General features: G+C 42.1%; 12 protein-coding genes across 32 annotated transcripts; 7 read left to right on the top strand and 5 right to left on the bottom strand.

Moving 5' to 3' along the window:
• Positions 1 to 5,578: 5,578 nt before the first annotated feature.
• rps29 (ribosomal protein S29) lies at positions 5,579 to 7,174 on the bottom strand. Its single transcript, XM_067991841.1, has 3 exons — positions 7,066 to 7,174; positions 6,747 to 6,846; positions 5,579 to 5,738 (listed from the first exon to the last, which is right to left on the bottom strand). Exons 1-3 carry the CDS (start codon positions 7,125 to 7,127, stop codon positions 5,730 to 5,732), a joined length of 171 nt encoding a protein of 56 aa, XP_067847942.1. The 5' UTR covers positions 7,128 to 7,174; the 3' UTR covers positions 5,579 to 5,729.
• Positions 7,175 to 13,874: 6,700 nt separating this feature from the next.
• lrr1 (leucine rich repeat protein 1) lies at positions 13,875 to 37,648 on the top strand. 3 transcript variants are annotated; one of them, XM_067991034.1, is made up of 5 exons: positions 13,875 to 14,005; positions 24,231 to 24,430; positions 24,519 to 24,617; positions 35,100 to 35,827; positions 36,757 to 37,648. In XM_067991034.1, exons 2-5 carry the CDS (start codon positions 24,236 to 24,238, stop codon positions 37,007 to 37,009), a joined length of 1,275 nt encoding a protein of 424 aa, XP_067847135.1. In that variant the 5' UTR covers positions 13,875 to 14,005; positions 24,231 to 24,235; the 3' UTR covers positions 37,010 to 37,648. The 3 variants fall into 3 exon arrangements, with proteins under 3 accessions (XP_067847135.1, XP_067847136.1, XP_067847134.1); XM_067991035.1 differs by lacking the exon at positions 13,875 to 14,005 and adding an exon at positions 24,041 to 24,141; XM_067991033.1 differs by lacking the exon at positions 13,875 to 14,005 and having other exon boundaries at positions 24,200 to 24,430.
• Positions 37,649 to 42,814: 5,166 nt separating this feature from the next.
• mgat2 (alpha-1,6-mannosyl-glycoprotein 2-beta-N-acetylglucosaminyltransferase) lies at positions 42,815 to 46,135 on the top strand. The gene has a single exon (XM_067991840.1). It carries the CDS (start codon positions 43,474 to 43,476, stop codon positions 44,776 to 44,778), a length of 1,305 nt encoding a protein of 434 aa, XP_067847941.1. The 5' UTR covers positions 42,815 to 43,473; the 3' UTR covers positions 44,779 to 46,135.
• Positions 46,136 to 53,969: 7,834 nt separating this feature from the next.
• On the bottom strand, positions 53,970 to 60,486 carry dnaaf2 (dynein axonemal assembly factor 2). 2 transcript variants are annotated; one of them, XM_067991838.1, is made up of 3 exons: positions 58,508 to 60,486; positions 56,344 to 56,490; positions 53,970 to 55,071 (listed from the first exon to the last, which is right to left on the bottom strand). In XM_067991838.1, the coding sequence occupies exons 1-3, from the start codon at positions 60,443 to 60,445 to the stop codon at positions 54,394 to 54,396; spliced, it is 2,763 nt and encodes a 920-aa protein (XP_067847939.1). In that variant the 5' UTR covers positions 60,446 to 60,486; the 3' UTR covers positions 53,970 to 54,393. The 2 variants fall into 2 exon arrangements, with proteins under 2 accessions (XP_067847939.1, XP_067847940.1); XM_067991839.1 differs by having other exon boundaries at positions 56,344 to 56,487.
• Positions 60,487 to 63,968: 3,482 nt separating this feature from the next.
• pole2 (polymerase (DNA directed), epsilon 2) lies at positions 63,969 to 104,446 on the bottom strand. 2 transcript variants are annotated; one of them, XM_067991031.1, is made up of 19 exons: positions 104,349 to 104,446; positions 97,231 to 97,331; positions 96,564 to 96,639; positions 94,014 to 94,091; positions 92,905 to 92,998; positions 91,984 to 92,058; positions 89,765 to 89,848; positions 88,865 to 88,920; positions 84,578 to 84,627; positions 81,593 to 81,665; positions 78,570 to 78,742; positions 77,962 to 78,051; positions 77,824 to 77,878; positions 73,347 to 73,406; positions 72,779 to 72,856; positions 72,558 to 72,666; positions 66,505 to 66,681; positions 65,655 to 65,722; positions 63,969 to 64,134 (listed from the first exon to the last, which is right to left on the bottom strand). In XM_067991031.1, exons 1-19 carry the CDS (start codon positions 104,411 to 104,413, stop codon positions 64,116 to 64,118), a joined length of 1,581 nt encoding a protein of 526 aa, XP_067847132.1. In that variant the 5' UTR covers positions 104,414 to 104,446; the 3' UTR covers positions 63,969 to 64,115. The 2 variants fall into 2 exon arrangements, with proteins under 2 accessions (XP_067847132.1, XP_067847131.1); XM_067991030.1 differs by having other exon boundaries at positions 73,347 to 73,403; positions 104,349 to 104,431.
• A 23,716-nt stretch (positions 104,447 to 128,162) lies between these two features.
• LOC137326582 (kelch domain-containing protein 1) lies at positions 128,163 to 180,414 on the top strand. 6 transcript variants are annotated; one of them, XM_067991833.1, is made up of 15 exons: positions 128,163 to 128,318; positions 142,081 to 142,151; positions 148,514 to 148,631; positions 150,286 to 150,404; positions 151,110 to 151,188; positions 152,995 to 153,078; positions 153,505 to 153,585; positions 154,488 to 154,546; positions 158,112 to 158,224; positions 162,070 to 162,142; positions 173,796 to 173,880; positions 176,061 to 176,113; positions 178,534 to 178,615; positions 178,781 to 178,800; positions 179,499 to 179,576. In XM_067991833.1, the coding sequence occupies exons 1-13, from the start codon at positions 128,223 to 128,225 to the stop codon at positions 178,592 to 178,594; spliced, it is 1,092 nt and encodes a 363-aa protein (XP_067847934.1). In that variant the 5' UTR covers positions 128,163 to 128,222; the 3' UTR covers positions 178,595 to 178,615; positions 178,781 to 178,800; positions 179,499 to 179,576. The 6 variants fall into 6 exon arrangements, with proteins under 6 accessions (XP_067847934.1, XP_067847933.1, XP_067847932.1 ...); XM_067991835.1 differs by lacking the exons at positions 178,534 to 178,615; positions 178,781 to 178,800 and adding an exon at positions 132,520 to 132,625 and having other exon boundaries at positions 128,229 to 128,318; positions 179,499 to 180,414; XM_067991837.1 differs by lacking the exons at positions 128,163 to 128,318; positions 178,534 to 178,615; positions 178,781 to 178,800 and adding exons at positions 132,323 to 132,396; positions 132,520 to 132,625 and having other exon boundaries at positions 179,499 to 180,414.
• A 3,628-nt stretch (positions 180,415 to 184,042) lies between these two features.
• klhdc2 (kelch domain containing 2) lies at positions 184,043 to 223,110 on the top strand. 4 transcript variants are annotated; one of them, XM_067991830.1, is made up of 14 exons: positions 184,043 to 184,276; positions 187,156 to 187,362; positions 187,757 to 187,836; positions 191,060 to 191,177; positions 192,416 to 192,534; positions 193,396 to 193,477; positions 193,568 to 193,651; positions 196,740 to 196,820; positions 197,703 to 197,761; positions 199,123 to 199,235; positions 199,865 to 199,937; positions 208,526 to 208,613; positions 209,557 to 209,609; positions 222,565 to 223,110. In XM_067991830.1, exons 2-14 carry the CDS (start codon positions 187,168 to 187,170, stop codon positions 222,617 to 222,619), a joined length of 1,200 nt encoding a protein of 399 aa, XP_067847931.1. In that variant the 5' UTR covers positions 184,043 to 184,276; positions 187,156 to 187,167; the 3' UTR covers positions 222,620 to 223,110. The 4 variants fall into 4 exon arrangements, with proteins under 4 accessions (XP_067847931.1, XP_067847928.1, XP_067847929.1 ...); XM_067991827.1 differs by lacking the exon at positions 222,565 to 223,110 and adding an exon at positions 210,356 to 210,742 and having other exon boundaries at positions 184,045 to 184,276; XM_067991828.1 differs by lacking the exons at positions 184,043 to 184,276; positions 222,565 to 223,110 and adding exons at positions 184,339 to 184,439; positions 210,356 to 210,742.
• On the bottom strand, positions 211,510 to 278,259 carry LOC137326579 (ribosome quality control complex subunit NEMF-like). Of its 2 annotated transcripts, none has more exons than XM_067991825.1 (33): positions 278,142 to 278,259; positions 276,472 to 276,540; positions 275,655 to 275,757; positions 275,173 to 275,298; positions 273,926 to 274,074; positions 268,533 to 268,600; positions 261,085 to 261,174; positions 260,705 to 260,778; positions 258,666 to 258,736; positions 258,502 to 258,577; positions 256,304 to 256,366; positions 251,429 to 251,506; positions 247,370 to 247,578; positions 243,436 to 243,645; positions 242,216 to 242,279; positions 241,320 to 241,408; positions 239,725 to 239,828; positions 237,796 to 237,858; positions 237,595 to 237,707; positions 235,665 to 235,722; positions 235,160 to 235,218; positions 234,116 to 234,236; positions 230,715 to 230,985; positions 224,076 to 224,124; positions 222,545 to 222,594; positions 221,816 to 221,954; positions 220,053 to 220,130; positions 219,780 to 219,965; positions 219,607 to 219,645; positions 216,660 to 216,766; positions 213,458 to 213,501; positions 213,293 to 213,372; positions 211,510 to 212,480 (listed from the first exon to the last, which is right to left on the bottom strand). In XM_067991825.1, exons 1-33 carry the CDS (start codon positions 278,195 to 278,197, stop codon positions 212,403 to 212,405), a joined length of 3,234 nt encoding a protein of 1,077 aa, XP_067847926.1. In that variant the 5' UTR covers positions 278,198 to 278,259; the 3' UTR covers positions 211,510 to 212,402. The 2 variants fall into 2 exon arrangements, with proteins under 2 accessions (XP_067847926.1, XP_067847927.1); XM_067991826.1 differs by having other exon boundaries at positions 276,472 to 276,532; positions 278,142 to 278,211.
• A 7,956-nt stretch (positions 278,260 to 286,215) lies between these two features.
• Positions 286,216 to 422,497, top strand: LOC137326578 (MAPK/MAK/MRK overlapping kinase-like). 8 transcript variants are annotated; one of them, XM_067991817.1, is made up of 13 exons: positions 286,218 to 286,503; positions 304,760 to 304,874; positions 307,129 to 307,218; positions 312,738 to 312,808; positions 341,091 to 341,169; positions 341,540 to 341,588; positions 373,114 to 373,292; positions 379,358 to 379,459; positions 389,704 to 389,877; positions 394,164 to 394,284; positions 398,626 to 398,811; positions 406,030 to 406,114; positions 421,072 to 421,155. In XM_067991817.1, the coding sequence occupies exons 1-12, from the start codon at positions 286,395 to 286,397 to the stop codon at positions 406,102 to 406,104; spliced, it is 1,350 nt and encodes a 449-aa protein (XP_067847918.1). In that variant the 5' UTR covers positions 286,218 to 286,394; the 3' UTR covers positions 406,105 to 406,114; positions 421,072 to 421,155. The 8 variants fall into 8 exon arrangements, with proteins under 8 accessions (XP_067847919.1, XP_067847918.1, XP_067847923.1 ...); XM_067991816.1 differs by lacking the exon at positions 406,030 to 406,114 and having other exon boundaries at positions 286,220 to 286,503; positions 421,072 to 422,497; XM_067991820.1 differs by lacking the exons at positions 286,218 to 286,503; positions 406,030 to 406,114 and adding an exon at positions 304,342 to 304,503 and having other exon boundaries at positions 421,072 to 422,496.
• A 5,853-nt stretch (positions 422,498 to 428,350) lies between these two features.
• wdr20a (WD repeat domain 20a) lies at positions 428,351 to 474,911 on the bottom strand. Its single transcript, XM_067991815.1, has 4 exons — positions 474,589 to 474,911; positions 445,170 to 445,352; positions 436,117 to 437,403; positions 428,351 to 429,748 (listed from the first exon to the last, which is right to left on the bottom strand). The coding sequence occupies exons 1-4, from the start codon at positions 474,835 to 474,837 to the stop codon at positions 429,695 to 429,697; spliced, it is 1,773 nt and encodes a 590-aa protein (XP_067847916.1). The 5' UTR covers positions 474,838 to 474,911; the 3' UTR covers positions 428,351 to 429,694.
• A 47,614-nt stretch (positions 474,912 to 522,525) lies between these two features.
• On the top strand, positions 522,526 to 543,125 carry LOC137326575 (heat shock protein HSP 90-alpha). The gene is made up of 11 exons (XM_067991813.1): positions 522,526 to 522,649; positions 523,213 to 523,377; positions 536,437 to 536,803; positions 537,137 to 537,270; positions 537,433 to 537,741; positions 537,862 to 538,027; positions 538,235 to 538,425; positions 539,700 to 539,847; positions 539,945 to 540,213; positions 542,058 to 542,391; positions 542,791 to 543,125. Exons 2-11 carry the CDS (start codon positions 523,213 to 523,215, stop codon positions 542,901 to 542,903), a joined length of 2,196 nt encoding a protein of 731 aa, XP_067847914.1. The 5' UTR covers positions 522,526 to 522,649; the 3' UTR covers positions 542,904 to 543,125.
• A 14,723-nt stretch (positions 543,126 to 557,848) lies between these two features.
• LOC137326158 (uncharacterized) lies at positions 557,849 to 572,653 on the top strand. The gene is made up of 6 exons (XM_067991029.1): positions 557,849 to 558,067; positions 562,261 to 562,328; positions 562,421 to 562,480; positions 562,557 to 562,613; positions 568,355 to 568,978; positions 572,527 to 572,653. The coding sequence occupies exons 1-6, from the start codon at positions 558,022 to 558,024 to the stop codon at positions 572,530 to 572,532; spliced, it is 861 nt and encodes a 286-aa protein (XP_067847130.1). The 5' UTR covers positions 557,849 to 558,021; the 3' UTR covers positions 572,533 to 572,653.
• Positions 572,654 to 576,716: the final 4,063 nt, after the last annotated feature.

Genomic DNA, 576,716 nt, shown 5'->3' with positions numbered 1-576,716 from the left:
CTTCAGCTCTCAGAAAGATTGCTGGGGGGGTGTGGGGAAGGGGTATTGTGTTCTTGGGTTACAATGTGTAGGAGGGAAAAGGACTTCAAGAGTTCCTGCTCCCATCCATTCTGCAGTGACCTGTGCAGGGAAGTGTGGACATAGGGTGAGGACAATATCCAGCTTAGCTGTGAGGGCCGCCACAAGCAAATAGCCACATGGCCTCTTAGATAAGGCACCAGAAGATCGCCAAGACCTGGGGAACCACACTCCCCCAGAGTAGTCACCTTCAGATAGGAGGAAAAAGAGGAAGTATATAAAGGAAAAATAAAGACTACTAAACTTCATTTGTGTTAGGACACTTCACAGAGGAAGCCATCATCCAGTGCCTGATGTTTACTCAAAACCTGGTCCTGAAGATGACAGATCAGTGCTGTAACTTACTTTATATAATGGTTGTAGCCAGTGCAGCAATGATAACATTTCTTCATAAAACTATTGACTGTCACAAGCTGTAACACATCACTAGGCTTCATGCTGCTGCTGCTGCTCTCAAAACTCTTCTGCAGTCAAATTTCAATTAACAAAGAGAAAAATATTGATTAAACTGCAAAGCATCAACCCAGTTCAGAAACACTTAAAGTTAATAATGTAGACAATTATATAAAGTCGTTCAATAAAAATTGCAGTATCTGAAACATAAGAAATTGGAGCAGTAGGCCAGACCACCGCTCAAGCCTGCTCCACCATTCAATAAGATCATGGCTGAGCTTCAACCATTCACCAGTACATTATTCTGGCCACTGGATGTCAGTGTGCAGAACCAGAGAATAATATTCGGCACTGTTACTGCACACCCCCACCCAGTGGTCAGAGTCGGTGCTACAACACTGTGATGCCATTCAGTAAACAGAGCAGTTTCATCTTTTCTGTGAGGAAGGAGGAAAAGACCATTAAACTGAAAAAGAAAAATTATATAAAACATTAATTTAAAATTGAATTAAATAAAACTTAAAGGAAAGAAAATTAAAAGTCAGGACAAGGGAAATAAGGATACAAAAAAAGGCAAGTGCTTTAAGTATAACTTAAATCTATATTAAGCCCCTTTCATATAATAAAATGAGCCAAAATGCATTACAGGAGTGGAGACAGGTAGCAAGGCAAAAAAAAATGTAGGGAGAGAGTTTCCAAGTGCAAGAGCGGGGTGGTTGAAGGCTCTGTCACAGAAGCAGAGGGAGGTTGATGCACACAGTAGACTAGAGTTGGATCAGCAAAGAGGGTGCAAGCTGAGTGCCAGGCTAGAGAAGTCTGTACAGGTAGGAACCAAATCATTGTGGAAGTAGTATTAATAACATATTTCCAACAACTCGTGCAATGAAATGAATGAGATTACTTGCATGTGAGGGTCCATTGATAATTACAAAAATATATGAATGGCAGGAACCTTTCAAGACAAAAGGATTACTATTCTGCTTGTTAGGAATGGCCGACTTGTTCAATGAATTGGCAGCTGTGAAGTCAGTCATCCTTAAAGTGATTTGATGTCCATAAATAGGCGGTGTTAATTTCAGAAATGTGAATCATTTTCACACACAAGGAACCAATGTACAGCTGACATCAACCATAACTTCATTCATTACAATGTGTGCACTGACATCGGGGCTGCGGGATCAGATATTGAACCTGTGCACACTGGTATTGGAGTTTGACTGTTAGGGAGCCAATTGAGCGTCATTTACAACAACAACTTGCATTTATTTCGTGCCTTTAATGTAGTAAAATGTCCCAAGGCACATCGCGAGAGCGTTCTCAAACAAAATTTGACACCGAGCCACATAACGAGATATTAAGACAGGTGACCAAGAGGTAGGTTTTAAGGAGCGTCTTAGAGAGTAGAGGCGGAGGGGTTTAGGGAGGGAATGAGAGAGCTTAGAACATAAAAAATAGGAGCAGGAGTAGGCCAAACGGCCCCTTGAGCCTGCTCCACCATTCAATCAGATCATGGCTGATCTTTGACCTCATCACTTTCCTGCCCGATCCCCATATCCCTTGATTCCAAAAACCTATTCATCTCAGCTTTGAATATATTCAATGACTCAGCATCCACGGCCCTCTGGGGTAAAGAATTTCAAAGATTCACAACCATCTGTGTGAAAAATTTCCTCATTTCAGTCTTGAATGGCCGACCCCGTTTCCTGCGATTATGCCCCCTAGTTCTAGACTCTACAGCCAGGGGAAATAATCTCAGCATCTAACCTGTCAAGCCCTCTTCGAATCTTAAGATTCAACAAGATCACCACTCATAATTCTAGGTGAGGTCTCACCAAAGCCCTGTACGACAGTAAGACTTCCTTACTCTTGTACTCCAACCCTCTTGCAATAAAATCTAACATGCTATTTGCTTCCCTAATTGCCTACTGTACCCACATACTAAATTTTTGTGTTTCTTGTACAAGGACACCCAAATATCTCTGAACACCAATATTTAGTCATTTCTCACCATTTTAAAAATATTGTTTCTCTATTTTTCCTACCAAAGTGAATAACTTCACATTTTCCCACATTATACTCCATCTACCACCTTCTTGCCCACTCACTTAATGTCTATATCCCTTTGTAGACTGTGACCTCTTCATAGCTTATACCATTCCAGAATCTAGAGGACCCTAGGCAGCTGAAGGCACAGCCGCCAATGGTGGAGCAATTGAATTCCGGGTGCGCAAGAGACAGACAGTTGCTAGTAGGGTGGGATGAAATGGTGAGCTGAAAATCGGTGCTAGGTGAAAGCAGTCAGTGACCCTTCCGCCAATGGGAACAGTTTCTATCTATCTACTCTGTCTAGACCCTTCATGATTTTGAATACCTCTATCAAATCTCCTCTCAACCTTCTCTGTTCCAAGGAAAACCATCCCAGATTCTCCAGTCTATCCACATAACTAAAATCCCTCAATCTTGGAATCATTCAAGTAAATCTTTTCTGCACTCCAAGGCCTTCACATCTTTGAGTGCAGTGCCCAGAACTGTCTTAGTTATCTTAGAATTAACAATTCTAAGAATTATCTCAGAATTGTTTCCATGATGAGGAAAGCAGAGTATTTCTATGCAAAAATCTTCACAAAAGCACATTACAAAGCAACAGACCCATAACCAGCTCTTTTTGCTGGCTGCTTTTACATCTCAGCACTTTACACACAAAAGGAAGTCACATTTGGGGATAAACAGCAGACTAGTGGCTCCACAATGGCAAAGTTTCACAATGCTTCTCCTGCTTGTGGAATTCGCTCACCTAGTGTTATCTGGAACATTGCCACTTGCATTCATAAATTCAAAGGCACTTTCAAACCTTGCACATTTACAGAACCAAAATGTTATTAAGGTAGAGCAATCCCCATAACTGCAGCTACACCTCAAAATCCTCCCAAAAATACTAAACCCCACACAGCCAGCTCTAATCTATGTTACCTACCATCATCCTGATCTTTTTAAAAATATATAAATTAAATACACGGGTAAAGGGACCAAAAGAAATCAAAGCCACTCATTTAGTCTGCAACCAAATGGAAGTTACAGGAAGAAATTCCAGAGCCTAGACTGCTGAAGGTACAGCCAAGGTGGAGTAAAGGGAAGTAAGCACAAGGCCAGAGTTGGAGGAACACAGATCTCAGGCTTGTAGAGCTAGAGGTCACAAATATAGGGAGGGACAAGGCTATGAAGGGATTTGACAAGGTTGAGAAATTGAAATTTGAGGCATCGGGGGACCAAAGGTCAGTGACATGGGTAAGCAAAACTTGGTGTGGGATAGGATACGGGCAGTACTTTTGGAGGAAGAAGTTACAACTGATTGGCTGAAGCAGGTATGGAGACAGTGGACGTTGGCAGTTTTTTTGATGGAAGGGAAATGGGCTGTTATGGTCAAATAGGACGCCTAGATTAGAGTGCGGTTCAAGCTGAGCCAGTGGGCAGGAAGAGGGATGGAATCAGTGTCGAGGTTAGTGGTCAGTCTTTCCAGTGTTTAACTGGAGTAAAGGACTGAATGTCAGACAAACAGGCTAACAAGAGGAAGTGGAGGGGTCAAGAGGTAGAGCTGTCATCAACGTACGTGTGGAACCTGACCCCATGTCTTCAAATGTTACCAAGTCAAAGCACGTAGATGAGAAATAGAAGAGATCAAGGGTAGACCCTTGGGAGACCCCAAAGGTGACAATGCAGGAACTGGAAGAGGAGCCATTGCTACAGATGCTGACTACAATTCACTAGCTAAGAGTGGAACCACACAAGAGCAATCCTACTCAACTAGACAACAGAAGCATAGCACCAAGGGAGGGTGGTGTGGTTCACCATGTCAAAGGTTGAACAGATGGTCTCAATCTTAGTGATAAAAGGCAAGCTCCCTACACTTAGTGAGAAGCAAGGGGTTTAAGATGGCTGGTAGTGGGGAAACTAGGGGTTATCTTTCCTTTCTAGGACAATGCTGTAAACAGTGGAAAGCAAGGTCCAAGTGTTCGACGTGGTCCAGCCAGATCTGGTGATGGGATAACTAAACCAGCTGTGCACCATACATTCAAGTCTGCACCTCTTGGACTTGAGGGAGCAAAAATACCAGGGGCAATTACCATAGTACAAGAGAGTAAGAGTTTTATTGGGGACAAGTGCATGAAAGGTGGAGGAGAAATTCTGAGCAGATGCAGAAGCACCATGGTGAATGTAGACCTATAGGCTACACAGTATTCAAAAGTGCAGTTGTAAGTGACTATGTAAGAGTCTATTCTAGAGACACAGAAGGAAGTGGGGTTGGAAATTGATAGAGACATGGGTGGTGAGGGATACAAGGGATTAGTCAGAGATGGCCTTGACTGTGATTGAGATGATGGGATTAGATCACCCACGAGGGGACAAGCTCACGGTGATCACCGTGAATATAGGTAAGAATTTATATGGAGGTGGAGGATAGGAGGAAAATCAGAAGGGCAAGGCGAGTTGAGATGGAGATTGAAATTAGAGCATGAGTAGCTCAGTGCAGAGCCCGAGGGAGGAAATCTGAGAAACTCCAGGTGGAGCTTGAGATGAAGATTTTACAGGAGAGGTATAGAACAAAGTGAGGAGCACGAGGTTATAATTCAATCTCAAAGAACCGTAGACCATTCCTACATTCATCTCAACTTATTTTGCAATTCATCCTCCTTTCAACCCAAAATATTTGAACTCATACTTATTGTCAAGACCAACCCTTTGGCCAGCCAATATGGTACAACCCAACAAGAAATCACCCAGATTTTCCCCTAGAGATATGTTACAGTCCCCACCCAACATGGCACAGATCAACCAAAATCAAACCTGCAATTTTCTCACTATTTGGTACATCACAACACCTGCTTAAATTCAGTTTGCAGTCTTACCAGTCAATATTTTCCATTCCCAAGTCTTACCATTCTTTCATGTCCACAAAATTCAGACAGGGCAAATCAACAAATAAAAGATACGGGCAAATAGGACAAAGTTGTCAGGACTTTTTTTTTTGGAGGGGGCGGGGTGAGAAAGAGAAGAGCGACAGGGCAGAATCTTTTTAATTGTATATATATTCAATGCATATAAAACAGGATTGAGCACTAATGGCAAGTTAATTTTATTTACAAAAATGGAGCATTACAGAAAGTTTGCTTCGCCCAGTCGATCACAGCTGAAAGTTGTCCAACATGCCAAGTACTTCCTTTTCATACTGCATTAGATTGCATCCCTGCTCCGTTTGTAATTTAGTCCAACTATAAGAAAAAAGTTAAATGTAAGATTATATACAAAGCTTGTATAAGTATGTTTGTAGCATCAAAGGCATCACACATTTACAAAGGCACTTTTTTGGAGAACTTAAATTAGAAGTGGCTAACTCTGTTCCATAACAGCACATTGATATATTATAACACACCAGCTTATACCCAGATTCCAAATTCAATGCCAATGGGATTGATGATCATGCTGAACCCTCAACAGGAGGTCAACCACCTTTGACTTATTAGCAGTGTGAAAGTGGAAATATCAAGACTGTCACTTATTCATAGGTCATAAGATACAAGAATTTAACTACAGTTCACAAAACTTTCAGCAAAAGTGTACACAATGCTTTTAGTTCATATAGAATAAAATGGGTGCATTGTTTTACAATTGCAACATATATAAAAGTTACTATTATTCACTGCCTAAGTGCATGGAAGAAAACGTACTTGTCACAGCTGCATTAAACCTGTTAATGAATTTTACTTGCTTTGTGGTCTCTTTAAATCAGATAACGGATTCAATCAAGTTCTTTTTAAAGAATACAGGATTTGCTGAATTTTGCAGACCACAAAGTCCAGCTGGGCTGAGCTTAACATTTTTTTCCTGCTGAACTGACTGTAAAAGTAATGGGTACCTCAAGAATTAAGTTTGTACGGACTGTTCTGAGAGTAGTCCTTACAAAGTGCTCAGTGTGTACTTGGATTGTATATTTTAGGGATAACCCCATCCGCAGTTAAAGAAAAATCAACTTCCAATCCCTCTCCTACATTTCCGGGAAGTTTGCACGCTCTGTGTAGTGACCGATCGATGCCCGAAATGTTTCCGTGATACATCACCGATCAGCCGGCCAAGTGTAAGTGTAGACAGCCGGCTGTGCTCACTGATGCTGCGCCCACACCTGGCGCCGCAGACCCGGCCGCTCGAGCCGAGAACGCGCCAACACGTGCACCGCGAGCCGCGCTAGGCCCAAATCCCCGGGCTGGGAGCCGCTTCCTTACCTTGACGAAGCCGATGTCTTTGGCGTATTGTCTGAAGCACTGGCGGCACATGTTCAGGCCGTACTTCCGGATCAGGCCGTGCCGGTTCGCACAGACTCGGCTGGAAGAGATATGGATGGATGGGGGGGGGGGGGTGGGGGGTGAAAGAACAGCAATTAGTCGGTGAGTTAGTGACGGAAACCCCGGGCCTGGGCCTCAGGTTCAGCGCCGGGCCTGGGCCTCAGGTTCAGCCTCGGCCGACTCCTCCACCCACAACACACACAGCCCCCCGCCGCCATTAATCGTCGCACCGAGTGAGTCAATCGGTTCGGGTACGCACCATGAGCGGGAGCCCTGTCCGAATTTCCTAGGGTGAGACCAGTAGAGCTGCTGATGACCCATCTCTCACAGCGGCGGAAGATCCAAAAGAAAGAGGCCAGGCCGCGCACGCGCTCTTCAACCTCTTTCCCGGCCACCTTGGCGCGATCATTTGAATATCACGTAAAACAGCTTCCGGGAGCAACGTAATACGCAGAGCCCGCCCAACTGTCTCACGTCTATTTGAATTGGGCCAGTAGAGGTGGCAGTTTTTTTTCTGAGTGTTTAAGCCCCCTCCCCCAACCTTTCAAAAGAAGTGGAGGTTTGGGTGTGTTTTATTTACAAAAAAATATATATGTCAAATAATAATTTTGTTATATCGGTCCAGGATGCACTCCAGTCGGTGCGGTGCCCACCGGTCGCGGGAAGCCTCAAGCGTACCGGCAGACACCGCGTGCTCCCTCTCCAGGGCTACCCGGGCGCGGAGAATTACGCGGAAGAGAGGCAGACAGTCGGAGCGACCGCCCTCACGGGCCACGTCTAGCCTGGACCTGTGGATAGCCACCTTGGACAGGCCCAGGAGCAGGCCCACGAGGATGTCGCCTGACTTGCCCTCCTCACCAGGTGGCCAAAAATCAGGAGCGTGGAACTGAAGTGCAGCCCCAGAACTTGAGGAGCAGCCCCCTTAAATAGTGGAACAGGGGCTGCAGCCTCCCACACCCTGTGAATAAATGAAACACGGACTCATCCAGGCCGCAGAAATTGCAGGCGGGTGGAGGTGGCAGTGGGAAGCCCAGTGTTACCAGGCAGAAATCAGTACCACGAGTGGCCCCGTAAAAGTGATCTAACCGAGGTCCAATCAAACTGAAAGAAGCTTAACGTGAGCTTATGTATAAAACTCAGAGGGGGACCAGGAAAGGGTAGTTGGGTGTTCAAGAATTTAATGGGGTTGGGAAGGTAGGTGTCATGGACAAAATGAGTTTTCAGAGAGCAAGGAGGGAAATGGAGAAACTGGAGAGGTGAGAAATTAGAGTCGGGTTCAGGGCTACAGTGGGGTTGAGATAGGGGTTTGCTTGGTGGGTGGGGAAGCAGCACAGGGAGCAAAATGACACATTCTAACTCGGTGACAAAGAAAGATGGGTGAAAGAGCAGGGGTTTAAGAAAGTGGATGGTGGTCAAGAAAAAGGAACTCTGCATAGTTCTTAGAACATAAGAACAAAAGAAATAAGAGCAGGAGTAGGCCATATGGTCCTTAGAGCCTGCTCCACCATTCAATCAAATCATGGCTGATCTTCAACCTCAACTCCACTTTCCTGCCCGATCCCCATATCCCTAGATTCCCCTAGAATCCAAAAATCTATCTCTCTCAGCCTTGAATATACTGAATGATTCAGCATCCACCGCCCTCTGGGATGGAGAATACCAAAGATTCACAACCCTCTGAATGAAGAAATTCCTCCTCATCTCAGTCTTAAATGGCCGACCCCTTATCCTGCGACTATGCCCTCTCCAGCCGGGGGAAACAGCCTCTCAGCATCTACCCTGTCAAGCCCCCTCAGAATCTTCCATGTTTCAATGAGATCATCTCTCATTCTTCTAAACTCCAGGACTATAGGCCCATTCTACTCAACCTCTCCTCATAGGACAACCCTCACATCCCAGGAATTAATCTAGTAAACTTTTGTTGCACCGCCTCTAAGGCAAGTATATCCTTCCTTAGATAATAAGACCAAAACTGTATGCAGTACTCCTGATGAGGTTTCACCAAAGCCCTGTACAGTTGAAGTAAGACTTCCTTACTCTTGTACTCCAATCCCCTTGCAACAAAGGCCAACATGCCATTTGCTTTCCTAATTGCCTGCTGTACCTGCATGTTAATTTTTGTGTTTCTTGTACCAGGATATGCAAGTCTATCTGAACACCAACATTTAATAGTTTTTCATCATTTAAAAAAATTCTGTTTTTCTATTCTTCCTACCTCACATTTCCCCACATTATACTCCATCTGCCACCTTCTTGTCCACTCACTTAACCTGTCTATATCCCTTTATAGACTCTTTGTGTCCTCCTCACCTACCTTTGTATCGTCAGCAAACTTAGATACATTATACTCAGTCCCTTCATCCAAGTCAATAACATAGGTTGTAAATAGCTGAAGCCCAAGCACCGATCCTTGCAGCACCCCACTAGTTACAGCCTGCCAACCTGAAAATGACCAGTTTATCTCTACTCTCTGTTTTCTGTCCATTAACGATTCCTCTATCCATGCTAATATATTACCCCCAACCCCATGAGCCCTTATCTTGCATAACAATCTTTTATGTGGCACCTTATTGAATGCCTTTTGAAAATCCAAATATATTACATCCACTGGTTCCGCTATATCTACCCTGCTAGTTACATCCTCAAAGAACTCTAACATATTTGTCAAACACAATTTCCCTTTCATAAAACCATGTTGACTCTGCCTAATCATATTATGATGTTCTAAGTGCCGTTACCACTTCCTTAATAATGGATTCCAGCATTTTCCCAACGACTGATGTCAGGCTAACTGGCCTGTAGTTCCCTGTTTTCTCTCTCCCTCCTTTCTTCAATAGCAGGATTACATTTGCTACCTTCCAATCTGCTGGAATCATTCTAGAATCTAGGGAATTTTGGAAGATCATAACCAATGCATCCACTATCTCTGCAGCCACCATTTTTAGAACCCTTGGATGTAGGCCATCAGATCCAAGGGATTTATTGGCTTTTAGTCCCATTAGTTTCTCAAGTGCTTTTTCTCTACTGACATTAATTACTTTAAGTTCCTCATTCTCATTAGCCCCTGGGTTCCCCACTATTTCTGGTATGCTTTTTGTGTCTTCTACTGTGAAGACAGATACAAAATATTTGTTTAACGTCTCTGCCATTTCCTAATTCCCCATTATAACTTCTCCTGTCTCAGCCTCTAGGGGACCAATGTTTACTTTTGCTGCTCTCTTTCTTTTTACATACTTGCAGAAGCTCTTACAATCCGTTTTTATATTTCTTGCTAGTTTACCTTCATATATTTTCTCCCTTTTTAATCAATTTTTGGTCATCCTTTGCTGGTTTCTAAAACTCTCCCATTCCTCAGGCTTGTTACTCTTCTTGGCAACATTATATGCCTCTTCTTTTAATCTAATACTATCCTTAACTTCTTGAGTTAGCCACGGGTGGATCACTCTTCCTGTGGAGTTTTTATTTCTCAATGGAATGTATATTCGTTGAGAATATTGAAATAGTTCTTTAAATGTTTGCCATTGCTTTTCAACCAAGATACCCTTTAATCTAATTTCCCAATCTACCTTAGCCAAATCGCCCCTCTTACCAATGTAATTGACTTTATTTAAGTTTAAGACTCTAGTTTCAGACTTAAATACACCGCTCTCAAACTCAATGTGAAATTCTATCATATTATGATCACTCTTCCCCACAGAATCCTTTACAGTGAAATTTCTGATTAACCCTGTCTCATTACACAATACAAGATCTAAAATAGCCTGTTCCCTGGTTGGTTCCGTGACATATTGCTCTAGGAAACAGTCTCGAATGCATTCCATGAACTTGTTCTCCAAACTACCTTTGCCAATTTGATTTTCCCAGTCTATATGAAGATTAAAGTCCCCCATGATTACTGCATTACCTTTGTTACAAACTCCTATTATTTCATGATTAATACTCTGTCCAACGATATAGCTTCTATTAGGGGGCATAAAAACTATTCCCACCAGTGTTTTCTGCCCCTTGTTATTTCTTATTTCCACCCATACTGACTCTACTTCCTGATCTTCCAAGCCAAGATCCTTTCTCACCACTGTCCTTATGTCATTCTTTATTATTAGGGCTACACCCCCTCCTTTTCCATTCTGCCTGTCTTTTCTAAATGTCATGTACCCTGGAATATTTAGTTCCCAATCTTGGTCACTTTGCAACCATGTTTCTGTAATGGCTATTAAATCAAACCCATTTATCTCTATTTGTGCAAGCAATACATCTATCTTGTTACAAATGCTCTGTGCATTCGGATAAAGAGCCTTTAATTTTGACTCTGTACCATTTTTTCCTGCTTTGACCTTACTTGTTGATGCTCTATTATTGGTAAACTCTCTGTCTCTTCCTGCCACACTCTGCTTACCTTCACCCAAATCACTACACTGCTCTGTTGCCTTGACTTTTCTCATTAGATTTCTAAATTTCCCCTAGCTTGACCCCTCCCCCCCCTTTTTAGGTTAAAGCCCTGTCTACAGCCCTAGTTATTCGATTCACCAGGACGCTGGTCCCAGCCCAGTTTAAGTGGAGCCCATCCCAATGGAACAGCTCCCTCTTTCCCCAGTACTCGTGCCGGTATCCCACGAATGGAAACCCCTGTCTCCCACACCACTCTTTGAGCCATGCATTTAGCTCTTTGATCTGGTTGTCCCTATGCCAATTTGCACGTACACAGGCTCACAACACAACTGCCTATGTGGCATTGAATTGAACTTCTCACTTAGGAAGCACAATGATGGCTAGCCTGGGAAATGAAAAAAATCATTATGGTCCTTTTGCAACTTGGGAGTTATGCCAAATTTTTGGAACAGAGGAAAGGACACTGGATGATTTCATTCCTCAGCATGAATATTCCTCCCTTTAAGCCCCAATTAAGTGCCAATCAATGGTGGCAGAAATGTAAAATATATTTGCCCTCCAGAATAAACCTAGATTAGTGAGTGGTTTTGGCAGAGGAGAATGAGGTCCATTAGAGCTTGATATGGTCAAGCTAGATCTGTCAATGGATTGCTAAGCAAGTTGTACACCAGCTATGCTTAAGTTTGCACCCCTTGAACATGAGGGAGCAAAGATGGGGGAGGGGGAAAATGACCGGGATGGGAGACGGTGAAGGTTTTCCTAGGGACAAGGACATTTAAGGTAGAGGTGAGGAGTGGTTGAACAAACGAACAGTTGTGGAAGTATTGTGGCAAATGCAAGGCCAAAGGCTACTGAGTCGAGAGTGCACGTATAAGCAACTTGGGAGAGTGTTTTTTTTTCAAATGTGGATGCAGCAGCAAGTAGGTTCGAAAGAGGGTAAGGGGGGAAGGATGGGTGATCGAGATCACAGGAGTAGAGAGGCCACAGGAGATCGTGAGTTTGAGGGGGGTGGTTGTGAATATAGGTAGGAGAGTTTATATGGAGGGAGAGGCTTAGGTAGGACACGAGGGTGGTGAATTTAAGTAGTGAGGACAAGGGGGGCTGAGATGCATATCAAAATCATTGAGAATGCAGAGGCTGAAAGAAGGAAGAAGGAAGGATTTCATGGGTTCATATAACACATAAATCTACTCCATTTCTGCTCTCAAGACATATATCATCTGAATTCCTGCAGTAATTTATAACTTCAAAAGTACCCTCTAACCACACATATATAATAGATGAAGGAATAGAGGGATTCATCCATTTTAGACATTCTGTAGATATTAATGTAACAACTACATTGTCCTGGTACATTTTAATTTATTTATTTACTTTCATGTGGCCTTTATTTAGACAATAAATTGCTCCTGAAATGTGTGCAGTTTTCTCAGCCCAGTACTGAAAGTTCTGGAAAATTATCTCACACGTTTAATAAGAAACAGGAATGACAAATGGCCAACTTGGGTCATCAACAGCCATCTTATCACGTTAAAAGGCAAATTACGCAACTCCATGCTCCCTGCTTACAGATTCCCCACTGGGAGTGTAAGTTCACAGAATCATGTCTTCACTACCTTATCATGGCATCTATTTTTGCATCTATTAGCTTGCTTGGTAGATTACTCCAAACATTCATCACTCTTTGTTTAATGAAGTTTTTCTAAAATATACCTGTGCTAAATTTACTTTTCACTATTTTAATTTATGTCCTCTGGTCCTACTTTCTTGGTATACTTTGGAGATTAGAACAAAATTGTTTTTGTTTAGCAGCACTGTATCAGATTATCACTTTTAAATAAATTAGGACGTGAATTCATGAGTTTCATATGCATCATCTGTTGAGTTATAACCCGGCTCTCAATTAAGGAAATACTCAGCCTAACACTTCAGCTCAGCTGAGTAGAAGGATGCCCTTGATGTAGGTCTCCCCTCGAATATAGCCTTCACAGTACCACTTGTGTACAGAGTGGGTATAGACTCTTCAGCGCCACCAGCATGTCCTGTGTACGGGGTGGTATTGTCTCGACAGCACCTCCTGTGTATCGGGTGGTATTGATTCCATAGTGCCACCTGTGTAAGGGGTGGAATAAAAACAGAAAATGCTGGAAACACTTAGCAGGTCAGGCAGCATCTGTGGAGAAAGGAAGGTTAGCGGTTCAGGTCTATGACCCTCTGTCAGAACCAGCTGAAACATTTTGACAAAAGTTCATAGAGCTGAAACTGGGTTGCCCCAATGTCATCAACCCAAACAAATGAAAGCTAACAAAAGTGTTCCCTTTTTAGAGGGGCACAACTAACTAACACCCAAATCATACAGAAGACAAAGGAAACTTATCAAATTAAATAATAATGCTGCTGGTGTCGACTATGCACTCCAGTCCCTGCGGTGCCACTGGTCGCAGAAGGCGTGTTCCCTCCCTAGGGCCACCGGGCACGGACAAAGCAGTGGAAGAGAGGCAGACTGCCTGGTCTGCTGAGTATTACCAGCATTTTCTGTTTTTATTTCAGATTTCCAGTATCTGCAGTATTTTACCTTTTGTGACTCCACAGCGCCGCCTGTGGCTCCAGGCGGGTAGTGGTTCTGTAGCCCCTCTCCGGCCTCTAGCGGTTGCTATTGGTACGAGTTTGCGCCAATGGGAAGTCGCCTTGTTGTTTCTCATCATGAGGCCAGCCCGGCGCGGGCTGCCTGAAAGTCTCCGGTGATGCGCGGAGGCATCGAGATAAGTTCCCCGGTAACTGGCGCCCCCTCACCCGGACTCTCTTACATGGTAAGCGCGGGCTGGTTGCGGAGCTTATTTAAACATTGTAACTGGGGGGGGAGGAAGAGTCGCAGACTCGGCCCCGGGCCCCGGGCCCCGGGCCCCGGGCCCCGGGCAGTTGCAGCGCTGAGTTTGTGGCCTGGCTGCAGTCGCTCTTTAATCGCCTTTTGTCAACTGGTGTGGGTGCTCCATCTCCCATCATCTGTTAACCGGTCCAGGGCCTGCTGGTGAGAAATATTTGCCCTGTTTAAAATCATAAAGCACTTTTAATTCCGGATTGTTTTACTTGCAGAAAATATATGCTTGCTGCAGGAAACTAAGTTTAGATGATCTCCCCCCACCGCCCCTATATTTATGTCTGATTTTTTTTGTTGACCATTACATCAGATGTTGGGAAATAGAAGTCAGGAAGTAGAGTCAAAGCAGGATTTGTGTTATGGCGAAAACTGACAGATCTTCCATTGGTAATTTCAAGTCTATTAATTCAGAGGATTTTACTCACTGTCAGATAAATTGTGCATTTATTTCGCTGAATGGAAATACCTCTTGTGTTGTAGGAATGTATAATGCGGTAGACGTCAGTCATACACTTTACCAACTTGCAGTGGCGTAGGCAGGATTTTTTATTCCGGGCGGGCTGGGCCGGTGTTTGGATCTGAGCTTGCCAGACCAAACAAAACTACTTAAAATGCCTGTTTTTCAAATAAAAATTCCACGATAAGGTTCCAATAAAAAGATGTTGGACAAAAGCTTTAAAGCATGAAGTCCAAAAGCTGTAAATAACTTCGCTACCATTCACTACAATATCCCAGTGAACATTTAGGAGCGCAAGCCCAACTAATCGGTTTTCATTGGTTGAATTGCGTAACAGACTAGCTCTGAAAGAATATCCGTTATTTCTGCATTCTGTCAAGTGATCTGAGGCACAGCTGGGTCACTGGGGGAGCTGAAGGAGATGTTTCAGTCAAGTGCTGAAGTTTAATGTGGATGTTGATATTTGCAAAAGGAACTAAGTTACTCCAACTGTTTCCTTTTAGATAAGAGATTTTCCAGTATTAGCAACTTAATAAAAGAACTGCCTTCACTGAATTTATTGGTGAGTAGCTCAGGAAGGACTCTGGTCTTTGTTGAGTTAGGTGATGTTAGCAGGGCAGCAATCGGAGCATGGCAAATTACCTCAGTGCCCCTGGCTCATAAGTGGCAAGTAACATTTGTGCCAGGCAATGACCATCTCCAATAAGAGAGAGTCTAACCACCTCCCCTTGACATTCAACGGCATTACTATCGCCGAATCCCCCACCATCAACATCTTGGGGGTCACCATTGACCAGAAACTTAACTGGACCAGCCATATAAATACTGTGGCTACAAGAGCAGGTCAGAGGCTAGGTATTCTGCAGCGAGTGACTCACCTCCTGACTCCCCAAAGCCTTTCCATCATCTACAAGGCACAAGTCAGGAGTGTGATGGAATACTCTCCACTTGCTTGGATGAGTGCAGCTCCAACAACACTCAAGAAGCTCAACACCATCCAGGACAAAGCAGCCCACTTGATTGGCACCCCATCCAACACCCTAAACATTCACTCCCTTCACCACCGGCGCACAGTGGCTGCAGTGTGTACCATCCACAGGATGCACTGCAGCAACTCGCCAAGGCTTCTTCGACAGTACCTCCCAAACCCGCGACAACTACCACCTAGAAGGACGAGTAGCAGGCACATGGGAACAACACCACCTGCACGTTCCCCTCCAAGCCACACACCATCCCGACTTGGAAATATATCGCCGTTCCTTCATCGTCACTGGGTCAAAATCCTGGAACTCCCTTCCTAACAGCACTGTGGGAGAACCGTCACCACACGGACTGCAGCGGTTCAAGAAGGCGGCTCACCACCACCTTCTCGAGGGCAATTAGGGATGGATAATAAATGCCGGCCTCGCCAGCGACGCCCACATCCCATGAACGAATAAAAAAAGAGTATCAGCCAGGTTCCCATTTCTGATTGCTATTCTGTAAGCTCTGCTGCAAGTTTTTTACATGGTTATTTGGCGATAACCAGATTGGGCTTGACTATGATGCCCCCCCCTCTGAAATAGTTTGCTGATACTCACTGTCCAAGTCACACTTGATTAATGGTTATGAGGGTGATGTACTGGACATTGCCTGGCACCTGTAGAACTGTGTCCTAGTGAGGAGTCAATATCTTCAACAGAAGTAGGGAGATACTTGGAGAAATTGTATTTTTGAGTTCTCTTTTGAAGTGTAGTTTCATTTGAAGCTCAAAAGTGTCTGTTCTGGATGTATTCTGAATAATTTTGAAGTTGAATTGTCTCATTAATAAATCGGTACAATCCATAGAACGAAAATAGTTCTTTTCTTCCAGTGGAGCAGGACTTGATAAACGTTTGAGGAAACTAAACACTTTTCATGGTGTGATATGTGCTATGCTTAGATGGTGCACTTAAGATGTCCTGGGAGATTATAAAGTAATCATGGAGTGGTGTTACGTCTCCGTTTCCAATGACACCCAGCAAAAAAGAAAAAAACAAGTACAGCAAAGCACTCAAATTACATAATTTAGATTTTAAAAAAAACAAAATTCCAATTTTAAAACTTCTCTTTTGAATTTTAGCTGTGAAATTGAAAGGCTGGCAATTCAGAAACTACATGTCTTAATTTGGAGTAATTGTCACCAAATTCACTATCCAAGACAGGGTATATCCTTGGCTGAAATCAAGGCATTGTTTTCTCAAAAGGGAATGCAGTGCTTTGTTCAGCTTTATTGATTTATTTTGATGTTACCAGTTATAACTTTATTGGTAAATAATGTAAAATTACTGAAATTAAATTGACCTGGGTGCTGGGCAGCCTAGTGACTCAACACATTAGTATAATAATGTAGTGCATTGTGTGAGATGTAGGGTTGTGGCCATGATTCCCCATACTTTTGGTTTTGGTCTGGCTGAGGCACAAAGTGGAAGATAAGGATTCCCCTGAGACAAAATGCGCAGACAAATCATCCTAGCAGTTTTCGTGTCTTCTAGTGGCATTGACAAAGGACTAGGAGCTGGTAACCTTCTACGGATGGTGCCAAAAAAGAGGCAAATGGTCAAAACTATGGTTTGAGAAATGGGCATTTTTCTAATGTTAGGAGCACTATATAAATCCTAGTAGTTGTTCTAAAACTAAAAGTTAACTGCTGCTATTTTCTGGGTGGCTGTAACTAGGATCTCTGCAGGCAAAGCATATCTTATGGGTATTGATATTTTGTTTTAAAATATTACTGGGCTTCTCAAATCATTACCTAGTATTCTCCATGGGTGTGGATGTCTAATAAGTGTGTCTCTTGAGTCTTGTAATACCTAGATGTTTGAGGCCCTGTAGTGTATCAATATGACCGATAGTGAAGCAGAATAGAGAGACATGTTTCATTATTTTGTAGGGAAAAACTGGTGAATCAGCAGCTAATGTTCTTTTGTGCTGCTCAGGGCTATCTGAACAAGATTGGCAGGAATGACAAAATGAATACTGGTTACTGACTCAGCATCCTGGAATGTTGAGTCATGTGCTGCAAACAGCATAACTCAAATAATGAACAAAACAATCCAGTTTACTAAATGTTGAAGGAAAATACAGAATCAGAATGTCTCATTCAAACATGTTAAATGTTTAAATATAAAACATCATAGTGCAATTTCAGTTATCAAAACAGCAGTTGCCAAACATTTTACTAATGTTGACAAGTAACTAGGAATTTGGAGTTTAGGAGCTACGAAAGCATTGACTTACAGCTTTAATTTTTCATCTGATCAATAACCTGATTTAATTTAACCACTACTAACCCATGGGTATGGACGTACAAACATTGTTTTTCGTTGTGGTGGGGGGGGTGTAGCAGGATTGAGGCACAGTCCAAAATGCTGTTTGCAAACATAACCCAAGTGTGGAAGGACAGAATCTACAATTGTATAGCTTGGCATTTTTCACAGTGGAAATAGTATGAACATTTTATATGCTCGCCATTGCACTTACTGAAATCCTAGTGAGACATCATTTCCTTTAGGCTTAAAAGAAGCAACAAAGTCTATGAAGTATCCATTCAAAGAATACATCTTGCAACAATTGATTACATCTTCAAATTACTTTATACCTAATGTTGAGTAAGCATCTTACATGAGCATGTTTTAGATGGTTGACTGGACTGATTCAGCTGTTGATATCATTGAAAAGTTTGGTTTTTTTGTCTGACATTGTCCCACTCCTTAAAAGAAAATGAGAAATGGCTGTTATGAGGGTAAAAATACTGGATTCAGGAAGCCTGTTTAAAGTCACTAGGTATTATTCAGCTTGACAGTGCAGTGTATAAAATTAGAAAAAAGCACCATTCTACAGTTACTATGTCTTTTTCCCTGGCCTCTGAATCAAAATGTATTAAATTCTAACAACGCTGCTTTTATGTTGATTTTTGGCCACTGGCTTCCACAGGCTGGTAACCGGATCAATATAAAACTTCTGAGGGGGGTGGGAGTTAGACCAGCAGAAAGGAACCCCTATTTTTCCTTGGTGTTAGCAGTCTAATCTTGGCCAGTAAAAGTGCTGCAGCAGCCTGATCTACATTGAGTTTCAGCATCTCTTGGAATGCACTTTGCCAGAGGTCAACAGTGACTAGTATGGCGGCCGTCCTGCAGGAGCCGCTGCTCAGGAATCCGTTCCTCCGCGGTGTTGGCTTCGGTGGCTCGCGGCTGACGGAGGAGAGGGCCCTGGCCGGTAAGGTAACCAGAGTCACAGACGCCCTGGATGGCGGAGGGGCGGGCTGGATGGCGCCGGGGACACTGGCTGCACAGATGTCCTTGTGGTGTGTCTGGGATGCGGCCGCCGCCATCTGGGCATTGAAAGTGGCACTCGGCCCTGACTCCACTCGGGGTGTGGAGGAAGCTCAAGCGTGTGGAGCCATCCCGTCCGATCTGACCCCCGTTCGGATGGAATTCCTCATCGGCGTCAGGCCCCGAAACCTCCCTCGGGGGACTGTGCCTCACAACTTGAGCCGTCTCTCGGAAATTTGCTCCGTGCCATTTCACTCTGCGCGGAGGGATTTCCTGTACGGGCTGCTCCTGCGCACTCTCCACTTCCTCGCCCTCGTCTCTTGCCCGGACACGTCCTGGCGTACCATCCTGCCGTCCGGCAGAGGCGGGGGTCCCCAGTGGAGGGCTCTCTACTCGGGGATCCTCCCATGTGCCATTGGGGATCTGGGGTGGAGAGTGTTGCACGGAGCAGTCGCGACCAACAGGTGTTTACACCATTTCACGGACTCCCAGGCCGCCTACAGTTTCTGCGGCCTGGATGAGTCCATGTTTCATTTATTCACAGGGTGTGGGAGGCTGCAGCCCCTGTTTGACTATTTAAGGGGGCTGCTCCTCCAGTTCTGGCTGCACTTCAGTCCCATGCTCCTGATCTTTGGTCACCCGGTTGGGGGGTGGGCAGGCAGGTCGGTGGACGTCCTCGTGGGCCTGCTCCTGGGCCTGTCCAAGGTGGCCATCCACAGGTCCAGGTTAGACCTGGCCCGTGGGGGCGGTCGCTCCGACTGTCTGCCTCTCTTCCGCGGAATTCTCTGCGCCCGGGTAGCCCTGGAGAGGGAGCACGCGGTGTCTGCCGGTACGCTTGAGGCTTTCCGCGACCGGTGGGCACCGCAGGGACTGGAGTGCATCCTGGACCGATATAATAAAATTTTAATTTGACACTTATTTTGGGTTTATTGGTTTTCTGCACATGAACACACACCCTAATCCCCCTTATAAAAGTGGGGCCTAAAACACACAAAGATTAAAAAGAAAAAAAAAGCGTCATTCTGACTACACTTCCAGTCGACACTCCTGAGCCGAACTGAGTGGAGGTCTGAGCAGAGAGCAGAGCAAAATTATGGCCCTTGCCCGCCTACTGAATCCAGGAGAAAAAAAAAGTGACTAGTGGGACAATTTGCAAGATAAATTCAGGAGAGCAGTGGTCTTAGCCCGCTCTCTCAAATTTCTGGCAGTAATATAAAAAGGTCCTTTAGTTAGGTTGCCACTGGAAGTGCTTAAATGACTGGACAAGTTTGTTGTAAGGCAATCATGGAGTTTTATTGAAAGGTCACTGCAAGACTGGATGTACCTGTAGGCTCCTTGCAACTTGTGTGCTTATTTTCTTAGTAGAATATCTTCGCACCATATACACTCGCTGAAGTCTTAATTTTCAAAGAATCTCATTCTGCTTATGGGAAAGGTTGATGGACCAAGAGTACTGAAGGCTTGCAGTATAATTTTTCTATTTTTATAACTGAAATTTTTATTTGTTGCAATGAAAAATGAGAGTTGTTAAAAGATACGGGTTGAAAAATAGATGCAGGTTGCAAATTGCATACAGAACTTTGTTTCCAGATGTGTATATCTACACACAACAAAATGCATTGATAAACTGGTGTAGTAACGAAAGAAAAGAACCTGGATTTATATTGTGCCTTTAAACTGCAGGGAGGGACTTCATAGTCAAGAATTTTCCCACCTTCGTTCTCCTGATGAAAGCTAAATGTGTCTTTCTGCTTTAGGAACAGGAGTAGGCTATTCAGTTAGACCATGGCTGATCTGTATCTCAACTCCATTTACCTGTCTTACCTAACAAAGATCTTATCAATTTTAAACGACTCTTAACTGATTTGAAAAGAACAGGGCACCAGCAGAAGACTGTCACGTACAGTCAGTAGCTGGCCCAGAGAGAAGGACTGCTGACTGTAAGTGGAGACTGAGAGCCCTTACTCCATGCTGGAAGTTTTGTACTTGTTCTTCCATAGGGTTCCTTTGCCTAATGCCAGTTTCAATGTCAAGAATTTTTTTAAATGTCTGAATTTCTATTTTTGTATCCACAAATTTGTTATTTGTCAAATTTCTGTCCAAGTACCCATCCTTGTTATTTCTACTATGTGTAGAACGTGCAGTTCTTTTAAAGAATAAAGACCCAATAAGGTGTAGGTAATTCATCTTTAGTGTTAAAGCTTTGCGAAGTTTAAAAAATATATGGCTCCTGTGACACAAAACGATGGCCATTGCAATGAAGTATACTTAACTCTGATTGCAGTGTATATCTTTTGGCGTGTACACCATAGTATAGCACTTTACCATCGAGAAATTACGTGAAATAGCACAGTAAATAGCACGTGGTCAGAATTGAGGATGGCATGAGGAAGAGTGTTGGTGAAGTCCTTCCGTTAGACATCTGTGGCACTTAGTTTTGCCCTCGTGTGATTTTGTTGTAGTCAGTCCTTCCCTCTTGGCTTTTGTTTATTGTGCAGGAATACTGCAGGGTAGCCAATGTTCTCCACATGTTGAATACAGATTTACGTGATCGTGAACTCGTGCAGAACATGGTAAACGTGGTTATTTGTTCACTGTAATGTTCTATGGTACAAAGCTGGGCTGTTCGATTTTGAAGTTTTATTGCCGCCCTTGTGAATGTACACTACGTGCACTGACCCCTAATTCTCATGGCAGTTCCCAGATGTAAATAGTATTTGAAAAGTTTTGAATTGCACGGGACATGGGAGGTCATGTGTATTACTCAAGCGCAATTAAAACGACACTTAACTGGTTCACCATAAACCGTTTTAAACTGTGTCCAATTCAGATAAATACAGGATGTTACGTGTAATAATATAGCCGAATTGTCTGTTCGTGAGGACGTGACGAATTGAAATTTAAATGCGGTAAAAACCAGTTTCTCTTGCGTGGCGGCAAAAGAGTCGTAACACTCAAATAATGTGAAGAGAGCACTTTATACTGGAAAAATAGTAACAGCACGTTTTACAGAGTGAACTTTCCCCGAATTGGCAATTCCCCAAAACGGGTTCGCACCAGACTCTGTTTTACAAGGTTTTTTAAAGCAACAACATTTTTCGGAGTTAATGTTAATGAAATAAACTCCAATCCATTTTTCAAGATGACGTCTGCTCTCCCCCCACCTCCTCCCGGGCATTGCTCCCCCGCCTCCTCCATCCCGGGCATTGCTCCCCCGCCTCCTCCTCACCCCCCCACCTCATCCCGGGCATTGCTCTCGTCCTCCTTTCCCTCCCCCCCCATCCCGGGCATTGCTCTCGTCCTCCTTCCCCCCCCCCCCCCCCCCCCATCCCGGGCATTGCTCTCGTCCTCCTCCTCCCCCCCCCCCATCCCGGGCATTGCTCTCGTCCTCCTCCTCCCCCCCCCCCCATCCCGGGCATTGCTCCTCCTCCCCCCCCCCCATCCCGGGCATTGCTCCTCCCCCCCCCCCCCCCATCCCGGGCATTGCTCCTCCTCCCCCCCCCCCCCCCCATCCCGGGCATTGCTCCTCCTCCCCCCCCCCCCCATCCCGGGCATTGCTCCTCCTCCCCCCCCCCCCCCATCCCGGGCATTGCTCCTCCTCCCCCCCCCCCCCCCCATCCCGGGCATTGCTCCTCCTCCCCCCCCCCCCCATCCCGGGCATTGCTCCTCCTCCCCCCCCCCCCCATCCCGGGCATTGCTCCTGCTCCTCCTCCCCCCCCCCCCATCCCGGGCATTGCTCCTCCTCCCCCCCCCCCCATCCCGGGCATTGCTCCTCCTCCCCCCCCCCCCCATCCCGGGCATTGCTCCTCCTCCTCCCCCCCCCCATCCCGGGCATTGCTCTCCCCACCCCCCCCCCCCCCCCGGACATTGCTCTCCCCACCCCCCCCCCGGACATTGCTCTCCCCACCCCCCCCCCCCCGGGCATTGCTCTCCCCACCCCCCCCCCCCGGGCATTGCTCTCCCCACCCCCCCCCCCCCCCCCCGGGCATTGCTCTCCCCACCCCCCCCCCCCCCCGGGCATTGCTCTCCCCACCCCCACCCCCCCCCGGGCATTGCTCTCCCCACCCCCACCCCCCCCCGGGCATTGCTCTCCCCACCCCCACCCCCCCCCGGGCATTGCTCTCCCCACCCCCACCCCCCCGGGCATTGCTCTCCCCACCCCCCCCCCCCCCGGGCATTGCTCTCCCCACCCCCCCCCCCCCCCCCCGGGCATTGCTCTCCCCACCCCCCCCCCCCCCCCCCCCGGGCATTGCTCTCCCCACCCCCCCCCCCCCCCCCGGGCATTGCTCTCCCCACCCCCCCCCCCCCCCCGGGCATTGCTCTCCCCACCCCCCCCCCCCCCGGGCATTGCTCTCCCCACCCCCCCCCCCCCCGCATTGCTCTTCCCCCCCCCCCGCATTGCTCTTCCCCCCCCCCCCCCCGGGCATTGCTCTCCCCACCCCCCACCCCCCCCGGGCATTGCTCTCCCCACCCCCCCCCCCCCCCGGGCATTGCTCTCCCCACCCCCCCCCCCCCCGCATTGCTCTTCCCCCCCCCCCCGCATTGCTCTTCCCCCCCCCCCCCCCCGGGCATTGCTCTCCCCACCCCCCACCCCCCCCGGGCATTGCTCTCCCCACCCCCCCCCCCCCCCCGGGCATTGCTCTTCCCCACCCCCCCCCCCCCCCGCATTGCTCTTCCCCCCCCCCCCCCCGGGCATTGCTCTCCCCACCCCCCACCCCCCCCGGGCATTGCTCTCCCCACCCCCCACCCCCCCCGGGCATTGCTCTCCCCACCCCCCACCCCCCCCGGGCATTGCTCTCCCCACCCCCCACCCCCCCCGGGCATTGCTCTCCCCACCCCCCCCCCCCCCGGGCATTGCTCTCCCCACCCCCCCCCCCCGGGCATTGCTCTCCCCACCCCCCCCCCCCGGGCATTGCTCTCCCCACCCCCGGGCATTGCTCTCCCCACCCCCCCCACCCCCGGGCATTGCTCTCCCCACCCCCCCCCACCCCCGGGCATTGCTCTCCCCACCCCCCCCACCCCCGGGCATTGCTCCCCCCACCCCCCCCCCCGACCCCCCCCCCCCGACCCCCCCCCCCCCCCGACCCCCCCCCCCCGACCCCCCCCCCCCCGACCCCCCCCCCCCCCGACCCCCCCCCCCCCCCGGCATTGCTCTCTCTCCCCCCCCACCCCCCGTTCTGTATCTGACCAATGATTTATTTGCCGGGTGGGACGGGGGGTGTTGTCTATTGTGTGACACGGTCAGCGGCTCCTATCAATGGCTGTGTGAGCCGTGGAAGCAGCCAATCAGGAACGAAAGCACACCGTGCACCCATACTGGTAACGTGTTTATGTGGCCGCTGTCGGTGGGAATGCTGCGATCGGATTGTCCAGAATGATGCTTTCAGTGGGTGATCATTTCGTTACAGATACTATGAAACTCCAGTGCGAGGTGGAAGTCATCAATCGGATGCTCCCGACCTTCGGTATGAGGAATAGAGGGAAAGGGAACCGAGCTGTTCTGTCAATAGGGAAACACCACGATCGGAGCACCAAAACCAACTCCAACTCTGTAACCATTCATCTCTTGATCTGTACCTTAAAAGACAAGGCAGGCTGTAAATACAAGGTGAGTTATACAATATGTAATAAGTTAATCAAGTGCACTTTGGAAAGCATCTGGCTAAGAATATATTTTCACAAAAATCTCATTGCAGCTGAAAGAAAATATAGAGCAGTTTTTCACCAAATTTGTGGAAGAAGGAAAAGCTACCATCAGACTGAAAGAACCAGCAGTGGATGTTTGTCTAAGTAAGGTACAAGCTGGATCTTTTTTTATGTTATATAAAGTTTTAATTCAAACCTGCTGCTAAGTTGGCGTGATGTGCCCGTTTAGAAATAGAGATGACCCATTGATGTCTAGTTAGTAACAATAGTAAATTCTGAAGAATCAAGAAGCAATTATATACATTTTTACAAGTTTGGTGCTGCGATTAAAATAGTAAACATCTCCAGCTCAAATCGGTAAGACTGAAGTCGTCATGTTTGACTTCCAGAAGAAACTTGGCACCCTTAGGCACTGATTCCATCTCCCTCCCCAGCTGCTTTCTCAGACTGAACCCACAGATATGTATACTCCATCCTGAGCTTAGGTTGAAAGCCCACACTCGCTACCAACTGCTAATGCCCCTACCTCACCCCCACTGCTGATGAAAATCTTATCCATACCGTCACTTAAGGTCCAATTTCTCCAACATTCTTATCAGCTGCCTCCTCATTTCCACCTTTACACATATTTCAACTGATCTAAAATTCTGTTTCCTATCCCGCACAAAGTCCCACACACATCACCCCTGTTCTTGCTGAATTCCTTGACTCCCTGTCCCCTAGTGTATCGATTATAAGATCTTCACCCTAGTCTTCAGATGCCTCCATGAACTTGCTCCAACTTACCTCCGTAATCTTCTCCAGTTTTACGTCCCACTCATGCACTTTGCTCTTCCAGCTTTGATTTCCTGCATGTCACTCACTTTCTGTGCTGCAGTCAGTGGTGGAGTCTTCAGACAGTGTGCCTCTGACTCTGGAATCGCCTCGCTACTTCTCTCCTACATTCAAAAACTTCCTGTGCCTTCTATTTTCTGCTTGGTGCCCTCTACTGCCTTGTAAAGTGCATTGGCATGTTTTGTTACATGAAAGTGCTATATAAATGCCATGGCCCAGTAGTAGCACTCTTGCCTCTGAGTCAGAAGGTCATGGGTTCAAATCCCATTCCAGAGACTTGAGCACATAATCTAGGTTGACACTCTCTCAGTATTGCACTGATCAGAGGTGCTGTCATTCGTGTGATGTTAAACCAAGGATCTGTCTGCTGTCTCAGGTGGAATGAAAAGATCCCATAACACTATTTGAAGAAGAGCAGGGGAGTTCTCCCCACATCCTGGCCAATTTTAATCCCTCAACCAACATCACTAAAACAGATTATCTGTTCATTATCTCATTGCTGTTTGTGGGACCTTGCTGTTCGCAAATCGGCTGCTGTGTTTCCCCACATTGCAACATTGACTACACTTCGAAAGTACTTCCTTGGCTGTAAAAATACTTTGCACTTTACAGGTCGAAGGTTTTGAGTTATTTTTTAATCCTCTTTTGTGATTCCAGAAAATTTAGGTTTAAAAATTTAATTTTACATCATAGCAAGTTTGCTTAACAACATTACTAAAAGTTTAAAGGTTGGAAAGTGCAAGGTATGGATTCAGATTTTGACTGAGGGCAATGTAAACGAGCACAATCCTTTATTTTGATGTCTGTTTCACAGCAATTAACTTGCCAGGGTTTGACTCCACTGAAGTATAAAAAAGGTATTACATGAGTTTAATCAGTCACACTGCCAGAACTGTTTTTGTTTGTAGTCTTATAGCTATTTGAATAAGAATTGTTTCTTATAGAGGGAGGCTCGAGTTGTATGTACAAAAATGAACAAAGTGTTGTGAATAAAATTGGTGAGCTAGAGGCATGAATTACAATGGTGGGGTATGATATAGTAGCATTAAGAGATTTATGTGGATTTAGGCTATTCTAGGACTGGGAAGTTAGCATTCCTGGTTACAAAATATTCAGGAGGGCTAGAGTAGAAAGAAGGAGGAAGGGTGGCAGTGTTAATCAAAGATTATATTACAGAACTAGAACACAGGGATGTTATAGGGGATGGTGCAAAAGCTGACTATTTTTGGGTTCTTAAGGGATAGGAAGGAAATTGTTACTTTGGTGGTCTATAATGCACTCCCAACAAACAGTGGAAAGGAAATTGAGGAAGATGTATGTAGACAAATATTTATAGATACCTCCGTTGATAGATCATAAGACTATTAATCTAGTAGTTGACAAAATTATCTAGTGTGAAAATGCAGGATTTAACAGGGCCACAATAATCAGTGATTTTAAGTATTCAAAGATAGACTCGGGTAAGAGTAATGTACCTCACGAAGAAGGGGAGCGGTTTCTTCTCCGTGTCCAGGACTGCTTTCTGGGTCAGTCTGTTTTAGTCCAACCAGGAGAGAGGCCGTGCTAGATCTAGTTCTAGGAAATGAACTAGGGTAAGTAGGCAAGAGTAGGGGAATATCTAGGAAACAGTGAATATGACATAATTAGGTTTGATATAATAATGAAAAATGAGGGTAACAATTAACGGTAAAGGTACTTGAATGGGAAAAAGCCCATTTCATTGAGCTAAAAAGGGAACTTACCCGGATAAACTGGAAAGAAAAATTGGCAAATAAGACCGTGAACAAACAATGGAAAATGTTCAACAGGAGATGATGAGGGTATAGACTAGACACATTCCCACAAGAAGTGATATTTATTATTACCATGGATATTCAGCTTTCTGCTATATTAGTATGGTAGGTCTGCAATTTAGAAAAACGTTGGTGTAAAGTCATTGATTTGCCCCTGAATTCTGGGTGGCTTTGGAAGGCTATAGCTGTAATACAGTTAAATTTACATTTAGGATTCCCTTCTTTGAATGGACTATTTTCAATCTAGGATATGCGCTTAAAATCAGTAATATAGGGAGTGAAATTGGTATACCCATAAAAGTAAATGGGAATTTTATGAGTGTGTGTATTCGTGGCTACTTCACAGCATATATGGCATTTATCTTTGGAAATTAACCTCCTTTGGTCACGCATGCTCCTTGCTTTTCATTTGATACCTACTTGATATTGGCATGAAGCCTAGACTTCTTTGTAATTGGCAGTAAATGCAACATGCCTAAATACCTTTCACATTTGCCACGATTTAAATGATGCATTGTCTGGATGTGTTGTTTATTTAACATTTTAATGTCAACCTAAATTCTATTGAGTCGTCATTGGGTATCTTTAGCTTAGATTTTCTTCTGTAGTGAATTTAGTTAGTTTCCTATAAAATAGTTGATCAAATCAATTATTTATGAGCAGTTCTTTCAGCAGAGAAAATAATTACTGTCTGATATTCTGTTTCCCGATCCTCTTCCTTATGGATCTTGTTAATGCACACCTGCAGTTTGCATTCAAAGCTTTGTGTTTGTCTCATTGGCCAAATCATTTTACATTTCAATACGACAATTTTATCTCAGCTGGATTTTCCTGGTCAAGTAGTTTAAGTAACCAACCTTGGGAGTCAATTTTTTAGCATGAAATGTTGATGTGCTTTTTTAAAAAATCAAATCTACATTTCGCATTGTCTAAATGCACAATGGATCTATTGTGCCTTTTGTATATCTTTTCAATCTAGGCAAATAATTTGAAAGTGGAAGGAACCAGAGATTTGTCCCGAGACTTGTCGTTACAGAAGTCCAATTGTATCATAGTCTACAGTTGATTGAAAATGCACTTCTTGCGTGGTTGAAGTTCAATAATGTTTGACCTATTTTTATTTGACCTATAAAAACTTGTTCAAAAGGATAATTACAAACAGCTAGTGCAACCATTTCTGTAGTTTAAAGGTTCGTTTTGTATCCAGTTAGATTACACTTTTGAGGTCAGTGCTAGAGCAATACCTGCCAAAAAATGTGGTGTGACTAAAGTGGGCTACATAGCACTAATGCAGATTATATAAATTCAGTTTCATGCTGCCAAATGAGCCTGAAATGAGGATACAAATGTTGCGACCTCATGAGCATTTCAGGCTTATTGATGACTTCATGCTCGAGAGAAATAAATCGTTGCATTTATATAGGACCTTATAACATCTCTCAGTACTTCACACAATTTGTAGTGTAGTGACTGCTTATGTAGGCAAACACAGCATCTATTTTACACATAGCAGGAAACCACAAACAGCAGTTAGATTAAAAACCAGGTGGCTGTTTTTTGTCGCCTTGATTGAGGGAGAATGTTAGCTACGACACCTGAAGAGCCCCCAATTAGTGCCTTGTGTTTTTTTAATGTCCATCTGAACTTCCACAACAGGCAGACGGGATTTTGGTTTAATATTTCCTCAAAGGATAGCACTCCAACAATGTAGTGCTCCCTCAGTATCCCATTGGAATGGCAGCATAAATTACCTGTTTAATGCCTGGAGTAGGGTTTGAACCCAGAACTTCCTGACTCCTAACCCCTTAGGATAAGGTCGTCTAAATTGGTTAGTGGTCAGGGACAGGAGGGTATGACTGCGAGCAAGGCAGGTAAGGGGATCGAGAAGGTAGAAGTGGAGGCGCCTCAACCTTTGCAATTGTCCAACAGGTTTGATGTGCTTGCAGCCTGTATGGACGAAAGCAGGGGGCTGCAGGGTGGATGAGCAAACTGACCATGGCACCATGGTACAGGAAGCTATTCAAGCGGGGCGAGTTAGTTGGAATGTAGTGGTAGTAGGGGACAGTATAGTCGGGAATAGACACAGTTCTCTGCAGCCGCGAACGAGAGTCCAGAAGGCTGTGTTGCCTGCCCGGTGCCAGGGTTTGGGACATCTGCTCTGGGCTGGAGAGGAACTTGCAGTGGGAGGGGGAGGATCCAGTTGTCGTGGTCCACGTAGGTACCAACGACATAGGCAGGACGAGTATGCTTAGAGAGTATGAGCAGCTAGGGGCTAAATTTAAAAAGCAGAACCTCCAAGGTAATAATCTCTGGATAATTACCTGAGCCACGAGCAAATTGGCATAGGGTAAATAAGATTAGAGAGTTAAATTCGTGGCTTAAAGATTGGTGTGGGGGAAATGGGTTTTGATTCATGGGGCACTGGCACCAGTACTGGGAAAAGTGGGTGCTGTACTGTTAGGACGGCTTCATCTGAACCGTGCTGGGGCCAGTGTTCTGGTGCATCATATAACTAGGGTGGTAGAGAAGGCTTTAAACTAAATAATGGGGGCGAGGGATCAAGTAAGGGAAGATGTGATAAGTTAAAGAAAGACGACAAGGCAAGAGAGCAAGGTAGCAATAAGGGAAATGATAATCAGAGAGCGGCAGGAAGGAACAGAGCATGCAAACTTAAGAGTGCGCTAGCAGATAAGGCTAGAGGTTGCAAAAATAGCAGAAAGACAGCACTAAAGGCTTTGTATCTGAATGTGCGTAGCATTCATAACAAAATGGATGAATTGACAGCTCAAATAGAAATAAATACGTACGATCTGATAGCCATTACAGAGACATGGCTGCAAGATGACAAAGGCTGGAACCTAAATATTCACGGGTACTTGACATTTCGGAAGGACAGGAAGCTAGGAAAAGGTGGAGGGGTAGCTCTGTTAATTAAAAATGACATGAGTATAATAGAGAGAAATGACCTTTGTTCTAAAGACCAAGATGTAGAATCAGTTTGGGTAGAGATAAGAAATAGTAAAGGCAAGAAGTCACTTGTGGCAGTAGTTTATAGGCCCCCAACAATAATCACACTGTAGGATAGGATATACAGGAAGAAATAATGGGGGCTTGTGAGAAATCTGCATATAGATTGGAAGAATCTGATTGGCAAAGGTAGCCTGGAAGATGAATTCATAGAGTGCTTTCGGGATAGTTTCTTAGAGCAGCACGTTCTAGAGCCAACCAGAGAGCAGGCTATTCTAGAGGAAGTAACAAGCAACGTGGATAAAGGGGATCCTGTGGATGTGGTGTACTTGGATTTCCAGAAGGTGCCACATCAAAGGCTACTACACAAAATAAGAGCTCATGGTGTAGGGGGTAATATATTAGCATGGATAAAGGATTGGTTAGCTAACAGGAAACAGAGAGTAGGCATAAATGGGTCATTTTCAGGTTGGCAAGATGTAACGAGTGGAGTTCCACAGGGATCAGTGCTTGGGCCTCAATTATTTACAATCTGTATCAATGACTTGGATGAAGGGACCGAATGTATGGTTGCTAAATTTGCTGATGACATAGATAGGTGGGAAATTAAGGAATCTGCAAAGGGATATAGATAGGTTAAATGAGTGGCCAAAAATTTGGCCGATGGAGTATAATGTGGGAAAATGTGAACTTGTCTACTTTGGCAGGAGGAATAGAAAAGCAGTATATTATTTAAGTGGAGAGAGATTGCAGAGCTCTGAGGTACAGGGAGATCTGGGTGTCCTAGTACATGAATCACAAAAAAAGTTAGTATGCAGGTACAGCAAGTGATTAGGAAGGCAAATGGAATGTTGTCATTTATTGCAAGGGGAATGGAATATAAAAGTAGAGATGTTTTGCTACAGTTGTACAGGGCATTGGTGAGACCACATCTAGAATACTGTGTAGTTTTGGTCTCTTATTTTAGAAAGGACATAATTGCTTTAGAGGCGGTTCAGAGAAGGTTCACTCGACTGATTCCTGGAATGAGGGGGTTATCTTATGAGGAAAGGTTGGACAAGTTGGGAGTGAATACATTGGAGTTTAGAAGAATGAGAGGTGATCTTGCTGAAACATATAAGATCCTGAGGGGACTTGAAGGGGTAGACGATTAAAGGGTGTTTCCCCTTGTGGGAGAGACTAGAACTAGGGGCCACAGTTTAAAAATAAGAGGTCTCCTATTTAAGACGAAGATGAGGAGAATTTTTTTCTGAGGGTTGTGAGTTTGTGGAACTCCCTTCCCCAGAGAGCGGTGGAGGCAGGGTCATTGAATATTTTTAAGGCTGAGTTAGATAGATTCCTGATTAACAGGAGACTCAAAGATTATAGTAGGTAGACGGGAAAGTAGTGTTGAGGTCGCAATCAGATCAGCCATGATCTTAATCAAATGGCAGAGCAGGTTCGAGGGGCCGAATGGCCTACCCCTGCTCTTAATTCGTATATTCGTAAGAGCACTACCAGCTAAGCCCAGCTGACACTAGAGTTCTCACAAATATAAACTCTCTTTCCAGTGCACATTGACAGATAAAACCAGTGCAATGTTAAATGGGTTAACACCTCTATTAAAATAGCAGACAGTGGAATGTAACATTAATGTGATAAGCATTTGTCTGCTAATATCACCAACAGTAATTTCTAAGCTTTGGTCTCAATGAATTATAGATAATATAATACAGTATAAAAAAACCTTAATTACAGTAACTGCTACAGTTTTAAGATCCTCATTAGAAGATGGCTAATGGTCTTGAACCTCGTATAATTTGCCAACTTCTGGCTTTAGGTTTCAGGATCTGATATATTTCTTAGGCTACCTCTTCCCTTGTGGGATCCAATTAAGATTCATAACATTTCCCATGTCAGGGACAAGGAGTGTTGTTTTGTTGTCATTTCTCTTTATGCTTCATCTTAATTATTATGTGCTGTCATTATTAATTGGGTTCAACCAAATTAAAAGTGAGCAATTCTATGTAGTTTCATCTGAAAATATTTTAAATGAGAACCCCGCCCTCCAAGAAGGGCCAATATGGTCATGGATGAGATATACCAAAATCATTAACTGGATGCCAGGTTTGAGTAATAAGTGGAGATAGATCAATTAACGGGCCACAAATAATAATTATCCATGTATTAGGAAGTGTTTACGTGTTGGAAATGGCATCCTTCAGATGAGATATTAAACTAAGATCCCATCTTCCTGATCCGGTTCAGTTGGATATTAAAGATGTTGTGGCACTATTTGAAGAGTAGGAATTTTACTCCACATCCTCGCCGACCTCCCTCCCTCCCTCAACTAACACCACCAAAAAGCTGTGTAGTTGGTCGTGCATTTATGTAGTTTGTGGAATTTTGCTGGGTGAAAAATGGCTACGTAACATTGCATTTCATAGTAATTCATTGCATTGCATTTCATAGTAATTCATTGCATTGCATTTCATAGTAATTCATTGCATTGCATTTCATAGTAATTCATTGCATTGCATTTCATAGTAATTCATTCCATTGCATTTCATAGTAATTCATTGCATTGCATTTCATAGTAATTCATTGCATTGCATTTCATAGTAATTCATTGCATTGCATAGTAATTCATTGCATTGCATTTCATAGTAATTCATTGCATTGCATTTCATAGTAATTCATTGCATTGCATTTCATAGTAATTCATTGCATTGCATTTCATAGAAATTCATTGCATTGCATTTCATAGAAATTCATTGCATTGCATTTCATAGAAATTCATTGCATTGCATTTCATAGTAATTCATTGCATTGCATTTCATAGTAATTCATTGCATTGCATTTCATAGTAATTCATTGCATTGCATTTCATAGTAATTCATTGCATTGCATTTCATAGTAATTCATTGCATTGCATTTCATAGTAATTCATTGCATTGCATTTCATAGTAATTCATTGCATTGCATTTCATAGTAATTCATTGCATTGCATTTCATAGTAATTCATTGCATTGCATTTCATAGTAATTCATTGCATTGCATTTCATAGTAATTCATTGCATTGCATTTCATAGTAATTCATTGCATTGCATTTCATAGTAATTCATTGCATTGCATTTCATAGTAATTCATTGCATTGCATTTCATAGTAATTCATTGCATTGCATTTCATAGTAATTCATTGCATTGCATTTCATAGTAATTCATTGCATTGCATTTCATTGTAATTCATTGCATATGAAACGTTTTGGGTCACTTGAGAGATGTGATAAGACGTTATATAAATGCAAGTCTTTTAGTAGTAGGTTGCGATTTCTTATCCAGCCTCTATTTGAGGTGGGGAAGTTTTATGTCATGGAAATCTGGAATATATATGAATGAGAATTAAACATAACACATGATAATGTGGTCTATATATGAAATATGGATGATGCATATGTATAACAATGGAGATCAGATATGAATGCGGATTAAACATTTTATATGTGCTATGTTTAGGACTAAGGACTAAGCAAAACACACTAGGTTTAAACCTAGTTAATAGCTAAACCTCTAAAAAGAAGTGGAAATGCTCAATAGACCCAAGTATGCTCTCCACTACACCCTGGTCTTAGTGTCCTTGGACGAGGGAGGCAAAAATCACCTAGAGTCTTTGCTCATGATTCCTACCTGGCTATAGTACTATTGTATTAATGGTCCAGATTGGGCATAGGCTGTGATGTACCCTGCAGTCAAATAGATTGTTTAAACTCATGGTCTATGAAGAATGGCCACTTAGGTGAGTTACTGGAATGCTTTCTGCAACTATTGAACCATACCACAGCATGAATTACCACCTTCAAGAGAAGAATGGAGAAAATTCAGGGGGAATAGTATTTGGATTGTAAACAACAACAACAACTTGCATTTATATAGTGCCTTTAATGTGGTAAAACATCCCAAGGGGCTTCACAGGAGCGTTCTCAAACAAAGTTTTACATTGAGCCACATGAGATATTAGGACAGGTGACCAAAAGCTTAGTCAGAGGTAGGTTTTAAGGAGCGTCTTAAAGGAGGAGCGAGAGACAGTGAGGTTTAGGGAGGGAATTCAAGAGCTTAACGCTTAGACATCTAAAAGCACAGCCGCCAATGGTGGAGCGATGAAAATTGGGGAGGCGCAAGAGGTCAGAATTGGAGGAGCGCAGAGATCTTGGAGGGTTGTCGGGCTGGAGGAGGTTCCAGAGATAGGGAGGTGCGAGGCCATGGAGGCATTTGAAAACAAAGATGAGAATTTTAAAATCTAAAAATATTTCTGTGTCTTATTGTTGCACCAAATTGCACAGAGATACAACTCAAAAAATACATGCCAAGTGTTTCTCTGCTGTTAATTACCATTATTACAGTGCACTTTTTTTGAGAAAATGTCTGAACGACTGTTTCAAAACACGGTGGTTGCAAATAAACTGCTTACTTTTAATATTACTGTTCAAATATTATTGTGCCATGGGCTAAATTCAGCTTCTGTTTCAATACGTGTTCCATTGAATAAATACCTACCATATTACAGTAGTGCTTAAAGTACACTTAAAGCAGAATGTGTACTAAACAGATAACCAGTAATTCTGTTAAATAGTATGAATATAAAGGTCAGTTATACTTTAATTGTCTTCATGTAAATGTACAGAGAATTTGGTCTCTTGTTAATAGATGTGGTTGACATTTTTTGTGGCTTGGACGTATTTGATGTTAAATGGTTGAAGTATTCTGCTGTTGATCTTTTACAGAAGCACATTCTTACACAAAAGTACATTCTAGCAAGGGATGTCTCAAAGGTTGGTTGTAGCTTTGTTTTCTAATAATAAGGGAGACCCAAATAATATACTCCTGTCAGCAATGTTCCATTGAGGGTCTGTTGTATTTTCTGGAAGAATAATTACCTGGTACAGCACAGCTCAGTATGGTAAAATGGAAATGCTAAAATCTGACAACACTTTTTATGTAAATGTAAACCAATAACAGATATTTCGTAATATGCTATAACATGTTTTCTGTTGTTAACAGGCAGATGTCAATAATTTGAAGAACTTCCTTTCTGCTTTAAGGCTGGCTCACCGAGGTAGTGAAATAGACACTATACCATTGTCCAACCTGGCTCCAGCTAAGACCTCTGAGGTTGAAAAGCCAAAAACCAAAATGGTAATCACATCTAGAAAGGATTATCCTCTCACTACAAACTTCCCTTACTCTCTAGAATTTCTGCAGGTGTCCTACTGCAAACTAGCACGTGTGGACATGCGCATGCTTTGCCTTCGAAAACTGCGAAAGCTGGACCTTAGCAATAACCACATACGCAAACTTCCAGCTACCATTGGGGATCTTGCTTGTCTGTCTGAGCTTGTTTTACACAATAACCACTTGGAGACATTTAGTGTTGCATTGTGTAGCTCCACATTGCAGAAATCTCTGCAGTTTTTGGATTTGAGCCACAACAGATTACGTGCTCTGCCTGTTCAGTTCTGTCAACTTCAAGAACTCATTCATCTAAAACTTGATGACAATGAGTTACTCCGGCTTCCTTGCAGGATTGGACAGCTAACTAAACTGCGCTTCATCTCAGCAGCGCGCAACAAATTGCCTTATCTTCCATGTGATTTCCAGAGGTTGTGCCTTGAAAATGTGGATCTATTTGGGAACCTTTTTGAACAGCCTAATCCTCTGGCTCCGACAATTCAGCTGCAGATTCCAATGACCCTGTTGGAGACTGCAGCAAGAGCAATGGTAAACTACAGGTAAGGGATTTTAACATAAATAAAAAATAGATGCAGTAGGTATTAGGATTTAATAATGGGCCAGCCCATTAGCCTAGCAGCTGCATCACTTGGTTTCAAGTCTGCAGATTTAGTAAGAGGTAGCCACAATATAAATGCGTTTCCCTTATACTTAGCCAAGTACTGGATTGATACACTTTCAGATTATTGCAACACAGAGGGAGAACATCAAACTACAGAGATAAACGTATTGTTTTTGAGCTGCTCTCTCCTGTTGAATTGCAACCTAATGATTCACAGAGAATTCTGTTACATCTCTTCACCTGGGATCTTCCTTCTGGTGTCACGCCAGGAAGTGCATTGACCATCTGAGCTGTTGAAGCTCCTAGCGTCGGGACTTTAGTAGGCACTGCCAAACTGTAAGGGCATTTTTACATTGAAAATTGTTGGTTTCTCCCTTGCTCTCCATGCCCAATGTGAATGCTGTGTGGCAGTAAACTGGTGAGGCTGAAATGAGGGTAGGTGAGTTTGAATGTTGGGGAAAGCTTAGATTCAAACCCAAGCTTTGGATGGGAACCTGACTTTCAAATGGTACAGATACTGAGCTGCCACAAAATATATTTTTTGTAAAAAAAATACAGAAAGCAAAAATGACACATGATAATGATCAGTTGCTTCAGTAGTTTGCTAACTCAGTAGCACCCTGCATCCTATTATGTAAATGTGTAACAATATGTGTAAGCTCAGAATAAGTGTTGTATTCAGCTTTTAGTGACTTATTCACTGCACTGTTAATTATACCTGTCAACTAAATGGCCTGACTTGGAGTCCAGTTATGGCTTTGGGTGCATGGTGTTGTTTGAGACTTGGTTAATTTGCATTGTGTATAGCGCTTAAGCTCTTTTAATGTTTTACCTTTTTAACTAATCACATTTTTTTTTCCTGTAAAGAATTGCTTATGGACCACATATCCTTCCAGCTCACCTATGTCAAGATCTGGATTTGACTAAAACATGCCTTTGCAGAAGACCTTGCCTGAACTCTTTCATTCAAGTGGTTGTAAATCTGAACTTACACCAGGTCTCCCATACTGTGGTCCTTGTGGACAACATGGGTGGCACAGAGGCCCCAATTCTCTGTTACTTCTGTTCGTTAACTTGTTACTCAGAGTTCCTTGACAAGTATCAACAACGCAACAGATGATCAGTGTGAAATACTGTAGCTAAATGGTAGGTTGCAGAATATATCTCAGATGTATTAATTTTAGGAATTGGTATTGATTTAAGAGATTAGCAAAAACCTCAATGTACATGATGGCTGTTTATCCAACATAGGTACATACTCCTGTGGTGAATGAAGTTGAACAAAATGTACATTGTAAAGAACACCACTGCAAACTATTTGGACTCCAAATCAGCGAGTGGCTTTGCAGTCTTGTTGGGACAAAACTTTTAACTTTAAAAAGTTTACATTTTAAGTCTGAGTTGAAATGATGTTCAGCAGTTTAGGTACTATATTTTGTAATCTTGGGACACTTTTGTTAAGCCTGTTTTGACCTCTGTTATAAAATTTTAAAAATGGTAAACTTATATTAGTGTTTCAAACTGCTTGCAATACTTTTTTAAGAATCACATTTAAGTGGACTGTGTATAGATTAAGTCACTCATAGCTAAAGTTTTTACAAAGGAGCACAGCAGTATTCAGCGTATATAGATCACTGGCTGTCTCATTTTCCTACAGCAGCGTTTAAACCTGATGTATACAGTTGTCTTTTTTTTATTGACAAGACTGTAATGTATAAGGAATTTGTTCCAATGTGGTATTTTCATTTATATTTAATAAAAATTAATGTAATAATTCTGCGTTGTCCTCTTAAAATTATACCAAACAGACCAATATTAGGACAAATTATAATATGGTACATTCTTGGAAACTTTAAAATTGTAATTATTTTTGAAATTCTGTATTTCACATCAGTTTTAGCACCAAAAATGATTTTCTATAAAGGGGAAATATGTTGCTTCTTGCAATTTAAATGTATTGAGAATTTAATGAATGATGTTAGTAGGCCTAGTTTCAAGACATCAAATACTCTGTAATTTCCAGTTTGAACAGCACCTGTGGTTAAATTATAATTGTAGCATGTGATTTTGTTATGTGAGTCAGTGCTTCTCTGCATTTGACCAATGGAATGACTTGTTTCACTATCAACGCTGTCAACACTGCACAGATCCTAGTTGTGAGATTTTCAACCACAAGTTACACACCTGAGGCACCATTTCCTGTCAAAAACATCAATATGTTTGTGACAAGTTACATCTGTCACATATGACAGTGTATCCATGCTTTAATCAGTGTTTGTTGTCTCGAGACCACTCATGCTTTGTATTACCAATTTTATTCACTTATTAGTCGATCTCCCATGGTGCTGTACACAACTAATCAATATTCAGGTGAAACAGGGTTGAGGTGTGGGGTGGGGTGGAATAACTGGACCAGGGCCTGCAGAACATACAAATTAAAAGCAGGAGTAGGCAATTCGGCCCCTCGAGCCCGCTCTGCCATTTGATAAGATCATGGCTGATCTGATTGTGACCTCTACCCTACTTTCGCATCTACCTACTCTAACCTTTGATTCCCTTGTTAATCAGGAATCTATCTAACTCAGTCTTAAAAATATTCAATGACCCACCCTCCACCGCTCCCTGGGGTAGGGAGTTCCACAGACTCACGACCCTCTGAGAGAAAAAAATTCTCCTCATTTCTGTCTTAAATGGGAGACCCTTTATTTTTAAACTATGTCCCTAGTTCTAGTCTCTCCCACAAGGGGAAACATCCTCTCAGCATCTACCCCTTCAAGTCCCCTCAGGATCTTATGTTTCAATAAGATCACCTCTCATTCTTCTAAACTCCAATGTATACAGGCCCAACTTGTCCAACCTTTCCTCATAAGATAATCCCCTCATCCAAGGAATCAGTCGAGTGAACTGTCTCTGAACTGCCTCTAAAGCAATTATGTTCTTAAATAAGGAGACCAAAACTGCACAGTGTTCTAGATGTGGTCTCACCAATGCCCTGTACAACTGTAGCAAAACATCTCTACTTTTATATTCCATTCCCCTTGCAATAAATGACAACATTCCATTTGCCTTCCTAATCACTTGCTGTACCTGCATACTAACTTTTTTGTGATTCATGTACTAGGACACCCAGATCTCCCTGTACCTCAGAGCTCTGCAATCTCTCTCCACTTAAATAATATACTGCTTTTCTATTCCTCCTGCCAAAGTAGACAAGTTCACATTTTCCCACATTATACTCCATCTGTCAAATTTTTGCCCACTCACTTAACCTATCTATATCCCTTTGCAGACTCCTTATGTCCTCTTCACAACTTACTTTCCTACCTACCTTTGTGACATCAGTAAATTTAGCAACCATACATTCGGTCCCTTCATTCACATCATTGATGTGGATGGAAATAGTTGAGGCCCAAGCACTGATCCCTGTGGCACTCCACTCGTTACATCTTGCCAACCTGAAAATGACCCATTTATGCCTACTCTCTGTTTCCTGTTAGCCAACCAATCCTTTAATCCATGCTAATATATTACCCCCTACACCATGAGCTCTTATTTTGTGCCTTTGATGTGGCAACTTGTCAAATGCCTTCTGGAAATGTACACCACATCCACAGGATCCCCTTTATCCACACTGCTTGTTACTTCCTCAAAGAACTCTAATAAATTAGTCAAACACGATTTCCCTTTCACAAGGCCGTGTTTACTCTACTTGAAGGAAGATTTTTAATAAGATATAGATATTAGAGAATTACCTCTCTGAGCCCAATATTATATAATTGCCTTATCTCTGACTTCAGTTATGAATTATACTGGGTATTATGTTATAGAATTAGCTCTTTTTAGTGCTCATGTTCGATTTTTGCGTCATTTTCTCTAAGATTCACTGGCAGTGCAAGATATTTCACAGGCAACTTAAGCAGGGGGCGGACACATACGGGCCAGTGAGCGGGAGAGCACGCCAGATGAATGACCGAAATTTTAATGGAAAAAATTATTTTCCAGCAAGGATGGATAGAGTAGAGGAAATTCCACATTGAGAGGTCATTTAAAATTTGTGTCTCGGATCTCACACTGCCGCATTACCAATAGTCTGAGCAAGCGTGGGTGGACGGACGGAGCGGGCCCAACATGGGGAAATTAGTTTATGAAAAAATGTATTGGGAGAGCATATTTATTATTTAGAGTGCATCTAAAATGTAATATTATTATCTCCCACCTCAGTTACCTGGCACCGTGTAAAACATGGCAGAATCTAGCTTGAAAGTGGGGTAGGAGAGGGAGATTACTCTAGTGCCACCCAATGGCCAGAGGAAATCCTGTTCAAGCTTTACTTAAAGATGTCGCTGGCAAAAGGGTGATATACAAACATAACAGGTAGGCGTGGATACATTTAACATGCACACCCACTTAGGATGTGTTTACATAAGGCCTTTTAATAGAAGACGTGACAGACACCGATTTTAATACTTGTAACTGAATCACATCTGGTAACTATAGGAAAAAGTGTTTTTGACATATCATCAGTCAGAAATCATTTTGAAGAGTGATCTTAAACTGGTAAGGATGATCGTTACCCAATGTATAAAAGCAGCTGGTTCATAGCCCTGCGAGAAGTTAAGCTTTTAAAGTTTAAAAAACATTCTGGTGGCTCACTACTGTTATAATTAAAATCAGCTGACCATCTATTTTCAGCAATTTAAATAATTTTAAAAATCATACTGGTAGTAGGCCCAAGAGCAGCTCTCCAGACGTGTTTTTCAGTACGTATGTGTGAAGCTTTGCCATCTCCACCTTCACCACAATGTGAGTAAGGCTGTGGTTGAATAATCTCCACTTGCCTGGATGGGTACAACTGCAACAGTACTCATGAAACTCGACACCATCCAGGACAAAGCAGTATACTTGATCAGCACCTCATCGACTAGCCTAAACATCCACCCCTTCGCCACCTGCGAGCCATTGGCGGCAGTGTTAACTATCTACAGGATGCACTATAAGCAACTTGCCAAGGCTTCTTCGGCAGCACCTCCCAAACCCCCGACCCCCACCGCTTAGAGGGACAAGGGCGGCAGGTGCATGAAAACAATATCACCTCTGTTCCCCTTCAAATCACGCACCATCTTGACTTGGACATATATCGCTGTTGCCTCATTGTCGCTGGGTCAGAATTCTGGAACTCCCTATTTAACAGCATTTTGGGAGCACCATCACCACACCGACTGCAGCGGTCCAAGAAGGCCCACCATCACCTCAGGGCAACTTAGGATGAGATAAATGCCAGCCTTGCCAGTGACATGCACATCCGAGAATTTAAAAAAATAAACTGGACAAAATGGCAATTCATATTGCTCATCCAGGCCTCCTAAATTCATTTAATATGGCTAACCTGGAACCCCAAAGGGGATGGCCAATAGCACATCTGTAATTTTCTTTGTATATTAGGTAGCATAGCAGGCAAAGACAACAGCAACAAAGTGTCTCATGAAATTAAATGCAAAATTCTACGGATGCTAGAAATCTGAAATAAAATCAAAATGCTGGAAAAGCTCAGCAAGTGAGGCACCTTCTATGGAGAAAAAAAGTTACCGTTTCAGGTCGAAGACCTTTTGCCTGAACTCAAACGTTAACTTTCTCCATAGTTGCTGTCTCGTGAAATTAACTTTGTTTCCTGAGAGCACAAGAAGAACTAGATCATTTGTACTAAGGTGCCAACAGGCAAGCTAGAACTTGCTCCAACTGTTTCAACATAGGTTGCTAGCGCTTAAAACAGATTTCAAAATTTTTGAAACAAACACAATTGCTGCAGCTGCACTTCAGTATCCGATATCTGCATTTAAACTGACGTCAACAAGGGGCAAGGTCCCAGATGATTATTTTGGGAGAGAATTCCTTGGGGAGGAAATGACGTATAAAACGTTGACCCTGGTACTTGTGGAAGTTTTTGAATCAATACAGGAAACTAAAGTGAGGCTATAACAATTTTTTTCTTCCTTCTATAAACTTTAAAATGTGGCTAAGCAATAGCCAAAACAGAAAATGCACTACAAATCTGACCGCATCTGTAAAAATTCTAACATTTCAAGTGCAACCCATTATCAGAACTGAAAACTGAAAGATAATTTTAATAGTGTTGGAAAAAGGGGAGATGGGTGAAAAGAACCAAGAGATACTCCAAATCATAGGAAGGAGGTTAATGGGTTCAATAACCTGCAAATTGCTTAATAGAAATGCAGGGAACAATTAGATAATCTGAGGTAATGAAAATACAAAAAAAACCGAAGGAATGTACAAATATCGAAGACAGTGAAAAGGCTTGGGAAAGACCCAGACAAGAAAAAAGGCAGGGGAATTGGAAAAGGGCGAAAAAAAACTTTAAAATTTAAATAGAACCAGACCAACAAATTGAAGGAAAATAGGCTACCCTCCCCAGGTAAACGGATCGGGTGTAGACCGATTTTGGAAGGGGCATCTTTTTTCTATTAATGGGATTGACAGAATTTTGTGTTTTCAGCATTTCTATTTGTGTGGTGGTGTTTTCTACTGAGACCAACAACCTTCCTCCAGAAAGAGGGAAAATTCACTCCTCTTGCACATTTGCCATTTGGAGGCGAGGAAACAGGTCAGCCAGCCAGAAAGATGAGATTTCAGAGAAGACGGAGATCCCTAAACATGCAACAGTTAGTATCAGCAGACCCAAAATAGTAAAATGCCCAGTCGGTATAACTGCAGTAAACAGAAGGCGGCCACAACATTGCTTCGATGAAGCGCTGACGTCATATGTCAGCGTCTCAGTAATTTTAGGTGCGACGCCTTTGGTGCACAGAAGCACGAATGGGCGCCAGGCGGGTGGTGATGGACAGTTGAGCTGGCCGTACAGAACTAGCCCTGTGTCAAGCGCACGCTCAAGTAACCGGGCAACGAACCAATTGGCGTGCGTGCGTGGGCGGGCTCAAGGTCGGTTGATGAGTGGAGGCGGCGGGCCGGGCCGGGCAGGACAGGACAGGTCGCGAGGTGCGGGGAGACGTTGGCAGGAAGAACGTTGGTGTCGATTTAAATGTGAGGCGGAGCGGATGGTGGGGCGAAGCGCCAGCGCACGCTGACTGGACTGGACTGGAGGGGAGGGCGGACACACACACACTCTCCAGTAACGGATATCCTCCACTCACTCGCCGCGCTGCCTTCAGTTTTCTTCCGGGATCTGTTGTTGGTGGGTAGGGGGAGAGAAGGAGGAGAAGGAGAAGGAGAGGGACTGCCAGGCAGCTCGGGCTTCTAGTGACTGCTGCCCGTCGCCTATCCGGACACCTGGGCCTGGTGTGAACTGCTGCGGCTTGTTGCTGAGGAGAGGCTGTGCTGGTTGGAAATGCTCCAGTGTGCGAACGCAGCCTGTTTGGCGTTATTCAAGTGATGGATCTGTGGCGATAATAGCCATTTTTTTTAAATTGGAAGTTTTATTTCCTCCCCCCCCCCCCCCCCAAAAAAAATCGGGACTTCCGCGAGTCCGTCTCTTTTTATTATCATCGCCCCCAACCCACCCCCTGTTTTGCTCAGTTTTAGTAAAAAGAGGTCGCTTCCTCGCCGGTGAACATGAGGTTTCGTATCTACAAGAGGAAAGTGTTTCTCCTGGCGTTCATCATGCTGGTCGCCGCCTTTGCCTTTTGGACCGGCGGAAAGCAAAGAAAAAACGAAGCGCTTCCGAGGGACGATGAAACTTCGAGATACATGCGAGCTGGCAACGGGAACTTGATCAGGAAAGTTTCCAACGAGTCTCAGCTGGGCAAGTATGAGAGGCCAGAGGTCGACAACTTGACTCTAGTTTACCGCGGGGTCGTTTACCAGTTGAACTTTGATCAGACTATCAAAAACCAGGAGACTGTAAAGACACGTCCTCAAGACGATTTGGTGGTGGTGATTCAAGTACATAACAGACCAGAATACCTGCAGATACTTGTGAATTCGCTCAGAAAAGCCAAAGGAATAGAAAATGTCTTGTTAATATTCAGCCATGACTTCTGGTCTCCGCAGATCAATAACATCGTAGCTAGCATCGATTTCTGCCAAGTGTTGCAAATATTTTTTCCATTCAGTACCCAGTTGTATCCCAACGAATTCCCAGGACACGATCCTAAAGACTGTTCACGTGACATAAGTAAGACAAATGCTTTAAAATTGGGCTGTATCAATGCTGAATATCCAGATTCATTCGGCCATTATAGGGAGTCGAAATTCTGTCAGACCAAACATCACTGGTGGTGGAAGATGCATTTTGTTTGGGAAAGGGTAAACGTTTTGGAAAATCATAAGGGTTTGGTACTTTTCATTGAAGAGGACCATTATTTGTCACCTGATTTCTATCATGTCTTGAAAAATATGTGGAGTCTGAAGACTGAAAGTTGTCCTGACTGTGACTTACTGTCCCTTGGTACGTATGCACGTGTCAGTGATTTCACAGATAAAACAAATAAAGTGGAAGTGAAAACCTGGCGATCAACAGAACACAACATGGGCATGGCTATGATGAGAGACACATACCAGAAAATGATAGAGTGCACAGATACTTTCTGTGAATATGATGACTACAACTGGGACTGGACACTACAGTATTTAACAATATCCTGTCTGCCTAGGTTTTGGAAAGTAATGGTTTGTGAAGCTCCTCGTATTTTCCATGCTGGTGATTGTGGTATGCATCACAAGAAAGCTTGCATGCCATCTGTTGAAATTTCTAAAATTGACAGAATTATAAGTAGCAACATACAGCACTTGTTTCCAGAAACCATGGCAATAAGTAAAATGTATCCATTGGCTGCAGTCCCTCCACATGTGAAGAATGGAGGTTGGGGAGATATTAGGGACCACGAACTTTGTAAAAGTTACCGCCGGCTCCAGTAATTATGTGATAAATTTCCATGCCAGATCATGTTTTCAATAGTTGTTTAGTTTTCTCGTGATATAAAAACACATAACAATGGGATGCAATCCTTGACTTTCAAGATTAAAAATAAATGGCTGCCCTGATGGCTCAGTTGGTAAATACACCATAAGGTGTGATATTGAGCCTTCCAGACTAGGGAAGTCCCAGGTTTGACCTGGTCTGTGTTGAGTTAGCTGATCTCAGCCAGGGTTGCAGTAGGGGTGCTGCAATTGGTTTCAGCATCCCTTTGGGTTAGGGAGAGGAAAAATCAGCCCGGGTTCCCATTCCTGATCACTATCCAGTGACCACGCTGTAAAATTAATTTGATGATGTTGGCTAAGAGGATCATCTTGGCTATGTGCTGCCCACAGTTATATATAGCCTGTTGGCACTTGCACTTGAAGAATGAGATACTGAGGGTTACTGGTGCCTGTAGACCTGTACCCCACCATGATTAAATGCCTTTTCAAGAAGAGTGGCAGGAAAGAGAATTTTTTGTTTTTTAAAAAAATAAATAAGCCCTTGTAGGAAGAGTTAACATACTCATTATTGACTTTAATGTATGTTCTGGAGAAGAAAAGGTGTATGCAACTGTAAGAAGCCAAAGGTGCTCATTTTATGTTGGTGCTGTAGTTTTTAAAGTTCTGTTATCATTGTTCAGTTTATTTTACAGATGAGCCTTGTTTAGCTCAGTGTTGTCACTCTGCTCTTTTGGTGTATTGGTACTATAAGAGAAATGGTAATATGCCTTAATGTGTGATATACTAATGTGATTTTCACCCAAGTTGCTTCTGCCACAAATGACAAACCTGCAACTAAAAATACTTCACTCTAGTGTTATATAGCTCAAAATGCTCTCTCCATACAATACACAGATATGAAAAAGTAAAGACTACAATTAGTGCTGGGTGTTTTTCAAAGTTCAAGTGGAAATAGTATGAAAATTTCACACTCCCACCATTGTTTAGGTGTTTTACTATAACTTCAGCAGAGTGGCTGTGAAAATGACACCCACTCACCAATACACTGTATTGAAATCTTAGTGACTATACTGTTCAGTTTCCTTTTTAAAGCACAAATCTGTTAATAAGTCAGACAACAATGCAACTTTTTCAGTCAAATGTTGGTAATAGCATCCAGAAAACCAGCATGTCTGTTTTTCCCAGTAGCTGGAATTAATAGGGTTCAGCTGACTTAACAAATGTTGCCTCGTGGCAGTTTGAGATACTGTTACTCCCCTGAAACTGTCCACTGTTTAAAGCAAAAGCCTTGGTTGTAACTTTTTTTTTTGTATTTCAGTGTACAGTCACATCAAATAAAAGGATCAAGAAAGCATTTTTATGTAATGATACTGTATTCTCAACATGTTTTAAAATTGACTTAAACTTTTCTTTAATTCAACTGCAACTATCTTTAACCACTTGCCACTTTTCTCCCTTGTATACTAACTGCATTTTGAGCATCACATCAATGCAACTATTAAAAATTGTACATCAGTCATTCATTTTAAAGGAAGAGGAGTTATGAGGAAGTACTTTCTGTTCAAAGTATTCACTCATTCTCTAAGAGAAATACTGACAATATTTAATGTTTTCATAACATCTACTTTATTGCCCACATGGAGAGGGGTGAGTGAGATTGTCCTTGCTGCTATGCCAGTCTAGTGCCATTGCCTATAAGGAGCACCTCCTTGTTCCAGATTGACTGCACAGGAAACAGCAGGGACAATAACTTCAGATCAAAATGAGACCTTTGGGACCTCAAGATACCAGTATACTACCTATGGAAACAGATTTTCTTAATAGTTTCCTATAAGAGATGCACAAAGATGTTTTCCATCTGTAATATCACTGGAATGGCCCAGCAGCTCCATCACCTCAAAAGCCAGGTGCAAATAGCTCATGGACTTCTTTGTCTCTGAGATAAAGGCCATCCAGTTAGCTGTTGCTGCTGGTTTCTCCCCTCCAACTCATCTCCCTCACCTTTCCACTTGTTCATCTCCAATCCTCTACATCACAGGCACGGAAAATGCCATTTGTGACTTTAGCCAGGGTAGTCTTGATGCTGCACAAAACGTGGAAGCAACATGGAATTGAATTGAATAGGGAAAGTTGGGCATGGTGCTGGGAGACAATACCACGTTCAAGGACCTTGGAAAGGAAAGGGAGGTTGGTGATGGGGTGATAGTTTCTAGAGGATAGATGAGTCAAGTGTTTTTTGAAGAACGGATTGATGAGTTTTGAAAGGAGGTGAGACAATGCCCAAAGTGGTGGTAGCTGCAGAGGACAGCTCAACCAATCATAGATTTTTTGGCCCTCTATGTTCATGTCTACCACAAGACTCACCTACTGGTGCCTTGATCCACTTATCATTCAATTCCTGGCTTCCATAGAAACTGATATCGTTAATGGATTCCTTGTGTCAGGTATTGTCTACCTCCCTTTCAAAACCACCATAATCACCTTATTCCTAAAAAAAAATCCATCATTGGTTGAGCTATCCTCTGCGGCTACCACCTCTTCGGGCATTGTCTCTCCTCCTTTCAAAACTGTCATCACTCCATCCTTCAAAAAAAACACCTGACTCATCTAAACTCCAGAAACTGTCACCCCACCACCAAACTCCCTTTCTTTTCCAAGGTCCTTGAATATGGTATTGTCTTCCAGCACCATGAACTGTCACCCCACCACCAAACTCCCTTTCTTTTCCAAGGTCCTTGAATATGGTATTGTCTTCCAGCACCATGCTCAACTTTCCCTATTCAATTCCATTCAACATTGCTTCCACGTTTTGTGCAGCATCAAGACTACCCTGGATAAAGTCACAAATGGCATTTTCTGTGCCTGTGATGTGTTACCCCTCTTTGTCCTCAACTACTCTGCAACTACAAAGCTCTACCTCTTCCCAATACTGTGCCGTTGGATTGCCAAATTGACATTGTCCAGGATGAGTTAAAACGTCCTCATACTGACCAAAGCCATCACCTGTAGGTATCTGCCACAATCTCCAATCCCTTGCCACTTCAAACCTTTCCTTGGCCATTCGTTCAGAATGAATTTCCTTCATGTGCTCCTTGTTGGTCTTCCATTCTCCATAAGCTCCAAACTTGTCCAAAATTCAGCCACTCATATTATGCTCAGCTTTGCTCCAGTCCTTGCTGACCTAATGTGGAAAAATCCACTAGATTTCCATTCCTGATTGTTAGTGCACTTGTGTGTACAGTGGGAGTGAAGGGGCTTGGGCTTGTCTAAGAGCCCTTTGTCATTGAATAAGTTACCAACAATCAGTCTTGGCTCACACATGAAGCATAGCCAGTTGGATAAAATACCATATGACTGCTAGCACTCTCAGAATTAGCTAGAGTTTGCACCTTGAGAAAAGAGAACATGGCAAAAAATGTATTTAACAGGATGCCATTGCAGATTTAGTTTCTCTCATTTAGTGTTTTTATTATTTTTTAATTCCTCCCCTCACCTTCTCTTGAAGGCATTGACTTCTTGCAGGGATATGGTTCCACATGTGCAGATTACCCAAGTGCTCATGCTTCATGTTTGAGACCCAATAATAATTGTTGGTAGCTATTTGACTGTAGGGATATTGCAGCCAAGCCCAATCCTGTCCTCACCAGGATCCACAGCTGGATAGCAGTCAGTACTGGGAAATCAGGCAAATTTTTCCAAGCAAACCCAGAGGTGCGGAGGCTAACTGTAGCATCCATACTGCCACCCTAGATCAAGGGTCAAACCTGGAACATTCCTGGTCCATATGGCTTATCTACTCACTGGAGGTGCATAGCTTTCATATTTTTACACAGAACACACACTACTCGTAATATTCCGAATCACAAATGTATAATTCAGAGGACAAAAAGTACAAAATAATTTATTTTCAATAGGAGAAACAGGATCTCCTATTGAAAATAAATGGGCTGACCTGATAACTCGCAAGCAAAGACAGGTGTGAGCCATGATGCTACAAGTGGGGCTTAGACTTTAATCCATGGCTCTTCATCTTTGGGCTTTCAAAAACACAAAATGCTTTGACCTAGCCACTCTAGTAATGTGACTATAATGTTCAATTTTCTAACTGGCTGAAAATTAGGATAGAATTTTACTTCAGTCATTCCAAGCTTAAGAATGGATGACAAGACTGGAGGAACAGAAAAACAGGTGAGATTTTGTTTTAAATAATGAAAATAAGAAATAAGGTAAAGTAACAGTTAAAATTGGTTAACTTACTGTGCAGTAGACGTGGTCTACATGGACTTCAGCAAAGCATTTGACAAGGTACCGCATGGTAGGTTGTTACATAAGGTTAAATCTCATGGGATCCAAGGTGAGGTAGCCAATTGGATACAAAATTGGCTTGACGACAGAAGACAGAGGGTGGTTGTCGAGGGTTGTTTTTCAAACTGGATGCCTGTGTCCAGCGGTGTGCCTCAGGGATCCGTGCTGGGTCCGCTGTTATTTGTTATTTATATTAATGATTTGGATGAGAATTTAGGAGGCATGGTTAGTAAGTTTGCAGATGACACCAAGATTGGTGGCATTGTGGACAGTGAAGAAGGTTATCTAGGATTGCAACGGGATCTTGATAAATTGGGCCAGTGGGCCGATGAATGGCAGATGGAGTTTAATTTAGATAAATGTGAGGTGATGCATTTTGGTAGATCGAATCGGGCCAGGACCTACTCCGTTAATGGTAGGGCGTTGGGGAGAGTTATAGAACAAAGAGATCTAGGAGTACAGATTCATAGCTCCTTGAAAGTGGAGTCACAGGTGGATAGGGTGGTGAAGAAGGCATTCGGCATGCTTGGTTTCATTGGTCAGAACATTGAATGCAGGAGTTGGGATGTCTTGTTGAAGTTGTACAGGGCATTGGTGAGGCCACACTTGGAGTATTGTGTACAGTTCTGGTCACCCTATTATAGAAAGGATATTATTAAACTAGAAAGAGTGCAGAAAAGATTTACTAGGATGCTACCGGGACTTGATGGTTTGACTTACAGGGAGAGGTTAGACAGACTGGGACTTTTTTCCCTGGAGAGTAGGAGGTTAAGGGGTGATCTTATAGAAGTCTATAAAATAATGAGGGGCATAGATAAGGTCGATAGTCAAAATCTTTTCCCAAAGGTAGGGGAGTCTATAACGAGGGGGCACAGATTTAAGGTGAGAGGGGAGAGATACAAAAGGATCCAGAGGGGCAATTTTTTCACTCAAAGGGTGGTGAGTGTCTGGAACGAGCTGCCAGAGGCAGTAGTAGAGGCGGGTACAATTTTGTCTTTTAAAAAGCATTTGGACAGTTACATGGGGAAGATGGGTATCGAGGGATATGGGCCAAGTGCAGGCAATTGGGACTAGCTTAGTGGTATAAACTGGGCGACATGGACATGTTGGGCCGAAGGGCCTGTTTCCATGTTGTAACTTCTATGATTCTTCTATGATTCTATCAGGATTTTTGAGCAGGATCTTAGTATGATTTATATTTAAAAATATTACCCTTTAAGAGCTGGATTTAACTTGAAGGTCAGTCCACCTACTAAAAGATTGGAGAAGCACACATAAGGGCACTTGTGAAAAACATGATAACCAGGATAACCAGTTCAGATAATAAGGGGCTTCTATTGTTAACCACCAGGTCACACTATCTACAATTAGATATTGGGCAGTATGAGCGCAAGACGCAGAGACCACTTACCGGAGTGACCAGCACTGATAAACCTGAGAGAATGCAGTATTATAGGCAAGAATTATGAAAACTGAAGTGGTAAATTAAAGAATGCAGAATAAGGGAAAAAACATCTCCATTATGAGGGTCTGAACAAGCCAGTTTATCTGCATATTTAACAATCCACAAGAACAAATTACATTTATATAGGACCTTTAATGTAAAATGCATACCAAGGCACCTCACGGATAGAAGTGAATAAGGGAGGAGATTAGGAGGGGTGACTGAAAGGTTGATTGAACAGTTTAGTTTTGAGAAAATTTTTTAAAATGTAGAGAGGCAAAGGGGTTTAGAGAGAGAGTTTCGGATAGCAGAGTCGAAGAGGCTAACGGCTCTGCCATCAATGACCGATGGAAATAAACAGGCAGCCAATTCGCTATCACCCGTTTTACACTATCGCACAAAGTCAAAATTACTTCAATGAGTCCAGTGATGGTATCTCCACTGCTGGCCCAGTACAGACCAAGGAACAAATATGGTACTTCCTGGTCTATATGACTCAGTATCATGCCATGCAGTACATTTACCCACTGATCAATTGAGGCAGCCCAATGTTAGTACTTTTCACCAGCTTATTCAGAGTCCACTGCCCAGTGCTCTGAACTTTGCTTTTCTGTGCAAGAGGAATCCATTTTGTATCATAATTGCCACCTGCATCAGCTTGTTCAAAACACTTCAACAGAGGACAAGGAATAATGCTCAGCACGCAGGATAAGCTCAGAGCTAGAAACAGCAATCTCATGCTAAAAAAGGATGACCCTAAGCGGATCAAATTCTGCAGGGAGAGAGCTGAATACAGCAGAAGAATTTGCATTTATATAGCGCTTTCATGACCTCAGGAGGTCCCAAAGCGCTTTACAGCCAATTAAGTACTTTTTGAAGTGTCGTCACTGTTGTAATGTAGGAAACAGGAACATGCTAAAAGGGTGATCAGAGGAGCAAATAAAGACTTAGGAAAAAAATTGCTGCTGAGATAAAACATAACTATGACATTTTTTCAGTACTTCATGAATAAGAGTGTGGTCAGGAGAGGTAAGAACCACAAAAAACACTAACAACCTGGAAACAGAACATGAGCACAAGATAGTAAACATTCAGAAAGATTCCTCCTTCCAAATATTCACAAGGGAAGTTATGAGTAACATGCCTTCCCCAAACAGAGTTAATATAGGCAAAATTGATGACTTTGATATAAAAAAGTTGAAGCCCTGGATAGGCTAAAAGGACTGAAAACTAATAAATCCCGAGGGATAAATGGTATTTACCCCTGAATGCTAAGAGAAACTAGAGAGGAGATTTGCAAAGCATTGACAATCATGAGGGAATCACAAACTGGGGAGGTGCCAGATTTCAAATATGCTAACGTAGTGCCTATGTTCAAACAGATACAGGCAACTACAGAGCCATTAAACTTACTTCAATTCCATGTAAAATTATGGAATTTATTATCAGGAATAATCTTGATTTATCTATACAAAAATAACCTAGTAAACAACTGTCAATGTGGATTCAGAAAAGGAAGATGCTGCTTGACCAACCTCTTTGACTGCTTCAAGGAAGTGGCATCCCAAGTTGAATGCAGAAAACCCTGCAACAAATAACATATTGGGTGAAATTTTTAACTTCGGCAGAGGAGCAAAAGAGGTGATAGCAGATCAGTTATACACTCCGCCCAATTTTCTTTTCCATTTAGGTCAATGGGAAGAAAAACTGTGTGGGGGGGTGTAAAACGGGCAGCCAATCTGCTACCAGCCGTTTTATGCCCCCACAGAAGTTAAAAGTTTCAGCCATAAACTTACATAAGGCATTTGACAAAGATCCGCATGAAAGGCTATTAGTCATGTTCAAAGCTGTGGGGATGCATAAGAAATTGGCTGAAGGGTAGAAAACAATGGGATTTGTTAAATCAGTTATGTCGGAGTAAGAAGATATTAAGAGGGGTGCCACAGGAATTGGCAATGGTACCACTATGGTGTCTAACTTACATCAGTTACTTTGATTTAAAGTAACATTTTCAGATGAAACCAAATCAGGAGGGGCAATGAAACAGAGGGGGCAGCTCAGAAATTACAGAATGAGTTGGACAAAATATGTAAGCGGGCAGATGAAATTTAATGCAGACAAATGTAAAGTTACTACACATAGGAAGGAAAATGAAAGTCACTGAAATAGCTACGGATGAAGTTGAAAGAGACCTTGCGTATTAGTGTACTCAATATCAACATGTTCAACCAATGCAGAGCAGCAATCATCAAAGCTAACGTTGAACTATAAAGAACAGTGGAATACAAGTCAGAAGATCTCATGATCAAACTGTATAGTGCTCTGGTCAGAGCGCACCTTGAGTATTGTGTCCAGTTCTGGTCATCAAGCCACAAGGGAGACATTCAACCGTGGGAGGCAATGTAGAGAAGAGCCATGAGACTGATCTCTAGTGTCAGAAGCCTGAGTTATGAGGAATGTTTGAAGAAACTTAGGCTTTTTACTGTTCAAAGGAGACCTCTAAGAAATGATCCTATAGAAGAGTATAAGATAATTAATGATATGGGAAAAGTAAATGTGGAAAATTACTTTAAAGTAAATTGCATGAATAGGATAACAGGAAGAAAGTTCAGGCCAGGAAAAGGCAGACTTAGGACCAATTATCAAGAAGTTCTTCACAGAATGATCAATGGACTTCAAGATAGAATATAGGTGAAAATCCTGAAATCATTTAAAGAATCATTTAGGATCCTGCAATGGGGGCACTGTAGGTTACAAATGAATGGATGAACTAAGATGGGTACAATGGCCTCCCTGATTTATCCCACACAAAATACCTTTTACATATCATCCAGATTCTCTACTGGCTTCCCATTCCTCAGTGCAGTGATTAGAAAATCTCCATCTTTATCTTCAAATCCTCATGGCCTCACTCCTCCCTACCTTTAAGATCTTTGCCAGCCCCATGCCTGTGCCCAAATCCTCTACTCTTCCAACCTTGGTCCACTGCACCCCACAATCTGGAACTTGCTCCCTTAACCCCTTTATTGCTCCCAGCTTCAGAATCCTCCTTAAAGCCTATCTTTTTGACCTTACCTTTGACCACTAACCCTAGTACCCCTTCTCGTGCACAGGTCCAACCCCTAACTGATACAGAGCAGGAGTGATAGGTGAGGCTTGGGTTAATCTTGCCAATGGAAATTGTACCTGGAGATTGGACAGTAGCGCATTCAATTCCTAATGGCTTCTTTTTTTAGACATGAAACATAAACCAGTTAGTTTAACATTAGGCTTAATATTGATATTAGCAAAAATACTGCTGTATCTTAATCACAAATTGTAAACTTTCAATAACTTGAAAATTATCACATTAGAGTGATTCAAAAAATAAATTGTTTAAGTGCAAATTGGTTTTAGCATTGGAAATGTATTCTTGCCGGTGCAGAAATTAAACAAACGATTTTAATAAACAAGGTAATATTTATTTTTTTTGTACAGTATACTTATTAGCTAAATATAATTAGAAGAGATTCAACAAAAATAGATATTATATGATACATACCTGAAACTATTAGAAATCAGTTGTTCCTGAGGAGTCTACAGAATTGTTCAATAATCTCTGTGGACTTAATTACAATTCACAAACTATAGTCACAGAAATAACCAGTTCTGCTGCTATCTGCCCATCAACTAAAAGATTTAAAGTTATTTTGTGATTTGGTATACAATGCAAAAACCCAAACCAATCTATGATATAATGTATTACAGCATTAAACTATAAAATATAACCCAATCTTAGTATTACAAGATTCTGAACAAATCAAATCTGTTAAATCAAGTACAATAAAGTTGAAGTTTTCTTTATAAACAAATCAAACATTTCTTTAATCTAACTGATACAGCTCGGTATTCTGGAAGATGAATGCAGAATTTGTTTTATGGTCACTAATAATCTTAACACTTTTATCAGCAGTATTGATTTCTTCAAGAATTTGCAGTGCAGCTGTTTGTTTAATAAACTCAGAAGAGTTGCCATTCTTCTGGTCAGTTGGAAGGTCATCTTCATCAAGTACATTACCGTCCACCATTTTTACACACCTTTTAAAATTGACTGACTTTTTACCGTTCACAGATGCTGGATCCTCAACTTGTGCTGTGTTGAGGTCTGAGGGTGGCATAATTGATTGACTTTTAATTTCAACCTCACTAATAAGTTTACTCTCATCAACAGGATTCAAGCAGGTAATGTGAGTCAAATGATCCATCTCATGCCTTGGATTTTTCATTGTAGTTCCTTCTGCTGCATTAGATGTCTGTGCAAAATGACCATTATTCCCTGACACAGCAACTAACTGGTCTCTGTGACTAGATAAATATTCTAGAGCATCATCTGACAAAGATGTCTCCTTTTCCATTTTGTTATCCCTTGCAATAGATTTGGAGGGGCAGATTTCTTCTGTTTGTTGCTGAATGTTAGATGCAGTATTACAAGCTTCGTAGTGGTTAATTCTGTCCGGTTTCAGAGCAAGTCCATAGGAGCTGGTGTCTTCCTTCTCTTGTTGCTGAAATTATAAAACTGGCATTAAAATTTATCTGAATTAGGAATTGAAAATATCAACTAAACGTGTAAAAAAAATTACATCACGGATTGATTCACTTCTGGTTTACAAGGCTCTGGAAGAATGCCGATAAATGCTGCCAGAGATTTGGCAGATTTCAGTTTACATGGTAATGGCTCCTAGGTACCTGCTACCACATGACTATTTCCATGGTTACTTTCGTTTGTTGGCTTTGAGCACAGCGACTGGTATGTAGGGAATAATATGACTGCAAAATCTGTCATTAATAATCACATGACTGTAACAAAGATTGACATGACAATGACATCACACAGCAATTTCAAATTCCCTTCACAAATGTGTTACCAGGAACACAAGTAGAATATAAATCTGGAATATACTGCCTAAAAGGGTGGTGGAAGCGGATTCAATAGTAACTTTCAAAAGGGAATTGGATATATACTTGAAAAGGAAAAATCTGCAGGGTTATGGGGAAAGAGCAGAGGAGCAGGACTAATTGGATAGCTCTTTAAAAGAGCTGGCACAGGTATGAGGGGCCTAATGACTCCTTCTATGCTGTAAGATTCTATGATAAGTGCAAGGTGGGTGTAATATTTTCTTTACTATTATTTATAATTAATAGTGTGTAAAGAAGAGCCGGAAATATATAAATTACAAATGCAGTACGTCTAATATAGTAAATATATTCTATAAACGTCCATCAGCAACAGCATAAATTAGTAAATACAAGGAAGTTAAGCCTAAAATAAAATCTAAAACAAAACAGGAGTGATACAAAAACAAAGTTTTCTTAATTTTTGGTACTGTTTGAATACAGTAACATTTAAAAACATCAAAATATTAAATAATAGCTTAGAGAGAGCTTCTGCCACTAGAAGAAGGAAGATTAAGTCGATGAGAAGCTGACCTATACAGACCATGAATGTCCCAGGTTTGATCCAAGTTTGTGCTGTGTTAGATATTAGTTGGGGTGGTAGTAGGAGCACTGGAATTTTCCTTGATTAGGAGGGAGAAAACTGACTCCTAATCACAATCCACTGACCCTTTTGTAGATTTGTGTTTGGATGATGGGTGAGGACGGGATTGGGGGAAAAACAACACATCTGTGAATTCAAGCATAGCAATCAAATTAGTTGATTTGGAGCAACTTATTTCTACTCTGTGAATCATTTCCACAGCCTTTCTGCAATGTTTTTCTCAGTGGTTGAGAGGAGAAAGATTTGTGAATGTTGTTCTTTTCATGTTGAACCTCACCTTAGAATGAATAACAAGGCCACTTTCACTGACTTCTGACACCTTAATCAATGCAGGATTTTTTTCAGGTAGCTCGTTGGGGACTGGATCCTCCAAGGAAGTACTCAGGAATTGATCAACATTTTCTGAAGTTACAAACAACTTCTTCTAAACAGAAAAAACACTTCATGTTCACATGTTTAGCAGAGAACATCTGACAAAGGCATAAGTACTTAATTGTGTATCTACGTTTACAAACAGCACTCTTGGAACATAGTTCACAGTGGTTGAGAGGAGAAAGATTTGTGAATGTTGTTCTTTTCATGTTGAACCTTACCTTAGAATGAATAACAAGACCACATAGTTCACCAAAACCTAACTTAATTAATTCCTACCGTATTTCTGAATTTATAGTATCTTCACAAAGTGCCAACATAGGACTTGTATAACAGATACTTAATAAAAATGGGCTGTAGTACTTTGTGTTATTAGTTTAGAGTATAAATTAATTAAAACTTCTCTTCTGTAAAATGTAGTCTATGAATTAAGCCAGTAAACATGTAAGCTTACACTATATACAGAGGCAAACAAGCTGATGTTGCACTAATAAACTTATATATCAAATTCACTCCCAATTAATCAAAAGTGTCTTTGTAATTTACAATGCAGTTTGCACACACATAAACCTACAAGTGAGAAGCTGCTCAGTCCTAACTACCATTTCTAGTATAATAACTAGACACTTAACTGTATCTTTTTTAAGTTTATTTCATCTCACAATTAAATCATTCGACTATGCAACGTATCATGGGCATATTACAAGAGGGAGAAGGAGCAGTGCTGAATCTCTGCACTAACAAGAACTGCTCCTTTTTAAGTTGCCCTTCCTGTTCCAAGAACTTTTTATACGAGACTTCCTCCAATCTATTATACTATATTTACTGTTCACAGTGCAGTCCCTCTACATTGTGGAGATCAAACTCAGATTAGGTGATAACTTAGCTGAACATCTCCATTCTGTCTGCAAGTGTGCTTAACCTCCCTGTGGCTCGACACTTAAAACTTCCTCTCCCATTTCCACTTTGACTTCTCTACCTTTGGACTCCTACACTGTTCAAACCATGTTCAACACTAGCTTCAGGAACAGTATCTTATCTGTACAGGGAACTCTTTAGCCCTCTAGTCTGGACAGTAACTTTAGTAACTTCAGACCTTAGCTATATCCCCCTTTTTTCTGGTTAAATCACCTATCTTTACCCGTGCTCAAAATGTGTTCCAAGGTTTAGGGACACCTAATTACGTATACAGCCATGGAGGCTGAGAAACAGATTGGAAGCATAAAGAATGGGTTGAGAACAAAGGAAGTCTTCTCTTTATATGAAACTTTTTTGCTTGGAAAATTAGGCTTGAATACAAGCACATCAACTGGAATGAGCTACTAGCTTCTGTGTTAATGGAAAACTAGGGATCATTAACTCAGATTTTACCAATTTACACCAGTAAATTTGTGGATTTTATTCAGATAGTGAAATGGTAAAACCCAATTGTCTCCCAAATTTGAGACACCTCCACCCGTGAAATTACTTATTTTCTTATCAAAAAATCAAGGCCAGAGATATGTACACATTACATCAGCGTGCACGTTGCTTTATATGCTGTGCCAATGTCACAGCTGCAATGTGCACGCATCTCAGAACTCAATTTTCAATATGAAAAGAGGCAAAGATATTGCAATTTGCATTTATTTAAGGGGACCTGGATCATCTTTAGGTAGTGCTGTGAGGATTATATTTTTTGTAACTACCAAATATCAATTAGATATACGGCAAGGGTAGCAGTGCACTAATGCAGTTACCACAACGATGGGCCCCTGAAGACTGTCATCAAAGAATGTTTCAGGTCACACACCAAGGCATTGTTTACTATTCTCTTGTGCCTAATATCCAACAATTTTTTATTAATTTTGAATTTTGCTTTAAGTACTTAGAGATAGTGCTTCACCTCTTAATAACCCAGTGACTGATTTATCCCTAAAAAATAAACAGCATTAGGTTGATTTAAAAATGATTTCAGTATTTGTTCTACAAAAGCCAGGTCAATAAAAAGACTGAAGTGGGGGCACAATGATTAATGCAGCTATCACACTTTGTACATGAAGGATGACTTCTGGGATCGGAAAGGTTACCTGTAAACAGCTGTGTGTGTCTCCAGCATGAAAACTTTGCCACAAGCCTTGACTCTCAAGTGATTTTATTAACACCACTGCAGCATTGTCTTTAGATACATTAAGGATACTTTCTGTGGTGTCCAACTGATGTTCAGAAGGAAACTGAATAATCAAGGAGTACCAGGCATCAGTGTCATTTGTCCCAAATGTAACACTATATTCATGAACATGAAGTACTGATTTCAAACTATTTTCATTGATATTTCTCACTTGCAGTATAAATGTAATGGAGCCTTCACTTTGATGGTAATGGAAATCAGGACACACTGGTTCAGTTTCCTTTAAACAGTCTTCTGAGCAGAATTTAGTGTTTGCAGCTGAATCTACCTGTGGATGATCATTTACTTGTCCATCCGCAGTACTACTGCATGCCTTTTCCAAAGACCCAAGAAAGCCTTTACCACTAGAAGCAACTGTACCATCCTCTGGGAGGTTTTTCTGTTCATCAGAATCTATCTCCGAAACAATTTTGGGATAGACAATCACATCATTTGGCTTCAAAAAACTATTATTTGAAACCGATGCGGCTACTTTAACAACTGACTCAGTAGATTTTTTTATTTGGCTGAGTTCAAGCTGCTTATTGTTCTGAGATTGCTCCAAGTTGAAATCCTGTAAGGCACTAACCAGTTCAAACTCATCTTCGGGATTTATGCAAGTACTATCACACCCTTTATTTTCTTCATGGGAACGTCCTTCACGCTGCAATAATTCTGATTCGCACAGTGACTGGCCACTCACCATGGACTCATTGCTCTTCTCTGTTTGCTCAAAATCACTGCCGTGATCTTGTTGCATTTCTAGGACATGGACATGCTTCGCAGGTACCACAGGCAAAGTAACCACAAGCTGTCTCTTGGATTTGTTAAATTTAGCTGATCCCAGATCTTCATCTACTGGATATGGCAGAGGCAAATCAAGCTTGTAAGCTGGTTTCTGCGACTCTAAACGTAACAGTTTCTCGGTCACATCCAAACAAGCATCCTCGGCAGACTTGAGCAAAGGGAGGTCGATGGTAACCACCAGTTCTTTAGGTCTGGTGCTGGGAGCAGCTTCACGAGTATATCGGTAATCTTGCATCTCAAAATGTGACCTGTAAATAATGGAGTATTTGGGTTGGGTAGATTTGCTGTCTTGCGTTTTCTTATTCTTGTCTTTCGCAGCAGTTTTTGAGCTCCCGTTCGTTTTTTTCTCTTTGGTATAATTTACAGAAGCATTTTCTGACTTTGGAAGATCGAAGGGGTAAGGAAACCTTAAAGGATTGTCTGCTTCTGGAGGCTCTTTCGGACCATCAGGAAGCGGCTTGCGAATGACAGCCGCGTGGGGCAACCCTTTGTATTTTACTTTTAAAGTCTTAACGTTTCTTAGATCCAGTTTTGCGTTTAGTTGTTTCTCTATCACTTCTATTGAAGTTTGATCCACCATTTTTCTAAACTTCTTATTTTTATCGGCCATGTACAGCGTGTCCGGATGAAAGACCACATCATAAATCATATACTTTCTGCCACCTGCACCCAGATCTTCCCTCCCAGGCGTGAGACTATAGGGAAGAGACCAATGCTGCCCCATTGTCCCGTTGCTCCCTTTCCCGGCTTTGCAAACGGGCTTGTTTATCAGATCGTTGCTGCAGATGTTGATGAAACATTTCCTGTCCCCGTTGACGCTGGTTTTGAGGACATAGCCCGGGTTGGGATGCACGAACTTGATGTCCACGCCTCTCTCCTTTTCCAGCTGAGTGATTTCCTCTTCATATTTCTTCTTATTTTCTGGATTGGAGATTTCCTCCGCGTATTCGGACAACATTTTTCTAAACGTCTCGTCTTTAAACGCTTTCGTAAAGCGGTCCACTTCGTCCCGGGTCATATCCAACTCCTCCAGCTTTGAACCCGACGCCATGCTTCAGCCCAACTGCCGAGCGCCCGACCGCAGCACAGCCTCAGCCTCAGCGCGTCCCCATCCGCCGGGCCGGGAAGAACGGTGATGACGTCAACACCAGATAAGTTTTGCAAACGTTTAAATCGCTCCTTTCTCCATCTCCGAATTAATTAGTTTAAGTCGCTTTTTTTTAAACAAATGAGTGGTTTATAATAACGTACTTTTAAGTTATGTCTAGAAAATGTTGTGCGGTGGGTGTTTACTTTACAAGACGCCATAAATGCGGTGGAGCAGACAGGAATCAAACCGAATCTTGGTGTGATGCGTCCGCGTTGTCAAGGAGAGGACGCTGGACAACCCCAAACTCAACACAGAATGGATTGGGATTTACCAGCAGTAATGTTACTGCTTTCATTACATAGTAATTCATGTTAATATTGATTGCATTTTCTAAATAAACTCCAATAATTATTATACAAATATTGCCTGCAGTTGAAGACTGCTTTGATGATGTCCTGTACTATGAGGATTTGGTGCTTCATGGTTTCTCAATAAAAAAATGTGCACACAGATCTTGGCTCGACAACACAATTATATGGGGGCTAGATCCCAGATTCTGGCTGGTAGTGAATGTTTAAATTGTAACTTCTCCCTTCAAGTATATAGCTGTTGGTGGTATGCATTAGAAATAGTAAGGGATACCACCATACGCTCCTCATCTCTGAACTGACACAAAAACACATGGTCTGTCAAACTAATCTCAATTTATTGGAAGTAAAATTATACAGAAGCAAAAAAATAAATTAGCAGATAAGGACTTTCACCAGCATATTAAACTGTTGAGGTCAACCGTATCAAATTATTTCAAGACTTAATCCTTTTCAATGTGCATTAAAAGTATTGATGAAGCAAAACATGGCTCCAGGTACCATGGAGTCATTTCTCCTCATGCGTTATTTAATAATGCAGTAGTTTTATAAAAGATTTAGTTAGATTGACTATAGTTCAAAGTGCTACTATGGCTTCAAACCAGACAGCCCTACTTCACATTCCAAGCTACAAAAGCAATAGATTCCACAAGGGAATTGATGGTTTGAGTGCATTATAAAATCTAAGGCATTATTGTAGTTAAAAATTCACTTAATGTTCATATAATACAAATGTTACACAAAGCCTGAGAGATCCCCATGCCAAATGCTTTTCCTTGAGAGAATTATTCACTTTTATCAGAGATCGAGTCAGTAGCTGAGTGTTTCAGCTTCAACTCACTCAAGTTCAGGGAATCATTTTGATTTACTCATACATTGCAGAGGACCAAGGCTGTAAGGAGGGCTCTGAAGATATGCCTTTCAAGAAGATGGAAGCAAGGGGCTAAAAAAGTGGACAGTCATGTCTAGTCTTCCCTCAATACTCAGTGGATCGGCACTCTGCCTGCTTTGTTTTTGCTGAGCTGTAGAGACTGAGGTGGCCCAGATTCAATCCCTGGTCTGTGCTGCGTTAGCAGTGGGTATCAATGTCTGAGTTAGCCAGGAGATGGGGGGAGAAAATCAGAAAGTCAGAGTTCCTGCTCCTGATCACTATTCTGAACTCTGCTGGAAGGTGTGTGTGTCCCGTGAGAGCAGGATCAGGGTCAGCTGTGACCACATGGACACAATTTATATCAATAAATACAAACATAAGAAGTTTCTATCATGAACTTTTGAGATTCTTGCATAAAGTCAGAAAATGGATATGCCTCAATTCTATCACCATGTGTTGGATTGACTATAAAAATGGCTGGTCAACCAATTCCCATACTGGATAGAAGGGACCTAAAATTGGTTATGAAATTTAATGATAATCCATCAAATTTATTTTATTTACTGTGTCAAATATTGAAAATATATAGGTTGGGAGGGACCGGATAAGTCCTTAATACTATGCCCTTAATTTTCTTAATAGAAATGCAGCACCTTTAGTCTCAAAAATGTTCAGTTGTTACTATATTCTGATGAAAAAAATTCAGTATTTTTTGCATCAGATTAGGTTAAAAATGTGTAAACTACTTTTTAGTCTCTAGTTCAGAAAAGCTACACTATATTTGGACACGTGATGTTAATATCCTATAAAATGGGGTGTTTTTGCCATCAGAAAATAACTTCGGATTTGTGCCTTTATTTGTTAAGTTTTGAGCATCCTTTTCTCATCATCATAGCAACATTTTCAGATATCTCCAGTATAATTCTTGCAGTAAATTGAAAGGTGTATCACACAGAGGTGCTCTGCCTACTACACTGAACGTAACAGACAAAAGTTTTATAAATTATGATTGAGAGAAACCTCAGGAGTAAAATAAACCAGTTTTTAAAAAGGGATATAATTGCAAATTTTAGTTTGGCATCAAGCTTAGAAAAATTATGAGAATGCAGTGAAACCTGTAAATTAGGGACACCTAGGGGAGTTGTATCAGGTGTCCTTATTTTCAAAATGGTCATTATATGTACAGCAAACCAGACGAGCCAAATATCCCAGGGTTGGCTGTATCTTCTGTAGCGTTCCTTCTTTTTTTTGCCCTCACCTGAGATGGTGCCCTGCTGGCAGGATGTGACTTCAGTTCATTTTCTGTTTGTTGGTTTCCCAGTTCATTTGCATCCCAAGGTCCTTTTCCATTGAGGGAGGGATGTCATGATCCTGGGATCTGCTACGTTGGAAGCCTGCAGAGGGCGAGGTGGTTGCTGTAGGGCCAAAGTGCCTAGGAGATCCCAGCCAAATTGGAGAGGGGGGGGGGGGGAAATTAATGTCCTGCAGACTCCTGTCCTGGACCCCCTCCCTCCATGTGCTGCAGCAGCTAATGTTTGGTGATGGGCAAGGGGCTGTAAGCAGCTTATCAGTACCTGAAGTACTGGTGGAGTAGGGTTGCTAACTCTGGTTGGAGGCATTCCCAGATGTTCTGACCATGACATCTGGCCATGTGATGTCAGATCACATGACTTCTACAAATGTTATTGGATTTACCTTTTAAAGAGTCCCCTGTAGTTGAGGATCTTTATTTGTGGTTTCCCGCTAGCAGCTGTTGTAAGAAGTTCCAAGAACCTGCAGGCCATCCGTGAGCAGGCGAAGAGTGGAAACCAAGGGCATGGAAAAGAGGAAACCATTCTCTCCATCTCTCCACCCCCAGCCTCCTTCTGCCCCAAACTCGAGTCCCCAGCATCCATGGTGGCAGAGAAACCGCTCTATCCCTGGGATAGAACTGTGCAAGTATTCAATCCCAGAGATAGAGTGGTTTCTCTGTCACTATGCATGCTGGGTAAAGAGATCACCATTACACAAGCGTCGTTTTTTTTTCACCCGCTGCCACCTCGCGATTACCTGCGTGTCCAGTTTTAAGTTGTAAACGGGTGGTGCATTGAAGGCTGTCCGTAGTTCGTAATTTGCGAGTGTCTGTGGTTTCAAGATGCAATTTGTATCTGTTACAAGCAAGTTATTTGGGACGGTCAGTAAGTGTCTGTTTTTTGGCGGTGCGCGTTTTTGGCTGTAGTTATCAATAACGTATGTACAACTAAACTCAGACAGACATTTTAAGTTTAATTCATAAAAAAGCACCAATATAAATAAACACAAAAACAAGGAATTATCAGAAACTTTTCATGACATTAATGTGCAAATGCAAGTCTTCGGTGTGCAGACTTTTCCAACTTTTAAAAATTCACAATCAAAGGTTCTGAAGTTTGCTGAAAAGAAAGGAAAATCCATTCATCATCTTTTCATAATTAGTTGAAACTGATCTCTCTGTAGATAGATTTTAATGCAACCATAAGATAAAACAGATGCATCTCTGAAAACTAATTCTTTACATTATATCGTACTTCAATGTCAACAATCAATAGTCACAATTGTGAATACATCTAAACTTACTTTTGAATGAGTGTCTATAATTAATATATTTAGTTTACATGGAAAATCATTTTTTCCCCTCCCCGTCTCCTAACTCATGCTAAGAGACAGTTGCAGAGGTGCTCACTGCACATGATTACTTCATTTAGCAGGTTATTCTTTATTTGAGAGTCTAGATGATGAGCAGTCAGGCTTTTCAAGCATGAAGGCCATTACTACAAAACCTAGTTTTATCCTTACCCAAAGTCCATAGATACAGACCTTCTAGGAAGCATCACTTGATAGTGAACAGGAATGAGAAGTGGCTCATTCTCTTCCCTTCCCTTCCCCTCCCCACCCCTTCCCCCACATCTAGTCCAAAGCAACTGAAGCTAATCAGAATACTCCCAGGCAGAAATCAGAAAGCTCAGCAGAGACTAAGGTTGAAACCTGGGATCTTCTGGTCTGCATTGATCAGTACCACATCACACAGTATTTACCCAATGAGCCACCTGTTATAACATGAATTTGGTATTTGCTGGTATCATCATAAATTTAGTGTCAAATTTGTAGCAAACACCACTATCCAATATCTGCATACGTAAACCACCTTCAGGTGACCGACCCAAGTAGATGATTTGATGCTTAAGTTGTGCGGTGCCTGCTCCAATGTAACAACTGAAACCGGTACGAGACCTCAGAAGAAGGTGCAGGTTATAATGTCAGCCATGTGCCAAAATCAGTCTATTTACCAGGACATGTCCAAGTCCTTTTTCGACAGCAGGTTCATGCCAATATGTAGCCAGAAGCTGGGCTGCTACCTACACATGTACAATGCCTCAAAAATGTCACAAGAAACCGAGCACAACTGCTGCAGATGAGTATAACAATTGGGTGCCTAGGTATAAAGCAGTGTTACATACTATTATGCACTTGGTTTGTTATACCTAATACAATAACTGGTTTAAAGGATGGTCTCCTTTTAGTTGTTTTGTGAAGTAAACAATATTTTGGCAATACATTGGTGCCTGCCCATGATTGTCCACTTTGTGACCTCTCACCCATGCCACAGTTGGAAAGTATTGGCATAGAGGACAGATACTTCCCTTTGAGGGGGCGGGATAGGTGAAGCCTATCTGCTCTTTCTTAACATCTAACAGCCGAATCCAAAGCAGACTTGACAGGCATTTGTAGTTTCTGAGGCTGTAAAATAATATTTTGTTTCGAGTTTTCTTTTCATATATTTCTGCATATGTAATTGTATAAGTCTTCCTGCACTGTTACGTCCAATTGTATTGGCTCAAGTTAGAAAAAAAATGAAAATTAATGTTTCTATATTTAATTACAATGAAAGCTCTACAAATTGTTTCTCTATTACCTGTCCTCCACAGTTCTATTTGAGGGATAGTACACCTTGAAGCAGAATCCACTACGTGGAAATGAGCCCTAAAACAATTAAGTAAAAGACTTCCATTAAAAGATGTACAATTATATAAAACGAGTACACACACAGTTATTACAAGTTAGTGGTACATTAAACTAGGATTTAAAACATACAGATGACTAAAAAATAAAATATAAAGATAAAGGAAATGCTTTAATCCTACACATTAAAAAAAATAATTGATCACTTTCAGATTTCATTGTTTCCCCCTTCCTATGTCACGCATCATTCCTCAGACCTGCTTCCAGACACCATTCTGTAACCAGATGCTAGATTTGTGAATGACCCAATCCTCCATCTTCTCGATTTTCCTTTCTTTATGGGGAAGCTCTTAGCCTCCACAAACAATGCTGTTGTGATTGAAAACTCACTGAAAGGAACAAAGACACAAATCCATGTCCGACCACACTTAGGTGTTTTCTGCCAACTAAATCTAAAAGTTTCATGGAAATATAACGATTATTGTAAAGCACTATGAACTGAAGAAAAACAAAAAAAAATTAAAACTGGAATTAAGAAAGAAAATGTGCATTGCAAATGGCAGCAGATTAATTATAAAGTTCAGCACTTTGAAAGAAACTGCAACCATTTTTGTTAATAAGTTCATGCTCAACAGCATTTAAAAAAAAATACTTTTCAGTAACACCGAACTGAATTCTGCAAACTCCCTAAAGTTATTTGAGACAAAGTTGAACATTTTTTAAAGATGTATACTGATTAGGTATTTTTTATAACATTAATTCAGTTTACACTGTGATAAGAATTTTATGTAGTGGTGACTTACTGGATTGATACAGATGCAGTCTGTATGGACGATGTTGAATGGATCATATTTGTCAGCAAAGACAATCAGGTCTGGTACTGGGTACACACGAAGAGCATAATCGTAGGCCCAGTAGACTGGACTGACGTACAGTGGCAGTGGTGTTAGATGTCCTTGCGCTATGATGGTCTTCACAAACTACCATGAAAGTTGAAACAAAAATATTAGTGAAGTTAATCTTTTACTGTCACAGAAAACTGTCAAAATGACTTAATAAAAAAAAATTCAAAATGGATTATAGAAAAAAAACATTATACTTCGACTCATCAGTAGACCCAAATATTATTACCTCTATTTAGATATCCTCATTGACCCAGCAACAGAGGACTAGATTCCCCACCCAAGAGGTAATAAATCTGAAATGCAGCTTTGAGAACGTTTTTAACTTTGAATCTAAAAAAAAGTACTAGTACTTAAAGATGGAGTACAGGTAGATAAAGGCACAAAAAAGGCCAATAACAAGTTAGGTTTTATAAATAGAAACTGTTGGATAAGTTTTGAGTGATTGTCAGGAGACTAGGATGGAATGGGTTACTCAGAGGTACTGCAGCAGGCCTGATTAATTCTCCATGTTAGTGTAATATTGCTATGCTTTGATTTTTTATTATTGTAACTGTGTCAAAGTTTTTTTTTTAAATGTAGTTTTAAATAGCTTATCAATGTTTGGACCATCTGAACAGATGGTCCTGTATGAGAGAGTAGACTGTAGAAACAAATAAGATAGTGTGGAAATGCCATTGGAAAATGCTGAGGTCTGTGGACATGCAAGTGGGATGGCTCCTAGAGTCAAATAGCCTTCAGAATGGGAGAAAATATGCTGGGTGAAAAGTAATTGATGTTTCCCAGCGCTAATTCCAAGGACATCAACAAAGAGGTGTCATCTGTTCAGACAAGTATAGTAAAGTTCACGGGAAAGCGAAGAAACAAAAGAGATTTGCAGCTCAGCTGTCACATAGCAGTGATAAAGTGTATAAAGGGAGAGGGTATACGCCTAAATGAGGAACAATGATAAATCCTCGACAGGGAGATTTTTCCAGACGGTTATCAGAATGTGGAATTCTTTACCACAAATGACTATTGAGGCAGGGACTATATCATCTAAAAAAGAATTGGAGAAGTATTTAAAAAGGAATAAAGGAGGACTAATAAAACAATAAAAGGAAAGTGGGTTAGAGTAGATGACTCCAATCAAAGAGGTAATACTGGCACAGGTACAATGAACTGAATGGCCATAATTTCTGTTACAGAGAAAGTGTGGGAATCCCCCCCACTCCCAGTGGTCCGGTATAAAGAAGCGGCGGGAGAGAGTTAGTGCAGGAGTCCCCCACAGCGGCCCAGTATAAAGGAGCGGCGGAGACAGAGCAGCGTTGGAAGCACCCCCCCCACCCCCCCAGTATAGAGGAGCGGCGGAGAGCGAGAGCAGCGTGGGAATCCCCCCAAGCGGTCTGGTATAGAGGAGCGGCAGAGAGAGCAGCTTGGTAGTCCCCCCCCCACCACCAGCGGTCCTGTATAAAGGAGCGGCAGAGTGAGAGCAGCGTAGGAATCTCCTCCCCCCCACCCCGCCACCCCCACAGCGGTCCGGTATAGAGGAGCGGCGGAGAGAGAGCAGCATGGGAATCTCCCCCTCCCCAGCGGTCCGGTATAGAGGAGCGGCGGAGAGAGAGCAGCATGGGAATCCCTCCCTCCCCAGCGGTCCGGTATAAAGGAGCGGCGGAGAGAGAGCAGCATGGGAATCTCCCCCCTCCCCAGCGGTCCGGTATAAAGGAGTGGCGGAGAGAGTGCAGCGTGGGAATCCCACCCCCTCCCCAGCGGTCCAGTATAAAGGAGCGGCGGAGAGAGAGCAGCATGGGAATCCCCCCTCCCCAGCAGTCCGGTATAAAGGAGCGGCGGAGAGAGAGCAGCTTTGGAACCCCCCCCCCCCCCAAACAGGGGTCCAGTATAAAGGAGCGGCGGAGAGAGAGCAGCGTTGGAACCCCCCCCTCCCCACAGGGGTATAAAGGAGCGGCGGAGAGAGAGCAGCGTTGGAACCCCCCCTCCCCACAGGGGTCCGGTATAAAGGAGCGGCGGAGAGAGAGCAGCGTTGGAACCCCCCCCCACAGGGGTCCGGTATAAAGGAGCGGCGGAGAGAGAGCAGCGTTGGAACCCCCCCTCCCCCCCACAGGGGTCCAGTATAAAGGAGCGGCGGAGAGAGAGCAGCGTTGGAACCCCCCCCCCACAGGGGTCCGGTATAAAGGAGCGGCGGAGAGAGAGCAGCGTTGGAACCCCCCCCCCACAGGGGTCCGGTATAAAGGAGCAGTGGATAGAAAAAAATAATCAAGGAGTGACATCACATGAGAGCAGGTAGGTGGTTGGTTGGTTGGTGAGTATTACCGTTTTTTTGCTCTCTAAGCTAGGGCAGTGGTTAACTAAGAGCTTGGAAAGTATAGCTTGCTATTAACTTTATTAAATTAATAACTTAAACTAGATAAACGAATTAGTTAATAAAACTAAAAATATTGAGAGTAGAGATATTGGTTGTGAACTTCCAAAATTCCCTAGATTCTAGAATGGTCCCAGTGAATTGGAAGGTAGTAAATGTGGCACTGCTATTCAAGAAAGGAGGGAGAAAGAAAACTGGGAACTACAGGCCAGTTAGTCTGACATCAGTAGTCGGGAAAATGCTGGAATCCATTATTAAGGACATGGTAACAGGGCACTTAGAAAATCATATGATTAGGTAGAATCAACATGGTTTTATGAAAGGGGAATTATGTTTGACAAATCTATTAGTTTTTTGAGGATGTAATTTGCAGGGTAGATAAAGGAGAACCAGTGGATGTAGTATATTTTGGATTTTCAAAAGGCATTCGATAAGGTGCCACACAAAAGATTGTTACACAAGATAAGGGCTCATGGGGTTGGGGATAAAATATTAGCATGGATAGAGGATTGGTTAACGAACAGAAAACAGAGAGTAGGAATAAATGGGTCATTTTCAGGTTGGCAGGCTGTAACTAGTGGGGTGCCACAAGGATCAGCGCCTGGGCCTCAGCCATTTACAATCTAAATTAATGTCTTAGATGAAGGGACCGAGTATAATGTATCCAGGTTTACTGACGATGCAAAGCTAGGTGGGAAAGTAAACTGTGAGGGGGACACACTGAATCTCCAAAGGGATATAGACAGGTTAAGTGAGTGGGCAAGAAGGTAAGGTGGCAGATGGAGTATAATGTGGGGAAATGTGAGGTTATTCACTTTGGTAGGAAGAATAGGAAAACAGAATATTTTTAAAATGGTGAGAAACTATTAAATGTTGGTGTTCAGAGGGATTTGGGTGTCCTTGTACACGAAACACAGAAAGTTAATGTGCAGGTACAGCAAGCAATTAGGAAGGCAAATGGTATGTTGGCCTTTATTGCAGGGGGGTTGGAGTACAAGAGTAAGGAATTCTTGCTGCAATTGTACAGGGCTTTGGTGAGACCACACCTGGAGTACTGTGCACAGTTTTGCTCTCCTTACCTAAGGAAGGATATACTTGCCTTAGAGGTGGTGCAACGAAGGTTCACTAGATTGATTCCTGGGATGAGGGTTGTCCTATGAGGAGAGGTTGAGTACTGTGGGCCTATATTCTCTGGAGTTTGAAAGAATGAAAGGTGGTCTCATTGAAACATAAGATTCTGAGAGGGCTTGGCAGGGTTGATGCTGAGAGGCTGTTTCCCATGACTGGAGAGTCTAGAACTAGGAGGCATTGTCTCAGGATAAGGGGTCGGCCATATAGGACTGAGATGGGGAGAAATTTCTTCACTCAGAGGGTCGTGAATCTTTGGAATTCTCTACCCCAGAGGGCTGTGGATGCTGAGTCGTTGAGCACATTCATGGCTGAGAGCAATAGATTTTTGGACTCTAAGGGAATCAAAGGATACAGGGATCGGGCAGGAAAGTGGAGTTAAGGTTGAAGATCAGCCATGATCTTATTGAATGGCGGAGCAGGTTCGAGGGGCTGTATGGCCTACACCTGCTCCTATTTCTTATGTTCTTATGATTCGGGAAGGGGATGGGGTCCATGAAATCCATGGCAGTTCAAAAGTTAGAAAATCTGCTGTGACAAAAATGAAAATATTTTTACCTGTATTTGATTACTGTTTTAAGTTCTTTTATTACTCATATCGGCACAAGGGGTTAAATTGTTTTTTTTTTTTATAAACATAGAATTGTATAGAATCTTAAGCACAGAGACAGACCATTCGGCCCATCTGGTCTATGCTGGTGTTCATACTTCCCATGGGCCTCCTCCCACTCGGATTACCTTTTTCCACCCTGCCCCTATTGCCCTCTATTCTCTTCTCCCACATGTGTGCATCAAGCAGTCACTTATTTTTGAAACTTTTAAACTATAAAGGTTCCAGGCTGGTTCCATGGCATTGTCGGTGTTTAAACGCTGCAAAATGGCAGACAACCTATGTACCATTCATTTACCTGTTCATTGTTAAATAGTCTGTTGGTTTATCGAATTTACATTCAGCCTGCTGCCTAATACAAGAATCATCACTTGGCAGCACATGGTACACTTCAGTAAGACAACATATAGTGGCAATTATTGTCCGTTCGATCCTTGGACAGTTTTTTTTTCATTCGTTCATGGGATGTTGGCGTCTCTGGCGAGGCCAGCATTTATTGCCTATCCCTAATTGCCCTTGAGAAGGTGGTGGTGAGCCGCCTTCTTGAACCGCTGCAGTCCGTGTGGTGAAGGTTCTCCCACAATGCTGTTAGGAACGGAGTTTGGGATTTTGACCCAGTGACGATGAAGGAACGGCAATATATTTCCAAGTCGGGATGGTGTGTGACTTGGAGGGGAACGTGCAGGTGGTGTTGTTCCCATGTGCCTGCTGCCCTTGTCCTTCTAGGTGGTAGAGGTCGCGGGTTTGAGAGGTGCTGTCGAAGAAGCCTTGGCGAGTTGCTGCAGTGCATCCTGTGGATGGTACACACTGCAGCCACAGTGCGCCGGTGGTGAAGGGAGTGAATGTTTAGGGTGTTGGATGGGGTGCCAATCAAGCGGGCTGCTTTGTCCTGGATGGTGTCGAGCTTCTTGAGTGTTGTTGGAGCTGTACTCATCCAGGAAAGTGGAGAGTATTCCATCACACTCCTGACTTGTGCCTTGTAGAAGGTGGAAAGGCTTTGGGGAGTCAGGAGGTGAGTCACTCGCCGGAGAATACCCTGCTCTTGTAGCCACAGTATTTATATGGCTGGTCCAGTTAAGTTTCTGGTCAATGGTGACCCCCAGGATGTTGATGGTGGGGGATTTGGCGGTGGTAATGCCGTTGAATGTCAAGAGGAGGTGGTTAGACTCTCTCTTGTTGGAGGTGGTCATTGCCTGGCACTTGTCTGGCGTGAATGTTACTTGCCACTTATTAGCACAAGCCTGGATGTTGTCCAGGTCTTGCTGCATGCGGGCTCGGACTGCTTCATTATCTGAGGGGTTGCAAATGGAACTCAACACTGTGCAATCATCAGCGATCATCCCCATTTCTGACCTTATGATGGAGGGAAGGTCATTGATGAAGCAGCTGAAGATGGTTGGGCCTAGGACACTGCCCTGAGGAACTCCTGCAGCAATGTCCTGGGGCTGAGATGATTGGCCTCCAACAACCACTATCATCTTCCTTTGTGCTAGGTATGACTCCAGCCACTGTAGAGTTTTCCCCCTGATTCCCATTGACTTCAATTTTACTAGGGCTCCTTGGTGCCACACTCAGTCAAATGCTGCCTTGATGTCAAGGGCAGTCACTTTCACCTCACCTCTGGAATTCAGCTCTTTTGTCCAGTTTGGACCAAGGCTGTACTGAGGTCTGGAGCCAAGTGGTCCTGGCGGAACCCAAACTGAGCATTGGTTAGTGCTACTGTGACGCAGATATAGGGCAAGTAAAGTGACAATCTGGATCATAGAGGAATGCAAGGTCTGCTTATGGGAGCGGCTGATGACACTGAACCCCAGTAGAATATCGAGTCTGAAATCCAAAAATGTAACAGTTACTCACATGGTTTGGAATGTCCAAATTACTGCTAGGAAACCGGATACAATTTCTACACATCTTATTAACCAAATCCTCACGAAAAATTATGATTTCTTGTGTACAGTACTGAATCCTAACAGTAATAAACAAAGAAAAATATTGTTAATCTGCTTTTCTGTACCAGAATAGCTGTTCAATAAAACGACCAGTGAACTGTGAAATGATGAGTTATGCAGAAAGTTTACCTGCAGGGATTTGTAGTAAATACGGAAAATGGAACTCTCTTAGTAAACTCTTCCGTGATGTACTCAGCTAGCGGAGGTCTTTAAACAAATGAAAGTAAGGTTATAAAATAATCTACCATCAGACGTGGATAAAAACAATTTCATATCATCTCAAAAGGTGATCATGCTTTATGGTGCATTCATTTTTATTCATTTCAATAGCTTCAGGAGAATTTTATTGCATAAATAAGAAGCCACATTTTTAAAAATTACTAATGGAAATGTTTCAAGAATGGAAACAACGAGAATACCTTTCATGGCCCTGCATGCAGAGGTATATGCAACAAGAAGCCGAGGAAGACCAAGGAAGCGCTGGATAGACAACGTCACAGAAAGGCATACAGATGACAGAAGCGACTAGGCTAGTTGAGAACCAATAGCAATGGAGTGAATTCATTTGGCTCCATCGTCGCTGCAGACGGACAGGAATTAGTAGCAGTAGTACTAATGGGAAACCAAGGCCTACGGTGCAGGACACCATCAAGATTGAAAAGAGTCAAAGAGAAGTACATCAAGAACTAGTGATTACCTGGGCAAGATAGAACTGGGACCTGGATCTTCAGGACCAGGAACAAAAACAAAACGGCTGCTGCGAAATGAGGGAAGAAAAATTATTTAGATTCTATTATTGACTATAATATAGTATAAAACATTACTACAGTACCTTTTGAAAGAATAATTTATTTTTAAAAGTACATGATGTAATATCCAAAGGTGTGGAGATGCCGGTGATGGACTAGGGTGGACAAATGTAAGGAATCTTACAACACCAGGTTATAGTCCAACAATTTTATTTTAAAATCACAAGCTTTCGGAGATTATCTCCTTCGTCAGGTGAGTAGTGACCTACTCACCTGACGAAGGAGATAATCTCCGAAAGCTTGTGATTTTAAAATAAAATTGTTGGACTATAACCTGGTGTTGTAAGATTCCTTACAAATATCCAAAGGGACTTAGGGGTTCAGGTACATAGATCATTGAAGTGTCATGAACAGGTGCTGAAAATAATCAATAAGGCTAATGGAATGCTGGCCTTCATATCTAGAGGTCTGGAGTACAAGGGGGCAGAAGTTATGCTGCAAATGTACAAAACCCTGGTTAGACCGCACCTGGAGTACTGTGAGCAGTTCTGGGCACCGCACCTTCGGAAGAACATATTGGCCTTGGAGGGAGTGCAGTGTAGGTTTACTAGAATGATACCCGGACTTCAAGGGTTAAGTTACGAGGAGAGATTACACAAATTGGGGTTGTATTCTCTAGAGTTAGAAGGTTAAGGGGTGATCTGATCGAAGTTTATAAGATATTAAGGGGAACAGATAGAAACTATTTCCGCTGGTTGGGGGTTTTAGGAGTAGGTGGCACAGTCTAAAAATTAGAGCCAGACCTTTCAGGAATGAGATTAGAAAACGCCTCTACACATAAAGGGTGGTAGAAGTTTGGAACTCTCTTCCACAAACGGCAATTGATGCTAGCTCAATTGCTAATTTTAAATCTGAGATAGATAGCTTTTTGCCAACCAAAGTATTAAGGGATATGGGCCAAAGGCAGGTATATGGAGTTAGATCACAGATCAGCCATGATCTGATCAAATGGCGGAGCGGGCTCGAGGGGCTGAATGGCCTACTCCTGTTGCTATAATATTCCACATCGCAGCAAGTGAAATGTTCTACATTTCTGAAGTGCAAAGAAGAAACTCTAATTATAATTCTTCTTACAAAATAAAATGATGCCAGGGTCTACTTTGTTTGGTAGTTGATTGGCTGGAACCTTCCCAACTATGAGCGTAGCCAATTTAATAAATCTCAAGTTGCTGTTGCCATATAGCGCTGGCTGACCAAGCACTTACTGTCTCTGCCACCAAATCCTCTTACTACTCCAAGATTATCTTGGAGGGCAAGGACAATCCAAAACTTTTCACCACAACCCTCCTTATTTAGCCTCTCTACCTGCCTCCTCCAACCTACGCCTCTGATGTCAAGTGTGAGGAGCTCATGGATTTCTGTATCTCTAAAATTGGGATCATCTGCTACCCCATCACCTCCCTCTCCTACTCTACAATACCCTGCAGCTTATCTCTTATCGCTCCCTAGACCACATCAGACTCATCTTTTCTACAAAATCAATCACTTACTCTTTTGACTTCTTCCTAACTCAACTAGCACTCCTTGGCCCCCAAAATTTCAGAAATCTCTTTCTCAAAAGTTTATCCTTGACCCCTTTGTCCTTTCCAATTATCATTCAATCTCTAGCTTCTTCCCTAAGGTCACTGAATGCATCATTACCAATCAACTCCACACCCATCGCTGCCGGTTAAAATTCCTTAAGTCTGCATTCTGTCCAACCCACAGCAGGGACTACACTGGTCATAGTCTCTGTGCCCATTACATTATTCATCTTTACCCTTCTGTTGCCTTTAATGCAGTCGATCGCTGCTTCCGCCTCCACAATGCATCTCGGTAGCACTACCCTTTCGTGGTTCCATTCCATTCTGTCGTAATGCAGCTAGCACATCACTTCCTATATGCCCCGAGTTTCCATCCTGACTTCTATTTATTATAGATGCAGACTCTCATCGACGTTTTCCATAAGTAGCGTTCGTTTGCACACTGATGACATAAAACTTTATCTCTCTGCCAAATCCATGATTAAAACTGTGTTAATCAGAAAGCAGAAAACTACAGATGCTAGAAATCTGAAACAAAAACAGAAAATGCTGGAATCCGTTCTGACAAAAGGTCCACACCTGAAGTGTTAACTTGTCTGTTCTCTCCACAGATGTTGAATGATCTGTTGATTGAAGCTGTGCTGTCTGATTGCCTATCCAACATTGCCAAGGATGAGCCAGAATTCACTTTAGCTAAACGCTGCTACGGTCCAAATCATCTGGCTCTTGCCAGAAACTTTACATCATGGCCCGATTCTAGCCCTATGGCCAACTGCTCACTCAGACTGAAACCCCACAGTGCACAACTTTGGTGTTCTATCCATCACCAAGACTGCCTATTTTCACTTTGGAACTATGATCTTCCTCTTTCCCTATCTCACCCCCATTGTTGCTGGAACACTCATTCACGCTTTTATCTCCAATGTTTTCCCCGCGACCTCCCAAACCCCCATCCTACACAAACTTCAATTCATTCGTGGCTTTCAAAAAGGAATTGGATAAATACTTGAAGGGAAAAAAATTTGCAGGGCTACGGGGAAAGAGCGGGGGAATGGGACTAACTGGATTGCTCTTACAAAGAGCTGATACGAGCTTGATGGGTTGAATGGCATCCTTCTGTGCTGTAACCATTCTATGATTCAGAACTCTGCCACGTCCTCTCCTGTAAATAGTCCCATTCACTGAACAGCTTTGTCCTCGCCGACATCCATTGGCTTCCCCATCCTCCAACATATTGATTTCAAAATTCTCACCTTTGTTTACAAATCCCTGCATGGCTTCACTCCAATCTTACTCTGCAACCTCCACAAGCATTACATCCCAGATCACACTCCTCATTCATTAGTCAGGACTGTTATGCATTCCTTCTCCTTTGCTCTGTTCCACTATTGGCAGCAGGGTCATCAGCCATCACAGCAATGCTCTTTGGAATTCTTCTTCTGAACATTTTCTACATCATCCTGCATCTTGAAAAGTCTCAAGATGTAATCTCACATTCAGTCATTACTCCTAACTATTCTTCCAATTCCTGCTCTGTCTCTTAATCCCTCATTCTGTCGTGAAGCACCTTAGCACTGAAACGGCCCTAATCAAAGTCACAAATGACATCCTCTGTGACTATAAGTGTATTATCCTTCCTCAACCTCTCTGTAGCCTTTGACACAGTTGACCACATATTCCTCCTCCAACGACATCATCCAAAGACATAGCATCAGTTTCCACATGTACGCAGATGACACACTCAGCTCTACATCTCCACCACCTCTCTTGACCCCTCCTCTGCCTCCGTGTTGTCAGCCTGCTTGTCTGACATCCAGTCCTGGATGAGCCGCATATTGTACCAACTGTATATTCTACCAATTAAACATTGGGAAGACCGATGTCAACATCTTCAACTACCACCACAAACTTCATACCCTTGCCACCGATTCCATTCCCCTCTCCAGCCACCATCTCAGATTGAACTAGACTGTTCAATGATCTTGACGTCTTATTTGTTCCCGAGCACAGCTTACGACCCCATATCTTCACCATCACAAAGGCTACCTATTTCCATCTCCATAACATCGCCCGTCTCCGCCCCTGCCTCAGCCCATCTGCTGCTGCCAAAACTCTCATCCATGCCTTGTTATCTCCAGGCTTGACTCCTCCAATGCTCTCCAAGCTGGACTGCCATGCTCCAAAACTTCAACTCATCCAAAAACATGCTGATCATATCATAACCCACACAAAGTCTCGTTCGCTGACCTACATTGGCTCCCGGTCCTCCAATGTACCTCAAATGCAAAATTCTCATCTTAGTGTTCAAATCCCTTCATGACCTCAATCCTCTATCTATGTAACCTTCTCCAGCCCTTCTGCAAAGGGCCTTGTGACATTTTTCACTACATAAATGCAAGTTATTGGTGTTGTTGTTTTCTGACATTAATATTGATGGTGGTGGTGAGTCCCACTGCAGCCTGATACTCTGTCTCATTGTTGGGTGAGTTATTTAAAGTTGTTATAATGCCGCTGGAGATATAATGGGTAGTCATTAGTGTTGAGCACAAGGTCATAAATTAAGAGTTTCATGCAAGTATAAGTTGGCAGGTACTGTAAGAAACATTGAGTACGGCAATTCAAATGAATTTCTCGAATTTGCACAAAAGCTAGAAAACTAGGGAAACTTGGACAAGGAAAAAAGTCTAATGTCAATATTAGCATATTTAGAAGATTAAATATTTTAATGAATTTGCTTCCTTCATCCATTGCAGTTCTTTATCACTTTTAAATAACAATAATTGCAAACTACTAACGAGAAGGTAGAAGACTTGAGACTGATTGTATATTTTATAGCACTTACTTTTTATGGATATTGGGATATTCACAGATAATATCTGCAAGTGTTTTCAGTGATTCTGAAAATATAAGATAAAAAAAATAAAGCTAGAGTTCTAAATGAGGATTCAATTAATAGTTTTAAAAATTAACTGTTCCTCACCTGTTAGAGACTTGATCTGATTTTTTCCATAGGGAGCAGAGGAAAAATTGCCACAGAAGATGAAGCAAGTGGGCGGCATGGAAGAATAACCTGTAGAGCACAGAACATAGGTATATTTGCAGTCTAATCCACAGCTTCAGGAATGCCTACGCACAACTATCTAAGAGTCGAATATAGTGCTTTTAAATCACTGTATCTAGTAGCAGTAGATTGAGGTGAATGGTAGAACTGCTCCGTTTGTTGATTTTCTTTTTTCTAGTCACCATTTCTCACTTTTAGATAGCCAATAAATGAATAGCCATAAAAAGATTTCTGATTACAGTACTACAGGTAAATAGAACACTTAGTTTGGATCTTAGACTTCACATCAACAAGCCTATTTGTTTATAAACCATACAAACCAGGAAAGTTAGTGACGGTACATTAGGGAGGAGAACAAAAGTGCATGTGTGCGTGTTGGATAAAGGCAGGATTGGGATCAACTGTGATATCTTTCCTCAATGTATAAGCTTGCACAAGCTTAGCACCCCTGGTGCCCAATGAAACTCCCTGCACATAGAATCACAGCTTATAAAGCTTTGATTAAATAAATGTATTAAATGTATTACCTGAAAACATCATATGAAGTTTTTCAAGTACTTCCACCTGGTCCAGCCACACATCAGAGACAAAAGCAAACATGGCATCTTCATTTTCTTCCTCCAATTGCTTTAATTTTGCAGATGATTTCACCGATGTAGCAGAAGGACCACCAAAAAAGTTTATGTTGCCATAATAAGCACTGAGAGACAAAGCATGAAAAGTTGTCAAGATCATTATAGTGCAAGAGATCGGGCAATCGTGAAAAACATAAGGGCCGTATTCCCATGTCAGCAATTTGAATTTCTAATGGACTCAAGTTTTCTTTAAATTGTCAAATGCAATGAATTTATGAACAGTGAGAACGCTGAGGTTTCCTTTCACCACCCCCATGCTGATCACTATTCATTAAGCTTAGCTAACAGTTTTAAACCAATCACAGCGGAGCAGGGGTGTCAGAGTTTAGCACGTTATCAGGAAATTAACCTTTTGAAACCGTGTCGAGGAGAAACGTGAGAGATCCATCTCAGAGACATCCATTTCTGAGCTGAATACCCAGATCTCAAATTGGCTAAAGTGGATACCAAAGGGACATAGACAGACTGAGTGAGTGGGCAAATCTATGACAGGTGGAGTTCAATGTGGGAAAGTGTGAGGTCATCAACTTTGGATCGGAGAATGACAAGGAAATATTTTCTTAATAGTGAGAGACTAGGAGCTGTAGAAGAACAATGGGATTTAGGTGTCCATGTACACATATCACTAGAAGCTAGTGCACAGATACAAAAAGTAATTAAAAAAGCTAATGGAATGTTGGCCCTTATCTCAAGGGGGTTGGAATTCAAAAGTAAGGAAGTGATGCTTCCATTATACAGAGCCTTGATCAGACCCTATCTAGAGTACTGCATTTAGTTTTGGACACTGAACCTCAGGAAAGATATACTGGCCTTGAAAGGGGTCCAGTGTTGATTCACCAGAATGATACCAGGGCTTAAAGGGTTAAATTGCATAAGGCTTATACTCCCTTAAGTTTAGAAGGTTGAGGGGTGATCTAATTGAGTTGTTTAAAATGATAAACGGGATTTGATAGGGTAGATGGTGGAGGAATTCAGAACTAGAGGGCATAATCTTAAAATTAGAGCTAGGCCATTTAAGAGTGAAATCAGGAAGCACTCTTTCACGCAAAGGGTCGTGGAAATCTGCAACTCTCTCTCCCAAAAGGCTGTGGATGCCGGGTCAATTGAAATTTTCAAGACAGAGATTGATAGATTTTTGTTGTTAGGTAAGGGTATCAAGGGATATGGATATCAATGGCGGGTAAATGAAGTTGAGGTTCAGATCAGCCATGATCTATTAGAATGACAGAGCAGGCTTGAGGGGCTGAATAGCCTACTCCTGTTCCTATGATTGAGGGACATTAAGCAACAAATGCATATCGTTCAGATTGCTATTACGTCTGACATGGGAACTATTAGTCAAGGCCTGTGATTAGGACTAGATGCTCTTATAGAAACAAGAATCAACCATAAGGTAGGGTTTTGCACATGGATATATTTTTGTTCTGCCCTCAGACTGGCTAGTCACAGCCATGAGAAGATGCCCACCATCAGTGGCCTACGTACAATACATCAAATGCAGAGGTAGAGCAGTGGAATTCAAACCAGCATCCAGTTTCTGATTATCATGTTCCCCCCCCCCCCCCCCCACTCCACTTCTGGGTGCTCTTCTGAAAGGCAGGAAGCTGCAGGTAATGCTCAAGGTATAGTCATCTTATACTATAGCAACAAGGAATGCATCTGACCCTTCCATGATTTTCAACTTGTGGTATGAAAGGCCAAACTCAAGACAGCTTCATTCCACCAATGGTACTGCTAGACAGCAGCACTACAGATACAAACTCACAGTGCAACAATGCGAGCAGTATAGTTGACAAGGGGCAAGTCCACAGATGTATACTGTAGACACATTAATTCATGCAATAAACACAATACATTTGTTTATATTATATTTTCAATTGCATGTACTACTGATTAGACACAGGGCAACATATAGTTCCATAATGAGAATGATTACTGGTGTGGCAGCATAAGAGTCTATGCTGATGTTCCATCGTACCTTGTCATTGTGTAATAAAATGTTTCCTTTGGGTGATTTGTGTGCCCTGGTATCAGTGTGACCACTGTACAATAGGAATGCACCTAAATTCCACTCTGTAGTTCACCTAATTTCTAGCACTCACTTTACAATGAATCACCAACACAAAGTTATTTTATGCCACCACAGAACCAAAAAAAATGTCCTTGCCAGTCTCCCATTCTCCACAAATTTCAGTTCATCCAAAACTCTGCTGCACATATCCTATCCTGTAGCACATCCCACTCTCTCATCATCCACATGCTCACTGATGTTGCCTCCTGGTCCCCCAACAAGACAAATTTTAGATTCTTTTCCTCGTCTTTTAAACCCCCCCTGTGACATCACCCCTTCCCATTTCTGTAACCTCCTCCACACCCCTCCACCAAAATCTATTTAATTGACCCTGGCTTTTTGTATATAACCCATTCCCTTCACTGCACCATTGGAAGCTGTACCATCAGCCATCTTGGTCCCACCCTCTGGAATTCACTTCCTAAACCCTTCCTTCTTAAAGAATCTCCCTAAAACCCATCTCTTTGACCAAGATTTGGTCACCTCTCCCAATCCACCCTTCACTAGATTGGCACCCAATATCCTCAATCCTCTATGAAGAGCCTTGGTGCATTTCCTAATGTTAAAGAAATTACATAATGCAAGTTATTAATAGAACTTAATTAATTTATTAATGCTGCTTTTTTAAAAATCAATTGATTGCAATAATTAAAGCTATTGGTTAAAACAAAAATAGTAGATTGAAATATATTGTATAGTAGAATAGCAATGGAATACAGTTTGGTACTCTGCATTAATGCCTTGAATTTTGCAATTAACCAAAGTATTATTCATTTACCAAATCAAATGCTAGAAAAATACCTTGAAACAGATATTTACGAGAAAACAGTGTAGTAAAAATTACCTTGTAATGGCAGAAGGTTCAGTAGGTGGAAATCCAAATCCATTGACATGAAAAACTCCATCTTCATACCATCCTGTAAAGAATACTTATAATAACTACCACTCCCAGAGTTAATGTTGATCATGAAATTACCAAAAAACAATTTTATGATTAACAAATATACAAAATTGAGTAATCAGATTCTATCTTTTTACACATCACAACATTTGACAAACACAACTTTGACATATCAAAATGGAAGGGCATAAAATCCTAACTTTTCAAGTACAGTACTTCAAAGTGAGTGATCTCAAATTTTTAATCTAATTTACTAAAAAAAAGTAGAATTTTGATAACCACATACAACACTAGACATGTTCCAGAAGTTGTCTTTGCCATTTATATTGCCACATAAACATTACTTACACTCTAATATTTATACATCAACTGCAGTTAAGGGGTACTATTATCTCAAGGGTAATCAAGACTGTTATAATTATGCACACTCAAGGGCAATTTCTGTAGCAAGAGAAGCAATTAATTCACAAAGTACAGTATAATCCCAGGACTGTAATTATTTCGACCCTAGAAGATCAGACATCAGACTTCCATGACCACTGCCAATGTTGCTCCTTATAAGTCCACGCAGTACTGCATACAATACTGCAACACAAGGTGGTCAGTTTCTGCTGTCCCTTCTCAAAAGGAATGTGTCACTATTGTAATGCAGCCTACCTAGTAGCTCAGCTGACGAGATTGGTACCAACTGTACGATGCAATTTTAGATATGCTGACCTTTCTTTTTGGAAAAGGGCTGCACAATTCACCATCAGGAAAATAATATGCATTTATAAAGGACTTGATCATGTCTCAGGAATATCTCAAGGAGCTTCACATGCAATGAATCACTTTGAAATGCAGTGACTTTTATTATGTGGGTAAACACAGCAGCCAACAGCAATGAGATGAATGACAGCTGCTTTTTGGTGGTGCTGTTATTACATGCTTACATGTACAACATACATGCGCATACAACAATATATAGTGCCGTTAATGTAGTAAAACTTCTCTGGGTATATTCAGCCAAAAAAAAGACAGTAAAAGGGGTGATCAAAAGCCTGATCTAAGAGGTGGGTCTTAATAGGAGAGGGAGTTGGAGTGCCTGAGGATTTTAGGGATGGAATTCCAGAACATGGGGCCTAGGCGGCTAAATGGCTGTAAATGGTGGGGCAAAGGGGGAGGGGGTGCACAAGGCCAGAGTCAGAGGAATGGAGAGTATGGGTGGGGGGGGGGTGGAAAAAGAAAAGAGTTTGGCTGGAACTAATCACAGAGATAAGGAAGGGCAAGGCCTTAAAAGGGGATTTAAACACGAGCATAAGAATTTAAAAATTGAGGCATTGGGAGACCAGGAGCCAATATAGGATAGCTAAGATGGGTTGATGGGTGAATAGGACGGTGCGTGATAGGATACGAGCAGCAGAGATTTGGACGAACTGAACTTTATGGAAGGTGCAGGAAGGGAAACCAGTCCGGAGAGCATTAGAATAGTTGAGCCTTGAAATGAAACGGCATGAATGAGGCTATCGGCAGCAGATGGGCTGATGTAGGATTGAAGGCGAGCCAGGTTATGGAGGTGAAAGTAGGTGGTCTGTGAGATGGAGGGGATATGGGGTCAGCTCAACTTGGGGTCACATAGGACGCCGAGTGCGAAAAATCTGGTCCAGCCCAAGAAAGCGACCAGGGAGGGGGTTGGAATCGGTGGCAAGAGTATGCAGCCTGTGGTGGGGGCCGAAGACAATGGCTTTGGTCTTCCCAATGTTTAACTGAAGGAAATTTCGGCTCATCAAAGACTGGATGCCTGACAAGCAGTCTGACAACAGAGAGGCAGTGGAGGGCCTGAGAGAGATTGCGGAGAGGTAGAGCTGGGTGTCATCAGCATTCATGTGTATGCTAACACCACGTCTGTGGATGACATTGCCAAGGGGCAGCATGTAGATGAGTAAAGGACTGGGCACAGGAAAAATCCTTGGGGGCCTCCGGACTTAATGCTGCAGGAAGGGAAGTTATTGTTTTAGATGCTGCAGCTACGATTGGATAGATGAGTGGAACCGAGAGGAGACAAACTGAGCTGAATAACGCAGGAGAAATGCTGAAGGTGGTCAGTGTGGTCGACAGTGACAAAGGCTGCAGAAAGGTCAAGAAAGACGAGGAGGGATAATGCAGCACAGTCACAGTTACAACAGATCTCTCATTTGTGACTTTAATTAGGGTTGCTTCAGTGCTGGGGTAGGGACGGAAACCTGATTAGAGATAGAAACAGGGAGTTACAGGGAAGAGTAAATAGTAATAGGTGTCAGCCTTGGCTCAGTGGTATCACTCTCTCATCTGAATCAGAAGGTTGTGGGTTCAAGTCCCACTCCAGAGACTTGAACACATAATCTAGGCTGATTCTCCAGTGCAGTACTAAGGGAGTGCCATCTTCTGGATAAGATGTTAAACCGAGGCCCTGCCTGCCCTCTCAGATGGACATAAAAGATTATCTGGTCATTATTGAATTGCTATTTGTGGGACCTTACTGTGCACAAATTGGTAGCCACCGTTTCCCTACATTACAACAATGAACACCTTTCAGAAGTACTTCATTGGTTGTAAATCGCTACGAGATATCCTGAGGTCATGAAAGTCGCCACATAAATGCAAGTTCTTTCTTTATTACAGTAGCTTGTTGACAAATAGTCATGATTGGGATTCAAGTTGTGCCATTGCAATCAGGAGACAATTTGTAAATACCTTTTTAATTGCTCAAATTGACCATTACTTACACAGCACTATTAAAATTCAAGAACCTGAGATGGTTTTTGACTCAATCAAAAAACAGCATTGTGCTACATCCTATTGAAACAGATGGAAAAACAAAGGCAGCTAGCAAGGCAGTGACATTTAGTGGCAGTAGGACATGAAAATTGGTGCAAGCACTATCAAAATAAATTTATTCTCATTCATTACCTTCTGTAAGAACAAAGCAGGATTCTGTATATAAGCCACTGTGAAACTGGTGCTTTATAGTTAAAGAAATTACTAACAAGGAAAAAAAAAATTTGGAACTTCAGGATAAGCTGCAGAAAAAAACAAATTTTTAAGCCACATAAATTTCATGGAAAGCTTCCATTGTAATTGACCTATTGGCATACTAACACTGGGTCATCTGCAAGAGCAACTGAATAGATGTTAGACACTTCCTCTTAAACTGAGGGAGTAAGAAATCAAAAGGCAAGTCGCTTCAGGCCACAACTGTGCTAGTGGTAGGTTGAACACCGTCAGAGAGACCCAGGAGCGACTGGGAAAATTATAAACAGGAGAAACCTTGTAATAGCTCATTTTATTTTTTTTAGTGAATTATATCTCAATTCTGGGGAAATTAAATATTTTTCTACACCCAGTCAAAATGAAGTAAGGGGCTCGATTTTCGCACCCCCGAACGGGTGCGTTCATGGCGGGGGGGGGGGGCCTACGAAAATCAGGGATTCCTGGGGCGGGTCTGGAGCCTGGCTCCAACCCGCCCACTTCCGGGTTCCCCAGTGACGCGCTGACATGCGCGCGCAGCCCCCACATGTGGGATTCCCGCCAGCAATTAAAGCCGCCGGGGTGCCACTTAAGATAATCATTTAGGTACTTCAGGTCGTTTAGAGACCTGATTAACATGATATTTTAGGAGGCGTGGGATTTTCCAAACAACTGAGACTGTTTCCCGTACCGGGGAAACACTCCCAGTTGAAATGAACATGTTGCAGCCATCAGCCTGTGGCAGCTGCAAAGGTCCATTTGACAGATTGTGGGGGGGGGGGGAGGAAAAAAAAAAAAAAGAGACCCTCACTCATTGCAGGAGGCCACTCTGTCATTTTCGACAAAGTTTGGCCTCCACTACCCTCCTCCTAACAATAAAATTCATAAACTTGCACACTTACCCTGGTGTCCAGACACATTTACCTACCTTGCGGACCCCCTCAAATGTACATCTTCTGGATGGGGGCCGCCGTAGCTGCAGTCATGACCTCCTTGGAGGACAAACAGCATCACCAGCCTCGCCGGTCACCTCTGACACGTGGAGCCCCACAACACAGTGCTGTGACACATCCACCTGCACAGCAGGAGGGAGGGCAACCACAGAGAGAGATGCGTCGCAGAAGGCACTACCCTCGCCACAGGGTCCACAGACCGAGGCTCAGCTTCCTGGACCTCTCTGAGCAGCAGTGCACATGGAGGCTCAGAGTCACTTGTCATGTAGTCATGGACATCTGCAGCCTCCTTCATGCCGAGCTGCTCCCGGCTGGCCCGAGCACCATCTTCTTACCTGTCGCTGTCAAAGTCACCACTGCCCTCAACAACTTCTCCTCCACATCCTTCCAGGGTGCCACCAGGGACATCGCCGACGTCTCTCAGTCGTCTGCACAAAAGAGCCCTGCAAATACACCTACACCCACTCTGCAGTGACACAATGGGTGGCATCAGTTGTGGGTCCTCATAGTGATCCTCAGGAAAGGGCATTATTGCACAAACCAGACAAGATTCGCAAAGACGTGGCAGTAGCGGTGACAATATAATATGTTATGTGAGTTGATCAGAAATTAAGTATAGGTAAAAACCACGACAAACCCTCAAACACCCTTGTGCATCCTCTTCATGCTCACGACACGTTTGCCTTACGCTTCCTACTGCACATATGTGATGCAGGCCCTGTGGCTGCAGCACAGTTAGTGGCAGGTTGAGTGAGGCTGACCGTGAAAGAGATGCATGAGAGGGTGAGTATGAGATAGAGCCATGAGATTGTATGAGGATTGGGTTGAGTGGTAGTTGCGGGATGAGTACTGGCGAGGTGAGTAAGTGCAGGTAAGATGAGAATGAGTTTTGAGTGGGTATGAGGAGTGATGAGATAGAGTAGCTTTGGCAGTGCAGAAGGAGATGTGGGGTGGGGGCGGTGATGTGGCAGACAGAGTGTCGGGGAATGAGTAAGTGTACTCACTTCGGCTGACCTACTTAGGTCATTGAAGCGCCTCCTGCACTGTATGCAGGTGCGCAATATGTTGGTGGTGCAGGTGACCTCCTCTGCCACCGAGCCAGGCCTTCTTGGTGGCAGAGGCAGGCCACTTCCTCCCACCCGCCGGGGGTGGGGGGGAGATCTCTGTCCACCCCCTCCTCCTCACCCCATCCAATAATACCTGGAGTGAGGCATCATTAAACCTGGGAACAGCCTTCCCCCAGGCTGTTCCATGCTGTAATTTTTCCTATTACCTGCAGCATCAGTCAGTGGAGGACTGCCCCTTTAAATAGGGCTCCTCCAGCTGACAGCCTATGCTGCACATGCGCAGTCTGCCCGCTGCGCAACTTTCCAGCGCGAAACCCGGAAGCACAGGTAAGTGGCTCCAATTAGCCTGCGATTCCGTGCGGAGCACCCCGATTTCACTGGGCACGTTACCCAGCACCCAGTCAACCCCCCGCTGCGAACCCACCGCCCTCCTAATATCAGGCCCAAGGTATTTACATGATCAATGTATATCAAACCTGTCTCTACAATATCCCCAAAACGTTAATGCATCTTGGTGGCACCTCTGAAGAAGTCAGTTTTGTACCAATCTGTTCTGCATACACACTCCCATTAGGAACAGCCTGGGTCCAATTTGGAGCCAGATCCCAAGAAGACAGTTCATTAACTCAAAGTGTTATCTGATCCCCATATAGAAGTTTTACATTTTATTAACCCAATCTGCTTATACTTGCTCTGTATTGGCAAATAGCTCCAAATATCCAGTGACTAATATTTTCTGTACAAATATAAAATTAAAGTTTCCGCATTTAGATGGGAGAGCGATTTTTGTGTTTCTTGTCAAACACCTCAATTCCAAATAGAATAACATAATAAAAATCCACAAAATGCACTTTTAGTAGTCGTCTTTTCTTTTGTACTTCATGGTTTTGTCTATTATTTGATGTCAGGATATATCACCCAACTCCAAGCAACCTATAACAGATACTAGTGAGCATGATATGGAGATGCCGGTGATGGACTGGGGTGGACAAATGTAAGGAATCTTACAACACCAGGTTATAGTCCAACAATTTTATTTTAAAATCACAAGCTTTCGGAGATTATCTCCTTTGTCAGGTGAATGAGTGAAAGGTTCTCAAATCGCATATCTTATATTAGGCTGGGACACCATCACACCAATCAAAAGGTGTCGTTGGTGTTCAAACAGGCCAGTCACGGAGAACAGTACGTCCCAGTACACTGAATATACATTGTGTCAATTACACAGACAGAGAGAAAGAGACCCAAATGGCAGAGAGAGAGAGAGAGAGAGAGAGTATTAAAAACAGATAACTTTCTTTTCCCTTTTGCTGGTGGGGTTACATGTAGGGTGACATGAACCCAAGATCCCGGTATCAACATAACCCCACCAGCAAAAGGGGGAAAAAAAGTTATCTGTTTTTAATTCTCTCTCTCTCTCTGCCATTTGGGTCTCTTTCTCTCTGTCTGTGTAATTGACACAATGTATATTCAGTGTACTGGGACGTACTGTTCTCCGTGACTGGCCTGTTTGAACACCAACGACACCTTTTGATTGGTGTGATGGTGTCCCAGCCTAATATAAGATATGCGATTTGAGAACCTTTCACTCATTCACCTGACGAAGGGGATAATCTCCGAAAGCTTGTGATTTTAAAATAAAATTGTTGGACTATAACCTGGTGTTGTAAGATTAGATACTAGTGAGCTTTAAGAAACATATACAAAATAATCTTAACACTTCAGATTAACTGGTTGCTTTGTTTACCTGGACAAAATTCAGAAAAAAGTTGGTCATCCAACATGTGATCCCTTTCTCTCTGCAGTAACAGTTAGTCGTTTCTTTTTAATAGATGTCATTACGAGCACTGTTCCTCTGAAAATTTTCCTCTGTTCCTCCGAAACTCCAGATATATGATGCAATATACTCTTCCTCCTCACCTCATTCTCAATTGTTGACATTAAGACTCACTGTACCACCTCCTACTCCAACTCATTCCTTTCCAAGATCTCATAAAAGTGGATCTCCTTCACTCTTAATCTTTCCCTTGTCTTACAATCTACAGGCCGTTACAATCTAGCTTTAACATCACCTAACCACTATTTTTTTTACTTTATCTCATTTAGTCTGTTTGAAGTTTATTAGTAAAATTTGTGATAATACTTTGCTTTTCATACTGAATTCACATGAGTTTTAAACTTCCTTGGTTGACAGCACATAAAAGGATATGGCTTTGTTAAGGTCGAGCTGAATAGTCCCAGTTGGATCTTCAAGAAAGAATTTTCCCTAAAATAGTAAATACAATTAATATGATCCTTCAGCATTATCAAAATAAATAACTGTCCATTTCATTTTTTGGATGTACTGGATTACTTTTGAGATGAAAATTTTAAAAACATAATAATCTGCAACAAAGGTGGTAACAGTGAAACTGTTAGCATTATTCAAATTTAGCACAATAAAAAGCCTCTTGCTCACTCTCCCAATTTTTTGCCATTATAATCCTCCTCTCCTGTCTCATGGTGGGGTACAGTATTATAGGCAGCAGCCCTCTACTTGGGTATCTTGCCCATGTGATCACTCTGCACAGTGAATGTTTACAGGAAGTTCAATCATGAGAGTTATCACAAGTGAACCCAAGCTAGTTCTCACACAGTATGCACTATGCACAATTCCAGCAGAGGTTACTGGTCAGCAATTCTGTTCAACCTTTTCGGGGACGTTGAGTCCAATAGCAGTGCTTCTACCACCATCTCAACACAGACCAGGTATCAAATCTGGGACCCTCCTAGTCTGCATGGCTCAATGCCACATTATGTCGTACATTAAGCAACTTCACCATAATTTCATTTTGAAGTATCCGAATTTCATCTGCAGCACTTCAAAATCCAGAGTGTGGGGAAAACATAGGCAAGAACCAACATCCATCTTATTACTCCATGACAAGCACTGCATCAGTGAGCAGCTCCAGTATGCAATGAATTTATCACTGTACATTTGCCATGTAGTTGTTCATCATTGAACCTTTTATTGACCTCAGAATCCTAACAGAGAAATATTTTTGTGTCTTGATGTAACCTGAAGCCACATTCCTGGTAATATAAACTCTTCTCCTCACAGTTTAGCTTACCTCTTTAAGTTGTGTTATCATCCCCAGAACAATTACTTCTCCAACCTTTGATGTGCTGCCAAGGAGCGTTTCTATGGTTTTTAGCTAAAAATAAAGGAGACGTATGAAGTCTGAAAATCAGCAATACCACAATAAAATGCATCTTCTTCCTTGCTTTATACTGTAGAATTGACCAAATAGTTACATTGAAAAATACAGATAACTATTTATTTCCTTCTGAATGTACGGAGACAGCAGTTTTATTTCAGTTAAAGGGACTGGAATTTAAATTAAGAAAATAAAGCTCATCACGACATTTAACCATTGGTTTTTAGATCGTAATCAGTAACTAAACTGTAGTGATTACATGAAAAATTAAGTATTTTTCTCTGGTTCTTCCACGTCACGCACAATAACTCAGCTGATATAATTCTCACCCATCCTATTGTCTGCAAGCAGGTGGTAGAAGGTGCATAATCTGCCAATTTTCCTTCTCTCCCTCTCTAAGAAATTGCCTAGCCTCTATTTACCTCCTCCTTGTGACACCATGGCCTAAATCTGTTCTGCCACTTCATAAAACAGTGTGATGGAATACCAGTATCTTGTCTCACAATGAAAGGTCTATTTCATAAAATAGATTGACCATAAAATCCAATTTACAAAATACATGTAAATAATTTTAAAGGGAATGCAGGAACAGAGAGACCTGGAAGTTCACATACACAAATTTTTGACGGTGGCAGGGCAAGATGAGAAGGCTGTTAAAAAGCATACGGGATCCTGGCTTTATACATAAAGTACAAAAGCAAGGTAGTTATCTTAAACCTTTATAAATCACTGATTTGGCCTCAGCTGGAGTATTGTATCCCATTCTGGGCATGACATTTTAGGAAGGATGCAAGGCCTTGGAGCGGGACAGGGGAGATTTACTAGACTGGTACCAGGGATGAGGGACTTCAGTTAAATGGAGAGACTAAAGAGGCTGGGATTGTTCTCCTTACAGCAGAGAAGGTTAAGGAGAGATTCAATACAGATGTTCAAAATTATGAAGGGTTTTGATACAGTAAATAAGGACAAATTGTTTGCACTGGTCAAAGGGTTGGTAACCAGAGGACAAAGATTTACGACAATTGGCAAAAGAACAAGAGAGGAGATGAGTTTTTTTTTTAACGTAGTGAGTTATGATGTTCTGGAATGCACTGCCTGAAAGCAGATTCAATAGCAACTTTCAAAAGGGAATTGAATATATACTCTTGAAAAGGAACAATTTGCAGGGCTATGGGGAAAGAGCAGGGGAGTGGGACTAATTGGATAGCTCTTTCAAAGGGAGCATTCGGCCCATTGTACAGGCACAATGGGCCGAATGCTCCCTTTCTGTGCTGTAAGATTCTATGTTAATTCTGGTTTATTTCAAATGTGTAACTGTTCTAAATTTGAATGTTTTGTTTAGTTTGTGCAAACTTACCTGAGGATGGTTTGCAGTAGCCCATCTCCCAGCACCAGATTAAATTAGTTCTAAAGTAACCGCATTTGATTTACTGCAGAATGGCAATTCCTTCCCCATTTCACTTTCCCCTTAATGCAAATCATAATCAAACACTATCAAATATGGCAATATCTCCGTAATTAGGTACAGCAGAAAAGGCAGAATAATGACGCCTTTTTCAAATTACTAAATCTGTTTGCTTTGTAGATAACAGAATGGTTTGACATTAAAAAAACTGTTATTTTGTCGATCCATCCTAAGCAAGATCATTGGTCTGTGGTCATCATGTGACAATAAATATGGGTTATGAATTACCATGAGCTTCCTCCTCTTGAGTGGCTGTTGTAAGTTATAGGACCCTGATTTGCATATTATAAGTGGTCTCCAGCCTGAAACAGGCAAGCTCTCTGGCTGTCCATCTCAGGATCCTACCCAAGACGGAAGCAACCGGAGCACAAGTGTAAACGGGGCGTTAAGAGATCCAACACCATTTTCAGACTGCTACCGCCCCGTTTATGCCGGGGGCGGGTCGTCCTTAAAATTGTCCCTAAAGTGTGTAAAATGGAAAATTGAGGAAAAAAGATGGAGAAAAAAATTTAGAGAGTGAGGGACAAGCAAAGACACAGTTATAGGAAACACATTTTATTTTGCTTTTTGTCCATGGGAAATGCCATATTTCAAGTAGTAAAGACAATTTCTTTATTAACATTTATATCTGAAAGGCGAAATTGTTGAGAAACATTTGACATCTTACTTGAAATTTATTCCTGTTCTCATCAGGGTGTGATCCTGTCACAGGAGGTGTAAATAATTCGTGCCTGTGTGTTCGCTGTAACATAAAAAAAGTGTTAGCATATGAGACTCAACAAGTTCTTTATCAATTCTAAAGTTAACTAACTTTTCTAAAGTTCTGAATATGGAGGCCATCCCCGTAAAAATGATTTGTATTAAACTGAAACCAATAACCCTTCTCTAAGTCTCACCCCAAGAGCCAGCACAGGCATGATTGGTCGAATGGCCTCCTTCTGCGCTGTATGATTTTTTATGTAGAATTAAACCTTTCCTTGTTGAGGTATCAAACTTATTTATACTAAATGATGCTGGTGTTCTGTTGTAGTTGAGGGCTTTTGTGTGAATGATAGAAATATAGAAAATACTTTCATTAGTTTGCTTGTAGAAGCAATTTTGTTTATATTTGCACACAACAGAGATTTAGAACTAACAATTTTAAAGCCAAGAATATCTTGCTGTGATGATTTATGGTCATTTTGTTAACATGGGAACCAAGCTTCATAGGAGTCACATTTTGTATCCAGTTCTATTTTACCCACAATTAATAAAGTCCTTGTGAGACTGATGGAAGTTGGGTTAACTCTGCATCTGTAAGATTTGAAGTTCATTTGAAATTAGCTGAAGTGAGTGTGTATTTTTAAACTGAGATGTAATGTAATTTGCCACAGTGTATCTGGAATACACGCAATGATTATTTCTAATCCTCTCTACTTCAATGCACAATTGAAATCTTCCACCAAACACTAGGGCTGTATGTAATGAAGTGATTTCTTTGTAAATGACGTTCAGTCCCTTAAAATAAAAAGGAACTAGTATGAAATAATGAGATCATTTGCTCCTAGAATATGTACAAGTTTTATCCTACCCCCACTTCCCACTTTACCTGTTGCATAATAGTGTAGCGCTCACAAAAAAGTTCAGCTTTGTTCCCGGCAGTTCCAAACAAACACGATGCACTACGATCCGTCATCGAAAGACTGCCAGTACATAAACAAGATTTTAGCAAAAATCTATGAATTTTTTTTGTTGAAACTTACTCATTTTGTATATGCTTTTCCAAATTTACAAAGAGAATAACACAATCTAATTGATGCACAACAACCCAGGGACAGAGACAAAATGTCCGAAATGTATTAGTATGTTAATGCTTTAAATTGCATCCTTGTTTACCTGCTTGCTTTATTTATTGTTTTCAAAGAGGCTTTGGCAATTATGTGACAATTGGATTCTTCCAGCATCTGGGAAGTCTAGCCCTTTTTATCTTTGATATTCTATGGATGTTTGTCAACCTGATGCCATCATGAGACATATTAGGTATTAGGGTCAACTCCCGAATCTATGAAGGCCATCAGTGCCTACCAGTATTCGAGAGATATGCACCAGAAAATGTGTGATTTCCAAATTTATTCATCGACTTAGTTATTTATATTTGAAATCATGAAGTAGGAACCTAGACTTTGTGAAAGTGATGAGTTACAGCATGAAGTTCTAAGAGTGATCAAACTGCTTAAGTTTCCCAGTGGGTGAATGGAAGAAAAAAAATTCAGCCTTTCTATTCCATCTTTGAATGTGTACAAAATTAGATGGGTTTCATGGCACTTTGATGTTATACCCAAGGGCAACCCACTTACTTTTACGAAGTAACCTGAAAAAGGCCACCTGGGGTCCAACAGGGTACAGAAGCAACAGAGGACATTTTCAAGAAGTAATGGCTGAACTTCATAGAACATGTGAAAGAAAAACATAACTTTACGATAAACTACTGGAACATTTATCAAATATACTAGTTCCCCTGTATAGTTAGAGGTTTTGGGAGTCATATAGAAGCATGTTAGAAAGTACTCATTAGTGAGTGAGTCAAAGAGCATCCATGTCATGACAGATGTTATTCTTGGAAATATTGTTTGTTTATTTAAGATTAAGTTATACAAACTACACTGTTCATGCAAAATTATAAACTGTACTTCTAAAGACAAATAGTTAGAAACTCACGGTAAAAACTTCTTCCTTTCTGAATTGTAGATATAACGAGGGACGTCAAATGCTCCAATTATATTGAAAATGTGTTCTCTGTAAATGTAAAATCAAAATTGTTAAGACTAACCTAATCAAATGTACTACATTTTTTGTTGCAATTGATTGAACAAATTAAAGTAGCACATATCTTCAGTGGTGATCTCCCGTGACATTGCTGAGACAAAAATGTTGTATCTCACTCTGCTTCTCTTCCACTCCGAAAAAATTCTGTTTTCATTTATAAATTACTTTGTCACCCACTTTCTCTTTTTGTATGCTTCTCACAACATGTCCCTGTATTTCTGTTTGTCTCTGACTTTTTTTAATCCCCCTAGGCTTTCTCTTTCCCTCTGGCTTCTGCACTTCTCACCTGGGCGAGGAACTAAGGGATCGTGGCCTATGCTGGAATGGAGTGGGACATGAGGGCCAGAAAGAAGCCATGGCTGGCACATAAAACACCCTTTTCCCCCTTTTATCAACCGGGCATCTGATATGCACAAAAAAAAATCACCATGTTTAAAAATCTCAGAATCAAGCGACTGAGGAATTCATATAGCTAGAAGTTCTGTTTGCTCAATACAGAGTGCATACACTCTCCCAGAAGTGACACACCCCACTTAACCAAGTACAGAAGTTTAGGGACCCAGCTGTGTGCAGGAGTACTGCTGGAGTTTAACCAAGCAAAACATGGAGCCTAAAAGCACAGAGCACTGGTAAGTTTCCTGCTGCTTGTCAAGCCAGGACCATCCTATCCATTAGGATGCTTGTTTGCAGGGTTAATTAGAGCTGAGTGGGAACAATTCCAACCCCCAGTGACAGGTCTACCCTTCCAGGTTCCATTAGTGAATAAGACTGGCTGAATCAAAAGTGCCTTGGAGTGTCACAGCCATGCCTGGCTCAATTGCTGGATTATAGAAGGTGCCACAGAGCGTTGGCATAGTTCCAAACTTCCATCACCCTTTGATCCCAAAGAGACCCAGTTTCTCTTCTCCACCCCCAGACAAGGAACATAGTCACTAGTCAATTAGACAAGTGACAAGGTTTGAGTCCACACCAGGTGGACAGCAAGTACTAAGAACTCTTCACAAGTAGCACAGTGAGCTGCACAATTCACCATAAATGTGTGAGCCCCACCATCTTCCTGACCACAGCACGAACACACAACATACTCCATTCAACAGTAGAACCACCAGTGGAGATGTGGAGCACCAGCATTTAATTTCTTCCCTTCAACCCAAACACGATATACCCAGCGTTTGGTGCCTGTGTGTGCCGCCAGGTAATACTTTTTGTTAACTGTCAACCCAGATCTCAGTGTATCCGGATTAGCTATACGTCAGATATCTGCTCTTTAATATGGTGAAAAGGAGTTTGCCATGTGTCCAAACATAATGCCCTGTCCCAGGTCTCCCCATCAGCAACTGCTTAATCCAGGTCCTCATGTGATGGGCTTTGGCAGAGATGTATTTGCTATGAGGCTGACTCACCCGCCAAGGTACTCAGTAACAGGTCGGTATAGTTTGGAATCCTCCCTCTCTGCAACCATTTTCCCCCTTTTGCCACAAATCTACCTCATAATTTGGTTCTGGATCTCACACATAGGCATGAAATAGAAGGACTTTGTCTAGCCTAGGAGTTCTGAACCATGAAGGAGAACTGTTTGAACACACATTATACCACACAAACTCAGCCTGCAGTGGAACTTTGCTATTGTTGAAGATACAAAAGACTAAAGTGCCCTTTATCCCCTTCTCAGGAAGTTCATAGTACCAATGCAAATCAACAACTGCAGATAGATCTATCCCAATGATTCCCACTTTATCTCCTTAATGACCCTCCTGGCCTCATGGTTTTGCAGCACCGCTTGATTGCTACAAAAAGACTTCAAGAGAACTATTTAAAGGTGTAGGCTTTTGCCTATTAGCTCTCCCTCCTTTTGCAAGTACCTTAGCAGGACCCAGCTTAGCTGTAAGTTTCAATTTGTTTATGACTAACTACAAAGGCAAACCCATTTGCCATTAAGTCTGGTGTATTGACCAGTGCCTTTCCTACGCACTGGATGCACCGGTCAACGTCGATCCAGAGCCACTGTCTTCATTTGTACTGGTGCCTCCAGGAGCCACCAAACGCGGTTGGGTGTGAAAGAAATTGGGAATGAAAGGCTGGATCTGGAAGGGAACACAGGCTAGGGCTAGGGGCTGAGGCTGGAGATCAAGGGCCGAGAAAGTTCTGCAGAAAATCACAGCTTTTACATGCATGTACACATATAAGGGTGTAATTACCCCATTAACTCTCAGAAAAACCTTGAAATTTAAAACCTCCAACACTCTAATTTATTTTAGTGAATGGCTGCTCCCCAAATTGTTTGAAAGTCAACATTTTTGTCTAATAGGAGTGGAAACACGACATTGCTGAGGTATGTATCAGTGTATACTTTATATAACAATTTTGAAAGCTAGAAAATTGTTGCGATTGCCACACACAATTTCTAGTCAATGTAATAGATAAATCTTCCAGTTGACCTACATAGTTTCATCACATGTCTGACTGCACTCCTGGACTGCTGCCTCCACCATTGATTGCTCGATCATGTTGCAGCTCACTGAAAAGTAGAAACACACAAATCAAAGGCTTGTCTTTATTTAGCTACAGCTTGTAACAACTGACTCTGGATTTTTTTTTATTGGAGTAGGCAGATATCTGACACAGGTGGAATCCTATCATATGGATAAAAGTCTCCAATTCAAGCTACTGTAGGGTTTCTATTTACTCAATACAGGGTGCACATTCTTTCCTGCAGGCACACATCCCACTTACCCAAGTCCAAAAAGCTTAGGTGCAGGTTGGCAAAGCCATGGCTTTCAGATCTCTAAGTGTGCGCAGGGGTACAGTTGGAGTTTAATCATTTTCATATCCCTAAAATCCTAGTATAGGCACACAGAACCAAAAGCAACTCTGATTGGCCCAAATGCACTGAGACCAATCCTGGGGAATAATCTAGCAGTGAAGTAATATTATGTCAATTCAATAACTGATGCTACCAATGCCCCAGAATCCATTGCATGCAGTGGAATCTTTTTCCCATTACAAAAAATAATGCTAAGGACTGAACACCATATACCACTTCACTTAAGAGTTGATTAGCAATAGATCTTAGGTAATTAATTGTTCAGAGCGTTCAAAAGTTACTTACATGGCTGTTTTTCAACTGCATCAATGATGCGTTCAATTGCGTCGTCAAGCTCCAACTCATTGACTGACTCAAGGACGTCCAGAAGAAATTTGGTGGCATTACTAATCATAGAGAAATAAAACAGTAGAAAATTGTGATTTTTTTTTATTCGTTCATGGGATGTGGGCATCGCTGGCAAGGCCAGCATTTATTGCCCATCCCTAATTGCCCTTGAGAAGGTGGTGGTGAGCCGCCTTCTTGAACCGCTGCAGTCCGTGTGGTGAAGGTAGGAAGTTCCAGGATTTTGACCCAGCGACGATATATTTCCAAGTCGGGATGGTGTGTGACTTGGAGGGGAACGTGCAGGTGGTGTTGTTCCCATGTGCCTGCTGCCCTTGTCCTTCTAGGTGGTACAGGTCGTGGGTTTGGGAGGTGCTGTCGAAGAAGCCTTGGCGAGTTGCTGCAGTGCATCCTGTGGATGGTACATACTGCAGCCACTGTGCGCCGGTGGTGGAGGGAGTGAATGTGTAGGGTGGTGGATGGGGTGCCTATCAAGCGGGCTGCTTTGTCCTGGGTGGTGTCGAGCTTCTTGAGTGTTGTTGGAGCTGCACTCATCCAAGCAAATGGAGAGTATTCCATCACACTCCTGACTTGTGCCTTGTAGATGGTGGAAAGGCTTTGGGGAGTCAGGAGGTGAGTCACTCGCCGCAGAATCCCCAGCCTCTGACCTGCTCTTGTAGCCACAGTATTTATGTGGCTGGTCCAGTTAAGTTTCTGGTCAATGGTGACCCCCAGGATGTTGATGGTGGGGGATTCGGCGATGGTAATGCCATTGAATGTCATGGGGAGGTGGTTAGATTCTCTCTTGTTGGAGATGGTCATTGCCTGGCACTTGAACGGCGGGAATGTTACTTGCCACTTATCAGCCCAAGCCTGGATGTTGTGCTGCACGCGGGCACGGACTGCTTCATTATCTTCGGGGTTGCGAATGGAACTGAACACTGTGCAATCATCAGCGAGCATTCCCATTTCTGACCTTATGATGGAGGGAAGGTCATTGATGAAGCAGCTGAAGATGGTTGGGCCTAGGACACTGCCCTGAGGAACTCCTGCAGCAATGTCCTGGGGCTGAGATGATTAGCCTCCAACAACCACTACCATCTTCCTTTACTAAGTACTAGCCATCATGGTCTATTGTAGTAGGAAATAAAGACCGTGGTTTGTTTAGAAAGCGGAATTATGTTAATAGATTATAAGAAATCGTGGATTTATCCACGGCACATACTATATATATCCCTTAAAAAGTTATTATAGGTTAACAAACTGGTAGTTGCTTATAAAACAATTCCTCGGGGGCAATCTCCATTTCCAGTTATTTGATAAATGGTCGATTTGAACTCTGAAATCAATCTTGGATACACCTTTTAATAAATTAATGAGCATAATTTTGAATCATTACTACTGTATGTATATCGGATAAAACAGAAATAGCTCACATGACAAACATTACAATCATCAAATCACCTATGATTAACCAGGAATGGCATCTAGGACTATAAGTCTGATTTTTTTGTGGAGAGAAGGCATGAAATCATTCTATTTCCTCCCTTTCAGCACAATTATCCTGCAACAGAACACAGGTGACCTCCCAAATAAACACAGAAAATGCTGGAAACACTCAGTAGTTCTGGCAGCATCTGTGAAGAGAAACACAGTTAACGTTTCAGGTCAATGACCTTTCCACACAGATGCTGTCTGACCTGCTGAATGTTTCCAGCATTTCTGTTTTTATTTCAGATTTCCAACATCTGCAGTATTTTGCTTTTGTGACAGGTGATCTCCCAGTCCTCCAACAAAGCAAAGATGCTCTTCAGTCATCTGCTAGGCAATGCACAATAGTGGCCCAACAATAATTCTCCCTCCTCCCCCATTCCAAGGAGGCAACTGGCAACCACTAGGCACATCCCGTCAGCAACATGACTGAGTTCAGGAATTAAGCAGAGTGGGAAAATCACACCTGCATTCCACCATACTGCATCACCATGGTACTTTAAGTACATTTTCTGGTTTTCTGGAACATAGTCTGTCATCCAATCAGCTCTCTCCCTGAGCAGCTTTTCCAAGGACTCAACAACAACTTGCATTTATATAGAAACATAGAAAATTTACGGCACAGAAAGAGGCCGTTAGGCCCATCGTATCTGTGCTGGTCGAAATAGAGCTACCCAGTGTAATCCCAGCATTTGATCCATAGCCTTGTAAGTTATGGCACTTCAAGTGCACATTTAAAAGGTACTTGGATATGATGAGGGTTTCTGCCTCTACCACCCTTTCAGGTAGTGAGTTCCAGATCCCGACCATTTTTCCTCAGCTCCCCTCTAATCCTTCTACAAATTACTTTAAATCTATGCCCCCTGGTTATTGACCTCTCTGCTAAGGGAAATAGGTCCTTCCTGTCCACTCTATCTAGGCCCCTCATAATTTTATACACCTCAATTAAATCATCCCTCATCCTCCTCTGTTCCAAAGAAAACAATCCCAGCCGATCCAATTTTTCCTTATAGCTAAAATTCTCCAGTCCTGGCAACATCCTTGTAAATCTCCTCTGCGACCTTTCTAGTGCAATCACATCTTTCCTGCAATGTGGTGACCAGAACTGTACGCAGTACTCAAACTGTGGCCTAACTAGTGTTTTATACAGTTCTAGCATAACATCCCTGCTCTTGTATTCTATGCCTCGGCTAATAAACAAAAGTATCCCGTATGTCTTCTTAACCATCTTGTCTCCCTGTCCTGCTACCTTCAGGGATCTGTGGACATGCACTCCAAGGTCCCTCTGTTCCTCTATGCCTCCCAGTATCTTCCCATTTATTGTGTATTCCCTTGCTTTGTTTGACCTCCCCAAATGCATTACCTCACACTTCTCCGGATTGAATTCCATTTGACACTTTTCTGCCCACCTGACCAGTCCATTGATATTTCCTGCAGTCACTATCAACCACACGGCCAATTTTTGTATCAAACTTCTTAATCATGCCCCCTACATTTATGTCTAAATCATTAATATATACCACAAAAAGCAAGGGACCTAGTACTGAGCCCTGCGGAATCTCACTGGAAACAGCCGTCCAGTCACAAAAACACCGATCAACCATTACCCTTCCCTTCCTGCCACTGAGCCAATTTTGGATCCAATTTGCCACTTTCCCTTGGATCCCATGGGCTTTTACTTTTTTGACCAGTCTGCCATGTGGACCTTGTCAAAAGCCTTGCTAAAATCCATATAGACTACATCAAATGTACTACCCTTGTCAACCCTCCTTGTTACCTCCTTAAAAAATTCAATCAAGTTAGTCAGACACGACCTTCCCTTAACAATCCACGTTGACTGTCCTTGATTAATCCGTGCCTTTCTAAATGATGGTTTATACTGTCCCTCAAAACTGATTCCAATAATTTGCCCACCACCTAGGTTAGACTAACTGGCCTGTAATTACTAGGTCTATCCTTTACTCCCTTTTTAAACAACAGTACAACATTAGCAGTCCTCCAATCCTCCAGCACCACGTCTGTAGCCAGGGAGGATTGGAAAATGATGGTCAGGGCCTCCGCTATTTCCTCCCTTAGTTCTTTTAACAGCCTGGGATACAGTTCATCTGGGCCTGGCGATTTATCTAATTTCAAAGATGCCAAGCCCCTTAATACTTCCTCTCTCACTGTTTATCCCATCCAATATTTGACACTTCTTCTCCTTAACTATAATCTCTGCATTGTCCCCCTCTTTTGTGAAGATGGACACAAAGTATTCATTAAGAACCATACCCACATCTTCCACCTCCACATAGGTACATTGGCTGTCTTTTTGGTCTCCAATTAGGCCCTATTCTTTCCTTAGTTATCCTCTTGCTCTTTATGTATTTATGAAACATTTTTGGGCTTTCCTTAATTTTACTTGACAGTATTTTTTCATGCCCTCTCTTTGCTTTCCTAATTTCCCTTTTAATTTCACCACTGCACTTTCTATATTCCTCTAGGCTTTCTGCAGTATTGAGCTCTCAGTGTCTGACATAAGCTTCCCTTTTTTGCCTTATCTTGCCCTGTATGTACCTCATCATCCAGGGGGCTCTAGATTTGGCAGTCAAATCCCTTTTTCTTTGTGGGAACATGTTTACTCTGAACCCCTTGAATCTCCCCCTTGAATGCCTCCCACTGCTCTGATGCTGAATTACCTTCAAGTCGTTGTTTCCATTAAAGGTGCTATATATGAAGCTAGGCAGGTGGAAGGGGTATCAGTGGGAGAGCATTTTGGTGGTAGTATCATAATTCAGTTAGATTTAGCATAGTTATGGAAAAGGACAAAGATAGAACAGGAGTAAAAGTTCTAAATTGGGGAAAGGCCAAGTTTACGAAGCTGAAAGGTGATTTAGCAAAAGTGGACTGGAAACAACTACTTGAAGGTAATTCAGCATCAGAGCAGTGGGAGGCATTCAAGGGGTTCAGAGTAAACATGTTCCCACAAAGAAAAAGGGTGGGACTGCCAAATCTAGAGCCCCCTGGATGACGAGGTGCATACAGGGCAAGATAAGGCAAAAAAGGGAAGCTTATGTCAGACAGAGCTCAATACTGCAGAAAGCCTAGAGGAATATAGAAAGTGCAGTGGTGAAATTAAAAAGGAAATTAGGAAAGCAAAGAGAGGGCATGAATACTGTCAAGTAAAATTAAGGAAAACCCAAAAATGTTTCATAAATACATAATGTAGTAAAACGTCCTAAGGCACTGCACAGGAGCATTATCAAACAAAATTTGACACCGAGCCACATGAGGAGATATTAGGACAGGCGACCAAAAGCTTGGTCAGATAGGTTTTAAGGAACGTCTTAAAGGAAGAGAGAGAGTTAGAGAGGCAGAGAGGTTTGGGGAGGGAATTCCAGAGCTTAGGGCCTCTAAAGGTAGCTGAAGGCACGACCGCCAATAATGAAGCGATTAAAATCGGGGATGGGCAAGAGGCCAGAATTGGAGGAGCGCAGGTTGTAGGGCTAGAGAAGGTTACAGAGATAGGGAGGGGCGAGGCCATGGAGGGATTTGAAAACAAGGATCAGAATTTTAAAAAGGCTCACATTTTAATATTTGACCCACGTTATGTAGCATTTTTCTTTAAGAATACCTCACCAGAACAAATGTTCCTTACATCACATTACACATCATATCTAATTTAAGGTACATTTGTGCATATAGCTGTTTCCATCAACCCTCAGTCAGGGATATGTAACTTTTCAACGGTTTACTTTTAACCTTTGTGTTTGTCTCCAATCGCAGCCAGAGCATCTCCAGCAATGACTTCTCTTCCCACCCCCACGCCATTACCTCTGGAGTCCCAAGCATCCATTTTTGGTCCTCTCCATTTCCTTATCTACATGCTGCCCCTTGGCAACATCTTCCGAAGACATGGGGTCAGGTTCCAGATGTGCGCGGATGACATTCAGCCCTACCTCTCCACCAACACTCTCGGCCTCCTCCCTGCCTCTGTGTTGTCAAGAATGCACCCAACCCTAATGAGCCACAATTTCCTCCAGTTAAACATTGGGAAGATCAAAGCCATTGTCTTCTACACCCCATCACAAACGCTGTACCCTCACCACCGATTTGATCTCCCTTCCCGGCCACTGTCTCAGGTTGAACCAGACTGTTCACAACCTTAGCATCCTATTTGACCCCAAGTGCAGCTTCCTACCTCATGTCTTCATCACAAAAACCACCGACTTACAGCTCCGCAACATCACCCTTCTCCATCCGTGCCTCAGCCCATCTGCTGCTGAAACACTCATCCATGCTTTTCTCACCTCCAGACTCAACTATTCTAATGCTCTCGAGGCCGGTCTCCCAACCTCCACAAACTTCAGCTCGTCAAAACTCTGCTGTCCATACCGTATCCGACACCTAAGATTCGCTCACACATTACCCACGTACTTGCTGACCTGCATTGGCTCCCGGTACCCCAAAGCCACAAATTTAAAATGCTCACCCTCGTGTTTAAATCCCTTTATGGCCTCATCCCTCCCTATCTCTGTAACCTTCGTTAGCCCAAGAACTCTCCAAGAACTCTGTGTTGTTCCAACTCTGGCCTCGTCAACATCCCGCAATCCCATCATCCATCCTTTGTGGACATGCTTTCAGCTATTTCTGCCCCAAACTCTGCAATCCCCTCCTTAAACCTCTCTACCCATCGCCTTCAGGACCCTCCTTAAAACCCACCTCCTTGACCAAGCTTTTAGTGACCCCTGTCTCTTTGATTAGTTGTAAACAATTTTACAACACCAAGTTATAGTCCAACAAATTTATTTTAAATTAAATTCCACAAGCTTTCGGAGGCTTCCTCCTTCGTCGGTCGGGCAATTTTACAACACCAAGTTATAGTCCAACAAATTTATTTTAAATTAAATTCCACAAGCTTTCGGAGGCTTCCTCCTTCTTTCGGAGGCTTCCACCATCCGCCCGACGAAGGAGGAAGCCTCCGAAAGCTTGTGGAATTTAATTTAAAATAAATTTGTTGGACTATAACTTGGTGTTGTAAAATTGTTTACAATTGTCAACCTCAGTCCATCACCGGCATCTCCACATCTTTGATTAGTGTCAATTTTAGTCTGATTACATCTCTGTGAAGTGTCTTGGGACGTTCTTCCACGTTAAATGCAAATTATTGTTTAATACGGCTTTATTACACGCTACAAAGTCGTTTTCTTAAAAAAGAGAAACAATAACACAACCTGCAAAGCTGATGAAATGAAATTATTTTTAAAAAAAGGTACAGATCAATGTGCCATGTAAATAACATGTCATCCGTGAGCTCGCTTATATTTAATCAAAACATTAAATTCAAACCAGACCACAGGTGACACGTTAATTATTAACTTCTCTTTAATTACATAGGAAATTGTACTAATGTTAATGCATTTTATGTACGCACATATAAAATATAATTTAACTACTGAACCGTATCAATGGAGGAAAGTCATAATAAAAATGAACCACTTTACTTAACATTTATAAAAAAACTTGCTAACATTGACCATTCGCTTTGACATTTTTAGATTGTAAATATATAAAACAATAGGTTTTGTAATAAATGACGTTTTACTTACGATCTCAGGATTAACCCATGCATTTTAAAAGCAGCTAAAACTTTCGTCTTTACTTTAGTCGCCATCCTTCAACTTTGGCGCCAAATCGCAGCTTCCGTCACAAAGCAGAGAGCGCGCTGGGAAGAACGCGACAGGATCCTGAAAATAGCGCAAACCTAGACATTCATAAAACAGCTGGAGCCTGGTAAAGACCCAGCTACATGCAACATAAAAATTACACGCACAATAACTGCCTACTCCTTCCCCCATGAGACCAAGTATGAGGAACTGGTCGATTTTCTTTAATCTCCAAGATTGAGATTATCCATTTAGCAGCCTCCCCCTGGTGGTTCGAGGTTTGATAGCACTGAAGGAGGAGTAAATTTTGGGGTTCGGTAGCTTTGGGAAAGGGTGATCCTGGTCAGAAATAATGAAGAAGGGATGATCTTGTGACTTCAGTTCAGTACTGAGGGAGTGCTGCATAGTCAAAGGTGCTGGCTTTTAGATGAGACAATAAACCAAGGCCCCATTTACTCTTTCAGGTGGTCATAAAAGATCCCATGGCACTTTGAAGAGCAGGGGAGTTCTCCCTGGTGTCCTGGCCAACATTTATGCCTCAACCAACATCATTAAAACAGATTATCTGGTTATCGCATTGCTGTTTGTGAGATCTTGCTGTGCACAAATTGGCTGCCACATTTCCTACATTACAACAGTGACTACACTTCAGAAGTACTTCATTGGCTGTAGAGTGCTTTGGGATGTCCTGAGGTTGTGAAAGGAGCTATATAAATGCAACTTCTTTCTTTAACTAGCATACCTGCGTAACTAAATATCTACACAAACAATAATTGTTTTGGAATTATAATTGTAAAGAAAAGAAAGCACAGGTGTATATCATACAACCTTTATCTCTCTGAGCTAGACTGTATGAAGTAAAAAAAATGAAAATTGTTTTCAAGTAACGTTTTATTAGAGGGGAAAAGCTTGTTTTCAAATCATTCGGAAAAGCAAAATCAAATAACCTGAGTAAGATATACAACCATTTTCTAATTGTTTAGAATTTATCAATATAAGTAAAAGAAAGCACAGGTGGTGTAACCAACCCCTTTCTCTCTCAATTAAAAATTAAGCATTTGATAATAAATCTGAAACTTTAATGAAAATAGGTCAAATTAAAATTCACTATCCAGCTTGTTTTCAAATCATTTGGAAAAACAAAGAATATCACAAATCTTGAAAGAGCATGAGGAAAGATGCTTCAAGTTTTACAATGAAAGAATCATACGGATGCATGCTGAGAGATTCTGAATATGCTCAGATTGCAACATTGTGGGATTTACAGATATAGGTGTAGTTGATAACTGCATTCATCTGACAGTGTGATACTGTGGGGAAAAATATTGGGCATCATTTTAGCACCCGCTATCGGAGAATCCCGGAGTGGGTCGGGAGCCCGACTCCAACCCGCCCACTTCCGGGTTCCCCACTGACGCACCGGCGTGCGCGCGCAGCCCCCGCTGGTGGGAATCCCGCAGGCAATTAAAGCCAGCGGGATGCCACGTGAAGCTATTTACTTTGCTTGTTCAGGTCATTAACTGACCTGATTAAGGGATTATGTGAGGAGGGGTGGGATTTTAAAGCAAACTGGGGGAAACACTCCCAGTTCAAATGGACCTGTTGCAGCTGTCAGCCTGTGGCAGCTGCAAAGGTCCATTTGACAGGTGGTGGGGGGGAGACCCTCACTCATTTCAGGAGGCCACTCTGTCACTTGGGACAAAGTTTGGCCTCCACCACCCTCCTCCTGACAATCAAAGTCACCAACTTGCACACTTACCCCGGGGTCCAGAGACATGTACCTACTTTGCGGACCCCCTCAGATGTACATCTTCCGGATTGTTGCTGTCATGACCTCCTCGGAGGGCGAACAGCATCACCAGCCTCACCAGCCTCGCCATCCACGCCGTCCACCTCTGACATGTGGAGCTCCACAACAGAGTGCTGTGACACATCCACCTGTACAGCAGGAGGGAGGGCTACCGCAGAGAGAGATGCGTCGCAGAGGGCACTACCCTCGCCACAGGGTCCACAGACCGAGGCTCAGTTTCCTGGACCTCTCTGAACAGCAGTGCACACGGAGGCTCAGAGTCACTCGACATGTAGTCGTGGACATCTGCAGCCTCCTTCATGCCAAGCTGCGCCAGGATGGCCCGAGCACCATCTTCTTACCTGTCGCTGTCAAAGTCACCACTGCCCTCAACTTCTCCTCCGCATCCTTCCAGGGTGCCACCAGGGACATCGCCGACGTCTCTCAGTCGTCTGCACAAAAGAGCCCTGCAAATACACCTACACCCACTCTGCAGTGACACAATGGGTGGCATCAGTTGTGGGTCTTCATAGTGATCCTCAGGAAAGGGCATTATTGCACAAACCAGACAAGATTCACGAAGACATGGCAGTAGTGGTGCCAATATAATATGTAATGTGAGCTGGTCAGAAATTCAATATAAGTAACAACCACGACAAACCCTCAAACACCCTTGTGCATCCCTTCATGCTCACAACACGTTTGCCTTACGCTGCCTACTGCACATATATGATGCATGCCCTGTGGCTGCAGCACAGGTAGTGGCAGGTTGAGTGAGGCTGACCGTGAAAGAGATGCACGAGAGGGTGAGTATGAGATAGAGCCATGAGATTGTATGAGGATTGGGTTGAGTGGTGGTGGCGGGATGAGTACTGGCGAGGTGAGTAGGTGCAGGTAAGATGAGGATGAGGTTTGAGTGGGTATGAGGGGTAATGTGACAGAGTAGTGTTGGCAGTGCAGAAGGAGATGAGGGGTGGGGGCGGTGATGTGGCAGACGGAGTGTAGGGGAAAGAGTAAGTGTACTCACTTCGGCTGACCGACTGAGGTCATTGGAGCGCCTCCTGCATTGTATGCGGGTGGGCGATATGTTGGTGGTGCAGGTGACCTCCTCTGCCACCTCGAGCCAGGCCTTCCTGGTGGCAGAGGCAGGCCGTTTCCTCCCGCCCGCCGGGGGGAAGATCTCTGTCCTCCCCCTCCTCCTCACCCCGTGTATTGATACCTGGAGTGAGGCATCATTAAACTGGGAGCAGCCTTCCCCCTGGGCTGCTCCATGCTGTAATTTTTTCTATTTGTTGCAGCATCTGTCAGTGGAGGACTGCCCCTTTAAATAGAGCTCCTCCAGCTGATAGATCTTACTGCGCATGCGCAGCCCGCCCGACGCGCAGATCAGCAGTGGGGAACCCGGAGGACAAGGTAAGTGGCTCCAATTGGGCTACGATCGCACGGGTGGCTGACTGATTTCGCCGGGCACGATACCCACGCGCCCGATAACCCCCCCGCCCGAACCCGCAGCCCTGGTAACATCGGGCCCATTAACTCTAAGCCCAGGGTTTTGAGAGAGGTTGAGTCTCCAAGTAAAAACTTTAATAAAGATACTCAATGAAAAAATATAGTTAAGTTTAATTATGTTATTATCAAATATGTAAATGTAGTTGATTTTCTAGTAAATTGCTTAAACTGCTTATCTGTTACTTCTAATCAACATGATGTGGAGATGCCGGTGATGGACTGCGGTGAACAAATGTAAGGAGTATTACATGTTGTAACACTCCTTACATCTAATCAACATGTTATAGTCTAATAGAACATTTATTTTTCTACTTTCTAAAGTCTTGAATATCACAAGAGGGTTCATGTCATATTTGGCAGACTAAATACAGTAAGAAGGGTTTCTGTTAAATTCCCCAGACAATCCCACCACATATTGTGTGTACAGTCACACTCCGGTTCACGAGGAGTGACAGCTCTTTGGTGCAAAGCAGAAGAAAAATACCTAGGTAAAGCCTAAAAACATAACAGACAATGTTGAGGGATCAGAAAGCAATAAGAAAAATAAAAGGGATACGCACGAAGGCAATAGAGGAGAAGATATGGTAGGCAGAACGGGAACAGCGGTACGAAAGAGCGAAAAGTTGTGGGTAGATGAAGTGGTGGAAAGGAGCTGCAGTGGTGGCAGAGTGGGGGAGAGGGAGTAACCAAAGGATAATGGAAATACTATGGGGTATAGGGAGTGGAATGGAAGGGAGAGGAAGTATAGGAGAAACTTATAGGACCTACTGGTGAACTGCTGAGGTAGCAGCAAGGAATGGACGAGCAGAAGTGGTACAGCAAAGCAGGAAGTGTGGCTGTGGTGAGTATGTTTGGGCTACATGAAGTATGAAGGGGCAGAAGAGAATATGGACAGAGTGAAAAGGAGTCACAAGAACATCTGAATGGAGAAATAGCGGTACCAGTGAAATGAGGAGCTACTTATGGCAGAAAAGTAGAGGCAGGTAGAAAGATGGGCATAGTTAAGGATGAAGTTTTCGTGATGGCTAAAGATGGTGTAGGAAAGAAAGTATAAAATAAATGAATATACTAAAATACATTCTCAAATAATGAAATAGAGAGAAGAAATACCTTTCACTTATATAGCGCCTTTCACATCCTCAGGACATCCCAAAGCGCTTTACAGACAATTAAGTACTTTTGAAGTGTAGTCACTGTTGTAATGTAGGAAACATGGCAGCCAATTTGCGTACAGCAAGGTCTCACAAACAGCAATGTGATAATGACCAGATAATCTGGTCATAATCACATTATGGAATCACATTACAGTATGGAAGTTATGATGAACCTTTAAAAAACACTGGTCCAGCTACAACTGGAGTATTGTGTCCAGTTCTGGGCACCGCACTTTAGGAAAGACGTGAAGGCTTTAGGGAGGGTGCAGAAGAGATTAACTAGAATGATTCCAGGGATGAGGGACTTTAGTTATGTGGATAGACTGGAGAAGCTGGGGTTGTTCTCCTTGGAACAGAGACGGTTGCGAGGAGATTTGATAGAGATATTCAAAATCATGAAGGGTCTAAACAGAGTAGATAGAGAGAAACTGTTCCCATTGGTGGAACGGTCAAGAACCAGAGGACATAGATTTAAGGTGATTGGCAAAAGAACCAAAGGTGACATGAGGAAAAACTTTTTTACACAGTGAGTGGTTAGGATCTGGAAAGGGGGTGGTGGAGGCAGATTCAATCATGGCCTGCAAAAGGGAACTGGATAAATACTTGAATGGAAAAAATTTGCAGGTCTACGGGCTAGCTGCATTGCTCTTGCATAGAGCTGGCATGGACTCGATGGGCCAAATGGCCTCCTTCTGTGCTGTAACCTTTCTATGATTATGATTGGTCCTCGCTAACCATCTAATCAATAATATGGCAGTCAATTATAGATGTACCAGTCACATGGCTCTCACCAATCATATAGCTTGACACATTTTTTTTAGGGATACAAATGTTACTTTATGTATGTATAGAATCATAGAATGGTTACCGCACAGAAGGAGGCCATATAGCCCCTTGAGCCCGTGCCGGCTCTCTGCAAGAGTAATCCAGCTAGTCCCATTCCCCTGTAGCCCTGCAAATTTTTTCCTTTCAAGTACTTATCTCTCTCTCTGGCAGTCCCTCAGGGTCAAGGATGACTTGGTGGAAAATGCCTGTGCATTGATTCTTTTAACATGGAGTGGTTGTTGCACACCAACCACCACACGGTCCCAGCAGAGCGAAGTCTTGGCCCAATGGCAGCGAAAACCGAGACGATTGGAGACCAGGCTCTGCTGTAGGACGGGGACAGTGCAGCACTTCACTGAAGTGTCAGCCTAGATTTTTTACTCAAGTCTCTGGAGTGGGACTTGAACCCACAACCTTCTGCCTCAGAGGCGAGAGTGCTACCCACTAAGCCATGGCTGACACAAGTACTTATCCAATTCCCTTTTTGAAAGCCATGATTGAATCTGCCTCCACTACCCCCTCAGACAGTGCATTCCATATTCGCTGCGTAAAGAAGTTCTTCCTCATGTCACCTTTTGCCAATCACCTTAAATCTGTGTCCTCTAGTTCTTGACCTTTCTGCCAATGGGAACAGTTTCTCTCTATCTAGACCCTTCATGATTTTGAACACCTCTATCAAATCTCCTCACAACCTTCTCTGCTCTAAGGAGAACAATCCCAGTTTCTCCAGTCTATCCACATAACTGAAGTCCTTCATCTCTGGAACCATTCTAGTAAATCTTTTCTGCACCGTCTCTAAGGCCTTCACATCGTTCCTAAAGTGCGATGCCCCGAATTGGACACAATACTCCAGTTGTGGCCGAACCAGTGGTTTGTAGAGGTTCATCATAACTTCCTTGATTTTGTACTAAATGCCTACATTTATAAAGCCCAGGATCCTGTATAATTATTTAACCACTTTCTCAACCTGGGTGGCTCTGCTGCACAGGAGGGGAGGAAGAAGAGTGGCAGGGCTATAATGATAGGGGATTCAATTGTAAGGGGAACAGATAGGCGTTTCTGCGGGCGCAAACGTGACTCCAGGATGGTATGTTGCCTCCCTGGTGCTAGGGTCAAGAATGTCATAGAGCGGCTGCAGGGCATTCTGGAGGGGGAGGGTGAACAGCCAGTAGTCGTGGTCCATATTGGTACCAATGACATAGGTAAAAAAAAGGGATGAGGTCCTGCAAGGTGAATTTAAGGAATTAGGAGATAAATTAAAAAGCAGGACTTCAAAGGTAATGATCTCAGGATTACTACCGGTGCCACGTGCTAGTGAGTATAGGAACAGGAGAATAGACAGGATGAATGCGTGGCTGCAGGAATGGTGCAGGAGGGAGGGATTTAGATTCCTGGGACATTGGGACTGGTTGTGGGGAAGGTGGGACCTGTACAAGCATGACGGGTTACACCCGAGCAGGACCGGGACCAATGTCCTCACGGGGGTGTTTGCCAGAGCTGTTGGGGAAGGTTTAAACTAGAGTGGCAGGGGGATGGGAACCTGAGCGGGGAGTCAGAAGAGAATAAAGTTGAGAGCAGCAAGAGAGGGGAAGACCCAGGGGAAATCTACAATACAAATAGTACAAACAGTTGTTCAAGAACAAGTGAAAGGGAAAAGCGTAGAGCAGCGGAAAGAAAGTGTACTTTAGGCACGACAGATAAAATAAAAACTAGAAAGCGTAAGGCGATTAACCCAGCATCAAAGCTGTGGCAGGGGGTTGGGAACCTGAGCACACAGGAAAGCGTGTCAGGAAGGGACAGAAGGTATGGAGTAAAAGGTAAAGTGTTAAAAAAGGAAAAAGCAGGAACTAAGTGTCACAAAACATATTTGAAAGTTCTTTATCTGAATGCACGTAGCATTCGTAACAAAATGGACGAGTCAACGGCGCAAATAACTACGTATGGGTATGATCTTGTGGCCATTACAGAAACATGGCTGCAGGGTGACAACGACTGGGAATTAAATATGCCAGGGTATTTAACAATCAGGAAGGACAGGCAGGAAGGAAGGGGAGGTGGGTGGCGATATTAATAAAGGAAGGAATCACTGTAATACAGAGAAATGATATTGGGACAAAGGATCAGGATAATGAAACAGTTTGGGTAGAGATAAGGAATAATAAGGGGAAAAAAACACTAGTGGGCGTAGTATATAGGCCTCCTAATAGTTGCAACTCTGCTGGAAGAAGTATTAATCAGGAAATAGTTTGGGCATGTAATAAGGGAACAGCTATAATTATGAGGGATTTTAACTATCATATTAACTGGACAAATCAAATTGGGCAGGGCAGCCTTGAGGAAGAGTTTATTGAGTGTATTAGGGATGGATTTCTTGAGCAGCATGTAACTGATCCTACAAGGGGGCAGGGAACCTTGGACCTGGTCCTGTGTAATGAGTCAGGATTAATTAATAATGTCTTAGTTAAGGATTCCCTTGAAATGAGTGACCATAACATGGTTACATTCTGTTGGCCCGGGGCTGCAGAAAACTACTGAGGTTAATTCGAAGTGCTAACAAAGACACTGACTTTTGAACTGAGATGACCTGGAGTTCAGTCACTGGTCTGAACTGGCCAGAACCGGTTTGAATTCGTTCCGCTTCTTAGAGGGACAAAGGAGCTGTGATGAGACACCAGGCCTTATTTAGAAAAGGAGTAATGAGGTGATGCTACCTAGCCCCTTGGAACAGAGCCAATCAGGGGATGACACTGACCACTCAAGGAATTTTAAGTCAACCGGAGAAGACAGCATCATTCGAAAAGACAGACTTGGAGTTAAAACTGAAGCATTGCAGGCTTGGTGCCAGAGTGTGTGTTTTGAGGGAGACTAACCATCGTGGAAGTAGGGACCCTACGTCAGGGACGTAGAGACTACGTCAGGGACGTAGAGACGACGTCGAGAGAAAGAGAGCGAATCGCCTGGCTAGCGTTATCTCTCCTTTCCGGGTAATATAATATCCTTTCTATTCTGTGACCACTCAGAGAGTGTTAGTCAGGGAAACCTAGTGTGTGTGCGTTTAAATCCTAGTTTGAGTATAAAACTGTATAACCTGCTGTAAACTGCATGCCTATATCTAACCAGACGTATAAGCTTAACATCTGTGGTGGGTAAAATTTTGGAGTCTGTTATTAAGGAGATAGTAGCAGAACATTTGGATAAACATAATTTAATAGGACAAAGTCAGCATAGCTTTACAAAGGGGAAGTCATGTCTGACAAATTTGCTTGAGTTCTTTGAGGATATAACGTACAGGGTAGATAAAGGGGAACCAGTGGACGTAGTGTATTTAGACTTCCAGAAGGCATTCGACAAGGTGCCACATAAAAGATTATTGCTCAAGATAAAGAATCACTGGATTGGGGGTAATATTCTGGCATGGATGGAGGATTGGTTATCTAACAGGAAGCAGAGAGTTGGGATAAATGGTACATTCTCGGACTGGCAACCTGAGCCAGTGGTGTTCCGCAGGGGTCGGTGCTGGGTCCCCAACTCTTTTACAATCTATATTAACGATTTGGAGGAGGGGACCGAGTGTAACATATCAAAGTTTGCACATGATACATGGGAGGGAAAGTGGAGAGTGAGGAGGACATAAAAAACCTACAACGGGATATAGACAGGCTGGGTGAGTGGGTGGAGATTTGGCAGATGCAATACAATATTGGAAAATGTGAGGTTATGCACTTTGGCAGGAAAAATCGGAGAGCAAGTTATTATCTTAATGGCGAGAAACTGGAAAGTACTTCAGTACAAAGGGATCTGGGAGTCCTAGTGCAAGAAAATCAAAAGGTTAGTTTGCAGGTGCAGCAGGTGATCAAGAAGGCCAACGGAATGTTGGCTTTTATTGCTAGGGGGATAGAATATAAAAACAGGGAGGTATTGCTGCAGTTATATAAGGTATTGGTGAGACCGCACCTGGAATACTGCATACAGTTTTGGTCTCCAAACTTAAGAGAAGACATACTTGCTCTCGAGGCAGTACAAAGAAGGTTCACTCGGTTAATCCCGGGGATGAGGGGGTGGACATATGAGGAGAGGTTGAGTAGATTGGGACTCTACTCATTGGAGTTCAGAAGAATGAGAGGCGATCTTATTGAAACATATAAGATTGTGAAGGGGCTTGATCGGGTGAATGCGGTAAGGATGTTCCCAAGGATGGGTGAAACTAGAACTAGGGGGCATAATCTTAGAATAAGGGGCTGCTCTTTCAAAACTGAGATGAGGAGAAACTTCTTCACTCAGAGGGTAGTAGGTCTGTGGAATTTGCTGCCCCAGGAAGCTGTGGAAGCTACATCATTAAATAAATTTAAAACAGAAATCGACAGTTTCCTAGAAGTAAAGGGAATTAGGGGTTACGGGGAGCGGGCAGGAAATGGGACATGAATTTAGATTTGAGGTTAGAATCAGATCAGCCATGATCTTATTGAATGGCGGAGCAGGCTCGAGGGGCCGATTGGCCTGCTCCTGCTCCTATTTCTTATGTTCTTATGTATAAGCGGTATGTACATGATCTAATAACGTTAATAAAGCAAATTGAGAATTAAGAGAGAATTGACTCTTCCTCTGTGTACTAAGCCAAAACCGTTAACTGGTGACTTCCGGTCAACATCTTTGGCGTCCCTGGGTGGGCTCGAGGATAAATCTCTCCGTTGCATCAGTGGGAGCCTCGAGGCGAACCGAATTTGGCAAAGTATACAGAGAACAGGAGTTTGGGTTAATTCATAGTTAATAACACAAGATGACAAATAAAGGGAAATCTCCAAGCCCTGGGGACTTGGACTGTTTTGATTGGAAGGGACTCCTTCAAAAATATGTAATAGGGAAGTGGCCGCAATACGGGGAGTATGCGGGTCACATTGGAGACAAGGGAACGCCTGTTGGGGAGGTCCTTTGGAAAATTGCGCAAACAAAGATGTCAGATAGGAAATTTAAAAAGATACAGAAGTCTGTAGCGATCGGATGTTTACTTGAGGAATGGATAGAATGCCGACAGCAGGCTACGAGAGAGAGCGAAGAACATCAGAAAATCCAAGACGAATTAGGGGAAGAGAATAAAAAATGCCGTGAGGAGATAGCCCGCCTTAGTGAAAAGGTAACTGATCTAAAGGGATAGAGAAGTGCAGATTTGATGCACATGAACCAATATCAGTTACAGTGCGAAAAATTGACTAATGAAAAGAGTAAGAGAGAGGGAGAAGCCCAAGCAGGTAAAGCTGAGGTGGAGAGATGGAAACAACAATGTAGTGATTTAAAAACTGCTATGAATGTGATTCAAAGATCAGCTCAGGAGAAGAGGAGTAGTACTGGCGATCACACAAAGTGTCAGAAACTGATAGGGAGGTTACAAGATCAGATAGCCGCACAGAGGGGCATATTGTGTGCTTTCGTACCCGGAAGAGGTGAAGAAAGTGGTCTAGGGGATGTAGATTGGGATGATTTAGCAGACGAGGCGGACAGATACAGCAGCGGTGATAGGGAACCTCCACTAGGGGACCCACCGCCAGCATATGCTCCAGAGCCGAAAGAACCGCCTGCCCCAATGGCCCCCCTTGTAACCACTAGAGCACAGATGGGGAAGATGGCCAGGATATGACATATTCCACCCCACTTGGGGTACAGGAACTGAGGGTTATTGCGAAAGATATTGGGACGTGTGCGCCTGGGGATGATCCTAGGGAGTTGTTCCTAGCGGTCAGGCAACAGAGAGCGATACACGGCTTAGATGATGCTGAGGAAAGGAAATTAATCCTAATGTGCCTACACCCACATATACACTCCGCCCTACCGGAGGAACAAAAACTTGGGAGAGGCACAAATGAGGCCTTAAAGGACCAGGTATTATCTGTCATGGGCGATAACAGAGGGAATCCAGTGGAGGCGCTAATGAAATGCTATCAAAGGAAAGGTGAACACCCCACTGTATTTTCGGCTCGCATTTGGGCGGTGTTTCAAGGGGTCTACGGCACAGGCTTAGATAGGGATAATTTACAGCGGGAGGTTAGGAACCGATGGTTGAGAACACTAGTGTCACATGGCACTGAGGAGTCGAGGAAGGCACTAGATCAGTTTGACCTCGCTGATGACACACATACGGAACCCTGGATAATTAGGAAGATGGTTAGAGTATGGGAAAGGGAAATACCAAAACGATCCAAGGCATCCGGGGACAGAGCAATGCCTGTTAAGGATCAGGCGATAATCTGGAGAAATGAAGGGAGGGGACCTACTCAGGGGGAACCCCCTCCAGCTAATCAGACAGTGGGAAGAGGTAGAGGCAGAGGTAGAGGAAACTTCTCAGGAACAGGGAGAACTCAAGGCGAGGTGTCCAAATGCTATAACTGTGGCCAAGAGGGACACTTCGCAAGGGACTGCCCGAACCCGAGACGAGAGAGTGCAGGTCGGGGAAGGAATCAGAGCCTACCCGTGGAAGGGCCGAATAGACTAAGTCTTCAGTGTGATACGATAGAAATATCACCGAGTTCCGGGTTGTACCCCGAACTGCAATGATGGTCTCAGGCCTCTCCATTATGGGTGTGTGACGCGCGGTTGGATGACACGGGGAGACCCCTAGTGAATGGTAGGGTCGGAGGCCGCCCTCTTACATTCCTTTGGGACACAGGGGGATCCCAAACCACCGTTAACGCCACTCAGATCAATGACATAGATTGGAAAATTCAAAACAAAATTATTCTCAGTGGATTCACAGGGCATTCACAAGTGGAATATGTGAGTGTACCGTTGGAAGTCGGTGTGGGAGACATAGTGATAGAGCATTCAGTGGTTCTTATTAAATTACCTAGAGAACAAGAACATATATTAGGGAGTGACTATATGGCCAAAGCGGGATTTTGCTTCGACCCTGTTAATTGTATGATTTGGCAAATGCCTTTGGGCATGGGCAGTATAAATCACACACTCGTCCCAGTGGGGGAATATCACGATAGGATATGCACGATCGGGGAAATGTGGATAGGACCAGGAGAAATGAGTAAAGATCGTGAAGTACAACAAATTATTGTACAAAACTCAATAGTATTTGCCCGACATAAACATGATTGTGGGAAAATGACCGGGAGTGTGTGTATACAAGGTCCAGACCCCAAACCACAAAAGCAGTATGGTTTCCCAAAGCAAGCAGAAGAGATAGAGAAGGTGATACAGAGTCTGCTGCAGCAAGGGATATTAAGACCAATAGTTTCTACTAATAACGCACCTATTTGGCCAGTAAGGAAACCCGACGGTAGCTGGCGACTAATGATAGACTACAGAGAATTAAATAAAGTCACCCCGCTAACAGCCCCTACTGTAGCAACTAGCTCAGAGACAATAGTTCGACAAAATGAGGATGCGCAGTGCTTTACGGTTTTGGACATAAGTAACGGTTTTTGGTCTATTCCACTGGAGAAAGAATGTCAATATAAATTTGCATTTACTTTCCAAGGACAGCAATATACATGGACCGCCCTGCCGCAGGGGTTTCACAACTCCCCGTCCATATTTCACCAACGGCTGAGGGAAGTGTTAAAAGGATTCTCGAGGCCTGAATGTCTAGTGCAGTATGTAGATGACTTACTCCTACAAACTGAAACCAAGAAGGAACTTTATCAACTGCTAAGTGAATTGCTGCAGTTGTTATATGACTTGGGATTAAAGATTAACCCTAAAAAAGCGCAGATCATGAAACAAAAAGTTACTTACTTGGGAATGATTCTGACGTCGGGACTAAGGGACATTGACAAACGAAGGGTAGAGACAGTCGGCAGACTCCCTGTTCCGCAGGATGTGAAAGGGTTAAGGTCCTTCTTGGGGTTGGTGGGATATTGCAGGGACCATATTGATGGATTCGCCAAAAAGGCGGCCCCGCTGATGGAATTATTAAAAAAAGAATGTGGCCTGGGAGTGGAAAACAGAACACACCCAGGCCATGACTGATCTAAAGCAAGCACTAGCTGCCGCACCTGTTTTAAAAACCCCAAATCCAACTGAGCCGTTTTCATTGGAGGTGGCTACCACAGACACCACCCTCTCGGCAGTTCTATTACAGGAGACACACGGGAAATTACGACCAGTAGCGTACGCCTCACGTATGCTCTCACCAGTAGAGCAGGGGTATACGGTATGTGAAAGACACTTGCTAGCTGTCTTTTGGGCAGTGCAGCATTTTACCTATATAGTGGGACTAAACCCACTTACAATATTAACAGAGCACACCCCAGTACAGCTACTGTTAGATGGAAGGATTAAGGATGGTTCAGTTAGCCAAAATAGAATCGCTAGATGGACATTGTTGCTGCAAGGGAGAAATATAACCGTAAAGGGGGTAAAAACCACCACTATGTTAGCAGACAACTTAGTTTATCAGGGAGAAAAACATGAGTGTCAATTGATGATAGCAAATGACCCCAAGGGCCCATTTGTATCAAAACAAAAAGGAGGGGGTAAGACGGGGTCTGAAAGCAGAAAGACAAATGAAACAGGAAAGGAAGAACCCTCTTTTAAAATTTTTGTGGATGGCTCTTCATCAGTACAGGATGGGGAAAGGAGAACTGGCTGTGGGATATACATGGAGGATGACCACGGACAGGAAAGATTTAGTGCGGCTCTGAAATTACCTAACACTGAGTGCGCAAGTAGCAGAACTAGCAGCCGTCGCATATGTGGTTGGTCACCCGGAATATTTTCCGCCCAGATCAGTCATATATTCTGATAGCATGTATGTTTGTAATAGCCTCACAGAACATTTGCCCCTATGGGAAGCGAGAGGTTTTGTCTCAGCGGATGGAAGGCCCCTTCCGTCAGCCCCGCTATTACGGTACATCTTTGAAGAAGCACAGGGGAAAGGATATGGGGTCACAAAAGTGAAAGCTCATTCAAAACTATCTCCCGAAGGGAACAGGAAAGCTGATGAACTAGCTAAACGAGGTGCTGTAAGTGGACAGGAATGGCAGCCACCGATTGGGGAAATCGGGGGCCAGAAAGAGAAGCAGGTCAAAGTAATGGATTTAACGGAGGAGCAAAAGAAAGACGGAGAATTAAAAAAACTAATAGAAGGAGCAGAGTCAGACACATACAAAAGGCACAAGGGGGGTCTATATTCAAGACGGAGTGGTTTTATGTGAAGGAAAATTTGTGGTGCCAGAGGGGGGACGAAACCAAATAATCCACTGGTATCATGACTTATGGGGACATAAAGGGACAGACAGCACCCTAGATAGGATGAAGGAGGTGTGTTGGTGGCCCGGAATGACAGGTGACGTGGAACACTATGTCAAGAATTGTTTGATCTGTGCACAACACAACCCCGATAGAAATGTTAAGAAAGGGGCCCTCCGACATACTAGACCAGTAGAAGGGCCTTGGACTAATTTACAGATAGACTATATAGGACCGCTTCCTCCCACTCCAGGAGGATACAAGTACATTCTAGTAATAGTGGATACCTTCACTAAATGGGTGGAAGCTTTTCCGACCAGAACAAACACAGCCAAAGTTACTGCGAAAATTCTATTAGAAAAGGTGTTTATCCGTTGGGGTTTACCCCGAAGCATAGAATCGGATCAGGGAACACATTTTACAGCCCAAGTAATGCAGGATGTTATGACCCTTTTTGGGGTTAGACAGATTTCACATACCCTATAGACCACAGTCTAGTGGAATTGTGGAAAGAATGAATCGGACATTGAAAAACATGATAGCCAAAATGGTGCAGCAGCGCAAGACAACCTGGCAGGTGGTTCTGCCCTTTGTGCTGATGATAGTCCAGAATACCGTGGCTTCATCAACAGGCTACACTCCTTATAAACTCATGACAGGAAGGGACATGAGGGGAATGGAGGGGTTGGTCGGTTTGGATTTGTCTGAACCCGAGGTAGACCACATTATATCAGAAAAATGAGTACAACAGCTAGTAGAAACAGTAAAAGAAGCAAATTAGGTAGCCGCTCACCGACAGGGAAAGAAGAGACAGCAAAGCAAGGCTTATTTTGATGCAAAAGCCAGCCCGATAGAGTTGAGCCCCGGACAGAGAGTAATGATTAGAATACAACAGCCCACCTCATTCTTGAGTCCAAAGTTTGCCGGTCTCTATGAGATAGTAGACAAAGCTAGCCCATCTGTATACAGGATATTAACGGCACCAGATAAGAGTGGCTGGTGCCACATTAATCAGCTAAAGTTGGTAGGAGAAAAACAAGATAATCATCATTGGCATGTGCTGCTCGATGCTAACAATGTTCCGAATTCTGAAGGTCAGGGAGATCAAGAATAGGACCAGCTACAGGTCCAAGAGGAGGTGATTGAACACAAATTTGATACTGTCCGTTCACATGCAGAGGCGAATCCAGGAAAAAAATGAAAAGGAACATAAAACAAAAAGGGGGAATAAGTGGGTTCAAAGAAACGGACGGTTAGAATCTGAAACAAATTGGGAACAGGATTTGGACGGTCTGGCTCAGTATATGGAGAGGCTGGACTTATGATAGTACCTAAAAGAAACTGTAAATAAGAGCAGAAATTACACTTGTTTATTACAGGTCCAGCCTAGAATGAAGGGGATAATGCATTTTGTTGCTATCGGATTGACCATCATCAGAACTGCGGTTGAACCTGCCTTGGAGCCGTCACGACGAATGAACGTGCCTGAAGCAGTGTCGACGACGGAGGGAGATCCCAAGACCAGGGACAACTTTGCTCTGCAGAATAAGACAATCCGAACCAACAAAGGGGAAAGAGAGGATTTAAATTTGTATTATACGGGAGTGGATGGGTTAGCGCGTGTAGGAAAGACTTTGGGTATACCGGAAGGAGCGGCGGTACAGTTTTCATGTAACACAGTTCTAGAGGTGACATTGTCGGTAATCCCAGAGGGAAAAATTATTAATCAATTTGTGGGTCCATTTATGGAGCGACCATTGGGGAGCGACGGTCGAGGTAAAATTATGGTCCACTGGGACCACACCTATGTAAATATTGACTGGGGTAGTGACTCATAAAGGGAAATATTACGTTGGGGTGGTGTTTCATATTCCCTGGCACGGAGGCAATTTGACCTACCCTTTAAAAGAGTTCATAACGTGGGCAAGTATCATATGAGGGTACTTGGATATCTTTGAGCAGTCCACCATCTCATGCTATTGTAATGGACGGTGCTGAGAAAGGGGTAGATTTGTCAAAGTGTCACCAAGGAGGGAATCACTGGGCCTGTCCAGAAGAGATAATGAGACAGAAACTTACTAATTGTGGGTTCAGTACTTATGAAAATTGTTCATTGTCCATTTTGCCGGTTAACAACCAGTCCTTTTTACAATACGCCCTTGTGGGACAAACGTATTACAGCGGCTATGAACTATAATAAAGGATGGAAACAGTGCCCTCTGGAAGGACACAATGTGGCCATTAACAACGTGACCTCAGACCTGGTTGTCGGTCGACAAGTTCTGCCTAAGCCAATAATGAGGATGGTGATAAACGAAAACCTCACAGTCCAACGTACCGATATAGACCAAGATCTGTGGAAATATGTTCCTACCGAACTACCACCCATTCCGCACCTGACTGCAGATTGGACGCAAATAGCGAAGGAAGCCAATGAGATAATTCATCAATGGACTAAACACACTAAAATAATTAAAACTCATGCTGATAAAGCAGATGAACTGCTACGGGACTCCGGGTTCTGGGATAGGTTTTGGAATTGGGGATCTAATGTTCAAATACATCCATGGGTCAGGATTTTATCACATGCTGCTGCAGTTGTGATTTTATGTGCATTAAAACTTGTCATATTCAATGTATATCAGCTTAAAAGGTGGAAAAATGAAATTTTGCAACAATTGAGTGTTAGTGCTATAATGAAACAGAAGAAGCGATTATCAATATAAGGACACTGTGTGAAGTATATTTTATACGCTTCTTTTTTATATTGTTTCTATAACCATTTATATTTTTTCTATAATCATATCATATCGCGGATGTAACATGCCCATTGGGGGACAATAACAACCTCAGGAGTGGTACACAGAAAGGGAGAATAATGATGCTAAGATAAATATCTTTAGATCAAAAGGGGGGAGATGTTGGCCCGGGGCTGCAGAAAACTACTGAGGTTAATTCGAAGTGCTAACAAAGACACTGACTTTTGAACTGAGGTGACCTGGAGTTCAGTCACTGGTCTGAACTGGCCAGAACCGATTTGAATTTGTTCCGCTTCTTAGAGGGACAAAGGAGCTGTGATGAGACACCAGGCCTTATTTAGAAAAGGAGTAATGAGGTGATGCTACCTAGCCCCTTGGAACAGAGCCAATCAGGGGATGACACTGACCACTCAAGGAATTTTAAGCCAACCGGAGAAGACAGCATCATTCGAAAAGACAGACTTGGAGTTAAAACTGAAGCATTGCAGGCTTGGTGCCAGAGTGTGTGTTTTGAGGGAGACTCCGGAGACTAACCATCGTGGAAGTAGGGACCCTACATCAGGGACGTAGAGACTACGTCAGGGACGTAGAGACGACGTCGAGAGAAAGAGAGCGAATCGCCTGGCTAGCGTTATCTCTCCTTTCCGGGTAATATAATATCCTTTCTATTCTGTGACCACTCAGGGAGTGTTAGTCAGGGAAACCTAGTGGGTGTGCGTTTAAATCCTAGTTTGAGTATAAAACTGTATAACCTGCTGTAAACTGCATGCCTATATCTAACCAGACGTATAAGCGGTATGTACATGATCTAATAACGTTAATAAAGCGAATTGAGAATTAAGAGAGAATTGACTCTTCCTCTGTGTACTAAGCCAAAACCGTTAACCAGTGACTTCCGGTCAACAATTCCATATCCAATTAGAGGGTGAGAAGGTTGGTTCTCAAACAAGCGTACTGAGCTTGAATAAAGGAGACACTCTCACCCAACACTGACTACAGGAAGGATGTGATCGCTTTGGAGAGGGTGCAGAGGAGATTCACCAGGATGTTACCAGGGCTGGAGCGCTTCAGCTATGAAGAGAGACTGGGAAGATTGGGTTTGTTTTCCTTGGAGCAGAGGAGGCTGAGGGGGGACATGATTGAGGTGTACAAAATTATGAGGGGCACAGATAGGATGGATACTAAGGAGCTTTTTCCCTTCGTTGAGGGTTCTATAACAAGGGGACATAGATTCAAGGTAAAAGGTGGGAGGTTTAGAGGGGATTTGAGAAAGAACTTTTTCACCCAGAGGGTGGTTGGAGTCTGGAACTCACTGTCTGAAAGGATTGTGGAGGCAGGAACCCTCACAACATTCAAGAAGCATTTGGATGAGCACTTGAAATGCCATAGCATACAAGGCTACGGACCAAATGCTGGAATATGGGATTAGAGTAGACAGGGCTGATGGCCGGCGCGGACACGATGGGCCGAAGGGCCTCTATCCGTGCTGTATAACTCTATGACTCTATGAGAGCGGAATTGATTAAAGTGGACTGGGAAAGTAGATTAAAGGGTAAGATGGTACATGAGCAGTGGTGTTCATTTAAGGAGTTATTTTACAACTTTCAAAAAAAAAAAATTCCTCTGAGGAAAAAAGGGTGTAAAAGAAATGACAGCCATCCGTGGCTAAGTAAAGAAATTATGGATAGTATCCGACTAAAAACAAGGACATATAAGGTAGCCAAACTTAGTGGGAGGATAGCAGATTGGGAAGTCTTCAAAAGACAGCAAAAAGTAACTAAAGGATTGATTAAGAAAGGGAAGATAGATTATGAAAATAAATTAGCAAAAAATATAAAAACAGATAGCAAGAGTTTCTATAGTTATATAAAAAGAAAAAGGGTGGCTAAGGCAAACGTAGGTCCCTTAGAGGATGAGACCGGGAAATTAATGGTGGGAAACATGGAGATGGCAAAAATGCTGAACAAATATTTTGTTTCAGTCTTTACGGTAGAGGACACTAAGAATATCCCAACACTGGACAAACAGGGGGGCTCTGGGGGGGGGGGGGGGAGGAGCTAAATACGATTAAAATCACTAAGGAATTGGTACTCAGTAAATTAATGGGACTCAAGGCAGATAAATCCCCTGGACCTGATGGCTTACATCCTAGGGTCTTGAGGGAAGTGGCAGTAGGGATTGTGGATGCTTTGGTAATAATTTTCCAAAATTCTCTGGACTCGGCAAAGGTCCCGGCAGATTGGGAAAACTGCTAATGTAACACCCTTATTTAAAAAGGGTAGTAGGCAGAAGGCTGGAAATTATAGACCAGTTAGCCTAACATCTGTGGTGGGTAAAATTTTGGAGTCTATTATTAAGGAGACAGTAGCAGAACATTTGGATAAATATAATTTAATAGGACAAAGTCAGCATGGCTTTATGAAGGGGAAGTCATGTCTGACAAATTTGCTTGAGTTCTTTGAGGACATAACGTACAGGGTGGATAAAGGGGAACCAATGGATGTAGTGTATTTAGACTTCCAGAAGGCATTCGACAAGGTGCCACATAAAAGATTATTGCTCAAGATAAAGAATCACTGGATTGGGGGTAATATTCTGGCATGGGTGTAGCATTGGTTATCTAACAGGAAGCAGAGAGTTGGGATAAATGGTTCATTCTTGGACTGGCAACAAGTAGCCAGTGGTGTTCCGCAGGGGTCGGTGCTGGGTCCCCAACTCTTTACAATCTATATTAACGATTTGGAGGAGGGGACCGAGTGTAACATATCAAAGTTTGCAGATGATACAAAGATTGGAGGGAAAGTGGAGAGTGAGGAGGACATAAAAAACTTACAAGGGGATATAGACAGGCTGGGTGAGTGGGTGGAGATTTGGCAGATGCAATACAATATTGGAAAATGTGAGGTTATGCACTTTGGCAGGAAAAATCAGAGAGCAAGTTATTATCTTAATGGCGAGAAACTGGAAAGTACTGCAGTACAAAGGGATCTGGGGGTCCTAGTGCAAGAAAATCACAAAGTTAGTATGCAGGTGCAGCAGGTGATCAAGAAGGCCAACGGAATGTTGGCTTTTCTTGCTAGGGGGATAGAATATAAAAACAGGGAGGTATTGCTGCAGTTATATAAGGTATTGGTGAGACCGCACCTGGAATACTGCATACAGTTTTGGTGTCCGTACTTAAGAAAAGACATACTTGCTCTCGAGGCAGTACAAAGAAGGTTCACTCGGTTAATCCCGGGGATGAGGGGGTGGACATATGAGGAGAGGTTGAGTAGATTGGGACTCTACTCATCGGAGTTCAGAAGAATGAGAGGCGATCTTATTGAAACATATAAGATTGTGAAGGGGCTTGATCGGGTGGATGCGGTGAGGATGTTCCCAAGGATGGGTGAAACTAGAACTAGGGGGCATAATCTTAGAATAAGGGGCTGCTCTTTCAAAACTGAGATGAGGAGAAACTTCTTCACTCAGAGGGTAGTAGGTCTGTGGAATTTGCTGCCCCAGGAAGCTGTGGAAGTTACATCATTAAATAAATTTAAAACAGAAATAGACAGTTTCCTAGAAGTAAAGGGAATTAGGGGTTACGGGGAGCGGGCAGGAAATTGGACATGAATTTAAACTTGAGGTTAGGATCAGATCAGCCATGATCTTATTGAATGGCGAAGCAGGCTCGAGGGGCCAATTGGCCTACTCCTGTTCCTATTTCTCATGTAACCTGCCCTGCCACCTTCAACGATTTGTACACATATACCCCCAGGTCTCTCTGTCCCTGGACCCCCTTTAGAATTGTACCATTTAGTTTGTATTGCCCCTCTTCTCTCTTCCTACCGAAATGTATCACTTCGTACTTCTCTGCATTAAATTTCATTTGCCATGTATCTGCCCATTCCACCAGCCTGTCTATGTCCTCTTGAAGTCTATCACAATCCTCCTCACTGTTCACTACACTTCCAAGCTTTGTGTCATCTGCAAATTTGGAAATTGTGCCTGTACACCCAAGTACAAGTCATCAATATATATGAAGAAAAGCAGTGGTCCTAGTACCGACCCCTGGGGAACACCACTGTATACCTTCCTCCAGTCCAAAAAACAACCGTTCACCACTGCTCCCTGTTTCCTGTTACTTAGCCAATTTCGTATCCATGCTGCCACTGCCCCTTTTATTCCATGGGCTTCAACTTTGCTGACAAGCCTACTATGGGGCACTTTATCAAACGCCTTTTGGATGTCCATATACACCACATCAACTGCATTGCCCTCATCAACCCTTTCTGTTACCTCATCAAAAAACTCAATCAAGTTAGTTAAACACGATTTACCTTTAACAAATCTGTACTAGCTTTCCTTAATTAATCCACACTTGTCCAAGTGACTGATAATTTTGTCCTGGATTATCGTTTCTAAAAGCTTCCTCACCACCAAGGTTAAACTGACTGGCTTATAGTTGCTGGGTTTATCCATACCTTTATCCTTTTTGAACAAGGGTGTTACATTTGCAATTCTCCAATCTTCTGGCACCACCCCGATATCCAAGGATGATTGGAGGATTATGACCAGTACCTCCGCAATTTCCACCCTTACATGTTTTTGTGACTGGAAGACTGTTTCCAGTGGGGTCCCGCATGGCTCAGTACTAGGTCCCTTGCTTTTTGTGGTATATATTAATGATTTGGACTTGAATCTGGGGGGGCTTGATCAAGAAGTTTGCAGATGATACAAAAATTGGCCATGCAGTTGATAGTGAGGAGGAAAGCTGTAGACTGCAGGAAGATATCAATGGACTGGTCAGGTGGGCATAAAAGGGGCAAATGGAATTCAATCCAGAGAAGTGTGAGGTAATGCATATGGGGAGAGCAAACAAGGCAAGGGAGTACACAATAAATGGGAGGACACTAAGAGGTGTAGAGGAACAAAGGGACCTTGGACTGCATGTCCACAGATCCCTGAGAGTAGCAGGACAGGTAGATAAGGTGGTTAAAAAGGCAATACGGTATACTTTCGTTTATTAGCCGAGGCATAGAATATAAGAGTAGGGAGGTTCTGCTAGAACTATATAAAACAATGGTTAGGCCACAGCTTGAGTACTGCATACAGTTCTGGTCACCACATTGCAGGAAAGATGTGATTGCACTAGAGAGGGTACAGAGGAGATTTACGAAGGTGTTGCCAGGGCTGGGGAAATTTAGCTATGAGAAAAAATGGGATAGGCTGGGGTTGTTTTCTTTGGAACAAAGGAGGCTGAGGGGAGATTTATAAAATTATGACGGGATGAAATAGAGTGGATAGGGAGGACCTATTTCCCTTAGCAGAGGGGTCAGTGACCAGGGGGCATAGATTTAAAGTAATTGGTAGAAGGATTAGGGGGGTCTGAGGAGAATTTTTTCACTCAGAGGGTGGTGGAGGTCTGGAATTCACTGCCTGAAAGGGTGGTAGAGGCAGAAACCCTCAACTCATTTAAAAAGTACTTGGATGAGCACTTGAAGTGCCGTAACCTCCATGGCTACGGACCAAGTGCTGGAAAGTGGGAGGAGAATAGGGGATTTGATAGAGATTTTCCGACCATCAATAATTTTGCTGCAAGTGGAGGCAGTCGTATAATAGGCCTGCCCACATATCGGCAGGCCAGTTATGATGACATGCAAATGAAGGAAATATGTCGTAGAGTATATTTCCTGTTATTTGTGCCCTGCCTATGCTGGGCTGAATGTACATCTGTGCATCCGTGGCATCCATTATTGCTAAGGGCCTCGGGGTGGGGGGGGGTGTTAAAATTTAAATAGCTATTTGTGCCAATGCAATCGATCGCAAAACAATCAATTGTATTAGAGAAACCAGCCTAATGGAAAACTGCCAATTTAAAATTATTTTAAAAAGATTCCCTGGAATCATAAGGCTCCAGCTAATGCTGTGGCAAAAAGCCACAGCAAGTTCCCTCCGCCACCAGTTGAGAGACACACCCCAGGGCTCACTAAAATATTTAAATGTCCCTGACTCTGGGAAATAGGCTTAAGTTAGGGGTCTGGATGGCAAGGGATGGACAGGAGTCCCACCCACCGCCATTGTGGCACACAGGGAATTTAGGCAACATACTTTTAATAAGAGGGTGATAGAATTGTGGAATAGATTACCAACTGGCAGGGAAGGTCTGACATAAAACCTTATTAGGTTTCAAATAGAGGGCAGGATGAATTCCTATTAAGAAAAGTGATACAGGGCTAAAGGAAACTAATGGGGGCGTGGGGGTGAGCTCCATGGACCAATGGGTCTTCTGTTACTAAAAGGAAAAATGGGACTAGGTTCATACTTTAAAAATATATATCAAAGTGCTATATATACGTATGTAGGAGAATAGCATAACAAATGCTATTTAAATAAAAATAGGAAATGTATTCGTTCATTCATTCATCTATTCACTCGAAATGAACATAACTACAAACACAGGCACGAACTATGTTACTGGAAGTGTCTGCAGTTGTTGTATTTTGAGACGTTTCGCTTTCCGTAATGTTTTCTATTGCCTATATCCCGTATGTAGCAGAGTCGGAAAGCAAGAATCACAAGCCGGAAAATTGAGGGACAAACGGCGGAAATGGCAGACTCCGAAATTAATTGGGTGGCAGAGGAGAGAAGCGGTCACTGCGCCGTTCTCGATGGCAACTATCTGTATGTTTGGGGTGGTTACGTGGTAAGTTTCTAGTTATGGGATTGAGGGCATAGCCCAGCTGGACTCTTCCCCCCCCGCCCCCATCCCCCATATTACTCAGAGCACCTAACCTTAGTCCCTCACTCCATACATTCTGCCTGGGTATTTAAATATTTGATTAAATCTTTATATGTTTGACCTTTGTGGACTAGAAACGAGTATAATATGTACAAGGCGAGAAATGAAAGATAATAAACTCCATTCTTTTGCTAGGTTTTTGTTTACTTTTTCGTTCATTTAGCTGTAGGTGTACAACGGTGTTTAAATTGTGTGTACATGAGCAATGAAGTCGTGTGTTACGTTCCATTGGGTTCAAGCGTTATTTAAATATCGTATGACACTAGCAACATTATTGTATCCAATTTGTGCACTGGCTCAATTTTTAAATAAAAAAGGTTTAAGTAAAAAGGACCCTTATTTTGAGGACCATCGTGGCGTAGCAGTTGGAGAGCTGCAGACCATGATTCTGCCCTTAATGTTGACCGCAATCTAATGAAGTATAGAAGAGGGAAGAGAAACGCGACGTTTGGACATGTACTGTCGAAGAAAAAATAAAGTTGTCGAAAAGAGAGGAAATCATTAAACAAGAAACCACGAGAAAGGAAAAAATGAGATAGGTGAATTTAAAAGTAAGAAAGTCACAAGTTTTTAATTTATTTTGGTTTGTTTTTCAGGGATTTTCCCCCGAACGTTTTCGATTATTTTAGCATCTTCGCATTCTTTGTTTGTTATGTCTTTCAGAAATTAGGAGATAACAGCAGCGTGATATTGAAACAATTGACCTTGATACATTATTGTAAAATATGCTATGGCTCTCCTGGGCCACAGGCATTGTATAATTTGTAATTATTTTTAACTTAACTAAAAATAAAAGATCAGTAGAATTTAGTGAGGGTAGTACACCATCTGTACTTAATGTGAGCCATTAAGGTTGTCATGTTTTGAAAAACATATCAAATTTGCCATGTCACCTGTGATGAGAATACTATAGGGTAGAGAGCACTGACAGTCTGTAGAGAATGCTTTATTATAAAGGAGCTTGAGGGATGAGCGGTTCTGGAATTATACTGCTGATTGGTATTATTATCCAACCACATTGTATGTCACTAACCTATGAAGTCAAGTGTTGCTGAATGGAGTGGTATTGAACCAGTTGCAGCAACAGAAGTATTCTTTTTAAATCTATGTAATTTGAAATATTGGCTGCATGGTAGTATCACATAAAGTAATTCAGCTTCCTATGACTAACAACATCTGACAACAGCATCGGATATGGTGAGGTAAAACCCTGCTCCCTTGCACTCTGAACTTCATCTGGCTTGCTTGCTCCCACTCTGGACTCCTCTAGCCTCCCAGCCTGATCTTCTATGTGTGTTAGGAGCAAAGTGCTACATGTAATAGGAGCAAAGTGTTGGAGAGACTTACAGGAGAGATAGATAAGAAAAGTGAAACAACAGTAGGGAGAGAGAGAGTGAGAGATTGAGGAAAAATAGGAGTCCTGCATATCAACTTCCTGCCAGTTATGTCGATATTAGCATTTGGGACAAATTCATCCACTTATGCCACATTCAGACTTCCAAATTAGTACAGGGTATGGCCAGCTGTTCGCACTCAAATTTCAAGTTCTTAAGATGCTCCATGAATTATCACAGCTTAATTTTTGTTCTGTGTGTGTGCTTGCAGCATTATCACTTGGTTTCTGCAATCTGTGGGTCAGAAGGAGTCATGACTGGTGAAGAGCAGCAGATGCTGGGCTCATTTGATAAATGGAAAGATTGTTCCCATTGTATAGTTAAATCAGCCTAATGAAATATTATTTTTCAATATTACTAATACTACTTGTGATGGATGGTTGGCATGCATGCTAGAGAGTAAGTCTTTCAGAATCAGTGTTTGCAGATGAGATGAGCAGGGACAAATTCAACCATCCTACACTTGAGGTCGTCACCCCATGAGCCACCACAGTTCATTTGTAGGGTGCGTGCATTGCCATTTTCTGTGACCCTTGCACTCAGCAAGATAGATCAAAGTTAGGATTGGGATTGGAATTCCTTTGCAGGAGCGGCTGTAAGTAAAGCAGGAGCTGCTGTTTAACAGTTAGTTCGTTGTTTGGTTGATGTGGATTTATCAGCTTTTAGGGTCCAAGAGAAAGTTGCAAATTATATAAAAATTAATTTGTATATAATTTTGCAACTTTTGCCAGAAGGTGTGGCTCTAGGATCTCAACACGTGCATTTGTGCAGGCTTGGAACCTGTTTCAGCTATCGGGCAGATTAACGCATGTGCTCAGGTGCCACAGCCAAAAATGAGGCCTCTGGTCAAATTAAGCAGTTTTATTTAAGTGTAGTATATTCTGATATGATTTGCTTTATTTTTGATGCGGTGTATAAACGTTCTACATACATTTTTACTACACGTTTGTGTTTTAATGGAGTAGGTTGTCTGGGGGTCAAGAGGGCCCCCTTATGTTCTTGTTGCCCAAGGCCCTAAGAATTCTTACTTCAGCTCTGGCAACTACCAAGAGTGGAGGATAATACTGGGTAAGTTAAATGTGGAAAGAGAAGCTGGGGTAGCTGTGAATTCTCCCAGGACCCCCAAGTGTTTGTGGTGCAGGAACCATGGTCTTGAGATGTGGCAGAAGGGGCTTGGAGCATGTGGCTGGCAGAGCTGCCAGTGTCCCCAATGCCATTTGATTGACCACTACTCAAGTGTCCTGAGAGGATGAGTTGAGACTGGCTCCTTCTTTAAAAGTGGAAGATAAAAGCTGCACCAAGCTGCCCGAGTAGTTCCCAGCTGGAGGGAGATGTCTCTATCTTCACCTGACACCATTCCTCTGAGAACCAAACATGTACATGGTGATAGGACAAGGAAGGAGAGATCCCCTACCCACCACCTCCTACAAACTCTATCTGTCTGCTCCTTTCAGTGAGAAACACTCGGACAATTCATTTTTGATTTATTTCCCCCAATATTTAATTAGACTGGGTGTGAATTGTACAAAAATATTGGAAAGATGGTTAGACTTACATATTTTTAAAAAACTGTTCAATTTTTAGGGAACTATTGATTTTTTTAAAAAATCTAGATTTATGTTGGACAACATTTAAAAGCTTGGTTCAATTTTTATCATTCCTTTTAGAATTTTAAATGTCTATTTTTGTTCAAATGCTAGTTAATGTAATCACAATTTCCTTACTGAGGTGGATTGGGAAGCAATGGATTGGCTGATCCATTGTAGATTCCAAATTGCTGGAAAATACATAAAATAAAATTTGGGGAGGGGTAATATTCCCCAAGATTTTAGATACAGCTGATTTAGCCAAGTTTCAATCTATCTCAAAAGCTTGCTTCCGATTCCATGCTTTGCTACAATGTGCTCTAATCACTTGTGTAGCATGTTACGAAAGTCTTGCTGAACCAGGGGGGAGATGAGAATTTGTTTTTAATGCAGCAAGTTGTTCTGATCTGGAATGCACTGCTCGAAAGGGTGGTGAAAGCAGATTCAATAGTAACTTTCAAAAGGGCATTGGATATATGCTTGAAAAGGAAAAATTTGCAGGACTATTGGGAAAGAGCAAGGGAGTGGGACTAATTGGATAGCTCTTTCAAAGAGCCGTCGAGGGCACAGTGGGCCGAATGGCCTCCTATGCTCTAAGATTCTATGAAATCTAAATATGTTGCATCCACAGAATCTCTCTGGTCAACAAGGCCCAAGATTTTTTCAAATAACTCCAGTAAATGTGTTTGACGAGTCCTCCCTCCCAAAATTCCACTGACACTTTCTTGCCATAGCATAAAAACTTCCAGTAGCCCCAATTTCCTTTTTCACCTTGTTTTGAATACATTTATGGAAATGCTTGATATTTCCTTTAATATTCCCTGCTATCCTACCGTAAAATTCTAAATTATATATTAAAAACACATTTTCCCTTTTTAATCTTCTTTCGAACTTTCTTCTCTTCTGAAAGCAGTAGTTCACGCTGGAGAATATGGTTCCATCGGTCCTAACAGCCTTCCAATATCATGACGGATAGCCATTCTTTGCATATGAGGCTGGACAGTGAGTGTTGGGAGACTATTTGATTATGGGGTAATCCCAGCCAATCCTCATTTGAACATTTCCAATTGGGGTCATCAGATAGAGATCAGGAGTGCAAATAATTGCCATTTTTTTCCTTCCTAGTCCAGGGCCATGAAGCCAACTGTAATGTACCCATTGTCATCTTGGTTGAGATCAGCTAACTGAGCACATACCAAGATTGAACCTGGGATCTGCCTGGCCTGTCTGGGTGAGTATCATACCATAAAGTGCATTTATACATTGAGCGATCAGGACAGTTCTACACGTATTAGTTCTCTACCAGTATCATGTAGTGGACAAGGTGGAGGGTGCGAATTGGCTATCGGAGGGTGGTCTGTATGTGAGGAATTGAAGTATGGAATGTTGCAATGGCAGTGTCAGATTCTTGGGTTTTTAGGCTCCTCTACTTAGGTTCCCTGTCACCCACCACTCCCATAAGTAGACCATGCGTCCCCTATGATTTGGAGTGTATATTTACCTGCCCAATATTTAGATAGCAAGACTCAGGGATTGAACAGAGAGAGAGTCCTTGAATTTTATTCTAGCTTACTGGAATTCATCACATGTTGCCTAGAGATTCGCTTCATAAGCAGACTGACTATACTTTATGGGACCAAGACTCAACAGACTTTATTTAAATAAAGCAGTATACAGAACAAAACAGTATGTTAAACTTTACTATACCGCTCTGTACATAAATGACTAAAGACCCCACTCCCTGGGCCATCTCTCTCGACAGGCATAGATTTTGAAAACGTTTGCTTCTTACATGATGGATTCATCTTATAACTATGGATTAAAAAACAAGCTCAGCTTCTCTGCTCGCTGTAAAACTCTTAGAGCAGATTGTTAGCACCTGACTCCCCAACTGGAAAGCTGACTTCTCAGTTAAACCTCCCCATCAGAAATACAATTTTAAATCCTTTTGAAGTTGAGATACAGTTGGCCTACAAAAGCATGTAATTCTCTATCAATAGTAGATGGTTAGCCATTCTTTTGACAATGGTATAAGGTGCTCACGCTTGAATGCCATAGCTCTGACCATTTAAACGGGTAACACCTTAAACTTTCTATTGTTTACCAGGAACTAGTCTTTAACAGTTTATATTTGTATAGCCCAAGAAACCTGCACAAATGAACTGTCTGGTTTCCTCTGAGTATGTTTCAATCATCTCTATATGTGACCCTGTGTTTCTAACCCTTTGCATATTGTTTCTAGCAATAAATAATCCAAAACAATAATTTAACCTGGGCATATTAATCTTTTTGTTGCAGGCAGACCTTTCTAATCAAGTTTATGTACTGGTAAACATGTAATCACTTCAATATATGCCAAATGGAAGGGCAACAAAACTGGTGTCAGTGAATGTGGCACAAGATTGCTTCTTGACAGTAACGTTATGAAAAATTGAAAATAATTACCCCGTTCAATTTCATTTCCTCCACAGGTGTTAACTTATGTTGGGAATTAGTTCTTTGGGTACTATTGGCCCTTTGGTACCTCACCCAAATGGCAGCCTAGGTTCACCTATGAGTGTGAACAGGCTGCGTATTAAAGACCATCATAGCCAAGCCCCATTCTGCGACTCCAAACCATCCCACATTTTCCAATAGAGGCGATGGATAGTGATGTCGGGAGGCCTGGTTGCTTCCCCCGAGATATTCAGGACAATTGTCCCTCTTGCTACCCCAGCTCAGACCAGGTAACTCGGTACAGACCAGACTTTTCGTCCCAAAAGCCATTAACGTAGGGGTTTTCAAAAAATTGAATGATAAAAGTGACAGATACGCACCAGCCGTCAGCCGCAAGGATTCAAACTCTAACCGTTGCGCGGCGGCTCGTGCAGAGGTTTGCCGCCCGCAGTGACGGCTCGCGATGGCCCGTGCTCCCGGCGCCTGATTGGCTAAGGCGCTCAAACCGCATCACTTCTGACTATTGATTGGCCGAGCGCTGCATTGAGCGCTCACGTGTGACCGGGTGGAGGAGGTTCGGCGACAGACGGCGTCGAGAGTGGGGGGGAAAACTAGAGCGGACGACACAGGGAGCTTGGCGAACAAGAAGCCCGGGGTTAAAATGGCTGAAACCCAATACTGGTCTCGGAGAATTCAAGAAAACCACCACCACGCAGTATTTAACGACGGATTTCTTTACGTGTGGGGTGGCTACGTGGTAGGTGTTACTTTACTCACCCAATAAAGCAACATTTAAGTCTCAAGAAAGTGTGGGACTGCTCAATATATATATTTCTTAAAAGTAACCCGCCAGTTGGGCCTCATTCAGTGCTGATATGAGCAGAAGAGCATGTGTGAGTCATAGGAACATTCTTGCAGGTTGCCGGACTGGTGTAACCTAAAAATCGGGATTGTCCGGGTAAACAAAGCGACCTGCCGTGTCACATATTAAGTCGCCAAAATTGCCACGTGCAGCTATATTACCGAGGCGTGCTATTTTTTTATGGATCTAATTTCTCTTGGAGGAAATGAAACCAGTGACCTGCGTGTGTTGCTGGATGGAGCCCTACCGTGGTTGTTAAATGTCTGCCGCCTGCAATCATGCCCATATAAGTTCCTGTTCTCAGCTATGCTGCTCGGCAAATTGAAAAAGGAGGGAGATCAGATCGTGGTCATCTGCAGGCTTCTACCTCTTGCAGCATGTGGTATCCCACTGGTAGAACAAGAGCCCTGGCAGTAGGTTGATCTGTTGATGAGTGATGAAAAGAGAGATTGAAAGAAAAAAGTTTTAAGTGAAATGAAAGCTCTTATAAAGTCCATTAAAGTAAGATTTCAATTAGTAAATGTACAGTGAGGCATTAAACTAAATTCATCTAGGATTTTATAACTTGGAGTCACCAGTAAATCACGAATATGTTGGTGGAAGGGTAAACTCGATAACATTGTCTCCCAACTGGGCATTCTGTTTATGCCAGGAAAATAGATTTCACTGCATTTAAAAATAAGTTACTTTCTAGGCTGTTGAAATAATTAAAGCAGTTGAGTCTCTTTGTGATGTCATGAAAGGGCAGTTGTTACAGTGACATCGTAAACTATTGTAAATATGAAAGCTGTTTTGTTTCATACAAATTTAGCAATTGCTGATAGGTATGGTACTTGCATATTGTTAACTGAGCACTAGAAGGAAGAAAGGAAGAACTTGCCTTTCACAACCTCAAGATATCTCCAAAGCGCTTTACAGCCAATGATGAACTAAATGGTCCCCTCATGAGAGTAAACATTTTGTAGCAAATACACTCTTGTATTTTTTGACTATTCTAGAGGAACTGAAAATAAAAGTAGCTAGTTATTAAAGCACCCATTTGAGCGTTTATCCTTGCTGCCACTGTTGTATCTGAATAAAGGATAGCGTTAAAAAGATTGAATATTGGACATTCTTGCTACTTAGCTAGTGGTCTATCCTGTCACAACTTTTTTTTAATCATGTTGGGATAGGGTTGCCAACCCTCGAGGAAGGCCCTGGTGCCTCCCGGAATTAAAGATTAATCTTCTGGACACTGCTGTGAGCAACCCAGGAGAAAAATCATATGGTCATTTTCTTTGAACACTTTTGTTTATCAATTATTAAAATATTGGAGAGAGGAGTAAAAAGCAGTTTGGACATGAGTTCCTCTGATGAAACCTCCAAGAATGTGTCCAACTAGAATTGGCAAATCTCTATACTGGCATTAGTTGGAAAAATTGGAGAGTATTGAATGGGGTCGAGCTGTAGAGACTCAATTTTTATTTTGAGGCAAATGAACTTGCAATAAATGCTGAAAAAACTATCTGTGGACCTGCAATATATACATTGATTAAGAATCTGATTGCTCCTGTCCAGCCTAAAGAAAGAAAGAAAAAGACTTGCATTTGTATAGCGTCTTTCATCACCCAGGGATGTCTCAAAGTGCTTTACAGCCAATTAAGAACTATGAAGTGTCACTGCTGTAATGTAGGAAGCGCGGTAACCAATTTGTGCACAGCAAGGTCCCACAATAATCTGTTTTTCTAGCGATATTGCTTGGGAGATAAATATTGGCCGGGACACCCCATCTCTTCTGAATAGTGCTATGGGATCTTTTATGCCCACCTGAGAGGGAAGAAAGGGCCTTAGTTTAATGTCTCATCCGAAAGATTGATCCGACAGTGCAGTACTCCCTCAATTCTGTGCTGGAATGGCAGCCTATATTTTGTACTCCAGTCTCTGGAGTGGGACTTGAACCCCCAACCTTCTGACTCAGAGGCGAGAGTGCTACTACTGAGCCACGGCTGACACCTGGAAACAACGTATGAGGGGTTAGTCCAAGTGGTCAAAAAACATTTGAGCCTGAAGCCACTTGTTATTGTGAAACAGTTTAAGTTGAATCCGAGGAGGCAGAGGGATGATGAAAATGTTTCTCAGTTTGTGGCAGAACTGAGAAAACTGTCTAATACACATGCTTTTGCTGGGTTTGAATGAAAGGTCGATACAGCAGAAGCAGTTGGTAGAAGACAGACTCACATTTGCTAGAGTTCTCAAAAGTAGCACTTGGGATGGAGACTGCTATCAGCCATGTTAGTGAGTTACATGCCACAGGGTACAAGCTCCAGAGTGAATAGAGTTGCTCAACCTAGTTGCAGGTGTGGTAAAATAAATCATTATCCAAACTGATCTTTTTTATAAGGAGGTTAAATGTCACGAGTGCACGGAATCATGCCATTTAGCTAAGTGTTGCTGGAAGCCAGTAGGTGCTACTAGAATTGGAGGCAGGGAGAAGAAAAGAAAGCTCCAAGTCATGTCATATAGCCCTGTGAGAAATCCACAGAAGAAAAGACAAAAATACAGTATCCTCCATGTCAATTCTGATGAGGAACCTGGGGAAGAAACTACCATAAGGTAAGGTGGATGAAGAGATCCAGCAAAGAGTATCCAGGTACACCTTAACATGAAGGTGGGTGCGAAGCCAAAACATTTTTAAGCCCAGAGGGGTATCCTATGCTCTAAAGGAAAGGATATCTGAGGAACTAGATTGCATGAAACGTGAGAGCATAATTGAGAAAATCGGCCACAACGACTGGGCAAGCTCGATTGTGTCTCTGGTAAAACCTGAACAGAGTGGTTCAGAGACCGTTTCTGAAAGTGAAAGTACCGAGATCAGTATCAAAGAAAACCCTGATAACTGTTGTGTGTGTGTGTGTGTGGCTTCAAAGAAGAACAGTGGAAATTGCTCAATCCAGAAGGCAAGAAGCAATATGATCGGGAATATTTCCTTGGTTTCCAGTTCATACCAGCCAGTATCCAGAAATCAGACAGTTTGTCAGCAATTAGCAATGTTATTGACCAGATTAACGAGACCCACCAACAATAATAACTTGCATTTATATAGCGCCTTTAATGTAGTAAAACGTCCCAAGGCACTTCACAAGAGCATTATCAAACTAAATTTGACACCGAGCCACATAAGGAGATATTAAGACAGGTGACCAAAAGCTTGGTCAAAGAGGTAAGTTTTATTGAGTGTCTTAAAGGAGGAGAGAGAGACAGAGAGATTTAGGGAGGGAATTCCAGAGCCTGGGGTCTAGGCAACTGAAGGCATAGCTGCGAATGGTGGAGTGCTTAAAATCGGGGATGTGCAAGAGACCAGAATTGGAGGAGCATAGGTTGTAGGGCTAGAGAAGGGTACAGAGATAGGGAGGGGCGAAGCTATGGAGGGATTTGAAACCAAGGATGAGAATTTTAAAATCAAGGGGTTCCGGGAGCCAATGTAGGTCAGCAAGCACAGGGGTGATGGGAGAACGGGATTTGGTGCGAGTTAGGATACGGGCAGCAGAGGTTTGGATGAGCTCAAGTTTATGGAGGGTAGAAGATGGGAAGCAGCCAGGAGAGTGTTGGAATAGTCAAGTTTAGAGGTAACAAAGCCATGGATGAGGGTTTCAGTAGCAGATGAGCTGAGGCGGGGTGGAGACTGGCGATGTTACGGAGGTGGAAGTAGGCGGTCATGGTGATGGAGTGGATATGTGGTCGGAAGCTCATCTCAGGCAAATAGAACGCCAAGGTTGTGAAGGATCTCGTTCAACCTCGGTGGCCGGGGAGAGGAATAGAGTTTGTGGTAGGGACCGAAGATAATGGCTTCGGTCTTCCCAATATTTAGTTAGAGGAAATTTCTGTTCATCCAGTACTGAATGTCTGACAAGTAGCGTGACAAATCAGACAGTGGAGGGGTCGAGAGAGGTGGTGGTGAGATAGAGCTGGGTGTTGTCAGCATACATATGGAACTTGACATGTTTTTGGATGATGTCGCTGAGGGGCAGCATGTAGATAAATAGGCCTTATGACCAGACCTTTGAGCCTCCCATGAATACTGTCCAGGGAACCAGATGTCACACCATCCAAAGCAGATTTTGGAAGGCAGTCGCAAAATGAACGAGAAAGAGTTACTGATGATTCTGAAATACAAAAAGCACAGGAAATATTCTGAAGAGTGAGAAAAATCCTGAACACGCTCATACCACAAAATTCAACAGTTAGTGAAGCAGGTTCAGGAACTGACCATTAATACTAAGGAAGTAGCTGTTACCACTGTTCCCATGTGTAACGATCTAACCACCTCCTAGGATGTTATTTGTGCTCCTGACTCCATTGGGAACTCTCCACAACAGCCTCTGAAGAAAGTTGTGAACCCTGACAATGTTGAAACTGAAACTGAGAAGTTACCATCTACTGCTCCTGCTATTAGTCTCTGGACCCATTGTCAATCCTACTCGAAGATATTCACAACGGTCATTTGGAATAGTAGATAGTTATGAGTGTAATGGTTTTCATTATAGTTCTGGTGGTTGGCATAACCCATCATTCCTGCATACTACTGGGAGAGTGCTATGGTTTTTTTATCGCTATATTGTAAGATGTAGTTGTTCAATTTTTAAAAAATGTTTTTTAACTGTTAACCAGGCTCATTCTTAGAGATGATTACTTTCACCAAGTATTTCTGAGGGGGGAAATGATATGTATGGTACTTGTACATTGTTAACTGAACACTAGATGGCTGCCTGATCAGGGGGCCACCTAGTAGTGTTCAGTTAACTATGCAAGCACATTGTAGCAGTTACACTGAAATCTTTGTGTTGTATTGAACATAAGAAGTAGGAGCAGGAGTAGGCCATACGGCCCCTCTAGCCTGCTCAGCCATTCAATCAGATCATGGCTGATCTTCGACCTCAACTTCACTTTCCTGCCTGATCCCCAAATCCCTTGATTTCCCCTAGAGTCCAAAAATCTTATCTATCTCGGCCTTGAATATATTCAATGACTCAGCATCCACAGGCCCCAAAGATTCACAACCCTCTGCGTGAAGAAATTCCTCCTCATCTCCGTCTTAAATGGCCGACCCCTTTTCCTGCGACTGTGCCCTCTAGTTCTAGACTCTCCAGCCAGGGGAAACAACCTCTCAGCATCTACCCTGTCAAGCCCACTCAGAATCTTATGTTTTAATGAGATCACCCCTCATTCTTCTAAACTGCAGAGTATAGGTCTGTTTTATTCAACAGCTCCTCATAAGACAACCCTCACATCCCAGGAATTAATCTAGTAAACCTTTGTTGCATCGCCTCTAAAGCAAGTATATCCTTCCTTAGATAAGGAGACCAAAACTGTACACAGTACTCTAGGTGAGGTCTCACCAAAGCCCTGCACAATTGTAGGAAGGCAATTACTCTTGTACTCCAACCCCATTGCAATAAAGGCCAACATGCCATTTGATTTCCTAATTGCTTGCTGTACCTGCATACTAACTTTTTGTGTTTCTTGTATGAGGACACGTAAATCCCTCTGAACACCAACATTTAATAGTCTCTCACCATTTAAAAAATATTCTGTTTTTCTATTCTTCCTACTAAAGTGAATAACCTCACATTTCCCCACATTATCCTTCATCTGCCACCTTCTTGCACACTCACTTGACCTGTGCATATCCCTTTGCAGATTCTGTGTCCTTGTCACAGCTTTCTTTACACCTAGCTTTGTATCATCAGCAAACTTGGATACATTACTCTTGGTCCCTTCATCCAAGTCATCAAAATAGATTGTAAATAGCTGAGGCCCAAGCTTTGCGACACCCCACTAGTTACAGCCTGCCAACCTGAAATTGACCCGTTTATCCCTACTCTCTGTTTTCTATCTGTTAACCAATCCTCTTTCCATGCTACTATGTTACCCCCAACCCCATGAGCCCTTATCTTGTGTAACAACCGTTTATGTGGCACCTTATCATTGTGCCTTTTGAAAATCCAAATACACTACATCCACTGGTTCCCCTTTATCTACCCTGCTAGTTACATCCTCAAAGAACTCTAATAGATTTATCAAACACGATTTCCCTTTTTCATAAAACCATGTTGACTCTGCCTAATCATATTATGATGCTCTAAGTGCCCAGTTACCACTTCCTTACTAATGGGTTCCAGCATTTTCCCAACCACTGATGTCAGGCTAACCAGCCTATAATTACCTGTCTTCTCTCTCCCTCCTTTCTTGAATAGCGTGATTGGTCCCAGTAGATTGGAAGGTATTCTAGAATCTAGGGAATTCGGGAAGATCATAACCAATGCATTCAGTATCTCTGCAGCCACCTTTTTAGAACCCCCGGATGTAGGCCATCAGGCCCAGGGGATTTGTCGGCTTTTAGTCCCATTAGTTTCTCAAGTACTTTTTTCTCTACTGATAATTACTTTAAGTTCCTTACTTTCCTTAGCCCCTTGGTTCCCCACTATTTCTGGTATGCTTTTTGTGCCTTCTACTGTGAAGACAGATACAAATATCTTGTTTTTATTAATTTTGATGGAATATTCTAGACGGTCTAAAAATAAAAATATCTAGTTACTACCGCACCAATTTGACTGTTTGGTCAATGTTACTATTAACAGTTAAATTTTTAAGGTTTTTAGAAAGATCAGGAATATTATTCTAAAACAGCTGTACTGAAGACAAGTATCAGTGAGAAAACCGTATATTAAATGTATGCTCCCCACCACCCTATCTAATAATGTGGGAAAAAATGATTTAATTTCTTGTTCTCCTACTCCCCTATAGAAACCTAACTAGTGTGCCCTTGACACCCTCGTGGGGAGCCACTCCCCCTTTCAGCAAGCGTACGAAAACTGGTAGATTGATGGGGCTAGGTTCATTTCAGTAGCCATGCGCATTGCAAAAAAAAAAGTATCAATTTGATACAGGTTCTCACTTTCTCAACATTAATTTTCCTGGCACAGGCACCTTGCACTGGCATTGAGACGACCTCGCTACCAATCTACAAGATTTCTTAAGCAGCTACTTGCTGGTATCTGTGGAATGGCACTCGGCAGAGCAATGAACCTATTGGAAAAGTAATGAATCACTCTGAGTGGGCCTCTTTCTGTGTGAAGAATTGACATCACAGGTTCCACGAGGTTGCATCAGATCCAGCATTGATCAGAATCTTTTTTTTCTGGGATAGATGTTTAAAATTTTCGTTACTTATTCTGATGGGAATCCTTTACATTGAAAATACTTTTTCATCCTTTGCCCCTACTGAGTGATCTTTTTTTTTAAAAAAGCAAATTTTGTAACATTAATTTCCAAATGTTGGATTAATAGTAAGATTGCAGGATATTAGTAAGATTGCAGGAAGGAGTAAGGCATTGTTTTTTCTATTTCAGACATATGAAAATAACGAAGTTTACTTACCGAACGACGAAATCTGGGTTTATGAAATAGAAAGCGGTGTATGGTAAGTCATTTTCTCTGGTGACAAAAGTGTAACCGTTTATTTTTTATTGCATGGATGGAGTTCAGTTTCTGGTGTTTACCACTGTCCTACTGTGGTCTAAATGCAACAGAAGTTTGCCCGTTGCTTAATATAGCAAATTTACTAAAGCAATATGTCACATGACTGGAATAAAAACATTACGTATCTTACAGATAAATGCAGGTCTTAGAGATATTAATATCTCTTCCAAAACTTGCTTTAAGATCCAGGTAACCTGTTGTTCCCTCCCCAAAACCTATCACTTCCAGTTATTTACACTACACTGAAGGTCCCTATATTTGCACATTTGTTCTCTTTTCTCTTTTTCCGCCCCCCGCATCAAAACTTTACTACTTTTATTTCCTGTTATTTACATGATTTTGAAGTCTTTTTCTCCCTGTTACATGCTACAGTTCTTGCTGAAGCTGTAACCCCCCCCCAGGGATATTTTCCCACTGTCGACCCTCCAATGACCAACACCTGAACAGATAGTTATGAGTGGACATGTCAGCCTACATAATTACAGCTGCAATGTCTGAAGTCCATGTCAAAGCACCTTGTAAACATTATCCCTTTGGCGAGGCACACTTGCTTTTGCAGCAGAGAGAATGGGCATTAAGTTGAATAGTTTGACCTTCTAGTCTTTTGAGATCTGTGACAGAAACTGTTTTTAACCTAATTTTTCTGCCTACATGGTACCAAGAGTGACAGTTAATGTCATGGAGTAGGATTGGATACAGGTTGGAATCCTATTCTGTTCTCGGTGCCAAAAAGAGACTACAACACTTTTCGTGTAGGGGGGGAAAGGGAATTCAAGAGAAGGGTGATGCTTGAGTGTCTCCTGACACTTAATGGCAATCGGCTACAGTGGCATTGGCAGCGAGAAAGAAAGAACAAATTTGCATTTAAATAGCACCTTTTACAACCTTGGGACATCTGAAAGTGCTTTACACCCACTGAAGTATTGTTTGAAGGGTAGTTGCGTTGTAATGTAGTGAAATGTGGCAGCTGATTTTTAAAATTTTTTTATTATTCGTTCATGGGATGTGGGCATCGCTGGCAGGGCCAGCATTTATTGCCCTTGAGAAGGTGGTGGTGAGCCGCCTTCTTGAACCACTGCAGTCCGTGTGGTGAAGGTTCTCCCACAGTGCTGTTAGGTAGGGAGTTCCAGGATTTTGACCCAGTGACGATGAAGGAACGGCGATATATTTCCAAGTCGGGTTGGTGTGTGACTTGGAGGGAAGTGTGCAGGTGGTGGTGTTCCCATGTACCTGCTGCCCTTGTCCTTCTAGATGGTAGAGGTTGTGGGTTTGGGAGGTGCTGTTGGAGAAGCCTTGGCGAATTGCTGCAGTGCATCCTGTGGATGCTACATACTGCAGCCACTGTGCGCCGGTGGTGGATGGGGTGCCAATCAAGCGGGCTGCTTTGTCCTGGATAGTGTCGAGCTTCTTGAGTGTTGTTGGAGCTGCACTCATCCAGGCAAGTGGAGAGTATTCCATCACACTCCTGACTTGTGCCTTGCACCTCGTAGATGGTGGAAAGGCTTTGGGGAATCGGGAGGTGAGTCACTCGCCGCAGAATTCCCAGCCTCTGACCTGCTCTTGTAGCCACAGTATTTATGTGGCTGGTCCAGTTAAGTTTCTGGTCAGTGGTGACCCCCAGGATGTTGATGGTGGGGGATTCGGCGATGGTAATGCCGTTAAATGTCATGGGGAGGTGGTCATTGCCTGGCACTTGTTTGGCGTGAAAGTTACTTGCCACTTATCAGCCCAAGCCTGGATGTTGTCTAGGTCTTGCTGCATGCGGGGACGGACTGCTTCATTATCTGAGGGGTTGCAAATGGAATTGAACACTGTGCAATCATTAGCGAACATCCCCATTTCTGACTTCTGTGCACAGCAAGGTACAACAAACAGCAATGAGATAAATGACCACATAATCTGTTGGTTAAGGAATAAATGTTGGCCAGGATATCTGGAAAACTCCCCTGCTTTTCTTCAAAAAGTGCCAAAGGATCTTTTATGTCCACCTGAGAGGACAGGCAGACTGCCTTCCCTCAGTGCTGAACTGAAATGTCAGCCTACAATATGTGCTGAATTCTCTGAAGTGGGACTTGAACCCATGACCTTCTGACTCTGAGCCAGAGTGGTACTACTGAGCCAAGGCTGACACTTGGAAGTGGACTGTGGGCACTCACACTTTCAGATGCAGGTGTCAGGAAGATCAATGAAGAAACGAAATGGGGGATACCGCCTATAAAAATAATTTGCTTCTTTAGTGATTTAGAACCATAGAATGGTTACAGTACGGAAGAAGGCCATTCGGCCCATCGAGTCCGTGCCGGCTCTCCAAGAGCAATTCACTCCCCTGCCCAATCCCTGTAGCCCTGCAAATTTTTTCCCTTCAAGTACTTATCCAGTTCCCTTTTTGAAAGCCACGATTGTATCTGCCTCCACCACCCGCTCAGGCTGTGCATTCCAGATCATAACCACTCGCTGTGTTTTTTTTAAAAAAAAGTTTTTCCTCATGTTGCCTTTGGTTCTTTTGCTAATCACCTTAAATCTATGTTCTCTGGTTCTTGACCCTTCTGCTAATGGGAACAGTTTCTCTCTATCTACTCAGTCTAGACTCTTCATAATTTTGAATACCTCTCTCAAATCTTCTCTCAACCTTCTCTGTTACAAGGAGAACAATCCCAGCTTCTCCAGTCTATCCATGTAACTGAAGTCTCTCATCCCTGGAATCATTCTAGTAAATCTCTTCTGCACCCTCTCTAAGGCCTTTGCATTCTTCCTAAAGTGCGGTGCCCAGAACTGGACACAATACTCCAGTTGCGGCAGAACCAGTATTTTATAAAGGTTCTTCATAACCTCCTTGTTTTTGTACTCTGTGCCTCTATTTATAAAACCCAGGATCCCGTATGCTTATTTATCCGCTTTCTCAACCTGCCCTGCCACCTTCAACAATTTGTGCACATATAACCCTAGATCTCTGTTCCTGCACTCCTTTTAGAATTGTATCCTTTTAGTTTATATTGCCTTTCCTCATTCTTCCTACCAAAATGTATCACTTCATGCTTTTCTGTGTTAAATTTCATGTCATGTGTTCGTGCATTCCACCAGCTTGTCTATGTCCTCTTGAAGTCTATCACTATCCTCCTCACTATTCATTACCCTTCCAAGTTTTATGTCATCTGCAAATTTTGAAATTGTGCCCTGTACACTCAAGTCCAAGTCATTAATATATATCAAGAAAAACGATGGTCCTAGTACCGACCGCTGGGAAACACCACTGCATACCTCCCTCCAGTCTGATAAACAACCGTTCACCACTACTTTCTGTTTCCTGTTATTTAGCCAATTTCGTATCCATGCTGCTTCTACCCCTTTTATTCAACTTTGATGACATGCCTGTTATGTGGCACTTTATTAAACGCTTTTTGGAAGTTCATATACACCACCTCAACCACATTGACCTCATCGATGCTGTCTGTTACCTCATCAAAAAAACTCAAATCAAGTTAGTTAAACACTATTTGCCTATAACAAATCCGTGCTGGCTTTCCTTAATTAATCACACTTGTCCAAGTGACTCTTAATTTTGTCTCGGATTATTGTTTCTAAAAGTTTCCCCACTACCAAGGTTAAACTGATTGGCCTGTAGTTGCTGGGTTTATCCTTGCACCCTTTTTTGAACAAGGGTGTAACATTTGCAGTTCTCTTGTACCTCCCCCATATCTAAAGATGATTGGAAGATTATGGCCAGTACCTCTGCAACTTTTCACCCTTCCCTCAGCAACCTCTGATGCATCCCATCTGGACCGGGTGACTTATCTACTTTAAGTAAGCTAGCCTTTCAAGTAGCTCCTCTTTATCAATTTTTAGCTCATCCAGTATCTCCACTACCTCTTCTTACTGTGACTTTGGCAGCATCTTCTTCCTTGGTAAAGACAGATGCAAAGTACTCATTTATTACTTCAGCCATGCCCTCTGCCTCCAAGTGTAGATCTCCTTTTTGGTCCCTAATCGTTCCCACCCCTCCTTACTATCCGTTTACTGTTTATATGCCTATAGAAGACTTTTGGATTCCCTTTTATGTTAGCTGCCATTCTAATCTCATACTCTCTTGCCCCTCTTATTTCCTTTTTTGCTTCACCTCTGAACTTTCTATATTGAGCCTTGTTTTCACTTGTATTATCAACCTGACATCTGTCATACGACCCATTTTTTTGCTTCATCTTACCCTCTATCTCTTTTTGTCATCCGGGGAGCTCTGGTTTTAGTTGCCCTAACTTTTTCCCTCGTGGGAATGTACCAAGACTGTACCCGTACAATCTCCTCTTTAAAAAATCCCATTGTTCAATTACAGTTTTGCCTGCTAATCTTTGATTCCAATTTACCCGGGACAGATCTGTTCTCATCTCACTGAAATTGGCCCTCCTCCAATTGAGTATTTTTACTTTAGAGTGGTCCTTGTCCTTTTCCATAGCTAATCTAAACCTTATGATACTAAGATTGCTGTTCCCTAAATGTTCTCCCACTGACACTTGGCCCACCTCATTCCCCAGAACTAGATCCAACAATGCCTCCTTCCTGGTTGGGCTGGAAATGTACTGGTCAAGAAAGTTCTCCTGAACACACTTCAAAAATTCCTCCCTCTTTTTGCCCCTATTACTATCCCAGTCTATATTAAGATAGTTGAAGTCCCCCATTATCAGTACTCTATGGCTCTTGCACATCTCTGTAATTTCCCTGCAAATTTGTGCCTCTATATCCTTCTCACTAGTTGGTGGCCTATAGAATACCCCCAGTAGTGTAATGGCACCTCTATTGTTTCTTAACTCTAACCAAATAGATTCTGTCCTTGACCCCTCCAGGACATCCTCTCTCTCCAGCATTGTAATATTCTCCTTAATCAATACTGCCGCCCCCCCCCCCCCCTTTCTTTCCTTCCCTATCTTTCCTGAGCACCTTGTATCGAGGAATATTTGGTACCCAGTCCTGCCCTTTTTTGAGCCAGGTCTCCGCTATCGCCACAGCATCATATTCCCATGTGGCTAATTGCGCCTGCAGCTCACCAACCTTGTTTACTACGCTTTGTGCATTTACACGCATGCACTGTAAACCTATTTTAGACCTTCTTGTATTCTCTCTTAATCTGATCCCACCTAATACCGTATTATTTCTTACTCTACTGCTAACTGTCTCTCCCAATCCTTTGTGCACGTGTTTCTCCTTTCCGATGCTACATCCCTGCCAAATTAGTTTAAACCTCCCCCACAGCACTATCGAACCTCCCCGCAAGGACATTGGTCCCAGCTCTGTTGAGGTGCAACCCATCTGGCCTGTACAGGTCCCACTTCTCCCAGAACTGGTTCTAAAGCCCTCCCTCCTGCACCATCTCTCCAGCCACACGTTCATCTGCTCTATCCTATTTCTATACTCACTAGTGCGTGGCATTGGGAGTAATCTGGAGTCTTTGAGATCCTGCTTATTAATTTCTTTCCTAAATCCTTAAAATCTTCCTGCAGGACCTCATCCTTCTTTCTACCTATGTCGTTGGTACCGATATGGACCACGACCTCTGGCTGTTCACACTCCCTCTTCAGAATGTAAGCCGCTCAATGACATCCTTGACCCTGGCACCAGGGAGGCAACATACCATCCTGGACTTGCGTATGTGGCCGCAGAAATGCTTTTCTGTTCCCCTAATTATTGAATCCCCTATCACTATTGCTCTCCTGATCTTTCTCCTCCCCTCCTGTACAGCTGAGCCACCCATGGTGCTGTGGATTTGGCTGTGGCTGCATTCCCCAGAGGAACCCTCTCCCTCACGAATACTGGTTAGAGAGTAAGATGCACTCAGGGGACTCCTGCACTACCTGTTTGGTCCTCCTTGTCTGCCTGGCGGTCACCCAGTCCTCCTCTGCCTGCACTCTCTTAAGCTGCAGGGTGACCACCTCCAGAAAAGTGCTATCCATGAAACTCTCGGCCTCGCAGATGCACTGCAATGATGCCAGCTGCTGCTCAAGCTCCGAAATCCGAAGCTCGAGTTCCTCCACCTGGTGACACTTTCTGCACCTTTGGTTGTCCAGGATGCAGGAGGCGTCCCGAAGTTCCCACATGGCACAGGCCGTGCATTCGACAGATCTGAGCTGCCCTGCCATTCCTCTTATTTATTAGATTACTAATTAAACTTAACAGATATCCTATACAAATTAAAGTGCAAGTGGTTTTAATTGATATAAACTGGAGCTAAATGGTATTCATTATATTGCAACACTTGGGTAATTCATATTTTATTTGATGTGTAAAAATATCTCAACCCATGTTCCTCTAATACAGGCAGAGACAACCAATGAAAGGAGAGCTCCCTCGTCCTATGTCGGGAAGCTGTGCAGCTTGTCTGAATGGAGTCATGTACATTTTTGGAGGATATGATGATCTAGGATATAGTAATGAAGTAGGTCATCTATCGTAAATGTTTTTATTGTACTGTTTATCATGTTTTCTACTTTGCTGAAACAGTTAGGAAATGGAGAGCTACTTTTGCAAAATGTGTTCTGTCTTATCTTCGGTAAACAGAGCACAGCACGATGATGCTGAATGTTCGAACACCAACACGAAATGCCAAGGAGTGATGGAATTTAGGCTTTAATATTCCACTCCTCAACCCTGCTGATTTTTATTTGAGCTGTGTTGTGGAGCTACATTCTAAAAGGGAGATTTTTAAACAAAACTTTTTCTCCTGCCTCTTAGCTCCTCTCCTGAAGGTGCTGACTCATGCTTGGATACCTTTTCCGAAAGCATCAGCAGTTCTATGGTAGCTTGCCAAATGTCGATTCTTCATGCGTGAACCTGGACGGTCATTGAACGCAGGCTGCTTAACCATGATCTAGAGATCCATTTATATGTACTTTCCAGCAGTAACCACTGGATATTGATCAGGAGCAGGAACCTTTGTGAATTTATTTTCTCCCCTCTCTAGTCCAGCATTTCTGAAACCAATTGTAGCACCTATGCTATTCTCCTGACTGAAATTGGCCAACTCGGCGTGGACCAGGGATCAACCCTACAATGTTTCTAATCTATATGGGTTAGCATCATATCAGGTGGCATATTTTCCCAGAAAAGGGGGGATTTTTTGAAATGTTAAAAAAAATTCAGTGCCTATTGTAATGAAAATTTAGTAAAATGCAATACATATTTATATGCACATAGTTACAGTAATTTTGACTGCTTTGAAGGTACAAGCTTTTAACTTCCCCTAATTTCTTTTCCCCTTCATTGATTTTTGCCCTTTATTTCCCCCATGTACTTCTTTTCTGAGACGGTAAGGAGGAAGCCTGCTGCTGGACTACTCTGTATCTGATTTGCTCTATTCACCCATTGGGAAAGGCTTGGCCTTTGCTTCCTGTAATAGTGCAACTGGGATGGGAATTAAATAAGTTAGGTCAAATATATGTGTGATCAAAAGTTACCTTGAGCTTCTCATAATAAAAATTGTTCTGTTTTTGATTTAGTTAAATGAACCATTTGAAAGAAGCAAAATTATATAAACCATAGGAAGCTCCTATTACATTTCTAAAGGTTAGGAGATTATGTATAACCTTTTATTTTACAAAACAATTTTCAATAAGATTTACCTTTTCATAACTAAAAGGAATTAATAAAGTCAATCATTCCTGCCTGTCATCCACAATTTCCAAACTAAAAGGGTAGGCAGTTGACCTGTTACAGGTTTTCTGCCTGCATTCAGTGTCCCCAGGAGGGATGCAGTTCTAATTCTTCTGCTTTTCCTCTACTTTTCTCACACATAATGCCTCAATTAGCTGGCTATCCAGCTTAGAGTGGGAACTCTCAATGAAGTAGTTGCATGTTCTGATGCTAGGTAAGTCTGCGCACTAATGTGATCCACTACAACACTGTCCATTTTTGTAAGCTTTTAGATGTGACACTTGAAAGGAAATGACTTAATTTCAGTTTTTATGGCTAATTTATCGAAGTATCTTTTCGTAAGAGGATATGGGTAGTAAATTATCCATGCTTTTCTACTTAGAATGAAATTATAGATAATGCAGACAAGAGTACTAATTTTTTTTAAACATTTGAAACAGCTGTATTGTGTTAATTTGCAAGTAAAGGATGACATGTTTACTTGGAAGAAGCTCAGTAATTACCAAGGAAATCCTCCTACTCCAAGAGATAAACTTTCTTGCTGGGTATATAAAGACAGGTAAGTCACTAAACTTTATTAACACAGTTGATATCCTAATCTTTTTCAATAAATTTACTTCCTAGTATTATAATGTGCATGTTCGTAATAGAATATTGAAGTCCCAAATACCCCAAGATACTGTATGCACGCATTGAGGAATAAATATTGGTCGGGATATTGGGGGAACTCCTTTGCTCCTCTATCAATAGTTCCATGGGATTGTACGCATCCACCTGAGAGGGCAGACAGGACCTCTGTTTAATGTCTCATCCAAAAGACGGCAACTCCTACTGTGCAGCACTCCCTCAGTACTGGATAGAATGTCCACCCAGATTATGTACTCGAGTATCTGGAGTGGGACTTGAACCTTCTGACTCAGAGGTGAGAGTGTTACTGCTGAGCCATGGGTGACACCATATAGGACAGCTAGATTTGTAATAGAATTAACCCTTTAACCTGCTGAACAAATTTTGTACCTTTTTGTTCTTAGTGCTATACAAGTTATAATGTACAATGCTTTTGTTAAATTAATTTTTCATTTTTCACTGAACTTTTTTATGTCACTAATTGAAAAATATTCAGAATTCTTAATCATCTTCAAAATTAATATTTGTCAAAAATGGTTTGTCATTTTTGTCTTGAATGGAACTTGGTGTGGCGTAAGAAATAGCTACTAATGTAAATTGTTCCTGCATTTCAAAAAGTGACTTTAATTTCTGACAGATTGATATATTTTGGCGGCTATGGATGCAAGAAAATCAGCGAATTAAACGATTCATTTGATGTGAATGAAGCATCCTGGGTAAGATCCTGTCAATTTAATTATAAATTTTCTCTATTTGGTATTTCATTTCCATTTCTGGGGAATTATTATTAACCAATAGAAATTGCTGACTAGCCATGTGTAGCTATGGTGACACATGTTTTAGCCATATGCATTAATTTTAGTAGGAAATGCCTTGTACTGCAGATGTATATTTACTTAACAAACATCTACCACCATTCAGTGCAAAACTTTGCAGTATTTCTCTTTGATCCAAGTTTGGAATTCATCAGACACAGCACATCTTAGCGCAGCTTCCAGGTTTTTTGTCCAACAGTTGCAAATGGTACTTTTGACTTTATCATCAGAGTGATTCTGAGAATATTGACTTGCACAATGAGATGCACTAGACCCACTCATGTTTTCCATCTGGAACGTGGTTGGAAGATGCTTGCCCTTTGCCATGATGTGCCCTGTTGGAGATGCTTGCTATTGATTGGGCTTGCGTTCTTCTGCTGTTATAAGCACAGGTAAAGCATGTTGGGGAAAGCCCAAATCATAACAAGAACCATTTCAGATAGTTCACAATCTGTACTACACTTCCACTAAATGTTGTTTGACATAAAATAATTTGGTAGTAGTTTGTAACCTGAATAGGTTCTGTAATATACATGAAAGATAATAGAAAGAGATATAATTGCCTACTTCAGTCTTAGAGTATCAAAGGGATTTCACCCAGCTTTTTTTAAAAAAAGTTTATGGATTGGTTTGCAGTTTGTGGACCATCTGACGAGGACCTTGTTGCAATTCAGGCTTTTACCCCAAACTCTTTATTTGTGGTGTGTGCAACAACAAAGTTTTTATAGGTATACCAGTAGCTTCTACAATCTAAAACTTGACATTCCTATGGGTGAGTTTTAAGTTAAAATCGGTACACAAGGTGTCATCTTTCCACAAGTCAAGCTGTCAGGTAACATGGTTTAGATTTGCTCACTGGTGCTAGATGTACTGTCTAAAATAATTGTATTTCTTATAATTTTGAGACAGTGGGAGTTATTAGTATATCTTTAGTGCTAATTGCACCTATAATGTTAGAATGGTTTCACTGAGCACAGCAGGGACTCCTAGCTGAACTGGCCATTTATATGCTGTGGTGATGGCAGGGGTGAGGGAGGTGAAGCTTTTGATTCAGGTAGTAGATTTGATTGGTAGCTCAACTAGCTAATCCTCAACACCAAACTGAGGGAGGATTTAGAGGCCAAAACTGTGACTTCCTCTCTGCCTGGAAAAGAAGGCAGTTTGAAGTGAGTTTAAGTAGGAAACAGTCGGAGAGGGAGAAAATGCTCTTTCTAAGGTTAGTGCCTGCTAGTTTCAGTCTGTAAAGTGAATTTTGCTTGTTAACAGGGGCAGAGTGGCATACTTCGTTATTTTCCATGTTATGAGGAGTAATAGGATATAGATTGAATTTCACTGAAAACGTTACACAAAATACAGGACTGAAAAGAATAAAGTAAACCAGTTTATCAGTCTACCTTCTGGAAGATAGGAGAATTGCATATGGGGACACTTGTGTGCATTGGATATTGTGATATCACATGGGTCCTTATTGTTGCGGCTCTCAGGACACACTATTGTATGACTAGTTATTGGGCAGTAAAAGTATCCACCTGATCATACAGAATGCATGGTCTGCTTACAGGAATGTCTGTGATGCTGAACCCACGAGAATATCTAGTGCAGACCTGAAATTTGTAACCATGTTCGACATTCTTAGATACAAGTAATGTTTAGGAATTCAATGTTTTTTTTTAAAAAAGTCTTTACCCTTTTAAATTTTTCTCCAAGGAAGAAGAGATGTTCTGGGGATGGAATTATGACATCCATGTCTTTGATCCCAGTATGAATGTTTGGTACCAGCCAGCAACTAAAGTATGTTGAAACTTGGGCTATAATAAAATTGCAGAATGACCAGATTTATACTCCAAATTTTATGCTACATAATCAATGAGTAAACTCAAATTTTCAAATAGTTACAAAAACTATATGTATTGCCCTATTGTAATTTTGATCTTATATGGTGTACCAATGTATAAATCACTGTTCTATGTTTGTAAAACTGTGTGCATGGAGGCATCTTTTTATATATAAATCACTTGCATGAGTTTTAAATTATTTTTGTATTACAACTATTTTCCTCATTTTTCAGTTTTTCTGGAGCAGTATTGTCCACCACAGGTGTGGCTACAGCGACATCATTTTAGTCACATGCACTAATTTTAGTAGAAAATGCCTTTATTTAGGTTTTAATTATCTTTCTTGTGATTACGACATACCTGAACATTTACTGTTTGATAGGGCATGCCACCTCGACCTCGAGCAGCCCATGCATGTGCCACACTGGGAAATAAAGGTTATTTATTTGGAGGAAGGATACTGGTGAGTTGCTCATCTGTTTTCTAACTGAACAGGTAAAATTATAAATATTGATGTCTTTATTGAGGCTATCTCGCAGGACATAGTGTAGTGAAAGGTTATCTTATGTAAGAAAATAACTTCAAAACTGTACGGGAAGAAGTAAGTGAATATTCTTAATTAAGAGTTCATTTTTGGAATCATGAATTAGTGTGTATTTATATATTTAATATTTCTGACTAAATGCCTGAAAGCCTTGTTAGTAGTGGGGGGAAATTCCTTTTTTCTTGGAAGAATGTTACAGTATTGATATGTTTCACAATGGAGTAACAAAACGTGGGCTTTAACTCTGATTACACATGCAGCATCTTGCTATTTTTATTTGGCTGGGCTGAACCCTTAAAAAAGTAAACGGGAAGAAAAGTACTTGTACACTTTCTGACCAGTTGCAGAGCAGCATTGGTAGAACTTTGAGAGTAGGGTGTCTGGTATTTGGCATAGGTCTTGTATAACAGTGGGGGAAGGAGGAGGAAATACTTGGTAATGAAGTGGGTTGTTACACCATCCTTTCACTCTTGTGATCTATGTCTGAATCCATCCTTTAAAGGATTAAATTGTTCACCCTCTCTGTTATCTGTGTGGTTTGGCCAGTTGCACCCCCAGTTGAGCTGTGGCCAGTTGACCCCAGTTGGCCAGTTGAACTTTGAACTAATGGGAGTCTAAAGGCACTAATTAGATGGTGCTGGAAAGAAATGTGATGTGATTAACAAAAAAACTGCATCTTTGTCTCATTTGTATCTTATTATTTATTGCTGTGGTAGGTGAATTGTGGTTTCTTTAAAATAGGGGAAGACTCTACAAGGTAGGCACTTCCGTTGATATGTAAAATATATCTGTTTAACATACACTTTTCCCTTGACTTTCAGGAAACGAGAATTAATGATTTGCACTGCTTAGACTTGGATACATGGACTTGGTCTGGAGAGTAAGTAGTTTTATTTTCTATATAATACGTAGATCAAGCACAAGCGGCAGAAAACCTTTTTTTTTCCTCCCTTGATCACTTTTGTTTCTATTATTGATACGTTAGGTACTTTAATTTTGATCTTAAAAATCTGATTATGCTCCCTTCATCTCCAAACCCACCAGTGGTTTGAAGCTTCATTGCCACAGGGAAATTCAGAATCTGCCCATGTATATTGTCTTGTCATCCCCCTTCCTTTATTTCATTTTATTCTGCTGTTTTTGATTTGTCTACATCAATCAAATCTGTGCTGTACCTGTGAATATAAAGAAGATCCCGATGCTATGTCCTCCTTCAGCCTATTGGAATGAGATTTAGTATGTTTTGCATTTCCTGAAGCACTAAATCATTGTTGGATATATTTGTAAGCCAACTGATACTAGAAGTAAGCTCCTTTATCATCACCCCAGATTGTTTGTTTACTGCCATCTGTTTAAATTAATTCTAGTGTACTGTATTTTAGAAAGGAAACAATTGAGTAGCATATACATCATTCTTCAACTTCATTACAGCAGAAACATATTGTAAAATTTTGGGGGATTAAGAAAGATAAGAAGGCTGTAACTTCAGCGGGAGTCTGCTGGAATGGACAGAAACCAGGCTGGGACCTGGCCAAGCAACCCAGCATCAAGGTTTCCTGAATGCCTATGTGGTGGCAAGTACTCCGAACATTGGAGTTGCTACACCCATGATGTGGAGATACCGGTGATGGACTGGGGTGGACAAATGTAAGGAGTCGCACAACACCAGGTTATAGTCAAACAGCTTTATTTGAAATCACAAGCTTTCGGAGCTTTGCTCCTTCGTCAGGTGAAGTGAAGAGTTGCATAAAGGCACAGCATATATAGTCAGAGAACAGTGCCTGGTGATTACAGATAATCTTTCTAACTGTCCTTTATCACACCTCGGCAGAGAGATAATCACAGCAATCAGGAGTGAATGGTGTTCTACCAGGTTAGTCAGGGAAACATTACATCCAAGAATACTGAGGTGGGGTCACAAGGGGTCAAATGTAGCAGATGCTGGGGTTTGTATTAAAAACATAACTTTTTAAAAAAAATTTTTTATCTTGTGTTCATGTCACGCTACATGTAACCCCACCTGACGTAGAGTCATCCAGACTCAAGTCGTAGTTGGCTTGTTCTCCATATACAGATGCGGCCGGACCTGCTGTGATTTCCAGCAAAAAAAAGTTATCTGTTTTTAATACAAACCCAGCGACGATGAAGGAGCGGCGATATATTTCCAAGTTGGGATGGTGTGTGACCTGGAGGGGAAAGTGCAGCTGGTGGTGTTCCCATGTGCCTGCTGCTCTTGTCCTTCTAGTTGGTAGAGGTCGCGGATTTGGGAGGTGCTGTCGAAGAAGCCTTGGCGAGTTGCTGCAGTGCATCCTGTGGATGGTACACTGCAGCCACAGCACGCCGGTGGTGAAGGGAGTGAATATTTAGGGTGGTGGATGGGGTGCCTATCAAGCGGGCTGCTTTATCTTGGATGGTGTCGAGCTTCTTGAGTGTTGTTGGAGCTGCACTCATCCAAGCAAGTGGAGCGTATTCCATCACACTCCTGACTTGTGCCTTGTAGATGGTGGAAAGGCTTTGGGGAGTCAGGAGGTGAGTCACTTGCCGCAGAATACCCAGCCTCTGACCTGCTCTTGTAGCCACAGTATTTATATGGCTGGTCCAGTTAAGTTTCTGGTCAATGGTGACCCCCAGGATGTTGATGGAGGGGGATTCGGTGATGGTAATGCCGTTGAATGTCATGGGGAGGTGGTTAAACACTCTCTTGTTGAAGATGGTCATTGCCTGGCACTTATCTGGCGCGAATGTTACTTGCCACTTATGAGCCCAAGCCTGGATGTTGTCCAGGTCTTGCTGCATGCAGGCTCGGACTGCTTCGTTATTTGAGGGGTTGCAAATGGAACTGAACACTGTGCAATCATCAGCGTACATCCCCATTTCTGACCTTATGATGGAGGGAAGGTCATTGATGAAGCAGTTGAATATGGTTGGGCCTAGGACACTGCCTTGAGGAACTCCTGCAGCAATGTCCTGGGGCTGAGCTGATTGGCCTCCAACAATATAGGCCGAGTCGACCCAGTCTCTCCTCATATGACAGTCCTGCCATCCCAGGGATCAGTCTGGTAAACCTTCGCTGCACTCCCTCTATGAAGAATATATCCTTTCTTGGGTAAGGAGACCAAAACTGCACACAATACTCCAGGTGTGGTCTCACCAAGGCCCTGTATAACTGCAGTAAGACATCCTTGCTCCTATACTCTCATCCTCTTGCAATGAAGGCCAACGTACCATTTGCTTTCCTAACTGCTTGCTGCACCTGCATGTTTGCTTTCAGTGACTGGTGTACAAAGACACTCGGGTCCCTTTGTACATCAACATTCCCCAATCTATCACCATTTAAATACTCTGCCTTTCTGTTTTTCCTTCCAAAGTGGATAACTTCACATTTATCCACATTATACTGCATCTGCCATGTATTTGCCCACTCACTCAACTTGTCTAAATTGCCTTTAACCCTTTTTGCATCCTCCTCACAACTCATGATCCCACCTAGTTTTGTGTCGTCAGCAAACTTGGAAATATTACATTTGGTTCCCTCATCCAAATCATTGATATATATTGTGAATAGCTGGGGCCCAAGCACTGATCCCTATGGTACCCCACTAGTCACTGCCTGCCACCCCGAAAAAGACCCATTTATTCCTACTGTTTCCTGTCTGTTAACCAATTTTCAATCCATTACATTACTGAAAGTAATTAATTGGCTGTGAAGCTCGTTGGGATGTCTTTTTGCAAAGTGTTCTCTAGAGTGCATTTGACAGATTGGAGCATCATCCTGTTTCAAATGAAAGAAACTACATATGTCATTTAAAATGAAGTTTCCAGATTATGACATTTTTCCTTTATGATTAAATATATTTAGAAGGTGTAATATCTAGAAGCCTTTGTTACCTAGACTTGACTATTCCAATGCTCTCCTGGCCAGCCTTCCACCCTCCGTAAACTTGAGCTCATCCAAAACTTTTTTGTCCATATCCTAACTCGCACCAAGTCCTGTTCACCCTTCACCCTATGCTCACTGACCTACAATAGCTTCCGGTCTGGCAACGCCTCGATTTTTAAAAATTTTCATCCTTGTTTTCAAATCCCTCCGTAGCCTCGCCCCTCCCGATCTGTGTAACCTCCTCCAGCCCTACAACCCTCCGAGATCTCTGCTCTTCCAATTCTGGCCTCTTGTGCGGGTATCTGGAGTGAGCCTCCATCAAAGTGATTGCTGAAGTGAGAAGGCATTCACAATTGTTAGATTGTAGTTTTTTTTTAATGGAGACTGAGATGCATAAATTACAGCAAATGTCATGTCTGGCATTAAGTTGAATAAAAGTCTATTATTCGAACAAGTGAAATACATGCTTATGCACTTCATCCTTTTTTAATTATCGGTATGGTTTCTGAATGAGGAGTACTTGGATATAAGATTGCATTTTTCCTACTTTTCTATGTTTTCTTAGAATTACTGTGAAAGGAGTACGTCCACAGGGTCGTTCATGGCACACTTTGACTCCTGTGACAGATGATCAGCTCTTCCTGTTTGGAGGACTAAGTGCAGAAAGTCAACCTCTTAGTAAGTGTATATATACAATTTCTTCTGTGTTCTATAGCTGATATTGCTGCAGGCAGACATTTTTTGGTTGCTAGATACATTTTCTTATTTCTCCAGTTTCTTTTGTCCTCTGAGGTACTGACTAGGAGTACAATTCCACAAGCAGTGACAGCCCACTTGAGCCCCAATCCGCCCTGACCTCATCAGCCTCTCCCCTCCCTCTCCCCCCCCCCCCCCCCCCCCCCCCCCCCCCACCCCCTCAAAATTCTCTAGTTTTCCCATCCCCTAACCTCTCATCCCTTTACCCAACCCCCAGTCGCGCTCTCCCTTCCTGGCTTCAACTCTGGAGCCTCCCATCGACCCCCGATTGTTCCCAACACACCAGTTGGTCCCAGGTCGCTGCAGCGGTTGTGGGTGGCATCATGGAGCGGGGAGGGGGCAATGCTGCGGTTGGAAATTTAAAGCGTGAAAACCTCTTGGGCTGCTAGCGACAATACTTGGTAAGTCCACACGCATTTGGAAGACTCACTGACACTGGGAGGCTTGAAAATCCTACTTGTCAGTCATTTTGAAGTCAGTTGCGATATGGCAGACCAGGAAGTCCATGGTAACGAGCTGTAACGAAAGATGTAAGGGATCATGTTTCAGTGTTGCGTGTTAGCACAGAGAAAGTGTCTTTGTTATTGATATTCCCAGAAGCATAGTAAAGCTTGTAGTTAATTGTGTTTATTTAACTGTTCAACAAATCAGCAGTTAGAGCCTAAGCAATTGTCTAATAGAGTTTATTCCTCTGCCTTTCCCAATTTGAGGAAGCCATATGCCAACATGACATATATTCAGTTGAAGTACAATAACAAGGATTCTCTGTTCAACCCCTGGGCTTGCTACATTTATCTAGATACTGGGCAAGACATAATCCTGGTTGCAGAGTGTACAGGCTTACTTATGGGAGTGGTCTGTGATGCTGAACCCAAGGAGAATGTATAAAAACCCTAAAATATAACTTTTTGGAAAGGCTTTGTTTAGTGCACAGAATTGGGAGCCCTATCTTCCAAGGGGCATTGATGAACTGGGACAAGTTCAAAGTGTTAAAAAGACTCTTGGACTGTACATTCTTGAAATCATATTCAGAGTTTAGCTACTTTCTGTTTGATAAAGGTAGATCTTTTTGAAGAATAGAGATGCATGGATAATGTAAATGTGAACAAGTTACATAACTTATGTTATGGTAGAACTAGAGAATATCGGGGCAGGTTTGTTTGGCCAAATGTCTTTTTCCTGTTCTTAAAATTTCTTTCCATGATACAAGAATAAAATTTAGGAGTTCTCAAGTTAGACGAGAGATGAGAAAAAAAAATGTCCTCTACTCACTCAGGAATAGTGTTTTTTGCTATATTGTTTTTTTTATTATTCGTTCATGGGATGTGGGCGTCGCTGGCAAGGCCATCATTTATTGCCCATCCCTAATTGCCCTTGAGAAGGTGGTGGTGAGCCGCCTTCTTGAACCGCTGCAGTCCGTGTGGTGAAGGTTCTCCCAGAGTGCTGTTAGGAAGGGAGTTCCAGGATTTTGACCCAGCGACGATGAAGGAACGGCGATATATTTCCAAGTCGGGATGGTGTGTGCAGGTGGTGTTGTTCCTATGTGCCTGCTGCTCTTGTCCTTCTAGGTGGTAGAGGTTGCGGTTTTGGGAGGTGCTGTCGGAGAAGCCTTGGCGAGTTGCTGCAGTGCATCCTGTGGATGGTACACACTGCAGCCACTGAGCGCCGGTGGTGAAGGGAGTGAATGTTTAGGGTGGTGGATGGGGTGCCAATGAAGCGGGCTGCTTTGTCCTGGATGGTGTCATGCTCCTTGAGTGTTGTTGGAGCTGCACTCATCCAAGCAAGTGGAGAGTATTCCATCACACTCCTGACTTGTGCCTTGTAGATGGTGGAAAGGCTTTGGGGGGTCAGGAGGTGAGTCACTCGCTGCAGAATACCCAGCCTATGACCTGCTCATGTAGCCACAGTATTTATATCGCTGGTTCAGTTAAGTTTCTGGTCAATGGTGACCCTCAGGATGTTGATGGTGGGGGATTTGGCAATGGATGTTGTCCAGGTCTTGCTGCATGCGGGCACGGACTGCTTCATTATCTGAGGGGTTGCGAATGGAACTGAACACTGTGCAATCATCAGCGAACATCCCCATTTCTGACCTTATGGAGGGAAGGTCATTGATGAAGCAGCTGAAGATGGTTGGGCCTAGGACAGTGCCCTGAGGAACTCCTACAGCAATGTCCTGGGGCTGAGATGATTTGGCCTCCAACAACCACTACCATCTTCCTTTGTGCTATGTATGACTTCAGCAACTGGAAAGTTTTCCCCTTAATTCTCATTGACTTCAATTTTACTGGGGCTCCTTGCTGTCACACTCTGTCAAATGCTGTCTTGATGTCAAGTGCAGTTACTCTCACCTCACCTCTGGAATTCAGCTCTTTTGTCCATATTTGGACCAAGGCTGTAATGAGGTCTGGAGCCGAGCGGTCCTTGCGGAACCCAAACTGAGCATCGGTGAGCAGGTTATTGGTGAGTAAGTGCTGCTTGATGGAACGTGTCGTCGGCAGTGCTATCACTTTACTGTGGTTGAGAGTAGACTGATGGGGCGGTAATTGGCCGGATTGGATTTGTCCTGCTTTTTGTGGACAGGACATACCTGGGCAATTTTCCACATTGTCGTGTAGATGCCAGTGATGTAGCTGTACTGGAACAGCTTGGCTAGAGGCGCAGCTAGTTCTGAAGCACAAGTCTTCAGCACTACAGCTGGGATGTTATCGGGGCCCATAGCCGTTGCTGTATCCAGTGCACTCAGCCGTTTCTTGATATCACATGGTGTGAATTGAATTGGCTGAAGACTGGCTTCTGTAATGGTGGGGATATCTGGAGGAGGCCGAGATGGATCATCTACTCGGCACTTCTGGCTGAAGATGGTTAATTCTTAAGCTGCTGCATAAATATCTGTTTAAGGATGGGGAAGAAGATTACAAGGATATGGACCAACAGATAACGTATGGAACATAATGGTCCCAGTTTTGGAACCATGGATTCTTTAAAATGTAGCTGGTCAGGATTTAATAACTTAGGTTATAACATGGTTCTGATATTTGGGTTTGTTCAGTAATCCTTGGAATTAGGCAGAAGCCTTCTAGAGTTTTACTTTAAAATTGACACCTTCTTTGGAATTAAATGGGCTGGATAGGGTCCATTTTAGGATAAATTGCAAATGGTCAGTGGAGAGAGCAGACTTGATGGGCATGTGTTGTTTTCTTGTTCTGTACATGTTCTTGACTCCTCCAGGAAAGAATGGTTTTATAGGTTATTACTAGCTGTGAGATTTCTTGTGTATTGATGCTGATTTAATAGCATTTTGCTTATTTCTGAAGTGTATTTTGTAAACTTTGCACCTTGTTCTAAGCTTTTCCAAATGTATCACTGTTCTCCAGTAACCCTGTTGATCTTATTCTTTTTACTGTTGAGTGTTAACTGGTAGAGAAATTATTCCCTAAAAAAAATATATAATTTAAGCTTTTAAAGAGTGGATCTATGGATATAGTCTCGCATCCTTCAAACGAGATGCTCTTCTAGTCGAAAGCTATGACCGCTAGTTTCAGTCTTACAAGTCAGGAGTTCCTCTGTTTTCCCTGGTTACATTTCTTGCCTTGTATATTGTATGTAAAGTCTACTTCTTAGTTAAACAATAACCGTTACAACTAGATGTAGGTAATCCATCTTTTTTCCAGTTACTGTTGTAAATTGTTAATAGTAAGGGTGACCTCAGATTTATTGATGAAAATTAACTTTTATATCAGGAATATTGTGTCTGTCTCTTCCAGGTGATGCATGGATATACAGTGTTGGAGCTACTGAGTGGAGGCAACTAGAGCACTGTCCTAAGAATAGACCCAGGTATAAACAAGGCAGTAAGAGTTTCTGCTGAAGAATGCAACATTGTTTGTAGTGCACATAAACAAACAATATTCAGTAACTTTTATTATTTAATAGGATTTTCTCAGATTTAGCCATATTTCAATATTTAGGCAGTGGACAGGTACAAGAAGACTATGAAGGTAAAATTTATGTCAATTTTTGTATGTAGTAACAAGTGGGCAATTTTGGTTTATATCATTGAGCCTATGAAGAATTTCTAATACTAAATGTGCATTGACCAGTTCTAATTGAGTACAAACTCATTAGTTATTTTTTTAAAAATTAGTTATTGTAATTCCTAATTTAAAATCAATCTATCTTGGGAAAAACAAAAGGGCGGAGATATCGATAATTGCAAAACAACAAAGCTAATTAGAGCACTAATGTGTGGTATGCATTTTAGCTTGCATCTGCAATTACTTGCAGGCCAAGTTCCCAATCTCTTCTGCGCAATGATGGGATGTGATCAAGAAAGGCTTGGTGCTTCCCCACAGGGAAGATGGGGAAATTGGAAGGTTTTACCAACAGCTGCTCTTCAACAATTTACAAAAGTCAGTCTAGGGTATGTTGCCAGAGGAGAAAGTCAGTTGCTAGCTGGTATAATATGTGGTGCAAGGAAACCAGCAGTATACTACTCCAAGTAATGCACTCAACTTTTAGTTGAGAGTGCTATTTCATTAATCCTATGAAATTAAACTGCAAGTTTACCAAAAAAATCATTTATTTTGGGGATATAAAATGATGTAGAAAAAAGCAAAAAAAAAATGTAAATGCAAATTTTAAACTTTGTCGTGTGCTACTTGAATTAATTGAGGCAAAATTACAACAAAGACGTTTCGCTGTATGGAACCATAATAAAATGAATTTATGGTTTTCTAAATTTTTAAGAGGGTGAAAAAAGGATGAGGGGAGATGATCATTGCTCCTTTTGAGTGCTAGACTAATACCAGATAGTCTTTTTAGAAAAAAATAAGACTACAACAACTGCAAAGTAAGATGAGCATATTCTAGTGATTTCAAATCTATTTTGAATCTTTATCCTCCAGTCTTTTTTTTTCTTTGAATTAATTTGGTTTAATTTCAATTTCTATAATTCACAGGTTTATTTTCAGTTGGGACTGATCAATTCATCATTATTTAGACTAATTCACTTTGTGTATAATTAACAAATTCCTAGTTGTGGAACTGTATTAGAGGATCAGGATGCAGGTTACTTTTCTTTTGTGTCTTGCTTACAAGCACACCATGCTAGTGTGAGGAAATGATGGGTAGATGCTTCCCACAGTGGAAGAGAAAATCTGAGGGAGAGTTGTCACCAAGCTACTCTTGCACACCTAGCAATTTTCTCATGGGAACGTTGGTTAAGACCTTGAACAAGTTGCCAGATTGCCCCCTCAGCTACAGGCTGTGCATGGCTCAAGCTTGGGGCAACCGCTGGAACAAATAGAGGAATATCTGCAAAATTTGCATTTTGTTTTGAATAGATGGCTATTTTTATTTTCTAGTTATCCATTTATTAACCCATTAATCTGGTTTGTCTAATTTTAAAACACTTAATCAGATAATAAATAAATTGAAGCATATTTGTTACATCAGAAATTTATTTTCTAAAGTAGGGAAACTTGAAATGATCCAAATCTCCTCTTCATACATAAAAAGTAGCATTACATCATAATTCCTAAATGTTCAAACAACATCTGCTTGGTTCATTTACAAAACAGATATGCAAAGAACCAACAATGTATGGGACCATGCATCTGCAAACATTGTGTACTTAAGCACTAACCTCTTGTATCAATTTAGAAATTTATTTTTGGAATTTTTTTATTGAATATGAGAGATATGATGCTATTTGGCCTTTAACTCTATAGAACAAAAGAAATGTAGCATTGCTACCAGAACTGCTTTTTTCATCTCCCGACCACATTCTAAAAGTGGAGATTTAGGTTAGACAGCATGAGCTGCTTTAGCACTGAAGAAGATGATATAGTTTTGTAGTTGGCCACATAACTAGTGAAATACTTGTTAAAATTTGCTACATGATATTAACTGCTACTATAGAAATTTAGATCATGAAGATTTTTCAGTGCTTTATGAAATTGAAAGCTATTCATCAGAGAGCTTAAAAATGTAATCAACTTGGTAACCAGTTACAAATCTACCTCATCTTTTGAGTTAGGAGCAGCAAAAATGGTTTTGGAGATTTTCAATATGTCACCAGAAACATTAAAGGGGGCCAAAGTTACCGTACGTGATTGTAATGAGTATTAATGTATTGTAAATAATTATAAAACTTAGATACATTAAATAGTGGGCCTGAGTTTGCAACTGAATTTCTTCATAATAACTCCCTAATGGCAAAAAGTTGTCTTTTATTTGTTTTATTATTGACTTACAGCCTGAAATGTCTATTAATGCAAATATGGGAGAATATGCCTGTTTTCCTGTGTAATGATCCACTAATAAAATTGTGGGAATAGGCATATTTGAAATGTGCAGTTTCTGAGAATACAATTTCATTAGCAGTTCATTTTGGCTTTTTTAACAAAAAAAAGCATTCTCCCATTTTTCATTCAGAGGAATTTCATCCCCTTAATTGCTTAATGATACAGCAGATTATCATGCCTAAAAAGTCCAAATGTTTGGCACTGGTACAAAATGCATATTTTAAACTAATATGCAAGTATTAAAAGTCAAACTTATCTTTCCCTGAAAAAAATTGCACTAATTAAATGTTTGCAGATTGGACTCTTAAATTATAATAACACTTGTATATATTTCTGCAGTTTGAATGGTTTCTATAACTATTAATGCTGTTGTAAATTCAACCCTAGCATGTTTCACTTTGTAATTAAAATTTCTGTATGTGATGTACTTAATGAGTATTTTTACATTGTGGTTTGGCTCTATTTAAAATTCCCGTCTTCGTTATAAATATATATATCTATTATTATATGAATAAATAATTGAAACATTCTGTAATAGAATTTATACTAGGTACAGCAGTGACATTTTGCACCGTTTTAGATTAGCAGCTACCAAGCGTAATAGAGCACTGTTACAGTCTGTACAAAAAAAAAGCGTCAGGTTGCAAGCTAGGATTTCAACAAGTTCGAGTCAGGAAAGTCTACTCCATGTTCTACGGTGAAGCAGACCAGGCAGGAGTTTACCAACAGCAAGTCATGAGACAAAGGTTTTGATGAGGTGAGGAAAGCAAAGGCAGATGCAGAGTGCAGGGCAAGGAAATGTAGACTGCTTCTTAGTTCAATACAAGGTGGGAAAAATTATTATAGTAATACTGTGAAGTTAAAGTAGGGTGATTATTGTAGCAGATCAGTTAAGAGTGCAATACATGATTTCAGATTATGTTACTTAGTTATATTGCTTAGATTACTTTCCATTGCCAGATAATCAGAAATGAATTGCACAGGGCTACACTAGTTCCAACGCTGCATATAGAAAGAAAGCTTCATAGATTAGAATTAGTTTGTAATAAGAAAGGAATGTCATAAGTATATTTTGCCCTTTTAGGACCCTTTCATTTAAAGGTTCATGTAAATATCAAAAATGTACCTGAAAACAATTCCACTGTTTTGGCAGTAATATGTTCAAACTTTAATGTTAAAATCTGTGCATTTTTATATATATAAATATTTTCAGTAGGTACACTTCAGGTTTAGAATGATTTAAAAGTTGGACAATCATGCTACACGATCCAGATAGAACAAAATCCAGGTCCATCAGTTTTATTTCACAACTGTGGGGGGAAAAAAAAACTTAGGTAGAGCTACTTCATTTGTTTATACTTCACAAATTATGTGTAAGTTTAGTAATAAGTTGGGGAAAACTCATTGGGTGCATGTCCCATTTAAGGATTTTTAAACCGAATCAACATGACTTTTTTCAACCAAATCAACATGATGTTTTCCTTCCCACATTTATAAGAGTATCCCTCTCCCCAGACAACAATGTTATTTTCTGCTGCTGTTGTGAACAGTCACTTTGTGCTACTATTGCTTACCTATGAGAGAAGCATCATTGTTGTAATAAGGCATCAGTTTTCACTGTTGGCGTAGCCATTTATACTTGTCCTTGTAAATGTGTCTCTTCCTATATGGTAGTATTTATTGCGGATCCTGATTTAAAAATTTTCAGCTGCCTAGGCCCTAAGCTCTGGAATTCCCTCCCTAATCTTCTCCGCCTTTCTACCTCACTTCCTTTTAAGACCCTCCTTAAAACCTACCTCTTTGACCAAGCTTTTGGTCACCTGTCCTAATATCGGCTTATGTGGCTCGGTGTCAAATTTTGTTTGATAACACTCCTGTGAAGCGCCTTGGGACGTTTTACTGCTTTAAAGGCACTATATAAATGCAAGTTGCTGTTGTTGCTAAAAGAGCCCTTCTGTTATGCCTTTTCATCGTTATTCTACAGTTGTGAATTTTAATTAAAATTCTGAGCAATGTCACGAAAATAGATCAGCTCAATAAAATCATCCAAGCTTGAATAAATAGTACTTAATCCACGTATGAACAGCACAAATTAGACAAGGATGAGATCACATCCTCCTTTTCCCAGTTTGTTTGTCCTGTTATGATGGCATTTATGTCTGAAGCATTGCACAGATGGGAATCTGGTTCAGCCATAGAGCTGCTTTTCCTGAGAAGCAAGTCTGTATCTACTTAAAATTTTATCAACTCCTTGTGAGCAATCTTCCACTAGAACTTCCCACAAACATACTTACAATATTTGTGGTCTACTAACTGATGTTTGCCACTAATATCTGGGGTGGGACTGCTCTATTGTGTCTAATGTACACAACAGGGTAAAGTTTGGAGGCTGTGGCCACTTAGGGGATACTACAATCAATAATTGTCTCCTATATATACAGTAATGGATGGAATAGTAGTATGGGCCAGTTTCATGGTCCCACATCTTGATGGAACTCTCTCTTTCCTACAAGTTCCTTGGAGAAGGTAGTATTCAGTGGCCATCCTCAGTCCCGTCCAGACAGATTACCATGGAGAACAGTGGTGACACATGTAACTGAGTGAACTGTGAGGAAAATTAGTATGTTCAGGTGGACTTCACTTTTATATTTTATTTTCTCTGTACATCTGCTTGGCAAGGAAGAAGCTAACAAAATGTAACTATCAGTTTAACAAGCGGACCAAAGCACGATTTTACGTTGACTGTCGGTACTGAATGTTTTGATCCCTTTTTCTGAGATTGACAAGTGAGATGTACATTAAGGCTTTGAAACATGGCTTCAGATTTTCTGAAAACTTCCCCTGGAAGCTATAGTTAAGGACTAACTTGTCTACTTAAATTACAAGGAAATTACAGTTCCCTGTGGTACTTCATTCTTTTTCTCCCAGTCTTCTCCTGAAGGTACTGACGTGTTTCACAGTCATCAGCTATCCTCCCTTATTTCGTTCTTATGACCATGTGAGCCTAGATTTCCCTCTGCTGTAATTGGGTGGTATTGGAGTTTAAGGAGGGAAAATGGAGCATGGAGCAGAATCATTAGATCCCTACCTCTCGTAACTGATGTCTCAATTTTTTCTCTCGCCTCCCCCAAGCAGGGAACTCAGCTGCCTGATCCTTGACCACCTCACCACATTTAAATAATGCTGGTGCTAAGGAATCCAGATGATTTACTTGCCTTCCTGCTGCAGTTCTGCTGACCCCAGATAATGCCAGAAGACGGCTGGCGGTATTTGCCAGGGAAGCCTCAGTATACCGCTGATGGCCTCGATGTCGAGATTAGGGGCCTAGTAGTGATCACCTCTCTTTCCCCCCCCTTCTACTCCACATCTGTTTCAAAGGTGGTGACAGCTCATTCCAGTGCTTTTTGTAAAAATTAGTCTTAAAATCTTTAGAGTGCTTCTGCCCCCATTGATGGTGCCTCCTAGTCCTATGGCTCTGTGGCAGGTGTCCCACTGAAATGCTGCTGAATTTTGCTGCCACAAGTGTTGGGCTCTCTTTTTATCTGGGAACCCATCCTGCATTGTTAATTAGGCCCAACCCAGGAAAATGAATCAGGTTCACTATAGTGTCAGGATGGTGGGTGGAATTCCCGCCCCACCCCGCATCTGCCATCGAAAACACCCTTGAACATCCAGCAAGTTACTTCATCACGAACGCATCTTAGGTAAGTTAGATCCTGCCCTCACCCAAATCCACACATATACTCTGCAGCAGGGATCACTAGATAATGACCAGAAGTGAAAACCCAGGCTGATTCTTTCCCCACCCAAGTCTGGAGTGCTGAGGCCAGTTGAAGCATCCTGGGCACGCTGGTGTGCTGTACCTATTAAAATATAGGAAAGCTTGATGTCTGCTGATGAAGGATGTTTATTTTGTGTTGTAAATAAGCTGATTTTAATTTCAATCTTGTGGACTGAATTACCCACACATGGGTCAGGTGAGCATTACAGTATCATCCTATTGAAGTTTTTGATGTCCTTATCCAAGTCACTGTGAACTTGACCAGTCAGCTGGCTGCTTATGTTTGAATCATCATAAACTCACATTTCTATTAATACCTCTATTGGTGTTCTGCAGGAAGCTTCTCTCTAAAGCTTTTTTTTTTGGTGGGTGGGGGTGGGTGAGAGAAACAATGAATATCGAGGCTTCCTATATAGGGCAAATATATTAACATATTGTGATACTACACCCAGGTCTTGCCCATTCCAATGGTGGACATTTTTTTTCTGTATTTGCCCATCTAGCTATCCAATTAAAAATATTGCACCTAGAAAGTACCTATAGAGAGCGGAACACTTTTGATATGTCTATTTGGATATGGAAAAATACCTTGCATCATGGATGTTTTTGACATGTCCATAGGACATTAGATACAGATTAGTTCTACTCTCCCATTCACTTATATATTAAAAAAAACACTATCTGTAAAACTTTTTTCATGGCGTCTGTTTTTCATTTACTAAATGAACAACAACAAAAACAATCATAGCTAGAAAAAAAAATTTCAAACCTTTTTGGCTGACCACATTTGTTCCCCATCTACTGGACTATAACGTACCTCAAAATTAAATTTGTAACAAACACACATGATCTAGATATCATCGGTCGAGCCACGTATTGACATTCTAAATTGTTTCTCCCTAACTGGCCTAGCATGTGGCACCTGGAGTTCTTGCTTTTTAATATAGCATCAAACTTCTCGTTGCAAGACTACCATCCTGCTGTTCTTTATGTCATTGGGTCCCAACGTGAACCATGGACATTGTTGCAGTTCCTCAGGGCAGTGTCCTAGGCCCAACCATCTTCAGCTGCTTCATCAATGACCTTCCCTCCATCATAAGGTCAGAAATGGGGATGTTCGCTGATGATTGCAGTGTTCAGTTCCATTCGCAACCCCTCAAATAATGAAAGCAGTCCGATCCTGCGTGCAGCAAGACCTGGACAATATCCAGGCTTGGGCTGATAAGTGGCAAGTAACATTCGTGCCAGGCAATGACCATCTCCACAAGAGAGAGTCTAACCACCTCCCCATGACATTCAATGGCATTACCATCGCCAAATCCCCCGCCATCAACATCCTGGGGGTCACCATTGACCAGAAATTTAACTGGACCAGCCACACACATAATGTGGCTACAAGAGCAGGTCAGAGGCTGGGTATTCTGCGGTGAGTGACTCACCTCCTGACTCCCCAAAGCCTCTCCACCATCTGCAAGGCACAAGTTAGGAGTGTGATGGAATACTCCCCACTTACCTGGATGAGTGCAGCTCCAACAACACTGAAGAAGCTCAACACCATCCAGGACAAAGCAGCCCGCTTCATTGGCACCCCATCCACCACCGGCGCACTGTGGCTGCAGTGTGTACCATCCACAGGATGTACTGCAGCAACTCGCCAAGGCTTCTTCGACAGCACCTCCCAAACCCGCTACCTCTACCAACTAGAAGGACAAGAGCAGCAGGCACATGGGAACACCACCAGCTGCACGTTCCCCTCCAAGTCACACGCCATCCCGACTTGGAAATATATCGCCGTTCCTTCATCGTCGCTGGGTCAAAATTCTGGAACTCCCTTCCTAACAGCACTGTGGGAGAACCTTCACCACACGGACTGCAGCGGTTCAAGAAGGTGGCTCACCACCACCTTCTCGAGGGCAATTAGGGATGGGCAATAAATGCTGGCCTGGCCAGCGACGCCCACATCCCATGAACAAATAAAAAAAATGATTTCAGGCTGCTTTCCCTCCCTTTCCAGAATTTTCCCTACCCACTCCTTTAATGTCCCTTACCTTGGCACCCGGGAGGTAACAGATCATTCAGGAACTCCAGTCACTGCTCCAGAAAAGTTTTCTCTCACTCTAATAGAATCCCCTATGACTATTATCAGTTGCCTTTTCTCAACACTATCACTCCTTTCCCCACCCTCTCCTTCTATGTAACCGTGGTGTTGCTCTTGATTTTCTTCTTCTGAGTCACTGTCCTCATCAGAATCATAAGTATCCCTATGTATACATTTCAGACGACTCCAGAATCCCCCAGAAGTTTCCTGCACTATCTATACCAGAGTTCTCTTCCCTCCAATGGCAGATGGTCACCCACTTTTCTTCCTCTGTGTCACCATTTCTAGCTGTGACTACCTACCTACAACGTGCTCTGTAGGAAATGTTCCTCCTGTATAATGCAGAGTGTCTCCAATTGTGGTTGAAGCTCAGTATTGTTGAGCTCAAGTGATTCCTCGCAGACACCTCTTAAATCCATGATTCTCCTGGACACTAATAATTTCCAGAAACTCTCACGTAAGACAAGTTGTACTTTTGTTCCTGAACTCGCATGACTTAGAAACTCAAATAACAAAGTAATTTCAAACCAATTACACTTCAGTGTGCCATTCCATTTCAGATCAAACTGCCTCTACTCACTCAAGTGCCGTTTCATTCTCCTGGCTTTTTGCAACCCTCTAGCTTCTCACTTCTACAATCTGTTTGAATTCACTCAAATCACAGAGTACAACAAACCAGTCAGGCACAGATGCCACTTTCAAAACAGCCAAACAATGAAAAATCATTCCTGGCCACCAGTACTTTCATACCTAATTAATAGGAAGCTTGTTAACCGAATCAGACAACCCTAGTTGATGGCTAACTAGTCAAAAGTTATAATTTAGATTATAAAAACCTACTCACCAGTTCAGGCCAAATTTTCTCTCTTCGCTCTGCTGCCTTCTCACTCATGCCTCACAACTTGGCTTTTTAAAAAAAAATAACCTTGACCCAGGCGCTGGGAATTGTGCAAAAAAATCCAGGACCTACCGTGTGGCTCTCCTTCCACTATATCATATGCCCAGTTCTTGAGCCAAACATTTCCACACAAGTCTCTATACTCACTATGACAAATCCAATGGGAGATCTACTAATATACAAAATAAAAGACTTTCTTCCAAATGGGGAAAATTATAGCACAAGATTTTTTTTTCTCACAATAGGCCTCTGAGCCACATGATCTCTTCCCCTGCCTTTCCACTTGCCATCCCATTGCTGTACTTAGGACTTGTTCTGTATTCTGGTATCTGTTTTTTCTCTTGGAGTCTGTATTCAGGGTAGAGGGTAAAAATTCTTAAGGCTTTCTTTTGTGGTTTTACTTTGTCGCTGATTCAGACTGTTCTGTTCCGTAGACTTTTAAAATCTATTTTTTATGAAGTTGATACAGTTTGACACAGGCACAGAGGTATACATTGGCATATTGTACACATGTTAGAAACTGCATAATGTCACGGTAATTTGACAATAGTCTTTGAGGTTTGGCTTGAAGGGCATCAAGGGACTTGCACGTATGAATGTGCAACTCGTTCCCTTTGGAGCACTGGGGGTGTTGCTACTTTGCAGTCCTCCTTGGACTTTCTTGAGGGGTGGTCTGGTTGGGAGATGCCTGGGTTGAATGGGTTCCAGACTTCCTGGTATTTTCTTCTCCGACTACAGATCTGTCCTACAGATTTTTCATTTGTATGTTTGTCATGGGAAGAATTCTGCTTTTGTCATAATGAGTAGCTCACAGTGACTGTTGTGCTAGTCTGCATATTGCAGAATGAGGGTTTTCTCCTTGGTGGGTAAGCCCAGCAAGAATAGGCTTGGATCGTTGGGAATTGTGAGGCCTGTCATGCTCTCTGTGGCTTACCAGATTGTTGCCCAGTAAGGCTGAATGAGGAGATAGAATAAGAAATGTGCAGCAGTGTACCACTCTTTCTGCAATTGCTCCAGCATTTGCCCCCAGGGAGAAATGGAATTTGTACACCAAGTATGGGGTGCTGTTTGCTCGCTTTATTATCCTGAGCTGGCCCTCATGAATTCTGCTGCAACTTGTAGTTGCAAGGGCCTGCTTCTGTACTTTTCCTATGTTATTTGGCGGCCTACGTCTCACTCACAAGCTTATTCAAGGCTTTTGTGTTTTCTTTTGATATGAAAGCAGAGGATGGAGATCTGTTTTAGAGGATCTATTTTGACGTGTAGATTCAATCCTGGGGACAGGGGGTGTTTGAACGTGGCTGTAGCTTGAAGAAAGTCTTTAATTTTAGAACTTTTTTGAAGCAGTTGACAAACTGCTTCTGGAGCCAACGTACTTCAATGGTCACTTTTAACAGTTTGATTTCCTATATTCTTTTCCCTATTCTTACTTGTTTGAGGAAATATTAACCAGATCTGATCACAGGAAACAATAGAAATCCTGGTGACTCCTTACTGGGCAATGAATTTTCATTGTTGATCTTCTGGGGCTGAATGCTGACCAGGCAATAGTTATCTCTTGCAGAATGCATCTGCTATGATAGATGAATGGCACAACTCTGAGTAGAGACTCAATTTGGTGACTTTCCTCTTCAGATTAGTAGCCTTTAGAGAAGCTTTCTTCCTCAATATTCCACACTCAGCCTACAGTGCTAAATTCCGTCATGTTCGGTTGAAAGAACTGAGGAAGGCCACCTAAATGGGTTCCCTGGTAGGACATGGGAGGGAATAGTCATTTATGTTCAGGCTAAAAATCCTTCACGGAGCAGACAACCCTGTGATTATTTTAGACATGTGGCATATACCTATGGTATGTGGCCAATAGCTTCCTTTTGAAGCTAACTACTGATTTAAAGGTAAGTAACCTATGTTTACTTAATTCTTCAAAAGACTGAATTTCCATGAAAAATTTCAAAATATGCTTGTGTTTTATAACATCAAGAAAAGTAATGTTCTGTGAAATTTTAATACTGAATACTAAAGCTGTGATGGCATGGTGTGCAGATTTCTCAACACTTCCATGGGATGCCTGCGAGGTGCAGATTGAATGTTTGGAGAATGGAGAGAATTCTTGGGTAAAGTGAAGGGAGGGGGTGGTTTAATACTTTTCTGAGGAAATACTGTAATGCATAGTAGCAGCATTGATTATAATTTTATTCAACCTAAGGGAAAGTTAAGTCATTATTTTATGGTTGAAATGGAGAAATATTCATCACCACTGCCAACCCTCATCTTAAAAGTGCATAAAATTGCAAAAATGATACATCATTGTGCTTTTCTGAACTTGAAACATTGGAATGAATGAAATAAAAACTTAGAAATACATAACTGTTGTATACTGATATATTTTATATTGAAAACCTCTGCAGGTTGTGGCATACAGCCTGTCTGGGAAAGGAATATGAAGTGATGGTCTTTGGTGGGAGCAAGGATGACCTACTTTCCTATGATTCTGTAAGTAAATTGAAATGACTGATGTTTGTTTAATTCTTTGATTTAATATAATACCGGTAAAACTGGATGGGAGAACAGGTGTGCAGTAGGTTAGTAAAAATGGCTTCCAGTTTTGCTACAGCCTCTGAGATGCCCTGAACCCTATATTTGTATTCTGGGTATTCTTCAGTATTGACAAGTATTAAGTCCACACCCAACAAACCACTTTGAGTAAAATAAAAAGGGAAAAGTGCAAATGCTGGAAATTCAAATAAAAACAAAAATTTTTGGAATTACATGCATGTCAGTCAGTGTATGTAAAGAGAAGACAAGTTATGATGTTTTGGATGTGTACCCCTTATCAGAACCTCCTGCTGTTCTGATGAAGGATGCTGACTGACTACTGTGCATTTCCAGGTTTTTCTGTTTAAAACCACTTCTTAAGGATGGGTCCAACATAGATTATTCCTGGGTTAAGAGAGGCAATAAAAAACTTGGCTTACCATAAAACCTAAGAAGAAAAAGCTCTGTGCATCTTCTTGACCATTGAAAGGATTTGAGGAAAACTCCAGTATATTAATATAATTCTATATTCACGTTATCCAGTTCTGGACACTTGTGATAGATGACACATTGATGGGCCCAGCAGAACAGAAACCATTGTGTTTGACAACATTTTGATCTGTATCTTTATAGCATATCACCAATCTTTCTGAAGCTGAATGGAAGCACTTAGAGACAAAGGCAGCTGCTTTATTTTACAGATTTCGGAGGCTTCCTCCTTCGTCAGGTGAACGATTTTTTTTTTCACATCGTTCACCTGACGAAGGAGGAAGCCTCCGAAAGCTTGTGAATTTAAAATAAAATTGCTGGACTATAACTTGGTGTTGTAAAATTGTTTACAATTGTCAACCCCAGTCCATCACCGGCATCTCCACATCATGTCTATTTTACAGAAAGCAAGTAAATGCACAGAGTAACACATGTAATCAAATCTCACCTTGATTCACTACTCAGACCCCTTCTCAAAAATAAAATACGCCACACTTTCACTATTATCAGGCTAATTTAACTTTTTCTGATCTTATCTAGTTATTTTCTGGCTCTCTGTTAAGAATAAAATGGGAAAGAAAATCTATACCTTTTCTTCTTCCGTCATCTTCTGGGATTTTTAATCACTTCTTACCTTCACGGAAAGAATTTTGGAATGAGTTATGTTTAGGTATTGTTATAAAACAATAAGTGAATTTGCACATGGTTTTTAAAAAAAAAGGGCTTTGAAGATTGATATTAAAGCTAGATGAGACAGTCTGTGGAATGTTTTAGCTCACAATCTACTTCATATGGAGACAATGCGAGTAAATTCTCATCCCAGGCCTATTAAACCAGGTTGCCTACTATTCATTTTAAGAATAACAGGAGATGGTTTCTTGAGACTAACACCCCAAGGTGGGAGGAGAGGTAGCTGATTTTATTGACAAATCTACTGCAAATCACTGAACAGGGAGGAAGTCAGAGGGACAGCTCTTCTACTTCCTGTGAATATATAGAGAGAAAAGGATAAAGACACAAGATTGGGCAGCCAGCTAGAGCTGGGGAGGAAGCCTGGTCTCATGAGGGAAACGCGTTCCTTTCAAGCCCAGAGCTGGTCAGGATCAGAAGGCTGACCAGGAAAAGTTAAATTAGCCTGATAATAGTGAAAGTGTGGCGTATTTTATTTTTGAGAAGGGGTCTGAGTCGTGAGTTGAATCAAGGTGAGATTTGATTACATGTGTTACTCTGTGCATTTACTTGCTTTCTGTAAAATAAAGCAGCTGCCTTTGTCTCTAAGTGCTTCCATTCAGCTTCAGAAAGATTGGTGATGTGCACAATATTTCAGTTCAGATCACATCAGGGTCCTATTTTTACACTCCCGGAGTTTGTAAAATTCAAAACTATTTTATTTCTATCTCATTCGACCAGAAAAATTGTTCTGATCAGAGGCACATCTCATCACTGAACTATCAGCTTAGATAATACTTCAGGAGAAATTAGAAGAAATTTGGTTAATGGAAGTTCAAATACAAATGTAGGATTTATTTACGTTCTTGTGAAAATTACAATTGAAAAATGAGTTGACTACTGTTATTACTATATATCAAAGGAGAGGGGCATGGTTTTAAGTTTACTACAAATCTGATCTCTGCTGCTCTTTTAACTAGGGTCACTGTAATGATGTGCTGATCTTTCAAACACAGCCCTATTCACTCTTCAGGTAAATGTGTTAAAATTTCCTTTGATTTTATATTTTTTAGTTGTAAAATTATCATTAGTTAATATTAACCCTATTCTAATTAGAAAAACTGAAAATGTTGGTTTTGATTTCTTGTTTCAACATTCACAGCTCTTGTTTGAAGGGGAGAGTAACTTCCCCATGTAATCTTTGGGGCAAATGTGACATTGAAGTTAGAACTCTGGCATCTTGGAGCATTTTACTCTTCCTGTCTGTTGCTTGAGGTTACCGAATATCTGGTAAAGGTGAAGAATGGGGACTAGAAATTCCTGTGGTGCAATAGCGCACAAATCATGCAATCTGTGGGGAAGAATTTGGGACAGAATCTGGTGCTGATATCACTGAAAGAGGTGGATGATGACAGGGATCCTAGATACTGCCAGAGGTGGGGGCAATAGTCTTTTGAATTTTCTCTCCATGGGGCAATCGATTGCAGAAATAGGAATTTAAAGTTCAGGGCCTTTTTAAACCATTCTTCTGAGCACTTTGGCTGGCTCCAGTATGTTCCCCACACCAATTGTGCTAAAACGACTTGGACACCTGTCCAAAATATGTTCGTTTACTGACCTTGGGATTTTGTTTGGGGTCAGCATGCAGAAGTCTTCCTGATCATGTAGGTAGTGGCATTGTGTAATGGAACATACAGGGACATGCAAGTGTGTTCCATAACCACTGCACCTTTTGGGAATCCCACCACTCTGCTAAATTGCAGAGCCTTCTCATACTGCTGCCAGTTGTCCACGAGGAAGGAGATGAACTGTGAGGCTTGAGGAAACAATGCATCGGTAACCTTGCTCATATATCAGTGCACAGCTGATGATTGCAATGACCGCTTGAAACAAATATGTTTGTTACTTTTACAGTCACTGGCAGTGTTGTGCCTATGGTGGAGTTTGACTGTAGTTCTGCTTTCAGCATGTGGCATAACTCCATCACTGCTTCCCTGGTGAATCAAACTTCTGCAATCACTGCACCTGAGGCGAGCATGGAGGTGCGTGTCTCTGCTTGTATGTTCCAGTATTTGGGTACTGATTGATGAGTGCAGTCCTGTCTGCTTGTCTATCCCTCTGCTGGTCCTCTCCTATTTCCAAAAAACAGATATAGGGCAATTTTCAAAAGAAAATGCATTGTGGAACTATGGCAGCAGCAGTAGGAAAAAAAGGCAACACTATAGCAATAGCTACAAAGTGTCTACAAATAGCTCACGGCAACAGGGAAAAAACTCTTTTATTGCCTGACAATGAGGGAATCTTACAGTTGGTCTCTTTAATCTAATTTCTGTATGAAGCTTGGTGTTTAGCAAACAATATAAAATCGTGGCAGTTATGTTGTCATGTTATTATGCACCAATTTACAAGCATCCACCTACACCAAGTAAAATCCAGATCAGAGAATCAGGACACAAAATGACGAGATCTGGCACAATATCTCCACACACTTTTTTGATCAGGAACTTGCACCTGAAGCTCAAGAATTCCTAACTGGAAAATAAACCCTTCTGTCTGAGAAAAACTCATTGTTGCATGGTATTGTTTGGAAATTACTAGGAGCCAGTTTTCATTTGGCCCAAACACCGCAGCTTAAGTCCAACAGTGCGTGGTTAGCTAGTGCCCAATTTGCACTCCTGAACCTGATCATTTCTGGATTCAGCTAATTCGCATATTATTGGCAAGTGTCAGACAAGGACTACCCTTTTAATTTGGCGATTATTCAATAGTGACTAGCTTAAAGGGGCAAGTGATATTTTGAATGGAGGCTTCTAGCAGTGGCAGGTAATGTTCAGTAGCAGTGTGGCAGCAGCAGAGAACCCTGCTTTGAGGAGAAGCCATGTGAAAGATTGTTGCAGCAAGCACCAATATCATCTTGTTTTCCCCAATTGTTGTAGAGTCAGAGAGTTCTATGAGAAGTGGCTAATCAATGTCAACAGCACTGTGCTGGGTTCAGTGCTGGAAAAATTTCAGTGTCCTTCCCAGGAGTAGCAACATTGGGGACTACTACACTGTGACCTTGTAGTTATACAGTGCAGCAACTATTAATGTCATTGTGTTTCCTCCTACCCATACATTCTTTCATTATTTGTCTTGCTTTCCATGGTTGGCCACTAGGCTGTACTGTACATTACCCAGCATTTCTTTTGCTCAGCACTGCCTCCTTTAATAGGAACCTTACCATACAAACCCCCGTCAACCCCTTCCATGTGCAATATCTGTATGAAGCATGTTTCTGTCTTCCCAAAATCTACAAATATCCTGTTAGAAGGGTTTCGGAATGTCATACCACCAATGTCCACTACTCAATGTATACTTCTGATTTTGTAGGATAAAGCAGCACATAAGAGGGAGAGGATGAGAACAGGAATAGGAGGTGGACAAGCCAAGCTAAATCCTGTTTCCACTTTTAAGGAGCTGGTCCTCCAAATACAGGAACAGGGCTTTGAAAGACACACAGGAGATGGGAATATAGGAGGCGTGGCTCCAGATCAGGGTTTGTACCACAATTATTCTTCCTTTATTCTTCATATTCAGTTGTGCACTTACTGACCATGCATTGAACAGCACTGCCATGCTAGTACTTTAGGCAAAGGCTGCAAGGCATAAAGTTGTATTGACAACATGTTGATAACGCTTTTTTCCCTTTTTATTTCTGCAGGTGTGGCAGAAGAAACTGAGGTAGGCAGAGGCCAGTGACCAAGTGCAACCATGCATCCCTCAGCACACTTGTCACTCAATTTCATTCTGGCAAGCAGCAGCACAGTTACAATCACTCCAGGGGATTTGGAAAGTGAACTTGAGGACAGTGCACTGGGTGAAACACAAATCAAGTGAGCGGGAGTGGAGGTGACTTAGGAAACAGCTGGCTGCAGGGCAGACATCCTGATCTGGATCCCAGCTTTTAAAATAAGGATACTTTCTGAGCATGAGAGGAGCTTTTATCTCATAGTGGCTAATGTGGAGGATTCTACAATCCACAAAAGTGGTGCGCTGATATATGGAGTAGAAACTACAATTCACTTTGGAACGCATGGCAGCTTCATGTGGATGTACCTTGTGTGCAAACCTGGATAGTGAGTGTTAGCTAGTTGACACTTCGGGCTATCACAGCTGGGCTAGATCCTGTCCTCATCTGGTCTCACACAGATAACAAATCAGGAGTAAGAACCATGGCTGATTTTTTTTTTATTCCCTAGCATGAGGAAACTGGTTGACTGATGCCCTATCGAGTGGAGATCAGACCGTTCAAATCCGAAGATACTCTGCCGCACTATTAAATTGCCATTTAATGATTGCATCATTAGGAAGAGTGGATGTACTTCTTTTGATGTGAACATATGCATTATATTGGCTGATGGATGTTTTTTCCTCTGTAGGTTGTGTTTAGACTGCATTGCCAAAAATTCCACAGTTTTGCAGAGTCAACTTCCATGGTTACCTCGTCAATTGTTGTCTCAAGTGCAGAAGAAAATCACTTTCTGGGTTTCAGCTGGACACCAAGAGAAATGAAAAATGTATTTTAAACTGAAAGTTTGATTAAGAATGTTTGCGTATATCACACTTAATGATGTATTGCACGATATATATCATTATGTTCAGCAAATGTAATGTTTGAGATGTGCAAACCCAAATTGGGTTGATATAAATGTGATTGTTGTTATTCAGTTGTACTGTATTTTATTCATTTTTGTAAACTAATTAACATATCTACTATGTTAATACATTTTATATCATCCTGGGGCTAGATTCTGAAATAAATTGTTTTACGTAATACACCAGTAGTGATGGCTTTTTCATCAGTGAGATATAAACTGGTAAAGCAAGACATCTCAATTTGCATTTTACTCCAATACAAATGAAGATATTAGGTAAGTACAGAGAACCCATTTTTTTTATTCACTGGTGATCATCAACATGCCACTCTGTTGTTCACATAACAAGTTATGAGATTATTCTCACCAGTGAAATATCAATTTATGTTGAAATGCAGGGAATTCACATTCTACTATTTGGTGGCTCTACACCTATGGACAAATAATGCCATTGGGACCATCTCTGAAAGCCTTTTCTTTAATATATTGGTCCTAATATGTAATTGATTACTGATTGTAGTTAGAGACAGTAATACCTGTTATGATTATTGTAAACAAAATTTGGTGGTTTGAGTAACAAAATGTAAAAATTACAAAATAACTACAGAAATTTTATCCACCATTCTAGGAGACTTTTCAGTATTTCACCCTAAATTTACTTTTGGTTTTGCGCATTCTTGTATAATTTACATTTACTTATGTATGTAGGCTCAATATGTTCCTATTAAATTTTTAATCAATATTTATGTTTACTGTTTTTATTTTAAAACTGCCATTAAGTGCATGGATATTTTGCTGAGATATTTAAGGACCAAATTAACTTCATTTTTTCGTGGTTCAATGTTAGAGCACAAAAAAGCACCTTTCCTCACATTTCTCTCTTTTGGAAAACTATCTCAATTTGCCACCATTTAGTTGAAATCATTAAAAGATGAATAAATGCTCAGTTCCCTTTTCTGAAAAGCTATAGTGCTGCCAGAACATAAAGTGACAGAATGGACAGCTCCCAGTGCCTTTAGTAGCTCTTTATTGTGTCCTTCACCCAGTATACAGAGTCCAAATAATTACATTTGCTGTCATCTGTTATTTTTCCTTCCACACTTCCCACTTTCTCACGAGTGGTTCTGTGCTGATTGTGTTTAGCTCAAGGTGTTCAATTCTATATTGATTGCTGTTTACCTGTGATTTCTCACTGATGGTGACTTGCTGAAATCATTCATGCAGGTGTAACTCTTGAGTGATCATAAATTGTAGGACCTGTAGTGAGGAACCATGGAACAGAAGCAATCACCTTGGTGATAAACTGCAAGAAGACAACTTGAAAGTATGATAGCAGTTAGGAAACATTCTTAGGAGACCAGAGAGACTGATGGAAATAAATCATAGGATGACTGACCAGAGTGGCCCAGTAGCAAAAAAATCTTTCAGCAACTGAGAAACTACAAGCACCATTGGTAGCAATAAATCATGGGATAAGAATGATTATTGTGGTCTGGTAATCAAATTTGGGTGGGATAGCAAGCATGTAGCTACTAGAAAGATCACAGATAGGGTGAGATGATAAATTGTGGAATGACACCATCCAGCATGGGATAAATTGAAATAACTCGATGAGCAATAAGGAGAAGACTGATAGCGAGCAATTACTTGGCCAAATATACCTGGGGGAAAAAACTCATCATTCACCAGACATAAAAAGAAAATCCGTTAGTTGCACTTTGTGTACTGGATGAAGTACACTTATAGAGCGAAACTGAGCACATTCGAAGTCTGCCTGTTACCTCTGGTATTTCTGGGATTTGTAGCAATTGAATTTTCAGAAACTAGAAGTAAGCATTTTTGTATTCAGTATTTTGTTGATTTTTTTTTTTCCCCTGATAAAATATTTTCAAGAGCCCTTCATATGTTTAAGTGCCACCCTTTCAAGTTGCTGGTTTAAAAATGATGTGTATTAGAGGTAGTTCTGATTTATGCTGTTGTTTCACTTGATTATCCTCCTTTATATACGAGTTGAATAAAAATGTATGCATCAATACATAAACCCATGGATAGTGTGTTTTTAAAAAATCAATAAGTGGGCATAAATGGGTAACTCTTGCAATCTTTTGGTTTACCTCTTCCAAAATACTGTAAAAATTATAGCAATCATATTTCCCTATATATAAAATATTCGTGGAGAATCAAGTCAATATTGTGAACATAATGATCATGATGGCGCTTAACTTGTCTGTAATATGATTGTGGTATGAGCTCTCAACTGTAAAAGTTCTATTACATGTTTTATGTGTTAGCAATCAATACACAGTTAATCATTTTCTCCATTTTACTCTGCATATGGTAAAATAGTGTAGAGTGACTGTCCCTTTGAGATATGACCTATAAAGAGTGCTTCCACAGTTTTTTTCATTATTGACATTAGTTGCACTTCCTTGGCACTCAACTGAAAGTGTCCTTGTCACCAACATATCAAACTATGTAGGAAATACAGATGGGGAAAGATGTTCCAAATAGGTTTAGGGAGAGCTTTCCAGAAACGGGAGGCAAGGTGGCTAAACAATTATTTTATCCATAAAAAACCTCTACTTATATGGAAATCTGTCTTTGTCTTCATATTTTAGTTTATTTTGTTGTTTAATTTGCAGGTTTGTTTCATTAATTTCATCATCATCTTTACCTATGCTTACAGTTTTAGCTATTTTGCATATGGGAACAGGAGTAGGCCATTTAGCCCCTCGCTGAGATCGTGGCTGATCTGTGAGCTAACTCCATGTAACAGCCTTAGCCCCATAGCCCTTAATACCTTTTGGTTAACAAAAATTTACCAATCTCAGATTTAAAATTAACAATTGAGCTATCATCAACTGCCATTTGCGGAAGAGAGTTCCAAACTTCTACCCTTTGCATGTAGAAGTGTTTCCTAACTTCGCTCCTGAAAGTCCTGGCTTTAATTTTTAGGCTATGTCCCCTAAACCTAGACTCTCCAACCAGCGGAAATAGTTTCTCTCTATCTACCCAACAGTCCCCCTTAATATCTTGAAAACTTTGATCAAATCATCCCTTAATCTTCTAAATTCCAGGGAATACAACCCTAGTTTGTGTAATCTCTCCTCGTAACTTAACCCTTGGAGTCCAGGTGGTGTTCTGGTAAATCTACGCTGCACACCCTCCAGGACCAATTTATCGCTCCTAAGGTGCGGTGCCCAGAACTGAACACAGTACTCCAGGTGCAGTCTAACCAGGGCTTTGTATAGCTGTAGCATAACTTCTACCCCCTTGTATTGTAGTCCTCTAGATATAAAGGCCAGCATTCCATTAGCCTTTTTGATTATTTTCTGTACCTGTACATTTTAATGATCTATGTACATGGACCCCTAAATCTTTTTGGACCTCCACTATTTTAACCTTTTCACCATTTAGAATGTACTATGAGAATATGAGGATTAAACATACACAAGTTAATCACAATTGGCTTCTGGAAGTGTAGGTAATCAGTGCTCAAAGGATCTCATGGCAATACAGGCACAAATGTGATTGTGAGACAGTTTTGTCTTGTTAAAATGCACTTATGCCAACCTAGAAAATGAGAAAAAGTTGACCAGCTAGTGGAAGGCTCTCCATGTGCAGACCTTCTCTGCACTGTTGGGGTTCTGGGGTGTAGAGCGTTGCACGGAGCAGTAGTGTGCAATAAATTTTTAAGTACTTGTACTTTTAGCCACTTGCTACTTTTGCAGTCTGGAAGAATCCATGTATACTGAGTACAAGAAGTTTCAACCCATATTTAGCTATCTGGAGGGGCTACTCCTGAATTTCTGCCCTATGCTTCGGATGTTCGGGAGGGGGGATGGTAGTTTGAGGGCCATCTCGTAAATCTGCTTCTGGGCTTGGTCAAAATGGCCATTTACGGGTCCAGGATGAGCGTGTCCCATGGTGGGGGGTGGGGGGGGGGGGAAGTCTCTCTGGCTGCCTGTCTCTCTTCTGTGGTATTGTCTGTGCCCGGGTGGCCTTGGAGAGGGAGCACGAGGTATCGACTGGTACGCTTGAGGTTTTCCGTGACCGGTGGGCAATACAGGGAACTTTATGATTTAGTTGGTAGTTCCTTTTGGTTTTGAGCATCTTTAGTTTAATTGGACCACTTGTTTGGTTATTATATTGGTGGTGCCCATAAAAGAGCACTTATAGTGCTCACTCCTGTCAGGTGGCACTGGGGCAACTCAGGAACCACCCCTATTGGCCCATTTAAATAGGCTCAGACCTTCAAGGAACTGGCCGGCCTATTTTTTTTGGATCCGCCCCTACTACAAACGGCACTTTCGTGCGCACGATTTCCCTTCCCCCCCTCCCCGTAGTAGAATGAAAGTCCAGCTGAGTTATGATAAGCCAGTGTCACGCCGCTTTATCTTCACAGGGAGTGTATTAAGGGTCTGTCCGGGTGACCCCCCCCCAGCGAGCACCCCTCCGCCAAACTCTACCCGACCGGAAGTTCTCTGAAGTTTGACTTCCGCCGTTTGCGATCGCGTGTGGAGTTTGTAAACAAGCAGCTGGAACCGGGGATGTGGAGAGAGGTAAAAAAGGGGGCGGCCACGGGCCGGGGGAGTCGGTGGGTGGGCCGATCAGTTCGTAGTGAAACAAACAGAGGCCGGCGGAGACTTTCCTCGCCCTCTACCGGACGCAAGGCCGGCAGTTAATTCGGGACGGAGCTGACTTTTGTCGGCCGGAGGCCCGTCGGTTAGTTTGAAAGTCCGTGCGAGTCAGGGTGAGGTGAATGTGGCGCATTTGATTCAGTTGTTGACCGTGGCCTGTCCACACACAAACCGTTTTGGGATCCCCACTGTGCGTTACGGATTTTATTATGTATCCTGGTTAGTGAATTTAAAAATAATTACTAGTTGAAGGCCCGTAAGTCAGAATCTACGATTAATAAGTACTCCTAATAATTAAGAATTTACAGTTCTATTATCTTTATACGCTTTGACTTAAAACAGTCGCTTCTATCTAGACCATAAACTGTACAATAAACCACATCAACCAATAAAAATCAGAAAAGCTGACATGGCCTCCCCAAAAACTGACAACAGAAGAAATGAAAACTAGACCTGAATAAAGGCCTATCCTGAACAATTTAATTTTTTTTTTGTTTCATTGGACTTTTGGATTAGCATTTTGTGAATCATATCCTGCAATTAATTCCTGTGAAACGATGCTTTTCCGTCACTGCCACCGTAAACTATCTCTCTCCCTCCCCACCGTTACTTAGTATCTGCGAAATCCTCCATGTAGATTTGGATGGATAATGATCTAAAGCTGATAGATAAGTCGGGCCAGATAATATGAGGAGATGCACGTAGATAAGGTAGATATTCCCCATTACATTCAGGATTCCAAGGCTGGTTGTTGGGCAGACTGTAAGAGACACTAAAGAGCCAGCAACGGTCATCACCATGAACGGAGGCCATTATTGCTCTCTTACTTGCTTCTGCTTTTTGTTTCTATCATCGTCAACATTATAACAGTATAATTAAATTAGATCAGGTGAGGTTATCAAGACCCCAGAATCTAAACAAAACAATAAATGGCTTGCTTTAATTTAAACAATCTGAAACAGTAGTAGGTATGAGATATGTGACTAAAGAATGACTGTGTCATATTTTTGAGTGATTGGTTGATATTGTGAGTTTGAACACTGTCTTTTTCCTTGGTTTGAGAACAGCCCAGATTTTGGAAATGAACAGTTGTTCCAAGAATTCCAGCACAGTTCCAGCAAGATGTGAAGCTGATTAGCACTGATTACGACAGTACAACTTTTTGTTTTAAATTGTTGAGTCTGCTTTAACTCATTGCCCTCCCTGACAAGCTTCATGACAAATCCTGGATTGAATCAGGTTGCGTCTGCCCCGTGTAAGCTGCCTGTGATATTTAATATTTGGGGTTTTACAAGTACAAACAGGGTTACAAATGAGGTTGATGGTATCTGACTACAGAATCACACCTGCACTTTTTTTTAAATAAATCAGCACTACACAGATTATAACGGTGAAGGAGATCCATAAATAGTTCAGCTGGACCTACTTTTTGTGTGAATATGTCTACTTTATGCCCAAATCATCTCCCATTTGAAATGTTTCCAGTGTTGTCCAACTGCCAGTTTTTCTTGCCAATTTATCTGGACTAATTTCATAGAATCATAGAAGGAGGCCAAATGGCCTCCATCGTGTCCGTGCCAGTCGAAAAGAGCTATCCAGCTTAATCCCACTTTCCAGCACTTGGTCCATAGCCCTGTAGGTTACGGCACCTGAAGTGCATATCCAAGTACTTTATAAATGAGTTGAGGGTTTCTGTCTCTACTACCCTTTCAGGCAGTGAGTTCCAGACCCCGCACCCGCCCCCCCCCCCCCCCGGGGTGAAAAAAATTCTCCTCAGCTCCCCTCTAATCCTTCTACCAATAACTTTAAATCTATGCCCCCTGGTCACTGACCCCTCTGCTAAGGGAAATAGGTCCTCCCTATCCACTCTGTCTAGGCCCCTCATAATTTTATACACCTCAATTAAATCTCCCCTCAGCCTCCTTTGTTCCAAAGAAAACAACCCCAACCTATCCAATTTTTTCTCATAGCTATAATTCTCCAGCCCTGGCAATATCCTTGTAAATCTTCGCTGTACCCTCTCTAGTGCAATCACATCTTTCCTGTAATGTGGTGACCAGAACTGTACGCAGTACTCAAGCTGTGGCCTAACTAGTGTTTTATGCAGTTGTAGCATAACCTCCCTGCTCCTATATCGGCTTATAAAGGAAAGTATCCCGTATACCTTTTTAACCACCTTATCTACCTGTCCTGCTACCTCCAGAGATCTGTGGACATGCACTCCAAGGTCCCTTTGTTCCTCTACACCTTTCAGTATTCTCCCATTTATTGTGTATTCCTTGCCTTGTTTGCCCTCCCCAAATGCATCACCTCACACTCCCCTGGATTGAATTCCATTTGCCATTTGCCATTTTCTGCCCACCTGACCAGTCCGTTGATATCTTCCTGCTCTCTAACAGCTTTCCTCACTAACAACCAATTGAAATTTGATTTTTTTTTTCCCCCCCCCCTCCCCCCTCCCCCCCAAAGTACTTTTATCTTTAACTGTTCCCTCTCCTTTTTAATATTTATATCAAATCTAATTATTTTATGTTTGTTCCTTAGATATTCCCCCACCTTTACATTACCTAATTGTCCTACTTTATATTTGCACACTATAGACGGAACAAATTTGGAGTTCCAAATTCTGTATCCTTTTTTCAGTTACAGGTTTATGTATAGTTGCAACCATTTGTGATTATCCTGTCACTCATTTAAAAAAAAAACATCCTACTTTGACTTTCCATTTGCTAAGTGCTCATTTGGAGGTAGTGAAGCCTGTAAAGTTGCATTGCAGTCAAATGTTGACTACTTTTGTTTAGAAATTGTGAAACATGGCAAATGAAAATGAAGGTGTGAATGAGGACCTACATGTAGTAGAGGAAGAGGAGGAGGAAGAAGAAAACGCTCTTGATTATCACCAGGATAGAATGCCACACCCAACTTTTCATGATTCTGTACCAGAAGAACGTAGCGGCCACGTGGCTGTAGCACATGGAAGTTATATGTATATCTTGGGTGGCTATAAGGTAAGATAGTATGGACTACGTGACCTGTTCATGTAAATTTTATGAAATTATCTCTGGTGTTCCATTTGCTTCCAACTACAGTATACAGCGAATAATTCCTGTCTTTAAAGTGCATGCGTGCATGCGCCTATGCCAATCATATCTTCTCTGTTCAGTAATGGAAAAGCATGCAGAAATTTTCAACCTTTATTATCGCTGCTGTGGCTGTATTGTTATTTACCATTAATGATTGCATTGTAGCAAGTTAAAGTAAAATGATTTGATCAAAAAAAAGTCAGGACTTTTATTAAACAGAATAGGTACTTCATAAAATCATTGCAAAAGATATGACATACAAATTAAATCATTGTTTTGGTTATTTCTCCTGAACTGATTTACATTTTTTTTGTTGCAGAATGCTGCAATCCGAGGCTACCATGATTTCTACTTGCCAAGAGAAGAACTTTGGATCTATAACATGGAAACTGGGCGATGGTATGCTTAGTGTTTCTATTTTCTATCTATATTTTTACACATCGATGATATTTTAAAAAATGGTAACGGATAATTGAGTCTCCGTGTAATGCAAAATGATCGGGCAAGTGGACAGACAGGGCACCTGCCACTAACACTGTTTTGATTCAGTAACCAGAATGGTTTGTTGTGACTGGTGTTTTAGGGCACATTGGTAAAGATGATGTTGTACAACCATTTACTGGAGTTTATGTCTGATATTATTAATCTTTTTCGGAGTGATTTGCAGCACTATGCAGCCGCTTCAGATTTAGGGCCCTCCGACGATGCCACTTCCTGTGCTTGCGCGGACCCCTGGTGTGTCACTCTCCGCGCATGGGCGAATGATCTGATGATGTCACTTCAACTAAAGTGTCAGACCCTCCGATGACACCAATGCGAGGTGGGAAACCGTTTAATGTGGAACCCTTGTTTCCTCAGTAGATGGGGGACGATGCTGTGCTGTTTATCTGTTTCATGGGAGTTTTTACGGATCCTGCTGATAGTGTGCCTTGCGTCACTCCCGGTTCACAACTATTGCAACCAGCAGATCCCATGCAGTCCTCTAGGGAGTGGGGCCTGGTGTGACAGACTGGCAAGTCCTCACAGCCAAATCATTCAGCTAATTATCCCTGAAATGGACAATCAAGGAAGCAGCTTCTCCAGAGCCAGGTTTGTGCCTCCACACTGAGGTCCCGTTTAGCATTCATGTTCAAACCTATCTCTCTTCAGGGTGCACAGATGTTTAGCTTCATAGATCTCCGTGGCATTGCACCTGCTAAATGTGACAACACCATGGAAGCCCCATTCCTCAGGCCTTCTTACCGCCACAGAGCTTGCAAACTCAGTCAAGCATATGCACCGGTCCATCAACTTTGCTAACCTGTCTGTCTTTCTGCAATCTGTTGTGGTCCTTGCCACTGGTCCCCACGCTCAAGAATTCTTGCAACGGTGCTTCTCATTCCACAACCCTTGTCTTCTACAAGCCAGGCAACCCACTTAATTTCCTCATACGTACTATAGGGTAGATCTGATCGGCCTAGCCTCCTGTGAGACACTTTAGCCAGCTACCTCAGAGAGTTGGTACAAACTGGATTGTTCAAGATTCCCTCTATCTGGCTAATCATGCAGATCATAAGTCATCACTGAATGAGTCAAGCATGATGCATTTACGAAAGCCAACTGCCAGCTTGCCTTTCTTTCCTATGCTCTGGGCTGAGTTGGGGCGGGGGGGTGGGGGGGGGTTGTGTTCGTCAAGGGCAAAGTAACATTCATTGCATGCTCCCAGTTGCCCCAAGAAGGTAGCCCTTCTCCTTGAATGGGGGCAATCCTTATGAAGATGGCACCCCCACAATGGTGTTGGGTTGGGGATTGCATGATTCTGACCATGGAAAGTGGAGGGCAGGTGGTGGGGTTTCTCCTGTTCGAGGTGGACATTACCTAGCACTCACATGGCATGAATGTTACCCAAGTCTGGATGTTATCCAGGTCCCACTGTAGTCTGCTATCAGCTGCCTCATCAGAGAAATTATGAATGTAGCAGAATGCTGTGGAATCGTCAGCAGGCAGCCTCAGTTCTGAACTTATGTCAGAGGGATGGTCGTTGAGGACCATTGGTCTTGCGTGGAGACGGTCTCTTCTTGTATGGTGCTGATGATGGAACCATTGGAGTAGTCCAGAACCCTCATCTGCAATTCAATGTGGGAGGTATGGCATGACTTGAGGAATACGCTGGTGACTGGCAGACCAGGAGAACAATGCAGGCATCAGACATCAGGAGGATGGTATGAGAGCTGTAATCACTTCTGCAGTGGCAATGTTACTTCTTCCATAGGTGGAAGTCACACAAAGTATCCTTAACTGCTCAGAAATTGCAGTTTCAAAGTAATGGACATGGCTTTAATGGGTGGCTCACCACCACCTTCTCAAGGGCAATCAGGGATGGGCAATAAATGCTGGCCTCACCAGCGACGCCCACATCCCTTGAACTAATTTTATAAAAAAATTCCCAGCCAAAACCTTGTTGCATAATCGCACTCCTGTGTGCTTGCATTTAACCAGCACCCCTGCTCCCCCCACCAATTTGATTCTTGTGGGCGCGTTACATGTAAGATTTTCTTCTTATTAAGATGTTATATTGTATTCACCCTTGTTATAAGATGTACGAGATTTAGGCAGACGTCGTTATGCACCAGACCAGCCTTAATTTTTGTTGCTTCCCACTTCATAGAAATTTCCATTTTATCACAATTTGCTAGGTAGTCCTGAGCAGTTGCAATTAAGTGGATTCCACTGTGCTGTAAATTTGACAATTTTCTTAATGCAAATTTTTGAATGCTGTAATAGTTTGTGTAACCATAGAGATAGAAACAAATGTGTATATTATGGTGTAACCTGTGACCAAAATACTTTTTGATGTGCTTAAACTAAAATATTTATTTATACATTGGGAAATATTTTTTTCCAAATATGTAATATTTTTAGAAAATTAGACTAGTTTTGCAGCATTTTTTTTCCTCAGCACTTTTCTCTCCTTTAATTTTTGCTATTCTCTGAACCTAACGAGTTATGTTGGTGTTCCAGGGGTGGCAGCAGCTCTTTAGTGCTTTGTCCAAGTCAGTATTCATTATATGTGAACCTAGACAGTGAACGTTGGAAGATTATTTGGTTGTGTGGTTTATCACAGCCAACTCCAATCTTATCCCCATTTGAAGTTCACACATGTGCGCTTATCAGGAGAGCTCTATAGATACTGACCACTAGTAGGAAATCTTTGCGATTTTCTCTTTTCCCCCCACCTCATTTTCCCTTACCCAAGAACACTAAAGTCAATTGTAGTCTCCCCCCTCCCCAGACACTCTTGACTGAACTCAGCTAATTCAACACTGATCATGCAGCTAACATGAAAAAAGAGAAAATCAGATGAGTATCCCATTAGGCCCTTGTTTTGTGCCGTTTCGTTGAGGAAGAACAGCATTTGCAGACGTAGCTGTCCAGCCTGCTTCCTCAGCCGCAGACGTTCATGAGAAACTTAATGAGGAGAGGGAAGGGAAGGAGAAGAGGCTGCATGGCCTCCACTGGGGCGTAAGACACTAAGTAGTAAATAATCAGTGGTTAAGATTTGGCAGTCTCTGTTTTAAGAAACCTTTTTTTTTTAAACTAGCCAACTGTATCTCCTGCAGATAAAATAATTACTTTCTTACAGGAAGAAGAAGTACACTGAAGGTGATGTGCCTCAGTCCATGTCAGGAAGTTGTGCAGCTTGTGTGGATGGAGTACTATATTTGTTTGGAGGACACCATGCAAGAGGAAACACTAATGAGGTAAAAGCAATGCACTTGTTGAGAAGGAATCCTACTGTAGTTAACTGTTAGATTGTTAGAATGATGCATTTTTCAAAAACTGAATTTTCAAGCGTTTATATTCACACATTTATGAAGCCAGTGCACGTTTTGATTGATGCTTGTGGGAGAATACGTTGAAATATTAAAGCTTCTTGGTATAGTTGCACTTGTGATTGGAGTTATGGGGTTTCAAAATTGATGTAATTTGTTTCTTCTTGATCCTTTATAATAATTATTAGGTTATTTTGAAGGGTGGATGTTGATTTGTAGATTTGTAAAGCCGATTTAAAAATAAAAAGCAAAATTTTTGCACCACAAGATTTTAAAAAATTTGTTCTTGGTATGTGTTCCTGACAAGGACACAATTATTGCTCATCCTTAAGTTATCCTGAGACTGTTGTGGTGGGCTTTCTCCTTGAACTGCTGCAGTCCTTATGATGGTGCTCCCATGATGATATTAGATAGGGAATTCCAGGATATTGATCTGACAACTATGAAATAATGATACGTGTCCAAGTCAGGATGGTGTTTGACTTGGAGGCGAACTTAGAGGTGCTGGTGCTTCCATGATATCGCTGTTCTTGTAGTAGAGGTCACAGAAAAAAGAGGTGCTGCTGAAGTAACCTTGGTGAGTTACTGCAGTGCATCCTGTAGATTGTAGTATTGTTGTTAGAAGCACAATGACCATTTGGCAATATTGTCATATTTTATCACTGAGTTTGTATAATTATGCAAAATTGTAATATAGATTTAACAATTTATTATTACTATTACAAATTTCCTAACTAGAACAATTGTGATTTTAGAATTTCTAAACATTCCCCACAGTTGCACAACTGTAAACTAATACATTATAGGCTCAAACTCATTATTAATACAGTAACACTTCTGTAGTTAGTAGTAGTTGTAATTGTGTAAATGTTTAACCAGTTGCTTCCTATCTAGATCGTTTCACTTAGTTGGAAATAAAACTGTCGCTTGCTGTAACATACCACAAACTTTGCTGTAATGTGAATTGTTTATGGTTTCATCACTAATCAACTTTTAATGGGAGGGAGGATCTATGACATTACTAAAGTTCATGGAGAAATTGCAGATCTGGAATTTTAGCCTTTCATTGTGACATTTTTGTTTTTTAACTATCAAAACAATTTGACATTAAAAACATATAAAGCAAATTTAAACTTTAGAGTTGTTTCTCTTCCATCTCTCTGCAGTTTTACATTTTAAACCTGAGAGCCAAAGACAAAACACTGCATTGGGAGAGAATAAAAGAGTTCAAGGGGGTACCACCAACACCCAAAGACAAGCTTGGCTGCTGGGTGTACAAGAACAAGTATGTACACAATTACCTGAAACGGTGTTGTTCAATGAAATGTATATCGGAATGGGTTCTTCCAGGCAAAGTTTACAAGAAGCATAGGGAAGGGAGAAAGAAGCCCTTTCTGAAGTTCTGCCCTGCTCATGTGTGCAGCTGTTGTTTTATCATGCTCAGATCAGACTTGGCTGTACTTTTTACTTCCTGGCTGCTTTTCATTTATGAAGAAAATTAAGAAAAAGTATGGTAATCAAACTGTTTTCAGTTGTTTATTCATATTCCTACTTGTTATGCAAGAACATTTTAATTCATAAAGTTGATACAAATGAAAGGGAAAACAAATGTGTGTAATTTTTAAACTTTAATTTTACTGTTAAAATAATTTGACTCCAAAATAAAGGGAAATTATAGAATCTAAAGTTTTTTATTGCGTTGTTGATTTAAACCTACTATTAGAATTTTTTAAAATGGTAATATTTTAATGAAAATTGAAGCTTAGCCCAACAAAGAGAAATGCTTTTTTCGTGTAACTGCAGAGGTGGGAGAAAGGGAATGGTCACTGAAGTAAGTTTAATATTGGGAAGATTGACATCTATTATTCCATTGAGTTCATGGGAAGTTTTTGCAAGATTTTGACAACTTGTTTAAAAAAAATCCTAGTTATTCACTTTCTCTCTCTATATTTAGTATAGCGATTGTTCTTTGTCTGAAGAGGATCTGACGTGAAGAAGAATAATTTATTCATTAATTCCATTAAGTTCTATAAAAATCATAGTTTTATTCCTTTCATGTATCTTGACTTTGCAAATTTCTTTCTTCCTCATCCATTTTGCTTGTCCCATTTTCATTATTGCTAACTTTTCTTTCTTTTTATTCCAGGTTGATTTTCTTTGGTGGTTATGGTTACCAACCTCGAGAGCAGTATCACGGATCATTTGAATTTGATGAATCATCATTTTGGGTAAGTAATTCTGTATATTATTTGAGATAGTCTTAGAATAAGAATAGATAAAATAATGAGAATGAAACCATTAAGTTATTTTTTTTCCAGAATGCAAGTCTTCCAAGAGGCTGGAACAATCATGTCCACTTCATTGATCTTGAAACTTTTACATGGAACCAGCCCATTACAAAGGTATCCCCGTTGTTGTATAGTGCTGCACAGAATGGATTTGGCTTTTATAGATTGCAATACTTAGGAATAGGCCATTCAGCCCCTCAAGCCTGTTCGGCCATTCAATGAGATTATGGCTGATCTGTATCCTAACTCCATCCACCTGCCATGCCATGGCTCCATATCCCTTCATACCCGCGGCTAGCAAAAATCTATCGATCTCAGATTTAAAAGTATTAATTGAGCTAACATCTGCTGCTTTTTGTGAGAGAGAGTGCACACTTCTACCACCTTTTGTGTGAAGAAGTGTTTCCCAACTTCTTTCCTGAACGGCCTGACTCTGATTTCAGGGTTCTGATTCCTACCAGCGGAAAAGATTTCTCTCTATCTAACCTGTCAATTTCTTTCAAAACCCTAAAAATCACCTCTTAAACCTCCCATATTCCAGGAAATACAAGCCTTGTTTATGTAATCTCTCCTCATAACCTAATCCTTGGAGCCCCGGTAGCATTCTGGTGGATCTGCGCTGTACTCCTTCCAAGGCCATCCTTTCCAAGGTGCGGTGCCCAGAACTGTACAAAGTACTCCAGATGTGGCCTAACCAGGGCTTTGTATAGCTGTAGCAAAACCTCCTCCCCTTTATATTCTAGACGTCTAGTTATAAAGGTTAACATTTCATTAACTTTATTAATTTTTTTTTTTGTACCTAACTACTACATTTTAATAATCTTTGTACATGGACCCCTAAATCCCTTTGGACCTCCACTGTTCCTATCTTTTCACCCTTTAAAAAAAATATTCGGATCTATTCTTTATGACCTCTCACTTCCCTGCGTTGAAATCCATCTGCCACAGTTTTACCGACTCACTTAGTCTATCAATATCTCTTTGTAATTTTATGCTCCCTTCTATACTACGTTCACCGATACTCAGTTTGGGTTCCGCCAGGACCACTCTGCTCCAGACCTCATTACAGCCTTGGTCCAAACATGGACAAAAGAGCTGAATTCCAGAGGTGAGGTGAGACTGACTGCCCTTGACATTAAGGCAGCATTTGACTGAGTGTGGCACCAAGGAGCCCTAGTAAAACTGAAGTCAATGGGAATCAGGGGGAAAACTCTCCAGTGGCTGGAGTCATACCTAGCACAAAGGAAGATGGTAGTGGTTGTTGGAGGCCAATCATCTCAGCCCCAGGGCATTGCTGCAGGAGTTCCTCAGGGCAGTGTCCTAGGCCCAACCATCTTCAGCTGCTTCATCAATGACCTACCCTCCATCATAACGTCAGAAATGAGGATGTTCGCTGATGATTGCACAATGTTCAGTTGCCCCTCAGATAATGGAGCAGTCCATGCCCGCATGCAGCAAGATTTGGACAACGTCCAGGCTTGGGCTGATAAGTGGCAAGTAACATTCGTGCCAGGCAATGACCATCTCCAACAAGAGAGAGTCTAACCACCTCCCCTTGACGTTCAGCGGCATTACCATCGCCGAATCCCCCACCATCAACATCCTGGGGGGTCACCATTGACCAGAAACTTAACTGGACCAGCCACATAAATACTGTGGCTACAAGAGCAGGTCAGAGGCTGGGTATTCTGCGGCATGACTCACTTCCTGACTCCCCATAACCCCTAATTCCCTTTACTCCCCAAAGTAAAGGGAATTAGGGGTTATGGGGAGCGGGCAGGAAATTGGACATGAAGCTGAGTTCGGATCGGTCAATGCCCTGTGGGTGGCGGAGAGGGCCCAGGGGCTATGTGGCCGGGTCCTGCTCCGACGACTTCTTGTGTTCTTTAGATTTGTGGTTGGGATCAGATCAGCCATGATCTTATTGAATGGCGGAGCAGGCTCGAGGGGCCGATTGGCCTACTCCTGCTCCAATTTCTTATGTTCTTATGTTCTTATGTTTCCACCATCTACACGGCACAAGTCAGGAGTGTGATGGAATACTCTCCACTTGCCTGGATGAGTGCAGCTCCAACAACACTCAAGAAGCTCAACACCATCCAGGACAAAGCAACCCGCTTGATTGGCACCCCATCCACCACCCTAAACATAGGAACATTCACTCCCTTCACCACTGGCGCACTGTGGCTGCAGTGTGTACCATCCACAGGATGCACTGCAGCAACTCGCCAAGGCTTCTTTGACAGCACCTCCCAAAACCCACGACCTCTACCACCTAGGAGGACAAGGGCAGCAGGCACATGGGAACAATACCACCTGCACGTTCCCCTCCAAGTCACACACCGTCCCGACTTGGAAATATATCGCCGTTCCTTCATCGTCACTGGGTCAAAATCCTGGAACTCCCTTCCTAACAGCACTGTGGGAGAACCTTCACACAGACTGCAGCGGTTCAAGAAGGTGGCTTACCAGCACCTTCTCAAGGGCAATTAGGGATGGACAATAAATGCTGGCCTCACCAGTGACTCCCACATCCCATGAACGAATTAAAAAAAATACTTACCATGCTATCAATCTTTGTATCATCAGCAAACTTGGATATATGGCTCTCTGTGGTGTTATCTAAGTCATTAATAAATATAGTGAATAGCTGAAGCCCCAGCACAGATCCTTGTTTGACACCACTAGCCACTTCCTTCCAATTTGAGGACATTATCCCTACTCTCCGTCTTCTACCGCCTAACCAGTCTCCTAACCAGGTCAATAATTTGCCTTCAATTCCATGGGCTTTAATTTTAGCTAACAGTCTCACATATGGAACCTTATCGAATGCCTTCTGGAAGTCCATGGACATTCCTCTGTCTACTACTTTAGTTACTGCCTCAAAAAATTCAATTAGGTTCGTTAGATATGACCTGCCCTTTACAAATCCATGTTGGCTCTGTCTAATCAGCTCAAATTCTCTAAGTGCTCAGTCTCTCTTTAATCATAGATTCCAATAACTTCCCCACAACAGATGTTAGACTAACAGGCCTATAATTTCCTGGTTTCTCTCTCTCTCCTTTCCACTGGTGTGTCACCTGTGTTTTTCTTATGTGTAATTTTGATTAGGATCATTTTACCAGCATCCAACACTCCACCAAAATAACGGTATACTAATCTTGTAGTGATGGGAAGTTATAATGTGTATTTTATCCAATAGGGGAAACCCCCTTCACCTAGGGCAGCTCATGCTTGTACCACAATTGGAAACCGAGGTTATATGTTTGGAGGAAGGTATCAGGTAGGTTATTTGATTTACTGCACAGTTAAAAAGGTCTGCTTCATGAATTCTGTAATATTTGTAATAACATCAGAAATGTTGCATTTATTGGAAACCGAGTGAATTTTAAGGAGAGATTATGCAATTTAAATTAAGAGATTGCATTATTACTTAATTTATCTTAAGGGGGAAGGAGTTCATACTTCCTAAGAATTCATCTTTAAAATGATTTATTGATGCTTCAAGAGTACAGAAGTTTGAATTAAGTCTTTTTGTGAACATGTGTAGAACATAAAAACAGTAGAATTCTAGCACAGCCTTCACAAGCAAGGAGCTCTTCTGACATTTGAACAGTCCTTTCCTTACTGTGGCCTTTTTGTGTTCCTACTTAAATTATTTTAAAAAAAATGTTTTTGTAACTATTCAAGACAAGGTATATCAGTGCTGAAAAATGGAAAACAAGTGTTTGGCAATTGTAGCACAATCAAGCACTCCCAGATCAGGTCTGGTATTGCATGGATCAGATACAAAATAAAACTCCCTCTACTGCCAAGTATGTGCTGCACTACTGTACCAGCAAATATGTATATACTTCCCTCCACTGCGTGTTTTTGTGGCCTGCCTTGCCTTTTCGTCTCTTACCAAGAGAAAAAAATATCTGTTCTACAGAGAAAGAAGTTACAAAGTTACAAAGTACAGAAATTAACATTAACGTTGGAATTAACACATTTAATGTAATTCAAATCATTCCATTGTAAGCCATTTGTGTAGCAATGTTTAATGAAGGGAGCGTGCCCATAACAAAATGTAAAGTGCTTCCAACAATTAACCCTTTATTAACGGTCTGCTACAAATCACTATTTATTCATTCATGTACTTTGTTTTTCACCATCTCTACCGAAGGATGCCAGGACCAATGATCTCTATTACCTTGATTTGGATACGTGGGAATGGAATGAAGTGTATGTTACAGATTTCTTATATTTTACATGATTGTGGATTGCTAAATTAAGAACTACCATTTCCCCCCCCCAACCTCCTTAAGACATTAGCCATGAATTTCCTCAGAGCTGCGTGTAAGTGGAATTTCCGTCACCCTTCCGCAAAGTTATATTGGAGGAGCGGGAGCAGCTCTGAGGAAATTCCGGGGCAATGTTTCCTTGCTGGGGTATGGTTCCAAGGGCATTGAGTGTCCTTCGGTGACTTATCCAAGTGATCATTCTTTATTTGTGAACCTTAACAATGAGTGTCAACAGGCTATTCAACCCCGTAGAGGATCTCAGTCAAGCCTGATTATTTTGCACCTGGCATCCACATTGGACTTCAGGCATGGCGTTTCTGGGTGTAACCGAGCAGGAATCCTAGTTGTGTTTTTTCTCCAGAGGCTGTGGGGCCAGTTTAAGGCTGCTTCCACCACTGTGGCTGAGATCAGCTAACAGCACAGACTAGGATTAAACCTGGAATCGCCAAGGTGTATGGCTCAGCTACTCCATAAACTTGCTGAACTATTAGGGGAACCACAAACTACTTTTCAACCATTAAAATGCAATAGTTTTGGTCTGAAAAGCTTTTCCTCACTGCGTCAGTCAGCAGGTGAGCAACTCCCAGACCTCCGCCAGTGTTGCCGGATAGCCACTTGTTAAAAGGTGCATGACAGTGAGCTGCAATAAATATTCTTTTTGTTTTTTAATTTTATTCATGTGTGAAGTCCTATACTTCACTTAGTGGTTCAGTTATAGCCTGGCCAAGTTCTGGAATGTCAGACTCGACAAGTGTCACATATTAAGAGTAAAAATAAATCACAGTTTAAAAATTCATCATATTTTTATCTATATATGGGAAATATATAGCAGGTCCATCAGCATCTGAAAATAGAAAGGACAGGTTAATGTTTCAGACTGAAACTCTTCATGTTAACCTGTCTTTATTCGGATGCTAATAAACCTGCTGTGTATCTTTAGCATTTTCTGTTTTTATTTCAGATTGCCAAGATTTTCAGTTTTTCTTTTTATGTCTGCTACTTTTACTGTATTAATCTTAAAAACAGAAACAGCTTCATAAATGTATGTTTGCATCGCCATTGCTGATCATAAATGTAAATCCTAGCCTTTTCCCATTTTTGACATCAATGAAACATGTAGGACAATATGCTGCACCAGCAGGGCAAACTGTTCGTTACTTTGTTCTTAAAGTTAACAACTTTCTGTAGTTAGAGATTCGGTGTATGCAGTGTTGTATTACAGGAATTGAGTGTTTAGGCTTTCAGTGAATCAATGCACTTCCATTGAGAACGTGTCTATCACTCAAAACTTTTATTTGCTAGGGTACAATCTCCTGATCAAATCCCCGTTGGCCGCTCTTGGCACTCACTCACTACAATCTCAAATGACCATCTCTTCCTGTTTGGAGGTTTCACGACTGACAAACAACCGTTAAGTACGTTTTATTCTTATTTTGTTACATAAATAATTTACTATTGCAGAGATTTTTTTGGAGACTGCAGAGTTGAGCCTGCCTTTGTCGTATCATGGTCAAGGTGGCTTTGAGCTTCCCCGTTGTGTATCCACTACAAGTTATTTACATTTTCACTTGTACTATTATTTATTAAATGTATGCATTTATTTTTCTGTAAATCACTTGCCTTTGAGCTTTTAAAAAAATTTTAGTGAACAGTTAACATTTAATAAAATTAATGATAGGAACTTTAAGTTTACTAATTTTCTTACATGTAACATGCCTTTGCAAACATTTAAGAGAGATAGGGTTAGATGCCCAATTATATGCAATCAGGTTTGTACCCATATTGTGAGTGTAAAATATTGCACTTAATATGGAAAAAAAAATCACCGTGGTCTGTTAAAATATTCATGTCATTCAAGTCCATTTTTTTTAGTCAAAATGTTATTATGATGGCAAAAACTTGCTAGGTGTTCATACCCTCTCCGTGTGAATTGATAATTGGACAAAACAAATTAGCACAACATTTTTTGTGAATAGTTACATATTTTATTGTAATGGTGTGCTTCAAGAATTCACCATTAATTGTACAATAATTTTTTTTTTAGGTGATGCTTGGATATACAGTGTGAGCAAGAATGAATGGTTAAAAGTAGAGCACAGTTATGCAGACAGACCAAGGTAAACAGCATAAATTGAAGACCTATTGGATTACGGCTGCTTTCTGAATTTTGCACTCTTGTAATGTTAGTTGGTCAGATGATGTTCCACCATTCTGTTCTATTATTTATAATGCTTTTTTCTGATCCATCTGTGTATTTATCCTGTTACTAGCGGTCTTGACTGTTGTATACACTGTCATTTTTTAATTGTTTTGTATGTTTTCTTATGCTGTAAAATGATGGTCTAGTATTTACAGTTCTTAACTTGAGTTTTGCAAAGTTCAATATAATTTTGTTGCGTTTTCACTGAAGTTTAAGAAGTTACCAACACCATCTGTTTGGCTGATGCATGTTTTATTTTTCATGTGTATCAGCCCACTGAGGCCTCCTTTAGGCTGGTGGGTTCTGGTCGTCTCATTTTCAGCCTCCAGTAGAAACCAGCTCTCTGAAAACCCTGCATTGAATATTCTGGATCTGTCTCTAACGAATATCCATGGCAGAGAATGCAACCAGCTGCTGATGTTGCAAAACCATCAGAAGTGTAAATCCTACTTCAAGCTTAGGAAAAGGTTTTGCTTTGACCATCTGATTTACCAGAAATCTATCAAACTGATAAGACTGTCAAAATTCAATTCTTCCAAGCCATTGACCAAGGATCTGTGAAAATTGCTTAAGTCCTCCATTTTCTGCCTTAGTAAGTCTTTCACACTGTGTACTGGACTTTATGCAGATGCCTGCTTTAGCATGTCTTCAGTTCACATGTCAGCTTATAAGACACAAGTGCCAGCAGCACCCTGTGCTGTATCAGCCTTGATTAACATTGTTGGTCTTCTGGTGCCAAATGATTCACTTGAAGCTAGGAACATTCCATCTTTTTATCTGAGAGGAGGAATTTGCTCTGAGAACATCAGCTGGAGGAGAAAATGATTCCTCAGCTCTCCTTTATCCATTCATGTTGCTTTTGATGACCAGAAAACTTGGATATCACAAGGATTTCTTTTTAGACTTGGTAGCGGTATCTTCCCGGTAACCATCTGTAGATTTCCTCCTCTGCTCCATCACTTGTGTGGGAGAACATGAAGCAGTTTGTCACTGTCTTGAGGATTGATGGATTTTACAGAGAACCCACCAGCAGTAAAAAAAATTTTTAAAAAATTGTGTAGTTGGCTTGTAGCAAATGGTCAAGTGGCCCTTTTATATTTGGTTAGAGTTAAGAAACATTAGAGGTGCCATTACACTACTGGGTGTAGTCTATAGGCTACCAACTAGTGGGAAGGATATGGAGGAGCAAATTTGCAGAGAAATTACAGAGAGATGCAAGAATTATAGTGTAGTGGTAACAGGGGACTTCAACTATTCTAGTATAGACTAGGATAGTAATAATGTAAAGGGCAAAGAGGGGGAGGAATTTCTGAAGTGTGTTCAAGACAACTTTCTTGATCAGTATGTTTCCGGCCCAACGAGGAAGGAGGCATTGCTGGATCTGGTTCTGGGGAATGAGGTGGGTCAAGTGGAGCAAGTGTCTGTAGGGGAATATTTAGGGAACGCTGATCATAGTATCATAAGGTTTAGATTAGTTATGGAAAGGGACAAGGAGCAATCTAGAGTAAAAATGGCTTAAAGAGGGGCAGGCATGGCAGCTCAACATTCTTGGTTACAGGATTTTCAGATGAGATAAAGAGGGGGATAAAAAAGAGGGGGGGGTGGCAATATTGGTAAAGGAAACAATTACAGCTGTGAGGAGGGATGTTATGTTAGAAGGATCATCAAATCAGGCTATATGGGTTGAGCTAAAGAACAAAAAAGGGGCAATCACACTGCTGGGAATGTGTACTATAGATCCCCAAGTCGTCGGAGGGAGATAGAAGAGCAAATATGTAGGCAAATTTCTGAAGTACAAAAACAATATGGCAGTAATAGTAGGGGATTTCAACTACCCTAATATTAACTGGGATAGAATCAGTGTAAAGGTATAGAGGGCGCAGAATTCTTAAATTGCATTCAGGAAAACTTTTTTAGCCAGTACGTAGCAAGCCCAGCAAAAGAGGGAGCAGTTCTGGACTTAGTTTTAGGGAATGAAGCTGGGCAGGTGGAAGAGGTATCAATGGGAGAGCATTTTGATGGTAGTGATCATAATTCAGTTAGATTTGGCATAGTTATGGAAAAGGACAAAGAAAGAACAGGAGTAAAAATTCTCTACTAGGGAAAGGCCAATTTTACTAAACTGAGAAGTGATTTAGCAAAAGTGGACTGGAAACAACTACTTGAAGGTAAATCAGTGTCAGAACAGTGGGAGGTGTTCAAGGGGAAGATAGTGAGGGTTCAGAGCAAATATGTTCCCACAAAGAAAAAGGGTGAGACTGCCAAATCTAGACGCCCTGGATGTCAAGGAGCTTACAGGGTGAGATAAGGCAAAAAAGGGAAGCTTAGGGGACTTCAACTACCTTAACATCAACTGGGATTCAAACAGTGTGAGGGGCACAGAGGGCGCAAAATTCTTGATCGGTGTCCAGGAGAACTTTTTTAGCCAGTATGTGACAAGAGGGGATGCAATTCTAGATTTAGTCCTGGGAAATGAAGATGGGCCAGTGGGTGACCATATTGGGGATAGTGACCACAATTCAGTTAGTTTTAGCATTATTATGGAAAAGGACAGAGTTAAATCAGGAGTAAATGTTTTAAATTGGGGGGAAGACAAATTTTACAGAACTAAGAGGTGATTTGGCAGAAGTGGACTGGACACAACTACTTGAGGAGAAATCAATGGCCAGTGGGAAGCACTAAAAAGTGAAATTCTACAGGTAAAATGCAGACACATCCCCTCAAAGAGAAAGAGTGGCACTGCCAAATTTAGAGCCCCCTGGTTGACTAGAAGTATACGGGGCAAGATTAAGCAGAAAAAGAAAGCTTATGACTGTCACAGAAAACTAAATACTGCAGAAAGCTTAGAGGAGTATAGAAAGTACAGGGATGACGTAAAAAAGGAAATAAGAAAAGCAAAGAGAGGGCATGAAAAAATATTAGCTAGGAAGATTAAAGAAAACCCAAAGATGTTTTATCAGTACATTAAGAACAAGAGGATAGCTAAGGAAAAGGTGGGACCTATTGGGGATGATCAGGGTAACTTGGGTGTAGAAGCAGAGGATGTAGGTAGGGTTTTAAATGAATATTTTGTCTCCGTATTCACAAAGGAAAGGGATGATTCGGACGTAGTAGTTAAAGAGGAGAGGTGTGAAATATTGGATAAGGTAAACATTACGAGAGAGGAAGTACTAGAGGGACTGGAATCCTTAAGTTGATAAGTCACCAGGGCCGGATGGATTGTTTCTTAGGCTATTGAAGGAAGCCAAGGAGGAAATAGCGGATGCTCTGAGGATCATTTTCCAATCCTCACTAGATACAGGGGAGGCACCGGAGGACTGGAAGACTGCAAACGTAGTACCATTGTTTAAAAAGGGTACAAGGGAAAGGCCGAACAATTATAGGCCGGTCAGTCTTACCTCGGTGGTGGGCAAACTACGAGAATCAATACTGAGAGATAGGATAAACTGTCACTTGGAAAGGCATGGTTTAATCAGGGATAGTCAGCATAGATTTGTTCAAGGAAGGTCATGCCTTACAAATCTGATTGAATTCTTTGAGGAAGTGACCAGGAGGATTGATTAGGGTAGTGTAGTGGATGTTGTCTACATGGATTTTAGTAAGGCATTTGACAAGGTCCCATATGGCAGACTGGTCAGAAAGGTAAAAGCCCACGGGATACAGGGAAATGTGGCGAATTGGATCCAAAATTGGCTCAGTAACGAAACAAAGGGTAAAAGTCGATGGATGTCTTTGCGAATTGAAATCCGTTTTCAGTGGTGTGCCACAGGGCTCAGTGTTGGGTCCCTTGCTGTTTGTGGTATATATTAATGATTTGGACTTGAATGTAGGGGGCATGATTGGAAAGTTTGCAAACGACACAAAAATTGGCCACATAGTTGATAGTGAAGAGGATAGCTGTAGACTTCAAGAAGATATCAATGGTTGGTGGAGTGGGCGGAAAAGTGGCAAATGGAGTTCAACCCAGAGAAGTGTGAGGTAATGCACTTAGGGAGGGCAAACAGTAAAAGGGAATACGCAGTAAACAGGAATATATTGAGAGGGGTAGAGGAAGTGAGAAACCTTGGAGTGCATGTGCACAGGTCCCTGAAGGTGGCAGTACAAGTAGATAAGGTTGTGAATGTTATGGAATGCTCTCCGTTATTAGCCGAGGTATAGAATACAAAAGCAGGGATGTAATGATGGAACTGTATAAAACGCTGGTAAGGCCACAATTGGAGTATTGTGCGCAGTTCTAGTCACCACATTACAGGAAGGACGTAATTGCTCTGGAGAGAGTGCAGAGAAGATTTACAAAAATGTTGCCAGGGCTTGAAAATTGCAGCTACGAGGAGAGATTGGATAGGCTGGGGTTGTTTTCCTTGGAGCAAAGGAGGCTGAGGGGTGACTTGATTGAGGTGCACAAAATTATATGGGTCCCAGATAGAGTAGACAGGAAGTACCTGTTTCCCCTAACGGAGAGTTCACAAACTAGAGGACGTAGATTTAAGCTGATTGGCAGAAGGATTAGAGGGGACATGAGGAAAACTTTTTTACCCAGAGGGTGGTGGGTGAATGGAATTCGCTGCCCGAATTGGTGATGGTGGTAGAGGCAGGGACCCTCAACTCTTTTTAAAAAGTACCTGGACCTGCACCTAAAGTGCTGTAAGCTGCAGGGCTACGGACCAGGTGCTGGAAGGTGGGATTAGAATGGGCACCTGGATGTTCTTCGAGCCGGCGCGGACACAATGGGCCGAATGGCCCCCTTCTGTGCTGTATCTTTTCTATGGTCATCAGGCAGCACGAGCTCAATACTGCAGAAAGTCTAGAGGAGTATAGAAAGTGCAGGGGTGAAATTAATAAGATTAGGAAAGCAAAGAGAGGGCATGAAAAAATACTAACAAGGAAAACCCAAAGATGTTTTATAAGTACATAAAAGCAAGAGGATAACTAAGGAAAGAGTAGGGCCTATTAGGTTATCTTTTCGGTCTCTGCGTGGAGGCGGAAGATGTCTGTATGATTCTTAATGAATACTTTGCGTCAATCCACACGAGAGGGATGATGCAGACATTGTAGTTAAGGAGGAGGTGTGTGAAATATTGGATGGGATAAACATGATGAAGGAGGAAATAATAAGAGGATTAGCTTCTTTGAAAGTAGATAAATCGCCAGGCCTGGATGAAATGTATCCGACTATTAAGAGAAGCAAGGGAGGAAATAGCGGAGGTTCTGACCACCATTTTCCAATCTTCTCTGCCTATAGGCGTGGTGCCAGAGGATTGGAGGACTGCTAACGTTGTACCGTTGTTTAAAAAGGGCGAAAAGGATTGACCGAGTAATTACAGGCCAGTCAGCCGTACTTCGGTGGTGGACAAATTATTGGAAACAATTCTAGGGGACGGTATAAATCGTCATTTAGAAAGGCACGGATTAATCAAGAACAGTTAGCATGGATTTGTTAAAGGAAGGTTGTGTCTGACTAACTTAATCGAATTTTTTGAGGAGGTAACAAGGAGGGTCGCTAAGGGTAATGTGTTTGATGTAGTCTACATGGATTTTAGCAAGGCTCTTCACAAGGTCCCACATGGCAGACTGATCAGAAAAGTAAAGGTCCATGGGAAAGTGGCAAATTGGACCCAAAATTGGCTCAGTGGCAGGAAGCAAAGGGTAATGGTTGACGGGTGTTTTTGTGACTGGAAGGCTGTTTCCAGTGGCATTCCACAGGGTTCAGTACTAGGTCCCTTGCTTTTTGTGGTATATGTTAATGATTTAGACCTAAATGGAAGGAGCATGATTAAGAAGTTTGCTGATGATACAAAAATTGGCCATGTGGTTGATAGTGAGGAGGAAAACTGCACACTGCAGGAAGATATCAGTGGACTGGTCAGGTGGGCAGAAAAGTGGCAAGTGGAATTCAATCCATTTGCCACTTTGCCAAGTGTGAAGTAATGCATTTGGGGAGGGCAAACAAGGCAAGGGAATACACAGTAAATGGGAGGATCTGAGAGGTGTAGAGGAACAGAGGGACCTTGGAGTGCATGTCCACAGATCCCTGTAGGTAGCAGGACAGGTAGATAAGGTGGTTAAAAAGGCATACAGGATACTTTCTTTTATTAGCCGAGGCATAGAATATAAGAGCAGGGAGGTTATGCTAGAATCGTATAAAACACTAGTTAGGCCACAGCTTGAGTACTGCGTACAGTTCTGGTCACCACATTACAGGAAAGATGTGATTGCACGAGAGAGGGTAGAGTGGAGATTTACGAGGATGTTGCCAGGACTGGAGAATTTTAGCTACGAAGAAAGATTGGATAGGCTGGAACAGAGGAGGCTGAAGGGTGATTTAGTTGAGGTGTAAAAAAAAAATTGTGGGGTGTAGATACAGTGGATAGGAAGGACCTATTTCCCTTAGCTAATGGGTCAGTGACCAGGGGGCATAGATTTAAAGTAATTGGTAGAAGGATTAGAGGGGAGCTGAGGAAAATTTGTTTCACCCAGAGGGTGGTAGTGGTCTGGAACTCACTGCCTGAAAGATGGTAGAGGCGGTGAGTTCAGTTATGTGGATAGACTGGAGAACCTTTGGTTGTTCTCCTCAGAGCAGAGAAAGTTAAGAGGAGATTTGAAAGAAGCGTTCAAAACCATGAAAGGTTTAGATAAAGTAAATAGAGAAACTGTTCCCATTGGCGGAAGGGTTGAGAACCAGATTTAGGGTGGTTGGCAAAAGAACCAAAGGCGACATGAGGAAAAACTTTTAATGCAGCAAGTTTGGAATGCGCTGCCTGAAGGGGTGGTGGAAGCAGATTCAATTGTGGCTTTCAAAAAGGAATTGGATAAATACTTGAAGGGGAAAAATTTGCTGGGCTATGGGGAAAGAGGATTAACTGGATTGCTCTTACAAAGAGCTGGCATGGGCCGAATAGTGGCCTCCTGTGCTGTAACCATTCTGTGATTCTATAGGGAGCCATAATAAGGAAATTCCCTGGTGCAGGCCAAAGAACACATTCTTTGAGAGAGAATTTTAAAAAAAGGCTGATGACTGTATTCTCAAGGTACAGTACAACTAAGAGTCATTAAGAAAGAAACAATTTGCTTTAACACTTTTCTCGCACATCCCAAAATGCTTCATGGAGAATTAAATATATTGTGCCATTGCTGTTATGTGGGTAAATCTGGCAGCCATTTTGCACACAGCAAACAGCAATGAGATGAATGATCTGTTTTTGATGCTGCTGGTTGAGGGAGGAATGTTTGACAGGACACAGTGCTATAGATCCCACTGTGTACACAGACACAGTACACAGAGGGATCTATAGCATCCACTTGAACAGGAAAACGGGGCCTTGGTTTAATATCTCACCTGACAGATGGCACTTCCAACAATTCAGTACTGCACTGATGTGTCAGCCTAGATTATGTGTTGCAGTCCTGGGCGGGTCTTGAACCTACATCATTCCACTTCAGAGGTGAGAGTACTATGAACTGAGTCAAGCTAACTATTAGGCTTGTTAAGTCAAATGCACCATCTCAGTAAGTACAGGAATAGCAGAAGTCTCTGCAACAATCCAGGTTAGTACCCAGATGAATTTGTATTGCTGTAAACTGATTGCAGTAGTTCTGTGTGGATGTTTTTGATATAGAGGAAATTTCAGAAAGCTTAGTGAGCAGCAGCATCCATTGGTGCATCTTTTTTAGGATAAAGCTGAGTCATTTATTAGACCACATTTGTTACTTTTGCCAGAAATTGTTTTAAATTTCATTTGCCTCAAAACAAATAATGTTTTATCTGCCAAATTGAATCTTTCATTGAAGGACAGTATGTCTCTTGTCTCATGAGCACAGAGCCTTGCTTAGCTTTCTACCTAAATCTTCTCCAAGAACAAACCCTAAGTAAATACATTGCAAAACAAAGAAAAAGGAAAACCTGCAAATGCTGGAAATCTGAAATAATAAACAAATTGCTGGAAATATATTGCTTGCCAGTCAGTATAAGTAAAGAGAAAAGACTGTTTATGGTGTTTCAGGTGTGTGACCATTCATCAGAGTCCTAAACAAAGATTAACAAATTGGTACCTCCTTGTGTTCTCTGGATGGGCAAGAACCACCAAAAAAAGTTGATGCATTTTCTACTTGTTTTGTTGCTACTTTTTGAACAAGATTACATAGGGTTTCCCTCAATACTGTTTGCAAGGTACTGAGGACCTGATAATGAAACTTGGATAATTTCACCAAACGTTGATGTCTTGATCTGACTGGGCAGGATGAGTGCTTTTATGCTGTGGTCTCTGAGCAGCATTTAGGCTTTCAGAGTTCCATTTCAGCATCATCCATTGTACTGAAATAATTTGCACTAGTACAGTGAGAAGATAAGGTGACCAAGTAGCAGTGATTATCTCCCCCCCTCATAGTGAAAGCAAAATTGAATTATGTATGGAGGCTAAAATCCTTTCAAAAAACATATAGGAGGTAATATAACATTTTGTTGCAAAAAATGCAGCAATTTGTACTAATGCCATTATTTATCTTCAGGCTCTGGCATTCTGCTTGTACAAGTGATGAGGCAGAAGTGATTGTTTTTGGCGGATGTGCTAACAATCTATTGGCTCGTCAACAAGCGGTAAGTATTTTATACATAATTTTAAACAATACCCTGATTTCACTGTTATACACCGTTATCTCCCAAGGAAAAATTTTGATGTATGGATTTAACGGAAACCAGAGTACATATGACTCTTCAGCATCAGTAGAACTCTGCAACTCTACATCAGGGGGATACAAATTCAAATCTTTACTTCAGACCAAACTTTATATTGTTTTAACCTCACAATTTAAGGTATCATCAAGAAAACTAGAACTTTCTGCAAATTATATTTAAAGAAAAATTCTGGAAGTGTATTACAGAGCTTCACCAACCAATTCACTTCAGCACTAGTAAAGCAGCAACTTTCCTCAACAGTACTGTAATGTTCTGCATATAACATAGATTTTGCTTTTATTTCTAATGTAAAATGATGTGCTTCATATACAAATATTTTAGTAATGCTGGCTGATATCTAGTGTAAACAGTGTAAATATTTGAATAGTAGTTGGATAAGAGTTAGTTCAGTTCTTCTAGCTCTTTAAGGCTTCATGTGTCCGCTGGTTAGGTTTATATGTGACCATTTTATCTGCAAAAGCAATTTTTGAGAGGACAGGCTAAATGGTAATGGAGGATCTGATACTCATTTACTGTAACATTTCATAATAAGTTGAAAATAGTGAACAAAGTGATTGACATCAATGAAAAGTAGGTTGTGCATTTTTAAAAAATCTGCATGAGAAGGCCACTTTGATATTTCCAGAAATTGGTTTCTTTTAAAAGAAACATTGCATGGATATAGTATTGTAGATTGTCTTGCAAATCTTCCACAGATTTGGAAATTTCTGTTTATCTTGCTCACTTCCCAAGGATCTCAAAAGCACGTGACATTAAGATTATTTCAATTTGTAATATAAACATTACCTTCTCAGACAATCCATATAGTTTTTAAAATATAAATTACTGTTTTATTTTTCTGCAGGCTCATAGTAATGACATCCTTATCTTCTCTGTACAGCCGAAGTCCCTTGTCAGGTAAGAGCATCTTTTAGAAAGATTAACATCTGCACAGTGAAATAGAACACTCTTCTTTCACCTTTTTAGATCTTAATTCAAATCCAGCCCATGCTGTTGGGATGAAATAGCTGTACGTATTCTATATGAAATGCGTTTGGCAGTCTCAATCCTGTCCTAGTGGACTTGAATCCAAAACATCCAACTGTGTAATTCAGCAGTAATTAGCAGCCTAACTTGAAGTGGTTACAAGGTTGCCTAGAAATGGTGCTCTGGTATTATGCAGGAGCTAAAGCATATACGGCAATGTAGAGGGAGCGTTGTTCCATATCTGACCCGTGCTATACCTCATTTGAGTGTGCTTTTTGTTGACATTGAATGGAATCATTTGTCCACATAGACTTTCCTTACCTCACTGAGAAAAATGTAAAAGAAACTGATCTTGGGTAGACCTTTTGATAAATGGTTAATACTTGAGTTACGGACTTTGAGCTGATTTACGTCATAAATCATAGCTGTTTTAATTTACTCTCCTCTGTGCCAAATAAAGGTTATAATGGATTTGGTATCTTATTTTTTCAAAGTAGCATGAGTGCTGATTGAGTTGTTGTATTGTGGTATGAAGTTAGTGTTTATGCTTTAAACATGAGTTTAAAGAGACAACAATCTATGTAAATAATTCTCCCCTCCCCCAATTTTAGCAAAAGCAATTACTTAAGTGTAATAAATTGTTATTTTTGTAATGTTGTATTATTTTCATCCCTCAGACTTTGCCTAGAGGCAGTGATCCATTATAAAGAAATGTTGGCTAATATATGGGACTGTCTTCCAAAGCATCTCCTTCTTAATATCAATCAACGCGCTGGCAGCAGTAACACATCTGGATCATGAGTTCTGCCAATGCAATTACATTTTCAATTATTATAGCATGATTTAGCTATTCTTTGTCCCTCAACCACTGGTTTGTGACAATAGTATTCCTGACTGCTAGAACAGAGAAGCATGACCTTTGATTTTTATTGGTACCTGCATTTTTGCAGGCAGTTAATATTTTTTGTTATTTTTCTTTTGAACATGAAGTTAATATGCTTGTATGTATAGGAATCTTAGAGTAATTGTTTTCTGTTTTGAATAAATGTGAAGCAAAAGGAAAACTGGTTTACTTTGTGATATCCTGGGGAAAAACATTTAATTGTTACCTTCAAAACAATGTGTATTTGTTGAGACAAGTTCAAATATTGAGCCTCCCCCACCTTCTGATGCAATTTTATTATTCTCCCATTCATTCAGCTACTATACAAAAATATACTTCCAAAATGGAGGAGAGAAAGAGGGAATCTCAGGACATTCTTCTTTATTAACTTAAGTCATTTCAGGATCTATGGTATTCTCTTGTACTCTGCATTACATATATTGACTCATTCTGGATTTGCACCTCAATTCTTTTCCAACTCCGATCAATTATCTACCATTGGTCCAGGCCCAGAAAAACTTCATTATGCAGAGAGAAGGAGGCAATCATTCTGTTTTTATTTAGTGAAGGGAACTAGTGAACTAGATATTTTGTGTTTGAGCCAAGACAAGTGACACTTAACTGTAAATTTAAAGTTGCAGTTAGTTGTTAACAATTGAAAAAAGAAATGGATAGTTTCCTAATTTAGAGTGTAGTTACACAGGTTTGGTGCTATTGCAGAACAGACATGAAATTTGTCTGAATGGAGCTTGAACATGGATGAGCAAGCTAAAATCTTTTGGTACTCCTAACACTATTTTCTAAGGGTAGTAGGATTACTGACCACAACTATTTTTCATATCAAGTCCTTCACATACCAAGTTTAATCTTCTGTGGTCACTGCTGTGAGCAAGAAAGGAACCTGGGCCTTGAAATGTATTTTAAAAACAAAATGAGAAAGCATCAGAATCAGTACTACATGGTTTAATTCTCAGTAATTACATGCAGTATTTTCTTTTCAAAAAAAGAGAATTATGACTCAATTGAATGAGAAACACATTCTTTCACAGCTTGCAATACTCCAAAAGTTACTTAGTCTTTAACTGAAAGATAGCAATGGGAAAGTTGCATGGGGTTGCAATGTATGGCCACCCAGGAAACTAGCTTCTTTGATGGAGGACAAGTTTGCTATTGAGTGATGTCAGTGATCTAAAGTAAATTGGTTGAAAATAACTAGGCCGACCCACTAACAAGTTACATCTTTTTATCTAGCCTATCTATGCAATGTCAGAAGAAGAGATTGGAACCAGTTATGTGCAGTCAAACTAAATATGACATTTTTGGGAATGGAATTTAATTTTATTTATTTGCAGTCCTCTTATGTATATAAAATCTGACATTTGGAAGAACAAGTTCTGTAATACACCTTGAAAGAGGAAGAGAGAAGGATGGGAGCTTCTGAAGATCATCAATAAGGGATATTACACATGTTTAAACAAATTAATTACTGGCTCAGTTTCAAGAAATGTAATTTTGATATATATAGCCGAATGTAAAACAGTTTTTGTTAGTTTGCAGTCTTTACGGTCATTCTCAATGCTTTGATGATAATATGGAATACAAAATGATTGTATTTCCAAACCAGGAATTTAAAAATATTTCAAGCAAAACAGTTACTCTGGGTATTGTGTATATGAATGTTCAACAATAGCTTTTATTTCAAAACTTTGTGCAGCACAAACCAAGAACAAAGACATGTTTATCACTTATTCTGGTTACATTTAAATAATTCTTAATAAAGCAGCTCGAGGGTTTATCATTAGACATCCTAAACATTGATTCAAACCAAAGTAAATCCTGTGTTATTTCCGTTTCATTGCCAATAAGTTAGGTGCAGAAACCTTCACCTTGCCAGGTATGTTTCTTGACAAGTCAGTATCCTAAATTAGAAAAAAAGATGCATTTTAGTCTACAGTATCACCATTGATATAGAAGAAGTAATCTGGGCTCCCTTTCCAAAATTCTCATGGATTCTGTGGTGATAAGGGGAATCCATTCAACCATCAGTAAGGAGAACACATATGTATGATCTTGGAAGTTTGTAAGAAATTATTCCGTTTTGAAGTGAACTTTTAATTCCTTCAACTCCTTTGTTGACTGCAGTAGAAACATATACAGCTTCTCACGATGAAGACCAACTGACACTTCTTCAGTAAACAATGAATATACCATTTCATCTTAAGTATTACAACAAATAGTTAGTTTATTCAAGTAGCATGAGCTTTTAGCATTACTCTACATACCATTACTAAATAATTAATAAACTATAAGCAAGTGTTCACAATATATTCAAGTTCATTTTAAATCTGTATTTCCGTAAAATAACACCCATATGTTCTACGGAGTTTGTCAGAATATGCAGACCTATTTTACAGGAGGTAGCCACTGATCTGTGATCTCAGTGGTGTTACATCAATGTTCTAAACTAAAAACTGCCTCTTCAACTGTGTTGACAACTTGCCTCCATGTGATGGCCATTTTTTGTGAATAAAGTTATGAGAGAGGAAAAAGTGGACATAATACATAATAAGATCACATTGAGCTAGAAGCCTCAATGCAACCTGTGGTTCCCAAGATACATCTACTGTACTTCAAAATATTCAATTATTTCCTACATAAAAATGTTTTAATTTGATAATGTGTTTGAAGAGGATTAAGTTCCATTATGCAAAAAATACTCAAACATATTTACCTTCACACTGCGTAATAAATCTTTTTCTCGTGGCATAGCTTCTCTAGAATGTATGAAACTGTGCAAGGCAGTTTTAGCCGCTAGAAAACAAAATTAAAAATCATTTCACATAGCCACTATGAAACAAATTTCTGGAGAATATAAAGTGCCAAGGATTTTACATACCCTTCCCTTTCTTCTGTGTGCCAGGAGTGAGTTTCACCTTGTACCTAAAGTAGAACAGTACAAATTAAATGGTTTGTATGTGTCTCAAATGTACTTGTCTGTTCGGTGAGTTTGAGCTGGGCAGGTGGAAGGAGTATCAGTGGGAGAGCATTTTGCTGGTAGTGATCATAATTCAGTTAGATTTAGCATAGTTATGGAAAAGGACAAAGATAGAACAGGAGTAAAAGTTCTAATTTGGGGAAAGGCAAATTTTACTAAGCTGAGAAGTGCTTTAACAAAAGTGGACTGGACACAGCGACTTGAAGGTAAATCAGTGTCAGAGCAGTGGGATGCTGGTGATGGACTGGGGTGGACAAATGTAAGGAATCTTACAACACCAGGTTATAGTCCAACAGTTTTATTTTAAAATCACAAGCTTTCTGAGCTTACCTCCTTAGTCAGGTGAGTGTGTGAAGGGTTCCCTGACGAAGGAGGTAAGCTCCAAAAGCTTGTGATTTTAAAATAAAACTGTTAGACTATAACCTGGTGTTGTAAGATTCCTTACATTAGAGCAGTGGGAGGCATTCAAGGGGTTCAGAATAATCATGTTCCCACAAAGAAAAAGGGTGGGGCTACCAAATTTAGAGCCCCCTGGATGACAAGGAGCATACAGGGTAAGGTTAGGCAAAAAAGGAAGCTTATGTCAGATACCGAGAGGAGTATAGAAAGTGCAGGGATCAAATTAAGTAGGACATTAGGAAAGCAAAGAGGGCATGAAAAAATACTGTCAAGTAAAATTAAGGAAAACCCAAAAATGTTTATAAATACATAAAGAGCAAGAGGAGAACTAAGGAAAGAGTAAGGCCTATTAGAGACCAAAAAGGTAACCTATGTGTGGAGGCGGAAGATGTGCGTATGGTTCTTAATGAATACTTTGTGTCTGTCTTCACAAAAGAGGACGATGCAGAGATTGTAGTTAAGGAGTGTGAAATATTGGATGGGATAAACATAGAGAGAGAAGAAGAATTAAGGGGATTAGCTCTTTGAAAGTAGATAAATCGCCAGGCTCGGATGAAATATATCCCAGGCTGTTAAGAGAAGCAAGGGAGGAAATAGCAAAGGCTCTGACCATCATTTTCCAATCCTCCCTGGCTACAGGCGTCGTGCCAGAGGATTGGAAGACTGCTAATGTTGAACCATTGTTTAAAAAGGGAGAAACAGATAGACAGAGTAATTACAGGCCAGTCAGTCTAACCTCGGTGGTGGGCAAATTATTGGAATCAATTGAGGGACAGCATAAATCGTCATTTAGAAAAGCATAGGTTAATCAAGAACAGTCAGCATGGATTTGTTAAGGGAAAGTCCTGTCTGACTAACTTGATTGAATTTTTTGAGCAGGTAACAAGGAGGGTCAATGAGGGTAATGTGTTTGATGTAGTGTATATGGATTTTAGCAAGGCTTTTGACAAGGTCCCACATGGCAGACTGGTCAAAAAAGTAAAAGCCCATGGGATCCAAGGGAAAGTGGCTAGTTGGATCTAAAATTGGCTCAGTGGCAGGAAGCAAAGGATAATGGTTGACCGGTGTTTGTGAGTGGAAGGCTGTTTCCAGTGGGGTCCTGCAAGGCTCAGTACTAGGTCCCTTGCTTTTTGTGGTACATATTAATGATTTGGACTTGAATGTGGGGGGCTTGATCAAGAAGTTTTCAGATGATACAAAAATTGGCCGTGTGGTTGATGGTGAGGAAGAAAGCTGCAGATTGCAGGAAGGTATCAATGGACTGGTCAGGTAGGCAGAAAAGTGGCAAATGGAATTCAATCCAGAGAAGTGTGAGGTAATGCATTTGGGGAGGACAAACAAGGCAAGGGAGTACACAATAAATGGGAGAATACTGAGAGGTGTAGAGGAACAAAGGGACCTTGGAGTGCATGTCCACAGATCCCTGAAGATAGCAGGACAGGTAGTTAAGGTGGTTAAAAAGGCATACAGGATACTTTCCTTTATTAGTCGAGGCATAGAATATAAGAGCAGGGATGTTATGCTAGAATTGTATAAAACATTGGTTAGGCCACAGCTTGAGTACTGCATACTGTTCTGGTCACCACATCACAGGAAAGATGTGATCGCACTAGATAGGTTACAGAGGAGATTTAGGAGGATGTTGCCAGGGCTGGAGAATTTTAGCTATGAGAAAAGATAGGATAAGCTGGGGTCGTTTTCTTTGGAACAAAGGAGGCTAAGGGGAGATTTAATTGAAGTATATAAAATTATGATGGGTAGAGTAGAGTGGATAGGGAGGACCTATTTCACTTAGCAGTGGGGTCAGTGACCAGGGGGCATAGATTTAAAGTAATTGGTAGAAGGATTAGAGGGGAGTTGAGAAATTTTTTCACCCAGAGGGTGGTGGGGGTCTGGATCTCACTGCCTAAAAGGGAGGTAGAGGCAGAAACCCTCAAGTCATTTAAAAAGTACTTAGATGTGCACTTGAAGTGCCGTAACCTACACGGCTACGGACCAAGTGCTGGATAGCTCTTTTTCGGCCGGCACAGACGCAATGGGCCAAATGGCCTCATTCTGTGCCATAGCTTTATATGATTCTATGATCTGTGTCGAGCAATAGCCCAATACTATCTCAGATATTTTGTAAGTTTACAAACTATTCCCTGTAGAAGTAGGTTAGATTGCTCCCCTCCAAAAGCTGGAGAAAAGGAAAATCCCATGGAAATACAAAAAGTTAACAGGAAAGGAAGAACTTGCAATTTTACAGTGTCTTTCACAACCTTAGGGCATCCCAAAGCACATCACAGCCTGTGAAGTGTAGTTACTGTTATGCAGCAAGGTTCCACAAACATCATTGAGATGAATGACCAGATGTTTTCTGGTGGTGTTGGTTGAGGAAGTAATGTTGGCCAACCCCCTTTTTGAAATCCCTCTGATAAACATGTCGTCTGAAAGAAGGCTTGTCCTACAATGCAGGACTCCCTCGGTACTGCAGCCTAGATTATCCCGTTAAGTCCTGAAATGGGGCTTGAAACCACAACCTTCTGACTCAGAGGTGAGATTGAACCAATGAATAAAGTTGACAGTTAATTTGATTAATTACACACTCGTACATTCCTATTTTCTACTGCCATCTGTGGCCATTTTGCTAAAAACATGGTAAAAAGCATGAATCTCAAATAACTGAAGAAAATTCCTGGAAACTGTTCGTAATAAAACTTACTTATAGTTGGTCATAGCAGTGTATGGAGCACAGAAAGGTACAGAAAACAGCAACACATCATCTGGGTGAGGTTGACCAGTTAGTGAGTTCAACAAGTTCTCACCCTCCTAAAGTAAAGAGTAAAGATTTATGAAACTAAATTGTTTCAATAGTCAATTACAAGTTTTCAATGTACATTCATGTTCCTACTTAAATGCAATTCTGATAAGTAATTTGTTCTAGCTATAGTACTTCTACATCTATTCCTTTTGCCATTCTGGAAGAATGTTACTGGTAGTAAAATCATGAAGGCGTGCGATTGTGCATGCGATTTCACTACAAATAAGAAACAGGTAATCTTGCCTTGGATTATTGGCCCCTTTTGCCTGTCCTCCTGTTCAAATCCCTCCATGGCCTCATTCCTCTCTATCTCTGTAACCACCACCAGCCCTCCGAGAAATCTACATTCCTCCAACTCTGATCTCTTGCGCATCCCCTACTCCCTTCGCACCGTGGCCGTGCCTTCAGCCGTGTTGGCCCGAAGCTCTGGAATTCCCTCCCTAAACCACGCCACCTCAACTTCTCGCTCCTCTAAGACACTCCTTAAAACTTACCTCTTTGACCCCAATTTGAGTCACCCCTCCTATTATCTCCTTCTTTGGCTCAGGTGTCAAATTTTGTCTGATTACGCTTCTGTGAAGCGCCTTGGTATGTTTTCTTATGTTAACGGCGCTATATTTAAAAGGTGCTGTATAAATGCAAGTTATTGTTGTTTTCCCAACTTCTTGTGTTGAGTGTAGTGAACTGGAAAAAATGAAGTACTGATTTTATTAGTGCTCAGTAAAAACTCATCATTTGTGAAAAGTTTTATAGGTGTTCACTGTGGTCTTAATAAAATGTAGCACATAATTACTGCCTACAGGGACAGTAAGTCTATCGATCCCACTCAAGTGCATCTTCAAGTCGTATGTGCAGAGGATTCAGAGAGAACCCAAGGAAGAAGGGAAAAGTAACCCACAGCGAGGGACAAAGAGCAAGTGAAATGAAGGTGTTCTAGAGTTTCCCCTTTCCAAGTGCCCATTCTTTATATGTGAGCCTCGACAGTGGGCATTTCAACCATAGGGGACAATCACAGTCAAGTCAAATCCTGTCCTCACCCCACCTCCACAAATGCGCATTTCCCAGCAGGGTCACTGTATAGTGATCAGGAGTGTTTTTGAACCCTGGCTTATTATTCTCCTCCCGACACCTGGAACCCTGAGATTTATTGTATCGCCCCATCAGACAAAAATTGATATCTGAGCCAAAGAAGGAGATAATAGGAGGGGTGACTCAATTGGGGTCAAAGAGATAAGTTTTAAGGAGTGTCTTAAAGGAGGAGAGAGAAGTTGAGAGGTGGCGTGGTTTAGGGAGGGAATTCCAGAGCTTTGGGCCTAAACGGCTGAAAGCACGGCCACCAATGGTGGGGCGAAGGGAATAGGGGATGCGCAAGAGATCAGAGTTGGAGGAATGTAGATTTCTCGGAGGGCTGGTGGTGGTTACAGAGATAGAGAGGAATGAGGCCATGGAGGGATTTGAACAGGAGGACAGGCAAAAGGGGCCAATAATCCAAGGCAAGATTTCCTCTGTTTCTTATTTGTAGTGAAATCGCAGGCACAATCACATGCATGTATCGCCCCATCAACATTCGAGTTGAGATCAGCTAACTCAGCACAGATTGTATTACTGTAATATTTGAACATTTATTGTAATGTTTTAAAACTAAAGTTAAAATCACTATAATTTTACCCACAATTCCCTTATTTATTTTTCTTTCCCAATTTTTCTCTGTATTCTATTTTTTAAACCTTAAGTTGAAAAAAATTAAATTATCAATATTTCCTATACTTAATTCTGTATAAAATCTCTCAATAGCTTTCAAATTCCCATTTTAGTGGTTGGAGTAACTTTTTAAAAAGGTCAAATGGCTAAAAACTGGCTCCAAAGGCCAATTCTGAATTAAAAGGCTGAAACAGTTGCAGATCAGATCAGGGCAATACGATGTTTTACATATCAAAACAGGAAGGCACCGCCAGCGAACATTTATATTCATAGATTTACATATAAATTACAACTTGCAAACGGGCAGCTCAGCCCAACCAGTTCATGTTGTAGTTTATCCTCCACACGAGCTGTAACCCTAAACCCATGTGCCTGCCCTCATATGTACTGACAATGAATTCTATCTGCCACTTTTTTGCCCATTCCACCATCTTATCAATATCCCCTTGCAATTTCTTCAGAATTATTTATTATACCTCCTGTTTTAATATTGTGTGCAAATTTGGGCATCACTCCTTCTAGCCCTATATCCAAATAATTGATGTACACAGTAAACAGAAGCAGTCCTAGAACAAAGACACTTCCAACCAATGGAGAAACTGCTCTTAACTCCTACTGTTCCCTCCTATCTAAACAGTTTTTAATCCTATTTTCCCCTTCCTCTAATTACACCCTTAATCTTCTCAAATAGTATCCTATATGGTACCTTATCCATGGCTTTCTGAAGTATACACCATATCCACTGCATATCCTCCATCTACCATATCCGTCACCTTAAAAAGGTCCATCAGTTTGTTAAATACAATTTTCCTTTCTGAAATCCGTATTGACTGCTTCTAATTATTTTCTCCTCATCTAGATATTTAGTAATTTCATCTTTAATTAAATATTTCAAAATTTTCCCACCACAGGTGTTAAACTAACTGGCTTGTAAAAGTGGGTTAGCTCTGCCTCCCTTTTTGAAAATGGGTATTACATTGGCCACTCTCCAGTCCTCTGGCACACATTAACTCTCAATAGTATCTGTTCCCAATTTACTCCGTGGTGTGCTCTTTATTCAAACTCACTGGAACTGACAGAGGAAGAAGATTAACGAATACTGAAAACCATTTTAAAGAGTTTATTTATTAATAAACAAACAACCTACCTCAACTGCCTGCAGGTCTTGCTCGGCTTCCTCCTGGTCCTAAATGTTAAATGAATATCCTGTATTAATATTTTTGTTATCACAAAATAAAAGTACACTGTACCACTTTTGTTAGTTGATGGAACCAAAGTTTTTTAGAATATTAATGCTTAAATGGGACTTCAGTGCCTTACTTCTTGGTGATCTTCTGCAGCAGTACTTTCTATAGTAACTTCTGCCACATGATGTGTCACAATGTCTACATCTTGTCCTTTGCTATGAACATTACTCGCTTTGATCAATGCCTTCTGCTTTTCCTGCTCTTTTGTTTTCCCCTTTTTTCCTTTCTTAACCTTTTCCTCTTTACTGGGACCTGCTGACTGGATGCAAGTAATACAAATTAAAATCCAATTACTACAGCATTTTAAAATAGAATCTGCTTCTTGTTTGAAGCAATTTATCCTTACCCCAAGTAATTTCATCATTAATTCACGATCCTCTTCATCTTGATCTTTATATTTTTCTTTCATTTTCTTCAGTTTAGCCTGAATATTGCAAAACAAAGTAATAACTTTTTTTTTAAGGTAGCAATTGTATCTGAAACTAAGCAGTAATATTTTCATTGACTAAAATGCAAGTTCACTGTAGTGTCACTGTCATTTGTCTCTCAGTACCAATTCTTAAGTAGGAAAAACAGTTGGTGGAAATTTTCACCTGATTATCAAAAGGGTTTACAAAGCTTACCTCTTTCTAATCTACACTCTTTTAATGGTACTCAAAGGTGAGGGAATGGAACTCTGCCCATTTAAGACATCCAGCATCAGCATTAAGCACCACTAGGTCAGATTTAGCACAGCCAAATTCAGAGTAAAGCTCCCATTTTTCTCCCCTAACAATGTGCTTTAGCCTGAACCCCAGATGAGCGCACTCATTTTTTTCATTTCCCACTCTAGCCAATCTGTGGCCTCTCAGTGTCAAAATTAGTGTCAATTGAAAGGATCATTTTGTGCAATAGGCCTATGCTCACTAGGAACTGGGTTAAGACAGCCCAAACTCATCTCACATTGGACCCTACAGTTAGTTAGTAGACTGAAGATACTTTCATCCCATTAGTCTGTGTTAGATCTGAATCCATGTCCCAGAAGTGGAGGCCAGATTCTAAACTACTGCCACCCATTTCCTCTATCTCCATATTTGTTACAAAATTAGACAAGGACCAAAGAAACAGGGACCTATGTTTTCTCCTAATGGAAACCTCTGAGGCACATGTACCCACTTTCCATCTGTGAATCTTCAGAACAGTAAACAACTATCACAAATATAAATCAAATAAGCCAGAAGCCAAGCATTAGAAATTAAGTGTGAATGAAGAATCAGGAAAATAAATCCCATAACTAGCTGGAGAACTGCAGGACCAATGCAAGAAAACTGAAGAAATGGATAGGCTCAATATTTAGAATTTATGGTTGGGAAAAACAGCAAACATGCAAGTCAAAAAGGACATCTCTATCCACTATGGAGAAAGATCAGTCCTAGGAAGTCCTTCAAGGCCCCACTTAGTCCCAAATGACTAAACCAAGGGTTGAGGAACCTTGTAGCTTGTTGAACAGTCAAAATCATATTAATAGTGAGGTAGCATTAGTTGTTTATGGATAAAGAATGAAATATACAGTTTCAGACAAGAGAAATATCCTCTTTTTAAATGTTTTCAATCGCCCCATTGAATGGTCGTTGATTGCGTCTTTATCACATTGAAGCTTTGCATTCAGGAAAGTCTTATATTTAGAATTGCATGCATTAAAAACATTTAACTCAGTACAACACTACTGTTCAAAAATTAGCTATATTATGTTAAGCCAATTTATGTTGTAACAATTTTGTACTATGGACAAAACCATTAAGATTCCAATTACATTATAAGAGAGAAATACATAGCATCTCCAGCAACATCTGAAAAGATAAAAGACAGGTTAATGTTTCAAGTGTAGACCCTTCACTATATTTTAAGATGAAGATGGACCTGCTGTGGTATTTTGAGCCTTTTCTGTTTTCATTTGCGATTTCCATCATTTGCAGTTTTTTTTAAAATGTGTCTCCAAGTACGAGTACTGGAAGATTCTCATTACTAGTAATCACACTGGATAATTCTGACAGCATATAACAAAACCTATTTATTGTAAAATAATTTAGTATTTAAGGCAGAATACTTAAATCTTTCTCCATCCATTACCTTTTGTCCTCTCTTCATAGGCTGTGAAAAGGAAGATTTTTTAGCATCCTGGTCTTCTACAGATGGTGTTTTGTTGTCTTCAGATTGAATTGCTAATTCTGAGTCTTCAGTCTCAGGCTTCTTCCTTTTTTTCATTTCTCTAAAACACGCAAAAAGTAATTTATTCCATCAGACTTTCTCCCCGACATCAAAACACTGAGTAGTACAAACTGGTAAGCATAGTACCTGTAAGTCCTAATACACCACTAATTAAACCCACTTTTAACCAGTCACTAAACACTTAGCTTAATCTGATCAATGAATTTAAGATTTTTTTAATTCTTTGTTTATTCATTCCTAGTAACTAAATACTGTTTTTGTTCCGATTGAAGATGAAGATGATGAGGAGCAAAATCATATTTAAGTCTTCAGGATACAAAGAAACACCTAAGTACACTGCCTCCCATGGAGTACACTTCCTTATGAGTGGTCAACTAGATAACTCATGATTGAAGTAATCAGTATGATGAGCCAAAACCGTGAAACACAGATTATTTAGTTTATCACAATTACATTTTTTGTTAAAACCAAGAAAACCAGAGAAAATAATTACAAACTGTGGTGTGATATCACTAAGCCATCGTGACAAAAATTCTGGAAAAATGGATATTCTGTCAGTAATTAGTACATGAGTGTAATATTGAGAAACAGTTTTTTTTTTATTTTACAGAAGTCTTAAATGATACTCACTTTCTTTCTTTGGCTGACAGGTGTTTCCGACTTTGTGATTTCCCATCGACCTGCAGAAACGAAACAAACTTTTAAGTTGATATCACTGGATTCATCAAGTCAACAAATGACTTTCTGAAGCTCTACAATACTATTACAAATGAAGCACAACATAGGAGGGACTAATGATAATGTATACCAGAAGAGAAGATACAATGAGTCATTACAAAAATGTCATTATCATGGCCAGTATAAAACTGAAAACATTATTTAAATTCTAAATGAAAACTATGAAAGTCTGAGAGAAATTTTATTATTTCTCCATTATCAAAATATCAACTGCACTTCTTCCCTTCTTGTTCCTTTCCCCTGCCCAAGTATTCTCATCTATAAAAATGCTGTACCCTGCTCAAAATCTTCATTGGTGCAAAGAAGACACTGAGTAGATCGTTAATTGTAGGTTGCCACTTTGCAAATATTTTATTCAGCAAAATTAACAGATTCTAAGAATTCTCACTTCAGGAAAAGTATAGAATGGTCCAGCTGAACTGTTGGAGGTGTGCACAATAAAATGGGGACTAGACCTACATAGTCTATAACCATGGTTATTTTTCAATTAAAAAGAAATGACTGGAGAAAAAAAAAATCCACACTGAGGGAATGGGTCATGCAGTGGGATTGGCAAATTGTCCTTTCATTGTGGAGACCAACATTTGAATCCAGCCCAGGCCACAGGGTGGAATTCTTATTGTTGGGACAAAGTAAAGGGAGGTTTACTCTGCATCTCTCAATACTTTTTATGAACTAAAAATGCTTGTCGTTTATACTGGATCACCAAATTGGAAAAGTGTTAAATTCTATGGCAAGGCATTTTTCACCTTCGTGAAAAAAAATCACCTGAAATATAAATTTGGAAGTGGGAAATCAGTGATTTAAACCATTCAGTTTTGCTAGTTAATTGCTAGGCAATTAAAACATTTTTTTTGAAAAAAACTACATTTCTGAGGTGCATTCCATTACTGCCACTAGAACATGCATAAAGACATCATGTTTTGTTAAGTTTTTCTTTTAATTTTTGGGTTCATCAAAATGAGCAATGTCAGACCTGGGGAACGGAACACTTCATTTTTGGCACATCTGTCAGACTCTCGTAGTAGGAGTGAGATGAACAGCAAAGTTGCCTGTGCCCTAAAAATGTAATTTAACCACATCCTCAAGAGCACCAGAAAACCATTTTAATTTCCTACACCAACATCCTTGTCACCTCCTGGAATGAAACTACCAATTTAATACCAACTAGTATAAAGGAGTAAATACCTACTATTAATCAGATTGAAACCCTAACTCAATTCACTTAAGACCCTTACAGGCTACAGACACATATCTGTCCCAACAGTCTGGGGTGTATCCGAACCTAGGCCTCAGAGGTGAAAGGACAGCATTCTAACTCAATGCAATACCCAAACCAAACAATAAAACTGGATTTGGAAAAAAAGATATTACTAACGATTATGCACCCTAACACTAAACTAAAGACATACTTTATCCTTACCTCTTCAATCGGTTCTTCTTTAGAAGGTGTAATATGCATCTGCAAAGGTCTGTTGAAAAATAAGATTTAAAAAAGGTATTTGGATAATCAGATTTATTTTATCACTATGACTCTATAATTACCCTATTATGGTTACTTTATATAAAACATAGTTGGATAATTTAAATTTTAAAAATCTAAAAACATTTAGTTAAAAAAAATTGCTTACCATCACCATGAAAAGAAAATTACATGCGGAAGGTGGTATTTTCCTGCTTGCAAAGAAGCCTTGTGTTGTGACAGTACATAGCCCAATCTGTCCAGCCTTCTCTGATGCTCAGTCTGCCTCAATGGACCATCCCTCACTGACAGAGGAACGCTCCAGCACAACAGCTGTCAAGCTATTTTATATTCTGTAGGTTGTAATTTTTTAAATTTTGACCAATTTGTTTATGCTCATCACAGCAAAAATGTCTCTTCTATTGTTACATGGTGCCTTGATAGAAAAACAAATTCCAAAGTGTTTTACAGGGGAGTGAAGGGGTGGGGGGGGGGGGGGGGGGGAAGGACATCAAACGGGTACGGTAGCATAGTGGTTATGTTACTGGGCTAGTAATCCAGAGGCCTGGACTAAAATCCAGAGTCATGAGTTCAAATCCCGCCACGGCAGCTGGCGAATTTAAATTCAATTAATTAATTAAATTCAATTAATTAAATAAAAATCTGGAATTAAAATACTAGTATCAGTAATGATGGCCATGAAACTACCGGATTGTCGTAAAAACCCGTCTGGTTCACTAATGTCCTTTAGGGAAGGAAGCCTGCCGCCCTTACCCGATCTGGCCTATATGTGACTCCAGACCCACAGCAATGTGGTTGATTCTTAATTGCCCTCTGAAATGGCCTAGCAAGCCACTCAGTTGTAAAAAATCTCGCTCAAGAAGGCGGCTCACCACCACCTTCTCAAGGGCAATTAGGGATGGGCAATAAATGCCGGCCTTGCCAGCAACGCCCACATCCCGTGAACGAATAATTTAAAAAAAACCCTAAACAGGAACTAGGACAGGAATTAAACAAGGTGACCAAAGGCACAGTTGAAGAGGTAGATTTGGAAACGGGTACAGTAGCATAGTGGTTATGTTACTGGACTAGTAATCCAGAGGCCTGGACTAAAATCCAGAGTCATGAGTTCAAATCCTGCCACGGCAGCTGGCGAATTTGAATTCAATTAATTAAATTAAATTGATTAAATAAAAAATCTGGAATTAAAATACTAGTATCAGTAATGGTGGCCATGAAACTACCGGATTGTGTAAAAACCCATCTGGTTCACTAATGTCCTTCAGGGAAGGAAACCTGCCGGTCTGGCCGAGATGTGACTCCAGACCCACAGCAATGTGGTTGATTCTTAATTGCCCTTTGAAATGGCCGAGCAAGCCACTCAGTTGTAAAATCTCGCTATGAAAAGTCAGAATAAGAATAAAACCGGACGGACCACCCGGCATCGGACCACTAGGCACCGGACACGACAACAGCAAAAAAACACCAAGCCCAGTCGACCCTGCAAGGTCCTCCTTACTAACATCTGGGGACTTGTGCCAAAATTGGGAGAGCTGTCCCACAGACTAGTCAAGCAACAGCCTGACATAGCCATACTCACAGAACCATACCTTTCAGCCAATGTCCCAGACTCTTCCATCACCATCCCTGGGTATGTCCTGTCCCACCGGCAGGACAGACCCACCAGAGGTGGCGGTACAGTGATATACAGTCAGGAGGGAGTGGCCCTGGGAGTCCTCAACATTGACTCTGGACCCCATGAAATCTCATGGCATCAGGTCAAACATGGGCAAGGAAACCTCCTGCTGATTACCACCTACCGTCCTCCCTCAGCTGATGAATCAGTCCTCCTCCATGTTGAGCACCACTTGGAGGAAGCACTGAGGGTAACAAGGGCACAAAATGTACTCTGGGTGGGGGACTTCAATGTTCATCACCAAGAGTGGCTCGGTAGCACCACTACTGACCGAGCTGGCTGAGTCCTGAAGGACATAGCTGCGAGACTGGGCCTGCGGCAGGTGGTGAGCGAACCAACACGAGGGAAAAACTTACTTGACCTCGTCCTCACCAATCTACCTGTCGCAGATGCATCTGTCCATGACAGTATTGGTAGGAGTGACCACCGCACAGTCCTTGTGGAGATGAAGTCCCGTCTTCGCACTGAGGACACCATCCAACGTGTTGTGTGGCACTACCACCGTGCTAAATGGGATAGATTCAGAACAGATCTAGCAGCACAAAACTGGGCATCCATGAGGCGCTGTGGGCCATCAGCAGCAGCAGAATTGTATTCCACCACAATCTGTAACCTCATGGCCCGGCATATTCCTCACTCTACCATTACCAACAAGCCAGGGGATCAACCCTGGTTCAATGAGGAGTGTAGAAGAGCATGCCAGGAGCAGCACCAGGCGTACCGAAAAATGAGGTACCAACCTGGTGAAGCTACAACTCAGGACTACATGCATGCTAAACAGCGGAAGCAACATGCTATAGACAGAGCTAAGCGATTCCACAACCAACGGATCAGATCAAAGCTCTGCAGTCCTGCCACATCCAGTCGTGAATGGTGGTGGACAATTAAACAACTAACGGGAGGAGGAGGCTCTGCAAACATCCCCATTCTCAATGATGGCGGAGTCCAGCACGTGAGTGCAAAAGACAAGGCTGAAGCGTTTGCAACCATCTTCAGCCAGAAGTGCCGAGTGGATGATCCATCTCAGCCTCCTCCCAATATCCCCACCATCACGGAAGCCAGTCTTCGGCCAATTCGATTCACTCCACGTGATATCAAGAAACGGCTGAGTGCACTGGATACAGCAAAGGCTATGGGCCCCGACAACATCCCGGCTGTGGTGCTGAAGACTTGTGCTCCAGAACTAGCTGCGCCTCTAGACAAGCTGTTCCAGTACAGCTACAACACTGGCATCTACCCGACAATGTGGAAAATTGCCCAGGTATGTCCTGTCCACAAAAAGCACGAAAATTCCAATCCGGCCAATTACCGCCCCATCAGTCTACTCTCAATCATCAGCAAAGTGATGGAAGGTGTCATTGACAGTGCTATCAAGCGGCACTTACTCACCAATAACCTGCTCACTGATGCTCAGTTTGGGTTCCGCCAGGACCACTCGGCTCCAGACCTCATTACAGCCTTGGTCCAAACATGGACAAAAGAGCTGAATTCCAGAGGTGAGGTGAGAGTGACTGCCCTTGACATCAAGGCAGCATTTGACCGAGTGTGGCACCAAGGAGCCCTGGTAAAATTGAAGTCCATGGGAATCAGGGGGAAAACTCTCCAGTGGCTGGAGTCATACCTAGCACAAAGGAAGATGGTAGTGGTTGTTGGAGGCCAATCATCTTAGCCTCAGGGCATTGCTGCAGGAATTCCTCAGGGCAGTGTCCTAGGCCCAACCATCTTCAGCTGCTTCATCAATGACCTTCCCTCCATCATAAGGTCACAAATGGGGATGTTCGCTGATGACTGCACAGTGTTCAGTTCCATTTGCAACCCCTCAGATAATGAAGCAGTCCGAGCCCGCATGCAGCAAGACCTGGACAACATCCAGGCTTGGGCTCATAAGTGGCAAGTAACATTCGCGCCAGATAAGTGCCAGGCAATGACCATCTCCAACAAGAGAGAGTCTAACCACCTCCCCTTGACATTCAACGGCATTACCATCGCCGAATCCCCCACCATCAACATCCTGGGGGTCACCATTGACCAGAAACTGAACTGGACCAGCCATATAAATACTGTGGCTACGAGAGCAGGTCAGAGGCTGGGTATTCTGCGGCGAGTGACTCACCTCCTGACTCCCCAAAGCCTTTCCACCATCTACAAGGCACAAGTCAGGAGTGTGATGGAATACTTTCCACTTGCCTGGATGAGTGCAGCTCCAACAACACTCAAGAAGCTCGACACCATCCAAGATAAAGCAGCCCGCTTGATTGGCACCCCATCCACCACCCTAAACATTCACTCCCTTCACCACCGACGCACTGTGGCTGCAGAGTGCACCATCCACAGGATGCACTGCAGCAACTCGCCACGGCTTCTTCGACAGCACCTCCCAAATCCGCGACCTCTACCACCTAGAAGGACAAGAGCAGCAGGCGCATGGGAACAACACCACCTGCACGTTCCCCTCCAAGTCACACACCATCCCGACTTGGAAATATATTGTCGTTCCTTCATCGTCGCTGGGTCAAAATCCTGGAACTCCCTTCCTAACAGCACTGTGGGAGAACCGTCACCACATGGACTGCAGCGGTTCAAGAAGGCGGCTCACCACCACCTTCTCGAGGGCAATTAGGGATGGCCAATCAATGCTGGCCTTGTCAGCGACGCCCACATCCCATGAACGAATAAAAAAAAAATTTGGAGGAGGCTTTTGAAGCACTTCTGGTATATTCTTTCATATATCATTTTGAGGGGCTTGCAAGAGAATTCCAGGGTTTAGGCAGAGAATTCTAGAGTTCAGGGGTTTAATATCTGACGCTTCTGCCAACACTGGGGTGAAATGACCCAAAATCCCAAATTTTATAAGAAATATCCGTGTTGTCACTTGCCTCGTTACTGTTTTATCTTCAAAACTGCTGGTTCAACTTAGTATGGGGAGATATTTTGCACAGAACTCCCTTTATGTGACATGACATTTCATTTCAGTGACATCATGAATAGGAACAGTGATTGAGGGCAGCGATTACAATTCATGATGTCACATAAGAAGCTGATTTAGGCAAGTCGCTAATTGCATTTCTGATTAGTAATTAAGAAAGTGATAGACACTGTCGGGCACGTGATCTCAAAACTCATTCGCATGGTGTAAACATGCGTACATTAACCTTTATGTATTTTTATTTCTAAAATGCTAAGATGAAAAGCAGTGTGCGTGAGTGTTCTTTGATCGTTATGAGTGCTGTACTGCCTCGGTAATTGAATGTTGATAGGTAAATAGACACCTGAAGTACATTGACCTGTTATTATGGGTGTAAGCAAGGCATTTTCTACTAAAATTAGTGCATGTAGTTAAAACAGTGTCGCCGTAGCCACACCTGTGGCTAGCCAGCAATTTCTATTGGACAATACTGCTCTAACCAGCAGTTCATCACTGTAAAAAAATGAATGCAAGTCACAGGTGCCCTCTACTTACAACACAGAGATTATGGAGCAATTCAGTGGAGTAAATTTACCTGTTAAATATTGGATCAGTATTACCAGTGGGATAGATACCATTATTTATAACACAAATCATATCAGATACATATAACGAAGTTAAAAATGTGCTGTGTCTGATCTGATTCATTAATTAAATGGATATGGTACCGCCCCAGTAGCAACAGGGTACACCAGTAAGAAAATACCAGCAATATTAAGCTAAAAATATATATTTTTTAAAAAAAGATTTGGCAGGGATTGTTGCTTCCATGAATGAACTGCAGTACTGACAAGATCACACATGTGGAAAAATACTGATAAGAGTGAAAAGTGATTTCATTAAGGATGAAACTGGATAAATTCAAAATTGAAAAACTAACTTCTGAAAGTAAAAGTTGATTTTATTTACAATGGGTAAGGGCTCCATGCATAAAATCAGATTATAAATATATTTAATACATGTTAAATGAACAGAACAACCACAATCCCTCTTCTATTTATTTTTTTCTATTTCATTTGCATGTCATTTTACCCTCACCATTCCTCGTCATGTGATCTCACCTTTACATTGTCTGTTCACCTCACAAGATGGACAGGTATACCATGGATTCCTCTATGGCCGAATGCCCTGCCCGGCCAACAGGGGAAATGTTTACATGCAGCAAGATTGACAGTCAATACTTGTCATGCCAAAATATTTTATATAGCAGCCTTTGAAAAACTGATCACTGGAAAGTTCAAGCGTTAGGAAGCAATAGGACACCAGCCAGTGAAAGAATATGCTGTCTATCTAAATTTCTGTGTTGCAAGACTGCCAACTGTTCAACTTCTCAACTAAAATATTGTGACAAAAATGAAACATTTTTGTCCAAGACTTGGCTTGATATAAGATTCTTTAACTCTCTCACCGTACACAATGGGGGCGGGGGGGGGGGGGGAAGTGGGGGGAGCGAAGCCGCTCAATTCAAATACAAAGTCTGTGTAATTTCTTCAAATAGGCATTTGACTGATAGCTCCTTTTGAATTGAATTATTTAAATTTATGAGGTCCTGATCAGCGTTTTAAAGGTATTTGATTTTTTAAAAATCAAACAGTCTGTCTGGAACCTCTGAAGACTTTAGTTAAACTAGTTAACTTGGGTAGTTTGAGAAAAAAGGAAAAAAATGAACCAAAACATAAGAAAATTAAGAACAGTTTAGCATAGAAGGTGCAAACTGCTTTCTAGTACAACATGGAGCTAAGTTCATCATCTGCCATAAAAATATATTAAGTCACTGCTACTATGCGTTTGTTCTATTACTGCTTAAGAAGCAAGGGTTTCCCTTTGAGAGTAGTCTGAAACACAGAAGTCAAAAATAGCTAGAATAAAAAAGGTAACAGAGGCCCTAAAAATTTAACAATCATTACCACAATCTAAAAAAATTCTAAATGAAGATTACCTCTTTGACTGAAGATGTGACAGATCAATTGATGTATCAGGATAACTAAAGTCTGCACTTTCTTCTTCACCTTGCTTTTCCTCAATCTCCTGGGTTTCTTTAGAATCTTTCAGATCAGCTTCCTCTTCATGTTGTTGTTTGTCTGATTCACCTTCAACATGCTCCTGTTGATCCTCTGCATCTCCTTGCACCTCTTCACACTGGTTGTTTTCAGCTTCTGTACCAGTCTCTTTGTCTTCACCACTACTGCTCTCATCATTGTCTGATTGGGCTTAACAAAATAATCTTTAATTAAAAAAAAATACATAAACCCATAAATAATATAGTCATTTAAGTATTAATTGAGCAACTCACAGTTTGAAAAGGAATCTACAAAAAGATTAGATGATAGTTTCTGTAGCTATATGTGGACAAATTATCTACAAAAATAAAACATTCAAAATACCGAAAATAAGTTTATCTATTACAGATCTGTGATGGCTATGAAATATTCTGAAGTTTTGCTCTGTACCAGTAAAGCAGTAAAGATTGTGTTCCTGTTTTGGGGTCGTTACTGGGAAAGCTTATAATGTTATCAAAAGACAGTTTACTCTCTTTTAATGTGGTAGCCATCATTTGTCAAATGAAGGTTGTTCTCCACGTGATTTTTTTATTCTATGACTTTCTATGGGCACCATCATTAATTTAAGGATCAGGAAGACTGGATGGATGGCTGCAAGGGGACCTCTTTGAGACGCTCATGGTCAAAACCAGAAAAGAGATATGAAGCACCAGTGGCTCGGTGGAGCAGATCATTGGCATGTTAAAGCAAAGTTGCAGATGCCTCACCCAATTAGGGTCATCCTGCAGCACAGCCTGGCCTTGGTATCCAAGATCCAAGCCTTTTGCATTTTACACAATTTCACCGTACAAAGTGGAATTACCAAATAGTGGGTTGAAAAACCGAGAACACGGCCAAGCCCTTAAGCTCTGGCATAGTTTCCACAGCAAATGCTCAGAGTTAGGCTTCAATCTGCAGTGATCGGTCATCAGTTATCATGTTGAGAGATCAGATTGAGACAGCCATTACCCATGGCTTCAACAACCTTTTACTTTCCAGAGGACTGCTCCCACAGATTTCTGGCCATGCTGACGGAACGGGAAATGGCAAGATCTGACATGGATGAAGATGTCTCTCTGCAAGGCCATATTCATATCACTCAGCTGCCTCGTTCAAATGACATTAGATGTTGTCAAAAGTGTGCAGGTTTAGGCAGTCACAACAGCATTACCCATGATGCCTGTAGTTGCTGGGCCACCTTCTGACGCAGCACGATGAAGTACTAGACCATCTCCATCCTTAGAGAAAGCCACTGACATGCAGCAGCCAACCACAGCAATTTTGTGAAGATCAGCAAATTTCTTCCTCGCCTCTGCCCAGGATCGGGCCACAGGCAAGTGAGCATTGATTCTTTCATAGTATCATAGTAGGTCCAGCTCAGGAAGAGACTATTCGGCCCATCGTGCCTGTACAGGCTCTTTGAAAGAGCTATCCAATTAGTCCCATTCCGCTGCTCTTTCCCCACAGCCCTGTAAATATTTTCCCTTCAAGTATTTATCTAATTCCCTTTTGAAAATTACTACTGAATCTGCTTCCACCACCCTTTAAGGCAGTGCATTCCAAATCATTTCTTGCTGCATAAAAAAATGTTTCCTCACGTAACCTCTAGCTCTTTTACCGATTAACTTAAATCTGTGTCCTCTGGTTACTAACCCTTCTGCCACTGGAAACAGTTTCTCCTTATTTACTCTATCAAAACCATTCATGATTTTGAACACCTCGATCAAATCTCCCCGTAGCCTTCTCTGTTCTAAGGAGAACAACCCCAACTCTCCAATTTTTCCAGATAACTGAAGTCCCTTATCCCTGGTACCATTCTAGTAAATCTCTTCTGCACCCTCTCTAAGGCCTATGACATTTCAGTAACCTTTCAGTGCTGCTCTTCACTGGAAAATGGCCCTAAATTCCAAAAAGGAGCAGGTCTTCAGGCTAGAGGACCTTCAAAGCTGTATTCTCAAATGAGGATATTCTGTCTGTAGCCTTTGCTCTAGCCATTTCTCCACCTCAGTAGCAGGATAATTTTTAAGGAGACAAGTAGGCCTTTAAGAGCATTATAGTGCAAGGTCCAAGGAGAAGTAATCCTGTGTGGGGACTGCATTATCAGCTGGTAGTTTTAAAGGCACAGTAAGGGAGGATCATGCAGATTCCCTCAAAAAAGCATCTTAAAGAGATATGTACTCTGAACTTACCCACTTGCTTATTTTACCTTACTCAACAGCATGTGTAAAACTAAATGAAGAACTGATACTGCCATTTTCCAGTTGGAGGAACAGTATAATGCACACGGTGAAAAGCTCGAAACAGTGGAGGTCCAAAGATACTTAGAGGTTCACGTACATAGATTAAAATGCCACAGACAGGAACAGAAAATAATCAAAAGGCTAATGGAATTCCGGCCTTTATATCTAGAGGACTAGAATATAAGGGGGTAGAAGTTATGCTACAGGTATACAAAGCCCTGGTTAGACTGCACCTGGAGTACTGTGTTCAGTTCCAGGCACCGCACCTTAGGAAGGATATACTGGCCTTGGAGGGAGCGCAGCGCAGATTTACTAGAACGAACCTGGACTCCAAGGGTTAAATTACGAGGATCGATTACACAAACTAGGGTTGTATTCCCTGGAATTTAGAAGATTAAGGGATGATTTGATTGCAGTTTTCGAGATATTAAGGGGAACTGATAGGATAGATAGATAGAAACTATTTCCGCTGGTTGGGAAGTCTAGGACTAGGGGACATAGCCTAGAAACTAGAGCCAGGACTTTCAGGAGTGAAGTTAGGAAACACTTCTACACGCAAAGGGTTGTAGAAGTTTAGAACTCTCTTCCGCAAACAGCAGTTGATGCTAGTTCAATTGTTAATTTTAAATCTGAAATTGATAGATTTTTGTTAACCAAAGGTATTAAGGGCTATGGGGCTAAGGCGGGTATATGGAGTTAGGTCACAGATCAACCATGACCTCGCTGAATGGCGGAACAAGCTCAAGGGGCTAAATGGCTTACTCCTGTTCCTATCAAATTTCCCATCATCTTCTGTTACACAAACTATCTACCTTTAAAAGATCCCATTAAAAATGCTTGACAAACCCTTTTTTTTGCATATAATAAATACACAGTGAAGTGCATTGTCATTTTCACAATGTCATTACAAGTCACAAAAGTCTCTTTTAGTTCTGCTTCCTCTACAAACAAAATATTTGCTGAATACAATTTTAATAAGGTTAGGTTGAACAAATAATTTCTCTGGAAACTCCAGAATTTTCTGTCATTTAAAAATTTTTGTATGGCCTTTCCTGTGTTACCTAAAGGTATAGTATCCTCAGCAAAAAGCTCAGATGTGCTGCTGGTTACTGTCTCCATGTCTTCATCCTGGATTTTCACCTTCCGTTCACCTACGTGCCTCCACACAAATTGCTCATCAACCTAAGTACAAGCAAAGCAAAGCACCCTTAAAACCTAATTGAGGAATAGTAATTAAATATCAAGCAAGGTAATTATCTATGTTCTAGTCTTGAATATCTAAACCAAAATACAAACTTCTATAGCAGGAGATAAACTTAACCCTCATGAGCAGGGTAGTTAATGAGCTCATTTAACAAATAAATTTAAAGTGGAAATTAGGTGTCAAAATTAGCATAATTTATTCTCACCTCTGGAATCCTGACAATGATGGGATGAAAATATTCTCTTTCGGCTGGCTGCAAGGGTTCTACATGGTATGAATTTGGACAATCTCAACCCACTTCTATTAGGCTTAGGCCTACACCTCAAAACTGCCCCTAATTTGGCACTAAATGGTAATTTCATTCCAGAAAGGCCACAAGGATGGCTGTGGTGGGAAATGGATGTCACACTGGTGCAGTATGGCATGCTCTTCTAGAGGTTGGGCTTAAATCACATCAGAGTAAAGGCAGCTTTACCGAAGTAATTAGGAAGAAAATCAAAAACATTCAGAGCTCAGTAATGGCTCATTAGACTACATCAGTATAAACACACAACTTCTGGATGGCACAGTAGTGCTGCAGGTTGAGCACTAACACACAATGCCACAAGTGGGAAGATAGCAGGTTCAATCACCTGCTCCACTCAGTTTCCAGTCTGCATTAAGAGAATCAGAGAGGAAGATAATGTCTGAGCAGATTCCTTGCCGCCATAGACATGCAACACACCACAGGAATTCTGCCTCCCGTATTAACTGAGAAACTATACAAATACACCTCCTGCAACATGACTTGCTATAATACTTTAGTATAGTTGCCAAAGATGGATAAGGAATCTACTACAATAGATTTTTCAGTTTTCTTTTTCATTTCATCCCAAATTTCTAGAAAATATCAATACATTACCTTAAACAAAAAGCCAAATCCCATCATAAGATACGAAGGTGGGAGGTAATTCTTTTTACCTGGAAATATCAAATAATGCTGTGAACATTGCAGCGTAAATGTATTAGCACTGTTTTGGGAGATCAAGAAAATACTATATAAACAATAAAGCACCTGCAAAACATTACTCAACAGATTATCAGATCCAAGAAAAAAAGACATGCAAATTATTGTTATAATAAAAACATTTTCTTTATCCTAAGACCTGTTGATATTTAATGAAATTTTTTTTACCTATATCAAAATATTACACAATGTTTCACATGGCAAGGGGATTAATGGTTTTATAAAGTGTTCTTTTATACAGCTTAAAATTTATATATAAAAAATGACTTATTGCTCAATTGTGATGAAACAACTCAACTGGTTGAAAGCCTAAAATAAACGTGAAAATTGGGTTAAGTGATCAAAAAAGTCAAGTGATCAATCCATCAATCAAAATGAATTACAGTAACAAGCTTCTTACCTCTAATCATGAAACTTCCTGTGGTCAGGTATTCTCCTGAAGGTGCTGTTTTTGATACCTGAAAGTTTAAGATGGCAGATTTAAGAACATCTTTTCTATTTTTTTCCATGTTTGTTTTAAAATAAGTATAAATAATAATTACGACCCAGTGTCCCGTGGTACCAACAATTAGTGCAGTGCACCATGGAACAAGCAGCTCAATCTTTGCACTCTGACTGTCATCAAACAGTGGGTGTTTGACTTTAAACCAGATGAGCAAGTGAAGCTGCAGAGGTCGAGGCCTGGCTAATAGGGAAAAAAAATTTAAAAGCACCACAAAAACAATAGGGGTGAAATGCCACCACAAGATACACCACAGCAACAGTACAATAGCATTAGTCAGGAGCATGGAGATGTTCTAGAATGAAAGACTGCAAAGGACAAAAAAGTAGAATCAAATAAAGTTAATATGTTTTTTGAGGGATTGGTGGGGCTCAGACACACACAGTTTCTAGAACTTTTCAGATCATCACTTTAAAACCATTATCCTGGCCATCTGGTAAAACTATTATTTCTGCTAACCTCAAAACCACTGCAATGCAGTACAATACCATTAAATTACCTTTGGACTGCATTCCTATATGTTAGGGACTACTGATGACACAATGACACCATAGTGAGGTAGGAGACCAGTTCATGCCTGCAGTTACTCAAACACTGAGTTACAAATCATAGCCGTACTGTTGTGTGAAAGTGCCAAGCAGATTACAGGCACATGCCCATAGGGAGGGAAAATTAGAGGGAAAGTCACTCTGCTGCACCTTCTGGTGGACAGACATTCACAATGCAGCAGGACACATGACCATACTCTATGTTGGGAATAGAGAATGTGGCACAGAGTCTACAGAGGGAAGGGGAAGAAAAAAAAACTTTAAAATATATTTTTAAAAGCATCATAAAGATATGCAACATTAAACATAACCAGAATAAACTGTATGAACATATAATTTCATCTTTTCACATACTTTCATTTTTGCTCTTTTTGATTATCGTTCACTGAGCCATCACTATGTACAATTCCTAATTAAGCCAGGACTATTACAGCATTTAGAAAAAAAAAAATTTAAAAATAATCTTCAGATTTTTGTACAGAATACATTACCAAATAAATCTTGTTTTCATGAATACTACATAAACTAGCTTCACTGACATAGTGGTAGATTTTTATCTTCACCACCTGTGCCATAATCTAGCAGAGTAAATCGCCTACTCGATTTTTATCCCATTGATTTCAATAGCTAGGCGATCAGTCCGCCAGATTACCGCCCAGGCTGTGAAAATGAAAATCTGTCCCAGTGTTTGGATACTGAGTCAGCAGTGACTCAGTAGTAGCACTCTTGCCTCTGAGTCAGAAGGTTGTGGGTGCAAGTCCCATTCCAGACACTTGAGCACATAATCCAGGTTGACACTCCAGTGCATTACTGAGGGAGTGCTGCACTGTCAGAGGTGCCATCTTTCGGATGAGACATTAAACCGAGGCCCCATCTGCCCGCATAGGTGGACATAAAAGATCCCAGGGCACTATTTAAAGAAGAGCAAGGGAGTCCTCCCCAGTGACCTGGCCAATATTTATATCGCAAGCAAAATCACTATAAACAGGTTATCTGGTCGTTATCACATTGCTGTTTGTGGGGCCTTGCTGTGTGCAAATTGGCTGCCGCATTTCCTACATTACAACAGTGACTACACTTCAAAAGTACTTCTTTGGCTGAAAAGAGCTTTGGGACGTTCTGAGGGTGCGAAAGGCACTATATAAATGCAAGTCCTTTTCTTTCTATTAGCAATCAAAAGGTTAACTGTGATTTTTAACTACAGACTGTCCAAGCAATGTCTAATCTGGGGATCTCTTCAGTGCAATACTGCAAAACAAAACTCCATAGTAGCTGCTTACCTGATTATGATAGACCCACCAAGCACTAGTAATTACACGTGCATCCCATGCAGCGCTGTAACAAACTGCCATTGTGCCAGCTTCCGTCAATGTACGTGGAGGAATTGGCACCCCTGCAAATAAAGAATGATTTCAATAAGGTTGCCCATCAGAAAAATAAAAAGTGGCAGAAAGTTAACATTGAAAAGTAAATGAATTGACCTTTTTGGTTCTTGATGACACAACTGGTGGCACCATGGAGGTCAGCATGTACATAAATATCACCTAGAAAACAAAAATCAAAATGGAATGCTGATTGAAAAAAAGCCACCATAAAAATAACATGAAGCTGACAGTGCTACAACTGACCTCTGTGCTCCTAGGTTCGGGAAAGGAAATTGGTTAGGGTTCCTGATGGTTGCTATTCAGTGAATGCGCATGTGTGGACATTAAAAAGGATTGGGCTTAGTTTTAATGCCTTTTGGTTTTGAATAACTTGCCAATTTGGCTCACAAGAATAATGGCCACAGACAGGTACTGAAAGGTGATGGGTGAGGGGAAATCTGTACAAGCAGTTGACTTATACTGATTTTGCAGGAAATTTGCAAACAGCTTCACATTTAACTTCATTAAAACCCCAGGAGATTTGTATAAGGCTGATCAAATCACCACGTGTACAGATTATCACATCTTTCAGGAGAGATGATGTCGGGAGAAAACTGCCTATCTCAAGGGGATTGGAATACAAAAATTAGGAAGTGATGCTTCACGTATAGAGTCTTGGTTAGACCTCATCTGGAGTACTTAGTTCATTTTTGGGCACTGAACCTCAGGAAAGATATACTGGCCTTCGAGGGGGTACAGTGCAGATTCAACAAAATGATACCAGGGCTTAAGGGTTAAATTATGCAGACAAGTTGCATAAACTTGATTTGTATTCCTTAAGTTTAGAAGGTTGAGGGATGATCCAATCAAGGTCTTTAAAATGATAAAGGGATTTGATAGGGTTGATACAGAGAAACTATTTCCTCTGGTGGGGGAATCCAGAACAAGGGAGCATAATCTTAAAATTAGAGCTATGCCATTGAAGGATGAAATCGGGAAGCACTTTTTTCCACTTAAAGTGTAGTGGAAATCTGGAAAACTCTCACCTAAAAGGTTATGGATGCTGGGTCAATTGAAATTTTCAAGATGGAGAACAATAGATTCTGTTAGGTAAGGGTATCAAGGGATATGAAGCAAAGGCAGGTAAATGAAACTGAGGTACAGATTAGCCATGATCTAATTGAATGGCAGAACACATTCGAGGGGCTGAATTGACTACTCCTGTTCCTATGCCCCATGTTAAAAAAGACTTGTAAATACTAATGCAGTTATCAAACACTTATGTTCCCAGTAAGAAACCTCAGTTGTAAGAAGTAGAATCACTGTCCGCAATTTCTATTAGCAACAAATATAAATCAATTAACTGCAATTATATTTTTTTAGTCTAAACAAATGATTGTTATTGTTATTTGCAAAGGCACCATTTGGGGACAATTCAGGAGGGGTTGTTGAAAGAATTTCTCTGCAGCTTTTTTCAGGGTTCACATCTCCTAAACCATTAACATTTTATATACTACGATTAGGACCCCCCGAAATCATCTTTTTTGCACTTTACAATCTAGAAAGGAGGTTCATAAACAGCCCCCATCAAAGTATCTAAAATAGTAAATGGTATAAATAGGTATGGTAAACCCAAATTACTACTTTAATTTGCCAAGCAGAATCATAAATGGAAATTGGTGAAATGTAAACTTAGAACAGTTACGTCAAGAAAAACGTCTTTATTCAAAGCCTGATAATCTACCGAGCTAAGTAACAGAGCCAGGAACACTATTCAAAATTAGATGTCTTAGTGATAGAATTAATTTACTGGAGGAATGAGTTTTGATGTGCTGAATGGCCTTTTCTCAACCCTGAGTCTTCATATGTTCTTAATCCTCATTTCTAGAAGATGCTTGGCATAGTTTAAACAACTCAGCCTAATTTCCTGGTGACTTTGCATCAGACACCAATCACACTGAATTGTGTGTTAAAATAATAAGTGATAATTCTGTAGATGCAAAAAACAAGAACATCAGAAAAAAAAATCAAGCGGTACATACAAACCTGATTTAAGGTATCGTTTGACAATCATCTCATTTTGCTGCTGGTCTCGACCTGCTATTACGAGGTAATTTTCACTGCTGATAAACCACAAGAATTTCTCAAACCTGCCAAAGAAAAACATAAACTAGTAGTAACGAGCTGCGATATATTAAAATCATTTACTCTCAAGTTTGAAGCTAACCATTATAATGGACTAATCGAAAAGCCAATTGCAAATCTTAAATATCCCACAGTTTAGGAGGTTCACTACAAATCCATAAAAATAATTTTTTAGTCATGGAGTTAACTATACCTTCCTGCATATATTAGAACATTTTTAAAAATAGACAAAACTTGATAGTTCATCTGTGGTACCAAATTTAAAAAGCACAACAAAATTTAGAATCAATCAATATTGCAGTTAAAAATAACACCGAAAACAAACTCAATTTTAAAGACTTCAAACAGATGACTTTCATCTGTATTATTTCACCAATATCCAACCAATAACACATTCGGAACTGAGTTCTGGCTGACGCATCATCGCCATCATTAACAAAATGTAGCCTCTCAGGTTTAATTAGAATGAAAAGATTTGATCGTTCATTGTGCAAATAACAAGGCACAACATTTATAGATGGCATTTTTATATAGAGTTTGAACCTGTTATATTATGTGAAAAATAAATATTGACCAAAATTTTAGGAGAACATTTAAAATGTTTAGTTATGAAATGATATTTTCATTTTAATTCTCCCTTGACAAAATTATGATGTGGAGATGCCGGTGATGGACTGGGGTTGACAATTGTAAACAATTTTACAACACCAAGTTATAGTCCAACGATTTTATTTGAAATTTACTTTGAAATTTATTTGAAATTTCAAATAAAATCGTTGGACTATAACTTGGTGTTGTAAAATTATTGACAAAATTACTATGAGAAACAAACAATGGAAAGCTACCCCAGTGACACATGATTCTGTATATCTTCAAGTAAAAAGTCACAACTTCAATATTTGTTGCCCTATGTTACACTGCTTCAACCTTCAAACTGAACCTAGTTTATTGCAGTAAGGACATTTCCTTCAGGGACTTGGTGGTGCAGTGTGTTAGCAGGTCGTGCTTTCACATCTGAGACCCAGTTCTGAACCTAGTCCAGACTGATGGGATAAAGATCTCCGCTCTTTGGTGTCTGTAAATATCCTTTATGAAATAACTTAGGAAATTTCAATTCATGTCTTAGTGAATGTGGGCACAGCACAAAACAGTCCGGAAATTGGCACTAAATGACACTCAATTAGAGACTACATAAGAATCATTGGTTGTTATGGTTTGGGATTCTGTGACCATTTTTTTCCACAAATAAGACCTAGACATGAGCTGTCCAACTATATTAGTCACCTTGATGCTATCTTAATTGAAATCACCTATTCTTACTCTAATCCATTTAATAACTGAAATGTCAAAGACTGAAGAAATACGTGGAGGCAAAATAGTCCAATTCAGAAAGAGTGGTGAAAGGATGATATAAAAGTTTACAAAGAACCCAATTTTTTTTATATCACTCTAGTTTGTTCACTCTCCATGTACATAATACATACCACACAACCTACCAATACACTTTTCTTGCCTTTTGAATAGTAATGACTGTTTGAACTTCTTTCAATGTCTTTTTTGTCTTCTTTTCTGCTGATTTAAATGCCTAAAAGAAAAACAAATTAAGAATACATTAATTATAAAGAAGTTAAAAGATTAAAGTTAGAAGTTAAAAAAAACTTAACAGATGGCAAGAACATCTTTAATCTAGTTATTCTGCTGCCGGAATCTATAGCACAAGCAGACAAACATCAGTAAGTAATGAGTCATGAGGAAAACTCAAAAGAATTAAATTTTGACAAAACATCCAGATCAGATGGGATACATCCTGGAATCCTAAAAGAAAACTAGAAGATATAGATACGACTCTGGGTAATATATATATATTTTTATAAGAGCTCCATAAACAAAAGTGCAGTTCCTGAGACCAAGAGGTTTTCTAACATTATCCTAATATTTAAAAAAGGAATGAGATGATTACAGAACAACCAAAGGATGAATAAGTGACCCTCACTTGAAGTCAGAAAGAAATTCTGTGCTACTAAAGACATATTAACCAGGATTAAAAATAAAATCTCTTCCTCTCCATCTCAATTTATTTCTTACTTACACATACTGGGGAGATGGCATATGGAGGCATCTTCCTGCAGTGCAGCAAAAAACAAAATCAGAACTGAAGTTGTCACCTGGCTACTCTCACTACCGCTTATGACCAGTCTAATAGCAACAACAGTGGAAGCCTGGGAACAGATCGCTAGCCCCTCAACCTCAAGAGATCTATGGCTCAGTGAAATCTGTACACAGAAAAAATGGGGAGGGAAATGCAGTGCACATTGTGTCGACTTTCTAAAAATGTCTACAGCACCAGATGTCAAAAGTTAACAAAAGTATTTCAATGTGAAGTACTTCCTACCTTTTCTGCAGCTTCAATTGTCTTCTGTTCCTTCTTCGCTGCATGTCTTTTGTGATCATAGTATCTGCACCAAAATATCATTTGAAAAATAAGAAAATGCTTACACAATGCACAATTAAATAATGCTTAATTAACATTAACACCTGTTAACCATCTGCAATTGAATATAAAAACAACAGGCATTAGAACAACTTGATCCAACCCTTCCATTTTCCTTTTGTCATTACAGGATGGGTTCTTTTTATATCTGTGCTCTTCAATGATTATAATTACATTAACCATATGTACAGCTATTGTTAAATATGCTTATTGAACCACGAATTAGTGGCACATGATAATTCAATGCAATGTTATGCAGAATATTAAGACATGGAATCAGGTTGGTGAGGCATTAGTCTTAGATAGGATACTGAGGAGGTGGTGAGCAGAGACTAGATGCTACCCCAAAAATAGCAAGAAAAATAATTAACAGGTCACTCAAACCCATTCTCATGCACCTCCTAGTAATTAACTCAAGCATCACTGGCAGAGTCCTTCAAGTTACAGTCTATCTCTGCTGGTAAAATAAATTGGGTCATAGGGACATTGAGGGAGAAGATAAGTTAACATAAAATTGGGGATCCTTATTTATTGTACATGGGAACACTTCAGAATGCGAAAAATCAAGCACTACACTTCAAAAGTGTGAAATGCTCAACAGTTAGCAGTCCAGGGTACAGTGTTCCACAATTCCCTCAAAGACATAATTAAAAGTTTTATCCATTTCTTCATACTGAAATTATAAAGAAAATATCTCACCGTTAATGGCAGAAGTCATTATTGGTAAAATATTCTAAATGTCTAATGATTTCAATAATAAATCGATAAAATATTCAATTAGAAAATCAGTTTATGCAACTGTAGCTTAAACTTTAGAGATAGGAACATAGGAACAGAAGTAGGCTATTCAGCCCCTTGTGCCTGCTCCGCCATTTGATAAGATCATGGCTGATCTGCGATCTAACTCCATATACCTGCCTTTGGCCCATATCCCTTAATACCTTTGGTTGCCAAAAAGCTATCTATCTCAGATTTAAATTTAGCAATATATTTTAAATCTGAATAGAATACAACCTCAAATTTTAATCTTAAAGTTAAAACAATTGTATTAATATATTCAATTTAAGAGAAAGTATCAAAGTCAATCACAGGTATTGTAGGTTTTCTAGATGAACACCTACTTTTTTGCATTAGCATATGCAGATAGGCTAAGATCCACATCCACTAATATCGGTTTGTTTTTCTGTAACACTTTTTTCTGCTGTTTATTCTTGTTCTTTTTCTTCTTGCCTTTTGTTTCTTCATTTTGAGCATCTTCATCCAGATCAACACTTTGTTGATCTGGATGATCAACACTTTGTTGATCTTCATCATCAGTTGCATATGGGTTTCTAAAGAGTACAGAATTAAAACTATACGTTATACAATGGTTACTGACAGACCACAGAATAAATCAACATCCTAGACCATCCACTTTCCTGTCCTTGAAAAATGAGAGGGTGGGGAAGACAGAAATAACAATAAGGTAGGAAGAAAAATCCAAGCTAGAGTCTCTGACATTTCATTTTCTTTTTAATAGAACAAATTTGAAAACATTTTATTTATAAGAACGTAAGAGCAGTCAAGGGTGAGAAAAGGCTATTCAGTCCATGAAAGCTCATCTCTCCAATAAACTCATTTTAAATTGACTTCCTAACATTAAAATCTTCTTTTAAAAATTGAATAAATACAAGATGGGAGGTGACCAGGTTTGACAGGTACAGTCCTAATCAGCTGTTGCACAAATGTAGAATGTCCTTGACTCAGCAGAAACAGGGTGGTATGGGAGCTAAAATCAAAGCAATCCATTTATAGGTTTTCTTTTCTGCCACAGCTATCTTAAAGCTGGGCGGCTGAGGCACCTACCTAGCTCAGGCAGGAGCCTTATGAATTATCCTATATTGGGATCATATCACGTAGATAGGACTTCAAAGCCATTTTTCGGCTTACTGGGCACAGAATCCATTGTGGACGCTCCATTCAGTAGAAGCTGTTGTACCAGAAGTAGATACCCTCTGGATCCCACAAAAATAATTTGGGCCACTGCTGCTGCTGGCTCGCCCCTTCCGCGTTCCCAAGAACTTCCCGATGACTTGCCTTGCTGCTGCTAGGCAGCTTCTGAGCTATTCGATATTGCGCCTGTCCAAACCAGAAAACCTGTCTTGGACGCCGGTTTGGGGAAGGCAGCTCGTCAGCTCCATTTAAATGAGGCCTGTCTGTTAAAACGGACTAGGCCTCCTGATGCACGGGAGTTAAAATTCCCCCTATGGCATCCATCTGTAAGCAACTGGCTATTTAAAAAGGTCATGATTATCTGACAAACTGCCTTGGCAGGAATAACGAGTGGATTAGTAAACAGCACTGCACATGTCATCAATGCTATTGATAGAATTTTTTTTTCAAAATCTAAAACAATAACACTTTTCATTTTTCATTGCCATAATTTCAGAACATGAAAGCTGTCAATAAAGATGAGAATAACATTTTCAGTATGTATCCATTATCAAATATGAACAAAATAAACATTATCCTACTACAAAAATAACAGGGCATTGGAAAAGAAGTGGGCAGAAAAATGGCAGAAAAAATTTACGGCAGACAAGTGCGAAGTACTGCACATAGGAAGGGAAAATAAGCAACACATACTTCATGAATGGTGCTGCAATAGCTGAAAAGAGTATTAGCAGAATTGGTGCTAGACACATCCAATCAATAAAGTCAACAGAACGCTGAACTATATATAGGCAAAACAATAGAAGACAGAGGAATTCAGGATTAAAGTGTGCAGTGCTGTGGTCAGACCACACATCAAATACTGCATCCAGTTTTGGTCGCCAAGACACAATGGAGATATTCAAGCAGTGGAGGCAGTGCAGACAAGAGCCATAAGGCTGATCCCTAGTAGTGTCATGGGTCTGAGTTATGAGGAAACACTGGAGAAACATGGGCTTTTCAGCCTGGAAAGGAGGCATCCGAGAGGTGACCATATACAGGTATATAAGATAGCCAAGGAAATAGACCAGTTCTGAAGAAAGGTCATCGACCTGAAACGTTAACTCTGTTTCTTTCTCCACAGATGCTGCCTGACTTGCTGAATATTTCCAGCATTTTCTGTTTTTATTTCAGATTTCCAGCATCCGCAGTATTTTGCTTTTGAAATAGACCTGATGGCCTTTTCACAATAAGCACTTAAGTAGCTTATGTACTCCCCAATGCTTAACCTTATGATGTTGTGATATCCCAGTTAATAGCATGTTTGTAAAGTATTAACTGATGTATCTCTGTGTCTGACGTTATCTTTAAAGCTCCGGTAATTAGAAGTTAGTCACTTTACTCAGTAGTGTACTGTATCTTTATGTGATTGGTTAGGTTTGTGTACTTTGGACTGGGTAATGTAAAATGATCCAAAGGCCAGTTAAATTTTAAGAATCTAAAAACTCATACGTGAATAGTAGAAATCCAGTTCAGGACAAAGATTAATTCGATTCCTTTTAATGCGTTTAGACTGAATATCAGAAGCTCCAAGAGTATATCTCATATATACAGATATGTTCTACCATCTACACAGCTATCTTACACAACCGTTGCACCAAAATACACAATTTCGAAGTCTATTAGTCTATTCAACAAGTTATTTATAGTGGAACCATAAAATTGCAACTAAACCAAAGGGTTGTGATGGCACCATAAATCATCAGAGGGATTTACATGCATCGTTGACCCCAAAGATTAGGAGACGTGTAACGATATGTTATTATCAGTTGTTTTGTGTATATGGAAGAGTTTGAAGGTCACTTGTTATTTTTGACTAACAATAGCCCAAGTTACATTTGCAGTCGGGCATTCTACTCCATTGTGATTTAATTACTTAAGGATCAAAAAATAACTTAAAGGAAAATTTGTAAATCTTGAACTTTTCAGTGCTATAGTCATGCATTTATACATTTACTGCAAATGTCTCTTAAAAAATAATTTTGCAAGAAGCTCAAACACAATGGGGGTAATTTTAACCCCCAAGAATGAGTGGGTTGGGGGCAGATGGGCAGTAAAAATATTTGATTTTTGCAGTGGGACCGCATCCCGGCTCCAACGTGCCCACTTCCGGGTTCAACCCAGGCGCATTTGGATACGCGCGCAACAGAAACCCGGAAGTCCCATCCCCGCTTAAAGCCAGTGGGCCGATATTTAAAGGGGTAATGTACCTCATTGCGATAGGTGAGGCACTTAATTTTTTGTGTATTAAAAATGTCAAATGAATTTAACTTTATCTGTTCAGGTTTCCCATCGCTTCTGATTCACGTCAGGTGAAAGCAGGCAAGAAGGGCCGGATCCACGAGGTGAGTGCCTTTACTGCACTGTTTATGGGTCAGGAGGAGCAGGTGTGCTCAATCTAGGCCTAACAAGCTCACCTGGCGGGATCGGATCCCCGTGATCGGCCGACCTCGCCAACCCCCCCTACCCCAATGTTGGACCCCTCCCCCCAACTACTCCAAGACTCACCCGATTTCATCCACGTCCCCCCACCCCTCCGATTTCTTCCACGACCCACTATCTCTCTCTCCCTCCCTCCCTCCTTCCTCTCCAATTCGCGACTCCTTTCCCTTCCAATAGGCAGTCAGCCTGTCAATCTGGCTGTCTGGTGCGTGGGAAACCCAGAAGCACAAATACTCACCTTCAGTTGAGTTGCGATCGCAGATTGCGACGCACTCACTTAACTTCTGGACTCCCCACGCGAATATCTACGGACGCACTGGGTTCCTGGCTCCGAGCTAAAATCATGACCTTTGTCTGCACTTAAATATAAACGTTATCATTTTGTTGATGGCACAAACAACAGAGTGCAAGAGAACTCAAGCAACCAGATTCACATCAGCGAGTACTTTTTATACCTTTATCTTCCAATTTACCATAAATTAGAATGAGACAAAAGGGAGCTATCATACTATTTTTCACAATTGCAAACTGATTAATTTTAGTGCTAGTTTTTCTGTGTTGAAATCCTTCCTCAATATATGGTACATCTTCAATAATATTTTTTGGATTAAGAGCTTACATTGACAAAAATAAAAAGCTTACTTCAGCAACATTGTGATATGATTGGTGTTCAGCTTCAGCTCTTTAATGGAACAAGCTACAGGGTCTTCTTGACCTTGTGCTTCCTTTACAATGCTTCCAATTTCTGTCCAGTCAATCTGGTTAGCTAAGGCACTGCGTATCACTTCAATGGCTTTATCAACAATGGTCAGATTGATTTCGATTAGCTCCCCCTTCACCTTATCATATTCCTATTGAAAGAGAGAAATGCAGACATAAAAATGTATGTATTTTTACCACAACATTCATTTATAAAGCAGTAAAATGTCCCAAGGCACTTCAGAGATATAATCAAAAAAAATGAACACCAAGTCAACGAAGGACATATTAGGTGGATGACCAAAAGCTTGGTTGAAGAAGTGGGTTTCAAGGAATGTCTTAAAAGGAGACCGGGTTAAAGGGGATAAGGAAAGAACTACAGAGCATGGAGCCTAGGCAGAAAGTTTGAGGGCAGGGAGGCGAGGTTTGAGGCCATGAAGCCATTTAAACAACAGGATAAGAATTTTAAATTTGAGGTGTTGGAGGACTAGGAGCCAAAGTAGGTCACTGAGGACAGGGGTGACGGTGAACGGGAATTGGTGTGGGATAAGATACAAGTAGCCTCAGTTTATGGAAGATGGGGGGCGGTCAGTAAAGCATTGGAATAGCCAAGTCTGAAAGTGACAAAAACATGGATGAGGGTTTCAGCAGTAGATGGGCAGAGGGAGGGGCAGAGGGTTATGATGTTATGGAGGTGGAAGTCAATGGTCTTTATGATGGAGAGGATATGGGGTCAGAAGCTCAAACACTTTGGGGTAAATTTTAACCCTAAGAACGGGTGGGTTGGGAGTGGGTGGGCAGTGAAAATGCTAAGTTTTTGGAGCGGGACCATATCCCGGCTCCAAGGCACCTAATTCTGGATTTAACTGCCTGTGCACAGCAGACACCAAGAAGTTCCGCCCCCACTTAAAGCTGCGGGCCGATACTTAAAAAGGCAATTTATCTCATTCAGATACTTGAGGTACTTAACATTTTGTGTATAGTACAATTTAAACAACTTTAACCTTACCTGTTTGGATTTCCCATAGCCTCCGAATCACATCAGGTGAAAGCAGGCGGGAAGGGCTAGATCCATGAGGTGAGTGCTTTTATTGCAATGCTTGTGAGCCCAGAGGAGCAGGGATGCTTCATCCAGATCCAACAAGATCACCTGATCGACAGGACTCCCACACAGCCGACCACTCTCCCAACCCATCCCGATCCACAATGCTTGCTGACCACCACCCCCAACTCGATGTCGTCCACGTCCCCCCACCTCCTTCGATTTTTTTCCAAGCCCAATGATCTCTCCCTCCCGCCCCCTCTCTGATATGCAGTACCTTTCACTGCTGACAGGTGATCAGCCGATCAATCAGGCTGGCTGCCGGGCGCAAAATCTATAAGTATTATTGATGGGCCTCATTAAGGTCGCCCACTTACCTTCCGGATTTTGCACCCCGAAATCTTCCCTCCCGCTCCCCTCCTGGAAGTTAAAATTTACCCCTTTGTCTCTACTTACATATAAATGTTAGTATTTTGTTGATAAGAATATAAGAACATAAGAAATAGGAGCAGGAGTAGGCCAAGCGGCCCCTTGAGCCTGCTCCCCATTCAATAAGATCATGGCTGATCTTCGACCTCAACTCCACTTTCCGCCCGATTCCCACATCCCTTGATTCCCCTAGAGTCCAAAAATCTATCGATCTCAGTCTTGAATATACTCAACGACTGAGCATCCACAGCCCTCTGGGGCAGAGAATTCCAAAGATAAACAACCCTCAGTGAAGAAATTCCTCCTCATCTCAGTCCTAAATGGCCAACCCCTTATTCTGAGACTATGCCCCTACTTCTAGACTCTCCAGCCAGGGGAAACAGCCTCTCAGCATCTACCCTGTCAAGCCCTCTCAGAATCTTATATATTTCAATGAGATCATCTCTCATTCTTCTAAACTCTAGTGAACCTTCATTGCACCCCTTCTAAGATAAGTACATCCTTCCTTAGGTAAGGAGACCAAAACTATACATAGTATGCCAGGTGTGGTCTCACCAAAGCTCCGTACAATTGCAGCAAGACTTCCTTACTCTTGTACTCCAACCCCGTTGCAATAAAGGCCAACATACCATTTGCCTTCCTAATTGCTTGCTGTACCTGCATGTTAACTTTGATGTACCTGCATGGCATAAACGATCACAGTGCAAAGACAGTCATTCATCTTGGGAATCTGAACAACCAGATTCACATCAGCAAATGGCCTACCCTCTGGTGACAAAAAGTGCATAATGAAAGAAGACTCAAATGAAGAAAGCAACAAAGTAACTTCAAAAGCAACTTGCATTTACATAATGGTTCAACATAATATTCCATGCAAGTTGCTTCACATAGGAGAAAGCAGATGCCGTTCAGTAATGGAAGAGTTAGAAGAGATGACCAAAAACAAGGTCAGAAAGCTGGTTTTCAAAGATGGGGACAGAAGTACAAGGGAGGCCAGAGTTGGAATGCGAAAGGGCATGGGTTGGGACATGAGGCTGGAGAATACCATAAAAGTGAGGTGAGGCCATGGAGGAATTTTTAAATGAGGACAACAATTTTGAAATCAATAAAAGGGAGTTCAATAAGCCACAATATGGGCATAGCAATTTGAGCAAATTGGAGTTTGTGTAGGATGGAGCTTGGCAAGTCAGAAAGGAGGCCACCGGAGAAGTCAGACCTGGAGCTGATGAAAGTGAGACCTCAGTGGTGGTGAGGTAGGAGCAAAGTTGCTGAGGTGTAAGTAAGAGGTCTTTCTGATGTAGAAAACATCTAATTTGAAACTAAGTTGAGATAGAACAGGACACTAAGATCAAGGACAATTTGGTACAGGCAGAGCAAGCAGCTGAGGAGGGCAGTGGAATCAGGGGCAAGGGTTTAGAGTTTTTGGCAGCAGTCAAATAAGATGGTTTAGTATTCTCAGTGTTTATTCAGAGACAGTTCTGGCTCATTATGACGTTATGTCGGTCAAGCAATCTGCCAGTCCATTGGTGGTCATAGAGTCAAGGGGCAGGGGAAGGGGAGGGGAGAAGGCATAATTGGGAGTTGCCAGCATACATGTGGAAACTGACTGCAAACCAATGAATAATGTAACCAAGGGGCAACATTCAAACAAGGAAGAGGAGAAGGCCAAGTACGGAACCTTGGGATACTTTAAAAGGTGATTGTGTGGAGCAGGGAGGTGATACCATTGCTGGAGATGTACTGACTACATTAGGACAGGTAGGAGTGAAAGCAAGTGGAGCAGTCTCATGGAAATGAACCACCAATGAGATGGTGGAAGAGGATGGAGTGGTCAACTGTACTGAATGCCACAGAGAGTTTTTGAAGAAGGTTGGATAATACAGTATGGTCGCAGTCACAGAGGTTATCGCTGGTGACTTTGACCTATGTAGCCTCAGTGCTGTGGCAGGGCAGAAGTCAGACTGAAGGAGTACAGACATGGAATTATGGGAGAGGTGAACACTGTGCTAGGTGGTAACATCACAATCAAAAATTTTGAGGAGGAAAAAGCTAGATATGGTAATTGGGAGGAGGGATCAACCGTGGGGTTTTTAAGGAGGGAGTGACAACAGCAGTTTTGATGGAGGGGGAATGGTGCCTGTGCAAAGTCATTGATAATGTCAGTGAGTCCTGGGGCAAGGAGAGGTGATTGAGTGGTTAGGCGGTAGGTGCAGAGGAGACCATTCTCATAGAAGAGAGAAAGCCGGTGAGGGCTAGAGGGAGGAAGATGGGGAGAAGAGGGGTTGCAGATGGGGTAAGGCAAAAGCTACAGCTGATGCAGCCACACAGTTTGTCTCAATCTTTGAGATGAAAAGTTACTCAGCTCTTCAATCTAAAAAAAAAAAGTTCTGCATACAAAATAATAATTATACATGTACACAGTGTCCCCGAAGGCTACTTTAACTGCATGGATGATAGACTGATACTCACAGCAGCAAGTTACCAATTTACTATCATACTGTATATTGTTACAGGTTTATAATTATTTTTACCTGATTTGCTTGTAGAGCTTCCAATCTTTTCTCATGATCTTTACGAACATTATCCAGTTTCTTCAACGCTTGTTTTTCCTTGAAACATGAAATATATGGCATTATGTAAACCAAACATTTTGTCCACAGTGATCAATGGTGCATCTTTACCCATGGAAAGTTTCAAAAGTGCTTGTAAACTGTATATTAATCTGGTTACAACTCAATATTAGTCAGGCTCTTAGAATCTCCTCACCTGAGCAGGGATTGTTGGATGAGATGGAATAAACCATGATCCTGAAATTCTGGGGGGGGGGGGGGGGGCGGGGTTCTACTTTGGCAGGAGCCCAGCAGAACTTCCAAGTAAACAACCAATTTCAGCCCTTGATGTTGATACCCTGGTCTCTCACCAGAGTTACGGCAGGAGACCAAGAGAACCTCCACAGAATCAGAGTCCTAATGTTTGCAGAACCTCAGAATTAGCGGTTGAGTCATGTTCTTTATTTTCTATTTAGTGAAGCTGTTAAAATGTGAGGCTAAATCTTGTGTTGTATTAACACAACAAAGATTCTGGTTTTTCAGCCAAAGAAACTTTTGATGTAAACAAGAGAAGTAACAGTCTCTGTACTACACAATGCTTTATGTGCCAGAAAATTTTAAGTCGGGCAAGGCACAAATGAATTAAATCATTGGAAGTTTTATTAAAGATTTAATAAAACATTAGAACATTCTGATTACAGTTATGATGGGGGGGGGGGGCAGTTTTCTATTGAAAGTCACAAAGAGGCATATAGGCATAAATAGCACCTAGCATACTTATTGAAAGGTGCTTAATACGAAGAAGCTTGGTTAAAGCTTTTTCAAATGATGCAGGTAAAGAAAGACCTGAAGCCCTGCAAGATGAATTTAACAGATCAGGAAACAAGTTTAGGAGCACGACTTCACGGGTGGTCATTTCAGGATTACATCCCCACCTATATGCTAGAAAAGGGAAGGAAGGGAAGTTTAGACAACTCAATGCATGGCTAAAGGAATGGTGTCAGGAATAAAGATTTTACTTTGCTGGGCACTGGCACAGTTCTGGGATAGATGAGAGCTACTTTGCAAAGATGGGCTAATCATGAACAGGGAAGGTGCTAATGTGCTTGCAGAAGATCATTTGCTCCAGTCATAGAGTCATAGAGTCATACAGCACGGATAGAGGCCCTTCGGCCCATCGTGTCCGCGCCGGCCATCAGCCCTGTCTACTCTAATCCCATATTCCAGCATTTGGTCCGTAGCCTTGTATGCTATGGCATTTCAAGTGCTCATCCAAATGCTTCTTGAATGTTGTGAGGGTTCCTGCCTCCACAACCCTTTCAGGCAGTGAGTTCCAGACTCCAACCACCCTCTGGGTGAAAAAGTTCTTTCTCAAATCCCCTCTAAACCTCCCGCCTTTTACCAGAGGTGGTGAAAAGTTGAAAAATAAAAACCCTACTTTTGTAAAATTTAATATGAATGTCTGAGTAGTGCTGAGGCTACACTACCTTTGATGTCATTAGTGGCACAAGACAGAAACGAGTTTGCCAATTTGTTCCCTCAAGCACACAAGTGTCACCGCAGTACTCCACAGTGAAAATGCTATTAAGCAGCTGTGCAACAGTATTAACATTTAGCCCCACATGTATATAAGTTGCTCCATAACATTAAAAAAAATCACAAGACATTACTTTTTAAGCATAACAGTAACAAAAATGAAAATATTACTGAAACCTCAAGACATTTTTGATATAATCAAAATAATAATTTTATCTTCCATTTTGGGATGAGATTATGTCACTGTACAAACACAAAATACAGTTTAGAAATGTAAAAGGCAAATAAGAACAGCTTCACATATATTTTATCAACTGTAGGTGGGACTGGGACTTTCTATGCTTTATTATCAGTCTGTTAATATGAAAATGTGTGGATTCTAACATCCGCTTTCCAAAGCAGTCCAATCAGATGAATTTTTAAAGTTTGGTAAAAAGTCTGTTAAATGTCAGAGTTATTCATTTCTTTTATTATAGATACATGGATCAATCCAGACTTTTCTTAAATCCTTAATTTCAATAGACCACAATCTAACAAATTTATTGAAAATGTAATAAAACAGTCAGTGATGTAATAAATTAGTGTTGTAGTTTCCATTTCACCTACTTTCTAAGATGAAGGAAGTTTCAAACAGTGGGCAAAAATCTAATAAATGCTTTTAAGGTAATCAGGCAATGCATTTATGTATTCCGGAACAATGTGTGTACTGACACACAGAAGTGTTTGACAATTTCTGATTTTGGATATTTACAACCAATCACAGCTGCTGTTATTTACTGCTCATGCGAACAGCCACCATAGTCAGCATCTGCGAGGAAGCGCTTGGTCTCTCGACCAGGAAACACCAAGACTGGTTCGACGAGAATGATCAGGAGATCCAGGATCTCCTAGACCACAAACGCAAGCCGTTCCTGAATTGGCAGCTCCACCAAAACTAGTGTGAGAGGAAACAAGCCTATAGGCAACTAAAGGCCGAGGTGCAACAAAGAACCCGTGACCTAAAGAACAGATGGTGGGTGGAAAGAGCGCAGGAGACTCAGCAACTCGCCGATAACCACGATGTGTGTGGCTTCCTCAGCGCAATTAATGCCATCCGAGTACCCAGGGACCTACCCAACTGAGAGCCAAAAATGGAGAGGCGCTCATCAAAGACAGAGAGGTAGTCAATGCCACCTGGAGAGAGCACGTCGTGGACCTCTTCAACCAAGACACAGTCCTCGACGCAAGTGCCCTCGACACCATCCCGCAACACGCTACCCGCCACCATCTCAGCACAACCCCAGCCCGCTATGAGGCCGAAAAAGCCATTCAACAGCTGAAAAACAACAAGGCCCCCGGCGCAGATGGAATCCCCACTGAAGTACTAAAATACGGCGGAGAGGCACTCTTGACACGAATACACGACCTTATTACCCTTGTATGGAAGGAAGAGAGTATGCCGGGAGATCTCAGAGATGGCACAATTGTGACCATCTTCAAGAAAGGAGATGGGTCCGACTGCGGAAATTAGAGGGATTTCCCTACTGTCCGCCACGGGAAAGGTCATCGCGAGAATCCTCCTCAATCGCCTCCTTCCAGTGGCCAAAGAGCTCCTCCTTGAGTCTCAATGCGGCTTCCACCCATCAAGAGGCACAATGGACATGATCTTTAGCGCGCGACAATTCCAGGAAAAGTGCAGGGAGCAGCATCAACCTCTGTACATGGCCTTCTTTGATCTCGCAAAGGCCTTCGACTCTATCAACCGTGAGGAATTGTGGAGCATCCTCCTCAAATTCGGCTGCCTGCAGAAATTCGTCACTATTCTCCGCCTGCTCCACGATGACATGCAAGCCGTGATCCTCACCAACGGATCCACCACAGACCCAATACAAGTGCAAACTGGGGTCAAGCAGGGCTGCATCATCACACCAACGCTCTTGTCCATCTTCCTCGCTGCAACACTCCACCCCATCACCATGAAGCTGCCTGCCCGTTGTGGAGCTAATCTATAGGACAAGCGGGAAACCGTTCAACCTTCGAAGCCTCCAGGCCAGAACCAAGACCATCCCAACTTCTGTCATCGAGCTGCAGTATGTACAAGACGCCTGCATGCGCGCATACTCGGAGGCCGAGCTACAAACTATCGTCGACGCATTCACCGAGGCGTATGAGAGAATGCGGCTCAGGCTAAATGTCTGGAAAACAAAGGTCCTCTACCAGCCCGCTCCTGCTATACAACACTTCCCCCCTGAACCTCTGGACAGCGTGGATCATTTCCCATACCTCGGGAGTCTCCTCTCGGCGCGAGCAGACATCGACTATGAAATTCAACATCGACTCCAACGCGCCAGTGTAGCCTTCGGACGCCTGAGGAACAGAGTGATTGAAGACCAAGACCTCAAATCCAGCACCAAGCTTGTGGTCTACAAAGCACCCTCCTGTACGCATCAGAAACATGGACAATGTACAGCAGACACCTCAAATGCCTGGAGAGATATCACCAACGTTACCTCTGCAACATCCTGCAAATCCATTGGCAGGATAGGTGTACGAACGTGAGCGTTCTCTCCCAGGCTAATATCCCCAGTATCGAGGCACTGGTCATGCTCAGCCAGCTGCGATGGGCAGACCACATTGTCCGCATGCCTGACACTAGATTCCCTAAACAAGTGCTCTACTCAGAGCTCCACAATGGCAGGCGATCACTAGGAGGGCAAAGGAAACACTATAAAGGACACTTTCAAAGCCTCCCTAAAAAATGCAACATCCTCACCGACGCGTGGGAATCGCTTGCCCTAGAACGCCCAAACTGAAGAAGAAGCATCCGCGAAGGCGCCATTCACCTCGAGCGTCACCGTGTGGAGCTCGTGGAGGCCAAGCATAAGCAGCGGAAAGAGCACGCAGAATCCAGAGTGTCTCACCCACCCGCCTTATTAAACACTACCTGCCCCACCTGTGGCAGAGTCTGCGGCTCCAGGATTATACTATTCAGCCAACGCAGAACCCACCCTCCCGGAGTGGAAGCAAGTCATCCTCTACCCTGAGGGACTGCCAAAGAAGAAGAAAAAGAAGTTTACTGACAAATTATCAGATACTGTTTAGTTTCAGCATAGCCATTTTGAAAAGGACCTGAGGCTGATGAAGTCACTTAACAAACCTGGTGAAATCTGATGAACAATTTTTTATTTAGAATGACACAGAGACAGACATCCCTTTAGCTCTGGTAACTGTGTATTTGACCGTGGAGGGGGAGATGAAGAGAGAACTTCAATAATATACATTCAATAATTAAAATATTCTGTGCAATTTTTCATGTTTTTTTTAAAGACAATTAAACCTTACCTGCTGTAAAGCCTTTATGTCTATTTTCTGGCTTTCTGACTTTGAGTAAAACTCATCAACTGCCTGAACAAAAAATATATTTGTACAAAGTCAGTATAAAAAAATAAATATCAAAAAGAAACAGACAGCAGCACTTATACTGCTGGGGTTCTACTGCATGGGTGTCAGGTGCCCTCCAATTCCCCTCCCAAAGTGGTCCTTGAACTTCGATATTGAGTGTTGGCAGACTATTCAGCATAGAATGGATCACACCCAAGCCCAATGCTGTCTTCACCCGCCACTACAGGGGCACTTCCAATAGAAGTTGCTAGATAGTGATTAGGAGCAGAAACTCTGGCCAATTTTCCTCTCCATAACCTACGGGCACTGAGACCACCTGTAGTGTCCCTATCTGCACCTTGGCTTACATCAACTAACTCAGTACAGACTGTGAACAAATGTGGGAAATTCCTGGTCTGTATGGCTGATCTATTGTTGGTATAATATTTCTTATATAATAGTATTTTTCCACTACAAGTTTTATCACATACTTTTGCAAAGGATTTCATTCCTATGTAATACATACACAAAAGATTTTGACTTATATTTTAAACTCGAACATCAACATAAAGTATAAAACATATTCATCTGCACTTCATCCTCAATGTTTAGATGGCAAGAGTCTTCCACTGAATAGCAATATTTGCAGTATAAACTGAATCTATTACATACCATCAGACACAAGTATTAATGCTGTACCTCCAATTCTTGACAACCCATTACAATAGTTTTTAAATCACAAATGGGGACAAAATGTCAGTGATTGTTTTATAGTATTTCCTCTTTAAACCAAAGGTATTGCTGCTTTCAACTGCAACATACATAATCAATCTCCATGAAAGAATACATATAGAAGGGAAAATCTGATTTATATTCCCACACAGCATACTTGAATCCAAGTTCTTTCTTTTCTGTTTCTTTATAAAAGCCTATCATTAGAGAGCCAATTTGTTTTGAATTGAGAAATAACCTTAAACACATTATTAGCAACAAGAAACCAATGTTCTCATTTTTGGCTTTTACATACATAGTGCAAGAATATGAGCTGGATCTTCCCTACAAAAAAGGTAATTCATAAAAATTTGATGAGCCTCTTTTGTGTATGTTGCAACTGAATACAAAAATCCCAGGTGAATAATCCCACTTTAAAGACAGAAATGCTGTTCAGTCACTGATGCTTTTGCCTCCATTTTTGCTATAAAATGTATTCATAGTTACTGAAAACCCATTCCACATCAAAACAGTACACTAACACCAAAGTAGAAATGCAAAATCCTGAAAGTAATAGTAAACAGAAATAATAATGGGAGTCATAAAAGAATATTTATAAATTACTGCCAAGATAACGCAATGGAGGTACTTTTACAATACCGCGCTGCTTACTGAAAGACTTGTTTACTAGCAGCTCAAAATCGGAGATTCACACATGCACTGCCCGTGAATTCCAGTGGCAACATGGGCTTGTAAAATTGCCCTCTATATGTGAGTGCTACAGCAAGGGATCAACGATTCTTAAAAATCATCTGTACAACTATGATAGATTTAAGAAACAAGTCTCATTTATTGACCTCCCATTACCAGGCAACCCACGCTATGCCTGAATAAGACTTGTTGACCGGAGGTCACCGGTTACAGTTATTGGCTTAGTACAAAGAGGAGAAGAGACAATTCTCTCCTAACTCTCAATTCGCTTTATTCACGTCATTAGATCATATACATATAGCTTATACGTCTGGTCTTCTGTACCTTTTTAAATTTCTTATCTGACATCTTTGTTTGCGCAATTCTCCAAAGGGCCTCCCCAGCGGGTTTTCCCTTGTCTCCAATGTGACCCACATACTCCCCGTATTGCGGCCACTTCCCTATTACGTATTTTTGGAGGAGTCCCTTCCAGTCAAAAGAGTCCAAGTCCCCAGGGCTTGGAGATTCCCCTTGATTCGTCATCTTATGTTAATAGCTAGGAATTAACCCAAACTCCTGTTCTCTTTGTACTTTGTCAATTCGGTTCGGCTCAAGTCTCCCGCTGACTCAACGGAGAGATTTATTCTCGGGCCCACCCTTCGCCAATGCAGTTCGGCTGCCCCTGGCCAACAGACTGAACATTTTACAAAAGACAGAGGTAAAAAAGAAATATATAAAATCAAGAAGTGTATTATCACCTTATCAAATGAGTCGAATTCTATGTAAGAATAGTTTGCATGTTGAGCAAAAAGAAATGGATGAAATTCCTCATAGCTGTAAAAGAGAAAAGAAATTTTAAAACGAAAAAAGATACTCTAATTACTCTACAACCAGACTACAATGTGAGAAGTATTAGACCTACGTTAGTAGCTCTTCAGATGGCTTGCTTGGATCCAAACTTGGCTTTTTTTCTCGTTTCTGTATTATATAACCCTAACCACACAAATATCAAAAATAATTAATACCATTTTTGTGTATTTCATGTTTATAAGCAGTTTGAAATTTAAACAGGTACATGATTTTTAAAAACACAACTCTCATCAATGAACTTTCAGTCTATCTAAAGGGAGCAAGAACTAAACCCTGACTCTCAAAACATAACAAAAGAAAGCAAGCTTAAAAAAACAGCTCGTTAGATTTTAAAATCATTCTAATGGTTCATGCAGTTACCCTGAGTCTGAATTAGACTCTGTATTAGAGTTTGCATTAAAATAAAGTAGCACAGTATATTGAACCATCAACATAAAGTGGTGGGAGATGGCTTTCTGACTCCTCAGTTATTCCTCACTGAATTTTTGATCTTAGTTGTGCCACTCAGGAAAATACATAGAAGTTACAATTTAGAAACAGGCCATTTGGCTCAACCAGTCTGTATCGGCATTTACCCTCCATGCATGAAAACAGTCCTAGTCAAACTTACCTGCCCTGTTCCTATATCCCCATGTTGCCATAGTTTCTGCCTCAAAGGCTAACCCGAAAATAAATTCCATATCCTTGTCTAATGTCTTACATTGAATCTGGTATCTATGGTCGCTCATTCTAGACCCCGTAACTACCGGAAACAGTATGCTTCTATTACTTTGTCGCATTCTTACATAATTTTAAACACTTCTTTCATATCACCCTGTATAGAATCTTGGTTAGACCACACCTGTGGGGTACTGTGCACGGTTCTGGTCTCCATATTATAAAAAGGATATAGAGGCATTGGAGAAGGTGCAAAAAAGATTCACATGGATGATACCAGAACTGAGAGGATATACTTATCAGGAAAGACTAAACAGGCTGGGGCTCTTTTCTCTAGAAAAGAGAAGGCTGAGGGATGACCTGATAGAGGTCTTTAAGATAATGAAAGAGTTTGATAAGGTAGACGTAGAGAAAATGTTTCCACTTGTGGGGGAGTCCAAAACTAGAGTTCATTAATATAAGATAGTCACTAATAAATCCAACAGGGAATTCAGGAGAACCTTCTTTACCCAAAGAGCGGTAAGAATATGGAAGGCGCTACCACAAGGAATAGTTGAGGCAAATAGCATAGATGCATTTAAGGAGAAGCTAGATAAGCACACGAAGGAGAAAGGAATAGAAGGGTATGCTGATAGGGGTAGATGAAGTAGGGAGGGAAGAGGCTCGTATGGAGTTTAAAGGCAGCATAGACCAATTGGGCCGAATGGCCTGTTTCTGTGCTGTAGACTCAATGTAACACCCCGTAATCTATGTAGTTATAACAAAAAAGCCCTAATCTTTCACGTCTTTCTTCATATTTGTATTTCCTCCTACCAGGTGGCATCCTAGAGAGGATCTCTTAATCCTCAATACCCTTCCTGTAGTGCAGAGCACAATACTACGTACTCCAACTGAGGTCTTATTAATGTTTAATATAGGCCCATCATTAACTCTTCCCTTTCATACCGTAAAATTAGCTATTTTTACAGTCTTATCAACCTGAGATGTTGCCTTTAATATCCTGTGAGTCTGTACCCCCAAATCCCTCTGCTCTTCCACAGCACTCAGCCTATTTCCATTCAGAATATAATTACTGCTGTTATTTGTTTAAACCAAAATGCACTGCTTCACGCTTATAGACATTGAATTCCATCTGCCACTTTTCAGCCCATTCCCCCATCGTATCAATATCCTTTTGCAGCTTCTTTTGATATTCTAAAGAATTAACTATACCTCTAATTTTGGCATCATCTACAAATTTTGACGTAACTTCCTCTAGGGCTATATTCAAATCATTCATATACACAGTGATAGATATACACAGTGAAGCACAAGCTAAGGCTAAGCCGGGGTGGTATCTGGAATAGGGAGATCCAATTAGGGAACAGAGAAAAGTAACTTGCAGAAAGGAGGAAGACTTAGTATCACAAAGGAGATAAAGTTACATAAGTCTACCTGTCCTTTAAAGTTATTTGTCATCTCCATAAATTCCTCAGCCTTCTGTAGCGCAGCCAGAAGCTTCTCTCCATCTAGAAATGAAAACTGCAAATTAATATCAGCAAAGACAAACATTAACAGAATTTAAAGCTCTGAAAATTAAAGCAGAAAAATAGGTCAAAATATGTCCAATTTACAAAATTATTCTCTTTCATTATTCATACCAGAGATTACAATTATTTTGACAATAACTAAAGGTATCTTATCCTCAGGTTATGTTATTTAATTAAAAAAAGTTTAAACTATTTTCATAAAATGCATTATTTTAATTAGCACTGTAATAAAAATCAAGGTTCATAAACTGTGATGGAGAAATTTCACAGCTCCCATAAACTTACCTTTAGACAAATCAAAATCGTGGCCTACTTTTGCACTACCAGAGAATCCGACCTTCATCAAGCAATGTTCAATCAATGTTGCTCCACAAGCTTAAAAATGAAAGAAGCGTTGTGATGGATAAGAAATTTCATCACATTTCAAATCATAAGAAAATAAATATACTTTTCAATATCTGTTCTGAAAGGTGGCTGGCCACTTTAAATCGGTATTATTGCAGACTCATTGTTGAAATGGGTATAATCCACATCCTGCACGTGATTGAAAATGGCATTCTAGTTGACATATAGGTCGATGCAAGAATTCTAGATGACCTTGATGTGTTAAAACTTTAATTACAAATCCATTAGAATCCATCAGAAGCACTTCCTGATAACTTCTGTATAATTATCAGTCCACTGACACTGGAAGGTTGATAGTTTGTTACTTTGTTTATGTGGAGACAAGTGTCTGGGAAGCCAGCATTATGACTTTAAACCCGATGTGAGTGACAGCTACATTTGTTTGTGTCAACGCTGCCTTGATTCCTGGAATTAGACAAAAAAAAGTACTGAAATAAATCAGTTATACCGCTGGGGTAAGGTCTCACAGAGTGTCTCTGAGGCAAGGATGCAGGAGGGAGATGAAAGGCAAACTGAGATATATGTGGGGCCATCTCTCTCAGTTTGCCAGTTCTATCCTGTGTCATTGTATTGTGGCTCAGGTGGAGATGTTCTTGAGGAGCTCTGTGGGCCATTAGAAATACCAATATACAAGAGTTACAGTTACAAATGCTAATATATGTTCAGTGTTATCATTAGAACTAGTGAAGTGTGTCTTCTGTTATTCTTACACCCAAGGAAATTTGAGTTAAAAGTTCTGTAAAAATAGCATAAGCTGCTCTATTGTCTAGTCGTATTGTTTATCCATTTCTTCTAATAAACCTATTTCACAATTTATAACCAACATCATGACCTGTTAGTGATTATTCTTCCACTTTCCTAGTTTATGAGATCACAACAAGGCTCATGTTATATCCAGTAGGCTAAATACAGTAACAAGAGTTTCTGTTTGACCCTTAGACAATGCCACATTATCAGATGTTGTGCAGGTAAAACCACAATCCAGATCATAAGGAGCAAGGGCTCAAATACAGGAGTGGTCGTTGGTGCCCAGCATGCGAGAAATACCTAGGTATAGCCTAGACAGAAGTGCCAGATTAAACTGTGCACCAAAGCAAAAACATACAACCGATCTGATTCATACTAGCAATGTTATTGTAAAATGACACCCGAGAAACAAATTGACTTGCTTTGAACTTCTGTGTTAAGAAAGCAACAATCTCCCAAGACTTCCTTATGAAAAATTTCTCAATTCACAGAAGCTACCTTTGCTTAAGACTGAATGGCACTGATTGGTCTGTACTTAGATTGTTGGCCATTGATCAAACCTGATACCAGCTGTGTCAAGGAAAATAAAAATGAAGTAGCAAAATCAGTTCTTAAGATTTTTGAAGCTCAACTGCTTACTGTGCTTTTCTGGCCGTAACACTGCTCCGCGGCTCCATTATTCACCATTAATCCTGCTCCACAGCTTCATCATTCACAGTTAACCCTGCTCCACAGCTCCACTATTCACCATTAATCCTGCTCCAGCTCCACAGCTCCATTTATTCACTATTAAGACTGCTCTACAATTTCTATAATTTACTATTAATTATATCCTTAAAAAAGTTCCGTTATTCACCATTAATCCTGCCCCACAGCTCCATTATTCACCACTAACCTTGCTCCACAGTTCCATTATTCACCATTAATCCTGCCTCACAGCTCCATTATTCACCAGTAACATTGCCCCACAGCTCCATTATTCACCATTAACATTGCCCCACAGCTCCATTATTCACCATTAACATTGCCTCACAGCTCCATTATTCACCACTAACCTTGCTCCACAGCTCCATTATTCACCACTAACCTTGCTCCACAGTTCCATTATTCACCATTAATCCTGCCCCACAGCTCCATTATTAATCATTAATCCTGCCCCACAGCTCCATTATTAATCATTAATCCTGCCCCACAGCTCCATTATTAATCATTAATCCTGCCCCACAGCTCCATTATTAACCATTAATCCTGCCCACAGCTCCATTAACATTGCCCCACAGCTCCATTATTCACCATTAACATTGCCCCACAGCTCCATTATTCACCACTAACATTGCCCCACAGCTCCATTATTCACCATTAATCCTGCTCCGTTATTCACCACTAACCCTGCTCCACAGCTCCATTTATTTACTTTTAAGACTGCTCTACAATTTACTATTAATTATATCCTTAAAAAAGACCCATCCTAGTTTGTTTGTATTTTTTCTACAAATGGATAAATGTTCTTAACCCTTCGTAGAGCCTGTAATGTAATTTTATTGTACAAGAAGTACATTATTCAAGGAATACAATGAATTCCAAGCTTGTCACACAGCTTCATACACTGCATGCTACATTTGGCTTAAAAAGGATCAGTTGTCTAGTGACCCAGCAATTATTCAAATTGTTTTGCAATAAGACAGATATTAATTCAAGTCCAAGGTCTCATACTCAAAATACACCCATTACAGCTGAAGATCACCCGTTCTCTCAGGTACTGCACCTCATAATTCATCTGCATTCCACCTGGATAGAGTTCATCTCATAACAATAATTATAGTGCAGCAATGGCACACTGGGCCAATATTCCCAGCTTAATTTAGGAAGTATGTAATTATAAACCGCCCAACTTGAACAGAACCAAATCCACCCATATTTATAAATTCAGGTTATTAACACACTGTGGTCAAATGCCACCTGGGATTGGGCACTCATCCAATGGAGGAAGGAATTTGTGATATTGCAGTAAAGACCTGCAGCAGCTTAAAGAAGAGATGGCATTTTGGAACGTTGCTGAATAAATTAACTATGCAGTGAAGACATGTCTGGTAGCTGTCTGCAGAGAAGAAAGCCACCATGCTTTGACGAGGTGCCACAGAAATCTTGGTGCAACAAGCTGGGCATCGGGTGAGCAAGACAGTAGAGCAACAAACTTGGCAGAAGGTGGCAGATTCCGTCAATGCAAGCAGCACTGTGGGATGGACTTGGTTCAAATGTCCTAAGAAATTCAACGACCGTACCAGGTCAGACAAGGTAGAAGGCAGCAATGTGATCTTGTATTTATGCACTGTACCAACTGTTACTATCATGAACTGGTCCGTTCTACCCTTGCCTTCTTTCACTTTTGTCTTCACCTTTCCATCGGTGCTCATTACACTGCATTGTGCACATTCGAGCACCCCCCTTGCCCACCATCACCTGCCTAAATAAAAGGTCGTACAGAACAACCTGCCACCAAAGACACTGACATTTGGGGTAAGGGCCATCCATGCCATCAACGCCAGCTAATCAATGCATGCTTTTGTTTTTGAAGAGAAGGCAACATGAATAACAACTCAAATTTACATAGCCATATTAACATAAATAACATCCCAAAGCGTTTCACAGTTCTTATAGGGGGAAGAGAGAAGTGGAGAGAAAAGGCTTAAGGAGAAAATTCAACAGAGTAGGATCAAGGCAGCTGACGGCTCTGCTGCTAATAGTGGGTCAGAGGGAGGAGAGATTCACAGACACTTTACCGATAGATAAAATAATTAGGCACAGAACTTGCAGCACGAACAGAGATTCATTTGTGTAACTGAGGAAAGGTATGTACAAGTGTGGTCTGCCTGGCAAAATAGTAGGTGATATTAGAAGTGTTGTATTGCAGGGGACAGGGAAAATGCAGGAAAGACGGGTAATGGGAAGTGTCTGTGGGGAGAATAGGAAAGACTTTCCTATATAATGATCTGCATATGGCTCTTAAAGCTGCCAAAGGTGCTTGTGCTAGGGCCTCCTCTGGTTCCACACACTCATTAGTGACATCCTCTAGCTGCTCCTTAGAGGCTCTTGCTCCAGCTGCTCTACGTGGATTTTTTTTTGAATCGCAACATTATAAAGAATGCAGCCAACCACGATAATCCGGTTTGCTTGTGTTATACCAAAGGTTTCCCCCAGACCTGTCAAAGCATCGGATGCATTGCTTCTGCATGCCTACGGTATGCCTGATAATGGAGCTGGTGGAGGCATGCACCTCATAGTGCCCAACTGGTGAGTGGGGAATGCTGCAGAGGTCAAGAGCCAAGGTAGCAACGGATATCTTTTATCTCCCTTGACTTGCTGGGTATCCGCAATTAATGGTGGCTTTTTGGACTGTTGTAAAATGAATATATCGTGACTGCTGCTGGGGAATCTGGCATTCACTTGCAGTATCTAGTACATATGCTCAAGACTGCGAGCATGACTAAAGTCTCCTAATAAATTATACAAGAACTTCTGAATGCTCATGACTGCGCTCTTGTGGCACATTCTTTTTTTAAAATTCGTTCATGGAATGTGGGCATCGCTGGCAAGGCCAGCATTTGTTGCCCATCCCTAATTGCCCTCGAGAAGGTGATGGTGGTGAGCCGCCTTCTTGAACCGCTGCAGTCCGTGTGGTGAAGGTTCTCCCACACTGCTGTTAGGTAGGGAGTTCCAGGATTTTGACCCAGCGATGACAAGGGAATGGCGATATATTTCTAAGTCGGGATGGTGTGTGACTTGGAGGGGAACGGGCAGGTGATGTTGTTCCCATGTGCCTAGGTGGTAGAGGTCGCGGGTTTGGAGGTGCTCTTGAAAAAGCCTTGGCAAGTTGCTGTAGCGCATCCTGTAGATGATACACACTGCAGCCACGGTGCACAGGTGGTGAAGGGAATGAATGTTTAGGGTGGTGGATGGGGTGCCAATCAAGTGGGCTGCTTTGTCCTGGATGGTGTTGAGCTTCTTGAGTGTTGTTGGAGCTGCACTCATCCAAGCAAGTGGACAGCATTCCATCACACTCCTGACTTGTGCCTTGTAGAGGGTGGAAAGGCTTTGGGGAGTCAGGAGGTGAGTCACTCGCCACAGAATACCCAGCCTCTTCCATATGCTCATGACTACGCTCTTGTGGCACGTTCCAAGAGGACCTTCAGCTGATGATGATAGCTTCTGCTCGTAGTTATGGGCTTACTATTACTCTGAAGTAATGTATCAACCAACTCCTGGGAAGCCACATTTTAGACTATCGATCACTATTGATGAAACTGAATTGAATGAAGTCATGGAGTTCACCTATCTTGGAAGTGTACTATCTGATGATGCAAGGATCGATAAGGGAGTGATGGCTCGCATATGGAGAGCAAGTGTGGCCTATGGTAGACTGTCCAAGTGTGTTTGGAATCAGCACATTGTAAAGATTGCCACTAACCCGAGGGTCTATAAGGCAGTTGTCCTTACCGATTTCTCATATGGATGCAAAACATGGACATTCGATTGAAGGCACATTCAACAGCTGGAAATGTTTCACCAAAGACACCTTCACATCCGATTTCATATAAGGTAGCAGGGCAACACCACTGACAACAAAGTACTGGAACGTGCTGACAGCATCAGCATTGAGGCTATGATAATCCGTTGGGCTGGGCATGTTGTTAGGATGGATTGCAACGTGTTCATTGACTTTTGGGGAACCCTGGCCACTGACAGAGAGCAATGGCGTGCTGAAGAGGAGTGAATGGCTTTGAACTACAATGCTATGCCAGCATGGAGGCAAGTCACGAGAGGTGGAAGGATCGGCAATGTCAGATGGGTCAACCAGAGATTCCCCCCCAGGAATGCGGTTATGTGAGGCTTATGGTAAACAATATCCGTCATGTTTTGGCCTACAGTCATCAACGCACCCATCTACCATGAACTTATATGGCACTGTCATCTTCAAGTACATGGGACACACTACCTGCTGCAGAAGCTGAACGCTGATGGAATAAGAAATAAAAACAGAAAATGCTGGAAATACTCAGCAAGTCAGAAAGTATCTATGGAGAAAAAAAGAGTCAACATTTCAGGTCGATGACCTTTCGTCAGAACCGACTGGAAACATTAACTCCATATCTTTCTCCACAGAAGCTGCCTGACTTGCTGAGTATTTCCAACATTTTCTGCTTTTATTTCAGATTTTCCAGCATCCACAGTATTTGCCTTTGACTGATGGAATAAAAGTGCTTTCAATTAACGTATAAAGTACTCCTGTGCGTAGGAGCACGTAGGGCTATATGGCTGCTTTCAATGAGACATCCTGGACTTTTGGAAATCGTGCCATTTGAAAAAAAGCTAAGGCTCTGTTCTGTTTCTCTATTATATACAGGAAAAGTACATACTAAATCTAAATCACTAACACAATAATGTATATAATAAAACTAAATTACTAACAATAAATTTCTCTTTACCCACTTGAGCTATGTACTTGAGAAGTGACAGTTTTTGAAATCTTATATAAAACCATGAATGACTGAATTAGAGTTGTAAGAAGAATATTTAGTATGCACGAAGACCAGAATTACAGTAATTTCAAATTTAAACATTTTGATATTATAAAAAGAAAAATAAATGCAAATGCTGGAAATCTGAAATAAAAACAGAAAATGCTGCAAATACAGTAGGTGAGTCAGCATCTATTAAGAGAAAAAACAAGTTAATGTTTCAGGTGTATACTGAAACCCATCAACTCCCTCTTGGTGATTGGAGAAATTCTTTTTTTTCTCTCTTGTCCTTATTCTCTCTCTATTTTTCCAACATTTTTTCATTGTTTCCTTCTGTTTTAGTTTCCAGTTCTGATACAAGGTACATTAACTTATCTTTTCTCTTTACAAATGCTGGCTGATCTGCTGTGTATTTCCAACACTTTTCGTTCTTATAAATTGGCACAGAACTTTCCCATTTGATTTGAAACGCTAATTTGTAGGCCAGCTTATTAGACCAGTCTTAAAAACATTTTTGATGTTCATTGTTAGACAATCGGTCGCCGTAATCATAAGACATGACATATTGTAAGTGTAGCATGGTTGAGAGGAACAGGTTACTTTGGACCTATGGTTCCCAAAGCTTTCCACCACTGGAGGTTTTCCTTGCTTCATGTCTGGGACCATTGTGGACTAATTGATAGCGATCAATTGGCAACAACTCTAATTGTTGCTGTATTATGTAACTACCAAGATGGTAAAAGGCGAACTAGATAAACCTTGATCTTTTGTCATCTAGCAATTCTTATGTTTCTGATTATGATTAGGGTACATTTTACATTCCATGATATAGAACTATATAGACTGAATATCTACCAGCTTATTATGACTTTTTCGTCAACGAACTGATAACACAACAGTAATACTTAAGTACTGTACTTATTTTTTTATTTTATTCCACGGTGCTTTCAGTAATTTACCACCATTAAGCATGTTATAATACAACTAACACATCGATACCTCACAGAGATTTCCTGATTATCTAACAATTCATCTACAGTACTTAGAAACAAAAATACTACTCACAAAGGTGGGGGTTGAGTATTTTCTTTATTTGTTCTCCTTTTGGTGTATTAGACAAAACTTCTGTCAGCCTGTAGAATAATTAGAAATTTCAGCATTTAAAAGAAAATGGCAAAAACACAAGTTTCAATTAATTACTGCAATATACAGATGCATCAGAGTTAAAATTATATAGTGGGGCCAATTTTCCAATGCTTTGTATCCAGATTAATGTATTTCCTCAGATCAAAGCAAAGGTCGCTACCCCTTTGCACTTCATGTGCACTTCTGGAGTATGTCCATAGAATGGGCAGAGTGGTACTGCCTCAAAACGCTGGTTGTATTGAAATAAAATATAAATGGGAGTGACTTTAGAATACCTCCCATGTCATTTTCTTGAGGCTCTGCCTGCTGGAGCCCCAAACATTACAGTACCCCATGGAAGTGGGTGTTGGAGGTTGCCCCGAGCACTCCCACATTGAAGAATCTGAGGAGGGGCTGCTAGCAACTGTCTCATACTTCTAGACAAGTAAATGCTTTCTCTTGAGGGCCAGCAAGCAGGATTGCTGGGGCTAGAGACATTCTGGCTTCTTTTTTGGATAGCACCCAAAAGGCCACAAAGCCAGTAGCCATCACCACTCCTGCAGGCCTTTCAGGAAGTATCAAAACACCATCCTCCGATTCTGGATGCATGCCCATTCCAAGGGGCATACCTGTGCCAGCAGTACGTTGGGGCTATGCTAATGAACTGAACCCTGAAATATAAGTGGGTTAAGGTCCATTCAGGGTGCACTCCGTCCAACTTGACCTTAGTCGGGTGATGGGGGGAGGAAAAATCTGTCATAGAATCATAGAAGTTTACAACATGGAAACAGGCCCTTCGGCCCAACATGTCCATGTCGCCCAGTTTATACCAATAAGCTAGTCCTAATTGCCTGCACTTGGCCCATATCCCTCTATACCCATCTTACCCATGTAACTGTCCAAATGCTTTTTAAAAGACAAAATTGTACCCGCCTCTACTACTGCCTCTGGCAGCTCGTTCCAGACACTCACCACCCTTTGAGTGAAACAATTGCCCCTCTGGACCCTTTTGTATCTCTCCCCTCTCACCTTAAATCTATGCCCCCTCGTTATAGACTCCCCTACCTTTGGGAAAAGATTTTGACTATCGACCTTATCTATGCCCCTCATTATTTTATAGACTTCTATAAGATCACCCCTTAACCTCCTACTCTCCAGGGAATAAAGTCCCAGTCTATCTAACCTCTCCCTATAAGTCAAACCATCAAGTCCCGGTAACATCCTAGTAAATCTTTTCTGCACTCTTTCTAGTTTAATAATATCCTTTCTATAATAGGGTGACCAGAACTGTACACAGTATTCCAAGTGTGGCCTTACTAATGTCCTGTACAACTTCAACAAGACATCCCAACTCCTGTATTCAATGTTCTGACCAATGAAACCAAGCATGCCGAATGCCTTCTTCACCACCCTATCCATCTGTGACTCCACTTTCAAGGAGCTATGAACCTGTACTCCTAGATCTCTTTGTTCTATAACTCTCCCCAACGCCCTACCATTAACGGAGTAGGTCCTGGCCCGATTCGATCTACCAAAATGCATCACCTCACATTTATCTAAATTAAACTCCATCTGCCATTCATCGGCCCACTGGCCCAATTTATCAAGGTCCCGTTGCAATCCTAGATAACCTTCTTCACTGTCCACAATGCCACCAATCTTGGTGTCATCTGCAAACTTACTAACCATGCCTCCTAAATTCTCATCCAAATCATTAATATAAATAACAAATAACAGCGGACCCAGCACCGATCCCTGAGGCACACCGCTGGACACAGGCATCCAGTTTGAAAAACAACCCTCTACAACCACCCTCTGTCTTCTGTCGTCAAGCCAATTTTGTATCCAATTGGCTACCTCACCTTGGATCCCATGAGATTTAACCTTATGTAACAACCTACCATGCGGTACCTTGTCAAAGGCTTTGCTAAAGTCCATGTAGACCACGTCTACTGCACAGCCCTCATCTATCTTCTTGGTTACCCCTTCAAAAAACTCAATCAAATTCGTGAGACATGATTTTCCTCTCACAAAACCATGCTGACTGTTCCTAATCAGTCCCTGCCTCTCCAAATGCCCATAGATCCTGTCTCTCAGAATACCCTCTAACAACTTACCCACTACAGATGTCAGGCTCACCGGTCTGTAGTGCCCAGGCTTTTCCCTGCCGCCCTTCTTAAACAAAGGCACAACATTTGCTACCCTCCAATCTTCAGGCTGTCCTAGTAACTTTCAGCAAATGACAAACTAAAACACACCTGGACAAGGACCCATTGAATGTTTCACCCCTCAGTGATTCAACTAAACCCAAAAAAGACTCACTACTACACTGTTGTCATCCATCATCCAGTCTGAAACAATTTCAAACTATTCCAGCAGATATTAAGAACTGACTTGAAAAAGATGACTGGTACGGCCAGTCATTTTTAATATAAGTGAGTGAAGTTTAAAACCAGTATAAACAGTATATCAAACTTTGAATAAAATATATGGGGTAGATTTTTGCCTTCGCCATCTGGGTTGTAATCTGGAAGGTGAAAATCAGGCGGTTATTGAAATGAGGACCGAACCTAAAAATGTTTCGGGCCTCCCATCTGTGACCTCGGGTGCTGCTGTGGGCGCACCATCAATTGTACACCCATTTTGGGCCTGACTTGAAAATCTCCTTCTGTAATTTCTTTCCTTCTGCTCTATACCTTTCCATCACAGAACAGCCAGAAGTCAATAGGTCATTTTTTGGGAATTGTAGGTACAAACTCAGCTCCTAGGTGCTGCACTAATATATTGCCCTTCATTACCCCATAAATGCTACCTTAGGCATATTAAAATAGATTCCTGAAACAATGACAGCAAAAAACAGCTTTGAATCTGAGTAGATGACAATTTAAAAATAAAACACAATTGTGACTTATTTACAGATTGACAGGGTGTTCTGGATAAACCCAAATAAGTCCAACTTTATACCAAGTACATGAATGGGAAAAAGGAGAGAGAAAATACGTTTCAACGTTGACCACTTGGGGCCCGATATTACCATGGCAGAGGGATCGCGGCGGGGGGGGGGGGGGGGGGGGGCGTCGATTGGGCACGTGGGTAACGCGCCCGGTGAAATCAGTCTGCCCCTCGCACAATCGCAGGCTGATTGGATCCACTTACCTGGTCTTACGGGTTCCCCGCTGCTAAGCTGCGCGGCGGGCGGACTGCGCATGTGCAGTAAGGTCTGTCAGCTGGAGGAACGCTATTTAAAGGGGCAGTCCTCCACTGACTGATGCTGCAAGAAATAGGAAAAATTACAGCATGGAGCAGCCCAAGGGGAAGGCTGCTCCCAGGTTTAATGATGCCTCACTCCAGCTCTTATTGGATGGGGTGAGGAGGAGGCCGGGCGGGGGGGGGGGTGGGGGGGGGAGGGAAGGAGGACAGAGATCATCCCCCCCGGCAGGCGGCCTGCCTCTGCCACCAAGAAGGCCTGGCTCGAGGTGGCAGAGGAGGTCACCTGCACCACCAACATATCGCCCACCTGCATACAGGGCAGGAGGCGCTGCAATGACATAAGTAGGTCAGCCGAAGTGAGTACACTTACTCTTTCCCCTACACTCCGTCTGCCACATCACCGCCCCCACATCTCCTTCTGCAATGCCAACACTACTCTGTCACATCACCCCTCACACCCACTCAAACCTCATCTTACCTGCACTTACTCACCTCACCAGTACTCATCCCGCCACTACCACTCAACTCAATCCTCATACAATCTCATGGCTCTATCTCATACTCACCCTCTCATGCATCTCTTTCACAGTCAGCCTCACTCAACCTGCCACTACCTGTGCTGCAGCCACAGGCAAATGTGTCGTGAGCATGAAGGGGATGCACAAGGGTGTTTGAGGGTTTGTCATGGTTTTTACTTATATTTAATTTCTGATCAACTCACATTACATATTATATTGGCACCACTACTGTCACGTCTTTGCGAATCTTGTCTGGTTTGTGCAATAATGCCCTTTCCTGAGGATCACCATAAAGACCCACACCTGATGCCACCCATTGTGTCACTGCAGAGTGGGTGTAGGTGTATTTGCAGGGCTCTTTTGTGCAGACGACTGAGAGACGTCGGCGATGTCCCTGGTGGCACCCTGGAAGGATGCGGAGGAGAAGTTGTTGAGGGCAGTGGCGACTTTGACAGCGACAGGTAAGAAGATGGTGCGCGGGCCAGCCTGGAGCAGCTCGGCATGAAGGAGGCTGCAGATGTCCACGACTACATGTCAAGTGACTCTGAACCTCCGTGTGCACTGCTGCTCAGAGAGGTCCAGGAAGCTGAGCCTCGGTCTGTGGCGAGGGTAGTGCCCACTGCAACGCATCTCTCTCTGCGGTTGCCCTCCTTCCTGCTGTGCAGGTGGATGTGTCACAGCACTGTGTTGTGGAGCTCCACATGTCAGAGGTAGATGGCGTGGCCAGCGAGGCTGGTGATACTGTTCGCCCTACGAGGAGGTCATGACTGCAGCTACGGCGGCCCCCATCCGGAAGATGTACATCTGAGGGGGTCCACAAGGTAGGTACATGTGTCTGGACACCGGGAAAAGTGTGCAAGTTGGTGAATTTTATTGTTAGGAGGAGGGTGGTGGAGGCCAAACTTTGGCCAAAGTGACAGAGTGGCCTCCTGAAATGAGTGAGGGCCCCCGCCCCTGTCAAATGGACCTTTGCAGCTGCTACAGGCTGATGGCTGCAACATGTCCATTTGAACTGGGAGTGTTTCCCCCAGTACGGGAAACAGTCCCAGTTAGTTGCAAAATCCCATCCCTGCTAAAAGAACAGGTCAATCAGGTCTGTAAACAACCTGAAGTACCTGTTCAATTACTTTAAGTGGCACCCCGCTGGCTTTAATTGCCAGCGGGAGTCCCACATGCGGGGGCTGCGCGCACATGTCAGCGCGTCAGTGGGGAACCCGGAAATGGTGCAGGTTGGAGCCGGGCTCCGGACCCGCCCCGGGAATCCCCGATTTTCGTGGCCCCCCCACCATGAACGCACCCGATCGCTAAAATCGAGCCCTTGATCTCCTAAACTTGTATATCCAAATGTAATGTTAGTCAGTCTAAAATTTGGACAGTACAGACACAATCACATTTTAAAATCTATCTTTACAACAAAATCAAATTGGATACTTAAGTTTAAAAGTTTATGAATGTTTTTGTTCCTGTGGGAAAGTGCAATACTTCATACACCAGAAATGAGACATAAAGTTAAAGGCAATGCCGAAAATATTTTTAGTTTTCATTAGTTTTGAGTAACTCTCCACATGTCAAAACACTGAATTCACACGCACATGATGACAGTACCTCTCTAGAGATAACAGAGGCTCTGGACCTTTAGCAATATCAACTGGATATCGTTCACGAACAGCAAATTTCACATCTTCTACCTCATTGGTGCGGAAACGCAGGAGATTTAGAATTGTGTATTCGTAGTCAGTGAGAATTATGTTACCCTGCAAACACGCAAGTAGGAAATTTTAAGGTACAATATTCTGGCAGAAATGGATAATTGCAGGTAGATTTAAATATCTTGAAAATAATAAAGTACAAGCACCTACGGTACATATTTGAATTTGAAAACTTACAAAACGCAAATGCCACAGTGTCAAATTGTAATAACCACAGGAAATGGAGAACACAAAACTTTGTGTTCTTTGTACCCATCAGCTTTGAGCACTGAGGTCAAGTGTAACATTGGAAAAGGTGCAGAATGAAACTTCCTACACTCTTCCCCCAACAATAGGTCTTAACCCCAAATTCAAAAGAGCACCCTCTACTCTGCATCAGTGTGAATTGTTTTCCACTTTTGGACCAGTCATCTCTATCACCTCTGAATGAGATTACCACTCTAATGTCAATTTGTGCCAAACTATGAATAGATCTGTATTGTACATTCATTCCTCCTAGAAAGTATGTTAAGATTACTCAAATAATTTCACATAGAACATTACAACCACCTAGGAAAGAGGAAATTATCAACGTGTTAATCTGTGTTTAATTTGAACCAAGTTCCTACAGGCAGTATGCTAGCCATTGCATCAGTTACTTATCCCACCGATAACTGATTTCCTACCAACAAAATGGGAAAGACAGGGTGAAGAATCCCTTCATGGTCCCACAGGAATTGCTGGAAAATATCTCAATATAAGTTCTAGAAAACTTGAAGCCAGAGAATGCATGTACTAAAGTACTTTTAGTTTGAACAATAAAATGCTCCAGTAAGGACATATATATGGACACTAAAAATAACTTCACAGGTTAAGATGGGAACTATGCCAAATATTCAAACTAATTCAATATGGTGCAGAATAGATTTTTGAGAACTTTTCCTACTGGACAGCCAACAGCAATTGCACTGCTGTTTGCAGGGGCCTGACGCTTATCCCAAGATACATGGAAGACAAATGAATGAGGAAGAATGCCCATGATAGGTTTCAGCTTCCATGCAAAAAATACCTTTAATATTGTTGAGTACGTACAACAATGAACATATCATAAATATTTGACTTCATCTTTTTTGTAGAAAGGTGATTTTTTTTATTGTGACTTACTCGGTCGTACAGTTCAATAATCAAGTGGTAAGCTGCTTGATCAGAGCCAAACTGAAAATCTACAATCCTATCAATACCAAGTTGCTTGATGTAGATCAATCTTCGTGATTTTAGATGTTTACGGCACTGAAACCAAAACAAAAATCACATCAGTTTTAGTAGAAATTTAATGTAATCAAACTCCCTAGTAACTAGGTATAAGACTGATAGGAGCAGGATTGAATCAGGACTTAAGATGCTGCCTTAACATAATTTCAGAATAAATACAGAAACTCTGATGTAGGACTCCTATTTTCTGATGTAGGACTCCTAAGCATATCAGGGAGTAATTTACAAAACTATTTTATAAAAACAACATATTTAAGGATTATAGATGCCCAACACAGTCTTAAGTTCACAAAGGTTACTGCAAATTTGTTAAATCTATAGAACTATTACAAGAATATTTTCAGTGATACTATAGAGCAGTGATTATTTTGTACCTTCATTGCAAAGCCTGAGGGCATCATATTCTTTGGCCATTCAAACTCTGTTGTGTGGATCCGGATACCAGATTCGACCAAAAGAACAGCTTTTGATTCTGGTCTGTGAAGAAATAGAAAGAACAGGTAGAATGGAAACAAACAAGTTAAGTACAATGTGAGAACGTGATAAAATGTTAACAGTAAATTAGTATCCTTCTTGATGCTTCTAAAATCTATAATTACTGTTGAGACATCCAATTTGAATTACAAAATCTAGCATAGTCTTAAAACCAAAATATTAAATGATTTCAAAACTGTACTTATAGTACATGAGTTTTAACATTAAATCTAGACATTAAGGATTAATTGAAATTTTTATGGAATGGCAGTAGTTGTATTTAAAATTATATTGCTTTCGGTCTGGATGAATCGAAAGCAGGTTTTACAAATAACAAAATAATTGCACTGTTCTAAAGTGGGGGAGAATCAAACATATTTGTATCAGAAATAGTTTCAAATCAATACAAAAAGCAAACGGATAACAACAAGTTTCACCACCAGTCTCTGTTTGGAAATGAGCTTAGTCCTATGCCTACTGTTCCTGATACACTTTTTGGCACTGAACAATTAGCAGATCCAAATAAATTATAAACTCGATTAGATTCAGATGGACTCACCACCTATTCAATTTAGAAAATATGAAAGATGTATAGAAAAACAATTGTTCTGGCAAATAAAACAACAAACTTGATTCAAATACTATTCTCATTACCATTAACTGAATTATGTATATTTAACAGATGCAACAAAACACAGGTTACACAGCCAAACTTACTTCTGAAGTCGAATGAGGTAAGTCTTGTTGTCCACATCATATACATTGTTTACCCTCATTCCTAGTAAGCTAAAGAAAACTAATGTTATTTATTTAAAAAAAGAAAAATAACAAAAAACTTTTACATGACCACCATAAAACCAGACAGCAGATTTGACTGGTTTTATTAATTTTTAAATACAAATCAAAATTTCAATAATATTTACAAGCATTAAGTATACACAATTTATTAGAGTATTAATACATATTGACACCTACCAAGTCTCATTTATTTTACTTTAAAAAAGTAGCCTGGAAATTATTATTTTGGATATTAGCACATGAACACTTAGGCACTAACAACATTTCTTTTGTCTGCTATTTTAATGGAGCCACTCATGTTAAGTGCTCATTTGCTAACACTGCAAACAGCAATTTCCAGGCTATACAGAGCTATGCACACACCAACACAAAGATCAAAAACTACAGGAAAATTCAGAGTTTAAAAAAAACAACCTGGCAGTGCTTGTCCATGTGGCTCAGCATGTAAATGCACCTTATAGTGAGGTGCTAAACCATATGGATTAGGGACATATGAACTTCAATCCCTTGTCTGTGCAGAGTTAATTAGCAGGAGGGGTGCTACTCATCACCTGGAATGTGTTAACAACAATGGAAGGTTCTCTCTTACTGCTTTAACCTGGATATTTAACTTTTTGAAAGCTGCAAAGTTCCAGAAAACAGTGGTGCCTCAAACAGCAGCAGAAATTGTAACTGAATTACAAAAGATTGGTTTTACCAAGAAATGAGAACAGCAGCTCTCACTGAAGATAGGGCTGACCATGGATGCAAAACTAGATAGAAATACAAAAGTTGAGCAGATCATGATCTGAGTTCTATGATCTGCTTTGCAGATGATGAAAATTCATTGGAAAACCTAATGTCTCTACCTCAAAGAATTTTCATCTAAAGAGTGCCTTTCACATCCTCGGGACACACCCCAAAGCACTTTTTGAAGTGCAGTCATTGTTGCTATTTAGGCAAACACAACAGCCATTTTGCACAGCTACATTCCACAAACACACTAGTTAATTTGTTTTTGGTTGTGTTGGTTGAGAGAAGCTTGTTGGGCAGGATGCAAGAAGAATTCCCTATTCTCCTTTGCTTAGTACCCTGTTATCTTTTATATTCACCTGCATGAACAGACATCTCATGGTTTAACATCTCATCCAAATGGCCTCCAACAATGCAGCACTCCCTCCGTACTGCACTAACGTGTCAGCCTAGATTATGTGCTCAAATCTGTAACGGGGCTTTAACTCACAACCTTCTGATTCAGAGGCAAGCTGACACTTTCATAAATACAAGTGAAAAAAATGTTTCTAATTTTTTTAAAAAGGTTTCTGGTACCCAAACATTTTAGAAGTTTCCAAATAATCCACTCAAAAAAAACTTCCAAAACTGGCCAGCGCTGACCATAGGATATGCTGCCCTCTTTCTTCAAAGGAACCCGGATAACCTCCATCCCTTAACCAGGGGGATTACAGCCCATCTCGCTCTCCTGCCCATTTGACATGTGGGCCCTGGATCCCGAACACATCCCTAAAACTCATCATGGAGTTTTCAGACGGTGATCTCCAGCAGCGACAACGGGCAGATCCCAGCCCGGGGTAAGTGTCAGTGACGGATACCTTTGTAGCTCAGAGACGATCGCTCGGATATCGATGGTGTTGAAACGCGACTTCATCCTCACTACGAACGAAAGCTGAACTATCTCAGCACGGTCTCGCCACTGATCTGCGCAAGCGCCAACTCCATACGGCGAGAGACTTGACTAAAACTTAATACGGCGACCGCGTAATGTTCAAATATATTGCAAGATATACTAGAAATATTCAACGTGTATACATTACGTCACAAAGTTTGCGCCATTAATTGTCTTTTAAAATAGCATTCAGTCCACCTGTAAACTATTACATTTTACTTTGTATTATATTTTTCTATATCCTTTTTATTTTTAAAGCAGGAAAAAAACTGCCACAGCTGTGTTCAACATCCTTCTTCTATGTAGGCCCGGGACTATCCTCACATAGTTCCTTGCTACCGGTAGCAAGCACATCTCCTGCATTTGCTTCTTATTTTCCCTCTGCACAGCCACCCTTGGAATACCCCAAGATTCCCTTCTTGGTCTCTCCTTTTCCTCATTTACATGTTGCCCTGCAGTAGGCGCAGGGTCTCTCCACCACCCTTAACTCCAAAACCACCTTTGTGTTGTCAGATTGTTTGTCCAACATCAAGCCATGGGATGAGCCAGGACTTTTTCCAAATGAACTTAAGGAAATGGAAGGCAGAAAATTAGTAAGCGAGTTTTGAAAGCAGAGGAAACAAAGGTTAGAAACTAGACGACAAAGGAGTTCGGCAGTGCTTAATGGTATATACCTCAATGCAAGGAGTATAGTGAATAAGGCAGATGAGCTGAGGGCCCAGATAGACACGTGGAATTATGATATCTTAGCTATTACTAAAACATGGCTTAAAGAGGGGCAGGAATGGCAGCTCAACATTCCTGGTTACAGGGTTTTCAGACGAGATCGAGAGGGGGATAAAAAAGGAGGGGGTGGCAATATTGGTTAAAGAAACAATTACGGCTGTGAAGAGGGATGACATGTTAGAAGGACCATCAAATGAGGCCATAGGGGTTGAGCTAAAGAACAAAAAAGGGGCAGTCACACTGCTGAAAGTGTACTATAGACCCCAAAACAGTCAGAGGGAGATAGAAGAGCAAATATGTAGGTAAAGTTCTGAGAAGTGCAAAAACAATAGAGCAGTAATAGTCGGGGATTTCAACTACCCTAACTGGAATAGTTTGGGTAGCTGGAATAAGCCATGTTTTAGTAATAGCTAAGATATCATAATTCCACGTGTCTATCTGTGCCCTCAGCTCATCTGCCTTATTCACTATATGTAAGGAGTATAAGTGAGTCACCTGACGAAGGAGATAATCTCCAAAAGCTTGTGATTTTAACATAAAACTGTTGGACTATAACCTGGTGTTGTAAGATTCCTTACATTTGTCCAACCCAGTCCATCACACGATGGGCCGAAGGGCCTCTATCCGTGCTGTATAACTCTATCTCCACATCATTATTCACTATACTCCTTGCATTGAGGTATATACCATTAAGCACTGCCAAACTCCTTTGTTGTCTAGTTTCTAACCTTTGTTTCCTCTGCTTTCAAAACTCGCTTACTAATTTTCTGCCTTCCATTTCCTTAACTGGAATACGATCAGTGTAAAAGGTTTGGAGGGCCCAGAATTCTTAAATTGCATCCTGGAGAACTTTTTTAGCCAGTACGAACAAGCCCAACAAGAGTTTGGGGGGGGAGGGAGTTCTGGATTTAATTTTAGGGAATGAAGCTGGGCAGCTGGAAGGAGTATCAGTGGGAAAGCATTTTGGTAGTAGTGATCATAATTCAGTTAGATTTAGCATAATTATGGAATAGGACAAAGATAGAACAGGAGTAAACGTTCTAAATTGGGGAAAGGCCAAGTTTACTAAGCTGAGAAGTGATTTAGCAAAAGTGGACTGGAAACAGCTACTTGAAGGAAATCAGTGTCAGAGCAGTGGGGGGTATTCAAGAGGGAGATTCAAGTGGTTCAGAGTAAACATGTTCCCACAAAGAAAAAGGGTGGGACTGCCAAATTTAGAGCCCCCTGGATGACAAGGAGCATACAGGGTAAGATAAGGCAAAAAAGGAAGCTTATGTCAGACACCAAAAGCTCAATACTGCAGAAAACCTAGAGGAGTATAGAAAGTGCAGGGGTAAAATTAAAAAGGGAATTAGGAAAGCAAAGAGAGGACATGAAAAAATACGGTCAAGTAAAATTAAGGAAAACCCAAAAATGTTTTATAAATACATAAAGAGCAAGAGGGTAACTCAGGAAAGAGTAGGGCCTATTAGAGACCAAAAAGGTAACCTATGTGTGGAGGCGGAAGATGTGGGTATGGTTCTTAATGAATACTTTGCGTCTGTCTTCACAAAAGAAGGAGACGATGCAGACATTGTAGTTAAGGAAGAGGTGTGTGAAATATTGGATGGCATAAACACAGTGAGAGAGGAAGTATTAAGGGGTTTAGCATCTTTGAAAGTAGTTAAATCACCAGGGCCGGATGAAATGTATCCCAGGCTGTTAAAAGAAACAAGGGAGGAGATAGCGGAGGCTCTAACAATCATTTTCCGATCCTCCCTGGTTACAGGCATGGTGCCGGAGGATTGGAGGACTGCTCATGTTGTACCGTTGTTTAAAAAGGGAGGTAAGGATAGACCTAGCAATTACAGGCCAGTCAGTCTAACCTCAGTGGTGGGCAAATTATTGGAATCAATTCTGAGGGACAGTATAAACCGTCATTTAGAAAGGCATGGATTTGTCAAGGGAAGGTTGTGTCTGACTAACTTGATTGTAATTTTTGAGAAGGTAACAAGGAGGGTCGATGCGTTTGATGTAGACCAAATGGATTTCAGCAGGGCTTTTGACAAGGTCCCACATGGCAGACTGGTCAAAAAAGTAAAAGCCCATGGGATCCAAGGGAAAGTGGCAAATTGGATCCAAAATGGCTCAATGGCAGGAAGCAAAGGGTAATGTTGACGGGTGTTTTTGTGTCTGGAAGGCTGTTTCCAGTGGGGTTCTGCAGGGCTCAGTACTAAGTCCCTTGCTTTTTGTGGTATATATTAATGATTTAGACTTAAATGTAGGGAGCATGATTAAGAAGTTTGCAGATGATACAAAAATTGGTTGATAGTGAGGAGGAAAGCTGTAGACTCCAGGAAGATATCAATGGGCTGGTCAGGTGGGCAGAAAATGGCAAATGGAATTCAATCTGGAAAAATGAGAGGTAATGCATTTGGGGAGGGCAAACAAGGCAAGGGAATACACAATAAATGGGAGAATACTGAGAGGTGTAGAGGAAGAGAGTGCATGTTCACAGATCCATGAAGGTAACAGGACAGGTAGATAAGGTGGTTAAGAAGGCATACGGGATACTTTCCTTTATTAGCCGAGGCATAGAATATAAGAGCAAGGAGGTTATGCTAGAACTGCATAAAACACTAGTTAGGCCACAGCTTGACTACTGCGTACAGTTCTGGTCACCACATTACAGGAAAGATGTGATTGCACTGGAGAGGGTACAGCGGAGATTTACGAGGATGTTGCCAGGACTGGAGAATTTTAGCTATGAGAAAAGATTGGATAGGCTGGGGTTGTTTTCTTTGGAACAGAGGAGGCTGAGGAGTAAATTTTTTTATGATTCTAAGGGAAACTGAATTTTTCAGCTCCCACCAATACTCTTGCCTCTGACTCCCATCCCATTCTCCAGCTGTTTTGCACAAGCTGAACCAGGCAGTGTGCAACTTGTTCTATACTGAACTGAGGTCAAACTTCATACCCCATCACCAAAACCACTTACTTCTATCATCACAAGATTGCCTACCTCCATGCTTACCTCAACCCCACCACCACTGAACCTTTATACGTACTTTTGTTATCTCTAGTTTCAAATTTTCCGATATCCTCCTCAACCACCTCCTCAGTTCCACTTTACATTAACTCCAGCTTATCAAAAACTCTACCACCTGCATCCTGTCCCACAACAAATTCTGCATGCTTATTAATTCTGTCCTTACCAATCCCCATTAGCCCCTTGTCCCCCAGTATATTGAATTCGAAATCCTTATACTCATTTGCAATTCCCTTTATGGTCTTGCCCTAGTCTATATCTGCAAACTCCTCCAGCCTACATGCCATCCATGCCCTTCAATCCTCCAACTCTGGCCTCCTGCACATTTCCCATTCCCTGCTTCACAATTACAAATGGGTGCGGTAGTGTAGTGGTTATATTACTGGACATGTAATCCAGAAGCCTGGACTAATAATCCAGAGAACGCGAGTTCAAATTCCACCATGGCAATTTGAGAATTTGAATTCAGCTTAAAGATCTGACAATAAAAAAGCTGGTAAATGTGACCATGAACCTCTCATTTTGTCCTAAAAATCCAACTGGTTCACTAACGTCCCATAGGGAAGGAAAACCGCCGTCCTTACCCGATTTGGCCTATATGTGACACAAGTCCTACAATAACGTAGTTGACTCTGAACTGTCCCCTGAAGTGGCCTAGGAAGCCACACAGTTGTATCAAACCGCTACAAGCAGTTCAAGACAAAGGCTTACTGTACAGTGAAACCATAATTCTGTAGTTGTTATTACCACGTCTAAATGAATGATATGTAGAAGATACATCTAATTAAATATGAGCTGATGTTTTGATAAATAAGGTGGTCACAGCAGTAATGCAAATAACCCTGTGTTGCCAGATCAGCAAGCTTTTGTCAGTTCACTGTTTAATTATTCAGAGCTGCCCCACCAATGCTACCAGGCCAGGAGATTAAAAGTTCAAATGAAAGAAATAAAATGTATGTGTATATATATGAATGTATATTGTGTCCCAAAGCACTTTACAATGAATGGATCACTTTAGAAGTACAGTCACTGTTACATAGGCAAATACATGAGCCAATTTGCACACAGCAAAATCCTGCAAACATCAAATTTATGAATGACTAGATGAATTGGACCTGAATTTCCTGAATGTCAGTTATACTTTTGTTACACTGTAGTTGAGTTGGAAAGTTATGGTATTCACTAGCAGAAGGAGTTAAGTTTCCTGAGTACGTGAATTAGCATATGAACAGGTGCAAGTTCTGGCATAATTCACACGTAAAATGAGTGTAAGCAGCTGAAACTTCCTTTGCATTTAGATGGCTTTGGAGCGGAAGATTAGTAACTTTAAACTATGTCATAGAATAAAATTGAAATGAGTAGAAAAACTGACAAGAGGTTATCACTGGATATTCCACAATGACAAATCACTTGCCTAAGTATAGTAAACACGTAGTTGTTGAATACAGTGTTTATTCCACAATTGAAGGAGACTGTCTAACTCACCAGCAACAAAGTTATGAGTGAATTACATAGTACTCCTTCAGGAGTGGAATAAAAATCATATTCAACAATTTCTTATGCAGTGTTCTATTTATATACATAGTTTTGTTTCATGTTATTTTGTTACCAACTTTAATTAAACTTACATTATAGCACTGGAGTTTTGATCCAGTATAGAAGTGCTTTTTATTACATGGAATAGAATGCTATGAAGTAGCATACCAGAATACTTAGCATTAGTACTACATTATTATGTTTGCTGGGTATTTGATGCATTGAAGTAGTGCATGTATCCCTGTTAGTTGTGAGAATGTGTGGGGAGATAAGTATACGCAATTTTTCTGGTTTAGTGACAGAAAATCATTAATAATGCATTGTGCTGTGTTTTGCTTTGTCTTCATTCTTTAACTTGATATCTTGAGCCCATGCATTATCTTACTGACTGTAGTTGTGAAATATTTCAGCATTCTGCAGTTTGCTACAAATGCTGTTAAGCAATATTTCAATTGATATTTTGGATAACATTTTTTAATATAAATACATTTCATGATACAGAAATTCTAAGTTACAGTTAAAGTCAACCCAGGGTATTTTCACAAACTTCTGTAGCACAAAGATGTCATATATGTGACATCGACATAAGAGAAACCTCAACAACAGTTATTAGTTGTTGCTGCTATGGTTGCAGTTAACATTGCCTGGTGGTGACAGCACAGTTTGATTTTGTTTTGAACTGCCAATGGCTTGTGGAAAAGTAGTTCTGACCAGGTTATTTAAAACACATAAAATAAATTCTGCATCCACTTACCTGAGATAGCAACTACATCACATTATGTTACTGGTCGCATTCAGAATTACCAGACTCCATGTTCTGATTGGATCACTCCGAAACTCCAGCAAAGCGTCCCATCTTTAAATGCTTTCAAAACCTGTAACATGACCTGAACATTTAAAATCTGCATATTTTCTTTTTCATGGCCATAATGTCCTCGTGTGAGAATTTCAACAGGCCAATAACAACTGTAGTAGATCAACAACTTACTTCATGAACATGATAAAATATATTAGGGTTTAAAATATACATGTTAATTATATATATATATATATATATATACTGAATTCATTAAAAAGAATCACCTTGTATTTCATTAAAAATTAGATAGCAACTTGAGGTCCCCCCAGTGTGGATAAATGGACCAGAATTTGCTGGAACAGGGCATCGAGCAGTGAGCGGCTTGAGTTGGATTTTTTTCCTCACCCTTCAGCTCCATTTATTTTTGCGCTGCAAATTGCTGGAAGTGCGAATTAAAATGGCACAGTGAGGTCAACGGGGCACCTGGGACCTTGGTGAATGACAAGACCAATAGTCTATCTCCTTAACCAATGAGATTTAAGGATTGAGAAAGAAACAGAGTGAACGAAGGAGAAGGAAATAGGGTGAATTAGAGTCAAATTAGATACAGAAAGAGAAATAAAGAGAGGGAAAGAAAGATTGGATTAAGAGAGAGGGAAAAAGAGACAGAAAGGAAAAGTAAGAAAATAATTTTTATAATTAATATCTAAAATTTTAAAAACCTCCAGGAACAATTTACTACCTACAGGAGTGAGACTCCAGTTTCAATTACTCCCTTTCTGGACCTCCAAGGTTGACTGGCATGCAAGGATGATAAATCACCCCTTTTCCAGAGTCCTTACCTGTGAAATAGCAGCCATGACTTTCTATGGTGAGTTTAATTTGTATTTACGGTGCAAATCCAGCAATTTCTTGACATTCATTGACAGTGAGATCCTGTATTTGCAAGGCTAATGGCAAAGCAGCGCAAGTCATCCAACAATTTGTGGCGATTTGCAACTCATACCGTATCTCTTCCTCGCCATAAATTGCTGGGTTTTTTACGCACTAATAACAGCGTGTGCCTTGAACTCACGTTTATTTTCCCAGCAAATTCTGGGTCAATATGTGGTGTGGTATTAAGCCTACAGACCAGGAAAATGCCTCCCCTATGTTGTTGGGTGGTGCCCATGGCCCTGGTGACCTAATTACCACATACCCATTTACTCACTTATTGCTGTTTCTGCTAGTAGTGTCTTTCTGTTCATAGTCCTTCCCATCTCTACATCCCATTTCTCTCATTGCATGTCTATCGCCTGATCTGTCTATTGGCGGCTACACCATCGTCCAGTATGTGTATGAATGAGAGAAAGAACACCACATTGCCGCCCTTAACTAGTTTATGCAGGCAAAGCACAGGGTACTGCCACTGCCAAACTAACGATAAAGTATCCATCCACGTTCGCTATGTGCATTCTAAATAATTGCAGTTGCATTATAGCACAGATTAAGTTCTGGTTCTGCATAATTTGACAGCACTTCCAGCCAACAGCATAGAACTGAATCTTGAATTACGTACTTGAACAAGATATTACATAATGTCGAAACTGCAAGTTTTCTCTATTGGGTTGGCAGATTTCTTAGAAAGTAACTGAAATAATAAATGCCAGCAACTTTAAAAAAAAATATTTTTAAATCAACTTATGATGACTTTATAGTTGCACTTATTATTCTAACTTGTAACCCGAGACGGTTGCTTCGTGTTATATTTGTTTTGGCACAAGACCATCTGTAAACCTAGTGATTAACAGTGTAGGAACAAATGACCTGATCGCTGCTTCTGAAGTTTATAGCAGAACTGAAGCAGTAATCTTGCTATATATATATATATATAATTTTTTTTAAAGAGCATTTCTACCAATCCTTCAAATCGGTATTTGGAAATGAAGTGGTTTAAATTGTGAAAAATTAAACCGTAGTTGAATCTAAAATCTCTTGGAAACCGTAGTAAACAAACAGTAACGTAGGATCGGCGGACATATTTCTACTCTTTAAGCGTTTTGTGGAACTGATTTACACCAAAGTGGAGTACAACAACAATCTAATTCGGGATGACAAGTATGATAGACTTGTTGAAAAGGGGGACTCTTAGAGAAAAACATTGTGGCAACCAAAAAGTGTTGGCTCGTTTCACATTCAGTAATTTACTCAGAGCTAAAGGTGAGACAATATTTTCGTGTTTACTGAATATTGTGAAAGCAAAGATAATCGTAGTCTAAGACTAACAGTCGGACTCTTTCACTTGTCATTCTTAATGATCATTCACTTTGGATCCAAGAAAAACAGATTAGTATATTTTCTTAACGTTGAGAAACAAAGGGATTTGGATGTCCAGTTACACACAGCACCAAAGCTAGTGCACATGTACAAAAACTAATAAAAAAGGCGAATGGAATGTTGGCATTTATCTCAAAGGGACTGAAATACAAAGGGGAGGAAGTTATGCTTTAATTGTACAGAGCCTTGTTGAGACCCCATCTTGAGTACTGCATTCAGTTTTGGGCAAGGAAGGATATAATGGCCTTGGAGGGGGTACAGTACAGGTTTACTAGATTCCAGGATATAAAGTGTTAAATTATGAGGACATGTTCCATAAACTTGACTTGTATTCCCTTGAGTTTAGAAGGTTGAGAGGAGATCTAGTCGAGGTGTTTATAATGATAAAGGGTTTGATAGGGTAGATACAGAAAAATTATGTCCTCTGGTGGGGAAATCCAGAACAAGGGGACATAATTGTAAAAATTTTTTTATATTCGTTCATGGGATGTGGGCGTCGCTGGCAAGGCCAGCATTTATTGCCCATCCCTAATTGCCCTTGAGAAGGTGGTGGTGAGCCGCCGCCTTGAACCGCTGCAGTCCATGTGGTGAAGGTTCTCCCACAGTGCTGTTAGGAAGGGAGTTCCAGGATTTTGACCCAGTGACGATGAAGGAATGGCGATATATTTCCAAGTCGGGATGGTGTGTGCAGGTGGTGTTGTTCCCATGTGCTTGCTGCTCTTGTCCTTCTAGGTGGTAGAGGTCGCAGGTTTGGGAGGTGCTGTCGAAGAAGCCTTGGCGAGTTGCTGCAGTGCATCCTGTGGATGGTACACACTGCAGCCACTGTGCGCCGGTGGTGAAGGGAGTGAATGTTTAGGGTGGTGGATGGGGTGCCAATCAGGCAGGCTGCTTTGTCCTGGATGGTGTCAAGCTTCTTGAGTGTTGTTGGAGCTGCACTCATCCAGGCAAGTGGAGAGTATTCCATCACACTCCTGACTTGTGCCTTGTAGATGGTGGAAAGGCTTTGGGGAGTCAGGAGGTGAGTCACTCGCCGCAGAATACCCAGCCTCTGACCTGCTCTTGTAGCCACAGTATTTATATGGCTGGTCCTGTTAAGTTTCTGGTCAATGGTGACCCCCAGGATGTTGATGGTGGGGGATTCGGTGATGGTAATGCCGTTGAATGTCAAGGGGAGGTGGTTAGACTCTCTCTTGTTGGAGACAGTCATTGCCTGACACTTGTCTGGCGCGAATGTTACTTGCCACTTATCAGCCCAAGCCTGGATGTTGTCCAGTTCTTGCTGCATGTGGGCACGGACTGCTTCATTATCTAAGGGATTGCGAACTGAACTGAATACTGTGCAATCATCAGTGAACATCTCTATTTCTGACCTTATGATGGAGGGAAGGTCATTGATGAAGCAGCTGAAGATGGTTGGGCCTAGTACACTGCCCTGAGGAACTCCTGCAGCAATGTCCTGGGGCTGAGATGATTGGCCTCCAACAACCACTACTATCTTCCTTTGTGCTAGGTATGACTCCAGCCACTGGAGAGTTTTCTCCCTGATTCCCATTGACTTCAATTTTACTAGGGCTCCTTGGTGCCACATTAAGCAAGGCCATTTAGGAGTGAAATCAGTGAGCACTTTTTCACTCAAAGGGTAGTGTAAACCTGGAACTCTAGCCCCAAAAAGGTTGCTGGATTTTTAAAAAATTCGTTCATGGGATGTGGGCATCGCTGGCAAGACCAGCATTTATTGCCCACCCCTAATTACCCTTGAGAAGGTGGTGGTGAACTGCCTTCTTGAACTGCTGCTGTCCGACGGTGCTGTTAGATAGGGAGTTCCAGGATTTTGACCCAGCAACGATGAAGGAACGGCGATATATTTCCAAGTCGGGATGGTGTGTGACTTGGAGGAGAACGTGCAGGTGGTGTTGTTTCCATGTGCCTGCTGCCTTTGTCCTTCTATGTGATAGAGGTCGTGGGTTTGGGAAGTGCTTTCAAAGAAGCCTTGGCGAGTTTGAAATTAATTGAAATTTTCAAGACTGAGATTGATAGATTTTTGTTTGGTAACAGTATCAAGGGATATGGTGCAAAGGCGGGTAAATGAAGTTAAGGTATGGATCAGCCATGATCTAATTGAATGGCAGAACAGGCTGGAGGGGATGAATGGCCTACTCTTGTTCCTATGATTTGAGCAACATATTAATGTTATATGTTGTTATTTCTAAGATGTGGTGATGCCGGTGATGGACTGGGGTTGACAATTGTAAACAATTTTACAACACCAAGTTATAGTCCAGCAATTTTATTTTAAATTCACAAGCTTTCGGAGGCTTCCTCCTTCCTCAGGTGAACGTTGTTGGAAATGAAATCCTCGAAATGAAATCGCATTTATAAATCACAGAACAATGCTTGGTGATTACAGACAGTTTTTTCAACTGCCCGTTGCCAAGGCGATCAGTATGCAGACAGACAGGTGTTACCTGCAAGGTCTCCGAATATACAAATCACAAAAAAAAAACACAAAAAAAAACAGATACCTCTCTATCTCTGTTTTTTTTTGTGTTTTTTTTTTGTAAGAATATATGTATAAAACTAATGAAACCACCAAAATGTCATTACATTTGTCAGATTTTTTTTACTTTAGAATGACCTTGGTTCCAGTCATTTTATGGATCTCTAGTGGCTGTATTATTGGATATATTTTGCCAGAAGCTACCCTTCTCACAATCCAAATGTCCCTCTTCTATTATGACATCACAGCAACATTAGGAGTTATGGTATCCTGGATACAGTAACAGAAGTGGTGAATGGAAGAAACAGGTTGAAATTAGTGGTCGTGATCATTTGAAATAGTTTCAACATTTTGATATAAACTGTCATATGGAAAGCACAAGTAGCAAAAGTTGGCCTCTAAACATCTGTCAGTACTACTGATGAGGAATGGGGAGGATGCTGGCAATTCAGTTTATGTCACTTAGTGACATGAAAGAACTCAGACTTTAATCCAATGCTTCAGGGCATTTCTTTCTGACAGACGAGCACAATTTCAGGCTACAGGTGTTGAGAAGAACCTAGAAAAAGAGAGGGTCAAGGGTGGATGGATGTAGCAGAGGATGCAGCATCAGGTTGCCACGCTGCCTGAATTAATGATTACTCGAGGAAAGAGAAAGGGTAAAAGTAATAAGCAGATACCCTGCTGAGCGTGGTTTCCAACCTTCTTGTCACCGATGTTCCTTGCTCTGCATGCCTTGATTACAGCTCCATCTTGCTGAGAGCCTGGATGTTTGCTGGTGCTCCCCCAGTTCTGGTTATCTTCCTTTATAGTGAGCCATTTTCTCCTGCAGAGAGGGGGATGTCAGTGAGTGGCTGTTGAAAAGGGTTGTGCAGATGTGTGGGGCATATTTATATAGTGTGCAGAAAGTTGCGAGTAATATAGGGAAGTGGTCATGTGCAAGAAAGTAGCTGCACTGTGAAATGAGAAAGTAATCAGCAGAGGAGTGCAATGTTTAGCAGTTGCTATCGGGTAAAAACAGAATGCTGTTATTGCCTGATGTGAAGGCAGCAAGCAACAAATCAGTGTTTCATTTAAATAAGGACAGTTGGTACATCCTCCACCTGTGATTGGTGGAGAGACATGTGGTGCGGGGGAGGGAAGTATTCAGAATGGGAGCAGGGGTGGAATTGCTATGGTCAGGTGTCATGCAGAGAAATTGAGCTAGAAAAACCTTATGCTCAACCTTGCTGTGCTTTTGGCACTGAATCCATGTCCTGGGATGATGGTTTAGGCATTCACAATGTCTGCCACCTCCCTTCACGCCTGCTGTGGCGTTTGTGTGGGCACCTTCCTGCCATATGAGGGGAACAGTTCCTTGTTGCGTGCCATCACCTGCTCCACAAGCAGTTCTACCGCTGTGTCAGAGAACCAAGGTGCTGTTGGCTGAGACATTTTGCATCTTTACAATCCTCCCAATGACAGCAAAACAAATTTAGCTCAGTTGAATGACTGCTCGCTTTAAAAGGTGTGACTTGGAAGGGAACTTTGAAGTGATGGTGTTCCCATGCACCTGCTGCCCTTGTCCTTCCAGGTGGTGGAGGTCGTGGGTTCAGGAGGTGCTGCCAAAGAAAACTTGGTAACTTGCTGCAGTGCATCCTGTAGATAGTACACACTGCAGTTACGGTATGCTGGTGGTGGAGGGAGTGGACGTTTAAGCTGGTTGATGGGGTGCTGATCAAGTGGACTGCTTTGTCCCGAATGGTGTCAATCTCCTTGAGTGTTGTTGCACCCATCCAGGCAAGTGGAGAGTTTTCCATCACATTGACAGGTGCCTTGTAGGTGGTGCAGAGGCTTTGGCGAGTCACGAGGTGAGCCACTCGCTGCAGAATGCCCAGCCTCTTCCTAGTTCTAGTAGCCACAGCATCTATGTGGCTGGTTCAGTTGAGTTTCTAGTCAATGGTGACCCTCAGGATGTTGATAGTGGGGGATTCGGCAATGGTAATGCCATTGAATGTCAAAGGGAGTTGATTAGGCTCTATGTTGTTGGAGATAGTCAATGGCTGGCACTTGTGTAGCGTAAATGTTACTTGCCACTTATCAGCCAAGGATGGATGTTGTCCAGGTCTTGGTGCATACGAACATGGACTGCTTTATTATCTGAGAAATTGTGAATAGAGCTGAACACTGTGTAATCATCAGCGGACAGCTCCACTTCAGGTCATTCTTGAAGCAGCTGAAGATAGTTTGGTCTAGGTCGCTGCCCTGAGGAACTCCTGCAGCAAAATCCTGAGGCTAAAATGATTGGCCTCCAATAACCACAACCATCTTCCTTTGTACCAGGTATGATTCCAGCCCTCTGGAGAGTTTTCCTCCTGATCCCCATCGATTTCAGTTTTACTAGGGCTCCTTGTTGCCGCACTCGGTCGAATGCTGCCTTGCTGTCAAGGACTGTCACTCTTACCTCACCTCTGGAATTCAGGTCGTGTCCATGTTTGGACCAAGGCTATAATAAGGTCTGGAGTCGTATGGTCCTGGCGGAACCCAAAATGAGCATCGGTGAGCAGGTTATTGGAGAGTAAGTGCTATATCGTAGCACTGTAGACGACTCCTTCTATCACTTTAATGATGATTGAGGGTAGGCTGATACGACGGTAATTGGCCAGGTTGGATTTGTCCTGCTATTTGTGGGCAGGATATACCTGGGTAAATTTCCACATGCTAACTACATATTGCAAAATGTAGTAGTTGGGTGGGCAAAATAAGTCTGTCAAGAGCTATTGTTATAGATGCAACTTGTGTGCATGTGAATAGATGGGTCTAGAAATTGGTTTGCGCCAGCCTGCTGACACGAACTGGGTGCAGGGAACGATTTGGGTAGGCTTGAGGCCCAATATCGGGGCTGATGAACTCCAGAAACCTGCTAGGTGTCCCCAGGCAGCTCGCGGCGAAGTGGATTTCAATTTCAGGCCACTGCGTCGCCGGTAGTGGCACCTCAGGTAGGTCCTAGGAGAGGGGGGGCGGAAGCAATTGGAATGGAGGGGGACAAACAGGAGAGAGGGTGAAGAGATCGGAGGGGGGACGGGGGGAGATTGGGAGAGGGAGGGAAGCGATTGGGAGCCAGCAATGGTCTTCAGAGATGCAGTAGAGCCTGGAGGGGCACTCCTGCTCCTCCTGACTCCACATTCAGGTAAGTATATTTTGCAAAACCTATCTCTTTGGTGGTGGCCTCCAGTGTTCCTTTAAGGACCACGACTTAGGCCGCATGCAGACCACGTTTTACTAAACACAGCAGGCCTGACACTGGCTGCGTTGATAGCAAACTGATTTGGTAAAGTGGGCATCAAACAGATGTTAGGCCCCTTATTTGCAGATGTAAAGGGCCTAACGCTTGTTTCAGGTGTGGGCCTTGGACGACTCTTTTGATGCCTATACCAATATGGTGGGCACTTCCGGTTCAGAATGGATGTACGCACGCTGCCCTTCATATTGGGCATCTTGGCCTGTAAAATGGATGCAACATCATCGAATTTCTAGGTCATGGTGTCCAGGAAGTTGGAAGGATTACTATGTGGTCTTCAGTTTCTCACATACTAAAAATTGGAATTATTCACATGCTATGTTCACTGAATAACAATATATAGTTTCAGAAGCTAAGATTCCAAGCGTTCTTTGGAAATAAGATGAATTCTCTTTTTGTACTTGGTCTCTTACCATTTCCTGACACATATTGACAGTGATGTGAGACTTTTGTTGCGAGGCTAAAGAGAATTATTAAAATTAACAATCAGAACTTTATATTCAATATGTGGAAGTCTGCCTTTATTTTTACACAGAAATTCATTATCTGTTCTATATTTTATGGAAAAGAATATATCATTGACAGCAATGTGCTGATAAATACATCCTGTGGTGAAGTTGACCATAATGTCTTACCATCTTGGTAGATTTACCTTTGGAGATATTCATTATACTTCATTGGTGGAAAATGTATCCTTACTCTCTGTGGCTTGTACTGTTGAAAGATGATGTAATAATAAACTGGTGTGACCTCATGGACTGACTATCTGAATGGTCTGATGTGGATAAATTTAACAGATTTACCTTCTGAGAGAAATGAAAAAGTTATAACTTTACACAAAAGAGAAACCAAAGGGGTCCACCGGAGAATTGATAATGGACAGAGGTAGATTTCAAAACAGTAAGGAATAAGAATGAGAGGGTTTTGCACTTCAAAATACCTTGTTGACTTTTACAAAGCTACTGTAAATGGAAATTTTTAGTGATGAGTGAACCAAAACATTTTATGACGAATTACTTCAGGATCTTAATAATAACTATTTTATATCATCTTTTAAATTTAGAGGACCAAAACACCAGGAAACGTTGCTTCTTAGGTAAGTACATACATAAGCTTACTTACAGAATATAGAAGTGTTTTGAGACAGGACATATTTATTTATTTTTAATTCACTGCCTTTTGCCATGAATTTCTTACAGTTAAATGTCAGAGGAATGAACACTATACTGCACTTCCATAAATGAACATCATACACAAAATATTTAAGTGAACGAGAAGCACAACAAAAAACACCCTACAGATCTAAATACATTAACTGTCAACCAAAGTAAAGGAAAATAAATTCCCTGGATTGACCTTGGAGCCAATAATGCAATGCTTGCTACCGGGGGCAGATGACCCATTTATTGGACACTGAGGCCTGCTGTGCATCCATTGCACATTGTACAATACAATACAGGTTGGGAAAGCCGATTTGGTGCTGAACACGTGTGTACCATCATTAAGTGAACAAAAATTGTAATTGATATGTATTTTACTTGTATATTGGATAACTGAACACTAGAGGGCCCCCTGATGAGAGCAAGCATATTGTAGCAATTACACTCCAAGGTCTCCTCTCATATTGAAAATTGTATCTAGAAAGAAATCAGAGTCTAAAATAAAAGCAGCCATGACACTACCACACCATCTTGAATATTTACTGGACATAACAATATTAGTGAAATGCTGGTCACATAATATGATTTCAGCACCTGAATAGTGCAGTTACTCAGCACCCATACAAAATAGATTCTGGGTGATAGGCTCCAAAGTTGTTTTCCAAAGAGTATTTCTTATTTGTCCTTGGGATGTGGGCAACACTAGCAAGACCACATTTATTGCCCATGTCTAATGCCCCGAGAAGGTGACAGTGGGCCTTCACAACAATTGTTTTACAACAGAGTGGCTTGTTAGGGTGCTTCAGAGAGCATTAAGGCTCAACCCTGCAGTATGGACTGGAGTCATGTGTAGGTCACACTAGGTAGGGGTGGCAGGACTCCTTCCGTGAACATTAGTGAAGCAGTTGGATTTTTATTACAATCTGGCAGCTTGTATGGTCATTTTTTTTGGTTTATTGAATTCAGTTTCACAAATTGCCAGGGTGAACTCAAGATTACTAATCTAGTACCACAACCACTGCAATACTGTAGTGTGTAGTGTAGTGGTTATGGTAGAGTCTGGTTGGTAGTTGTATTTTGACCTATTGATTAGTCTGCTTCTTTGAATTGTTTTATTCCTTTCGCTGCTGACGTTATGCACACCTCCGTAGAGCTGCACCCCTTATCCCATCTGAGGCCGATTGGCAAGAGAGCGGCAATTATGCAGAGACTGCATAACATATATGCGTATCTCACTGGGTATTTTTCTCTATCTGGAAGAGGGAGAGGAGGATCAATAGATGCACGCAATGCAGGTGCATTTACACCGTAGCCACTCAAAAAGAAGACAGCCAAACGCTGTCACCAGTGTATACAGGCCAAAACATTTGTACCTGAACACATCAAAGGATATCTGATTGAGGAGACAATGATTTGCCAGTGAGGCTGTTGAGTCTCCAGTAGCCACTTTGAGAGACAGGGATGGCTCTGTTAGTGGTGACCATTGCCTTCAGATTTTGTGCAATTGGGTGACTCCAAGCAACAGCAGAAAATATCTGACTAATCTCCCAACCTGCAGTGCACAGCTGCCTCATGGCAGTGACACATAGTGTTTGTATAGGCCAAGGAATTCATTATTTTCCCTCTCAATGGCTGCTTGGGAACCAAGCCTATCCACTGGAATACTGATTTGCTACCCTTTAACATACTTAGGAACTAGAAGTGAAGAAAGTTACAGTGAGGCACATGTAACTGCCAGGGTTTTGGTGGAGCAGACCATCTAGATGCTGAAACAAAGAAAAAGAAAAAAAGAAAGACTTGCATTTATGTAACGCCTTTCACAACCTCAGAACGTCCCAAAGCACTTTACAGCCAATGAAGTACTTTTGAAGTGTAGTCACTGTTGTAATGTAGGAAATGTGGCAGCCAATTTTGCATATAGCAAGTTCCCACAAACAGCAATGTGATAATGACCAGATAATCTGTTTTAGTGATGTTGGTTGAGGGATAAATATTGGCCAGGACATAGGAGAACTCCTCTGATCTCCTTCAAAATAGTGCCATGGGATCTTTTACGTCCAACTGAGAAGGCAGATGGCGCCCCAGTTTAACATCTCATTCGAAAGATGACACATCTGACAGTGCAGCACTCCCTCAGTACTGCATTGGAGTGTCAGCCTGGAGTGGGACTTGAACCTACAACTTTCTGACTCAGAGGCAAGAGTGCTACCACTGAGCCACAGTTAACATCTTTGAGTCTTGCTGTAAACACCAGTTAAGGTATCCTAGATTACTGTCATATTCTGCTCCTTATACAACATCGCCTGCAAAGGGCAATTGCCATTGTTCATAGAGACAGAGAGCCTACCTGAACCAGTGGCAAAACAGGACACTGACCAGAAGCCAGAAGAAATGTCTATAGACAGTTCACTCAAAGAGTTTTAAGGCAGTCTGCAATAAGCAGCACTTAAGTACATCACATATATGCCCAATATCTGAGCAAAAAACAGGAACCTTGCCATTGCCTCAGTCTTACTTCAAGACTCATGAATACCACTGTATTTCTGCATATCTGTCTTATTCTTTCCCATCCCAAATGAACTCTCATTATACATTGCAATACCAGTTAAATTATATTCATCACAACAGAGTGTGGTGCAAGTGTGTTAGGTGTTTTGTTTTTTTATCCTGGTGATTTCCCTTTGTGACACTGTATATTGTGTGCCTTCTACTTCCTAATCTTGTGCACCTTCTAAGTGTTTTCCCAGTGGGAGGAGGAAGTGGGTGTTGATAGCAGCCTCTAGAGATGGAGGTAGTCCAGTATCTCCATGTGCTGGATCAATAAATGGCTCTGCAACTGCAGGTGCCAGAGTATTGCTGTGGTGGCTGCCTAGGTCTGCACACTTCTGGCCAGAGTCATTTGAGCAGAATGGATGGACGATACAGATGTGGCTTTACCTCAAGAGATATCTCCATTATCCATGCCAGCTTCTGAAATTTGCTTGCAGCTCAGCATTCCCCAAGAATGATCAACGATCTGTGTGCCAGTAGACTGCTGGGCAGCAGTGAGTTTTTTGTAGTCCTGCATTATGGCTGTCTCAATTTGATTCCTCGACATGGTAAATCTAGACAAGGCAAACTACTCTAGAATAGTTCATTGCCTCTGGAGCCTCAGTCACACCGTTCCTTATGGAAGCTATGCATGAGGTTAGGAATCTTGGCCAACGGGTGCTCCGCTTCAGAACGCCTTGGAGTGGCCTCCCTGAATATAGCGGTTTGCAGCTTGGTAATTCAGCACTGCACAGATGTGTATTGTAGACTCCTTATATACACACCCAAGCTGTGTAGATTGCTTGCAAATTACTGCACAAATAACTATTTTGTGAGCCCTCTAATTCCACCTACTTTTGTTCATCCTCACTAGTGCTGTGTGATTAACTAAGTACTCCCTTTTGCAACTCATGAACTAACCACCACAGAGTGGATGATTGGTGCTGGTGCTTGGTGGAATAGGTGATGCGGCATATTGTGAGGTGCTTGGTTGAGGCTACGCATTAGGCTCTGTCACCTGATCCTGTTGGATACCTAGAGAAGCAGAAAAATAACATATTTTAAAATGCTGCACAGCAAAATACTCCTTGAAACAGAGACTACATGACAAGACATTCTAGTGTGTATGCTACAGCATTGCAGTATTTGCTTGTACATCAAGAAATGAGTGACAGAGTAAAGAGATAAAGAACTGAAAAGCAAAGGATAATTCTAACTATGAACTTGGGAGAGGCCACCCACCTAACCCTCCCCCATTCCATCTACTGCCTCCAGGCCCAGAATCTCCAGAGGTCCCTCTATATAAGGAGGCAACAGGCTTAGAATGAAGTGAACTCCCTCCTGTCTGAATGCACTGCCACCTGTTATGTGTGTCCTTCTCCTGAAAGCATAAAGAAAAGGGACATATGTTGAAATGAGGAATATGACAGATATGTGTCACTTAAGTGCCCATTCCAGCGTGTACTTTAAATGAGTCTGTGAACATGCAGAATGACAGTGATTTATGTTGGCAGCATCCTTGGTGTTTGTGGCTTGCCAGACTTAATGGGTCATGGGGCGAATACATTGACATAGAAGCAATACGGAGTGCCTTAGTAAGACATGGGCATGCCTGTGCATTTAGAAAGCACATGACTAGTTGCCAGAATGTTGTGCAATTTTCCTCTGTGTTACTTCGCCAATCTTACAGTGAAGTGCTGTTAAGATGAATTGTAAGGCAACCTTTGAAGCATCAAATGGATTCCTATGCCTCTGGAAAGTGAGACATGTGGTGAAAAAGCGGATAGTGATAAACCCACTGCTGGTGCATGGACTGAGGAAGTGTTGCTGGGTTTGTTAGCGGAGTATCCACCTGACTGCATGTACAATTGGAACGAGACCGGACTTTTCTATCGTGCCCTGCTTGATCAAACCTACACAAAAAAAGGAGAGAAGGTGAGCGGTGGCAAAATTAGAACGGTATTGCTTTTGGTGGATAATGCAACTTGCAATGATATGGTTCTTAATCTTTTACATGCGAGGGTCTAATCTTTACCATCAATCACCACCTACATCATCCAGCTTCTTGACCAATTAGATTCCACCGAGGAAACTGGCTTTTCATAGGATATGAAAAACTATAGCATGTTGGATACTATGCATTTATCCAGTAGAGCTTGGAATGCAGTGACTCACAACTGTATCAGTAACTGCTTTAGAAACTGTGGTTTGGTTTCTAGCGAGGAAAACCATGACCCAGTCGAAGTTGAGGAGGTTGATGAAAGGATTGAGTGAGGCGGTGGTGGATGATGACCTTGACATCTGCGCAGAGATGAGTGATACAGAAATTGTTTCATCTCTGAAAGACTTGGCAACAGAGGCTGCAGAGGTTGTAAATGAATAAATGGAAAATCCCAAAGTTAGAGAAGTAAATTCTGTACTGTACGTTCTGCGTCGATTCATTGGGCTCAATTTTAAAAGCCAAGTCTGGGTGCACTGGGGGTGGGCAAAGAAAATCTTAGAAATCCGGAATGGGATCGAATCCCGGCTCCAACCCACCGACTTTCACGTTTGACCCAGACGCATCTGGGTCCGCATGCGCTTCAGGAAGCCGGCAGGCTGATATATTTAAACCAGTAATTAAGGGAGTTGAACTTGTTAAAGTACTTAATTTTATGTTGATTAAGGCAGGGAAAGGATTTTAACTCTGCCTCAGCGTGTTTCCTGTGGCCTCTGAAACGCGCCATGGTGAAAGAGTCGTGATTCAGCCGGCAGCCATTTGGGCATTTAAATGCCTGATGGACAGACGGGGATAAAAGGTGAGTTATTGCAGCAGGGCACTCAGTTCTCTCAAACTTCTGGGTGGGAGATCTTTGTGTTTAGACTGAAAATTCTTTGTTTCCACTCAGAATTGTTCTGTTTACACATATTCACCAACATTTCGGACCCCCTCAAACTGACACCATCAGGATGGGGGGCGTGATGGGTGCATTCACCATTACATCGGAGGATGAGGAACATCGCCGTTCTCGCCAGGCACGGTGTGCACTTCTACCACTTGGAGCTCCACAACACAGTGCTGCACCAAAGGCACCTGCACAAGAGCACAGAGGGGAACATCAGAGGGAGCGACGTTGCAGGAGGCACTACCCTCATCAGAGGGTTAACAGACAGAGGCTCAGCTTCCTGGCCCTCTCTGAGGAGCAGTGCATATGGAGGCTGAGAGTGAGTCGCCAGGTGATCGCAGACATCTGCAGCCTCCATGCCGAGCTCCTCCTGGCTGGGCCTGACAGCATCTCATTACCCGTGGCAGTTAAGGTCACCACTGTCCTCAACTTCTTCGCCTCCAGGGGATCATTCTAGGGTGCCACCGGTGACATCGCTGGGGTCTCTCAGTCATCTGCATACAAGTGCATAAGGCAGGTCACCGACGGCTTGTTTCGCAGAGCCTTGCATTACGTCAACTTCCCCATGGCCGATCTCAGCCAGATAGAGAGGGCAGTGGGATTCCACTCTGTGGCTAGCTTCCCACGTGTACAGGGTGCAATCGATTGTATGCATGAAACAATCCGAGCACCTCCATACGAGCCAGGACTGTTCATCAACAGAAAGGGGTATCACTCCATCAACACTCAGCTTGTTTGTGACCACTGCAAAAGACTTCTTCACGTGTGCACCAGATTCCCTGGCAGCTGCCACAATTCGTTCATTCTGAGGGAATCCAACATCCCAGGCCTCTTCCACACACCGAACACCCTTAAGGGCTGGCTCCTCAGAGACAAGGGATACCCCCTGCACACGTGACTCATGACACCTCTGAGGAACCCCATCGGTGAGCAACAGCGTCGTTACAACGACAGCCACATTGCCACCAGGTCTATAACTGAACATGTGATGGGCTGCTGAAGATGTGATTTTGGTGCCTCGATCATTCTGGGGGAGCGTTTCAATACGCACCAGCGAGAGTGGGTCGCAATATAGTAGTGTGTTGTGTCCTGCACAACATGGCGCAACAGAGAGGGGTACCGGTTGAGGAGGCTCCATCCCCTCATCCACCATCCACATCTGCCATCCACACTAAGGCGGAGCAGGAGCAGAAGGAGGACGAACCCATGGGCAGAACAGCAGCTCACCTGGCTGCTTGTGAGGCCAGGGAGTCACTCATATGTGAATGGTTCTCGTAAGATCAGAAAGTGAGAAGAGTCCAGTCCTCACACCACCTGGAAAGACCAGCGCCAACACCAGTCCCCACCTCCCCCCCCACACCCTCCCTGCACAAAACAGTCCTGCAACTACACATACACCCACTGTAAAGTGACTCACTGGTTGGTATCAAGTGTCGCCGTTCATGGTGAAGCACATGAAAGCCAGTCAAGAATGGGCAAGACGTGGCAGTAGTGGTGAGAATGATAACATTTAATGTGACTTTAACATAAACCAAATATAAATTAAAAACATGACAGTCTATCAGACACCCTTGCGCATACCCTTTGTGATCACAAATCCTTAGCCTTTCTCTTCCTACCGCTTCTACATGGTGCATCCCCTATGGCTGCAGCAGAGGTAGTGGCAGGTTTCTCATGTCCATTGCCGACTGCTTAAAAGCTTTCGGCCTACGCCTGCTGCGTTTTGGAGCTCGTGAGGGCCCCTCCAAAGACTGCTCCACCTGCACCTGTGCAGGGGTAGACTCGGCCACCTGGAGAAGAGGAGCATTGTGGGTACTGGTTGAGAGGGGGGGTAACGGGTGAGACGTGGGAGCGCTTTGAGTGGTGTCCCCACTTCCACGTCTCCTTTCGCCATCATCCCTCTCCTGGAGCAGGCCCACATCACTCCTACCACCCTGCTGGACAACAGTTTGGAGGACATGTGTGATGCCTTGGAAGGCCACTTCTAAAGTATCTGTCAGCCTGTTTAAGGCGGCAGAATGTTGTTCACCGAGTCCGAATGGCCGTTGTCAGGGCCTGCAGGGACTAATTTGTGAGCCGTGCTTGAAGCTCAACGGAGACTAGCCTTCTCTCCATCGCAGACATTCCCGCAGTTACCTACAACACCGTCTCAGACAGTTGCTCACATCCCTGCAACACTATCTCAGAGATTCCCTCACGTACCTGTGCCGCCATTCCACTCATGCAGGAGTTGGACTCCTCCATCCTCTACACTATTGTGGAGAGTGTGCGTGGCACCTGTTCCAGTACCTTTGCAAATGTCCCTCAATCATTCTCCTTTTAAAGGATGGCCCTGGGGTTCAGCTTCTACGTCCAGCCGAGTAGAGCCTGGAGAGAAGTGTGCCCACTGACGCGGACTCTCCACAGCTGCCCCTGCCACCAGTATCTGCTTGTGCTCACTTGTGTGTGGTGACTCACCAGGTGCCAAACCAACTAACTGACTACGAGGACCCACCGAGGTGTGAATATCTGCGCTGATGGATGGCTTACTATGATGTGACCGTGCATCCTCAGAGTCTGGTGCTCCTCTCAGGAATCGCCCTCTGCTGTCACTGCAGTCGTTGAAGGGCCTGTAAGAGAACAGAAGGCAATATTAAGCATCATCACAGATGTGTCATGTTGCGATGAGCATACTGAGGTGTTCAACATGCCAATCATTGTTAACATCAATTCATGTTGTGTGTGATGAATGTTGAAGTTGTATCACCAGACATTTGTGGGGTGCCAGTCTCGGCGTCCCCGATGGACAGGCACTCGAGGATGTGGCTGATCTCCAGGGCCTCCTCCTCCGCGTCTGTGAGGACCACTATTTGTTGTGGTCCCCTTCCAGTCCTCACCCTCTCGCATGCATTTTGCGTTCTCTTCTAGGAGGAAAGTACAGACGTGTGAGGAAGTGATAGTGAAGTGGTCAGCCGACAAATGCATTGCTTTGGGTGAGGCTGACTGTGAAAGAGGTGCATCAGAGGGTGAGTATGAGACAGAGACATCACATTGGATCAGGATTGGGGTGAGTGGTAGTGATGGGGTGACAAATGGGGAGGTGAAGAAGTGCTCAGGAAGTGCAGATAAGTTGAGGATGAGTCTTAAGTGGGTATGAGGAGTGATGTGATGGAGTAGTCTTGGCCGTGCACAATGAGTTGGGGGGGTGGGGTGACGTGCACCACAGAATGCACGAGATTCAGTAAGTGTACTCACTATTGCTCACCTGGTTAGGTCATTGAAATGCTTCCTGCGCTGGATATGTTGCTGCTGCTGGTGACCTCCTCTGCCACCTCGAGCCAGACCTTCTTGGTGGCAGAGGCAGGGCATTTCCTCTTGTTGGCCGGGTAAAATAGCTCCCTCCTCCTCCTCACCCCGGCCAGTAGCACCTGAAGTGTGGCATCGTTAAATCTTGGAGCAGCCTTGCCCCTGTGCTGCTCTATTGGGTCTCCTTGCTCTTTGCTCCAGCAAAATCCATTGGCCCTTTAAATTTAGACGCTCCAGCTGACACCTCTCATGCGGGTGCGCAGTCCGCCCACTGTGCAGCTTTCGGATGGCAAACCCAGAAGCCACGTTAAGGGCCACCAATTACGTTGCAATCGTGTGGGGAAAGGTAAGTTTTTATTATCTGGGTTTGCCACGCGCCCAATGACCCCCTCCATCCCACCACCTTTTTAAAATTGAGCCCATTAAGTCAAAAGATAGTGAAATGTTTGATGAATTTTGTGCACTAGAAGTCAAAGTGTGGAGGTTGATGATTTCTGATCTCCACCAAAAAAAACACACAATTCTTCACAGCATAAAAAAATGAGACGTGAGCATTTTTCTTTAATTTTTAATGTTATATTGTATTCACTTTTTTAAGATGTTGTAATTTTTAAGTTGTTATACTGTGTTCACCCTTTTTGTTAGATGTTGTTCGAAATTTAGGCAAATAAAGGTTGTTATGCACTAGATCAGCCTTGATATTTGTTGCTTTTGTTGCTCCATGCAATTTGTGAGGTTGTCCCAAGCGGGTTGCACTGCATAGCTTCTAAAATGGAAGTGAATATGGAAGTAATCCAATTATGCGGGTTGCACTGTATAGCTTTTAAAATGGAAGTGAATAAATATTTGAAAAAGAAAAAAAAGGGTATGGGGAAAGAACAGGGAAATGAAGTTAAGTGAATAGCTCTTTCAGAGAGCTGGAGCAGGTGGCATGGGCAAATGACCTCCTCTATTGTAAAATTCTATGATTTCCAGTTTTGGAGTCTGACATTTTTCTTTCTTTCACTCCCTCCCCAGCAAGAGAATGCTATGGAGGCAGGACTATGCCAGCATCCATCGTGCAAGTATCAAAATCTGTTAAATTTATAGGGCCTACCGTTTTAACAGAGTGCTTTCACTTACATCATGAATATATGAAATAATCCCACCTTCCCATTCTGTTGCTTTCACACTCTCCAGGCAGAGAAAGCAAGAGAAACATGATAGTGGTGCCCATAAATCCCACAGCAAGGCAGGCTTTGAAGAGAAATAAGAAAAAGAGACACTGAGAATGCAAGGAAAAGAAAAAAGAAAATCAGAAAACGCAGGAAGCACGGGAGAAAAATAAACTGATTCCACTTTTATCTGAAGGTTGCAGTTTGGGCTCTATTTTCACAGTGATACTCAAATCATCGCAAAGTTAGGGAAGCATGGTAGCAAAATAGAGATTGTTATTAATGTTGAAAGCTTACCACATTTGGTGGGGCGTCATACCATATGCTTTTATACAGCAGTTGGTGCCCATTCATTCGGGTATGAAATCGCCTCTTGTGTGATTTTTGATGAGGGTTGCTTGAAAGCAATAACTACCCCATAACTATCAGGAGACTCGACTACTCTAATAATAACGGGGGGGGGGGGGGAGGAGGAGGAATCAGTGACTGGGTACTGTAGCATCAATGGCGATATCACACTGAACTAGAACTAAATCAGATCGGTTGCTCAACGCAGGGCACATCTGATGGGTGGAGCTTGCCGCTTTTAAGCTGCGATAATGCTTTTGGTGCAGGGCAACACCTCAAGAACCTCGCCCTCCCCTCCACAAAACAGCGACCACCCGCTATTAAAATGTTGATTGTTCGCTTTGAAAAATATATACAATCAAACGGTTGACTTGTATCAACTGTGAAAAAATAATGATTTCTCTGACTTACGAGGGAAAAGATGCGAGGTCACGACATCAGAGGCTAGACAGCTGGCGAGTGGTAAGGAATGTGATTGCATTGGCATGGCTCACCTGGCAGTTGGTGCTGGAAGGCCCTGGTGCTCGTGCCCAGGAGAAGGGGTCAGAGGGCAGGCGTGCCTGGTTTCCAGGGCAATGCCGATGTGAAATGGCGGCGAGCAGCCGGTGGCCTTTCCTTTCTGCTCAACTCATCGCCGCCCGAATCCCGTTCATCCGTGTTTAACCTTGCTGAGATTTTGCACTGAAAAATAGGAACGTATTCCAGAAATGTATTTACGCTTTAAGCCATGAACCGACGATGAACAGTAAGATGATATTTGCATAAAATGAAATAGTAAACAGCCGAGAAACACAACCATAAGCGGACACTGTTCCACGGAGATCGTCTGCCATCTTGTGCACACTTGGGTATCACAGTGTGCAAAACAAAATATGAAGAGTTGTTACCTGCTGGCCCAAAGGACACGGGATCTACCCGTGTAAATTAAAAATCCGGGGGGGCGGGTGTTTAAAACCAATGTTACTTTGTTTGATTAAATACTGTCATTTCTTTTTTAAAAGAATATCGACTAGTGGCTAAAATAGGCGAAGGCACATTTTCAGAGGTCTGGAAGGCACAAAGCTTAAAAAATGGGACCTACTACGCCTGTAAAAAGATGAAACAACAAATCGAAAGGTAAATTCAAATCATTATAATCATATCGTTTTTGAAATTACGATAGCTTAATATGTTGTGAAACCTCCATTTTTGTTAATTGTTTTTTTTAAATCCTAGAGTTGTCTTAGTCAAACTTATTATAATCGAGTAGCAAGTAATTATTTATAAAACAATTCCTATATATTTGACACAAAAGGCTTGTTTATACGTACTGTTCTAAATATTTCTTTTATTGTTAAAAGCTGTCATTGCAATTCTTTAGAATATATATTTGACTGTAGTAAAGCCTAGTAATAAGCAATCGATTTTAAAATCAGTGACAACATTTTGTTACTGGCGTCATTTGTGTAGCGGACGGTATACGTGGGTGTATGGCTTATAGTCACTTTACATTTCTGATGAGAGCCAGAAATGGTGGCATGGACTTTTAAATCAACTGCCCGTACTGCCAGAGCTCCAGCAATCAGTCCCAGCCTGCCCCTCCCTACCCGAGTCCTGTTGCTGCTATTGTAAAAGCTGAAGTGATTCAGCTGCAGTCAGTCATTTCAGCTTTTACTACAGCAGCAACAGAACTCGATCAGAAGCATGGGGGTGGGCTGGGCTGGGGAAGTGTGGGTTGAGGTGATGGGAGTGACATGGGGAGTTGCACTCGGATTTGGGTAAGAGGTGGTTAAAGAGGGAGGGGAAAACCAGGGAGTAGCATTGTGGCGGGTGGGCAGGAGTGTACAAAACCAGCATGGATGGGGTGTGGAGGGAGGGGCACAGTGCAAACGTGGACTGGAAGGGTTGCAGAGCTACACAGTAGTAGTATGGACTAGTGGGAAGAGGTGGGACACACAGTGTCAGCAGGACTGGAAGGAGTGAGAAAGGACATAGTGCCAGCATGAACTTGGGGGGGGGGGGGGAGAGTGGCAGGGAGGGGACAGTCCCAGCATAGGTTTGTCTGGAAGCAAAAGAGATCCTTTTGGTTATGTCCTAGTGCCCATAGCCTCGCTTTGAAGAACTTCCTTCTGGCTTCTTGGGGTACATTCACCTAATAGTGCATCTGTGCACTGTCTAGTCCATGATGGTCCACTAATACAGCAGACTGTTCTCTGCAGCCCCTGTAGGCAGTAATAATTGCAGCAGCTAACTTTTTTGCATTCTGTTTTTCAATTTCTTCCACAGGTCAAGGTCCTAAACTCTCCCCCTAGCCTCCAGTTCCCAACCTTTCTCTCTTGACTCCATCACAGTGGGGTGTCATATTTTGTATGTCAGGACTCAGCCAAAACTGACTGCAAATAATTTACTCATTTAACTTTTAAATTCCCGATTGGTCGCTGTTTTGAGTCTGATGCGAACGGCAAGGCGGCACTGGAGCACATTGTCGTGGCTGTGCTGTGCTAAGTCAGCCAAATCTGCACTTCGACCCCCCACCCCCCAATCATTCAACCATAGGTCGTCCCCTACTCCCTCAGGCCTCCAGCTCTATCCTGGATGGGTGCTGAGGGGTAGCAATGGACTGACTGCTTTGTGGCTTCTGGTGGCTAGCTACTGCACGTGGATGCATAAGCTCTTGACTGGTTGCTGGTAAGTGGGCTCTTGCTGGTTGTTAGTAGTAGCTGGCTGCTGATTATGGACAAGTGGCTTCTAGTTTCTGGGTGGCTTCTGGTGGCTGGCTACTGGTTGTGGATGGATGGGCTCTTATGACTGGTTGCTGTAAGTGGGTGCTGGCTCTGGCTGCTAGTGGTAGCTGGCTGGCTACTGGCTGCAGGCTGGTTGACTGACTGTGGGCTGGTGGGTTTATCTAGTCTTTCTGATCTGTATAGTTCAGTTACTAATTAGATAAAATCACTTAGATCAGCGGCATATGTTTCAATGTTTTAATTGTATAGTGTACTCCAAAACATTGGAAAATGAACATTTCCTGGGGAATTGCACCCAGACCTCCCCCTGCACTCCCCTCCCCCCCCCCAGAAATAACTTCTCATCTATGATGTGCAGTATAGCCACTTCTAAAATTGCCACTACACCACTGGGTGATATTGCACATCAGGCACGTAATGTATGCTATCAAATGCAACCAGTATAAACAGTTTAAAATGCAATAAATTTCTACAGACAAATTAAGCCATTTATACTGGTTAAATAGACATGAGAAAATGAGTTGTAGAAAGTAATAGAATTTTTTAGGTTTAGTCGATATTTATAAACTGTGTAGTTTCATGCTTGTAGACTGTATCTGAACCAAGCTGCCAGATAACGATTGTGCTCTGCCAAATTTTGTAATCAGCATAGAGCAGGTGAATAATCTACGCGAAATTCAAGCTATGCGCAGACTGAGTTTACATCCTAATATTCTTCAGTTACATGAAGTGGCCTAGTAAGTATTGCTTCATTAATGCATATTATCATTAAATATATTTATAAAACAATGTAATGTTTATAGATCTACTGCTTTATACCTTTAGTGGATTGGAATTTTGTCTACTAAGCAAAATGTCTGAACCCAAGAAATGTTTTGCATTTTCATGAAGCACGGCACCAATACTCACCAACAAGGTGTAACTAACCTCAGCTTAATGCTGTCAAATATTTTGAATAATAATTTTTTTGCCATTACTGTTTACCCTCAGCTATGCATACGGATTTTCTGACTATAGTCAATGGATGAAATATCTAGCCTATAGCTTCCTTGCATATAACTACATAGAACATTATTCTAGCAAAAGAACTAACCTAATTTTTTAACTTGTGAGCTATTATTCTAGAAAATCTTTAAAATGCTAAATACACAAAGTATTTACTGTTTCCACTATGCTAATAACTGTAATAAATATTTGTATTCATGGACACTTTTTTCCTCACCAATTTTTCTCCCCTCTCCTCCTCCTGAATTGTAAACAATTTTACAACACCAAGTTATAGTCCAACAAATTTATTTTAAATTCCACGAGCTTTCGGAGGCTTCCTCCTTCGTCAGGTGAACGGTGTGGAAATGAAATTTTTGAATCCTTCGCATTTTAAAATCACAGAACAATGCCTGGTGATTACTGCCCGTTGCCAAGGCAATCACAGTGAGCAGACAGAAAGGTGTCACCTAAAAAGGCCACCGAATATACAAACCCCCCAAAAAAAAGAGAGAGAGAGAGAAGGAAGACAGTCAATGACCCGTTATATTAAAAACAGATAACATTTGTTCGCTGGTGGGGTTACGTGTAGTGTGACGTGAACCCAAGATCCCGGTTGAGGCCGTCCTCATGGGTGCGGAACTTGGCTATCAATTTCTGCTCAACGATTTTGCGTTGTCGTGTGTCTCGAAGGCCGCCTTGGAGTATGCTTACCCGAAGGTCGGTGGCTGAATGTCCATGACTGCTGAAGTGTTCCCCGACGGAGAGAACCCTCCTGTTTGGCGATTGTTGCGCGGTGTCCGTTCATCCGTTGCCGCAGCGTCTGCATGGTCTCGCCAATGTACCATGCTCTGGGGCATCCTTTCCTGCAACGTATGAGGTAGACAACGTTGGCCGAGTCACAGGAGTATGAACCGTGCACCTGGTGGGTGGTGTCCTCTCGTGTGATGGTGGTATCTGTGTCGATGATCTGGCATGTCTTGCAGAGGTTACCGTGGCAGGGTTGTGTGGTGTCGTGGACACTGTTCTCCTGAAGGCTGGGTAATTTGCTGCGAACGATGGTTTGTTTGAGGTTGGGTGGCTGTTTAAAGGCGAGTAGTGGAGGTGTTCGTCATCATTGATGACATGTTGAAGGCTGCGGAGAACATGGCGTAGTTTCTCCGCTCCGGGGAAGTACTGGACGACAAAGGGTACTCTGTTGGTTGCGTCCCGTGTTAGTCTTCTGAGGAGGTCTACACGATTTTTCGCTGTGGCCCGTCGGAACTGTCGATCGATGAGTCGAGCATCATATCCCGTTCCTACTAGGTCTTCAGGTCCTCCTCCTGAAGGCATTGACACCTTGCTGGGGTATTATTTCACAGGCACTAATCACCTCCAGTACCCTTATCAAGTAGCCATTGTTTATGTTTCAGCCTTAACAATGGGCACTAGCAGGATATTTGTCTACCAGGGAAGTGGGAGGTGTTTGGGGAGGGGAGGCAGGCAACCACAACAGATACTGATCTATCCTCACAACTTTAACACATTTGAGGGGTTAAATTGGATAACCCCGGAAAACGGGTGTGTGGATCGTGGTCCACGATTAACCCGCGCCTGTTCATTGCGCTGCAGGCAGCACATCAAATTCGAGTTGCCTGCTGTTTTAAATGATTGCTACGTGCAGCCAGTGCTACCTGCACTGTTGATTGGCTGCATGCATAGCAGTGGGCCCAATATTGTGAGTAGCTTGTGCTTCTTAAAGGCAGCCTGCACCTCTTAAAGGGGAGGCTACAAAAAGTGGCGGGAGTCATTTGTGAAGTGATTCAGTGCTCTAATACTTTGAAGAATGGCTGAGCCTGGGAGAAAGCATGCACCAAGGTTCTCTGATAAAGTACTGGAGGCCTTGATGCAAGAGGTGGAGAGGGGGGACATCCTGTATCTGCAGGGGGGCAGGAGGCCCTCCAGACATATGCTCAGGAGGCAGTGGGAGGAAGTAGTGGCGGAGGTCAATGCCTGGAGCGCAGCTCCGAGAACATGGATGCAGTGCAGGAAGAAGTTCAATGTTTTAACACGAGTTGTCAAGGTGAGTGAGTGAATTCAATCTTCAAATGGCATATCCTACCAACCGCACCACTAGCCTCATCCACTGCTCAATTCACTACAACCCCATCACCCACCTACCAAAAATCTCTATCAATCAGTACTCAACCATTCAATTCATATGGTTTACCTCACCCTCACACACTTAGCACTGTTGTAAGCCTCACACTCACAGCTCACACACACTGGCAGCTATTCAACCATGACAGCCACATGACCCAAACATCTTGCAGGACATGCACTGACACACTTCCCTCTTTCTTGCAGGCGAAGGTAGCGCATTGCAGGAGGCAGCAAGAAAGCGCTGGAGGATGCCAAGCGCGCCTACACGTTTTAACCCCGTGGAGGAGACAGTGCTGGCCATCGTGGGAAGGGGCATCGCTGAGGCCGTGGCCACTGATGATGCTGGAGGGATTGATGATGAGGGTCTCTACATAGCTAATCCTCCTTCTCTCTTCCCACTTCTTCCTCATCCCACAGTCTTTCCTCACTCACGTGCTGCAGATGGTGTAAGCGCGCACTTCTTGCTTTCTCCTCTCCCCTCACCACAATCCAACTGTGTCCCTTTGCCATTTCAGATATCCAAGAACCAGAACCTTCCCAGTCAGAGGAGACAGAGGAAGAAGACAGTGATGACGAAGAGACACTGTCACTCGATCTTACACTCACAGCCACCAGCTCAGAGACTGACACTACGAGAATTATAGAGGCTAGGATAGAGGAGGGATCTGCACGTGGTGAGGCACTGGGCGCAGGAGGCAGGGTGGGGAGAAAGGATACCGCAGGTGCCAGCTTGCCACAGGGCGAGGTCACACACTAGTTCTGCTGCAGAGGATTTAGATGAGGACTTCGATGGGCCAGGCCGCAGAAGAAGGCTGATGGGCGTACACAACCAAATGCTTGGTGCACTGGAAAGCCTGCCAGAAAGCCTGCGCACAGTGAACATGGAGGAGTCCAGCTCCAACTTGGCACAGGGCTTTGCACAGAGCTCGGCGCCCATCCTTCCAATATGGAACCGGTGGTCACCTCCATCACCACACTGTGGAACCCACCATGATGCAACATCTGTTGACTGCTGTCACAGCTTCCATTGCAGCACAAACAGCTTTAACCAAAGGTCAGACTGCTGCCTTGGAAACTCAGATTGCTGCCATCATAGCTCTGGATACCACTGTTAAAAGGGACTTCCAGGACATCAAAGCAGTCCAGCAATCTGTTCTCCAACAGATCACCAGGATTGCTGAGGCACTGCCCCGGGAGAGTGGCAGTGTTCCATGGAAGAGGAACCTGCTGTCCTCTCTCAGGATGACAGCATTCCTGCCCCCACCCCTGCCACTCCCTCAGTGCCCTTGCTGTTGCCTGTCAGCCAGCCGGCCCAGACTGCTGCAGCCCAGGCCAAGATGGTGCAGTCTGAAGCCGGGCCCTCTAGCCCCGGAGCTGCTTGAGGCGGCCGTCTGCAGTCTCCTCAATTGAAAGACAGCTCCTTCTACCTCCCATGCTCCAGCCACTGGGGAAGCACCTTGTAGGAAAGGTAAAAGTACATGAAAGACAGGCACTAAGGGACTACACAAGGGAGAATAGTCTCACTTTGTTTGCATTATTTCATGAGTGAATTTATGAATGTGGATGTGAAATTGGTGTGCAGTAAAAAAAAAATGTTTTACAAATATACCAAGAAGGAAGGCTAAGCACATCACCACAGGAAAAGAGAACAAAAAGACAAAAAGCTGGAAACACTCAGCAGGTCAGGCACCATCGTAGAAAAACAGAAGTCAGTTGGCCTTGCACATCTTAAGACCCTTCCTCAGGACTGAGACATTATAGATGAATAGCATTTATAAAAGAACAGAACATGGGTAAGGGGGAAGGAAAAAAAACAAGAAAAGAAATAGAATAACCGGTGAAGTGCTTGAGTGGAGAACAGGAGAAGGTGAAATGGCAAACGTGATGTTAGCAGGAAACAACAGGAGAACCTAATGAAAGAAATAAAAGACAAATACAAGACTCCGAGAGTGACCTGCGGGAGGAACCAATGTGTAACCGTAAAGAGGACGATTTGATGGTCAAGTAAGTGAGGAGAGGTAAAGAGTGTTGGAGTGTTGGACTGTTGGTGAATGGGGAGGTGTAGTTGAGGTTACTGGTATCGCTCATTAATAATCTGATCACGCAGAGTCCTGTCTACGTTGTAGCTTCCCTTCCACTTCCTCCTCCTCCTCTTGCTCATGCACCTCAGGTTCTCACCTGATAGGTGGTGGCAAGGACTGTTCCCTCATAATGGCCAGGTCGTGCTGCATGCAGCAGACAACCATAAATCTTGATACCTACTTGGCTGAGTACTGCATGGCTCCTCCAAAGCTGTCCAGGCAGCGGAAGCGTTGCTTGAGGAAACCTGTGGTGTGCTCTATGATGTTCCTTGTGCCAGCGTGGCTCTCATTCTAGGCCTTCTGTGCACTAGTTTTCCGATGGCGTGGTCTGCACCTTTGGTATTGACCTGTTTTTTTCTTCCATCAGATTCCTGGGACAGTGGTGCCTGTACCACCTTGCTGGTTTTTCATGCTTCCTTTTCTATGTATTTCTCTTTAGCTGTTCACATACTCTCGGAGTCTTGTATTTGTCTTTTATTTCTTTCATTAGGTTCTCCTGTTGTTTCCTGCTAACATCACGTTTGCCATTTCACCTTCTCCTGTTCTCCACTCAAGCACTTCACCGGTTATTCTATTTCTTTTCTTGTTTTTTTTCCTTCCCCCTTACCCATGTTCTGTTCTTTTATAAATGCTATTCATCTATAATGTCTCAGTCCTGAGGAAGGGTCTTAAGATGTGCAAGGCCAACTGACTTCTGTTTTTCTACGATGGTGCCTGACCTGCTGAGTGTTTCCAGCTTTTTGTCTTTTTGTTCTCTTTTCCTTCTTGGTATATTTGTAAAACATTTTTTTTTTACTGCACACCAGTTTCTATACCAAATTACTGCCGGTGTAAGAATTGACATTCAGTGAAGGTTTGTGACTCGGCTACAATCTGACACAAGTTGTATTTAAACTCACTACAAAATTAAAATTAAAGTAGAAAATGGAACACTGAGGAAAAGCATTTTTTAAAAATTGGGTTCATAGCATTTCTTAGAAAGTGTTTTCCATGACGTCTGAATAAATGTAAGTAACTGGTTTTGTTTCTCCTTGTCTGTTTCTTTCCAGTGATAAAAAGTCTGGGTCTCTTGCTCTAATATGTGAACTCATGGACATGAATATCTATGAGCTTATACGAGGTCAGTACTATTATGTTGTCTGACTTTTAACAAAAACAGAATGTGCTGGAAATATTCAGCAAGTCAGGCAGCATCTGTGGATAAAGAAACAGTTAACGTTTCTGATCGATGACCTTTTGTCAGAACTGGGCGAAGTTGAAGATGTAACAGTTTTTAAGCAAGTACAGAGCCAGGCAAAAGGGGTGAGGGAGGGGAGGAAAGAACAAAATGGAAGGTCTTTGATAGGATGGAGGGTAGGATTGATTAAGTGACAAAAGGGATGATGGTGCAAGGCAAGGAGGATGGTAATGGGACAAGTAAAGAAATAAAAGATGGGTCTAGAGGAGCTATAAATGGCAACAGCAGAACCATTACCAGCACCTGCTGTACAAAAAAATGGGAGCAGTGGTTATGATCTGAATTTATTGATATCATTGTTGAGTCCAGAAGGTTGTCAAAGAGCCTAATCGAAAGATGAGGTGCTGTTCCTTGAGCTTCCATTGAGCTTCATTGGAACAGTGTAGGAAGCCGAGGACAGAGAGATCTGAGTGGGAATGTGACTTTTAATAGATTGCTTATTGCTAAGAGAAGAATCATATCAAACTTATTTTCTATGGCATACCTTTTGCTACAAAACTCTTATATAACTCATTAAGAAGGCATTATGTAGAGGAGTAGTGTAACTGAGAAACTTGTATATCTATATAATTAAAAATCTTATGTCTGCACAGACTTCCTTTTTTTCCATTATAAATTCCTATGCCCATAGGTATAATGGAAACTGTTTATCATTCTATAATTATATCCTCCTGTCAATTGTGCCTCTGTAGCACCTCAGTTTGACATTTCCTAGCTCGTCAGCTGTACTGCAGAGAGACCCCTATGTTGTTCCCAAACTACCATAAATTTTATCAAAGAATTATGTAAAAATAAGGCCAGTATATATGACTTTAAAATGTGGCTGAATTACATCTGTTAACCCTGGTCCAATTATCCCAGCCCTCTAACCCCACTTCACCAGAAGACGACACTTGGTCTTCACTCCCCATGGCACTAGTGTTGGGTAACTCTACCCCTCTGTCAATGACACCAATATGGGACAGTGGAGTTTTATTAAGTTTCACACAAGGTTCAGCACCATGCACTCTTAAGCAGTAGTTACTAGTACAGAATTAGAGTTATATCACCTGTCCTGGGTAGAGGGTGTGCCCACTTTGCACAGGAGTCTTGACAGTCACCCCGCCTGGGGCCTCTTCCATCGATACCTCTACCGCTACCCCACCTGGGGTTTCCTCTCGTTTCTTCCTGTCTCCTTGCTTGGGACATGGCTCCTGCTGTAGGGCTCTGACCTGTTTGCCTCTGACCTTGTCAGATCTGGATCCTCTCCTCAGGGATGCCTGGTTTCCCTCTAGGGTCAACTTTACTTCCATCCGTGTCCTCTACAACCAAACTGTCGCAAGAGGTCTCTCTTTTATGCTACTTTTGAGGGTGGTGTTAGGGGCTATTATGAACACGGGTGTTTGACCCTATGCGGACCTTGCCAAAAGGCGTGGTGGCCAATTGGGTGTTCAGCATCTTTCAGGACAAAGGAAGAAGAGTCGGCCTACTCCTTATCTCCTTTGATGAACAGGGAGTGATGGAGTAGCCCCCCTAAGCCATATCCCTTGGATGGACCAATCACCAGTTATCACCATTCCCACGGGACTGGCCCCTCATCTTATCCTGTAGTGTTTCTCTCAAGGCCACCTTCAGCAGCTTCTAGGTCTATTATCTTATACTCCTGTTTGGGTCCCAGGCTTGGAACTCTAAGACTCCTTTGTCTCATATTGACAGTGAGGTTCTTATCTTGTGGGCATGTCTGTGTAGCTATGTGCTGTGCTGGTGATTAGTTTTAATAAAGGATTTTTAAGGGTTTTTGCAAAGCTTGACAGATTCTAAGTTGTAGGGTTAATTGCTATATACTTGCTTATTTAGTATAAAGGAGAGAAGTGTGTTCATATCAGGATATAAGAAGGACATGTCCCAAATGCATGTGGTACAAGAGTAAAGGTACAGGTGCGATTACAGCCATACATTGGTTAACAATCATCAGGTATATGTTTGATTTAATACGAAAGGTGAATTGCCCAAACTATACGTTCAATACAGATTCAACAGGTGACGGTATAATCTTAAACTAATCATCCGCCGCCGCCGCCTCCACCAGCCCCCCGCCCCCACCACCATGGCAGTAATCAGGCCCTCGCACTCTCCCCCAGGTCATGCAAAAATCCAAGGCCCTGACTCTACTTCCCTCCCCCCCCCCCCCCCCCCACCCACCCTCTGGAAGCCAAAAATAACACACTAGCACCCCTTCCTCCTCACTGAGGCCAACTCCACCATGCCCCTTCACACTCCAGTCCTCCTCCTCTCCCCCCTTCCCTCCTTCTCTGCCCCTTGCCTCTCCTTTATCTTCTTTCTCCCCTCTTCCTTTTCTTTCCCCTCCTCCTCCCCCTTCCCCTCTGCCTCTTATTTTTCCTTTGCCTCCACCTCTTTCTTCCCTTTCCTCATATAAGGTGTGTTTTCAATTATGGGACTGAATAATGTTTTGAATTTTAAGAAACAAATGTTTTTCATTTTGACTCTTATGTTTTGCAAAAGTCTGTGTTTATTATTTTGATCAATATAACACATCGATAATATATCAGCATATACATTACATTTCCATTCATGTGGTACAGTAGCAAATCACATGATTTTATCACAGAAGAATGTAAAATACTGTAGTCCCCTAATTAACCGTTCTTAATTTATCAATGTCTGCCTGGCCGTCTGAGTACTTAAAAACTTCCCTCATCAGTTTCTCCATTCATTAGCACTTTAATTTGAATTAAGTGCATGTGTCCTGACCATGGAGGAGGTTACAAGCTGGCACAGTTACCAGCTGCTCTTAGGTTCTACACACACTACTCCATTCAACAGCACTGTTTAGAATTAGTGATGAACTTCAGGCAGATGGACAGCCTTGTCTTAGCTTTCCTACTGTTCAATTGAATTTTTGGTCTACTGAATGAGTCTGTTAAATCACTTTAGCTCTCTTGATTGAATCCCTAAATGCGTTTACCTCCCTGTAATACATTCCAACCTATACATTGCCCTATGCGTTATCCATTCCAAAGAGAGCAGAAAATCTAAATTTTGTTTTAGTTTGCGGTACAAAACGTCTATCACAGGCAGCAGTGTGTTGGTGCTCCAGTGGCTTGTACAACAGAATAGTCGGGCTGTAATTTGTGTCTGCAGCTGCCATATATGGTGAATAACTAATCTTAATTGTGCAGATTGGGGATTGTACAGACCAGAGGCTATAAGGTTCCTCATACAGAATTAGAACAAATGGGCATTTGAATCATTCCTGACCACTCTTATTTATCACCTAATCAGTCTTAACAACTGCATAAGCAGGGATCTGGAAGCAAGATGCTTGCCTGCTTTCCTGGTCAGGGACTGGTACGTGGGCCCTGACTTTAATTGGGGGTTGGGGGGGGAGCAGGAATGGTGCAGCAAGCCCCAAAGTGGGGGTCGTACCTGGAAACAACAGAGACATCATGGCCCAGCAGATTTTAACAGCCGGGCCTCATTTCCACAAATTATGTTGGACTCCCACCCGAACCATGCCAGATCCACTACCTGGCCGGCAGGAGGCCACCTCCAGGGACCTACGGGAGCAGTCCCCGGCAGTCAGGTGGGTGGGAGAGGGGTGTTGTGAATGTGATCGGGGGTGGGAGGGGGAATGGAGGCCCAAGATTTCCTTGTGGGGCTTGGAGGAGCATTCCTGTTCCTGTTGGCCCACAAGGAAACCCTGGATCTCATCTGCACCATGATCCAGCTCCCGACAGGTTTGGCCTGACAGGGAAGCCGTCACTGATGCCATCGGGACCCGATCTGCATAGTTAAAGTGGGACCCTGCTGCCTTCCTGTGGGTGTCCTGCTTGCCTGCTCAAAAGAACAGGTTAATGGTGGGACCCTGCGGGAAGGCAGCGGGATCACAATGGGTAAGTCGCTGCCCTTCTTTTAACTGCCACCCCTCCCCCCCAGCTCAGTTTGTGCCAGACTGGGGGGTGGGGTTATTAAAATTGGCGCCATGTGCAAGGTGACATAGAAGCATAGAAGGAGGGAAGAAAGTAAGAATTACAAATTCAGTTTTTTTTCTATTATGGGAAAAGGACAAAAGTAGGATTTTGCTACTGCTGGAGAGCAAAATAAAATAAAATATTGTTATACCACAGCTTTGATATTGAGAATTTTCATTAATGGAATAAATATGCAAACGGTAAACATTTAATTTGCTCTGAAATACTCTAAAATAAATTTTCCAACTAAGGAACTGTATTCAAAGTATTTTTTTCAGTTGTGAACTGTAGCTTTGTGTCAAGTGTGTTTGATCAATCTACGTATTAAAACTGGGCTAGTTGCGACTTGTCTTTATTCTGAATATAATAGCCTTGTGGAAACCTTAGCACAAGTGATTGACAGATTACTTTAATTGTATTCAGAGCTACTAGTTCCTATAGCTGTTACTTAATATTAAACAATTTTGTCAATAGAAAATGTTACGTTTGTAAAATAATTTTAAGTGTAAGTTCTTGTATTTGATGTAAAAAAAACTGTTTCCAACCCAATACAGGGGGAAGAATTGGTTTCTCTCTGTAGTGAAATTATAAACACGGGCAGTGAAATTCCATGAGCATCAATCCTGGTAGTGCACCGGAATCGTGCCTACCCGTGCTCTCTATATCTGCCTCCCCACTGAAGTTTGCGGGGTCAAGTGGTGGTGATGGTGGGGGGAGAGGGGATGTTGCCCAGGCTTCCCTGACCCTGAAACTACTCTGATCGACCCTGGGCAAGGGGGATCATTCAGGATTTAAAAAAAGAAAATCCTCTTTGGAGGTCCAGTCAGGCTCTCCCCTGTTTCTTTGGAGGTTCTGCCTGTCTCCTGCCAAAGTTACGGCGTGAGACCAGTAGAAGCCCCATGGAATTTGGGGGTGACGTTCTTTTTGAATACATTTACAATGTCACAATAGATAATGATCGGAGCAATTCTCCCCCATGTTTAAATAGCAGTAGAATCTGTATCTACCTTATCAAAATCCATTAATCATTTTAAATACATTGATTAGATCAGCCCTCAACCTTCTAAACTCAAGAAAATACAAGCCAAGTTTATGCAACCTGTCCTCATAATTTAACCGTTTACGCCCTTTATTTCAGATCCTGTAGATTACAACTCTGGATGCGTTAAATCACCATTCATGATTGTCAATCCTTTAATCAAAGAGGGAATAGATTTTTTAAAAAAAATTATTTTAGTTCTTGGTGTTGAAGGTTATTTTAATTGCTTTTACATATGAATTCTTTGGAGGGCTTTTATAAATATTTTAGAGAGGGTTTTTAAATAATTAATTACAGGCGAATTATTTTTTCTTTAGAATTTTTTCAAGCTTTTAAGAAAGGTTTGGGGTAAACAACCCAGCAAAAATAGAAAAAGAATTACCACCACATACAAATAGGAAAGTTTAACTTCTACGTACTTTGCTTTGTAATCTATAATTACTCATGCAGATAGGACCTAGTCTACCTGAAAAGGTTACCGTAACACAGATTCCTTAAGTTATTTTCTTTTGTTGTTCCTAAGATTGATTTGTATCTACATTAATTTGAGTACATAATAGGAACAGATATATTTGTTTGCATTTTACTTACGTGTATAAATTAGAATACAATACTTCTTCATTTTTACTAGTCACTATTTACATCCCCAGAAGCCTAATAAAATACTTGAATACTCTCAATATCACATTCATTGAGATATAAAACCTTGTGCAAGTTAGACTTTTTTTGTTTCATTTTTAATCCTTTGTTTATTATTTCCCTTTCCCTTAAACTTTCCTCATTTTATATTTGTTTTTTCTGCCCTTTCATTTTATTTCTTGCTGTAATTTTCCTTTCACTTTTTAAAAATTTGATTTTGTTCTTCTTTTGCTGTTTCCAAAAGAGAAAAACAGAAAATATCTTTCTTCCCTTCCCTTCTCATTCTGCCCTCCCAAAGTTCACTTGTGCACTCCTTCTCCCTCTCATTTGTTTTGTAACTGCAGCGTGTGGGAATTGGTGGACAGCAATGAGATCCCGGGAAACCACATCTGCATTAAGTGTCTGCAGCTCGAGGAACTTCGGCTCAGAGTTGTTGATCTGGGGTCCGAGCTGCAGACATTGTCACGTATATGGGAAGGGGAAGAGTTATCTGGACACGTTGTTCCAGGAGGCAGGCACACTCCTTAGGTTAGGTAGTAGTTTAGATTTGGTCAGTGGTCAGTGGTCAGTGACAGGAGGATGTGACTGCGAGTCAGGCAGGTATGCGGACCCAGGATGTAGTGATGGAGGATCCTTATCCAACAGGTACGAGGTACTTGCTACCTGTATGGATGATGGGCAAACTGACCACTGCATTGTGCTGCAGGAGGGCATTCAAGTGGGGGGAGTAAAAAGGAATGTGCTAGTGGTAGGGGATCGTATAGACAGGGGAAAAATACTGTTCTCTGTAGCCGTGCCCGGGAATCCCGAAGGCTGTGTTGCCTGCCCGTTGCTGGGGTTACGGGTATCTCCTCACGGCTGTAAAAGAACTTGGAGCTTGAGGGGGAGGATCCAGTTGTCATGATCCATGTAGGAACCAATGACATAGGTAAAACTAAGAATGAGGCTCTGCTAAGGGAGTTTGAGGAGCTAGGGTTCAAATTAATAAGCAGACTCAAAAGGTAATAATCTCTGGATTACTATCTGAGCCACACACAAATTAACATAGGACCAAACAGATCAGAGAGTTAAATGTGTGGCTCAAAGAGTGGTGTGAGAGACAGGGGTTTCGGTTCATGGGGCACTGGCAGCAGCACTGGGGAAAGAGGGAGCTGTTCCTTTTGGATGGGCTCCACTTAAATTGGGCTGGGACCAGTATGCTGGCGAATCAAATAACTAGGGCTGTAGATAGGGCTATAAACTAAAAAGTGGGGGGGAGGATTCAGGTGAGGGGAAATTTATAAATCTAAGAGAAAAGTCAAGGCCATGGAGCACAGAACCATAGAAAAGATACAGCACAGAAGGGGGCCTTTCGGCCCATCGTGTCCACGCCGGCTCGAAGAACAACCAGATGCCCATTTTAATCCCACCTTCCAGCACCCGGTCTGTAGCCCTGCAGCTTACAGCACTTTAGGTGCAGGTCCAGGTACTTTTTAAAAGAATTGAGGGTCCCTGCCTCTACCACCAATTTGGGCAGCGAATTCCATACGCCCACCACCCTCTGGGTAAAAAAGTTTTTTCTCGTGTCCCCTCTAATCCTTCCGCCAATCAGCTTAAATCCCTGTCTTCTAGTTCTTGAACTCTCCGCTAGGGGAAACAGGTACTTCCTGTCTACTCTGCCTGGGCCCCTCCATAATTTTGTACACCTCAATCAAGTCACCCCTTAGCCTCTTCAGCTCCAAGGAAAACAACCCCAGCCTATCCAATCTCTGCAATTTTCAAGCCCTGGCAACATTCTTGTAAATCTTCTCTGTACTCTCTCCAGAGCAATTACGTCCTTCCTGTAATGTGGTGACCAGAACTGCGCACAATACTCCAGCTGTGGCCTTACCAGCGTTTTATACAGTTCCATCATTACATCCCTGCTTTTGTATTCTATACCTCGGCTAATAACAGGGAGTATTCCGTATGCCTTCTTCGCAACCTTATCTACCTGTACTGCCACCTTCAGGGACCTATGCAATGCACTCCAAGGTCTCTCACTTCCTCTACCCCTCTCAATATATTCCCGTTTACTGCGTATTCCCTTTTACTGTTTGCCCTCCCTAAGTGCATTACCTCACACTTCTCCGGGTTGAACTCCATTTGCCACTTTTCTGCCCACTCCACCAACCCATTGATATCTTCTTGGAGTCTACAGCTGTCCTCTTCACTATCAACTACACGGCCAATTTTTGTGTCGTCAGCAAATTATCCAATCATGCCCCCTACATTCAAGCCCAAATCATTAATATATACCACAAACAGCAAGGGACCCAACACTGAGCCCTGTGGCACACCACTGGAAACGGATTTCCATTTGCAAAGACATCCATCGACTTTTACCCTTTGTTTCCTGTTACTGAGCCAATTTTGGATCCAATTCGCCACATTTCCCTGTATCCCATGGGCTTTTACCTTTCTGACCAGTCTGCCACGTGGGACCTTGTCAAATGCCTTACTAAAATTCATGTAGACAACATCCACTGCACTACCCTCATCAATCCTCCTTGTCACTTCCTCAAAGAATCCAATCAGATTTGTAAGGCATGACCTTCCCTGAACAAATCCATGCTGATTATCCCTGATTAAACCATGCCTTTCCAAGTGACAGTTTATCCTATCTCTCAGTATTGATTCTAATAGTTTGCCCACACCGAGGTAAGACTGACTGGCCTATAATTGTGCGGCCTTTCCCTCGTACCCTTTTTAAACAATGGTACTACATTTGCAGTCTTCCAGTCCTCCGGTACCTCCTCTGTATCTAGTAAGGATTGGAAAATGATCCTCAGAGCATCCGCTATTTCCTCCCTGGCTTCCTTCAATAGCCTAGGAAACAATCCATCCGGCCCTGGTGACTTATCAACTTTCAAGGATTCCAGTCCCTCTAGTACTTCCTCTCTCGTTATGTTTACCGTATCCAATATTACTCACCTCCTCTTTAACTACTACGTTCTACAGAGTAGTGATTTGGGTAAAGGTAAGCAGGGTGCGACAGGAAGGGATAGAGAGTTTAACACTAATAGTACAACAGTGAATAAGGTCAAATCAGGGAAAAATAGGAAAAAGTTAAAATTAAAGGTGCTTTATCTGAATGCACAAAGCATTCGTAACAGGATAGACAAATTAATGGCACAGAGATAAATGGGTTTGATCTAATAGCCACGTGGTTGCAAGGTGACCAAGGTTGGGAACCAAATATTCCACGGTACTTGACTTTTCGAAAAGACGGACAAATTGGAAAAGTGGGTTGGTGGGGGCGGGGGGGGCGGGTAGCCCTGATAAAAAGGATGACATAAGGACAGTAGTGAGAAAGGATCTTGGCTTGGAAGATCAGGAAGTAGAAGCAATATGGGTGGAGATAAGAAATAATAAGGGGCAGAAAACACTGGTGGGAGTAATTCATAGGCCCCCTAACAGTAGTTACACTGTTGGATAGAGTATTAATCAAGAAATAAGAGGAGCTTGTATAAAAATAATGAAGTAATTGTGGGGGACTTTAATCTTCATATAGACTGGGCAAATCAAATTGGCAAAAGTAGTTTGGAGGACGAGTTCATGGAATGCATTCAAGACAGTTTCCTAGAACAATATGTCATGGAACCAACCAGGGAACAGGCTCTTTTAAATCTTGTCTTGTGTAATGAGACAGGGTTAATCAGTAATCTCATGGTAAGGTATTCTCTGGGGAAGAGTAATATGATAGAATTTCACATTGAGTTCGAGAGTGATGTACTTATGTCCAAAACTAGAGTCTTAAAACTAAACAAAGCCAATTACATAGGTATGAGGGGTGAGTTGGCTAAGATAGATTGGGAAATTAGATTAAAAGATATGACGGTAGATAAGCAATGGCGAACATTTAAAGAAGTATTTCATAATTCTCAACGAATATACATTCCATAGAGAAATAAAAACTTCAAAGGAAAGTGATCCATCATGGCTAACCAAAGAAGTTAAGGGTAGTATTAGATCAAAAGAAGAGGCTTGTAATGTTGCCAAGAATGGCAGAGATGTTAAACAAATATTTTGTATCTGTCACCACAGTAGAACACACAAAAAACATACTAGAAATAGTGGGGAACCAAGGGTCTGATGAGAGTGAGGAATTTAAAGTAATTAATATTAGTAAAGAGAAAGTACTGGAGAAATTAATGAGACTAAAAGCCGACAAATCCCTTGGACCTGATGGCCTGCATCCTAAGGTTCTAAAAGAGGTGGCTGCAGAGATAATGGATGCATTGAATGTGAATAACACCACTATTCAAGAATGGAGGGGGAGAGAAAACAGGGAACTACAGGCCAGTTAGCCTGACATCATTCGTTGGGAAAATGCTGGAATCCATTATTAAGGACGTGGTAACAGGGCACTTAAAAAATCCTAATATGATTAGGCAGAGTCAACATGGTTTTATGAAATGGAAATCATGTTTGACAAACATATTCGAGTTTTTTGAGGGCGTAACTAGCAGGGTAGATAGAAGGGAACCAGTGGATAGAGTATATTTGGATTTTCAAAAGGCATTCATTAAGGTGCCACACGAAAGCTTGTTACACAAGATAAAGGCTCATGGGGTTGGGAATAATATATTAGCATGGATAGAGGATTGGTTAACGGACAGAAAACAGAGACTAGTAATAAACGGGTCATTTTCAGGTTGGCAGGCTGTTAATGGTGGGGTGTCGCATGGATCAGTGCTGGGGCCTCAAGCTATTTACAATCTATATTAATGACTTAGATGAAGGGACTGAGTGTAATGTATCCAAATTTGCTGATGATACAAAGCTAGGTGGGAAAGTAAGGCAAAGAGTCTGCAAAGGGATAGAGATAGACAGGTTAAGTGAGTGGGCAATTCAGATGGAATACAATTTGGGAAAAATAGAAAACCAGAATATTTTTTAAATGGTGAGAAACTATTAAATGTTAGTGTTCAGAGTGATTTGGGTGTCCTTGTACACAAAACACAGAAAGTTAACATGCAGGTACAGCAAGCAATAAGGAAGGCAAATGGTATGTTGGCCTTTATTGCAAGGGGATTGAAGTACAAGAGTAAGGAAGTCTTGCTGCAATTGTACAGGGCTTTGGTAAGACCACACCTGAAGTACTGTGTACAGTTTTGGACTCCTTACCTAAGGAACGATATACTTGCCTTAGAGGCAGTGCAACGAAGGTTCACTAAATTGATTCCTGGGATGTCCTATGCGGAAAGATTGAGTAGAATGGGCCTATACTCTCCGGAGTTTAGAAGAATGAGAGGTGATTCTAAGAGGGCTTGACAGGGTAGTTGCTGAGAGGATGTTTCACCTGGGTGGAGTCCAGAACTAGGGAACATAGTCTCAGGATAAGGGGTCAGACATTTAGGACTGAGAAGTGGAGTAATTTGTTCACTCAGAGGGTCGTGAATATTTGGAATTCTCTACCCCAGAGGGCTGTGGATGCTCAGTTGTTGAGTATATTCAAGGCTGAGATCGATAAGATTTTTGGACTCTAAGGGAATTGTGGGATATGGGGATCAGGCGTGAAAGTGGAGTTGAGGTCGAAGATCAGCCATGATCTTATTGAACGGCGGAGCAGACTTGAGGAGCCGTTTGGCTGCTCCTGCATCTATTTCTTATGTTCATTTACTGTCCCCTTAAGCTGTGCCTATTTTTCTTGTTCTCCTGTCCCTATCCAAGCTGTGTGTTATTCTCTCTTTTTCTCTATTTTCTCATGCCATGCCTCTGCAAGTGCATGGGTATTCACAAGGCTTTAGGAAGGCTCCTGTAGAGGCACACATGTTTTAGGCAATATAAAAGTGCTTGCATCAAAGCAGCTGGGTGTTTTAGAATGGTAGCAAATGGGTAGAGACTACTTATGTGAATCTATTTTGACAAGATCTTTCAGTCAGTCCAGGAAAAGCATATAGGGGCTGGTTTTCAGATGGCCGAGCGGGTGCGTTGGGGCCGGGGGCGGGCTCGTAAAATGGGGGAATCCCGGAGCGGGTCTGGAGCCCATCTCCAACCCGCCCACTTTCGGGTTCCCCAATGACTCATTTGGGTGCACGCACAGCTCCCGCATGCGGGACTCTGACTGGCAATTAAAGCCAGCGGGATGACAATTCAGATACTTATTTAGATAGTTGAGGTCCTTGACCGACCTCATTGACAGGAGATTTTGGCAGGGGTGCAATTTTCAAGTATCCTCAGTATGTTTCCCGTGCTGTGGGAAACACTCCCTGTTGAAGCAGACGTGTTTCAGCAGACGTATTTCAGTCAGCAGCCAGTGGGAGATGCAAAGTATTTTTTGACAGGTGTGGGGAAAACCTCATTTATTGCAGTAGGGCACTCTGTCACTTCAGACAAAGTTTTGGCTGCAACACCTTTGTCTTTCCACTCAAAATTATTAATTTATACCCTAAACTCAGCTGTGCAAACACATTTACCTACTTGGCGAACCCCCTCAAACTCGAACCATCAGGATGGGGGGTGCCATAGCTGCATTCGCCACTTCATCCGAGGACGAGCAACATCACCAGCCTCGCCAGGCACGCCGTCCACCTCCGCCACGTGGAGCTCGACAACACTGTGCTGCGCCACACGCACCTGCACAACAGCACGGTGGGCAACAACAGAGAGAGCGCGTCGCAGGAGGCACTACCCTCGCCACAGGGTCTACAGAACGAGGCTCAGCTTCCTCGACCTCTGAGGAGCAGTGCATATGGAGGTTCAGAGTCAGTTGCCAGGTAGTCGCGAACATCTGCAGCCTCCTTCATGCCGAGCTGCTCCCGGCTGGCCCGAGCAGCATCTTCTTACCTGTCACTGTCAAAGTCACCACTGCCCTCAACTTCTTCGCTTCTGGATCCTTCTAGGTTGCCACCGGGGACATCACCGGGGTCTCTCAGTCGTCTGCATACAAGTGCATAAGGCAGGTCACTGACGACTTGTTTTGCAGGGCCTCGCACTATATCAACTTCCCCATGGATGACCTCAGCCAGAAGGAGAGGGCAGTCGGATTCCATGCTGTGGCTGGCTTCCCACGGGTGCAGGGTGTAATCGATTGCACGCATATAGCAATATGAACACCTCCACACGAGCCAGGACTGTTCATCAACAGGAAGGGCTATCACTCCATCAACACTCAGCTCATCTGTGATTTTTAAAAATTCTTTCATGGGATGTGGGCGTCGCTGGCGAGGCCAGCATTTGTTGCCCATCCCTAATTGCCCTTGAGAAGGTGATGGTGAGCCGTCTTCTTGAACCGCTGCAGTCCTTGTGGTGAAGGTTCTCCCACAGTGCTGTTAGGAAGGGAGTTCCAGGATTTTGACCCAGTGACGATGAAGGAACGGCGATATATTTCCAAGTTGGGATGGTGTGTGACTTGGAGGGGAACGTTCAGGTGGTGTTGTTCCCATGTGCCTGCTGCTCTTGTCCTTCTAGGTGGTAGAGGTTGTGGGTTTGGGAGGTGCTGTCGAAGAAGCCTTGGCGAGTTGCTGCAGTGCATCCTGTGGATGGTACACCCTGCAGCCACAGTGCGCCGGTGGTGAAGGGAGTGAATGTTTAGGGTGGTGGATGGGGTGCCAATCAAGCGGGCTGCTTTGTGCTGGATGGTGTTGAGCTTCTTGAGTATTGTTGGAGCTGCACTCATCCAGGCAAGTGGAGGGTATTCCATCACACTCCTGACTTGTGCCTTTTAGATGGTGGAAAGGCTTTGGGGAGTCAGGAGGTGAGTCACTCGCCGCAGAATACCCAGCCTCTGACCTGCTCTTGTAGCCACAGTATTTATGTGGCTGGTCCAGTTAAGTTTCTGGTCAATGATGACCCCCAGGATGTTGATGGTGGGGGATTCGGCGATGGTAATGCCATTGAATGTCAAGGGGAGGTGGTTAGACTCTCTCTTGTTGGAGATGGTCATTGCCTGGCACTTGTCTGGCGCGAATGTTACTTGCCACTTATGAGCCCAAGCCTGGTTGTTGTCCAGGTCTTGCTGCATGCGGGCTCGGACTGCTTCATTATCTGAGGGGTTGCGAATGGAACTGAACACTGTGCAATCATCAGCGAACATCCCCATTTCTGACCTCATGATGGAGGGAAGGTCATTGATGAAGCAGCTGAAGATGATTGGGCCTTGGACACTGCCCTGAGAAACTCCTGCAGCAATGCCCTGGGACTGAGATGATTGGCCTCCAACAACCACTACCATCTTCCATTGTGCTAGGTATGACTCCAGCCACTGGAGCGTTTTCCCCCTGATTCCCATTGACTTCAATTTTACTAGGGCTCCTTGGTGTCACATTCGGTCAAATGCTGCCTTGATGTCAAGGGCAGTCACTTTCACCTCACCTCTGGAATTCAGCTCTTTTGTCCAGTTTGGACCAAGGCTGTAATGAGGTCTGGCGCCAAGTAGTCCTGGTGGAACCCAAACTGAGCATCGGTGAGTAAGTGCCGCTTGATAGCACTGTCGACGACACCTTCCATCACTTTGCTGATGATTGAGAGTAGACTGATGGGGCGGTAATTGGCCGGATTGGATTTGTCCTGCTTTTTGTGGACAGGACATACCTTGGCAATTTTCCACATTGTCAGGTAGATGCCAGTGTTGTAGCTGTACTGGAACAGCTTGGCTAGAGGCGCAGCTAGTTCTGGAGCACAATTCTTCAGCACTACAGCCGGGATGTTGTCGGGGCCAATAGCCTTTGCTGTATCCAGTGCACTCAGCCGTTTCTTGATATCACGTAGAGTGAATCGAATTGGCTGAAGACTGGCTTCTGTGATGGTGGGGATATCGGGAGGAGGCCGAGATGGATCATCCACTCAGCACTTCTAGCTGAAGATGGTTGCAAATGCATCAGCCTTGTCTTTTGCACTCACGTGCTGGACTCCGCCATCATTGAGGATGGGGATGTTTGCAGAGCCTCCTCCTCCCGTTAGTTGTTTAATTGTCCACCACTATTCACGACTGGATGTGACAGGACTGCAGACCTTTTGATCTAATCCGTTGGTTGTGGAATCGCTTAGCTCTGTCTATAGCATGTTGCTTCTGCTGTTTAGCATGCATGTAGTCCTGAGTTGTAGCTTCACCAGATTGGCACCTCATTTTTAGGTACGCCTGGTGCTACTTCTGGCATGCTCTTCTACACTCCTCATTGAACCAGGGTTGATCCCCTGGCTTGTTGGTAATGGTAGAGTGAGGAATATGCCGGGCCATGAAGTTACAGATTGTGCTGGAATACAATTCTGCTGATGGCCCACAGCACCTCATGGATACCCAGTTTTGAGCTGCTAGATCTGTTCTGAATCTATCCCATTTAGCACGGTGGTAGTGTCACACAACACATTGGATGGTATCCTCAGTGCGAAGACGGGACTTTATCTCCACGAGGACTGTGCGGTGGTCACTCCTTCCAATACTATCATGGACAGATGCATTTGCGACAGGTAGATTGGTGAGGACGAGGTCAAGTAAGGTTTTCCCTCGTGTTGGTTCGCTCACCACCTGCCGCAGGCCCAGTCTGGCAGCTATGTCCTTCAGGACTCGGCCAACTCGGTCAGTAGTGGTGCTACCAAGCCACTCTTGGTGATGGACATTGAAGTCCCCCACCCAGAGTACATTCTGTGTCCTTGCTACCCTCAGTGCTTCCTCCAAGTGGTGTTCAACATGGAGGAGGACTGATTCATCAGCTAAGGGAGGGCGGTAGGTGGTAATCAGCAGGAGGTTTCCTTGCCCATGTTTGACCTGATTCCATGAGATTTCATGGGGTCCAGAGTCAATGTTGAGGACTCCTAGGGCCACTCCCTCCTGACTGTATACCACTGTACCACCACCTCTGGTGGGTCTGTCCTTCCGGTTGGACAGGACATACCCAGGGATGGTGATGGAAGATCACCGCAAGAAATTCCTTCACGTGTGCGCCAGATATCGTGGCAGCTGCCATGATTCCTTCATCCTCCAACAATCCAATGTCCTGCCCCTCTTCCACGCACCCAACACCCGCAAGGGCTGGCACCTCGGGGACAAGGGTTACCCCCTGCACACGTGGCTCATGACACCTCTGAGGAACCCCACCACCGAGCAACAGTGTCGATATAATGACAGCCACACAGCTACCAGGTCAACAATTGAGCATGCTATAGGGCTGCTCAAGATGCGCTTCAGGTTCCTTGATCGTTCTGGGGGAGTGCTTCAGTACGTGCCAAACAGAGTGGAATGCATTATAGTCGTCTGTTGTGCCCTGCACAACATGGCACAACAGAGAGCGGTGCCGTTGGAGGGGACCCCATTCACATCTGCCACCCATATTGAGGCTGAGGAGGACGAGGCCAAGGAGGAGGAGCAACCCATAGGCAGAACAGCAACTCACCTGGCTGCTTGTGAGGCTAGGGAGTCACTGATATGTGAACGGCTCTCCTAACATCAGACAGTGTGAAGAGTCCAGTCCTCACCACCTGGACAGAGGAGCGGCTACGCCAGCCCCCTTCCCCGTCCCCTGCACAAAATAGTTGTGCAACTACACCAAACCCATTGTAGAGTGACCCAGTGGGTGGCATCAAGTGTGGGTGTTCATGGTGAACCTCATGAAAGGGATTTATTGCACAAGCCAGTCAAGCAGTAGTGGTGATAATAAGATTTATTGTAAGTGGAAAAAAAATCAATATAAATAAAAAAACATGACAAACCGTCAAACACCCTTGTGCATCCCCTTTGTGCTCACAAAACCTTTGCCTTACACTTCCAGCTACTCCTACGTGGTGCTTCCCCTGTGGCTGCAGCACAAATAGTGGCAGGTTGCTCTTGTTCATGCATTGACCGATTAGATGCTTTGGGCTGATGCCCTCTGGGTTTTGGTGCCCGTGAGGATCCCTCCAAAAACTGCTCCACCTGAACCTGTGCAGGGGCAGACTCGACCACCTGGAGAGGAGGCTGCATTGCGGGTACTGGTTGAGAGGGGGGCAACGAGTGAGATGTGGGAGCGCTTTGAGTGGCGTCCCTCTTCCATGACCCCTTTTGCCATCATTCCTCTCCTGGGCCAGGCCCACATCACTCCTACCACTCTGCTGGAGGACAGTTTGTAGAACATGTGTGAAGCCTTGTAAGGCCAGTGCTAGTGTATCTGCCTGCCTGTTTAAGGCGGCAGAAAGTTGCTCACCCTGAATCCGAACGGCTGTTGTCAGGGCCTCAATGGCCTCATTGTTGAGCCATCCTTGAAGCTCGATGGAGGCTAGCCTTCCCTCCATCGCAGACATTCCCGCGACACTATCTCACGTCCCTGTGACAGTATCCCACTCATGCAGGAGTTGGACTCCATCCTCTGCGCAATTGTGGAAAGTGCGCATTGCACCTGTTCCAGCACCTCGGAAATGTGCTGCTGCCCCTCGATCATTCTCCTTTTCGTGGATGGCCCCCAGGGTTCAGCATCTGTGTCCAGCTGAGCAGAGCCTGGAGAAGAATGCTCCCACCAACGCAGACTCTCCACAGCTGCCCCTGCCACCAGTGTCTGCTCGTGCTTACGTGTGTGGTGACTCACCATGTGCAACCCCAACCAAGTGATGACGGGGACCCACCGAGGTGTGTGTATCTGCCGGCTCGCCCTCCGCCATCACAGCAGTCACTGAAAGCCCTGTAAGAGAACAGTAGGCAATCTTAAGCATGATAACAGATGTTGAGGTGCTGAAAATGGCAAGGCCTGTTAACATCATTTGCTATTGTGAGTGCTGAATGTTAAAATTCTGTCACCAGCTGTTTGTCGGGTGTCAGTCTCGGCGTCCCCCAAGGACAGGCACTCGTGGGTGTGGCTCAATTCGAGAGCCTCCTGCTCCGCGACCCTGAGAACGACCTGATTTGCGGCCCCCCTCCGGTCTTCGCCCTCTCCTGTGCATTCTGGGCTCCCTTCTCCTATAAGGGGAGAAAGTAGAGAGGCATGAGTGAGGGATGGTGACGTAGCCAACAGCTGAATGCATTGGTTTGGGTGAGGCTGACCGTAAAAGAGATGCATCAGAGGGTGAATATAAGACAGTGCCATAATATTGTATGAGGATTGGGTTGAGTGGCAGTGGTGGGATGAGTACTGGGGAGGTGAGTAAGTGCAGGTAAGTTGAGGATGAGGTTTGAGTGGGTGAGAGGAGTGATGTGATAGAGTAGTGTTGGCAGTGCAGAAGGAGTGGGGTGGGGGCGGTGATGTGGAAGACGGAGTGTAGAAGAATGATTGTGTACTCACTTTGGCTGACCTAGTTAAGTCATTGAAGCGCTTCGTGCACTGGATCCATGTGCGGGAGACGTTGCTGCTGCTGCTGACCTCCTCTGCCACCTCAAGCCAGGCCTTCTTGGTGGCAGAGCCAGGCCACTTCCTCCCGTCCACCGGGTAGAATATCTCTCTCCTCCTCACCCCATCCAGTAACACCTGGAGTGAGGCATCATTAAACCTGGGAGCAGCCTTTCCCCTGGGCTGCTCCATGGTGCTCTTTTGGTTGTTTGCTGCAGGAGCAGCATTGGAGGAATGCCCCTTTTAAATAGGGCTCCTCCACCTGACAGCCTGTGATGTGGGTGCGCAGTCCACCCGCTGCGCAGGTTTCCAACGGGAAACCCAGAAGCCAAAGTAAGTGGCTTCAATTTACTCGTGATTGCATGGGGAATGCACCAATTTTACTGGGCGGGTTACCCACGTGTCCAGTCGCCCCCCCCCCCCCCCCCCACCCCTGCTGCCAACCCGCCTCCCTGGTAATATCGGGGCCATACCACCAAGGCAACATTTCATTCAATGAGTTTCTGTACCACACGAGTCGATCAATGGCATTGCATCGATCTATGGCGTTGCATATGGGGAGTAAAGACCAAGTGCAGTCTTCAAGTGAAAGGGAGTTACAGGGCAGGGGATAATTGGACGTGAGTGTGTAGATGTGTTTCAGTTCTCATTTTGAAGTCATATATTCTGTCCTTATTTTTATATAATTAGTTGATATTTCGTGGCATTGCACATGCAGACAAAGTGCAACATTCAGGTCAAGCAGGGTTCGAGGGCGGAGAGATAATTGAACCAAGAAAGGAGAGGGGGGAAGAAGGCAGGGGGAGGCACAGGAAGGTGAAGGTTAGAGAGATATGGAGGGAGAAGGAAGATGGAGAGGGAGGAAATGAAAGACAGAGGGAGGTGGACAATCTAAAGAGTGAGGGAGAAGAAAGGGGAGGATGGCGGATGGAATCTGAGGGAGAGGGGAGAGTAAGAAAGGAAGGAGGGGCAGATGGAGAGGTGAGGGGAAAAGAGGGTTGGAGGTGCTGAAATTACTGCTTAATGGGGGCGGGGGAGTGATCTTGGCATTTCTTTTTAGGGAGAGATTTGCATGTTGTCTGCTCCTGTGCTTTTCAATTCAATAGGGGGCAAGGGGGACTATTGTGAGCTTAATGTGCGCTCCAGTAATTATTGGTTCTTGAGAGGGATAGGATTTTGATGAGTTTTGGAAGTTTGATGCATGCTCAAGGAATTACTACCTCGTGTGTTGGGGGTGGAGGAAGTTGCGTTACTTTGCTGTCTTGTCCATGGATTAAATGTTTACTGGAGGGGAGGATTGGGTGCTGCGTCACTTTTCTCATTTAAATTACTGCATATTACTAGCTAGAGTCAGCTCTGGCTCAGTGGTACTTTTCTCATCTCCTAGTCATGTCATCGGTTCAAACCACATTGCTGAGCCTTGAGCACGTAATGTAGGCTGACCTGAGGGAGTTCTGAATTTTTGGCAGTTCGGGAAGGTTCTCCATAATAAATAGTATTTTAGTGTCTCCATCACCAATTTGATTGCTAAACACTCCTTCTCGACTATTGCCTAGTTCCGTTCTCAAGGTAGCCACTTTCTACTCAGGTACATTGTGGAATGCTCGGCCCCTTCGATAATCTTGAATAGTACTGCCCCTTGTCAAATGTTCGACGCATCTGTCTGGAAGATGAACTCCCGGGAGAAATCCAGAACAATCAGTACCGGGTCTGAGCATAAAGCATCCTGGAGGTCCCCAAATGCTGTTTCCCCACCAAGGGTCCATCGGACCATATTCGGCTCCCGAGATTTGATTTGATTAGATCAGTCAAAGGGAGACTGATCTTGGTGGCGAAGTCACTGACAAGCCCCAGATAAGTTCAATTTTTTTTTCATCCCGGGTCTGGGCCATTTGCTAATAGCCTCTACTTTGTCAAGTTGGGGCTAGCCTGCCCCTGACTACATACTCCAAGCAATACGCCTCTGACAAGCCCAAATGGCATTTTATGGGTTGGCTGTCAAACCTGCCTGTCTTAAGCTATCCAGGACCGCTTCTAATTTTTTTTGACTCCCAGTCTTCGCTGTAGTTTACAATTATCATCTAGGTATACAGTGGCATACAGAGCATGAGGCCTCAAAATCTGATCCATTAGCTGCTGAAAGGTGGCAGGAGCCCCGTGCAGCCCACATGGCTTCACTTGGTACTGTGTAGACCTTCAGGTTACAAAAGCCTTTTTGTTTTGGCAGAATCCGGTAACAGTATCTGCCACTACCCTTTCGTAAGGGCCAGGGTGGACAGGAAGTTGGCATTTCCCAGACATTCAATTAGCTCGTCCACCCACGGCATGGGGTAAGCATCAAACACAGAGACTTTGTTTAATTTTTTTAAGTCATTACAGAATCTCCACGACCCATCAGGTTTTGGTACCATAACTATAGGGTTTGACCATTCATTGTGAGACTCTTCTGTTACCCCTAGCTCTAGCATTGTCCTGTTCTCTTGGGAGACCTCCTGTCTTTTCCCCTTGGGGATCCGGTACATTTTCACAGAGCCCGTTATCCTCAGAGGCGTTACAATATCATGTTTAATAACATGAGTTTTCCTGGGTCGAGAGGTTAAAAACATTCCTGTTTCTTTCAGCTAATTTTAGCAGTTTTAGTTGCTGCCGTGCTGTTAGTTCTTCAGCCAGGCTGAATAACTTTGTAATTTACGGGACCTGCCATTGAGCCACGAGTTTGCTCCCAGGCATGGGAACCAGATGCAATTCTCGGTTGCCCTGAAGGAACTGCCTCACCCTGACCTGCTTATTTTAGTAGACCCGTTGCTTTTCTTAGACTTTTACCAGGTATTCCTTTACCATAGGATTGACTGCCTCCACCCTCCTTTTCAGGATGTGTTCTACCACCTTCTGAGAAAGGCTATTCTGTTCCTACCATTCCTTCCTAATAATATCTAGAAGCCCATGGGGTTGTCTCTCATAGAGAAGCTCGAATGTTGAAAACCTCGTGGAGGCCTGTGGAACTTCTCGAATTGCAAACATTAGGTAAGGTAACAAGGCATCCCAGTTCTTACCATCCCTGTCTACTACTTTCTTTGAAATACTTTTGAAAATTTTATTGAAATGCCCTACTAACCCATTGGTCTGGAGATGATATACCAAGGTTCGTGGAGCCTTAATCTTTAACAATGCATGTAAGTCTCCCATTAGTTTGGATATAAATGGAGTCCCCTGATCGGTCAGAATCTCTTTGGGAATTCCTACCCTGGAAAACACCCGTACCAATTCATTAGCAACGTTTCTTGATGCCACGTTCTGTAAGGAACTAGCCTCTGGATACCTGGTCGCGTAATTAACTACCACTAAAATATACTGGTATCCCTTGGCAGATCTTTCCAAAGGCCCCACCAGCTCCATAGCAATTATTTCAAATGGTACATCGATTATGGGTAGGGGGACCAACAGAGCACGGAGATGAGTTTAGGTCTTGCCAATTGACATTCTGGACAGGAATTGCAATAGAATTGGACTTCTTTATAAATCCCTGGCCAAAACAATCGTTGTAAGATTTTCTCTTGGGTTTTTTCTACCTTCAGATATCAGCCCAAGAAGTATTTATGGGCCAGATCTAATACTAGGCATCGATAGGATTTTGGAACCAATAGTTGTTCTACCCCTACCCGGTACTCACTGGTCACCCTGTACAACAAATCATTCTCAATTATATAGTAAGGCCTAGCCCTTTTTTAATTTACCTTCTACCAGGTGTCCATTAAACAATACCACTTCTGTTTTCACGCTCTGAAAAGTCGGGTCATTAGTCTGTTCCTATTTGAAATCTGTTATACTCATGTAAAACTCCTCGAGGGAGTCTTCCCATCTCCTAAGAAGGTCCTCTCGGGAACTTTTTCCCTCTGCGCCTGACAGAGGTGCTCTACCATTGGGAAGGGTCTCGAGTTGATCTCCCACTAAACTCGGAGGGTCCTGTTCTCTCGCTCCTCGAGCCTTATACCGTCTCTGCTCTCTTCGGTTTTCGTTTCTTCCCAATCCCCTGAAATATGATGGGGTCTTCAAAGGGAAATTTTTGAGCGAACTCCTCATTAGTGTGCGACATGGGCCTATTCTGAACCTCGTTTTTACGAGGGCTTCAAATTCTGGAAGATCTCTTCCCAGGATCACTGGTTGAAGGAGGCTTGGGACTACAAATGTGGTCCTCCCCTGACCTTTCCCATCATACTCTAAAGCCACCGTAGTAGTGGGGTAATACTACACATCCCCATGCACCCACTGTACCCCTGCTTTGGACCCATGAAGTAACTGGGAAAGCCGGTCCAGATTGGTGGCTACCAAAGTCATGCTCTACCAAATCAGTCAGCGTGGTGAACTCTTTACCATTTATCTTTTATGGGCTTTAAAAAAAAATGGGTGGCCTCCACATGGCTCACGGTTCACAATATGCTAATCAGATAATCCTCCCCAGGGGCTGGGTTCTGGTTACCCAGACTACAGTCCATAGGTTCCTCAATGTTAGGATATCATCTTGCAATATGCCCTAACCCATCATAACGATAACAGCTTATCAGATTTAACATTTTTAACTTTATCAAAGAGGTTACAATATCCCTTCACAGCTTCTTGCTGCACTTCAGCAACCCCTTCTCCCATACAGTCTTATTGGGATCTTCGCGGTTCTTCGGGCAAGGAGGGCGCATAGGGTCCTGGAGGAGACGTCTCCTTGATCACGAGCCAGTTCCTCCGCTGCCAGATGTCGCTATACCATGACCACCAACTCCAGGACGTCTGCCAGCTTTCCTTGTCCGACCCACCCCCTGCCTTAGTGGGTAGAGCTCGGATGAACCGGTACACGACAACCAGCTCCACAATCTTCGCCGGGTTATTTGTCTCAGGCTGCCGCCATCGCCGTGCCAGGAGAATCAGGTCGTACATCTGTGATCGTGGAGGTTTCCCAACGTCATAGGTTCAGGCTTGTAATTGTCACGCTCTCACCATGGGGGTTACTCCAGTATAGGGCAGGATTTCCTCCTTCAGCATCCGGTAAACAGCTGCATCAATCAGTTCCAAGTCAAAGTATGCCTTTTGGGCGTCCTCTACTAATAAAGGAGCCACAATCCCTGCCCACTGTTCTTTTGACCACTTTTCTTGCTCTGCACATCGTTCAAAGGCCAGAAGGTACCCTCCACATCGTTGTCTGGAGCCACCTTTTGCAATACCAAGCTAGGCCGGATAGACTGCAGGTCTCTCGTCTTAGATCCTCCTGACACCAGTCCCTGCATCAAATTCTGGATTTCGGCCTCAGTTCTTTCCGCTTTCGCCTTCATAATCCGAATCATTTCTTGTTGGAATTCCAGAATCTTGCTAGTCTGCTTCTGTTGTGCCAATGTGACCTACATGAATGCTCTCAACATTTCCTCCATGATGGTGGATCTTGGCTTTTCTCAGAGTACCAAAATCTCACTCCTGACACCACGTGTAACAAGCTAGAGCAGGCCCAGGACCCAGTTGTCAACTAGGCACGCAGACTAGAGCTTAATGTTAAAACATGCAAGGTTTATTCACCCATGGCAGTGGTGTCTTTAAGTGCAGAGATGAAAAATACAGTAACAGGGATTACTTTCCAGCATACAGATACAGGTACAGAAAATGCACTCAACTTTCACCAAGGTCAGAGAGAAAATCTGCAGTAGCTGAGAAGAATGTCCAGAATTGAACAGCAAACTATCATTTGGAAACGCAGAACCTTCCCAGTAAAAGAAAGACCTTGCACAATTTGCATTTATATAGCACCTTTCAGGATCTTCAGTGTACCAAAGCACTTCACAGGCAATTAAGTACTTTTGATTTCATGGTATGCGTTGCTCTGATTCTGTTCATTTTAGGTGGTTTTGACACTGATGCATTGAGGATTGCATGGTGTCTTTTAATCCATTCTGTTGCATTTCTCCTTGTTTCTATTTTGCTCCAGCAGCTGTATGGGTTTGGGTGTGTAAAATCTAGAGTAGGAAGAGTGGTTAGAATGATTTCCTGGGGAGCGGATCACATTACTTTCCAGCATACAGATTCTCACTCTTAGCTCCTTTCTCCCCAACTGAACTATTTCCCTGCCTTTTATCCTTCCAGGCTTGGAATCGTTCCTGATTGACCTGAATTGCCTTTAAAGATTTCTTAAAGTTATACTGCCTTGCATTGGTCATGCTGACATTTTATACAATTTCTTAAAGCTGTACCCTTCTAGCGAATACAGAGCTCTCAAAAGCCTATGGCTCACATTTCGTCCCTTTCTCACTCTGTCTAACTTTTATCCCTCAACCGACACCACCAAAACAGTCTATCCGGACATTTATCTCATTGTTGTTTGTAAGACATGACAATGCAAATTGGCTGCTGCATTTCCCTACATTCCAACAGTGACTACACGTCAAAAGTACTTCATTGCCTGTGAAGTACTTTTGAAGTGTAGTCACTGTTCGAACACAAAACAAATAGTAAGAGCTACAAAAAGAGAGTATGAAAAGAAACTTGCAAGGGATATCAAAACCAATACGAAGAACTGTTATAGTTACATTAGGAAAAAGAGGGTGGTCAGGAGCAGCGTTGGCCCCTTAAAATCTGAAAGTGGGGATATTGTCATTGACAGTGGGGAAATGGCAGACATGTTGAATAATTACTTTGCATCAGTATTTACAGTGGAAAAAGAGGATTGCATGCCGGAAATCCCAAGAAAACTAATATCGAATTGGGGACAGGGACTCAATAAAATTAACATAAGTAAAACAACAGTAATGCAGAAAATAATAGCACTAAAGAGTGACAAATCCCCAGGACCAGATGGTTTCCATCCCAGGGTTTTAAAGGAAGTAGGTGAGCACATTGCAGATGCTCTAACTTATAATCTTTCAAAGTTCTCTAGATTCAGGAACCATCCCTCTAGATTGGAAAATTGCACATGTCACTCTGCTTTCTAAGAAGGGAGAGAGAGGGAAACCAGGAAATTATAGACCAGTTAGCCTAACATCTGTTGTGGGAAAAGTGCTGGAGTCTATAATTAAGGATAGGGTGACTAAACACCTCGAGAATTTTCAGTTAATCGGAGAGAGCCAGCATGGATTTGTGAAAGGTAGGTCGTGCCTGACAAACCTGATTGAATTTTTTGAAGAGGTGACTAAAGTAGTGGACAGAGGAATGTCAATGGATGTTATTTATATGGACTTCCAGAAGGCGTTTGATAAAGTCCCACATAAGAGACTGTTAGCTAAGATAGAAGCCCATGGAATCGAGGGAAAAGTACGGACTTGGTTAGGAAGTTGGCTGAGCGAAAGGCGACAGAGAGTAGCGATAATGGGTAGGTATTCACATTGGCAGGATGTGACTAGTGGAGTCCCGCAGGGATCTGTCTTGGGGCCTCAATTATTCACAATATTTATTAACGACTTAGATGAAGGCATAGAAAGACTCATATTTAAGTTTGCCGATGACACAAAGATTGGTAGTAATGTAAGCAGTGTAGATGAAAACATAAAATTACAAAGCGATATTGACCGATTAGGTGAATGGGCAAAACTGTGGCAAATGGAATTCAGTGTAGACAAATGTGAGGTCATTCACTTTGGACCAAAAAAGGATAGAACGGGGTACTTTCTAAATGGTAAAAAGTTAAAAACAGTGGATGTCCAAAGGGACTTAGGGGTTCAGGTACATAGATCATTGAAGTGTCATGAACAGGTGCAGAAAATAATCAATAAGGCTAATGGAATGCTGGCCTTTATATCTAGAGGACTAGAGTACAAGAGGGCAGAAGTTATGCTGCAGCTATACAAAACCCTGGTTAGACCACACCTGGAGTACTCTGAGCAGTTCTGGGCACCGCACCTTCGGAAGGACATATTGGCCTTGGAGGCAGTGCAGCGTAGGTTTACTAGAATGATACCCGGACTTCAAGGGTTAAGTTACGAGGAGAGATTACACAAATTGGGGTTGTATTCTCGAGAGTTTTGAAGGTTAAGGGGTGATCTGATTGAAGTTTATAATATATTAAGGGGAACAGATAGGGTGAATAGAGAGAAACTATTTCCACTGGTTGGGGATTCTAAGAGTAGGGGGCACAGTCTAAAAACTAGACCAGACCTTTCAGGAATGAGATTAGAAAACACTTCTACACACAAAGGGTGGTAGAAGTTTGGAACTCTCTTCTGCAAACAGCAATTGATGCTAGCTCAGTTGCTGATTTTAAATCTGAGATAGATAGCTTTTTGGCAACCACAGGTATTAAGGGATATGGGCCAAAGGCAGTTATATGGAGTAAGGTCACAGATCAGCCATGATCTTATCAAATGGCGGAGCCGGCTCGAGGGGCTGAATGGCCTACTCCTGTTCCTATGTACACTGAAGATCCTGAAAGGTGCTGTATATATGTAAATTGTGCACGGTCTTTCTTTTACTGGGAATGTTCTGCGTTTCTAAATGATAGTTTGCTGTTCAATTCCGGACATTCTTCTCAGCTACTGCAGATTTTCTCACTGACCTTGGTGAAAGTTGAGTGCATTTACTCTTAATGAAGAAGATGAGAGTTCTGGTCAGTGGCAGTTGGTTGGGTGACTATGGATTCTTTTCGCTGGGTTTTTTGCTGATTTCACAGTGTGCGTTGCTCCGATTCTGTTCATTTTAGGTGGTTTTGACACTGATGCGTTGAGGATTACGCGGTGCCTTTTAATCCATTCTGTTGCATTTTTCCTTGTTTCTATTTTGCTCCAGCAGCTGTTTGGGTTTGCGTGTGTAAAATCTAGAGTAGGAAGAGTGGTTAGAATGATTTCCTGGGGAGCGGATCGCATGCAGTTGAAGAAATGACGAGGCTTTCCTGATATACTTCATTGGCAATTAATTAGTGGTACAATTAAAGGAGAAACAGAATGTTCTGACAAGCTTTCAGCTGGCATCATCTCCAGCACTCTTGAAAGCCTCTCTCCACTGGATGTGCATGGTTTCCTCCTCATAGTGGGTAAGTGATCTGAGATTGGAGGTCCCCTACCTGTCTGTTATGCATTGTTCTTCATTTAAAAAGTATACAAAAAGTGAGAATTACCTTTGTTTACCATGAGATGCAGTAAAACCCAGGAATCTTCAAACATTTACTGCAGCAAGCAATTAGATTCCATGTGAAAAGGCAAACTCCGAGTTGGAGGCAGTTACAATGCTTGGAACTTGCCTGTACTATACAATTCTCATTGAGCCTGGAAATTATGGCAGGGTCATCTTATATTATCAGTAAAGCAGAAGTCCCATCCCATCCCAAATCTGGGCTAATGTGTTTCTGTACCACTGGACACAAATCTATATATCTATGTACACACAGAGGGATATAGAAAAGAGAACAAAATATTAGTATATATTTTGTTTTGTTTCGTGGGGCATGAGTCTAACTTCAGGGTAGGTCTCAGGATGACCTGACTGCTGAGGATTTGGTGGTGTTAGGAGGGAGTCGATGCTGGGAGTGCGAAGCCAAGTCTTGGAGTAAAGAGCAAGCCCGGCTGCTGGTCAGAAAGGGAGTCTGGGCTGATGCTACAGTAGTTAGGGTTTCAGGGTTAGCTAATGTATCAGGTGGTGTTACAGTCAACATACATTCCACTCACCAGCATAGGAATGGCTAGAGTTGTGGGGAGCTGTGTGGCAAAACTTCTGAGTTGGTAGGCCAGCTAATAGATCAGATGTTTAAATGCCAGCTGATTTTACTAATAAAGGTAGAATAGCCAAGGTGAGTAAAGGATAAAAATGCTGGCAGTCCCAACTTCCACTAGTCTCCTATTATTTTTGAAATTCTCACAGATAATTAACCACGTAGATAGTGGGAGTGTGGATAATTACAGTTGTACCATATTTCTAGACATGGTCACTACCACCATTCCGTACTTTTATTTAATAAACGTCAAATAAAAGAACAGAATGGTTATAATAATATCTATGCTGGTGAATACAAAGGAAAAGACAAAACATAACAAAGAAACTCAAAACATAAGGCCACTTCCATCAATGTCTCTGTCATTAGTCCAAAATTGAACAGAACAAATAAGACTTTTATGAAAATGGTGACATGATAGCCTGAAGAACCAGTTCATTCTATCCATTTGCTGTTTTACTGATCCTAGGAACATTTTGAAAGTGTGTTTGAATTACATAGTCTATGAGTATAGCAACAGATTGCAGGTGAAGTTATTGTTTAAGAGAACAGTTGACTTTTTTGTAAGATTTACAATACATTCTTTTATTTACAGGGCGAAGGAACCTTTTACCCGAAGGCAAAATAAAGAGTTACATGTATCAACTATGTAAGTCCCTTGATTACATGCACAGGTAAGGAAAGCATTAACAGTGAAAATGAGCATCATAAATATTTTTCAGCTAATATTATTAAGCTGAGTTAATTTACAATAACTTTAAGATGTTTAAATTTACTTTAAGGAAAATTTTGGCTGAGTGTAATGTCTGACAATATCGATTATATTTATTCAAAGAAGCATATGCACATAAAAATGTATCAGTTAATAACAGAAATTCATTGTATATTCGGGAGTTTTATTTGATACTTGCAAGGAAAAGAAGCATTTTATTTATATTTTTTGAGATTACCAGTGGCATAGTGATAAAATTGATTAGGAAATTATAAATCAGAAAGTCATGGCACGGCACATAGATTTACAAAAACTGCTTTTATTCACTACAGAAATGGAATTTTTCACCGAGATGTAAAGCCAGAAAATATCCTAATTAAGGTATGTTATATGTACTTGTATAGTCCTTCAACACTCAGTAGTACAGAGCAATAGGATGCTAGTTCACGCTCTCAGTTTTCCCTCATGGTGATTAACCAGTCTTAGCTGTGTTGTCAGGAGGAAGTGCTTTGGCTATTGACTGAGAAATAGAAAAAATCACATTGATTTAGCCTGGGGTGATCTTTTGAGCTTGAGATTAAGGCAGAGTAGAGGGAAGTTTACTCTGTATCTGGGTGGACTGTACTTGACCTAGAAGTGCTTGTTGCTAACATGAGGTGGCTAAAATGGAAAGTGTTCCATTTGGTAACACTGACCCACCTTCACAAGCATAAAAAACAGCATTATGTTTTTGTAAAAATTGAAACATATGGCATGCAGTATATAAAGAAAAACTTTAAGAAATTCACAGTCTTTGACTAAATTGGCTTTGTATAAAATTTAATGAGATATGATGCATAATCGTAATATGCACCAATATATTACATTTTGAGACCGTAAGGTCGAAAATCTATGGCCCTTCTGGCGCAATCCTGCTGTAACTTGGAGGAGGTGGAGCGGTGAGTTGCCCACAGGAAGGTCTGGAAACTAGACTAGGACCTGAAAATGCTAGGACCCCAGCCTTACATTGGGGATTCCGGGATGTGGGGGGTGGAGCCTCTGTCCACCCCAAACATGGCCATTGGCGTAAGGAGGGGTGGGGCTGGGATCAGGGAGTTCGCAATTTCCCAGCCCTCAGTGAGACCTATATAAGATTGGTAGAGGTACACCCAGTGAGACCAGGAGTACCATGTCAACCAGGGCAGAAATGGGGCTTACCTGTGTGTCCAAGATGAACACTATTTTAAAAATAAATTGCAAATGTGGCAATTTTGTTTTGTTTCTACGGGGCCCTGGCCTGACAATCACTGCTGGACTTTCCAGCTTCTTCACAATGGTAGACACGCTAGATGTTCCCCTAGTGGTATGGGTGTCTGCCATTGCAATGTAACGTACAGAACCATCCCCACACCCTAGAAAGTCCACCATGGTGAACAGTAGAAGTTCCCGGTGGGTTCATCTCAGCCCTATCGCAGGGATGTTCTCCAACGCAGATTCCCAGGGCCCTTCTGTTTTTTTTGACCCACAAGGTGGCACTATAAACATAAATACTGTTATATATTTCCTGTTTTAAAATGTTTTCCCCAAGGTGTATTTTGTGGGTATTTCCCCTTTTTCTGTAATTTAATTCCCTTCTTCGCCTGTCTGGTTAGCCAAGAGGGTAGGTACAGCTGTAGCTGTCTATTAACACCACCAAAAATTCAATTGCTGGTCATTTATTTATTTGCTATTCATGGGATCTTGCTGTCTGTAAATTGACTGCTATGTTTGCCTACATAACAGCAGTGACTACACATCAAAAAGTAAATTTATTGGTAGTGAAGTGATTTGATCTATCATGAAGACATGAAAAACACTAGATAAATACATTCTTTCATTCTATTAGGAATTGCTAGAGGCTGTCCAGTGATCAAGACACCACAGACTCTGTGCTGGGCCCTGTAGCTATTGCTGAGTGTCACCACACTGCTCTTGTCATCAATTATTTCTGACCTTTAGAAATATAGGGGTATATTTTCCAGCACTGGTGCCCCCAGAGCCAGTTTTGTACCTCCCTATTTTTGGAACTGCTGACTTCCAAAACTTATTTGGTTATGCTAATTATTTGTGCAGTGAATTGCCTGAATGCAGGGAACATTAGAAAATTGGGTCGGTTGAAGCATATGCCTGCAAAAGAATCTATGCAATTTTCCTTCCATTAAATTAAATGGATAGAATATCAGATAGGTCCCTTTACTGGCGGGTGATCCTACTTACCCGATTTTCTAATATTCACTGTGCCCAGACAATCTAGTGCGCATGGGCACAGACCCAAGACAATTTTGTTAAAACTTCCTCTCTTCTCTTTCACCTACATACAAGCATACACATAACAACAAGACCATCACACATAGTATCTTACAAGGGAAGCCCTGTTCCAAGTTGTTTCTTAGAGCTAGAATTCTAGCAGACGTTCCTCTTCTGCCATTGTAGGCCTAGGATAGCAGCTTACGAGGAGCCCCAAAAAGGAAGGCAAGCAGTTTACTTTTCATGGCAGAGCCCTTGAAGCCTTCCTTTCTGTCCTGCTCAGCAGTGCTAGGAGAGGACCTTGCAAGCTGTCTCCTGGACTATCCCTGCCACCAGTACCTGCTGCTGCTCGCTCATGCTGGGTGTTTCACCATCTAACTCACTATCTAACCCACGTGGAGTGCCAATGTCTGTGTTGTTGCTTGTGAGGGATAGAGTGCATGACAGTGTATCTTCAAGAGGATTGCCCCTTGCCGCTGAGAAGGACCTAGAGGAAAGAAAGAAGGGCCAAGTGTTAGGATGGCCCTAAGAAGCAGGACAGTAGCAGGTAAATCTTGAGATTGCAGCTTGAAGATGTGAAGCTTGCATATTTGTTGAAGTGATTGAAGGATCAGAAGTAATATGCAGATACCCTGCTCAGGTAAGCCGCCAGCATTGCCTGCCCCAGGTACAGTTATGTTACTGGACTAGTAATCCAGAAGCCTGAACTAATAATCCGTAGATCGTGAATTCAAATCCCATAGCAGTTTAAGAACATAAAGAATAGGAGCAGGAGTAGGCCATATGGCCTCTCGAGCCTGCTCTGCCATTCAACAAGATCATGGCTGATCTTCGACCTCAACTCCACTTTCACGCCTGATCCCCATATCCCACAATTCCCTTAGAGTCCAAAAATCTTATCGATCTCAGCCTTGAATATACTCAACAACTGAGCATCCACAGCCCTCTGGGGTAGAGAATTCCAAATATTTACGACCCTCTGAGTGAACAAATTCCTCCACTTCTCAGTCCTAAATGTCCGACCCCTTATCCTGAGACTATGTTCCCTAGTTCTGGACTCCACCCAGGGGAAACATCCTCTCAGCATCTACCCTGTCAAACTCTCTTCGAATCACCTCTCATTCTTCTAAACTCCAGAGAATATAGGCCCATTCTACTCAATCTTTCTGCATAGGACATCCCAAGAATCAATCTAATGAACCTTCGTTGCACCGCCTCTAAGGCAAGTATATCGTTCCTTAGGTAAGGAGACCAAAACTGTACACAGTACTCCAGGTGTGGTCTCACCAAAGCCCTGTACAATTACAGCAAGACTTCCTTACTCTTGTACTCCAACCTCCTTGCAATAAAGGCCAACATACCATTTGCCTTCCTTATTGCTTGCTGTACCTGCATGTTAACTTTCTGTGTTTCGTACAAGGACACCCAAATCCCTCTGAATACCAACATTCAATAGTTTCTCACCATTTAAAAAATATTCTGTTTTTCTATTTTTCCTACCAAAGTGAATAACCTCACATTTCCCCACATTATACTCCATCTGCCACCTTCTCGCCCACTCACTTAACCTGTCAATATCCCTTTGGAAACTCTTTGTGTCCTCCTCACAGCTTACTTTCCCACCTAGCTTTGTGTCGTTAGCAAACTTGGATACATTACACTCGGTCACTTCATGTAAGTCATTAATATAGATTGTAAATAGCTGAGGCCCAAGCACTGATTCCTGCGGCACCCCACTAGTTACAACCTACCAACCCAAAAATGACCCATTTATTCCTAGTCTCTATTTTCTGTCCGTTAACCAATCCTCAATCCATGCTAATTTTCCCCCCCAATCCCATGAGCCATAATCTTGTGTGACAACCTCTTGTGTGGCACCTTATCAAATGCCTTTTGAAAATCCAAATATACTATATCCACTGATTCCCCCTTATCTACTCTGAGAATTTGAATTTAGTTTAAAAAGAAATCTGGAAATAAAAAGCTGGTATCAGTAAAAAGTGACCATGAAGCTGTCAGATTGTCGTAAAAATCCAAATGGTTCACTGATGCCCTTTAGGGAAGGAAACCTGCCGTCTTTATCTGGTCTGACCTATATGTGACTACAATGCCACATCAATGTGGTTGACTCAGAAGTGGCCTCGTAAGCCACTCAGTTATACCAAAAAAAACATTGCTCAGGGCAACAAGGGATGGGCAATAAACACCGGCCTTGCAGGTGACGCCCACATCCTGAGAAGATAATTTTTTAAAAATTCACTATCTCTCCTGCTTTCCCTATTTTAGCCGTGTCATCAAATTAGATAAAATTACATTTAGTTTCAATATCCAAGTCATTAATGTAGGTTAGGAACAACAGGCAGCCAAGCACTGATGCCTGAAGGACCCTACTCAACATCTCTCGGTATTCTGACATTAACTTCACCCGTGAGTACACTCTCCTTCCTTTGTTAGCTGGCTTCTGATCTGGTTTTACATTTAGCTCAGGATTCCTGTGACTTTGTTTAATCAGGAGTCTTTTGTGCGGTCCTGTCAAAAGCTTTCTGAAAATTCATGAAACTACATCGTAGGGAGTTCCGCTAATTTAGATAAACTGAGCCCAAAAATCTACGTGCGGCCCCATCCCAGGATAAGTGCCAGGATGTGCTAGCCTGCAGGTTCCACAGCTGACCCTGCTGAACTTCGTGGGTTAGGAGGTGGGGCCAAGAGAAACAGACCATTGATATGCCCCTCCCCTCCCCTGCAGTGGAAGAGACTGGATACTGCAGCATAGGCAGCTGGTTGGGGGGTGGGGGGGTGGAAGGGGGAGGGGAGGGGGGGTGGGGGGGGGAAGGGGGAAGGGCCAGGCTCCACCCTGGAAACTAATTAAAATTTCCTCCAGTGGCACTCCTTTGTAAATATTTGAAAACATTTAAAATAAAATTAGTACACCTCTTTGGGAGTAATTAATTGGCTGTAAAGCACTTTTGGATGTCCTGAGGATGTGAAAGATACTATATAAATACAACTTTGTTCTTTCACAACCTCAGGACTTTACAGAGAATTAAATACTTTGAAGTGTAATCACTGTTGTATTGTAAGGAATCACGGCAGACCATTAGCACACAGCAAGATCCCAAAAACAGCATTGAAATACATGACCTGACCATCTTTTTTTTTGTGATGATGGTTGAGTAGATACCTGATTCATTCTCATATGATATTCCACAAAGGTTTATTTCTGTTGGTGATCCCACAGAGAGTTGGCACAAAACATTATTCTGTCCATCTGTTACGCATTTGGGGCCTTGCTTTAGATATTCTCTTGGGTACAGTAGTTGTAAGATATTCAGACTATTTACAGTAACGCCTGTAATTGGTCTGAGCATGTTGCGTTTAATGGTATGTCGTACTGCTCAATATCTAGCTACATGATGGCGTAACCCAGGGATGTAACGATCATATCCCATTGTGATATGAACTGGATATTCTTGTCTTTGGCACATGTGCATCTTCAATTTCTATGAAGGTGGAATGAGCAGGCACTTGGTGAGATGAGGCCAGATACAAATAATTAAGCTGCTTTACTTTGCAGCCAATGAAGTAAAGAGAAACAGTTATGATTAGATTCACTTTGTTCAATCAATGCAACTTGTATTTGTGTAATTGTGCAAAAGAATGAACATGCTACACTTCCTACATTAGCAGGTAGTCTTACTTGACTTAAACAAATGAAGTCTTAACTACGCTCCTGCACTCTTCTTCTTAGCCTCATGAAACCTTCCCCTCACAGCTTTCTGTTTTTAAAAAAAACTTGACTGCCTTCGTGGCCTTTGCTGGATCCGGCTGTATCTCTGTTGTATATATTTCCCTCTGTTCACATCCAAGAAGAATGGTTTACCAGGCTGAGCGCCTGGGACCAGAGACTTCCCAACACAAAAGGTGTGAGATATTTATTGATCTCCAGAGAAGCTAACAAATTGCTTGTTGTTCACAGTCTTTGGGGAAATCAACTACCGTTAGTATATTAACCAATGATTGACTCAATGCCTTTTCTTAAACTTGTTTGAATACACTGGGGGTTAAATTGGATAACCCTCGAAACCGGGCGCTGGGGTCGCAGTGCACAATTAACCTGCGCCCGGTCGTTGAGATACAGGCAGCACGTAACATTTGTGCTCCCTGGTCATTTACCTGATATCTGTGAGCAGCCAGGCCTAGCTGCGCTGTTGAGTGGCTGCTCACCAGCAGGGAGGCCCTGATATCGCGCGAATGGCTAGCACCTCTTAAAGGCAGCCTGCACCTCTTATTTGCAAAATATAAGATATGGGTCCGCGTGGAGTCTGAACGGAGATTGGACGTCGCACATGTAAAACACAGATGCAGGTCCCATCCCTACGTTTACAAACTGTTGAATTATGTTAAAACATTGAATAAAGGTTGCGCACGACCAAATACCACATCCTCCAATCTGCACACCAGACCTCACCAATCTGGCGATCTGAGTTTGTACCGGGCCTGCGAGAAAGCGTGCACCAAGGTTCTCCAGTGATGCACTAGAGGCCCTGGTGCAAGAGGTGGACAGAAGGAGGGGCATCCTATATCTGCAGGGAGGCAAGAGGCCCTCCAGACATATGCTCAAGAGGCAGTAGGGTACAAAGTCAATGCCAGGCACATAGCACCACAAACATGGATGCGATGTAGGAAGAAGTTCAGTGCTTTGACATGAGTGGTCTAGGTGAGTGAAGTCAACTGTCAAGTGGCATCTCCTACCAACTGCACCATTAGCCGCATCCACTGCTCCATTCACTACACACGCCATCACCCACATACCAACAAACTCTTTCAATCAGTACTCAACTCTTCCAATCAGATGCTTCCTGTCACCAACATTACCACTGTTGCAAGCCACACATCCACACACACTAACATCTATTCAACCAGGAAGACACATCACCCAAACATCCTGCAGGACACTCACCGACACATGTCCCGCTTTCTTGCAGGAGAAGGTGGCGCTACCAAGGATATGGTAGCATAGTGTTGTGTTACTGGACTAGTAATCCAGAGGCCTGGATTAATAATCCAGAGTCGTGAGTTCAAATCCCACCACAGCAGCTGGGGAATTTAAATTCAATTAATTAAATAAAATCTGGAATAAAAAGACTAGTATCAGTAATGTTGGCCATGAAACTACCGGATTGTCGTAATAAGCCCATCTGGTTCACTAATGTCCTTTAGGGAAGGAAATCTGCTGTCCTTACCTGGCCTGGCCTATATGTGACTCCAGACTCTCAGCAATGTGGTTGATTCTTAATCGCCTTCTGAAATGGCCTAGCAAGCCAATCAGTTGTACAATCTCGCTACAAAAAGTCATAATAAGAATAAAACTGGACGGAACACCCGGCATCGGACCACTAGGCACCGGACACGACAAAGGCAAACCAAGCCCAGTCAACCCTGCAATGTCCTCCTCACTAACATCTGGGGACTTGTGCCAAAATTGGGAGAGCTGTCCCACAGACTAGTCAAGCAACAGCCTGACATAGCCATACTCACAGAACCATACCTTTCAGCCAACGTCCCAGACTCTTCCATCACCATCCCTGGGTATGCCCTGTCCCACCGGCAGGACAGACCCACCAGAGGTGGAGGTACAGTGATATACAGTCAGGAGGGAGTGGCCCTGGGAGTCCTCAAGATTGACTCTAGACCCCATGAAATCTCATGGTATCAGGTCAAACATGGGCAAGGAACCCCCTGCTGATTACCACCTACCGCCCTCCCTTAGCTGATGAATCTGTCCTCCTCCATGTTGAGCACCACTTGGAGGAAGCACTGAGGGTAGCAAGGGCACAGAATGTGCACTGGGTGGGGGACTTCAATGTTCATCACCAAGAGTGGCTCGGTAGCACCACTACTGACCGAGCTGGCCGCGTCCTGAAGGACATAGCTGCCAGACTGGGCCTGCGGCAGGTGGTGAGCGAACCAACACGAGGGAAAAACCAATCTACCTGTCGCAGATGCAACTGTCCATGACTGTATTGGTAGGAGTGACCGCTGCACAGTCCTTGTGGAGACAAAGTCCCGTCTTCACACTGAGGACACCGTCCAACCTGCCTGCATCTCTTACTCTTCCTGGTGACCACCAGGAAGAGTAAGAGATGCAGGCAGGTAGTGCAGGGGTCCCCTGTGGCCATCCCCCTCTCAAACAGATATGCCACTTTGGATGCTGTTGGGGGGGATGGCTTATCAGGGGAAGGCAGCAGCAGCCAACTTCCTGGCACCACGGGTAGCTCTGCTGCACAGGCTGGGAGGAAAAAGAGTGGCAGAGCTATAGTGATAGGGGACTCAATTGTAAGGGGAATAGACAGGCGTTTCTGCGGCCGCAACCGAGACTCCAGGATGGTGTGTTGCCTCCCTGGTGCAAGGATCAAGGATGTCTCGGAGCGGCTACAGAACATTTTGGAGGGGGAGGGCGAACAGCCAGCTGTTGTGGTGCACATAGGCACCAACGATATAGGTAAAAAAGGGGATGAGGTCCTAAAAGCAGAATATAGGGAGTTAGGAGGTAAATTTAAAAATAGGACCTCAAAGGTAGTAATCTCAGGATTGCTGCCAGTGCCACGTGCTAGTCAGAGTAGAAATAGGAGGATATTTCAAATGAATACGTGGCTAGAGGAATGGTGCAAGGGGGAGGGATTCAAATTCCTGGGACACTGGAAACGGTTCTGGGGGAGGTGGGACCAGTACAAACCGGATGGTCTGCACCTGGGCAGGGCCGGGACCGCTGTCCTAGGAGGAGTGTTTGCTAGTGCTGTTGGGGAGGGTTTAAACTAAAGTGGCAGGGGGTTGGGAACCTGAGCAGGGAGAGAGAGGAAAGCGTAACAGGAAGGGACAGAAGGTATGGAGTAATAGGTAAAGTGTTAAAAAAGGAAAAAGCAGGAACTAAGCGTCACAAAACAGATTTGAAAGTTCTTTATCTGAATGCACGTAGCATTCGTAATAAAATGGACGAGTTAACGGCACAAATAACTACGTATGGGTATGATCTTGTGGCCATTACAGAAACATGGCTGCAGGGTGACAACGACTGGGAATTAAATATGCCAGGGTATTTAACAATCAGGAAGGACAGGCAGGAAGGAAGGGGAGGTGGGGTGGCTATGTTAATAAAGGAAGGAATCACTGTAATACAGAGAAATGATATTGGGACAAAGCATCAAGATAATGAAACAGTTTGGGTGGAGATAAGGAATAATAAGGGAAAAAAAACATTAGTGGGCGTAGTATATAGGCCTCCTAATAGTTGCAACTCTGCTGGAAGAAGTATTAATCAGGAGATAGTCGGGGCATGTAATAAGGGAACAGCCATAATTATGGGGGATTTTAATTATCATATTAACTGGACAAATCAAATTGGGCAGAGCAGCCTTGAGGACGAGTTCATTGAGTGCATCAGGGATGGATTTCTTGAGCAGTATGTAACTGATCCTACAAGGGGGCAGGCAACCTTGGACCTGGTCCTGTGTAATGAGTCAGGATTAATTAATAATGTCCTAGTTAAGGATCCCCTTGGAACGAGCGACCACAACATGGTTGAATTCCATATCCAATTAGAGGGTGAGAAGGTTGATTCTCAAACAAGCGTACTGAGCTTGAATAAAGGAGACTATGATGGTATGAGAGCGGAATTGATTAAAGTGGACTGGGAAAATAGATTAAAGGGTAAGACGGTACATGAGCAGTGGTGTTCATTTAGGGAGTTATTTTACAACTTTCAAAATAAATATATTCCACTGAGGAAAAAAGGGTGTAAAAGAAATGACAGCCATCCGTGGCTAAGTAAAGAAATCAAGGATAGTATCCGACTAAAAACAAGGACATATAAGGTAGCCAAACTTAGTGGGAGGATAGAAGATTGGGAATTCTTCAAAAGACAGCAAAAAGTAACTAAAGGATTGATTAAGAAAGGGAAGTTAGATTATGAAAAGAAATTAGCAAAAAATATAAAAACAGATAGCAAGAGTTTCTATAGTTATATAAAAAGAAAAAGGGTGGCTAAGGCAAACATAGGTCCCTTAGAGGATGAGACCGGGAAATTAATGGTGGGAAACATGGAGATGGCAAAAATGCTGAACAAATATTTTGTTTCAGTCTTTACAGTAGAGGACACTAAGAATATCCCAACACTGGACAAACAGGGGACTCTCGGGGGGGAGGAGCTAAATACGATTAAAATCACTCAGGAGATGGTACTCAGTAAAATAATGGGACTCAAGGCGGATAAATCCCCTGGACCTGATTGCTTCCATCCTAGGGTCTTGAGGGAAGTGGCAGTAGGGATTGTGGATGCTTTGGTGATAGTTTTCCAAAATTCCCTGGACTCAGGAGAGGTCCCGGCAGATTGGAAAACTGCTAATGTAACACCGTTATTTAAAAAGGGTAGTAGGCAGAAGGCTGGAAATTATAGGCCAGTTAGCTTAACATCTGTGGTGGGTAAAATTTTGGAGTCTATTATTAAGGAGACAGTAACGGAACATTTAGATAAGCATAATTTAATAGGACAAAGTCAGCATGGCTTTATGAAGGGGAAGTCATGTCTGACAAATTTGCTTGAGTTCTTCGAGGATATAACGTACAGGGTGGATAAAGGGGAACCAGTGGACATAGTGTATTTAGACTTCCAGAAGGCATTCGACAAGGTGCCACATAAAAGATTATTACTTAAGATAAAAAATCAAGGGATTGGGGGTAATATTCTGGCATGGGTGGAGGATTGGTTATCGAACAGGAAGCAGAGAGTTGGGATAAATGGTTCATTTTCGGACTGGCAACCAGTAACCAGTGGTGTTCCACAGGGGTCGGTGCTGGGTCCCCAACTCTTTACAATCTATATTAACGATTTGGAGGAGGGGACCGAGTGCAACATATCAAAATTTGCAGATGATACAAAGATGGGAGGGAAAGTAGAGAGTGAGGAGGACATAAAAAACCTGCAAGGGGATATAGACAGGCTGGGTGAGTGGGCGGAGATTTGGCAGATGCAATATAATATTGGAAAATGTGAGGTTATGCACTTTGGCAGGAAAAATCAGAGAGCAAGTTATTTTCTTAATGGCGAGAGACTGGAAAGTACTGCAGTACAAAGGGATCTGGGGGTCCTAGTGCAAGAAAATCAAAAAGTTGGTATGCAGGTGCAGCAGGTGATCAAGAAAGCCAACGGAATGTTGGCTTTTATTGCTAGGGGGATAGAATATAAAAACAAGGAGGTATTGCTGCAGTTATATAAGGTATTGGTGAGACCGCACCTGGAATACTGCATACAGTTTTGGTCTCCATACTTAAGAAAAGACATACTTGCTCTCGAGGCAGTACAAAGAAGGTTCACTCGGTTAATCCCGGGGATGAGGGGGCGGACATATGAGGAGAGGTTGAGTCGATTGGGACTCTACTCATTGGAGTTCAGAAGAATGAGAGGCGATCTTATTGAAACATATAAGATTGTGAAGGGTCTTGATCGGGTGGATGCAGTAAGGATGTTCCCAAAGATGGGTGAAACTAGAACTAGGGGGCATAATCTTAGAATAAGGGGCTGCTCTTTCAAAACTGAGATGAGGAGAAACTTCTTCACTCAGAGGGTGGTAGGTCTGTGGAATTTGCTGCCCCAGGAAGCTGTGGAAGCTACATCATTAGATAAATTTAAAACAGAAATAGATAGTTTCCTAGAAGTAAAGGGAATTAGGGGTTATGGGGAGCGGGCAGGAAATTGGACATGAAGCTGAGTTCGGATCGGTCAATGCCCTGTGGGTGGCGGAGAGGGCCCAGGGGCTAGGTGGCCGGGTCCTGCTCCGACTTCTTGTGTTCTTTAGATTTGTGGTTGGGATCAGATCAGCCATGATCTTATTGAATGGGCGGAGCAGGCTCGAGGGGCCGATTGGCCTACTCCTGCTCCAATTTCTTATGTTCTTATGTTCTTATGTACCACCGTGCTAAATGGGATAGATTCAGAACAGATCTAGCAGCTCAAAACTGGGCATCTGTGGGCCATCAGCAGCAGCAGAATTGTATTCCAGCACAATCTGTAACCTCATGGCCTGGCATATTCCTCACTACCATTACCAACAAGCCAGGGGATCAACCCTGGTTCAATGAGGAGTGCAGAAGAGCATGCCAGCAGCAGCACCAGGCATACGTAAAAATGAGGTGCCAACCTGGTGAAGCTACAACACAGGACTACTTAGATGCTAAACAGCGGCAGCAACCTGCTATAGACAGAGCTAAGCGTTTCCACAACCAACGGATCAGATCAAAGCTCTGCAGTCCTGCCACATCCATTCGTGAATGGTGGTGGACAATTAAACAACTAACGGGAGGAGGAGGCTTAGTAAACATCCCCGCCTCTAGCCAAACTGTTCCAGTAAAGCTACAACACTGGCATCTACCCGACAATGTGGAAAATTGCCCCTGTATGTCCTGTCCACTGAAAAAGCAGGACAAATCCAATCCGGTCAATTTACCACCCCATCAGTCTACTCTCAATCATCAGCAAAGTGATGGAAGGTGTCATTGACAGTGCTATCAAGTGGCACTTACTCACCAATAAACTGCTCACCGATGCTCAGTTTGGGTTCCACCAGGACCACTCGGCTCCAGACCTCATTACAGCCTTGGTCCAAACATGGACAAAAGAGCTGAATTCCAGAGATGAGGTGAGAGTGACTGCCCTTGACATCAAGGCAGCATGTTACCGAGTGTGGCACCAAGGAGCCCTAGTAAAGTTGAAGTCAATGGGAATCAGGGGGAAGACTCTCCCGCGGCTGGAGTCATACCTAGCACAAAGGAAGATGGTAGTGGTTGTTGGAGGCCAATCATCTCAGCCGCAGGACATTGCTGCAGGAGTTCCTCAGGGCAGTGTCCTAGGTCCAACCATCTTCAGCTGCTTCATCAATGACCTTCCCTCCATCATAAGGTCAGAAATGGGGATGTTCGCTGATGATTGCACAGTGTTCAGTTCCATTCGCAACCCCTCAGATAATGAAGCAGTCCATGCCCACATGCAGCAAGACCTGGACAACATCCAGGTTTGGGCCGATAAGTGGCAAGTAACATTCGTGCCAGGCAATGACTATCTCCAACAAGAGAGAGTCTAACCACCTCCCCTTGACATTCTACGGCATTACCATCGCTGAATCCCCCACCATCAAATTCCTGAGGGTCACCATTGACCAGAAACTTAACTGGACCAGCCACATAAATACTGTGGCTACGAGAGCAGGTCAGAGGCTGGGTATTCTGCGGCAAGTGACTCACCTCCTGACTCCCCAAAGCCTTTCCACCATCTACAAGGCACGAGTCAGGAGTGAGATGGAATATTCTCCACTTGCCTGGATGGTGCAGCTTCAACAACACTCAAGAAGCTTGACACCATCCAGGACAAAGCAGCCCGCTTGATTGGCACCCCATCCACCACCCTAAACATTCATTTCCTTCACCACCGGTGCACCGTGGCTGCAGTGTTTACCATCTACAGGATGCACTGCAGCAACTCACCAAGGCTTCTTCGACAGAACCTCCCAAACCTGCGACCTCTACCACCTAAAAGGACAAGGGCAGCAGGCACATGGGAACAACACCACCTGCGTGTTCCCCTCCAAGGCACACACCATTCTGACTTGGAAATATATCGCTGTTCCTTTGTCGTCGCTGGGTCAAAATCCTGAAACTCCCTACCAAACAGCACTGTGAGAGAACCTTCACCACATAGACTGCAGCGGTTCAAGAAGGCGGCTCACCACCGACTTCTCAAGGGGAATTAGGGATAGGCAAGAAATGCTGGCCTTGCCAGTGACGCCCACATCCCATGAACGAATAAATAAAAATAACAGGAGGCAGCAAGTGGCAGTGGCTCCATGGAACATGAACCTACAGTCCTCTCTCAAGGTGACAGCATTCCTGTCCCACCCCTGCCACCCTGCCAGTGCCCTTGCTGTTGCCTGTCAGCTAGCCAGCCCACTCCCTGTAGAATACTGAAACTTTATTATAGAACATAGGAACAGGAGTAGGCCATTTAGCCCCTCAAGCCTGTTCCACCATTCAATGAGATCATGGTTGATTTTCTGATCTAACTCCATACACCTGCCGTAGCTCCATATCCCTTAATACATTTGGTTAACAAAAACCTATCAATCTCAGATTTAGGCCCTGATATTGCCAGGGAGGCGGGATGGCAGCGGGGGGGCGACTGGCTGTGTGGGTAACCCGCCCAATAAAATCCGCCCGTTCCCCAAGTGATCACGGATAAATTGGAGCCACTTAACGTGGCTTCCAGGTTTCAAACCTGCGCAGCGGGCAGACTGCGCACCCGCATCACAGGCTGTCAGCTGGAGGAGCTCTATTTAAAGGGGCAGTCCTCCAATCCTGCTCCCGCAGCAAAGAACCAAAATTATAGAATGGAGCAGCCCAGGGGAAAGGCTGCTCCCAGATTTACTGATGCCTCACTCCAGGTTTTACTGGATGGGGTGAGGAGGAGGAGGCATATTTTCTATCCGGCAGATGGGATGTCCAGCCTGTCTCTGCCACCAAGAAGGCCTGGCTCGAGGTGGCAGAGGTGGTCACCAGCAGCAGCAACGTCTCCCGCACATGGATCCAGTACAGGAAGCGCTTCAATGACCTAACTAGGTCAGCCAAAGTGAGTACTCTTCCTCATTCTCCTACACTCCGTCTTCCACATTACCGCCCCCACCCCACAACTCATTCTGTACATGCCAACACTACTCTATCACATCACTCCTCCCACCCACTCAAAGCTCATCCTCAACTTACCTGCACTTACTCACCTCCCCAGTACTCATCCCACCACTACCACTCAACCCAATCCTCATACAATGTCATGGCTCTGTCTCATACTCACCCTCTGATGTATCTCATTCACGGTCAGCCTCACCCAAACCAATGCATTCAGCGGTTGGCCACGTCACCACCCCTCACTCATGCCTCTCTACTTTCTCCCATTATAGGAGGAGAGAGCCCAGAATGCACGGGAGAGGGCGAAGACCAGAGGGGGGCCGCAACATCAAGTCGTCCTCACGGACGCGGAGCAGGAGGCTCTTGAAGTGAGCCGCACCCTCGAATGCCTGTCCTTCGGGGACACCGAGACTGCCACCCGACAAACGGCTGGTGACAGAACTTTTTCATTCAGCACTCACAATAGTAAATGATGTTAACATGCCATTGCCATCTTCAGCACCTCAACATCTGCCATCATGCTTAATATTGCCATCAGTTCTCTTACAGGGCCTTCAGCGACCGCCACGACGGCGGAGGGCGATTCCTCAGAGGACCTGTCGGCCTCTGAGGGGGCACCGTCACATCTGAGCGAGCCATCCACCAGCGCAGATACACACATCTCGGTGGGTCCCCGTCCTCACTTAGTTGAGTCACCACACACACATGTGAGCATGAGCAGACACTGGTGGCAGGGGCAGCTGTGGAGAGTCCGCGTCGGTGGGAGCACTCTTCCCCAGGCTCTGCTCAGCTGGACACAGATGCTGAACCCTGGGGGCCATCCTTTAAAAGGAGAATGATCGAGGGGCAGCAGCACATTTGCGAGGTGCTGGAACAGGTGCCACGCACACTCTCCACAATCGTGCAGAGGATGGAGGAGTCCAACTCCTGCATGAGTGCAATGGGGGCACAGGTACAGGAGGGAATCTCTGAGATACTGTCACAGGGACGTGAGGGCATCTCTGAGATAGTGTCGCGGGTAAGTGTGGGAATGTCTGCGATGGAGGGAAGGCTAGCCTCCATCGAGCTTCAAGCACAGCTCACCAATGATTCCATTGAGGTCCTGACAATGGCCTTTCAGACTCAGGGTGAGCAACTTTCTGTCGCCTTAAACAGGCAAACAGATACACTAGCACTGGCCTTACAAGGCTTCACACATGTCCTCCAAACTGTCATCCAGCAGGGTGGCAGGAGTGATGCGGGCCTGGCTCAGGAGAGGGATGTGACGCCACTTAAAGCGCTCCCACGTCTCACCCATTGCCCCGCTCTTAACCAGTACCCGCAATGCTGCCTCCTCTCCAGGTGGTCGAGTCTGCCCCTGCACAGGTGCAGGTGGAGCAGTCTTTGGAGGGGCCCTCACGGGCACCGAAACCCAGAGGGCGTAGGCCCAAAGCATCTAATGTGTCAGGGCATGAACAAGAGCAACCTGCCACTACCTCTACTGCAGCCACAGGGAAAGCACCATGTAGGAGTAGTCGGAAGCGTACGGCAAAGATTTTGTGAGTACAAAGGGGATGCACGAGGGTGTTTGACGGTTTGTCATGTTTTTTATTTATATTTGATTTTTGTTAATGGCACATTAAATATTATTATTCTCACCACTACTGCCATGTCTTGGCCATTCTTGACTGGCTTGTGTAATAAGTCCCTTTGATGATGTTCATCATGAACACCCACACTTGATGCCACCCATTGGCTCACCCTACAGTGGGTATATGTGTAGTTGCACGACTATATTGTACAGGTGCGTGTAGCGCAGCACTGTGTTGTGGAGCTCCACGTGGCGGAAGTGGATGACGTGCCTGGCGAGGCTGGTGATGTTGCTCGTCCTCGGATGAAGTGATGAGTGCAGCTATGGTGCCCCCCCCATTCTGACGATATGAGTATGAGGGGGTCCGCAAAGTAGGTAAATGTGTTTGCACAGCAGAGTTTAGGGTATAAATTAATAATTTTGAGTGGAAGAACAAAGGTGTTGCAGGCAAAACTTTGTCTGAAGTGACAGAGTGCCCTGCTGCAATAAATGAGGTATTCCCCCCCAACTATCAAATAATCCTTTGCATCTCCCACTGGCTGCTGGCTGAAACGTGTCTGCTCCAACTTGGAGTGTTTCCCACAGCACGGGAAACACGCTAAGGATCCTTCAAAATTGCACCCCTGCTAAAATCTTCAGTCAATGAGTTCTGTCAAGTACCTCAACTAGCTAAATAAGTATCTAAATTATCATACGGCCAGCTTTAATTGCCGGTGGGAGTCCCGTATGCGGGAGCTGCGCACGCACCCGAACGCGTAATTGGGGAGCCCAGAAGTGAGCGGGTTGGAGCCAGGGTTGTCTTTCCACTCAAAATTATTAATTTATACCCTAAACTCTGCTGTGCAAACACATTTACCTACTTTGCGGACCCCCTCATACTCATACCGTCAGGATTGTGGGGGGGTGCCATAGCTGCATTCATCACTTCATCCGAGGATGAGCAACATCACCAGGCTCCGGGATTCCGCCATTTTCGGAGCCCCCCCCCCCCCCGCCCGCAACGTACCCACTTGGCCATCTGAAAACCGGCCCCTTAAAGTTAACATTTGAGCTAGCATCAACTGCCGTTTGCAGAAGAGTGTTCCAAACTTCTACCACCCTTTACGTGTAGAAGCGTTTCCTACCTTCACTCCTACAAGCCCTGGCTCTTAATTTTTAGGCTATGTTCCCTCGTTCTAGTATTCAAGTGTAGGAGACTTCTAAAAATAGGTACAAATGCATCAGCGGCCAGAAGCAATAATCCAGCAATGCACTTGTAAATCCTACATGATTCTTTTAAATAGCTCTGGTGGTGGGGGGGGGGGTCCTCCATGCTGTTTACGACCTGTTCAGTTGTGCGAGGTTAAGGCAGTGCTTTGGCTGGAGCGCTGAGTTCCAAAATCGCATCTGTCCCTTTTAAATCAGCATTGCACACTGATCGACCGCATAATCGCCCTACTTTACATGCTGCTGGCATTCGTTAAGTGCGCGTGCGCAAATGCCTTTACCAATATGGTGTCCAGCACACGTCACGCTAGATATGTGTGCGCGCATTCCAGATGCCATTTTGGGTCCTTACGAGGCCGCGCAGTGCCTACAAAACGGGCGATACACGGCCCAATTTATAGCCCTCTATGTTTTGAAACACAATATTTAAAAAGTAACTCATTTTTCTAAATCCTTTCTGTGGAAAGATGGCCAAAAAAATCAAAAAAGGTGAAATACCTTACAATGCTAGTAGCTAGACGCTACCTCACATGGAAACAGAAAGTAAGAGACGTGCCAATTAGATTCAAACTTTTGATCTCCCTTCCCAAGCCTAATCCTTGATCCATTAAGCCGCTTGTGAAACTTTTAATGTATAAGTGCCCAAACTTAAATGCTGTGGTCTTACCCAAATGATTGAGCCTCTTTTTGAGGATTTCTTAAAATCATCTTTAGGGGAAATTGTTTTCCCATCTGTGGTTAAAGAGGAATTTGTTACAAGGGGTATCCAGTCTTCACACCACTACAAAATTTAATCCATAACTTTCAAGCTGCCTGTCTGCTTTTTAAAATGGCCCTGAAAATCCATGGGCTGTATCAGTGCACTTCCAGTGGTCTGCAGGGATTGCAGCAGAAGGTCTGAGAATTAGGCTGGAAACCAGATATGTGAGCCCCAGCCTTCACTAGTAGCTTCCGGGGTGGGACAAAGGGGAGAGAATTCCCAGACCAGGAATGTCTTCATCCCTGGCCTGGGCAATGCCACGCAGCCGGTATGCTGAATTCCACCAGGGGTATCAGCTCTTGACCTGCCATTGGTGGAGCCCATCTAGTGGTCCAGGCTGGGATTTTCTCTGGACGCCCTAAAGAAAATGGGTCCTTACCTTTTTTTTGGCAAGATGTTGCCAGTTACCTGGGCACCCATCAGTAGTATGTTAATGAGGGAACTACCCCCAACACCAGATACTTCAGCAAGGTGAAGTACAGAGCTCCCCTACACCTATATGGCAGAGCATTTCCGCAGATTTTAGGGACCAGTGAGTTCTGAATCAGTGTCCTGCCTTATTCCATAAAATTTCCAAAAATATATTAATCATTTTTTAAAAAATCTATAATGGTGAATAGGCGCTGGATGAAATGCTAACACAAGTGTTTGAATCTCCAATCTACAATTGGGGATTTTTTAAAAAAGGGGTCATATTTTAAGCTGTGTTAATGTTCACTTCTAGGTACAGTACATTTTTTTGTTAACAACAGTTGACTGAATCTCTGTGTAGGTCTTTGTGTGGCCTAAGTGGCAAATCTCTTGTCACAGCCTTCCTGGTAAGCCTGAGAATTCTTATGCTGGGGAATCTGTTGCAAATTCTTTGCTCTAGCAGACCTCTTTCTTCTGCTCCACAGTGAGATACTCCTCTGTACTATTCACTTTTTAACTGCTGTGACTTTGTTAAACTCACTAATGCCACATCTGACCTAGAATAAAATACAAGCCTATTGATTTCAATCTATAGTCTTAGGATCCTGGGAGGTTTGTGTGTGGATTCCGGTAAATCTGCAAGGGGATCAGATTTTTTTGTTAATTGAATTCTTAAGAGTTTACCTTTACAAAGTATATTCCAAAGAATAATTTAGCCTAATACAGGACCAGTACATATCTAAGGGGCAAGAGCTCTACTTATTAAATATAACAGCTATGGTCAACAAAAGAGGTGAGAAATAGAATCATAGAACTTTACAACGTGGAAACAGGCCCTTCGGCCCAACATGTCCATGTCGCCCAGTTTATACCACTAAGCTGGTCCCAGTTGCCTGCACTTGGCCCATATCCCTCTATACCCATCTTACCCATGTAACTGTCCAAATGCTTTTTAAAAGACAAAATTGTACCCACCTCTACTACTGCCTCTGGCAGCTCGTTCCAGACACTCACCACCCTTTGAGTGAAAAAATTGCCCCTCTGGACCCTTTTGTATCTCTCCCCTCTCACCTTAAATCTATGCCCCCTCGTTCTAGACTCCCCTACCTTTGGGAAAAGATTTTGACTATCTACCTTATCTATGCCCCTCATTATTTTATAGACTTCTATAAGATCACCCCTAAACCTCCTACTCTCCAGGGAAAAAAGTCTCAGTCTATCTAACCTCTCCCTATAAGTCAAACCATCAAGTCCCGGTAACATCCTAGTAAATCTTTTCTGCACTCTTTCTAGTTTAATAATATCCTTTCTATAATAGGGTGACCAGAACTGTACACAGTATTCCAAGTGTGGCCTTACTAATGTCTTGTACAACTTCAACAAGACATCCCAACTCCTGTATTCAATGTTCTGACCAATGAATTAAAGCATGCTGAATGCCTTCTTCACCACCCTATCCACCTGTGACTCCACTTTCAAGGAGCTATGAACCTGTACTCCTCGATCTCTTTGTTCTATAACTCTCCCCAACGCCCTACCATTAACGGAGTAGGTCCTGGCCCGATTCAATCTACCAAAATGCATCACCTCACATTTATCTAAATTAAACTCCATCTGCCATTCATCGGCCCACTGGCCCAATTTATCAAGATCCCGTTGCAATCCTAGATAACCTTCTTCACTGTCCACAATGCCACCAATCTTGGTGTCATCTGCAAACTTACTAACCATGCCTCCTAAATTCTCATCCAAATCATTAATATAAATAACAAATAACAGCGGACCCAGCACCGATCCCTGAGGCACACCGCTGGTCACAGGCCTCCAATTTGAAAAACAACCCTCTACAACCACCCTCTGTCTTCTGTCGTCAATCCAATTTTGTATCCAATTGGCTACCTCACCTTGGATCCCGTGAGATTTAACCTTATGTAACAACCTACCATGCGGTACCTTGTCAAAGGCTTTGCTAAAGTCCATGTAGACCACGTCTACTGCACAGCCCTCATCTATCTTCTTGGTTACCCCTTCAAAAAACTCAATCAAATTTGTGAGACATGATTTTCCTCTCACAAAACCATGCTGACTGTTCCTAATCAGTCCCTGCCTCTCCAAATGCCCATAGATCCTGTCTCTCAGAATACCCTCTAACAACTTACCCACTACGGATGTCAGGCTCACCGGTCTGTAGTTCCCAGGCTTTTCCCTGCCGCCCTTCTTGAACAAAGGCACAACATTTGCTACCCTCCAATCTTCAGGCACCTCACCTGTAGCTGTCGATGATTCAAATATCTCTGCTAGGGGACCCGCAATTTCCTCCCTGACCTCCCATAACGTCCTGGGATACATTTCATCAGGTCCCGGAGATTTATCTACCTTGATGCGCGTTAAGACTTCCAGCACTTCCCTCTCTGTAATATGTACACTCCTCAAGACATCACTATTTATTTCCCCAAGTTCCCTAACATCCATACCTTTCTCAACCGTAAATACCGATGCGAAATATTCATTTAAGATCTCACCCATCTCTTGTGGTTCCGCACATAGATGACCTTGTTGGCCCTTAAGAGGCCCTACTCTCTCCCTAGTTACTCTTTTGCTCTTTATGTATTTGTAGAAGCTCTTTGGATTCACCTTTGCCTTATCTGCCAAAGCAATCTCATGTCCCCTTTTTGCCCTCCTGATTTCTCTCTTAACGCTACTCCGGCAATCTCTATACTCTTCAAGGGATAACATTAAACTAAAGAGCACACAAAAGTGTAAAGAATTGTGTAGATCTAGGAGACTGGGAGATATATAAAGAACAGCAAGGGAAGACAAAAAAGATAGTAAAAGCTGCAAATAGGGAATGCGAAAAGAAACTTGCGAGGGATATCAAGATTAACACAAAAAGTTTTTAAAATTATATTAGGAGAAAAATGGTAGATCAAGCGTAATGTGGGCCCTTTAAAAACAGATGTGGGTAATATTGCAAATGAAAATAAGGAAATGGCAGACTTGTTGAATAATTACTTTGTGTCAGTCTTCACAGTAGAGGAAAAGGATAATATACCTGACAGTCCAGGGAAACTAATAATGAATCAAGGACTGGAATTCACTAAAGTTAACATAAGCAAGAAAACAGTATTAGAAAAAATAATGGCATTAAAGACTGACAAAATCCCTAGAACCTGATGGATCCCACCCCAGGGTTTTAAAGGAAGTGGGTAAGGAAATTGCAGATGCTTTAGTCATAATCTTCCAAAGTGCTCTCGATTCAGGAATTGTCCCCTTGGATTGGAAAATTGCAAATGTAACTCCATTATTTAAGAAAGGTGAGAGAGAGAAACCAGGAAATTATAGACTGTTAGTCCACCATCTGTTGTGGGGAAGTTACTGGAATCTATAATAAAGGACAGTGTGACTGAGCACTTTAAAGAAATTTAGCTGATTAGATAGAGACAACATGGATTTGTAAAGGGCAGGTCATGTCTAAAGAACATAATTGAATTTTTTGAGGAAGTAATTAAAGTAGCAGACAGGGGAATATTTATGGATGTAGTTTATATGGATTCCAGAAGGCATTTGATAGGGTTCCACATAGGAGACTATTAGCTAAAATTAAAGCTCATGGAATTGAAGGCAATTTATTGACCTGGTTTAGAGATTGATTAGGCAGTAGAAGACAGAGAGTAGGGATAATGGGTATGTCCTCAAATTGGAAGGAAGTGACTAGTGGTGTCAAACAAGGAGCAGTGCTGGGGCCTCAACTATTCACTATCTTTATTAAAGACTTAGGTAACACAACAGAGAGTCATATATCCAAGTTTGCCGATGACACAATGATCGGTTACATAGAGTCCATAGCACAGAAACAGGCTATTCAGCCCAACTTGTCTATGCCGGCATTTATGCACCACACGAACCTTCTCCCACCTCTCTTCATTTAACAGTCCCAGTGGACTGGAAGGTAGCAAATGTTACCCTGCTACTCAAGAAGGGAGGGAGAGAGAAAACAGGGAACTACAGGCCAGTTCGGTCATTGGGAAATCACTGGAATCCATTATTAAGGCAATAGTGACATGGCACTTAGAAAATCATAATATAATTCGGCAGAGTCAACATGGTTTTATGAAAGGGAAATCGTGTTTGACAAATTTATTAGAGGTTTTGGGGATGTAACTAGCAGAGTAGATAAAGGGGAACCAGTGGACGTAGTATATTTGGATTTTCAAAAGGCATTCGATAAGGTGCCACATAAAAGGTTGTTACACAAGATAAGGGCTCATGGGGTTGGTTAAAGGACAGAAAACAGAGAGTAGGGATAAACGGGTCATTCTCAGGTTGGCAGATTGTAACTAGTGGGGTGCCGCAAGGATCGGTGCTTGGCCCTTCTTTATTTACAATCTATATTAATGACTTAGATGAAGGGACCGAGTGTAATATATCCAAGTTTGCTGATGATACAAAGCTAGGTGGGAAAGTAAGCTGTCAGGAGGACACAAAGAGTCTGCAAAGGGATATAGACAGGTTAAATGAGTGGGCAAGAAGGGGCAGATGGAGTATAATGTGGGGAAATGTGAGGTTATTCACTTTGGAAGCAGGAATAGAAAAACAGAATATTTTTAAATGGTGAGAAACTATTAAGTGTTGATGTTCAGAGAGACTTGAGTATCCTCATACAAGAAACACAAAAAGTTAGTATGCAGGTACAGCAGGCAATTAGGAAAGCAAATGGCATGTTGGTCTTTATTGCAAAGGGGTTGGAGTATAAGAGCAGGAAAATCTTACTACAGTTGTACATGGCTTTAGTGAGACCTCACCTGGAGTACTGCGTACAGTTTTGGTCTCCTTATCTAAGGAAGGATATACTTGCTTTAGAGGCTGTGCAGTGAAGGTTCACTAGATTAATTCATGGGATGAGAGGATTGTCCTATGAAGAGGGGTTGAGTAGAGTGGGCGTATACTCTCTGAGGTTTAGAAGAATGAGAGGTGATCTCATTGAAACACATAAGATTATGAGGGGGCTCGATAGGCTAGCTGCTGTGAAATTGTTTCCCCTAGCTAGAGAGCCTAGAACTAGGGGCATAGTTGCTGGACAAGGGGTCGGCCATTCAAGACTGAGATGAGGAGGAATTTCTTCTCTGAGGGTTGTGAATCTTTGGAATTCTCTGCCCCAGGGGCCTGTGGATGCTGAGTTGTTGAATATATTCAAGGCTGAGATGGATAGATTTTTGGACTCTAGGAGAATTAAGGGATATGGGGATCTGGCAGGAAAGTGGAGTTGAGATCGAAGATCAGCCATGATCTGACCGAATGGCGGAGCAGGCTTGAGGGGCTGCTCCTGTTTCTTATGTTCTTAATCCTATCAACATATTCTTCTATTCCTTTCTCCCTCATGTGCTTATCTAGCTTCCCCTTAAAAGCATCTGTGCTATTTGCCTCAACTACTCCTTATGGTAGCGTATTCCACATTCTTACCACTCTTTGGGTAAAGAAGTTCCTCCTGAATTCCCTTTTAGATTTATTAATGACTATCTTATATTTATGGTCCCTAGCTTTGGACATCTTCACAAGTGGAAACATATTCTCTACATCTATCCTATCAAACCCTTTCATTATCTTAATGACCTCTATCAGGTCACCCCTCAACCTTCTCTTTTCTAGAGAAACACACCCCAGACTGTTCAGCCTTTCCTGATAAGTATATCCTCTCAGTTCTGGTATCATCCTTGTGAATCTTTTTTGCACCTTCTCCAATGCCTCTATATCCTTTTTATATTATGGAGACCAGAACTGTGCAGAGTACTCCAAGTGTGGTATAACCAAGGTTTTATTCAAGTTTAACATAACTTTTCTACTTTTCAATTCTATCCCTCTAGAATCCCTATTAGCTTGTGTCGCTACTTTTAATGATTTGTGTATCTGTACCCCTAGATCCTTTTGCTCCTCTACCCCATTTAGACTTATTATCTAAGCAGTATATGGCCTCCTTATTCTTCCTGCCAAAATGCACCACCTCACACTTATCTATATTGAAATTCATTTGCCATTTACACGCCCATTCTGCAAGTTTATTAACGCAGTATAGACGGGAGCATAAAATTACAAAGAGACATTGATAGATTAATTGAGTGGGCATAACTGTGGCAGATGGATTTCAATGCAGGTAAGTGTGAGGTCATCCATTTTGGACCAAAAAAGGATAGATCCAAGTATTTTTTAAATGGTGAAAAGCTAGGAACAGTAGAGGTCCAAAGGGATTTAGGGGTCCATGTACACAGATCACTAAAATATAGTAGTCAGGAATAAAAAATTATCAAAAAATCTAATGGAATGTTTGCCTTTATAACTAAGGGCTAGAATATAAAGGGGAGGAAGTTTTGCTAGATCTATACAAAGCCCTAGTTAGACCACATATGGAATATTGTGTACAGTCCTGGGCACCTCACCTTAGAAAAGATATATTGGCCTTGGAAGGAGTGCAGTGCAGATTCATCTGAATGCTACCAGGGCTCCAAGGGTTAAAATATGAGGAGAGATTACATAAACTAGGCTTGTATTCCCTGGAATGTAGAAGATTAAGGGGTGATTTGATGAGGTTTTTAGGATTTTGAAAGCAATTGATAGGGCAGAAAGAGAAACCTTTTCCGCTGGTGGGGGAGTCAAGGGGACATAATTTTAAAATCAGAGCCAGGCCATTCAGGAAAGAAATAAGGAAACACTTCTTCACGCAAAGGGTGGTAGAAGTGAGGAACTGTCTCCCACAAAAAGCAGTAGATGCTAGCTCAATGAATAATTTTAAATATGAAATCGATAGATTTTTGCTTGCCAAGGGTATTAAGGGACGTGGAGCCAAGACGGGTGGATAGAGTTAGAATACAGATCAGCCATGATCTCATTGAATGGCGGAACAGGCTCAAGGGGCCTACTCCTGTTCCTATGTTCTGAAGCCATGGTACATTTTGATTATATGGTATTTACGGGAGGTTTATGTTGATGCATTCTGGTTTCTTGACATGACTGTGCTTGAATTGAGAACAATTAGGTATTTGGGTTGAATTAATGGGCCCGATATTAGGAGGGAGGTAGGTTGGCAGCGGGGGGTCGACTGGGCACGTGGGTAACGCGCCCAGTGAAATCGGGGTGCTCTGCACACGATCACAGCCTAATTGAAGGTACTTACGTGTGCTTCCGGGTTTCCCATTGCAGACCTGCGCAGCGGGCGCACTGCGCACCCGCATCACAGGCTGTCAGCAGGAGGAGCCCTATTTAAAGGGGCAGTCCTCCAATGTTCCTCCTGCAGCAAAGAACCAAAATAATAGAATGGAGCAGGCCATAGGCTAGGCTGCTCCAAGGTTTTCTGACTCCTCACTCCAGGTGCTGCTCGATGGGGTGAGGAGTAGGAGGGAAACGTTTTTCCCATCTGATGGGAGGAGGTGGCCTCCCTCTGCCACCAAGAAGGCCTGGCTCGAGGTGGCAGAGGAGGTCAGCAGCAGCAGCAATGTCGGCCAAACCAGGGTCCAGTGCAGGAAGCGCTTTAATGACCTAATCAGGTCAGCTAAAGTGAGTATACTTACGCATTCTCCCACACTCCGTCTTCCACAACACCTCCACCACCATACAACTCCTTCTGCACTGCTACCACAATGCTCTCGCATCACTCCTCACACCCACTCAACCATCATCCTCACCTTGCCTGCACTTACTCACCACCCCAGTTCCCATTCGAACACTACCAAGCAACCCAATCCTCATACAATCTCATGGCTATATCCCAAATGCACCCTCCCATGCAACTCCCTCACGGTCACCCCCACCCACACCAATGCATGCAGTGGGTCACTATGCAACCATCACTCAATCACGCCTCTCTGTGTTTTGCCTTGATAGGAGAAGAGATGCCAGAATGCCCGGGAGAGGGCTAGGACTGGAGGGGGCCCGCCACACCAGGTGGTCCTAACGGACGCGGAGCAGCAGGCAATGGAAATAAGCCGCAAGCTGGAGTGCCTGTCCATGGCAGACGCCGAGACTGGGAGCGCACAAACGGCTGGTGACAGAAATCTAACACTCAGCATTCATGATAGCGAATGATCTTAACATCACTTGGCATCTGCAGCACCTCAACATCTGTCCACATGCTTAATATTGCTTTCTGTTCTCTTGCAGGGCCATCTGCAACCGCCATGACTGCGGAGGGCGATTCCTCAGAGGACCTGCCGGCCTCTGAGGGGGCATAGTCACATCTGAGCCAGCCATCCGCCAGCGCAGATGCACACACCTCGGTGGGTCCCCGTCCTCAGTTAGTTGGGCTTGCACATGGTGAGTCACCACGCACATGTGAGCACGAGCAGACCCTGGTGGCAGGGGCAGCCGTGGTGGGTCCGCGACTGTGGGAGCACTCTTCTCCAGGCTCTGCTCAGCTGGACCCAGATGCTGAACCCTGGGGGCCAGCCATGAAAAGGAGAGTCATCAAGGGCCAGCAGCACATTGCCGAGGTACTGGAACAGTTGCCACGCGCACTCTCCACAATTGCGCAGAGGATGGAGGAGTCCAACTCCTGCATGAGTGGAATACTGTCACATGGCCGTGAAGGCATCTCTGAGATAGTGTAGCGGGTAGGTGCTGGAATGTCTGCGATGGAGGAAAGGCTAGCCTCCATCGAGCTTCAAGCACAGCTCAACAATGAGTTCATTCAGGCCTTGACAACGGCCGTTCGGATTCAGGGTGAGCGACATTCTGCCGCCTTAAACAGGTTGACAGATACATTACACCTGGCCTTCCAAGGCTTCACACAAGTCCTCCAAACTGTCGTCCAGCAGGGTGGAAGGAGTGATGTGGGCCTGGCCCAGGAGAGGGATGATGGCGAAAGGGGACATGGAAGTGGGGACACCACTGAAAGCGCTCCCACGTCTCACCCGTTGCCCCCCTCTCAACAAGTACCCGCAATGCTGTCTCCTCTCCAGGTGGCCAAGTCTGCCCCTGTACAGGTGCAAGTGGAGCAGTCTTTGGAGGGGCCCTCACGGGCACCGAAACCCAGAGGCCGTCCGCGCAAAGCATCTCATTGGTCAGGGCATGGACAAGAGCAACCTGCCACTACCTCTGCTGAAGCCACAGGGGTAACACCACATAGGGGTTCCCGTAAACGTAAGGCTAAGGTTTTGTGAGCACAAAGGGGATGCACAATGGTGTATGACAGAATGTCATGTTTTTCATTTAGTTTTGTTTGTTTTGCCAAGCACATTAAAATTTGTTACCACCACTACTGCCACGTCTTTGCAAATCTTGTCTGGTTTGTGCAATAATCCCCTTTCCTGAGGATCACCATAAAGACCCACACCTGATGCCACCCATTGTGTCACTGCAGAGTGGGTGTAGGTGTATTTGCAGGGCTCTTTTGTGCAGACGACTGAGAGACGCCGGCGATGTCCCTGGTGGCACCCTGGAAGGATCCGGAGGAGAAGTTGTTGAGGGCAGTGGTGACTTTGACAGCGACAGGTAAGAAGATGGTGCTTGGCCCAGCCGGGAGCAGCTCGGCATGAAGGAGGCTGCAGATGTCTACGACTACATGTCGAGTGACTCTGAGCCTCTGTGTGTACTGCTCCTCAGAGAGGTCCAGGAAGCTGAGCCTCGGTCTGTAGACCCTGTGGCGAGGGTAGTGCCTTCTGCGACTCATCTCTCTCTGCGGTTGCCCTCCCCCCTGCTGTGCAGGTGAGTGTGTCACAGCACTGTGTTGTGGAGCTCCATGTGTCAAAAGTGGATGACATGGCCGGCGAGGCTGGTGATGCTCCGATGAAGTCATAACTGCAGCTATGGCGGCCCCCATCCACAAGATGTACGTTTGAGGGGGTCCGCAAGGTAGGTAAATGTGTCTGTACACCGGAGTTGAGGTTCCAAGTTTGTGAATTTTTGTGTTAGGAGGAGGGTGGTACAGGCCAAACTTTGTCCACAGTGACAGAGTGGCCTCCTGCAATGAATGAGGGACTCCCCTCCCCCCCCACCTGTCAAATGGACCTTTGCAGCTCCCACAGGCTGGTGGCTGCAACACGTCTGTTTTAACTTGGAGTGTTTCCCCCAATGTGGGAAACACGCTCAGTTGATATGAAAATCCCACCCCTCCTAAAATATCCTCCCAATCAGGTCTGCAAACGACCTGAACTTTCTAATTAATTGATTTAAGTGGGATCCCACTGGCTTTAATTGCATCTAAACGCGTCATTGGGGAACCCGGAAGTGGGCGGGTTGGAGCCGGACTCCGGACCCACCCTGGGAATCCTGAATTTTAGCAGCCCCCCCCCCCCCCCCCGCCACGAATGCACCCGCTCGGCCATCCGAAAATCGACCCTAATGTATCTATTCTTAGTCTGTAGGGTATGGAGGGGGAAATTTGTGGAGATTGTGTAATGTATGATCTTGGGCTTAACCCTCAGACATTTTGTTTCAGGTGATGACATTGAGGATTGTCTCTATAACTTTTCTCATTTCTCCTCCATTAACAAATAGCCTATTTCTTGTTGCCAGGTTTCTCTCGGGTCCTCTGTGTTGTCTTTTGTCATTAGGTGACCATGGTGCGCAAGATGGAGTTGTGTTTGTGGGAGACTGTTGGGAGTGGAGGAAGAGCTCCCGGGGTGAAAGGGGAGGGGGATTGCTTCACTTGGTTCAGGAGGTAGCAGTAATGCTTGTGCTGGGAGAGGTGAAATTTTTCCACTAACTGATGAAAAGGCATAATCTGGCCTTCATGGAGCAGTTGACTTCGTCTGCTGATCACTTTCTCAAAGCAGGCTCTTAATCCACTTGGGGAGCACCCCATTATGTCAGATTGAGGAGAGGACTGATGGATCCAGAGGGATCTACAGAGAGGTGCAGACCTTCCTCCATACTGAGAGGGCTCATGAAAGTTTGGTCCATCTGCCATCAGATTTCTGTGCTTTTCTATATTTATTGACTTAACAGCAGGTTATTTCTGCAGCTGTATATGCTAATAAGAACATGTTTTCTGCATCAGTAGCACTGTTTTGCTTTAGGTAGCTGATACTGACTTTTGGGATTCTTTCAATATTTGTAGAATTTGGAAAACTCCTGCTGTTCTTTGAATAGTACCACAGACAGGACCTTGGTTTAACTTCTTAACTGAAAGACAGCACCTCCAACAATGCAGCGCTTCCTCAGTAATGCACTGAAATGTCAGACTAGATTATATGCTCAAATCAACAATGGGATCTTCTGATTCAGAGGTGAAAATGGTACCACTGAACCAAGCTGACACTTGGCCTACATAACTGAAGTTTGCACTGCAGATTCCACCGGTGATGCCATGTGCAGATAACCATTGGTGCAACCTAACCATTCACACCTTCCAATGCCATGCATATCATACGAATGTTCAACATGAACCTAATGTTCTAACAGTTTTGGTTGTAAAGCAGGCCAACTATGATCTGTAGCAGCAGCAGCAACAACAATAATTTATGTAGTGCCTTTGACATAGAAAATAGTCTCAAGGTGCTTCATAAGGTACAGGACTTCAAACTTTGAGGATGAAGAGGTGGGAACTCAGCCCCCTCCACGTCCTTTGTTTAGGGTGGGCAGAAGCTCTGCCTCCAAACAAGGCTACTGGACGCTCCAGTATAAGGCTGTTTCAGTGGAACTTGTGGCTGTTTTGCTGTTCCAGTGGAACTTGTGGCTGTTCCATCAGACTGCTGCTGGAATTATAGTGGAAGTTCACCAAAACAGCCAAGCAATTTTGGGCCCAGAGTGTCATCAACAAAATTCTTCTTAAAATCAGTTAGTTACAAAGAATTATGATACATTTAAACAGAAAAAAACAGAACCATAAAAGTTACAGCGCAGAACGAGGCAATTTGGCTCATCGTAGCTGTGCGGGCTCTTCGCTAGACCAATCCAAAACTAATCCCGCTTTCCTGTTGTCTCCCCATAGCCCTGTATCTTATTCTGCTTCAAATATTATTCACCCTTCCCTTAAGAGATGCAATGGTATCTGCCTTGGCTTTTCCCTGTGGTAAAACATTCTATATTCCAACAACTGCATAAAGAAATTTTTCCCAACCTCTTTCCTCACTCTCTTAGTGATGGTTTTAAATTGACTCCTCGTCATTGACTCTCCGACCGGAGCAAATAGTCTTTCGCTAGTCACTGTAACAAAACCTTTTTATAATTTTAAAAAGTTGCCTTTAGTTTCTTCTTAGTCTTCTCTGCTCTAGTGGAAATAGTCCCAGTATCTCAAGTCTCTCCTCATAACTGTAGTTTCTAATCCCTAGAATTGTCCTGTTTGATTTCTTTCTGTATAATTCTATTCATCATCTATCGAATTCTATTCATCTTACATATTAATTGTTGTCTGAGCAGTAAGTTTTGCTGTCAGTCCAGAAATTGAGCTTACCTACAAAATGTGATAGGATAGCCATTTTTGGGGAATTATGAACAAAGATTATCCATAAGAATTGTCATCTCTTATTGTGCTGAAATGAACAGCCATCTTAAAAAGCTGGGGCTGTACAGTGATTTTGGATTTGCACTGAAATAAAATTTTTAAAAGACCAAAAGCCAGAATGAATTTGAAGATTGAGTCTTATCCTTGTAAAAATTCAAATGGTAACAAATGATTACGGCTAATTTTATTTTTGTTAAAATAGTGAGTGGTGAAACTGATTTGGAAGAGAAGCTGAATATTCCTTGGATTAAATTACATAAATTATTGAAGCACACTAAATTAATGACCTGTATTTATTAATAATAATTCAGTTCTGTTACACTGCCTTAGCTTAGTAACTTCTTTCAACCAGTTCCTGTGATGTCAATACTACTTAATATTTAAACAAAAATATTCAAAAAAGGAAACTGAAATGGACAAATGAAGTGTATGCTAAGATTCTTCTCTGCAACTAGTTTCTAAAACAGTTTTTTTTAATATAGAAAGGTAGTATTGATAACTACTCCATGTTTTAAATATACTGGGTTTACCTTTGCAGCAAAACTTGCTGAAGTTGGCAGATTTTGGTTCCTGTAGGAGTGTATTCTCAAAGCAGCCATATACAGAATATATTTCCACCCGATGGTATCGAGCCCCAGAGTGCCTCCTTACAGATGGGTACTACGGTTTCAAAATGGACATCTGGAGCACTGGCTGTGTTTTCTATGAAATAACAAGGTGAAGTTCAAATTTTAAGTATTGTTGTAGAAGCATTATTTGATATGTTGTTGAAAAATGTTTATGCCTTTTGAGCCATTTGGCATCTCAGTAAAACTATACAGCTAGTTAACCAAATAGTAGCTCAGGGGATCCAACAGAGCATTAAGATCATGAATTTTAATTCCCAGTTTTAACTGATATTTTAGCTTGCCTGCCCCTATTTGGAGAACTGTAGCTTCTTGACTGGGTATTAACAGTCACTAAAAAGCAACCAGTTAAAAACTACAGTGCCACCTACAGGGGTAACAGGTAATTGCAATATGCAGACACTTCTATAATGAGATTTCCCATAAGAACTAGTTTACATAGGAATTTTCAATGGAACGCACGCCCCACATTCTGACTTTAATATGTTTTGATGTATATATCTCACATTACTCCTGGGTAGTCTGGGATACGGGCCAGAGAGCAGAGCAGAATAACTTTTCCCTGAAAAGGGTCCCCATTTCTCAGGAGGCTCAGCCTTGCTTTCTGTTTCATTCATTCAGTGTTTTCCATTCCTCTACACGTGCATGACCTGAGAGCTCAGTATCTCGACTGCTGCTTTTTCTCCTCTGTGATGTGCATTGGCAGAAGTATGTCGTTTTCTTGGCTTCAGGACGTATGCAATAGTGATGTTTCCTATCCTTTTGTATACACGCAACTTCCAGCTGCAGGACATCCACTGCTGTTTAAATGAATCTGATTGTTCACCAGAGTATTGAATGATGAAAATATATGTGGGGTTAGAATACTAAAGAGAAACTCTATCAATGCATAATTAATCAGGTGCTGTTCAAGCAAATTGATAAGTAAAATTATAGTTAAACATTTAGGATGTCAGTAGTATTGGAAAACTGGACATTTTTCTGAAACTGAGAGAATAGTTGGTAAATGAATTGGTACGTAGGATTATATAGTATTTCTAATGTTTCTGAAAAAAGAAAGCTAAACAGCAGTGTAGATTAAATGAAAACGATAAAACGCTATGCAGCCGCACTAATGCAGACGCACCAATAAGTGCTTCCTTACCCATCATTAGATGTAAGCTTTGTCTCCGTGGTCGCATGGTCACCTCTGAGTCAATAGGTTGTGTGTTCAAGCCCCAGTTCCACAGACTTAAGCGCACTATCTAGGCTGATACTTCATACAGTACTGAGGGAGTGCTGCACTGTTGAAGGTACCGTCATTTGGCTGAGACATTAAACAGATGCCCTGTCCAAACTCTCAGGTGGACATAAAAGATCCCATGGGAGAGTTTAAAAAAGAGCATAGGAATTCTCCAATTCTCCTGGTGTCCTGGCTAATATTTATCCCTCAACCATCACCATTAAAACAGATTTATCTGGTCATATATTTCTTGCTGTTTGTAGGACCTTGCCGTGTGCATATTGGTTACTGTGTTTCCCTACATTATTATAGTAACTATACTTCAAAAGTACTTCATTGGATGTGAAGTGCTTTGAAGCAGCCTGAGGGTACTGAAAGGCCATAATGTGAATACGGGTTCTTTCTTTTTCTTTCATCTAGCACATTTATTATAAACATTACAACCCCATAGCGGCTAGGCTGGTACTTTAATCAGAGCTGCTTATCTTATGTCCATCATACATATTAGAACTTCTATTTAACAAAACAGACATTGTCATAATTGACTAGTTGATGGTTTAGTGACTGTGAAAGTTATTTAGCATTTGGGATATATAATTGTTTTTAAAAAAAGGAAAAAGACTTCGTAGAGGGAGTGCAGCGAATGTTCACCAGACTGATTCCTGGGATGGCAGGACTGTCGTATGAGGAAAGATTGGGTCAACTCAGCCTGTATTCACTCGAGTTTAGAAGAATGAGAGGGGATCTCATTGAAACATATAAAATTCTGATAGGGCTAGACAGACTGGATGCAGGGAGGATGTTTCCCCTGGCTGGGGGGGTCCAGAACGAGGAGTCACCGTCTCAGGATACGGGGTAGGACATTTAGGACTGAGATGAGGAGAAATTTCTTCATTCAGGGTGGTGCCCTGTGGAATTCTCTACCACAGAAGGCTGTAGAGGCCAAGTCACTGAATATATTTAAGATGGAGCTAGTTAGATTTCTAGACACAAAAGGCATCAAAGGGGTATGGGGAGAGAGCGGGAATATGATATTGAGATAGAGGATCAGCCATGATCATATTGAATGGCAGAGCAGGCTCGAGAGGCCGAATGGCCTACTCCTGCTCCTATTTTCTATGTTTCTATGTTTCTATGAAGCAGCCTGAGGGTACAGAAAGGCCCTAATATGAATATGGGTTCTTCCTTTTTCTTTCATCTAGCACATTTATTATAAACATCACAACCCCATAGTGGCTAGGCTGGTACTTTAATCAGAGCTGCATATCTTATGTCCATCATAAATGTCAGAACTTCTATTTAACAAAACAGACATTGTCATAATTGACTAATTGATGGTATAGTGACTGTGAAAGTTATTTAACACTTGGGGTATATGATTGTTTTTAAAAAAAGGAAAAAGACATGAAAAGATTTGAAGTCGTATAGCGTTTATCAGGTGTCTCAGAATTGTCTTCCTAACTCTGTAACCTCCTCCAGTCTTACAACCCATTCCCTCCCAAACTCCATGTTTCTCTGACTGGCCTTTTGTAATCCCCACCCCTCTCTTTGACCCACCATTCACATCCGTGCCTTCAGCCGTCTAGGCCCCATGCTCTGAAATTCCCTCTCTAAACCCCTCTGCTTTTTAACCTTCCTGTCCTCCTTTAAGACCCTCCTTGAAACCAACCTCTTTGACCAAGCATTTGGTCACCCCATCAAATATCTTCTTCTTTGACTCAGCATCCATTTTAGTCTAATTACGCCTCTTGTGAAGCACCCTGGGACATTTTTCCACGTCAAAGGTATTATATAAATGTAAGTTGTTGTCGCAAGTGTTTCACATTTGGTCACGATCAAAAGATAATTATGGATGAGGAAGGCATTTTGGGATTTCTGACAGTGCCACCAAGGGAGGATCTTGATGTAAAAATGATACTATTAAGTTAAATGTAGCTCTCAAGGGGTTAAAATTACAGAACTGCAGAGTTGGAAAACATAGATTAGGATTCAGATGAAGAGGCTGAATCAGAATGCTTTCGACAATGAAAGTTAGTTTAGAGATTCCAATGAACATTCACAACTTTTATCAAAGTTTACTCCTGATAATCAATTCCATTATTTTACATGAAATTGAAGTAAGATTAATGGGTGTGTAGATGCCTGTAATTGATTTATTGCACATTTTAAGCCTGTTTCCAAACTGTTGGTGCCTCCCTAGTATCCAGTGACTCCCTCATAATGATTGTCAGTGCCTCACGAATTTCCTCCCTAGTGTCTCTTAGCGCTTTTCGATAAATACCTTCTATCCCTGGGGATTTATTGGTTTTCAGCCCTTTAAACCTGTTTCTTCCTCAGTTTCAGGTTCGTTTGCATGTTTTATGATTCTTTGCTCTCTATCTATTGAAGTACTGTAAAAATTTCTTACTGTTGTTTTGCGTCTGCAGCTATGCTTCTTTCTAGGTCTCTCTTTACCCCTCCAATCACCCTCTTAACATGTTCCTCATCACAATGAACCTCATCCCTTTTCTCACTGCAAGATTTGTAGATGTCATTTTTCTTCCTTGTTTCACTTTGATTTATTGGTTGATCCATTTAGGACAATGCTTGCTTAGTCTGCGCTTGCTGGGTCTAGTTATATATTTATCCCCCCGGTTCAACGTTATGCCTTTTAAAGGTGTTCCATTTGCCCTCTACTGGAGTGATCTTGAACAACCTCCTGCAATCAATTTGCTTAAGTTATTCCCTCATTTCTTTCTAGTTAACTCTTTTAAAGTGATATACCTAGCTTTTGACAATTGATATTTCTGAATCCCAGATTATGTTGACTTAAACATCCTGTGGTTGCTGTTCCCTAAGGGCACCATGATTTCCATTTTCTGTACGTTGTCCTGGTCATTTACGATTGCCAGGTCAAGATGAGCACTGCCTCTTGTGGCTTCCCTTATGCACTGAGTCTTGAAGCAGTCATGCATTACGTTTACCAACTCTGACTCTAAATAATTTTGGTGTTCTCAGTTTATATTTGGTGATAAATTACTTTGAAGTGCAATGCTTGTAGTTATGTAGGCAAATTTTATGATCCATAAATGTGTAATGGTTCACCAATTTATTTAAACGCAAGCTGTGTGTTTGTGTGAGATCTATCAAAATAGGTTATATTTTAAAATTAATATGAATGAGATTTGACAGGTTTTTAAAATAATATTTTCCTGAACATTGCTTGTACGTGTGTGTGTATATGTGTGTGTGTGTATATATATATATATATATATATATATATATAAATGTGTGTGTACTAAAAATCTAATTTTCTGTGTCATGATTCCCTCCTATTTCGAACAAACCTGCTCAATTATTTATTTATTTCCCTTTTTCCTGACTCAATAGGAGAAAATTGCAGAGGCTAGAAATTATATTTCAAAGCTCTAATGAATGTGGATGTGTGCCAGAGGTCTGGAGAGTGGCCAATGTAGTACCCATTTTTAAAAAGGGAGACAGAGCTAATCCGGGTAATAACAGGCCAGTTAGCTTAGCACCTGTGGTTAAGAAAATGCTAGAGTCTTTAGTTGAGGATGAAATTACCATGTATCTAAATATTGAGAAAATGGTTAGAAGCAGCCAGCATAGATTTCAAAAGGGACGACCATGCTTGACAAACCTCTTAGAATTCTTCGAAGAGGTAACAGATGGGCAATGCAGTGATGTAGTGTACATGGACTTTAGAAAAGCCTTTGACAAGATAATGCATGGGAGATTAAGGGATATGTAATTAGAGGGAGGATAGGAAACTGGAATAAAAATTGGTCAGAAGAGAGAAAACTGAGTAGGAGTTAAGGGCAGTTTTTCAGTGTGGTTGGAAGTGGGTAGTGGTGTCCCACAGGGTTCATTTCTGAGGCCACTTCTGTTCACTGTGTATATCAGTGATTTAGATATAGGCCTAGAGGGATAGGTGTCATAATTTTCAGATTATACCAAAATAGGAGGTACAGTTAATTTTTTAAAGGACCAAAGGAAGTTACAAAAGGATATTGATAAGATGGGGGAATAGACTAAAAAGTGGCAGATGGAATTCAATGTCAATAAGTGTGAGGTGATACATTTTGGTAAAAAAAATAACAGTAGTAATTATGCTCTGAATGGAAGTAGGCTTGGTGCTGTGGAAGAGCTGAGGGATTTGGGAGTACAAGTTCATAGGACATTAAAGACAGCACCTCAAGTTGATATGGTTGTTAAAAAAAAGCTAATGGAGTTCTAGGTTTTATCACAAGAGGTACAGTATATGAAAGCCAAGAGGTAATAATGAGCCTATATGAAACCTTACCAAGACCTCAGTTAGAGTACTATGCATAATATTGAGCTCCACCCTGTAGGAAGCACATTGTTGCTTTAGAGAGGGTACAATACACACTCACTAAGATGCTGCCTGGTATGAAGAAGACTTGAAAAATTGGGGCTTTTTTGCATTAGAACAATGCAGATTATAGGGCAATATGATAGAAATGTTTAAAATTATTAAAGGATCGGACAGGCTGGATAGAAGCAGACTGTTTTCAGTAGTTGAAGGGTCAAGAACGTGAGGCCAGAAATACAAGATTAAATGTAGGAGATTTAGAACAGAGGGCAGGAGAAACTTCTTTACAAAGAGAGTTGTGAGGCTGAGGAATTCACTTCCAGGGTTGGTGGTTGAGACAGAAACTACGTTAACGTTAAAGATTAGATTAGATTGGCTAGGTGGATGAAGGGATATGGGAACAGAGTGGGTAAATTTTATTAAAACTATTGGCTCACCTGATGGGTAAACGCTGACATGGACTGGTTGGGCCAAATGTTGTAATCTCTATGTATTTCTAATGCCACAGGAGATCCAATATACACACACATAACTGATTTTCAACATAGTGAAATACACAATCATTACTTAAAATTTATTTCAAGGATTTTTTTCCCTGCAGCCTACAGCCGCTTTTTCCTGGTTCTAATGAAGTTGACCAAATTGCAAAAATCCATGAAGTTGTTGGTACTCCAAACTCTGAAACCCTTAGAAAGTTCAAGCAGTAAGTACATTCCAATTTATGATAAACCTTAATACCCATCAGAGTTTAGATTTGGACCATATGCTGTTAATGCTTTTTAATGGCTCGACATGATGCACATAACAGGAGAGTGCAGGAGAAGTACATGTTGACTGACTGATGTATTTCTCTCTATATATCAAACATCTTTCACTCTACTTGGCATCTTCTCCTATTGGCCAGAAATGATCACATACATATAGCAATTGTAAGCGTAAAACTGTGTTCTACCAATTTGTGGTGCAGTGCCTCGGGGCTTTGACATACTGCACTGCTGGAGTAATTTTTAGTTAAAAACTTTGTTTTCTTAATTCTGTTAATATGATGACTGCAACCATTTATAATAGTGGCTGCATTTCCCTCTGCGGTTTACTAAAACAGCACCATGTTATCTTATCTCATGCAGTACATAATGTGATTCGTAATGTGAGGTCGGAAACATACCTGTCAAACGATCAAGGAACAAATACAGTTATATAACAGAAGTATAAAAGGACTGTTAAAAATAAAGTAAAAGGAACAACTATTAAAGATGAATTAAACTGCCGTACAGCAAAGTACACGGTGTCCAAAATAAAATGGGGGAACTGGAGGCGATAATCTGTAGCAACGAACCAGATGTAGTAGGAAAACTGAAACATGGCTGCACAAAGAACAGGACTGGCAACTAAATATTGCAGGCTATAATATAACCAGAAAGGACAGGGAAGGAAGGACGGGGATGTGGAGTAGCTGTACTAATTAGAGATAACATAATGGCAATAGAAAAAGGGACATAACTAACAGAAGGATAGAAACAGAATCCATATGGATTGAAATAAAAAATAAGACTGGATAGATCACGCTAATAGGGGTATACTACAGACCACTTAATAGTGGAAAGGAGGTGAAAGAAGAAATATTTAAGAGAATATGTGAAATGAGTAAAGGACATGGAATAATAATCATGGGAGATTTTAACTATCCCCAAATAAACTGATCAGAAGATGTAGGTAAAGGGGTACAGGGATTTGAGTTTTTACAATGTGTGCAGGACTACTTTCTTACTCAGTATGTAAAAAGCCCAACAAGAGAGGAAGCACTGCTGGATCTAGTAATGGGAAATGAACCAGGACAGAAAGGAGAAGTAAGCATCGGGGAACACCTAGGCAATAGTGATCACAACATAATAAGGTTTAAGATAAAGATTGAAAATGACATAAGTAAGACAAAGACCAACGTAATAAATTGGGAAAAAGCTGATTTTAAAGAGATGAGAATGGAATTAGGGAAAATAAACTAGAAAAATTCACTGACAAACAAAGAAATAGAACAGCAGTGGGAAACATTTAAAATGGTGATCAATAGAGACCAGGAGAAATATATCCCACTAAAAAGCAAGAACAAACTAGCCAGTAATGATACACCATGGATAAATAAAGAAATAAGGACAAAATTGAAACTAAAGAAAAAGGCATACACTAAGTACATAGACAACAAAGGAGAGGATGACAAAAGGGAATACGAAAAGGTTAGGAAAGAAGTTTAAAAAAAACAATTAGGAAGGCAAAGAGAAACAATGAAATTAAATTATCAAGGAATATAAGAAGAAATAGTAAAGTATTCTACAGTCACATAAATAACTAAAGAAAAATCAGGATAGGAATAGGACCACTAAGGGATACACATGATAAACTCACAGGTAATGGCAGAAATATTAAATAATTACTTTGCCTCAATATTTACCAGGGAGACTAACATGCTGGGCATGACATTAGAAGAAGAAATCAAAAAAGATATAAAGACATTTAAGATAGAAAGGGGGGAGACGATTGATAAACTAATCAAACTTAGAGAGGATGGATTATATCTGCACATGTTAAAAGAAGTTAGAGAAGAGATAGCAGAGGCACTATTACATAGATATATAAAAAATAATTAGAAAAGGGAATAGTGTCAGAGGACTGGCGGACAGCTAATGTGATTCCTATATTTAAAAAGGGAGATAGAATCAGTCCAGGGAACTATAGACCAATTAGCTTAACATCGGTAGTAAGGAAGATAATGGAATCCGTACTCAAAGATGTAATAGAAAAACATCTAGAGCTCGATTTTACAATTGTGGCGGGTTGGCAGCGGGAGGGTGAAGGGGAGTGCAGCAAACCCGCATGAACAAAACTTACCGTTTCCAACGCGATCGCATGTTGATTGATGATGATTAACGTCCTCTTCGGGTTTCGTGCCCGGCAGCTAGCCTGATTGACAGGCTGGTTGCCGTCAGGAGCTGCAATGTAAGGTGGTTGGGGGTGGGGGGTGCGAGAAAGAGAGACAGCAAGACGCCATCCGGTGCTGGAATGGAAGACCGGTGAGGGGAGAATGGAAGATCTGGCGCTGGACTGGAAGACCCGGGAGTGGTGGGGGGCGGGTGAAGAGGGGGACATGGGGGGGGTGAAGTGGGGGTCATCGGGGGTGGGGGGGTGACATCAGACATCGAACAGGGTGCAAAGGTAGGTTCATTTAGTGTTTTCACTTCCTTCCATGGTTTTTTATTTAATTTATTTAGTTTCTTGTTCCCGATCAGGCCCTTCATAATATATATATAGAACTATGAACAGTGAACAGTGGAAATCTTCCCACCGATATTACATAGAATGTACAGTACAGAAATAGGCCATTCGGCCCAACCGGTCCATGCCAATTTCATCGAACTCTATCAGCATATCCTTTTATTCCTTTCTCCCTCATGTGTTTATGTAGCTTCCCCTTAAATACATCTATGCTAGCCACCTCAACTACACCTTGTGGTAGCGAGTTCCACATTCTAACCATTCTCTGGGTGAAGAAGTTTCTCCTGAATTCCCGATTGGATTTTTAGTGACTATTTTATATTTATGGCCCCTAGTTTTGGTCTCTCCCATGAGTGGAAACAACATCTCCACATCTACCCTATCATAATCTTGAAGACCTCCATCAGGTCACTCCTCAGTCTTTTCTTTTCACTACTTTTAGTCATTTGTGTATCTGTACCCCCAGATCCCTCTTTCCTCTACCCCATTTAGACTCTTGTTATCCAAGCAGTATGTGGCCTCTTTATTCTTCCTACCAAAATGTAATACCTCACATTTATTGATATTGAAATTAATTTGCAATTACACTCCCATTCTGCACGTTTATTAGTGTCCTGTATTGTGTCGCAGTCTTCCTCAAAGTTAACTATATGTACCCCCCAATTTGGTGTCGTCTGCAAATTTTGAAATTTATGAGGAAGATTTCCACTATTTACTATGTATAACAAAATCATCATTGTGTGTATATATATATATATATATATATATATATATACACAATGATGATTTTGTTATACATAGTAAATAGTGGAAATCTTCCTCATAAATTTATTCCAGGAAGCACTAGTGTACATTTTATTTGGACCGGAACAGAAAATTTCTGTGTACATCTACACCATGCACTCAAGATGCTTTGCATTTGAAAAAGAATATTTTAGTTCCAATGTAGTGATTCACACAGAAATACTTAGACCTGTGATGTAAAGTAATCTAAAAACAATTATTTAGGTTTATTTACTATTTTTTTGCAAACACATAGAGTTAAGCTTTTTGGTTCATGTTAAGTGTTTTATGAACCATGAAGCATTGAAGCCGATAGATACTTTGGCCTAATGGCAATTGATGCACTGATTCACCAATTGCTGTTAGCAATCAATTTGCCTTTTCTCAGCAGTGGCATTAATAAAATAGAATCATAAAAAAATCCCAAACAGTTGGAATGAGAATAGATTATGGTAGAGTCCAGCTAGTCCTTTGGTAAGAAACCCTACATTCACTTTAGCTATGTTAAGAGTGAGACAAGATCTCCTTGGTCTTTTTGCTTTCCCTCATGGCTGAATACAGAAGGGGAAGTATTGAAAGGATACAAATGGAAAATAACTGAATTAAAAACTGTAAAGCATTTATTCTTTATTTCAGTATCCTTCACACACTGCAAGAGTAAGCCCAAGTTGTCAAAAAAAAAATCTATTCAGAAATGATTGCTATCTCTTTGAGACATTTTGACATTAAGACTGTTGGCTACACCATCTTCCTTTTTCACATCCTGAAAACCACCTTTCCACATCTTATAAAATCACCTTTGCTTGATGTCAGTTGGTTGGGGCTTCTTTCGTTCTAGCGTGTCAAATAATTTTCTCATTTAAAAATAAAGTAATCTGTTTGTTAACCTCAACATATTTACTCAGGTTAATTCAGTTGATGTTTTCCTGTTCTTATACTTTTACCTTTCTCTTCACCAAAGACAGTTGGCGAAACTTTCAACTTTGGTGTGGGTGTAAAATAGGCAGTGGTAGATTGACTGCAGTGGAAAGGAAAATCGGGAAGAGTGTACAACATGTGGTTGATCTGATATCGCCACTTTAAACTTTTACTCCGCATCTTCTCAATCCCTGGAACTCCCACTTGGTAGATGGTTAATGGCCACAGCAATTGTTGAATCAAGCCAAACTGGAAGCATTACATTTTTCTGTTAAGACTGTCTTGCCCAAGCTGCAAACCAGTCTCCAATGTACCCACTTTCCTGTTGCCCTCTGTCAACAAGACTTTGTATGAGTTGCTCTCTCACCACAAAATTAATAGGCCTCACATCTCCCTTCCTCGGTGACAAATATCTGCTTTTCTTTGGTTTGAATGTTATTCTTTCCCACTTCATCAACATTTCCAACATTTTGACAATACATTCCTTCTGATATCCTCCTCAGCATTTTAAAATTTGCCACAAATCCTTCAGCACTTTTGGACACCTCTTGAACAACCTGTTGATTTAATTGTACAAAGTGCACCACCTTAGTTCATTATCAAATTCCACACTTATAGGAACATTAGAAACAGGAGTAGGCCATTCAGCCCCTCAAGCCCACTCCACCATTCATGGCTGATCTGTACCTTAAATCCATTTTCTCGCTTTTGCTTTAACATAAGAACATAAGAAATAGGAGCAGGAGTAGGCCAATCGGCCCCTCGAGCCTGCTCCGCCATTCAATAAGATCATGGCTGATCTGATCCCAACCACAAATCTAAAGAACACAAGAAGTAGGAGCAGGACCCGGCCACTCAGCCCCTGGGCCCTCTCCGCCACCCACAGGGCATTGACCGATCCGAACTCAGCTTCATGTCCAATTTCCTGCCCGCTCCCCATAACCCCTAATTCCCTTTACTTCTAGAAAACTGTCTATTTCTGTTTTAAATTTATCTAATGATGTAGCTTCCACAGCTTCCTGGGGCAGCAAATTCCACAGACCTACCACCCTCTGAGTGAAGAAGTTTCTCCTCATCTCAGTTTTGAAAGAGCAGCCCCTTATTCTAAGATTATGCCCCCTAGTTCTAGTTTCACCCATCCTTGGGAACATCCTTACTGCATCCACCCGATCAAGCCCCTTCACAATCTTATATGTTTCAATAAGATCGCCCCTCATTCTTCTGAACTCCAATGAGTAGAGTCCCAATCTACTCAACCTCTCCTCATATGTCCACCCCCTCATCCCCGGGATTAACCGAGTGAACCTTCTTTGTACTGCCTCGAGAGCAAGTATGTCTTTTCTTAAGTGTGGACACCAAAACTGTATGTAGTATTCCAGGTGCGGTCTCACCAATACCTTATATAACTGCAGCAATACCTCCCTGTTTTTATATTCTATACCCCTAGCAATAAAAGCCAACATTCCATTGGCTTTCTTGATCACCTGCTGCACCTGCATACCAACTTTTTGATTTTCTTGCACTAGGACCCCCAGATCCCTTTGTACTGCAGTACTTTCCAGTCTATCGCCATTAAAATAATAACTTGCTCTCTGATTTTTCCTGCCAAAGTGCATAACCTCACATTTTCCAATATTGTATTGCATCTGCCAAATCTCCGCCCACTCACCCAGCCTGTCTATATCCCCTTGCAGGTTTTTTATGTTCTCCTCACTCTCTACTTTCCCTCCCATCTTTGTATCATCTGCAAATTTTGATATGTTGCACTCGGTCCCCTCCTCCAAATCGTTAATATAGATTGTAAAGAGTTGGGGACCCAGCACCGACCCCTGTGGAACACCACTGGTTACTGGTTGCCAGTCCAAGAATGAACCATTTATCCCAACTCTCTGCTTCCTGTTCGATAACCAATCCTCCACCCATGCCAGAATATTACCCCCAATCCCGTGATTTTTTATCTTAAGTAATAATCTTTTATGTGGCACCTTGTCGAATGCCTTCTGGAAGTCTAAATACACTACGTCCACTGGTTCCCCTTTATCCACCCTGTACGTTATATCCTCAAAGAACTCAAGCAAATTTGTCAGACATGACTTCCCCTTCATAAAGCCATGCTGACTTTGTCCTATTAAATTATGCTTATCTAAATGTTCCGTTACTGTCTCCTTAATAATAGACTCCAAAATTTTACCCACCACAGATGTTAGGCTAACTGGCCTATAATTTCCAGCCTTCTGCCTACTACCCTTTTTAAATAACGGTGTTACATTAGCAGTTTTCCAATCTGTCTGGACCTCTCCTGAGTCCAGGGAATTTTGGAAAACTATCACCAAAGCATCCACAATCCCTACTGCCACTTCCCTCAAGACCCTAGGATGTAAGCCATCAGGTCCAGGGGATTTATCCGCTTTGAGTCCCATTATTTTACTGAGTACAATCTCCTGAGTGATTTTAATCGTATTTAGCTCCTCCCCCCCCCTAGAGTCCCCTGTTTGTCCAGTGTTGGGATATTCTTAGTGTCCTCTACCGTAAAGACTGAAACAAAATATTTGTTCAGCATTTTTGCCATCTCCATGTTTCCCACCATTAATTTCCCGGTCTCATCCTCTAAGGGACCGACGTTTGCCTTAGCCACCCTTTATCTTTTTATATAACTATAGAAACTCTTGCTATCTGTTTTTATATTTTTTGCTAATTTCTTTTCATAATCTAACTTCCCTTTCTTAATCAATCCTTTAGTTACTTTTTGCTGTCTTTTGAAGACTTCCCAATCTTCTATCCTCCCACTAAGTTTGGCTACCTTATATGTCCTTGTTTTTAGTCGGATACTATCCTTGATTTCTTTACTTAGCCACGGATGGCTGTCATTTCTTTTACACCCTTTTTTCCTCAGTGGAATATATTTATTTTGAAAGTTGTAAAATAACTCCCTAAATGAACACCACTGCTCATGTACCGTCTTACCCTTTAATCTATTTTCCCAGTCCACTTTAATCAATTCCGCTCTCATACCATCATAGTCTCCTTTATTCAAGCTCAGTACGCTTGTTTGAGAATCAACCTTCTCACCCTCTAATTGGATATGGAATTCAACCATGTTGTGGTCGCTCGTTCCAAGGGGATCCTTAACTAGGACATTATTAATTAATCCTGACTCATTACACAGGACCAGGTCCAAGGTTGCCTGCCCCCTTGTAGGATCAGTTACTTACTGCTCAAGAAATCCATCCCTGATGCACTCAATGAACTCTTCCTCAAGGCTGCTCTGCCCAATTTGATTTGTCCAGTTAATATGATAGTTAAAATCCCCCATAATTATAGCTGTTCCCTTATTACATGCCCCGACTATTTCCTGATTAATACTTCTTCCAGCAGAGTTGCAACTATTAGGAGGCCTATATACTACGACCACTAGTGTTTTTTTCCCCTTATTATTCCTTATCTCTACCTAAACTGTTTCATTATCTTGATGCTTTGTCCCAATATCATTTATCTGTATTACAGTGATTCCTTCCTTTATTAACATAGCCACCCCACCTCCCCTTCCCCTTTATTTCCCTTACCCTTACCAAATAAAAAAAATTATCTATCTCAGTCTTGAAAGCTCCAGTTATCCTAGTATCCACAGCCTTTTGGGGGTGAGAGTTCCAGATTTCTGCTACGCTTTGTGTGAATAATTGCTTTCTGATTTTGCTCCTGAATGGCCTACCTCGAATTTTAAGATAATGTCCCTTTGTTCTTGATTCCCCCACCAGAGGAAATAATTTCTCCGTATCTCTCCTATCAAATCATTTTAACATTTTAAACACCTCGATCAGATCACCCCTCAATCTTCTATACTCTAGGAAATGCAAGCTACATTCATGCAACCTGTCCTCATAATTTATCCTCTAAACCCCGGTGTCATTCTGGTGAATTTGTCCTGCACCCCCTCCAAGGCCAATATATCCTTCCTGATGTGCGATGCCCAAAACTCAACGCAATACTCCTGATGGGGTCTCAACAAGGCTGTGTACAACTGAAGCATAACTTCCACACTTTTATATTCCAGCCCCCTTGAGATAAAGGCCAACATTCCATTAGCCTTTTTGATTGCTTTTTGTACCTATCTACTAGCTTTTAATGATTTATGTATTTGAACTCCCAAATCGTTCTGCTCCTCTACAGTTCCTAGTTTCGCTCTATTTAGAAAATACTCCGATTTATCTTTCTTTGGACCAAAGTGCTTGACCTTAAACTTGATCACATTAACTTCCGAACTTATTACCAATGGTCTCACTAAATCATACTCCATTTTTCATTCCTTGAACTGTCACTTTATATACATTGCAGGTGGCTTTTTAACTCTTCTTTTGGTACCTGTAATACTTCATTCTGCCACACTAAACAACAACTTTTTTAATTGATGTGTCCCTGTCACAAAAGTTCTTCGCTTGCCACTAAAAAGTAGTTTGTTTGGTTCAACCAGTAGCACACTCTTCTCTGAGTCAGGAGACTATGATTTTAAACCCCAGTCTAGGACAAGCACATAATCTAATCTAATAATGCATTGTCAGAGATGCAGCTCTTGGATCAGATATTAAACTAAAGCCCTATCTGTTTGTTCAGGTGGACATTAAGGATTCCATGGCACTATTCAAAGAAAAGCAGAGAGATCTCCTAATCTGCTAGCCAGTATTCTTCACTCATCAAACACCACCAAAACAGATTTAGCTCTTTATTCATTGCATTGCTGATTTATGGGGTTTTCCTGTCCACAAGATGGGTATCGTGTTTACCTACACAACAGTCATCATACTTCAGTAGTAATTAATTGTATCTGAAGCTCTTTGAAGTAATTTTGAGAAACATGATGAGTTATATGAATATATTATTTTTTATTCCTTAATCTTCCTTTCACATTTCAACATTCTGTTTGTTTTCTTCCTCCCACAAGGCCTGCACACTCTGCTTCTCCTCCTTGGAACTTTTCTTGTCCTATCTGAGCATCTCTAAATTTCTCTCCAGCTTGCTTGGTCCATCATTCTTTTCTTTCTTTAATGTCACCACACCACTCCATACAAATTGTATAACATATTTCCATTTTTTTCTCCTCTTAATTTCACCACACAGTTTGTTATCAAGGGTGTTGAACAATTGTTCATACTTCCCATACTCTACTCAACTAGAAGCATGGGGGCCAACTTATGTTCTGTTGCTGAAGCCTTGACTTAAGCTATCACAGCCTGGTGTTCCTGAATAGTGTTTTTTTTCAAGGTTCTGCTACCCCTATGTTTATCGTGCACTAGTGTAGTACTGCATTGTTACTTTGCTGTATCCACTTTTTCTTTGGTGTATCACAACTCTCCCGCTTGCCTTGAATACTCATCCACACCTAATATAAAACATGCAAATTTGTTTCTTTATCTGCAAGTCCTTAGTTAGCCTCTCATAATATCCCTTATCCACCCTGGCTGTAAGGAGCAAAGATGAGGGCAGCTTGGTTGTTGGGCAATGTCTTCAGTAGCGCTGAAGCTAGGATGGGTGCATCCCAACCACCATGAATAAACACCATTGCTGTGAATCCCTGTTGGATAGTTGGTGGCTGCTATAACTGTACGTAGACCGTATACAGTTGTTTATGATTATTGTTGTGTTCTGCTTTTGTTATCGCATGGAAGATACTTTTACAATGTATAGAGGAGGGAAGATCATTTGGTTGACATATTGACATTGTCAAGATCAAAAATTATTTAAAGGAATGAAGCCCCTGTGATTTTCCCTATTAGCAATCTTTGCTTATTCCTGTGGTATGTGGAGGTTGCTTAATGAAGATGATTGTACAAGGTAGGTAATATGTCATTCTTTAGGCATTGAAGTTTAAACAATTTGTGTGGTTTCTTCTGTTAATTTTTTCAAATATCTTTTACTTAATCTTTAAAGCTGCTTTTTGAAACTAATGAGTAAAATAATGGCCACTTTATATGATTTTCAATGTAGAACACGGGCTATGAGTTTTGACTTTCCACAAAAGAAGGGAACAGGAATATCTTGTCTTATTCCGCGCACCAATCCTGAGAGTATTTCATTGATGTGTGCAATGATGGAATATGACCCTGAAGAAAGAATCACTGCCAAGCGGGCATTACAGCATCCTTACTTTCGAGAATTGAGGTGAGCCAAAGTTTCCAATCAGTGTAACACTTGGTTATTTCTCGCCTTCGTTGGCATGTCTATTGACACCATTGTGTCAGTCAATGGGTTGGAGGCAGGGCAGGAGTTTTTCTGGCCGGGAATGATGGCGTCGGGAATGCAGGTGCAGCAGGTGATCAAGAAGGCCAACAGAATGTTGGCTTTTATTGCTAGGGGGATAGAATATAAAAACAGGGAGGTATTGCTGCAGTTATATATGGTATTGGTGAGACCGCACCTGGAATACTGCATACAGTTTTGGTGTCCATACGTAAGAAAAGACATACTTGCTCTCGAGGCAGTACAAAGAAGGTTCACTCGGTTAATCCCGGGGATGAGGGGGTGGACATATGAGGAGAGATTGAGTAGATTGGGACTCTACTCATTGGAGTTCAGAAGAATGAGAGGCGATCTTATTGAAACATATAAGATTGTGAAGGGGCTTGATTGGGTGGATGCGGTAAGGATGTTCCCAAGGATGGGTGAAACTAGAACTAGGGGGCATAATCTTAGAATAAGGGGCTGCTCTTTCAAAACTGAGATGAGGAGAAACTTCTTCACTCAGAGGGTAGTAGGTCTGTGGAATTTGCTGCCCCAGGAAGCTGTGGAAGCTACATCATTAAATAAATTTAAAACAGAAATAGACAGTTTTCTAGAAGTAAAGGGAATTAGGGGTTACGGGGAGCGGGCAGGAAATTGGACATGAATTTAGATTTGAGGTTAGGATCAGATCAGCCATGATCTTGTTGAATGGCGGGGCAGGCTCGAGGGGCCGATTGGCCTACTCCTGCTCCTATTTCTTATGTTCTTATGTTCTTACTATATGCAGCTTTCATTCAGTGTTAAACCGTCTGACCACAAAAAGTACTAATGTTTTATCTGCACTGTTAAAATCTATAAATTTCTTTTAAAAAATTAAACTCTTCTGCATCTGTCGCTAGGTGAATTTTCTACATTTGTATTGATATTTTAAAAATGTTTCCCTTTAATACTTACATAAAATCATAAGTTTTTATTCTGCACTTTCAGAAATGGATTTGTCATCATAGGTATAACATTGAAAGTCTCCTCATTCTCTGTTCCTTCCACAATAGGAATGCTAACTGGCACATTATGTGACATCCTGTGTGAATGTGACCATGGTAAACTATTCCTCTTTATCCTTCTCAATCTGTCTGCAGCCTTCGACACAGTTGACCACTCCGTCCTCCTCCAACACCTTTCCTTTGTCGTCCAGCTGGGCGGGACTGCGCTTGCCTGCTTCCATTCTTATCTATCCAGTCGTAGCCAGAGAACCACCTGCAATGGCTTCCCTTCCCACTCCCACACCATTATCCCTAGAGACCCCCGAGGATGCATCCTTGGCCCCCTCCTATTTCTCATCTACACACTGCTCCTCGGCGACATCATCAATGTCAGATTCCACATGTACGCTGACGATACCCAGTTCTACCTCACCACCACCTCGCTCGACTCCTCCACTATCTCTCATTTGTCACACTGCTTGTCTGACATCCAGTACTGGATATGCATTAATTTCCTCCAACTAAATATTGGGAAGACCAAAGCCCTTGTCTTTGTTCCCCGCCGCAAACTCCGTTGCCTAGCCACCGACTCCATCCCTCTCCCTGGCCACTGCCTGAGGCTGAACAGACCGTTTGCAACCTTGGCATCCTATTTGACCCTGAGATGAGCTTCCGACCACATATCTGCTCCATCACCAAGATCGCCTACTTCAACCATCATAACGTCGTCTGTCTCCCACCCTGCATCAGCTCATCTGCTGCTGAAACCCTCATCCATGCCTTTGAAACCTCTAGACTCGTTTATTCCAATGCTTTCCTGGCTGGCCTCTCGTCTTCCACCCTCCATAAACTCTGCTGCCCGTATCCTATCTCACATCAAGTACCGTTCTCCCATCACCCCTGTGCTTACTGACCTACATTGGCTCCCGGTCCGGGAATGCCTCGATTTTAAAATTCTTATCTCCACATCATTCAAATCCCTCCACAGCTTTGCCCCTCCAAATCTCTATAACCTCCTGCAGCCCTACAACCCTCCAAGATCTCTGTGCTCCTCCATTTCTTGCCTTTTGCACATCGCTCCACCATTGACAGATGTGCCTTCAGCTGCCCAGGCCCTCAGCTCTGAAATTCCCTCTCTAAACTTCTCCGCCTCTCTACCTCTCCTCCTTTAAGACGCTCCTTAAAACCTACCTCTTCAACCAAACTTTTGGTCACCTGTCCTAATACCCCCTTATGTGGCTCGGTGTCAAATTTTGTTTGATAACGCTCCTTGGAGCACCTTGGAACGTTTTACTACGTTAAAGGCGCTATATAAATGCAAGTTGTTGTTATAGATTGTTCACTTTAAACACAGCAGTAAATTTACTTTGATTAAAAAGTTGGTAATAATCCCAGATATCGGTGTGTCTGGCGTTTCAGGGTTTTCAAAGAATATTTCAATAAATGTTATTAACATACTGCTGACTTTCCTATTGGGTTTTCCACTCAAGTGTCAAAATTTTTTTTCTCAGGGCCCTGGGATAAAATTAGTATAATACCCCAAAACATGAGTAATTCAGTTGAAAGGGGAAAAAAAGTACTTGCATTTATTTAGGGGCATCTTTCATCCCTGAGAAATGTCTTGAAGTGATTTATACAAATTACTTTTGAAGTGCAGTTATTTTTGTTCTTCACTTTTGGTAGGCAAATATCAATACTTTATAGAATTGGACACTTGAATTTACAAAGTAGAAATTCTGTTTCAACAAATCATGAACCTCACAATTTCGGAATTTAGTTGAAAATTAATTGAATCTTTAGTAACAAAGAGGCCAGGTTGAAAGAAAGCAGTCAAAGCATGAGAGCTACCATATCTGTATATAATAATTTTTTATAAATCAGAGAAAATATGGATTTATCGCCTGAGAAGATTTATAGCCAATTTCTTGAGTACTGAAATTCAATTCAACCCAATCAGGTCTGAGAGTTGCTACAACAATAGAATACCGTCATGATACTATATATTCTCAGTATCCCTCATACTATTTAATATCCTTTCTAACTTCATGGTGTTTCTGATTTGTTAAGAATACTGTAATAATTAGAATGAATATTTTATAATCTGTTTACAACACTAGCAGATATTCAAAAAGGATGACAAAACGGACACAGGCAACTACAGACCCATTAGTCGCACTTCCATTCCATGTAAAACAATGAAATCAATTATCAGGAGCAAATTTGAGTATTATCTGAGTGATAATAACCTAGTAAACAGCAGCGAATATAGATTCAGGAGAAGAACCTGTCTGATCAACCTCCTTGATTTCTTTGAGGTAGTGACATCCAAAGTGGACTGTGGAAAACCATACAACTTGGTGGCCTAGAAATTTGGTATGCAGCACCTGTTTTTTGGGCGCTAAACAGATTCCTAAGCCTCTAATATGGCACGCTGGAAGCGCATACTCATTATGAGCCAAAAGTGTGCCGCTTGCCATATTGGTACAGGCCAAAAAATCACTGTGCAGTGTCTTTGCATATGCAAGTAAGTGGCCTAATGCCTTTTTGAGGGCCCCTCTGCAAAATTGATTTGCCGTGAGGCACCCAATGCTGGCTGCACTCAGATAAATCAGGTTTACATGTGGCTAACTGTCAGTTCTTAGAAGAACTGCAAGTTAGGCTTCAACCAACCATCCACCCTCCTTTCCTGGTCGCTCCCCCCCTTCCTGGTTGCCTCCTTTCCGGTCACCCTCCCCCCCTCCCATTTTTCCCAGTCCACTTTAACTACTTACCTGAGGACCGCTGCTGGCATTGCAGTGGCCCGATCTTTCATTTCACTTCGCCAGCGAGCTACTTTTAGTGTCCACAGCTCACCGGTTCAATTGTAATGAGGCCCGAGGCCCAATATCAGATGTGCCTCAGGCCTCACCAATCAGGCGCAGGGACTATTCCCTGTGCCCCCGTGCGCCCAGAAAAAACATTTTAAATGATTTGATTGGTTCATCAACAAATGATGATGGTGAAAGTTGACATAGGAAAATTGAATCGGAAATGTGGTTTTAGACATTTACAGTGGTAAAAGTGACACAAACATGTGATCACAAAATGTGACAACAGGAGAAAGGTTTGTAGACAGAAAATGCAGGCCGATGTAAAATCTTTAACAAGATATATAGATTATTTAAGTTGAGATAGAAGAATACTGGTTCACATAAGTAAAACATACAAAATAAACACATTCATTGTGATTTCTCTTCCCTGTAGATTGGCAGAGAAACAAGCTGCTACTATACAGCGTTCAGTTAAATGCTTCGAAGGGAATGAGAACAATCTAAGCCCAGGTGTGGTGCACAACCTCTGGAGAATACATAAGGGACGGAAACGGGTAAGATAAGAGACATTGCCACTTGTCACCTTGACTTACTCAGTTTGACCAGCTAATCTATTGTTCTACCATTAAAACAAATTACAAACTTTTGTTAAAATTACCTGAAATAAATATAAAATTAGGTTTTGCAGAAGCATAAATTTGTGGCATATTTAAATGATTCAGGAAGTTTTAAAATTAAAATAGGGACCCTAAATTAAATTTTTAAACATTATATGTTAAACACTGGTCTGGTCTCATGTTTCGTTAACGGACTTAATATTTAATTATTTAATATAGACTTAACAATGGACTCTGAATTACATTAATAATTGTAAACTGATTTTTTTTATCCAGGCCTAACATCTTACAATGTGCAACAAAGCTATTAATATCATTTACTACCCAAGAACAAGCAGGTGTTCATTGCATGGGTGGTAATCTGGCAGTGCGGATTACCTGCCCTTTAAAGGCACTCAATATTCGTTCCGGTGCCAGATTACTGCCCAGGTGACAAAGATGAAAATCTACTCCATTATTTTTCCACAAAGCTATCAATGTTAGCTTAAGGGAGATCCCACAGTCTGAGTATGCACAGTGTGCACATTTTCTAAGAATGCCTCAATAGGATTTGTTAGCCCAACTAGAAAAATGTTTTTCTTCAGCCTCATTTGGTTGTTTTCCCAATATATTTGAAGAACAGTTAGAAGACAATTTTCAAAAGCTTTATTCAGCTAAAGTTAATATCAAGTGATTTTTTTCATGACAGAGAGGCTGTCTGATAGAGATATGAAAACAGATTCCACTTTAAACACAACAGGCACTATTGATTGCACACCTGTACATGCCTTTGTTTATCTTAAAATTCCAAAACAATTAATTCTTTATTATTCTCAGTAAACATTGGGGTAGATTTTGTTATATAATGGTACACCATCTTTAAATTTAATTTGGATCCAGGCCTGTGATTATGCAGATGCTTATTTTTAAAATCACTTTAACCTTTATTTATGACAGACTTCATGTATACCAGCAAACAGCAACTTTGACCATAACAGCATGAGAGTAAGCCACTCATAGGGCAGTATTTATCATCAGGACATACTGATTATTTCTGTCATGGAAACCGAGCCAACAGAGGTTTCTGTCTTCTGTGGAGGATTCACTGTAGCTCCCAGCCTAGATGCATACCATCTCTCTTTATACCTTTCCTTATCACTATTCATAACACTTAGCATCCTGCTCCAGCAGCAACTTCCCTTTGTCTCACAGGCTTTACATAGACTTTATTGCATGAAGAAAGGAAGTCATGTTTAAGGAAATGGTTCCCTTTTGCTGAAATAACACTGGTATCCTTGCAATTTAAATCGGTAAGTACTAGTTACCCTATCACACAGCATATTCTTCCTGCAGTCAATTGCTGTCCATCCATCTGTGTCTGCTAATCATAAGTCTGATTATTATTCATTCTTAGGAACCTGTTACCTTCCAAGTATGCCTCTATGATCCTGTAGTGCAATATTTCTTTGCAGAGACATATATTACTTGTTTTTCCAACCTCAATACTCTTATCATCTTCTAACCACAAATTTCACTTCCTTATTCATTCACTTGCTCAAAAACAATCTGTTTAAACCATTTTGTTACATAACACTGCAAAACAGTAACTAGGCACTGAAAAGTTACTTTGAGACATTGTGGCCTAAGGATCACATTATCATGTTTGACAAATAAAAAGCTAAAATTTACAGTTATAGAAAACAAAGTCTAACGATGCTAAACTAGCAAATTCCTTCATCAGTCAAGTCAGCCATAGGTTATCTGCTGCTGCCCTGATTAACCATTTCCATACTGGTCTATTACAGTCTCCGTATCTATTATCCACCAATTCTCATCACTTATCACCTGGGCATTAATTATGGCTTGGGTGGAGCGCAGAGAGGCAATTGTGGTGGGTAGGATCATATGCCAGAAACAGAACCTGTTTGATTTTCCCTCCATTTGAATTAATGAAACTAAGGTCGGTGGGTTCTGTAACGGGCGTGCGATCCTTCCCACCTGATTTTCCTCTCTGCACTCCACCAAGGACATGCTTATCACCCATGGGGTAAAGCAAAAAATCTACCTCATTGTGTTTTGTGTATAACAGTATTTCAGTTTGTGCACAAGGCAACAGTTAGGCCACAGTTAGAGTACAGTGTGTAGTTTTTGGCACTACATTATAGAAATAACACATTGTAGACTAAAGCCAAAGAAAACATACATTATAGTTTTACCAATATGTTGGCAGGGATGGGATAACTATAGTTATGAGGAAAATCTTAAGAAACTCAGGCTATTTCCACTGAAGCAAAGGTGGAGGAGATTTAATAAAGGTTTTTAAAGTTATGAAGGGTTTTGATAAGGTGAATAGAGAAAGACCATTTCCTCTGGTTGGGAAGCTAGCGATAAAGGGTCGTCAGTTTGAAATTGTTACCAAGAGAATGAGATGAAATATTAGGAGAAATTTCTGAAGCGCTCACAACCATCTACAGCCAGAAGTGTCGAGTGGATGATCCTTCTCGACTTCCTTCTGATGTTCCCACTATCACAGATGCCAGTCTTCAACTAATTTGATTAACGCCACGTGATAAGAAGAAATGCATGTGCAGGGTGGACACAGCAAAGGCCACAGGCACCGAAAACATCCTGGCTGTAGTGCTGAAAAGCTGTGCTCCAGGACTAGCCATGTCACTAACCAACCTATTCCAATACAGCTACAACACTGGCATCTACTTGACAATGTGCAGGTATATCCTGTCTACAAGAAGCAGGACAAATCCAACCCAGCCATTTACCGTCCTATCAGCTTACTCTCAATCATCAGCAAAGTGATGGAAGGAGTGCCAAAAGTGCTTTCAAGCTGCACTTGCTCACCAATAACCTGCTCAACGATGCTCATCTTATGTTCCACCAGAACCACTCTGCTCCTGACCTCATTACAGCCTTGGTCCAAACAAGGCTGAATTCCAGAGACGAGGTTAGAATGACTGCCTTTGACATCAAGGCACCAAGAAGCCTTAGAAAAACTGAAGTGAATGGGGATCAAGGGGAAGTGAGACTGTTCACTAATGATTACACAATGTTCAGATCCATTCTCAATTCCTCAGATAATGAAGCAGTCCATTCCTGCATGCAGCAAGACTTGGACAACATCCATGCTTGGTCTGATAAGTGGGAAGTAACATTCGCGCCACACAAGTGCCAGGCAATGACCATCTCCAACAAGAGAGAGCCTAATCACTTCTCCTTGACATTCAATGGCATTACCATTACTGAATCCCCCATTGTCAACATTCTGGGGGGTCACTATTGACCAGAAACTAAACTGGACTAGCCACGTAAATGCGATGGCTATCAGAGCAGGTCAGAGGCTGGATATTCTGTGACGAGTAGCTCACCTCCTAACTCCCCAAAGCCTCTCCATCATCTACAAAGCACAAGTCAAGAGTGTGATGGAATACTCTCCAATTGCCTGGCTGGTTGCAGCTACGACACTCTAGAAGCTCGACATCATCCAGGACAAAGCAGTCTGCTTGATTGGCACTCCACCACCAGCGTACTGTTGCTGCAATGTCCACTATCTGCAAGATCTCCACCACCTAGAAGGACAAGGGCAGCAGGTGCATGGGAACACTATCACCTCCAAGTTCCCCTTCACGTCACAAACCATCTCAACTTGGACATGCATCGCCGTTTCTTCATTGTAACTGGGTCAAAATCCTGAATCTCCCCACGTAACAGCATTGTTGAGAGTATCTTCACATGGACTACAGCGGTTCAAGAAGAAGGCCCACCACCACCTTCTCAAGGGCAACTAGGGATGGGCAATAAATGCCGGCCTTGCCAGCGCCGCCATAATCCCAAAGAATGAATAAAAAAAGCAAGTTAATTTGTGGGAAGGGGATTTCGGGAAGGTCTCGCATTCAGAAGGCGGGGCAACCCCGGGGCAGGTGAGGCCTAAACTTTCCTTGTGGTTTCTCAACTACTTATTTTTCAGGATTTAAGCAAGTGCTTTTTTCCCATCTGATTAGCAGACTTATGACTTTGTAAATCATAATTAAATTTCCTTCAGAACCCTGGAGCAGATGGTCATTCACAGATGAAATAATTCTGTTCTTCATTTTGCATGGTGTTTGATTTAAATAAAGATTACTTTTTATGACAATTAACATTCTTTCATTTTAGGTGCCATTTTTACAAGTTATTATGCTAACCCATGTCTGATATGGATATTGATGTGAAGAAAAGTTCAGTGGGGGGATTGTAAAACAATTGTTAAGCATGCAAAATTTACTGCAGCACACAAACTATCCACAGGGGATTCCTATACGACGCCAAATTCCTCCGTATCCTGTTGAATTGCCAAAGCTGAATGTGCCATCTACAACAAAGATAGCTGGTTACCCCAATCAGACTTTAAAGTCAGTCTTTCCAACAGCATCACTGGCTGAAAATGGAACTCTACCCCAGGTGCCATCCGTACAATACATTGGAAAAAGCAAGGTATGATTTTGATGTTTTGCTCAATTCTAGTTAAAGAAATACCACAATTCTTTTCTTTAAAAAGTTCTCACGATTTTGCACATGATGCCCACACTAAGGATTTGTAAAACAGGCACTGTTCAGGCTAAAGGCGATGTCATAAACTGCAGTATTGTCAGAAACTCGGTATATTGATTCTACTCGACAGAAATATACTTCTTTTCAGATGTAGTCGTCAATTATTTGAATGAAAGTGTACATACCATGGGTAACCAGTTAACCCAACCAGGAAAATTATAGGGACATAACAGCTTCACATTGTTTCAGTTAGAACCCACTGCCATTCCTACCTCCATTACAGATGATAGCTCCATGGAGCCATTTTCATTTTGTTTTCATTGCTGGAGGCATGGATTAGCAATAAATCCACAAGGTTTCTTTCTGCTCCTATATGCGAATAAGGGAGGTGGATAATTTCAAGAACTATGTACAAACAAACTAAATGTTTTTTTGGTCCAATTTATTTTGTCCTCTTACCTCTCCACTCCTAAAGATGCTGACTCATACTGAGGTATGGGGCTCAAGTTTCAAAGGGTGGTGGGAAGGCAGCGGGGAGGGGGTGGTCAATGGGCACGCGGCAAACCCGGGTAACAAAAACTTACTGTTCCCCACGTGAATGTGAGTTAATCGGTGGCCCTTAATGTGGTTACCGGGTTTGCCGTCCGAAAGCTGCGCAGTGGGCGGACTGCGCACCTGCATGACAGGCCGTCAGCTGGAGCATCTACATTTAAAGGGCCATTGCTCCAATGGCTTTCGCTGGAGCAAAGACCAAGGACACACAATATGGAGCAGCACAGGGGCAAGGCTGCTCCAAAATTTAATGATGCCTCACTCCAGATGCTACTGGCCGGGGTGAGGAGGAAGAGGGAAATTTTTTACCCGGCTGACAGAAGGAAATGCCCTGCCTCTGCCACCAAGAAGGCCTGGCTCGAGGTGGCAGAGGAGGTCACCAGCAGCAGCAACATCTCCCGCTCCTGGGTCCAGTGCAGGAAACGTTTCAATGACCTAACTAGGTCAGCAAAAGTGAGTACACTTACTGATTCTCCTGCATTCCATGTTCCACATCACCACCCACCTTAAACTCATTCTGGACTGCCAAGAGTACTCCATCACATCATTCCTCACACCCACTTAAGGCTCATCCTCAACTTACCTGCACTTCCTCACCTCCCCATTTGTCACCCCACCACTACCGCTCACCCCGATCCTGATCCAGTGTGATGTCTCTGTCTCATACTCGCCCTCTGATGCACCTCTTTCACGGTCAGCCTCACCCAAAGCAATGCATCCTTCAGTTGGCCACTTCACCATGACTCACTCACACGCCTGTACTTTCTCCCCTTCTAGGAGATGAGAGCTCAGGGAATGCACGCGAGAGGGCGAGGACTGGAGGGGAGCCTCCATAAATAGTGGCCCTCACAGACGCAGAGGAGGAGGCCCTGCAGATCAACCGCACCCTCGAGCGCCTATCTGTCGGGGACGCCGAGACTGGCACCGCAAAAACGCCTGGTGACACAACTTTAACATTCATCACACACAACATGAATTGATGTTAACAATGCTTGGCATGTTGAACACCTCAGTATGCTCATTGCAACATGACACATCTGTGCTTAATACTGCCTTCTGTTCTCTTAGAGGCCATTCAACAACCGCAGTGACGGCGGAGGGCAACTCCTCACACGAGCTCCAGGCCTCCGAGGGCGCACCATCACATCTCAGTGAGCTATCCACTAGTGCAGATACTCACACCTTGGTGGGCCCTAGTAGTCAGTTAGTTGGGTTGGCACCTGGTGAGTCACCACACACAAGTGAGCACGAGCAGACACTGGTGGCAGGGGCAGCTGTGGAGAGTGCGCTTCGGTGAGCACATTCCTCTCCAGGCTCTGCTCAGCTGGACGCAGATGCTGAACCCCGGGGCCATCCTTTAAAAGGAGAATGATCGAGAGACAGCAGCACATTTGCGAGGTACTGGAACAGGTGCCACGCACACTGTCCATAATAGTGCAGAGGATGGAGGAGTCCAACTCCTGCATGAGTGGAATGGTGGCACAGTTACGGGAGCCATCGGACCCCTCCCTGCCCCCCCCCCCCAATCCTGATGGTGTCAGTTTGAGGGGATCCGGAAAGTTGGTCATTATGTATAAACAGAAGAATTCTGAGTGGAAACCAAGAATTCTCAGTCTAAACACAAAGATCTCCCAGCCAAAAGTTTGTCTGAGAGAACTCCGTGCCCTGCTGCAATAACTCACCTTTTATCCCCATCTGTCAAACAGGGATTTAAATGTCCAAATGGCTGCTGGCTGAAACACGACACCTTCAACATGGAGTGTTACACACAGGATGGGAAACACGCTGAGGCAGAATGAAAATCCTTTCCCAGCCTCAATCACCATAAAATGAAGTACTTTAACAACTTTAACTATCTTAACAACTGCTTTAAATATCAGCCCGCCAGCTTTAATTGCCGGCAGGACTTCCAGATTCCTGAAGCGTGCGCGCACAGATGCGTCTGTGAAACGTGGAAGTCAGCGGGTTGGAGCTGGCTTCCTTACCCGCTCCAAATTTTCCCAATTTTCGTTGCCCCCAACGCACCCGGACTTCCATTTGAAAATTGAGCCCATTGTACCAGATATTATGGCCCCATTGGTTCTTTTTCATGTGACTGTCTGGACAGTGAATGTTATGAAGTTTTTTTTTTAATTAAGTGCACTCTTATCCGTATCTGGCATTCATATATGCACACTTCCAGCAGGGGTTATGTATAGTTTCCAGAAGTAGTAACATTGGGCAATATGTTTTTTAAACTATCCTGACCCAGGAATTGTGTTGCCTCCTGCCCCCCTGCCCCCATGCTAATTCAGAAGAGTCTAGGGTTCATAACATGGGACTTCTGCATCTGTATCATTCCATGTCACATCATGCAGTGAGTCATTGAAAATGGAAACTCTTGCAAAGGAATTTTTTTAAATGTTTCTATTTTGGAGCAGATAATACATACCCGAAATAGAGTAACCCTCAAAATCTTCCATCCTAACGGAGCAGTTAAAGAAGATAAGTTACGTATTCAGGTAGAATTCCTATTTGTTGAATGCATTAGGGTCTTTCTAATTCTCCAGTTGGGAAAACAAGAATGAAGGTTATTTAAATAGTGCCTTATCGGCCGAGTATCAATGTAACTCAGTTGGTAACACTCTCACCTCTGAATTAGAAGGTTGTGGGTTCAAGAAATTGTGCACATAATCTAGGCTGACACCTCAGGACTATACTGAGTGAGGTACTATCTGTACTATCTTTCGGATGAGATGTTAAAACTGTTCAGGAGGTTGTATTCGAAGATGTCTGCCTGTTCAGGAGGATATATTCAAAGAAGAGCAGGAATTTCTCCCAATGTCCTGGCCCACGTTCCTCCCTGAATCAACATTACTAACCAAAAAAAACCCAGATTAAATGGTCATTCAACTCATTTTCTGTTTGTGTGATCTTGCTGTCCACAATTAGCTTCTGCATTTGCTGATATAACAACAACCTTTCAAAAAAGAAATTCATTAGTTGTGAAGTGTTTTGAGATAACCTGAGGATGCAATAAGGTGCTATATAGATATGAATTCTTTCTCAAACATTTCACACAATTCATTATTTTGAATTGCAGTGAATGTTATATAGGCAAATTGGTTTCAAAGTTTATAAATTTAAAATAAAATCACATTTTAAGATCTTGGTTAATTTTCATGCTCTTTAAAATGAGGGATGCAAGAATTGGGAATGCAGTTTTCCACTTTGAACACCCACTGCCAAAATTGAGCAATACCTGATCAGGTATAGCACAGCCAGATGCAGAGTAAACCACCCTCTACTCTATCCAATTAGCCCCAATATCAGAAGCGCAACCCCAATTTATCAATGTGAATTTCTTTTCTGTTTGCACTAATCTCTGTGTTATGCTCAGTGAGTTTACCAAATTGTGCTAAATTGTGGGAATTTATGTACTACGGGCACGTGTTCATTAGGAATTTAGTTCAGACCGACCAACCTTATTTCACAGAGGCTTACAGCTAGTACAGAAAAAGAGAGATGAGTTTTCATTACATCAATCTGTGGTGCTCTTATCACACTATCTTTTACTGTAATTCATTATTTTCCTAGGATAACTTTTTCCATTCCTCTAACAGTTTACAGGCTTTTAAAACTCAAACTTAGTGACCACTCTTGATTTGCCTCATCATCTTCCCTAATTTTCTGACAATTGTATTGTCCTGCACTATGAGCTTGGTTACTGACATGTCTTCCCTGTCCTCTATCATCATATGACATTTTGAAGTGCAAAGCCTGCTCCAATCTTAGTACAAGAGGTCAGCACAGCTGACTTATCCACTGGAATGTAATCCTGGCTACCAGAATATCAAAGCTTGGTTCTTCTCATTGTGAAGACATGTCAGGGTCCAGCCAAGCATAAATCGCTTCTACACTCCCAGATTAGATAGAAAATTGAAGATGAGAAGGAATGTTTGGAAGACACTGCTACTTTTAACTAGCAAGAACTGAGCCATGTTCTACAACAGCTCACAGCTGCATCTTGAGATAATCTCTTTCAGCATCAATCAGCCAATGTATCTAAGACCTTATATAAACACAAATGGGGGAAGATTAACTATCCATGGTTTGAACTAGGAGATTTTCTCTGTAAAATGATGTGATGTTGAATGAGAAAAGCCATATCTATGGTGGATAATCTAACATTATTAAAAAATTAAATTTCACAGTTAAGTGAAGGTAAGCTTTCAACGTAAAGGACTCTCCCGTCTAATTAACAAAAAACAACTTCCATGATTCTTATTTGGTAAAAGAAATATGATTTCTATTGTTATCCGCATCAACTACATGATGTATTAGCTAATTGCTCTATGGATACTGATAAGGAAACAGAGACTTTTAATAAAAATTGAGCTCATTTAATCACAAAACTTATTTCTTAATTAAGCAGGAGAACACTTAATAGGTAGCCGAGATTTAAAATTCAATTAGCTCATTGGATTCTGCTGTTTACTAAATTTTCAGTGTTCTGCCTGTATATATAAAATCAAGTATATATGATTTTAATTTTTGTATATTAATTTGTTTTCTTTTGATTTTAAGTTGCTTTATGTCCTATTACAAACATCCTTTGCTAGTCCAATGCTCGTACAATTTAGAATCGTAGACTGGTTACTGCACAGAAGGAGGCCAATCGGCCCATTGAGCCAATGCCGGCTCTTTGAAAGAGCAATCCAGTTAGTCCCATTCCCTTGCTCTTTCCCCATAGCCCTGCAATTTTTTTCCCTTCAAGTATTTATTCAATTCATTTTTGAAAGCCACGATTGAATCGGCTTCTACCACCCTTTAAGGCAGCGCATTCAAGATAATAACTATTCACTGCGTAAAAAAAGTTTTTCCTCATGTCGCCTTTGGTTCTTTTGCCAATCACCTTAATTCTGTATCCTCTGGTTCTCGACCCTTCTGCCAATGGGAACAGTTTCTCTTTATTTACTTTTTCTAAACCTTCATGATTTTGAACACTTCTACCAAATCTCCTCTTAACCATCTCTACTCTAAGGAGAACAACTCCAGCTTCTCCAGTCTTATCGACGTAACGGAAGTGCCCTCATCCCCGGAACCATTCTAGTGAATCTTTCCTGCACCCTCTCTAAGGCCTTCACATCCTTCCTAAAGTATGGTGCCTAGAATCGGACAGAATACTCCAGTTGTGACCGAATCAGTGTTTTATAAAGGTTCAACATAACTTCCTTGCTTTCTCAACCTGTCCTGTCACCTTCAAGGATTTGTGCACATATACCCCCAGGCCTCTAAATTCCTACACCCCCTTTAAAATTGTACCATTTAGTTTATATTGCCTCATCATTCTTCCTGCCAAAATGTATCACTTCACACTTCTCTGCATTAAATTTCATCTGCCATGTGTCCGCCCATTCCACTAGCCTATCTATGTCCTCTTGAAGTCTATTACTATCCTCCTCACTGTTTAATACACTTCCAAGTTTTGTGTTATCTGCAAATTTTGAAATTGTGCCCCTGTACACCCAAGTCCAAGTCATTAATATATATCAAAAAAGCAGTGGTCCTAGTACCGATTCCTGGGGAACACCACTGTATACCTTCCTCTTGTCCGAAAAACAACCATTCTCCAATACTCTCTGTTTCCTGTCACTTAGCCAATTTCATATCCATGCTGCCACGGCCTCTTTTATCCCATGGGCTTGAATTTTGCTGACAAGCCTATTATGGGGCACTTTATTTCTTACTTGTGCATACCATTATCAGTTTTTGCATGTATTAGAGGAATCAGTCATAAAAGGAACATATTTTTCCTTGGATGCTAAAGGTTTGTAATTGGTTTTCCAACAGATGTACCTGCTTGCATTCCCAATTCACGATGTTTGCCCTATACTATATGGCCCTGATATTTATGGAAAGGCCGGGAGGGGTGTCGGCCGATCGTGGGGAGGGAGGCAGATTAGCTTGGAGGGCTGGGGTGAAGCATTCCTGCTCCTCCTGGTCCACAAGCAGTGCTGGAAAAGCACTTACCTGCTGGATCCAGCAGTTCTTGCCTCCCTTCAGCTGCTGGGTTTCCCGAATCCTGGGACATTATAATTACCAACCCGCATTAACACATTATAATTACCAACCCGCCTCTCGAGAGCGGGTTACTCGCCCAACCCCCAACCCACCCTGGTTAAACTGGAGGTTGGGGCGTTCATGGTAGGTTGGGTCGGTTTCCCATTTTTAAGAACTTAACACCATCCCCCCCCTCGCCATTGTCCCAACTGTCCTGGGGGTTAAAATTCCCCCCTATGGCTCTGATTTTCAAGTTTGTATCCCCATGTGGTTATTTTATGTATGGTTCATTGTGAGAAATACTTGTTTATAACATTCCCATGATGGCTTTGACTAGTAAGATTGACCAAAGACTAATTTCTCCAGGAAGGAATTCCTCAGTTTGCCATTCAGCTATGGCACTTTCCTATGGCTAGAGGAAGAGCTTTAGCAGGAATGGGTTATGGTGATAGGCCCAAAATACATGTGGATTTAGAGGCAAAGCCTTCAAGGACCTTTGGGTGTATAAGAAAGGAAGGAGCATTATGTTTGTCTTTTTGTCTCTTTCCCTTCATCCCCTAAAAATAGGAGGACCCATTCAATCTTTCTACTCTTCAGAATGAGGTTGTGTCAATCAGGAAGACTACTGATGACCAGGGATAATTTAGTTTAGGTAAGATTTTCTTTTACATGTTTCTGGGAGTCCCTATATTGATATGGGGAGCACCTCATCACTGTACAACTATTTATTTTTCAAAAAACAATTAAAAAAGCAAATCAGCCAATACAACAAAAATCAATGTTACTGCAGGCAACACACTCCAAAATGCAAGAATAATGAACATAGAGAGGGGGAAATACCATCTTGAAAAAAAAATAGATTTACACCATTAACTCAACTGATTGATTTGATTAAAAAAAGAGAAAAACACAGTAGGCATCTATTACCAAATTCTAAGAAAAAATAGGGAGCGGTATGAGAAATTGGTTTGGTCTTGGACAAACTGGACCAACCTATTAAGGGTACGGAATTATACAAATGTATAAGAAGGGGTTCAACAGAAGGGCCTTAGTGCATTAACTAAGATGTCACAAAAGAATACATCCAGACACAGAGATCCACACCAAGCACTGTGAGTTATATCTATTTGTGCGGAAAAAGAAAAAGTTGGGAAAAAAGTTTAAACAGGAGGTAGAGGCAGCCGTGGAGGTGCGGAAGGCGGGGGAGGGATGGGGAGGAAAATCAACAACTCATCACTGAATGAAAATACAGGGTCTAGAAATTTCACCTCGGAAAACAGGGACAAAAAAGGGCTAATTTCATGCCTCAAAGATATATGAAATATGTCCAACCCCTTGCATATGTTAATAAGAGGCTTATCGCCTGTTTTAGGACCCCTTCCCAAAATTGAACGTAGCTGCGCCGGGCCGTCTGTGTTCAGGAGAACCAGGTCTACGTGGAGGCTGCTACCAAAAAGGTAATTTTCTTTAAAAATTCAGACCTGAATTTGGAGCCAGGACGAGAAGGAGTGCTCCTCCCAGTTCCATAGCAGTGCCGAAGACTGTTGCCTGCCCTGTTCGGCTTCCTCCCGATCACCTACCCCCCACTTGATCCCAGAACTCATCTGAGGGCCTCTGTCAGGGTCGCAGCGGTCCAAAATTGATGTCCGCTTCAGCAGTGCCCACAGCTCACCGGTCTAATTTAAATGAGGCCCAAGGCCCAATTTTGATTGGGCCTCGGGTGTACTTGTTCTGGCGCAGGGATCATTCCAGTTCCCCAGTTCGTGCCAGCAGGTCAGCACTATCCAATTTCTACTTCTAAAATCAAAGGCCCAGACAAATAAATAAATATCAAATAAATGAGTGAGGACTTCAAACCTTTATTCTGCCAACTCAGGAAACCAAGTCCTGCTATCATGGGAGAGATGTCAAGGTTAGTGATGTTAACCTTAGTCAAGGTTAGAGAGATGTCAAAGCAGTGAATTGGCTGACAAATCAAGAAGAATGTGAAAGAAGTGATTAACCAGTCTCCAAATTACAGGGTGGCCCAGATCAATGGATGAAATTGCAATGGAACTGGGGCACTTTTTGATGTAACAAAACGAAAGTTACCAAGTACAGCAAGCAACATTTCTACACCTGCTCTAACTACAATTGATCTGTGAAGAAGAGATGCAGTCCTACATTGAATGAAACTAAGTGATATGTCAGTGCAGTCTGTTGAAGATGACACAAAGCATAAGGACTAGGACTACTTGAAAACTTATAGCAACTGGGGAAGAATCTTCATTTTTAGGACAATACCCTAATCAGCAACATGCACTGTAGTACAACTCATTCACTCAGAGGCCTGCCTCCTTACTAACAAGAGGGCAGAAAATACTACATTTAGTAATGAGTAATGAGCCAGCCTTAGTTAATAATCTAACAGTAAGGGAACATTTGTCTAACAGTGATCATAATATGATCGAATTCAGTGTTGGGTTTGAAAAGGAGAACCTTAACGCAGTTACTAAGATTCTAGATTTTGGTACAGCTAACTTCAACAGGATGAGACGGAGACTGATGACAGCAAACTGGTCAAAACTGTTATCGGGTAATACTACAGATGAACAGTGGAAGGTGTTCAAAAAAAGAATTCAGCTTAATACAGGCTCAGTATATAACCCTAAGGGACAAGAGCTCCACTTAACAAATAAAACAGCCATGGTCGACAAAAGAGGTGAGAGATAACATAAAACTAAAGGAAAGAGCATACAGAAGTGCAAAGAATGGTGTAGATCCAGGGGACTGGGAGAGATATAAAGAACAGCAAAGGAAGACAAAAAAGATAGTAAGAGCTGCAACAAGGGAATGCAAAAAGAAACTTGCGAGGGACCTCAAGATTAACACAAAAATTTTTTACAATTGTATTAGAAGATAAAGGGTAGTCAAGGATAATGTGGGTCCTTTTAAAAACAGATGTGTGTAATATTGCAAATGAAAATAGGGAAATGGCAGACTTGTTGAATAATTATCTTGTGTCAGTCTTCACGGTAGAGGAAGAGAATAATATCCCTGACATTCCAGGGAAACTAATAATGAATTAAGGACTGGAACTCACTAAAGTTAACTTAAGCAAAAAACAGATTTAGAAAAAATAATGGCACTAAAGACTGACAAATCCCCAGGACCTGATGGTTTCCACCCAAGGGTTATAAAGTAAGTAGGTGAGGAAATTACAGATGCTTTAGCCATAATCTCCCAAAGCTCTCGAATCAGGAATTGTCATTTTAGATTGGAAAATTGCAAATGTAACTCCATTATTTAAGAAAGGTGAGAGAGAGAAACCAGGAAATTATAGGCCTGTTAAGCTAACATCTGTTGTGGAGAAATTATTGGAATCTGTAATTAAGGAAAGTGTGACTGAGCACTTAGAGAACTTTGAGCTGATTAGAGAGAGACAACATGGATTTGTAAAGGATGGGTCATGTCTAATGAACATTACTGAATTTTTTGAGGATCTAACCAAAGTAGTAGACAGGGGAATGTCTATGGATGTAGTTTATATGGACTTCCAGAAGGCATTCGATAAGGTGCCACATAGAGACTGTTAGCTAAAATTATGGAGTTGTTGAGGCAAATAGCATAGATGCATTTAAGGGGAAGCTGGATAAACTAATGAGGGAGAAAGGACTAGAGGTTATGCTGATAGGGTAAGATGAAGTAGGGTGGGAGGAGGCTCGTGTGGAGCATAAACACCGACATAGACTAGTTGGGCCGAATGGCCCATTTCTGTGCTGTGCGCTATATGTAATTCTATGTAAAGCTCATGGAATTGAAGGAAAATTATTGACCTGGTTAGAAGATTGGTTAGGCAATAGAAGACAGAGGGTAGGGATAATGGGTATGTACTCGAATTGAATACAAGTGACTAGTGGAATCCCACAAGGATCTGTGCTGGGGCCTCAACTATTCACTATATTCATTAATTACTTGATATTGAGTTATCTAAGTGTGCTGATGACAAGGATTGGTGGCAGAGTATGTAGTGTAGACGGGAGCATAACATTACAAAGAGACATTGATAGATTAAGTGAGTGGGCAAAACTGTGACAGATGGATTTCAACGTAGGTAAGTGTGAGGTCATCCATTTTGGACCATATAAGGATAGCACCGAGTTTTTTTTAAATGGTGAAAAGCTAGGAACAGTGGAGGTCTAAAGAGATTTAGGGGTCCATGTACACAGATCATTAAAATGTGGTGGTCAGGCACAAAAAATAATCAAAAAGGCTAACATGTTAGCCTTTATATCTAGAGGGCTAGAATGTAAAGGGGAGGAAGTTTTGCTACAGCTATACAAAGCATTGGTTAGACCATGTCTGGTGTTCTGGGCACTGCTCCTTAGAAAGAATAAGGAGTACAGTGCAGATTCACCAGATGTTACCAGGGTTCCAAGGGTTAAATTATGAGGAGAGATTACATAAACTAGGCTTGTATTCCCTGGAATATAGAAGGGCAAGGGGTGATTTGATTGAGGTTTTTAGAATTTTGAAAGCAATTAATGAGGTAGATAGAGAGAAACTTTTTCTGCTGTGGGGGAGTCAAGGACAAGGGGACATAACCGTAAAATCAAAGCCAGGCCTTTCAGGAGAGAAGTTAAGAAATACTTCTTCACGCAAAGGGTGGTAGAAGTATGGAACTCTCTCCCACAAAAAGCAGTAGATGCCAGCTCAATTAATAATTTTAAATCTGAGATCACTAGATCTTTGCTAGTCAAGGATATTAAGGGATATGGAACCAAGTTGGGTAAATGGAGTTAGGATACAGATCAGCCATGATCTCATTGAATGGCGGAATGGGCTGAAAGGCCTACTCCTTTTCCTAAGTTCCATTTAGCCACAACCTCTTTAATGACTTGTAATGAGAAATTGGCCTTTTGTAGTATTTGCAGAAGAGATGTGACCAGCAGTCCAAGTGTTTGGAAAAAACATTGGTTAATTTGCAAGAAAGACTACATGTTCTGCATCCCTCTCCCTTTACAGGATCTTGTCAAATGGTTTATGCTGCTGATATCTTTGGTTACATTTAGTGTTCTGAAAATGAAGAATTTTCCTTAGTTGCTATATTTCTTTCAAAATAGTTACAGTTCACAAGCTCCATGGGAAGTACTGTACTAAATCCATAGCTACGGTCTTGGTATAAATGACCTTACATCCCAATAGAGCACCATATTGCTCAATATCCAACATTACACTTGAAAAAAAATACCATATAAATTCATATACAAGACAAGAAATGTATGCCCTGGTTTGGGCTAAAGTTGGTGGAAGGAGAGGTCATCTAATACATGATACTCTCAGGTTTTTCCTCCTAATGGAATAATTTAATCAAAGATGGTGGATCCAGCAGCAGCAGTGTTCTGTCTGCATTCTTATCAGTTGTTGCTCCACTCTATTTCCCGAGCACTGTGATATTTAAATGACCACTCTTGTTTGCAGCTTTAGTCTCAGCCCCCACTGCTGAATTTAAATCTCTTTCTGTTTCTATCCTGTTGGGCTATCTGTGATTTTTCAATCGGCCTGGACTGGTGTTGGGAGGGAGTGTTATCATTTAAATATTACAGCCCTGGAGGAGTAAAGAAATAGCTGACCAAAACACCTGATAAGAATGTTCAGGCTCCTCCAAGCTATGATATTTGACATTTGAAAAATATCCACATTAGTGATGGATAGCTGAAATTTGTCAGCGCGTGAAAGAGTCAAAGGGATTACGGTCACATAAACAACACAATAAGCTGACGATGCCAGAGTAGCAAAGCAGAGGGACAGTTGACAGCCAATAAAAATGCACTCCTCTCCTCCGGTGCTATAATGGGCCACAATTTGCTGTCAAAATAACAGTGAGACTAATGGTGTTCACTGTTATTTGTGTGCAAATCGTACAGCAACTTCAGGCAAGGGGCAGACGCACAGTTAAACTCAAAAATCCAAAAGTTGCTCAGTTGCACTGCTCTGCCATTTAGCTTTGCGAAAACAGCATCTCGCTGTCTGGCTCACCATTGAAATGCATTGAATGGCGTAAAGTTGTTGTACTTGCATGGTAGATACGAACTAAACTCACCACAGAAAGTCAAGTATTATCCATTTCAGTCTAAGTACCTTTTTAATGACGTGATAAGTGTTAATTACTGCCAGTCATCCTCTCTGGCACTGAAAGTTAACTTACAAGCGTGGAGTATCATTCCTTCAGGGTTTAATTGTTGTTGGAGATTTTTTAAATGTAAAATTTAAGATTTAAATTTTTTTTTACTTTTCCTTTCTGTCTTTTTTTCTCTTTCTCTTAATCCAATCATTCTTTCCCTTTATTTTTCTTTCTGTACCTGATGTGACATTGAATTCACCCGCTTTAATTTACACTTCTTTCTCAGTCCTTGTGCTGTTAATTTCACAATCCTTCAATTTGATTGGTTAAGGAGTTACACAGTTGCTTGCCCTGTTCACTCAGGTCCCAGATGCCCTGTTTCCCTCACTATGACGTTATCAGCTCACACTTTCAGCAACTTGCCAAGCAAAAAATTTTAAAAACTAAACGTGCAAGGGCAAGTCTAACTAACGGCAGATGCTCAATCCTGACTCCAGCATTGGCCCCTTTTTTGTCTTAAAACTGGAGACAGTCCAGCAAAATGAATACAGTGGGAAGAGATTTGAAATCTGCAGTAAGAGGCAGGAAAGTTGCTATTTAAATATAACAGAACTGAAGGAATATAGAGGACATTCCAACAGCTGTTGCTCTGATGTTCCAGTACTGTTATATTTAAATGGAAACTCTTTCTAATCATTGCAGTCCTGCTCCCGCTGCTGACTTCAAATATAATATTGACCCTTGAGTCATGGATTTTTTTGAGTTTTTGGATTGAATTTTGGGAGTTGTCTTTTAAATGGGTCACTTGAGAACATAAACGTTGTGATCCAGCCAAGTAAACATGTCATTGTGTACTTTGTATATTTTCCCACTTTCGGTGATTTATGTTCAAATTTATCTTTTTTTTAGTTTGTGACAATCAATATTTATACCACTAAGATCATTTTTATACTTCATCAAAAATAGGCAAGTTTAGAAGCTCAAAGCTATGTTAATTGTATTAAGGACTAAGTTTGCATTAATAGTTAGAGTAGACCTATAGTTGCTGATTATATGGGAGTAAAGTAGATTGTGTGATTAGCCTTCTATTTTTCTTCCATTCTCTTGTGTTGCATTGCAGAACAGGTGAAGAACAGATAGATTACTCACCTTTTAGGTGCACTTTCCTCTTTCAATGGATATATTCAGAATATTAAAAAATGTATTATTAATACATTTGGAGGGGCTAGGCCATGGAGGGATTTAGAAAAGGTGAAGAGGATCTTGAAATCAATTCTCTGCAATATGGGGAGTCAGTGGAGCTTAGAAAGGACTTGGGTGATTAGTGTACAAACCTTGGTGGAGGGGGGAACATGAGCTGCAGTGTTGTGGATGGCTTGTAGGTTGTGGAGGATGAGGTGAGAACCAGCAAAGATCACTGTGGAAATTCAAGCTCTCAGTGGTTGACTCATAATACCCTCTGAAATGGCCAAGTAAGGACAAGTTTCAGGCAATCACAAGTCTCAGACAATCACAACCCAGTCAACCTTGCAAACTCTTCCTCATCAACAACTGGGGAGTGGTGCCCAAGATGGAGAGATGTTCCAAAGAGTGGTCAAGCAACAGCCTGATATAGTCACACTCATGGATGTTGGCTGAAAGATATGACTCTAAGACTCCCCCATTACCATCCAGGGTATGTCCTGTCCCACCGGCAAGATAGACCTACCAGAAATGGGGGCACAGTCATATGGGAATCCTCAACATCCTGCGAATCCTCAACATTGACATCAGATCCCATGAAATCTCATGGCTTCAGGTCAAGTGTATGGAAACCTCCTGCCGATTACCACCTACTGTCCTCCCTTCAACTGATGAATCAGTACTCCTCCATGTTGAACACCATTTGGAGGAAGCAGTAAGGGAAGCAAGGGCATAAAATGTACTCTGGTTGGGGGACATCAACATCCACCATCAGGAGTAGCTGAGTAGTACTACCACTGACCAAAGTGGCCACGTCCTAAAGGACATAGTCAGACTGAGCCTGCGTCAGGTGATGAAGGAACTGACATGAGGGAATAACTTACTTGACCCTGTCTTCACCTCCCTGTCACAGCCATGTCTCCATGATAGGTAGGAGTTACCACTACACTGTCCTGGTGAAGATAAAGTCTCGTTTTACAGTGCGGACACCATCCTCGTGTAATGTGGCACTACCACTGTGCTAAGTGGGACAGATTAAGGACAGATCTAGCAGTCCAAAACTAGGCATCCATGAGGCGCTGTGGGCTATCAGCAGAATTATATACCATCACAATTTGTAACATCATGGTCTGACACATCCATCACTCCTCTTCATCAAGTTAAGTGATCAATCCTGGTTCAATGGGCAGTATAGAAGGGCAGAATCAGCATCAAGTATAACTTCAAATGAGGCACCAACTTCATGAAGCTACAATACAGGACTATTTGCATGCTAAACATCAGAAGCAGCAGGCCACTGATGTCTAACACCTCCTTTTGAATTTTTTATATTCATTCATGGGATGTGGGCATCATTGGCAAGGCCAGCATTTATTGCTCATCCCTAATTGCCCTTGAGAAGGTGGTCGTGAGCTGCCTTCTTGAACTACGGCAGTTCGTGCGGTGAAGGTATTCCCACAGTGCTGTTAGGTGGGGAGTGCCAGGATTTTGATCCAGTGATGGTGAAGGAATGGTGATATATTTCCAAGTCTGGATGGTGTGTGACTTGGAGGGGAACGTACAGGTGATGGTGTTCCCATGCGCCTGCTGCCCTTGTCCTTCTAGGTGGTACAGGTCGTGGATTTGGGAGGTGCTGTCAAAGAAGCCTTGGTGAGTTGCTGCAGTGCATCTTGTAGATGGTACACACTGCAGCTACTGTGTGCTGGTGGTGGACAGAGTGAATCTTTGTGGTGGATGGGGTGCCAATCAAGCGCACTGCTCTGTCCTGGATGGTGTCATGCTCCTTGAGTGTTGTTGGAGCTGCACTCATCCAGGCAAGTGGAGAGTATTCCATCACACTCCTGACTTGTGCCTTGTAGATGATGGAAAGGCTTTGGGGAGTCAGGAGGTGAGTCATGCACCGCAGAATGCCCAACATCTGACCTGCTTGTGTAGCTACAGTATTTATGTGGCTGGTCCAGTTAAGTTTCTAGTCAGTGGTGACCCCCCAGGGTGTTGATGGTGGGGGATTCGGCAATGGTAAAGCTGTTGAATGTCAAGGGGAGGTGGTTAGACTCTCTCTTGTTGGAGATGGTCATTGCCGGGCACATGTCTGGTGCGTATGTTACTTGACATACGCACCAGACATGTGTGGTGTCTGGTGCGTATGTCCAGGACAAAGCAGCCCGCTTGATTGGCACCCCATCCACCACCCTAAACATTCACTCCCTTCACTACCGACGCACAGTGGCTGCAGTGTGTACCATCCACAGGATGCACTGCAGCAACTCGCCGGACTCGCCGGGCACGCCAGTTCCATTCACAACCCCTCAAATAATGAAGCAGTCCGAGCCCGCATGCAGCAAGACCTGGACAACATCCAGGCTTGGGCTGATAAGTGGCAAGTAACATTCGTGCCAGACAAGTGCCAGGCAATGACACTTGTTTCCCCCCTGATTCCCATTGACTTCAATTTTACTAGGGCTCCTTGGTGCCACACTCGGTCAAATGCTGCCTTGATGTCAAGGGAAGTCACTCTCACCTCACCTCTGGAATTCAGCTCTTTTGTCCATGTTTGGATCAAGACTGTAATGAGATCTGGAGCCGAGTGGTCCTGGCGGAACCCAAACTGAGCACGGTGAGCAAATGCTGCTTGATGGCTGCTGGTGGGACAGGACATACCCAGGGATGGTGATGGAAGAGTCTGGGATGTTGGCTGAAAGGTATGATTATGTCAGGCTGTTGCTTGACTAGTCTATGGGACAGCTCTCCCAATTTTGGCCCAAGTCCCCAGATGTTGGTGAGGAGGACTTTGCAGGGTCGACTGGGCTTGGTTTGCCTTTATCGTGTCCGGTGCCTAGTGGTCCATCTGGTTTTATTCTTATTAATGACTTTTTTTTAAGCAAGATTTTACAACTGAATGGCTTGCGAGGCCATTTCAGAGGGCAATTAAGAATCAACCACATTGCTGTGGGTCTGGACTCACATATAGGCGAGACCAGGTAAGGACGGCAGGTTTCCTTTCCTTAAGGATATCAGTGAACCGGGTGGGTTTTTACAACAATACTAGTATTTTAATTCCAGATTTTATTTAATTAATTGAATTTAAATTACCCAGCTGCTGTGGTGAGATTTGAACTCATGACTCCGGATTATTCGTCCGGGCCGCTGGATTACTAGTCCAGTAACATAACCATTATGCTACCGTACCCAGAGCGGCAGGAATTCAAGCTTGACTGATGCAACTTATAGGCAGCCAGCACCTCTTGAACGGGAGGTGCACTCCAGCTGCAAGCAGCAGAGAAGTGCCGTGAAAGGTCTAAAATGTCTGGAAGAGGCACAGAGAGGGCACCCATGTCCTCAAATGCAGTTTTAGAGGTCCTGGTCTTGGCTGCCGAGAAAAGAATGGAAATTCTGTTCCCCCCCACCAGAGGGCCGAAAGCCCTTCAGGCAACACCTCTACTGCCAGTGGGAAGAGGTCGCCGAGGAGATCAGCTCTCAGGACAAGGCTGCAATGCAGAAAAAAGTTAAATGACCTCACCAGAGTTGTCAAGGTAAGAATGTTACTTCTCACATCAATTGCTCTCTCCTTACCTGCACCACCTGCAGCCATGTTAATTACTACACTCCCCACCCCTGCTTCCTTTACTCTCCCACAATAACTGCACTACACTTCACTCCACCTCCTTCTCCTGCTCTCACGCTCTGCATTTCTTATTCTTACTACTATTGTAACCCTCACTTCCCCACACCTCACATCTTCCACACAACATATGAACAATTGGACCATGACAAATTCTCAAAACACCTCAAGGCTCTAACTAATACACTTCTTCCTTTATTGCAGGAGACAGTCGCGCGGCAGGAGGTGGCGACCAGAGTAGGCAGAACCCACCTGCACACGCTTTCCCCTGTGGCCAGCATGGGCAGGAGGCAAGTAATGGCCATGGTGAGTGTCAACGCTGGAGAAGACATCGCGTAGGGTTTCTTCACCTCATCTTTTTCCCTTCTCATCCTACACACACTGCATGACAAACTGCAGCTGCTTTCACAAGCCACCCATCTCTCTCTGCTCCCTTGTCACACTAAAAGATAACCTTTGACCCTCTCTTTCAATTCAGGTGCTGAAAATGTTAAGGCCCCTGTGCCACTTCACAAAGAGGAGGCCAGTCTTGCTGAAGATGCAGTGTCATTCCATCTGACCCTAGCAAGCTCCAGCTCGGAGACTGGCTCCACGTGTACTTTAGAGGGTAAGTTAGAGGAGGAGTCTTCACATGGTGAATCACGAGCCACAAGTGTGCAGGAGCTGGGGCAGGGGGTTAGGACGCCACAGGTGCCAACTTGCCGGAGAGCTAGATCACATGCTAGCTCTGTTGCAGAGGACGCAGATGCTAACTTTGAGAATCCAGTCTACTGAAGAAAGCTAATGGGTATACTCCAGGAAATGATTGGTGCACTGGAAAGCCTGCCAGCAAGCTTGTGCGCAATGGCTCAGAGCATGGAGGAGTCCAGCTGCAACTTGTACTGGGGCTTCGTGCAAAGCATTGAGTCCATTCTGTCCAACATGCAGTGTGATCCAGCTCCATGAACATGATAGTAGCGCCCATAACAATGGAGCCTCTGCTGATACCTGACAGCTTCCATGGCAGCTCATACTGCTGCCATGGAAGATCAGACGGCTGCCAAGATATCTTGGCTCTAGGGGCCAATGTTGACACGAGCTTCCGGAGCCTCACATAATTCCTGCACTCTGTTTTCATGCAGAGCCATAGATGTGCTGAGGCACAGTCTCAATCAGATGAATGGCCTTGGCTCTATGGGAGAGGCCCCTGCTGTCCTCTCTCAGGTGGACGACAGCATGCCTGCTCCTCCCTCATCCGCTCCATCAGTGCCCTTGTTAGAATAGTACAACACAGTCAGCTGGACCAGCAGCCTTCCACTTCTCAAATTCTAGCCGCTGGGGAAACACTTTGTAGGAGCACTAGGATTGGTAAACGAGCACTAAGACAAGCGCTATGGGGTTGCAACAGGGTTAAATATTATACACAGATGGAATTGGGTTGTTGGATTCATTTCTTTTCTGGATTTGGTGTTTTTGCTAATATTTGAAGTGAGGGCAAGACCCATAAGGCTGGACTGAAAGAAGGGCATTGGATGGTGGTGGTAAGAACTGTTGCTGTATTGGGGATAGGAGGGATGGATCATGTGCACCACCCACCATATTGGACCCTTAGGCCTGTAAAATGGGCGCAGTGCAATCGAATTTCTAGGGCAGGGTTTTTAAACTTTTCCTTTGGAGGGAGAGAACTCAATGTTAAAGGTACATGATTGGCCAAGACACTTCCTCCATATTAATGCACGCATCCCATGTGGGTGAGAAGTGCAGGGGCATTATCCCTTTAAATCATGTGTCATTGAAGACTGACAGATCTCCTTTTGGCAAGCAATGTGAGTTGACAGAGTGGTTTTAAGTAAAGATGGTGCTTGGGTGTTTGCAGAGGTTTTCCTTTGCACAATTGAGGTTCCCTGATAGCCAGGTGCTGACAGAGAAGAACTATGGTGGGTGAGGAGGTGAGTGACAGATTTATCAGTGGTGCAGGATGTGGATTGACAACAGTGCCTTGAGATAAGTGGAACCCTTACGGAAATTCACGGCCCGTTTGTTAGGCTTACACTTATTTTTCTTGCATATGTACTTGCCTTGCATATTTAGTATTCTTGATTTAAAAGTTTTCCATTTTTCCTTGACCAAGGTATCACTCAGCAAATTTCTTTTAGTTTGTTCCTCATTCCCCTAAAGTCTACTTTCCTGAAATCATATATCTGTCCTTGTCCTCACTGGTTCTGATTGCTAGATGATCTCAAATTTGATCAAATTATAGTTACTCTTCTCCAGAGATTCCACTACCTCTATTTCATAGAGGCAACCAGGCCAGTTGCAACAGCCAGATAAAATCTGCAATAAGAACAGATGAAGCTGGAAGTACACAGTGTCTGTAAAGAGAAAGGACAAGTTTAATGTGTTGGTTGCACATCCTTCATCAGATCAGATATTATTTCAGATTTCCAGCATGTGCGTTTTTTAAAAATCTTTTCATCTTTGCACAGATGAAATCTGTAAGTGGCAGATGAAATTTATTGCACTTAAGAGCCTTTGAAGAAAAAGAAGCCAACATGTGTACTGCATGAAATATGTCAAAGTAGCTTAATGCAAAAGTAAAAGAGATCTTGGGATTTTAGTGTGCTTGGCACTATGAAACAGCAATCAAAGCAAATTGAATACTGAACTGTATTGTCAATTCAGTAGAGTACAATTCAGAACACGTCATCCTAAAACTGTACAGTGTTTTGTTTAAGAACTTGTCCAGTTTTGATTTCCAAGGCACAAGGGAGACATTCAATTCCCAGAACTGCTGTAGAAAAGAACCATAAAACTGATAACTAAGGAAAAGACAAGAGAAACTTGGACTTTTCAGCTGTGAAAAAAGGAACCTCAGAGATACATAAAATAATTAAAGGTATTAATTAAAGGTGAAACCAGCACACTATCATCAATTCAGACTGTGATAATAGGACAAGTGGCACGGGCTCAAACTGGTGAACAGCAAATTTAACACTGACAAGGAATGATTAACACCTGGAATGGACTTGGGTAGGGTAATGGAGGATTAAGCCTTGGAGGCATTTTAGAAACAGTTGGATGCCATGTTGGGATGAACTATAAGTATTTTTCTGGATGGACTCACACAATTCCATGTTTGAAGTCCTCCAATCAGGTTTCCATCCCTGCCACAGTACTGAAACGGCCCTTATCAAAGTCACAAATGACATCCTATGTGACTGTGACCATAGTAAACTATCCCTCCTCATACTTCTCTACCTGTCTGCAGCCTTTGACATAGATGACCACACCATCCTCCTCCAATGCCTCGCCTCAGTCATCCAGCTGGGTGGGTCTGCCCTCGCCTGGTTCCATTCCTATCTATCCAGTGGTAGGCAGAGAATCACCTGCACTGGCCTCTCTTCCTGCTCCTGCATCGTTACCTCTGGAGTCTACCAAGGATCTATCCTTTGCCCCCTCCTATTTCTCATCTACATGCTGCCCTTTGGCGACATTATCCGATACTGATGATATCCCAGCTTTACCTCACCACCACTTCTCTCGACCCCTCCATTGCCTCTGATTTGTCACGCTGCTTGTCCGATATCCAGTATTGGATGAGCAGAAATTTCCTCCAATTAAATATTGGAAAGACCGAAGCCATTATCTTCGGTCCCTGCTACAAATTCCGTTCCCTAGCCACTGACTCCATCACTCGCCCTGGCCACTGAGAGGCTGAACCAGACAGTTCACAACCTTGGCGTCCTATTTGACGTCGAGCTGAGCTTCCAACCCCATATCCTCTCCATCACCAAGGTCCGCCCACTTCCACTTCAATAACATCGCCCGTCTCCGTCCCCCGCCTCAGCTGATCTGCTGCTGAAACCCTCATCCATGCCTTTGTTACCTCAAGACTCCACTATTCCAATGTTCTCCTGGCCGGCCTTCCAACTTGCGCCCTCTGTAAACTTGAGGTCATCCAAAACTCTGCTGCCCGTATCCTAACTCACACCAAGTCCCATTCACCTATCACTCTTGAATTCTCTCCCTAAACCTCTCCGCCTCTCTCCTCCTTTAAGGAGCTCCTTAAAACCTACCTCCATCACCTATCCTAATATCTCCTTATGTGGCTCGGTATCAAATTTTGTTTGATAACACTCCTGTGAAGCACCTTGGGACGTTCTACTGCATTAAAGGCGCTATATAAATGCAAGTTGTTGTTGTTCTTTGATGCCCCTTTAATTGAAAGAATTGAAAATTAACTAAACCTCTTGTAAAGAGTGCAAAGACCTTCCACCTTTAAAAGGAAAAGCATCCTTACAATTTCTAGAGTTGCATAGCTTTCCTTACCCATGGTATGTGTCGATATAATAGCATAAGTAGTGCTACCAGTATTTTCAATTATGAAAAATACTCAGCCTTTCATTATTTGTGGTATTGAGCATGAGATGGGGAAATCATTTGATCAGAATTTCCATTTAAACTATCTACTATGTACACCTATTTTGCATAGCAATTTGGAAATAGTGTATTATTTTTCAACTAATCCTGAAATATGAAATTATGAACAGTTTTGGTATCCCAGAATAGAAGCTACTAAACATTTTTTTTTGGAAGAGTTATGCTTTAGTTTATAATGCATAGTATTTGCATGTTTCATATTCTGGATTAGATGTCAGCGAACCAAGTTCAGTTGATATTGTTACTACTATATTCATTCTTAGGTTTTCGTTTATTTATACAGTGTCCAGGACAACGGAAACCTACTTCGAAATGTTACAATTTACCCTCTACAGAAAGAAAAAGTGATGGCTACTGAGAACAATTACGATTCAAGAATATTCAATAACCATTCCTTTACACATCAAAGCTCTTGTAATGTTTTTTAAAAAAAGAAAGACGTTGTAAGAGACCATATTTTAACAGTCTTCCACTGGTCTGCAGGCCAACCATCAGGTTTGTTTGTGCCTTATTCCTAACTTCAGTTTTTAATCAAGTGACACACTAGCTAAGGACTACAATCAAGCATTCATTCAGTTGATGCTGGAAAGTCATGTGTTAAAAGTCCACAAAACATACAGTTTAAAAAAAAAATTGGACAAGCCAAACAATGTGACACTTGATTTGTTGATCTGAAAAAAATTGGCACTTTACATTTAAACATGATACATTTTATTAGTTATCAAATTAACCTGAGAGGAAGGTTCCTGTTGTTGGATAAAGTTATTTTACTTGCTGATCAAAAGCGGAAGACATGGGTCAATATTTGTGAACAGTTACAAATTTCCCCTTCCCCAATCTCCACAAAATGTCTACATAAAATGGAGCAAGATGTGTGTTTATCAGTCTTAAAACATTAATCAGCTTTACAGAGTGAAATTTCACTCACTTTACATTTCATAAAAAACATTTAAACTGTCATGTATTTTCACAGAAATATTACAATATTTATGACTTTGTGCAGAAAGAGATTTTTGATTTTCTTTAGGCCAAAGTTCCTACATTGATCATTTTAATAGATTGTCTGTAGTCTCAACATATTTTTTTCTAGCCCATTAAATGGCAGTTTTATTAAAAAGTTGCAATCATATTAATGGATTACCAAATATAGTTTACTTTGCAACCATATAATTAATTTATAGACATACAACACAAATATACTGGAAGTTTTACTAAAACAGGTGAACTTTCTTGTTGGAATTTGCTCTTCGATGAATGCAAGTTTCTCATATGGCGTATAATTTTTTTCCTTTTTGTCTCCTGCTTTTTTTTGAGCCAAAAAAAAGGGAGAACAAAATGCTAGTTTGCTCCATTTGTCATTTACTTTATCTTCAGCCCATTAAATTTTCAAAATACCAGACACAGTTCGTGGAATGCAAACAGTGGCAGTAAATTGTGTGAAGCAAACTTCCTGTGGAAGGTTTGTTTTTCAATACATGCACAATTCTAAAGTTAATGGCAAGCCTTTGTGAATATTAAACTATCTAGTGTTAAATATTTGACATTTTAAAGAATTATAAATAGAATAAAATTAAAATCAGACTAATCATTGTATTTTCTAGGTAGCATTTTAGTATTCATTTTAGCCATTTAAAAAAATCTCAATTCAATAAACCAATGTTATATATTGTAATTGTTCATTAGTGCACTGCTAAAATGTAGTTTGCATACAAACTATTTCTTCACAATACTTTTTGAACTACACCTCTAATTAAACATGAGATTAGAAATGAGAACGTGTATCCATGATTATATTTTTGCCAGTTGTGAATTTTAACCCTCTGGAATATTAGAGCTCACACATCTACTTTCAGAGTTACATTCTCCCTTGGCAGCTATTTGGGCACCTATATGGAAAATATTCCAAAAATGCAGTCATGTAATACTCTGGTGGAAGGTGGTTGTCAATTCAAAGTTCCAATGTTTCATCCCCCTATAGTAGTTGAGGCAAATAATAGATGCATTTAAGGGGAAGCTAGATAAGCACACAAAAGAGAAAGGAATAGAAGGGAGGGAGGAGGCTCATGTGGAGCATAAATGACGGCATAGACCAATTGGGCCGTATACCCTGTTTCTGTGCTGTAGTTTCTATGTAATTCAATGATATATTATCCATCCTGAATGATTTTCCCTACAAAATGGAAGCTATAATCTCTTTGTGCCATTTTCTTAACTTCAATTTTTATTCAAGTGATACACTAGCTCAGGACTACAATTAAATATTTGTTCAGTTGATGCTGGAAAATAATGTTAAAAGCCCACAAAACATACAGTTAAGAAAAAAAATTGAACAAACCAAACAATGTTAATCTGAAAAAAATGGCACTTCACATCTCAAACTTGTTACATTTTATTAGTTATTGTATTAATGTCAAGTAGAAGTTAAGATTGTAACTTTCAGAAGCAATATTGCACCAGGTAATTTCCAGATAAGGAAGAAAACACAAAAAATTTGAGATGGACTACTGTCATTGTCAGGGATAATGACATAGGTGCCCTGCAAGCCTCTCCCAACTTGACTGATAAAACAAATAGAAAGCACGAAGACCTGCACTAATTAAAAAAAGCAGATAAGTTAAAGGAAGTTATGTTTTAAGCTAGAAATACAAAAGCATCATAAATAAACCACTAAGCGTAAAGAAAGACACCCTTCCATTGAAGATCAGCTTGGTGCACTACGAAACAACATTAAACATTTGAAACTCCCATGTAACAAAAAGCTGAGAAAAACTTTGTCCAGGAAGATTGATCTTTTATAATTTACACTTGATGAGGATGCCTAACGATCATGAGGAAAAAATATGAATCAGTTTACTATACACTACCCAACTGATAGGGTGCAAAGAGCACAGAGACCAAAGCTTAAAGAGTAAGAGGTCTTGTCCAAGTTTGGTACACTTCTCAAATAAAGTCAGGATTCTTGCTATTGCTTGGAAGCATGGTGTGTTAAAATTTCAGTCAAGCAATAGGGTGTTCCCTGAAATATCTCCAACTAAGAGGAAAATGTAATTATTTCAGAAATATTTTAGAAGTCAATAATATCAAACATGGTTTTTTGTACTTTACAGGAGAGCTTGAAGCTTTCAGAGGAGCAATGAAGGTTTGGGTGCAATCTGAAAGTCTGTTTCTGGGGGTTGAGGGAAAAAGGGAAAATGAGGAGGTTAAGGGTTTAATTGAGTATTTTGGACATGTACTTATTCCATTACTTGGGGGGGGGGGGGGGGGGGGAGAAAGAGAAGGGGAAGAGGAGCAGATTTTTAATGCCTATTCTGTTTTCCACCATTTTTCCTTAGGGCTTGTAACAGTTTACTGATTTAATTACATTATTGTTAAAGGTCTATTTTATGTAAACCTCAAATTAAGCTATTTCTAAGGAAGTTTTGAGGGCTATGTGATTCCTTCAAATTTAAATTGTGATCATTCTGATTTCTGCCAGGCTGAAAAAAATCAGAGGGAGACATGGAAGGGTAGGATGCCAACATTGGGATGGAGATATGATTGTTCGGACAAGGTTAACTGTATTGGAATTAAATATTGGGGCTAGTAAATGGTGGTAAAAATGATCAGATTAAAGATTAATAAAGATAAAATCCATTAATATAATATAGGATGAAATTGTAATGCAATGGATTCATGGAAATCAAAGATGATGAGGTACCTTTTCACTAAGATATCAGCAATGTGTACAGTTCAAGTTTAATTGAAATATAGTTACTAAAGAGTAAGTTTTGCCGTCATTTTCTGTAAACTTGTGTATTCTCAAGTGGTACTTTATAAATCAAGAGTGTTGGGGATGGGGCCAGAATGAGGCTTACAACATAATCAACCTGTTAAAGGTCCACAAGTTATTAAATTGCGGAGGAGGAACCTGCATGCCATTCGACACTAGGGAGAATCACAATTTTTGAATTGCTTTATTTCATTTTTAAAGTACAGAGGATGCATTTCATTTGGAACTGGAATCCGAAATGTATATGGTCTTAAATCTCTCTAGCTCCACATTTGCCTTATATATTTTGTTTGGATAATGTATGTAGAATTGTCAGTTGTATATTTGAATGTAATAATGTTAAATGTATCCAAAAATCCCCTTCAAATAGGTTAAAAATGGAAGTTTGCTTCTATTCAGCAGTTCTTCTGAATGCTAGTGTATGGGTAGATGAACAATACCGTTTAGTTCCTTCTGTGTGGGTTACGATATGTTAAATCACATCTCAATTTAGAAAGTGTTACAAGTAGTCAAAAACTGACAGAACTTTGTCCAAGTATCAGACTTAATTTTTCCACCTGAAGATGTTTTTATGATCAGTAATTAGCCCATTGTGGACTTTAATTGAATGTATGATTTAGATTGTACTTTACAGTACTTGCTGAACTTTCATGTTTCTTATTTCTATTTAATTGTAAATATTAGCTGTATCAGTAAAATATGTTTTATTTAATTTACTCCATTCCAAAATGTGACCGTGGTAGCGCAGTTTGAGACTTTGTTTAATTCAATACACAGATACCTGCAACTAGAATAATTGTTAATCCTTGGGGTGCATACTGCTGCAAAGGCAAATTACCAAAGTCCAACTTCTGGATCGTAGGAAACAAGGTCTAATTATAAGAACTACTGTTACCCATTGAGAGAGATGGCTATCTATACAATCCTAAATTTTAAACAGAAAGTTGTGAATAAGGGCTAAGGTATGCAGAAGGTTGTATAATAATTTGTGTGTACATATGTTTATTTTATGTTAAGCTGCACTAATTTGCTGCTGGCTTTGGTTATAAGGTTGATTGACTAGCCCTCATTGGTTGCAGATCATTCAAGTTGAAAGACATACTTCTACATAGCACTGGATGAATCCTGCAGGAAATATCTTTGTAGTTCATCTTACTGCCATTAGTCTAAGATCAGCTCTTAGGATTTTTACCAAATTCCTTTGGTTATTAGCAACTATATTGATAAACCAGGAAGGACTTGAATTAAATGCAGCTGGTCGTGTGTAGTCAGCAAAATTGTCAAGGAAAGCAGTTCATGACTATATTGTCCCTGCTCCAATGGGTGAGATTTATTAACCGATAGAAATCCCAACTGCAGCCATGGAGGACTTGTTCATAGATGATGCCATCCCTTTCAAAGTACCTGATCTAGGAAATTCAGGTTAATATTTAGTATTGGTAATTTGCTTTGAGCTCTAAACACAGTAAAACTACACATATATGACAAATGATAGCTGCAGCCATCTTTCCAATGCCTCAATGCAACTAAACTTTTTTTTAAACTGTGTAGCCTCTGATATATTTACTATTATCCCAAGTAGTTGCTGTAAATCAGACTGTATTTGACACCTTGCTTCCAGCATTGGTTAACCCTTTCCTTACATACAGAGCACTCGCCCAAGGAGAATATGGCACCCTCCCTCCCATATAAACCAGTTTTAGTTCAGAAGACCTTGATTAGCTGGCAGCTGCTTAGAGAACTGTTTGCAGGGCAGTATACTCAAAATACAAACTAAAGAATAACGCAACAGTGGCCCACCATATGAACTAGCTAAGTCGGGGTAAGGGGAAAGAAGAGAAACTATCATCGACGCTCATGCTGAAAATCCGGCACCAGCGCAGATAGAGATCAGTGGATCCGCCAGCACAGCAGCTTGAGACTAAAACAACAGATGCCCTCAATCTTAATCATGTGACCGGGCACTCCATCAAGTGCATGTCTAGGCCATTTTCCAAAAGAGCTATTTAGACATAGATCTCATGAGCTCTCCATAATGCACAACTCCTAATAGTCTGTGAACCTAAAGCATTAACTTGTTAACCTTTCAAACGTTAGTCAGCCATTCTCATGGCTTGTGCCACAGGAAGAAATATGAGAAGGCACACAAGAGGGAAGACATGCAAGAATATGAGAAAGCACACAGAAGGGAAGATATACACTAATCTGAAGACATGAATTATGAGAAGACATACAAAAATAAGAGAACACACAGTTATTCATTACTCCATACTGACCCAGGAAAACTTGACAGCTCATGGAATTCTCTACACAGTTTGATGACGAGAGAAATCTGCCATAAGGGCCATGAAGGGCTTCCATTTGATGACATGACTCAAAAGTGCCAGACAGCCTACAGCTGTTAGGGTTCCAGCAATCAGTTGCGACGCTGCTGCCTAGTCCCAAGGCTTAGCACACACTGGAGTCAGGAACATCATTGTAATTTCTTAGACTGTTATGTACCAGCAATCTTTTATACCCACAATTATACTGACATTTTTCAATGCTGTTGCTGGGTGTGAAGGCCTCGCTGTTGCTTCAACGTACTGAAGTGAAGGTCTACCTCAAAACTTGGGGAAGAACTGGCCTGAAATGTAAAATTATAAAAAGTGAGTTTCCTTGATTGCGATTTTTCTTCCCTTTAGGAAGTTCCTACTTTGTATGGAAACTTCGAAGAACTTTCAAAGAATGAGAAAGATCAACAGTAAGTAATTACCAATATATGGCCATAAAAGATTTATTAAGTGTTTATGAAGTAGCCATTGTAATTTAATTAAACAAATGCAACGTTATGTTGTCTTTCATCCCAAGTCCGTAAACAGATGAGGCCAACCATTCAAAGCTCAAGAACCAGAAAAGAATTTGTCCGACGTAAGAGCCACAAATGCTGTATACTAGCATTTTCTCACTAACTACAAATCCGAGTATACCATGTAAGAAATATTAAAGAGAATCAGCCAGAGCTTTGCAGGACAGATCAAAGACGCTCGTAGGCCACATTTGGTCTGTGGGCTGTCTAAGCCATCACTAATTTAAGGCACATAATTCTTATGTGCTGTACTGGATGTTAACAAGGACTGCTGTAATAATTGCTCACATCTCACTTAAATAGTTAGAATATACAATTAACTACTATTTAAAAGGCAGATATGTATAGAGCAGTTTGTCCAAATTGTCCATTTCAAAATGCCTGCTGTAGTTTTAAATGAATTTTATTAAAAAGGATAGATTGAGAGTTTGAAACAAACATTGCAACAAAAAAGTGTAGTTTTTGAAACTTTATTTCTGTCTAAGTGCTGAAGTTTAGCGGCAAAGTAAGAGAAATAGTTTGTTTTCATACTTTTGTTCTGCAGGCCTAGTTTTGAAGTACTGGTTGTTGGAAGATGCCTTACAGTCTACACACAGGGCTTACTGCACAGGCACTGGCTGATAGCTAATCACATACATTCAAACCTTAATAACACCTAAGAATACAGTAAAATTATTGTGTACATCATTCATTACAAGAATATGCTTCTAGCATCATGTTTCTATTGTATCAAACTGGCCAATTAGTGCAGTAGTTTGTCAGTTTTCACTGAAGTGAAATTAGGACATTATAAATGGTCTGTCAAAAGCACCAAAGCTGGAAATTCATGCTTTCAGTTACTTCATGATTTCCATGTTCAACAAAAAACAGTATGTCGATTCTCATCAGGAGAGAGTTTAAAATACATGTTACGTGACTTACCAAGTAAAAAAAACTATCAAGAAGTACGCAAGGTATCATTTATTCAAGCTTTGTCTGTACTTTTACATTCTTCCAACAAATCATCAGTATGTACAGCAAATTTATAATGATGCAACATAACCCAACCTACAGCAATTCCTAGTTAGATTGCATGACAACTTTAAAATATTTGGCACATCCTAAATTCTCTTACATTGACGAAGGTCTGTTATGACCTAGCAATTCTAACCCACAAAGAAACTGCATCAACCAATTCCTCAATACAGCTGTTCCTAATTGGCATCTAGTAAGTCCCTGTGCTAGTTTTTGGACCTTGGTGATGCATCAACCACAGAAGTACAAAGCTCAGAAATTTAAAATATGCACTGGTTATGAGAACTTTACAGCCGAGATAGCCTTAATTTTTAATCTAAAGATTTCCTCTTGTACCAAAGTTAATTCAACAAAGGATTAATTACAGCCAAATTAATTTTTTTACAACTGAAAATAAATGAACAGAAAAACTATATTCAAGATTTTATGTATATTTTCTGAATTAGAAACCACTTTCATTAATGAAGATGAAACTTCAACTAGTGTAAATGATCATTGCCCCATGACTAACAATATTTATACATATAGTACACAGTTGGTTCAATTTGAAACAATATTAAAATAAATGTTTAATAGATACTTAAGAATTTTCTTTTGTCCACAACATACCTGTTCTGGGTGTTTTTGCACATCCCATTTTTTTTTTAAGTAATTCTCTACTTGCATTAAACTATTAAGTGCAACTTTTTTTTTTAATATAAATCTATGATTGCAACATCCACCTCCTGAATCACAAATTCAAGCCAGAAAGTAATGACTCAATTCTGCTGAGTGCATTCCACGCTGTCTTCCAACCAGTTTGTTTAAAAACAAAAAAAAAGCAAAACAAAAATCAGTGCAAAGTACACAACAGTGAGATACTAATTCGCAGGACCATTTAATGTACTGGGAATAGACATAGCTTTTTTGTTCTAATAATTTTTTTCACTATACATATGATTAATGTACATCAACTCTGAAAAGACCAAAGAAAATTGAAAAGTTAAGATTCATAAAACTGTTTGGTTTTTTTTACTGCTAACACCAAGGTAATAAGTTAGCAAGATCCTTGGAGTTAGCAGCTTTCCCATTTTACTGGAACAGATAAGCCCAAGTCAACAGCTTACACTCGCCATTGTTCCCCCAGTGTTAGCTCTACACAATTCACAGCAGAATCCTGAACAAAAACACCACTATAATAAAGCTTCTAAAGCTCTGTGGCTGAAGAACAGCTCCTGGCTCCAATGTCATTACTTCTTATCCTGTGGCGAAGATTTGCTAGCAGTAGTGCGATGGCTATACTACAGTTCCACTCGGCGAATTGGCTTGGTTTTGGGATGACAATAAGCCCTGTAAATACAGCATTTCAAATTGTTATACCATTGACATTTGTATTAAATATGAATTCATTTGTTATTTATGACCCATTAAGTGTTTCAAGTTTTTCTAATGAGGCATCATAAGGTATAGGTAAATTGGGAACCTTTTCAAAAGAAAATCCTGATAAATGCATAATTAGTAAAGTTATGCTTGGATTAGAACTTGGAGAAATGCAAATAAAAACTAAACTCAATCAACAGGTCCAAAACAAACAGAAAACACCAAAACATTTATATAGAAATTATTAAACTTCTATATTGCAGTTGGCTCTAGATAAAATTTGGCAGTCAAATGACTCACGTATTGAGCACTGAAAACATTTTATGCGAGGATGACAAACTATGAAAATAGGACAAATGTGATGCAGTTTGAAATACTAATACAATGCTTGGCTTAGGCATATTACAAAGACATGTTCAAATTTTATATTTTCCATGAAGTTCACAAATATGATTGGATGGAATATTTCCCAGTATGAATCAAAGGTGTTAAATGACAATATTTACACCCTCTGGTGCCAAGTCAAAAATATTGTCCATTTCCTTTACAATCTGATACAGCGCTGCTACTGAAGCTTGCCTATACAGTATCAGAGGGAAAAACAACAGAACATTAGGCTTTTGTTATAGCTTGCATCTCAATGCCAACTGCTAGTCACCAAAAGAATATTATGGGGAGTATAGTGCATCAGGGGTGCACAGTAGGAAATATGAATTTTAAAATTTCTACTTCATCCCATGCAATTAACACCTTAGACTCATACATAGAAGTTGCCATAAATACACTCCCACACATGTAAAAATAAATGACTCTGGACCTCCTGATTGGCATGAGGGGGTCGTAGAGGAATTTCCAATGTGGGGGGGGGGGGGGTGGGGAAGAGGGAGAGTTAATGGCCAGGGATAAAATCAGCCAAAGGATGGAGGTAGACAATTATGGGACTTGTAGTCTCTCTCAGCCTGGAAACAAATACAAACACATGTATCCACACTACTGCAAGAGTTTTAGTTTTCTCCTTGTGACAGCTAATGAGTTTCCCAAATTACCTAGACTTATGAGCATAAAATTACATAGAAATTACAACAAAGTCTCACATATAGTCATCTACTGCATTTGTTAACCAAAGGTAATGGTGTTTGCTTTATTAAAGTTAATTTACACTATGATGTACAGATTTGTTCTGAATTTACAGTACTATTAAGCCAATATGAAGTGCACAAATTTACTTAAATGTTACTGGAGTTACAAACTCACCACCTGATGCTGTCAGGTGGGAGCATCTCCCATTAGGTTTTCTCTAGGATTCCTCAAGAGGTGCTCAGCTAAATAAGGACTAAACGTATCACATGGTTAAAAACTCTCCAGGACTAAACCTTGCAACAGCAATGCAAGATTAGCATCTTACTGCCAGACGTCAACCTCAGTAATCAATGTGACTATTTCTGTGAAGTAACTAGAAAATAAAGCTCAAATATTTTTCAGGTATACCAATTATATGCGTTGGTTAAATTCACCACTTTGAGCATCAATGCTTCCTTAGGTGATGGTATATAACCTTATGCAAAAAGCTAAGTTTATAACTCAAATTGTTTTTACATGTGCTATAGGTTCTAATCCTAGCCTTATATCCTGTATAATAATATTTATATTAGAATTTTCATATAGTGAATTCCCAATCTTGGTTATCAAATCTATTCAGTGCCAGATCCATGAGCACCACCATGTCTGGAGAAGTAATACAGGAGTTTCCATTGCTCAAGTCAGGCTGTTCCCTTTTTTATATCAGTAACAAAAGAGCTGCCGCAGCTGCATCCACACCAACAGTACACAAAATCTGCACAAAAACCAATGGCAAATCTTTGCATGCGCCTTCTCCTGTCTATGCAACTCTTTCTCATGCAACCAGTCATCAGGAATGCTGTTCACTGTACTTAGAAGTTCAAATGGTGAGCCATGGATTTTAGAGTACACATTAAGCTATGGGAAACTTACGAATTTCCCATGGGCAGCCCAGTTTAAATTCTCCTAGTTTCCGCATTCCTAACAACTACTTGCAGCAGACCTGTCCTTAAAGTGCACTATGTAGAGGGAAAGACAAATTCAAGTGTAAGTGAAACTTTATTCATAGCATCTTCCAACAGCTGAACCATGATCAATAGCCAGTGGCCATTAAAGCTAGCCTACTCTCTCGCATTTCCAAGTGTTGAAGGATCAGCACAACACTTTATCTTTAGAAACTGCACACATACACAAAGTTTCCAAATTACTAAATTTAAATACACTAAGAAATTGTTAATGTTTCAAAGTATTTTAAAATTGATGATCACTTCATAATTCACAATCATGAAAGCTTAGTGCAGCAAAGCAATTAAAGGAGAAGGAAACTGGGAAATTTCAATTACTCACCAATCATACTGCATTAACCACATTTTTTGTTCTGCAATGGATTTTTTTCAATCAAAAGGTTGAATCAGAACAATTTTTACAGTTTAAAAAAATCCAGGTGAAATATGGTATTTTGGTAGTGGCTTGAATGAGGAAAATTCAGCAAACCAACACTCTGCATAAGGTTCAGTGTTGCAAGTTGAATCTCTCCACAGCAAACCAGTATATACTGAAAGCAGAATGGCAGACAGCTGCAGAACAAAATTTTGGAAATTTACAATTTTTTTTTAATAATCATCACATTGAGTTAGTCTTTATGGCCTTCATTTCACATTTCTCAGATTGCAGATGACAATCCAGTTCCATTTGTCAGTACAACTAAATTATTTCTTTGCTGGACCACTAAGAAGGGCATTGCCCTAGGGAGAAAACCAAATACTAGATCACCTTATTGAAACATGAATTTTGTTGACAAACAGCACAGGTGCCAAGAGATGAAATAGCGTGATGTCTAATCAGCTACAGAAAACCCTCCAAACTAAAACAAGGGTAGGGCTCAGCTGCTATGGGGAGGGCGGGGAGGGCAGGGAGGGGGGGGAATTGATTAAAAATGATTTCACTGATGAAAGATAGATTACTTCCACTTGAAAATCAGAATTATATGCAGCTGAAAAGGTTTTTGATTATTACAACATACCTGAACAATGATCTAAAGGTGATATTAGGTTATGTTTAAAGGAACACTGCATAACTAAAAAAAGTGTAAGTGTGCTCCTTTTGTATGTGGCAAAACTATCTCTAACAATGCAACAAAGAATTTATATGGCAAACCAATACGGATAATTTATCTGAAAAGTGCAGAACAGTATTAATTTGTTTATCCCAATCACACCGTCTTAATATTCAGAGATGAATGATTAAGATCAAGGTCCCAATGTTTCAGGAGATCAAGACCTATTTTAATTTCTTCCCAATGATGCTAGGTTTTCTGACTATCAAGCTTACAATATCCCAAATGCACATCCCTCTAAAAAGTTAATAACTATTAATTATTGGACTATGCAGTATTTTACTTGCTTTAACTGCAATCCCAATTACACAGCTTCCAACACTTATTAATGCTGAATTCAAAATGAATTTGAACCATGATTTCACTCAATTATTCATAGCCAGGTATGTAAATCATCACTTCCACTGTGTTTTCACTGGAGAAAAATTCTCCTCCCCTGCATCTCAATACCAGAGAGCAACCTCTAGTAGGGCTGCAGTCCAGTCTGCAATCTCGGTCAATGCAGTTTATGACTAGCTTACTGAAAGCTTGCTTGAAAAACAGTACATGGACAAAAGTACTTACGTTCAAAGCTAAAACTACTTGTGGATCCTAGCAGCAGGCATACTTAAAAAGAATTAGGTGAAATCAGATAGTAATTAAGAGGGCCCATTCAAATGCTCGTGGACCACTATTTGAGACATTAGAAATGCCTCTTCAGGTGAAAGAAACAAGGATGGAGTGGCAATGGTATCAAATTCTTACTTGGCTAACCTTCCAGGGAAGTTGTTTATGGGATATAATGAGGTTACTGAATAATGAGAGCACAAACACATTACCCTAAAAACTACCTAACTTCCACATAATAGTCAATTTAGGAAACTGGAATGAGTTCATAAAATGCAAGTTGCACACTAACTTAGAAATTGGATTAAATATTTAAATATGTATACTTCAGATAATGACTTGCATATCTGCATACTTAATGTGTGCTCCATCGATAGAGTTTGTTAAACTCAGTGTCCTTCTTGATCCATGAAACACAATGAGAAATATTAAACTTAGAACAGCAGTACAGGCCGATTATTTTGTTTTAGAACAGATTATTGGTGCTACATTGCACAAAAAATATTTAAGAAACATTTGCAATATTTTCATGAATTCAGTTACAAATGTGGAACTTATCGTAATGTCATACAATTAAACACAATAGGAGTTGGTCGCCTGGACGGTATGTCAAAAACCTTAGTTTACATATAAAATAAAATGGGTCATGACCTCAGGATGACAGTAAGTCAATAATCAATGCAAATCTAAGATCAACAAGAGCAATAGGCAGAATTCTGCTTTTTTGGAAACAAAGATTTTTAACCTGCAAGTCTTAATTAAAAAAAAATTTCTGGTGAAACAATTATTGTTTAAAAACAAAGCTGACAATGTGTATTTAAAAATAAAACAGTTACTGAATTACATAATCCATTAGTGTTTGACACTTGTTCACCCTCCACAAATCCATGGCATCAGAAAATGTTTGCCTGAAATGTGCATCGCGGGGACTTCACAGCTATTGCAGTAATGACTCATTTCTAAAAAAAAGTCTGAACACTCATGCCAAAGATCAAATAAGTTCACTGGGATATCAGTTTTAAATAAATTGGGTTAAGATTTGGATTTAAAATCTTAACACCTGTTCAAATTGTACAAGGCCTTATAATTTGCTCTAAATTTATCCATCGTGCCATTTTGTTTTTTTATTATTCGTTCATGGGATGTGGCAATGCTGGCAAGGCCGGCATTTATTGCCCATCCCTAATTGCCCTTGAGAAGGTGGTGGTGAGTTAAATCATTGACAATTTAAGGTTAAGATCATTAAAAGCGCCAGACCTTAAATCCATCTCTTAACATTTTATTTCATAGATCGTTACTGTATTTACTAATATTTGAGGATCTTTGATTGCTAGCATGCTTCCAAGACAAATAAAATTGAAAAGGTGCAGTGCCATAATTCTATTTTCTTAGTTAAGGGAAAATTGAATCTGAAGTATTTACTTTTTAAAAAGTGAGATTGTGCAGAAAGTATATTCTTATCTCACTTCCGTATTTACAGTAATGCAAAGGTTTCAAAGCAAATAAAATTATGCACTTTAAAAAAAGCAACAAAAAAACTACAGTATTGATGACTATATTGAGTTTGTAATTTTTGATTCAAAAGCTTTCATTTTCAGATGTGATGACACTTATTGTAAACTGAAACTTGTTACCACAGTCAGAAAAAGTGAAACAACAACTTTATATACAGCATACATCCATTTAATATACACTAGCAGTATTCACTGGCGGTTCTTGTCCAAACTGTGAACTAAAGAAATTGACATCTCACTGATTCCACTGTAAAAATTGTGGACTGTTCTGGTACACACCAGATCATGAAAACATGCACAACTTTTTACAGAGATGTACAGTAGTAGTTAATACAGGACATGATAAATATACCCAATGTTTAAGACAAATAAAGATATTATACAGATTACTCCATTTAAAGAAGCACTTAACCTTCATTAGAAAAAAAATTATCTATCCTCTTATAAATGATGCTTTTCATATAGAGATATATATCTCTATATACACATACATATGTATATATACACACAGATATATACATACACACCCATTTTGATACTTTACATTAGTGAAAGGGTGGTGCACTCTCATCTACGAATCCCATTTGTGAGGGGGAAAAAAAAATCAAACTGGATACAATAAATCTGACAGACCACACTAGTGTTAATCATAGTAAAGGTGGCCCAATGTTTTCTGGAGATCATGCTGTTGTAATCCCTCCACAATGTGGACCTGAAATGGCAGGCCTGGTGAAAGAGATTACACCTTCTCATTTTGTAATTTAAAAAAATATTAATTTACCACATCTCATGGTTTATTCGTGTCACATCAGCGATTTTGACTGGCAACATTAAGCACTGCTTTAAGAGCAAGTCACTTCAGAACAATTTTCTCTCAAGAGCAATTAATATCTTTCAATATTTGGACTTAACAGTGGCTGTGAAAAGGAAATCATAATTTTGGTCAAAAAGCAGCTATTTTGAAAATAATTAATTTGCTCCAAAGAGGAATTGACTGAACTTAGATTTTTTTTTGCAACTAAGGTCTAAGAGCTCAGACTTACCACTTTACCAGGCCTTGCCCATGTGCAAATAAATCCCTCTTGACAGGCAGTGACTATACAGTCTTCAAGAAATATTAACACAGTCAGTCTTTCATGTGCTATCTTTTTACAGATAAGAGGCTCTAACAAGGGCACATCATCCATTCTAGGGCAGAGAGAAGTCCCCAGAGTCTTAGCTGAGTCCATTTTAGTTTTGGTAACTAGGTTTAGTTTGTCGCTGCTTTTGCTGGAAATGTGGCCCATGCTGTGATTTCGTTTGTGATCCTTCTCATGGTGTCTTTCCTTGCGGTCGTGTAGTGATAACGTTGCAAATTTACTGACTCCAGAAGCAATTGCACCATCCATGACGCTGCTTTTGTTATTGACATTTGTAACTGCCGAGTGCGGAAGGCTATTTGATCGAGGAAGAGGAGGAGGTAAGGAGTTGCTGGGTGTTGTTGTGATGCTGCTGTTGCCATTGCTTCCAGTGCTGGTTGCAACATTTCCGGCTGGCGGACTGGTGGCATTCATCACATTTGTGTGTGTCCGAGCACGTGAAAGAGGTTGATGAGGGAACAGGATATCTTCCGTCAGATCCCATAAACAGAGCTGTGTGTCTTGCCCAACAGAGCCAAACCTATATGTGACACTTACAGGGCGACTGTCTGTAGAATTCCTTTTCGACAACCTAGATTGTGTACTATTTGCTCGATCTCTGCCGAAGTGTATTTGGTCTTGGAAGTCCTCATCACTCCCACTGAACTCCATAGGATCGCTTTCTTCTACACTAGTGGTATAAGGGTCAAATGCAACAACACTGACCCATGACTTATGTCCATGTCCCCTGGCTATTACACGACAATCTATAAAAGACCACACGGTCACCAGGTCATCCTCTCCACCTGTTACAATATATTTTCCATCCGGACTCCAACACACACACAGCAGTCCTCCAAAGTAACTTTTCATTGTACCGTGCAACTCCACTGAATCAAAGTTAAACACACGAAGAAATCCATCCTGACTTACACAAGCAAGGTATTTCCCATCAGGAGAGAATGCAAATTCATTCAGGGCACCCTCTCCAACTGTCCATTTGAGCAAAGGGTTTCTTGTAGATTTGCTTTTGCAGGTGTGAACTGCATAATTGTCTCCTTGTTTCAATGGCTGATAATGTGGTGCCGTGGTACCACAGGAGTGTTCCACATTATACAAGTACATATTGCCACTGGAATGAGATACTAAGAAGAGGCTTTCTGAGCCAGGCACCCATTTTACACAGGTTACTCGTGACTTGTCTATCAATCTCTGTTGAGGGAAAAAAAGACACCCATTAATACTTTCACTGTAATATCTTCTAAACTGTAGTGAAGCATGGATAAAAGTTAACAAAATTAAAACAAAATACATTCAATGTTCTCTATAAGCAACCTTTGCCAGGTACCATTAAAATATTATTTTAGCCTTCTTTATAATTCTATTGTTTTGATTATCAAAATATATAGCAGAGAGCCATTTACTACTGAATGTCAACGACCTGAATGACCAAATCTAAATAGATATTTATCGCAATCATATTGGTTGGATTAGTCACTTTGATCTTTAATAAATCAAGCCACACACGTAGACACCTACTGGGATATGTTTTGCGAACCAGTGCATCACTGAAGCAACATAGGTGTCATACCTTAAGATCATAGATATCCCCAGGTTTTGTTTGATAAATTTAACAATCCAACTTGGGAATAGTGAGTTAGGTAAAAATATCTTGACTCAATGTGTAACCAATACTCTTTTGGCTCATACATGGTGCCTTCGACATTGTTTTCAGTATCCTACTACTCGTATTAATTATTCTCAAATATATTTTATCGTAGTCTAATCCGTCTGCATCCTACTACAATAGTTGCTTCAATAGAATATTTTTTCTGCTAGAAGCACAGTTCCCGACAGCAGTGGAATCCATTCCTCCATTCCATTAGAGCTATAGCACAATAAATTCATAGGCATTAATAGGATGTGAAGAAAGGAATTTTGCAGAGGGTTTTATGTCCCATATCACATAGTTGGATGAAGCTGAAGATTCATTTAAGGGAATATGGAAATCCCTCCACTTCATACCACTAAATTATGTTTCGGAAGTGAGTGTGTCCCTGAAATTAGGGATCCTAATTCATTATGAGCCTTTGGAGTTAGAAAACGATGGGTGAATGGTGGAGCAGGCCTTGAATACCTCTTTTCGGTAACTGCTGATGGAGTGTGTGCGTGTGCGTTCTTTCTTCCACTGTAGAATCATAGGATATTCTGATTCTTTTCCTTTGACTAGATGACTGATTGACAATGTATTGAGTATCCAGTGAGGCTACAAAAGACATGGGGACTGTGTCAGAGGACTGCAAATGTTACACCCCTGTCCAAAAATGGAGGGATAAACCTGGCAATTACAGGCCAGTCAGCCTAACATCGGTGGAGAGGAAACTTTCAGAGACAATAATCCAGAACAAAATTAATTGGCACTTGAAGCATGGATTTGTTAAAGGGAAATTGTGTTTGACTAATTTGATTGAGTTTTTTGATGAAGAAGTGGAGAGGGTTGATGAGGGTAGTGCGGTTGATGTTGTGTATATGGACTTTCAAAAGGCATTTGATAAAGTACCACATACCAGACATGTAAGCAAAATTAAAGCCCATGGGATTAAAGGGACGGTGGCAGCGTGGATACAATAATTGGCTAAGGGATAGAAAACAGAGTAGTGGTGAACGGTTGTTTTTCAGACTGGAGGGAAGTATACAGTGGTGCTCCCCAGGGGTCAGTATTAGGACCACTGCTCTTTTTGATATATATTAGCGACCTGGACTTGGGTATACAGGGAATAATTTCAAAGTTTGCAGATGACACAAAACTTGGGAATGTAGTAAACGATGTGGAGGATAGTAACAGACTTCATGAGGGCATAGACAAACTGGTGAAATGGGCAGACACATGGCAGATTTAATGCAGAGAAGTGTGAAGTGATACCTTTTGGTAGGAAGAATGAGGAGAGGCATTATAAACTAAATGGTACAATTTTAAAGGAGGTACAGGAACAGAGAGACCCGAGGGTGTATGTACACAAATCTTTGAAGGTGGCAGGACAAGTTGAGAAGGCGATTAAAAAAGCATATGGGATCCTGGGCTATATTAATAGATTGTAAACAATTTTACAACACCAAGTTATAGTCCAACAATTTTATTTGAAAATCACAAGCTTTCGGAGGCTTCCTCCTTCAGGTGAATGTGGAAATGAAATCCTCGAACCTTTCGCATTTATAAATCACAGAACAATACCTGGTGATTACAGATAGTCTTTCCAACTGCCCGTTGCCAAGGCAATCACAGTGTGCAGACAGAGAGGTGTTACCTACAGGGCCACCGAATATACAAACAACCAAAAAAAGAGAGGCAGAAACATAGTTGGCCGTTGTCTACCTCATACGTTGCAGGAAAGGATGCCCCAGAGCATGGTACATTGGCGAGACCATGCAGACACTGCGACAACGGATGAACGGATACCGCGCAACAATCGCCAGACAGGAGGGTTCCCTCCCAGTCGGGGAACACTTCAGCAGTCAAGGACATTCAGCCACCGACCTTCGGGTAAGCGTACTCCAAGGCGGCCTTCGAGACACACGACAACGCAAAATCGTCGAGCAGAAATCAATAGCCAAGTTCCGCACCCATGAGGACAGCCTCAACCGGGATCTTGGGTTCATGTCACGCTACACGTAACCCCACCAGCGAACAAAAGTTATCTGTTTTTAATATAACCGGTCATTTGCTGTCTTTCTCTTCCTTCCGGATGTTTCTGCCTCTCTCTTTTTTTTGGCTGTTTGTATATTCGGTGGCCCTGTAGGTAACACCTCTCTGTCTGCACACTGTGATTGCCTTGGCAACGGGCAGTTGGAAAGACTATCTATAATCATCAGGTATTGTTCTGTGATTTATAAATGCGAAAGGTTCGAGGATTTCATTTCCACATTCACCTGAGGAAGGAGGAAGCCTCCGAAAGCTTGTGAATTTCAAATAAAATTGTTGGACTATAACTTGGTGTTGTAAAATTGTTTACAATGGTCAACCCCAGTCCATCACCGGCATCTCCACATCATATATTAATAGAGGCAGAGTACAAAAGCAAAGAAGTTATGCTACACCTTTATAAAACACTGGTTAGGCCTCAGCTGGAGTATTGTGTTCAATTCTAGGCACCACACATTAGGAAGAACGTCAAGGCCTTAGAGAGGGTTCAGAAGAGATTTACTAGAATGGTACCAGGGATGAGGGACTTCAGTTATGTGGAGGGACTGGAGAAGCTGGGGTTGTTCTCCTTAGAGCAGAAAAGGATAAGAGGAGATTTGATAGAGATGTTCGAAATCATAAACGGTTTTGATAGAGTGAATATCTAAAGGAGAAACTGTTCCCAGTGGCAGAAGGGTCGGTAACCAGAGGACACAGATTTAAGATGATTGACAAAAGAACCAGAGGCGACATGAGGAAACTTTTTTTTAAAAACGCAGAGTTATGAGTATCTAGAATGCACTGCCTATAAGGGTGGTGGAAGCAGATTTAATAACAACTTTCAAAAGGAACTGGATAAATACTTGAAGGGAAAAAAATTAGAGCTATGGGGAAAGAGCAAGGGAGTGGGACTAATTGGATAGCTCTTTCAAAGAGCCAGCACAGACACGATGGGCCGAATGACCACCTTCTGTGCTGTAACATACTATGATACTATAAGCAACATTTTTCCCCTCTGCCATGATTCCTTACTGTTACAGATTTCATCTGTTAACTTCCTTACAGATCCAATGTAATACAGTTGTAGTTTTATAAAATTGTAATGATAAAGAAAATATGTGCAAAGTCCTAATGGTGAAGTGCTTTTTTATTTAAAAAAAGGGGAAAAAATGAGATCCTGAAAGCAAGATTGAACATTTAAAATAGTTCCAGAAGACCACAGTTAAGCAGGTCAAATGCTGACGTTGCTGCTCTGACAAACTGAAAACCATTCAACTAATTATACTAAGACACGTGACGATCCAGCTGGGTGGCATCAGAAATAACATTCCTTCACTTTAACTCTAAGGGGATGGCAATAATCAAATATGGATTTGCAGGACCATTAAAAAAAAAGGTACATTTTATATCCTCAAGTCAAAATCTGTCCAATGGGGAATATACTTTGAAAACCTGGCCTGCTGGATTGGCCAATTTAGACAAGCAGCTCCTAATAAAGGAGGGTACAGCAAAGAACCAAACTGTGAGGTAACCAATAAAGGATAATGCAAGAATTCAATATAGCCTATCCAACATTGAGAAACTAGGTTTTGAACAGAGCTTTGGTAGCAGTATGCCAAAGTATACCATCCATGACAAAACCAGAAAATCTCTGGGAACTTCAAATCCTACAGCTCAAGGTAATCTCAAACCTATTATTGGGGTTAAATTTATCTACTCCCTTAAGAATCTTGATTACCTGAGTAGTATCTCCTCTCAGCCTTCTCTTCCACAGAATAAACAATCCCAGACTCTTCAACCTCTCCTCATAGCTTGGGTGCTTTAAGCTAGGTGTCACTTTGGTTGCCCTTTTCTGCACGGCCTCTAATGTTTGTAGTACGGTGCCCAGAACTGTAGAGTACTCCAGGCGTGCGCATACCAGTACCTTGTTCAGACTCCATCATGTCCTGGGATTTGTGCTCCATCCTGACTATGCATCTTAAAATTCAGCTAGTTATTCTTACTGCTGCCGCACTCTATGCTGTTAGTTTCAGTGAGCTATGCACCAATACCCACAGATCCATCGCCTCTGTTGTGTCCCAAGGCCTAGGGGCATTTAGTTTATATTCTCACTCTTTATTTCCATTCCCTAGTCTCATTGCACTTGTCCACATTAAATGTAATTTGCCAATCACCAGCTCACCTTTAAACCTATCCAGATCTTTATTTTTAAGTTTGCTGTTCCCTGTTGTTTGCATCCACCCCCAAACTTGGTGTCATCTGCAAACTTAGGTAGCTTTGCTTCAAATAATTTGTATATATAACAGTAACCTCTTGCCATAATGATGTAGCTCCATTCACAACAGCCTTTTGCTTTTCTGGTTTAGCCAATTTTCCATCCATTTCATGTCTTCTTACTTTGTGGACTCACTTGTGTGGCACTATTTCAAAAGCTGTGCAATCACATCCACAGAATTTCTATTATCAACAATGTCCATCATTCCCTCAAAGAACTTCATTAAATTTATTAGGCCAAACCTCTTACCATACCATATATTTTGTAAGCGTTTTATTAACCCCTCTTTCAGGATGATGCTTCTTTTTGGTATTACGTTAGTTATTTTCCAATCCTAAGGCACTACTACAGTTTCTAATGACTCCTAAAGACAGTTGCATTGATGTAACCATTTTCGCTGGCCACTTTAAGTACACTTGTTATGAAGTCTATCCAGGCAAATGCCTCATCTTCCTTTAACTTCTACAGCCTTTCAGTGACCACCTTATCTATTTCTATTTATTTTAGTACTTCCTCTGCCCCATCCCTAACTTGGTCACTCAACCTCTGATAAAGGAGACTTTGGGTAGTCTTGCCATGTGAACAAAGAAGAATTTAGTATATTTGCTATCCCTTGATTTTGTAATACATGTGGAATGATTCAATGGTGTCAACCATTTCCTTTCATACTCACTTGCTGCAAAAATGTTTATAGAAATGGTTGACTTTTCTTTTAATATTCCCTGTAGCCTAACCTCAATTTTTATTTTAGCTTTTCTGATCAGTTTCTTAATCTCCTTTAGCTTGATCTTGCTTCACTGTGCTACCCATTAATTTATGAACAATCATTTTCTTTGCCCTTATTCCCTACATTACTTCTGCCGTTGTCCATAACAGTCTTTTTCCTCTGTTAGCCTTCTGGTATGTATCTGTTCTTTCTGTACTCCGTGTATAGTATTTCTGAACAGGATATATTTTTTCTTCAATGCTTCCCCTTCCCCACCCCCCCCCCCCCCCCCCCCAAAACAGTGCTGTCCTCACTTCTTATCCTCTCAAAATCAGTCTTTCTAAAGCTGAATATTTCTATTGCACCTATTCTCTTTTCCATCATAAGCCTAATCTTAAACTCTACTATATGAGATCACTGCTGCCAAGGTGATCTGATTCCTGATGTGTCTACCACCTCCTGACTGTTACTACAAAATCCTATCCTGAACCTGTTCTTGTGGGCTCTTTCTGTTCCATACAGTAATCCTATATTGTGTCTAAGATCATTTTTTCACTTCTATTGCATTAGGATTTTCAATCTAACCCTAAAATTGAAGTCACCCATAACAACTGTATCTGTTCCTGTATATACTTCCCTTATTTGACTACGAAGTTCTTGATCCCCTCTTCTGATCTGAGCACAAACTGCTTGCCTTTCCCTTGTGTCTCCTATCCCTACCAACAGCCAAACCAGATAGGTCCATCTCTGGTATGATCAAGTTCACATAAAAGACTACGCAATGATATTATAGCCTCCCCCCAGCAAAAATCTCCAAGTCTCTCATTTTCTTTATATATCATTCATATATAAAGGTTTGAGGCATCCATTTTCCCCACTTCCTAAACTGATGTGCATATTTAGTTGAATGTTTCCATGTGGTCATATCTTCATACTCCACACACTTTCCTAGTGTATCAGGATCTGCACCTGAAAAATCACCTCCCCCCCCCCCAAAAACCACGATTTACTACAGGGCAACAATCCACTGCTTGAACATCTTACGAAGGGATCAGGAAGACCCCTTTAATGACTCAACTTCCTTACTGAAGGGTATATAACCCTTCGGAGGTATTGGGAATAACAGTCCTCATTTTAGACTGGCAATCAAAGCAATGGTTGTCTTATTGCATCAACAAGAATCAAGATTGGAGACTTTTTAATAATACATCAAATAAGCTGTCATTGGAGGAACATATTGGTGCCAGCCTTAATTTAAGGACGTCCATGTACAGAAATCACTAAAAGCTAGTGCACAGGTACAAAAAGTAATCAAAAAGGCTAATGGAATGGTCGCCTTTACCTCAAGACGGTTGGAATACAAAAGTGAGGAAGTGATACTTCAGTTGTACAAAGGTTTGGTCAGACCCCATCTGGTGTACTGTGTTCAGTTTTAGGGACCGAACTTCAGGAAAGGTATGTTGGCCTTGGAAGAGGTACAGTGCTGATTCGGCAGAATTATACCATATTATAATTGGACATGTCAGTAAACACTTTGCAGCAAGAGATAAATTTAAGAAAAGCTCACAAAAATCATCCAACTAAGTTCTTGAGGAAATACTGGGGAGCAGAAGGGTTTTTACATTTTAAGTATCTGTAACTGAGATGCTGTTGATATATGAGGAAGAGAATTGAGGCACAGTATATGATAGGGAGATGATATTGACCTCTCAAGCCTACTGCAAATATACTGTTAAAAGTATGGGGTCTTGTGACTTCTGTCTTTGAATGGCAGTCTAATTTAATGTGGATAAATAAACTATTACCAATCTGTTTGATAGGAAATCAAATGTTTTCAACAAACATAATAGGACTTAACAACAGTCTCGTAACGACTGCATAATTTCAGTAACCGATAATTACTCGCAACTTTTTCTCCTTTGCTAATGAATGCCCATCATTCTGTAAGTTTCTTAATATTTGATATTACTCTACATTAAATTTCAGCTGCTATTCTTTAGCTTTTGAATGCTATCTCAAGGAAGCCAGGTTAAAATTGGTAAAGCAAATTTATTATCGCAGATACCTTTATGCAAGATGGACTGGGACAGTCATATTATCATCACAATGTCAGAACATTTTTAAAAGTGATTTGGACTTTGTGGTTTTACCTTTTGAGAACCAAATTTACTCCTGCAGGATGAGGTTATTTCTGAATGAGGGAGAATAATCAGTTTATGACTGCCAATTATAAACATGGATAATAAAGAGTGAAAATGTAGGGTGACTGACCACTGTCGCACAATGACAAGTTTCAGTCCTCATCATGTGATACTTACTTCCTCATTAAATAACTTGCTAGTTTCTTTCTTTACAGGGTCTATAAGTTGAACCTGGCCTGCAGAGAAGCCCACAAGAAGGGAGACACTTTCTGCTGTAGCGGTCAGATGATTGAAGTCATGGCAGGTGGGTTGTGTTCCCTTGTATATCCGCTTGTCTATAGGTTTACTTAAATCTGCAGCCTAAGAAAGAAAAAAGGAACATTTATCATATTTTTATTTTTGTCGACTCAGGTGTAAACAGATTTAAATTTTTATGAACCTTCCTAATTTCCAACTGGTTTCAAAGACATTTTGCCTGCTTCCAATTACACCTGCAGAATATTTTTACAAACTACTTCAGCTACAGTTATGCAACAGATAACATTAAAATGCCCTAACTCATACATGTTCCTAAGTAACAATTTTGTAATCAAAAGCTGAAATGCAATAACTAGTAACAATCACAAAGGGTGGGAGGAGGAAGAGAGTTAAGAGTGCTATTGTTTCACAATTATCCTCTATAGGAATTTCTACAAGTGATTTAATCTAGCACACCTATATTAAAATAGTTTCTCTGGGAAACATGTGGATAGTTTAAGTTTTATGTGCCTTTACTATTTTTTCCTTCCCTTAAAAACACAAAAATAATTTGGAAGCAAACCAAATTGCCTTAACAATATAAAAGTGGCTTGCATCTTCAATACTAGCTGCTTCACAGCACAAGGACGAACGGAAATTTGATCTGTTTCACTGGATGAAGAGTTTATTGAAGTTAGCCTAATAGGAAACATTTACCATTTACTGTAGCATAGTACCTCGAATACTGAAGTTTAACTCATGTATCATGCCCTATGGAAAGGCCCAGAAATATCCCACATAATTTTTTTAAAAATTGAAATTATGCAAGAAATTTAATCAAGTTCTGCCAAACATAATATTGCCTGACGTTGTTCAAGACCGAGACTCATACTGAAAGACATTTTTATAGAACAAAGTTACACAAAAATTTAAGTTGATATATTAAAATAAACTTAGGTTTGAATTTTACTTTACTGTATTTTCCTTCTTTCCCCTTTTCATTATTTTCAGTTTTCACTTCAAATTGTGAGCCTTTAACAAGTCATGTGCAGCCAGCCTGTAGATTCTCTTCCAGTTAAACAGATATTACTGAATTTGCCATTGCTGGAAAGCTTATACTGCTGCCTTAAAGACAGAAGAAATGCTATCGGAAAACTACTGCACAAAGTGAAGAGCAGATTTATAGAAGTGGTTATGCAAGTCTTCTAAAATTGTTTATAATAGCACTGCTGTAAAACAGCTACAAAAATATCAGACCTTTGAAGTTAAGGTGCGGATGAGTTGAATGCCTATTTATTTTCCCTAAATAAGTAATCTAGTAGGATTATGGTTAGCAAATTGAAGTAAGTCTCCGTTAGGACAATTTAATGACCATAATAATACAATTGTAAACAATTTTACAACACCAAGTTATAGTCCAGCAATTTTATTTTAAATTCACAAGCTTTCGGAGATTTTCTCCTTCCTCAGGCAAATGTTTCAAGATCTCCTTGAAGCCTACGCATTTATACATATTGAACAATAATAAATGGTGTTTACAGACTGCCTCTGCAACTGCCCGTTGCCAAGGCAATCACCGTGTTCAGACAGAGAGGTGTTAACTGCAGAACCTCCGAATACACATTCAATAAAAAAACAAACAGGGAAAAAAAACAGAGAAAAAAAAACACAGAGAGAGGCAGAAACATCCGGAAGGCAGAGAGAGCCAGCAAATGACCCATTATATTAAAAACAGATAACATTTGTTCGCTGGTGGGGTAACGTGTAGCGTGACATGAACCCAAGATCCCGGTTGAGGCCGTCCTCATGGGTGCGGAACTTGGCTATCAATTTCTGCTCGACGATTTTGCGTTGTCGTGTGTCTCGAAGGCCGCCTTGGAGTACGCTTACCCGAAGGTCGGTGGATGAATGTCCATGACTGCTGAAGTGTTCCCCGACTGGGAGGGAACCCTCCTGTTTGGCGATTGTTGCGCGGTGTCCGTTCATCCGTTGTCGCAGCGTCTGCATGGTCTCGCCAATGTACCATGCTCTGGGGCATCCTTTCCTGCAACGTATGAGGTAGACAACGTTGGCTGAGTCACAGGAGTATGAACCATGCACCTGGTGGGTGGTGTCATCTCGTGTGATGGTGGTATCTGTGTCGATGATCTGGCATGTCTTGCAGAGGTTACCGTGGCAGGGTTGTGTGGCGTCGTGGACGCTGTTCTCTTGAAAGCTAGGTAGTTTGCTGCGAACGATGGTCTGTTTGAGGTTGGGTGGCTGTTTAAAGGCGAGTAGTGGAGGTGTGGGGATGGCCATAGCGAGGTGTTTGTCCTCATTGATGACATGTTGAAGGCTGCGGAGAACATGGCGTAGTTTCTCCGCTCCGGGGAAGTACTGGACGACAAAGGGTACTCTGTTGGTTGCGTCCCGTGTTAGTCTCCTGAGGAGGTCTATGCGATTTTTTGCTGTGGCCCGTCGGAACTGTCGATCGATGAGTCGAGCGTCATATCCCGTTCTTACTAGGGCGTCTTTCAGCGTCTGTAGGTGTCCATCGCGTTCCTCCTCGTCTGAGCAGACCCTGTGTATTCGCAGGGCCTGTCCATAGGGGATGGCCTCTTTGACGTGGTTAGGGTGGAAGCTGGAAAAGTGGAGCATCGTGAGGTTGTCCGTGGGCTTGCGGTAGAGTGAGGTGCTGAGGTGCCCGTCTTTGATGGAGATTCGTGTGTCCAAGAAAGAAACTGATTCTGAGGAGTAGTCCATGGTGAGCTTGATGGTGGGATGGAACTTGTTGATGTTATCGTGTAGTCTCTTTAGTGATTCCTTGCCGTGGGTCCATAGAAAGAAAATGTCGTCGATGTATCTGGTGTATAGTGTTGGTTGGAGGTCTTGTGCAGTGAAGAAGTCCTGCTCGAACTTGTGCATGAAAATGTTGGCGTATTGGGGTGCGAATTTGGTCCCCATGGCTGTTCCGTGTGTTTGGGTAAAGAACTGGTTATCGAAGGTGAAGACATTGTGATCCAGGATGAAGCGGATGAGTTGTAGGATGGCTTCCGGAGATTGGCTGTTGTTGGTGTTGAGTATTGATGCTGTCGCAGCGATGCCGTCATCGTGGGGGATACTGGTGTATAGTGCCGAGACGTCCATCGTGGTGAGAAGTGTTCCTGGTTCAACTGGTCCGTGGGTACTGAGTTTTTGTAGGAAGTCTGTAGTGTCACGACAGAAGCTGGGGGTTCCCTGTACGATGGGTTTCAGGATGCCCTCGATGTATCCAGAGAGGTTCTCACACAGGGTTCCGTTGCCTGATACGATGGGACGTCCGGGTGTGTTGGCTTTGTGTATCTTTGGGAGGCAGTAGAAGTCTCCCACGCGGGGATTACGTGGGATCTTCACCTTCGATAACCAGTTCTTTACCCAAACACACGGAACAGCCATGGGGACCAAATTCGCACCCCAATACGCCAACATTTTCATGCACAAGTTCGAGCAGGACTTCTTCACTGCACAAGACCTCCAACCAACACTATACACCAGATACATCGACGACATTTTCTTTCTATGGACCCACGGCAAGGAATCACTAAAGAGACTACACGATAACATCAACAAGTTCCATCCCACCATCAAGCTCACCATGGACTACTCCTCAGAATCAGTTTCTTTCTTGGACACACGAATCTCCATCAAAGACGGGCACCTCAGCACCTCACTCTACCGCAAGCCCACGGACAACCTCACGATGCTCCACTTTTCCAGCTTCCACCCTAACCACGTCAAAGAGGCCATCCCCTATGGACAGGCCCTGCGAATACACAGGGTCTGCTCAGACGAGGAGGAACGCGATGGACACCTACAGACGCTGAAAGACGCCCTAGTAAGAACGGGATATGACGCTCGACTCATCGATCGACAGTTCCGACGGGCCACAGCAAAAAATCGCATAGACCTCCTCAGGAGACTAACACGGGACGCAACCAACAGAGTACCCTTTGTCGTCCAGTACTTCCCCGGAGCGGAGAAACTACGCCATGTTCTCCGCAGCCTTCAACATGTCATCAATGAGGACAAACACCTCGCTATGGCCATCCCCACACCTCCACTACTCGCCTTTAAACAGCCACCCAACCTCAAACAGACCATCGTTCGCAGCAAACTACCTAGCTTTCAAGAGAACAGCGTCCACGACGCCACACAACCCTGCCACGGTAACCTCTGCAAGACATGCCAGATCATCGACACAGATACCACCATCACACGAGATGACACCACCCACCAGGTGCATGGTTCATACTCCTGTGACTCAGCCAACGTTGTCTACCTCATACGTTGCAGGAAAGGATGCCCCAGAGCATGGTACATTGGCGAGACCATGCAGACGCTGCGACAACGGATGAACGGACACCGCGCAACAATCGCCAAACAGGAGGGTTCCCTCCCAGTCGGGGAACACTTCAGCAGTCATGGACATTCATCCACCGACCTTCGGGTAAGCGTACTCCAAGGCGGCCTTCGAGACACACGACAACGCAAAATCGTCGAGCAGAAATTGATAGCCAAGTTCCGCACCCATGAGGACGGCCTCAACCGGGATCTTGGGTTCATGTCACGCTACACGTTACCCCACCAGCGAACAAATGTTATCTGTTTTTAATATAATGGGTCATTTGCTGGCTCTCTCTGCCTTCCCGATGTTTCTGCCTCTCTCTGTGTTTTTTTTTCTCTGTTTTTTTTCCCTGTTTGTTTTTTTATTGAATGTGTATTCGGAGGTTCTGCAGTTAACACCTCTCTGTCTGAACACGGTGATTGCCTTGGCAACGGGCAGTTGCAGAGGCAGTCTGTAAACACCATTTATTATTGTTCAATATGTATAAATGCGTAGGCTTCAAGGAGATCTTGAAACATTTGCCTGAGGAAGGAGAAAATCTCCGAAAGCTTGTGAATTTAAAATAAAATTGCTGGACTATAACTTGGTGTTGTAAAATTGTTTACAATTGTCAACCCCAGTCCATCACCGGCATCTCCACATCATAATAATACAACACATGGCTACCACAAATTAATTGATCCCTATCTTATAAAAGATAAATACTTGGATATTCAATGCATGATATCAATGTAAAGATACTGAAGTAATTACTGAAAGTACTTACAAATTAATGTACCTTGTACATTCTCTGGAAAAAAAAAATCAATTTTAATCATTAACTGACTTTTTTTTAAAACAGCTCTAGAGCTCAGGCACTAAACTCCAAGAGAATTCAGGTCCAAATCACCTTGGCCACCATCAGGTAAGTTTTGTTGATTCTCAGTGATGAATGCTAGGTATGTTGGCTGCATGAAGTACATCACTCCACTTTCATGTCGAAAGAGGTATAACCAGTTCCACCGCACTGCAGAATATCTCCTGCTCAAATACTGCACCAGCAGTTACAGTAACAGTGGAACAGTCTGGGATCCTCATTGTCTCATCATCCTGATGGGCAGAAGAGATTCAAGGGAAGGGATTTCCATTTTACCTGGGCTTACCAAGTATCTCACATGCTATTTAAACCAAAGGGCAAACTAAAAGACAGTTCAACGGAAGGCAAAACCTACCCGCTTCTGTAGAGCGGCAGCTAGGTTTAATATTTTTCCCTTGCATATATGACATCAGACAATGTCAATGGCACAAGAAAAGTGCGGTCCCTCCCAGCTCAGATAGAAGCTTTGTGGGATTTTGTACTGGAGCCCATTAGTACTCTCTCTCCCCCAAAGAGGGGGAGTGTATGCGCATGTGTATATATTCAAATTCATGCATTCTTGGGCCTACCACAGTAAACCTCTGCTTTGCAGTAGCAAGGAAGTTCCTTAGCTTGTTGATTTCGGGAAGATATTAGGAAATATTACTTTACACAGATCAACAGATGGGGCTGCTTAGCAGAAAAGGATGAATGAGTCCAGGATACTGGACTCATTTAAAAAGCCAGAAGCTGCAATGGGAAAGTGGTGGCTTTGGTATTCTGGCAGATGGATATGAAATGGTCGAAAAGACCTTTTCCATTGAAATCTACCTTGTCACGTTATTGATCTAAGCTGAAGCAAGCGAAAGCAATGGCTAGAAAGCTGGTAGAACAATGGGAAACCATAAGAAAATGTATTAACATTCATCAACTGCTGTTTCTTACACTCAACTCTTTGGCAGGCTTTAGAAAACCTCATTTTTAGCAAGCATGCGTGGATTGCTTTATATTATGTGCATCATGCAAAAGATATAAACCACTGCAAAAAAGAGTGTGTGTGTGTGCGTGTGCGCGCGTGCGTGCGTGTTCCCAGTGGCTGCACCTATAGCATCATCTACATCTTTACATGGTACACTACTTGCATGCCATTCAGAAACCAAAAATAAACAGCTGCTTTCATGGCAAATGAGCACAAAACCAGCAAGGAATACTGCTTCCTTAACTGTGGCTGCCCAGATTGGGAACAGTTTAGCATGGTCATACTGTAAATCAGGGAACAGATCAGTCGAAATCAGAACCGCTAGGGCACATAATATACAGTATAACCAGGGTCAAATTTCAGAATGGCTACAACTTCTGTTACATTTTTACTAACTAGGTGGATGTACAGAGAAAATATAAAACAGCATTTCAAATTTAAACTATTAGAATAACTAATTTGCAAATTTCATGAAGACATTCCATCCAAAGCATTTTAAATTAAACATGTCTTTGAAGATTACATTGTTCAAACTCTAATGTTCCTTCACATTTACTTGATGATGCTATGCTGTATAAGCAGAGTAAAATAACATACACAATAAAAAGGTAGTAAAATTGCAGTGTGTGGCAGATTCCAGAATTAGCTTTTTGTTTTTAAAATGATCATTTAGACATATGGAGCACTTAGCCATTCAACTACATAAAATTCCTACATTAACTGGACCTAGAGCAGTGCACTTGGAGGAAAAGTAAGATCAGCTACTATGGGAGACAGAAGAGATCCAATTGCAGTAGTCCACATAGGGTTGTTATAAATTTTTGGGTTTTACACCAGATATTCTTTCAGGTTCAGCGTCACCAGTCACTTGCGTTCGGAGATCTCTTGTTCCCTGCGATCTGGAGTGCACCTTTTACTGTTCGATATCTAGTTAAACAATAGTGTTAGAAATTTCGGGTCTGCCATAGATATTCTCATGGTTTAAGTGGCACTGGTCACTCCCATAAGAACCCACATCTTATATTCCAAAAGTAACTTGCGCTGCCCAATATCTACTTATACGATAGCATAACTCGGGGTGGGGGTATGTATCAATGTGTCCCCTTCTTGTCATGTGCCATTGTGCACTTCTCCATTCTAGTAGGTGGGCTGATTAGCACTTTAGTGAGGCAAAGTAATCTGCTTTATTTTAGTCAGAAAGTGAATGTACAGTTGTAATAAATCTCTCATACTCCAACTTAACATCAGGCCCACCTTCTAAAGAAAAACTATGAACCACATCCTCCTGTCTTGGTTACGGGTCAGTCTTAGCGTTGAATCAGACTAAGGTGTGCGCAGGCTTAGTCAGCTTTATTCTTAAGGTAACTTACCTGGGCCTTACTTGCCTCTCTCTCTCAGCAGACCTCACCAACTGCCTTTCAGCATGCAGGTCTTGTTCCCTGCCCTTCAAGAAATTAAAAACTTGATTCCGGCACAGACCGAATGGCCTCCTTCTGTGCCATAAATGTCTATGATTCCGAATCCTTCCTCCCGTCCCCTGGTTGACCAGAATAGCTGCCAATCAGGCTTGCTACTGCGGACGCCGCCCTTTGAAACTAGCTTCATGTAAAGCTTAACTGGAAGGGACACGCCAACACACTAGGGTATGAATGTTTGCTGGGAGCATGAGACAAGATCCTTTCTCCCCTATTGTTCCCAATCATGGGTTACAATTGCTGCTCATTATCATACCAAACCTCTTTGTCCCAGCAGCTCCAACATGTGATTTGTAAGGTGCGGTTTGAACTTTTTGTAAACACGCTTTAATTGAAAAGCAAAACTTTAACATAAATCATATCCAGATCCTTTCTGTGGAAAATGATTGAAACTCCCGAATCTCAACAGATTGCATGACCCAGGAATTGTACCCCTGCTGGGTATTCTGGTTACTGTAATATTGCACCTGCTGCCACGCATGTTCTCCTGTCTAAGGAAAACAGACTGAAAAGCACTTTACAAGTCCCCCTCAGAAGGAGGGCACCACTAATACATGGCTAGCACACATGGTCTGTCCACACTAAGATGTACAAAATAAAACTAAATCACAATCTAGGGTGTTTCTTTAATAATACAACATCCTGTGGTGCCACTGGTCACCACGTGATCCTCTCCAGGGCCACTCGGGCACGCACAAGACCGCGAATGAAAAGCAAAGAGCTGGAGGGACACACCCTGCAAATCCCACGCATCTTGCACCGAAGATCAAGTCTGCACTAATACAGGGCACTGCTGATGTTTAACAGGTTCTAGAGGGGTAACCTCGCCTGGAAACCAGATTCTTCCCACTTAGTTCCAGACAATCCCATGAACCCATTCTCTTAACGAGTTGGGTGGTTCTTGTTGGATAGGCAGCAGGATAATTGCCAGTGCTCTGTGCCGATAAACTGTACTGCTTTAGCTGTTAAGTTGCAGCAGTTCCCCTTTGCACACTTGACTCTTGCCAACTTGTATCCAAGTCCTCTGGACCTAGGTAATTGATTGTGTCCTTACAAGAGGAGTGTGCGTGGTCCACATTGGACAAACAGAAACTCTGCCTGTGTGGATTTCTCAGTAGCTTGGTTTGGTGATTGCACTCCATGCACTAGACTGCCCAGACAAGCAAGTCGATCAAGTAGAGGTACACAAGCAAACCACTGAGACATAACTATTAGACTTGCTATAAGATTTCCTAGGATGGATTCAAATATATTCACTGATCCCTTAATGAAAAATGTAATAATACACATACAAAAGGAGCATACTGCCTGCATATCCAAGAAAATTGTGAAAAATTATGGAATAAAAAGGTTGGTATCACTGTTTTTTTTCAAGTTGTTAATTAAATGTAATAGCCAGTCAAACTCCATCTCCTTCTCAGACCACATTCTGAAAGTGTGCTGCTTCTCATTCTCAATATGGTATACTTGATGAGGTGAATATGTCCAAGCTATGCCAATAAATATCTACATGCATTTATATAGCCTACAGCTTTTCCATAAATAAATGATTAATAATTCAACAAATAAAGAGTCACTTTTAAATATAAATTACCATGCATTTGATATTAAAGCCAAGATTTTGCATGCCAGCTTAAAATAGTCAATATTTACTATAATCTTTCCATTCTTCTAAGAGACTGGGAACTGGTCTGAGCCAGAACATTCTGAACCTGCTGCAGTGCACATAAGCAGTATCTGCACAATGTTATAAAATGCAAACTGGTAGCTGCAGATCAACTGCCAGTCACCTCATTTCTAAGGTCACGGATATTTAAACCACAGCAAAACATTAATGCAGACTCTGTTTTATTGATGTAAAATATCTTAAAACTTGGACACATGTAAAACTTACATACATACACACAGGATGAGTTTCCATTGGGAGTTCATACATAATAAAGGCATATCGTTGTTATTCTTTTCATGATCAGAAACTTGCAGCTAATGCAATTTAATAATGTCCTACTAGCAGTAAAATCACTAACAATTCAATAAGTTTGCTATTGTGAAGATTTAAATTGCTGTAATCAGTCCTAACTTTTTGCTAGCAATAGTGTGGATATATTTCTATCCATCTGCAGCTTATCCTACGGACAAAATGTGTGCATAGCAGTGAGCCTGTCACTATAGCTGACCTTAAAGCAGATGTAGACAGAATTGGCTGGGATAAGAGTGCAATACTACAATCATTTAAAATTCAAACACAGTAATTTAAAAGATTAGATCTAAAATGATGGCAAAATTTAATAGTTATGTACAAATTGAGTTTACATCCACTGTGCTAGAAAAATAACAGCAGAGTTTGATTATGTAAAAATCTCGAGGTTCATATGATATCTGACCCCTTTTCAACTGTGATGCAGCTTTGTAACACTTCAAGGTAATTATTCAATAATTAAACTACTTCTAAAAATGTGAAATAAAGCAGGGAAATAAAACTGAAAAATATCTAGAAACCAAAAATAATAGCATGGATTTCAAAAGGGAAGGTCAAGCTTGACCAACTTTATTGCATTCTTTGAAGTAACAAAGAGTAGATAAGGGCAATGCATTATATGTAATATACTTAGATTTTCAAAAGGCCTCCGATAAGGTCCCGCATAGTAGACTCATAACTAAGGTCAGTGAATGCGGAGTCAGGGTCAAGTAGCAGAATGGATAGCAAGCTGGCTACAAAACAGAAAGAGAGTAGGGGTTAAAGGTAGTTACTCAGACTGGTAGAAGGTGGGAAGTGGTGTTCTACAGGGATCAGTCCTGGGATCACTGTTGTTTACCAGTTACATGAACGATTTGGACTCGGGAACTGGAAGTACAATTTCAAAATTTGCAGATAACACCAAACTGGGGGGTATAGTTAACACTGAAGACGACTGCAACGAAATACAAGTCTTGGCGTGGGAAGAATCTAAAGTTTGCTTCACACCAGTTGCAGCTATATTGATGCATACTATATAACATAAACTAACCAAAGTCTTACTTGACCCTAACCTTTAAAGAATGTAATGAGAAAAGATTTCGAAGACTGGCAGAGTCCAATATCTCTCTTCCCCCACCTGCACTTCCCAAAGCCCCAATTTGCTAGCTCCAACTCCAAAAGCTCAGGGGGTTGACGCTTCTAAACCCCAACGGTGGAAATGCTAAATGTCTTGAAGCAACCAGGTATGCAGCAGCATTGTTTGCGTATATATTTGCAACAAGTAGTGATCACATTTTTGTTTGCTCATATACCACATTGGAGAGTGTAATAAATATTTAGAGCTACTAACTGCAGAAGTTTGAGAGGTGTAATGAGTTAGCACACAGTCCTTTTACTTCTGCAACCTGGGCTCAAAGACAGACTGATGGGATGCAGTTTCCTCTCCTATCAGAGCAGAAAGGGAGTATATTTCTGAGGTTAGTATAAGGCACAGTAAAATGAATTTTACTCTATATTCAGCTCATATTAAGTGAGGTACATGGTACTAGGCAAAGCATTCATGAACCAAAAGTGACTCCATTTCCCAGCATTAACCTCTCATTTCTTAATAAATAACTTTCCTGTTAAAATCTACCACGTATAGCTCTCTCATAGCATGCAAATATAGAAAAATGAATACCCAAAAGCAATTACAAAGGGAGTAGCCTAATCAAGAGAATTAGATGGCATCATAAACCAGGACAAAGTTCAAGGTGCCGTCAACAATCATCTGAACAATGGCAAAACTCAACAGGAGGTGCAAATGAATAAAGTTGGCATCAGACACATACTTTAAAAAGAAGCTACAGAGATAAGTGACTTCACACAATATATTATTCTGCAAACCATTGGGAGCCAAATGCACTAATGATCCACTATGGATTTAAACCTATACCGTGACTGTGGTATTTGAATTATAGGTAGGAAGAGGTCAAATTAATCGAAGATTTCAATGACATCATGAGGATATAATATCAAGTATAGCATATTACTGCCACAAGCATTTTTTTTTGTTATGCACCTGCATAAGATAAGCTATTTGTGGAAGATACCCAAGTAAAACAAAAATTTCTTCCGATTACCTTAGTACTCTACATCTAGCCTGAAATCAGACATTTGTGTCAGAATCTATAGAATCTACTAGCTATTCCAGCACTACTTCTCAGAAAAAAAAATCTATATTTATATTTAATCATATTGGAGCTATCAATGAAATATACAGTTAAAACACATTGCCTGATGCATAATTCTGTAGAATATTTAAACAAGATCAATTTAAATGCAACAAGCTGGATTTTCCCTTAGGGAGAATTGTTATTGTAAGGCATGACCTTTTCTTGATGAGGTGGCAGGAAAGAGAGTTGGAAATAGGGTAGCAAAGAAAACCGCAAATGCTGGAAATCCGAAAAAAACACAGAAAATGACAAACACTGAGCAGGTGAGTCAGCATCTGTGGAGTGAATGCATAAGTTAACGTTTCAGGTGTAGACCCTTCATCACCTCATGCCTACAATAAGCCACAAGGTAGAGTAACTTCAAAAAGAAAATATAAGCTTTTCATGAAACAAAGACTGCAATGAGCCAAACTGCACCAAAATATCTTCTTGTTTCATTATACCAGTAATCAAAATTAAAGCCAAGACTAATCTGAAATGGTTAAAGGTGTATTTATTTTTACAAATTCCTGATTGCTACTTATTGGCAATAAAATGTTGCCAAATGGTTAAAAGGCATATAAGTGTTTTAAAGGACATAGTAAGGATGTTGGCTATTATTTGGGCTATGGGCCCTGACAACATCCCGGCTGTAGTGCTAAAGACTTGTGCTCCAGAACTAGCTGCGCCTCTAGCCAAACTGTTCCAGTACAGCTACAACACTGGCATCTACCGGACAATGTGGAAAATTGCCCAGGTATGTCCTGTCCACAAAAAGCAGGACAAATCCAATCCGGCCAATTACCGCCCCATCAGTCTACTCTCAATCATCAGCAAAGTGATGGAAGGTGTCGTCGACAGTGCTATCAAGTGGCACTTACTCACCAATAACCTACTCACCGATGCTCAGTTTAGGTTCCGCCAGGACCACTCGGCTCCAGACCTCATTACGGCCTTGGTCCAAACGTGGACAAAAGAGCTGAATTCCAGAAGTGAGGCGCGAGTGATTGCCCTTGACATCAAGGCAGCATTTGACATAGCATGGCATCAAGGAGCCCTAGTAAAATTGAAGTCAATGGGAATCAGGGGGAAAACTCTCCAGTGGCTGGAGTCATACCTAGCACAAAGGAAGATGGTCGTGGTTGTTGGAGGTCAATCACCTCATCTTGTTGCAGGAACTCCTCAGGGCAGTGTCCTTGGCCCAATCATCTTCAGCTGCTTCATCAATGACCTTCCCTCCATCATAAGGTCAGGACTGAGGATGTTCGCTGATGATTGCAGTGTTCAATTCCATTCGCAACCCCTCAGATAATGAAGCAGTCCGTGCCCGCATGCAGCAACACCTGGACAACATCCAGGCTTGGGCTGATAAATGGCAAGTAATATTCGCGCCAGACAAATGCCAGGCAATGACCATCTTCAACAAGAGTCCAACCACCTCCCCTTGACACTCAACAGCATTACCATCGCCAAATCCCCCACCATCAACATCCTGGGGGTCACCATTGACCAGAAACTTAACTGGACCAGCCATATAAATACTGTGGATACAACAGCAGGTCAGAGGCTGGGTATTCTGTGGTGAGTGACTCACCTCCTGACTCCCCAAAGCCTTTCCACCATCTACAAGGCACAAGTCAGGAGTGTGATGGAATACTCTCCACTTGCCTGGATGAGGGCAGCTCCAACAACACTCAAGAAGCTCGACACCATCCAGGACAAAGCAGCCCGCTTGATTGGCACCCCATCCACCATCCTAAACATTCACTCCCTTCACCATCGGCGCACCGTGGCTGCACCGGTGGTGAAGGGAGTGTACCATTTACAGGATGCACTGCAGCAACTCACCAAGGCTTCTTCGACAGCACCTCCCAAACCCGCGACCTCTACCACCTAGAAGGACAAGGGCAGCAGGCACCATGGGAACAACAGCACCTGCACGTTCCCCTCAGAGTTTTTTTTAAATTATTCGTTCATGAGATGTGGGCGTCGCTGGCGAGGCCGGCATTTATTGCCCATCCCTAATTGCCCTCGAGAAGGTGGTGGTGAGCCGCCTTCTTGAACCGCTGCAGTCCGTGTGGTGAAGGTTCTCCCACAGCGCTGTTAGGATTAAATGGGAACGACGACTAGAATCCACCATAAACAAAATTAGGCTCATTGGTCACACGCCATCCCAACTTGGAAATATATCGCTGTTCCTTCATCATCGCTGGGTCAAAATCCTGGAACTCCCTACCTAACAGCACCGTCACCACACGGAATGCAGCGGTTCAAGGCGGCGGCTCACCACCACCTTCTGAAGGGCAATTAGGGATGGGCAATAAATGCTGGCCTTGCCAGCGATGCCCACATTCCACAAACGAATAAAAAAAAATTTGTATAATCACAAATTGTATAATGATGTAAATTTGCAGTGCATGTCTAATATAATATGTTACTGACATTCTCCGTGTATTCGCCATTTGAAAGAACTGTAAAAAAAATGATTTTCAATACAAGAGTAGAAAATTGCTGTTTTTCATGTAATAACCCTTTTTTAAAAAATCGTACGTGTGGGCCAGGCTTTATACCATTAGTGATTTAACATCAAAAAGTAATCTACTGGTTGTAAAGCACTTTAGGACATAATGAGGACACTATAAGGTGTTATATAAATGCAGGTTCTTTCTTTCAAGCCAAATTCTAACATTAAACAGCACGAGTTTGAGTGAGATGCAGAAGCAAAGATCGCCAAGTTGTGAAAATCTGACCTGTGCAGGACAGTACTGTATTGTGTAGGGACAATGGAAATTTGTGGTATAAGTTCACCCACGAATTTTCCCAGTTTCCCAACATATAGCTTTGCTTTTGGGCACTAGGAATTTAAAAAGGCTTGGCAACATCATAATTTTAAATGGGAACAACGACTAGAATCCACCATAAACAAAATTAGGCTCATTGGTCACATAGTGTTAATGTTGGGAGAGAGATATTCACATCATTGTGTAGAGAAGTAGACAGTGCTAAAATTATTCACAGTAGACAGATTACCCTTAAGGCAGCAGATAACCAAGCATAAAACAAAATCTTGAAAAATGAAACTAAATTGAACAATGCCAAGCTAGTGACAAAAATGAATACTTCCATAAGACAACTTAAATGCTTTCATTTTAGCACAGCCTATGCTAATGGACAGAGATAGACCATTACAGAAAATAAAATTTTACTATTATTGTAACCTAGGATTAAGTTGTAAAATAAAGGTAAAACTTGATGGATTACTTGTATAATAAAGCAACCAGAGATATAATTTGTACTGGTAGAACAATGCTCTATGCTTGCTTTGTCCTATTCAATTACAAGTTTCTATATTCCTCTTTCAACCAAACACTACATGTTGTGTGTTCTAAAACTTCAACTTTCACATCATCACTAAAATTAAGTCTGTATGTAGATAGAGTAATAGAACCAGAACCAAATTTTACTCAAAAAACTATCCAATTAAATAGAGGCCCGATTTCCTTCTCAGGTGGATGTAAAAGATCCCATGGCATTATTCAAAGAACAAGGGAATTCTCCCTGATGTCCACTGTTCCCTCTAAGCTGCATGTGTGCTTGGCCGCGCAGCGTTCTGTTGTTTGCCGCGCACTTATTCATTCCATCCACGCGCCAAACCTGGACCACAGGTATCATCATCAGTCACATCCAGGTGAATATAAATAAATGATCTTGCTGTGTCTGGTGGATCTTCATATCCGGCGGAGCGGATGCGCTGGAGTTTGGAATTGACGCAGACCCTGGTCGTCCTCATGCTTTGTGTCTGCAGCTGCTCCAGACCCTGCTGCCCATGCTCAGATCTGGCTCTGTGTGCATCCGTGACCATGGAGAGTCAGTTTGAGGTAGGTGTCCTGGGTGTCGAGTGTGTAAACAACTAGGTCCTGTAGATCAAGATCCTATCAGGTTCAATTCCCTCTCTGGCTGAGTAAGCCAATGGTGGGGACACAACATTTTCCATCCGTGTTACTGGACTAGAGAGGGGAGAAAGGTTCCGTTTTTGCTCCAGACTTAAATCCAGCGATCCCTCCTGAAGTGTGCATGCATTTAGATAAGGACATTTCTGAATTTCAGCTGCGTTTCTCCCATGATCAAATAGCCATTGGCAAACACAGCACTGCACAGGCCAGACCAGGGATTGGATCTGGGACCTAGTATGCATGGTTTGATTCCACAGCAGGAATGCAAATTAATAACTGAGTCACTGCTATACCCCATTTGTGCCATGTATCTATGGCACTGGTGAAGTTGGAAGCACCAACAAGGCGAATGTTTCCAGATGCAGCTCAGATAGCAGGGCTACCTCTGCCTGCAGCGTTAACAGAAGTACACAGCCTTCACTGTCCCAGCTGTTATGTGAAGAATGGTCATTTGGATGAGGTGCCGGAGGACATCTAACACTCAGAGCTGTACCTTGATGTAAGTCACTAACTGAAGAGGAGTAAAGAGAGAAAGGGGAAAAAATGGCAGATTCATCAAGCAGGGGAATAATGTGCGTCTGCATGCCTAAGTAGTAACGGTTTAGGTTTTTGCAATGGTGGTAGCAGTGGTTGTTTGCTTCCTTCCTTCACTGTTAGGAGATATAATCACTGCTGAAACAATGGCATATGTGTTGAAAAACATCAGTAACTTCTGTACTGTGGTCTCAATAGGCAGATTCTGAGGTCAGTTGGAAGCTAATTATTGAGGGAAGTTTCTGTACATTAGCAGAAAAGCCCAGGCTCCTAACCCTTGGGAAGAGACAAGGCAATGAAGGTCAGAAAAAGCAGAAGGAAACGACTGGCTTTTTTCTTATACTTTTGACATAGCAAATGTGATGTCCGAAGTATGACATCTCAAGTGTGATGGACTCACGTTAGATCCAAGACATATACTGCATATCAGGCACAAAAAAATTACTGATCATGAAAATAATGAACTCCGAGGCACATGTGTATCGGGGTATAGAATCATAGAAAATTTACGGCACAGAAGGAGACCATTCGGCCCATCGTATCCGCGCCGGCTGAGAAACGAGCCATCCAGCCTAATCCCACTTTCTCGCATTTGGTCCGTGGTCCTGCAGGTCACGGCTCTTCAGGTGCACATCCAGGTATTTTTTTTTAAATGAGTTGAGGGTTTCTGCCTTTACCTCCCTCTCAGGCAGTGAGTTCCAAACCCTCACCACCCTCTGGGTGAAAAAATTTTTCTTCATTTCTGCTCCAATCTTGCGTTTAAGTCCAAATCGTTAATGTACACCACAAAAAGCAAAGGATCTAGTACCGAGCCCTGCAACACCACACTGGAAACAGCCTTCCAGTCGCAAAAACACCCATCAACCATTACCCTTTGCTTCCTGCCACTGAGCCAATTTTGAATCCAATTTCCACATTCCCTTGGATCCCGTGGGCCTTTACTTTTTTGACCAATCTGCCATGTGGGACCTTGTCAAAAACCTTGCTAAAATCCACATAGACTACATCAATTGCGCTACCTCATCGATCCTCCTTGTCACCTCCTCCAAAAATTCAATCAAGTTAGTCAGACACGACCTCCCGTTAACAAGTCCGTGCTGACTGTCCTTGATCAGTCGGTGCCAGTCTAAGTGACAGTTTATAGAACTGGGTAGTTAACATGCCAAAAGCAGTTTTAGCAGACAATTTCACTTTGTGCTTAAACAACCTCTGGCTTGGTAAAGCCCTGATGTACTAGCACCTCACTGCCTCATTATTTTTCAGACGTTTTATTTGCCAGTTCTGCCCCATTTAGACTGAGCTGAATCATTAAACCATATTGCTGCTCCACATGACTAACAGAGACACAGCCTTTATTTACACAATAAAAACATCCAAACCAGAGACAGTCACCCTCCTCTTCTCCATTATCTGGCCTGTCATCTACAGATTCTGGGTCTCAATCAGGATGTCCCCATTCCTCTGGTCGTAGTATTTACTTCTGAAATTTCTACAACTAGTTTTATTTAATTAAAAATCCTCGCCAGCTCGCCTTGTTACAATTATCCATTATTTTGTACATTTGTTCTGTTTGTTATATATCCTGAATAATGGTTTCTAAAAAGATGTTCTATTCAAAGTTGTGATATTTTTTTAAATGGTGGCACACACAGCCTTTCTATCGGTGCACAAACCCAAATTCATTCTGCACATGGCCAAAAAAAATTAATGGGAACATTGCTGGTGTCCTGGTCAAATTTATCCCTCAACCAACATCACAAACAGATTATCGGGTCATTATCTCATTGCTGTTTCTGGGATCTTGCTGTGCCAAATTGGTTGTAAAGCATTTTGAGATATCCCGAGGTCGTGAAAGGACCTATATATATGCAAGCTCAGTCTTTCTTTTTTACTCTCCATTTGGCCCTGCTATGTCTGGTCTGAGAATGTTTAATACAGGGATTAGGATAACAGATCACAGATCTGAGTTACAGTTAGATCACAGATCAGCCATGATCTTATCAAATGGCGGAGCAGGCACGAGGGGCTGAATGGCCTACTCCTGTTCCTATGTTCCTAAAAATCAAATGCATCTTTCATTAGCAGCACTAATATCTCTCATCGCAATGAGCACAAAAATTCATACAAAGAAAAATCAAGTTCAAATTTCAGCTCAGTGTCTTTTTTTAAAAAAAGATTACAATTAATTTAAAATATCATACTTGCAACTTTGTTTTTATTTGATTGTCATCAGTTCAAGTCAAACTATTTTCAGGAATGGTATTATTAGAACGCAAATCAATTAAACATTCCAGCAGCATTGCAGTCCACCTTCACCCAAAAAGCAGTGGTTTCTAAATGACAATTTTCAATACCATATTTGTAAATCAGGTCATTAAAAAGGAATTTCCAAGGTAATATCCCACTTTAAAAATATTTACAGCAGACAAATAGCTGCCCATATCCACACCAAATCCCACTCACCCGTCAACCCTGTCCTCCCTGATCTACATTGGCTCCTGGCCCCCAAAGCCTCCAATTTAAAATTCACATTCTGGTGTTTAAATCCCTTTACGGCCTTACCGCTAACTTTCTCCAGCACTACAACACCCTCCCAAATTTTCCATTCCTCTGACTCCAGCCTCTTCTGTACCCATCTCCCTTCGCCCCACCATTGGCGGCCATGCTTTCAGTCACGTAGGCCCTGTGTTCTGGAATTCCCTGCCTAAATATATCTGCCACTCCACCTTCAAGACCCTCCTTAAAACCCAGCTCTTTGACCAAGCTTTAAGGTCACCCCTCCTAATATCTCCTTTGATTGGCATCAATTTTTTTTTCTGTGAAGTTTTACTATGTTAAAGGCACTACATAAATTCAAGTAGTTGTTGTTTTACCAGAATTGAAAACACCCAAATTTTATTCGCAATTCTATCAGACAGAGTCAAGTTAAACAGCTAGCTCTGAAGAACTTTACTGCAAACACTGAATTTACCACAGCACCCTCACATGTAATGTGCATAAATACATATTTTTATATTAACATTTTCCCTCTTAGTTGGAATTCCAGCTATTTTGCCCTCCTTTTCTTGGTCCCCTAGTACCACGCAGCATCCTTGGCCAAGAACGAGCGCACTGCCTACTCAGTCCTCCATTAATGCTACTCAAACTGATTGCTCGGGAGTATGCAAGTGTAGCCTGGGCAACTTTGCCAACAGCCTTGTAGTGAAGACCCTGCTTCTACAGAGCAGTATGATTGACATCAAGAACTCAGTGTGGGAAATCATGGACATAAACCCTCAACTCGACTCTTGGGTATATCCTTGGCAAGTGTATTTTAACAATGATAATGCAAAAGGATTCCTCTAGATAGCCTACCTGGCCCCATAGAAGAGAAAAGGGGGGGGGGGGGTGGGGGAAGTGAATTTATGTGTAATTGTTGTTTGCATACAGTATCATTTGAAAATTTACTCCCATCGGGGAACACACCTGAACGTGTAACTGTGGAGGATTGTACAGAGGTAGTCAACAGCACAGTGCTACCAGGACTTTCCTATAAGGACTATTAATCCATTTTACCCACAGTACAGATATCTCAAGTAAGAGTACCTGATAAGAAATAAGGGGCTGATGGGACTACATAGATAAAGTTTTCAGTTCAACTCATTTGCACCCAGGAACGAAGTTTTCATTTTATCAAAAAAATTATTCTACGACAAAAAAAATTATATATGGGCTCCCTTGATGATTCAGAAAGTTTATGCAGTGAGTAGCTGATCCACACAGATCAGGAAAGTGCCAGGTTCAATGCTCGGTCTGTTCTAAGTTAGCTGATCAGGGCAGTAACAGTAAGAGGGGCATCACAATTGGCCTCAGCACTGCAAGTTGAGGGCTAGGGGAAATGAGGAAAGAAAAAAGGTCAGGGTTTGGGCTTCTGTGCGATATCAAGCAAATCTTGCTGGAAGTGTGTGTAGACAGAATTGAGCTCAGATATGATGTCTCCTGCAGTTCAATAGTCTGGCAACAGTTACTATCAAGGTTCATACATGAATAATGGTCGACTACACGAGTTAATGAATGACCCTAGAGCCAATGGAATAGTAATTGAGCAAGAAGTCAATGCCTTCAAGAAGGGGAAAAAAATCAGTGAGAACAGAATTCAATAAAACATGTGTTGTTCTCTATGTATGGACACATTTTAGAAGTAATGCGTTCTCCAAAGATTCTCCCACCCAAAGTTGCTTGTGCCCATTTCATGTAATAAAATTAGTATGAGTTGTCCTTCGTATATTTTCCTGATGCAACTGTCTTATGCATTATCTTCCGAAAGAAATGCCCTCCCCTCAATATTTTGTGGGATGCTGTAAGAGCTAAGATTCTAGCTATCCAAGTCATCCTTAGCAATCGTAGTCCTCCGTTAAGAGATTCATAATACTGTTAAAGTAGTTTGATTGCTTAGGAGAACATTGTCTCTGTTAGCTTGAATATGTTTTGTTTACAAATCCTGGGCTGTTGAAGTACATAAGCAACTTGTTTATGAAAACGCTTAAACGCAATATGCTTGGTAGCAAATTATTTGAGTCAGTAGAGTTCCCAGAGTACAACTTTTCATTTTCTCAGGGCACAAGTATTTTCCTGTGTTAGGGAGAATTTTCATGTCCAACTTGTGTTGAAAACCACAGCAAAATCTGTCACAGATGCAAGGGCAAAAAAAATGCTGGGGTTTTTAAATAGACCCAACAATTCTGAATTTGAAACAAAAGGAAACTGGAGTGGCTCCTCAATCAGCAGAGAGTAAAATGATATAGTGTTTAAAAAGGTCAGATTGGGTCCTGAAATCAGATCTCAATTGTAAGATGAGCTAAATGGGTTGCATTCTTACAATCTGGATTTTCTCTTTTGTCTGATTATAAAATTTCTTCCTGACACCAAAAGGCAGAGTTCTCGTTCTGATAAAATTACCTTTATTAACTTCCCATAACAAATATTTTGCCAAACAAAAAATAAAATCAATGGCTGGAAAGCGACTTCATCCTACAAGAAATGCAAAATTTCTTTTGCAACTATGCAAAAGCTTTGTATAAGAACTTTTTATTTAGGTGAGTAGGTCATACTGAAGGGTGGGTACTTTTCCTTTCCCATTTGTGGAAAACAAAGTAAGCACAAGTACCATGCAAGCCATCATGCCTGCAGCAAAAAGCAATTTCCCTGCTTTCTCTCACTCTCAAGGGAACTCAGGAAGTATCTAATACAATGCTGTATAGAAAGATGTTTCTGCACACCTGTTGATCTTTGGAGTAAATCTGCAGAATTGCCAGGTAGGGCTCCACATGTCACAAGGGGAGAAATTAGTTTCCTTTTGTCAGAAAAGAATAATAGGTGGGTTGTTCTGATGTTTAAGTCAAAAATATGTTCCACGTACCTGTAGCAAACACGTCTCATCAGGTTAATATTGATGTTATAATCCAAATACAACTTCCAACCCCACAAACTCTCCATCACAATGACTGCCTACTTCCACCTCAGCCCATCTGCTACTGAAACCCTCATCTATGCCTTTGTCACCTCCATACTCAACTGTTCCAACAATTTCCTAACCCCGCTGGCCTCCCATCCTCCACACTTCAGTTTATTCAAACTCTGTCTGTATCCTATCCGGTACCAGGTCCCACTCACCTAGCATACCTGTCCTTGCTGACCTACATTGGCTCCTGGTCTCCCAATGCCTCTAATTTAAAATTCTCATGTATTTGAATATCTTCATAGCCTTAGTTCTCTCCATCTTGGTAACCTCCTCCAACCTTACAACCCGCCAGAAGTCTCCATTCTTCTAACAGTAGCTTTTTATGCACTCCTCCCCCTACCAAATGGTGGACATACCTTCAGCTCTTTAGGCCCCAAGCTCTGGAAATCCCTCCCTAATCCCCTCCTTTAAGATCCTCTTTAAAACCCACCTCTCTGACTAAGTTTTTGCTCACCCCTCCTAATATCTCCTTCTTTGGCTCAACATCCATTACTGTCTAATTACATCTCTGAAGCACCTTGGGACATTTTTCTATGTTAAAGGCACTATATACATACGTTGTTGTTATGCTCCTAGATACAAAATAAGGATTGTATTTGACTTTTATGACCTTATTTACTTGTGCTGCCACCTTTAATGACCTGTGTATGTGCACACCTGTGCTCTATTTAAAATATTACCATTTAAGGTATATTCCCTTTCCTTATTCTTAATTTAAAAATATAGCTGCAATTTGTAACTCCAATGGACTGTAAAACCATGTTTAAAAAGTACTCACGGAGTTCCTGCTAGCCATATTTTAAAACCTATATGTAGTTAATTTAAATGTTTATATCAGCACCCATACTATCTAAACATTTACATTTTAACTTTTGGGAAGGGAACTCTCCTAGGCAGGAAACGTGGGAGTTCTAGTTAGATGGTATGAATGGGCTATTGTCTGGTTGGAACCACTATTGCAGCCATGGTCCGACATAGGTAGCTGGTGTAAGTGTACCAGTACGTTGATTCTGTGCTCATTTTTCCCACCCCATTTAAAGATTTAAAGCCAAGCTTGATTGCAATCAAACATGCAGATACTCTACAAATAATCATAAAAAGTGTGAAAGAGGATATTTAGTATGACCACATAATCTAAGCAATATAATCTAGGGTTATATTATGTAATCAGTTACTGGAGATAGAAGATCTTACAGGATGCATGAATTAAAAGTAATGGAAATTAACTCCTTGGTACTCTGGTAACATCTGACCAGGGTACTATCCACCAGTCAAATTCTGTTTAAAACAACAACTTGCATTTTTTAGCACCTTTAACGTAGTAAAATGTCTCAAGCACTTCACAGGAGTGAAAATTTGATACCGAGCCACATAAGGAGATATTAGAACAGGTGACCAAAAGCTTGGTCAAACAGGTAGGTTTTAAGAAGCATCTTAAAGAAGGAGGCAGAGGGGCAGAGAGGTTTAGGAAGGGAATTCTAGAGCTTAGGGCCCGGATAGCTGAAGGCATGGCCACCAATGGTAAAATCAGGGATACGCAAGAGGCAAGAATTGGAGGAACGCAGAGATCTCGGAGGATTATAGAGCTGGATACAGAGATAGGGAGGGGCAAGGTCACGGAGGGATTTGAAAACAAGGATGAGAATTTTAAAATTGAGGCATTCCCAGACCGGGAGCCAATCTAGGTCAGCGAACAAAGGTGATGGGTGAACGGGACTTGGTGTGAGTAATGATACAGGCAGCAGAGTTTTGGACGAGGGTTTCAGCAGCAGATGAGCTGAGGCAGGGGCAGAGATGGGCGATGTTACAGAGGTGGAAGTAGGCGGTCTTGGTGATGGACAGGATATGTGGTCAGAAGCTCATCTCAGGGTGAAATAGGACGCCAAGGTCTGTTCAGCCTCAGACAGTGACCAGGGAGAAGGATGGAGTCAGTAGCTAGGGAACAGAGTTTGTGGCAGAGACCGAAGACACTGGCTTCAGTCTTCCCAATATTTAGTTGGAGGAAATTTTTGCTCATCCGGACAAGGAGAGTGACAAATCAGAGACAGTGGAGGGGTCGAGGGAGGTGGTGGTGAGGTCACAAATGACATCCTATGTGAGCTGGGTGTCGTCAGAGTACACGTGGAACCTGACGTCGTGTTTTCGGATGATGTTGCAAGGGGTAGCATGTAGATGAGAAATAGGAGGGGGCCAAGAGTAGATCTATGGGGGAATCCAGAGGTAATGGTGCAGAAGCGGGAAAAGAAGCCATTGCAGGTGATTCTCTGGCTACGACTGGATAGATATGAATGGAACCAGGTGTGCTCAGTCCCACCCAGCTGGACAATGGAGGAGGATTGTGTGGTCAACCATGTCAAAGGCTGCAGACAAGTTGAGAAGGATGAGACGGGATGGTTTACCATGGTCACAGTCACATAGGATGACATTTGTGACTTTGAAAAGGGCCTAAAAGATCAATTCAGGCAATCCAGTGTTTTTTTTTTGTAGATTATTCCAATTTATTATTTCACACCTTTAATAATATGAACATATATGCTAGGGCACAAAATTCTATTCAGTTCTTAGTTTCATTAAAAAATTACCTGTTCCCTACAGTACATTTATAAAGAATAAAAAGTGAAGTATTGACAATGTCAGTAAATCATCAAGGACACAAAGCAGCTTATTAAGATATTGAAGTTCTTTTTAAGTAGAAGAATGGTCACATTTCTCTCTAACCATGCACCTTATCGGTAGATCAGTTGCAACAACATCAGAAGGTTAACTTATGAAACATCTTTCTGTCATCACATTTGTAAATATTTTCTTCCCCATATAAGGTCCCTCTCAGCTGCCTCATAACCAGAGGGGGCAGCCAACAGCAGCTTACTGAGAAGTCCTTCAAATGCTGATCTAGTCCAGCCTGGAGAAAATTGACGAGAGATTTAAGGAGGTAACTCCAGAGAGCATGACTGAAGCAATTGAAGGCTTTCCGTCACCAGCGGGGGTGCAAAGGGTGTAGGTTGAATACACAGAAGGCCAGAATCAAAGAATGGAATTTTTGGGAAAGAATAAAGGGCTGAAAGAGACTGCAGAAATAGGGTGGTGCAAGGCCAAGGAGGGATTTACATACAAGTTCAAGGATTTTGAATTAAATGCTTTGGAGGTTAACAGTGAGGATGCAGTTAATAGGCGAGCAGCGCTCAGTGTGGGACAGGATATATGTGACATTTTTGGTTAAGTTAGAGTATATGAAGGGTGGAGGGTGGGAGGCCAGGTCAAGTCTGGAGATGATAAAAGCATGTATTAAGATTTCAGTGGCAGAGAGATTAAGGTATGGGCAGATGCCAGCAATGTTGCAGAGTTTAAATAAGTGGTCTTAGTGATGGATTGGTTATGGGGTTGAAAGCTCAGCTCAGGGTCAAACGGAATGCCCAAGATTGCAATGGCCTGATTCAGCCCGACAGGGAAGGAGAGGGAATCAGTAGCAAGGAGGCAGAATTTGTGGTGGAAGCCTCATAGAATGGCCTTGGTCATCCCATTGTTGGCCAAGAAGAACTTATAACTCATCTAGGATTTGACGCTGGACAAGAAGTCTGACAACACATGCATAAGCAAATTTAAAGGTAAAACAAACAACTACACTTACTCCAGCGCATATGGCATTACATTAATAAAGTCTTAAAAATAGATACCCCAACAAATATAGCTGATCAAGCCTTCCAACTTACCAACCACAATTCTAGGGCTTTCCAGTGCTGCTGCTCCGCAATATTATAGGGTTCAAACCAACAATCTCATAGGTAAAGGCAGAACTTAATTCCAATAACCTGAGATATGGCAACAGGAGAAAATCCTCTCAAGTCTCAATGTACCAGACTTTTTTTTTAAAAAGCGCCAAGTGGCATCATAATGAGGCACCACACTGAAATAGCAATGTAATGTTCAAATCTAGCCACAGGGTGGCAAGGCACTTTGCAGTTCTCACTACTTCCAGTCCCACCCACTTGGCCTCAGTGCATCTGGGTTGGGGAAGAGGGCAGGGAATGGCCAGTGTTCCCACTACTGATCAGAATTCAGTAACCCCTGTTGCAAGTCAGCATGCATGTGTGGATACTGACGACAGTAGAATCGTATTCAGCTGTAATGCATCCAACAGATATCTAGGCTCACACATGAAGAATAACTACTTAATCAAGATACCAGCAACTAGTGCCCATTAAACCGTACCCCAGCAAGGAGTTAATATCTTCTGGAGAGGAGGAGCAATGAAAAATGGCATGTAAAGGAGGGAGAGAAAATATTAATTAGGAATTCAACAAAAGGATGTACTCGAAACACTGCACTCAGTCACAATTTTAAAAGCTCCACCCCAAACATATACAAAATAAGTGCTGAGAAATGGAACATTTTCCCAATTTCGGATTCCCAGTGTTAGCATGAAGTACTCCCACGTTAGGTGTACCATAATCAGACACACAGTAAAACTCCTCTATTCTGCACTAAATGAACTTAGACCCAATCTCAAAAGATCGCCCTAGTGTGATTTTCCATTTCCCATACCAGCTACCATAAGAATACAAGAAAAAGCTCATCCCTCTAGTACAGCACTCTCCCATCATGGCACTCAAATGTAATTTGATTAACCATTATATCTTTGCTTTTATTACCTGGTTTGATAGATTATAAATATTTATGACACAGTAAAGTTTTAAATATTTTAAAAATTTACTTCTCATTAATTTCCAATTAAGTCCTCTGGTCTTACTTTCCTGAAGTAATATTTGGTTTACTTATCTATACCATTTCATATACCTTAATACGGTCATCCTCCTTCCCTTGACCATCTTCCAATGTTGATTTGATAAAGACAAAAACTTTAAAACAAAATACTACTAACCACTAGCAGCAACACCAAACTTGTCAAATTGCATCTCTCTAAGTATGTTAAAGTATTTCCCACATTAGTATTTTAAACTTTGGACCTTCATTTAAGTTTTTCAATAGAAAAATGTTTACAATAGAACTAGAAATTTTCTTAAAGGCATTTTCTTCACAATGCTAAATTATTTACAACTACCCTAAAAGATACTAATACAGAGCTCTGCTGCCCCAGCCAGGTCCATCCTACACACAGGGTTACCTGGAACAGAACAGGAAGAATCCCAGTCTCGAGTGACAGGTCTAGCCTCCAAGTTCCATTTAAGTAAGCCAGGTTAGTTTTGTGTGCTCTGGTGTACTGCAGATCTGGCTGGCTCGGTGATTGCTCTACTGAGTCCACTGCAGAAGGTTAACTTGGTTCTGAACTTCCGTTAGCATGTGGGATATCTTGAAGCTATCTCTACCCCAAAAAGACCTTGCTTACCTGCACACCCACCCATGGAGGACACAGCAACTACATCAAGAATGATACTATCAATAACCAAGCAGGAAATCACCTGCGTACACTCAGTGGAATGCTGTCTGCCTCAAGGAGACACAAATGAAAGTTATAGAAGTGGGAGGAGGAGAAAGAGAGAACTAAGCTTGTATTTTTACATTATTAGAACTCATAAAATATATTTGATTAAGACAAATTAATACTCAACAAAAATCCATCTGGTAGGATATAAATAATACTTTAGTACCTACTAGCTTGTTTAGTCACTGTATAATTTCTGAGATCAACAGTACTGTAAGTCTTACTAAAACATATAAATCAGCCAAAATATATATGGGGAGATTACAAACCATTTAGAAAAATAGAAACTATTGTGCTTCCTCAACCAATATTATGAACAGATTTTAATGAGCAGTGAGTCAAATGTAAGAAACTGCTGACTAAAAATGGTTACCCTGCTGTTTACAGTGGTTCCAGTAACTATTTATGCCAGTAAACAACCGTCCATCTTGTATGCTATAAACATACAATAAACATACAATTTCCAAATCGTTCACCTGAGGAAGGAGGTAGCCTCCGAAAGCTTGTGAATTTAAAATAAAATTGCTGGACTATAACTTGGTGTTGTAAAATTGTTTACAGCTATAAACATTAACAGCTTCATACAAACACTTGCTACAGGTCACTTTAAAGTGCATAGTTCTGCAACTGTTTAATTGTCTCTCTCCATCTGCAAATTAAACATGTTCAAATCCCTTTCTGTAAAAATGCAATAGGTGAAATTTTAATTTAGCATTTTTAATTTGTCTCATGTCCAGATATTTCCTCCCGCATCTACCAAGATCAATAAATACAACTGTATAATCTCAATAATTCACAACATCCTGCAAAGTACTTATGCATTTTTCCTCATCTTTCTTCCTAGTAATCATCCAAATAACTCAAGTAGGGTGAAATGACTTTTTCGTGGGTTGCTCTCCACAACATAGATAGAAGGATGCTCATCAAATTTCAAACTCATTGGTTCAAATATTGTAATCTCAAGAAATGTACTCAATACCCATTTTTCCCACTTTTGGTTTTTCTTTTGTTTCCTTGTATCACCTCACTTTTTCCCCCATTTCTTTAAATCAGTGCTCAATTTTTTAAAAAGAAAATATTCAACACATTCAAATACAGACATGATTTATTATCTCCACCTCTGTCTCTGATACGGTCTGTACATCAATTATATTAAGGCAATATATATTTTTTTACTAATCCAAAAATAAACAGCTATCAGACCTTGGACTAGTAGAGCATTTGAACCCTGTAAGTTAATGTATGTACAAGGTACATCACCATACACAAAGTTACACAACCCAATGAATCATCCATGCTCAAGCAAATAATTGCAAAATTTAAAAAGGTGTCTATATTTTTTTTAATAGAAATTTGGCACAATAACTCCCTTGGAAAATAACAGAAAACATATGTAAAATCTGACACTTTAATGTCTGGTGCCTTCTAAAGAGGTCATGTTTTAAAAGAGACAGTCTTGCCAACATAACTGGACGTAACTGCTAACATTCCTATTCCCTCCCCCAACAAAAATCTTCATTGAAATTTCATTTTGAAAAGGTAAAATGTTTTAAATTAGTGACAATACTTTATTTAAATAAAGTTTTAAAATATGCTAAAATTTTTGGTAAAGGTAATCCGCAGAACGTTTTTAATCCTACCATTATCTGTAGGACACTACAATTTTGACAATTTTAGAAAACATGATTTAAACCACTCTCTACGATTTATTTCCATTTCTTTTTACACATGGTTATTATTTTTTATGCAATAATCCTAAAATGCTTGACGAAGTGCTGTTTAACCATAATACATTAAATACGCAAAATGAACCCAGTTTATACAGTTCAATATAAGGGGATGGAATCTCTGCAAACGCTCGATTACTTAATCCACTACACTAATCCAAACGTGTTTGCAAACTGAACGCTACTTGCATAACTGCTTGGTGGTGGGGGGGGGGGGGGGGGGGTGTAGGTGACAAGCTAGCCTGAGGGGTGAGCTCCCACCCTTAACACCCGCAATAACAACTGATTGCCAACCAGGTACTGCACAGTAGTGCACGTATGTGCTCACAGCGGTTTTTTAAAGGCCTTGCCTTAATTCGCTTCCCCCTAAATATAGAAACACAAAACATCTTGATGTTTACCTTCTTTACGCCTTTGTAAATGTAAAAGTACAGCTCCCGGCCCACATTAAAGCAAATTCTGTCCCCATTGCCGGACTGGTCGTTCACATTTACGAATGACACCTTGACTGGATTGGATCCTTGGGAATTAAAAGGCACCCTGTTCGGCCGGCTGTATTCGGAGTGAGTCAACACTTTATAAACACCTTCCCTGGTAGTAAACTGAGTTTTGATTTCGTTCATCTCCTTCCCTCCTCCCTCCGTCGCCATGTTGTAATTTAGGATTCATCCTATCCGAGCCCGGATGTTACTCAGGACGCCTGCGTCGCCGCTGGCTTTCACGGCGGATGACGTCTTTCACGCGCGGGACGTGAAGCGCGCAGTGACGTCCGTCCGGCCGCTCGCTGCGTTCTTCCGTCGGGGTTAGCGGAAATGTCGCTTGATGTTGTTAAAGAAAAAGTTCAAGATGTTATTCCCAAACAACGATCTGCTTATTGGTTGAAGACTAGTCTGGACTGAAATACTTTCAGTGACGGTTTGCTTTGTTTTATTTGGGGTGGGGGGGATTTTTAAAAAATATTTGTTTCCGTTAATTTCAAGGGGTTTGTAATTTCTCATCAACATAAGAAATGGCTGTGCAGCCCATCAGTCCGCTTCGTTGCAGAGCAGTATTCTGCTCAATTGAATACATCGTTTATGCTGACACCCCAGTGCATTAGTGAGGGACCACTGCACCGTCATAGGTGCCATTCCTCTGATGAAAAGTTAAACCAATTTGCCTCTGCTAGTGGATTAGGTAAGGATCACATGACACTATTTCATGTATGCCACCTGTCCTCATTTTACGTGGATACACAGCGTTTGGATAGCGTGCTTGCTTTGTCCATGTCAGTACTTGAAATGCACCTTGCAGACCAGTCCCCATTCTAAGTCTGGGATCTCACTGTTACAACAACAACTTGCATTTATAAAACACCTTTAATGTAATAAAAACGTCCCAAGGTACTTCACAGGAACGTTACAAGATCATAAAAGATAGGCGCAGGAGTAGGCAATACGGCCCCTCGAGCCTGCTCCGCCATTCAACAAGATCATGGCTGATCTTCTACCTCAACTCCACTTTCCTGCCCTATCTCCATATCCCTTAATTCCCTTTGTGTCCAAAAATCTATCAATCTCAATCTTGAATATACTGAACTACTGAGCATCACAACCCTCTGGGGTAGAGAATTCCAAATATTCACAATCCTCTGAGTTAAGAAATTTTTGACATCTCGGTCCTAAATGTCCGACCCCTTATCTTGAAACTACGACCCATAGAATCATAGAAAATAGGAGCAAGAGTAGGTCATTCGGCCCTTAGGGCCTGCTCCGCCATTCAAAATTATCATGGCTGATTGTCTAACTCGGTACCCTGTTCCCGCTTTTTCCCCATATCCCTTGATCCCTCGAGCATTAAGAAATATATCTATCTCCTTCTTGAATATATTTAATGACTTGGCCTTCTGTGGTAGAGAATTCCACAGGATCACCACCCTCTGAGTGAAGAAATTTCTCCTCATCTCAGTTCTAAATGGCATACCCCATATCCTGAGACAGTGACCCCGGTTATGGATTCCCCAGCCATCGGGAACATCCTCCCTGCATCTAGTCTGTCTAGTTCTGTTAGAATTTTATATATTTCGATGAGATCACCTCTCATTTTTCTAAACTCTAGTGAATATAGGCCTAGTCGACCCAATCTCTCCTCATATGTCAGTCCTGCCATCCCAGGAATCAGTCTGGTAAACCTTTGATGCACTCCCTCCATGGCAAGGACATCCTTCCTCAGATAAGGAGACCAAAACTGCACACAATACTCCAGATGTGGTCTCACCAAGGCCCTGTACAACTGCAGTAAGACATCCCTGTTCCTGTCCTCAAATCCTCTTGCAATGAACGCCAACATACCATTCGTCTTCCTAACTGCTTGCTGCACCTGCATGCTCGCTTTCAGCGACTGGTGTACAAGGACACCCTGGTCTCGTTGCACCTCCCCTTTTCCCAATCTATCACCATTCAGATAATCATAGAATCATAGAAGTTACAACATGGAAACGGGCCCTTCAGCCCAACATGTCCATGTCGCCCAGTTTATACCACTAAGCTAGTCCCAATTTCCTGCACTTGGCCCATATCCCTCTATACCCATCTTACCCATGTAACTGTCCAAATGCTTTTTAAAAGACAAAATTGTACCCGCCTCTACTACTGCCTCTGGCAGCTCGTTCCAGACACTCACCACCCTTTGAGTGAAAAAATTGCCCCTCTGGACCCTTTTGTATCTCTCCCCTCTCACCTTAAATCTATGCCCCCTCGTTATAGACTCCCCTACCTTTGGGAAAAGATTTTGACTATCTACCTTATCTATGCCCCTCATTATTTTATAGACTTCTATAAGATCACCCCTTAACCTCCTACTCTCCAGGGAAAAAAGTCCCAGTCTGTCTAACCTCTCCCTATAAGTCAAACCATCAAGTCCCGGTAGCATCCTAGTAAATCTTTTCTGCACTCTTTCTAGTTTAATAATATCCTTTCTATAATAGGGTGACCAGAACTGTACACTATTCCAAGTGTGGCCTCACCAATGCCCTGTACAACTTCAACAAGACATCCCAACTCCTGCATTCAATGTTCTGACCAATGAAACCAAGCATGCCGAATGCCTTCTTCACCACCCTATCCACCTGTGACTCCACTTTCAAGGAGCTATGAACCTGTACTCCTAGATCTCTTTGTTCTATAACTCTCCCCAACGCCCTACGATTAATGGAGTAGGTCCTGGCCCGATTCGATCTACCAAAATGCATCACCTCACATTTATCTAAATTAAACTCCATCTGCCATTCATCAGCCCACTGGCCCAATTTATCAAGATCCCGTTGCAATCCTAGATAACCTTCTTCACTGTCGACAATGCCACCAATCTTGGTGTCATCTGCAAACTTACTAACCATGCCTCCTAAATTCTCATCCAAATCATTAATATAAATAACAAATAACAGCGGACCCAGCACCGATCCCTGAGGCACACCGCTGGACACAGGCATCCAGTTTGAAAAACAACCCTCTACAACCACCCTCTGTCTTCTGTCGTCAAGCCAATTTTGTATCCAATTGGCTACCTCACCTTGGATCCCATGAGATTTAACCTTATGTAACAACCTACCATGCGGTACCTTGTCAAAGGCTTTGCTGAAGTCCATGTAGACCACGTCTACTGCACAGCCCTCATCTATCTTCTTGGTTACCCCTTCAAAAAACTCAATCAAATTCGTGAGACATGATTTTCCTCTCACAAAACCATGCTGACTGTTCCTAATCAGTCCCTGCCTCTCCAAATGCCTGTAGATCCTGTCCCTCAGAATACCCTCTATTCTAACAACTTACCCACTACAGATGTCAGGCTCACCGGTCTGTAGTTCCCAGGCTTTTCCCTGCCTCCCTTCTTAAACAAAGGCACAACATTTGCTACCCTCCAATCTTCAGGCACCTCACCTGTAGCGGTGGATGATTCAAATATCTCTGCTAGGGGACCCGCAATTTCCTCCCTAACCTCCCATAACGTCCTGGGATACATTTCATCAGGTCCCGGAGATTTATCTACCTTGATGCGCGTTAAGACTTCCAGCACCTCCCTCTCTGTAATATGTACACTCCTCAAGACATCACTATTTATTTCCCCAAGTTCCCTAACATCCATGCCTTTCTCAACTGTAAATACCGATGTGAAATATTCATTCAGGATCTCACCCATCTCTTGTGGTTCCGCACATAGATGACCTTGTTGATCCTTAAGAGGCCCTACTCTCTCCCTAGTTACTCTTTTGCCCTTTATGTATTTGTAGAAGCTCTTTGGATTCTCCTTTGCCTTATCTGCCAAAGCAATCTCATGTCCCCTTTTTGCCCTCCTGATTTCTCTCTTAACTCTACTCCGGCAATCTCTATACTCTTCAAGGGATCCACTTGATCCCAGCTGCCTATGCATGTCATATGCCTCCTTCTTCTTTTTGACGAGGGCCTCAATCTCCCGAGTCATCCAAGGTTCCCTACTTCTACCAGCCTTGCCCTTCACTTTATAAGGAATGTGCTTACCCTGAACCCTGGTTAACACACTTTTGAAAGCCTCCCACTTACCAGACGTCCCTTTGCCTGCCAACAGACTCTCCCAATCAACTTCTGAAAGTTCCTGTCTAATACCATCAAAATTGGCCTTTCCCCAATTTAGAATTTTAACTTTTGGGCCAGACCTATCCTTCTCCATAGCTATCTTAAAACTAATGGAATTATGATCACTGGTCCCAAAGTGATCCCTCACTAACACTTCTGTCACCTGCCCTTCCTTATTTCCCAAGAGGAGGTCAAGTTTTGCCCCCTCTCTAGTCGGGCCATCCACGTACTGAATGAGAAATTCCTCCTGAATACACTCAACAAATTTCTCTCCATCCAAGCCCCTAATGCTATGGCTGTCCCAGTCAATGTTGGGAAAGTTAAAGTCCCCTACTATTACCACCCTATTTTTCTTGCAGCTGTCTGTAATCTCCTTACATATTTGCTCCTCAATTTCCCGTTGACTATTTGGGGGTCTGTAGTACAATCCTATCAAAGTGATCTCTCCCTTCTTATTTTTCAGTTCTACCCATATAGACTCAGTGGGCGAACCCTCGGATATATCCCCTCTCACTACTGCCGTGATGTTCTCCCTAATCAAGAACGCAACTCCCCCTCCTCTCTTACCTCCTGCGCTATCTTTCCTATAACATCTGTACCCTGGAACATTGAGCTGCCAGTCCTGCCCCTCCCTTAGCCATGTTTCAGTAATAGCTATAACATCCCAGTCCCATGTACCCATCCATGCCCTGAGTTCATCTGCCTTGCCCATCAGACTTCTTGCATTGAAATGAATGCAGTTTAATCTAGACTTCCCTTGGTCTTTGCCCTGCTTTCTCAGACCATCTGTCCGGTCATGTTCTGTACACTCTCCCTTATTGCCTTTTGTTTCTGTCACCACTTTATTTCCCACTGACTTCCTGCATCGGTTCCCATCCCCCTGCCACATTAGTTTAAACCCTCCCCAACAGCACTAGCAAACACTCCCCCTAGGACATTGGTTCCAGTCCTGCCCAGATGCAGACCGTCCAATTTGTACTGGTCGCACCTCCCCCAGAACCGGTTCCAATGGCCCAGGTATACCTGTTTTGGAGGGAGATGACCGCAGGGGACCCCTGCACTGCCTTCCTACTCTTCCTCTGTCTGTTGGTCACCCATTCACTATCTCCCTCAGTAATTTTTATCTGCGGTGTGACCAACTCACTGAACGTGCTATCCACGACTTTCTCAGCATCGCGGATGCTCCAAAGTGAGTCCATCCGCAGCTCCAGAGCCGTCAAGCGGTCAAACAATAGCTGCAGCTGGACACACTTCCCGCAGGTGAAGGAATCAGGGATACAGGAAGGATCCCTGAATTCCCACATCCCACAAGAGGAACATGACACGGCTGTGGGATCTCCTGCCATGACTTAACCCTTAAGTTAGCTTAACAACAACTACAATGTCAAGAGAAAAAAAAGGAAAGAAAAACTACTTACCACTCCCTTTAAGGAGTTCACTCCTTTAAATTGTTCTTAATTTAGAGAATGTTAACTACACTAGGGACCTTGATTCACTAAAAAAAACGCTACTTCCTATAAGACCTGCAGACCTTCCCTTTCTTTTTACTTTAGTTACTGTAGATAAGTAGAAATACTCACCTGAACCTACTCACCAATCAGGTGCCTCCCCTGTGTCGCGTCCCGATCTGATTCCTGACGTCACTTCGAACTCGGTCGCAGCTCCCTCTGAAATCCCGCCTTTTATCGGACGCTCCCTCTGCTCCGCTCGGCTCCTCTCAGCTGTTCTCAGCGCTCTGAAATCCCGCCTTTTATCGGACGCTCCCTCCGCTCCGCTTGGCTCCTCTCTGTTTTTACAACCAAAGTGGATAACCTCACATTTATCCACGTTATACTGCATCTGCCATGTTCTTGCCCACTCACCCAACTTGTCTAAATCACATTCTAGACTCTCCAGCCAGGAGAAACAGCCTCTCAACATCTACCCTGTCAAGCTTTCTAAGAATTTTATACATTTCAATGAAATCACCTCTCATTCTTATAGGCCCATTTTATTCAATCTCTTCTCATAGGACAACCCTCTCATCCCAGGAATCAATCTAGTGAACCTTTGTTACACCACCTCCAAGGCAAGTATATCCTTCCTTGGGTAAGGAGACCAAAACTGTACACAGTACTCCAGGCATGGTCTCACCAGAGCCTTATATAATTGCAGCAAGACCTCCTTACTCTTATACTCCAACTCCCTTGCAATAAAGGCTTATATATCATTTGCCTTCCTAATTGCCTGCTGTACCTGCATGTTAACTTTCTGTGATTTGTGTACAAGGATGCCCAAATCCCTCTGAATACCAACCTTTCTTAGTCTCTCACCTATTAAAAAATATTCTGCTTTTCTATTCTTCCTATCGAAGTGGATAATTTCACATTTCCCCATAATATGCTCCATCTGCCACCTTCTCGTCCACTCACTTAACCTGTCTTTGCAGACTCTTTGCGTCCTCCTCACAGCTTACTTTCCCACCCAGCTTTGTATCGTCAGCAAACTTGGATACATTACACTCAGTCTGCTCATCTTAGATATTGATATATATTGTAAATAGCTGAGGCCCAAGCACTGATTCTTGCAGCACCCCACTAGTTACAACCTGCCAACCCAAAAATGACCCGTTTATTCCTACTCTGTGTTTTCTGTCCATTAACCAATCCTCAATCCACGCTAATATATACCCCCAATCCCATGAGCCCTAATCTTGTGTAACAATCTCCTGTGTGGCACCTTATTGAATGCCTTTTGAAAATGCAAATATACTACATGCACTGGTTCCCCCTTATCTATCCTCCTAATTACACCCTCAAAATATTCTAATAGATTTGTCAAACACGATTTCCCTTTCATAAAACCGTGTTGACTCTGCCTAATCATATTATGATTTTGTAAGTGCCCTACGTCCTTAATGATAGATTCTAGCATTTTCCCGACAATTGATGTCGGGCTAACTGGCCTATAGTTCCCTGTTTTCTCTCTCCCTCCTTTCTTGAATAGTGGAGTTACATTTGCTACCTTCCAATCCACAGGGACCGTTCTAAAATCTAGGGAATTCTGGAAGATGAAAACCAATGCATCCACTGTCCCTGCAGCCACCTCTCTTAAAACCCTAGGATGTAGGCCATCAGGTCCAGGGATTTGTCGTCTTTTAGTCCCATTAATTTCTCCAGTACTTTTTCTTTACTAATCTTAATTACTTTAAGTTCTTCACTCTCATTAGACCCATTTATTCCTACTCTCTGTTTTCTGTCCGTTAACCAATCCTCAATCGCATGAGCCCTAATCTTGTGTAACAATCTCTTTGTGTGGCACCTTATCGAAGTAGTTCCCCATTATTTCCAGTTTGTTTTTGTGTCTTCTACCGTGAAGACAGACACAATATATGTTTAACGTCTCTGCCATTTCCTTACTCCCCATTATAATTTCTCCTGACTCTGCCTCTAAAGGACCCATGTTTACTTTCGCTAATCTCTTCCTTTTTACATCCTTGTAGAAGCTCTTACAATCTGTTTTTATATTTCTTGCTGGTTTACTCTCATATTCAATTTTTTCTCTCTTTATCAATATCTTGGTCATCCTTTGCTGCTTTCTAAAACCCTCCCAATCCTCAGGCTCACTATGCTTTTTGGCAACATTGTAAGCATCTTTTAATCTAATACTATGCTTAACCTCTCTAGTTAGCCATGGTTGGATCACTTTTCCCGAGTTTTTATTTCTCAAGGGAATGTATATTCGTTGAGAATTATAACTTATTTCTTTAAATGTTCGCCATTGCTTATCTACCGTCATCAGACACAATTTGACACCGAGCCACAAAAAGAGATATTAGGACAGGTGACCAAAAAGCTTGGTCAAAGAGGTAGGTATTAAGGCACAACTTAAAGGAGTGTGGTGAGGTTAGGTAGGGAATTCCAGAGTTTAGGTCCTAGGCAGCTGAAGGCATGGCCGCCAAAGGTGGAGCGATGAAAATCGGGGCTGCGCAAGAGGCCAGAATTGGAGGAGCAAAAGGCAGCAGAGTTTTGGATGAGCTCTTGTTTATGGTGGGTGGAAGGCGGGAAGCCAGCCATCCACAGGATGCACTGCAGCAACTCGCCAAGGCTTCTTCAACAGCACCTCCCAAACCCGCGACCTCTACCACCTAGAAGGACAAGGGCAGCAGGCACATGGGAAAAACACCACCTGCACGTTCCCCTCCAAGTCACACACCATCCCAACTTGGAAATATAACGCCGTTCCTTCGTCGTCGCTGGGTCAAAATCCTGGAACTCCCTACCTAACAGCACTGTGGGAGAACCTTCACCACACGAACTGCAACGGTTCAAGGGGGCGGCTCACCACCACCTTCTCAAGGGCAATTAGGAATGGGCAATAAATGCTGGCCTCGCCAACGACGCCCACATCCCATGAAGGAATAACAAAAAAGAGTATTGGAATTGCCGAGTCTGGAGGTAACAAAAGCATGCATGAGGGTTTCACCAACAGATAAGCTGAGGCAGGGACAGAGATGGGTAATATTACGGACATGGAAGTAGGCAGTATTGGTGATGGAGAGGATATGGGGTCGGAACCTCAGCTCAGGGTCAAATAGGATGTCTAGATTGCGAACAGTCCAATTCAGCCTCAGACAGTGGCCAGGGAGGGGTTTTATACTTCACCTAGATATTTTGTGCTTTGTGCCAAAGACCAAACCTGTAAATAAGCCCCTGCTCACTACAAAGCACAGTGTGACATTACATGCACAATATCTGATAATGTAGCATTGCCTAGGGGCCAAATATAAAGCCTTGTTATTGTATTTAGCTTACTGGAGATGACAGGAGCCTTCTTGTGATTTCTTAGACTTTGGGAAACAGAATACTATATCAAACCATGGTTTAGGTTTAAAAATTACACAATAGGCTTATTAAAAGTAACAAATAAGCAGTAGCAATTGATAGTCCAGCAGATTGCACTTTTGCGAGCTCTCTCCGTTTATAACAAAATAATAGAAGACGTGACTTTTCACTATTTCCATGCTAATATTGAAATATTAGCATGGAAATACTAAAATAGCACCTAATACTGAAATAGCACCTATATTGTTTCTTTTGTACTTATACCCATGGAACTCTGCAAGAACATATCCACACAAGGAGTGGTAAGGGATTACATTTTTAAACTGAGGGAGATGGTCCCAGATATATCTCCACCAGGAAATGACATTGTCAATCAATCCCTTCCCTCAAGAGACTTCCTCTTATCAGGATAACTAGGTTACTTCAGTAAAGTATTTCATCTATTCTCAAGACAAAAGTAATTAAGACGGTGTTGCCACAAAAAATATATAGTTGTCACTCAAATGTACAAAGTTGGCCTCCAGTCAAGGTAACAAGTGATCGATCTTCTAGAGTCAATCTACTGAAAGTTACGTAGAAGTTATCAGGAAGTGTTTCTGCTGAGATCAACTCTAATATCTTTGCAATTAAAAAGTTTAACAAATCAAGGCCATCTGGACTTGGGGCTTGTTTTTATCCCTGCCGCAATGCTGACACAATTTCAGCGGGATCTTCTCCTCCCCCTAGCTGATTTCTCAGTTTCAGAGTCATTTGAATATTTTAATTGGGCTAATGATGGGATTTCCACCTGTGTCAGAGAATCCATCTAAAGGGAAGGAGGGAAATCATTGCTCCAGGCCTCGGAACCCTGCAATAGTGTTGCATGCCTCTGGGGCAGCCAAAAGCATTTTCTTTGGTTTTAAAAATATTTTGTAAAATTGGGGCAGAGGAAATGATTAGACTCCATTCCTCACCACCATTGCAGCACTCCTGGAGGCATGGAATTCATAGTGTTCAGCATTGCTTTGACACAAATATAGGAGACATGTTTTCCGATTATTTACACCTCAGCAAAATACAACTTCCCAAATTTGGATGGACAGAAAGAAATCCTGGAAATGCCAGCAGCTGGCAGGTTGTTGGTGATGGGCTGCCTGCCTGATCTTCCTTCCCCACATACTGGAGTTATTTTGGGCAACAGATATAATTCCAGAGGAAAATTGTTAAGTAGAGACAGATTTCAAGTGATTAGCCACCTCTCATAAGCAAATATTAAAAATATAATTCACAGCACTATATTCAAAACAGTCATTTCAGCAGTGGTCTGCAGAAACCAGGAAAGATATTTGTCTGACCCATGATGTTCTCTAAGACAGGTCCTGAGGCTAACAGTGCGATTACCTCAAACATATGACACAAACAGGATATAACAAATCATGGTTCTGTGGCTTACACAGAGAATACCAAATAACCCAAGTTCCAGTGGTGAAAGCACAATGCACCATCCTACTACACTATGCAATCCCACATGTACACATCTACAAATTAAGATGTTTTAAATTCTGAAAAGTAATGACTCCTTACTTAAAATTATGATGTGCAAAATTAAAATTTTGGATATTTACCTTCATGCAACTCATCTGTGCTATGCATGTATTTTTTTCACCGTCTCATCTGCAAGTGACTTTTTCTGCTGAGATTAACCATCACGTACTAACCGCTTCCCTCATGCTGGAAGCTATTTAATTTCACCAATATTGAAGATAGGGTTACTGTGCAGCACAGTAATGTACTAAGTCCCTGTGCTATGATGAATGACCACCCTGTGCCCATAACTCCCTCTCATGGCAAATTTCAGATTTTGTCTGTACTGCCAGGAGTAGGTATGAGGGGCTGAATGGCCTACTCCTGTTCCTATGTTCCTAAACAGATTCTTATGCTTCACTTGTCCTATACCAAACAATGCAATATGGAGTGCAGCTAAAACAACAATGCCAACAGGGGGTTTTGGTCATTCTACCTACTCACATCGTTTTGAATGTGGGAAAGCAGAACTTGGTGCATACATTTTCAAACACATGCACGGCTGCTGCTAGTTAGCTTCGATATGCCGGTGACATCTGTAATGATAGAAAAAGATTAATAGGATAATCAGCATTTTACCATCAACAGAAATTTTAAAACATCATAATGGGCTGAATTTTTTTAAACTTTTAAGAAGTTTGCTAACCTCTGTGAATATCAATTATAATGATCAGATTTTGGATACATGCCCTCAAGTCAGACTTTACAACTGTGAAATTGGCAGTTGTACAACACCTGTTGATTGAAGTTGTTTTTATACCTGAAAAAAAATCAGAATTATCTAGCAGTGCAAATTAAACAATTTTAATAAAACTATACACCAAAACAATATAGGAACACTAGAAAAGCCACAAAACATCAAAGCACATATTGAAATACACGTGATCAAAACTGGAACACTGTATCAACTATGCAATGCAATGCAAAGTTTAGTAAATTTGAAAAATACTCTGCAACTGTGTTGCATTGAGTTAAATTGAATCTACAGCACAGAAATAGGCCATTCAGCCCAACTGGTCTATGGCGTTTATGCCCCACACGAGCCTCATCCCTCCCTACTTCATCTACGCCTATCAACACATCCTTCTATTCCCTTCTCCTTCGTGTGCTTATCGAGCTTCCCCTTAAATACATCTATCCTACTTGCCTCAACTACTCCTTGTGGTAGCGCGTTCCCCATTCTTACCACTCTTTGGGTAAAGAAGTTTCTCCTGAATTCCCTATTGGATTTATTAGTGACATCTTATATTGATGACCTCTAGTTATGGACTCCCCCACAAGTGGAAACATTTTCTTTACGTCTACCTTATCAAACCCTTTCATTATCTTAAAGACCTCTATCAGGTCATCCCTCAGCCTTGTCTTTTCTAGAGAAACGAGCCCCAGCCGGTTTAGTCTTTCCTGATAATTATATCCTCTCAGCTCTGGTATCATCCTTGTGAATCTTTTTTGCACCTTGCCTAAGCCAATTGACACGTGGCTCGGGTAATAATCCTGAGATTAACGCCCATGAGGTCCTGTTTTTTAATTTAGTTCCTAACTTCTGATATTCCCTTAGCAGGACCTCCTCCTTTTTCTTTCATATGTCCTGTGATTTGCTTTCTGCCATCAGCACATTTGTCCAAAGGTATTTAACACAAAGGATAGTTCCATTGGGATTCTGCTTTTAGACACAAGGACTTCATAGGAGCCCCACAGTTGTCAACTATCAAGGTGACTAATCTCTGATTGACCTCGCCTGATGTTTGCAGAAATTAGTCTTCATAGCCTTAAAGGAACATAGCTTCTCTACAGCAACAGAATAATACATTCTGCTTTACATAGTGTGACACTCCTGTCCTTATTTTTAAAAAGCCTATCCACTATTGAATATATAAAACCAGTATGTCTGATGTGTGTTTCACCTATCACACTTTGTTAGAGGTGCTAAACAATTTTAAAATAGAAAGAAAGTTAGTCATTTAATGCTGGCAGCTTCTGATCTGGAGCCTGAATCTTACAAACATTTTCCAATATGCACAGTGCTCTCACTGAAAACATCATAGCATCCAACTTTCATGAGGAATGCCACTAGAAATGCACTAGTAAATAAATAATAAATAAACTTATGTTTTAATGTAAAGTAACAAATGTGCTGAAATCACAATCTCAGAAACTTTGTAACAGCTGGGTCATATTACATTATTTGCAAAATAATGGGACAGAAATTGCTTGGAGTGTGAACCAACAGTACTCGCCCTGCCATGGATTTATACTTGATGTGGAGATGCCGGTGATGGACTGGAGTGGACAAATGTAAGGAATCTTACAACACCAGGTTATAGTCCAACAGTTTTATTTGAAAATCACAAGCTTTCGGAGGCTTTCTCCTTCGTCAGGTGAGTGTCACCTGACGAAGGAGAAAGCCTCCGAAAGCTTGTGATTTTCAAATAAAACTGTTGGACTATAACCTGGTGTTGTAAGATTCCTTACATTGGATTTATACTAACCAACGAGCTTTTACTTCGGGCGCTTCCTTGAATAGGAAGCGGAGAAGAGCCCAGCATCAGTTCAGGTGAAGCTAGGACCTGTGGGAGAAGTGAGAAGTTCGCTCTCTCCCCTCGACCAATCAGATCGCAGCATTTTCGACACGCTGCAAAACTGCAGGCTTCGAACATGAAAATCAGGAAGTGATAGGTACAACATTAAAATCATCGTAAAAACAGTTATAGATGGCGAAAAAAAAGGGTAAGAAATAATTGAACTAAATAAAAGAGACAGAAGGGAAAAGTAACAAAAAATAAATTTTTTAATTTTTAAAAAGAAATCTTTTCATGACCAAAAACTATTAAAATAAGAAGGAATGAGACTCCACATTTTTAAAAGTTAATTTTAGTTGTTTGGCAGTCATTAAGACTTACCGTGCTATTATTAAACTTAGTTTAGACCTGGTATTTTTAAGCTTACCTGTTTTATGGTGATATTAGTTACTTTCCAGCTGGGCAGATGAGCAAGTTCGTGCTTTTTCAATGATTTCACTGCTTGCAGCCGGTGAAATACCTTTAATTCAAAGCTGTCATATCGTCGGCAAACCAGTAGGAGCAAATTCCAGATTTCCGCGTTTCACAGCACATGTGCCACTAACAACAGTGAGTGCTGTTGAGCTCACCGTTCTTTTCCAAGCAATTTCTGCCCCAATATATTATTCTGACGAAAGGTCATCGACCTGAAAGGTTAATTCTGTTTCTTCCTTTCTCAGATGCTGCCTGACTTGCAGAGTATTTCCGCATTTCTGTTTTTATATTAAAAGCTGCTTTGGTTTTCTTGTAATTAGTTTCTATCTCACTACTTTTTTTTCTTTCGCATGACAGACTGATAGAATTGTGCTAAAGGCTTCCATTGATAATATAGAATCTGCCTCATCTTGTAATCAATTATTATTGGTTAAAACAGTAGACTTGTAAACAAGGTTAGGATGATAATCACCCAGGTGGGTCTCTGAAAAACAGATGGTCCTAATTATTCAAAAGTTGGGTGGCATGGAGCATCAACATAGAGGAAGACCACATGTTTTCTTTCACCAATTCTTTCCCCTGCTTGCTTCTTCTGAAGGCTGGGGGTTAGTTTCATGGTTTCCAGTTGTCCTCTCGTATCTTATCTAAGTGTTTTTTTACTTGTGAGCTTTGGCAGTAAGTATTGACAGTCTATTTGACCATGAAGGTCATCCCACCAAGCTTGATCCTTTCCCAGTGTCAATGTACATGGAGTTCCAGTAGGGGCAGGAACCCCTAACCCAGGGGTATTGAGGTTGATTGTAGTAACCCTATCAATGTTTTTGCTGAGATCAATTAATGCAGCACAGCCCAAACCTGGGACCTCCCTCATCTGTATGGCTCAGCTACTAAGTGGCTTAACTCACTGAGTTAGATAGGGAGTCCGGAGGAACAAAGGTTCAGCTCCCTACTCTGCTGTGTCCCACGTCTTGCAAGTAGATGCCAAGTAGAAGACAGGTATCTTTTCATTGGTCGGGGGGGGTGGAGGGCGAGAAGAGAGCTGTAGGAGTGGAAAAAAAGTTGAAGAAGAAATCTCCAGCTGGCTGCTGTTACTGACCTACAGTTGGTCAACAGTAGCACTGATATTGGCCTGAGAAAAATCTGCTCATTCTGCTTTCTTAGATGCAAATGTACGGAGTCGTACAACACCAGGTTATAGTCCAACAGCTTTATTTGAAATCACAAGCTTTCGGAGCTTTGCTCCTTCGTCAGGTGAGTGAAGGCTTCCATAAAGGCAACGCATATATAGTTCTCTGACTATATATGCGTTGCCTTTATGGAAGCCTTCACTCACCTGACGAAGGGGCAAAGCTCCGAAAGCTTGTGATTTCAAATAAAGCTGTTGGACTATAACCTGGTGTTGTACGACTCCGTACATTTGTCCACCCCAGTCCATCACCGGCATCTCCACTTCTTGGATGCAGGAGCTGCGAGTTGTGTGGTAACGAGACCAGTGAAAGAAGTCCAGTCATTGGACAATGAGTACCCTCAAAAAGGTCGTTCACAAGCATCTCTTTAAATAGCAATTCCTGCCATATGCTTTATGTTCCTGGCACTAATGCAGTTTAAGAACATTTAAAATAGTAGTTGTAAGGACTCTGATGATTGAATGATTTATTATAAATAATAGTTCTAATTTGGATAAATACACTTTACATGATAATAACCCAACAAGTGTTATAGAAATACTATCTTTAGTCTCTGAGTTCTTTTTTAAAGCATATTCTTTGGACCACCCCCAGTGTTTACATTGTTCCTCGTACTTATGTTCGTGAATTAAAAAATTAATGTGGCAGATGTTAGATTATAGCTTTTCACTTTCCAGTACACAAATCATGTGCAAACTTTTTAAAAAATCAATTACTTTCAACTATACTCCTACTGAAGTAAGTTTATAATCTCAGCTGATTTAAAAAAAAAATAATAAACGATGATATTACCACTCTTTATCAACAAATGTCCAGTTAAGAACACGTTCATGCTTATGCTCATGCATGACTCCCAATCAAAGAACGCCACCTACTGATACTTTGAGATATATGCACAGTGCTCAGCTAACAACATACTGCTAAGGAAAATTGTTTCATAAAGTGCTGAAATCATAATTGACCCTGCACTCTAGAATTCCCTGCTTCGACTCAACTACCTTGCTTTATATAAAAAACATATCTAGTGACAGTGGCGTTGTCAATAGTGGTTTCTAACCCTAACCACTAACTGTAGCCCCAACCACTAACCCTAATACCCTAACCCCAATAGCAGTTTCTAACGCTAACCAGTAACCCCTAACCCCAACACCCTAACCCTATATCGGGCAGTGTCAATAGTACAATACTGGGCCAGCTGAGGTGTCAATAGTCATTATGGCGTTGCCAATGGCGCAGGTCGACCACATTGTCAATAGTTACACCTATATATGTATACATGCATATCTCGTTAAAAATCTTATGTCTGCACAGACTTCCTGTCTAGAAAACCTTACTTCATGTATATAAAAACTTACTTCCTTAAAGGTAAAAGCGGTTTGATAGGGTGGACATGGAGAAACTGTTTCCATGTGGGTGAGTCCAGAACAAGGCGACATAAATGTAAGAGAGCCACTAACAGGTCGAATAAAGAATTTAGGAGGAATTTCTTTATACAGAGATTTGTGAGAATGTGGAATTCGCTGTCACATGAAGTGGTTGAAGCAGAAAGAATTGACACATTTAAGGGGAGGCTTGATGCATACATGAGGGAGAAGGGAATACAGGAATATGGGGCAGTCTGAGAAGAGGTAATTGGAGTGAGAGGAGGCTCGTGCAGAGTATAAACACTAGCACAGACCAGTTAGGTCAAATGGCTTGTTTGTGTGCCGTAGATTCTATGTAATTCTATGTGACACTTTTTAATCAACTTTTTCCCCACTATAAAATCCTTTGTCCACATTTAAAATGGAAAAACCCTGTATCACTATATAATTACAGCCTTTGGCTAGTGGGTGGCTCTGTATTATCTTTTCCCCGTAAATTGTTTAAAATGCTTTCTGAAATTTTTGCCATTTTCTTACTAACTGAATTTTTTAGTACCTGAAATATGCGTTTAAACAAAATAAAAAATATAAAAATAACTATTTCATAATAACATGATTAAATTAATCCATGAAATTGTCTTTTGTGTCTTATAATACCTTCATTAAAGTTTTTCCTTGAAGGCGTCGCCCTCTCCCAAAAGCCTAGGCATGGACTTGATAGTTTTGCCCAGAAACTGTTAGCTGAAACCAATTATGCAGTCTAAGCACATACAGTGTGCACAATTTCTCAGGATGCATCAGTAATATTTCTGCTAGCCAAATGATGGAGACTCAGAGAGAAGTATTCTACCAAAGTCTCTTTGGTCCTTTTCTAAAGTAGTAGAAAACTGAGATGACAAATTTCAAAAGCTTTGTTAAGGTAAAGTTTATATTGAGGTTTTTTTAAAAAAGAGAGGCTTTGGGGGTAATTTGAGGGTAATTTTAACCTCCAAGAACGGGTGGGTTGGGAGCAGCTAGGAGGTTAAAATAATAGCCAATAGCCGCATCCCGGCTCCACGTGCCCACTTCTGGGTTTGACCAAGGCGTTTTTAGACACGTGTGCACAATAGACACCCGGAAGTCCCGCCCCCACTTAAAGCCAGTGGGCCAATACTTACAGGGCCAATGTACCTCCTTGAAATAGTCACCCAGTCCGGATGGGATGCATCCTAGGATGCTGATGGAAGTAAGGGTGGAAATTGCGGAGGTACTGGCCATAATCTTTCAATCATCCTTAGATATGGGGATGGTGCCAGAGGTCTGGAGAATTGCAAATGTTACACCTTTGTTCAAAAAGGGTGTAAGGATAAACCCAGCAACTATAGGCCAGTCAGTTTAACCTCAGTGGTGAGGAAACTTCGAGAAATGATAATCCGGGACAGAATTAACAGTCACTTGGACAAGTGTGGATTGATTAGGGAAAGCCAGCATGGATTTGTTAAAGGCAAAACGTGTTTAACTAACCTGATAGAGTTTTTTGATGAGGTAACAGAGAGGGTAGATGAGGGCAATGTGGTTCATGTAGTGTATATGGACTTTCAAAAAGGCGTTTGATAAAGTGCCGCATGGTAGGCTTATCATCAAGATTGCGGCCTGTGGAATAAAGGGGGCAGCAGCAACATGGATACAGAATTGGCTAAGGGACAGGAAACAGAGAGTAGTGGTGAATGGTTATTTTTTGGACTAGCGGGAAGTGTATAGTGATGTTCCCCAGGGGTCGGTGCTGAGACCACTGCTTTTCTTGATATATATTAATGACTCGGACTTGGGCGTACAGATCACAATTTCAAAATTTGCAGATGACACAAAACTTGGAGGGGTAGTAAACAATGAGGAGGATAGCGACAGAATTCAAGAGGATATAGACAGGCTGGTGGCATGGGTGAAATTTAACGCAGAAAAATGCGAAGTGATACATTTCGGTAGGAAGAACATTAAGAGAGGCAACATAAACTAGAGGGCACAACTCTAAAAGGGGTTCAGGAACAGAGAGATCTGGGGGTATATGTGCACAAATTGTTGAAGATGGCAGGACAGGTTGAGAAAGTGGTTAAAAAAGCATACGGGATCCTGGGCTTTATAAATAGAGGCATAGAGTACAAAAGTATGGAAGTCATGATGAATCTTTATAAAACACTGGTTCGGCCACAAGTGGAGTATTGTGTCCAGTTCTGGGCACCGCACTTTAGGAAAGATGTGAAGGCCTTAGAGAGGGGGAAAACTGTCCAGTGGTTGGAGTCATACCTAGGACAAAGGAAGATGGTAGTGGTTGTTGGAGGCCAATCATCTCAGCCCCAGGACATTGCTGCAGGAGTTCCTCAAGGCAGTGTCCTAGGCCCAACCATCTTCAGCTGCTTCATCAATGACCTTCCCTCCATCATAAGGTCAGAAATGGGGATGTTCGCTGATGATTGCACAGTGTTCAGTTCCATTCGCAACCCCTCAGATAATGAAGCAGTCCGAGCCCGCATGCAGCAAGACTTGGACAACATCCAGGCTTGGGCTCATAAGTGGCAAGTAACATTCGCGCCAGACAAGTGCCAGGCAATGACCATCTCCAACAAGAGAGTGTCTAACCACCTCCCCTTGACATTCAATGGCATTACCATCGCCGAATCCCCCACCATCAACATCCTGGGGGTCACCATTGACCAGAAACTTAACTGGACCAGCCATATAAATACTGTGGCTACGAGAGCAGGTCAGAGGCTGGGTATTCTGCGGCGAGTGACTCACCTCCTGACTCCCCAAAGCCTTTCCACCATCTACAAGGCACAAGTCAGGAGTGTGATGGAATACTCTCCACTTGCCTGGATGAGTGCAGCTCCAACAACACTCAAGAAGCTTGACACCATCCAGGACAAAGCAGCCCGCTTGATTGGCACCCCATCCACCACCCTAAACATTCACTCCCTTCACCACCAGCGCACAGTGGCTGCAGTGTGTACCATCCACAGGATGCACTGCAGCAACTCGCCAAGGCTTCTTCGACAGCACCTCCCAAACCCGCGACCTCTACCACCTAGAAGGAGAAGAGCATGGGAACAACACCACCTGCACATTCCCCTCCAAGTCACACACCATCCCGACTTGGAACTATATCGCCGTTCCTTCATCGTCACTGGGTCAAAATCCTGGAACTCCCTTCCTAACGGCACAATGGGAGAACCTTCACCACACGGACTGCAGCGGTTCAAGAAGGCATCTCACCACCACCTTCTCAAGGGCAATTAGGGATGGGCAATAAATGCCGGCCTCGCCAGCGACGCCCACATCCCATGAATGAATAACAAAAAAGGAGATTTAATAGAATGATTCCAAGATGAGGAACTTTAGTTACGTGGATGGACTGGAGAAGCTGGAGTTGTTCTCCTTGGAACGGACACAGTTGCGAGGAGATTTGATCGAGGTATTCAAAATCATGAAGGGTCTAGACAGAGTAGATAGAGAGAAACTTTTCCCATTGGTGGAAGGGTCAAGGACCGAGGACATAGATTTACGGTGATTGGCAAAAGAACCGAAGGTGACATGAGGAAAAACTTTTATACACCGCGAGTGGTTATGATCTGGAATGCACTGCCCGAGGGGGTAGTGGAGGCAAATTCAGTCATGGCCTTCAAAAGGGAACTGGATAAGTACTTGGAAGGAAAAAATTGCTGGGCCATGGGGATAAGGCGGGGGAATGGGACTAGCTGGATTGCTCTTGCATAGAGCTGGCGCGGACTCGATGGGCTGAATGGCCTCCTTCCGCACTGTAATCTTTCTATGATTCTATGATTCTACGAAATAGTTGAGGTACTTAAGTTTTTGTGTATTACAAAAGTAAAATGAATTCAACCTTATCTGTTTGGGTTTCCCATCGCTTCCAATTCATGTCAGGTGAAAGCAGGTGAGAAGGGCCAGAGCGACCAGGTGAGTACCTTTATTGCACTGTTTGTAGGCCCGGAGGAGCAGGAGTGGTTCTTCCAAGCTCAACAAGCTCACCTGGCGCGACATGACCTCACGATTGTCCAACTACCCCCCACTCCCGATGCTGGCTGGATCCCGCCCGATCCCGATGCAGACTGGACTCCCCCCACCCCGGTCCAAACGCTGGACCCCCCCCCATGTCATCCACGCCCCCCACCTACACCCCCCCCCCTCCGATTTGTTCCAGGGCCCACGATCTCTCTCTTTCTCCCACACCCGCCCCCCCCCACCGATTCGCCGCTCCTCTCCCCTCCGACATGCAGCCAGCCTGTCAATCTGGCTGCCTGGTGCATGGGAAACCCAGAAGCACAAATACTCACTTTCAATTGAGTTGCGATCGCAGATTGCATGCACTCATTTGGCTTCCACGTTCCCCACGTGAATATCAAGGGAGGGGCTGGTTTCCCGGCTCCAAGTTGAAATCATGCCCTTTGTGTATGTGAAAAATGGAAATGATTTGATAAAAGCTACAGCAGGTGTGTGTTGCTTTCTAAAAATGAGAGAGAAAAAAAGAGAATGTCTTTCCTCATTCTAATTTCAAGCAGCGGTTCAAGAAGGCGGCTCATCACCACCATCTCAAGGGCAATCAGGGATGGGCAATAACTGCTGGCCTTGCCAGCGACGTGCACATCCCATGAACGAATAAGAAAAAAACTACTTGAATTATAATTCATTTTTCATTTAAAAAACGACTTGAATTTTGAAGTAAACAGACAGCTTATAATTATCTCACCTGTGTTTTTCTTGATAGTTGGAAAATGTAAACATTCATTTTGCGGGCAATGGTGGGATTATAGAGACGGGGGCATGATTTTAGCATGGAGCCGGGAACTGAGCAGGTGGGTAAATTATCGTGTGGGAAACCCGGAAGTCAAATGGAATCTGCGATCGCAACTCAATTGAAGGCAATTGACAGGCTGGCTGCCTTTCGGGACGGAAAACAACCGGGGAGGGGATGCCAGGTAAGTCGGCCATGGTCGAGGGGGGTGTCTTGGGGTGAATGTTGGTTTATTGGGATTTTTTTTTACATTTCTGGTAGTTATTTTTCCCAGAATTCAAGTTTACAACTTGGTATTTGAACTCATGACCAAAGAATTGCTAGTCCAGGACCACAATCCCCTATTCTGCCATACTCTTATAGAAAAATCAAGCAGGTAGCAGGATGTGGAATAAAATGAGGTGCTGGACAGTTACTGAATAACACTGCTTTTAGTGAGTTCTCCGTCTGTATCTGGCAGCAGACTATGCAACTCATTTGGTTTATACTAATTTGTGCACAACCTTGAACAGAAAACCTGCTGTTTAACTGTGCATTTGATTTGGATTTGGAAGAAAAAGAGCTTCCTTATCTCTAGGTTTCAGTTGGGAAAAAATTACAAGGAAGCAAAATGAAAATTCAGTGCCATGCAATTTGATGTAGATCTCTGACCAAAAAAAAATGTCCAGGAAATTTAGATTGGATTCAGAATTCTGCTTTGCTCAGATAAGGAAATAGTGTTGAAAAAGACACTACAGTGGATCTTCCATTATCTGCACTCCAGTTATCTGCCTGCCCAATTATCGACCAGAATTCTCATGGACAAACATGAGATGTTAGCTTATTGTGCAGCCTGCTCATATTTCATTAGTTATTTGTACTCCATGTCATTTTTTTTGTTAAATAAAAACTACAATTTGTTACTTTGTATTGTCGGCATCCCTCCCATCACTAGTGTATTGCTATGCAAGATAAAAATTTGTGGTGATACAATTATCTACCGATTTCTATTATCCATGTTGGTCTGCATGGGGAAGAGGACATGAGGAGTTGGCTCCAGATTCAGGCCAGGAATAAGGAACATATGTTAATTGTATCTATGTGATTTCTATCAATTAGTGTTCATTGTATTCAGGTGGTGGGTAACAATTGGGGACTCTCGTATCCATTTATAGGAGGGTATGTAATGTTGAGCTGTGTGTGAATAAAGGCTTGGAAGCAATTGAAGACCAGGCTCTAGTGTTCTATCCTTCACCACCTTGCTATCCAACTTGTAACGTGGTAGTAGAAAATGGTTGCCTAAAGGTGGAGGTTGAATACTACGTTTTTTTTTGGACATAAAAACAAAAACCTCGAAAGCCTAGTGGCCATTCTGGAAAATGGAAGAAAGAAAGTTTAAATCATGGAGGTACAATTTCCATCCAATGTTCTCGGAGTTTGAACCTTATGACCAGTGGAAGAATGAGGTTGATATGCGGACACGGGTTACTACTCTGCCAAAGAGAAAACAAGGCATGGCCTTGGTGTTGTTGCTTCCTGAACGAAGTAAGGTTTTTTCTGAGATGGATGCAGATCTTTTGGATAATGATGAAGGTTTTACCTTTCTAATAGAATTTCTGGATCAAATCTACAAGAAAGATGACCTGTTAAGTGCCTATGAGGCCTGGTCAGCATTTCCTAGATTTCGGAAAACAGACGGTTATTCAATGGAAGAGTATATCATGGACTTTAACAAATCGTACAAAAGGTTGATCACCCTACTATAGAAAGGATATTATTAAACTAGAAAGAGTGCAGAAAAGATTTACTAGGATGCTACCGGGACTTGATGGTTTGACTTATAGGGAGAGGTTAGATAGACTGGGACTTTTTTCCCTGGAGAGTAGGAGGTTAAGGGGTGATCTTATAGAAGTCTATAAAATAATGAGGGGCATAGATAAGGTAGATAGTCAAAATCTTTTCCCAAAGGTAGGGGAGTCTATAACGAGGGGACATAGATTTAAGGTGAGAGGGGAGAGATACAAAAGGGTCCAGAGGGGCAATTTTTTCACTCAAAGGGTGGTGAGTGTCTGGAACGAGCTGCCAGAGGCAGTAGTAGAGGCGGGTACAATTTTGTCTTTTAAAAAGCATTTGGACAGTTACATGGGTAAGATGGGTATAGAGGGATATGGGCCAAGTGCAGGCAATTGGGACTAGCTTAGTGGTATAAACTGGGCGACATGGACATGTTGGGCCGAAGGGCTTGTTTCCATGTTGTAAACTTCTATGATTCTATGATTCTAGTTCAAATTGGGATTCCCTGGATCGGTAGTAGCGTTTAAATTACTAGATTGTGCTAAGGTTTCTCATATGGACGGGCAACTGGTCCTAACTGGCGTCCAGTTTTCAGAAAAGGAGACTCTGTTGGACCAAATGGCTGCCTGGGAAAACAGTCATTCCCTTCAGCCTTCATGGAACAAATGAGGCCTTCCGCTATGACACAAAGAATAGAATATTCGATGATTACCAGGTTTCAAAGTGTTCCAGATACTAAACGCAGGCGCCAGACCAGGTTTCAAAATTTTTAAGAGACCGGATGCAGGTGTCAATATGATGGAAGGATTAAAGACAGCCAGATTGGTGATGAAAGCAGGTACAGCAAATCCAGTTATATCAACAGAAGACAATATTGAGATAGTAATAACAGGCGAATGAATCCCAGGAATGCCCAAGGAAAAATCAGTAGATGCTTTAGATGTGACTCTAAGTATCATTATGAGGCGAATTGCCCAGATCAAAGACATATGGTCTTTGAAATGACGCGTGAAGAAAGTAGTTCTGAGGAAGAGGATGAAGATAATGATGAATCTGAACAGGTTATACTTGTCATAAGGAGTTTTAATCCTGTGATGTCTGTATTAGTCGCGGATTCCTTTAATTGTGCTGTGTTAGATAGTACATGTCCTTCAACTGTATGCGGGGTAGATTGGTTAAAATGTTATCTTGATTCACTAAGTAGTGAGGATCAATGCAACGTTAAGGAATATAAAAGTTCTACATGTTTTAGGTTTGGAGATGACAACGCCTTGAGGTTACTCAAGAGAGTCGTAATTCCATGTGAGATAGCTGGAGCAAGCCATTTTATAAGTACAGATGTAGTCTCTTGTGAGATACCTGTGCTTTTGGGTAAACCTTCCATGAAAGAGGCAAAAATGAAACTTGACATGGAACACGATGAGGCAATCATTTTTGGGAAATCGGTTGATTTGCAACTTATCCAGTCAAGGCATTATTGTATCCGCTTAATAAAACCTAATGTTTCTCATCAGCGTGTTAGATCAGTATTAATGGCATCAAGCGATAAGGATAAGAGAGAAAAAAAACAAATTGTCTTAAAGTTACATTGACAATTTGCCCACCCTACTTGTCAACGTTTAAAAATCCTGCTAAAAGATGCAGGTATAGTTGATGAGTTTACGAGGCTAATAGAGATGAGTGAGGACTGTGAAATCTGTAAGAAGTATAGACAAACGCACCCACGTCCTGTTGTAAGTGTTCCATTAGCACGTGACTTTAACAAGGTAGTTGCCATGGGTCTAAAGGTATGGGACAAAGACAGAAATGTTTTCATCTTACATTTTATTGACCTGGCTATGAGATTTAGTATTTCTACACTAATATATAGTAAGGAGAAGAAGGTTATTCTAGATAAAATTATGGAAAAATGGATAGGAACTGTACTTGGGACACCAGCAAAATTTTTGACTGATAATGGAGATGAATTCGCTAATGCAGAGTTCAGAGATATGTGTGAGAATATGAATATAATTGTCATGAATGCAGCAGCTGAGAGCCCTTTTAGCAATGGTCTTTGTGAAAGGAATCGTGCTGTGATTGATAGCATGGTGCATAAAATTTTGGCTGATCAAACAGAATGTAAATTGTCAACTGCCCTAGCATAGGCAGTTCATGCAAAGAATTCTCTTCAGATGGTTGCAGAATATAATTCGTAAACTAGTCTATGGGCACAATCCCAAATTACCTTCTGTTCTTTGTGATAAGCCTCTTGCTCTTGAAGGTACTACAATTAGTGCCACTTTTTCTGAGCATTTAAACGCTATGCCTGCAGGGAGATATGATGTGGAGATGCCGGTGATGGACTGGGGTTGACAATTGTAAACAATTTTACAACACCAAGTTATAGTCCAGCAATTTTATTTTAAATTCACAAGCTTTCGGAGGCTTCCCCCTTCGTCAGGTGAACGATGTCACATCGTTCACCCGACGAAGGGGGAAGCCTCCGAAAGCTTGTGAATTTAAAATAAAATTGCTGGACTATAACTTGGTGTTGTAAAATTGTTTACAATTGCAGGGAGATAGGCTTTTTATCAAGGCTGAGGTATTAGAGAAAATTTGTAGAGCACTGAGGCATCGTATTAGACCATCTGAGACAGAGTTCAATTCAGGAGATTTGGCATTCTATAAAGGAAAGGTCATAGGGAATGGAAAGGCCCTGGTAAGGTAATAGGTCGTGATGGTAAGATGGTACTTGTCCAACACGGTAATCAAACTGTTAAGGTTCATTCCTCACAATTAATTGGAATTAATTATAAAATCTCGGACTCTGAGCCGTTGATAGAAGTAAATGAGGCGCCTTGTGCCTCAGATGTTCATAATTTTTTTGATGAGGTTCCTGAGGAACAGATTGAGGTAGATCAAAGGCTGGACAGTGCTAATGTCAGTGATCAAGAAACACATGACGAACTATCACATCCACAGACCAATTACCCTAAGTGGGTACATGGGTAACATATGCTCCAGAAAGGACTAATGAACGGAGGGATGCAACAATTTTGGGACGTGCAGGCAAAGCTACTGGTAGGTTTAAATATTGGTTGAATGTTCAGGATGGTGGCCAAGAAGCGAGGTTCATGGACTGGCAGAATGGAGTAAAAGAGTGGAGAGTACAAAAGCGGAGTATAAGTAGTGATAGGGAGTCCAGAAGTGAATCTCACATCAGAAAATGATCGCGAACTAGAGATGAAAGAGGGGGATCTCGCAGTAGTAGTCTCTACAGACATGGAAGTGGAAGTAGAAGACATCACTTGACGAGGTCAGACGATGAAACAAAGACCATAGAATTGTCACGTAACAGAACTAGAAGAAGAAGTCGTCATGATCGTGACATTTTGGTGGCTGCCAATAAACTTGAGGCTAAATGAGTAAGGGAGGCAAAACAAAGGGAGTTAGATAGTTGGAAAGATTTGGAGTTTATTCTGAGGTAACAGATAAGGGTCAACCAGATTTGTCGCATAGATGGGTTTGTACTGAAAAGGTCCTTGCAGATGAGACTTATAAGGCTAAAGTGAGGTTGGTAGTTAAAGGTTTTTGAAGGGAAACTGGGCGATACAGATGTTTGAGTGGATTCGCCCACTGCTGGAAAGGTAATCTTCAAAATCTTTTTGGCTCTTTTGGCAACATATTCATGGGAGTGTAGGTCAATTGACATAAAAGCCGCATTTCTGCAGGGGGATACTTTTATGAGAGAAGTGTTTTTGAAACCATCTAAAGAGGCAGCAGATGCTGAAGGAAAACTATGGAAACTAAACAAATGCGTCCACTGCCTGAATTATGCTTCCGGGGTATGGTATTTTTTGGTGAGATCTGCTTTACTGAAAATAGGTTGTGTTCAACTAAAAGCAGATCCCACAATGTTTTATTGGTACTATAATGGAAAACATTCATGTATTTTCATGATGCATGCTGATGATTTCTTATGGGGTGGTACTGCGGAGTTTGAGAAATTCGTCATTGATAAGATTAGAGTAGAATTTAAAATTGGGAGTCAGGCCTGTGGGGCTTTTAAATATATTGGTTTAGATATTAAGCAGAGTGGGTCTGGTATAACTTTAAATCAACAGTCCTATTTAGAAAGTGTTACTCCTATCCTGGTTAAACGTACTAGGTCATCACAGAAAGGTGATGTGACATCTAAAGAAGAGACAGAGCAAATATGAAGCTTGATTGGTCCGTTGAACTGGTTGTGCACTCAGACTAGACAAGATTCTAGTTTTGATGTGTTGGAGTTAAGTACTTCAATGAAACACCCCGTAATAGAGAATAAAAAAATAAAACATTACGAAAATTAAATATAGATAAATGTGTGCTTAAGTTCCCATACTTAGGTGACCCAAAGAAAATGAAGCTAGTTATCTTTAGCGATGCTTCACATATGGGTGAAGAATCAGAAATGTCCTTTAGCCTGGGAAACTTAGAAAATAAAAAAGGTTGTTAAAAGTACTCTGGTGGCTGAAACACCTGCTCTTGTAGACGCAGTGGATATGGGATTCTATTTGGCAAATATCTTGAGTAACATCCTGTACAATGGGAGTACTTAAGATAGTATACCCATTGAATGTTATGTAGACAATCGTTCATTGTGGGATAATGTACACTCTACAAAAAATGTGAGTGAGAAAAGATTACTGATTGATCTTGCTGACTTGAAACAAATGCTGGAGAGAAAGGAAATCTCTAAAATTAAATGGATGGATTCAAGCCATCAACTGTCGGATTGTTTTACTAAAAGAAGTATATGTACAAAGAAACTATTAGGGGTCCTGGAGGAGGGTTGCCTCACAGTGTAATGCATTGAATAGTATAAATTGCACAGAGTATGGAAATTTTTGATTTTTGAAATTTTTGTTTGTATTGTATATATAAAGTTTTTTTATTTAGAGAGAGAAGGGAATCTGTTAATTCTATCTATGTGATTTATATCAATTAGTGTTAATTGTATTCAGGTGGTGGGTATCAGTTGTAGACTCTCGTATCCATTTATAGGAGGGTGTGTAATGTTGAGCTGTGTGTGAATAAAGGCTTGGAAGCGACTGAAGACCAGGCTCTAGTGTTCTATCCTTCACCACCTGGCTATCCAATTTGTAACAACATATACCAGGGTGAACAGGCGAGAAGTGATTTGATGATCAGTGCAATATAAGTAACATTCATATTTTGAACTTCCTAATAGCACTAGCATTAGCATTAAAAGATGAAAATCTTAATGGATGTCCCTGGCAGTTACTTTCTGCTGTATATGGGAAATGTGGTGGATTCATCAAAGGTCCTGTCAACCACTGCTGAGGAAAAAGAAGGATCTTTAGGAACTCTGCTGTTGAAAGTAGATTTATTAGAGTAGATATCACAAGAGAAGGTCAAAATTAGAGAAAGGGGTGAAGTATTTACTGGAAGTGGGGTGGGAAGAAACACAATCCAAATTTTTGAGAGCCCGAGCTTGCAATAAATATCTATGGAAAGCCTATTGCCAAAGATGGAGAGAGAGAGAAAGCCAGAAAAATTGAAGAGATGGAACACACAAAGGCAAAGAATGAATGAGAATTGGAAATGTATTTGGATTTCTATAATTTATATTAACAAAAGAGCCAAGTTGTTATAAAATTTTATGATTCTTTCAAGTAACTTGACTGCAGAATATTCTAATATTTCAGATTTTGTCATCATTCTTAAAAATATAAGCTTGTGCACATACTCAAGATTGAATCAGGATGTTGACAATTTATTATTCTCTGTATATTTAATTTAATTGAGTGACGGCTGAAAGAGTGAATAGAGACCCAACATAAACAACTCTCAGCCAAACGTTTGCCTGAGAGAACTGAGAGACCAGCTGCAATCCCTGAGCTTTTCTTGAGATGTGTCAATCACAGGCTTAAAGGGCCAAATCAACTTCTGCATGAATCTCGCCTTACTGGCGAGATTGAGAAGCCATGGGGAACCCATTCGGGGTTTTATTAGTTTCAGGTTCAGAATCCACAAAAAACTACCTACCTTAAGTATTTGAAGTTGGTAAATTGCCCCGTTAACGATCCGCCTGCCGGCATTAATAGGGCACGTGACTTCCATGTTTTGGTTGTGCGCGTGCATTCAAACGCACCCGGACTAAACCTGGAAGTGGGCACATTGGAGCCAGGTTGCCATCCCACTGATGAAATTTACAATTTTGACTACCCACCTACCCCCAGCCCACCCATTCTTAGGAGTTAAAATTACCCCCAGAGAGTCACAGACAGAGAGAGTGCTTTTCCAGGTCTTAAATTGATATAATTTCTTAAAATAACAGAAGTACATTGAATTTTGATAGCAAACTAAATCTTTTTTGAGGAGGATGGATAAGAGTATGAGGAAAACAGGTTGAGGATGAAGGGTCCTCTGGCCTCCTGCCACCCACCCTTCAGGGAAGTAATTAGGAGTGAATGGAGGGTTTAGGATGAGGTAAGTGACAACAAAGTAAAGAGAAGGGGAGGATACATGAGTTGAGCAGGTAATTGAAAAAGGGAAGTAATGAAGTAGTGATGGGAGTGCATAAGGGTAGCGATGGCAGTTAGGTGGTACAAGGGAGCGGAGAGGCTACTGGGATGGCAAACGTGGCCTGCTGGGGGTCACATTTTCCCTGCAACCTCCATTAGAAAATGAATATTGCAGTCTTTGACACCTCATTTCTTTGCTATATCACTCCAAAGGAAGAAAAGAAGAAAATGATAGAGAAAGAGACAGAGATAAGAAAAGAAAGAAGTTAGGAAGAATAAAGCAGAAAGAGTCAGAAGCAGAACAACAACAACTTGCATTTATATAGCGCCTTTAACATAGTAAAACGTTCCAACGCATTTCACAGGAGCGTTATCAAATAAAATTTGATACTGAGCCACATAAAGAGATATTAGGTCAGGAGACCAAAAGTTTGGTCAAAGAGGTAAGTTTAAAGGAGCGTCTTAAAGCAGGAAAGAGAGATGGAGAGGTTTAGGAAGGGAATTCAAGAGCTTAGGGCCTAGGCAACTGAAGGCACGCCCACCAATAGTGGAGCGATTAAAATCGGGGATGCACAAGAGGCAAGAATTGGAGGAGCACAGAGATCTCAGAGGGTTGTAGGGCTGGAAGATGCTACAGAGATAGGGAGGGGCAAGGCCATGGAGGGATATGAAAACAAGGATGAGAATTTTAAAATCAAGGCCTTCGCGGACCGGGAGCAAATGTAGGTCAGTGAGCATGTTTGATGGGTGAACCGGAGAAGGGAAGGAAAAAGAGGGAAAAGACTCTGCAAGGTCAGCACTAATTTCATTAATAAATAATGTTGCTTTATAATATACCTATAATTTGTGAGTAATGGGCCATTTTACGGGCATTTTCCTAGGAGTAAAACTGACCTGATAGCTGAAACCCAATGTTTAGTATATATCTCAATTAGAGCATGATTTTATATTGGCTAATGGGCATCAATGAGGCGCTGTGGGCCATCAGCAGCAGCAGAATTGTATTCCAGCACAATCTGTAACCTCATGGCCCGGCATATTCCTCACTCTACCATTACCAACAAGTCAGGAGATCAACCCTGGTTCAATGAGGCCTGTAGAAGAGCATGCCAGGAGCAGCACCAGGTGTATCTAAAAATGAGGTGCCAACCTAGTGAAGCTACAACACTGGACTATATGCATGCTAAACAGCAGAAGCAACATGCTATTGACAGAGCCAAGCGATTCCACAACCAACGGATCAGATCAAAGCTCTGCAGTCCTGCCACATCCAGTCTGAATGGTGGTGGACAATTAAACAACTAATACGAGGAGAAGGTTCCATGAACATCCCCATCCTCAATGATGGCAGAATCCAGCACGAGAGTGCAAAAGACAAGGCTGAAGCATTTGCAACCTTCTTCAGCCAGAAGTCCTCAATGATGGCAGAATCCAGCACGAGAGTGCAAAAGACAAGGCTGAAGCATTTGCAACCTTCTTCAGCCAGAAGTGCCGAGTGGATGATCCATCTCGGCCTCCTACCGATATCCCCACCATCACAGAAGCCAGTCTTCAGCCAATTCGATTCACTCCACGTGATATCAAGAAACGGCTGAGTGCACTGGATATCAAAAAAAGGCTGAGTACACTGGATACAGCAAAGGCTATGGGCCCCGACAACATCCCGGCTGTAGTGCTGAAGACTTGTGCTCCAGAACTAGCCGCGCCTCTAGCCAAACTGTTCCAGTACAGCTACGACACTGGCATCTACCCGACAATGTGGAAAATTGCCCAGGTATGTCCTGTTCACAAAAAGCAAGACAAATCCAATCCGGCCAATTACCGGCCCATCAGCAAAGTGATAGAAGGTGTCGTCGACAGTGCTATCAAACGACACTTGCCAATAACCTGCTTACCGATGCTCAGTTTGGGTTCCGCCAGGACCACTCAACTCCAGACCTCATTACAGCCTTGGTCCAAATATGGACAAAAGAGCTGAATTCCAGAGGTGAGGTGAGAGTAACTGCCCCTGACAACAAGGCAGCATTTGACCGAGTGTGGCACCAAGGAGCCCTAGTAAGATTGAAGTCTATGGGAATCATGGGGGAAATCTCTCCAATGTCTGGAATCGTACCTAGCACAAAGGAAGATGGTAGTGGTTGTTGGAGGCCAATCATCTCAGCCCCAGGACATTGCTGCAGGAGTTCCTCAGGGCTGTGTCCTTGGCCCAACCATCTTCAGCTGCTTCATCAATGACCTTCCCTCCATCATAAGGTCAGAAATGGGGATGTTCGCTGATGATTGCACAGTGTTCAGTTCCATTCACAACCCCTCAGATAATGAAGCAGTCCATGGCCGCATGCAGCAAGACCTGGACAACATCCAGGCTTGGGCTGATAAGTGGCAAGTAACATTTGCGCCAAACAAATGCCAGGCAATGACCATCTCCAACAAAAGAGTGTCTAGCCACGTCCCCTTGACATTCAACGGCATTACCATCTCCGAATTCCCCACCATCAACATCCTGGGGATCACCATTGACCAGAAACTTAACTGGACCAGCCACATAAATACTGTGGCTACAAGAGCAGGTCAGAGGCTGGGTATTCTGTGGCGAGTGACTCACCTCCTGACTCCCCAAAGCCTTTCCACCATCTAAAAGGCACAAGTCAGGAGTGTGATGGAATACTCTCCACTTGCCTGGATGAGTGCAGCTCCAACAACACTCAAGAAGCTCGACACCATCCAGGACAAAGCAGTCCGCTTGATTGGCACCCCATCCACCACCCTAAACATTCACTCCCTTCACCACTGGCGCATGGTGGCTGCAGTGTGTACCATCTACGGGATGCACTGCAGCAACTCGCCAAGGCTTCTACAACAGCACCTCCCAAACCCACGACCTCTACCACCTAGAAGGACAAGGGCAGCAGGAACATGGGAACAACACCACCTGCATGTTCCCTTCCAAGTCACATACCATCTGAACTTGGAAATATATTACCTTCCTTCATCGTTGCTGGGTCAAAATCCTGGAACTCCCTACCTAACAGCACTGTGGGAGAACCTTCACCACACAGATCGCAGCAGTTCGAGAAGGCGGCTCACCACCACCTTATCAAGGGCAATTAGGGATGGGCAATAAATGTTGGCCTTGCCAGCGACACCCACATCCCATGAACGAATAAAAAAAAAGCACAAAGACAACAGACAGGTAAGAGAGAGATTTACATTGTGCAACACCACAGGAGATAATGACACTTTTTAAATAATTTTAAAAATAAGAGCAGTTCAGCTAGCCTGCTAGGACACACTGCAGATGTGCAGTTCTACCCATCCACAGCCTGACTTTATTCCACAGGCAGACTACAGTGCAGCCATATCATGATGAGCTCACTGCAGTTGAACTGAAAGGAGATGGGACCAGCACAGTTGGTGATGTGCTAGAACAACTCTAAACAATAGTACTAATAAAATAATGATAATAATGGAACATTAACTTTTATTGAAACGTTTCTGCTTAATGTTGTGCTGATCATGGTCAGGGGTTAGCTGGCAATTTGAAATTGGCAGATACACCTGCTGATCCATTATCCCCTCATCCCAATCCTCCTGAGTAGGTATTATTATGCAACTAATTTACCCAGGAGTATAAATATTATTTACTCATAATTTGGGTACAACTAGTTTACTGATAATTTCAACATATCATTTGCACCCAAATAACACAGGTTCAGTAACAAAGGCAAATTGGCAGTTTCTGTCTGAACATACAGCTTTTGTTGTAAACATATTTCTTCTCCAGCTGCATCTAAAGTTAAAGTGTCGGCAGGCACATGGACTCGTACTAGGGCTTTGAGGGGATGCAGGGGAACGGGGATGGCACCTTGTTAGCCTCGGTGTCTTGCAAATAAATTATTATTTCCACAACAGTTTTGGTTCCCTACATTGCAATAAATACTAAACCACTAACATTTTCACAGAGAGCTACAAGCTCCCTTCGAATGCATGGACTGACAAGACCCAACTTTAATTACCGATCTAAAGACTTGATAACTGCTGTTGAAGCATCCATTCTAATTGGAATTTTCAAAAAGTTTGCTTAATAAAATATCCTCTAATTGGCCTGCAAGCGCCAAACCTGACTGGCTGGAATTCGTAACGTTTTTTTTTAGTTTATGCCTCTTAAAAAAAGTGTGGGGGTGGGGGGTAGGTATAAATATGTTCCTCTATTGATGACACTGGGGCAACCGGTGCCCACCGGTCGCAAAAAGCCTCAAGCGTACAGGCAGACTCCACATGCTCCTTCTCCAGGGCCACCCGAGCGCAAAGAATGCCGTGGAAGAGAGGCAGATAATCGGAGCAACCGCCCCCATGGGCTGCATCTAGCCTGGACCTGTAGATGATCACCTTGGCCAGGCCCAGGAGAAGATCCGCAAGGAGTTCCTCCAACTTGCCCGCCCCCCTCCTCATCGGGTGGCCAAAGATCGGGAGCGTGGAACTGAAGTGCAGCCCCAGAACTTGAGGAGCAGCCCCTTTAAATAGTGGAAGACGAGCTGCAACCTCTCACACTCGGTATAAACATGGAACACAGACTCGACCTGGCTGAAAAAATTACAGGCAGCCTGTAAAATGGCTTAACAGCCCATTTGTGAGCTCTGCTCCGTGCAACACTATGGAATTGGTAAAGTACAGTGACCCAATTAGCCAAGATGCACAATTAAATGGATACTGAGTAATCAGTTGTAACAAAATTAGTGGCAGGTGATTTGTGGATCTGGCCACAGTCCAGCTATAGCCCCTACAGAATAAAACTGTGCACCAGGCAGAGTCAAAAGAAGGACACAGGGTAAAACAAAGCCAAAGTAGCTAACTGGTCATCTGTAAGGACAAATCAGACTAAAACAAAAATACTTTTATAAATTAAAAGAAAATAACTCTCAGAAGAACAGAGATTGGTACCAACAAAAACTGCTATCCGAGCAGCCAAAAGGTAATTGAAACAGCAGTTAATAGATAATTGTGGTAACATCAGTAAAAAAATGTTTTTAGCTATGTTCAGAGTCAGAGGGCAATTAAGGAATGTATTGGGCCGTTGAAGGATTCCTTAGGACTGATTCAGGTAACCCCCACAGAATATGGCAGAGGTTTTATAGTTACTTTGAATCAGTCTTCACTCTTGTAGACTGTGCTCAGTTACCATTAACGTACTGATGCATCTAGAGCTGTAAGTGTCCAGGTGGATACGGATATAATCCTGGAAAGAATAAGGGGTTTCAAACAGATCGGGCTGCTGGCCCTGACAGCATTCACCAGAGGGTTTAAAGAAATGGGAGCTGTGCTCAGTGAGCCCCCTTGCATATATATTACCAGCTTGCTAAGGTCAGGGATTGTTCCCACAGACTGGAGGGAGAGCATGTTGTGCCGATATTCGGAAAGGGCAACAAGTCAGAATCAGGGACAAGTCTGTGCTCATGTGGATAGACTATTTGAATTAGATAGGACATGTGTTAGAACCAGGTTAGACATCAGGAGGTTTTTCTTCTCCCAAATTTCATCAACCTTTGGAACAAGTTGCCAGCTTGTTCTGTGAATTCAGATTCACTGCAAGCATTCAAAAAGAAGCTGGCTGAGTTCTAGTGTATGGCTGATATCACAGCATATAAAAGATAGGTGGGTGTCAGGCAAAGTGTCTCGTGGTCACTGTGATCTTTACTTTGATCATCTTTGGGGGTCAGAGAGGAATTTCACAGGTTTCTTCGCCCTGAAATTACCCCAGGTTCTTTTTTGTTTTTATTTTTTGCCTCTCCCATGAGATTATGCAGCTGCTGATGGATGGGGTTCATGGGGGATCATAATGCTCAATTGCACCATAACTGTACAGGACAGGCTCGCTGGACCAGCTGATCTTTTCTGTTTGTCATTTTCATACGTACATATGCCAATCCCCATGATTCTCATCAGCAATGGAGCTTTTGCTATCAAGTGTTAGAAGGATTTATGGGTCAGGTATATTGGCAGGGGGTAAATCTTCCACTACTCTGCCTCAATAATATTCTTTAACATCCAACCCTCTACTGTACCAATGTTCAATTTTTTTTTCACACAACAGCCATGCTTATGACCACTTTGAATAAGATTTCCAATTAGTGCGAATTTGCACCAAATGGCAAACAATTTTGTGCTATGGACTTGTACCCATTTGGAAACTAGACGTGTATCACATTGGTCCACTGTATTGCATAATTCTGAGCTTCATTTTAATTCATATCGCAGAATAAAAGAATAGTGTTCTGCCAAAACCAACATAGGAGAAATTTTGGTCTATTTCCCCCAAGGATATTTAAGTCTCCCATAGCACCCCAAATGGACAACTAACAATTTGAAATTTTGTAGACATAAGCCAATTTGTTGTTCCCACAACCACTTCCCCCCCCCAACCCCCACTAATCCTCTTATGTATGCAAATAATCACACACCAGAATCCGGCTGTGGGTAGTTGTGGATTTAGCTGTTTATTATTGATAACAATTCAGTTAAAAATCTATTTTGAACCATTTTGAGGCTTAATGCATTTTTGAATATATTATGTATATTTGGAAACAGTGTCATTGATGAACATTTGAGAATTTTATGAGGCACTTTTTGTTTGTTTATGGAAATCTGTGCTTATTAATGACTATATAAGTTGGCAAGTTCACTAATAGTGTACTAAATTTTCTGAGTATATGAGAGCACAAAAGAAACTGCGGATAGGTTGGGGGAGAGGTGCATGGCCATAAAGATAACGGGGAGTGGGGAGTTGGAAGCTGATGATTCAAAAGAGGCCAACAGCAGTTCAGCAGTTTGAGTCCCATTCTCCTGGGCTCCCCGCCACAAAAAGCTGTTAGATACTGCTCCCCCAACACTGTCGGACTCTGCCCCCCTCAATGCTCCAAAATCACCTCCTTAGTCCGACTGGGCCCAAGGCCATTCCTCCCAAGAACTCCTGCCTTTACCCAGATCCCACAACCCCCTCTCAGTGCTCACAAATCCCTACACTGCATTCCCAGTGCTTCCTGATCCCAGAACTGCCCCAATGCTTCCAGACCATGAGACCACCCTGTACAGTGTTCTTAGAACCTCCCTTCCAGATGCTAATCCCCCCTCCACCTTACAATACCGTAATATCTCATCTCAGTACTGCCAGATCCCAGGCTCCCAGGTTGCAGGCCCACTTCTCTAAGTCAGTGTTCCTCGTAATATTACTTGGCATAACATCCCCGTTCTTTTAAATCTCTAACTCACCATGAGCAATGCCATGGGAGATCTGCTAGTGATGTATTAAAATTCCTGAATTTTACCTTTTGCCAAACCTAGTATCAATTTGGTCAATGGCAGTACTTTCATCTTTGAGTCAGGAGGTTGTGGGTTCAACTCTCTGTCCATGAACTTGAGCAAATAATACAGACTGGCAGTTCTGAAGGAGTGCTGCCATGTCAGAGGTGTAGTGTTTCAGATCAGATGTTAAACCAGGTGGACGTAAAAGTTTCCATTGCACTATTCGAAGATGAGTAGGGGAAGTTCTCATGGTATCCTGGCCAACACGTATCCCTCAATCAACAACACCAAAAACCGATTCGAAAGCAAAATACTGTGGATGCTGGAAATCTGAAATAAAAACAGAAAATGCTGGAAACACTCAGCAGGTCGGGCAGCATCTGTGCAGAGAGAAACAGAGTTGATGTTTCAGATTGATGTCCTTTCATCAGAACTGGAAGTCATCGACCTGAAACTAAAAACAGATTAACTGGTCATTCTTGTTTGTTGGACCTTGTGTGTAAATTGGCTGCCACGTTTACCTATAGAACAAGAATGACTACACTTCAAAATTAACTTTCGAACGTCCTGAGGCCGTGATAGGCTCTATTTAAATACAACTTTTTTCTTTTAATTTATGGTTATCATGATTTGGTAATGGTCTGTAAAAATAATAATGCTTTTTGCATTGCTTTTAATAGGAACACAGTAATTAATGCAGTAACCAGGTAATGACGCAATACCTATTTAATCCATTCATGGAGCTGAAACTCTTACACCCTCTCAACCTCAGGCTGACTCCTAAAATATTCTCTTTCCAATGCTTCATTATAACAGTCTTGTAGAAATATAAAATGTACAATATTGTAAGTATATCAACTGATGCATTTTGGAAGGAAGAATGAGGAGAGGCAATATAAACAAAATGGTACAATTTTAAAGGGGGTACAGGAACAGAGAGACCGGGAGGTGTATGTACACAAATCTTTGAAGGCGGCAGGATTAATTGATATGGCTGTTAAAAAAGCATACAGGATCCTTGGCTTTATAAATAGAGACATAGAGTACAAAAGCAAGGAAGTTATCCTAAACCTTTATAAATCACTGGTTAGGCCCCAGCTGGAGCATTGTGTCCAATTGTGGGCACCACGCTTTAGGAAGGACGTCAAGGCCTTGGAGAGGGTGCAGAGGAGATTTACTAGAATGACGCCAGGGATGAGGGACTTCAGTTATGTGGAGTCTCTAAAGAAGCTGGGATTGTTTTTGTTAAAGCAGAGAAGGTTAAAGGGAGATTTTTAATAGAGGTGTTCAAAATTATGATGGGTTTTGATAGAGTAAATAAGGCGAAACAGTTTCTACTTACAGGAGGGTCAGTAACCAAAGGACACAGATTTAAGATAATTGGCAAAAGAACCAGAGGGGAGATGAGGAGAATTTTTTTTTCGCAGCGAATTGTTATGATCTGGAATGCACTGCCTGAAAAGGTGGTGGAAGCAGATTCAATAGTAACTTTCAAAAGGGAATTGGATATATATTTAAAAAGGAAAAATTTGCAGGGCTATGGTGAAAGAGCAGGGGGGTGAGACTAATTGGATTCACACTTCTCTGCATTAAATTTCATCTGCCATGTGCCTGCCCATTTCACCAGTCTATGTCCTCCTGGAGTCTGCTACTATCCTCTTCACTGTTTACTACATTTCAAAGTTTTGTGTCATCTGCAAACTTTGAAATTATGCCTCCTATACCCAAATCCAGGTCTTTAATATATATCAAAAAGAGCAGTGGACCTAATACCAACTCCTGGGGGACACCACTACATACTTCCATCCAATCTGAAAAACAACTGTACACCAAATTGCTGCTTTTGTTTCTTCAAAAATTGAATTGGACTGTGTGTGATGTTTGAAATGTGATGGACAGTAAGTAAATACATACGCAAAGTATTTAACACTGTTACTAATGAATCTGCCACAGCACTGCTCATAGCAAGCTAGAGGATACACTATTTTATATGAACAGGAGAATTATACTATGTAAAGCAGTGCATTATTCTGCTGCAAAATTATATCTGTATGTCCTCTTAAGGTTCTAAGATATAATTGTTCTGAATTAATGGAATGCATCCTCAAATCAGTCTGGCTGTCTTTCTCTTAGAAGTGTTTCAGGCCACATGGTCAAACTGCTAAATTAACATAAACCCAGGTTACACAGAGTTTATAGATATGCCGGTTCTCATTTCAACTGACTAACCTTGTTTATTTGTATTTTTCTTTTTAAGTGCAACATTTGAAACGATACAGGAAATATGCACTAGATTTTCCACTTTTATACTATTGTTAGTGGTGCTCCCATGACATTGCTTATGGTACGTAACAGGATATGCTGTCTGCCTTCAGTCTGTGTCATCTTTATATTGGTTGTCTTTTTTCTCATTGTTTCCGTTTATTCTGTTGTTTTGTGGCTCTTTTGCTCGTCTCTTTTGTGATTCTTTCTCAGTTGTAATTTTTTTTTTCCCAGTTGTAATTTTTCTCTTTTTTTTACTTTTTGTCAGTCTTTTATGTTATTACACTTTTCCCTGTCCCTTTACTGCCTTGGTTGGTGGAAGGTGGTTAATGGAAGGAATAGGTGATGGCAAGGGGGGAGGGATTTGGGGTCACAGTTGGGACGGGGATTTGGCCAGGTGGCATGGCATCAAAGTAATGTGAAGGTGTAAGTATTATGTCATCAAGAGTATATGAAGAAAAACTTCTGAAAACTGGCATACAAAAAAACTTTCTGCGGAAAATTTATCCCATTGCTAACCTTTGGGGTAATAAAAGTCGAAGTAAAATATGATAATCAGACAAACAATTGTATGTAATTGTGGTTAACAGCAAAGGTCGCTCATTGATGCGCGAGATTGGTTTCCTGGCTTGAAGTTAAACTGGGTCAGTATTAAGAAGATCACCACTCCAAGACCCGTGGATGTGCTATGGAAGGGTATATGTCCTTGTTCAGTACATAAAAGGGTATCCAAGTATATCCTTAATGTGAAGGAGGAGGCAAAGCCAAAATCCTAGAATTTAGATATTCACGACTATCCCCTGTGCAGGGCTGAAGGGTTGTTCGCCAATCTCAGTGGTGGTCAACAATTTTGTAAATTAGATCTTTCCCAGGCTTACTTGCAATTGGAGTGTGCACAAGAAAGTCAGAATTGACAACGATAAACTAACAATGAGGTCAATTTTGGTATTGCATCTGCTCCAGCCATATTTCAGAAAAACATGGAGACAATTTTAACTGGTCTCCAAAGAACTCAGTACATCTTGGATTATCTACTGGTTACTGGAAGATCAGAGGAAGAACATCTGTGAAATCTTGAAACAGTTTTCAAGCGTTTACATGAATATGATCTCTAAGTAAAGAAGTGCAAATGCTTACCATTCCAAGACTTTGTAGAGTATTTTTCTTTCATTGCTAACAAATTTGGGTTGAAGCAATGACTTCTGCCCCTTTTTTTTCATTCATGGGATGTGGGCGTCGCTGGCAACGCCAGCATTTATTGCCCATCCCTAATTGCCCTTGAGAAGGTGGTGGTGAGCTGTCTTCTTGAACTGCTGCAGTCTGTGTGGTGAAGGTTCTCCCACAGTGTTGTCAGGTAGCGAGTTCCAGGATTTTGACCCAACAACGATGAAAGAACAACGATATATTTCCAAGTCAGGATGGTGCGTGACTTGAAGGGAAATGTGCAGGTGGTGTGGTTTCCATGTGCTTTTGCCCTTGTCCTTCTAGGTGGTAGAGGTTGTGAGTTTGGGAGGTGCAGTCGAAGATGCCTTGGTAAGTTGCTGCAGCGCATCTTGTAGATGGTACTCACTGCAGCCACAGTGCACCGCTGGTGGAAGGAGTGAATGTTTAAGGTGGTGGATGGGGTGCCAATCAAGCGGGTTGCTTTATCCTGGATGATGTTGAGCTTCTTGAGTGCTGTTGGAGCTGCACTGATCCAGGCAAGTGGAAAGTATTCCATTACATTCCTGACTTGTAGATGGTGGAAAGGCTTTGGGGAGTCAGGAGGTGACTCACTCGCCGCAGAATACCCAGCCTCCGACCTGCTTTTGTAGCCACAGTATTTATGTGGCTGGTCCAGTTTACTTTCTGGTCAATGGTGACCCCCAGGATGTTGATGGTGGGGGATTCGGCAATGGTAATGCCATTGACTGTCAAAGGGAGGTGGTTAGAATCTCTCTTGTTGGAGATGGTCATTGCCTGGCACTTTTCTGGCGCGAGTACTCCAATTAATGTGGAAGAATTTCAGTCATTTCTGGGTCTGGTCAATTATTACCTAAACTTAATTCCAAACATGTAAACAATCGCATACCCATTAAGTAGACTCCTTCGTAAGTAAAGACTTGCATTTATATAGTGCCTTTCACAACCTCAGGACATCCAAAAGTGTTTTACAGTCAATTAAGTACTTTTTGAAGTGTAGTCACTTTTGTAATGTAGGAAACGCAACAGCCAATTTGCACACAGTAAGCTCCCAGAAACAGCAACGTGATAACGACCAGATCATCTGTTTTTGGTGGCGTTGATTGAGGGACAAATATTGGCCAGGGCATCAGGGAGAACTCCCCTACTTTTCTTCGAAATAGCGCCATAGGATCTTTTACATCTATCTGAGGGAGCAGACGGGGCCTCAGTTTAACATCTCATCCGAAAGACTGCCTCTCTGACAGTGCAGCACTCCCTCAATACTGCACTGGAGTGGGACTTGAACCCACAAACTTCTGACTCAGAGACGAGAGTGCTATCAATTGAGCCATGGCTAAGTGGAAAAAAATCAAAGGACTGTCAGAGTAGTTTTGAATGACCAAAGACTTTGCTGGCCAGTGCACCATTATTGGTACATAATGGCCGTAATTTGCTGCTAATTTTATCAGTTGATGTGTCTCAAATGGCTTAGGAGCTGTGATTTCTTACCAATATCCTGATGGCTCCAAACAACCGATAGTGCTTGCCTCCCATACTCTATCTTCCTCAGAGATCAATTATTCATAAATCGAATGTGAGGCCCTTGCTATCATATTTGGAGTGAGGAAATTTCACACATACCTATTCAGACATTGTTTTTTTCTGTATACCGATCATAAGCCATTGGCTTTCATATTCTCTGAAAACAAAAGAATTTGATGAGCTTTAGCTTTGATGAGAATTCAAAGGTGGGCTATTCAATTATCAGCTTATCAGTATAACATCAAATTGAAAGCTAATGCAGATTTTTTTTATCCCACCTACCTATATGAGATCCGGATAGTATCAAAGATTTGACTGTCAAGAAATTGTTTGCTGAGCAGCTGAACTCACTTCCAATCATGGACAGTGACACATGGCATTGCTGCAGGAGTTCCTCAGGGCAGTGTCCTAGGCCCAACCATCTTCAGCTGCTTCATCAATGACCTTCCCTCCATCATAAGGTCAGAAATGGGGATGTTCGCTGATGACTGCACAGTGTTCAGTTCCATTCGCAACCCCTCAGATAATGAAGCAGTCCGAGCCTGCATGCAGCAAGACCTGGACAACATCCAGGCTTGGGCTCATAAGTGGCAAGTAACATTCGCGCCAGATAAGTGCCAGGCAATGACCATCTCCAACAAGAGAGAGTCTAACCACCTCCCCTTGACATTCAATGGCATTACCATCGCCGAATCCCCCACCATCAACATCCTGGGGGTCACCATTGACCAGAAACTTAACTGGACCAGCCATATAAATACCGTGGCTACGAGAGCAGGTCAGAGGCTGGGTATTCTGCGGCGAGTGACTCACCTCCTGACTCCCCAAAGCCTTTCCACCATCTACAAGGCACAAGTCAGGAGTGTGATGGAATACTCTCCACTTGCCTGGATGAGTGCAGCTCCAACAACACTCAAGAAGCTCGACACCATCCAAGATAAAGCAGCCCCTTGATTGGCACCCCATCCACCACCCTAAACATTCACTCCCTTCACCACCGGCGCACTGTGGCTGCAGTGTGCACCATCCACAGGATGCACTGCAGCAACTCGCCAAGGCTTCTTCGACAGCACCTCCCAAACCCGCGACCTCTACCACCTAGAAGGACAAGGGCAGCAGGCGCATGGGAACAACACCACCTGCACGTTCCCCTCCAAGTCACACACCATCCCGACTTGGAAATATATCGCCGTTCCTTCATTGTCGCTGGGTCAAAATCCTGGAACTCCCTTCCTAACAGCACTGTGGGAGAACCGTCACCACACGTACTGCAGCGGTTCAAGAAGGCGGCTCACCACCACCTTCTCGAGGGCAATTAGGGATGGGCAATAAATGCCGGCCTTGCCAGCGACGCCCACATCCCGTGAACGAATAAAAAAAAATGCTACAGCACATGACCCTGTACATGTCCCATGTTATGTGGTGAATGGCTGGCTTAATGATGGAGTTTTATCAGCAGAGCTACAAATATACAGTAGACATTGAGATGAATTCAAGATCAAAAATTATTGTTTGCTTTGTGGACTTCGTGCTGTTATCCTACATAAATTCTGAAACCGTATAATCCAAGTCATTCCTGGTACAGTAAGAAGAAAAGGATTATCTGGAATGCACATGTGGTGACCTTCCCTAAAGAGGTGCTGTTCTTGAATATCAAGCCTGTCAAATCAACAAATCTGTAAACCCTACGGAAATTACTACTTGGGAATGGCCAATAAAACCATGGCGGTGTATTCATGTTGATTTCGCCAAGCTGAAGAAGCAGAATTTGTTACTTATTTTGGATTCTCATTCTAAATGGCTTGAAGTGTTCTGATGTCATCAATAGATGCAATGGTGACCATTGATGTGTTATGGTATTTGTTTGCCTGATGATGGACTTCTAGTAGGACTGGTCTCTGACAATGGAACACCTTTTCAGTCAGATAATTTTTCTCAATTTCTGAATAGGAATGGTGTGCCTCGTATTACTTCTCTACCCAGACATCTGAAATCAAATGGGGAAAGTGAGAGAGCTGTACATTCAAAACTTCTCTAAAGAAGATCTTGTTGCATCAGAAATTAGCTGTATTTCTCTTGCGCTTTCGTACAACGCCTCATACCGTTACAGTATGACATTTGAGTTATTCACTGGAAGAAAGTTATTTACTCAGTTTGATATTATTAAACTTGACTTGGAAACATCAGTGTCAAGAAGAAAACTCCATAATGCTGGATCGACAACTTTGAAGCAACATTGTAGGGGAGATAATGGGCTCTATTTTTGCGTTCGTGGCAGGGGAGCTGCGAAAATCCGGGATTCCCGGGGCGGGTCTGGAGCCCGGCTCCAACCCGCCCCATTTCCAGGTTTCCCAGTGACGCTCTCACATGCGCGCGCAGCCCCCGCATGTGGGACTCCCGCCGGCAATTAAAGCCGGTGGGGTGCCACTTAAAGTACTTGAACAGGTACTTCAGGTTTTTTACAGACCTGATTGACCTGATATTTTAGGAGGGATCGGATTTTGCAATTAACTGAGACTGTTTCCCGTACTGGGGGAAACACTCCGAGTTCAAATGGACGTGTTGCAGCCACCAGCCTGTTGCAGCTGCAAAGGTCCATTTGACAGGTGGTGGGGGGGGAGATCCTCACTCATTGCAGGAGGCCACTCTGTCACTTTGGACAAAGTTTGGCCTCCACCACCCTCCTCCTAACAATCAAATGCATAAACTTGCACACTTACCCCGTTGTCCAGACACATTTACCTACCTTGCGGACCCCCTCAAATGTACATCTTCCGGATGGGGGCCGCCGTAGCTGCAGTCATGACCTCCTTGGAAGGCGAACGACATCACATACCTTGCCGGCCACGCCGTCCACCTCTGACACGTGGAGCTCCACAACACAGTGCTGTGACACATCCACCTGCACAGCAGGAGAGAGGGCAACCACAGAGAGATGCTTCGCAGAGGGCAATACCCTTGCCACAGGGTCTACATAACGAGGCTCAGCTTCCGTGGACATGTAGTCGTGGACATCTGCAACCTCCTTCATGCCGAGCTGCTCCCGGCTGGCCCGAGCACTATCTTCTTACCTGTCGCTGTCAAAGTCACCATTGCCCTCAACAACTTCTCCTCCGCATCCTTCCAGGGTGCCACTGGGGACATCGCCGACGTCTCTCAGTCGTCTGCACAAAAGAGCCCTGCAAATACACCTACACCCACTCTGCAGTGACACAATGGGTGGCATGAGTTGTGGGTCTTCATAGTGATCCTCAGGAAAGGGCATTATTGCACAAACCAGACAAGATTTGCAAAGGCGTGGCAGTAGTGGTGACAATATAATATGTTATGTGAGTTGATCAGAAATCAAATATAAGTAAAAACCATGACAAACCCTCAAACACCCTTCATGCTCATGGCACGTTTGCCTTACGCTTCCTACTGCACATATGTGATGCATGCCCTGTGGCTGCAGCACAGGTAGTGGCAGGTTGAGTGAGGCTGACCGTGAAAGAGATGCATGAGAGGGTGAGTATGAGATACAGCCATGAGATTGTATGAGGATTGGGTTGAATGGTAGTGGCGGGATGAGTGCTGGCAAGGTGAGTAAGTGCAGGTAAGATGAGGATGAGCTTTGATTGGGTGTGAAGGGTGATGTGATAGAATAGTATTGGTGGTGCAGAAGGAGATGTGGGGTGGGGGCGGTGATGTGGCAGATGGAGGGGAGGGGAATAAGTAAGTGTACTCACTTCGGCTGACCTACTTAGGTGATTGATGCGCCTCCTGCACTGAATGCAGGTGCGCGATATGTTGGTGGTGCTGGTGACCTCCTCTGCCACCTCGAGCCAGGCCTTCTTGGTGGCAGAGGCAGGCCGTTTCCTCCCGCCCGCCGGGGGGAAGATCTCTGTCCTCCCACCTCCTCCTCACCCCATCCAATGATACCTGGAGTGAGGCATCATTAAACCTGGGAGCAGCCTTCCCCCTGGGCTGCTCCATGCTGTAATTTTTCCTATTTTCTGCAGCATCAGTCAGTGGAGGACTGCCCCTTTAAATAGGGCTCCTCCAGCTGACAGACCTTGCTGCGCATGCGCAGTCCGTCCACCGCACAGCTTACCAGCGGGAAACCCGGAAGCACAGGTAAGTGGCTCCAATTATCCTGTAATTGCGTGCGGAGCACCCCTATTTCACTGGGCACGTTACCCACACGCCCAGTCGACCCCCCGCTGAGAACCCGCCGCCCTGCTAATATCGAGCCCAATGTCTTGATTTACGTAAGAATGTGATAAAATTGAGTGTTGGCGTTATTGAACAGAAAATTGGAGCGGTTATATTTTTAGTTTTGGTGAATGGTTTCCTGTGGAAGCATCATAAGGATCAATTACAAGAATTGTATTGAATTACTGCCTTTGATATAGTATTGCCAACATTAAGTGTGACCTACCACCAATGCCTATTGCACCTAAGCAAGTAGCTTAACTCAAAAAGTTTCAGATGTTTTGTCTATTCCATGCGTTACGAACCAACCAGCTTCCAGGACATTGCTCGTGTTCCTGATTCGGGTGTGAGTTCTCCAGGATAGTCTCCAATCAAAGTTGTGAAACCCAACGGTGTTGAAAGGTACCTGTGAAGTTACCATCTACTGCTCCTGTTATTAGTCTGAGTTCATCTACTGTCAAACCTACTCATATATCCTTTAAGGTCAAGGAAACCTCCAAATTCCTTGGACTTATAGTTACAAGTGTACTGGTTTTCATTATGATTCTCGTGTTGACATAACACATCTTTCCTGTGTATTACCAGGAGAGTGCTATGTTTTTTTTAAATCACTTTATTGTATGATGTAATTGCTGAATTTCTTTACTTAATGTTTTTTAGCTGTTAATCAGGCTCACTCTTGGAGATGGTTATTGTCACCTTGAAATTCTGAGGGGGGAATGTTGTACTTACATATTGTGTAATTGAACACTAGAGGGCCCCTAATGGGAGAAAGCATACTGTAGCTATTACACACCAAGGTCTACGCTCATACTGAATGTTATATCCAGAATGTTCCAGAGTCTGAAATAAAGGTAACCATTACACTGCCATACTAACTGAAGGTTTATCGGATATAACATCCTCATCCTCCCTCTCCTTTCACCCCACTCCTTATCCCCTTCCCCACTCCATCTGTGGCTAATATCAATGGGGACTAGTCTGCTATGCTTTACAAAGTGCTTCAAGTTTTTATGGCTAATGGACATCATGAAGTTATATGAATTGATGTATTTTTTTAAAAAAATTAAAACGGATGAAATTCAACCAATATAGCTGTCAACTGGAACACTCAAAGTCAATCCGATGGAGGAAACAACCAATTATATTTTGATGTTTTTAAAGTTTTAAGGAAAAGCACTAACCAAGACAATGGCATTATATAACAGTAAAATTTGTCCAAAACAGATTAAATTCTAAAACTTCAACAAAGTAAGAAATTTTCAGGAAATAGAACTACTAAACTGTAACATTACCAGGCTTTCTAAACTCAATATCAAATATAATGTAGCAGCATTGCTCTTTGGTGGGCGAGGGAACATGAACTGCCATTGCAACTGCAACACACACTAGAGCTTTTATACGCCTGGGTTCAGGTGGGTGTGATGTAGGTCATTATTGCCCACTATCAATGTGTCAACGTTAAGTAAGTCATTAGTTAGTATCACTCAATATGATTTATCCAGAACAATGTACTGCATTTTTTCCAACTGTGGAAGGTATGAAACAAAGAACCTAGATGACATAAAAACAGAAAATGCAGAAGCTCAGCATGTCAGGATGTTAACGTTAACTCTGTTTCTTTCTCCACAGATGCTGCCTGACTTGCTGAGCTTTTCCAGCATTTTCTGTTTCTATTTCAGATTTCCAGCATCTGCAGTATTTTGCTTTTGATTCAATGTAGATGACAAATTGGTATGTAATACAGTATGCAGCAGTAAATGGGCAAAAAAAAATTAAAAATCTATTACCCACTTTCATAAGATATAAATCCATGAGATCTGTTACTATATTGAGTGAATTGTAGTACATGATGATCTAAATTCGAGGTCATTTTTACGACAAAACAATGTTAAGTGAGATTAAGGTTTCGATGGCCATCTAAATTTAAACAAAAAAGTTTAAAAGGTAGCCACATATTCAAAATTGTATTAAGGTATTTTCTTGTTGCAAACACCACAGACACGATTTTTCAGAAGCCCTATTCATTTAACTTCAAGAAGCAACGAGCACATCATCTCAGCGTCTCAGAAAATTCGAGCAACTGAGGAGCTGTGACTCATTCAACCGCTTTCCGCAGTGCCATTCAGTGGCTCCACCTTTCACATCGCTGATTGGTCCATTGTGAGTCCATATCGGATTTTGGGGCGAGAACGTCAGGTGCTGAGATTGGTGATTGGTCGACGCCTTGTCAATCAGTGCAACGCCTTGACCAGGATTCGAGATGTTTCTCGAACTTTACAGTCACGAAGTCGAGGCGCGATATAAAAACCGGTCCGCTGCCTTTTCCCTGCATTAGCTAAGGTGGTTGGGTTGGTGAGAGTATTAAGCAGTTATATTTCCATCGCAGAGCGCGATAGCAAGCAGTCAAGGTAAAAATTTAAGAAATATTTAAAGATGTCAATAGATAATCAGAAAATGATGTGAGTAAAAGCCATAGCTACTAACGGTATTTATGATTTATTTGTAAATAAATATTTGTATGAAGTAATACCTAAAATGAAACAGTAATGTGATTTTTTTTTACTGTAATATAACTACTTCAAAACGTCAAGCCGATTTACCGACTGGTAGTAGCGTAATAATGTGGAAGGATGCTGTTTTAGTTTCACGTAGTTAATAATTAATACCGACAAATCAATACGGCTATTAATGAAAAACTGGCTTTCCACGGACGGTTTCTTATTGCTGTCGGTTCATTGTCAAACAACGTTACCGCGCTCAGCCTTCTGGTAACGCCGAGACTTTTCTAGAAGCTTGCACTGGCGGGTGGAGTATGCATGCGCATGTGGAGTAATCCGCCTACCATTTAAATTAGTGATTTTTTTTTCCGATTTAAATTAATGGCGATCGCTTATTATTATCTTCACTCTGTTTTTACTTGATGGTAACTTTCTCAACAGACCTCATTGCACTTTTTTTTTTTAAAAAACAGATGCCTGAAGAAACTCCGACAGCTACACAGGACATGCCAATGGAGGAAGAAACTGAGACCTTCGCCTTTCAGGCGGAAATTGCCCAGCTGATGTCCTTGATCATCAATACCTTTTATTCCAACAAAGAAATTTTTCTGAGAGAGCTCATTTCCAATTCCTCTGATGTAAGTCATTTTCAATGACTTGTTATCCAGATATAACTTTCAGCAAATTTCCACATGATTTAGCACCCTCAATAAAGTTAATGTCATTCCTAGTGTTTTGTATGAGATGCTGGTGGTGGAGCAGAAACATATATCTGCTCTAGAAAAATTATGTACCCCTAACTTCCAAGTTAGTGTGTGCGCACAGTGGACTATTCTAATACAGTACACTTAAAGAAAAACTCAATATAAAATTTAAAACAAATTTTGTCAGTAGATGGTTCCTCACTATTGGATATGAGGGGGAAAAAAACAAGTTAATGTTTTAGATGTGATCCTTTTGTTAAAATTGATAAAGGAAGGGTGCTGAACCTTTTATAGGACTGACCAAAATGAGGTGGAAGAAAAAACAGGTAAAGGTTACAAATACAAAAGTGCTAACTACATAGAATTATGTAGAATGTACAGCATGGTCCATGCTGGTATTTATGCTCCACATGAGTGCCTTCCCTCCCTACTTCATCTAACCCTTTCAGCATATCCTTCTATTCCTACCTCCCTCATGTTTATCTAGCTTCCTCTTAAATGAATTCTGCTAGTCACCTCAGTTACTCCTTGTGGTAGTGAGTGCCACACTGGGTAAAGGAGGTTCTCCTGAATTCCATATTAGATTTATTAGTGACTATCTTTTATTTATGGCCCCTAGTTCTGGTCTCCCCTGTAAGTGGAATCATCATATCTGTCTACCCTATAAAACCCTTTTCATAATCTCAGTAACCTCTGTCAGGTCACCCCTAAGTCTTTTTTTTTCTAGAGAAAAAAGCCCCAGCCAGCTCAGTCTTTCCTGATAGGCATAACCTCTCAGTTGTGGTATCATCTTAGTAAATCTTTTTTGCACCTTCTCCAATGCCCCTAATCTTTTTATAATATGGAGACCAGAACTGTTCATAATACTTCATGTGTGGTCCAATCATGGTTCTATACAAGTTTAACATTTCTCTGCTTTTCAATTCTGTCCCTCTAGAAATGAGCCCTGTGCTTGGTTTGCTTTTTCTTTTAATGACCTTATTAACCTATGTTGCTACTTTTTAGTGATTTGTGAGCTGTACCCCCTTGTTCCCTCTGCTCCTCTACCCCATTTGGATTTGTATTATCCAAGCAGTATTTGTGGCCCCTTTTATTCCTACCAAAATGTAATACCTCATATCTAATACTGAAATTCATTTGCCAATTACCTGCCCATTCTGCAAGTTTATTAATGTCCTCCTGTATTTTGATGCAGTCCTCCCCAGTATTAACTATACCCCCCAATTTGGTGGTGTCTGCAAATTTTGAAGTTGTACTTCTGATTTGAGTCCAACTCATTTATTTAAATGGTGAACAATGGTGGTCCCAGTACCAATCCTTGTGGAACACTACTTCCCACCTTTTGCCAGTCTGACTAAGTACCTTTAACCCCTATTTTGTAGCCATCTTGCTATCCATTCTGCTACTTGTTCCCTGACTCCACATGCTCTGACCATAGTCATGAGTCTACTATGCTGTACCTTATGGAAGGCCTTTTTGAAAATCCAAATATATTACATCTACTGCATCACCCTTGTCTACCCTTTCTGTTACTTAAGAATTCAGTAAGGTTGGTCAAGCATGACCTTCCCTTTTGAAATTTATGCTGCCTATTCTCTATTATGTTTTTCTATTACATCTTTTGAATAAGGATTCCATTATCTTTCCTACCACCAGCATTAAGCTAATTGGTCTATAGTTCCCTGGACTGGTTCTATCTCCTTTTTTTAAATATAGGAATCACATTAGCTATCTGCCAGTCCTCTGGCACTAATTCCTTTTCTAATTAACTTTTTTTATATATAATAGTGCCTCTGCTGAGTTTATTCTCTAAGTTTGGTTAGTTTATCAATTATCTCCTACCTGTCTATCTTAAATGTCTAGATGAAGAGCTCAAAAAATATATAATGTCATGTCCACTATGGTGGTCTCCCTGGTAAATACTGAGGCAAAGTAATTATTTAATATTTCTGCCATTTTGCAGTCATTACCTGTGAGTTTATTGTGTGTATCCCTTAGTGGCCCAATCCCTATCCTGATTTTTTTTTTATTTGTGTCTGTAGGATACTTCACTATCATTCTTATATTCCTTGATTTTTAATTTTGTAGTTCCTCTTGTTTTCCTAATTTTTTTTGGAGAGGTGGGGGGGGGTTTCCTAACCTCTTTGTATTCCCTTTTTTGTCATCCTCCTTTATTGTCTATGTATTTTAAGAGTATGCCTTTTTTAGTTTCAATTTTATCTGTATCTTTTTTATTCATCCATGGTGTATCATTGCTGGCTAGTTTTGTTCTTGCTTTATGGTGTGATATATTTCTCCTGGACTCATGATCATGTTTCCCACTACTGTTCTATTTCTTTGTTTATCAGTAAACTTTTCCAGTTTATTTTCTCAAGTTCCATTCTCATCCTCTGACAATCAGCTTTTTTCCAATTTATTACTTTGGTCTTTGTCTTATTTATTTCTCAGTCTTTATCTTAAACATTATGTTGTGATTGCTATTGCTTGATGTTCCCCTATGCTTGCTTCTCTTATCTGTCCTGCCTCATTTCCCATTACTTAGTACCACTGTTAAGAGGCAACTGGTATACTTTTTAAAGCTGGAAAGATTTGGCTCAGCCACTAGTGAGGAAGACCAGCCATGCAGACCAGAAAAGTCCCAAGTTTAACTAAAGCTGTTTGTTAGTGATGTTTTAGTTTGACTTCTGGGAATCAAATGTCTCAGATGGCTTCTGATGTTGATGCTGCTCAATTTGACTTGTCTTGGCAGAAGACTTGTGGGATTAGTTTTTCATGGATTTAAGTCTGTTGTTGGGATAACAGGAGTTATCAGTGCTTATATTAGCCTCTCAGTCTGTGAACTAATACAGTTCCAACATAAATGTGGTTGTTAAACTGCAACAACATTGGTATTGCTGATATTGAATTGGACATGGACTATACAAACACATGGGTGTATGGGGGAAAGAAAGACCAGCTGGTCCACTGATTGTGTCCTGGCATGGTGTAACTTACACACTTTCTTTCTCCTTCCCTACCTCCCTTTCTGGGAGAAATCTTGAGCCAATTTAGGGGGGGGGGGGGGGGGAAACTGGGCTAGTTACTCTGATCCCTGATAGCAATTGAGCAAGCTTCAGGAAATCAATAACTGAGACTAACCTCAAGTGACCCACCTACCTTCTGTATGTAGGAATGTTTGTCAGGAAAGAAAGGCGCTGTTTTACGTCCTCAGGATATCACAAAGGTCTTCATAACCATAGACATACTTTTGAAATACGGGCAAATTTGGCTGCCAAGTGTGCACACAAGCTCCATAAACAGCAATGAGGTGAATGACCAGATACTGTGCTGGACATTGCTCATAATAACTGAGCCTAACAGTGCTCACTGTTATTGGGCCTGTAATGTGGTGAACAGAACTGTACGCAGTACTCAAGCTGTGGCCTAACCAATGTTTTATACAGTTGTAGCATAACCTCCCTGCTCTTATATTCTGTGCCTCGGCTAATAAAGGAAAGTATCCCAAATGCCTTCTTAACCAACTGATCTACCTGTCCTGCTATCTTCAGGAATCTGCGGATATGCACTCTGAGGTCCCTTTGTTCCTCTACATCTCTCGGTATCCTCCCATTTATTGTGTACTCCCTTGCCTTGTTTGCCCTCCCCAAATGCATTACCTCACACTTCTCTGGATTGAATTCCACTTGCTACTTTTCTGTCCACCTAACCAGTCCATTGATATCTTCCCGCAGTCTACAGCTTTCCTCCTCTCTATCAACCACACAGCCAACTTTTGTATCATCTTGATCAAGCCCCCCAAAGACTAATTTAAGTCTAAATCATTAATATATACCACAAAAAGCAAGGGACCTAGTACTGAGCCTTGTGGAACCCCACTGGAAACAGCCTTCCAGTCAACCACTACCCTTTGCTTCCTGCCACTGAGCCAATTTTGTATCCAACAAGCCACTGTCCCTTGCATGGGCTTTTACTATTTTGACCAGTCTGCTATGTGGGACCTTGTCAAAAGCCTTGCTAAAATCCATGTACACTACATTAAAAGCATTACCCTCATCGACCCTCCTTATTACCTCAAAATTCAATCAAGTTGGTTAGACATAACCTTTCCTTAACAATCCATGCTGACTGTCCTTGATTAACCTGTGCCTTTCTACATGATTTACACTGTCCCTCAGAATTGATTCCAATAATTTGCCCACTACTGCGGTTAGACTGACTGGCCTATAATTACTCGGTCTATCTTTTTCATACAACATTAGCAGTTCGCCAATCCTCCGGCACCACGCCTATAGCCTGGATCAGAGCATGTACTATTTCCTCCTTTGCTACTCTTAACAGCCTGGGATACATTTCATCTGGGCCTGGTGATTTATCTACTTTCAAAGGTGTGAAACCCCTTAATACTTCCTCTCTCTGTTTATTCCATCCAATATTTCACATTTCTCCTCCTTAACAACAATCTCTGCATTGTCCCCCTCTTTTGTGAAGACAGGTGCAAAGTATTCATTAAGAATCATACCTACATCTTCTGCCTCCACACACAGGTTACCTTTTTAGTTTCTAATAGGCCCTCCTGTTTCCTTAGTTATCATCTAGCTCTTTATGTATTTACAAAACATTTTTGGGTTTTCCTTAATTTTACTTGCCAGAATTTTTTCATGCCCTCTTTTTTTTGCTTTCCTAATTTCCTTTTTAATTTTACCCCTGCACTTTCTACACTCTAGGCTTTCTGTAGTATTGAGCTCTTGGTGTCTGACATAAGCTTCCCTTTTCTGCCTTATCTTGCCCTGTATGCTCCTTGTCATCCAGGGGGATCTAGATTTGGCAGTCCCACCCTTTTTCTTCATGGGAACATGTTTATTTTGAACCCCATGAATCTCCCCCTGGAATGCCTCCCACTGCTCAGACACTGATTTACCTTCAAGTAGCTGTATCAATCTAGTGGTCATCGATCGTCCCCTCAAATGGTGGGGCTAAAATTGGACACAGCAATCTATGCAGCCTAAGTCTTTGTACAAGGAAAGAATAGTACTACTTGTTTTTATACAATTTAGAAATGCATCTTGATACTTTCCAGAAAGGAGATTATAATCTGAGTGAATGGTATACAATCCTTGCAGGGTTTGGACAGGCAAAGTTGTTCCACTTCCATGTTCCATTCCTGGACAATACTGAACTAACCAAAGGTATTGAAATATGTCAAGATTCCCCTTTTAATCTTAAACATTGTCAGCAGTCTGCCCTGATGAGAATTTCAGTGCTTTGTTTTCCAAAACCGTGTTCTAATGGTCTTGAGCTGACAATTAGCAGCCTTGCAGTTAAAATTAGTTCCCCTCAGCAATTGTGGGGCTACCACCTGCATAAGCTAGCTCTATGCAGTCAGACTGCTTTTCCATTAAACATGAAACTTCCATAGTGAGTGTTTAACATTGTTAAAGTTAACTTAACCTAAGACACAGAAAAAAAAATGAACCATGAACACACTTTACTTTTGGAGGTGTGGCAGTGGTGACATTGGATGTCATGTTGCTGTTACTTTTTGCAATCGCCTCGTGACTGGTTATGGACCTTCAATGAATCATGCACCATATGATTACCGCTAAGTCCTTCTCTCATTCAGTAGCCTTGAGTATGCAACCCTGCATGGTATATAAATGCATGGAGTAGCCCCTACCCATGTGTCACTGCATTTGTCTATAGTAAAAGACATCTGCCAGACATTGAGGCCCATTTTCCCCTATTGCATAATAGATCTGCCTGCAGTCTCTTAATTCATGCTAGTTTCGTACTTGTTTTCCCCCAATATCTTTTATCCAGATCATTGATAAAGATGTAGAACAAGCACCCTGATTGATAGTTAGTGACCAGATCCTCTTCTATTAATAGCTACCTTCTGTCTGTGTGAATGTAACCAATTCCTTATCCAAGCCAACCCAATATCCGCTTCCCAGTCAACCTTGGTAGCCTTTGTGTAGCTGTATCAAAGTTTTTTTTTCGACTGGACTTCCATTATCCACCAACTTTTAACTTGCTCAAAAAATGGTATCAAGTTGGTAAGAAAGAAGCTTTGAGATTCCTAATAAACCTTTCTCTTTCAACATCATCATAGTGTATCTCTTATAGCATCTTGCCTATAACTGAATTTAAACAGACCTGTAGTTTCCCAGTTCTGACTTAATGGGGTCGATTTCAGAGGGGGGGCTCCGAAAATTTAGGATGTCCGGGGCCCGGCTCCCCACTTCCGGGTTTCCCATTGGCGCGCACAGCCCCCATATGCATGACTCCCACTGGCAATTAAAGCCAGCGGGAACCCACTTAAGGCAATTATTTTGATTGGGAGGATATTTTAGGAGGGGTGGGATTTTCATGTCAACTGAGCGTGTTTCCCGTACTAGGGGAAACACTCCCAGTTGAAACAGACGTGTTGCAGCCACTAGCCTGTGGGAGCTGCAAAAGTCCATTTGACAGGAGGGGAGGGGGAAAGACCCTCACTCATTGCAGGAGGCCACCCTGTCAGTTTGGACAAAGTTTGGCCTGCACCATCCTCCTCCTAACATAAAAATTCACAAACTTGGAACCTCAACCCCGGTGTACAGACACATTTACCTACCTTGCGGACCCTCTCAAACGTACATCTTGCGGATGGGGTCCGCCGTAGCTGCAGTCATGACCTCCTTGGAGGACGAATAGCATCACCAGCCTCGCTGTCCACCTCTGACATGTGGAGCTCCACAACACAGTGCTGTGACACATCCACCTGCACAGCAGGACGGAGGGCAACCACAGAGAGATGCGTCGCAGAATGCACTACCCTCGCCACAGGGTCTACAGACCGAGGCTCAGCTTCCTGGACCTCTGAGGAGCAGTGCACACGGGAGCTCAGAGTCATTCGACATGTAGTTGTGGATATCTGCAGCCTCCGAGCTGCTCCCGGCTGGGCCGAGCACCATCATCTTACCTGCTGCTGTCAAAGTCACCACTGCCCTCAACAACTTCTCCTGATCCTTCCAGGGTGCTACCGGGGACATCGCCAGCATCTCTGTTGTCGTCGGCACAAAAGAGCCCTGCAAATACACCTACACACAGCTCTGTTGTGACACAATGGGTGGCATCAGGTGTGGGTCTTCATGGTGATCCTCATGAAAGGGCATTATTGCACAAACCAGACAAGATTTGCAAAGACGTGGCAATACTGGTGATAAAATTTAATGTGCTTTGCAAAACAAACAAAACTAAATCAACAACATGACATTCTGTCATAGACCTTTGTGCTCACAAAACCGTTTCCTTATGTTTACGGAAACTCCTACGTGGTGCTATCCCTGTGGCTTCAGCCGAGGTAGTGGCAGGTTGCTCTTCTCCATGCCCTGACCGATTAGATGCTTTGCGCGGACGCCCTCTGGGTTTTGGTGCCTGTGAGGGGCCCCTCCGAAGACTGCTCCACCTCCACCTGTGCAGGGCCAGACTCTGCTACCTGGAGAGGAAGCAGCATTGCAGGTACTGGTTGAGAGGGAGGCAACGGGTGAGACATGGAAGCGCTTTGAGTGGCGTTCCCACTTCCATGACCCCTTTCACCATCATCCCTCTCCTGGCCCAGGCCCACATCACTCCTTTCACCCTGCTGGACGACAGTTTGGAGGACTTGTGTGATGCCTTGGAAGGCCAGTTGTAAGATATCTGTCAGCCTGTTTAAGGCGTCAGAAAGTTGCTCACCCTGAATCCGAACAGCCATTGTCAGGGCCTGAATGGACTCATTGTTGAGCCGTGCTTGAAGCTCGATGGAGGAAAGGCTAGCCTCCATCGCAGACATTCCCACACCTACCCACGACACTATCTCAGATGCCTTCACGTCCCAGTGATAGTATCTTGGAGATATCCTCCTGTACCTGTGCCACCATTCCACTCATGCAGGAGTTGGACTCCTCCATCCTTTGCGCAATTGTGGAGAGTGCGCGTGGCGACTGTTCCAGTACCTCGGCAATGTGCTGCTGGCCCTCGATGACACTCCTTTTCATAGCTGGCCCCCGGGGTTCAGCATCTGGGTCCAGCTGAGCAGAGCCTGGAGAAGAGTGCTCCCACCGACGTGGGCTGTCCCGGCCACCAGGGTCTGCTCGTGTTCACGTGCGTAGTGACTCCCCATGTGCAAGCCCAACTAAGTGAGGACGGGGACCCACCGAGGTGTGTATCTGCACTGGTGGATGGCTGGCTCAGATGTGACGATGCACCCTCAGAGGCCGGCAGATCCTCTGAGGAATCTCCCTCCGCAGTCATGGCGGTCACAGATGGCCCTACAAGAGAACAAAAAGCAATATTAAGCACGTGGACAGATGTTGAGGTGCTGCAGATGCCAAGTGATGCTAAGATCATTCGCTAGTGTTAGATTTCTGTCACCAGCCGTTTATGCGCTCCTAGTCTCGGTGTCCGCCACGGACAGGCACTCTAGCGTCCAGCTTAGTTCCAATGCCTGCTACTCCACGTCAGTTAGGACCACCTGGTGTGGCGGGCCCCCTCCGGTCCTTGCCCTCTCCCAGGCAAAGAGATGCCAGAATGCCCATCAAGGCAAAACACAGAGGCGTGATTGAGTGATAGTTGCATAGTGACCCGCTGCATCCATTGGTGGGGGTGACCGTGAGGGAGATGCGTGGGAGGGTGCGTTTGAGACATAGCCATGAGATTGTATGAGGATTGGGTTGTGTGGTAGTGTTCCAATGGGAATTGGGGCAGTGAGTAAGTGCAGGCAAGGTGAGGATGATGGTTGAGTGGATGTGAGGAGTGATGCGAGAGTGTTGTGGTGGCAGTGCAGAAGGAGTTGTGTGGTGGTGGAGGTGATGGAAGACTGAATATGGGAGAATGCGTAAGTATACTCTGGCTGACCTGGTTAGGTCATTAAAGTGCTTCCTGCACTGGACCCAGGTTTGGCACACATTGCGGCTGCTGCTGACCTCCTCGGCCACCTCCAGCCAGGCCTTCTTGGTGGCAGAGGGAGGCCACCTCCTCCCATCAGATGGGGGGGGAAAAAAATTTCCCTCCTACCCCTCACCCCATCGAGGAGCCAGAGCTCCATGCTCCCAAAATGGTTCTTTGCTGCAGGAGGAGCATTGGAGGACTGCCCCTTTAAATAGGGCTCCTCCTGCTAACCGCCTGTGATGCAGGTGCGCAGAGCGCCCGCTGCGGAGGTCTGGAACGGGAAACCTGGAAGCACGCGTAAGTACCTTCAATTAGGCTGCGATCGCGTGCGGAGGGCGTTAATCACGCGCCCAGTCGACCCCCCTGGCCCCGGCTGCCAATCCACCTCCCTCCTAATATCGGGCCCTGTGCCCTTTTCATAGGCCTTTCTCCAGTGCATAGGAACAATCCCAGACTCCAGTGAGCTGTTAAATATATGCAAATAGCATGCATAACACAGCCCCACTTTGAGCACCATAAGGTGAATCCAGTTAGTCAGCAGCCCAATATGTTGTATGACGTTTAATTCTAGCAACAGCTTTATACATTAAGTTCAACATATTCAATTTTAGCATCAATTTGTTATAGTATTGCTAACTCAGCATCATCTTTGGTGCAAAATGATGTAAGGTAGCCATTTAAAATCTCTCCAATATTTTGGGACCACTCCTATGTAGAATCCTTTAGTAGCCCTGTACAGTCCTTAATGGTGCCTTTCACAGACTGTAGTGGACAATAGATGTGCTTCTTTTGCTGTCTACTGCAGAATATGCTATAAACTGCACAATGTAGCTTTTTCTGGTTACAGTAGAGACCAGACCTACTTTTGAGTCTTAAGTTGTCAGGCGTACCAATTCCACCTGTCCAGTGAAACACAACTTTTTGCAGCTCAGTATTAGCAACACTGAAACCATCTAGAAACTGCATCCTAGTCCCCTGAATCCAAATCCCTTCCTGAATGCTTGCTTGAGTTTGTCCAAATAGAACGCAACCTAGATCTGCTAGACTCTGAACTGAGGAATTAACCTAGATTATGTGCTTTAGTCTCTGGAGTGGGACCTAAACCCAAAACATTCTGACTCTGGTGAGAGGTCTACCATTGACTAGACTAGCACTTAGTGGAGTGCTGCATTGTCTGAAGTAATGTCTTTGGGTCAGCTGTTAACTGAGGCTCAGTCTTTTCAGGTACAGGAAAAAGATCTTTAAAGCACTCTTTAAAGAAGAGCAGGGAGGAATCTTGGCCTATCTCCCTCAACCAACATTGTCAAAAACAGATTAGTTGGTCAGTCATTTCATTTGCTATATGTCAATTTTGTTTTATTCATTCTCTGGATAGAGGGTTCGCTGGCAAACCAGCGTTTATTGCCCATCCCTGGTTGACCTTGAGAAGGTGGTGGTGAGCCGCCTTGAACCGCTGCAGTCCATATGGTGAAGGTACTCCCACAGTACTGTTAAGTAGGGCATTCCAGGATTTTGATCCAGTGACGAAGGAATGGCGATATATATCCAAGTCAGGATGGTGTGTGATTTGGAGGTGATAGTGTTCCCATGCACTTGCTGCCCTTCACCTTTTAGGTGATGGAGTTCATGGGTTTGAGAGGTGCTGTAAAAGAATACACTGATCTACATTCAGCACCTAATTCTGGAGATTGATGACTGTATGAAAACAATAATGTCAACTTCCATTCCTTTTAAAATGAAAAGTCTAGTATTGCCCCAACCCAAGTACAAGATAGATTTAAAGTCACTGCAGCAGTAGGTCAGAAGACAGAAAAATGTTTCACTGGTACACATGGAAAGTTTCTGCATCTGTGGGGCTATATTTCCCTTAGCAGATGCTTTTAGACAACAACTTGCATTTATATACCGCCTTTAATGTTGTAAAAGTCCCAAGGTGCTTCACAGGAATAATTATCAAACAAGATTTGTCACTGAGCCACAGAAGGAGCTATTAGAACAGGCAACCAAAAGCTTGGTCAAAGAGGTAGGTTTTAAGGAGCATCTTAAAGGAGAGGTTTAGGGAGGGAATTCCAGAGCTTAGGGTCCAGGCAGCTGAAGGCCAATGATGGAGTGATTAAAATCGGAGATGTGCAAGAGGCGCGATCTTGGACGGTTGTAGGGCTGGAGGAGCTTAACGAGATAGAGAGGGGCAAGGCCATCGGTGGGGGGGAATGTGAAAACGTTGTGAGAATTTTAAAATCAAGGCGTTCCGGGAGCCATTGTAGGTCAGCAAGCCCAGGGTGATGGGTGAATGGGACTTGGTGCGAGTTAGGTACGGGGAGCAGAGTTTTGGCTGAGCTCAAGTTTATGGAGGGTGGAAGGCGGGAGGCTGGCCAGGAGAGCATTGGAATAGTCAAGTCCAGATGATGAGCAGACGACTGGCCAGGGTTAAATTTGAGTCCAGGTCCCAGAGATGGAAAACACTTGGTTCATGTTTGGTTTCAAACAGGAAATAAGCACACTCTGGATGGCTAACTTTTTATGTAGAGGTTGAGTTACTTTTCTTAATTTTTCCATAAAACCGTTCCTTTTTAGATTGGAAAATTGCACATGTCATTCCACTATTTAAGAAAGGTGAGGGGGAAACCAGGGAATTAAAGCAGTTAGCCTAATATCTGTTGCTGGGTAATCACTAGAATCTATAATTAAGGATAGCCTGACTGAACACTTCACATTTTCAGCTGATCAGAGAGAGCCAGTATGGATTTATAAAGAGCAGGTCTTGCCTGATGAACCTGATTGAATTTTTTTTTGAAGAGGTGACTGAAGTAGTGGACAGGAGAATGTCGATGGATGTTGTTTTATATGGACTTCCAGAAGGCATTCGATAAAGTCCCTCATAAGAGACTGTTAGCTAAAATTGAAGCTCATGGAATTGAGGGCAAATTATTGGCCTGGTTAGGAAATTGGCTGAGCAGCAGGAGACAGAGTAGGGATAATGGGCAGGTATTCAAATTGGCAGGATGTGACGAATGTCCCACAGGGATCTGTGTTGGGGCCTCAACTATTCACTCTATTTATTAACAACTTAGATGACTGGATAGAGAGCCCCATATCCAAGTTTGCTGATGACACAGATAGGCAGCATTGTAAGCAGTGTAGATGGAAGCATAAAATTACAGAGAAATATTAATAGATTAAGTGGCAAAACTGTGGCAAATGGATTTCAGTGTAGGCAAGTCTGAGATCATCCACTTTGGACCTAAAAAAGGATAAATCAGAGTACTTTCTAAATGGTGACAGGTTTGAAACAGTGGTGGTCTGAAGGGACTTGGGTCCATGTACACAGACTGTTAAAATGTCATGGACAGGTACAGAAAATAATCAATAAGGCTAATGGAATGTTGGCCTTTATATCTAGAGGACTAGAACACAAGGGGATAGAAGTTTATGCTACAGCCATACAAAGCCCTGGTTAGACCACACCTGGAGTACTGTATTCAGTTCTGGGCACTGCACCTTTTTAGAAAGATTTATTGGCCTTGGAGGGAGTGCAGCAAAGATTTACTAGGATGATACCTGGACTCTACGGGTTAAATGACGAGGCGAGATTACACAAACTAGAGTTGTATTCCCTGGAATTTAGAAGATTAAGGGGTGATTTAATCAGTTTTCAAGATATTAAGGGGAATTGATAGGGTAGATAGAGAGAAACTTTCTGCTGGTTGGGAGTCTAGGACTAGGGAACATAGCCTAAAAATTAGTCAGGAGTGAATTTAGGAGACACTTCTACACACACGATGGTAGAAGTTTGGAACTCTTCCACAAACAGCAGCTGATGCTAGATCAATTGTTAATTTTAAATCTGAGATTTGATAGATTTTTGTTAACCAAAGGTATTAAGGGATATGGGGCTAAAGCGAGTATATGGCCTACCCCTGTTGCTATATTATGTTTAGTGAAGCATTTGAAAAAGATTGGACAACTTAATCATCAGCCTGAAATTGGGTAGTTATTGAATTGTTTTCTATTTCCTTGCTGCTTTCTTCCTGCCCCAAAGCAAAAGTCAAACTTCTAAAGTTAAGTAATTCTGCTTTATTTTTAAAGGCTCTTGATAAAATTCGCTATGAAAGTTTAACTGATCCAAGCAAGCTGGATTCTGGCAAAGAACTGAAGATCGACATTATTCCAAATCAAAAGGAGCGCACTTTAACTACTTGGGATACTGGTATTGGGATGACCAAAGCTGACCTCATTAACAACCTAGGTACCATTGCAAAGTCTGGAACAAAAGCCTTCATGGAGGCCTTGCAGGCTGGTGCAGACATCTCCATGATTGGGCAGTTTGGTGTTGGTTTCTATTCTGCTTATCTAGTTGCAGAAAAAGTAACGGTCATCACTAAACACAATGATGATGATCAGTATGTGTGGGAATCATCTGCTGGAGGATCTTTCACAGTGAGACTGGACCATGGTAAGTAATCATACGTGGATTGATTATATCAAAGTATTAAATATAGGCACAAATCTGAGTCCAAGCACTAAATTGTTATGCTAATTGTTTTACTAGTTCTATTCTTGAAAAGGTCTGGTATGCTACAGTTTCATTTGTTGTATTAAAAAAAATGGAAAGAGGGGATTGCACAGTGATCATAAATATTGTGTAGCAGTTTTTGTAGTAAAGATGACATCATTTTAATCCATCTGGAAGAGGTGAGATTTTTTTTACATTTGGAAGTGTACTTTATTTGTATAACGTGCATAATTAAAAGTATCTGCTTTCATTGGGTTTAATTTTTTCAAAAAGGTGAACCGTTGGGCCGTGGGACCAAAGTAATCTTGCACTTGAAAGAAGATCAAATGGAATATGCGGAAGAAAAGAGGGTCAAAGAGATTGTGAAGAAGCACTCTCAGTTCATTGGCTACCCTATCACTTTATTTGTAAGTCTTGTATTAGTTCAAAAAATTGTTTTGTGCCTTGTTACAGGGATTTTGGTGGTCAGTGACATTTGAATGTTTGTTTGATTTTCTAAGTAATCAAACTAATTGCCAGTAACAAGATTCCCTAGAAATGGATGAATTAATTATTTTTATTTTAAACAGGTGGAGAAGGAGCGAGATAAGGAGATCAGTGATGATGAAGGAGAAGAAAAAGAAGAGAAGAAGGAGGATGATGCTACAGAGGAAGATAAACCAAAAATTGAAGATGTTGGATCAGATGAAGAAGAAGATGAAAAGAAAGAAGGTGGCAAGAAGAAAAAGAAAAAAATCAAGGAGAAATACATAGATCAAGAGGAACTGAACAAGACAAAGCCTATTTGGACAAGGAATCCTGAAGACATTACCAACGAAGAATATGGAGAGTTCTACAAGAGTCTAACAAATGACTGGGAGGAACATTTGGCAGTAAAAGTAAGCTCAATATTGTAAATTTAAATATATTGTAGAATTTGAATTGCTTAATGACAAGCTGGCAAATTGTATTGACTTCTAACTGCTTTTGCAACAAACTAATCACAAATATTTGTACAGCATTTTTCTGTTGAAGGCCAGCTGGAGTTTAGAGCATTACTCTTCGCTCCAAGACGAGCACCATTTGACTTGTTTGAAAACAGAAAGAAGAAAAACAACATTAAGCTGTATGTACGCAGAGTCTTCATTATGGATAACTGTGAAGAGCTCATTCCAGAATATCTCAGTAAGTATTTATTTGGGCAGGAAAAACTAATGCAAATGTGTTTACATACATTTGTGACTAATATTTGTTTTAATACCTGTGAATGTAGTCTCTCATTTGAGATATTAACAGTGTAAACATTTTATTATGCTAATTTTCTTATTAAATAACAAGATTAATAATTAGTAGGATTTAAACTAATTATGCCGAAATCATTTTTTCTCTAAGATTTTATTAAGGGCGTAGTGGATTCTGAGGATCTGCCCCTTAACATTTCCCGTGAGATGTTACAGCAGAGCAAGATTCTAAAAGTTATTCGTAAAAATCTGGTTAAGAAATGTTTGGAGCTCTTCACAGAATTGTCTGAGGACAAAGAAAACTACAAGAAGTTATATGAGCAATTTTCCAAAAACCTTAAGGTAAACATTGTAGAGTTAATAAAGTGGGGGGGGGGGGTGCGCAGGAAAGTACATAAGAACATAAGAAATAGGAGCAGGAGTAGGCCAATCGGCCCCTCGAGCCTGCTCCGCCATTCAATAAGATCATGGCTGATCTGATCCTAACCTCAAATCTAAATTCATGTCCAATTTCCTGCCCGCTCCCCGTAACCCCTAATTCCCTTTACTTCTAGAAAACTGTCTATTTCTGTTTTAAATTTATTTAATTATGTAACTTCCACAGCTTCCTGGGGCAGCAAATTCCACAGACCTACTACCCTCTGAGTGAAGAAGTTTCTCCTCATCTCATCTCAGTTTTGAAAGAGCAGCCCCTTATTCTAAGATTATGCCCCCTAGTTCTAGTTTCACCCATCCTTGGGAACATCCTTACCGCATCCACCCGATCAAGCCCCTTCACAATCTTATGTTTCAATAAGATCGCCTCTCATTCTTCTGAACTCCAATGAGTAGAGTCCCAATCTACTCAACCTCTCCTCGTATGTCCACCCCCTCATCCCCGGGATTAACCGAGTGAACCTTCTTTGTACTGCCTCGAGAGCAAGTATGTCTTCTTAAGTATGGAGACCAAAACTATGCAGTATTCCAGGTGCGGTCTCACCAATACCTTATATAACTGCAGCAATACCTCCCTGTTTTTATATTCTATCTAAGTAGGTTTTTTTTTCTTGGCAGTATTTGCAATAACTTGGTATTGATCTGTGGGGGGTGGGGGAAGAGTTCTGCCTTGATGTAAGTTGATAAATCTCTACAGCTAACTGATTTTCAGTCTCATGGTTGCAATGTAAGTTTATTCCAGGCACTTTTTCTAAAAAAAAATGTTTGAGACATAAACAGTAGGGCTGCCTTTCACCCCCCACCTTTTTTTAAGAAAAGTACAGCCTCATCCACTGGTATGGGGATTTGGGGTGGTGGGGGGGGGGGTGGAATACCTATGTATTTTTGATGTATCCTTCCAGCAGGTAAGGCTACATTCAGAAAATTGATCCTGCTTGTCCACCCATCACACTTTCTGCATCACGTCGTCTGGGCAAATTTTTTGCTCCAAATTTGTATTCATAGCTGAATAGCCTGTATCAAACATACAAATCCAAAAGTCAAACCTTGAGGAATATAGGAGTAGTAGGCAGTTGCATGATGGGGCATTTTGCGTGAACAGCTGCTGAATAACCAACTTTTTAAATTTTTACCCTTTCTATTGTTCCTCCTTTCTTCCCCACCAATTTTAAAACTTCCAGCTTGGAATCCACGAGGACTCTCAGAACCGCAAGAAGCTCTCTGAGTTGCTCCGATACCATACTTCAGTGACTGGTGATGAAATGGTATCCCTCAAAGATTACGTGTCCCGCATGAAAGACAACCAGAAACACATTTATTACATAACTGGTATGTAAAGTGTAGACATTACACAAATGGCTTCTGAAATTGTTTTTATTTGTATACATGCACGCATAGTCATTCTGAATTCTGTTATAAAATTCAGGTGAAACCAAGGATCAAGTAGCCAACTCCGCTTTTGTGGAACGGCTAAGAAAACATGGATTGGAGGTGATCTATATGACTGAGCCAATTGATGAATACTGTGTGCAACAGCTGAAAGAATTTGATGGGAAAACTTTGGTCTCTGTAACCAAGGAGGGCTTAGAGCTTCCAGAAGACGAAGAGGAAAAAAAGAAGCAAGAAGAAAAGAAGGCAAATTATGAGAATCTGTGCAAGATTATGAAAGACATCTTGGAGAAGAAAATTGAAAAGGTATGTTTTATATTGTGGATAATAGAATATAATTGCATAAAATGTAAGTGCTGTAAGATGAACAATTGTTTTTATCCTTCTACTGCGTCATATTTTCCTCCTTTTTGGATAGGAAATAGCTGACTTTTACGACATTTTGCTTTGTGTAGTTAAAGCTGAAGATCCTCCCAATTCCTATTTCCTGCAGTCAGAGCCCACAGGTGAAAATCAGTGGTAGCCCAATGGAACTCCATATTAGTGTAAATCTGGCAGAAAATCTGTATGCTGAGGTGGGGAGTTCACGGTTAACTTTACATGGTGATGTGCTTAATAACTTGATGGCACAGGTGCTTCCATCAGATTGTGGATATGAATGTGTTCTTTCCATATTTGGATTGAATTGGCCGATTTTCTGTTGAGTTGCTAGATGGTATTCAATACAACTATAGTGAATTCAAATTGAAGGGAGTTTAAAACTAAGGCATGCAGATTTTCTTCCTATAAGCGGATGTGTTGTTAACAAAAATGCCATTAGTGATCTACCTGTGTGTACTAGTAGACATAGGGAAGAATCTTGTCAAAATTGTCACTTTTTAACAAAAACGCACTACAGAATCGCAATGTTTTTTTATTGGCGACTTGCAAAAAAAATTTCTAATTGCATTAGTCAAACATTTAACTTCATTTTGGATGCTTTATCTCTAAAGCAATGAGATAAGGTTCCATTTGGTACTGTCTGCCCACTGGTGACTTTTTTGAGCCTGATCAGTGCCTCAGTAAATTTTGGGCTATTTGGCAATGGTAAGAATTGAAGCTAAGCTTTCTCCATACCTGTTGTATATAAAATTACTAAAATAGGTCACTAAATAAGAGTAAGAATATTGGCTGTCCTTAATATCAAACTGGAAGCTATATGGAGGGTTTTTATGCTGAAATATTGCCTTTCTTTAAATTTCCACATGTGCAGCATTTTTCTGACATAGAAACATAGATAATAGGAGCAAGAGTAGGCCATTCGGCCCGTCGGACCTGCTCTGCCATTCAAAATGATCATGGCTGATCATCTAACTCAGTACCCTGTTCCCATTTTTCCCCGTATCCCTTTAGCATTAAGAAATATATCTGTCTCCTTCTTGAATACATCTAATGACTTGGCCTCCTGCCTTCTGTGGTGGAGAATTCCACAGGTTCACCACCCTCTGAGTGAAGAAATTTCTCCTCATCTCTGTTCTAAACGGTATACCCCGTATCCTGAGACTGACCCCTGGTTCTGGACTCTCCAGCCATTGGGAACATCCTCCCTGCATCTAGTCTGTCTAGTCCTGTTTAGAATTTTATGTTTTGATGAGATCACCTCTCATTCTTTTCTTTTAAATTCTAGTGAATATAGGCCTAGTCGATCTAATCTCTCCTCATACGTCAGTCCTGCCATCCCAGGAATCAGCCTGGTAAACCTTTGTTGCACTCCCTCCATGGCAAGGACATCCTTCCTCAGATAAGGAGACCAAAACTGCACACAATACTCCAGGTGTGGTCTCACCAAGGCCCTGTATAACTGCAGTAAGACATCCCTGCTCCTGTACTCAAACCCTCTTGCAATGAAGGCCAACATACCATTCGCCTTCCTAACTGCTTGCTGCACCTGAATGCTCGCTTTCAGCGACTGGTGGACAAGGACACCCAGGTCTCGTTGCACCTCCCTTTTTCCCAATCTATCACCATTCAGATAATCTAGAGATCTCTATGAATTTTTAGTATTAAATGAACTAGTGCATTATAGGACAGTTCTGTTATAATTGCACTAGAAAATTATCTTTTTTAAACTAATGTTTTAATATTCAATATCTTACATTCTTTTTCCCCAGGTAACTGTTTCCAATCGCTTAGTTGCCTCTCCATGTTGCATTGTAACCAGTACTTATGGGTGGACTGCCAACATGGAAAGAATCATGAAGGCACAGGCACTTCGAGATAACTCGACAATGGGTTACATGGCAGCTAAGAAACACTTAGAGATCAATCCTGATCATCCAATTGTTGAAACACTGAGGCAGAAAGCAGAAGCTGACAAAAATGACAAGTCAGTAAAGGATCTGGTCATTCTTCTTTTTGAGACTGCACTTCTGTCCTCTGGCTTTTCATTGGAAGATCCACAGACTCATGCTAATCGCATCTACAGGATGATCAAACTTGGTCTTGGTAAGTATCTTAACCAAAATGTGTCGGTCATCTGTGGGCACCAAGGGTAATAGTTTGATATATTCCAAAAGCTTTCATTTTAAACATCTGAATATTACTCATAGAATTCTAAATTGATTTTGTTTCCTATATTGCATAAAGAAACTGTTTAAGAACATTGTAGTGTAGAAAGGGTTCAATGTTAGACATGGTTTCCAGGAACTGACTCTTAAGATCATAGCTCTAATACAAAGAGTATTGTCTTTGCTACTATTTTTGCTCCCTGCTAGGCTGCCTGACAATAGGGTATTTCTTTTTCTCTAGTTGCCATTGATTCACTAGATTTTCCAATGGAAAATGAAAAGTAAGAAAATATACTAGCAAGCACTTGTAATGTGAACTTTACCTGTTTTTCTATAGGTATTGATGAGGAAGATCCTGTCATGGAGGATGCAGGTCCAACAAATACAGAAGAGATGCCACCACTAGAAGGTGATGATGATGATACATCGCGAATGGAAGAAGTTGACTGAACAAACAACAGCCAGTACCAATCCACTTCACTTTTAAATTCTGACAGGCTGTTGCAGTCACTAAATTAAAAAAAAAACTAGTAATAGACACCGCTGTAACAGTATCACTCTGTGAAGCACAGCTGATGCTAAGTTTTTCTGTAAACTTGTTCAGTAAGTACCAGTAAACTACTGCCAAGTTAACAACTGAGCATATGTTGCAAAATAAAAATTTAGTTTAAATCCTTGCTGTATTCTTTTTCTGAAGGTACCATAAATCAGAGTAAAATCCTTCCTGTTGGCAATTAATATTCCTATTAACTAATGAGCAAGCTTCTTTCCCCCTGCTTGACCAAAACAAGTACTTATAATTAAATACAAGAAATTAATCCTCATTCCCATGTTTCACTCAAGTCTTAAGTATCGTGAGGATTGTTGATTGAGTGTGGCTTTTTAAGTTGTACGTTTCCTGGCTTTCATGATTTGTGGAGCTTTTATTTATTTCTTTGAACTTCACAGGAGATGTGTCTAGTACAGAAATACAAGGGTAATTGAGGCTGCACTCCCATAGTGGAGCCCTGCTAGATGGAAGTGTGAGATCAAAGATGGGGCTATTAACATTATAGAGTCACTTCTCCAGCACCCACCCATTTCTAGTCTAGCAATGCTACATACTAGGAGAGAAGCCCTGAAACCTTTACCCTCATCAATAGGTTTTTTTTTAGCCCTCCGAGGCAACTCTGATGCCTGTCCTGCCTTGTGTCTCAACACCCGTCCTATCTCCTTCCATTAGATTAGAAGGACCATTGTACTTTGGGAAGTGACCAGTACATTCGCTGGATATCATTATTCAAAACCAATATCTCTGGGTGCCCAAGATCTTAAAGGTTCCAAGAAAACTCAGACTAGATTTTACACTCTTCACATTTCTGGGACTTGTGTAGATTGTCACTTGGCAGTGCTGTACTATACTTTCAGTTTTTGCTTTACAACAAATAGTCACTGCCTACTCTTCATTTTCTGAAATGTAAAATTATTTATGATCCCTATCACAAAGATTGTGAACTTGCATTAACAGGTTGTACACATGATTGTCATAGCTGGGATAGCTATAGCTGGCTAAGAAGGTTGATGGTGACATTTGGACTAACAGTCCTCCATTTATCCTTAGTCAGAGGCCAAAAATGGGAAGAGACTTGTGATGACCTAGAGCTGTGTTAAAATACCACTAGGGTAGGAAAAACTAGGCTTGCCTCCGGAAGCCTAATTTGTTACCTGTTGCTAATTTAGGGATTTAACTGGGTAACAATACAAGGCTGTGCCACAGTTGGATATCTTTACCCACTTAAAGGGTATAAATGCTAATTGAGTGGACATAATTCAAGTTAGATTTTATCTATGTCCTGATCTAAGAGCATGATGCTGAACTTGGAGATGGAATTTGAGGAGCACTGTGCTAAATCAGTGAGTGAAGGGATCTGTTCCAATACACACCACTTGATTTCTCCTATCCGAAGAAGGAGGAAAGGGGAGGCTTCCCTTTTCTGTAAGGCTTTTTGGGATTCCATGGGGAGTCCGAACAGTAGTGACTTTGGTGCTTGTATATCCTTTTTGTGTACAGTATGGTTGCCTTATGGAGTCCAATTTCTGACTGTCACATAGCAGATACTAGATTTAGTCACTAGCCAAAGTTTTGTCCTGTAGTGACCTATTATGTGAGTTGCAAGTAAACTTGTTAATTTTACCAAGACTTGTCCTGTTTGGGAACAGCAATACAGGCAGTCCAATCTGTAAAAGGGCTGACCCACTAGTTTGCCATATTCAACAACTTGCATTTATGTAGCATCTTTTAATGTGGGAAAACATCCCAAGGCACTTCCCAGGAGTGTAATGACACAAAAATTGACTTTGAGCCAAAGAAGGGTATATTAGGACAAGTGACTAAAAGTTTGAGGATCAGACCAAACATGGGAAATACTATATGCAGGGAAAACTTAAATTCCTACTGAAAAGCCAAAACTCATACGGTGATGGATGCCTATTTGCAAGGAACACCAGATCTTACTGCTTTGTACCAGATTGATCCAACTACTGTGCAGCTCCCTCTGATGGCTAAGAGCCAGATGTATGCTGATCTGGATAACACGAGCCAGATGTATGCTGATCTGGATAACACGAGCCAGATAACAATGTCACTGCAATACTTGTGGGCTATTGTGCACGCATTTGACCAGCTTACAAGCTAAAGAACTGGCTTTCTTGGCGTTGAATTATCAAGGGGACTCCAGTGGAGAGCTATGTTGAACTTTTCACATTGAATAGCTACAGGGCACATCGGATGGAGATAAGGTGGCAGTATTCATTTCATATAATCCCTCATAGGTTCTTGGGGCTGAGGATTACTTTTTAAGGATAATATGAAGTTCTATAGACTTTGGGCTTATTGATTGGAGTGCAGAAACTTGCTCAATGGTTTTATTGACTAGGTTCTGGTACTGTTTTGCAGTACCCAAAAGTACAGGTGGATTTTTAATTCCTAAATATCAGTGTTGAATGTTTTTTGTTCTGATGCTAAGGATAGAATCATAGACTGGTTACGGCACGGAAGGAGGCCATTTGGCTCATCGAGTCTGTGCCGGCTCTCTGCAAGAGCAATCCAGCTAGTCCAACGGCCCTGCACGTTTTTTTCCATTCAAGTACTTATCCAATTCCTTTTTGAGCGCCACGATTTCTAAAAGGGGGACAGGAACAGAGAGATCTGGGGGTGTTTTTTTTTTAAACACAGTGAGTAGTTATGATCTGGAATGCACGGCCTCCACCACCTCCTCAGGCAGTACATTCCAGATTATAACCACTCGCTGTGTTTTTTAAAAAAAAAGTTTCTCCATGTCAAACTTTGGTTCTTTTTGCCAATCATCTTAAATCTATATCCTCCTAAGGGTTCTTGACCCTTCTACCAATGGGAACAGTTTCTCTCTATCTACTCTGTCTAGACCCTTCATGATTTTGAATACCTCCATCAAATCTCCTCTTAACCTTCTCTACTCTAAGAAGGAACAACTGCAGCATCTCCAGTCTATCCACGTAACTGAAGTGCCTCATGCCTGGAATCATTCTAGTAAATTTCTTCTGTACCCTCTCTAAGGCTTCACATCCTTCCTAATGTGCGGTGCTCAGAACTGGACACAATACTCCAGTTGTGGCCGAACCAGTGTTTTATAAAGGTTCTTCATAACTTCCTTACTTTTGTACTCTATGCCTCTATTTATAAAGCCCAGGATGCTGTATGCTTTTTTTAACCGCTTTCTCAACCTGTCCTGCCACCTTCAATGATTTGTGCACATATACCCTCAGATCTTTCTGTTCATCCACATAACTGAAATGCCTCATCTCTGGAATCATTCTAGAATTGTACCCTTTAGTTTATGTTGCCTCTCCTCGTTCTTCCTACCAAAATGTATCACTTCACACTTTTCTGTGTTAAGTTTCATCTGCCACGTGTCCTCCATTCCACTAGCCTGTTTATGTCCTCTTGAAGTCTATCACTATCCTCCTCACTGTTTACTACCCTTCCAAGTTTTATGTCTTCTGCAAATTTTGAAATTGTCTCCTGTACATCCAAGTCATTAATATATATCAAGAATAGCAATGGTCCTAGTACTGGCCGCTGGGGCACACCAACGTATACCTCCCTCCAGTCCGAAAAACAACTACTCTGTTTCCTGTTACGTAGCCAATTTTGTATCCATGCTGCCACTATGCTTTTTATTCCATGGCCTTCAACTTTGATGACAAGCCTTTAATGCGACACTTTATCAAACGCCTTTTGGAAGTCCATATACACCTCATCGACTGCATTGCCCTCATCGAGGCTCTATTACCTCATCAAAAAACTTTTATCAAGTTAGTTAAACACTTTGCCTTTAACAAATCTGCTTTCCTTAATTAACCCACACTGTGGCTGTTAATTTTCAACTGGATTATCATTTCTAAAAATTTCCCCACTACTGAGATTAAACTGACTGGCCTGTAGTTGCTGGGTTTATCCTTACACTTTTTTGAACAAGGTATCTTTAAAGGCTGCCCATTATTCAATTACAGTTTTGCCTGCCAATATTTGATTCCAATTTACCCGGGCCAGACCTGTTCTCATCACAGTGAAATTGGCCCTCCTCCAATTGAGTATTTTTACTTTAGAGTGGTCCTTGTCCTTTTCCATAGCTAATATAAACCTTATGATACTATGATCGCTGTTCCCTAAATGTTCCCCTGCTGACACTTGCTCCACTTGGCCCACCTCATTTCCCCAGAACCAGATCCAGCAATGCCTCCTTCCTCGTTGGGCCGGAAACGTACTGGTCAAGAAAGTTCTCCTAAACATACTTCAAAAACTCTTCCCCCTCTTTGCCCCTTACACTATTACTTTCCCAGTCTATATTAAGATAGTTGAAGTCCCCCATTATCACTACTCTATGGTTTTTGCACATCTCTACTTTCTCTGCAAATTTGCTCCGCTATATCTTTCCCACTAGTTGGTAGCCTATTGTGTAATGGCTATGTTGTTGGTACCGACATGGAACCCATCCTCTGGCTGTTCACTCACTCCCTTCAGAATGTTCTGCAGCCACTCAAAGACATCCTTGATCCTGGCACCAGGGAGGCAACATACCATCCTGGAATCACGTCTGTGGCTGCAGAAACACCTGTCTGTTACCCTAATTATTGAATCCCCTATTACTATTGCTCTCCTGACCTTTCTCCTCCCCCCCCCCCCCCTCCTCCTCCTGTACAGCTGAGCCACCCATGATGCTGTGGACTTGGCTCTGGCTGCACACCCCAGAGGAACACTCTCCCTCACCAGTAATCGCCGGGTCGAGAGTGAAATGCACTCAGGGGTCTCTTGTTCAACCTGCCTGGTCCTCCTTGTCTGTCTGGCGGTCACCCAGTCTTCTCTGCCTGCACTCTCTTAAGCTCCGGGGTGACCACCTCCAGAAACGTGCTTTCCACAGGAAGCGTCCTGGAGTTCCCCAAATGGCACAGGATGTGCATTTGACAGGACTGAGGCGCCCTTCCATGCCTCTATTTATTAGATTACTACTCAACTTAACAGAAATAAACAAAAGACTTAAAATACTCTCATTAATTTACTTACTGTTCACTTAACCCGATTAACCTACCCCTTTTTAATTTCCCAGCTCTTAGTGTGAACCAATGCCCTATTTTAGAGGAAAAAAAACGGTAATACTCATCAACCAATCAATTACCTGCTGTCCTGTGACATCACTCCTTGATTTTTGTTGCTGGAATCACATCTGAGGCCACAGAAACACCTGTCTGTTACCCTAATTATTGAATCCCCTATCACTATTGCTCTCCTGACCTTTCTCCTTCCCCCTGTACAGCTGAGCCACCCATGATGCTGTGGACTTGGCTCTGGGTGCACTCCCCAGAGGAACACTCTCCTTCACCAGTAATCGCCAGTTCGATCTTGGGTCGCCGCTCAGGTCCGCTCCTTTCTGCTGCTCAGGTCCGCTCAGCCGCCGCTGGTACCTCTGGTCTCTAGGCCTCTTCCGCTCTTTGTGGGCCCATTGCCACTCAGGTCCGCCTGTACTGGTATGGTTAACCATAAACAACCTGCATTAATGTAGCACCACTTGTATATTACTCAGATGTTATTGCTTCACAAGTGGTGATGGGCAATGTACAGAAAAAGCAATTTGGGGAAGAGGGGAAGACTAAAGACACGTAAAAGATTTTTTTTTAGATGGCTTTTGAAGGTAGGGAGGAGTGAGTAATAACATTTGTAAAAACATTGTGGGATGAAGTTGTAGTTTAGGAATTATGTAATAGAGAAGGAGGTAGGGGATGTAATGTTTCAGCATTGGAAGAATATGGTCTTGTGACTGCATTAGAAGGGGTTAAAAGGCTTGTTGGTTCTAATGGGAGCCAACATGCATAATTCCAGTTTTGCTAATATTCATTTAAAGGGAATTTCAGTTTGTGCAGCACTTGATGTTCGAGAGGCAATTGGAACGTATAATTGCAGCTTTGCAATTGACAGTGGTGAAGAGATGCAGTTGGGTATCATTGGTCTTGTGGATGCTGACCCTGTGCTTGTGGATAGTGGATAAAAGGGAACCAAGGATGGAGTTCTGAGGCCTTACCAGTGATGACCTTGCAGGCACAGGAAGGGAACCATTTGAGAAGATCTTGTGACTCCAATGGGACAGACAGGAGTGGAACCACAAGAAAGTGTGAAGATGGATCATGGAAAAGAAGAGAATTGTCAACAATGGTGGCAGAGAAGTTAAGAATGAGTAAGGAAAGTGATCCATGGTAGAAGTTACACTGAATGTCATTCATGACTGACTTGGAGCTGTAAACTTGCTTTTAAACCCAATTTGAAGATTTAGGATAGATCAGCGTGTAATTAGGTGGCAATGATGTGCTAAAGGACTTGGAAGAGAAAGGATAGTTTAGAGATGCTTAGGTGATTTGGAAAAAAGGCTTGAAAGTGGCTTTTGAAGAAGGGAGCGATGGCAGCTTTAAAAAGAATGGTGATGGTCTCAGAGTAGAGAGCAGTTAATGTCAGCAAGAATGGGGACACAAAACGGAAGTTGGATAGTGAGGAACTGGTTGGGGGTGTTGAAGAAACAGATCATGGATTTAATGGAGATAAATTTTATGTGGTGGGGAGATGTGAACAGTGGAAAATACAGAACTGTAAAAGACTGCAGACCATCTGGCTAGTCCCAATCATAGCTATCCAATTCTCCCTTTAAATTTTTCCACACTATCTGCCTCCCTTGGCAGTTCATTTTACACTGGGTATGCATAAAGAAGTCAAATCTTTATTGTGTATTGTCATTCAAGGTTAAGTCTCTGTTTCCGGTCCTAAAGTTTGTGGCAATCTCAGGCATTTTACCAAGTTTGAATTTATCCCCTTAAGAATCTTGACTAGTAACACCCCTAAACCTCTTCTCCAGATTAAGCAATCCTAGGCTCTTCAACTGCTCCTCATAGCTCAGATGCCTTAAGTTAGGTATTACTTTGGTTGCCTCTGCTGTAGTACAGTGACCTGAAATGTACACCGTACTCCCAAGTGTTGTCATACCAACTGCCTTGTACTCATTCTCTTGTGATTTGTGCTCTATTGCTCTGGCTGTACATCCCAGGATCATTTTCAGGTTGGCAGGCTGTAACTAGTGGGGTGCCACAAGGATCGGTGCTTGGTCCTCAGCTATTTCCCATCTATATTAATGACTTAAATGAAGGGACCGAGTGTAATGTATCCAAGTTTGCTGACGATACAAAGCTAGGCGGGAAAGTAAGCTATGAGGAGTACACACAGAGTCTGCAAAGGGATATAGACACAGGTTAAGTGAGTGGGCAAGAAGGTGGCAGATGGAGCATATTGTGGGGAAACGTGAGGTTATTCACTTTGGTAGGAAGAATAGAAAAACAATATTTTTTAAATGGTGAGAAACTATTAAATGTTGGTGTTGAGAGAGATTTGAGTGTCCTTGTACAAGAAACACAAAAAGTTAGCATGCAGGTACAGCAAGCAATTAGGAAGGCAAATGGCATGTTGGCCTTTATTGCAAGAATAAGGACGTCTTACTACAACTGTACAGGGCTTTGGTGAGACCTCACCTGGAGCACTGTGTACAGTTTTGGTCTTTTTTTTATTCGTTCATGGGATATGGGCTTCGCTGGCGAGGCCAGCATTTATTGCTCATCCCTAATTGCCCTTGAGAAGGTGGTGATGAGCCGCCTTCTTGAACTGCTGCAGTCCGTGTGGTGAAGGTTCTCCCACAGTGCTGTTAGGTAGGGAGTTCCAGGATTTCGACCCAGCGAAGATGAAGGAACGGCGATATATTTCCAAGTCGGGATGGTGTGTGCAGGTGGTGTTGTTCCCATGTGCCTGCTGCCCTTGTCCTTCTAGGTGATAGAGGTCACGGGTTTGGGAGGTGCTGTCGAAGAAGCCTTGGTGAGTTACTACAGTGCATCCTGTGGATGGTACACCCTTCAGCCACAGTGCGCCAGTGGTGAAGGGAGTGAATGTTTAGGGTGGTGGATGGGGTGCCAATCAAGTGGGCTGCTTTGTCCTGGATGGTGTCGAGCTTCTTGAGTGTTGTTGGAGCTGCACTCATCCAGGCAAGTGGAGAGTATTCCATCACACTCCTGACTTGTGCCTTGTAGATGGTGAAAAGGCTTTGGGGAGTCAGGAGGTGAGTCACTCGCCGCAGAATACCCAGCCTCTGACCTGCTCTTGTAGCCACAGTATTTATATGGCTGGTCCAGTTAAGTTTCTGGTCAATGGTGACCCCCAGGATGTTGATGATGGGGGATTCAGCGATGGTAATGCCGTTGAATGTCAAGACTCTGTCTCATTGGAGATGGTAATTGCCTGGCGCGAATGTTACTTGCCACTTATCAGCCCAAGCCTGGATGTTGTCCAGGTCTTGCTGCATGCAGGCACAGACAGCTTCATTATCTGAGGGGTTGCGAATGGAACTGAATCATCAGCAATCATCAGCGAACATCCCCTTTTCTGACCTTATGATGGAGGGAAGGTCATTGATGAAGCAGCTGAAGATGGTTGGGCCCAGGACAGTGCCCTGAGGAACTCCTGCAGCAATGTCCTGGGGCTGAGATGATTGGCCTCCAACAACCACTACCATCTTCCTTTGTGCTAGGTATGACTCCAGCCACTGGAGAGTTTTCCCCCTGATTCCCATTGACTTCAATTTTACTAGGGCTCCTTGGTGCCGCACTCGGTCAAATGCTGCCTTGATATCAAGGGCAGTCACTCTCACCTCATCTCTGGAATTCAGCTCTTTTGTCCATGTTTGGACCAAGGTTGTAATGAGGTCTGGAGCCGAGTGGTCCTGGCGGAACCCAAACTGAGCATCAGTGAGCAGGTTCTTGGTGAATAAGTGCTGTTTGATAGCACTGTCGACGACACCTTCCATCACTTTGCTGATGATCGAGAGTAGACTGATGGGGCGGTAATTGGCCGGATTGGATTTGTCCTGCTTTTTGTGGACAGGACATACCTGGGCAATTTTCCACATTGTCGGGCAGATGCCAGTGTTGTAGCTGTACTGGAACAGTTTGGCTAGAGGCGCAGTTAGTTCTGGAGCACAGGTCTTCAGCACTACAGCCGGGATGTTGTCGGGGCCCATAGCCTTTGCTGTATCCAGTGCACTCAGCCGTTTCTTGATATCCAGTGCACTCAGCCATTTCTTGATATCTAAGGAAGGATATATTTGCCTTAGAGGCGGTGCAATGAAGGTTCACCAGATTGATTCCTGGGATGAGACGGTTTTCCTATGAGAAGAGATTGAGTAGAATGGGCATATACTCTCTGGAGTTTAGAAGAATGAGAGGTGATATTGAAACATATAAGATTCTCAGAGGGCTTGACAGGGTAGATGCGGAGAGGTTGTTTCCCTTGGCTGGAGAGTCTAAAACTAGGGGTCAAAGTCGCAGGATAAGGGGTCGGCCATTTAGTACTGAGATGAGAAATTTCTTCTCTCAGAGGGTTGTGAATCTTTGGACTTCTCTACCCCAGAGGACTGGATGCTGAGTCGTTAAGTATAGTCAAGGCCGAGAGATAGATTTTTGGATTCCAAGGGAATCAAGAGATATGGGGATCGGGCAGGAAAGTGGAGTTGAGGTCGAAGATCAGCTATGATCTTATTGAATGGCGGAGCAGGCTCGAGGGGCCGTATGGCCTACTCCTGCTCCTATTTCTTATGTTTTTATGTTCTAGCTAGCTTTCCTACTGTCACTGCACTATTGGCTTCAAAACCAAAAGCCCCAGATTCCTCTCCTGTAGCCTATATGTTCTGTCGCCTATAGCCACTTACTTTATATTCCACTCTTAATTTAATTTTACTTCTCTAGTTTCACTACTTTACACTTGTCAACGTTAAATGCCATTTACCTTTCCAACCCACTATTACCAACCTATCCAGATACCTTTGTTTTGCTTGTTCTTATTGTTTGAATCCCTTGCCATTCCACTTTGGTGTTATCTGCAAACTTAGACATTTTTGCTTCTGTCCTCAGCTCCAAACAATTTATACATACTGAAGTAGTGGCATCCTACCATGCCAATATAGGTCTATTCACAACCACTCTGGTTTAACCAATTTTCAATTCACCTGCAGCCAATGCCATCAAAACAAAATTACAGGTAGACTACTTTGGGATCGATAGCCGACCGAGGAAAGGATCATTTGTAACGAAATATCAATTGAGCAAAGGCCTCTGGGCCATAATTGCTCAAGCTGCCTTGAGATATAGTAGAGTGACTGGAACCTGCTGTACTGTTTGAGGACACTTACTCATTCTGCTGACAGCGAAAGATAAGCAGAAATAACAAAGGACAGCTGCTGCTGAACCATGAGAAATGAAGAAAAGAACCAGTCTATTCTGGTCAGCAACAGATTCCGGAAGAAAAGGTATAAGTCATGCAGAGCTGCAATGATTTTCAGAAGAATCACAAACAGCGTTCGAGGAGAACCACAAAAAGAACCTTCTCAACTCTCCCAGGACAAGGACAAGTTCAAAAGGCTGTTAAAAAAGCATATAGGAACCTGGGCTTTATTAATAGAGGCATACAGTACAAAATCAAGGAAGTTATGCTAAACCTTTATAAAACACTGCTGGTTTGGCCTCAGTAGGAGTATTGTGTTCAATTCTGGGCATCACACGTTAGGAAGGACGTCAAGGCCTTGGAGAAGGTGCAGAAGAGATTTACTAGAATGGTGCCAGGGATGAGGGACTTCAGTTATGTGGAGAGACTGGAGAAGCTGGGGTTGTTCTCCTTAGAACAGAGAAGGTTAAGGGGAGATTTGACTGAGGTGTTCAAAATCATGAACAGTTTTGACAGAGTAAATAAGGAGAAACTTTCCAGTGGCAGATGGGTCGGTAACCAGAGGACACAAGATTTATGGCGATCGGCGAAAAAGCCAGAAGTGACATGAGGAAACTTCTATACGCAGTAAATTGTAATGATCTGGAATGCACTGCCTGAAAGGGTGGTGGAAGCAGATTCAATAGTTTCAAAACAGAATTGGATAAATACTTGAAGGGAAAAAATTTGCAGGGCTATGGGAAAAGAACAGGGGAATGGGACAAATTGGATAGCTCTTTCAAAGAGGCGACACAGGCATGATGGGCTGAACTGCCTCCTCCTGTGCTGTACCTACTATGATAATATGACCCGATCTCCCTTGGTTCCTGAGTTGTGCTCCCCAGAATAGGATTGTATGCTACGTTATCTGATAAAACTGTTGCGTCTTATTGTCAATAAAATTAGAAAATTATGAAGTCTTGGTTAATTCTTGACCTTTTTAGTTCTTCTGTTTGAAATGCTGTGTCTTCCTTTAACTTCTTTAGCCTCAAGTGGCCATTTCTTTCAGTACCACCGTATCTGAACACTCTATTTCTTTTAGTACTTAATCCAGCCCAGAAATTCAACTTTGTGCTAATATTACACATAATCTCCATAAGCACAGAAAAGAATTTAAGATTTTTGCTATGCCTTGGTTACATTATATCATGTCACCCTGGGCATTTTTAATGGCCCCACAGTTTCCTTTTTCACCTCCTTTATCTTGGTTTTTATATTCATCTTCATCCAGAATTTTATCCATAGCAGTATGCTTTAGGACCAATCCTTTTTTGGCTTTATTCTCTGCATTACTTCCATTTTTGCCCACATCGATCTTTTCCCTCTGTTACCTTCCTTCCTTTGTAGTACATATCTATTTTGTACTCTGTGTAAAGCATGATCCACTTTTCTTCCATGCTGTTCCCCTCCCCATTACACTGCTGCCCAGTCTGGTTTCCTGAATGAATATTTCTATTATATTTATTTTCTTTCCCAGCACAACCTTCAACTCTACCATATGTGGTCACTGTTGCCAAGGTATTCTCTGACTCTGACCTGCCTTACCAACTCTTGGTTGTTACTTAATATCCGACCCAATAGTGCCCTTACCCATATGGGTTCCGTGACCAGTTGTTCCATGTGATAATCCAGTATTGTGTCCAGGTTCATGTTTTCATTCCTATTGCATTCTATAGATTTCCTAGTCTGTTCCAGGTAAATTAATGTATCCAAAACAACTATATCTGTCCTTGGTTTGATTACAAAGATCTTGTTCCAATCCATCCCCCTAACCTGTTGGTCTATAGCAGGAGCCCATAGTTAGTTTCCATTCTCTCATGTCTCTCAACTCTATCCACTTTGTTTCCACATTATGCGCACTTATCTGCTATATGTATTTGCACTGTCATCTACCAGCCCCAGCTCTATAATATAACATCTAGCTTCTGTATCTTTTCTGCCTGTCATTCTTTATTTTCTAACTTTCTAATCTGCTGCCCTTCACTCCTACCTTATTAGTTTAAACATCCCCCATTACCTTATATACCCTTTCTGCAAGGACATTGATATTGGTCTGATTAAGGTAAAACTCATCGCATCTTTACAGCTTCACCCTGCTCCAGACTTAGTGTCCCAATGCCCTCGGAATCTGAAACCTTATCTTTTACACCATCTTTTTAGCCATGTATTGACGTAACTTGTCTGGCAAGTGGAACAAGAAGTAATTCTGAGATTACCACCCTCAAGGTCTTGACTTTAGCCTAGGACTTAACTTGTCAAACTGCAAGACCTTCATCCTATTTTCCTATGTCATTAGTTCCTATGTGAATAATGTCTTCTGTCTCAATACCATCCTTTTTCAGACATTTTTCCATCTGCTGCATAATGCCCCTTCTCCTGGCACCTGAGAAACAACACAGCATTCCTGAGACCAGGTTCCTGTGTTCTGCTCAATTGCTGAATAATGTGTGGTATGGACAGAAGGGGGTGTCCAGAAGTGATGAGAAAATTGCTTAAAAATTGGAGATTTCAATTTTTAACTTTTATTCATTTTAGCTGTACAATGATTACTAAGCTACTGAAAAATAACTGAACATTTAGAGAAGGAAGGAAACAAGCTGAAGTAAAATGTTATCTTTGTAGATTGCTCTATGCCTTTACCCGATAACTTACCATTAAATTTCTCAGTCTGACCCTTTCATTTCCTGATTTGACAAAATTGGAAAAGATTTGAATGTTCAGGTTCCATGAACATCTTGGATATCTAAAGCAGATTTTGTTATCTGAACTATTTGTAAACCTCAATCTCCAGTTTTTTTTAGGTAGAGGAACTTTATGTTCAGTGCTTGTGTATTTATAGTAGACTGCTAAACAATCCTCCACTTCCCAATCCGCTCTTTAGTACCTAAGTTGATTGGTTATACTATGTTGCAGAGTTCAGCGTTCCTTTTTCTTACTACTCTGTAAAGTGCCTTAGGACATTTTATATGTTAATAGTGCTATAAATGCAAATTGTTGTTTTGGATCTCTGTTGCCACAATAGACATTGATTGTCGGGGTACTTGGTGTAGTTAACAGATATATGAAGATCTCCACACTCAACTTTAATATTGTGGCATGATTACTGTAAATATATTGACAAACACATTTGATTATCAGGAAATAACAGTCACTATATAATATTACAATAAACATATGGAACATATATTCAGCAACAGATATGTTCCTATTATAACAAGAGAAATAATGTATTCACAACAGGTTTGCCTGCGATTCAACAATTGTTTACTCCACACTTGCTGTACCACTACATCCTTTTGGCTCAAACACATAATTTGAACTTGTGGCAATGATTCCGAAATTGCATTGTAAAAGATCACTGCTTGAGACATCTCAGTCTACCCAACTTGCCTCACAGTAAAAGCAATTACCAGTGGATGTCCTCTAGCTACACACTGAAATTCTAGTAAAGGCATTCAGCCATTTGTTTTGCAATTGCTGCATTTTTCAGTTTGCTAAGTAGTTGTTACATTTTGCCTTCCATTCAAAGGATATGTGTATTGGTACAATTTTAGTAGTGTTCCTTAGTGAAAGTTTCTAACTTTAGGGTTAAACCCGATAATTACCAGCCCCTCCCTCAAAATGCGTCCCAAAATTTTGGTTAAGTTCAATAAAATGTGGAAACTTTAAAGTTGGCGTACTGGAGCCCTGGTGTGACACATAACCACCTTCCTTGTTAGCTGCAAGAAGCATGTTGTTTTCTCTCTTTGTATGCTCCCACCCATACTAACATTACAAACATGAGACACTGACTGGCAGGAAAACACCAACTGGTCCATCAAGCCTACCACACACCATGCTGGCCAGACCATCAAGACTAAACTCTTCTCTCACCCACCCCTGGAACCATGTATTTCTTCATGTAATTTAAAAATAGCCATCCAGGGAGGGAAGCTTTCTGAATGCAAATATGCACAGTACTCCTTTGCTGATGACCTCAATAAAAGATGTGTTGATGCACAGCCAGCAGTCTAATCCCCTGCCAGCTGGCTGTATAGTATACAGAAACGAACTTGAGACTACAGCCTAAAAAAATCAACAACTAGCATACCCTGTGCTTTTTTTCCCTAATATAGGACTATATATATTCCTAAGAGACACACATACAGATATCACAACTGCATAAGCCATTTTCAACATAAAGATAAAAAAGTAAAATATTTAAAAATCTATGTTGTAAGAGGTGCTTCCGAAGAAGGGGGGGGTATTTTTTCGTTTTATTTACATAAAATATGGAGGAAGCAAATGAATGAGGAAAGTGGGAACCACTGCTCTGTTGGATCAATAAGCAGAAACAAAGCGCCAAGCTGGTCTGGACAAATAATGTTGATGCCTAACGGTTAGCCACTGTTTATTTTTCTTGTGGGGGGGGGGGGGGGGTAGGAGGTGTTTAATCTTTTTCCAGGTGTTTCTGATTAAAGTAAATCGGACTTGTGAATGAATCATTGCTCCGACCTGACATCCTCGCGCTGCACGTGCTCCTTCCCAATTAGGCAGCTCCCCGAATGAAGCCAATGGAAAGCTCAGGCTGCCTCCAAATCTTCAGGTCCGAGTGCCAGCGTCCTCGGTGGATAACTTTGAAACAAATTAAGTTCATTTTAAAGTTTAAAGAAATGGAACAACCAATTTGGTTCGGTAGCTTGCTGTTTTAGGAGAGCAACGAACGAACCAACCATGTCAGGCAGGAGGAAAAAGAGGCGACTTCGCTGCTGTGCTCAAGGTAAAGAGAGCGTTGTGACCTGACCCACCGCCTGTTTTTTTTTAATAAGATACACATTGCTTGTTAAGTGTTTTTTTTCTTCTTTTTTCTACCGTACCAACTAGAATTGGATAACTACTACTGGTGGAGTGTGTTATTAATTGGTGGACTAAAGTCAGCCGCTGTGTTTTGATTTGCTTTATTCTTCCAGTGAACAGTTAACGTAGGGTCTTAATTTGTTCCTATCCACCCTGAAATATGAAAAAAGGCCTGAAATCAACTATTGCAGAGGACCAACATCAAAGCATTTATTTATAGCCGTTATTTTAGCTTCGCAAACTAGCACATTATTGAATAACTGTCAATAGTGGATTACTTATTATTATATTAAAGAGGACATAGATTGGGGTCTTGTTGGATGTGATATTCAACTAAATTTGAGTTAGTCCTGCACAAAAATGAGCTGTGGCGCAGTGGTAGCCTCTTTGCCAGAAAGTAATAGCTTCAAGCCCCACTACAGAGACTTGAGCAACTAATCTAAGGTGACGCTTCAGTACAGTACTTGAGAGTGCTGTATTTGCTGGAGGTGTTTTCTTTCAGATGAGACCTTAAACCAAGGCCCTGTCTGCTCTCTTGGGGATGTAAAAGATCTCATGTCATTATTTACCATTTTCCTTGGTGGAATAATGCATTTGATGCAATGTTCCACCAGGGAAAGATGGAAATGAAATGGTCTAGGTCTTGAATAGAGAACTATATGATGGGATGAGCTAGATGGATTTAATGAACTGTCTCTGTTGCTTCCTTTTATGGTTGTGGTTTTAAAAGATACAGTTGAGTGCTCAGGCTGTATAATTTAGATGAATAAAGCTGATACTAGTGTAGAATCTGAAGGTGTATGACTTCATATGACCAATATTTAGTGTTTTTTTAGTTTAAGAAGTTATCACAAAACAATGTCATCATATGGAGGATACCCAAGAAGACCATTGAGTACTGAGTTTATTCTACAAGTGACAAAGCCCCGATAACACTCAGGAAAATTATTTAAGTTTTTTATGAATCATTAGGGTAAAGAGAGACTTTTGGAAAAAGGCGGGGGGGGGGAAGGAATGCTAACTCAAATGAACATGAATACCAATGTCATTTTAATGTAATTTGTCTCCTACAAACTATATCAGTAGAACTTCAAGCCTATACCAGGATGGTAGCCGGGGTGGGGGGGGGGAAGGGGAGAACTCTACTTGCATATCAAAGAAAAATCCAATTTTGCACTCCATTTTGGGAATGTAATATAGTGCAGCAAGGTCTTAGGTGTATGCAGCCAGGAGTCAATCTGATTGAAAGAGACCCATTTGCTGATAATTCAGTGGAGGGATATGGCTTAGGTGTTTACATGTTTGAGGAAATGGAATTTATTCTCAAGTATGAAAAATGCCCACCTAGCTAAGTCAGGACATTGGTGCAATTTCCAAACTATGTTGGGAATTAGCAGTTTACCATCAAGTTTTGTCATGCATCAGTGTGTATGATTCCCTCCTAGGAAGGAATATTTAAGGTACAACAACTGTGTGTGTTTGTTATTCGTTTGTTCATGGGATGTGGGCATTGCTGGCGAGGCCAGCATTTATAGCCCTTGAGAAGGTGGTGGTGAGCCACCTTGAACCACTGCAGTCCACGTGGTGAACGTTCTCCCACAGTGCTGTTAGGTAGGGAGTTCCAGGATTTTGACCCAACGACGATGAAGGAACGGTGATATATTTCCAAGTCAGGATGGTGTGTGACTTGGAGGGGAATGTGCAGGTGGTGTTGCTCCCATGTGCCTGCTGCTCTTGCCCTTCTAGGCGGTAGAGATCGCAGGTTTGGGAGGTCCTGTCGAAGAAGCCTTTGTGAGTTGCTGCAGTGCATCCTGTGGATGGTACACACTGCAGCCACGGTGCATCGGTGATGAAGGGAGTGAATGTTTAGGGAGGTGGATGGGGTGCCAATCAAGCCTGTTGCTTTGTCCTGGATGGTGTCGAGCTTGAGTGTTGTTGGAGCTGCATTCATCCAGGCAAGTCCTGACTTGTGCCTTGTAGATGGTGGAAAGGCTTTGGGGAGTCAGGAGGTGAGTCACTCACCACACAATACCCAGCCACTGACCTGCTCTTGTAGCCACAGTATTTATGTGGCTGGTCCAGTTAAGTTTCTGGTCAGTGGTGACCCCCAGGATGTTAATGGTGGGGGATTCGGCGATGGTAATGCTGTTGAATGTCAAGGGGAGGTGGTTAGACTCTCGTTGGAGATGGTTGTTGCCTGGCACTTGTCTGGTGCGAATGTTACTTGCCACTTATCAGCCCAAGCCTGGATGTTGTCCAGGTCTTGCTGCATGCGGGCACGGGTTGCGAATAGAACTGAACACTGTGCAATCATCAGCGAACATCCTCATTTCTGACCTTATGATGGAGGGAAGGTCATTGATGAAGCAGCTGAAGATGATTGGGCCTAGGACACTGCCCTGAGGAACTCCTGCAGCAATATCCTGGGGCTGAGATGATTGGCCTCTAATAACCACTACCATCTTCCTTTGTGCTTGGTATGACTCCAGCCACTGGAGAGTTTTCCCCCTGATTCTCATTGACTTCAATTTTACTAGGGCTTCTTGGTGCCACACTCGGTCAAATGCTGCCTTGATGTCAAGGGCAGTCACTCTCACCTCTGGAATTCAGCTCTTTTGTCCATGTTTGGACCAAGGCTGTAATGAGGTCTGGAGCCGAGTGGATCTGGCGGAACCCAAACTGAGCATTGGTGAGTAGGTTATTGGTGAGTAAGTGTCACTTGATAGCACTGACGCCGACACCTTCCATCGCTTTGCTGATGATCGAGAGTAGACTGATGGGGCGGTAATTGGCCGGATTGAATTTGTCCTGCTTTTTGTGGACAGGACATACTTGGGCAATTTTCCACATTGTCAGGTAGATGCCAGTGTTGTAGCTGTACTGGAACAGTTTGGCTGGAGGCGCAGTTAGTTCTGGAGCACAGGTCTTCAGCACTACAGCCGGGATGTTGTCGGGGCCCATAGCCTTTGTTGTATTCAGTGCACTTCTGGCTGAAGATGGTTGCAAACGCTTCAGCCTTGTCTTTTGCACTCGTGTGCTGGAATCTGCCATCATTGAGGATGAGGATGTGTACAGAGCCGCCTCCTCCTCCTCCCATTTAATTGTCCACCATTCAAGATTGGATATGGTAGGACTGCAGAGCTTTGATCTGATGCGTTAGTTGTGGAATCGTTTAGCTCTGTCTATAGCATGTTTCTGCTGTTTAGCATGCATGTAGTCCTGTGTTGTAGCTTCACCAGGTTGGCACCTTTTTAGGTAAGCCTGGTGCTGCTCCTGGCATGCTCTTCTACACTCCTCATTGAACCAGGGTTGATCCCCTGGCTTGTTAATGGTAGAGAGGGGAATATGCCATGTCATGAGGTTACAGATTGTGGTGGAATACAATTCTGCTGCTGATGGCCCACAGCGCCTCACGGATACCCAGTTTTGAGCTGCTAGATCTGTTCTGAATCTATCCCATTTAGCACGGTGGTAGTGCCACACAACACGTTGGATGGTGTCCTCAGTGTGAAGACGGGACTTCATCTCCAAGGACTGTGCGGTGGTCCCTCCTAGCAATACTATCACAGACAGATGACTATCACAGACAGATGCATCTGCGACAGGTAGATTGGTGAGGATGAGGTCAAGTTGGTTCTTCCCTTGTGTTGGTTCGCTCACCACCTGCCACAGGCCCAGTCTGGCAGCTATGTCCTTCAGGACTCGGCCAGTAGTGGTGCTACTGAGCCACTTTTTTTGTGATGGACATTGAAGTCCGCCACCCTTCACAGGAGAGTTTACAGACAAAATTTGTCACTAAGCCACATATGGAAATATTAGGACAGGTGACCAAAAGCTTGGTCAGAGGTAGTTTTTAAGGAGCATCTGGAAGGAGGGAGCGAGGGATTTAGAAAGGGAATTCCAGACCTTTTGGCCTAGATAGCTGATGACATAGATGCCAGTGGTGGGGTGAAGGAAATCGGATGCACGATAATTAAAACTTATATTTAAAATATCTTAATTTTGTTGGCCAACTCCATATTGCTTTTTTGGTTGTCCCTTGTACTGGGGAAATCTGGAAATTGTATTAATCTATATTATGTCAATTTATTTTAACTAATGGTGGTTTTCTTGCAGAATTGGTTGATAGCACAAATGTACACACAACTCCCGACTATATGGAAGTATTGGCAACTAAATACAAGGTAACATGAAAAATATTAAACACTGAGTCCTTTTTATGGGAAAAAAATGGATTAAAGGATGCATAAGTAACACCTTTTCTTTCCCCTTCAAGGAAAAGTGTAAATTAGAATCAAGTACAGAATCTGAATCTGATGCCTGTACTATTAATGAGGTAATTATCTCTTTAATTGAATATAATAAAAGGTTAAATATTTCCTTTTAAATTTGGCTTTATTTATCCACTGCAGGCTTTGATGAACCCAAGTTTGCCTGATTCTACAAAGAATCATGAAACCGTGAAACAAGTAAGTATGTGAAGCTTAAAGTAAATCTAAAGCTAAAGTAAGTGTTGAAATTGTTCTTCACAATGAAAATGTCCACATATACTAGAGTGGCAGAATGTATTGGTGAACAGTACTGTAGTCTATAGCAGGATGTATATTGTAAGCACCCAAAATGGATAGATTATATTACTTTGATATTTAGTAACCATTAGTTAAGCACTACATGCCATGACTTCACATAAGACAAGTATTTGCCTCCAACATATACTTTCTTCCCCCCCCCCCCATATACTTTAATAGCCATCTGAATGCTTTTTTTTGATCACATGAGGCTAATTAGCAAATGGTTCAGCAGTGAGATTCCTTCACCCCATTTTTCTATATCTGAGAGAGCAGTTATTTTTGTCCACCTTTTAATGTCTGTTAATTGGCCCCATTTCATTAACCTTCTATTAAGGAGTGTCTTTATTGACTATCATTAGGTATGATTTTTTAACTTACTGCTCCAGCAGAGTGATATTATTGCCAGGAGAATGGAACACTTTCCATTTTTGGTATGCAGTGTCAACATGGAATACTCCCAGATGAAATGTAGCTGGTCAGATGCAAAGTAAAGCTACCTCTACTCTGCCTCAACTATATGGCTTAACCCCAGTCTCGGACCCCCAGTATAAACCTTTCTCTTGCTTCCCATGTCACTGAGACAAATATGATTGCCAAGTATAAGACTCTCTCCCTAAAACTGGCAGAGGGCGAGAGATTTCCTTTCCATCAAACCTATATCCCACAGGTGAAGGGATAGTATTTAAAACAGTATGCTGGTCCACTGTGCTGCTTGGTCTCGCCCATCTCTTGTCACTCTAACTTTGTGTTTAAAAGCTGATCGCTTTTTACTCATTACTTTTAATCTTTGATTATTTTTCCAAGATAAGCAAATTATTCCCGTTCTTCAGCTTTCCTGGACTTGCTGCTGTAGGGGCGGGTAGGTGGACTTCCTGTTCCACCAGTTTGTGCAAGTTAACATCCAGGTTGAATATTCAGCTGTAGTCTTTTTTTGGCTTAATTGGATCCAGACCATTCCTGGGCAGATTAGAAGTGCTGGTCCCATTGTAGTGAAAAGAGTCACTCTGGATGTATGTATCCCTTCCCCACATCATGGAGTGGCTAAGGAAAGAGTCAGAGATCTGAAGTGGCAAGTGTCAATGAAGCCAGAAATCACATACAATTAATAACTGCTAAAATTATAGCACAAATATAAAAATTAGGACTGAGCTAGGGAGTACTTTAACTTAGTCCATGTGCTGGTATATGTATGCACTTGCTATCTAAAACTTTACTTCCAATTTTGATAATGCTCTTGTAGGACCATAGAAGTTTATAGTTTAGAAAGAGGTCATTCATCTTGTCATGTCTGTGCTCTTTGCTATAGCAAGAAACAATCCCACTGCTCTGCTCTCTTCTAATTCCTCTATCTTCCTCCGCTTCAAATATTTATACAATTTTCCCTTAAAAGATGCTATAGTGTGTCTCAACCACTCAGTAGCAAAGCAGTCAGTGCTCCAAAAATCATCTCCTAATGTCTCTCCTCATTCTTGGTGATGATTTTAAGTTGATGACCCTTTGTTACTGACTCTCCAAGGAGATGAAGTCGTCTATCCCTATTCGCTCTATAAAAATCATTCATCATTTTAAAAATCTCTTAAATCTCCTCTTGGCCTTCTCTGGTACTGTGGAAATAGTCCCATCATCTAAAGTTTCTCTTAATTATGGTTTTCCATCCTTGCATCATTCTGGTGAATATATGTTCACTGGCTTTAATGCCCTTTCTATAATAGGATGCCTAAAACTACATACAGTATTCTAACTGTAGCTTAACCAATGTTTTGAAAAAAATCTTTACTCTTGTACTCGATGACCATATTTATAAATCTCAAAATTCTATTGGACCTTTTGATAGCTTTACCTACCTTGTACTTTCAGGGGATTATGTATTTGAACCCTGGTGTCTCTGTTGATCTACACCCTTCAGTGTCTCTCCATTGAGTGTATTATCCCATTCCTTGTTTCTTTTCTCCCAAAATGTATTGCCTTACAGTTATCCACATTAAATTGCATCTGCCAATTCCGCTAGCTTTTCTGTCTTTCTGAAGTCTTTTTCAGTCCTTCTTATTGTTTACTACACCACCTATCTTTGTTTCGCCAGCAAATTTCAAGATTTTGCTCCCTAAACCCAAGTTCCAATCCTCTATATACAAAAGTGGACCCAACACTGACTCCTGGGGTACACCACTTCCACCCTTCTCCAGTCCGAGAAACCTCCATTTGCCCTAACCTTTGTTTCTTGCCCATCTCCCAAGTGTCTATGCCTGCTATTACATTTCCTATTGTACCGCATGCCTGCATTTTTTTCCAGCAAGCCTCGAGATACTTTTTATTGAATGTTCTCTAAAAATCCATATACACATCTGCTCTATTCCCTTCATCTATCCAATCAGTTATTTCTTCAAAAATCTATTAAATTTGTCAAATGCAACCTGTCTTTAATGAATCTGTGCTGGCAGTCCCTGATTACCTCAAGCATTTCTAAATGCTCACCTAATTTTATCTGCAGTTATGGATTCTAAGAGTTTGTCCAGAACTGATAGTTATCATCCATTTTATCCTTCTTTCCCCTTTTGACCAAGGTTGTTATATCGACTATGGCACAATTTGCACTTTTGTCAAACCCCAAGTTCTGCCTTCAGTGATATCAAACCAAAAGATCCCCTGTGTACTGCCCAGACCTAGCACTCCCATCCCACTGCTACCAATGTGACCAGCTCGCAGTGCAGCTAAACTCCACACCCTCAGCCAGTACTGCTAAATGCCAGATATCTACCTCCAACTAGTATTGGACATCATCTTGCTGTGTATTCACAGCTTTAAAACTTCTGGGAGATTAAAAATTCTATACACGGGTAAAGGTGAGTGTTATTCTGTGAAAAAAGACAGACAGATATGTAGAACCAGTTTTTAAAAAAAAAAACATTTAATAAAAATGGAAATTGACTTATTCACTCACTGTAAATCAGTACCTCTGATGGCCCCTGCATGGAATAAACATCCCCAATGTTACACGGTGGTAGATTCTCTGTCACTAAGCAATACCACGGGAGATTTCATAGAATGATACAGCACAGAAGGAGGCCATTCGCCTATCGTGTCTGTGCTGGCTCTTTGATAAGAGCTATCCAATTAGTCCCTTTCCCCATAACCCTGAAAACTTTCCCACTTCAAGTATTTATCCAATTCCCTTTTGGAAGTTATCATTGAATCTGCTTCCACCACTCTTTCAGGCAGTGCATTCTAGATCGATACAACTAGCTGCGTTTTAAAAAATATATATATTTTCCTCATCTTGGCTCTAGTTCTTTTGCAAATTACCTTGCAGATGATACAAAGATAGGAGGGAAAGTAGAGAGTGAGGAGGACATAAAAAACCTGCAAGGGGATATAGACAGGCTGGGTGAGTGGGCGGAGATTTGGCAGATGCAATATAATATTGGAAAATGTGAGGTTATGCACTTTGGCAGGAAAAATCAGAGAGCAAGTTATTTTCTTAATGGCGAGAGACTGGAAAGTACTGCAGTACAAAGGGATCTGGGGGTCCTAGTGCAAGAAAATCAAAAAGTTGGTATGCAGGTGCAGCAGGTGATCAAGAAAGCCAACGGAATGTTGGCTTTTATTGCTAGGGGGATAGAATATAAAAACAAGGAGGTATTGCTGCAGTTATATAAGGTATTGGTGAGACCGCACCTGGAATACTGCATACAGTTTTTGGTCTCCATACTTAAGAAAAGACATACTTGCTCTCGAGGCAGTACAAAGAAGGTTCACTCGGTTAATCCCGGGGATGAAGGGGCGGACATATGAGGAGAGGTTGAGTAGATTGGGACTCTACTCATTGGAGTTCAGAAGAATGAGAGGCGATCTTATTGAAACATATAAGATTGTGAAGGGTCTTGATCGGGTGGATGCAGTAAGGATGTTCCCAAAGATGGGTGAAACTAGAACTAGGGGGCATAATCTTAGAATAAGGGGCTGCTCTTTCAAAACTGAGATGAGGAGAAACTTCTTCACTCAGAGGGTGGTAGGTCTGTGGAATTTGCTGCCCCAGGAAGCTGTGGAAGCTACATCATTAGATAAATTTAAAACAGAAATAGACAGTTTCCTAGAAGTAAAGGGAATTAGGGGTTATGGGGAGCGGGCAGGAAATTGGACATGAAGCTGAGTTCGGATCGGTCAATGCCCTGTGGGTGGCGGAGAGGGCCCAGGGGCTATGTGGCCGGGTCCTGCTCCGACTTCTTGTGTTCTTTAGATTTGTGGTTGGGATCAGATCAGCCATGATCTTATTGAATGGCGGAGCAGGCTCGAGGGGCCGATTGGCCTACTCCTGCTCCAATTTCTTATGTTCTTATGTTCTTATGTAAATGGGTATGACATAATTGCCATTACAGAGATATGGCTGCAGAGTGACCAAGGCTGGGAACTGAATATTCAAGAATATTCGACATTTAGGAAGGACAGGCAAAAATGAAAAGGAGGTGGGGTAGCGCTGTTAATAAAGGATGAGATCAGCACAATAGTGAGGAAGGATCTTGGCTCAGATGATCAAGATGTAGAATCAGTTTGGGTGGAGCTAAGAAACAGCAAGGGGCAGAAAACATTGGTGGGAGTTGTTTATAGGCCACCAAACTGTAGTGGTAATGTAGGGCATGGTATAAAGCAGGAAATTAGAAGTGTGTGTAACAAGGGTCTAGACAGAGTAGATAGAGAGAAACTCTTCCCATTGGTGGAAGGGTCAAGAACCAGAGGGCATGGATTTAAGGTGATTGGCAAAAGAACCAAAGGTGACATGAGGAAAAACTTTTTTACACAGCGAGTGGTTAGGATCTGGAATGCACTGCCCGAGGGAGTGGCGGAAGCAGATTCAATCATGGCCTTCAAAAGGGAACTGGATAAGTACTTGAAACGAAAAAATGAGCAGGGCTTCGGGGATAGGGCGGGGCAGGGGGACTAGCTGGATTGCTCATGCATAGAGCCGGTGTGGACTCGATGGGCCGAATGGCCTCCTTCCATGCTGTAACTTATGAAATCTGTGTCCTCTGGTTACTGACCCTTCTGCTATTGGAAATAGTTTATCCTTATTTACTCATGAACATCTCTATTAAATCTCCCTTTTAATCTTCACTGCTTTAAGAACAACAACCCTAACTTCTCTAGCCTCTACATGTAACTGAAGTCCCACATCCCTGGTACCAGTCTAGAAAATCTCTTCTGCTAGTAATTATTGAGCCTCAAGTGAGACTGGAGATTAGAAGAAATTTTTTTACCAACCCACTCACTTTAATGTGGAATAAATTCCCAGCTAAAGGAGTTAAATGTTCAAACTCCAAAGAGTTTGATTTTAAATATGATGGATGTAGATAATTAAACCTTTGCTGCCTGGATGGTGAATGAATTATAAAATGCTAAATGTTGGTTGTAAGGTTGGATTAAAATCCTGAAGTTTTGGGATTAATTTAGTGATGTTTTGCTTACTTTGAGATTGAGGGAATTATTAACCTTTTTATTTTAGAGGTTTTATCTGTAACTGGTTGCAGCCTTCAAGAGATTTAAGTTGTGTAGAATCCATAATGAAGCAAAACTTGAATCTGGAGAAGGAAACTGGATCTCATTCTGTAAATAGTTATTTTTAATAACGTGACTTTTCCAAAACTTAGTATTTGGATCCATATGATGGAGACTTGGAAAGTACATCGAGTGAATCGGACAGTAGTAGAAGTTATCTGCAAGAGGCCTACACTGAAAAGATAAAGTATCAGTCCCATACTATTGTAGCAATTGATGGAAAGAAGTTGCCAATGAAACCATATAAACGATCCTTGCTGGCGACTTTTGAGCCTGTGTGCAGTTATACAGAATTAAACTCCATACAAATAGAACCTGTGCCTACTGCTGATGTGCTTCTACAATCTTCCAGTGAATCTGAAGTGCTATCCAACAGAGTACATGAACTGACATTTGCAACAAATCGATTTGTGCCAGATACCAGGCAGAAGGAGTTTGGGTCATCGTTAGATTCGAGGGTACTGACTGAGTCTTCTCCTATAAACTCGGACATTGGAGGAGAACATGGATTTATAAGCATGCTTGCTCTGAAAACCCCTGGGAAACGTAACCCCAGACACCAAAATGTCCATCTAGGCTCAGGACGAATCTTAAAGGCTTCTCATGAAAGTTTTCTTGAAGAAAAGTTAACATCAAAGAGAAAGCTTGGCAATCCTATTATTGATGCAGGCAATGACCGGATGAGTAAAAAGAAAAGCCGTATGATAAAAACAGAGGTAAGCAATTTTGTAGTGAAATGGTCTGGTTAGAATCTATGTATTTCTTTGAACTGTAGCATTACCTAAAGTGTATATTAACTAATATGACTATCTTTTATTTAAAATTTGCGTGCTCATCAAGATGTTGTTGGGCAATGGAATTCTCTTTCCCATTTCAGGCACCCAGCGCCAGCGTCAATAACTCTTAGTTCAGGTATAGTCGTGGAGATTGAGTAAGGCTCCCTTCACTCAGCCACAATAATACTTCCACAGCCCAAGCAAAGAATAAGTTTTGTATAGAGTAATGTGTTCTTTTCTAAACTTTTTTTCTTTCCTGGCAGTTGCCATTTTTGCTGGGGTAAAGGTCTGTGGGTGCTGCCAACCTTCCAGTCTCTCTCCCAAGTTGCCAGTCTTGTGTGCCCAGTGAGTTTCGGCAGGCTAGTGGACTATTTGGGGAGGCAGTCTGGGCACAAGACATTCCTTTGTAGTATGGGGTGCTGGGGCCAATTGCTGTAACTTTAGATAACTCAGTACAGACCAAGGATCAAACTTGGAACCTTCTGCTCTGTGTAACTTAGTACTAAACCCAATAGTGCATTTAGTTTGTGAAAGAAACACCAAATTTGTGGTTTTGAGATTAATACCTTGGTTGAAGTCCTTGTTCCATGAAGATGAAAGCTGCTTCTTGACAGTAAAAACTCAGTTTAAAAAATTCTGAGCAGGTCTATTCATTTTAGACCACTATTTTTGGCATACTTTAAAATATTAAGAAAAAAGGTTTGGACAATGTCGTGCTATCCTAATGGATGAGTTTATTTGCTCTCTGAATGTGGGCAATGCTGGCAAGGCTGCACTTATTGCCCATTGTTAATTGTACTGAGAGGGAGGTGTGGCTAAAACTGAAGCAGCCTCGATTAACAATGGTATCAATTAACCTGGCACATGCACGATGAGCCGAATGGCAGCCTCCTGCGTTGTATCATTCTACGATTCACTCTATAGTTTGTTTTTACAAATTGCATGACTTCTAGGCCATTTCAGAGGGTATTAAGAGTCAACCATGTGGTGAGATTGCAGTCATGCATAGGCTAGACCAGGCAGAGGTGGCAGGTTCCCGTCCCTGAAGGACATTAGGTAAGAGTGCCCAGGCTAAAACTGTTTACAGGAATCCTCTATGGCTACTATTTTGATTCAGCCAGCATTGTCATTCCTTGGGGTATGCCATTGCTATGTAGGATCTACTAATTTAATAGATCTGGGTGTGTTTTGTTTTTCTCCCCATCCCTCTAGTCTCAATGTTTTAGTGCTCAACAGACTTTATTACTGGGGAAGAAGAGAAACCTGTTTTTTTTATTGCTGAGCCCATGTGTATCATTGTCGCTAAAGCATACCCCTTTCACTTTAAGGAGAACCTTTTTGTTGACATCTACTTCAGAGTTTCTTGAAACAGGGCATTAAAGGCCATACAAAGGAGGGAAAACCTGTAGATGTTTGTAAATTATATTTGAAGGGTGGGGAGGGGGGGTGGGGGGAGAGAAAGAGTGCTCTGAAGGTTTAGTACAATAATTGTCCACTAATGAGCTTGATATGCTGCTTTGATTCTATTTAGTAGAAAGAAACCACAAAATAGAATTATAGCTTGTTCAAATTTTGTTTGATTTCATTTTGGAACTATAAAATAACCTGAAAACTGGCACCTCCTGCAAGGTAATGTGTGTTAGCCTAACAGCAGTAGTGGGGAAAATGCTAGAGTCTATTATAAAAGATGTGATAACAGAACACTTGGAAGGCATTAACGGGATTGGACAAAGTCAGCATGGGTTTATGAAAGGGAAATCAAATCCACTTAACACATCCACTGGAGTTTTTAACTATTAGAATAGATAGGGGAGAACCAGTGGATGTGGTGTATTTGGATTTTCAGAAGGCTTTTGATAAGGTCCCACACAAGAGGTTAGTGTGTAAAATTAAAGCACAGGGGATTGGGGGGGGAATATACTGGCATGGATTGAGAATTGGTTGACAGACAGGAAACAGAGTAGGAATAAATGGGTCTTTTCAGGGTGGTAGGCAGTGACTAGTGGGGTACCGCAGGCATCAGTGCTTGGCCCCCAGCTATTCACAATATATATCAATGATTTGGATGAGGGAACTAAGTGTAACATTTCCAAGTTTGCAGATGACACAAAGCTGGGGCGGAATGTGAGCTGTGAGGAGAATGCAAAGAGGCTCCACTGTGATTTAGGCAAGCTGGGTGAGTGGGCAAGAACATGGCAGATGCAGTATAATGTGGATAAATGTGAGGTTATCCACTTTGGTTGTAAAAACAGAAAGGCAGATTATTATCTGGTGATAGATTGGGAAAAGGGGAGGTGCAACGAGACCTGGGTATCCTTTATACCAATTGCTGAAAGCGAGCATTCAGGTGCAGCAAGCAGTTAGGAAGGCAAATGGTATGTTGGCGTTCATTGCAAGAGGATTTGAGTACAGGAGCAGGGATTTCTTACTGCAGTTGTACAGGGCCTTGGTGAGACCACATCTGGAGTATTGTGCAGTTTTGGTCGTCTTATCTAAGGAAGGATGTCCTTGCCATAGAGGGAGTGCATCAAAGGTTTACCAGACTGATTCCTGGGATGGCAGGACTGACATATGAGGAGAGATTGGGTCGACTAGGCCTATAATTCACTAGAGTTTAGAAGAATGAGAGGTGATCTCATCGAAACATATAAAATTCTAACAGGACTAGACAGACTAGATGCAGGATGTACCCAATGGCTGGGGAGTCCAGAACCAGGGGTCACAGTCTCAGAATACAGGGTATGCCATTTAGAACAGAGATGAGGAGAAATTTCTTCACTCGGGGTGGTGAACCTGTGGAATTCTCTACCACAGAAGGCAGAGGAGGCCAAGTTATTAGATGTATTCAAGGAGGAGATAGATATATTTCTTAATGCTCAAGGGATATGGGGAAAAAGTGGGAATAGGGTACTGAGTTAGACGATCAGCCATGATCATTTTGAATGGCGGAGCAGGCCCAAAGGGCCGAATGGCTTACTCTTGCTCCTGTTTTCTATGTATCCCTGATGAAAGAGGCTGATGTGCTGCTTGTGTACTTCAGTATAATGAATGTTAATGTTTGAACCAAGAAAGAGCTTTTTCTTAACACAGTACTACTCAATGTTGGTATGAACTTAGTAATAAATCAGCAATATAGTGGGTTAGGAAGTATGAGTAATGGTTTGGATAGAACCCTTATCAGTCTTGAGTGGTTCTAACAAAATAATCAGTGAATGGTAATCAGAACTTAAAGCTATCTTTTAAAAACAAAAGCCTTTCACTGTAATGGTCTAGCAAAAGGAGGCAAAACCATGTGAGTCCTTTAGTGCTCCTGGTTGAATAGTAGGCCAGTTTGCTTGTAGGTGTTGCATTAGGTCCTAAATAGTTCTGACCCATATCAAAGTTAGAAGTCCAAGTTGGGAAGAACGAGAAATTCTTTACTATAGTCTGAGCTGTGGCTAAATTCAGTTGAGAAAATATTCTATACCACTCCTACACTCTTTTTTTAGGGGTGAAGAGGATCAAGTGAGCCATTGAATGTATGTATTCATTGGGCTAGAAGAAACCTTGAGGACAAGAATGTGATTGCAGTTATACATTCTTCACAACTTTCAATAAAAGATTTGCTATAATTAACCATTTAGTTTGCATAGAAGTTTGAAAAGTTTAAAAGCGAAGGCTTGTTTTGCTTTAGTCAATTCCTCTTTGTTTTGATTTAAGTGATGGGCCTGGAGATGGTCTTTAGTCACATCCAATAGTCAGAGCATGTCAAAGGCATAATTGCTGTGAAAGTTTACAGAAATACTTTGAACCAAGAGTACTCTCCATAACATTCCTTCTCCTTTTAAAAGCAAAAAGGTAAATTTTAGCTTTGTGTGCTATAAAATTAACAAGTACCTTAATGACTGGCTACCTTACCAGTTTGAGGAATTGGGTCAAGTGCTTGATAAGCACTTTCATTCATTGGCCAATGACTAGAAAGAAAAAAAATAGTAATTCTGCTGGGATTTAGGCATTTGAAATTTATTACTTTATGCATAATTTCTGGTAACTGTCAACAGCTAATAATGGCATTGTCTTTTAAGATATACCCTTTACATAGAGAGCTTGCATTTATATATCGCCTTTCACAACCTCAGGACGACCAAAGTGCTTTACAGCCAACGAAGTACTGTTTTTGAAATGTAGTCACTATTGTAGGAAATGCGGCAGCTAATTTGATAGGTGAGGATAACCCTAGATGCTTGTTTCCTTGATCAGAGCAATGATATTTAAGATGTGTACATTTTCAGTTCAGCCATGAAACCACCCAAGGTATGAAAAAGCAGCCTAAACTGCCTTTTCCATAGCTCTTTTCTGTAAGGGGAAGGGGAGAAGTATGTAATCTCCAATGAAGATGTCAGAAAAGGGCAATATTTGATAGTCAAAATAATCTCCATGGACAATGATAGTGGTGGGGTGTTTGTATACAGCAAGGTTCAAGAGTTCTTTCTGCCACCTCAGTCACAATGTCACAGCTGCAAAAAAAAATCATAGGGAAAATGCCAGAAAGACTTGGGTCTACACTTGACTTAGCTGTTCTCTCCACAGCTTCTGACTGATCCATCATCAGTTTGGACAAAGGGTCTGCATCTGACCTCTATGGATGCTGATTATGTATTGTACTCAAACCATACTGGGAAGTGGCACAGCCACTAGGGTGAATGGGGAAAAAGTATTGTTCACTGAAGAATGACTTCCTGATATCAGTTCTAAAATGCCTTTTACTTTTGAACTTGTCCCTTGTCCTCGCTGTAATTTCCCACATTTAACTTATGTGAGACACCACCTTTTCAAGAAACAAGTTTCTCCAGAATGTCTTAACTCATCTGTAACACAAAGCATCAGCCTTGGGTCACGGTGAACAGAATTGGATGCAGTACTCGGTGTAGTCTTGGAGCACTATATAATTTGAGCATGATGTCCTCTTTAGTCTAGTTCACCCTTCTAGTGGCTTCAGTGATTACTGCTCTGTATTGGTTGGACATGTTGAGCATCAAAAATAAGACTTCTAGATTTTTCAGCTTCATCACTCTTCATGTATATGTGTAATTCATTTTCCTTCCTTCATCACTCTTCATGTATATGTGTAATTCATTTTCCTTCCTATATCTAGTAATTTGCACACATTTTTATTTGCCATTATTCTGCCCACTCACATTATCTGACTCACTTTATAATTTGAGCTGCCTTCACAGACTCCACTGCCCCTCTTAGTTTGAATCCAAGCCACTAATATAAATGAAAAACAGTAGTGGTCCTAATACCCTAGGGCACCCACTCAACACTCTGACATAACGCCCAAGAAGTTCCTATTGTCTACCTTTCAGCCAATTTAATATATTCATAACATTTACCCTGAATCTTAATCATTGTGCTTAATTAATAGCTTTTTGTATTAAATTGTCAAATGTCTGTTGGAAGTCTAAGTACACCACATTGTAGGGCTTTCCAGAGTCCACTTGGGTTGTTAGTCAAAGAAAAGCAAGGTGATTGGCTAGAATGCACTTTTAAGTTATTATAGTGAGCCTAGGTTGAGTGATAACACTTGCCTGAGTCAGAAGGTTGTGGGTTTAAGTTCCATACATGGGGCTCCATTTTAGCACCTGTTATTGGGTGAATTTGTGGCGGGGGGGGCTGAGATTCGGGGAGCCCAGCTTCTCCCACAGGTAGGACTCCTACAGGCAATTAAAGCCAATGGGGTGGTACTTCTCTATTTATCTTGCTATTTCAGGTCATTAACAGACCTGATTAAGGGAATATGTCAGGAGGGGTGGGAACTTAGAAACAACTGGGACTGTTTCCCATACGGGGGGGAAACACTCCCAGTTGATTTGACAGTTGGGGGTGGGGGGGGGGGGGGGAAGAGAGGAGAAAGACCCTCACTCATTGCAGGAGGCCACTCTGTCACTTGGGACAAAATTTGGCCTCCACCACCCTCCTCCTGACAATCAAATTCACCAACTTGCACACTTACCACGGGGTCCAGAGACATGTACCTACCTTGCGGACCCCCTCAGATGCACATTTTCCAGATGGGGGCTGCCGTAACTGCAGTCATGACCTCCTCGGAGGGCGAACAGCTTCGCCGTCCACCTCTGACATGTGGAGCTCCACAACACAGTGCTGTGACACATCCACCTGCACAGCAGGAGGGAGGGCAACCAGAGAGAGAGATGCGTCGCAGGGGGCACTACCCTCGCCACAGGGTCCACAGACTGAGGCTCAGCTTCCTGGACCTCTGAGCACCAGTGCACAGGGAGGCTGAGAGTCACTCAACATGTAGTCATGGACATCTGCAGCCTCCTTCATGCCGAGCTACTCCCGCCTGCTCCGAGCACCATCTTCTTACCTGTTGCTGTCAAAGTCATCATGGCCCTCAACAACTTCTCCTCTGCATCCTTCCAGGGTGCCACTGGGGATATTGCCGATGTCTCTCAGTTGTCTGCACAAAAGAGCCCTGCAAATACACTCTGCAGTGACACAATGGGTGGCATCAGTTGTGGGTCTTCATTGTGATCCTCAGGAAAGGGAATTATTGCACAAACCAGACAAGATTCGCAAAGACGTGGCAGTAGTGGTGCCAATATAATATATGATGTGAGTTGGTCAGAAATTAAATAGAAGTAAAAACCATGACACACCCTTGTGCATCCCCTTCATGCTCACAACACGTTCACCTTACGCTTCCTACTGCACCTATGTAATGCATGCCCTGTGGCTGCAGCACAGGTAGTGGCAGGTTGAGTGAGGCTGACTGTGAAAGAGATGCATGAGAGGGTGATTATGAGATAGAGCCATGAGATTGTATGAGGATTGGGTTGAGTGGTAGTGGCAGGCTGAGTACTGGCAAGATGAGTAAGTGCAGGTAAGATGAGGATGAGGTTTGAGTGGGTGTGAGGGGTGATGTGACAGAGTAGTGTTGGCAGTGCAGGAGATGTGGGGTGGTGATGTGGCAGACAGAGTGTAGGGGAATGAGTAAGTACTCACTTTGGCTGACCTCCGAAGGTCATTGCAGCACCTCCTGCCCTGTATGCAGATGGGCGATATGTTGGTGGTGCAGGTGACCTCCTCTGCCACCTCGAGCCAGGCCTTCCTGGTGGCAGAGGCAGGCTGCTTCCTCCCACCCGCTTTGGGGGGGGGGGGGGAGAAAGAGATCTCTGTCCTCCTCCTCACTCCATCTAATGATACCTGGAGGAACATTAAACTGGGATCAGCCTTCCCCCTGGGCTGCTCCATGCTGTAATTTTTTCTATTTGTTGCAGCATCTGTCAGTGGAAGACTTCCCCTTTAAATAGAGCTCCTCCAGCTGACAGACCTTACTGCATATGCACAGTCCGCCCGCCCGCCGTGCAGCTCAGCAGCAGGGAACCCGGAAGACCAGGTAAGTGGATCCAATTAGGCTGCGATCGCACGCAGGGCAGACTGATTTTACCAGGCGCGTTGCCCAGTCACCCCTCCCCTCCCCCCCCCCCCCCCCCCCCCACCGTGAACCCGCAGCCCTCCTAATATGGAGCCCATGAGATGTGAACACAATCTAGGCTGACAATTGTGCATTATGGAAGGAGTGCTGCATTGTTGAAGGTGCTGTTTTGCAGGTGTGCTATTAAACTGAAGCCTTGTGTGCTCTCAGGTGGATGTGAAAGATCCTGTGGTGCTC

Source organism: Heptranchias perlo, chromosome 10 (genome assembly GCF_035084215.1).
Source record: "Heptranchias perlo isolate sHepPer1 chromosome 10, sHepPer1.hap1, whole genome shotgun sequence".
In the NCBI taxonomy this organism is placed as follows: domain Eukaryota; kingdom Metazoa; phylum Chordata; class Chondrichthyes; order Hexanchiformes; family Hexanchidae; genus Heptranchias; species Heptranchias perlo.
The sequence above is the reverse complement of the archived record's forward strand: the minus strand, read 5'-3'. Positions and strand labels throughout refer to the sequence as shown.

Coding starts and splice junctions, on each gene's coding strand:
- rps29 (XM_067991841.1), bottom strand. CDS start 7,127: ATGGGTCATCAGCAGCTCTACTGGTCTCACCCTAGGAAATTCGGACAG. Junction 6,847..7,065: donor GGACAGGGCTCCCGCTCATG/GTGCGTACCCGA, acceptor TATCTCTTCCAG/CCGAGTCTGTGCGAACCGGC.
- lrr1 (XM_067991033.1), top strand. CDS start 24,200: ATGCTTTCAGTGGGTGATCATTTCGTTACAGATACTATGAAACTCCAG. Junction 24,618..35,099: donor TGGATGTTTGTCTAAGTAAG/GTACAAGCTGGA, acceptor TGTTGTTAACAG/GCAGATGTCAATAATTTGAA. Junction 35,828..36,756: donor AGAGCAATGGTAAACTACAG/GTAAGGGATTTT, acceptor TTTCCTGTAAAG/AATTGCTTATGGACCACATA.
- mgat2 (XM_067991840.1), top strand. CDS start 43,474: ATGAGGTTTCGTATCTACAAGAGGAAAGTGTTTCTCCTGGCGTTCATC.
- dnaaf2 (XM_067991838.1), bottom strand. CDS start 60,445: ATGGCGTCGGGTTCAAAGCTGGAGGAGTTGGATATGACCCGGGACGAA. Junction 56,491..58,507: donor ACACACACAGCTGTTTACAG/GTAACCTTTCCG, acceptor TTTTCTGTTTAG/AAGAAGTTGTTTGTAACTTC. Junction 55,072..56,343: donor GCCTTGTTATTCATTCTAAG/GTGAGGTTCAAC, acceptor TTATAATTTCAG/CAACAAGAGAAGGAAGACAC.
- pole2 (XM_067991031.1), bottom strand. CDS start 104,413: ATGGCGACTAAAGTAAAGACGAAAGTTTTAGCTGCTTTTAAAATGCAT. Junction 96,640..97,230: donor TGCAGTTGAAAAACAGCCAT/GTAAGTAACTTT, acceptor TCTACTTTTCAG/TGAGCTGCAACATGATCGAG. Junction 92,999..94,013: donor GAAAGGAAGAAGTTTTTACC/GTGAGTTTCTAA, acceptor ATGTACTGGCAG/TCTTTCGATGACGGATCGTA.
- LOC137326582 (XM_067991831.1), top strand. CDS start 128,223: ATGGCAGACTCCGAAATTAATTGGGTGGCAGAGGAGAGAAGCGGTCAC. Junction 142,152..148,513: donor GAAATAGAAAGCGGTGTATG/GTAAGTCATTTT, acceptor CCTCTAATACAG/GCAGAGACAACCAATGAAAG. Junction 148,632..150,285: donor ATCTAGGATATAGTAATGAA/GTAGGTCATCTA, acceptor CATTTGAAACAG/CTGTATTGTGTTAATTTGCA.
- klhdc2 (XM_067991827.1), top strand. CDS start 187,168: ATGGCAAATGAAAATGAAGGTGTGAATGAGGACCTACATGTAGTAGAG. Junction 199,236..199,864: donor GACTGACAAACAACCGTTAA/GTACGTTTTATT, acceptor TTTTTTTTTTAG/GTGATGCTTGGATATACAGT. Junction 208,614..209,556: donor TATTGGCTCGTCAACAAGCG/GTAAGTATTTTA, acceptor ATTTTTCTGCAG/GCTCATAGTAATGACATCCT.
- LOC137326579 (XM_067991825.1), bottom strand. CDS start 278,197: ATGAAGTCGCGTTTCAACACCATCGATATCCGAGCGATCGTCTCTGAG. Junction 243,646..247,369: donor CATATCACAATGTTGCTGAA/GTAAGCTTTTTA, acceptor TGTACTCTTTAG/AAACCCATATGCAACTGATG. Junction 219,646..219,779: donor CTGCAGAAGATCACCAAGAA/GTAAGGCACTGA, acceptor TTTAACATTTAG/GACCAGGAGGAAGCCGAGCA.
- LOC137326578 (XM_067991816.1), top strand. CDS start 286,395: ATGACAAGTATGATAGACTTGTTGAAAAGGGGGACTCTTAGAGAAAAA. Junction 307,219..312,737: donor CAGTTACATGAAGTGGCCTA/GTAAGTATTGCT, acceptor GTTTCTTTCCAG/TGATAAAAAGTCTGGGTCTC. Junction 341,170..341,539: donor TCCCTTGATTACATGCACAG/GTAAGGAAAGCA, acceptor TATTCACTACAG/AAATGGAATTTTTCACCGAG.
- wdr20a (XM_067991815.1), bottom strand. CDS start 474,837: ATGGCGACGGAGGGAGGAGGGAAGGAGATGAACGAAATCAAAACTCAG. Junction 445,353..474,588: donor TTTACAAAGGCGTAAAGAAG/GTAAACATCAAG, acceptor TTTCTTTCTTAG/GCTGCAGATTTAAGTAAACC. Junction 437,404..445,169: donor GCAAGTTATTTAATGAGGAA/GTAAGTATCACA, acceptor TTCCCTCAACAG/AGATTGATAGACAAGTCACG.
- LOC137326575 (XM_067991813.1), top strand. CDS start 523,213: ATGCCTGAAGAAACTCCGACAGCTACACAGGACATGCCAATGGAGGAA. Junction 538,426..539,699: donor AATTTTCCAAAAACCTTAAG/GTAAACATTGTA, acceptor TAAAACTTCCAG/CTTGGAATCCACGAGGACTC. Junction 539,848..539,944: donor ACACATTTATTACATAACTG/GTATGTAAAGTG, acceptor TATAAAATTCAG/GTGAAACCAAGGATCAAGTA.
- LOC137326158 (XM_067991029.1), top strand. CDS start 558,022: ATGTCAGGCAGGAGGAAAAAGAGGCGACTTCGCTGCTGTGCTCAAG. Junction 562,481..562,556: donor ATGCCTGTACTATTAATGAG/GTAATTATCTCT, acceptor TATCCACTGCAG/GCTTTGATGAACCCAAGTTT. Junction 562,614..568,354: donor ATCATGAAACCGTGAAACAA/GTAAGTATGTGA, acceptor TCCAAAACTTAG/TATTTGGATCCATATGATGG.